The 505,239-nt window shown below is 44.3% G+C and overlaps 8 protein-coding genes, 2 long non-coding RNA genes and 3 other non-coding genes across 41 annotated transcripts; 6 read left to right on the top strand and 7 right to left on the bottom strand.

Annotated features, from left to right (window-relative positions):
• The first annotated feature begins 50,913 nt into the window (after positions 1 to 50,913).
• UBASH3B (ubiquitin associated and SH3 domain containing B) lies at positions 50,914 to 116,007 on the top strand. 3 transcript variants are annotated; one of them, XM_053269574.1, is made up of 14 exons: positions 50,914 to 51,522; positions 94,556 to 94,609; positions 95,417 to 95,603; positions 96,048 to 96,246; positions 98,759 to 98,928; positions 99,498 to 99,706; positions 100,571 to 100,706; positions 100,994 to 101,114; positions 102,933 to 103,055; positions 107,304 to 107,396; positions 108,071 to 108,215; positions 109,020 to 109,126; positions 109,980 to 110,089; positions 111,395 to 116,007. In XM_053269574.1, exons 1-14 carry the CDS (start codon positions 51,359 to 51,361, stop codon positions 111,530 to 111,532), a joined length of 1,956 nt encoding a protein of 651 aa, XP_053125549.1. In that variant the 5' UTR covers positions 50,914 to 51,358; the 3' UTR covers positions 111,533 to 116,007. The 3 variants fall into 3 exon arrangements, with proteins under 3 accessions (XP_053125549.1, XP_053125550.1, XP_053125551.1); XM_053269575.1 differs by lacking the exon at positions 109,980 to 110,089; XM_053269576.1 differs by lacking the exons at positions 109,020 to 109,126; positions 109,980 to 110,089; positions 111,395 to 116,007 and adding an exon at positions 108,820 to 109,011.
• Positions 116,008 to 117,485: 1,478 nt separating this feature from the next.
• Positions 117,486 to 132,524, top strand: CRTAM (cytotoxic and regulatory T cell molecule). The gene is made up of 13 exons (XM_053269851.1): positions 117,486 to 117,534; positions 121,776 to 121,922; positions 123,139 to 123,285; positions 124,244 to 124,381; positions 124,927 to 125,088; positions 125,832 to 125,906; positions 126,544 to 126,642; positions 127,228 to 127,335; positions 127,509 to 127,607; positions 127,771 to 127,863; positions 129,118 to 129,264; positions 130,786 to 130,866; positions 131,925 to 132,524. The coding sequence occupies exons 1-13, from the start codon at positions 117,486 to 117,488 to the stop codon at positions 132,056 to 132,058; spliced, it is 1,479 nt and encodes a 492-aa protein (XP_053125826.1). The 3' UTR covers positions 132,059 to 132,524.
• JHY (junctional cadherin complex regulator) lies at positions 132,080 to 159,578 on the top strand. 6 transcript variants are annotated; one of them, XM_053269572.1, is made up of 10 exons: positions 132,080 to 132,283; positions 135,491 to 135,541; positions 135,642 to 135,714; positions 137,743 to 138,182; positions 140,891 to 141,403; positions 150,108 to 150,776; positions 151,258 to 151,540; positions 154,510 to 154,590; positions 157,744 to 157,869; positions 159,134 to 159,578. In XM_053269572.1, the coding sequence occupies exons 4-10, from the start codon at positions 137,821 to 137,823 to the stop codon at positions 159,335 to 159,337; spliced, it is 2,238 nt and encodes a 745-aa protein (XP_053125547.1). In that variant the 5' UTR covers positions 132,080 to 132,283; positions 135,491 to 135,541; positions 135,642 to 135,714; positions 137,743 to 137,820; the 3' UTR covers positions 159,338 to 159,578. The 6 variants fall into 6 exon arrangements, with proteins under 6 accessions (XP_053125547.1, XP_053125548.1, XP_053125545.1 ...); XM_053269571.1 differs by lacking the exon at positions 132,080 to 132,283 and adding an exon at positions 133,255 to 133,359; XM_053269573.1 differs by lacking the exon at positions 135,491 to 135,541.
• An 8,041-nt stretch (positions 159,579 to 167,619) lies between these two features.
• Positions 167,620 to 175,633, bottom strand: BSX (brain specific homeobox). The gene is made up of 3 exons (XM_053268987.1): positions 175,337 to 175,633; positions 171,389 to 171,585; positions 167,620 to 170,615 (listed from the first exon to the last, which is right to left on the bottom strand). The coding sequence occupies exons 1-3, from the start codon at positions 175,605 to 175,607 to the stop codon at positions 170,358 to 170,360; spliced, it is 726 nt and encodes a 241-aa protein (XP_053124962.1). The 5' UTR covers positions 175,608 to 175,633; the 3' UTR covers positions 167,620 to 170,357.
• An 18,698-nt stretch (positions 175,634 to 194,331) lies between these two features.
• LOC128333509 (uncharacterized) lies at positions 194,332 to 199,840 on the top strand. Of its 2 annotated transcripts, XR_008310956.1 has the most exons (5): positions 194,332 to 194,705; positions 195,325 to 195,430; positions 196,180 to 196,442; positions 196,765 to 196,886; positions 199,267 to 199,840. It is a non-coding gene; the product is annotated as an uncharacterized LOC128333509 (long non-coding RNA). The 2 variants fall into 2 exon arrangements; XR_008310955.1 differs by lacking the exon at positions 195,325 to 195,430.
• Positions 199,841 to 208,630: 8,790 nt separating this feature from the next.
• On the bottom strand, positions 208,631 to 215,739 carry HSPA8 (heat shock protein family A (Hsp70) member 8). Of its 2 annotated transcripts, none has more exons than XM_053269634.1 (9): positions 215,584 to 215,739; positions 213,319 to 213,528; positions 212,170 to 212,375; positions 211,912 to 212,064; positions 211,256 to 211,811; positions 210,780 to 210,982; positions 210,217 to 210,415; positions 209,667 to 209,899; positions 208,631 to 208,994 (listed from the first exon to the last, which is right to left on the bottom strand). In XM_053269634.1, the coding sequence occupies exons 2-9, from the start codon at positions 213,521 to 213,523 to the stop codon at positions 208,809 to 208,811; spliced, it is 1,941 nt and encodes a 646-aa protein (XP_053125609.1). In that variant the 5' UTR covers positions 213,524 to 213,528; positions 215,584 to 215,739; the 3' UTR covers positions 208,631 to 208,808. The 2 variants fall into 2 exon arrangements, with proteins under 2 accessions (XP_053125609.1, XP_053125610.1); XM_053269635.1 differs by lacking the exon at positions 215,584 to 215,739 and adding an exon at positions 213,946 to 214,084.
• On the bottom strand, positions 209,339 to 209,436 carry LOC128334070 (small nucleolar RNA SNORD14). The gene has a single exon (XR_008311175.1). It is a non-coding gene; the product is annotated as a small nucleolar RNA SNORD14 (small nucleolar RNA).
• On the bottom strand, positions 210,516 to 210,613 carry LOC128334069 (small nucleolar RNA SNORD14). The gene has a single exon (XR_008311174.1). It is a non-coding gene; the product is annotated as a small nucleolar RNA SNORD14 (small nucleolar RNA).
• LOC128334066 (small nucleolar RNA SNORD14) lies at positions 211,056 to 211,144 on the bottom strand. The gene has a single exon (XR_008311171.1). It is a non-coding gene; the product is annotated as a small nucleolar RNA SNORD14 (small nucleolar RNA).
• LOC128333734 (uncharacterized) lies at positions 214,306 to 226,580 on the top strand. Of its 6 annotated transcripts, none has more exons than XR_008311059.1 (4): positions 216,226 to 216,387; positions 217,925 to 218,025; positions 223,173 to 223,285; positions 224,743 to 226,580. It is a non-coding gene; the product is annotated as an uncharacterized LOC128333734 (long non-coding RNA). The 6 variants fall into 6 exon arrangements; XR_008311060.1 differs by having other exon boundaries at positions 216,229 to 216,455; positions 217,955 to 218,025; XR_008311057.1 differs by having other exon boundaries at positions 216,230 to 216,387; positions 217,955 to 218,025.
• Positions 219,646 to 268,995, bottom strand: CLMP (CXADR like membrane protein). 2 transcript variants are annotated; one of them, XM_053269636.1, is made up of 7 exons: positions 268,641 to 268,990; positions 233,486 to 233,643; positions 227,410 to 227,611; positions 227,131 to 227,295; positions 226,311 to 226,433; positions 224,685 to 224,826; positions 219,646 to 221,251 (listed from the first exon to the last, which is right to left on the bottom strand). In XM_053269636.1, exons 1-7 carry the CDS (start codon positions 268,666 to 268,668, stop codon positions 220,948 to 220,950), a joined length of 1,122 nt encoding a protein of 373 aa, XP_053125611.1. In that variant the 5' UTR covers positions 268,669 to 268,990; the 3' UTR covers positions 219,646 to 220,947. The 2 variants fall into 2 exon arrangements, with proteins under 2 accessions (XP_053125611.1, XP_053125612.1); XM_053269637.1 differs by lacking the exon at positions 219,646 to 221,251 and adding an exon at positions 223,056 to 223,285 and having other exon boundaries at positions 224,743 to 224,826; positions 268,641 to 268,995.
• Positions 234,273 to 479,483, top strand: GRAMD1B (GRAM domain containing 1B). 11 transcript variants are annotated; one of them, XM_053269623.1, is made up of 23 exons: positions 234,273 to 234,401; positions 308,215 to 308,417; positions 354,268 to 355,119; positions 374,062 to 374,139; positions 433,725 to 433,935; positions 442,574 to 442,594; positions 445,311 to 445,334; positions 454,313 to 454,397; positions 455,532 to 455,635; positions 455,770 to 455,865; positions 457,794 to 457,874; positions 460,419 to 460,534; positions 461,594 to 461,753; positions 462,126 to 462,312; positions 463,299 to 463,442; positions 464,159 to 464,277; positions 464,411 to 464,553; positions 464,830 to 464,933; positions 465,362 to 465,565; positions 466,377 to 466,467; positions 471,430 to 471,537; positions 472,291 to 472,408; positions 473,743 to 479,483. In XM_053269623.1, exons 3-23 carry the CDS (start codon positions 354,740 to 354,742, stop codon positions 473,830 to 473,832), a joined length of 2,664 nt encoding a protein of 887 aa, XP_053125598.1. In that variant the 5' UTR covers positions 234,273 to 234,401; positions 308,215 to 308,417; positions 354,268 to 354,739; the 3' UTR covers positions 473,833 to 479,483. The 11 variants fall into 11 exon arrangements, with proteins under 11 accessions (XP_053125598.1, XP_053125596.1, XP_053125600.1 ...); XM_053269621.1 differs by having other exon boundaries at positions 308,215 to 308,707; XM_053269625.1 differs by lacking the exon at positions 445,311 to 445,334 and having other exon boundaries at positions 308,215 to 308,707.
• A 12-nt stretch (positions 479,484 to 479,495) lies between these two features.
• SCN3B (sodium voltage-gated channel beta subunit 3) lies at positions 479,496 to 494,833 on the bottom strand. 4 transcript variants are annotated; one of them, XM_053269638.1, is made up of 6 exons: positions 494,698 to 494,833; positions 492,567 to 492,727; positions 490,571 to 490,796; positions 487,972 to 488,110; positions 486,630 to 486,730; positions 479,496 to 483,623 (listed from the first exon to the last, which is right to left on the bottom strand). In XM_053269638.1, exons 1-5 carry the CDS (start codon positions 494,831 to 494,833, stop codon positions 486,667 to 486,669), a joined length of 726 nt encoding a protein of 241 aa, XP_053125613.1. In that variant the 3' UTR covers positions 479,496 to 483,623; positions 486,630 to 486,666. The 4 variants fall into 4 exon arrangements, 2 of the variants coding, with proteins under 2 accessions (XP_053125613.1, XP_053125614.1); XM_053269639.1 differs by lacking the exon at positions 479,496 to 483,623 and adding an exon at positions 483,649 to 484,838; XR_008311055.1 differs by lacking the exons at positions 479,496 to 483,623; positions 486,630 to 486,730 and having other exon boundaries at positions 487,980 to 488,110; positions 488,882 to 490,796.
• Positions 494,834 to 505,239: the final 10,406 nt, after the last annotated feature.

Here is a 505,239-nt window from a genome sequence, read left to right as displayed (position 1 = left end):
ATGACTCAGTTCCAATGTGAAACTTTCCATCTTCTATGACAGGCAGTCGGCAATGTATCCATTTATATAGACCACCCTGTATGAAGGAATGAGGCCTGAACCTCCTCTTTCTGTGTTACATATTTTTATACTGCCTATGTTTTTGCTTATGCCCTGAGGCTGTTCTCATGAGCAGCCAAGCCTGGGCTTGGCTGCCCATGAGAACCACCGGGAGCCACACAACTCCCAGTAGCACCTTCGTGGCAAACCTGGCTATGAAGCCCAACTTGTTAAACAAGGTTAAGGGAGCAAGCACTCCCATAACCCTGTTTAATTGACCATGTGTCAGTGCCAGCTGCTTTCAGCTGCTCTGAGTCACTGAGGGGCGCCCACCCATCACTGGGAGGATACCCACAATGCACCACACACTTGCGCAATGCATTGTGGGATTTCTGGGGGCCAGGATGATGCATCCCAGCCCTCACAACTCCATGCTGCCTGGGGTAACAGCGGACCATCTGGGCACGCAATCCGTGCACCCAGCAACTGGGACCCAGTTGTCTCCAAGGGAGGTAAGCTTCTGTAGCCTGCTTCCCCGTGCACCCTCCCACCCAGGACCCTGACCGTGAGAATGGGCCCAGTGTTCCCTCTAACAGGGATTGCCCAGATGTCGCTATCATGGCTTTTGCTTGGGGATTCTGGGAGTTGTAGTCAACAACATCTGGGAATCCCTGTTAGAGGGCCCCCCTCTGTTTTGTGTTAAAAAGCTATGGAGTCAAAAGTTTACAGCTGTTTGGTTTGGGAGGGGAAATAATTTTACAGTTTAAATTTTGGAGGGAAGAGAGGGTTTGATTGGATTGGATATGTTTTTTAAAATAGAAGAAACTTGAGTTTGTTTTGATTGGTTCAGAAAAATTGGAGCAGGGAAAGAGAATAAAAGGAGGTTTTGAGCATTAGAATTGAGTAGCAATAAGACCCAGGGAGACACAGCTGGAGCAGTGCAGAGACAAGCAGACTAGGGGAGAAAGCTGGCTGGAGCAGTCAGTGGCAGAGAGCATGAAATCACTGAGCTAGGATCACGGTGGCATAGCAGGGGCAGTAACTACTAGGTGGTGGTAGTGAAAGAGCCCAGTCTACGGCAAGGAAAAGAGGGAAGTTTTGTGAGAATCAGAGGCGCTCTAACCCCTGGGCCTTGGGGACCTGGCCCATGGCCTCCAAGGTCCAGCGGGCCTCCAATGGAGGGGACAGGGCCTCCTGCCACCACCCCACGCCCACCCCGCTGCTGCCCCTGTGCCCTGCCCCGTGAAAAGTTACCTTCCTTTATCATTTATTTATTCAATTTCTATGCTGCCCTTCTGAAATGCCTCAGGGTGGTTTACAATTAAAACAGAACCATTAAAATCAATATCAAATCAATAAAAAAGAAATATTAATTAACAATTAAAACAGAGATTATAAAACACCATAAAACAATAATTAAACAATCAGAACAAATTAAAAACCCTGAAAAACCAGGTTATAGCATTAAAATCCCTTTACAACAATTAAAAAACCCTGGAAGGCCAAGCCAAACAGATAGGTTTTAAGGGCTCTCTGGAAAGCCAATAAAGAGTTCAAATTACGGATACCAGAGATACCAGGGTGAGGCCTGGGTCCAGGAGTATACCCAAGCTCCATACCTGCTCCTTTCGGGGGAGTGTAACCCTATCCAGCACAGGGAGAGCTAACTCATCTGTCAGATTCTGAACCCCTACAATGAGCACCTCCATCTTGCTTGGATTCAGTTTCAATTTGTTATCCCTCATCCAGCACATTAATGCCTGTAGACAGGCATTTAGGGAATGAACACCATTTCCTGATGATGCAGATGAAAAGGAGAAGTAGATTTGGGCATCATCTGCATACTGATAACACCTAGCACCAAATCTCCTGAAGACCTCACCCAGTGGTTTTATGTAGATATTAAAAAGCATTGGTGACAGAATGGAGCCCTGAGGGACTCCATTTAACAGCTCCCGTTTTGACGAGCAACTGTCACCAAGCTCCACCATCTGGAATCTACCCGAGAGATAGGAGTGGAACCACTGCAAAGCAGTGCCCCCTATCCCCAACTCCCCCAGGCAATCCAGAAGGATACCATGGTCAATGGTATCGAATGCCACCGAGAGATCCAAAAGAACCAACAGAGTCACACTCCCTCTGTGGATTCTGCGGTAGAGGTCATACGTCAGGCTGACCAAGGCTGTCTCAATCCCATAGCCAGCTCTAAAGCCAGTTTAAAATGGGTCTAGATAATCAGTTTCCTCCAAAACTGCCTGGAGCTGATCGGCCACCACCCTCTCGATCACCTTGCCCAACCAAGGGAGATTGGTGATTGGCCTATAATTATCCATTGCTAAGGGGTCCAGGGAAGGCTTCTTAAGAAGCGGTCTAACCATTGCCTCCCTCAAACATGGAGGCACCCTACCCTCCCTGAGTGATGCATTTATTCTATTAACTAGGCCACCCCCAACAATCTTCCTGCTAGACAGAAGCAGCCAAGCTGGGCAAAGATCCAGAGAACAAGTGGTAGGCTGAACCACCCCAAGCAGCTTGTCCACATATTCAGGAGTCACAGATTGAAACTGATCCAACCTAACACTGCAAGAGGGATTACTGGACACCTCCTTCATAGACCCTGCAGAAATAGTGGAGTCCAAGTTGGCCCGAATACAGGAGATTTTGTCCACAAATCACCCATTAAAAGTGTCACAGCAGAACACCTCCGGGAACTGATTTGAAGCAGAAGGAGCAGAAATTATACTCCTCACGACTTATACTTTAGCCGCCAATGTACACAGCCAGGGAACATGGGATTGAGGGCTGAGCAGGCCTCCCCTGCCCTGTGGTGGCAGCAGCGGCCAGAGCGGCTGATGGGCGGGCCTGTCTGGCCCAGCAGTCCTTGCAAACTGCGAGGCGTTCCAGCATGCCTGCATCTCACAGTCTGCAAGGATCGCTGAGCCAGACAGGCAGGCTCAACAGCCGCTCCGGCCACCGCCATGGGCCACCACCCTCTACACCTCCCCCCTGCACATTGGCGGCTAAAGGGAGGTAACTTTTCACGGGGCAACGCAGCAGGGCAGCGGCGGGCTAGGAGGTCCCCCCCCCAATGCAGGGGGCCTCGTGCAAGGGCAGTCCGGCCACCACTTTTGGCTAGGTGCACACCTGAGAAGAAGCTCTCCTTCACACTCCCTCTGAGACTGTTGCTGAGGCTATTGGTCTTGGTTATTCTTTGCTTATGCAAAACCTGAATCCCACCCCCCATTTTTACTTAATGTTACTGAACTGTCTTGAAACTAAGTAGATTTTCGACCAAGTAAACCTTTTCTTGCTTTTTTAAAACTTTCAATAGTGTCTCTGTCAATTATTCTTCCCACCCAACGCCTACTTGCCTAAATTATCACTCTAACTTTTTTGTAAATCTGAGAATCAGAGGCTCTAATGACTGGATGGTGGAACCAGTCAAAAGAACCCTACCCGGTGGCAGTGAGTTGTTCTGTGTGCAGGGCCCGCTGATGTAGTACCCTCTACAGCCTGCCTTGACAGTTTGGGCCAGGTACCACCACATTTCAAAGCATAAACATTCACATAAACTTCAGCCTGGAAGTCAAGGACTAAGAGTGCCTCCCAGGGTTGTGAATATACCATGATTCACTACAAGTACCAAAAGCTGGTACAAAGTTCAGCTTTCTGAGAACTCAGCTTTTGGGTTTGAGGTTGTTGTTGTTGTTGTTTAAAGCAAGCAAATTTCCAGACCTCCTGGTTGCAAATATATGCTTGCAAATATGAAGGCAACTCCTAGTGAGAGCTCAGAAGCCAATGAAATTGACAAGTAAGGCTCCCAGGGCCAAGGTCAGAGAAGGAGCTGCAACATCCTGGAGAGTTTCTGGCACCCCTCTCTGCAACATTATGCAGAACAAATTATGTAAATAAGAAATAGCTTGGTTTGAATAACCCATACAGGTCACAGAATTTGTATTTTTGTCATGCTATTTTATTTATGTATTCATACAGTGCCATCTATGTACATAGCGCTTTATAGAGCATAAGAGGACCGATCCCTGCCCTGAGGAGCTTACAATAAAACATTCAGCATGGGTGACAACAGAGGCAAGAGGCAAACAGATTACTCATGACCCTCTTCGCATGTTCACTTCCTTGTATCTTGCTGTGCCAAAGGAGTGAAGTAACTCAGGCTTGAAAATAGCTTGTAAACTCTTCTACTTGCCCAGGCAACCAGATGGGGATGGAAAGGGGAATTGTTTATTCTCACCACCAGTTCCACTGTTCCTTTTAGGCTGGTGGAAGCTGCAGCCAGAAGTGCTTTGAGTCCAAGCTCAATTTAAGGTCCTGGTTCTGACCATCAAAACCTTGCGGGGCCTGGAGCCTGTACACCTACAGACCCGCCTCTCCCATCCAATTACATCTCGTCCGGTTAGATAATCTCAGATGGCCCTTCTGATGGTCCCTGATTTCCGATATGTTCGCGGCTCTAGGACCCATGAAAGGGCCTTTTCGGTTCCTGCCCCGATCCTCTGGAACTCTTCCGCCTACAGATCCGGCTAGCCCCTTCTTTACCGATCTTCAAATTGTAACTGAAGACTTTTCTTTTTCGCCAGGCTTTTGCCCTGTAGTTTATTTTTCTGTTCTTTGGTAGTTACTTTAGTTTTTAATTTAGAATGTAATTTTTAATGTTGCCGGTTTGCATGTTGTTGTGCACCTAGGTGGCCAGATTTGGCTTTTAAAAAGCCAAATTCTGGCTTACGGCCCATCTGACCCACAAGTATACCCCCTTAGGTTCTGGCAACTCTGTTGTGCACCACCCAGAGTCTTCGGAGTGGGCGGTATATTAAATGTCTCTAATAAATAAATAAATAAATAAATAAGCAAGCCACTAATGGGGGCCAGTGGGCTAACAGGTTTTGTGGACTTAATAGCAAGGCTACAGTAACTGATTCCAAAAAGCAAACTCTTCTTGGAAGACATAAGTAGAGAAAAAGCCCTGCAGTGCATGTTCCTAAGACAAAGGGAGGGAAATCCCAATCTGCTCTTGAGCAGCAACTTAGTACAATTAAAAAACCTTCTCCTTGAGAACTTTTGCAGTTTAAAAGTTCCACATCTCTGCTTCCAAGGAAGTTTTGCAATAAGCTAACCAACTAACTAAAATCCTGATTATTTTGTAAGCTGACTTTAGTGTTCATGTTTACTAAAATGCTCACTTGGTGCTCCAATAAACAGAATTAGGTCCTTAAAATGTGATGCAACTAATTAATAATGGTTTTGACAGTGGATGGGAGCGGCATGGCTGAGAGCATTGTTATGTCAAATGTTTTTCTTTCAAATACCTTCTGGGACAAACAAAGGGGGTATTTTGAAAAAGTATTTTGAAAAAGGTTTATTTTCAAATAAACCTGTATTTGAATCAAATTCAAATCTTCAAAAATGTTGAACATTGTCAATGCTGTACTTATTCTTTAATTATGCAGATTTTTCTGGAACCTTTTGGCTTCCAAATGCAGCATCTTTCTCTACATGACCTTGGAGCGTTTACTGTCTTACATACAGGGCTGCATGAAGAAGGGTGCAAGCCAAGCCAAGCCAAGCCAAACCACAGTTCTCAAACAGAACCATCCACGTAAAAGGCCAAGCCTCATCATATGGAATCAGATCAAGTACATCGGCTGGAAACACCAGGCCTTATGCTGCACCATACAGGATGGAGGGTGTCAATATCAACTAGTCTGCTGAACAGGTCATAATGGTATCCAGTAACAAGAATAGCTGCACCTGTTGCACTGTACTAGCGTCTTGCTGAATTGGGGGGCTTTTTCACTGGGGAAAAAGGGTGACTGAGAGACACCATGACAAAAGCTGATAAATTATGCATGGTGTGCACAGAGAGATGTTTTGTTCCCTCTTTTATCTTACAGTGGTGAGCAGGATCATCAGCATCACCCAGTGAAATTCATGGGCTGGAGAGTCACGGCAGCCCAAAGAAAGGGCTTAGTCTTATAATAGGTAATAACTTATGGAATTTGCTGCCACAAGATGTCGTGATTAGTGAAGGCCAAAGGCTTAGATGGCTTGAACTAGATGATTTAATGAATCTATTCACAGCTATAGAGAACCTCCATGTTCAGGAACAGTATGCAACTGGATATAAATTGCTCAGCAACAACAGTAGGAGGGGGCTATTGCCTTCATGCCCTGCTTGTGGACTTTCCAGAGGCAGCTGGTGGACCATCATGGGAAACAGAATGCTGGATTAGATGGATCTTTGTTCTGATCCAGCCAAGTTCTTCTGATGGTCTTGTGCCAAGGACTATCTGGTCCAGCATCCTGTTTCCAAGAACAGCTAGCTTAATGGCTCTAGAGACTCACAAGCAGGACATGAAGGTGATAGCCATCTCTTGTGTGTATTCGCATGCAGCAATCAGAGATATACTGCTTCTGAACATGGAGGATTAATTTAGCTAGTGTGGCTAACTCATCATCATAATATAAAAAGAGCCCTCCTGAAACAGGCCAAAAGCCTGTCTAGCCCAGTAACCTGTTTCCCACAGTGGCCCATCAGATGTTCTGGAAAGCATATAAGCAGAAGATTAAGGCATGCCCTATCTCCTCCTCCTGCTTCCCTGTAACTGGTATTCAGAGGCATACTGCCTCTGAATCTGGAGGTAGCAAAGAATCACCATCATCATCACCAGTTTTTTTTTACTACAAATGAAAATTGAGAGTGATATTTAAAAGTTGTTTAAAGGATCTGTTTTGTTCTTGTTGCTCTAGCACAGGACTATGTACACAGTTTAACAAAACTCACGGAAATTAATGGGAGCTGTGCCAGAGGATGGTAATCCTTTTGTGGAGCTCCCATTAATTTTAAAGGGGTTTGTACAGGAGTACTTCTGGCCAGATTATGCCTGAAGCTACTGTATTGTTTGAGTATATATTTTCTTTCTCATTCTTAGTTTCTCTGTTACAGAATTAGTGATGATGGCATGAATGGGAATTAGGCAGGAACTGATCTTTGCAAATTGCACTTTGGTCTGTATTCTGTTTAAAAAACCTCTTTCACACGGCTCCATTTCACAAGAAAAAAATTTCCCCTTTCTGATCCCCTATGAACGTTGCACCCTTAACTTAAGCTATGTACTTAAAACTTTACTTCAGTGCTATCAAAGCGAAAGTAACAACCAGAGTGAACCTCTGAAGAAAAAATAAATCAAGTTCCCTTTCCATTAACATACTAAGTAATTAGTTTCACACAAAGAAACAGACAGCTGCACCCCAATATCCAGAAACATCAGCACTCACAGCAGGAACCACAAGTTAAATTCGCCAGCAACTTTTCAAAGTTTATCTGTCCTACACTTAACAGGAGGAAGAGAAAAAGAAGGGGGGAGGTCTATATAGAATAGCAACAAACCTCAAGACATCTTCAAGCCTGGCAATCTCTTGCATTTGCAGATGAAAGCTTTTTGTATTCCAATTTTTCATGTTACATTTCATAACCTGAGCAACAATCAGCTGTTTCTATTAAAGAGTGGCTTTGATTTCATTTGATTATCAAATCTGAAGGGAAAGGAGTTAAGGCTTCAAAACCTTGTAAAACATTTCTTTCCTGACCTGTGTTGTCTTCATTCCACCGGCAACAATCTCTCTCTCTCTCTCTCTCCTTCCCCCTGTTGCAAACGATTCGTGCTTGCATTCGAGCAGAATAGCGCAGAAGTGATTAGAAGATGAGTATAGTTTCCAAACTTCTCTGGATGTTATAGAGGGGGGGAGAAAAGCAGCAGCCGACTCAAGTATTCTTTCTGCATTGCAAGTAAACCCGCTGTTCTGAAGTATGTTCACACATCAAGGATTGACAGGCAGCCGAAAGGGTCTCTCTCAGCGGCCAGGCAGAATTCTGAACTGGTTGCATACAACGGACTTAATGAACATCGCTTCCTTCCCAGTGGTTACTCCTAGGGGAAGTCTACACCTCCCCTACTCCTTCAGAAGCCAGGAATGCAGCTGAAACCAAAGTCCAGAAAACATGCCCTACCAATAGCCAGGCAAGGCCCCCACGGGTCAATAAATACAGGTTGTGACCTACAAATCAGTTTGCCAAAAGGGACATTAGGGTGGGACATATATTTTATGATACAATTTTTTCCTCACCCCACACTTGGCAAAGTTTGCTTTCTGCTTTGCAACTGCTCCCAGGAGAAAACAGAACAGAAGTGTGTGTTGAGCTCCAAATAATTATTCCATATCCTAATAATTATCTGGGAAACGTTTCTCTCAAATATCCATACACCTTCCAAACTAGTAGGAAATGAAGAATACATTTCAAAATGGCTACCACAATTGCATCCTCAAATTTTAATTACAGTATTTGAGCAATTGAAGGCCTGGAATGTACATTTTTTGGATTGTGAGCCCTTTGGGGACAGGGATCCATCTTTCTTTCTTACTTACTTAAAGTCTCTCTCTGTGTGTAAACCGCTTGGGAACTTTTGTCGAAAAGCAGTATATAAATATTCATAGTAGTAGTAGTACATATTATCACTTTATTCTGCATCTTGATTTGTTGTCTGAGTTCCAAAGGACCTTCCTATCATATAAGGGCGGTACATTCCAAAGCGCAGGCTATAGAAATAGCTGTGTAAATTATTTTAATTAATCTAAATTGGCTCAAAAGGATCCTCTCCTTTAGAGCTTAACTTTGGCTAACACTGCTGGCATGTTAAGCGTTAAAAATCAATCAACAGATCAGTGCAGCTCACTGACAAATAATTTGGTTATAAGAAGTAAATTATAGCAAGCCAAAAGGCATTTTGATAAGTGTAAGATATAGTGTGATAAAAGGAGCTTCATGCTGTGATAAAAACCATGCCTTAACTCACGGAAGGTAAAATTAGCTCCTTCAAGTAGTCACCCAGGGGATGGTGGGAACTGTGGTCCCTGGCAAAGCAAACAACTGAGTGTGCACGTCAGAGGCAGAGAATGCCAGCAAGAAGTAATTAAATTGAGTAATTAAGAACATTAGCCAGCTTTAACAGCTGCATGGCAGACAGAAATTCAACAAGTGAAACTATTCCCATCACTGCATCTCCATGCAGGGGGAAAGCTATACCTGTTGGATTTTATGGGCCTCATGGCTTGGAAAGCTACAGGAGCGCTAACAGGGGGCAGGGTGGGAGTGGCAGCCCCATGCCAGTATGATTTATTGGGTTTTTTAAATTGGAGCAGAACACTGAATGTGAACATGTTACATCAGAACTGGCATTATCAATGTGGATTTTTCAGGAGCATTGAACATGTGGATGGCCAGAGTCAATGGAGTTCACCAAACCTATGCCTCGTCTGAAAACAGTTCAAAATCATGTCTCTGAAGGCAAACATGTGGGAGTGAGATTCCACCACAACTAAAGGTTGGCACAACATTACAACATCCTCATGAGTGCAACTGATAAACATTTCCACCAGGACACTCCCACACACTGAAGCTGCAATTTTGATGTACAACTTGCCACCTTTTGGGGACTGATCACAGGAAACAAACCACATCAGCAACCACCTGGGAAATGTGACTTTGGTGCAGAGATGTCCCTTGTAATCAACCCCAATCATGTGGCGCTGCTTATAAACACTATAGGTTCTGTGTGGGAAGGGAATACTACCACACAGAGTTGTTTTCCGGTAGGGATGGAGAATGGGAAAGGGATGTAACAAGAACCAGGAAGCTCAATGAAGTCCAATCAGAGAAACAGCTGCCTGGAAGCTCATTAGAGAACCCACTAAGCATGATTGAGACTGGAAATATCCTTTGCTTAATTTCTAAAAATGAGTGATGCTTCGGAGGTCAAGCATGCAAACCTAGAGGTCCCACAACCCATCTGCAAGCACATCTCCCAGATTGTGGGTGGTTTAGGCACGGTCATGCATTGTAATTGTACATGTCCAAAGGCACTTATATTCCAGGGCTAAGCTCTGGAACACAAAACAGGTTTCCGGGGCTAGGGGCTGGTTTGAAATTAAGACCAAGAGATATAATCTCAGCATCGTGTTTCCCTGCTCTAAAAAAAAAAAGGAGCAAAGTGGTTCGCATACATCTCTGCTTGCAATATTAAAGCCAACAGGTGTGCTTTCTGCCTGATTGCCATAAGGAGGAAGAGCAACCGATGGGGGAAGCTGTGTGATCCACTGTTTCCAAGCTGGGGCGAGTTCCAAGATGGGGCTAGTTCCATAAGTCAGGCAAGCCATAGCCAAGGTCCAGTACAATGCTGTGGCTGGAATAGAATTGGAGAGACCTAAATTCACATTCCCACTCAGGCATTAAGCTCATTAGTGATCTAGTGATCTAAGGGATGGTTACTGGTCCTCACAACTTCCAAGCCAGTTGTGAGGACCATGTAGACCAGCCTGAGCAGGGGTGTAGCTATAACTGAGTAGATGGGTTCAAAGAACCCAGGGCCCCCAACTCCTGAGGGCCCCCCAGCTCCACCGCTCCCTATTTTCTTCATTATATCCCTCACTCTGGGGCTGCTGGGGAGAGGGGTGAACACAGCCTTCCTGTCCCCTAGCTACGCCACTGATGCTGAGCTCCTTGGATGAAGGGTGGAACATAAATAAATAATTTCTGAATTAAATAATAATAATAATAATAATAATAATAATAATAATAATAATAATAATAATGTGTCAAGAAAGGAAAGTATTAATCAAGGTGGGATAGGAAGTGGGGCTGAGGACGACAGGTGAAACAGAGAGCAACAGATGTGACCAGGCTTGCTGGTTATGCCTGGCCATATATTGCTCTCCTGGACCAGAATACTGCATAAAAGATATATAGGACTCCTAGACAATTAAAGCACAGGATGTTCTGCCAAAGAATGAAAAAATGGGAGCCAACTTCAGCATTCGCTGCTCCTTTCAGACTGCCCAGTAATTGTTCATATTTCAGCAAAATTCTGTAGCTACACCTTCTGATTGTGCAGAGATTAAGCTGCTGTTCAGCAAAAGAGCAAGCCAGGCTATTTTTCCAGGTGGCAATCCTAATGGCCAACTGGCTAGTCTCTTTCTCCAGACCTTGCTTCTAATCTAAGCACTGACCCACTGCTGCCCTGCCTTCAGCTAGTGGAATCCCAAGGAACTATTCCATACCCTCTAGGAGCTCTAACTGTACCATCATTTCTGACTGGTAACGGCGCAGATCACATCCGGTCCTAAAGGGGTAAACTTTCCATTTAGAACTCTCAGGGCAGAACGGAATTTCAAGGGAACAGTAGGGGATCCTGGGCAGCCTGGTCCAGACCGCAGTCTCCAGAACAAAGCATGCAAAATCAGCAGGTCCTTGCTCCGAGGAAGTACCTCTTCAGATTTGGGGATGTTATGAAGAAATCATAGAATAATTTGGAGTAACACATGTCCTGTTTCCATGACTCAGTCCTGAAACCCTTGAATGCTAAAGGGTTACTGCTGGAGGCTCAGCTAGATAGACAGTTGCAAAGGAGAGGGCACAGAGCACAGGTTGTCTTCATGCCCAATTACTCATAAGCACTTGGAATGAAGGCTTACATTAGCCAAGCTTGCAGATGCAGCCTCTTTCCAGCTGAAAACATACTCTCTCTCTCTCTCTCTCTCTCCCCCCGTTACGATGTACAGCTCCAAATCTGGCCAAATATTCTCTCAAATCATGCAGGTTTGGGAAAACATCCCCCTGCAAAAGTACGGACCTTCAGAACTCTAAGCAGAACTTTTGCTACTATGTGATGCTTCTACTCCGTCAGTCAGCTACACTAGCCAGTTAGCCAATAGGGTTGCCTACTGTCCAGCATTCCACCCGCATGCACACATACACATTTCAGAATTCAGTAGAAGAACACAAGACTGGCATGTAAACAGTAGTCTGACTCAGTATAAGGCAGATTCTCATGTTCAAAAGCAATAAGTAACTGCAACAATTTCTCCCCAAATGCACTGCATTTTGCAGTACAAATCTTTAATTATATTTGAAAGTGGACCTTTAAACACCGATAAGAGTTCTTCTGCAATGGCACCCCTGGCCTCTACCCTGATGAAAACCAATGGCCCTGCCACTCTTTACATGCATGAAACCAGAGGAACCTAGAAAGTGGACCATCTACTGTAGCTCAGTATTGCCTACACTGACTAGCCGTAACTCTCCAGGATTTCAGGCAGGAGTCTTTCCCAGTCCTACCTGAAGATGCCAGGGATTGAACCTGGAACCTTCTGCATGCAAGCAGATGCTCTATCACTGAGCTTCAGCCCCATCCCCAATAACCAAGGCCATCCCTGGGTATGCTCGAACCACCAACTATTTGGTTCACAGCTAGGATAAGCCATCTCCCTTCTCAATTTCCCTGTCCTCCTCCATAACTGACACTGGAAAGCACACAGATTCTTTGCCCTAACCGGCCAAAACTAGACATGGTGGCTACAGCAGACCCTGCTTCTGTTAAAATAAAAATAAAAATCTGGCTCTGACCCAATCATCTCACCTCTCAGGTGAGCATACTTCTGGTGTTGGAGTTTGACTACGGAGAAAAGCATCTAAGAGGAGGCACAGCTTGTGGCAAGGAAAGCCGTGGGCAAAACACTTGAGTTTAACATGTGCACAGCAGCACACACAGACAGACAGATACACCTGTGTTGCCCTTTTCCCTCTCTCACTTCACAAACAATTGGGGAAGCCCCAAGTTTCAACAAACAGTTTTCCAGTCACCATATCCAGCTTAGCCCAGAGACTTGGCTGAGTCTCAATGGCATCTTCATGCCCAGACAGGCTTGAACCATTGCATTGCAGCATTGCCCATCATATGTCATCAGCAGGCAGTGACAACCATGCCAGTTATACCATATGGTGCCATCAAATGGCCCTGAAAGAGCCAAGAAGCCAGGGCCAGCTCCACAATTCAGCCTGCTATTTAGAACAAAGCCTGCCCTCATTGCCACGAACATTCAGATCAGGGAGCCATAAAGGATGCAATGCTGCAGATTTGCTTGTGGTCTGTGCTCCATCTTTTTTCTTTCAAAAAAGATCCTTGCAGGGAAAGCTCAATTTCATTTCCTTTGTTGTATGAACTCCCCCCGCCCCCCGCCACTGTTTTGCTTATGCAATTTCATCTTTAATCCCAGTTTCTCAAAGGAGCTCAGAGTGGCATGCAAGCCAAGGGGCCCTTCCCCACTTTTCCCTCACAACAAGCTTATGAGGTAGGTTAGGCTGAGAGAGGGCAACTGGCCCAGTGAGCTTTGTGGATCTGTGGGGACCTAAACATTGGTGCTCCAGGTTTTAGTCCAACACCCAGACCACCACACCGGCTCTCTTCTGTGAATGCTGCCATACTCCAGACACAGCTAAAGGAAGATATTTTTATATAGGGGAACATTACCCTATTTCCTACTGCCTCGCTAAAATAGTTCAGTTCTACCATGTAATCCCCAATTGGCATAGACTAAGCTCTTCATCTGAAACCTGCATCAACCAGTAACATGCAGGGGCTCCCTATGTGGGACCCCCAGTTCTCACTAAGTCATGGTCAACATTTAGTCCACTGAGAAATCCAATCAATCAACCAAAACTGATATTTCCAGCCTTGCCACCTCTGATGGCAAAGGAGAATCTTCTAAATAAGAAAAACGCAAACTAACAAACAAACAAAAAACCTGCTTCTTCCCAAGAGCCCAGCAAGAGCAACACCAAAATCCAAAATTAAATTAACAAATACCTATTTAAAAACAAGGGTAGAAACTATGAATTAAACCCTAAACCTACTTAAACTCAGACATTACAATCTAGCCCAAATGAAAAGATCTTGCAATGCTTCTGGAAAACTTTCAGGGTAACTCTTCAAGGGAAGCTGTTCCCCAGCTGCTATCCAAAAGGTGTCTCCTTGTGTCCTTGCAGAATGAACATGGCACGCAGATGGGAGTTCTCAAGGAGTATTATTGGGTATAGAGGAGTCACAATAGAACACGGAGATAATGGAGTCTCTAAGGCCGGCTTGCCTAACTTGAGGCTAGGCTTGAGCTGACCATGGGTCTTGAACTTTGGATCATCAGACAGGGATTCACTCAACTCTGGCCCAAAAATGGAACTACAGGGAAACCAACCATGACATCGAAAAGAAGCCCCTCTGTGCCAATAAGTGAGATCAGATTATGATCTGTGCTCTCTATAACAACTTCCAGATCAGACCTGCTCCTGGTCTGAGCCATGAGACCACCTGCTCTTGCTGCCTATAGACTGGCTTCATCTTATTTCACCTCTGCCTTGTCCACCTTCAGCTGCACACCAGATCAAGCACAGCACAGCAGGGGCATAGCTATACTTGAGCAAATGGGTTCAAAGAACCTGGGCAGCCCCTCCAAATTCCCCCCCCTATTTTCTTCATTATCTGCCTCACTCTGAGGGGCCGCCAGGGAGAGGGGTGGACATGGGCCCCCTCTCCCCTTGCTACGCCCCTGCAGCGCAGCAGGGATATACAGTGGTACACAGGGCCCAAGGAACCTCCAGTCCATGTGAAATTGCAAAACTAGGTGGCCACGGAACAAGCAGGCCATGGTACCAGGAAAGTGAACTATGGTCGGCATCACACAGGCCTATTTGGTTGAACTTTGAGATGATGCCCTATATTCAAAGAAACTTGCAGACCTTTTGTTACCATACTGTGGCAGGCATAGAGACAGCTAACAATTTAACAAGCTTGGGAATATACAATCATCACTTCAGCCTTTCAGGCAATAAATTCTGATGTGTCTTGTCCTTCACCCACTGCAGCAATTTTAATCCACTTGAGTCATTTTAGTGAGTGTCCTCTAGGAAAGGCGATCTGAAAACCCAGGTAATTAATAAGAGGAGAGCTTGAACCTCTTTTCAGAGGTGAAATGCTCTGCAAGTATTAAGACAGCCTTATTCAAAAGATGAAAAAGTGCCCAAGATGTGTGCATTACAAAGGCTGGAAGGAAGCACTTGAAGTATTCTAGTTATGATGGAGCATTTTTGATATGCAGTGAATAAATATTTATGTTCAAGTGTATGCCCAAAATTGGAAATGCTCACCAGCTCACCTGCCTCTTGAGAACATCCAAAAATACAGAAGATTGTCCACATTCTCTGGTTTATCAAGCAGTAGTCACTGTCAACATTCATGAGGCCACTGATATTTTGGACATTCATCAGAATGACCATTGGAAGCTGCTTTATACCCCTGGGTCACTTTGTCAAATACTGTCTTCTCTGACTGGTGATGGCTCTTCAGGAGCTCAGGCAAAAGTCTCTCTCAGTCCTGCTTCACAGTCCCATAACTGGAGACAGAACCTTCTGTATGCAAGGTATGTGATCAACCACGGAGCTACAGCCCTGTGTCACAGATGCATATACTTTTGTCAACTTTCCAATGCAACTTCCAATGTCATTGGGAAGCTTTTAGTGCAAATGATCTCCACATTTTAGACATTCATGATATATGTACATAATATCAGGGCAAGATGAGAAAGACTTGAGTGGGTTTGGGGGAGAACATCACCCACTATCCAACTGAGCCCTGCTACTAACTCATAGTCGCTTGTCTTCAGTGCTGAATTCCATGTTAGCAAAAGCAAGCACCAAATGTACTTTGCATTATCTGTTGCAAATGCCAGGAAAATGATGTAGAGACTCAATCTTGTCCAGCAGTTAACTTTCCCTCCCATCCATCCCCCATCAGGTAGGCAGCCAGCTTGCTTGCTGGAAAGTGTGTGTCTGCACAGCAATTATGAAAAAGACAAACTCCGTGCTAGAGTCTGTTAGGAAAGGGACTGAAAATGAAAATGCCGGCTTCATAATGCCCTTCTACACATAGCTGCTGGCCATAGCTTAGCGGTAGAACATCTGCTTTACATGCAGAAAATCCCAGCTTCAATCCTTAGCATCTCAAGGTAGAGCTAGGAGAGACTCCTGTCTGAAACCCTGGAGAGCTACTGACAGTCAATAGAAACAAGACTGTGCTAGATGGACCAATGCTCTGGCTCAGCATAAGACGGCTTCCTATGTTGATTCATGGTGCAGCCACACTTGGAATACTGTGTACGGTAACCCCTGCTAGCTGAGCAAAGAGACAGCTTTTAAAGTAGTGATTCTCTTATATTTAGCAGGGGGAGAGCAACTGGCCCTATCCAACCCCCAGCACAGCATCCCTCCAGTGACTGTTTCTGGTATCTGCCTTATGATTCTTTTTAGAGTGTGAGCTCTATGGGGACAGGGATCCGTCTTATTTATGTATTACTTTATTTTTCTGTGTAAACTGCTTTGAAAACTTTGGTTGAAGAGCAGTATATAAATATCCATAGTAGTAGTAGTCATAGTAGTAGTACAGTTCCAGTCACCTCATGTCAAAAAGAATATTGCAGAGCAAGAAAAGTTGCAGAAAAGGGCAATCAAAATGATCTGGTGGCTGGAGCTATATCCCTTTGAGGAAAGGCTGAAACATATAACAGGGGTTAGTTTAGAAAAAAGACAATAAAACCAAACTATGCATAGTGTGAAGCAAATGGACAGGGAGATATTTTTCCCTCTCTCATAATACTAGAATTCAGGGATCATCCAATAAAACTGATTTTCAGGAGATACAGGATAAACAAGAGAAAGGATTTCTTTACACAATGCATTATGAACCTCTGGAACTCACTGCCACAAAATGTGATGATGGCCACTAGCTTAAGATGGCTTTAAAACAAAATTAGACACATTCATGAAGAAGGAGAGGCCTATCAATGGCTATTAGTCGGGGATTTCAGGGCAGTATACTATCGAATACCATTTGCTGCAAAGGGCTATTGCTTCAGAGCCCTGTTCTGGGCTTCCTGGAGGTATCTGATTGGCCACTGAGGGAAACAGGATACTGCTGGACTTGATGAACTTTTGGGCTGACTCAGCAGGACTCTTCTTATGTTAATCTGACTGTCCACCCATGGACACCTTCTCAAGAGGTCCTATTTCACTTCATTGTTGTCAGAGTGAGCTCTCAATCATTATTTCTTTCTGAACATGAGTCATAATGCAGTGGCACTCCTAGGATTTTTTAGATCTCATCACATCACACTGCCATTGTGGGGCTATTCCGACACAGTTAAACACAGACATGGCAAGATGATTGAAAGGAAATTGGAATATGTGGTATGCCAGTGATCGATGATGTGTAGAGTTGGCTTCCTAAATTTGAGAGCTGTTGTAAAGGCCCAGATATCTGCATGTTTTAGCTATTGCTTGGGCACCACATATGAATCCACATGGCTGACCTCTTTCAATGAGCCGGGTGCAGCCTCTCATGGCCCCTCTCTGAGTAATGACTTTGACCTTGAGAAGGCAGGGTTAGCAACAGACCCCGTCCTAGTCCGTGACACCAGCCAGGCCTTGAAAGAACCCAGAATTGAAAGCCCCCAAAACAGGACCCTTGGAGTCCGAGCCCCTGAAGAACTGGTCCCTCCCACACCATTTCATTCCTGATATCTGCATGCCGGTGCTGGCAAGAAGCTAGGCAGGCGGAGAAATATCAGAGAGGCGGAGAAATACCAGACTCCAGTCCAGGCCAGAAGGCTGCCCCTTTAGGGCTTCCACGCTCCAAGCACGGAGGTGGAGCCCAGACAGTGTACCCTACGCTTAGAGATATTGAAAAGCAACTTGTTCCGTGGAGCTGTCTGTGGTACTGCAACCCACCTTGCCTTTCCTCCTCCCAAACTTTGTGGGCTCTTGTTTGCAGGGCTCAAGATAAGAGCCCTAGAGTTTTAGCAACAACCCCAAGTTGACAGACAATCCACTGAACCCAAAAAGAAAGCAAAACAACGCACCTGCAGTGTCCACCAGGTGAGGCGCTGAGAAATTAGGCTCAAGGTAATAAAACAAACAACTCTCACTGAAGGAGCTGTGATTGCACTCTGGACATAAACAGAATTACCCCAAAACAAATCCCATTCATTCCATTGAAACATCAGTACAAATCAATGCTGAAAATCAGAGCATCAGGTCCAGTTCAAACAGGACATTGGCTGTGTAGTTTCCACCAACAATTATGTGGTCAGGGCTTTGTTTTTATAACATTTGTAATCATTTTTCCACATGGAATGGCTGGATCATATGAAATGCCCATGGCAGTACCACCTCTCCCTGGCAATTGATGGCACGAGGCATGGAGACGTCCCACTGGAAGGTCTGGAACTTTTAACCAGTTGAATTGATAGATTAATTCAGGGGCTCCCAACCTTGGGTCCCCAGATGTTCTTAGATTACAATTCCCATCATCTACAGCCACAATGGCCAAAGGGGATGGCTAGGGATGATGGAAGTTGTAGTCCAAGGACATCTGAGAACCCAAAGTTGGAAACCCCTGGATTAATCAACTAAACTCTTCATTTGAATCACTGATAAAGGCCAGCTTTAGTCCTTAGAGTTAATAATTGAACTTAACATTTTCATAGTGCCTTCAAGAGTTCAGAGAACTTTACTGTTGTGATCCTTATAAACACCCTGCAAGGCAAGTATTATTGTAGCTTGCTAAGGCTGAGTGAGTTCATGGCAGAAGTGAGATTTGAACCAGGGAGATTCTGATCTATAGCTCAGTCTTTTAGCCACTTCACTGTAGCAGGATTGAAAAGGAAAGGCTCCCATGTTCACTTGCTGAATAATACTTCAGGCTCAGACATTGCTGGAGTAAGAAACAAAAGAGACAAAAAATAATAGCTCCTAATTTACAGTTTAATAAAATGAAACTCTCTCAAACAAAGGTACTTGTATTGAGGTTTTGGAGAAATGCAGATTTGTTTAAATTAAATTGGTTTAAAAGAAACATACAGATGAATATTCCACTAAAAATGCTTGAAGCTTGCTGGCCATGTAGAATTCTGTATTTTTCCTTTGTTCAAGACCATTTGAAATTTCTTCCTCTTTCTAAAAACAACTGAGGATTCATTCAAGAGCATTTTGACAAGCAGCATAAGGTGTTGTTCACAACTACCTTGCAGGAAACAACCAGTGGTGTATATGTGATGGTTTTTAAAAAAAAATTAGAAGCCTGTACAAAAAAACCCTCTTTTCTCCTCCTCCCTCTGCACTCCCCAACATGCTCAGACTTCCCACCACTTGGGGCCCCCAAGTATTCACTATTATCAGTTGAGTCACGTCTAAAGCCAGGCAAAAGGTCATTTCAGGTCATTCTAGAGATGAAAGGAAGGGCTAAAGCATGAGAGAGAGCGCCTAGGCTGCTGAGGAGGAGGAGGAGGAGGACGGGAAACAGTGGGGGGAAGAAAAAAAAGAAGGAAGGGATGAAGGTGAAGAAAGAAAAGACGAAGGGATGACATCGTCCTGGATTAAGCACAATATAATTCTGAAGACACAAAACAAGTCAGGGATCACAGTCACCCCCATGGACCAAGCAGCTGAACTTGAATTCGCATCAGCCCAAGGGAGGCAGGCTACCACTGTCCAAGGTCACTGTTTTAATTCATTCTCTTTGCCTGGATTTGTTTTTAAGTCCACTAATAAAAGAAGAACATTTTGTGCATAGGGGAGGGGGGGAAACTATTCATTGCTTCCCATATAAGCCTCAGATCCCTTTGTTTGGGCTGTTAAAGAATGAGAGAGAGAGAGAGAGAGAGAGAGAGAGAGAGAGAGAGAGAGAGAGAGAGAGAGAGAGATGCATGCTCCATTCGTTTTATTGCGTTATCAATAGACGATCGATTTTGCATTCAGGAGCGGAAAATAAAAAAGCATAAATGACACTGCATCAGCTAACCTCCCTCCTCCTCCTCCAGGCGAGTGAAATTTCCAGCCAAGCTCATCAGTCATTCTTGAATCTATTCCAAGGCTCACCCCTTTCCAACCCCCACCTCCCTTTCTCAGCAGCACTTCTCCAACAAATTATTTTTGTAGGACAAGCGATTGGCTCTCCTCCTCCTCCACCACAAACTGGCATAAACCAGGCACCGCTGCTATGAAACCATCAAGGAGAATGGAAGACTCAGTCGGTGACATAGCTCGCACTTCTGTTTGGGAAGACTTTCATGATGGTTTCCTTTCCTCACCTCAAGCTCATGGCAACGGGACCCTTAAGGGGACCCTCACCATTCGCTGAAGCTCACCAGGCAAAGGAGCATCTGTTATCAGCACACCAGGTACATACTCAAGATAAAACCCTGTTGGTCCAAAGTGATATTCCTCCTCTAGGTTCTCTATTCATTGTAACCCCGAATGCAGATGCTACACAGCATTTATTTATTTTAAAGATTTGTATACAACCCTTAAACATACAATATTTCCAAGGTAGTTATGGTAAAAACTGTACAAATGTTTTAAAAATGAGCATTAACACATCTGTAAAGAAAGCAATTCCAGAAAGGTAAGCCAGCAGGTAACAGCAGCATTATAACTATGTTCTCAGGAGGGTTAAAAAAATTCTGGGGAATGAGAAGGCCCTTTCTCCAGCCATCACTTGCTTAACATAGGATGATGGTGACACCGAAGAAGGACCTCAGAGAATAACCTTAAGCAGGTTCATGCAGGAGTAGCTAGGCCCTTTAGGTACCTGGATCCCAAAGTGTATAAGATTTTAAAAGGCTTAGCACTTAGCTCCCAGAAACAGACCCACAGCCAATGCAGCTGTTTAAGCGCCAGCAAGATATTAAATGTAATTTGCACAAGCGGAAAGCATCTATTTATTTAGTTTATTATTTATTTATTACATTTCTAGACCGCCCCATCCAAAGGCTCTGGGTGGTGCACAACATCTAGCATGTAACACTTCTTATCCTCCCTGACACTGAATACAAGAAAGGTAAAATACATTATTCCTAAGTGGATATTACCATAAACACAGGGGAGATAGCTGGGAATAGAAGAAACTTATCAAACCCCAGAATCACTCATTTCACACATACACAAATGGTTGTGAGAAAGCCACAAACAGGTGATGTGTTGACCGGCTTCAACAGATTGTTCCAAATAATGTTATTATATTGGTTCTATTTCTGTCTCAGTTTCCTACTAGGAGAGCAGGGCAGTGTATAAGTTTATTTCCCCCTCCGTGAGATATATTGATCAGAATCTAAAAGGCTACTTGGTGTAATCAACAAATCCCTCTTGGATATATAGGTCTAGCTGGACAGTTCTTGGCTTTTATTAATTAATGAATTCAAAAATAAAATACCCTTGCTAAGCAGGGATGTGCATGGAACCGGCTCCCTTTGAGCTGATGGTGGGGCAGGGTGGCTTTATAGATGGGGGAGGGTGCACTTACACACACACAGAGACACACCCACCCACCCACTGAGCTTCCCTCTCTGGCGCTCTGTGTATAAATAGTCTGGGGGGTGGCAACATACCTCCTTGCCGCCCCGTTGTTTCACTGTCTGGAAGAGATGTGTGTGCTTCACAGGCGCGCGTGTACACATACATCATGTGTGCATGCAACATGCACCTGCCTGCAATGTGTGTGCACACGCACACGGCACTTCCAGTCACTTCTGGTCAGTGAAACAACGGGGCAGCAAAGAGGTGCACTGCCGCCCCACCAGACTATTTATACACAGAGCGCCGGAGGAGGAAGCGTGGGGGGGGGATGCACCCTCCCCCATCCTTAAAGCCGCCCCCGCGTTTGAACGCGAGGGTTCCAAACCTGTTGGGCGTTCTAAGAATAGAATGCCAAACAGGTTTGCGTGCATCCCTATTGCTCAGTGAGCCTGAATACATGCATATACCTACCAGACTGCTTATTCATCCAGCCCAGTCAGCAAATACTATGTCTACTGAACCCTCACTAAATACCACTTCCCTCTCTCCCTGCTTCTGATACTTTGAATACTCTCCAATGTGTTTCCTTTCCTTAGCTGGATAAATATGATTTTGCAAGAGCGAGAACTCCATCCCATTTGGGAAATAAATCATCCTCGTATATTCAGTCTACAAAGAACAAAGTCAATGCCTACAAGCAAAACCTCTATTCCTTCTCTGACCCTCACCCTGCTGCATGAGCTCAGATTTAACGCTGACATTCAAATCAGTTTCTTCAAGATTTCGGGTGAGCTTCTCTGGGGAGCCAGTATGGTTTTCTTTGTTAGCAGCAGAGAAAGAGAGAATATTATTTGTCTGGAGCAGGAAAGGAAGGCTTGCTAGTTAAAAACTACCTTTCTGCCACTCCTTAAGATCTATAGCAAGTCTCTGTCTTTAGACAGGGCTCTCTTAAGCCAATCAGCTTTCAGAAATCCTTCCCTATATCCCCACCCACCCCTAACAGTCAATTTCTCAAATACCAATGAGAATCCTTGGGAGAGTAAGGAGCTCTTATTGGTTGTAGACACAGTGACAAAATATCCAGGAAAAATGCTGATTGGGCAGACGACAACAGCACTCTGTTAGGCACAGGAGGGAGGAAGAAGAGAAAGAGAGACCGAGAAAGAGAGTTTGAGAACACTAAAATCATGAGGTCATGCAACCTAGCTAGTTCAGAAATACTGGCCATTGTTGATATATGAAAGGAAGAAGGCAAGATTGTGAAAAGATCATACAAGCCAAGAATAATGAAAAATGTATTTAGGCTATTCATTCAATATCCTCTGCTTAATTTCTACAACACAATTATTAATATTACAACACACTGTTTTTAATATTATATTAATATTATTTCTTAAAGTTGCTTATTATTATTATTTATTTACACAGTCAGACAGGTGTTATTGACGGGTTTGTTTTATCTAGACATCGAGTCCTTCCCAAGGACCTGGGATGGCTGAATTTTATTGTCAATGTTGTTGCTGTTATAGATATCGTCACAGAATATAGGCTGTTCCCAATAAAGTTGCTTTTTGTAATTGGCTGTTGGTGATTTCTGTGGCCCCTATGGTGTTGAGGTGCTCCTCAAGGTCTTTTGGAACTGCACCCAGGGCGCCAATTACCACTGGGATTATTTGGGTCTTCTTCTGCCACAGCCTTTCAATTTCAATTTGTAGATCTTTGTATTTTGTTATTTTTTCTATTTCTTTTTCTTCTATTCTGCTATCCCCTGGTATTGCTATGTCGATTATTTTGACTTGTTTTTCTTTCTTCTCGACTATAGTTATATCTGGTGTATTGTGTGGCAGATGTTTGTCTGTTTGTAGTCGGAAGTCCCATAATATTTCTGCATCTTCATTTTCTACAACCTTTTCAATTTTATGGTCCCACCAATTTTTGGCTACAGGTAGCTTGTATTTTTTGCAGATGTTCCAGTGTATCATCCCTGCTACCTTGTCATGCCTTTGTTTGTAGTCAGTCTATGCGATCTTTTACAACAGCTGATTAGGTGGTCCACAGTTTCATCTGCTTCTTTACAAAGGCGGCACTTGCTGTTTGTTGTTGATTTTTTGACTTTTGCTCTTATTGCATTTGTTCTTAGTGCCTGTTCTTGTGCAGCCAGTATTAAACCCTCTGTTTCTTTCTTCAAGTTGCCATTCTTAAGCAATTGCCAGGTCTTGGTGATGTCTGATTTTCCACTTATATTGTGCAAATATTGACCACACAGTGGCTTATTTTTCCATTTTTCTGCTCGGTTCTTCACTTGTTCTTTCTTGTAGGCCTGCTTGGTTCATTGGTGTTTAATAGTTTCTCGTTACTGACCATTTTAAGTGCATCTTCTTCACTGTCCCTAATATATTCTTCAAGGCCTCTTTTCTCCTCCTTTACTGTTTGATGGACTTGCAGCATTCCTCTTCCACCTGAGCTGCAAGGGAGGTATAGCCTATCTACATCATTGTGGGGGTGTAGAGCATGATTGATGGTCATTGTTTTCCTGGTCTTACGATCTAGCGTCTCTAGCTCTGCCTGGGTCCAGTCTATTATTCCTGCAGTGTATCTGATAACAGGTATAGCCCAGGTGTTTATGGCCTCTATGGTGTTCCCACCATTGAGTTTGGACTTTAGGATTTTTCTAACTCTCCTGATGTATTCACTTCCAATTTTTCTTTTAGCTTCAGTGTGTGCGATGTTATCAGCCTGGAGAATGCCCAAGTATTTGTAATGTTCTTTCTCTTCCAGGTTCTTGATGTTGCTTCCATTGGGCAGTTCTATTCCTTCTGTTTTTCTTATTTTTCCTCTGTTCATTATTAATGCAGCACACTTGTCTAGTCCAAACTCCATTGCTATATCGCTACTGAATATACAGTCAGTGTTTAGCAGTGATTCAATTTCTGACTGGGACTTTCCATACAACTTCAGATCGTCCATGTACAGCAGATGGATTATTTTACTTAATGTTTTAGAGGTTTGGTATCCGAGGCCTGTTTTGTTTAGTATTGGTGAAAGAGGAGTCATGGCAATTACAAATAACAGAGGGTATAGTGAGTCCCCTTGGAAAATACCTCTTCTAATGCTAACCTGTCCAAGTGTCTCGCCATTGATTGTTAACTGTGTACTCCACATGCTCATTGCTTTTTAAATAAATATCTGGATGTTTTTGCTGACACCAGTTGTTTCTAAACATTTTAGTATTCATGTGTGAGGCAATGAGTCGAAGGCTTTCTTGTACTGTTGTTGTTGTTGTTATTATTATTATTATTATTATTATTTCTCAGCTTTTTAATACTTGTTTTTAAATTGTTCTGATTATTTAATTGTTGTTTTATGATGTTTTTAATGGTTAATCATTGTTTTATGCTTTATAATTTTTGTTTTAATTATTAACTGATTTTAATGGTGTTTTAATGTAAACCGCCCCGAGCCTTTTGGAAGGGCAGGATAAAAGTTTTAATAATAAATAAATAAATATTATTATCTACTGCTACTACTACATTGCATTATGAAAACCTGTCTTTAGAGGGTGATTGAAAGGGTGGCTGGAGCACAGGACCAGGCACTTGTAGTAGCAGTCATATTCATTCATTTGTTTGTTCATTCATTCACAATTGTTGTGCCTTTCCCTTTCCTAAAAATCCAGCCCAAGGTGGCTAGCGGCAAATGCCAAAAACAACCACAAAAGCAAACCCCTCTATGGTGTAGGACTTCCATGTTCAGAGGCAGGGTGAATAATACCCGTTGCTGCAGAAGACAAAACTGAAGGGATGGCATATAGCCTTCAAACCCTGTTTGCGGACTTCTTGGAGGCTCCTGGTTGGGCACTGCTGGACACAGAATTTTGGACTTGATGGCGCTTTGGCCTAATCCAGCAGGGCTGTTCATACGTATGTAATCAGCAGGCAGGCAACTGAGCTCCGTATTCTCAAGCAATGCTTTTTTTGGACACAGTGCTCATAATGCTCCCAATTAACTGACGTGCTTTTTCATCTGCAACTAAAGCTTCTGTTGATTTATGGCACCAATCCATTGGCTAAAGCCCTAGCAAAAACATGGGAGGGCTAAGGAGCCACCCTTTTCCACGACATCACCCTGGAGGTAGGGCTACATTTGATAACGTCTAGCCTTTTCACTATTCTGAGAAGAGAGTATTCCACAGGCTTGGATATCCTCCTTGTGGAGCTCCTGCAACATGACACTCTGCTTTTTATTCCCAGCAACCCAACGGCCTACTTTTACAGTTTCATAATGGCCTGATTTCCCCGCTCGCTATATATAGCTTCCTTGATCACTCAACTTAGCAAGAAGTGTAACAAATCTGGTCCAATTCGGTCTTCTTTGACTGGAGCACTGAGACAGAAGCACAGGAATTTGCAAACTGTCCCTGCACTGGTGGCAAGAGGTGTACCCTTAAAATCTTACGCCGGATAATTCCTTTTAAAATGGTCTGTGGGTTTTGTCCAGGTGTGGAAGAACTGAGAAAACCTTTTTCTTTCTTTTTAAAAAAGCATTGGCTCCTTTATTTTGCAATTGCTGCAGAGTGTGGTGAGGTCTGTGATGGTATGAAGCAATGTGCAAAGAAAAGGTTGGTTAAATGCCATATAATTGTCTTGGAGTTAAAGAAAATGCAGGTGCTGGTAATTACCAAGGTACTAATTGGGTAACTAGGCAATAATGAAGCAAAGTGCAGTGGAGGGCAGAAAGAGAGAGGGAGGGAGGGAGGGAGGGAGGGAGGGAGGGAGAGAGAGAGAAGCTTTTGAACAAAAGCAGCCATGGCAAGCCCAGGACAGGGCTGTGAATACAAAATAGACAATGACCTTTGCAAACGCCTAACAATGTCTTGAGGATAGTACACCCACCTCCTCTTGGCCATTCTTGGGAGTTTTCTGTAGCAAACTTAAAGAGTTGGAAAACATCTTCATGTAATAGAAGGGTTAATTTAATCCACCAATCCCCTAAAGAGTCACAACAGGCAATATGTGGTTCCTCTGTATTTGTAGGATGCCACAAAAATGCATTATTTTCAGTTCTAAACTAAAAACAGCATAGTTGCTCTGAACACAGAGCAGGCCTGAGATTATGAGCAGCACTGGATCAGCAAAAAGAGAAAAACATAAACCAGAGACATGCACTGATGTTCATGGTGATGCTGCGCATGCACACTAGTCAAGGAGAACGGGCAACATGTTTTGTATTAAAAACTTCATCACAGGGTTGTTGTGAGGTGAAACTTAAGTATGTAGAACACCGCTCTGGGCTCCTTGGAGGAAGAGCAGGATATAAATGTAAATAAATAAAATAAAATAAAATAATTAAATCCTGTAACTGTACAGTTGTGTTACTTTGATAAGAAAGTGTAACCTGGACATGAAATATTAGTGGTTAATCACAAGGAAGATATTGGTACTCAAGACATGAAAACATTCCCAGCTACCTGTTCCAGAAATATGGAAACACAAAATTTGGGACATAATGCTCATTCATAGGTACACAAGTCTAATGTGTACCAAAGTACACATTCAGCCCCTTTGCTCTGGAGTGGCTTCAGCCCTTAGACTACATGAGCCAATGACTTGGGGAGAGACATGCAATGTTGAAAAGCAGTCAGGAGGCTAAGCCTAACCTTGTGCCAAAGTTAGGCCTAGGGGCCCTCATGTCCCTATCCAAGAGTGCCACAACTGCTGCTGCTTGCACACAGTGTAGCACGCATTGCAGCACCTCAGGCTTGCCACTGATTATTTTAGAAACATCTCATCAACATTCCTGAGGACTGAAGTGTAGTGTACTTCATGAGTACACCATGTTTCTCTTGCCTCAATGCCCAAACTTGAAAGAGTTTTGAGAGAATGAGATACATTTTTCCTAGTGTCAATTAGGAAAAGCCACCCAGAGATTTATCACTGGTGCTGTTAATGAATCTCAGTTATTTATGGATTCCTAGTATGAAGCCAGTTCTAATGTAGAACCTTACACTGATGCAATGAGATGTGCAAGATCCCTGGTTTAATCTGTGACAGCAGTCAAAGAATCCCTGCCAGGGACCTTGGGTCTGACAGCTTCATATTATGAATATCAAACTCTTGTTGATAATTTGGGACAAAGATGTGTTTATGATGCAACCAGTCAAGAAAGTAGGGAAATTCTTTAGAACTGACCATAATATTCAGAACTGACACCAAATATGCTTTCAGATCAATTTCTCTCTCATTGGTAGCCCTAATTCCCATCATATTCTGCTCTATGGATGGATGGATGGATGGATGGATGGATGGATGGATATCTTGACATTTCTCCCAAAAGAGGTGCAAAGTGGCTCATTAAACAATAAATCTACTAAAATACTAACAACTACATTAAGTAGTCAACAGCACCAAACATCTAAAAGAGTAGTAGGCTAGGCAATACAAATTAACCCGAGTTAATTAACCTAGCTTGGTAAGATGTGTGTGTGTAGAAGCACCTTGTGGTTCAGGCCAGTTTTAGTTCCACATCTTCAGAGTGTTTCATTGGTGTGATTCAAATGTGCCTGAAACTCATGCCAATCCAATACATTCTCACAAGCAAAATCCACATAGCTATAAACTGAGTGTTTATGATTACTATGAAGACCACAAAATGCATATTACAGTGCAATCTCGAGTGGAATATAATGTACAACAGCCCTGCAGAGGGGACTGAATTAAAATAAGAGAGTATTACTGGCTTCTCCTAGGATCTTCCCTTTGGTTCCTGACAGTAGCCTATCACTCTCCATTACCAATCCAGAGTCAGGACTCTTGAGGGATCTTTTAGGCTAGGTTATAAAGCAGGCAATTTCCCAGAAAGTCACAGATAAAAATAGTTTTTATTGAACACAGAGTAGAGGCTAGGATGTGATAGAACATACAGGTATTCCCACGTGACACAGAAAATGCAACGTGGACACATGTATAGACATTAATACTTGACTTCAGCTATAGTGGCTATTTAAATGTATGTGCTATACTGAGGAGTGGGTGAAGGGAACAGGGCGGAGGATGTTAAGGAAGAGAGGCAGAGAGACAGCAAGATCAGGCAAAAAGGGAAGACAGGGTAGGTGAAAAGATCCAGAGAAGGAATGGAGGTAAGAGAAAGACAGACATGAACTAGTTTCGAGGAGGGAAAGTGGAATGAGCTGATCCAGAGATCCAGGGAGAAAGCAGAGGAAAGCGGAAGAGAGACTCTAACAAGTTCAGGGAAGAAAAATAGATTTAGTTGCTGGAGGAAGAGTGGAGGGAAACAAAAGAAAGCCTGAACGAGTTAAAATAGAGAAACTCAACTGGGTCAGTCTGGAGGAGGAGATTGTGAGATGCAGCTGGAAGACAAGTCAGACTTTTACCACCTGATTGTGGATGAATTATGGCCAATTTGAGCATGCACGGCCATTTGAGCATGCACGGCAGCCATTTTTTAAAGCCCCCTGCCACCTCGAAGACCAGTTTTAAGATAAAATTATTCTGATAACTTCAAAAATTTCGCAAACCACCCCCCTCCCAGACCAAACCAAACCCATGGGGGTTCATGGGGTGCCAGACTGAACTGGTGCCAGACTCGAGCCGAACCAGGCCAGCCAGTTCCGTGCACACCCCTAGTGACTCTAGCCACACGAACCCCCTTGCCATTATCCTCAGTTGTTTAGTTCCCTGTAGCTCTGAAACAGTTGTTCATTTCCATGTCAGTGGTCCCTTGGTGACCGAGGGACCACCACCACCATGCCTAGTCTTACTTCTGGGTTCCCATCAAACTCCTTTTATTTGCATAATCCCACCCTGGGTTTTGCTCCATAGCCAGAGAGCCAAGCCACAGCTCCCCCTTCACAAAACAAAACTGGTTCTCTCTGTTCCATCCTAGTGAGTCTACCTGAACTTGTTCGGGCTTTTTGATCTCTCCACTCCACTCCCTTTTCCAACTCTTTGGGTGGGCTCAATCTACCTTCTACTTTCTTCACTCTTCTCTCTGCTCCCTTCCTCGGTCCTCTGGACCAGCTAAGTCCACTTTCCTCCCCTAGGCAGAGAAAAATTGGCCAAAATTCACCCTCGATCAGGTGGCAAAAGCCTAACTTGCCCTCCAACAGCAGACCACAATCTCATTAGAAAGTGGCCCATTTGAAGACTCCCATCACACAGTAAAGTCCATTTATTTGTTGGACCAGAATGCACCATTTCTCCTAATGGACCATCTCTCATGAACCTGCGGTCTTGGAGCAGACCTTTGGGTCTAAAGGGGCTCTCTTTTTATTCTGGGGAGGAGTTAACTGCCCTCCCCACAAAAAAAGGAGTAAATCTCCTTTCCCACACTTCTGGTGAAAAAAAGAACTAAAACAGAACCTTCTAGCTTAACTGGTTGGAACTTCAAGCACTCCCACAAACCAACACCCAGGATGGGGAGCAGGGATCAGAGATGAAAAATAGAAAAATCCCAGGAGCGGAGGAAGGAGAGGGGGTCTCCCTATATTTATCTGTCCAGTGTGAAGAGAAGGAAAGCCAGGGTCTCAGCAGAGGAAAATGAGATGAGGTGGCAAAGCAGAGGGTCTAACAGCCTTCAGAATGGGTTCCAAAGTCTGCACAATTTGAGGCGCTTCACACAACATGTGCGAAGTGCCTGACGGGGTTCTGCCAGGAGAGCAGGCTTAGAGAGTGGGTCACGGAGCTGGTGGGGGCTCAGGGATTGGCAGCTGCGTGGCCCCCAGAAGTTCCAGGATGCCTCACATGAGTGCACGGGGCACCCTGGAGAGACCCCCAAGCCCGGGAGACAGGCTGAAGCCTCCCAGTTGGGGGTCTACTCATGTGGCGCACCGTATGTCACACCATGGTGACACACGAGGAAAGGAATGAGGTTAACAGAGTGTTCACTCCATTAACCTCATTTAAGGGAGGGTATTCTAGGCGGGCTAGCTACCTTGGGAGCACCGGGCACGCCCACTTTCCCTTAGATCGCTTTCCCTCAATCTGGGAATAGTCTCATTGTTTGTGTGGGAGAGGGGTTGGCCAGGGGTTTTATAGCGTAAAAGACACTAAAAACGTTTATCTTCAGGTTAACAATTAATGGGGTTGGTCTTTAATTGAAAACAACAGAACAGTGGGTTCAAAGGGGCTTGACTGGATGATGGGATTACCTGGGAAGCCAGAAGTTGAATTTAAAGATTTTAAAGGCTTGCTGACTCTAACGCTTAGGCAGATCCAGCAAGAAGAACTGGGTGGTTTTAACACCTAGGTCAGTATATGTAAAAAACCAAAAGGAGTCAAGGATGCTAGGTTTGAGCTCTTAAGAATACTTCAGGGGGCCATATGGAGAGTCTATTTTGGTGTGCCAGGGAGCCCTGTGCAGACTCCTATACGGATAGGACGCGGTAACCATGCCTCCTTCCTTGCTTGACTTCCTAGGCTGCCCTTAGCTTCAGTGTTAAACCCTGTCTCTTTCCCAAATGCAGATCAACTAGGCACCTTTGTATGGGTGCCAAGGCAGATATGCCGATAGTCCCATTTCTGGACATCATGTGAGCATGTACCACCCACCCCCCAATTTTGTCCTCTTCAAGCTTGCTAATTAGATCAGTTCTTGCTTTGGGGTTCTCTATATTCTGTACTTCTTCAGCTACTTTATGAGTAGAGCAGATTCTTCCCAGTGCTCCCCTATCACAGTGATAATGCCAGGTTACCACTGGAACCTGTCATCATAAAGGGTTCTATTCAAGGGCCAAATCCAATATGGTGTGAGATTTCTGTGACTAGTTACATATTTTTCAAAAAGCTGGGGGCAATCTGGATCATGGAGGAATGGAGTTTAATCCTTTTTTCCCCTTCTGCAATTTGAGGGGGGCTGGTGGCAATTTAACTTAGGGAATCAGAGTGGAAAACTTACAGGCCGCACTTTTGTGCCAATAAGATGCCTTCCAAATGCACATACACATAGCTAATAGCAGCTTTGGATGGGCCAATTTGAATTAGGGCCATAGCACTGGGGAAAGGGGGCTTCCTATCCATACCATGGCTCCAATCCAAATTGTTCTTTTCTCATCCATTACTATGTTTTGAATAAGACAAAGACATTGGGAGTTCCAGTATGGAATTCCCACGTCTTGTCTCATTTGGCATATGTAAGCGTGGGGAAATAGAATAACTGGTTGTTTTTTACTTCATGGTCCACCTCCTTCCCATCCACCTCCACAGCATTTCTGCTGCATTTTGGTTCAAGCTTAATTTCAGCTTCGCAAGCAAGAGAACAACCAGACACGATGGGAACACACAGGCAGCATGACAAAGGCAGCCTTCCTCTTTGTTTAGTTTCGGAGCTCTTCCGAATGGCCTATCCAAACGAGGCAGAAAAGTTTATCAGCTTGGGCCAGCTAATCAAGCCACTCCACACAGTCTGCTACAATTTCCGTCCTTTTCTTCTCCAGATTCTTCAGATCAAAGTTCAAGTCCTAGACTTGTTAGTCCCCAAATGCAGCCCCTCCAAGCTTAATGAGCTCCAACCGAGGGGCACCAAAAGACAATGCAAAAATAGAGGCAATGCAGTTCACCGAGTTTGATCAATGTGTGTGGGGGGGGGGAGGGAGGGAGGGAGAGAGAGAATAACCACCCACAAGTATAGTATCCATTCCACATAAAATCCCTATCTACTGATTTATGTTTTAATCTCATTATGAGTTCTACGGCAGCCTAGAATGGGCAAGTGTGTGTCCTGTCCCCACCACCAGTATGTGCTCTGAGAAGCTTTCTTCACTTTTCATCTTGTCCCTTTAAAACATTTAGCAAAGGCATTATTGGCCTTGTCACTGATCATTTCTGAAGAGCCGTTCCTTTGCAGAGAATAACACAGCCTGTGAGCACAAAAGCTTCCTTGAAGAGGAAGGTTCCGGATGTTGAAATTCAAAAGTCAGAATTTTTTTTCCCACCTCCTTGCTAGGAGGCCCAATCTGAGGCCAAATGATTCCCCCTTAAGATTAAGTTGGAGGTAAGCTTTTGCATACAGATTTCGCCCCCCTCTCTTTCTTTGTTCCAGCAAACACCCTCCACACCTCCTCCTTTTCCACCATCACAGTCCCTTAGAAAGCCTGCCAAGATTCTGGCGCATTATCAGGTCAGAATATGCAGGGCCCAATTATTTTAATAGTCGACAATGGTTCAGTGCACCGGTTGGAAGAATATTCCGGAACTTAATGAGTCGCTCACTAACATCTGGCAAGGTTTTTTAAAAAAACAGAAAGAAAGAAAAAGAAAAAAAAGAAGAAGAAGACTAAACACATGGAGATTCTTGCCACAGAAGTCAATGGAAAGGAATGATAATTGCTCATTAGAGTGCCTCCTCCACAGGTTATTTTAAAACTCCCACACTCTTACTAATCATGGTGCATGCACCAGATGATTTAGAAAGGGTCAGTGCATAGGTTTCACCTCAGTTGAAACTGCTCCCAACAACGGTCTTTTTGAAGTTTGGAGCGTTGCGTATCCAGATAGCAAAGTCACCTGTGCTCCAACTTGGGCTGAAACCAGAGAAAGGCCAGGCGCACTTCAAGCTGAACATGTTGGCATAAGGTCTAAGTCCAACAAACATTCCTCATTCTTATGCCACCTCTCCACTCCAACACTTCATCACACTCCTTCGGAAATGAGTGTACTGCAAAAAACAAACATACAAGCAAAACTTAACATTTGAATTGTGCTCCAGGCAGCCACACATTCAAGTCTTGCCTCTGCCATGAACTCATCACCCACAACCATTCTGACTGGGGATGATGGGCGCTATAGTCCAGTAACATATGGGAGCCCAAGTTTGAGAACTCTTGCAGTAGGTGGTCTTAAGTACGTCACTCGCTGGCAGGCTCAGCCTCTCATCTATATCAGGAGAACAACAACATGGATCTTTCTTAGAGGGCTTTTGGTAGAACCAGTGTATGCAGAGCAATTTGAAAACTCCTAAGTCAGTGCTTAATTTATTAGAAGAAAAGGGCTTTAATCTGTTTGGATAAACCTTGTTTTGTTTGGATAAACCTTGTTGGAAGCTCTCCCCTATTATTCTTAAAGCATGGTGACTTTCTAATATTTGTATTCATTGTTTATTTATTTCGTCTCACCACCACATACACACACAGACTCACTCACTCACTCAGGGGCTCACACTGGCTACACCCCCTAACATCCATGCATTCAATATTAGTGTTGTCTGTGTTTAGGGAGGAGGAATTCTCTAGATAAACTTTCTACCCTCTCGCACTAAGTTATAGGCACAGGCATTGCCTCAGAGTTGGGAGAGGAGGGAAGTGTATTCACTCCACTTCTTCTCCTATCAGCAGAAGCCAAAAGCCTGAGCTCCTCTCCAGGAGTCCACCAGACAAACAAAGCCCATCCCTGCTGATCGTCTCATCTTCTGAAGCCCCTGCCTTAATAAAGCCCTACATTTAGGACACTCCTCCCCCCTTCCAGCTTGCTCCTTCTTCCCTGGCTAGGCAAGTAGATTGGCCACCCAGTCCCTGGCCTCCAAAGGGGACTTGTTCTCTAACTGCACCCACTTCACTAGCATTTCTACACAAGGCTGCAGCTCTCTGAGCCCCTCCTGACTTCTGAAGGGTAATTACTGGGGTTGTCCTGGCATCTGGAGCCCCCCGCTTCTCTCGGCACACTGCCGTTTGACTGGGTAAACAACCCTGTCTCGTGGAGGAAGGTGGGCAACCCCAACAAGTGTGAAGAGCCTGTGTGCCTATAAGGTTCCTTCACACATTTGGGAACCCAGAGGCAACCAAGGACCCCAAATGCACAGAGGAGTTGACTACAGATAGAGCTCCTTCATATGAATGTCCAATATATGGACATCAGACCATGGTCTGTTTCTCCCAATATTTGGGGTAACAGCCTTTCTGGAGTGACTCAGAGGTGAGATAAAAGAACTCTGCCTAGAAGCATTTAGCTATTCTTACTAGATGTGTTCCAAGGCTCACCTTGGCACTAGAAACAGGTGCTGGTGTTGAGCCCTAGTCCAAACTAACCCTGTCCAAGGTATAATCAGACTATGCCAAAACCTAGAGGAAGAGTTCATTCCTTCCCCAAGCCATTCAGAACTCCAATGAAAACCAGCTTATCTACAAGAGCAAGATCCAGCTTGCATTCACTTTCCAGGCTTGACAACTCACTGCTAGAATCTCTGTTGTGGCAAGAAGTATTTTGGTTCACCAGCAGCAGCTATTCTGGAGACTACCGAGACTATGGCACCAGATCTGATGTCTAGATCTAGTGGTTGGATTGGCAGCCACCTGAGAACCCCATGTGTAGGACTCATGGATGCAAGGCCTACTTTATAAATACTTATTTTCTATATGGTGTCATAGCTCAGTGGTAGAGCACCTTCTTCACATGCCAAAGGTCCCTGGCATTCAATTGAATCCCTGGCATCTCCAGGTAGGGCTGGGAAAAATTATTGCCTGGAGCCCTGGAGAGCCAGTGCCACTGCCAGTCAGTGTAAACAATACCCAGCTACATTGACCAGCTGTCTCAGTATAAGGCAGCGTCATAGATCTCCACCATCAGCAAAAATAATTATTAAAGTTAGGATGTTGAGGAGTTTTTTTGTATCCCACAGACACCCACTTTTCACCTCAAAAATGTTCTAGCATGCAAAATCCAATACAGATCCATTCATAAGTATGATACACTAGTGACCCCTAGTGGCTACAATTCCATAAAGATGACCCAAAGGTTCTTGCCATCCAGGAAGTTTTACCATCTTATCTGATGCTCAGAGTTCATAAATTAACATATACGGGTACAAAGTCAAGAAATGGCAATTGAAAAATGGTGTTGAAAAATCTTAGTATCCAAAGAACAAAGAGACCAAAGAAGATTATGGAGAGAAAGCAAAGATGATAGATGGAAAGGATATGCAAAATTCCACTCAATGCTGCAGTCATTAAGTTATGAGCATGACGTCTTTAAACTTCTCTTGCTCCTATATTCAGTCTATTGTGCACTGCCTCTTTCAGAGCCAAACCCCAAAGACCTCAAGATGAGAAAGGTCATACGAAAGAATTGGGGGATCAGTTTCAGTTTTGCAGTAGAAGCCTGTGTGAGTGGTTGGGCCTGTATTATCTCCTCAGGAGCCTGAGGAATCCTAAGTCCAAATGGACTCTAGATAAAGTCACTCAGATAAGTTGTGCTTGGTTGTTTCCCCATTGCACTACCAAATTAATCTAAGTTTTATGAACTGAGCTTTTCCAATGAGTTGTCAGTAATAAATACCTGAGTTATTGCAGTAGTATTATTGCTGGTCAATGACCGAAATAAAGATATCTATCTATCTATCTATCTATCTATCTATCTGAGTTATTAGAAGAGATCTGGTACATGCTGCATTTTCACATACTAGCACGTGGTGTACATCCGTGGGTGAATCAGGCTTAAGTGGAGATTTACTGAAAACATGGTGGATTTTGAAAAGGCCACCCAACTTGAATTCTCAGTTTTTCTTTATTTTGCAAGCAACCCTTGAACACAAACCACTGCAAAGAATTCATATCTACGCAGCTTCTCAAAATATATGATACATTTGTCAACAGATACACACTCTCAGATCTGAATTGCCATTCTAAAGAGGGCTTTGAATTTCATCACTGGTTAAATCCTTAATGCAGACTGCACTTATGCCACCAATGTACGCATAATTGCACACACAGCAAAACACAGGCATTAGTGAGGGGAAATTTGAGTGTTGAACGACAGATAGAAAATGAAGAGCTGAGGCACACCATGACACACTATCATTAAGGAATCATAACTTCTTTCCTGTATTCCTACCACAGCTGTCAGTGACGCCTTGAAGGCAGGCCTTGTTCTAAAACACCATGTCAAACAGTCTCTCTCTACAGTCAAAAGGAGAAAGAGAGAGAGGCAAAAGTGTGAAAAGGACACATTTTCAATAGCACACCCATGTTCATTGCAAAAGCATGCTTTTAAAATAATCAAAGACATCCCCAAGACAATTTCCCATGCTGTCAGACATCATCATCATCATCATCATCATCATTAGACATGATGGAGAAAATTACTCTAAGTGGTCCCACTGAAATTAAAAGGCCATGTTAGGCAATGAGAAAATTTCCTCACCATATTTATATAGCACTTTTCAACCAAAACATACCTCAGAAAGGTAAGAGAAAATGCTTCCCTGTCCCCAATTAGCTCAAAATCTTAAAAACAAAACAAAAACCTCACACACAAAAGGAATCACCAGCAACAATCACTAGAAAGTTGCTATGCTGGGCACAAAAGGGACAGTTGCTCTCTCCCCTTGCTAAATATACCCAATCCATCACTTTCAAATGTGTTTCTTTGCTCATTTAGGAAGGGCAATTGATCCCCTATCACAAAGAGGATCCCAGTCTAAAAACATAAGAGGGAGATACTAGGAACAGTCCATGGGAGGGATGCTGTGCTGGGCTAAACAGGGACAGTTGCTTTTGCCCTGCTCAATATAAGAAAGCCACCACTTCAAGAAGTGCCTCTTTGCAGTAGGGGCTACTGCTATATAGTCAAGCAATTCCATTACCAATACAGTTTGATTGGCACTTCCCCATTTCCAGCTGAGGTGTGTATTTGGATGTTAACCAGTGCCAGGCACAAAGGGTTGTCCTCCAAAGGGATATGGGGGCAAACCATCTCCCCTGTCTGCACCACCCATCTCCTAGATGGTAGCTGTCAAATGGAATGGCTGTGTGTCGCTCTAGTCTTTTCTTAGTTCTACAGCTCCAGTCACCTATGCCTTAGTAACTGCCAGGTTAGATTATTCGTGTAGGGCAGGCCAGCTCAACTTCGGCCCTCCTGCAGATGTTGGCCTACAACTCCCATAATCCCTGGCTATGGACCACTGTGGCTGGGGATTGTGAGAGCTGTAATCCAAAAACGATCCATGTGGTCGCTAAGAGTCGACACCGACTTGATGGCACTTAAACAATCAATCAGTTAGTCAGTCCAAAAACAGTTGGGGGCCAAAGCTGAGCAGGCCTGGTGTAGGGTCAACATTGCCTCTAGCTGTACTCTCAAAAATTGCTGGTGGCAAAATTAAGGGGCCATTTTGGCAGCTGCAATATAGAGACCTTACTGGCATTGTAATGCTCCTATGAACCTGATCTATTTTCTTGACAGTGCCCACCAATACTTTGCATTTGTATAGTGCTTTGAGTGTTTTAAGTACTTCACATGTATTATCTCCTAACAAGCCTGGCAATAATCCTATAAGGTAAGTAGGTATTAGTATGCTCACATTGCAGCTAGGAAACTGAGGCTGAGAGGGGATGGCTTGCCAAAGGCCACCTAGCAAGTTCATGGCAGAAGTGAGATTTCAACCGTGGACTTCTGGATATGTAACTTAGTTTCACAGCCACCACACAGATGCATTGCCTTGATTGCTGTGGCCCCTGGAGTACTTTGCTTAGGGTGATTATGTAATGCTCTTCTTTCTGTAACAGCTGTGAGACCATTTGTTCCCAATTCATGTTTGGTTGTTTTTGGCAAACTGAGAGCAGTTTTACAGCCAATGAAAAATCAGCAACACATTCTGCTTTTGTATTTAATGGTATATTTAGCTTAAAATCCAAAGTAGATATGCCCAACTTGGATTTGCAAGAGGAAGAAAGAAAAATTCCTGCACAAGAAAGCTTTTTAAAAAGAAAGTTCAGAGCAAACCAATAGGAGTTCCTCTATTGGGCAAACACAAGCCCTTTTCATGGTACCCCCTGGGGAGGTGACTGTATGGCCCTCATTCCATTAGATGGTTACCCTCCCCAGGCAGCGGCTGAAACATCTTGTTTCTTTTTCATCGGAGCACAAGAATTCAGCGTTCACAATGGGCCCTTTATCATGCTGGCCTTATGTTTTCCGTGTCAAGTGTCTGAGGCACAGGCTCCAAAGATTCATCCAGCACCATGGATACAGAGTAATTAATGCAGGCAATGGGTTTGCTGCCGCTGCTGCTGGATGCTCCTTCCTTTGTCACTTCTGTGAATTTGAAACGGAAACCTTTTGCCTTCAAATTGCTCCAGCAGGTTCACCGGGGGCAGGGTGGGGCTTGTAGGCCATCTAGTCTCACCCCCTGCTCAATACAGGAAACCCAGAACTAGAGCATCTCCTACTCCAACATAAGGCTGTCTAGCCTCTGCTTACAGACTTCCCATGAAAAAGAGTCCATCATCTCCTAAGGGCATTAGTGACATTGATGAACTGCTCTTACCATCAAGAAGCTTATTGTAATCTTCCCCTGAAATCTGCCCTCCCGTAACTTAAGTCCATTAGATCTAGTCCTGTCCTCTGGGGCAGCAGAGAACAAGTCTTTGCCCTCTTCTGCACAACAGCCCTTCAGGTATTTGAAGAGTGTTTCTACTAGGGTTGCCAACATTGCATTGGCTGAAATTGGGACAGGGATTCCAAGGCGGCCAGGGGGGTGGGCTTGGCTACCTAGGGACGGGGCTTGACTAAAAAAATAACCACTGTTAGGTCAAAAAGCCGGAGAAATTGCATCCTGAATGGGCCAAGCATTTCCCCGCTGAAAATCAGAACATCCTGAACAGTGTGGGACAGTTGGCAGCCCTAGTTTCTACTCAAGATGAAGAGGATCTGTTTACAGAGCTAAGACATGCACTTAAAATGGCCACCATCCCAAAAAAAGAACCTGTTTGCTATGCAGTCTTCTCCCATGCCAGTGGAAGCATCCAGACTGACACATGTCTCTGAAGCAGAGAGCATCTGCCCAGGTCAAGCTGTAAGATCACCTATAATGGAGTGTACCGAATTTCTGCTTGTCATTTGGCTTTGCGGGGTTAAAGAGCCAAGACACAAACATTAGCAACACTAGAAGTGAAACAACTGAAAGCCTCAGAAGCGGAAATGTAGCCCACTGGCCCAAAACTGCACTCTTGCAGACTCAATATGTAATAACTAAGTGATGGTATAAAATCTTTCTGTATTTGCTCAAATATACACCTCTCTTAGGGCCAACGAGACAAGACAGTTGGAATCTGAGCAGGATAAACCATCCCTAAATTTCTTTCTTTTTTTAAACCACGAGGGTACTCAAACTACATCAGGTCCATGGCACTGAGGGGAGATGTTTTGCCTGTTCCCCTGCCCACCCGCTATATCCCAATGTATATTGGCTGCCCCGAGCTGCCATTTGCCCATTAAGGACAATATACAGGTGCAAACAATCACAGCAGGTGAAGTTGTTTGGAGGCATTTTCTGAAGAGAAGGAAACTTGCTGGTGTGAGTAATACTGATTATTTTATTCATAATATTTGCATATGTCTGGCATTTTCACATTGTTTGTATATGTGTTTGTAATTATTTGACTGATTGATTAATTGATAATTATAATTACAGCTCTTAATATACACATGTTTACATTGTGTTTTATTTGTGAGAGTAGGTTTTTGCAGGATTAGGAGGGTGGATTCTTAATTCAGGGGTGGTACCAGATGTTTCTTATACCTTAATAGAGAAGGACTATTCTCTATTGAGAGAATACAGGCTTTTCAAGAAACTCAGAGGGCCGAAGAAGTGATGGTTGCATAATTTCTGCAACCTGTCTGGAATCACTTTATATTTCTCCAGTTTAGGAGAAATGAGGTTTAGAAGTGAATCAAGATTTTTCTTCTTCTTTCAGCTTGTTCACTCTAGTTTTATGCAAAACGATTTGCCCATATCAAATATCAGCACCTCCATCTCACGATTCTCCTTTTATCTTCTGGTGTTAAGTGCATGAACACTTGTCTCCACCAGATGGCAGAGGATGCTTAAGACTGCCATTCTTTGAACAGCAGTGCCTCAAACAAGAATAGCTCAGTGGAGGCTCTCCCATTGTTAATGGACAACAACTCCCATCACCCCCCCCAACCACAATACATTGGTACTGGGGATGATAGGAGCTGTAGTCAAATAGCAGCTGGGGAATCTGTTGGCCACCCTTGAGTTTCAAATGGGCACGTTTCAGTGTAGGGATGTGCGAATCAATTCGGGTACAAATCAATTTGTACCCAAATCTAGCTGATTCAAGCAATTCAGAGACAGAACAAATCACCCCTGTGGTCCACTGGCTAGATTCGGGTCCAAATCGAATCATGCCAGATTCTATTCGAATTGATTTGAGATTAGGATTCCTCCTATTAATTCCCCCAGATTCCTAGCTTTCATTTTTTAAAAAAAAATGCTCAGAAAGGAAGGTGTGCAATGACTCCTCACAGGGATGCATTACGAGGAAAGGTTATTATACACCAAAGAATCCAAACACTAGAAAAACAGTGACCGCACATTTCGCTCCATAACTCCACTTCTACAAGGGCTAGAGTTTATCTTTTTTTAAAAAAATGAAAGCTGGGGATCCATGTTAGGGTTAGGATAGGGTGACTACAAATCCCCATTATTTCCTGTAGCCGAAATATGAAAAATAGTAACAACTTTTTAAAAGCCTCATTAAAAATCAACCAAGTGCCCCACTGCCTTGAAATCTGGGTGCTAAGTGGCACCCAATGGGGACCTACCTACCACTCAAATTTGGTGCCCCAAGACCTGTATAAGTGGTCTGAATAAATCCAAATCCGAATTAAATCAAATCCAAATTGAATCTGGGGTGATTCAAGGGGACAGATTCAGATACAAATCAAATTAGGGGTGATTTGATTCAGGCACAAATCAAATCAAAAAAATTGATTCATGCACATCCCTATTTCAGTGGGCCCTTTCCACAACACCACCTTGTTTTCTGAGAAACTCCATCATGTGTTTCTGCCTACAGAAACCATGCTTATTGTAGAGCAGGGTTGCTCAAATTCGGCCCTCCTGCAGATATTGGCCTACAACTCCCATAATCCCTGGCTATTGGCAACTGTGGCTGGGGATTATGGATGCTGTAGTCCAAAAACAGCTGGGGGCCCAAAGTTGAGCAGGCTTGCTGTAGATAATTCTGACAAGGGTTCTAGGGTGCAGAGCGGATTTCCTCAGGTTACCAACCAGTCCTGGAGGGCTTTCCCCATTGCTCTCCACCAGCTGAGTATGCCCTGGATAAGAGAATGGGCAAACTGAATTCAAGGGAAGTTTGTGCGCTGTTACTTACTGATGAACCCCTGAAAAGTGTACAAGGAACATTAGGTTTACAGGGTTGTATTTAGGGACAGGCAACCCAGGTGACAGTGTGGGGTACCAAGCTGGGGGAGCAGGGAGGTTGAGCATTTCAGTTATTCTTTTTTTTTAAAGTCCATACAATTAGAGCGGGACTGTGCTTCTATATGGTATTAATCAGATTTACAATTATAGTGTTAATCACAAATTTACAAATCCACGTGGACAAATTTACCACCTTTATACAGCAAGGATAAATGATGCATGAGTACATTCGTACATCAAAGTTGTGCAAGGGACTACAAAAACTGAGGTACTCAAAAACTGAGCAAATGGAAGTGGGTGCCAAAGATAATAGCCCCATTCACATGTTATGTTCAAAACTTGTACGATGAGTATACAATGAGTATACACAGATCTGTACACAGGTACAATGATTCACATGGTATGCTGAACGCAGATGCAGAAATACACTTCCTATCTGTACCATGTATTTGAAGAGCCTGTTTTCAGATTCACTTTAAAAATGAACCCAGGTACAGTCATTTGCACACAAACATAATGTCTGAATGGGGCTAATGAATGCCACTTTCCCGACAGACTACAATCTGGCAACCCTCATTGCAAGACCTTTCCAGAGAGACTGGTTTTCAATGGCTGAAAAGCCCTGAGACACCCAGCTTCTGATCTCTGTTCATTCATAAATTCAGTAAGCAGCATTGGGAAAGTGCTTTCTTTCTTAGCTCAGTTGCCCATCAGAATTACAAACCGGAAAGTGGTTGAAGGAACCCTTCACCTTATATAATAACACAAGTGCAAAAATCGAAAAGATGGCAGACAATGTCTCTGCTCAACACCAGAGGGAGCTCCAGGACCTGAATAGGAAAGATGCCTTCAATGTATTCCTCATAAATACCTTCAAAGTATTCCTCATAAAGACTCTTGTACAACTAAAAATCACACTGGTGTTAAAGGCAATTCCACATTCCGAACAAGAATGTGGGCCCAGAGAAAGGGCCAAGCATCTGATATAGTTCCACCTCTTAAGCTAACCAGGGCCACAATTACCTCTATGAAATGAAATCTGGGATTGTCAGTGTTCTGTAGGCTGCTCTAAGGACCCAGAAGGAAGGACAGGATAGAAATGTGATCAGTAATTATAATACGCACAAATCTGCTAAATGGGAGGTCACAACCGACCAAGACAGAGTAGCGGGGAAAGAGAGAGAGAAGGGAGGGGGAGGGGGGAAATTATTATTGTGTCTTTCTATTGATGTAATGCTCGGAGCAGTTAACAAAACTACAGTTAAAGGCAAACTAAAAAAACAAATAAGCAGGTTAAAACTCCAGCATGAAAAAATTTTTAAATGCCTGGATACATAAAAACATCTTAGTCTGGCACAAAAATTAACCATACAAAAGTTTCGCTCCACATGATCAGGAACCCTGAGAATGTGGGGCTCCCAATCACTGAGAGAGCCCTACAGGTATAGAACTGGGAATCAACTCAAGGCAGAAATTCAAGCTAAAAACATGATTAGGAGCAGGGCTTGCTGCTGTGATCCTGCTCCCTGCACTCATGCATACTCACTCACCCTGTCTAGAGTAGCAAACACATGTGCACAGAAAACTTCTTGGAGAAGCACTCTCTTTTTTTAGAATTTCAGTGCAAATTGTATTGGTTTTGGCAGCTACCCCATCTGGATGGGGTCACATTTCTCTATAAGGTTTAAGCAAAGCTACTACTTTTTGATGGAATAAGGGAGTTTCTGCATCTATCCCCATTAAAACTATTTCATCATGTATCAGACTAAGAAGTTCAGAACGAAGAAGTAAAGTCACCCTTTCTCCCAGGTCCACTGATCATTTAGCTCTAGATGGAAGAACGTCCAACATGCCTCCCCTAAAATTAGGGGGTTCCAACCACGGGAACCATCTACCCAGGGTCAGATATAATTCACTAGGTAAATGGTCGCTATCTGGGCGAGGGGCAATTCTAAATTTCCCCAAATAACCCAAAAGGTCAGAGGAAATAGCCATATAATCAATGGTGGAAAATCTGACACCAGACCAGTACGTAAACTCAGCCGGATGGTCATGTACCGTAGCTCCATTAAGGACATAGAAGGAACAGGTACTCAGTCTGGGAGCGCTTCTGGACTCACACCTCTCCCTGGTGTCCCAGGTTGAGGCAGTGGCCAGAGGCGCTTTCTATCAGCTTTGGCTGATACGCCAGCTGCATCCATTTCTTGAGATAAACCACCTCAGAACAGTGGTACATAATCTGGTAACCTCCAGACTTGACTACTGCAATGCGTTCTGTGGGGGGCTGCTTTTGGAAGTAGTCTAGAAACTGCAGTTGGTACAGAACGCAGCAGCCAGGTTGGTTGCTCGGTCATATTACACCTATATTAAAAGAACTACACTGGCTACCTATAATTTTCCAGGCAAAATACAAGGTGTTGGTTATAATTTATAAAGTCCTAAACAGCTAAGGCCCAGGGTATTTAAGAGAACATCGTCTTCACTATGAGCCCCATTGCAATCATTCAGAGAGGTTGGTCTGCAGTTGCCACCATCTTGTCTGGTGGCTACAAAGGGATGGCCCTTCTCCATTGCTTCCTCAAGACACTGGAATGCACTCCCTGATGAACTAAGAGCCTCCCCATCTCTGAGGACATTAAAAAAAGTCTCTATATACACATTTATTTACCCAAGCTTTTTAACTAGACTTGTTGTTTTAATTGTATTAAGGTTTTAATTTCTGTTTTAATTTGTTTTATGTTGTGGTAAACCACCCAGAGATGGAGTGTTAAAGAGGTGTGCAAATACAATAAATAAATCTAAATAAAATGAGGGAACATTGATTGATTAAAATAGTTGTACCGTCTTTCCTTCCCCAAAAAGAGATAGTCAACTAACCACCATAAACTCATAATCAACAAAACAAAACAAAAACTGCAGTGGTAAAAATAAATTAAGAACAGTGCTCTAATTACAGGGAAGGCCAGGCTTCATGTCTAGATTGTGACTCTTCACTCAGAATTAAGTGAATTTTCACATGAAGGTGCTCCTCAAAACTTGGTAGATTGTATGAAAATATTTATAACCCCTAACATGTTTGTCAAATAATGTTTGATATACATTTGCTACTAGGGCCAATCTGGAAATATATATATTCCAAATGTGTAGGTACCAGCAGCACCAAATTGTTGTGCATTATTCGTATAGCCTAGTGCAGAGTATTTAAAAGGAATCAGAAGGCTTAAATTGAAGAAGGCTCAGGGCCCTTCTGCGGCCAAACTGGGTTTGCCATCAAGCAGGCACTCAACAGGGAATTGCAGCTAATCCATATACACTAGTGAGTGTACCTGTATGATACTCATTTGCAAATATGTACTGGACACATTCACATGCTAGTGTACATTTGTAGCTTTAAATCATCTATGATGTACCTATAAATATGTTATGTATAAAGCAGCCTTCAGATTCCTTCAGAACACAAAACCGTTTTTTCTTTGTGTTGTTTCCACACTCAGGTTACCCCAACCAGCTGAAACGCATTCATGTTATAGACACCTAGATGGCCTTGTTGACAGATGGACTGGTTGCAAATAAGCAAGTTATCCCTCCAAGCGATATCATCATCTTTAGAATATTATTTCTCCAGTATCTTTGTAACATGCCAGGTGTTCGCAAAAAGGGAACAAAGGCATGTTTATCTTCAGAATTGTTCCAGGAATGTTGCCCATCAGCTTTTGAGCTTTCTCCTTGTATTGCAGGATTTGCTTTCAGTTCAATATGCTGAGATAAGTGCTTATGCAATTGAGATATAATGAACCAAAAAGCAGTGATAAACAGACAAGTTCTATACATATTTACTTGGGGGGGAAAGTCCCACAGAATTTGACGGGACTTATTCCCAAGTGATTGTAAACAGAATTGCAACCATAAAAGTCACATGCACAAAAAGCAACTGGTTAAGCTTGGATTTCGTGAGGGTTGCCAACTGACCAGAAAAGCAACCACCTTGGCCTGCTCTTGTGCCTTCGATAGCAGCACAATCTGCAGAAACTGTTCACAGTATGGAGAGAAGCATTATGTCTGCAGAATACATTCTGCCTAAGGAAAAAAAATGAACCGTATGGCAAGTTATGTGCACCCAAAGAGGTTTTGGATATAGGGTCGGGCCTACCATGAAGCGGGGTGATGCAAGCCATTTCGTGTGGACCAGTTCTCAGGGGTGGCATGGCAGCCCAAACAACACCTTCCTCCCATGGATGGCCTGCAGAGGAAAGAAGGCAAAATGACACCACACAGTGCTCTTCCTTTCCCCTTTCAAACAGAAAAGCAAAAAAGGAGAGAGAGATTTGAAAGAAGGAAGAGTCCGAGGGTGTGACTTTAATAGAGGAAGGAAAGGAATGGGGAGGGGAAGGACACAATTTGGTGCTCTGCTTCAGGCAGTAAAATACCATGGCCCAGCACTGTTGGGACATGTGTTCTTCAAGCAACATCCTCCCCTGGGCTATGAAGAAAGCCACTTTTGAAATGGAAGTCTCACAAGCAGTTTGCTACTAAGTGAAAGGAGCTCCTGTTCCAAAAAGAAAAGTTTACAACAATCCCCGCAGCACACACAATCCCTTGGGCATAACTAAAGTAGCTCTTTGGATCCTGGCCTTATTGTTTAATTTTGTGTCATTATTCAAAGCAAGTAAACTATCGCAAGAGCATTTCCTGGAAATACTGCAGCCCTTTTCTGAAGAGGCGAGGCGTCTTACAGCCACGGAAAGCTTTTGTGTTTCCTCCTCTTGTTTTCTTATTTCACAATATTACTATTGTTAGCCCACAGAGAAGGCTTAACATGGAGCAGGGGGGAAGGAGAGCCAAGTTCCGGGGGCGGAGAGAAATTTTTTTTTTTACCATAAGCCCTATCATTGCTCTTGCAAGCATACAGGCTCATACCAAGGTTTAGGGGGTGCTTCTGTGCCCTTTTCCCCTGCAATGCACAACTATGCCTCTGCACCTCTCTTTCCCTCCAGCTTCGTAAGGAGAAATTCAACAGGTGCAGCTTTCTACCCATGACCACACTTCTGTGCTGAAAAAAACTGAATCTGGGTTGGAATCTTGCATTTTTGTTTACTACTTAGTTACATATAACATTCAATATCCTTCTTTTAAGTTCAAATTAAGTGGCATACTGTTATAAAATAAAACAATAAATATATCCAGTTTTAATTTCAAATTAAAATAAAAATAATGATAGAGGAGAAAAAAACAAGTTCAGCAGTAACTAAGAACAGATCAAAGATTTAAAAGATCTGGATAAATAAAAACCTCTTGCCTAGTTCTGAAAAGACAGAAGGCTTCATGCCAGGCATTCATGTCACCACAGAAGGCAGAGATGCCCAGGGAAGGGCTTCTGAAGATGATCTCAACATTTGGGCTGGTTTGTGTGGGAGTTGGTGGTCCTTTATGGATCTCACATCCACAGCCAACATGCCACCCATTGCACTAAACTGGCCCCCAATATCAGTATCTTAATGTTCTAAGAGGATAAAATCATTTTCTTTCTTTCCCCTTCCAAATCCCATAATTATAAGCACAAAGGTCCTCCCAGGTTTAAACCCTGGCATCTCTCTTCAAAACAGATCTCAGAAAGCAAGTCTGGGAAAGACGACTGCCTCAGGACCAAGCTAAATGTGATTTGGGAGCTCTATATTTACAACTACCTATGCCAATCAATCTTTATTACGGTCATAGACGAGCATAAAGTATAAGGGGTGATTACATATTAAAAAGTAAGCGTAGATAAAAAGTACACAGGGTGATTACATATGGTATGGTACTTAAGGTACATAATAATACTAAAAATAATAAAAATAGTAGAACGTACACGAAGCATGAGGGCATAATAACCTGAAAAGGCATAAAAGTAATTAAAGTCATAAAAGTGCATAAAAAGCATTAAAAGGGATGGGGGGCATAAAAATGGATGCAAAAAGATTAAAAGACGTGAGAAGACAAAAATACATAAAAGCCTAAGTAATAAAACTGGATAATGGCCGGACTATAAGGCTAGAGGGGGCAGAAAGAAAAAGGGAGGAGCGTAAATCTTCTATTGAATCAGTATTGAGAGAGCAAATGTAGAGCCCACTTGATACTTGGAGCGCTGCCCGCAGGGGAAGGGGCCCAGTTGGGCACCATAGAGGAGCTGAGCTAACAGCTTGGCAATGAGCATGTCGAGAGCCGCGTGTACATAATGGCCTCCTCTAGTCCGCAGGAATTTGAGAATGGCAGAGGAGCTCCCCTGAGCATTCAGAGCCACATGTTCCCCTTGAGCTTTCCTAGAGCCGCCAGAATGAAAAACTACCCCTCCAGTATTTGAAGCGTGAAACCTGCTCGATCTTATGCCCTTCAACTCGCCATGAGTGGACTTTGGGCCTCCTGGTGAAAGCCATGATTTTAGTTTTGTAATAGTTGATTTCTAGGCAGTCCTTCCTACAGTGCAACATCAGGGCCCTCAGGGCCCTTCTAAGGCCGATGGGGTCCAAGGGGGGTCATCCATTGCTGCCCTGAGGCTCTGGAACACATTTCCTGCTGAAATAAGAGCCTCCCCATCTCTTACAACTTTTAAAAGGGTAGTCAAGACGCATTTGTTCACCCAGGCTTTTAATTAGATACTGTTTTAATTGTGTTTTAATAGTTTTAACTTTTAAATTTTAATTGTTGAAATGTTTTAATCTTTTATTGGCTGTTTTTATTGTCCTGTAAACCGCCCAGATAACTTGCATTTTGGGCAGTATATAAATGCATTAAATAAATAATAAATAAAATAAATCCGCATATAACAGGATGGCAATGTGTCTCCAGTGAGCTTTGGAGGGTGGAAATCTGGGTTGCTGAGCTGGCCCACCATAGAGTTAATATAAAAGTTGAAGAGGAGTGGGGCCAGAACACATCCATGCTCGATGCCCTTCTGAGTTGTAACAGCTCTTGTGAGGCAGCCTTGGGGGCTACATCTCACCTTAAGTGATGTGTCTACATGCAGGGTGTGAAGAAGATATAGCAGGCACCAGTCAATGGAGGAAGCTTCCAACTTATCCCATAGTTTGACACATGGGATGGAATCAAATGCTGCCTTAAGATCAATGAAGGTGGCATAAAAAGAGGTCACACTGCAGGAGGAGTATTTCCCGATGAGGTGCTGTAGAACTAAGCACTAAGAATTTCCCTGAAGCCTGCTTGTTCCTCAGCAAGAAGATTTTCCTGTTCCAAGCAATCCCTAAGTTTCCCATATAGGTGTCTCGCATAAAGTTTACTAATAATATTGAACAAACTAATGGGTCTGTAATTGGTGGGGTCATTCTTCCTGCCCTTTTAAAATATAGGGATGATTATCACTACCACCCCGCCCCCCCCAGTCCTTGGAGATTCGACCATTAGCGTCAATATAGGTGAAGAGTGATGTCAGAATAGGGGCCCACAAGTCCAGATTATTTTTAACAGCCTCCGGCAGAATAAGGTCCTCCCCTGAAGGATTTCCTGGTCTTAATTGGGTGACCAGACTGTGGATCTCTGAAGCTGATATGGCAATATGTGAGGCAATATGCTCCTCCCACCAAGGATATGGGGAATTATAACAATTCTCTGTGTGGAACTGGTGAATGAATGGCTTTAAAAGGAGCAAAATCGGGATATGATCACTGTCAAATTTGCGGGTAACCTCAAATCTCTCCACCAGAGGGAGCAGGTTCCCTGAGGCGATAAGGTAGTCGATCAGGCTCATTCTGGAGCCAGCCAGATAGGTTAACTAGGTGGGATGGTCATTTTCAAGTGAGCCATTCAAAATGAAGAGGTTAAGTCTGGTGGTCATTAGACTCAGGCAGAGAGAGACCCACATAATTTGACCTCTGGTCCTTTGAAAGGTGGATAGAAGGGTTGGGTGGATAGGCCCTCTGCTGAGTGTATAGGCAGGGATGGGGAACCTTGGCACTCCTGCAGATGTTGGCCTACAATTCCCATAATCCCTAGCTATTGGCCTCTGTGGCTGGGGATTATGGGAGTTGTAGTCCAAAAACAGCTGGAGTGCCAAGGTTCCCCATCCCTGGTATAGGGTATAATCATCAGGACCCAGTCTAGTGTTGAAATCACCACCCATCACCACATATGCTTAGGAAAAGAAAGGAGGAGGCGGTCTGCTGCATAGTTTTCCAGTTCAGCCCACATTGATCTGACCTGTAGCTTCCTCCATTGTGGAGGGAGATAAACGTTAATTATCAACAGTTCGCAGCAGCTGAATTGAATCAAAAGTGCCATAGCATATTGCTTGAACGGTGGAGGCAGTTTCGAGGATGCGTGTAGGGAAGTAGCAGCAAACACGCCGCTAAGGTGGCAAAAGAGTCCCTTCCTCACCCTGCCTCCCTCCCAAATAAATAAGACGGGTTGGCCCATCTTATGTTGCTATGAGAGGCCTAGGATACTAGGAAATTCAACACTGAGGCTGTACATGTACTTTCAAAAATGCTCTATTAGTGCTCAGAAATCCACAAGCAATGTTTTTCCTGCTTTAGGTATCACCCCACACATACACCATAACTGATCAGAAAGAAGATACCACCACCACCAATTTGCCCTTCTCAGATGCTGAATCATGCAGCCCTATAACTAGGCTCAGATGCAATCCCACCCCACATCCTTCTCATGGTCAAACTGACACGGTCTGGGGAGAGCCTTGTTAGTTCCACTGAAAATGAGCCAGACAGTGAAGGAAAGCTACATTATTGAAACTGACAAGGCTTTCCAATGTTATTTTAAAAAACACTGGTAGAAATGTATTCATTATTGTAATAGTAGGCATTCAACTATAAACTTTAAAAGTGAAATACAAACAATTGTATAATAATAATATTTAGGTAATACTTCTCTTTTGTTATCCTGTTAATTTGTTTTTCCTGTTTGTGATTTGCATCATCACTTCCTAATGGTTATGGCAGTATATAAGTTACTTCCCTGTTCCTTTTTCTTCCTCTCTTAAAATATTAGCACTTGGGATCATCCAATGAACCTGAATAGCAGAAGATTCAGATATGCAAAATAAAGTCGTTCTTCACACCATGTATAATTAAATTATGGAACTCACTGCTACTGTGAATCCTCGATAGTCAGAGATGGTATGAATCTGTTGCTGGGGGGAGTAACGGTGGGAGAGGGCCACTGTTGCTATCATGCCCTGCTTTTGGGTTTCCTAGAGGCGTCTGGCTAGCTACTGTGGGAAGCAGGCCACTGGACTAGATGGATCTTTGACTTGAACCAGCGTTTTCCCACCCACCAAATTAATAAATAAGGTCCTAAGTGTCTCTTTGACGAAGGCCTTATCGACCTTCGTGGTTGCAGAGACTCCTCGACGGCTGTTTGGGGTTGCAACTGTCTCTTTAAGAGGGGGCGGGGCTCCTTTTGGCAAGAAGGGGGGGAAAGGGGCGAAGGGAACAGGGAGGGAGCCTGCCAACCTCAGGATTCCTTTTTGCTTCTCTTTGATCCATTCAGAAATTCCTGGTTGCAAAAACAAACCATTAGATGCATTAAATTCCCCGAGACTCTTCCAAGGGCGGCGAAGCGAGCGCGGCGATTGGATGGATCTCCTTTGGTGGTGCACACGTGTGGCAAAAAGGAAGGGAAGAGCTTCCTGGGCAGCAACAACGACCAGTACCTTTGTAAAGGCGAAACCAGCGGCAGCAGGAGTGACTTTGGAAGGCAAGCTTGTAGCCAACCCAGGAAGCTGCCACTGCATCCGTGGCTGAGCCTACACACCCCGAGACACAGACCCACACCAGCCACGCCAACCTTCGCTTGGATCCTGTTCCCCAAGGGGCTGTGTGCTGTGGTCTACTCCGCCTGCCCCGGGTCGCGGTGCTCTGGGATGGCCGGATGATAGCGCAGCGCCGCCACCCCACGCCGCGCACCATGGCTGCCAAGGAAGAGCTGTACAGCAAAGTCACCCCCACGAGAAACAGGCAGCCCCGCACGGGGACGGTCAAGCACGGCTCCTCGCTGGACATCCTCCTCTCCATGGGGTTCCCCAAAGCGAGAGCGTGAGTCGGGCCAGGAGCGCGCGGGGGGCGAGGGAGACTCCCCTCATCCCGATCTGTTGTTTTGTGCGTGCGTGGGCTGGGGGGGGGGGCGGCCGCGGGGGAGGGACTGAGTCATCCCTTTTGCTTCCCGGAGGATTGGGGAAAGGAGGAAGAGGAGCATCCATTCAGGACCGGGGTTAGTCGCGGGGGTTGTGCTTTTCGGCCACGGCTGCAAGTGCCACTGGGGGTGTGATATTGCGATGGCGGGCGAGCTTGTGCAGCGGCGGGATAAGATGTCACAGGCTTGCACCCTCGCAAGAGGGCAGCTGACATGCTGATGATGCGGCTTCTCTGAACGTGTGCTTCAAAGCGGAGCTTCTCTCGCTCGCTCGCTCTCTCTTATTTTTTTCCGCCTCGGCTTCGTAATCCGGACGGAGCTGCCTGCGGCAGAGAGGCACAGGCCACGCGCACTGCAGCGTCTTCCTCCTCTGTTGGTGGTTTGGGGGTCTCTGGCACGACCGGAGGAGCCGTGATGGTGTCGCTGGAGGAGCGATGAGAAAACGAGGCGGGGTGGGGGAGAGGGGAGAGGCTGAGGAAGGGCCGGGGGTCGCTGGATCATGCCGCCAGCCCTGCTGCCTGCCTTCCTCTCTTTCTCCCCCCCCCCCGCCCCGGCATGCTTTCCTCTTCTAGGTAGCAGTTAGCAAAGGAAAGAGACGCTGCTTGTTGCAACGCTCATGGAGATTTTGCCAGGCCTGGCTGTCCTCCAGGACAGAAGGTCGTTTAGCTCATGGCTGGAGGACAGCCCTCAGATCTTCAAGGGCTGCAGGTTCATAAGCATCTCCAGTTAAAGGGCTCTGGGCCAGCAGGCCTCTGACATTTGGGAGCTCCTTAGCTAAGGGCTGGCCCCTCCAAGCTGCAGGGGGTGGTGGGGGACATGGGGAAATATACATCCAAACTCAGTCTGTGTGCCACTCTTGTGTCCATCCCCTGGGAGGCAGGGAGGCCCCTTCGTTGATACAGGTAGTCGGCTAGCTTTCTTACTGCTCTCACCTGCACTTAGTATTGCTGTTCTTTTTATTGGCCTGTTTGGCAGCCTGATCTAAGCAGCTAAGCTTTCTACATCATTTACCTCCCTATCCAGAAAAACAGTATGGATATCAGACTGCTGTTAATGCCAAAGAATCGGGGCCCATACAAACAAAAAAGAGGTGGTGACCCTACTGACCCCAGCCCAGTTTCCAGCAGGAAACCCAGGCCGGCTGGCCAAAAATGATGCCAGTGCTAACAATACACAGAGGATTGGCTCAAACCCGGTAAAAAGCAGCTCATTCTAGCATTATTTTTATCCCACTCTTCCTCCAAGGAGTTCAGAATGGCACACTTAATCTCTTCCCCTCTATTTTCACAACAGTCATATGATGTGGGCTGCAACATAGTGACTGACTGGCCCAAGGTCACCGAGAGAGCTTCATGGCCTACTGGGGATTTGAACTCGGGTCCCCACACTCCTAGTCCAACACTTGCCCCCATTATACCACAGTGACACTCTGGGAGGCATACATGGTCCCCCGTTATTTTAGCCTCACAACAATCCTGTGATGACTGTTAGTAGGTTAGATTGAGAGCCATAAAAACAGCAATGGTGAGACCTGCAATTCTGGCCTACTTGCTTGTTTTGTGCTCTTTGTGTTCATGTGGGCAGTTCCAGATAATTCAGTAAGAACGAGTGTTGTCTGCACTATTAAGTGGTTCAAACACGATCATTCAGAAACATGAATTTTGGTGATCCTGGAGGTTGTGCTTCCTTAACCAATATAGCAATGTTGGTGTGAAGGCGGAGAGGTGTTTGGGATACTGTGGTCTGCAGTGTTTCTAATTCTTTCCAGCTCCAACCATATTAAGAACCATATCAGTCCCAACCATATTTTGCCTTCTCTTCTTCCTACTAACATTAATACAATGAATATTTATATACCACTTTTCAAGAAAAGTCCCCAAAGCGGTTTAGATAGATAGAAAGAAATATAAATATGGCTCGTTGTCTACCAAAGGGCTCACAATCTAAAAAAGAAATATAGGATAGATACCAGCAACAGCCACTGGAGGGATAAGGTGCTGTGGATGGAAAGGGCTAGTTGCTCTCCCCCTACTAAATATTATTATTATTATTATTATTATTATTATTATTATTATTACTACTATTTTATTTTACATTTATATCCCACTCTTCCTCCAAGGAGCCCAGAGCAGTGTACTACATACTTGAGTTTCTCTTTCACAACAACCCTGTGAAGTAGGTTAGGCTGAGAGAGAAGTGACTGGCCCAGAGTCAACCAGCTAGTATTATGGCTGAATGGGGATTTGAACTCGGGTCTCCCCAGTCCTAGTCCAGTACTCTAACCACTACAGCACACTGGCTCTCCACTTTAAAAAAGTGCCTCTTTGCTCTTTTGGCAGGGGTAAGATTAAGATAAGAAAGGGAAAGAGAACATCAAAAGCACTGGGTCTAGTAGGTGGGATTACATGATTTAGGATGAAAATTAAACCAGGAAGGTGGTGCTTAGATCTGCTTAGCCTTTCCTTTTGTAGTTGATCTTATGGGATCCAACACACTCTCACACATAAAATTGCCTCATCTCTCTGAATAGCAAATATGGAGTTGTATTTAAAGCACCAGTATTTATAAGGCTCAGGATAGGGTTCAAACAACATTTCAGATTCCTAGGCATGTTCATAGATTTATAAGGCTCAGTATTTATAAGGCTCAGGATAGGGTTCAAACAACATTTCAGATTCCTAGGCATGTTCATAGATTTTTAGGAACAAGCCATACACAAGAATATTACCTACATTTCTGTGTACTTAGTTGGTTTCACCTAAAACTTGCCAAAAATATCCCCTTGTGCATCACTGTTGCTTGCAGACCCACTCAGTATTTCATTGTTCATTTTTCCATTGTCCTACTTCAGTTTCTTTATCTCTGTTAATGATTTAGAGCCATATATAGATGCTGAGAACTATCGCTGAAATGCAGCACTTCTTAACTCAATGGCAGAGAAGAAAAGAGTGACCATGCTCAGAGCCTGGATGGAAAATGCAGAGTCTGTCAGCACTAACTGCAGACATTCAGGGCTTTAACTTCATGGCTGTGCCATCCAGTTCTGACATCCAAGAGCTATTTTATTTCAGAATCCAACTGAGTGTACAACCGTTTGTATTTTCATATATCTGTGCTTGTACACTGATGATTGGACATTGGAAACTAAAGCTGAAATTATCTAGGCTGCAATGGTCAGACATTAAAACTCAAGTCTGGAACAAATACCGTCTTCTCTGCAATCGCACACTCTAAAATGTGGACCACTCTTCAAAACAAGAGGCAATCTAATGAGGTCATGTTGGGCAGCAAGATAGTTTGTGTGTTGATGAGGCTCTGCAGAGCTAATGAGGGAAGGTATTTATCAACAGAAGCCGAATGTGAGTTGCCCTTTTCAAGGAGAAACTGTCCAGGCGACATCCACAGATTAGGATAGAGTTGTTTCCACCAAGAAGCTGCCCAGATGTTAAGTAGATCAAGATGCACTTTTCCTAGAGCTTGTCGATATAGTTAAGAATCAGAGGTAAAGGTTAATTTGGGTTTTTATGCTGAGATAGGAACTTCTGTCTCTTCCATCTAGCCATATTCAAACATTATGATTTCGTACATTCAGGTGTCTGTACGCATATAGATGTTTTAATGCCAGATAGGAAATGTACTGCTGGATGAGCACTCAGTATAACACGTGAATAACTATACATGTGTACAGATCTGTATGTGTATACATTATACATAGACTGTACATGCATTGACCATAATGTACAAATAGGCCTTATGTGGCCAGAGATTTTTATCTAGTTCCAGAAAGCATCTTCAAACATTAAAGCACCTGTAGCTACCCAAGTCGTGCACAAACATCTCATGCTTTTGCTTGTGCTGCTGCTATGTAAAAGAAAGCATGGTGTTATGTAAAAGTTTGTAAAAGAAGCAGATGACTTTGCTCATCAGAAGTCATTAACTTTTATCCTATCCCTTAATAGAAGTTGACTTCCATCATTGCTTTTTAGATGGAACCAGTGGTGTGTTTGTGCTAAAAATAGGCAAGTTGTACTAAAGCAATTCAGAATTGTGCAGAAAAGCTTATGGAAGAAGGTGATCCTTAAGTATCCAAAATAAGAGAAATCCAGAATAAGAGAAATTGTGCAACTGTGCATAAGGTGTCCAGATAATAGAAATGTGCCTTCCTGTACACTTGATTCAGCATTTGAGATCTTTCACCGGGCTTCTCCATCAACTGAAATGTGGCAGGTAGAACAGTGGCACCTGAAAAAAGATTAAAGGGATGCAGAAGGGGCAAAGTGCGTTTTGTGGAGAAGAACTATGTCCCACATGTTAGGTATCTGAGAGGAAAATAATGGAGCATTTCACATGAATGCGCCTGTCCTAAACATAAGCAGAAATGCACCTACAAAGAACTACTATTTGCATAAATATATTGAGATTTTTAATATGCACTGGCTGAGGATAACAAAGTATGTTAGAAGTGCCTTTCCTTCAAGTTACCTTAGGGATTCAGCAAAGGGGGGGTGGTGGCGGCGGCAGGGAAGCAAGCTGTTTTTCTGTAGGTTGTCCTCTGTGCACACACCTTTTGACACCATGTATGAAACAAGGCCTTTTTAGTTGTGGTGCTGACATTTTGAAATGCCCTCCCTGGAGAGTCCAATAAGGCCCTGACACTGTATGCTTTCTGGCAACTGGTGAAAAGTTGACACTTAAAGGAGGTCTTTGGGGGGAAGCTGAGCCAATTGTCTGGTTTGAGAGCTGATTCTATGATTGTAGAATTTTATCATGGTATTTGATATTGTGCTTTTTGGCACTTTGAACTGAGAAGAAAAGTGGAATAGGCATAAAACAAAAGCAAACAAATAGTTCTGGTTTGCTCATCTCAAGGAAGGACAAAGACATGCTCCCATTGTACAGGAACTTTCCTCCTGGGGCAAATAGCAGACATGGGGGAACGGCCCAATCCAAACTGAGACTATGGCAGGGATACAGGATTAAGCCCCATCTTGCTGTGGTCCTCATCCAGATCAGAGCCCATGTGGGGTCTCTATGCTTTAGAAAACCCCACATGCAGCCGCAGCTACACAAAAGACATATTGTCTAGTTTGGTTCTTGGTATGAACATTCAGCACATGTTGCATATTCTGCATTCTCTCTCCTACCACAAGGACTACAAACTCACAGCTCTTATATTTTAACAAGTAACATGTGTTGTTTTAAACAACTTTATGAACCACCCAGAATTGTCATAAGCAGGCAAATGTAGTAATCCAGACCTATTGCCTGCTGCTGGCCAAGGAAAAGATTTATTTATTTTTTAACAGAACTGGGCCACTTTTCAGCTCCAGAACTGGACCCTGATCATGCATTTGAACTGGAGACAAAATACTATACAGTATTAAACTATTTCAGCCAATGGGTATATTTTGAATAGTTGGTATTGTTTGAAAGTACCATGAACACTCTTATAGCATGTTCTGTTTTCCAGAGGTCGTTTCCCACCCTTAAAATGCCCATTAAAAGGCAGTACAAAGTTAGAAATAATGCTTTCCTTGGTGTTCATAAAATAAAATAAAAATCTAACAAAACAGGCAAAAACACACAAACTCAAATTGCAGCTGGCGCTTTCTGGTCCAAATCTGGTTTGACAGAAGCCTTGAAGGCGAGAGGGCACCTTCCCTCCTTTGATAAGAAAATGCTGAGAACATTCAGAGTGAAAGGACAAAGCTGGCAGTTGGGAGAGACCAAACATGCCTTTGTCAGGTGTTCTCCTAGGAGATTTGGGCGATCCTGCAAGGAACAGAGAGGCCTCCTGAAAAATACAAGGTCTTGTTGTTTCGCAAGATGCTCCAGAGGCTTCTGCAAACAAACAGCAGAATTTAAACTTCAGGATTCAGAAAAATCAGGCTTGAGATTTAGAAGGGCTCTTGGTGCTTTTTATTATCCAAGACGAGTCATATTTGCTTTCCTAAGTAGCTTGCAATAAATATTTGAGAGACTGCACTCCTTTCTCCCCCCTCCCACCCCACCCCTTATGCTTAGCTTTCTGGTTCACTTTGCCAATAATTCAACTTGCAGAGCTGCTGTGAGATTGATCCCTTCGTTGCTTTTTGTTCTTATTTTTAATTTCTACTTTTTTTTTTAAAGTTTCTTTTACAAAGGGATAAAATCTCAGTACCCCTCTACTCTATACTCAGAAATGGAAAATGCAGCAAGACTGATTCAGTTCTAACATAAGTCCTAATATACAGTTCAATATGCTGCTGTCCTAAGCATACAAAGTTAGTGTAGTGTGATGACTGAGGCTGCAATCCCATGCACACTTACCTGAAAGTCCAAGACAGTGGGACTTCTTCTGACCAAACATGCACAAGACTGAGCTGTGAGCTAGAAAATCCCTGGTCTAATTTTGGCCTCTACCATAAGTTCCTTCCAATGGCCTTGGGAAAACGAATCTCTCTTAGGCTCAACAACACATCTGCAAAATGGGGATAATAATACTGACCTACTTTACAGAGTTAATGTATAAAGTGAGTTTGACACCCTAAATTATTGCATACATGCAGATTATTACTATCATTATTATTTTGCACCAGGAACTAGTAGTTTCCCACTTAACTCAGCCAGAATAACTTTCAAGCAATCTTGCTTATGAAGAGTTCTTTATGTCATACTTTCCCTTTTCCTGCCCTTTCTTTAAGCAGTACTTTAGGTTTTCCTTCGGTTTGCCTGCCTCCAGCCCTCTTGCCTTGCAACAGTGCATGCTTTAGCATAGAGCAGCTCCTTCCTGTAGTTGCTGGTGCAGAATTCCTAGACAAAGTCTCGTGGAACAGCAGAGAGAGCAATTGCCCAGCTGCTGCTTGTCTTCCAGCAAAAGTGGATTGCTTCAAGACTCCCAGCACTTGCAGACCACCCCTGCAATTCTTTCATGACCCCCTTGGCAGGCGTGGCCAACCTGAGGCTCTCCAGCTGCTGCTGAACTACAACTCTTATCATCCCCAGCCTCACTACATTGAGGCTGGGGAAGCTGGGAGTTGTAGTCCAACAGCTGGAGAACCTCAGGTTGGCCACCCCTGCTGTAGTATAGTAGTGAGTTTCAAATGTGCATGTTTCAGTGGAGCTTTTCCACATCCACTTGTCTGAAGAAACCCCTTGAAGATATGCTTACAGAAGCCCTGCATATGTGTAGAGAATTCTGGTGAGGGTTCTCATCAAGCACATGACATTTTATTTCCTCGGGGTTCCCACCATTTCTGGAGGGCTTCACCTTTACTCCTCATCAACTGAGTTTGCTACCAAGGCCAACCAAAATGCGTGGAACCCGGATTGCGTTAATAGATAACAATATTATGACATGGGATTTTCCCATTTATGGACCCATCTAGGTGCCACTCAAAGGAAGTGGCCCTATTACCCTAACATACTACTAATGTGTTTTGTGTTTTGTTTCTTCCTTCCACTCAGTAACTAATACTTAAAACAGGCAGAGACAGACAGTCACACACTATTTTAGTATAGACTTTGGATAGCTAAAACCTGGCACAATGGCTCAACAAATAACTTGAATCATTAACTGCTCTAGCTCATGGATATATAATTCCTAAATCCAAGCATTGTGGCTGCTGCTAAGCAATGGTGTACATCTGGACTGGAATGAATCCAAATGGGGGGAGTTAAGGGGTGGGAGAACCAAATAGTGGGATTGAACAAGGCTCCTACAATTGAGATAGCAGCTGTACAGGAAAGAAAACCCTGGAGAGAGGAGGTGAAATTTCGAGGCATATTCCTGGAGGGGGATATCATTCCACATACGGAACTGTGATTGACTCATCCTTCAAAATTATTTTCTAAAATGGAACATTTACAACACAACCCTAAGCAAAGTTATTGCGGAGTAACACACAAGTCCCTAGAAAATGTGCATGAGAATGCATCCTCCATCTTTTAAATGTGCTTAATGGTAAGGCACAGAGACCCCACTGTGGGATGTCTATCATGCAAATTAGACAATCTTTTACAACTATTTTAAAATTTGTTCAGAACCTACAGTTTGCAGTTTTACAGTGATTTGCAAGCTTTCTACAGTAGCTTCAAATAACCCTTTCCATATTGACTGGCTTGTTGCATGACCCCGTTAGATTTGGGCATGGTCTGGGGTGCATAGTCAGAGCACTGGCTGACTAAAGGGGAACATGACTGAGTGGCTGGTTCACACAGCTGTTCAAATCTAGGTTCAATGTGGGTTATTGACATTAGCATGATTCTTTGAAGCCACGCCAAGATGGGGATCTCAGATTCATCTTGGGACATAAGTCCCCTTGGTATGGGTTCACACAATCATATTGATGTTGGTAACTCTCTTTAATCCTAGAGTTGAATGATTGTGTGACCTAGACCAGTGTGAAGAGAATGGAGAGACATAAATTCATTGAGCGGATGATTGGCAGGAGGTTCAGGACAGACAAAGAAAGGACTTCTTCACACAGTGCATAATTAATGTATGGCAGGGTTCTCAAACTTGGGTCCCCAGCTGTTGTTGGACTACAACTGCCATCATTCCTAGGAGTGATGGGAGTTGTAGTCCAACATCATCTGGGGACCCAAGTTTGAGAACCCCTGTTGTATGGAATTCTCTGCCACAGGACGTGGTGAGGTGGCTTTAAAAAGGGATTAGCCAATTTATTGGAGAAGGAAAGGTATCTAATTAGCTGTTAATCATGATAACCAAATTGAGCCTTCAGATTCAGAGGCAGTTTGCCACTGAATAACAGTTGCTGGGGAGCAGCAGCCAGAGAGGGCTAGTGTCTTCATGTCCTGCTTGTGGGCTTTCTAGAGGCATCTGGTTGGCCACAATGGGAAGCAGGAGGTTGGAATAGATGAGCCTTTGCTCTGATGCATCAGAGCTCTGCTTAGGTTCTTATGCGCTGAGAGGCCACAGCCATGAGGATGGAGTATACTGCCATGTTGCATAAGTGCAGGCAATCACACATTAAGGCTGTTCACACAAATGAAAACTGGTTAGGACACGTGCAGTGTTTCCTCTAAGGTGTCACATGCATGCACTCACACATTTTCTGATGTCTGCTCAATTAATTTTAAATCCTGCTCAGGTTGAATCGAGAAGGCGCCACTCTGAGTGCATGTGCATGCACACTGCCTTGATACTACCTTCCAGAACAAAATTCATTCTGCACACAGATGAACAAAATTAGAGAGCACACTGGACACACCGACTCCCAATTTTTGCTTGTGTGTGACCAAACAACTACGTAAGAGGAGGGGGAGTGTTTGTGGGTGAGGCAGGAGCTGGGTAGAACAGCTTTTCCACCTTCCTTGGTAAAACAGGGTACTGTGTGGTGTAGTGGTTAGAGTGCTGGACTAGGACTGGGGAGACCCGAGTTCAGCCATGAAACTAGCTGGGTGACTCTCCACTCTGGGCTCCTTGGAGGAAGAGTGGGATATAAAATGTAAATAAATAAATAAATAAATAAAATGCAGGGTATGAAAGTTGGGTAGGGCGGCACAGTTGTACCCAGCTCCTGCCTCACACACAATCACTCCCCTCCCCCACCTAGTTGTTTGCTCTCACACAAGTGAAAATTGAGAGTGCTCACAGCTGCCAAACCTGGGTAGGACACCAATCCTACCCAGTTTTCAATTGTGTAAACGGCCTTTCAGTGTGGATCGTCATGGTCTCACACCAGTCTCGCCTGTTGCTTTAGATTCCTGCACAGGAGTGGCCATGTTGCCTCCTTTTAATAAAAGCTGGTTTCACTTGGCAAAGAAGAACATACTGTGGTCGTGATAAAGGGGCAGAGGGGAAATCCCACCCCCTGCCTTTGAAATTGTGAGTTTCCCTCTTGGGCGTCATATGGCTGTGGTTCATGAATGCCTGGTGGTCGGAGAGCAGAGTTTGTGGCTGTGCTGGTTGCTTTTCACACAGTGTATGGGGATGCTGACATGACAGGCTGACTTCCTGTCTGAGTTGATGATTTTTTTCCACTGACCTTTTAGTGAGTGTCATATAGAATGAATCTCCATGAACCTGGCCAGATGTCTGAATCTGAGAGTATAAGAAAAGGATTCCTAGCCACTTGTAGAAGAGGCATAGATTTCTTTGCTATTTTTTTTTAACAAAAATTGAGAAAGGGGCCATTGCATAAGATACATGGGGTGAGTGCAGAGGGAAGGCCTAATAGTATAAACACTGTGCAACACATGAAGGTGCCATGCACTTCTCTGTGCTTTGCACTTCACCCAATGGGCTCTTGTTTGTAAGTCAGCAGAAGTCTGCTTCAGGAATTTCACGTTCCCTGAGTCTGCCTGAGGCTCAGTCTAAACTAGATCCATTGAAAAGCCACCCTATAGGGAAAAAATGTCCAATTGCCCCAGAAATCAGGGACTTGGAACATAAGGAACCTGAAGGCAGAAGTCTGTCATTTCACAAATCACCCAAGGGCCTTCGCGCAGCTGCCAGCTAAGACGACGGGCACACTTAAAGGTTATACCACTGATCACAATGCACAGCTTTAACATAGACTCGGCCTCTTTAAATCCAGGACAGTGTCTTTCTTCATGTCCCATTAACTGTTTGCCTGGCCAAAGCATGACAAGCTCGAACAAATTTAGATAAGCTTTGCAAGAGACCAGATGCAATTAAGATCACAACTGCATGAACATAGTACTGCCAGAGTGACCGATTTCTAGCCTTAAAACATGGCAACGAGGAGGTAATAGCAGAGGTTCATGGTATAATCTAGTTCGAAAAGAAGCTGAGGCACCCACCAGACCCACACAAAGAGAGACAAGGCAAAGCAGGGGGAAAGTACTGAAATAACATGATCTTAAAGTGGTGGTGTTAAGCAATTGACACCATGGGGATAATGCGTGGGAGGATTTTGGCTTGACAAACACAATTTGCCTTGCAACATTGTAGGCTTGGGCTTGTCTCTAACGTGTTCTTTTGACCACAGATTACAAGGTAAAGAAGCACATCCAAGAATATCTTGCATATTAGAGGATGCTTCAGACCAAAATAATTTGCAAATTACAAGCTGTCTGTTTGGTACGGCCACCTCTGGGACAGGGAATCTGAGGGAGGGAGAAGGGTTAGCAAAGGATTCCAGTGCACTTCACAAGGCTTGACCAGAGTCTTAGCCAGAGTCTGGGCAGTTCTGAATGGATCCAAAAGAACCACACACTTAACTTTTCACCTCCAGGTCCCTTCCCCTGCCAGTGGGTCTATGACTCCTTAACCATAGCATGGGATGAAAGCAGCTTGTCTGCCTGCCTTCCAGATGTCCCAATAATCTGGCAGGTAATGAGACCCTTATGTAAATATCACTACACACACCCCAATCGGCATGCTACCTTCCAACCTCTGGACTTTAAAAGGAGTCAATCAGTAGCAAACTATCTTGAATTTTTAAATAGGTAATGAATGAACTGATGCTTTATGTTGTGCTGAAAACCTTTGTGCACGTGAGCGAGGTCATCTTTAGAATAACTTAAAATTTATAGGAATAAAACCAATCCTCCGCAGTGTTCTGTTTTCAATCTGAATTACAGACATCTACCCCATGAAGTAATAAACACTGCCAGACTTTTTATTTTAGTCGCTGTGATTATATGGGGGGAAAGCAACATTTTGCATGAACTGTTGCCATTAGAACTGATAACGAAAATGAACAGCTTCTGCTGAATCCGATGCTCCTAATGCAATCTACTTCCTTTAAATTGATTTTTTTTAAAAAAAATTTGACTAGCTTTTCTTTTCGAAAACTGAAACCTCTAAAATTAGTTGATTAGATTGCAGGCAGTTGTATCAGAAAGAGAAGATGCAGAGAACCATTAAGAAATATGAAGTGTGGTCCTTTTAAAAAAGAAGACGACGACGATGCAGAGTTCCTGTTATCTGCAGCCTAACAGTCCTCATTTATGCCTATCCCAGTCCTTATTTGGTGCCTTTCTGGGATCCTTGTTCTTGATGATCCCCATATTATGTGACTGAGGCTAAGGGGTGAACGGTGGCTGTTGTGCCTTCATTAGTCTATTATCAATCACTCTTGGCTTTTCAGTAACTGGTCAAACCCTAGCTCTTCAGGAAAGCTTTTAGTGCTGGTTGAAGGTTTTTTTTTTCATTTTATTTCATACTCATGTTTTGAACCAGAGAAACATAAGAAAAGCCCTGGTGGATCACATCAAAGGTTCATCTTTATGCAGCCTCTTGCTTCTCATCATGGCCAACCAGACGCTCCAGGGAAGCCCCACATGCAGAGATTGAAGGCAACAGCCCTTCTATGCATTTGTTCCCAGCATTTGGTATCCACAAGGATACTGCCTCTGAACATGGCAGTTCCATATTGCCTTCACGACTAATAGCTGTTGACAGATCTCTGGAACATGGAGGCTCCATTCCTGGTTATCATGGCAAATAAGAAGAGCCCTGCTGGATCAGATCAAAGGTCCATCTAGTCCAGCATTCTGTTTCCCATACTGATCAACCAGATGCTTCTGGGAAGCCTACAAGCAGGGCATGACAGCACTAGCTCTCTCCCGCTGTTCCTTCCCAGCAACTGGCACTTGGTAGCATGTTGCCTCTGAACCTGCTGGAGGTTCCACAGAGGTTCCATAGAGCCATCATGACTAATAGTTATTGTTTGTTAATCTGGTCTGTGACCGCAATAAACATACAATCAATCCCCCTCCAAAAAAGGACTGCAGACTTGTCATTGTTCCCATTGCCAAATAACTGGGAGTCAAAAACTTAAATCTATCTACTTCCTGTCCTCATTCTTTAGGAGCTGGAAAAAAAATTAGGATGCCTAATATTTCAAGGTGTAACTCCTTTTGTGAGCCTCAGGACATAGAATGGCTGCCACCCTATCCCCAACCACAAGCTTACTTGTCATATAGCCAGTGTAGTGTAGTGGCTAGAGTGCTGGACTAGGACCGGGGAGACCTGAGTTCAAATCCCAATTCAGCCATGATACTAGCTGGGTGACTCTGGGCCAGTCACTTCTCTCTCAGCCTAACCTACTTCACAGGGTTGCTGTGACGAGAAACCATAGTACACCACTCTGGGCTCCTTGGAGGAAGAGCAGGATATAAAATGTAAAAAATAAATAAAAATAAAATAAAATAAATATGATTAGTCTGATTTTCCTCATTGGCTTCCCCAACCTTGCTCTAGGAAAAACAAGACCAATGAGTTTGAGATCGTTACTACTACAACTGTCAGAATTGGACAACATTTCATAAGAAACAGGATGCAGAGGACATGTCATAGCACTCCCTAGTTGTGCAAAAGAAGAGAGGAAACAGAATTATGGAGTCTCAAATCCACCAGAGATCCAAATTTAGCCTCTCTTACAATGGATGCAGGTTGGCTAACGGAAACCATTATGGTCCCTTGGCTATTCTCTCAGTATAGATTTGAAAAAGCAAATTTTTACTGAAGGTCATTTGCTAAGATCCATTGTTACTGACTTGTGGATCTTATTGTTAACGCAGCTCTCATTTTTCATGATCATCACAAATAGATCATTGATCACAGACTTGTCCTAGATTAATGCTTTTTAAAATTTTAGCTATTTCTGCTATCGAACAGTGTGCACTGTGGGGAATATACACACTTTTAAAAACAAAATCAGTAAGCTTTCCTTTGCCATGGAAAAGCAACAGCCTTGATTAACTGTTTAGTTTTTAGTCAGGATGTCAATGGAAACGATAATGCTTAGCTGATTTATCATCTGCCTTTTAACCTGGGATGTAGAGAAACCATCTGAGAAAATTCTCAATTTCTCCTCTGACAAACCCTGAAATTCTCTTTCAGATTTTACTTTAACAAATTTGAAGTTCCAACCCTACTTTTAACTGATTGAATCAATTAGGTAATTGATCATATTTGCATAATGCCAAAACATCAATGCAGGCACATTTTGAAGATATGTAAAGAACTGCAAGAGACAAGGAAGCCAGCTCTTTTACTTGTGCATACAGAAACCTAGAGTCCCGTTGTTCCTTTTTTAATCAAGTGATGGTGACTGTCTAAATATCATCTTCTGTGCCTGTCCTGGGATATGAATCCAGATCTTGTAGATCTGAATCCAGTTTTCTGTCTATAGCACCACACTATCCCATTCACAGTTGCTTTACTGTATGTGCTTATACTCAAAGTTGCATAACGCATTGTCCAGATTCTCAGATTGATGTATTCTGGGCTGCTTTCAATAGTATGATTCAACAGTATGTATATACTCTAGCTATATCTCTCAGTCTAGAATTGTGATTGAACCTGAGTACCTGCCATTTGCGAAGGCCCTTGGAAAGATAGCCCTGCAGGAAACAAAATCAAAATCTGTGCATGCTTGGTTATGGCTTGTAATCTCATCACAACTAATATAATTTAGAGAAGACCAGACTTACTGATCGGGGTGGGGGGAGGAAATGGAGTGAATCTGAGGATGCAATCTGCTTTAGAAGTTTGCAAGATATGGTATTACAAGATATTGCTATTGCTTTAGTCTCCATCTCTCTTAAAAGAAGGAAATGACCATGCAGCTCTTGGAAACCCATTGATTCCATATACCCCTCTGTCTGAGAATGTATCATGAATGCACAAGATACAGATCAAGTGGTCAGAATGCGGTTAAGATGCTCTCCTAAAGGCAAATTACAAGTTTTCCACAAATGCATGCAGCAGCCCTGATGTAGTTATATTGTGTTCAACCCTTTCCTTGCTAGCTGTTTTTCCCCACCTCATATTGCACTACCAACTGTGCACCATCACCAAACTCTGGCCAAACATGGGAATGACAGGGCAACCAACCAGACCTACAGAAAAGTGAACTGAACAGCATTCAGCCACAGGAAATACACCATTTCTGACTAGGTAGAATTTGGCTCTTTAAGATTGCAAACCTAAGTGCACTTCCTAAGATGTGAGTCTTATAGAATTTAGTGCGACTTCCGAGCAATCATGCTTATGAATGCGCTGTTAGGGAAGCTGGAATTTTAGAATAGTTAGAATGGAGTTGAATTAACTTGTTCATCCCAAGTATTATGCCTCCTTCCATCTTTGACTCACTTAGTTGACACAAGGTGAACTCACTGATCAGCCTTTCCCTATGACATCTAGAAGTGTCATAGAATCCGTCAGAAGTGGTCCGTCAGATGGAGAAGTGTCATCTAGAATCCACCTTGGGATTGTTTTTAATGAAAGGCGGTATATAAATTTAACAATAAATAAAAAATAAAGTCATCAGAACATGGCAAAGGCTACAGGACACTTGAGAAAACCAGCAACTGCTGCTCTGGTTTTACAAGCACAGATATCCTTACTCTTCTGACTTTCTGTCCTGTGGCAATATGGGTAGGAGTGGTATTAAAGAATTGCCCCTAAATATGGAGGGTTTGACTCACCCATTCTTGGGAATGATGCTCCCTTTCCTGACCAAGAGCGCTGTAGTCAGCTCTATGCAGCTGCTTGCCCTTTTGAGTAAAGTTCTCCAGAAAGCAAGTTACCAGTAGGCTGAAGCACCATTTGTAAAAAAGATTCTTAGTTTCAGCCAGAAGAAAGAAGGTATTGCCACCCACAGCCCTGGCTCTGAAAGACTGCAGACTTCTTAATCAATAGATTAATCCTCTAAATTGTTCAGTTGATTAATCAGAGTAACCAGTCAAAATTGGTTCGGTAGCGAATTAGGGCACACTGGTTTAGTGGTGCTGAGTTGTTTTTAGTGTGTTTCTATAATGTGGAATGGAAATGAAAAATATTATTCTAGCAATAGGAGGTGGCTTTTGTTTATTATGCTTCCTTCAATGTCTCAAAAGGGCCATTTATGTTGATGTTTCTGTAATATTAGCATTTCAGTTTGGTTAATTGGTGAAAAGGCAGACAACTTAAAATTCTTATTCAGTTTGCATACCTAGTGTAAAGGATTGGTTGAACTGAACAGACTTTGTTGCAGCCAAAGGCCACTGCACTCCAATGGCCCCATTGTTTCAGGGACATTTTCTAGTTACCCAGGTTCCCTGAAGGATCTTCTTCTACCACATGAGCCTGCCTGCATCTTAGTCCTCATCTGAGCCTTTTCTCTTTCTACTGCCACTGAAGTTAGTAGGGTGGTGACCAAGGAGAGGGCTTTCTCGATTGTAGTGCCTCACATTTGGAACAGCCTTTTCAGAGAAGCTGAATTCTCCTGGTGTGCCCACTCTCTTGTGAGTGCCTGGTGAATCTTTATGTATCATTATACTATTAATAATAATAATAATTATTATTAGCCCAGGCATTCCAGCATGCAGAACAGCTGGTTTTAATCACTGTTTTATTATTTGGCTGGCTTATTGAATGGTGATGCTGCTGTGTCTGGGGTTTTTTAATTTGATTTATTGGTTGTGTTTTACTCTTTTAACTGTATACCACTCAGGGAGCTTATGCTGAAGGACAGTTTATATATCTTCTCTAAAAATAAGTCTCTCAAAATGTCCTTGTATCTCTGTTTAAATATTGCTCCCCCCCCTTTTTTTTAACTTCAGGGGATACTATATTAAAATATAATTAGTGTAAATTGCACTAGACTTGTAATTCTTCAAAGTTCAATGCCTTTCACAGTATTTCTAGAACAGGGGTGGCCAACCTGAAGCTCTCCAGCTGTTGTTGAACGACAGCTTCCATTGTCGCTTCACTTCTTGCCTGTGAGCTTCTCAGAGGCATCTGGTGTGCCACTGTGGGAAAAAGGATGCTTGACTAGATAGACCTTGGGCCTGAGCCAGCAGGGCTGTTCTTAAGTCTTAATTGCAGCTACAGTGCTAGGAGTTGTAGTCCAACAACAACTGGAGAGCTTCGGATTGGCCACACCTGCCCTAGAAGTTACATGGCTTGTAGGACAGGTAAGGGAGGGAATGCATCCTATATCTCTAATGTGTGTGCCTGAAATAAAAGTGACCTGTAGTATAAACCTGGCCACTTCACGTACTGGTGATGATCACTTTGAATAGGTGATAAGAGATTGTAGAATGAAGGTTGTTTTGTAACTTTAACCTAAAAAACAGAGACCTCCTCGGTTTTAAAAGACTCAAGGACAAATTATTAAATAAAGAACAGGAACCAAATGAATACTTGACATGACTGTGATGGCAACTGAGTTAGGACTGCCAGTTCTGGGATATTCTGTGAGGTTTCCCCCCTCCCCCAGTATTGTTCATAATACCAAGTTATTAACATCTCCAGGATTGCTTTCAGTAGTGACCTGGGGACTGATGCTGATTCTTGGAGCTTCCAGGCAGTCCTGGAGGGCTGGCAACCTAGACTGAATAAAGCCTTCAGTAATGTATGAACAAAGATCTTGGACCATAATCCTTGGTATGAGAATGGAGGTGTTACAAGTTTGTCTCTGTTTTCATCTGTGTTGGCTGGTATGTGGTTGTTGTACTATTCCAGTTAATAGAGGGTGGAGAGGAATCTCTATCTCCTGCATCCCACTCATTTGCAGGGCTTAATTTTAAAGTAAAGTGTGCCATCAAGTCGATTTCGACTCCTGGTGCCCACAGAGCCCTGTGGTTTTCTTTTGGTAGAATACAGGAGGAGTTTACCATTGCCTATTCCCGCACAGTATGAGATGATGCCTTTCAGCATCTTCCTATATCGCTGCTGCCCAATATAGGTGTTTCTCATAGTCCGGGAAACATACCAGCGGGGATTCGAACTGGCAACCTTCTGCCTGTTAGTCAAGCATTATACAAATAAGTATTTGTAATGCACTCTGTGAATCCTTGTCTGACAGGAAGTATGCACAATCTTATCTTCCAGCCAGAGAGGTTTACCTTAACATCTGGGCCTTTTAATCAGAGCTTTGGGCTCCCTTTTTCTGCTCATTAGATTGTTTCATGGCAGGCCATGCCTGGATTGCTGCCTTTCTTATTCAGAATCAGCACTAATATCCTGACTTGCTTGCTTGCCATACAGCTGAGCACTCCTGTGTGTATGCTAAGGGCCATATATGCAGTGTGGGTGGGAGGGAGAAGGAATTGAAATGTTAATGTTGCTTCTGAGATGAGGTTGACTCATGTAAACAAATTTCTTCCCCAGTCTTGGGCAGGGGTGGGGGATAGAGAAACATAGCCGAATTTTAATGCCAGGTTTATGTAGGCTACCACACAACCACATTGTTAACATTTTGCCCTCTACAAGAGATCAAATCCTCTTGTGAAAGGGCTTTCAAGCTGTAAGAGAGTTGTAGGATGAGATATACTAAAGTTAACTTTAAAAGAGATTAGACAAATTGACGATAGTTGCATCAGTCACTGTTGGCCAGAAAGACTATATGGAAATTCCATGTATAGAAGCTCTGACTTCCAGATGCTAGGGTCAGTCACATGGAAGGGTATTGCCTTCAAGCCCTGCATGTGTGGCTTCCTGGAAACATCTGGTGGGCTGACTATGAGAAAGAGGAGGCTGGCTAAAGAGAGATCTTTGGACTGATCCACCAAGGTTTTTCTTATATATGCATGACATGAATGAATTTTGCCCTGTGTTCTAGATGTTGTAGAAAAGACCATGGAGACCAGGAATATTTTCAAATAGTCCCTGCTAGTTCCAGCATGTTTGATTCACATGTTTCAGCAACCATAGTGATGATAAGAATAATGACAACTGGGCAGAAGCACCTAGTAGTCTGGATCATTAACATGCAGTGGTTACCATTTAACATATCCTTTTCTTTCCTTTTTTTTTTGCAACACTCAATCAAAAAGGGTGAATAATGATTGAAATAAAAATTGGGTCTTTCCTGGTCTTTGGGTAGATAGATGCTCATGAGTAGGATGAGGATTCCAGTTCATATTATAGTGAGTACAAGAGCAAGAGAAGCGGTAGATATCCAAGAGGTTTGGGGGCAAGACAAGGAGTTCCATGACACCTTCAGGATGCACCAATTTACTGCAGTAGTGGACGTATGTTTTGGGGAAACTGAGCCATGAAAGGAAAAATCAAGTCTGGAATCCCTTGATAATGAGAAGCAGCAGTTGCCTGTCATTGAGGGTTATTTTGTGTCATTGGTAATTGTCAGCCTGAAGGAAAAGAGTCTATAATTAGCCTTTCTGCACTGTGTATTTATCAAAGAGGGGAAAATGGTCTTTAAAAGATTGTGTTGCTTTTGTTGTTAACTAAATGGCTGTAGCAGGGTAGGAGACTTTGGTGCTTTTTGTGCTTTGGGGTAGCTGCCTGCTGCTAGTGACTTTCTTTCGGGGGGCCTGGTTAGAGGGACCCGGGGAGGGCTTGGATTCTATATCTATGGTCGCCCATTGCTTTATTGGTCTAAGCAGTGAAACCACACTCTGGCAGATAACCAGAACTGGGGTATAAAAATCTAGTCAAATTCAAAGCCAGCTTAAGTTGTCAGATTCCACATTTGACCTAACAAATCAATCTTAGAACCCTGTTGGATGAAGGGGAAGGGGAAGCCCACAAGCACGGTTTGAAGACAACAACCCCATCGTTGTTGCTCCCCCAACAACCGCTCTTCGTTAAGACTGTATACTGCCTCTGAACATGGAGGTTCCATAGCTACTGTGACTCAGCCATGTTCCACCCTGACAATGTGTGATCCATCAAAATCTAGCCAGCTTCCACTCACACTCAGCCACGTTCCTCTGGGTTCCACCCAACTTATTTTTTTATTTAACACATTCTTATCCTGCTATAACCAGTTCTTGAGGTGGTTTACAACTAATTATAGTTGCATCAATCACTGTTGGTCAGAAAGACTATATGGAAATTCCATGTATAGAAGCTCTGACTTCCAGATGCTAGGGTCAGTCACATGGAAGGGTATTGCCTTCAAGCCCTGCATGTGTGGCTTCCTGGAAACATCTGGTGGGCTGACTATGAGAAAGAGGAGGCTGGCTAAAGAGAGATCTTTGGACTGATCCACCAAGGTTTTTCTTATATATGCATGACATGAATGAATTTTGCCCTGTGTTCTAGATGTTGTAGAAAAGACCATGGAGACCAGGAATATTTTCAAATAGTCTCTGCTTGTTCCAGCATGTTTGATTCACATGTTTCAGCAACCATAGTGATGATAAGAATAATGACAACTGGGCAGAAGCACCTAGTAGTCTGGATCATTAGTGGTTACCATTTAACATATCCTTTTTTTTCTAGCCAGCTTCCACTCACCCTCAGCCAGGTTCCTCTGGGTTCCACCCAACTTATTATTTATTTAAGATATTTTTATCCTGCTATAACCAGTTCTCAAGGTGGTTTACAACTAATTATAGTAATTGATAATTTATGCTCAGACTCTGCCCCCTAGGCTCTATACAGGGAGGCAATATTTTTCAGCTCAGGATTTGGTGGCCCTGTTTATTTATTTAGCGCCATTTATATGCATGGTAATGAAGACGACATGTCTCTGTTCCAAGGGGCTCGCCATCTCAAAAACAGATTATCAAATATGCTAGTAGTTCAATATATGCAACCAAACATAATTGGTATTGAGAAAATAGCATTGGTGTTGGGTCTTTACCTCAATCACACCTATGCTTCAAGAAGATGAAATGAAGGGCATTATAAGAGAAAGTAGTGTGAAGAATGCAGGCAAGATAATAAGATATGCTGGTTGTGAGTTCACATTAGCATTTAATGTTCTGATGTGCTACTTTGGCCAACTGAATGCATTGGCAGAAGGGGATTATATATACACAGCAAGCAAGTAAATAAACAAACAAACAAGTATACTGCAAAAGGAGTCGGTAATAACACCACTGCAGAAAATGAAGCTTTGACATTTCTCCCTTGAGGGGACACACACCCTCCAGATTTCCAAAATGGCAATAGTGGGCATTTGTAGCAAAATAATGCTACAACTTGACATCAGAGCCACCTCAGTACAGAAAAAGATCAACTAAAATTATCAGAGGGCTGGAACACCTTCCATACTAGGAAAGACTTTTTAGTTTAGGGGGGGAAATACAACAAAGGGAACATAATTGAGGTTGATGATATGAATAAAATGGTGGGGGAAGTGGATAGAGACATCTTTTCTTCTTCTTTCCGTTTCACAATACTAGAACATAGAGTCATCCACTGAAGTTGATTGTCAAGAGATTTGGGATAGGCAAAAGGAATTACTTCTTCATACTATACATAATTGATGTATAGAATTCACTGCCACAAGATGTGGTGATGACGACTGGCTTAGAAAGGGGATGAGGAACATTCATGGAGGATAGGCTAGGTCTATCAATGGCAATTGGCCATGGCTGTATGGAACCTTCACATCCAAAGGCTGTATCTCTCTGAATACCAAGGAGCAACGGCAGCTGAGGGCTGTTGCCCTCATGAGCTTGTGAGCCTTGGAGAGGCACCTGGTTAGCCACTGTGGGAAGCAGGATGCTAGACCAGCTCTACACTTCAGAGGACCCTTGGCTAACTGCCTCCCACGTGTCCCTTTGGTGACCCCCAAGAGATTCACTCTGCCACCACCATACCAAGGCTATGGGTACAGTGGTAGAGATCAACAGTATGCCCTTCTGAGGGCCCTGGGCCCCAGGAGATGCCCAATGATGTCTGTAGCTGACATTTACCCTAGACCAAATGGACCTTTGGTCTGATCCATAAGGTCTTATTTTGTCTCTTAATTTCTGGGTTACTTAAGAAGGACAGTGATGTTCTGTGGGTGCTTTACCTTTGAAAATATCATAAACCCCTGGACAAGACCTACTGTTGATTGGAGCTGTATTCTAACATGAGCGATGACTGAAAGGTCTGGCAATATTGGCTATGTGCCTTGGCTCCTCCATGGAAGCCAAGATCAGACAATGGGCTCTCTAACTCATTTCTCCCTCGTGTGAACAGCAATATTCTTTGGCAGACCCTTTCTCCCCATGTGCACTCCAGCTGCTCACTCATCAGTGCATAGGGAATCAGAACTATAGAACCTCTGCTGCTGCATGCTAAAAAGGTACCTGAGCAGCCCTTTGACTGCCACTTGGCTTGGAAGACAACAGCTGAGATGTGTAAAGGGACACTCGTCCATGGGGACAGACAGACAGGAAGTCTCTGAGGGCCAGATTGGGCTGTCTGTTTGCCTGCTCTTCTTCTCAGTTATCCCAGTCCTGAAACTCACTGTGGAGGAGAGGCTCAGCAAAAGACAAGACAAGACCACTATGCTTACTGTCAGCCTGAAGGTAATTCAAAAGCATCAACAAGCTCACCCAAATTTTGAAACTCTGCCCCTTCCTAGTTTGTTCAAGCTCTAACTGCAATATCATGCATGTTCAAGTAAATTATTTAAACTGAGTTATTTCCAGCTGTGTGTGGGAGGTGGACAGGAGCCAAAGTTGTTGCTTTCAGAGGCCTTTGCATCAATGTCCGACCCACCCCCCTCACTTTTTCACTGCAAGTGATTTTGGCTCGTCCCCCTGTTCTCTCTCTCATACACCCCCCCCTTAAAAGTCTTTACTCTCAGACAGGCTCATGATTCCCCTCTGACTTAGCCCTTTTCAGCATGTGAGAAAATGGATTTAAAAGCTTCCTTGCTGGTTTGCACACCTTGAAATTCTCCATTTTCTCTAGCACAAAAGCGGTACCATTCTTTTTCCATCTGTAAACTGAGGGGGAGAAAGCTCTGTTTTCTCTTGAGATTTTGCTTCTGAGCTGTTTCTGTGGTCTCTAATGGTGACTTGACTGCTCTGTAATGTAGTAGCTTTCAAACTTACATCAGTCTGTGTGCTAAAGAATGTTTGCCATGGCACCCCTATGTATTGCAAAGGATTATGGGGCATGTTCTAGGGTTAACATATTAAGCTGCCTTGTACCAACTCTAATTATCAGTCCGTCTAGTCCTAAGATATTTTCCATATAGGTAACTGCACGCATCCTGTGTAGCTGTCATGTATTGTGCATACCACAATCATACAAGTCTGATGCTTGTCAAGTGTGATAAGGACACATCTAGCAGTAGTTACAGTATTAAACCTCCAGGGCAAACACAGCCTTACCATGCACTTCAAAGAATATATCTACTGTATATAGATAGATAGGATCAGTGGCTGAACAGGCCTTGAAATAATCCGTCAAGGATGTGGACCACCTGACCCATGTTGTGTGCTGCTCCTTTAAGAGACATGCCCAGAAGGCCTCAAAATGAGAAAGGGCATGTGAGAACTGGGGCAAGAGTTTCAGTTTTGCAGCAGAAGGCTGTGTAAGTGGTTGGACCCATATGAGCTCCTCAGGGGCTTGAGTAATCCTAGGCCTAGACTGAATAGAAACTAAAGGCAGCCTACAGATATGATAGGCTTGATTCCCCCCCCCCGTTAACATTTCAGGCACTGCACTTTTTTTAGTGAGTTGTGTTATTAAAAGAGGTCTGGTATGTGTGCTGCTGTTCTCACATAGCCAATAACCCAGGTGACTAGCTATGCTAATCCAGTCATTGACAGCAATCTGGCCTTGTCTGGGTAAACTCAACAGGAAAAATGAGAAAACTGCATCTCAAGGGTCTTCCAACCACGAGTTTCATTGCCACAAGCACACCTATTTTTAAGGAATGCCAAACTGGTAGGCAAACCTTGACCTTGATAATTTAAAGTGGAGTCCTTCCATTCCTCAGCCAGATAATTCAGTAAGTAGCACGAGCAGGCAGACAAGACTGCAAGGATGAGGCCACAATCCTTAAATTTCCAGGAGTAATTTACCAAAAAATGCTTATTAGGAAACTGCAGATACCTAAGAAAGGCACAATGAGGAAAATAACCACTGCATACAAGAGCTCACTTGATACACAGTAACCCTAAGCTAACGGTGTTGCAAGTTTTTGAAAAAGGCAGGGCTCTCAGTTTTGTTGCAAAAGTAGCAAATCATTTGCAACTCAGCCAAAATGTACTCGGCCAATCCCGTCATGCCTGTCATGCCCAAGTCTCAGTTGAATAGACACAGGTGAGTTTCACAGTGAAACAAACAGGCAATTCCCAAATATTTCCCTTTAGAAAGAAGACAATACAAAGGGGCATTGGATTGTGACTTTCCAAATATATGCAACTTCTGGGCAATCTTGTTGCAGCTTCCGTGTGATGTTTGAGGTATCAGACCTAATTAGCTGTGAAGGCAGAACTTTATAAACCTGATAGATCTCAGCAGGCATGAAAACTTCTTAGTTCAAAAATGCATTTAAGCATGCAAATGAAGCTGGCAGTATGCAACAAATGCTGCTGGGGATTGTCCCTAGTGATGTACGAAAGGAACAGAGGAGTGTGTGGTCAGGAGCAAACATTAGTAAGGTGTGCAGACTCTCTTATTGCAAAGTGCCTTTCAAGTCACAGTAATATTGTATTTCAAAGAAAATCAATACACTTGGGCATTCTGTATGAGATAGAGATGAATGAAAAAGAACAATTTTACAAGGCAGAATCTCCTTGATGGAGCTAGTTAATTAGGGTGAAAAACAGACATATCACAGGAGATCTGTGTTTGGATCTCCCAGTGTTGTCACTGTAAAACACTGAAAAGCGGATGCAGGGGAGGTGGGTGCTCTGATTTGTACTGGAGCAGTAACATGTTCATTGAGGGTATATTTCCCTTGTTCCATTTTTCTCACACACACTCTCTCTCTCTCTCACTCTCCCCCTCCCCCCCCGTGTGTGTGTGTGTCTGTGTGTGTGTGCACGCATGCGCACACACACTTAAAGCTACAATTAGCCCCTCTGGAAAACTAGACAAGTTCAACCAGTAGAATACAGGAATACCTTTTCAGTCCATTCAGCATAGATGTAGATCAAACAAGGTTCAAGAATGTAACTAATACCACGTAAGTAACTAATTTCAATTGACCTTTGGAAATGCACAACTTGATAGAAAACAAAATGGCTCTTGGTTAGCTATGTTCTTTTTGAGCATATGAGTGGAATAACTGATGTAGAATACAATTCAAGCCTATTGTTGCATGATGGAATCAAGAAGTTTAGCAGAGCTGCAATGCTTAGTGGTTAAGCCTAATTGACTTTAAAACATTTTGATTGACTAAAAAGCTGTACTTGAGTCAATAAGCAGGAGGATTTTTTTTTTGAAACATTTAATACACATATTTATAAAAAGTGCAGATAAAAAGCATCATCTTAAAAGAGGTATTCTCGCTTCTCTCACACATAGGGGAGAATCTCTTCTAAAATTATATCTGCTACAAGTATGCATCATTTGAAAACATAGGAAGTATAACCCCTTCCCCCCAAAACTAATGTTCTTTTTCTTTGCATATGCCTCCTTCAAATGAATCAACTAAGATTTGTTTAAATACTGTAGGTGACAGCACTCAGGCATATTGATGCTTTCCATTCTTGTCGAACCCATACTGCTAACGAAGGGTGAATACAGACAACCATTTATCTTATTGCACAACGTATTATATGTCAACAGGCAAGCTGGGTGTGACAACTACATGTTGGGTACAGATGCCACATATCTTCACACACTCAGAGGTATCGTATCTCTAGGGAGTGAGCAACACTCAGAAATTAATAAGCTACAATAATTGTCATTAGACAATGGTACTATAGAGAGTAGTGAACCCCCAAATTCATCCTGAGCATAAGAACAATGTAACTATTGTGTAACAAAAGCAATACTTGGCACATAAGAGAACTCTGAAAGGGAATGTTTTTTAAAAAACAAAATATGGAAGTGATGAAATTGAGCAGAAGCTTGTTGTTCTCTAAGCCCCCACCCCCAGGGCATGCTTTATTTCCTCTGTTGAGTGTGGCAATGCAAACCTGGATCAGAGGAAATGGGGGAGGGGGATGTTCAGCGACATAAATTCTGTATTCTTTAGGGGTGTGTTCAGTAGGTTAGAAGACTGGCCATACCAAGGGGAAAGAGAAAGTTATCCTACTCTGCAAAGTAGAAACTTCTCATCGGTCTCCAAGTTCGCCTTGTGTCTCCAGTGCAGGATCCCAAGCCTGTTGTAGCTGTTGGGTTGCTCCGGGCCAATCTAGGCTTAGCTCATATTGTCCCCAAAGCCTTGGTTTTTTAAAATTTTGCTGTTCACATATCCACATGTGAAAATGAATGTGTGGCGGGAGAGAACAAGATTGCAGCTATCAGCCCTGCTGCCCTTCAGTCTCCAAGTGTTCATCCATACCTGTGAACTGCCAGCAGCCCATTTATTTTTTTAAGGAATCTCTGCTAAACCAGCCCTTGAGACATATTTAAGATCTGAGAAGTCTGACTGTCCCCTTAGTGGGACCCTTTCACTCCTTACTACTTCCGCTACCATCCATGTGTGGGTTCTTTCCATGCAATTCAGGACCCTGCATTTTGCAGAGTTCCTGATTATGTGTGTACCTATATACATACAACTTGTGTGTACAAGTACCTACATACATACAACTTGCACACGTCAGTGCTGTCTACAGATTAGGATAAACATGTGGGGGTTGAGGAGTGGGGATCACGGGTGATCCTAGCTCCTCTCTCCATTTCTATCTATGCCTCCTATGAGTGAGCTTCAGCCATGATGAGACCTTTGCTAGTTTTGAACATTTTAAGATAAACTTTGGCTGTGGTTGCATAGTGACAGATGAGTGAGCTTATTGATTGCATTGATATCCATATATATCATGGATTAAAAGACAGCATATGTGACATCCTCTCCCATCCAGATACTGACCAGAGGCCCTCCCCGATCCATTGGTGGCCATGGGCCAGGTCTGCAAGGTCCAGGGGTTAGAGTGCCTCTGTAGTCACCCCTTTTGCAAACTAAAAAGCCCCAGATGCTGTAGCCTTGCCTCATCAGGAAAGTGCTCCAGGCTCCTGATCATCTTGGTTGCCCTCTTCTGCACCTTTTCCAGTTCTACAATGTCCTTCATAAGATATGGTGACCAGAACTGTACTCAGTACTCCAAATGTGGCTGCATCATAGATTTGTATAAGGACATTATAATATTAGCATTTTTATTTTCAATCCCCTTTCTAATGATCCCTGGCATGGAATTTTCCTTTTTCACAGCTGCTGGGCACTGCCATTGAGTTGACATTTTCAATGAGCTGTCCACTATGCCCCCAAGACCTGGTCAGTCACTGACAGCTCAGACCCCATCTGTGAATATGTGAAGTTGAGGTTTTTTGCCCCAGTAAGCATCACTTTACACTGGCTTACACTGAACCGCATTTGCCATTTTGTTGCGCACCCACCCAGTTTAGAGAGATCTGTTTGGAGCTCCTCCCAGTCTGTTTTGGATTTCACTACCCTAAATAATTTGGTGTTATCTGCAAATTTGGCCACTTTGCTGCTTATCCCAACTTCTAGATCATTTATGAACAGTATGCTTTCCATCAATTTTCCCGGCACAGACATTAAGCTAACTGGCCTGTAGTTTCCCAGATCCCCCAGGAACCCTTTTTGAAAATCGGAGTTACATTAGCTACTTTTCAGTCCTTTGGTACAGTGCCTGATTGTAGGGATAAGTTATATATTTTTGCTAGGAGATCAGCAATTTCACATTTGAGTTCCTTCAGAACTTCTGGGTGGGTGCAGTTTGGCCCTGGCAATTTGTTAATTTTTAGTTTTTCAAGATAATTTAGAACATCCTTGCTCACCTCAAATTGGCCCAGTTCTTCAACCTCCAAAGCTCAGTTCCAGAGTGGGTGTACAGTGAGTATACGCCGCCATGAAAACAGATGCAAAGAACTAATTCGGCTTCTTTGCAATCTCCTTATCCTCCTTCATAATCTCTTTCACGCCCTCATCATCTAAGGGCCCAACCGCCTCCCTGTCAGGTTTTCTGCTTCTGTTATATTTAAAAACGTTTTTGTTATTCCCCTTGACACTTCTAGCTATATGCTCCTCAAACTCTCTTTTTGCATCCCTTATTGTCTCCTTGCATTTCTTTTGCCAGTGTTTATGTTCCTTTCTGTGCTTCCAGCTCATGTGATTTCCCCCTGCTTCTCATTTGAATGGGCCTGTGAAAATTTGACACTATCTTACTTCTGAGTGGTATTTCCCCCCACTTCCCACTTTGATAGTACTGCCACCAAGTCCACAAGAGTGATATTTTCTTGAGCTGTGAAAGTGCTTGTGGCCATTATTTTACAGTTCATCCTCACCAATACACATTGTAAAAGTAAAACTTCACAGATTCAGCAACTCCACTAAATAGAACACACACATGCACAACCCAGACTAAAAGTGCCAGTAAAATAATGTTGGTAGTAATTAGCTGCATTAATATCACAAGTGCTTCCCTTCTACCACCTGTGTGCTATGAACAGATTTACTGCCACTAAAGAATGGATGTGATTGTTTCTGGAAGGTTTAGGAAGGTTATAAATCTTGTTAAGGAGAAGGAGTTGAGCAGAGTCCTCAATGGGGCTCTTGTTTTCTTCCTTCCCTCCATATTGCCTTGCTGATGTTTCATGCCAAATTTGGGACAGCACTCATAATTTATAGCATCCAGTGCACATTCTTATCTCCACTACATAAGCTACTTCAGGATTTCTATCCAAGTCAACAAGTTTCTACACAAAGAATGCCATTTCCCCCTTCCACACCATTCTAATAGAAAGGGTTTATGGAGGTGTTTTTGAGTTTTCTTTCTTGCATAAAATGAAAATAATTAAAAGTCTTTTCAGTACTGGTTAGAAACTTGCATTGGTCATATGTGCAAGTTTGTTGCTGCTTGTTGACAAATACATTAAGCACTTTTGTTGTATGCAAAGGATATTGATCTGGAAGCTCAAGGGGGTTCAGATGATAAACATTTGGTGGGGAGGTAAATGCACAACCTTTCTGACTCACTCTCAAGGAAGCAGTAACCACACGAGGTGGGAGGACTTATCCGGAATGAGACCAGAGCAGTGGCAAAGAGTTAGTGTCCCCCTGCACCCTACCATACTCCCAATCCTGATCCGTATACAAAGGGCAGTATTATTATTACATTTTTATCCAACCTCCTCCTCCTTCTTCTTGAAATTCAAGGTAGTGTACATGGTCCCTGCCCATTTTTATTCTCAGAACAACCCTCTAAAGTAGATTAGGCTGAGAGAAGGTGATTGGCCCAAGGTGAGTTTCATGGCTGAATGGGGATTTTTCAAGCAATGTTCCCTGTAAGAGGGACTCCCAGATGTTGCTGAGTGCAACTCCCATAACCCCCAGCCAAAGGACATTGCAGCTGGGGATGCTGGGAGTTGTAGTCAACAACATCTGGGGATCCCTCTTGCAGGGAACACTGCTCCTAGTCCTTATCTGACACACTAGCCACTGCAAAACAAGAAACTGCACTTCCCCACTACAGGAGAAGAAAATATTAGTTTAGAATGTCTGTGTTCTTTGATCTGACCCTGCTTTTCCACACAAACAGCAAATCACACTTCTTAGAGAGCTGTCAGCATCTCCAAGCTTTCATGCAAAACAGATTCTGATCTGCACTTCTGCATCATGGATGGTTTTAGAAATACCTCTCTGTCATCATCCTCTGCTTCAGAGCAAAAAGGAAGTCTACTATGGCAACCAGAATACATTTGCCTCTGCTTCCTTAAATGTATTATATATGTCTCATTCAGAATGTGCCGTCACATATCAGGGCTGCGTTCAAGCTTACCTCTTTTTTTCCTGCTATTTCTAGGGAAATGTCAGCATTAATTGCTTCAGGCTCCTGTAGTATGTACATGCACAGCCATGTTGATTTCCATACTTTATTTTGAGGAAAGAAATGTGGTGGCAAGCACATAATCCCCAGAAACACTCGGGGATTATTTGTCAAGTTCTGGCAGCCTCTCTCCTGTGTCCTTAACAGCAACATAATCAGCAGATATTAGCACATGATAATACTTATCTCTTGGCCATGAAAAGCTTCAGCTGCTGATTTCTGCATAAGAGCAGGACAGTAGGGATGTGCTTGAATAGTTTTGGTACCTCATTAGCAAGGCACGGAAACAATTCAAGCAACCGCATCCAAACCATTTTGGTGGGGGGCGAGCGGTAGGTTTAAGAATGAGGCATGCAGGTCCTTACCTGTTCCTCTGCTGCCTGGTCACAGCGCTATCCTTCCCAAAAGCCCACGTGCAGCTGCATCACGGTGGTGCCATGCACAGTGGCCATTTGCATGGTCAGCAACACCTTGTTGATCATGCAAATGGCCACCGCACACAGGTGTGTTGCTGCTGCAACGCAGCCATGCATGGCCTTTGGGGAAGGGCAGCACCTCGACTGTAATGGTGGTGGAGCAGGTAAGGACCCTTGTGCCTCATTTTTAAAGCTACCGCTCTCTACCCGCTAAGGCTGCCCAAAGCAATTCGTGCATGTCCCTACATGCCAGGCTTCTCCCCACCACCCAGCGCTGGCAACCTTGTACCCACCTGCCATAATGCATTTCACAAATTAATAGTAAGGAATAAAGTATTAACACTTATATGTAGAATATTCTGTTCTTCATACATGGTCTCAGCAATGCTGTGTTGCTAAGTAGGGATGGGTTTCTGAATTGGAGCTTGACTTGTTCTTTTTGTCAACTCTTCTAAAACTCATTAACTTGGTGAGTCATCTTTTTCATATCAATTGAGACATGAGTAAAGCAATATCACATCCTTACCAAATTAGCTTCCTGTCCTGATTTTAATGAAGCCAGAAAACCACTTGGCAAAAATATTCCACACATCTCTGATGACCTTTCCCCTAGCAAGCTTGCTTTATCTCGGCCTTTCTCAAGGTTCAGCTCCTTATCTCATTTCTTTACTTTCCTGCTTCCTTTTAGATTTCTCAACAACTTGTTTTTCTAAATTCAGTCTCAGCAGTTGATCAGTGGAAGTTAGTAACAGGAGATAATACTGGTGAGGTATTTGTATCTCCCTCATTCATACTGAGGGAGGTAATTACCCTCTTATAAATTATCTTTTATTTGGACCATATACAGTTAACTTAATAAAGATTTAGAAATAAACATGGATGGGGGTTGTGGGAGGGAGACATATGCATATTAGGATGAACTACAAGTTGTCAAATAAGCAGCATACACTGTGTTCCACAGAATAGTGTTTCGTCTGGAGGAAGAGGCAACATTTCATGGCTCTCTGGCTTTGAACAGCAAACACTCATCATTCTCCAATTTACACAACATGATTTGTACAAATTAAGAACAGTTTTGTAAGAAGGCCCTGGTTTTGTGACTCTTCCACAGGATGGAACTTCCTTCTAGCAGGATAGTTCCTGATCCTCCAACCTCATAGCTGGGGCAGCAGTTCAGAAATGAGTCAAGATGAGAATTACGCTTGACACTGAATCACTCTGTACCGCTTCCTGAAGCACTCCTGCAATAAAGTGCTCTCTTCCATATGCTAGCCTGGTCTGAACTTCATTAGCTTGCACAGCTACAGAGGGTCCCTTCACAGACAGGGCCTGTAGCTCAGTGATGCAACACGTACTATTTTATGAAGAAGTCTGGGGTTCAGTCCCTAGCATCTCCAGTTAAAAGAATCTCAGGTAATGGGGCTGAAAAAGACCCTAACTGGAGAGCTACTACCACTGCCTGTCATGTAGACACAATGGACTAACTGACTCCACATAAGATAGATTAATATGTTTATAGGAAGGGGCCATAGTTCAGAGACAGAGCACATGCTTTGCATGCAGTTTATCCCAGGTCCACGGCCTTAAAAAAAAAAAAGAACTTCAGGCAGCAGGACATCTGCCTGAGACCCTGAAAGGCCCCTGCTAATCAGAGTAGAAAGTACTGCTCTAGCTGTAGGTCCACCCTTTAGGTGGACAAGCGGGACGATCGCCCCTAGCCCTGTGCTCTCCCAAGCCCTATGGCTGGGCCCAACCACCCGCACACTCCTTGTCAGCCACTGCTCCTCACCCCACTCCCTGCTCTGTGACATGAAATAAAAGGAGTGCTTCTGTGTAGCTTTAGGGTTAATTTAGCATGTAGCACTAAAGAGTTCCATCACCGCTGCCCTCCTTCAAGCAAAGAGAGAGGTGATCAAATTTCCCAGCACCATGGGAACTGGAAACTAAATAAGAGGCACTAAATGATGCTTAATCTGGGTGCACTCAGGCCTCTCATTTAGTCCCAGTTCACACAGGACTGGGAAGCAGAGGCGCTCTAACCCTCAGACCTCGGGGCCCTGGTCTGTGGTCTCCAAGGTCCAGGGGGCCCCTCCAAATGGCTGGGAGGGCCTCCAGCAGCCACCCCACACCCACCCTGCCGAACCTCCTTTTTTTTTTTTTTAATTTAGCTGCCGCACGGCCGAGGGGTGGCTGCTGGAGGATGAGCCCAGCAGTACTCCTCCCACCGCCGCCGGCCGCCAGAGCAACCCTGAGCCTCTCCATTCGGCCCAACGTCTCCTTCTAACTATGAGGCACGCTTGGGCAGTTGAGAGAGATCGCTGCAAGCCTGTGACAATCTCTCTCAACTGTGCAAGCACGCCTTGCCGTTAGAAAGAGACAACGGGCCGAACAGACAGGTCCAGCATCGCTCTGGACGCCGCCACCACTGGCGGGGGTGGGGGAAGGAGGACTGCTGGGCTGGCTCACCCCCCAGCAGCCACCCCTTGGACGTGCAGCGGCTAAAATAAAAACAAAACAAAATGGATGTTCGGTGCGGCAGGAGGCCCCCAAAAGGTAGGTTTCGGGGGGCTTACTCGGGGGGGGGCTTGCAGCGGGGGGTAGTCCGGGTGCCAAAATTGCCTAGGTGCACCCCTGCTGGGAAGTTCAATTGCCTCTCTCTTTGCTCAAAGGAGGAGGAGGAGGGAGATGATGGGACGATGGTGCAGAAGCCTGAAATTGGCTCAGATCACCTCATTTGAGGGGGGAAGGCAGATCGGGTAGGGACTCTTCGCTGCCCTCTCCCAAGCCCCACCTGCATTGCCTTGCCTTCAGAGTGCTGAAGCAGCAGCCTGCTGCTGTGCAGCATGTGTGTCTGCCTAGTGCCTACCCAGTGCTAAACTTCACCTAGTTGGGAGGTGGAAGGAGCTCTCACTGCTGTCCCTGCTCTGCCACCGCAGAACGGCAGCTTTAAAAGTTGTTGTTTTCTTAAAGGTTTTTGTTTTTGTTTTTTTTAAAGTGGGAGAAAGCTTGTCCCAGGCGGGATGAGCATTTCCCCACTGGAATTCAGGACATCCTGCACAGTGTGGGACGGTTGGTGACCCTAGTGGGGGGTGCAGCTGATGGGGAGTGCCCTGCTGAGTATCCAGTAGAGGGGGGGAGGAGCAGCAGCGGAGGAGGAGTGTGGCTTAGGGGGAATTCCGCTCGTCCCCAGCCTTGCATCCTCCTAAGAACGGCCTTGTCTAGATGGACCAGTGGTTTGACTCAGCATAAGGTAACGTCAACTATGAGATCACAAACAAAGCTAAAAAGGATTCTAACAAACTTCAGCAGCACAAAACATGTATTAACCTTGGACTCTGCACCATTTGTACAACTATCTTCCTTCCCCATTCCTTGGATTTTTTCATACTTCCTTCTCACTGCATATACTTCCCATTTTTTCTAGCATCTCAGCTTTGCCTTTTCAGCAATGTGTTGCTTCTTCTTTTTAGCTGCATCTAACCTCTATGCCCAACTTCCTTTTTGATTATTTTTACCAAATGAATTCACCGTAGCTCAATCAGCAGTCAACCTGGCTCAGTCATCAGCACTGAGGATTCCAGGTTGACAGAACTTTCAAAATAGTATACAGGTTGATATTCCAAATTTTGCTCTTGTTTCAAGATGGAGTAAACCAATCCTTTATTTTGAGCCTCCTATTATCATTTACTAGGCCTGAGCCAAATTTAGAAAGTTCCAGGAGAGATGAGGCGGGTAGGCCACCGAGGTGGCTAAACTGAGGATCTCCAGGTATTGTTGGTATACAACTCCCATAATCTCTAGCCATAATACAGCTGTGCATGATGGGAGTTTTAGTCCAACAGCAGCTGGAAAGCCTCAGGTTGGCCAACCCAGAGGTAGACTTTCAGGTTCCTAAAGGTGGCAGTTTGGGAAGAGGAGAGGCAAGGAAGTTTGTGTGGCTATGGATAGGCTTGAGATGCTCAGACTGAGCAAACAGGAATGAAGCAACAGTTATTTTGGGCCAGCCAGGCCCCTGTTGGATCCCCAGGTCACCTGATTTGTTGGGCTGATGAGCTGCAGTACCTTTTCTGGCCATCACCTGGGTGGTGCTGCAGTGCAGCAAATATGCACTGCAAAATAAAACAAAAGCTCCCTAGGAGTAACAGCTGCCCCAGTGCTGCAAGAAGTAAGGCACTCCAGCCCAGCTTCTGGATGTAGCATCACTTAGAGGGAGCTGTAGGGGGGAAATGGCAATGCTGCTTCTGGTGGCTGCCAACACTATAAAGAAGTGGCAGAAAATAATGTAAGGTGGAGAACTGGTTCCCCCCCACTCCTGCAAAAAAAAATAAAAAAAAATTAAAATCAAGCTAAGAGTTCACATGTGAATTTTTTTTTTTGTTCAGTTTAATTAAACAGAGTTTAATTTAAACTCTGCTATTTAAGTTCTGGTACATAAAATAAAATGTGAATTTTCCCTCAGTCTCAGTTGTCTCCAACATAATCTTTTCCTTTCAGCAGAAAGAGTCACTTCCTCCTCCTCTTAAGTATAGGTATGTTCTCTGAATGATGTCTGAACAGGTGGCTCAGAGTTTGTCAAAGTGACAGGGATGCTGGCTGCATCCATACAGCATGTCAAAAGATCTCATTACTCGGAAAATTCACTTCAGGAAATCGGACAGCTGTTTATAGTTAAGTGCTTTTCTGCAACCAGTTCCTTAGCGCAGCAGGTCTCTGGCCAATTGAGCAACCTGTGCCCCCCCCCCAACTTCCGGTTTTGAAACTCTAATCATTTTTTGTTTTAATCATAACTTCCCCATGTACAAAACCAAAGACGCTCTTTGCTGCATCTTGCGCTTTCTAAAATGCTTCTCTGATGCAATCTTGATTTAAGAGATGTGAGACAATGCAAGGAAATTGTCTCAGTGCAAAGAACAATGCAAAGGAGAAACAAACCATGCATGTATTTCTAATGGAACTGCCTGGACAAAGTTCTGATGGCAGTGATAATACTAACTTTATTATTAGTTATGTAGCATTGGCAGTGTGCTTGGTGATTTACAAAGTATGACAGGACTCTGCCCTGAGAAGGGTCATACATGAGTTAGCACTGGATTCAGGAGCAGATAAGAATAAGGCTTTTCACACTCTAAGCCTCTTCGTCCATGCAAGCATCTAAATCTGGGTTATCTGTCTTTAACCCAGGATTACATGATCATGTGAACTAGGGCAAAACCCCAAAGTCCTGGTAGTCTGAATCTTCTAACCCTCAGTCTTAACCCAGGTTAGTACACAGCAGGGGCCCATGTATCCAGGGTTGTTGACTGTATGTCTTTCTGCTGTGTTTCCAGGTTGCAGTAGCCAGTGGCCATGTTTGTTAGAGTGTGCTGCAGCTGGAGAGGCTGTAATCTGTGAATGTGCCTCTCTACACAGCCAATCTATGATCAATTGCTCAAAATGGCTTGAATGGGGCTTGCCCCACCTCCTTACCCCTCGTGACTGGAAGGCAGCTGTGATGTAATAAGGTTTCTCCTGGCAGTGCATTGTGGGAAATCCTCCCCCAACCACACCGCCTTGGATTCTCAGTTGACTTCCCCTTCCCTGATCTGAGCTTACTCGCCTGGGAGCGAGAGTTGAAGAGCCCAATGGAGGCTCTGGTCAACTGTTTTGCATAGGGTAAGGACTTTTCCCAACCCCAAACCACCCCCTTTTGATTGTGTGCAAGAGCACATTTTATTGTATACATCTACCATCTGTGTCATGTTTCCCATTGTTGAACTCTACATGTGTGCAGCTTATTCACACATTTGTGTTCAACACATGCATTTTGGGAATGCATCTCTCTGGCTATTCAGCTGCATGCATGAGCAAAGAGAAACCAGACATATAAAAGAAGTGGTAAACATATGCATTTAACTGAATGCCAGGGTTTGTCCTCCATGGAATATTACCTTAAAATGAGAAATTCATATAGGCTTTGCCAAAGAGGCTCTGTGAGATAGAGACTAGGTTCCTCACTGCTGTCACTTACAGGACTCTTCTGAGAAATACATGTGAATTTTTATCTTCTTTTATGTATATTTAGGGAGGGGGGGTGTTCTGCAATAGCTGTTATGCTGGAGAAAAAACCAGTATGAATGGATCTGCTTGTTGTAGATGAATATGACTTGGAGTAATGGCCAAGTCTACTACCAAAGTCTGAAAGATGAAATAATTGTTGGGGGCTTCCAGTTCACACTCTGCCAAAGAGAAGAGAAAGAGTTTTATTCCAGTTCCTTCTAGAAACTGGAAGGGAAGGAGGGTGTGTCCACACATCCTATTTGTCTTCTAACATGGTGAGAGAAACCTATTTCAAATCAACATGACTAGCATTTCCTTTCCACGCTATCACTGAACTTCCAGATGGTGTATTTTAAAGAGCATCTGAAACCTCCAACTGCTGCCTCTTGACAAAAGGGTCATCTTTCTAGTTGCTTTCTCTCTGTCATATTTCTGCTTTAAAGTGCAGGCCCCTCCATACACTACATTTCCTTGTGCATCTAAAAACATATCACACGTACATGTCAAACATGTCCATCATACAGGGACACTAATCAAAGTGTCCTGATTGACTTGTTTCCTATGAAGCACCCCTGTGGCATAAACTGGATCCCATGTGACTTTTAGTAAATCAGAACTTTTGAGAGAGGGGGAAAGTTGACTTAGCTGTGCTGACTACAAATCTCCTCCCCTCCTCTGTAATTCTATGTCCTGCAGTTCTGCAGACAGCATGCCTGTTTTTAGCCAAATTTCTGATTATCTGCATTCTTCAGAGGTTCCTCCTTCTCCCTCAAGGTCATAGGGGTTAATGATCTGATGCAGTATACCACTTTTTTTAAAAAGGGGGGGGGGAATGGGCCATCACATTTTTCTGTTTATCCTTCCCAAGGCCTTTTCCTTTCTTTTTAATGAGGCCACTATACTTCCCGCTCTTGCTTTGATTTAAGGAACCGTCAAAGTGGCAGACAGAAGGCTGCCACCACACATGTGTGAAGGAGACACAGAGCCTTTGCAGCAGACACACTGATTCTTCAGCTTACATAACCTCTTGCAACTGAAATACTGAGCAAACAGCAGAGCCCACAGATATATCCCTCCCCCATCTCTCTCTCTCTCATCACATGTCCAGTTTGTATGTTGCTACTGGAGCATCCACAGAAAGGAAATCTTCATTAATTACCGCAACTATAAATTCACAACTCTAACCATGCTAGCTTGTATTTCCTGGTCTCTTCCTTACATTTGATTGTTGCTCTCCCCACCCCGCTTCCTGTTTAAATATGGCAACAACCTATGAAAGCCAAGGGAGGAAACACACACACACTTATTTTCATATATATCCTGCTGCTGCTTGGCTGTAAAGCTCAACATGGTTTATGGGGTTCCTAAGAGGTTTCCCATCCAGGAACTGACCAGCTCTGGCCTGCTTAGCTTCAGGAAGGTGGCTGTATCATGTGTCTTCAGACTATGCCCTGGGATAACAAAAAAGATGATGAAGTAGTAGTAGTAGTAGTGTTGCCTTGCTGGCAGAGATTGCTGCCTTCCCCACCAATAAGGGTTGGAGGTAGTCTGAACACAATTCAGATAAACTGAAATTGCCTCAAGGCTGAGCCTCTAATGACTGCCTCTAATGTGGCATCTGCTATTTGCAGATATCTATAGGATCCAGTGTCATTTGCTCTGTGTTTATACAAGAGAGTTGTATGAAGGTTGTCAAGCACACAGAACCTTGTGGATACAGCCTCTTTACATGCTGCTGGGAGTATTCAAAAATTCCCACTCAGCATCCCTCTCAGCATTCATCCACAGAGTTCTGTATCCTATGTGTGCCCCCATCGGGAGGCGGGGGCATAAGCACAAACGAAAGTGTATCAAAAATAAAATATCAGCCTTTCTGTACATGATACAAGCAAAAACTCGAAAGCAGCAGCAGAAAAAGTGCATTGACGGCAGCAGGCAATACAGTAATGCCAAAGTACAAATTATAATTAATTAGGACCAAGCACTTGAGCAAAGTCATTTGCAAGAAGGGTGGGCAAATAAGCTGACGAACAGCACAGACAAGGGAAGATGGTGGTCAGACCCAAATTCAGCCCCTGACCCCACCCTGGCCATTGATAAGGTGTAGATATCATTAGATAAGAAAACAAAACTTCCTCCTTGCCCATACAAAGCTGCCTTCTACTATTGGTCCATCTCACTCAGTATCAGCTACTCTCATTGACAGCAGCTCTCCAGGGTTTCAGATGGGTATTTCCCAGTCCTACCTATAGACGCCAGGGATTGAACCTGGAATCTTCTTCATGCAAAGCAGATACTCCTTCACCGAGCTATGGATCATCCATCCCCACTGAACTATGCTCCTATCCCCACAACTGGCAATAGCTTTCCAGGGTTTCAGACAAGGTTGTTGTTTGTTGACATCTGTGGCTGTTTTTAAAAAGCAACTAAGTAAGTAAAGTGTGCCGTCAAGTCAATTTCGACTCCTGGCTCCCACAGAGCCCTGAGGTTTTCTTTGGTAGAATACAGGAGGGGTTTACCATTGCCACCTCCTGTGCAGTATGAGATGATGCCTTTCAGCATCTTCCTATATCGCTGCTGCCCGATATAGTAACAGTGGGGATTCGAACCAGCAACCTTCTGCTTGTTAGTCAAGCATTTCCCTGCTACGCCACTTAAGGTGGTTTAAAACAACTAAAGACCTGCATGGTGAGAGCCAGCGTGGTGTAGTGGTTAGAGTGCTGGACTAGGACCGGGGAGACCTGAGTTCAAATCCCCATTCAGCCATAAAACTAGCTGGGTGACTCTGGGCCAGTCACTCTCTCTCAGACTAACCTACTTCACAGGGTTGTTGTGAAAGAAACTCAAGTATGTAGTACACCGCTCTGGGCTCCTTGGAGGAAGAGCGGGATATAAATGTAATAATAATAATAATAATAATTAATAATAAAGACCTGAAGCTGCCATATACTGAGTCATACCATAGGTCCATCTCACTCAATATTGTCTACACAGACTGGCAGCGGCTTCTCCAAGGTTGCAGGCAGGAATCTCTCTCTGTCTTGGAGATGCTGCCAGGGAACTTGGAGCCTAGATGCTCTTCCCAGAGTGGCTCCATCCCCTAAGGGGAATATCTTACAGCGCTCAAACTTCTACACTCCCTTTCGTATGCAACCAGGGCGGATCCTGCTTAGCTTAAGGGGACAAGTCATGCTACCACAAGACCAGCTCTCTTCCCATTTATTCAGGCTTTTACCCCAAGGGGCTGCCAGGTCTCTCAGCTCTCCTGCTTCTGTCTTTTTTATGGTTGTTTTTTGGTTTATGGTTAATGTTTTATGGTTTTTACTGTTTCACTGATTTTAAGGTTGTTTATTATTTATCTATTCGATATTTATCTATTTGATTTCTATACTGCCCTTCCAAAAATGGCTCAGGGCGGTTAACAAAGTTAAATGTAACTTTTATGGAATTTTATTGTATTTTAGATTTTGTAAACTGCCTTGAGATGCATTATGAAAGGCAGTATAAAATTTGAATAAATAAATAAATAAATAACCAGCCAACCAACAAAACAACATAGTAGGATGGGATTCCAAACACTCATCCAGCTGCTTTTTAACAGGCACATGAATTAACTGCATGGCTAAATCAGTATGATTCAGAATGTAGAAGCAGAGGTCATACTGCTTATTTTTACACAAATGTACCAAAGTACCATTCCAGATCATTTATTAAAATAAGCTGTTGAGTCCAGGGCTTTTCTTGAGAGCAAATGCTTCCTTTCTTATTGCAAAGCTTCCTCTCAAGTAAATGGAATGTCTGCTTTACATTTATTGACCTGCATTTCCAGGCTGGATGCACATCCTCCTCAGTTACTGCTTTCTCCATTTAATTGAATTTCTGGAAAGCTAAAGCATTTTAGTAACAGTGTATGCAGTGCAGTGCAGCACAGGGGAGGTGTGCATTTTCCATTCTGGATTTGCATATAGAATAGGAAATAACTTGCACCTGCCTTAAGGGCAAGCCACACTGAAATAAGTGTGGAAGGCACAGTGGCTCTGTGTATGAGAAAATTTGCATCTTGCCCTTGGGTGGATTCCTGTCCAGAGAATGGTTAGGCCGAAGTCTGCTTGACTTCAGAAATGGGCTTTGCGGTCACCAAGGAAAACAACAACGTTTTCTGTATGTTTGGGGTTTTTTAAGCTGAAGCTGCTTGCTTGATGGGCACAGATGGCTGAAAGATGGTTGCTTAACTGAGTACTGATGGCTTTTGATGGCTAATGGCGACCAGCTATTGAATACTAGCTATTCAGCCCCCACCTGCATGAATGAGAGCTGGGGGGAAACAATTTGGCAGTTTTGAATATTGACAGTGAAGGAGACAGACATGTTTAAAATCAATTAGAGAAGAGGAGCTTAGAATAGAGATCGGCTGTTTGCTTGGGAGGGAGCACGGATGTGCTCTAAAGACTAGCATTGGCTGGGTACTTATCTGCTCCCTCAGAAATGAAACAGACATTGTGAAAGCAACAGAAGTCTCCAGTATGCTTGACTCACAAGGAAACAGGTCCTGTAACAGGTCCTGCTGGAAATTCCTACCACCCTGGGAAGTAGGGGGCAGAAACACTGGAGCTATTTCTCACGACCAGAGATACCTGAGTAGGAGAGGGTTATCCCAGGGAGCCCTAATGGCCCCGAAGTTCCATCACTGGGTAGCCCAAATTGGCTACCCAGCTTAAAAGTAAGGCAGGAGGAGAACAAACCCCTTCCTACTTCCTCCTCTGGTCATCTGAGGCTAGCTGTTCTGTTGATCGTGCAGTGCACTGTGGGATCCTGGAAGACCCAGCACAAGTTTTTCCCCTCCCATCTGAGCTTTGGAGCTCACCACCTTGCTGCTTGTGTGGGCACGTGAGTGGCAGAGCCCCCAGAGGAAACTCGTGTCATCTGGGAGCAAGGAAGTAGGAACCTGCCTTCCTTTCTGCTCTCCCTGCCGCCCACATTTGGTTATGAGAATGATCTTACTATATCCCGAGAAACCATGTATTTTTCAATGGAATGAGTCAGCAAGACTGTGGGTGGCAGAACTTTCCTGCTTCAGTGTGTAGGACTGCTCTCAGAGTCTGGAAAGAGGAGACAGTAAAAAAGTAATAAGCCAATTCCTGCCTGACCCCACTACTCAAGGTTGGCTTTCAATGATGACATCACTTCATATAAAAACCATCAAGGTCTAGGGTGGAAATAAATTTTTAATGCAAATAGATGCTTGGTGCCATAGATAACCGAGAAAGCAAGACATTTGCTGGAAAGCTTTAGCGTTTCAGGTTGCATATTTATCAATGCCTGAAAAGGGAGAGAGATGTGAAAGCGGGGGGGGGGGGCATTCTTTGGTAAATAGGAGACATAAATAAGGATTATGAAAACTTGTCACAAAGTTGTTGGACCCAGATCTTTGTAATGCACTCACACAAACACACCCAAAGGAAATTAACTGATGTGCACTGCTGTAGGATTTGGCCCACCTTTGGAGAAAGACAGAAAGCATGGTGAAGTGCTTAGACTGCTGTTATTATTATTTACATTTTATATCCCGCTCTTCCTCCAAGGAGCCCAGAGCAGTGTGCTACATACTTAGGTTTCTCCTCACAACAACCCTGTGAAGTAGGTTAGGCTGAGAGAGAAGTGACTGGCCCAGAGTCACCCAGCAAGTATTATGGCTGAATGGGGATTTGAACTTGGGTTTTCCTGATCTTAGTCCAGCACTCTAACCACTACACCACGCTGGTTGTACTGGGAGTGGGGAGACCTAGGTTTAAAATACTCATTTTAAAGCCATCTAAGCTAGTGGCCCTAGCAACATTAGTAGTTGGTCTGAAATATGTTTCTGGGTGAGATTTGACAAATTTTGGAGTCCTGTGGAGCAGAATGAAGCTTGGCGAGTTCTCTTAGCCCCCTAAATCATTAGGGAACATTTTTCAGGGTTGGGGCAGCATGTACCTTAAAATCATCCCTCAAAGCTGTTATTTGCTCTGCACAGGAAAACCTATAAGTATCACACATATATCTATATGTTTTCACCATGGGGCAACAAATCTTAGCTTGAAGAAGGGAATTTTAAATTTGTTAAAATCTCCCCTAGTGCCACAATCCAGATCCAGATCCAAATCCTGCCCCCACAGCTTCTATAACACAAGATAACTACATATATAAAAGACCAAAGGACTGAAGGTCTGTTTTAAAAGATTTGTCTTGCAATTTCTCAGCTTCTAAATTGTATTTAGCAATGTTGTTAAATCCTAAGTGGAAAGCTCTCTTGCATTTTTATGCTGAAATACTTTCCACTTAACATGGTTAGAGTCCTGCATTTTGCTGGCATTGCAATCAGTGGAAGAATCTGTCCATGAGTTTGGTTCTGCAGCCACAGACAGTGCATGGGAACGGTGTTACATGTCAGCATTGGGGCATGGCTTCAGAATGCACTGTCAGGGATACTGTGTGCAAATACAACATCCCTACATCTTTGGAGGCTCTAAGTTCTCATCTCTGAGAAGCCAGTTCCCCCAGTTAGTTGGCAGGTTTCTCAGCACAGAGAAATGCTCCAAATAAAATTTGTAGTTTCACTGAAAGCAAACTTTGCAGAGAGGGAGGACAGGGAAATATTAGATTCAAGTGGGAAATTTTTTTTTTTTTTTTAAAAAAGACGCCAAGAATGAATTCCAGGACAAGACAGGAGTTGTACTGTAGTGGCAAACCTCAGCCTAGTTAAGTCTTTTCCTTTTTTTTTTTAAGCCATTAAAAGAAATAGCCACAATGCAACTCTCAATTGCCACCTAGTGCTCACAGTTTTACTAACAGTATATCTTCTCTTCCCCTCTTTCTGCAGACAGAAAGCTCTGGCATCTACAGGAGGGCGGAGTGTCCAAGCAGCATGTGACTGGTTGGTATGATCTTGAACTGTGCAGAGTCTAATTTAACATATATTTTGTGGACAGTATTGCTGCACATTTGAGGGATCCTACAGATGATATTGCAATGCATTGGGGTGTCTATAAGAAGAGATTGTTGATTGATTGTGGACCTGTTGAATTACTGCCTGGATACTTACTATAGTAGGCGATTTGTGGGGGAAGCCCTAAGTCTTTTAGAGAGACAGCAGACAGAAATTCATCACAAGGATCTCTAGGAAGTGACTGAAAGAGTTGTATCTGTTGATCCATCCGATTCTATGCCAAGGCAAAGTGTGGGTGTATGGAGACTAATTTGTTTAGCCAGCATAATATATAGACTGTACAAAATACCTCAGCTTACGTGACAAGAACATAAAGTGGGCACCTTAAGCTGCAGTTTCCACACTGTTTATAGCACAAGTGAAAATTGTAAATATTTTAAATCTCATCTTAAACCAAAGGTTTTTGAGTACTGAATTGTTATTGTATTTGTGATATTTGTCAGCTGCTTTGAGTGTGCAAACAGAAAAGCAGGATGTGTGATGACATTTTTTGTCTCTGAATTGGTTACTGGGGAAGGAGAAAGGCATCACCTGCCTAATCCGGCCCTGTGGTAACCAGTTGTTATGGGGAGTTGCTTTCTCAACACAGTTTGAAGGTTTGTGTAAAACTTTTTTCACAGAGGAATCACAGCATGTATTCGTAATCTCTTCTCTTGCATCTGTTTGCCAATCATGCTTGTTTTCTTTTGCTCTTCTCCTGAAATGGCTCTCCATTTCCCCTCATTTTGACTGCAGGCTTTTCTCTCATGTATGTGACCCTTTTCTTGACGACCCCTTGCCTCGAGAGTATGTCCTCTACCTGCGTCCAACTGGCCCCTTAGCGCAGAAACTCTCAGAGTTCTGGCAACAGTCGAAGCAGCTGTGTGGGAAGAACAAAGCACACAACATCTTCCCACATATCACGTTATGCCAGTTCTTTATGGTAAGTTTGTTTGTTTGTTTATTTATTTATTTGATTTATATAGTTGTGTTTTTTCTTCCCTTTCTGCCTCGTTCCTTCCTGAATGCAATGCAATTCTATGTCAAGGCAGGCTGATCGGTACACTCCTACAGTTGCTGCATGTGCAATAGAGCTAGTTACTGGTTACTAGCAGGGTTACTGATAAAGTAAACTGGTTTCTACCAGTCACTGGTTACTGGAAAGGGTTACTAGTTAAGATTGAAATCTGAGCCATAAAGCAGTGGGACTAGGAACAGAGTATAGACTTGCAGCTCATAGATTGCAGCTCATGTAATCCAGCTGTCTGGGATGGGCTCTTGTTGCATCAGTAGAATCTTGAGACTTCCACTGTTTTGAGAAAAACAGAACTTTCCAGCTCTCGTGGTACATCGAGCCGTGGTTTAATCTATATTTGCTCTCTTGCAGTGTGAAGACAGCAAGGTGGATGCGCTCTGTGAAGCTCTGCATGCCACAGTGACACGATGGAGGTGCAAGTTTCCTGCCCCTCTGCCTCTCGAGCTCTACACTTCATCAAACTTTATTGGGCTCTTCGTCAAAGAGGACAGTGCTGAGGTCCTCAAGAAATTTGCAGCAGACTTTGCTGCAGAGGCCACTTCTAAAGCAGGTGAATACTTGGGACACACTGTGTGTGCTTCTTTGGCTGCCTTTGACCAAGTCTTTGAGGCTCTCCACACAAGCTGTGTGGAGAGCCTGCAGGGGGTTTGCAGGGAGAGCGGGCTTGAGCATAAAGCTCGCCCTGGGCAGCTGGATCGACCATCCACACGATTACTGGCTCCGTGACAGAGCTGGTAGGGGTGGCAGGGATCAAAGTCCCAGAATGCCCTGTGCAAGTGCGTGGGGCATTTTGGGGAGCCCCCCCCGACACTGGGAGGCTTGTTGTAGCTTCTCGGTTGGGGGTCTCCTCATGAGTCGCCGAGGCACACGACCAGGTATGGGGGGGGGATTACGAGGGCTTGCCTGGGCTCCCTTAGCCCAGTTTCCACCGCACATGAAAATAGCTTCTTTGTGTAGCTCTGCTAGCTGGTTCACTGTTTTATGTTAGAATCCCATTAGTACTAAGGAACTTAATAATCACACAAATGTGGATTTGTTCTTGCATATGCAGGCTCATTCCAATCTATGGCTCTTGGGATGCAGGAGGTCATTGGTTTCTACTACTACAAGTATTATATACCACTTTTCAACCAAAATTCTCAAAGTGGTGAACTTAGAAAAATAAATGATAAATAAGATCGTCCCCATGGTCTAAAAGAAACATAAGGTAGACACCAGTTTCGCATCTACTGCTGATACCTGAAAGGCCTCTTACTCCCATATGAACCTGCCCAATTAATACAGTCTTCCTCAGAGGCCCTGCTCAGAGTGAAGTGAGTGGCAATGAGAAAAAAGTCAGTGAGTGGCCTTTTTTTGTGGGCTCTTGATCATGGAAGGCCCTCCCCTTATGGATTTTAGACTCCGGGTGAAAATACTGTTATTTATGCAGGCTTTTAATAGGATTTAGGACTCCTAGGGCCTGGTTGCAAACCTATTTTAATGCTATTGATGACTTGCACTTCTTTTCTGCTGCTGCCTTTTCTGTTCGTTTATATGTATTGTTATGGAAATGATATTGAGATGCCTCAAAAATTGAGACCAAGAGGCAGGATATAAATGCACATATAAATGCTGAATGTGGGGCGCTCTGTTCAGCTTCCACCATCTTCACATGCTAGATATGGGTTCTATATCCTCCAGTGCCCTAGATATGATCAGATGCAAAATATCTGAGGCAGCCTAGAAAGGAGAAGCCTTTTTGAGTTCCTGGATATCTGATCTTCCATTTTTGATCTGAGAAAAAGGTGGCCTACAGCATCCCTGCAGGAGGAACTCAGTGGTAGAGCATATACTGTGCATGCAGAAGGTTCCTCCAGTTCCAGCTTCAGTCCTTGGCATCTCTAGGTAAGGCTGGGGAAAGACCCTTCTGAAACCCTGGAGAACTGCTGCCAGTCAGTGTTGATGATCCTGAGCTAGACAGATCAAGGATCTGCTGTATGAAAAGCAGCGTCACATGTCTTGCATCAGCTCTTCTGTTCTCATCAGTTTGAAAGACAAACAGAATCATACTTCCTGTGAATAATTCTCTCCTGAAAATGAAGCTGACATTTTAGCAGTTCTTTAACCTTTATGACTTTGTGTGTGTGCGTGAGTGTGTTTCACTTGCATTTCCTGCATCCGCTAGCAATCTCAAAATGCCTGTAAACAAACCTTTCACCTGCACTGTCTAGCATGCTTAGTTTTTCTATTCATTCCACACACCTTAACATTGCACTTCCAATATTTTTTGCTCCATTCATCCTTTCCGTTTAGCTATAAAGTAAGGCTTGACTGAACGTTCTCTGCAGAGAACTTCTGGCTCAAATTTGGGACAGTTAAATTAAACCCTGTTCCCATCTGTTTTGTGGCAGTGGTGCTTCTCCCAACACTATACCCACACTTCCCTACAGAACCATGCTATGCAATGATGCAGCAGGGTTCAAAGAAGAATTCTGAAAGGAAAGGAAAGATGGTGACCACCAGCCACCAAAAGGTATGCTTCTGGTGGTATTGATGGTGGTAAGACACCCATCTAACCCCCTTTCTCCCCCTCCTGCAAAATACTGATATGCCCCTGACAGTTTCACCACCTGAAAATGAGGCAGCAACATTGGAAGGAAGGCATTTGGGATCAGTGATAAAAAGATTAAATAGCACAACATTTCCACAAACTGAGAAGCAGTATACCTTCTGAATACCAAATGATGGGTCAAATGGTAGAAAGCACATAGGTAGCTGCCTTCCACTGAGTCAAACCACTGGTCAATCTAGCTCATTGGCTGGCAGTGGCTCTCCTTTTCCCAGCCCTATCTGGAAATGTCAGGGACTGAACCTGGAACCTTCCGCATGCAAAGCAAATGCTCTGAGTGCCACTGAGCTATTGTCCCATTCTCTTCGGCTAGTGAGTTTCCAGTAGGACCTGGCTGGCTGCAGCGGGAAACAGGATGCTTGATTAGATGAACCTTTGATCCAGTCCTGTAAGGCAACTCTTATAATCTTATGCTGTTACTGATTACCACTGACCATAGTTTTCCTCTTCACAGATGTTCACGTGGAACCCCATAAGAAGCAGCTCCATGTGACGCTGGCCTATCACTTCCAAACGAGTCACTTGCCCATGCTTGAGAAGTTAGCCCAGAGCATAGACATCAAGCTGGGTTGCGACTGGGTAGCTGCGATATTCTCCCGTGATATTAGATTTGCTAATCATGAGGTAAGCTTGAACTGAAATCTCTTGATTCGCAGAAAGCATTGATCAAGACTGGTTTAGATACATTTCGGTTTGTGGGGCTGAAGCTCTAAGAACAGTGTGCCTCATGGCTCAAAACAGACCAGCACATGTGGGAATGGGAGGTGGAATTGCACGAGGAATATGTTCAGCTCTGCTTTAATATCCATCTTAATTATATAAGATACTCATAATTTGCAGGGGTTCAGTGCAGCTCCTAGAGACTCACAAACTGCTCCCTAGTGTAGCCACCGACTTCAGTGATGCACCTCAGCCAATTTCAAGACACAAGCATCCTTCATTACCCTTTGTGAACAACAGTAGAGGCTTTTGCCGAATGCTCCCCTTAAACAGTTCTTATACGTCCTTGTGTTAAAAATAATATTCTAAAAAAACACAAAACTGCTGCCCAATTCAATTGGGGAGAAGGCTGCTAACCTGGTTAATCAACTGAACGTTTTAGCCCTAAAGAGTAGCAAAAAACAAAAAGCAGAAGAGCTTTGGCCAGTCAGTGTTGGCTAAAGACTTTCCCCTTCTCCTCCCCTCTTTTACAGACTCTACAGGTGATCTACCCATACACCCCACAAAACGATGATGAGCTTGAGCTTGTTCCTGGGGATTTTATCTTCATGTCTCCTGTGGAGCAAATCACAACCAGTGAAGGCTGGATTTATGGTACTTCCCTTGCAACTGGCTGCTCTGGGCTGCTACCTGAAAATTACATCACCAAAGCAGACGAATGTGGCACTTGGGTGTTCCATGGGTAAGCAGCCTGGTCCTGTGTGCTGGGATGGCAAGGGCTTGTTGTTGATGGGTCAGTTTCACTCCCACTAAAAGGGTAGAACATGATGGTAGAGACAGTTGAGCCTTTCCATTGACTAGAAAAACTGAAGGTTTGGCTTGAGCATCAAGTAACCAGATGCCATTTCTAGCCATAATCGTACTTACATAAGATTATCATCAGAGCCTTGCTGGATCAGGCCCAGGGCCTATATAGTCCAGCATCCTGTTTCTCACAGTGTCCAACAAGATGCCTCTGAGAAATTCACAAGCAGATGAAAGCATGCCCTTTCTCCTGCTCTTGCTCCCCTGCAACTGGTATTCAGAGGCATCCTGCCTCTGAACCTGGAGGTAGCCTATAGCCATCAAGACTAGTAGCCATTGAAAGACCTGTCCTCCATGAATTACCATTTGGGTACATCATGTTTTACATTCAGAAGCAATGAAGATTTTTATTTATCACACTGATATTCTGCCATTCCAGTTTATTCTCTCAACAGTCCTGCATGGCAAGCTAAGGTGAAAGAGAAGGACATGCTCAAGGTCACACAGAGAGTTTCATGTGAAACTGCTCTTTCAGAGCAGAGATTTGTACTCGGGTATCTCCAGACCAATCCAACAACAGAACTCACCAGCTCTCAGTGGTTCATACAGACATGTTCATCACTCTGTGGTCATAGACCCAGCAATGACATGATCAGCTAAATTGGTCACTACAGATAGAAATTCTATATCTCTGCATCACCTCAAAATGTCATGCATTCATGGAGTTAGCTGCTTGCCCTAGAGTTCTGTGAAATCAGGTCATGTACATGTGTATTTGAATGAGGTGCATCTGTTCTGGCAGATCATATTCCATTCTGGATACTACTTCTTCCCCATCCCTTCTGATGTTCACTGATGGAGTAATGGATCGGAGACTGCAAGAAGATCAGGGACCAGGGGATCCTGGGCCTCTCACTATCTTCTGTCCAAGTATGCAGGTAAGACAAGCTGAGTCCCAGGTAGGCTGGACTATGGGAGTGGGAGGAGGCTGGGATTTTATTTCTTATGTGGTCACCAAGTTCTGCCTAATTGCTAGCAGAATTTGTAAGACCATGTTATATATAGTTGAATAGTCTAGTATTCCTATCTATTGAATACAGTTGTTATAAACTGAGTTGAGATTTTTGTAAAAATGCTTTTATGAATCTTATGTATCTGTTTCTGTGTATTTTGCTGGTCAGTGACCAAAAATAAACTTCATACCCAAACTTTCTTTCATGTTTAGCCCTTAAGAATCACTAACCCGCCTGGGCCTCAGAAGCGATGCCTTTTCGTTTGCCGCCATGGAGAGAGGATGGATGTTGTATTTGGAAAATACTGGCTCTCACAGTGCTTTGATGCCAAAGGTGAGTTTCTTTTAAATTAAATTATAGAAAACACATTTTAAGCAAAAGGGGGAAAAGTCAACTGAACATAGAAGTGATGCTCCTAAGCTACCTCAGACAGAAGTTGATATTTTGCTGATCCAAACTGTGTGGCAGCTTTGAAAAAGGCCATTTTCATGCTTGGAATAATTAAAAAGGGAACTGAAAATTTAAAAAGCTAATATTATAATGCCCTTATACAAGACTATGGTGCGGCCAGATTTGGAGTACTGTGTGCAGTTCTGGTCAGCATACCTTAAGGAAGATATTGTAGAACTGGAAAAGGTGCAGAAGAGGGCAACCAAGATGAGGTTGCCCTCATCATCAGGGGCCTAGAGCACCTTCCTTATGAGGCAAGGCTACAACACCTGGGGCTTTTTACTTTAGAAAAATGACAACTGAGGGAGACATAATAGAGGTCTATAAAATCATGCATACTGTGGAGAAAGTTGATAGAGATACATTTTTCTCCCTCTCGCATAACTTTAGAACCAGGGGTCACCCCCATGAAACTGATTGCCAAGAAATTTAGGACCGACAAAAGGAAGTACTTTTTCACACAACACATAATTAATTTATGGCATTCTCTGCCTTAAGATGTGGTGACAGCCACCAATCTGAATGGCATCATGAGAGATTTAGAGAAATTCACGGAGGACAGGTCTATCAATGTCTACCAGTCCAAAGGCGATAGGCCTCAGAGGCAGGATGCCTCTAAATACGGGTTGCAGGGGAGCAACAGCAGGAGAGAGGGCATGCCTGCAGCTCTTGTCTATGGGTTTCCCAGGGGCACCTGATGGGCCATTGTGTGAAACAGGATGCTGGACTAGATTGGCCGTCCTTGGGCCTGATCCAGCAGAGCTGTACTTATGTTCTAAAGGAAAAGAGCTCTATTTAAAAATCAAAAATTAGCCTGTTTTCCAAATTAGACACTTCAACTTCAGGCAAGCTTATTTTAATTTTATTTATCCTCTCCTGCATTTCAGCCAAGATGGCTCCTAAAGCGGCTTAGAATTATAATGCCCACAAAAGGACCAGAACAGGATATCTGAAGACCAAATCAGGCATGGCATGGGCATTCTGCAATTGAATCTCCTGATGTCTTTGCCTTTTTTCAAAAAGCAGCCTTTTCTGGATCAGGGCCAGCAGAGGAGGGCATTAACCCTGTGTCCTTTTAGCAATTTCCCTACTAAAATCCCCCACTCCAAGCCATTATTAACCATGGAGAGGAAAAATTGTGGGCACAGAAATGGTGTCCATAATTTCCCTCTCCACAGCAAATGGCGGGGGTGGGGTGGATGGAAGACATGGCATGGGGAGGAAAGGGTTATTAAACTCCTTGCCCTGTTGTGCCTCCCCCGAATGTCTTGTACCTTCCGGGGGAGGGGCCTAGCCCACAGTTTGTAAGCCATTACCTTAGGGATATGCTATTAAGTGGCTTCAGGAAGAGAGCTGGTCTTGTGGTAACAAGCATGACTTGTCCCCTTAGCTAAGCAGGGTCTGCCCTGGTTGCATATGAAAGGGAGACTAGAAGTGTGACCACTGTAAGATATTTCCTCTTACGGGATGGAGCTGCTCTGGGAAGAGCATCTAGGTTCCAAGTTCCTTCTCTGGCATCTCCAAGATAGGGTTGAGAGAGATTCCAGCCTGCAACCTTGGAGAAGCTGCTGCCAGTCTGTGTAGACAATCCTGAGCGAGATGGACCTATGGTCTAGCTCAGTATATGGCAGCTTCCTATGTTCCTATGACTGTTGGGGGATCTCTTAACTCAAGTGCCTCACTCTTGACTTCTCCTGACAGGACGGTACATGCGCACAAACCTGAATATGCCTCACAGCCTACCTCAAAGAAGTGGTGGTTTCAAGGATTATGAAAAAGATGCCCCCATCACAGTGTTTGGATGCACACAAGCAAGGCTCGTTGGTAAGCCTCCCTTTGTAGGAATAGATATTTGTATTTCTCCACAAGAAATACTTCCATGAGATGTCAAGAATACGGAACTCATGACAGGCATCCTGGGAAGTTGGGGATTCAAGTGCTATCCAGCTGCAAAATGAGTAGTTATTTACTGAGTAGTTATTGGGTAGCTGTTTACATACCTTATCCTCAAAGATAAGGTATGATAACACTTAGAAACAAGTAAAAACATTGGGTAATTTTTAAAATTAACCACTAAAACAATCCATTATTGATTTCTGGCCACCAAAAATGTTTGCTCGTTTTTGTGAATTTTCCAGAAGATACTCAGCCTTGAGCTTTGGAGGAAGGGAGTTCTCAAAAGGAGCTGACATGATAACTAATGAAGCCCCAGTGCTCCGTGAGAAGCACTGGTGCTGCAGACGAGTTCCAGACTTACACAGCACTCCCCATTCCCCCAGAAGTTCTCAGCTGCATGACCCTCAGGGACATATTTTTGGGTGACACAGAGGGCTTCCAGGCAAAGGGGAAGCCTGCACCTTTCTCCCACCTCCCCACATGAGCACTGGTGCTGGTTCATCAATCCCTACAAGATTTGGGGGCTCATAATGTTTGCCTCAGACATGAGGCAAGCATTGTGAACCCCAAGTCAGAGAAGAATTTTACTCCTTTCCCACCAAGCCAGCCCCAAATCCCCCTTCCTGACATCCAAGACCCTCCAGGGTGTCCTGCCCCTCCCAAGGAAAAGGGCCTATGCTATAGCCTGAGAATCACTGCTGTAAGCCACAGAAGCTCATGAGACAGTTTTATATTGGCTCTGAACCAAATATTCAAGAATGTGGAGGGAGGGAAATCAGGAGAGATGAAAAGAATACAATCCATCCTCAAAAATGAAATGTGCTTTCACTGCCAATGGCTAACTTATTCAGCCACAGCAGCCATGTGGGAGATGCTAGTCTCTGCTATCTGAGAGTGCTACGATTTGCATAAAATTTGCATCATCATTGTGGTTTCCAGGACTCAGCTGGTAGCACTACGTGCCCTTCTGTGATACCATTTGTACAAGTTCCTGTGTGAGACTAGAAGTGGCAATTATCAGGATGGTTTTGGGGGCGATGGCTTAGCTGTGATCTCCCATTTGCACATTCCCAGGTTCAGCCGTGAAAAACATTTGGCCATAAATTCATGTACTGCAGCAGTGACACATGCATTCAAGTGCATGTTTTAGAAAGCAAACTTGTTGGAAAAACTAACTGACACAATAGCTTTCAAGATGCTGTGGGGACGGCTGCATTCTGCATTACATGTACAGTGGTCAAGCCTGCAAATCTACATTTGGGGGGAAGATCAATATTAGCAAAAATGAAAGTGATTATAGGAGTGGTAATTTCATTGGAACCTATGATAGATGTATCAGATATTTTGAAGGATCCAGTTCAGTATGTGAGACTGAACTGATATTTCATAACAGTAGCTTTGTTATCTACTGTTAACATAGTATATAGGAAGTACAGGAAGAGGACAGTGGGGGTGGGAATGGTGGTCTTTTAGGAGACATCTAAAATTAATGTATAGTTTGTGTTATAAAGAAGAAAAAATAAATATATCAATAAATGGGATAATGAAAAGACTAGATTTTTTTAGCATTGGGGTGCATAATTGCAGCAGCCAGATTGGTCTCTGGGGCAATCCGGAGAAACCATATGATGCCTGCTTTGAAACAGTTACACTGGCTGCCGATATGTTTCCGGGCAAAATACAAAGTGCTGGTTATTACCTTTAAAGCCCTGAACGGCTTGGGTCCGAGATATCTTAAGAGAGTGCCTTCTTTTACATGATCCCCACCGCACGTTAAGGTCATCTGAGGAGGTCCGTCTCCAGTTACCACCAGTTCGTTTGGTGGTGACTCAGAGGCGGGCCTTCTCTGTAGCTGCTCCCGGGCTGTGGAATGCATTCTCAGCAGAAATTCATAATCTTAAATCCTTAGTGACTTTCAAGAGAGCCCTTAAAACCCATCTGTTTGGCCTGGCCTTTTAGGGTTTTTTAATTAGTTTTAATTGTTTTAAAGCTAACCTGGTTTTCAGGGTTTTAATTGTTCTCATAGTTTAATTGATTTTTAAGATATTTTTAAATTGGTGTTTCATATTTGTATTTCTGTTTTAATTGTTATTGGTTTTAATGATTTCTGTTTTTAACTGTAAACCGCCCTGAGCCATTTTGGAAGGGCAGTATAAAAATTGAATAAATAAATAGATAAATAATAATTGGCTTGATCTAATGATGTGATAAATATTTATATGAAAGACATTTCAATAGGGATAAACTATTGCCAGGACAACAAAAGACATAGGTGGAGAAAACTAAGCTGTGGAGGAGGTTTGGAAAACCTCTCACACATACCCAGAGCCCCCTCCCCTAAATTATCTAAAAAATGACTGTCAAAAAAGTCAGTCTTAACTGAAATTAAAAGAATGTAAGACAATTGTAGCCAGAACTATTCCCAGCTTGATCAATTGGAGCTGCTATAAACAAACAAATGTTTTAAAACCCTGTATTTAAAAACGAAACTCTTAATATTTGCAGACTGTTCATATTTTAAGTGAGAAGAGATAAATACAGCATGTCTGCCACCTACAGGTGGATACAGAGTACTGCTTTACAACCAATAGGTTCTTGACAAATTACACCATCTAGGTTTCAAAACTGAAAGGATTATCTGATAGATATCAAAATAGCTGCTTTGGCCCAGGGGTGAAACTAGGCACCGTTTTAAATAGGAAACTGCCACTGAGTAGGAGTAAATGGACACAGAGCAATAACTTCTTAATATTTAATCAGATGAGTGCTTTTTGTATTATGAAATAGCACCTACCAGGTGAGTGGTGAATATTTATTATCCATCATCTCACATATACAAATGGGGCACTGCTTGTAAGCCCTGACTCTTATGTCAAAGATCAATGCCTATCAGAGCCACCCACACCCATGCTCCATTACACATTGCTAAAAGTTTCTCCAGCTGTCATATACTAGATTCAGTTCCTCCACAATAGCCTATCCTGTGTTGACTTCTGAAGCATACTATCTTAGCAAAGAATTTTTTATTCCCGTGGGTTTCTGGAGTATTTCTGTCAGTTGTGGGGTTGGTGTGTGTCTATATATTGTTAGCCATTTAAGTGTGCAGTGATTTCTATTTTTAATACTTTTAATTATATAATGTTTAAAAATGATAAATCCAAAACTTATGAATGCGATGAATATTTATATACTGCTTTTCAATCGAAGTTCCCAAAGCAGTTACACACACACACACACACACACACACACACACACACGGCTTCCTGTCCCCAAAGGGCTCACAATCTAAAAATAAACATAAGGTAGACACCATCAACAGCCACTGGAGGGATGCTGTGCTAGAGATGGATACAGCCAGTTGCTCTCCCCTTGCTCAAGAAAGAGAATCACCACTAAAAAGGTGCCTCTTTGCTCAGTTAGCAGGGGTTCTAACTTCATTCCTTTGTTGCAAACATAGTGCCTGAGTGAACATCATCAGGATACTGACCATTCTAAGACATAGTAAATATTAAATATTATCCACTTTTCAAGAAACATACTTGATTGCCATCTCCCTTCACTGACTCTAACAAAATATGTGAACTGAGATATAACCTCTGCTGACCATTCTTTGAAACCATTCCTAGATAGTTTGGGAACATTCTGGGTTTGTTTTTTGTTTTTTAGGTTTGCAGCCATGCACAATTTTGCAAGGTCAAAACCCATTCTACTTCTCCCTAAACATGCAATTGCAATGTTCTGAATGGCTTGCTGACTACTGCTGCTGCCGCCACTGCCATAAAGCTGCATTAAGGGATCTTTAGGTGGGAAGGCCCAAAGAAAATGTGGAAAAAAATTAAATCTCAACCCCACTAATTAAATGTTTCTCTCTGTGCCCTATTTATTTATTTATTTATTTATTTATTTGTAGCTGGCTTTCTCAGTAGTAGAGCACTTGCTTTGCATGCAGAAGAACTGTATGCAGGTTCACTCTCTAGCAGTTCCAGGTAGGGCTGTGAAAGCACCCTGTGGAGCTGCTGCTCAGATGTTCAAAAGGCATCTGATAGTAGCTTCTGGGGGAAGACTTATGGGAGTACATGGATTTCAACACAGACTATGCATTGCTAACATAATCGTCTTTCTTGCAGAAACGTTCTGCCAATGATTTCAAATGTGTAGACTTTGTTTTTTAAACAGGTGAGGCCTTGCTTGAAAGCAACACTATCATTCATCACATCTATTGTTCCCCGTCACTGCGCTGCGTACAAACTGCACATTATATTTTGAAAGGTAAGAATATGGCAGCATTGCAGGCTTTGTTAATTTTGTCTGTTTTTCTGTGGCAAGGGCCAGTGATGGTGTGCACAAACAGATCCACTTATGGCATTTCAGCTGCTGTAAGAAGCAAGAGGAGGAAGGAGGGGAAGAGATGTTGCAGGGGGCAGGGTCCTGCGAGTAACCTGTGCCCAAGGATCCACCAATCCGGGTATCAAGAAAATACAAATGAAACAACAACAAAAAATTAGGATATCTGATGCCTGCCAGCTAGGAATATAGTGTGTGTTTTCAGTGCCCAATTGAAAGTGAAACTCCAAAAAGATACTAAATTAGACCTGAAATTCCTAAAGGAGCATCTTGTCCAGCATCCTGTTTCTAACATGCAGATGCCTCCAGGATGCTTATAATCAGAGCATGAAGGCTACTGCTCTGAATGGTTGCCTGTCTCCCAGCTTTGTGTACACAGAGGTACCCTGTACATAGAAGCTACAGCTGTACACAGAAGCTGCATTGAGTTATTGCAGTTACTGATAGACCTGTCTTCCATGAATCTACCTAATCCCTTTGTAAAGCTATGTACACGAGTAGCCATCACCACATCCAGTGGCAGTGAATTCCATATGTTAGTTGATTAGGATAAAAGTAGTGCATTTCTATGATTGTGATGGTGGTGTTCCATCTTACAGGCTTGCAACAAGAAAATAACATGAAGATTCGAGTAGAGCCGGGCTTATTCGAGTGGACAAAATGGGTCTCTGGGAGTTCCTTGCCTGCCTGGATACTTCCTGTGGATTTAGCTGCAGCCAGTTTGAGTGTTGATACAACATACAGGTAGAGGGCCTGAGGCTATACACTGGGGTATTTTGGTTTCGCAGTCTTGATGGAATTTGAGACCCCCCCATGCCAGCCAGGTGACCAGCGAGCTCATCCATTATGTATTTAATCAGGAACATGTTTGGACTACTGGGACAGTTCTTTGAGCAAGAAGGTTGGGACTGCCAGGGAGATAAAGTGTGATGGAGGGCACAGCATTCTACATCTGCAAGAACTGCCACAGAAGGAGGTTTGAGGAGGCAGACAGATGTTATACAAAAAGAGAGAGGGGTGCTGAAAGGAATCAAGCAGCAGAGAACAAGCATCAAAGAAGCTCCCCTCTTGGGAGTCAGATGAGTTATCAGTCGTAGCCTTTCTTCAGAGGGGGTGGGGCATGAATATGGGCGGTATATAGGCAAAGCCCAAGTAACTGTAGAAAGAGCTGTCTATATCCATAATTGCACTGTGGAAGCCTGGTAATTGGTGTTCTGGTGTACCATGAGAACTCCACTTTTATTTGCTCATCCAACAATCTTGTATTTGGACTAGTGGTTAGGGAAAGGATCCTTGTGGCTTTATTTATGTCATTACATCTCATTTTTATAATCCTTCCTCCAAGCAGCTCAGGTGCACCGCTTCTGACAAAGCCTGATATGACCCATCACTCAAATGCTTCTCCCCAATTTCACCTCCTGCAATCTGAGCAGCCAAATTCAGGGACCATTTCAACTCAGTCCTGATTTCAGGAACTTTATTGGTGGACCTCCTCCTCTTCGCCCTGCCTTTCTTCTACAGTTTTGTTTTTGTTTTTAATCTCTACAGACCTCATATACCAATGAACAAGTTGGTTGTTTCAGAGTCGTATGATACGTACATCAGCAGAAGCTACCAAGTAACAAAAGAAATCCTAAGTGAATGTAAAGCCAAAGGCAAGTAAAAGCACACTTTTTATGAAGAGATTTAGGACCTCCATGATCAGAGGCAGTAAACTTCTGAATACTAGTTATTATCGGGCAAGCATGTAGAGGAGGGCTGTTGCCTTCATGTTTTGCTTGGGGGCTTCCCAGACGTATCTAGTTGGCTATGGTGGACAGCAGGATGCTGGATTAGAAGGACTTTTGGTCTGATCCAGCATTGCTCTTCTCACCTTAGGTTGCATGTATCTGTCTATTAAATTTAAGGGTGATAAAGATGGTCATGCCATCAAGCCACAGAAACCAAAAGGGACTATTGCAAATCTGTAGTGAGGGGACCTTCAATAAAGAGCACTCAACGTGTTTTGTTTTTGCAATTACCTTATAATGAACATACATAGGTAAATAAGGTATCTACATAAAGGGAAAATCCAGCTACAAGTAGCATAGTTCCGTATAGCCTAAAATTATTGCACTGAGTGCAATACTGGAGTTCTCATTTTCCTCCCAACAGAGGAACAAACTACATCTTACACATACATACATGTAATTAAGCCTGTTCTTGTTTTAATGAAATGCCAGCTCCAGATGGTAGCAATTTGGGGCAGAAGAACAGGCTGCGGAGAGGAGGGGGGCACTGAACATGCATCCAGAACTCTGTGGGGAGGTAAGCAGTATGGGGAAGTGATTTCAAGTGGGAAAACAGCCAGTGGGGGAAGGAGTAAGCATCCCCATCCCTGCCTCTCCTCACTCATTTAAAAACAAATACATCAAGACTTCATTACAAACATTTGCACACAATGTGCAGTTTGTCTCAGAAAGTTCAACTTCCATGCCAAATGGTCTGTTTTTCTGCCTTTTCCTGCAGGGAATAACATTTTGATAGTGGCTCATGCATCCTCCCTGGAGGCTTGTACTTGCCAACTGCAGGGGCTGTCACCTCAGAATTCCAAGGACTTTGTACAGATGGTCAGAAAGGTAATTAATATCCACCAGTGAGATAAAACCCTTTAGATGTTTTCAGGAGAGGAGGGGTTCCATCCCTTAGGTGAAAATCTCCTTACAAGCCTGCAATGCTTTGTTCAATAGTCCATGATAATTGTAGCCTATTGTTAGAGCTTCAGAAGGCTGCAGAATTGTGTGAGCAGAGAAGATTGCTTTAAGAGGATTATCTTGCATGTCATTTTGGTAACGATAACATGACACTGCGAAGTTACACAGAAAGAGCAAATCCTAGCTCCTTTTTGTGCAGAGAAAAAAAAAGAACAAGGGGGGTAGAGGGGACGGGGGAAAGAGAAAGATGCATCTTAGTAAACTTTTGTAACATAAACGTATAATTGTACATATTTATTTACCTGGTTATTTAGTATTCCTAAAAATACTTTGTTCTATGTAAGTGAATAGATTATCCTCTTCCATCTTCCCCCCTCCCCACCCACACATCTCCTTCTAAATGTTAGAACTTAGGATCAACTAGTGAAATTGATCAACATAATTTCAGACACATGAAAAGAAGTGTTTTTTCCATGTCACAAGTAATTAATGTGAACTTATTTGTCACAAGATACAATGATCATCACTAAGATGAATTTTTCAAAGGATTAGACAAATTCATGGAAGATGGTACTCTCTCAGATACTATTAGCCACAACAACTAAGAATGGGCACTGCTTATGCCTGGAGGTGGTTATCCATTGTGGGAAGGAGCCATAGCTCATTGGTAAAGCACATGCTTCACATGCAGAAGGTTTCAGGTTCATTCAGGGGAAAATACTCTGCTGCCAGTCAGAGTATTGAGCTAGATGGACTAGTGGTCTAACTCAAGATAAGACAGCTTCATATATACATCATTCTGTTTACAAATCAAAAGGGACATCCTGCTTGTAGACTTCCAAAAGCGCATCATTTTGGGTGTCTTGAGGGTGGTGCAGTTGGAGGAACACCCATTTACAACCAAGGTTAAGAATTAAGGGTAGAACAAGAAGCTAAGATAAGACAAGAGCTTTAAAGGGAAGGACAGAGAGCTTGTGATGAATTCAGAAGGAACTGAGAAACTAGTGCAGGGATATGAAGATAGGCTTCATGTAGTCTGAGTGACACAAGAGGTGCATGATTTTGCTACTGATCGTTTCTGAGAAAATGAGAGGATTGAGGAGTAACAAGGGACAGCCAAAAAGAAGACGGATGAAGTAACAAGAGATAACCACAATTCAGCCGAGAATCTATTACTCCTCTTATGCCCATCTCTCTTTCTGTTTTATCCTGTCCTTTCATAAACTGAAGATTCCGTACTTAGGATTTTGCTGCTGTGAAGAACTTGGCGACACGGGTCTGTGGCAACTTACCGATCCCCCCATCCTCCCTCTCACCCATGGACCAACTGGCGGCTTTAACTGGAGAGAAACTTTGCTTCAAGAATAAGGCAAAAATTTAAAAAAAGATGAACTGTTGAAAAGATGGCCTTTCTAAAGACTGGAGAATGTCTCATCTATTATTCCCCCCACCCCACCCACTAATTACTAACAGTGGAGAAAATTATTCATAAGCTTCTAGATGGATTTAAAAATAACACTCTAGCATATCTTCCACAGAGTGGCATTCATGCATCTAGAAAAATAGGTCAATATAGACATGTACTCACACTCTCTCTCTGTCTCTCTCTCTTCAGGCTTCTGTCCAGCAGAACTATCTTGTGACATGAGCTACTGAGCTTTAATACATAATTTTTTAAATATTGAATTAAGCTCCAGGGAGGAGAACCAGTTTTCACTGCCTTCTGTATAATGTTAGTGACCATTAGGACTGTGTTCTAAATTGTGGGTTTTTCTGTTTTGTTTGTTTTTAATTTTGTCCTATGTGATTCTGTTCTGAGCCATTTCATACACATACATGTGTGCACACTGCATTTTGCTAAATTATTAAGCACAACACACGCACATTCCACAGAATAAATAGGAATACAGTGGGGTGGGGGAACTCTCCTCAGAACTAGAACCTACATACTTAGTTTATTGCCACTGCTGGAATCTTGGATATATATTTAAAATATATTTGAACAATGTATTTAAAATATATTTGAACAAGCAAAGGGCCTGGTGGGAACTGGTTCACACATTGATTCATCTCTCACTGCTTGGTAATGCTCATCCAGGTTGTACAAACAGCCTCCATTGAAAAACATTGTGGTTTAAGGCAATATAGAGTTCTGTCTACAGTGTTTGATCCGTGATGGTTCAGTTCATATATGCAAGTCATCACTTGATGAACACACATGCTCATTTGGTGCTGGACCTTACAGGTCGCTGCCTCTAACCTGGCTGGCCCCGGAGCTGTCAAGGTGGTGGTGCTGGGTGTGTCCCTTAATGGGTGTGGGCCCTAGCCTACTAGGTTCTGGTACCAGCCATGTTTAACAGGTCTATCCATACTTTTCCTTTCCTTTGCAAGATGAGTAACTCCTTGAAACAGGGCTGTTAAGAGCATGCATTCAATCCACTGGTATTTTGTTTACAAGATAATGGTTCCCTTCTACAATGGGCCAAATCCTTTTTAATTGTAGTCTTAGCAACTGCCATACCACTTCTGAGAAGCAGTCTTTCAAACTCAGAACATCCAGTTTATGACAACCAGTATTAACTAATAATTTATTCTCTTGCTCAGGGTTCTCTCATATTACCTTAGCCTATATTCGCACAATTAGCATTCCCAATTTGTCATGCAAGAACACTTGCAGTCTTTTTCTACACAAGGACCATGGATGCTTTGATCAGATCACCAAATCACAGTTGCTTCTGATGGTCTTCTCAGTCAATATTTATCTGAATTGGCCATTAAGTTCATCAGCAGTACCCAGGCAGGTGAGAAAGACAGTCACTGATGTGTACAGTAGCTGATGTGATTTAGTAATATAACTAAACCACCCAATGATCTGTAAATTGTGTCCCAAGTATTATGGAAAAAAAGAAATTCAGATAAATAGGCTGTTTGTTTATCTATACCATAGGTGTATAAGAAACTATTTTATGTTTTAATGCTAGCTTGAGCAGGACTGCTACCTGAATTTAAGAATTTAATATGGAGACTTGTTGACCAAATAATTTGTTTGAGAAACCAACAAATTCTGTGAATATCAGTAGCAAAACCTTCATTGATTTAAGTGACTTAAAAATATGGGCTTTAGCATTGACTATGCCAGAGACGAAATGCTGCAAAGCCTTTCATTTGGAAGCAACTGAAGTCCTGTGCTCGAACTTCAGGATCACATTTCAACAGTCTTATGGTAATTTCTCATAAAATTGACCCTAATTGGGCAGGGTAAGGCCTTCCCACAAGGCTTTTTAAATTAAGTGAGTAAGTTGAACAGAAAAGCAAGATAGCAATCAGGTCTACAACTGTTTCTTCTATGGGAAAAGTCAAGAATGAGCTTGGCCATTGGAACAACCACTCAATTTAATCTTGTCCCCCATTTACAAGTGAGATACACAAGAAAATCAGTTAAGGAAACACCAAAGGCAGGGTCCAGATTAGTGTTGTTTCCATCATGCGATAAATACATGTCACTAAATGGGTCATTGCTACTCTGCAATGTTACAGAACTGCCAGAGATAGTGCAACATGTAAAAACAGTCTGGAACAGGTTTCCTTCAGCAATGTCCTTTCACTAGAAAAATAGAGTTATGCTAGTGCAACAGCAATCTGGATCCGCTAAATAACTCTTTTCTGGTGATTGATCTTTGATTCTGATTCATTGATACTGCATCAAACTTCTGATTCTTATTGAAGTAATTTCTTTCATCAATCACTCAACTTACTCATCCATACATAACCATACCCCCCTACCCCCCTCTCTCTCTCACACACACACACTCCTACCTCTCACTGTACCCTGATGGTGATCTGAGTGAGTGGTGGAGTAAATTGGACACCTTTGCCACATATCCAGCTTCAATAATACAAGTATTAAATCAGCTCACACTTGGTCTCATGCAGAGGATAAAATCAGCCCTAATTAGGAGTTTTTCCAAGGTGTGTACAGGAGGCACTAAACTGAAGCAGAGTCAACAGAATGTTCTTTGTGTGCAATATATTTACTTAAATCCATAATGTGTGCATTCTACATGAAAAACCCAGCAGGACATTCTCAAATGCATTATTTTTACCAGGGATGTATAGTGAAAAGTCAGGGAGAAAAAGTTACGTGACGGCAGGAAAAAAACCCTGCACCATTTGTATTTTGCAGTTGATATTGCTGCTGGTATTTTTGGGAAAGCTTATATATATGTAATTTAAACTATTTTTGGGGCTATGTACAGATGTTCTGAAGATGAATTAGTTTATGGCTTCTCCAGATCTATTCTCTGCAGAAGAGTTTTAATGAACTTTGAACAATGATGACAATCAAACCAAAATGTTCGTTACTGGTGTAATATTTAATTTGTGTGGATAGCTTGCGGGGGGAGTTGTTTTTGCACTGACCGTTTGCAAGTTGTTAATAATGATGTGTTGTCCACAGTAGCATACAAGATACCTAACAGTTGAAAACTACCAAAACATTTTCATAAATTGAACATTGTTCCAGTACAGCTTTTGTCCAAAATTTATTTGTAAAGCTGTTGCTGGATTAATTATATTTTAGTTGATTAACTGTATGAGTTTTTCAGTTAATTTGCATATGAGGAAAAATCATAGTTCTAAAGAGAAAAGCATAAACCCTTGCTTCTAGCTGATATCACAGGTGTTGCAGAAGATGAAGCTTCTAAGATACTTTCCCCTTTTTCTCTCACATGCGAGGAAATGTCCCTTCTAAGATGATGTTTGCCACCTCCACTTTTTATAAGTCCTTGTATTAAAAATAATTAGAACAATATTTTCAAATCTGTTGCCTGATTAATCAGAGGCACCTTTTTAGGAGATTAAAATGTTTTATGCAGTGCAGTTCCATGCATGTCTACCCAGAAGTAAGTCCCACTGAGTGAAGTTTATAAAGGATTGCCACTTTAATCTATCAAACGAATTAACTGACTAAATTTGCCCTATGTGGAATGACTGAATACTGTACATGTTTGTCTTTTTAATATTCAGGCCGCATACTTATTTTGGTAGGGATGTGCACGAACTAGTTCGTGCACTCCCGAGAGGCGGGGGGGGGCGGTTCCTTCAAGGAGCAGGGAGGCTGCCCTTACCTGTCCCACCGCTTTTCCCCACTGGTGCTCTCCCCAAAACCACTGGCATGAGGCTGCAGCATACCTCCTTGCAGCCCTGGTCAGCATTGTACCAGAAGTGACCAATGTGCATACGCATGGCATGCACGCGCACACATGTCAGCCACTGGGATTGCAAGGAGGTATGCTGCAGCCCCAGAAATGCAGACTGGAAACGACACCAGAAGTCATTTCTGGTGGCCCGGAAACTATGGATAGGTGAAAATAACCTATTTTTGCACCCGCAGATATGGAAACCAAGTCTCTAGGACCCCACCGTGGATACACAAAATGACAGCTGCTGAAACCGGGCTACCTGTATTTTAAAGAGCCATCACTGTTCAAGAAACCATGTGGTGGGGGGGGGATATAAATTTGGAAAAAGTTTTCCTGCCCAGACATTGGGTTTCTCCAACACAGAATAATGCTTACTTCCAAAATTTTTGGAATGAGGAAAAGTTTTGCATTAAACGAAAATATGCTAATAAGGGGACGCACCTTCAAGGGCTGATGTGATTTACAATACGAAGGGAAACTGATATGACTCCTTTACAAAGTTACTCATTGGAATGTTTAAAAAGGGGATAATTGCTGATTGTTTTCTGTGTTCTTGCTCATCTTCTGCATTTTGTCACTAGCAAACCATGGATTTCTGATTCAATAAAAAGTATGCAGTCTGAATTTCTCACAATCACAGTGGTGAAAGTCTCCAGTGGTACTTTTCTTCCACAATAATTTTGTTTGTTTCCAAAATATTATTTTTACAAAAGGTGCAGAAAACAGCAACCAAAATAATCAGGGAGATGGAACATCTTCCCATGAGGAGCAGCTACTCCCAGCCATTTGGGCCTATATCATTAAGCAAAAAGGCAGCTATGCTGGACGTAAATGTCTATAAAATTAGGCATGGTGTAGAAGTTGACTCCCCCCACCCTTCCCCTTATAATACTATAATATGAAGTAATCCAGTGAAACTGATTGGCAGTAGATTTCGGGTAGATAAAAGAAAATACGTCTTCATACAAATTTATGGAATTTGCTGGCACAAGAGGAGGTGATAGCCACTAAGTTAGATGGCTTTCAAAGAGTATTAGACAAATTCATGAGGGAAAGAAGTCTATCATTGGCTGTTAGTCATGATAGCTATGTGGAACCTCCATGATCAGAATAAGAATACTACAAATATTTATATATGCTCAGAGTTGCCCGCCTCTATACCAGGTGGGCAACTTTAGGAGAGGGCTACTGCCTGCCCTATCTGTGGGCACAATGGTGGCAGCCGCTCCACACTTTGGGGGCTTGGGAAGGGCCACTCAGAGCTGCTTTCAAATGTGAGACATTTCTAAAGCTCATGGTATTGGATCAAAAGATGCCACTGCACATTCAGAATGCATTTCCCACTCACAGAAGGGCTGTTTTACATCTCATGGTAGAGCATTGCGTGAGGAAAAAAATGAAACTGTATCTGAGAATTTCGGTTTCACATTATGTCTGAATCCATTTAGTTTATAGCTCCCTGCCTCATCTATACAAGGTCCAGAGTCCCAGTTAACCCCTTCTTTGTTTCTGTGGATGGTTTCCTGCTACCAAGCATGTACTGGTTAGGTCCTATAGTCTGCAATGTTGTGAATGAATAAGTAGTTTTCTGAATACTAAATACGGGAGCACTTGCAGCTTTACAAATCCATGAACTGCTATATAACTTCTAGTTTGGGGTGAACCAGCAACACATTGCTTGGTGAGTTATTTACACACACACACACACACACACACACACACACAGAGAGAGAGAGAGAGCAGTTTACTCGGACAACAGAACTGCCCATGAGGCATCTCACATTTGGAAACCCCAAAAAGTAAATGTGAAAACTGTCCTTTAAAGTACATATCGCTGAGCTGTTTGATGTCAGCACTGACCACAAAAAAGGGTTAATTTTGGAACATGTGAAGAGGGTCACAACTGTCTTGATTGCAGCAGCAACAGGGGGAAATCTTCCAACTCAAAGGTGTGAAGGTAGGTGGGAGCAACAGCAGCTAAAGGAAAGGGGGCAGATCTGGTAACTGATGAAGTCATGGCACATGCATTTTGCTGCCCCGTTGAAAAGGAAGAGTGAGCTGCAAGCCCCTGACTTCAGAAGTGGAGAGGAAGCTTGCTCCGTAGAAAGCGACACCACAACATGGCCCTTACTACAGTGCTCTGTGTACTAGCTATGCTGCCGCTGCAAGGTAAGCAACAAGGAATGAGCTCATTTTGGTGGTTTTCAGACTTTCTAAATGCAGGAAGCCCTGTTTGCTTCATATTGTCCTACATGTAGAAAGTCCTGGGAAGTGGTCTTTGGTGCATACTTGGCTGGTGCCCTGCTTGAGCCAATCCTGTTGGCTTCACATTCACTGCATATGACTTGAGAGTGTCTCCCTAGAGTGCACCCAATGCTCCCCAGTGCCTACCTATTGCAGGGTGAAGACCAATAGTGTATGGAACGGGATGCAAACTGTCTGCCTTTCCTGGTCTTCTTACTGAGGATCCCATGGTAAGCTTCAGAGGGACCCCCAATCCCCCCTTCAGAGGGAACCCCCACAGATAATTTGCATGCCACTTTTGTCAGGAAATGGAGTTGAGATTTTATCTTTATTGGGAGCTTCCCACATCTTGACTCACAGTCCTGACTCTGGAATGTGGATGTTTCCAAGACACAGATGCAATGCAAGCAGGGTGAGGAAGCAAACAGGAGAGAGGGCTGTCGTTCAATGGTAGAGGGTGTACATGTATGCAGAAGATCCCAGGTTCAAATCCTGGCATTTCCACTTTGGGGACTTTTTGTTGAAAAGCAGTATTCGCCGTATTCATCATATTCGTTTCAGCTTTAGCTTTTTTCAGTCTAAGGGACCAGCCTTTCCCTGACCAAGTGGCAGAGGCTTTCTCCAAAAGGGCTACTTACAATAACAGCTAATTTCTTCTGCTTCTATCCGACAAAGCTGCTTGTGGGCCACAATCCCACTATTATTGTTCTCTTCCCTGAACAGCTTGGCAAGGGAGAGACACCCCCCTAGACACCCCCTGGTAAGCATCCCTCCTATCAGAAGACTGGAGGAGTCACCTGAGGGGTCTCTGCTTAAATCTAATTTATATCGGAAGTGGTGCCAGCTTTTTAAACTGTAGTACATCAAATTCCCATCTGGCATGGAGCAGGTGGGTAGAAAAATCAGGTTGGGGACTGGATGAGACCCAAAGGCTGCCAGGTGGTCAACATCACTTACAATACAAAGCAATTAAGTTCCAGTTGCTAGTGAACAGGCTAATACAAGTCAAAGAAGAGAACATTGGTAAGATTTTGAAAAGGGTCCTCCAGTCCTGACTCTGGACTGCGGATGTGTCAGTCACAGATGCATTTTGGGGGCGGGGGGGGATCAAACAGGAGATGGGGCTGTTGTTCAGTGGTAGAGGGTGTACATGTTTTGTATGCAGAAGGTCCCAGGTTCGAACCCCAGCATTTCCAGGAAGGGCAGGAAAATTCCTGTCTGAAATCTTAGTTGTTGACACTCAATGTAGGCAATATAGAAACAGTACTTGACCAAAAGACTGATTCAGTTTTATTAGTTCCATATGACTGGATGAAATATCTCCACCAGCAAGTTTAGTGATAAATAGCTTCATCAAACTAAACTGAGTATTTGCATGACCACATAAAGGAAAGGAAAGGAAAGGTTGTGCCGTCAAGTCGGTGTTGACTTCTGGCGACCACAGAGCCATGCGGTTTTCTTGGTAGAATACAGGAGTGATTTACCATTGCCTTCTCCCATGCAGTATGAACCGATGCCTTTCAGCACCTTCCTATATTGCTGCTGCCCGATATAGGAGTTTCCCATATTCTGGGAAACACACCAGCAGGGATTCGAACCAGCAACCTCCTGCTCTCTAGGCAGGTTGCTTCCCTGCTGTGCCAGAACCACATATACCAGATCTATCCAAACATCTAAGTATGCCATGTGGGGTTGCAGTGAGGAGAGCATTAAATGCACACTGTTGCTGTGTTATATTTATCCCATGTTTGATGTTGCACAAAGGTGAAGACAGACATACTGACTGAAATATGAAATAAATAAATCTTCTTTATTCATCACTTTATGGGGTTCCCAAGTAGTCTAGTCTTGCTCAGCTTCAGCAAGCTGGCTATTTCACGTGCTCTTAGACCATGCCCTGGAGCCCCTTAGACACTGCATTACAAGGCCTTTGTTTTCAGGGCGGAGAATAGTGTGTCTAAACCACTTTCACCAAACTTTAAGACACCAGTCAGTCTTCAACCTGAGTTTTCTATTGCTTCAAATGGAAACGTTCCACATAAATGATTCTGAGAGTGGTGTGTGTTCCTCCTTTTTTGACATAATGTAGCCCCCACCAATGTTAATGGCAGGAAGCAATTAAGCTGCTCAACAGTCCCATGGGAAACCACAAACGCAGCCTTCAACCACTGACCCATAAGCTTGGTGACGCTTCTCTTCAAGGGTTAGAACTTCAAAACACTCTCCTATATGTATCAGCATGATCTATGCCCTTGTTGCCTCTCGTTCAGACTACCGCAGCACAGTCTACACATGGGGAGCACAGGCTCCCCGTGAAGGCTCTCCTTAAATTACGGCTAATGGAAAATGCAAGAATCATGATAAGAGCCAGGTGCTCAGATCACAACATACCACTACTGTACTAGACACGATTCAAATAGCTGATTATTGCCTTTAGGACTTTAAATGGTTAGAACCCAGCTACCTGAAAGACTGCATACTCTGTGTCTTGGCTCAGGACATAAGATCTTTTAGAAAGCCTCTCTTGCACACCCCACTGCCTTTTGAAGTCTGGCTGGTGATGATACACAAGCAAAACCTCCCTGAGTTGGTCCTGGCTCTCTGGAACTTCCTGTCCCCTGATCTCTGGCTACTCCCCTCCCTGTCAAGATTTGGGTGGAAAATAAAATCAGTTTCAGCAGGTATTTCCTGATGTCTTATAACTGGTTCATGATACTTTGGTGTATTTTAACAAGTATTGATTTTATAACTGCACTTACTGTGATGTTTTTAATGCTGCATTGTTGTTTTGTTATATTTCTATTGTTGGTTGTAAGCTGTTTTGAGTTCATGCATGAAATTATTATTTATAAGGATATACATTTTTAAAACCAATGAGCAACACCCAAACTAACTCTGTTTCTTTTCAGTGGCCCTTTCCTCTGCAGCTAAATGTGCCTCCCAACACTATGCCCCATGAGGATCCCCCCCAAGTCTTAGAGACATAATTTTGGGAGACACAGGCAGTTGCAGAGGGAAAAGGGGAGATTGCCAAAGGTCATGCCTCTCTTTTCACACAGCAGAAAATCTTAACACTTTGGTGCAGGGTTAGTTTGGATGTCAGCTAATACATATAAATATTATATCCCACAAGGCAACCTACAAAGACTTTTTATCCTCATAAAACCATACGAAGTAAGTTACGTTGACATACAGGTTCACTTCCGACAACACACCAGATTCAATCAATCATCTTTATTACAGTCAAAAACCAACACAAACACACCAAATTATGGTTAGGGAAGGTTAGCTATGCATAAGCCTGAGACCTCCAAGTACCAAGGTTTGCCCAAATGGCAGGCTACCTCCATCACAGAGGGAATCCCAGTTTGTTTCAGAAATCAATTGACAACATGTTTGATAACATTTTCTACATAAATAGGAACATATAAGCCAAAGGCAAATCATAAAAAAATCAGAGAATAGAACTGTTTTTAAAGTAATTTCTCCAACATTCATCAACGATTTGGAATGAAAAGAGGTCTACCAACAAGGAGCTGGCGATTATAACATAGAATGAACATATGTTACAGGACCATTTAAATGCTACAGCCTATATCTTCCTTACTCATCGTGTTTCTCATACTGTAATGCAACCAACACACACAAATTGCACATCTGCAATGCAAGGACAAGTCTGACTTCTGTGAACATTTGAACAAGGGTTCACAGAGAGCACCAAGTCATTTTCTCCATCTATTCACTGTTCTTTGGATCTAAGCCTATATATTTTATATTAGTTTGTGGCGTTGAGAAGAAGGTAGTTTGGCTAATATAATGCAAATAAAGCATATTTCTGTATCTTAACCCAATTCTCATACATTTGCAATATGAAATATGGTTTGAAATAAAAGATTCCTGCACCTGGTTTTCCTGCTGTTCTTAATTGCCGTTATACACCTTGAACTTGGAGAACGGGATGGGCAGGATAGAAGCTTAATTAAATATATACATGTGCTGACAACCAGGCAAGAGATTTTAAAAATTCAGCACTTGGGGCTAAGGTGCATTTCCATTTTGAACTGTATTAAATTTACACCTATGGACAGAGCACATGACTGAACTACTCAGAAGGAACTCTGACAGTTGATCCAGTTACACTTTCACCAACCCATTTTCTTTGGCAGGGGCTTTTCAAGAGCCTGGCATTGAAAACATCACAGTGGTGGAGGGCCAGAATTTGGATTTGCATTGTGCTGATGCAGGAAACAACCATTCTGCTCTGGAATGGAAAAACCCTCATTGGTTTGTAATTTTTTTCAAAAACAAGCGAGGTAAGTGGGAGAAAGAACTGGTGCTGAAATGACCTTTCCACTGAAATGAGTCGAGAGGTGGGCTTTCCTACTGTACAATGATGTGAGTCACATACACACCAACACAATTTGGTTCCAGCGCAGACCGTCAGCCACTTTCCTCCAGGAAGTGATGCAACAGAAGCCCCAGTACTGTGGTTGTGATGTGTGTGAGAACAGCAGTTCAATCCAGCAGCTTTATCATTGCCTCCACAGTAGAAAACCCATCATTTTCTCCACCACAAGAGCACACTGCACCTGCCCACGTGGGCTCATTCTGGTCCATAGCAACTTATGTCACTATATATTAATTAGTCTTCATGGTACTTACTAGGAACCCACCAAAATTACTCAGTTGTGAGCCACAAGCCTAGATTTGGCTGAAATATAACTAACTTGCTTCACAGCTAAGTAGGGATCTGAATCTAGATTGTCCATGTCCAAACCCAACAAGCTAGCCACTGCAAACTTCTGTACACACACACACACACACACACACACACACACACACACACAATTTGAACACAGGTGTTTCTTCCCTTACACCAGCCAAGGATTTGGGTACCCCACAGGGAATCCAAAATGCTTTCCCTTCCCTTTGCCACCTTCTTCGTCTGAACTGGAGCCTGGATTTCTGGAAGCCCTTCCTTGTCCATTACATGGGACTTTATGGGCCTCTTTCCCCATTTGTCATTCCCAGAGCCATCCCAACCAGCATCCCCCTTCCCTCTTCCCAGGGTTGGATACAGATTTGGGAAGGGGCCCTTGGACAACTTGGCCCAGAAAAGCCCCCTTAATGGTAAAGAGATTGGGGTGAAGGCATAACTGGCAAGGGCAGAAGGATACACAAATTGAGAAGTCCCTAGTGTGCCCCACACTGACAGGGAAGTTCTTGAATTGCATGCTTTTGTTGGCAGAGTCTACCCACTGAGAGCCACAATGGAGGCATTGTCTCCTGGCTGGTGGGCCCCTTAACAAGCATTGGTTCCAGGAACTGCCCAACCCTGCCAACCTCTGATGTCAGCCATACTTCCTCCACTGCTTGAGTCCCCAGCAAATGATTCCTAACTACTAAGTCCTGACTCAACTGCTCACCCATCTTGGCAACACAATCCATTCCTGGGCTCAGTCTCTAGTGCAGTACTTTGAATAATGGGTTTAAATGTATTGCCTATTATTTTTATTTTTATTTTTCCAGGACTAAGAGATCAGCGGTATCAACTTATTCATTATTCAAAGGACAGTTTATTTATTCGTCTCACCAATGTAACCACACATGATGAAGGGCTATACACATGTTCCCTCGACAGTGTGCCAGTCCAAAGAAAACAGGTGAATGTCTTAGGTAAGTCTGTAAATTTCAGGCTTTCAGTCTATGAGAACACACAGATCGTAAGGGTGATGTTAGAGCTGAGGCATACGCATTCATCAAAGGAAGCTAGGATCCAGCAATCAAACCAAGATACAGGGCATGGGAATTAAGCCAAATCAGAACCAAAGAACAAGCCAACAGTCAGGAAGGACTATTGCACCCAAGCAAAATTCCAGCCCAGACAGGAAATCTTTACAGCTCTTCCTGTTGAAGTGAACCAATAGTCAGCCCGGGTGAGTTATACTTGAAAGGTACTATAGTGTTCGCCTATGCTTCTGGTAAGTCAAACTTTGACTTCCCTTTGACCTCTGAGTTCTAGTCACTGATAGAATGGTACTAAGTGTGTGCCACTCTAAACTGAACATGGGGTTTGAAGTATAACTGTTTAAGAATGTAATGCTAGTATTGAAAAAGGAAACAGGAATTGGTCTGTCCCCATGTGGCCAATGCTACACTTTGACCAGGCTGGGCAGCTGCTTTAAGCCCATATCTGAAGGGTCTACCCAGCTAAGATGGGTAGACAATTCTCTTTCACCCCACAACTCTCTTTCATGCCATTCTTCCTAGTATTTAAAGAATGGAATAAGGATCATGGAAGTGAATGAGCTGCATGTAGGGGAGTAGTTCTCTTGTCTAGGAATATATACCTACCTGAAGCCAGAGCAGTAACTTATTATATATGTACTAAAAGGATTGTATATTTAGTGCTACTGAGCATGCTCAAGCTACCTTGAGGGACTGTGTCCCTTGAGGGTAGGGATTGTGACAGGTGGGGGAAATGTGATGACTTGACCAAACAGAAAATGCTACCAGTATACAAAGTAGACAGATATATGTTTTGGGGTGGCACGCCAGCCCTGAGCCATTCTCCATGGTAAAATTACAGTGGGAAGATTGTGGCCTCCTAATTAGATGATATGTCTTGTTACAGCTACTCCCTCCAATCCTCAGTTGGAAGAACTGAGAGCTCGCCACACAGGAGAAAGGACCATCCTAAAATGCTCAGTCTGGGGTGGGAAGCCCCGTCCTCAGATTACTTGGCTACTGGAGAATGGGGTGGAACTCTTTGGTAAGTTTCAAATAATTTTATTCGATGGTGTACTATCCTCTAATAACCTCTCTTAGATCAGCCACAGGCAAATTCTGCAAAAAGTCAACTAACAGTTCCAAATCAGGCTGCTATTCCATTCTGTTGTCAAATAATTCCATTCCACTCAAGAATACTTCTTCGGAGTTCACCAGAATTGTGCAATAAGAAAATTGAATCAGCTTTTACCAACAAGATTCACTAGTGCAGATCTATTTATCTGCTTCTCTTCCAAATAAACTTTAAGGGATATTTCCCCAAAGTATTCATTATTCTGTTAGAAGCCAATATTGGTATAGCTCATGGTACAATTGACAGTCAGGATACTATATCTACAGAGGGTTAAAAGTATCTTGCATCATATTTAGAAGCATTAAAAAGGTGGTGGCAATAATAATGCTTCTGGCAGTGACTGGCTTACTTGTCTGTCTTTTACAGAGACACTGACCACCAACCAAGTCCCTAGTTGTCAAATAATTGATTTGACATGTGATTTTTCCCCTTTTGCATTCCCAAATGCAATTTAGGTCGCACCAAACATCAACTGGAAGACAGCGGAAAGAAATACAACTCAACCAGCATTCTCAAAGTCCACACTTGCAACCAGAAGTTTGCCGTTACTTGTGTAATTCGTCACAAAACTCTTGGAGGAGGAAACTTAACAATAACTCTCAACCTTGAACGTATCAGTAAGTGCAACTGTCTCCATGCAACAAATACATTGGAGTAAAGTTGCTTCCATTAGCAGCTGGTGCCAAATAGCCAGAGAGACAGGGTACCAAGCCCATTGTCTACTCTCTGGGGCTAACTGGTAGTGCAGATGGCAGTAGTCTAGAACAGATATCAAGCACAAGTGGGGCAAAAGTCAAGGTGACTTTTCATGGCTTCCACACTGTTTTTGTTGACTCCCATACTAACCCCCCTCACCTATTAAGACTGGCAAATACAAACATAAGAAGAGCTCAGAACAAAAGGTCTAGATGGTCCAATATCTGCTTTCTAGACCAATCAGATGCCTCCAGGAAGCCCCCAGGCCAGAAATGAAGGCATCAACCCCCTTCTAATCCCCCAGCAATAGGTCTTCAGAGATATACTGCCTCTGAACATGGGCTATCATATAGCTAACATGATTAATAGCCAGTAATTCAAGATCTAATCCACCTTTAAATGCATCTAAGATAGTGCATATCACCATGTCAGTTCTATAAGTTAATTACGTACTGTTTGAAGAAGGACTTCCTTGTCCTCAGTAGACTGCTAATCTATTTCATTGGGTAATCCCAAATTCTAGTATTAAGAAAGAGGGAAAGAGCCAACTCTGTGTTTTTTGCCATTGGAGATGAACTTGATGGCCACATGGGGGATAGAGCCCAAACTGTTTAGAGCTTATAAGGTGAAAGCCTATTATGTATAATCTATTTATATTTCTCAGAGTCTACAACAGACTTCATTCCAACCATGCCCAACTTTGTTATGTCAACCTCGGAGAACCCTCAGCATTACACAGGTAAAGTATAGCCACCAACAATTTTTACCAAACGAAGTTATTTCTCTTTATCATCATTATCACAACCTCCACCATTACTATATCATGTTCTCATTCTTTTGTCTCACTTTCTTGTTGCCTTTTGCTAGAAATTATTGCATGTTCAGAAATAACATGTAGTACACACCTTCCTGGACTGTACCACTTCAGGCAGGATATGTTTGAGTGCTCTGTCTCATTACAGACTTCCTGTAAAGAAAAAGCTAGCATTTCAGGAAGAAGGGTCTAGTTCAGGGAGAAACTTGCTAGTTTTGTAAGAAAGGTGTGTGTGTGTGTGTTCAAACTTGCAGTTGCCGCCTGAAACAGTATAGTCTAGAAATCAGTGTACCACATGATTTTTCTGACCATGCAGTAATTTTTAGTTCTTCATTCTTCCCACACTAGACGAATGACAAATTCCACATAAGGGAACACTCCTTGGTGCACTCAGATAGTATTTCTAGCATGCTCAACCAATGTCAACCTATATAGCTCCACTGAAATTGATTTCTGTTTATAATCTGACATATCAAGCTTCAAGGCATTCATGTACTATCAACACAATATGCATTCCTGCTGAAATGTGAAAAGAATAATATTTATCTTTTAATTTCCACAGAATCAAAAAAAATATTAAATGTAACAGAAGGAAGCTCTTATACACAAACACCATCCCCAAGCAATGGAGCAACAACTCAAAATTCAAATGCAAACAGGGGTATGTTAAAGTCATTTACCAATACTATAATCTTCAAATGTAGAATGACATGAATTTTGGTTACTTAATGTACATTGTTAATAACTTTATTTATTGGTCACCCCATAACTGTTCTCTGAGCGGCTCACAAAGCCATTAACAAGACATTCACTGTAATAATACCGCAATCTACATATTAGATTCAGGAAGGACAAAAGAAACTATTCCCTCACAAAGAACACAGTTAATTTATGGAACTCACTGCCACAAGATGTGGTGATGGCTATTAGGTTTGATGGCTTTAAAACAAGATGAGACACACTGTTGTTGAAAAGTGGTATATAGATATTCATCACCATGGAGGATGTATCTATCAACAACAATTAGCCAGTATTGCAAAATGAAAGCTCCATGGTCAATCGCAAGGGGCCACTGAGTACTAGTTGCTAGAGTGGGCATAGTAGGAGGGTTACCACCTTCAAGTCCTGCGTGTGGAATTCCCAGACGCATCCGGTTGACCACTGCAGTAACAGGACACCAGATTAGATAGGTGCTTCTTCTGAGCAGCAAAAGATGAGTGACATGCATAAAAAAAATTCATTTCAGATTCAACAGGATCAGACAAAATATTGAATGTAACAGAAGAAAGACTGAGTACACTAACACCATCCCCAAGCAATGAAGCAGGAACTCAGAATTTCAATATCACCAATGGTATGTAAGACCAACTTAATAATTTTCAAATGTAAAATGAAATTAATTTCCATTAATAATCTAACATATCTAACATATCTAGCCCACCAAGTTATGCATTGTACTATCAATATTGCACAATAAATTCCTGATTGGATATGAAAGAAATAATGCTTCTCTCTTGACTTCCACAGAAACAGTCAAAATATGGAACATAACAGAAGGAATCCCTCAAACGCAAACACCATCTGTAAGCAGTGGAGCAGCAACTTTGAATTCTAATGAAACCCACAGTATGTTAACATCATTTAACAATAATTCCTGGGCTTACAATAAAATTAATATCTGGTGATCATCTGAAATATGCAACTTCAAGACATTCACTGTAAAATTAGTACTGCAACATACTTTCCAGCTAGAGCATGGCAAAAATAATTCTTTTTTTAATGCCAACAGGTTCAAACAAAACATTAAATGTAACAGAAGGAAAGTCTGCTATGCAAACACCATCTCTAAGCAATGAAACAGCAACATGGAATATCTCTAATGGTATGTTAGAGCAATGCAACAATATTTTCCAAATATACAATGAGAATTTACCTAACACACATCTGTTGTGACTTCCTTAAACTGATGTCTTGCCAATTTGGCAAAGACGTGTATGATCTCCCAAGTAGCAAGATGGACAATGGGAACAAATGCTTTTATTATATTTATTATTAAATAAATAATCCATTCTCTACAGCATTCTCCATTTAGCCCCCCCCCCCCCCCGCAGGTGTTTTTGAACTAGAACTCCCATAATCCCCAGCCACAGTGGCCAATAGCCAGGGATTATGGGAGTTGTAGGCCAACATCTGCAGAAGGGCCAAAGTTGAGCAGGCCTGGCCTACAGGCTCCCATAGGAACCTAGATAACTAATGCAATAATACCATAATTGAAAATCAACAATCAATTATCTGGAAAGGTTACCTGTACTTGTGTTCTGTTATTTGATTAACGACAGAACACAAGTAGAGATAACAATTCCAGACACACTCGTAAAAACAGAAGTATCCTAAGTTCCTAGTCTCTTATCCATAAATGTTTAGGTGAAAAGAAAAGGATTTCTCTTGTTGAAATCCTGCAATGAAGTGACCAAAGATACCTCCTTCAGAAGGGAGCCTCAGGTGATACGTGGCCCTCACAAAGAGAGGATAACTGAAGAGTCCCATATTCAGAGCAAGTCTACATTTGATTGAACCCAAATTCAAGGCCAAACTAGATATGGCACAGAATTCCATGCTCTTTCCCCCAGTGGTTTGCTTTCTCTTTTATTATTTATTACACTGATTTTTGTCATACAAATGATAATTTAGATTCCAATTTTCTGTCAAAAAATACAGTCATCCACCATATCAAAAATGTTGTGTTATTTCTTTTACCCACTTGTTTATTTCTGAATTTTTATCACATATTTTCAGTCATGTCACCCTCAAATCTCTACTATAAGCTTACATAAGACTGGCACAGCTTCTCCCAAGGACTAAAAGAAATTATAATTTGTTTAGAGTGCTGAACATTATCTTAAATAGCCCTTCCCTCCTTACCCACAGTTCCCAGGGCTCCTTAACTTTCCAGACAAACTGTACAATAAATGTGCAATAAATAATGAAATAAATGTGCAGTCATTATCTTGTTCATTGTGGGGGTAATCCGGTCATCTTCCCACAAGGAACCCCCATGGCTGGGGGAATATCACATTGCCCCAACAAACCAACAGTCAAAGACATTGCAGCTTGTATCTTGTTGTTTTTAAATTAGGAACAAACTTTACCTACAAAGAAATTGTGAAGAGAAAGCCAAACGTTTTGCTCCCAGTCCTCGTCGCTGTGTTACTTTCTGCTCTTTTCATCATAGTCCTCCTCTTCATAGCAAAACTCTGGAAGGCACACAGAGTATGGAAGAATGGTAAGAATTTTCACAGAGTTAAAACAAACAGTAAAAAGTATTTTGTATGGTGTGACAAAACAATCAACATTTCCACAGCAAGTGGTTTTCTGTTGGTCCCTTGGCCCTTATTCAGACTTTCTGATAAGCATCTCAAAACTGACTCTCCCAGTCATTTTCTATGCAAAGGTAAAATATGTCGCAATGACATTATGAGCTTGCTTTGCCATCTTCTTTTACCTCATGACTGCAACCCCTCATGAAATAAAAGCTAGTATTTGACTCCTCGGTGTGGACTATTGGGAAATTTTAATTTGTCCTTAAATGTTAAATATCAACTGTCACCATTCACACAAGACATTCACAATATAAAACTGATGAGGTAAAGTTACCTTATGGTTACTTTAACACCTCACAAAGAAACATGATAATTAGACCTCAGAGGTCCTTTTGGTGTTTGAAGTGGCATCCCAGTGGCATTTAATACCCTGGAAAATCCATTAAATTTTTAAGACAAATGATAATAAAAGTTTAAATCACTGCCATGCCATTAAAGGAGATTTTCTGCACAGGTGGTGGTTTCCCAGTAGCATCAAAGTATGAGCAAATGGCAGTGAATGCGCTAAATGAGCTCAAACTACAGCTGAAGCCTAACCCAATGCAGTCTTTTTGGTTTTTGGTTTAAAATATCCAACTCACAGTTCATAGCCCCCTAAGCTGACAACGGCCAAAATAATTCACGTGAAACACTGGAAAGCAGCAACAAAACTCAAGAAAATAGAATGGCTGGGATATTTAAATTGGTCACACTGACAGCTTACTTAAATCAGCTATCCGTTATCAGACAGCCTGTGAAGGAGGCTGACCTGCAAAACAATATATGAGAAGAATGCTCTGTTTAGCAGAATACCTAATATTATTGCAGACAGATTCCTGATGTCTAGCTTAACTTATCTTTCAGTGAGTTTGTACAGCATTTTATTTACTACACTTATATACTGCTGTTTTGGCCTTGAAGGTGGTTTACTATTTTAAAAGGTGGTTTACAATTTTAAAATATTAAAACAACAACAAACATTACATAAAATAAAACAAAACAATTTTTTTCCAAGGCAAGTGTTGGTCCCTTCAGGATATGAGCTTCCCTGACTTGGGCTCTCTTCTTCTGCCTTCTCCTCAGAGCAGGCAAATCTAAAGTAACTGCCATTTTACTTGAAGGTTGCAATCCTAAACACGCTTAAAATACAGTAAGCACCATTGAACTCAACAAGATTTACTTTGCAGGAAACAGGTTTAGGATTATACTGTATGTTGTAGAAAGCATATCTTTCATTGTTTTGTAAACTTTGTGCTTCAAATAAATTGTTTGCTCTATTGAAAACAAAACGTTTCCCCTCAAAACCCTATGGCAGAAACAGTTCTGGGCAAGACTGTCAGACATTGGACAAAAGTGGTGAATTTTCTGAGGGTTGTCCCTTCATGAAGAAACTTGGCATATTCACCATGGCTCATTATTTTATTTTCTGAATGTCCTCTACTTAGAAAATGATGCTTCTGAACAGACATTGGAGAGCAATCGTTCCAGACCAAATGAAGACAATAACAGACAGAACAGAGAATATAGTAAGTATATAGAGTTGGGGTGTGTGTGTGTGTGTGTGGGTGTGTGTGTGTGTGTGTGTGTGAAAGAATTCAAAGTGCAGGTATGACTATGTGAAATTATATTATTATTATTGTTATTATTATTATTATATTTATATCCCTCTTTTTCTCCAAGGAGCCCAGAGTGTTGTACTACATACTTGTTTCTCCTCACAACAACTCTGTGAAGTAGGTTAGGTTGAGAGAGAAGTGACTGGCCCAGAGTCACTCAGCTAGTATCATGGCTGAATGGGGATTTGAACTCGGGTCTCCCCGGTCCTAGTCCAGCACTCTACACCACGCTGGCTCTCAATATTGCCAAATTACATTTGAGATGGGTGACCTCAAAGCAGGAAGTCACCAGCTAGTAGCCAGATCTGGTCCTCTCAGGATCTGACCTTCACATTGCCAAAAGAGAGAGAGAAACAAGGGATGTGAAGCAAATGGTTGTCGTAGCAACATAACTAGCCAGCAAGCCATACCACACAAGTTCCAAAGCATTTGCTGACTAAAAATGTACCTCCTCAGCCTGATGGCCTACTTTGAAACCAAACTGGTAGTCTGGCCATACCTAGTTCTGAATATTTGCGTCTCCACATATTTATTCTTTGCTCTGAGTTTCTGGATCTGCAAGGATCTTGGCTTCAAACCCCAGCCATCAAATCTGCATTTCAGCAGAGTTTCACCACCAAAAAACAATATATCCTGCAAGGCACCTGCCTGTATCTAAATATGATGATTTCAAATCACTAAAATTTGCTGCTTGTTTCATTTGCATGTGTATTTAGCTTTGAGCTAAAGTAATTTGAGTAATTTGAGCTTTCCCAGCTCACTTAGTACCTTCTCCTCTCAATGAAGAGAACAAAGAAAACAAAGAGAATAAAGAAAATATGCACGGGTTTTTTTTCAAGGTGTGGCTAAGAGAGTGTGACATTAAAATAAATAAATTAAAATGAATACATTCCTGTTTGGTGAAGGGAAGAAAATACTGTTTGGTGAGGGGAAGAAAATATTGATAAATATGTATTTATTTTATCCAGCAGCCTGTTGGAAAACCAGTAAGAACTATGTAATTCGTGGATCATGTACAAGGACATCCAAACGTTCAGAAGAGAGTCAAGATTCATCCGTCTTTGAGAAAAAGATGCCATATATTAAAGAAACAGACCTTTAACCATCAGCCCCTGTTGCCAACATTGGATTATGTACAATGGCTCTATGTTTCATTTTCTCTCTTTATTCTGCAAGTACATCATCCTGCAAAAATCTATTCCAAAAAATCAGTATTTTCAACTGAATTTCAGAGCAGCAGGACCAGCTCATCCATGTGGGATTCTGTTTTGGACAGAATCCCACATTGCAACCAAAACAACAACATTCTTGGGAATCTGCTACTTTTGTACGTTATTTAAGTTAGTCAATGTCTTTCATGTCATAAGATGTCTTTAGAATTTATGTGACTGTTTGGATTGCTCAAAGCACAACCTGTCATCCCAGCCAGTTCTCACAACCACCATGTAATGTTGCTCCGTTATTTATTTAATTTATACCCTGCTTTTCTGTGTTACATATACTCAAAGAGGCTCACAAGTTTAGTTTAAGAAATTAAAGACAATAAAAACAACCACTAAAAAAAAAAAGTATCCAAGTGGACATTTTCAAACCTGTAAGAAAAGCAGCTATACAGTAAGAGACACAAAATTAGTGTGTCTATTCACTATTTTTCTATTGGTGTGTCTATTCACTATTCACTATTTTTCAAGCAAGGGCCAGTTTGCTTCTGAGACATGCAGCTGAAGGGGGAGGGGGCTGACTAGGATACTGCAGCCCCCTCCATTTTCAGCTTTCTTTTTAAGAAGTCTTTTGCTTGCAGAGCTATAAGGAAGTGCAAGTATTACCAAATGAGTCCATTTCTTCCTATCTGTGCAAGAGCTGGTGCAACTGGCAGACATTAAACCCTTATTTTTAAATACTGCAAAGTTAAATTTCATTTCATTTGTATTGACCCTAATTATTATTTGTGCATATTATCATTTATACCATTCCTCATTATTATTCATGTGTATATTGGCCCTAATTATTATTTTATTATCCCTCTTTAATCTCTAGAGATAGACAATACCGTACACTCACACAGTATTCTTCCTATATAAGAGAAGAATCGCATTTCCCCAAGTCATTGCCTCCAAAGCCCGCTTTGCAAACGGTGCTGGAAAGTACCATTCCACTGAGCAACAAGCAGCAGGGGATATAAGCACGTTGCTCTCTTTCCCCGCCCCCCCCCCGCTTCCGGAGAATTGGTTGGTGCCGCGACAAGAGAAGAGACAGAGGGTGGGTGGGCGTGGCTGAGGCCAGAGTGTCTGTGTACTGTTTCTATGGAGACGCAGCGCCAGTAGCGTAGTGGATGCTGCGGAGATCAGCTCGGTGAATAGGCACTGTCGTTGTTGCTGCTGCTGCTGCTTCTGCTACTGAAAGGTGAATAGGGGTGCAGGGGGGTTGGCAGGTGGAGGAACCACCAGGCAGATTGGGGGAAGGAAGAAAAATTGCACGTACTTCTGGGAGACAATCTGGTTAATGTTGCCCCCTTTTTGGCCCTGGCCAGAATCTCTGTGCCTTTTACCAGCTGCTGGAGAGGCAGAAACCCAACCGGCACAGCTTTCCTCCACGTTCAGGTGCAGTGCTTCCCCTATTGAATTCCTAACAGCCATGCAGCTTGTGGTGAATTTTCCAGTGACTTTTTTCATACGATGGTGTTGGTGCATGGATCTGTTGTTTTTTTAATCTGCAGTGTGTATGTGCCGGGTGAACTGGATCATATACATTGTCTTTAGTGACAGGACTGTTTACTTGGCTAGCTGGTTCTAGCTCTGTCTATATATTGACAGAAGCTCTGTTAAAAACTTAGGGGGTTTGGTGACATCCTGAGCATCACAAGAGAATGGTAACTAGCCAGCCAGTCAGAGCTTCTCCATCTCTGGCTGCCTTTAAAAAATTGCTTAAAAATGCAAATTTGATGAATACTTATATACCACTTTTCAATGAAAGTTCCCAAAGCAATTTACATATAAATAAATAAATAAATAAATAGAATGTATGGCTCCCTGTCCTCAAAGGGCTCACAAACAATCTACAAAAAGAAACATAAGAGAGACACCAGCAACAGCCACTGCAGGGATGCTGTGCTGGGAATGGACTGGGCCAGTTGCTATTTCCTTGCTAAATCAAAACAGTGGTACATATGTTGGTAACCTCCAGACTTGACTTCTGCAATGCGCTCTATGTGGGGCTGCCTTTGTACATCGCCTGGAAACTTCAGTTGGTACAGAATGCGGCGGCCAGGTTGGTTTCTGGGTAATCTCGGAGAGACCACATCACTCCTTTGCTGATAGAGCTATACTGGCTGGCAATAGGTTTCCGGGCAAAATACAAAGTGCTGGTTATAACCTATGAAGCCCTAAATGGCTTAGGCCCTGGGTATTTAAGAGAACGTCTTCTTCATTATGAGCCCCACCGCCCATTGAGGTTGTCTGGAGAGGTCTGTCTCCAGCTGCCACCAGCTCGGCTGGTGGCCACACAGGGACGGGCCTTCTCACTTGCTGCCCCCGAGACTGTGGAATTCGCTCCCTACTGAAATATGATCTTCCCCATCTCTGACAATTTGTTTAAAAGCATTTGAAAACCCACTTCTTCACCCAAGCTTTTTCAGCTTTTTAAATTTTTAGGTTTTCATCTGTGGTTGATTTTTAAATTGTTAAATTGTTTTAAGTTTTTGTATTTGTTTTAACTTGTTTTATGCTATTGTTAACAGCCCAGAGACGAAAGTTTGGGGCGGTGTACAAATTTGATAGATAGATAGATTTGTTAAATCTATTTTTAATGTTATTTGTTTGTTATTTCTCCGTGTAAACCGCCCTGAGCCATTTTTGGAAGGGCGGTATAGAAATCGAATGAATGAATGAATGTTTTAACTGTTTATTTTATTGTATTGTTTTAAATTGCTGTACACTGCCTTGGGATGTATGTGTTAGGCAGTTTATAAATACGATGGCTGAATGGATAGATGGCGGGGGGGGGGCATCTGATGGACTAGCTCAGGCTGGGGATTCCAAAGGGAAGGGGGTTGTTTGGAACAGTGGCTCAGGGCGAGTCTGAGGGGGCTCACAGGTGGGACCGGGAAGAACTGAGGGAGAGGAAGCAGCTCCGGGAGGGAGGAGAGCAAAAGGCCGGACACACTGGAGTTGATCTCCAAGGAAGACTGCTAGGGAACACGTCATGTGCCTCCGTTCAAGATGCCTCTGCGAAGCTGGGCATCCGACCCAGACCCCTCACCACCTAAGCAGTTAGTCTTCAGCAACTGACAAAACCTGCCCTGGAATCTTGAGTGCTCAGCAGTTCACCACCAGCTGCAGCAAACAGCAGAGTGGAAGGAAGAAAAACTTGGTCACTTTATTCTTAGGCTCGAGTTGTGGTGGCTCCAGGGAAGAGAGCAAGGGAATCTGGTTTTTAGGTTTGGTAGAGGATAGAATTAAGGCCTGCCATTTAAGTAATCCCTTCAACCTCTTTAGTATATTATTTGTTTTTCCCTTTTCCATCCATTCTTTAATAGCTGGCTGAAAACATTGGATTTACGGAATAAACGTTTCCATCCATCTAAAAGGTGCTATGTCTCACCAGTGATTAAATTTAAATCTTGGATATTTAAGAAGTAAGCAGTTGTATGCAAGCATACTGCTTACTAAATGTTGTCATTTCTGCAGAGGAAGCTCCATGCTAACTTTTCAAGGCCTGGTCACCCAGCTAGCGAAACAATTGTATTCATCTTGACCGTTGGTAAGCATAATAAAGTATTTCTATATTGTTAAATGAATATTTGTGTCTAGACGGTTTTCTGTAGGCCAGCAAGACAAGTAGCTCGGGGAACCTAGCTCTTAGTTCACCGCTCTTCTGCTGACCATACTGGCCACACCCCAGTAGAGGATAGTGAACGTTTCAATAACATAATAAAAATGTCTTACAACATCCATGCCTTGCTACTACCTACTACAGGACGGGTGAGACTCAAATGTGATTTTTTATTTAGTATCGTAAGATGATACAGCAGAGTTATACAAATCATAGAGGGGTGTCAGGAGACGTGTCAGGAGGGTTTTTAGGACAACGAAACACTTTGCACAACTATTAAAGAAGCCCTATGGGGGAGGAGAAAAATGGCTGGCAACCTGCCTCAGAGGACACTATCTGCCCCGCAGGATCAGCTCCAGGTTTCAGGGGGCCTTTGACAAGGTAGTCTCTAGTGGGCCCCCTCTCCATACAGTGGTGACTGATGTGGGTTCCTTTCATTCTTGGCATGCCAACATCAACAATACCTTCTAGGCTACAGCTGCTGCCTGCTATGTGCCCCCCACCACTATGCCCTATGCAGTTCTGCTACACTACATGGAGCAATGTATGTGGAGGGTAATATGGTGGGTGACAGCAACCAGCTTGAACACGTTGTTGTTGATGATGATGATGATGCTGGCCCACCAAGAATGAAAGAAACCCACATCTGCCTCCATAGTAAGGGGAGGGAGGCCAAAGTTCACCTAGCTGGCAGCTGTGGATTGCTGGCTGGGACCAACTCTCCCCAAGGGACTAGAACAGGTGTGGTCAGGTGTCAGCAGTGACCCACCCCCTGCCTTGTGCTGATGCTAGCCCTTCTCCCTTAAGCTCAGTGGGCCAGTGTGTCTCACCTCTGTGCTTATCTCTCACATGTTATAGGAAGAGTGTGTGTGTGTGAGTAAGTAAGTAAGTAAAAGAAAGACACCCCTGATTTTGTGGCCCGGGGAGTGGGTGGGTGGGGCTCCTAGTCTATAGCTCAACTCTTCTTCCTCGTTCTTTCGCCATGATATATGTCTGCTGTGTTCAGTTTGTATTCAGTTTCCTTGGAAGTGAGCAGACTTTGTTTGTTTTCTTCCTTGTCTTAAAATGTATATTCAGTTTTTTTTTGGCGAGACAGGTCCCTAAAGCATCCTATTATTAATGTTTTCAAAACAGCCAGTGGGCAACATCCAGACTAGTTAAGCATCATTGAAATCAATGAGACAAGTTGCTTGTGACTAATTCCAGTCCCGTTAATTTAAATGGGGACAGTCATGCCTAAGACGAAGTTGTCCATTAACATCATATTGCATTTATCATAGTAATAACATAGGAGCAATTTATCCTGTGTGAAAGGTCCACCTGAATACTGATTTCCTAAAGGCCCCCAATAGGACCCTAGAAGCAAGATGTCAGTCACGTTTTTGCTAGGAAAATCTCAGACAGAGCATAGTTAATCTGGTTACTCAAAAATTTCTTTTGATCTGAGCCCCTGACCCCTCCCTAATACCAACTGTTTAACCATAGCAAGTAAATTGTTATTTTATTTTAATACTTATTCTTCCTCCAGGCAGCCCAGAGCAGTGTATGTTTATCCCCACAACAACCCTGTGGAGTAGGTTAGGCTGAGACATGTGACTGGCCCAGAGTCATGCAGTGAATTTCGTGGCTGAATGGGGATTAGTCTCCCCATTCCTAGTTCAACACTCTTAACCACTACAACACTGGCTTGTGTTTAAAATGATTGTTTTCTTTTTAAAAACAAATCTACTCAATTAAGCAGAGGCACATTTTTAGTCAAAGATTTTTAATTAACTAATCTAGCTCAGGGACTCCCAACAACTGGTTGCCAGATGTTGTTGGACTACAACTCCCATCATCCCATGATGGAAGTTATAGTCCAATAACTTCCAGGGACCCAACATTGGAAACACCTGATCTAGCCGATAAATCAATAAAAGGGTGCTTTCCTAATGCTATCTTTCTTCCTTTCTGCAGAAGAATGGTTGCGTATATCACAGAGGCCTTTCCTCAGACGTGAAGTGTATTTTCCTGATCATTCTGATCTTTTGCAACATGAGTGCAAGCAGCCCTTTGAAAAAAGGACTGTTTCAGCCACACGTCCATTACTCCTTTCTGAAAACAGCATCTGAAGGTTTGTCTCTGAGTGAAGAAGATTTCCATTCAAGTATGCATGACTCCCCAGAGTCTGATTCTGAAAGCCTTGCTCAAGAAATACAGTATCAGTTTGAGCTTCAGAAACGGATCCATAAAAGTGAAGAGGTGGTGGGCCAGTCTTATGATGAGCTGGAAGAAGACAGCTTAGAGACAGACAGCCTGGAGGAGAAATCCCTGACCGAAGAAGAACAGTCAGAGGCAGAGGAAATTCAGACTCCAAGTGGAAGCAATTGTGGGGAGGAAAACTATAGTAAAGCAAGGTAAAAAAAATTCATTTTTAACAGACAGACATGATGGCCCAGATTCTCTATTTAAGCAAGCTAGGTTAAAAAGCCTAAAATAAGCCCTGTGGGGTCAGACCAAAGCTCCCTCTGGTCCACCAGTAGCCAGCCAGATGCTCCTGGGAGCTCAGTTTTCAAGCAGAGCATGAAGGCAACATCTCTCCCCTGTTTGTTCCCAGAGGTGAATGAACCACAGGTAGAATAAACCATAGTTTCCAGCATTTAGTTGCCATGGTTTAGATAACAGCCTGAATCAGGCCACTGTGTTCAGGAGTGCTCACACCTTAGTAAGCGTGTTTAAAATTGCAGCGAAAATTCCAGTGATTTCAAGTAACTACTTTGACTGTAGCCTTCAGGAGATGTCAAGATGTACCTGTTTATGCTAGAAATTTACAATTAAAAAGATTTTGAAGAAAGTGCCAATAGAATAGGTGGAGGGGTTTTTTGGGGGGGGGGTAGTACCTGCCTAAAATGGAAAATTTAAAAAATCCAGAGGGGCTGTTTGTCACTCTCACTTACTTTTAGAGATACATTAACTGTTCTATTCTTTGCAAATAGAAATTGGATTTGTCACACATATTGAAGCTTTAATGCTGCATAAATTTGAAATAATTGTTGTTTAAAATGATTAAATTAAGCTGAACGGGGAAAAAGGGATAAACACTTTCCATTTAACTGTCTACTTAGAAAGACAACATAGCAAAAGAGAAGCAGGCCAAATTATTCAGAACACACTTTCATATACCTTCTCAACGGGCAAAGTGGCTAGTTACTGAACATTTTATTGCAAGTGGGAAAGGATGTTAATTGTGTAGGAAACATGCTCCCATTTTAGTTGGGGGCGGGGGGTCCTGATTGAATGTGGAGCTCTTCATTAAATGGAAATTTGATTTTATGTTCTTTCAAATTATCACAGTATGTGCTCAAATGGAGTCCATTAACAGATGACAAATATCACACCATATGCCTAGGATGCAGTCTGTCTGCATCCATTACCAAGCTAGGAATTTGGAGAGGAACTCCTGCAATTGTTGTCTCCCCATGTTGCTCATAGAAGAAGGTCCATGCAACCCTTGTTCACAGGGAAAAAGAAGGTGTTGAGAGGACTCTCTTCTTGTCTGCAATTGCTTTGGTGATGGAGCTCTTCAGCCCCATTTGGATTCACTGTGGTGACCCCAGAAAGCGTGATGCAGTTGAGCCTCTGCTCTTGGATTTCAACACAATGAGCCTCTTCAGTATCATATCCTGTTATCCAAAACATTGTCATTGTTGTTTGCTAAGTATTGCATGTTTCTGGGCATGTGCCACTTTGAAACACACATCACTTGTGTATGCATATCATTTACATTCATGAATAATCCTGGCTAGGTCTAGGACCACTATAGCAACATCCTTCCACCTGCAGGAATGTTCATAGTAATTCCACGCCCCTAGTGTAACTAGTTACAGGCATTAACTGAAGTTTGATGGATTATTATAATCAGTGAGTCACACTTTGTATTACGCATACAAGAGCTGTTGCCAGGGGTTAGGCTGATAGCCTCTATAGCTCTAGTCATCCTCTCTTCTGAAGAACATCCAACTCTCATTTCATTTTCTCTAAGTTGCTCTAAAACCCGCAATTGGTTTTTTGTAGTTTTGCCTCCTGACGTCATTCAGTGCTTGAAAAGTCAATGCTGGTTCGTCACAAGAAGGGGCTCTCGAGAAGGAGTATGGGCCGGAACTGTAGTAGCACTAGTGTAGCAGCAAATTAACCAAGCAATGAACCCAGATGTCCTCCGTTCAAATCTCACATTTGTCATAGACACACTATTTTAATTATTTATTAGAGTGTTATCCCTCCTTTCCTCCAAGGTGCTTAGGGTGGGATATATACTGTACATACATAAGCTGCACCCATTTATCTTCAGAACTACCCACTGCTCCTCCTGCTGTCCTTGTGGAAGCAGGATCAATCTTCTTTTACCATGTTATTGTCATATGGATGGCTGTTTTACATTGTGGTTTTAATTCTGTCCTAATTGCTTTCACTGCATTTGTAAACCAAAGGAGGATGATTATGACAGATGCACGGCAGTATACTAAGCTAAAACAATAAACAAACAAACCCTGTTACCAAAATCCAATCTGCCCATAATTTGCTTCTAAGGGCTGAGTCACACCATCTTTTTAGTATTGCAAAATCAGTGTGTTTTTGTAGAGTGTTCAATCTGGCTCCTAAATGCATTGACACAGTGGATATGTCCAAACCCACTGCATCTTGGTTAAGCCTCGATCTCCAGTCGTGATGTGGACATGCACAGTTAAGGCAGGCTGAAATTGTTCTGTTTTATTATGTGCTGTGGTAAAATAAGACTATGAAGGAAGTTCTGGGTGGATATAGTTTGATGTTACAATAGGACTTCCAGGAACTCAGTGCATATGTAAGATCTGCTAAGACTGTCCACTGTTCGCTGTTTAACTACCATTTAAACAGTGGAGAAAGTGATTTCTATTTGGCACAGATAAAATTTTTATTTGTGTCAAATAGAAATGTAGCCCTTTTACCTACGCTTGGAAGCACTAGTACAGGTTTGTATATTTTTTGCATTGTTTGAATTACTCTTGAGAAGAGGGCTGGACTTTTGAAGAGGGCAGAAGATATTTATCTTGGTCAAAAGTTTATTTCTTTTTCTTGCTTTTATTAGTGACAAAGAAGAAATGGTGGACAGATACTCTGATCTACGATATGATCCCAATTGGAAAAATAAAGGGGTAGCAGGTTTTACTGACTTAAAGGAATCCCACCAAGAAAATGGCAAAAGCTCACCAGTCCTCTCCCTTGGTTTGACCTGCAGCCCTTCCCAGTTCAGGTTCATAGACAGGAATAATCAGCTACAGAAACAGCTGCAACGTATACCATCCATATTTGCTAAAGAGCCCTCGAACTCTTGTGAACAACCCACAAGTGTCAGCAACAGATCTGATCAACAATATAAAGACCAAGATAATTATCAGGAACGAGTCACTGTTTACCACCATAACAGCAATTGTAGTATATATAGCAATGGGTCTTCTACCTCGACTAAAGCATCGAAACGACAGCAATCAGAAAAGGACTTTGTAGTAAAGAACAAACTCACTCTGGGGCTAGCAATCCCACCACACAATTCCTATCTTCACCTCCATGGTAAGATGCAAAGGGAAGGCACCAAAGACAGGTACGTGAATGTCTCACCTATACTTAGCACATATAGAGAGCTTTAATATATATTGTTCTTACACAGGGCTCACAGTGGCCTCCCATCCAAAGAAGTGATCAGATCCATACTGCTTAGCTTTAGGAATTATGCTATCTCCTCCAATTTTCCAGGGGCCCTATGTGTTCATAGCATTTAAGTATAATAACCATTTCTATATTATTATATAGAAAAGTATTATCTTGTAATCCTTACAACAACCCTGTAAGGTAAGCACATCTATCTTAATATTTCAGCTGAGAATGTGAGGGAGCAGCTTGCCTAAGAACACTCAGTGAATTCATGGCAGAGGTGAGATTTGAACGGGTCGTTCCTAATTTATAGTTCAATCTCTTAGTCACTGTGCTACACAGACTCTGGCTTAGTGTAGTCTCCATTACAAAAGAAAGAGAGAGAGAGAATATGCCTCCATAATGTTATAATTAAGATTCTGTTATGAAAGTATTTTGGCACCCTAAAAGCTAAACAAATTTATTGTAGCATAAACTTTGTGGACTGCAGTAAATGTGTTTGTCTTTAAAGTGCAGCAACTTTGTTATTTTTTCTACAATAAACCAACACGGCTACCTGTTTGGGAATATTAATTATGTGGGGGATTATATTATATGTAAACCTGCATTAACTTCTTGACTGGAAGGTGGAAAGGATTATGTTTCCTCTAGATGGTAGTTAATTTGATTATCATTTATTAATCATTTGTCTTAAATGATACTGTCTAATCCAGGCTGATATAAACATCTGTGTACACTAGAGGGCACCAGATGAATGCCTTACCAACGGTTGGAGTCTGAACACTTCCTTCTGCCCCTTAGAAACTCAGGCTTTGCATCTGGCACAAGTGTCTGGTGACAAATATTGCTCACCTAGACTGAAACCCAATAAAGCATATGTTGCCATTTCCCCCTCTATTTACAGCTGCTGAAGAATTCTGAAGATATGACGCACATTTTTTCAGAACATGCACAGTAGGGTCATGTGATGCCTCTTATTTCACCTTCAGCACATCCTTTCTTCTAATGTGTTGCACCTTATTCAGTTTTTCAAAATCCTTTATTTTTAAACAGTCAGCAAGATAACAGATTTCAGTTTATGATGAGGGTTGCATTCACACTTCTGTTTTCCAGTAGCAGTAGCTGACTTGGGCAGGAAGCTACCTGACTTCTGTGCCGTCTTCACTGCCAACACAAAAGGATATAAGAGCTGCACAGCTAGATCGCACTAAAGGCCCATCTAGTCCCCAATTCTGTTTCCAAAAGCAGCCAGCCAATTGCTTCTGGGGAGCTCACAAATAGGGCCTGGAGGCAACAGTGCTCCCTAGTTAAGAACAGCCTTGAACATAAGAACAGCCTTCTTTAAGGTTAAGAACATAAGAACAGCCTTGCTGGATCAGGCCCAAGACCCATCTAGTCCAGTATCCTGTTTCCCACAATGGCCCACCAGATGCCTCTAGTAAGCCCACAGGCAAGAGATTAAGGCATGCCCTCTCTCCACTTCATGGAAATCTGCAAAGCCCACTACACTTCTAATTTATCAAAGCTTCACTTAGTTAGGAACCTAGGAAGCTGCCATATACAGAGTCAGACATCTAGCTCAGTATTGTCTACACAGACTGGCAGTGGCTTCTCCAAGGTGGCAGGCAGGAATCTCTCTCAGCCCTATCTTGGAGATGCTGCCAGAGAAGGAACTTGGAGCCTAGATACTCTTCCCAGAGCGGCTCCATCCCCTAAGGGGAATATCTTACAGTGCTCACATGTGGTCTCCCATTCAAATGCAACCAGGGCAGACCCTGCTTAGCTAGAGGGACAAGTCATGCTTGCTACCACAAGACCAGCTCTCCTCTCTGAGGAGTTGTCAGGGTTAAGATGATGCTGAGAGGATGCGCCAACTGGGATTTAATAAAAGACAAGTGACAGCTGCAACAAAACAAAGACACCCCAAGTCAAGGTGCAGTGCTACTGGTAGACAGTGAAATAAGTACTAATAAGTGTTCTTAACATACTCAGCTTAAGGTATCTTCTCTGAAGCGTACATTAGCTGGATGAAACAAAAAGTAGCTTAATGTTCTCTAACAGAGAGGCCATTCACACAATCAAAACTCAAGTTCTACTAGGGTTTGGGGGCTGTGTGTGCTCCCAATTTTCAGTTGTGTGGAAGCAAGGTTAGAGGAAAACCTGAGTAGAAGTGATTATGTGGAAGCAAGGTAGAAGGAAAAGCTACCCAGGTGAATTCCACAAGTGAAAATTGTGGAAATTCAAGGGTAGGAAGGAGGGAGTGCACAAGTACTGGGCTTGTTCCAGGTGTGTCAAACCATAGTTTGGCATTATATTTGAACTGATTCAATATCCAACTGATCCAACTGGCCCTGCCACTAACAAAGATCCGGTTGGTGGGGACTAGAGCCAGGGCCTTTTTGGTTGTGGCCCCTTGGCTTTAGAACGCCCTCCCTGAAGAGCTTCACCATGCTCCCTCAATGTTTTTTTTTAAAAATCTCAAAATGCACCTTTTTAAGGAGGCTTTTTAATGCTCCATTATTGTTTTGTTGAATCTGGTAGGTTCTTTAGCTTTTCATAATTTTCACTTTTAATTTGAACCTAATAATTGTGGTTTTTAATCTGACTTTAAAAAAATTGGTTGATTTTATTACTTTTATTGTATCTGTGTCTATCTTATTGTTGTGAGCCACCCTGAGCAATAGTACACTGGAGGGGCGGGGTGTAAATATTTTAAATAAATAATAAATAACCCAACAAACAGTCGTCTGTAGAGTCAGGAATGTCGCCTGAATCCTCCATGTAGCCCATGCGCTCCTTTCACCACTACCTGCAACAAAGTCCTGGTTAGGTAAAACAGCTCCATGTGCTGTTTTAATCAGGAGCTATTGCCCAACTGTGGTTTTTAAACCAGAGCTGCTGTTGTGATTTAGAAAATTTAATTTCTGTACCACTTTTCAACAATAACCATTCTCAAAGCAGTTTACAGAGCAAAAAGAATGAGAAGATGGTCCCTTGTCCCAAAGAGACTCCGTCTAAAAACAAACACAAGGGAGACACCAGTAACAGCCACTGGGGGGGTGCTATGCTGGAATGAATATTGCTAAATATAAGGGAGCCACCCTTTAACTCTGGTTTCACATCCTGGTTTAACCATGGTTTGGTCATCTGAACTGGCCCTCTGAGCTTGGAAGTCCATAATGCAAATCTCAGTCAGCATCTGAACTCACTCGGTAGCCTTGAGCAAACTAGTCTTTTTTCCCCTCAGCCCCCTCTCCATCTAAAATTTGGGTCTTGTAATACTGGCTGACTAAGGCCACCTAATGGCACAGCACGAAATGACTTGCCTAGCAAGCTTGAGCTGGCCGGTTCAAATCCCCGCTGGTACCTATACTGGGCAGCAGCAATACAGGAAGATGCTGAAAGGCATCATCCTATACTGCATGGGAGGAAGCAATGGTAAACCCCTCCTGTATTCTACCAAAGACAACCACAGGGCTCTGTGGGTGCCAGGAGTCAACACTGACTCAGCGGCACTCCTTACCTTTAATACTGGCTGACCATACCGTTGTACAGATCTGAGGGCCTTTCTACACTGTATAGAACCACAAACTACGGTTTGCAACCAGGTACACACTTGGGCAGGGAGTTGCAGCTGTCTGTGACTCTCAGATGAGTATATGCTTTGAAAACAAAAACCATAGGAGTACACCTAAAACAACATAATGTGTAAAGCAGCCCTGAGATAAGGAATCTTTGAATATTTGGAGGGAAAATGCTATATAAATGCCAATTATTGTTATGGCTATAAAATAGGTATACACCTGCGCTGCACTGTAGAAGCCTGGGTTGAAGCAAATGTTTCCCTAATTCGTATAGTATTTTCTAAAGCATCAACTTCTTTTGCAGCGCTGCCTGATTCTCTAAGAACCTGATGATGAGTTTCTTTGAGAGAAAGAGAGAAGTAGCTGGACCTATCTTGCTCAGCTGTACTCAATACGAGTTGCTTTCGTCCCTACAAACCCCTTACTTCAAAGCGAGGAACATAATGTACAATTTTTTAATGGCTCTAGACCAAGGCACTCAGACTCTCTGTGCACTGTGCCTTACCTCCGTGTAAACACCTAATCAAGATTGCCTGCGCTTCAACAATAGCAGCCAAATGCAATTCGAGAACCACAAGCCTTTGAAGTCCTTCCTGCAAAGGCCGGGTTTTCTAGTCTGGGATAATGACATGCCATGATTGCTGCCTTTGTTGTATCTTTTCAGCAGGGAAGCAATTACGGGCCTCAATTTAGCAGAATAGACATTACACAGCTTATGATGCTCAAAATGCAATTTCATTTGATCATTTTCTCAATTTGTTTGGCATTAATAGAACAGTTCGCCAAAAATAAATAAATAAAAAGCAGGTTGAAGTTGTGTCCTTTTCCTCTTTCAAAGAGATCATGCAAAAGTATGCTCTACCTGTACAGTTTGCTTGTGGTGTGCAGCAATTGGCACTACCAAAGACTCCCCCACGACACAAAATCTGTCCGTCTCCATTTACTCCAGAGGAACCAAGCTCTGGGGTGAATTCTTAATGCTTGTGAACTGTCCCACAGCGCTGGCAAGGCTGATAGTCATTAATTAGTGCTTGGATCAATGACCCAGCAGGAGTATTAAGTACATGAGCCATATATCCCTGGAGGTTTTGAGTTTGAGTTTTGCTTGGTTTCAGATTGGATAGGCTGCTCTGTGCATACTGGCACCAGGTGCACTGGAGTGGGGAAGGCAAATGGTGTCAGCCTACCAATGGCTGCCACATTGCTCCTTCATGGACCATTAAAAGCCACAGGCATTGTAATCTGGAGCACATTTTTCACCCCATAGCAAGATCTCATTTAATGAGCTTTATAGGTACAAGGAGAAAAGGGAAGTACCCACCAGTGCTAGAGGGGATGGGGGGAAAGACAAGGAGCAAAATATCAGGTTAGGCCAACGTTGTGTATAATAGATTAAAATGTTATTTAATAGAGGGTAAGATCCACGTGTCAGAAATCTTTGCTTTCTTTTCCGCCTGGCTACATCTAGTATGCTTTTAAAAATTGAAGTTTTGCTTCATAAGTGGCAATTCACTAGCCTGGATGGCTTTAAAGTGGGATTGGACAATTCATGGAGGATAGGTTTATCAATGGCTGGCTTTTTGGAGCCTCCAGATTTAGAGGCAAGAGAACTCAAAGCAGTGCCTGGGAAGCAACAGCAGGGAAAGGCTGTTGCCTTCAAGCTCTGTTTGTGGGCTTACCAAAGACATCTGGTTGACCACTGGGAGAACAAGCAGAATACTGGACTAGATGGGCCTTTGGTCTGAAACAGCAGGGCTCTTCCCTTGTTCCTCTCTTCTTATAGTCATGTACACTCTTTCAGCTACAGTCTTGATTCCTACATTCCTCTTTTATTACAGCTACCGCCAATATTATCTTACTATCAATATTACTATTACTATTACAATATTACAATATTACTATCTTGCAAAGATAGCACAGCAGTATCAGGTTGTTTTTCTAATCACGCCAGCGTGAAAGCCACATGTGTATATGAACAAGGGCACTGGGCAATTGGAAAACTTAATGTAAATTTGTCAGGTCTCCTTGTGTGCATTTTGTGATCTTTACACTGGTTCTTCAGAGATGCAGATCATATGATGTGGATTGACTTTTTTCCCCAACCAGGATGATGGTCAGGAAAGAAGGCAGCTCCTTCCCAGCGTCTTCAACAGGACAGCCTCTTGGAAGACCTCGGTACCAAGCTGCCTTGCTTATCTGGACATAAGCAGTTTAATTAGTGCACAATTACAGCTCAGGCAGAACATAAATAAGAGACAGGGACAGTTGTAATTAATTTAGCCTCCTTCTCAGAGTGCAGTGCAGTGCAAAAAGGGGTTAGGACAATATAAGGCTTAAAGGACTCATTTGGTCTCATGCTCTTAGAATAAAAGACAAATGCAGCTGTAATGTGGGCAATTGAAAATGGAGCAAGGATTTGCAAGATAAATAATCAGGGACATACTTAAAGGAACATTCAACTCTTGCTAAAGATAAAACAGATTGTGGGACAAATCATCTCACAATAAGAGAGATAAGAGCACCCAATCCCTTGCATCATTGGAAAGTTATTTTTCAGCCAAGGAAAAAATTAGTAATGAAGAGATTCTTTATTAGGACTTAAAGAATAAGCAGCTTTCTTTTTTTTTTGCCAGAGATAGGGCAGATTCACACATACATGTTTGTCATTTGATGACTGAATCATCAGTGGTTTGCATGTGTGAATGGGGATATAACTTCCATACAGAAAGCAAGTAGGGTTGTTTGACTAGGAGCGGGAAGACCTAGATTCAAATCCCCACTCAGTCATGAAGCTTACTGAGTGACTTTGAGCTAGTCACTAATCTCACAGGGTTGTTTTAAGAATAAAGTTGGGGTGGGGAGATATTTTAGACCTCCCCGAGATCCTTGTAAGCTACAAGCTTTGGTTCTGTTTATGTGCTGCTGGGTGTCTGAAATGTGACTGCTTTCAAAGCAAGTTTCATTCCTCCTATTCATGTTGGATTTTGTGCTTCTGATTTTGCTGGAGTCTCTCAAGAAGATTGTTTTGAGTTTCCAGCTGTTCACTCATTAGGAGACAGACAGAGGAAGAACATTATGCTGCAGTGGCAAAATGATACCGTTTCCTTCCTGCGACAGGAATTATTTCATTTCTTCATTTTATTGCAACCCCTAGATTAATCCAAGTGGGGAAATGATGGCTGGATCACTGCTTGGCTCCATCTCATGGTGAGACTATAGGACTCTTACATAGGAGTTGCCCTACATACAAACATTAATCATTACAGAAAAGGTCTGGCTAACAACTTATCATCTTGGCACCAGGAGCCGAGATTCCCCAGTGCTAAAGCTTTGACTGAAATATTCTGCTTTATATGTGACTTAATACCCACCATTAAGCAGTTACTCTGAGTGCATACACTCTGCCGCGAATGCAAGTGTTGCTAACAAAGGAGCCCTGGTGAGACCGGAGGATGAAATGGAGGAGTTCAGTGCAGACAAAGATTAAATGGATTGAGAATGGCTTTGTGCATCACCTCTGGGGAGCTCACATCTCACCTCATGAGGAGTGGCACCTGAGGCCTTAACTGGAAGTTGATAAAGCTTTAACCAAAAAAAAAAAAGCTAGAAGGATCAGACTTCTGTTCAGAATCCCTTGCCCAGTTGCACACTCCTCCTCATGCTAGAGGGGTGGGTGTACACACACCCCTCCACAGGCACCTCAGACAACATAGGTATTCCACGCGGAAACCCATGTGCACCAGGGCCAAGTCATGTAATTCTTCCCCTTGTAAAAGAGGCAGCTGCAAACTGGACTCGTGCACATTCAGGATTTTTCACAGAGAGTACACAGCAGAGGTAACTTGACACAAATGATAGTGGGAAGAGGGTGAAGTGCCCCAGTAGCTCAGGTCAGCCTTTAATTTGCTTTGAGACATGATACATTTGCAAAAAATGAATGCTAATCTTATAGGGATGTTACCAAATTAAAGCAATCTTAGTTATCATCAAAATAAGCTTTATGTGAGAGAAAAGGGGGAAATAAGATGATACTTCCAGTCTTCTCTTTTTACAGTCCTGTTTTGACAGCTGCATTTCCCTCCACTGTAATGCTTTCCAAACTATATTCTCTTTCTGAGAAGGTATTATCCCTAGTTGGGTTTTGTTTTTTGTGGTGTGTGTTTTTAAGACATAGCTGCATAGTTGCCTGGTTTATTTTAAGGTGAAATGTTACACTGGATTGTCCCAATGTGTTACAAGAAATGATACATCTGAAAAATGAAACAATTTCCCCCCATCTCAAACGTTTTTGAGAATGCAAGTTTTGTGCTGAAGAAAAGGAACTGAACAGTCCTTCAGCTTCAAAGGATGACCCACAACATACACATTTAATTTGTTCAGTTCAGATGAAGTCCAATTTTCTTCTTTTCATTACATAAATTTTTCCTTATCACATACTGTATATAGACAAATTGATAATCTCACAAATATTCCTGTTCTGAATCTGTAGTATAACATTAAATGCGAAAAATGTATGCATCGTTTACTTGCTACTTGTACACCCCACTGAGACCTAATAATGGAAAATAGATGCCTTTATCTCCAAGTCAAATGCAGCCAGGTTCGTGATCAAAAAAGTATTCTTTATCATCTACGATGCTAACTCTTTTCAAAGTATAGGCACCTCAACATCTCGTGGCTTCCCCCCACACACACACACACCGCTCCATTTCATGTTTTATACAATTGTGTTGACCAGAATAGTCACAATCAAGTTTCAACAGATGATAGTTGGCCACTCAGAGTCAAGGTAATAATATTGTGCACAAGCCAAATAGGTTTAGGGCTACTCTTGTGTGAAATGTATGCCCTGAAAAAGGAAAGTATTTTAATGTGTTTAAATCCTCAACTACAAGAAAATTTGCCAGTGTTGTACAGCCAGAGTCAAGTTTGAGTGTATACCTCAGCATTTTGAGCCTAATGATAGGGTCTCTGTATCGACCTCCATTGCATGCGAGTGTTTTCAGCACGTGAAGTGAATATGAAACTACTATCTTAAGTTTCACAATGAATCTGATTGCTCATTTTAAGCTCCTCCATACAAAGACCCTCAGATGGGCTGAATAAGCCAAGGTACATCCTGGAAAGAAAACTCAAGTTCTCTCGAGCACCCACTGGAAGCCAGCATGGAGGACATCACAATGTGTTGGAATTTGAGAACACTCAGACAAGTTCCGACTCTTATGGAGAAGTCCCTGATTTGGAGGAGGAAGGCAGATGTCCGTTGAATCACAGATTATATCCTAAGCTGCCTATCACTCCTCTCCAGCCTTTCATTGTGAATAATTCCGCAGTAGGGCAGACTAACCTGTTCCACAGGGACTCCAGCTACATTGTTCACCAGAATGGCAAGGAAACTAACACGAGCTTGGCTTTTGCTAGGAATCCTCTCCAGTCAAGTTCATATCAAAACTTTCCTGGACTTCCTTCACCATGTTCTAGTGAAAAGAACAAGCAATACCAACACAATCCTAAACACACTTCCGGATATCGCCAGCAATATCCATATAGATGTACCATTTCAGAGCCCCAGTCTGTCTCCAGATATGGCACGTCTCAGAAGCCCTTAGGACAAAAATGCTTTTCCTATTTGTACAATGCTGCTCTTCAACAGCCAGGAAATACAGAAGCTTCAGCGTGGAACCCCAAAAAGATTAATACAGAGAAGACCCCTAGCAACTATGTTTCTGGTAATTCAGGGTAAGAATGCAGTTTAATGAACATTGTAAAAGGAATACAGAATGCTGAGAATCGGTGATAATGAATTATATCTCATCACCTGCTCATTTTCTGTCTATTTGAACCTGAAAATACCATGAGCCTCTAAGGCAGCCCACCTCTCATCTGTTATGACCCCAATGAGCATTTGATACTTAAATAGAACCTTCATGTATAGAGGCAGTATCCCTCCAAGTACAAAATGGAGAGGCAGACAACAGGAGAGTTCTTGCTTTGTTTGCCCTGCAGTATAGCTCAGAATTCCTTATCAGCTGCTCATTTGACCTACTAGGTCAGGGTTCCCGAACTTGGGTCCCCATATGGTGCTGATGTACAACTCCCATTATCCTTTTGGCCATTGTGGCAGAGGATGGTGGGAGTTGTTGTCCAACATCTGGGGACCCAAGGTTGGGAATCCCTGTGCTAGATGGCTCTAAAAATTATTCTTGTTTTGTTTCTTGAGGTCATCTCAGCCATCTGCTCCTGATCTGAGAAGCACCCCTTCTCCTGCCACCTGGCTCATCCAAGCAGCAGAGCATCATCATCAAGAAATCTCTCGACTGGTAGATGACCATCTTGCTGGAAGCCAGTTCACTGGTATGCTTCCGCCCATAATACAGAGGGGAGAAAGTGACTGGCAGCTCAATATGGAGAGCAGTGAAGAAAGCCAACCTGTTCTGAGCCGCAGCAATTCTGAAGGCTACCTGCTTCAGGTGGAAAAGAAGAAGGAGAAAAAGAATAGGAAGGTAAGCTGGCAGGACAACAAAAAGAGCACCTCACCTGCCATTTCTCCCCGACTGTTTGGAAGTGTGCCAATCTTTGCAGATACCAGTTAGTAACACAGCGGAGGGGAAAACATGAGAAAACCCAATGAGATATTTTCAGGTGGCTATCACAGGTTCAGAATGGTGGCAAAAGGGACAGGAATTTTATACTCCCCCACCATGATGCGAGTCAATTAGGAATGTCACCTGATTAAATAAATCATAAATAATTCCTTGGTTTAATATGCATACGAGTAAAAGCTATAGTTCTGAAGTAAAACGTATACTCTGTTCTTAAAGGATGTACTGCTGTGGGAGCAGACTTAATCTTAGAAGAGGTCTTCCCTCCTGTGTGACATAAAAGAATGCCTCTTTTAGAATGGCACTTGCCATCTGCAATTTTGAATACAGTACCATAGTCCTGGTTCCAACCCTGCAAGAAAAAATGTAGTCTTGGAAGATACCTTAAGTGACAAGGCTAACAGTGAGTGTATGATAAACACAAATTGGGCGGGGAGTATATTTGATTATTGCTAGTATCCACATTCACTGCAAATATCTGCTGCTGACATTACAGAAAGCATAATCTAGATGAATGCAGAGCACACTGTTTCTCCTTGAAACAGCTGCATTTGTGCTTCAAGGTTCCAAAATCTTTGATGGTTGCAAAATAAATTGCCACCATGGGTATCAGGACCAAACTACATATTGTATTAAATGCATTGTTTAGAGACACACTTAAAACTGATAACTTTCCTTCTGTAATAAAAAGCCACAAGGGAAAGGGTGATCCAGATCGGGACTACAGCATACATAGAGGGGGTTAAGTCCTTTCTTCCTCTGCCATATTGAAAATCCACACACACAGCCTTGAATCTGCTATTTTCAACCACTTCAGGGGCAAATAGTTTCAGGAGAGGCAAGCTTCAGCAGGAAAATGGTACAGGGAGGGATGGTTACATCCCTCACCCTTTGCTTTGAAGCCTTGATACAAAGCAGGGGCTCCTATGGTTGCTTTTTGGTTTGGTTTTATTTTGTTAAAGGTTTTTTGTTTTTGTTTTTAAGTTGCCAGTCTTATACACTTACACTGCTAGCAATGTATTTGACATCATGTGCAGTTTGGCCCAAGTCAGCCAGAAACCCAGCCACAAGTCCAAGTAAACCATTATCCTTGTCATGCCCACTTTGCTCATCAACTCAAGATCTGCCTTCTCCCACATTTTCCAAGGAAATCACCTAAAGGCCATGAACACTATAGGCTTTGTGATGCTTAAGACACAAATATTCTTGTCATTCTACTGACAAATCTGACGGGGGTTCTATTTCTTCTTATTTCCCACCTTGGTTCTTTGGAGCATGTCCAGACTGCCTACAGTAACTGTTTAATGCTGATGGAATAGTTTGTAAATATCCTTGTGTGCCCATGACAAATTGAAATCTTTAAGAAGTGAGCTTCTAGTCTCAAAGCAGACAGGCTAAGCTGAAATAATTGCAGCTCTGCACTGACTCTGGTGGCTGTTTGTGGATTGCTGCTTGACTGCTCCTGAGAAGGAGTTATCTGGATTAGAATTGTAACTGCAGGGCAGATTTCTTTTCTCCCCACCCCCCAACTCCATATTCAGACTATTGCCTTTGTCCTTCATGGGGGCAGGGACATTAGACTTCTGAAGACTTTATCAGAGAGAATTAGTGCTGGATTCTTCCCTGAAGCCAACTACTCCGATATTTGTTCTTTGTAACCCTCCCTACTCTAACTGTTCAGACGTTTTGCACAGAAATCATTGCTAGGAAGGAGTTGCCAAAGAGAGTGAGTGGGGTTGAAGATCTTACTTCTTGTTTTGCTTATCAAAACCTTGGCACAAGCCTTTCCCTAATCTCAGTTACATGAGGGTTTACTAGGCAGTCGGCAGGACTCTCACAGCTCGATTCTCTGCCATGGGGCAAACAAAAGCCTGATATTCTGCAGTTAAAGCTGCAACTTACACTACACAATCGAGGGCCAGCCATGCTTCATGGAAAGTTTAGAATCATTACATATAAACACAATTTTTCAACCTAAGAAGTTCTCCAGGTAAAAGGAATAAGAAGATGGTTCCAGAGGGTTTATGCATAGCCAAAGAGATAAGAAGATGGTTCCAGAGGGTTTACAGTCTAACACACACATAAGGGAGACACCAGCAACAACCACTGGAGGGATGCTGTATGGGGCTGAATAAGGACATTTGTTCTCCTGCTAAACAGAAGGAGAACAAATGGCCTTATTCAGCCCCATACAGCATCCCTCCAGTGGTTGTGAGCAGTGAGACACTGCTAAACAGAAGTCTTGCCACTTAAGAAGTTGCCTCTTTAGCAAGGCTTACTTTTAAAAGTAAGATCTCCCCCTTGCAACCCCTGAGTGCACCATTGGGCCTATGCAGTGACTCCAGGGCCTTCATGACATCCCTTTGGTTGCCTTTGTATTCTGTGACTCCCCTAACTCTTGAGCTGCATGGGTGAACTGCACTGCATGGGAGGAAGGGGAAAGAAACTGAGATACAACTCCATTCAGAACTCCTCTCTGCCACAAATTCAGTGGGTGGCAAGCCACCATCTCTTAGCCTCAGCCTCTCATCTGAAGTATGGGGGACAGCAGTTTGGGAGCAAGGTATTTCCAAGACCACTTCCTGCAGGAACCTATCTGTTCTTTAAGAGCTGCCTTGGCTGCTGTTCTCCGGGTTCTCCCTTCATTGGGGATGATGCATGTTAAGCATCTTGCGCCCTCTAAAATGCTGTATAAATACTACACGTGACAATTAGTTTAGCACCTGTAGCTTATCTTGGCTAGGAGTTTAAGGATGAGTACCTTCTGAGTACCTTCTCCCTTCTGTTACTAGGCTCTTTGCCAAAAACATTTGTCCAAAAGGTTGTGCTGACAATGCAAGGAACAAAAATCATTTTAACTCTCTGCTCAGGGTTCTAGGACAAAAGGCTACATGAAGATGGACGTGAATCTTGGGGGCCTTGGACCCGACTACGAAACCATCAGAGAGAAAGTAAGCAGAATGTGTGGTATTCTAAAAGCTGCTGTGTGTGTTGTAAAGCTGCTCTGCCAGGGAAGTGATGGGCATAAACAGATCAGAACTTCTAAAGGACCACCACAACAAATAGTTATATACCGCTTTTCAACAAATATTTATATAACGCTTTTCAGCAAAAGTGTATAAAATCAGGAACAGTGTGGAGGGGATGGACAGGAAGAAACCGCCCCCCCTCTCTCTCCTTTCTCCCAGACATGCCTCCAGCAGTGGCCAATTCCACCTAGCCTGGCTGCAGCAGAGGGACAGCCAGGCTAGTAAAGCCTTCTCCATTGGCTCAACTGGGACCAGCTACCATTTGGCTCTTCCCTTCCCACCGAAGTTTCCATCAGTGGCCATTCCACCTGGTCACCTTGAACTTAAAAACTTTGGTAGCTGAAGTGGCTCTCTTTCCTCTTCCTTTCTCTTCCCTTTTGGATCTTATCTATCAGAGTGAACATCGTTTTCTGTGCAGCAGAGGACTCACACTGCAATCATCTCAAGTCCCTGGCAAAGGACTACCTTCCAAAATGCACTGGACAGCTTTACAAGATTAAGTTAATAGAAGTCTGTCTTAGGCACTTTAAGGAAAAAATTTTCCAACTAACTTGGTTTAGTGCCTCCTCTTGTTTTGTAAAATTGATCCAGACCACATGGGTGCCTTTTCACATTTATTTAAAAAATGAAACACATGGTTGCACAGAGTGCTTTCATGATTTGGGTTCCCAGTAGCAAGCAACACTTTGTGGGTAACTCATGAACTGGACCTGTTTGCTCTATGAAATAATATTCTTCCAAACCATCAAATTGGTTGGGATGGGTGGGGTCAGACTTTTTTGGCAGACTGTGGCTTGGCTCATTTGCTTGAGCCCTTTAGCTTCTTTTAATAAACAGGCTGTGTACACCTGTTCACAGGTGAACATTCTCTTTTGACATGCCTTAATTCAGATAATGGAAGTTAACGAGGGGCAGGACAGAAGAATAGATGTGGCTGCTGTATCCTTCCATAGACTGGGGGGTTAGACTAGATGATCTTCTGCTCTGCTCTCATCCCGCCCTTCAATTCTGTTCTTCATGGGGGAAAGTGTGTCCAGAAAACTAGGGTGCATTCAAAACAGATCATATTTTCAAGCTGTAGTTTTCTTTGGCCCTCAGCAAAGGTATCCATTAGTCAATGCTCACCTGTGGAGAATTCCAATTGCAGATAAGTACACCCAAGTTTATTCTTTTCCGGCTGGTTCAAGTGTGCATTACTTTAATGCAATTGAGCTGCCCTGTGAATTCAGATGGCCCTGGCTTTATCGCAGAAGGGAAAAAATGAAAGTAAACACAGCAGAGCAAATGTATCTGTAGAGTAGCTGAATGCACATTATGCCCTGTTAGGAAACATCAGGTGTTACTGGACCAAAGAAGAGATGAGGCCAATCATCCAAGAAAGAGCCTGAAAGAAACCTCTCCCCCCAACCCCCAGTCCTTTCCTGCAGATGATTTTACAAGATTCTCTGAGCAGATACAGGACTGAACATAACCCAAGCTGCTTTTCCATCCTGATAAGACAGCAATAGAACATTTATTGCCTAGTAATATCACAGGGAGTTGCAGTGCTAAAATAATGCTACAATCAGTGCTCCAGAGCCATTTAAAAGCTGCTCCAATTTCTTCAGCCTTGTCTTAAACAAGGCAAACTGGGCAGTTCAAATTGGAATAAATAGAGAAAAGCATTACTACAAGATGCCTTTCACAATGGCAGAGATTTTGTCCAACATACATTTCAAGCATAATATGGCATTATTGACATGAAATGAGTGTATGTCAAAAGTGCAACACCAGAGTAGATAGAGTTCAAATCAGGGTGCAGATAGTTCTGTTGAGCAAGTATAAGTCTTGTTTGGAAGCACCCCAAATACATTCTATTTCAGTGTATCTTCTCTCTCTGTAGGATAAACCTCTGGGAAATAAATGCTTATGCAAAATATGCTGTAACAGCCTTTAGTGGGTGGCATCAATTGGCTAGCACCTGTCACCAGAGCACTGCCTACCCTCAGTTTGTGGATCAATTTTGCAACTAAGATGAAGGATAAATACATACATACATAAATGCTTGTCTGTTGCTTTAGAAGGATATTTTAAATTGTGGACAGCTCACCTAAAGCTTTGGAGAGGGCCTGGTGGTTGATCCAACGTACAGCTTGCTTGCTTGCATTAATGAATTAATTCAATGTCATGCAAAATGCAAAGCCGAGATAATGCTTGGCTCAGAGTATGGATGACAAAACTCACTGGTCTTCCCTTTAAACAGTTTAGCTTCACCAAACACTACCTGGGTGATCTGACCTTCCCATACACAGTAGAAAAACCCAAGAGCAGCCCTAGGTAAGACCAAAGGCCCATCAACCTCTGTAGATGTGGGCAATTGTCTTCCCCTTCTGTTGCTCACCAGCAACTGGTATTGTGATATACTGCCTCTGATCATAGCCATCATGACCAATGGCCATTGACACACCTCTATTCCTCCATTGATATGAACAATCCTCTTTTAAAAGCGTCTGAGTTGGCAGCCATCATCACTGTATTCTTTGGCAGCAAATCTGTTTATAAGACAGAGTCCTTCTTTTTGTCTGTCCTAGATCTACTACTAATCAATCAGTTCCATTGGATGATTCCAAGTTCCAGCATTGAGATAGCAAGGGGGAGTGTCTATATCCACTTTCTCCGCCTCATGTATAGTTTTTTGAACTTCTGTCATGTCCCACCTTCATCAACTTTCTTCTTAAAGAGCCTAAACCTTTCTTAGGAAAGCTTCTCCAGCTCCTCAACTATTTTGGCTGTCCTTTTCTGAACAAGAGTCGTTGTTTGCATTTCTCTCCTGCCCTTTCTCTCAGGAGTTCCAGGTAGCATTGTGCAATTGTACCCTCAAAACAGCCTTGAGAGGTAAGCTAGGCTGAGAGACCATAACTCATTCAACTCTATGGTGCTGGCAGTTACAAATTTAAAACAAAGTCTGTCTAATCAAAATCCAGTTACCAAGCCACTTTCTCTCAATATAACATACCACCACATCTTCAAGATAGTCAAGTTCTGCAATAAACTTGTTAAACAGCCCTCTTGTCACTCCTTTTTGTCTCCTGACAGTCTGAAAAGATAAAGCAGAAAAAGGAATATGCCAAGCAAATTAAGGAGCACAACATGAAGAGCATAACAAGTGCACAGAAACCACAACCAAGACCTGAGAACAAGTCATCCCTGTCAAGGCAGAAGGTAGAACAGGCAACAGCTCTTAGCAAAGCATAGAACAACTGCACAAGCAGAGAAAGAAGAGGGGTTAGATGCATTAACCTTAGATGCACCAACCTTTTGCTCAAGTTGTCAAAACATTGCAGTTCTCTTGGGCATTATCAAGTGCCTCCTCCCAAGGGGTAGCTCCCCATCATACAAGGCAGGATCTCAGAAAGCATTAGTTGCAGATTCTTTATCTTTAACAGTAATGTTGTGGAATACAGTCATGGCTGTCCCACTCATGATAGGTAGGTCTAGGCTTATGATAGCATGGCTGCTAGGGATGTGCACAGAACTGCAGCTGGGCAGTTTGAAGGCATAATAAAAGGGGCCCATAAAAGGGCCTCCGAACAGGTTTGTGCACATTGCTAATGTCAGCTTGCCATATGGAAGGCGGAAGCATGGGATGGACGCGCTCCCGTCACTACCACCCACTAGGCCCCTCAACAGGCAGGCTCATCTTCCCAGACCAACCAGTCTCCTACACCAGGCTTTTCCCTGACATGCTGTCTTCTGGCTCTAAATAGTCTCTCTGCCTACCCACAGCCCTGTAAATCCCTCCCCTGGGCGGGACTCACCCTTCTCAGCTGTGATGAGTCAGCAAGGTATGCCTTCTACGAGTAGGCCAGTCCTAGTGCCCCTTGGATTAGTTCTGCCTGCGGTCTCCCTAGTCAACATTGCTTCCACAGCCCTCCTGGGATGCTTACGGTGGTCTTGAGGCTCACAGAAACATTGTGTGCCATCCGGATTTTGACATCTGGCTTATTAGATTCCACACCATAATGGTGAATTGTGAACTGGTAAATGGTTGACTGCATTTACCTGCTGTTCTCCTATCAAAGTAGAATGGGGGGGGGGACCAATTTGCAGGAGAGACATGGCAAACAAGCAAAGGAGTGCTTAACCCTTTCCCTATCCGCAGCCACTTTTCTCCCATGTTTCCACTGCAAACTCATATCAGCAATTACAGCTGAGGGAAAAGTAACAGGGGTGAGCAGGATGTTGTAAGCAACAACTATTCCATTTCTGAAGCACTGCTCCTCCTGCCCATGCGCCTCCCCAGAAAAATCACCCCTCAGAACCCTGCTTTGCGAAGCAGTAGCTGGGTTCTAAGACATGACATGGAAGCAGATTGTGCAATCTCTCCTTCACTAGGGCTAACCTAGACAATTCCTTTCTCTGTGCCATTTGTCAGTCTGGCTTTATGGAAAAACTGTGATCTCATGTTTGGTTTGCTTGTTCTTAGGCTCTAGAATATGCTAAGAAGATCCCTAAACCAAAGGTTTACCTGTCAAGGCCACCTGAACAGGAACCTAAAGATGACCAAAGTCTGGTGCGTCCTTTAGATGGAGAGAATCTTCCTCCCATTTCATCCCTGGAATCTTTGCAGAACAGGCATGAAAAGGAGAAACAAGTCGTAGCTGCATTCAAAACCCTTCATATCGTATGAGGAGCCGAAAGTGGCAGAATCTGTAGCAGGCCTACCAGGCAACAGAGAGCTGAACTGTGTTGTTCTGCAGATGGTCTTAGCATGATAGTTGCCCGGTATCCCAAAGGACTTAAATTATGAGCTTCTGCTGTCACAAAATGGTTTTTCAAGGTGTGAAATATTTTTACTTTATCCACTCAACCTCACTTATTTTTGTCAGATTTTATTGTTGATGATTAAAGAGCTATAAATATGTAATGTTCTAGAATTGCAAACACACACCTCATTTCCTTCAAAAATATTTGACTTGACTTTTGTCACATTAGTTCACACATACAGCAGATGAGGCGGCAAAACCTTTCATGGCCTGTATGGGGAAGCAGATGGCTGGGTACATCTTCATATCAAAAACTCCCTGCAGATAGAAACCTAACAGGTTGGAGAAGACTTCTTGCTCAGATTTATTTAAATTGTATTTATTTATGTATTTATTTCCCTGACTAGGAATCGAACCTGGGCCGCAGCAGTGAGAGCACCGATTCCTAACCACTAGACCACCAGGGATTAAATTGTATATATGCATTTGGATGTTTAGAACTACATAGGACTGGAAAGATCCAGATCCAAAACCTTGGACAGCTGCTGTCCATCAGTGGATGGGCAGTATTGACCCAGACAGACTGTCTTACTCCGCATTAGGTAGTTTCATGGGACTCATTTATTCATACCTCTCAGCCCAAGCTTTGGCGAGCAGGTCAGACTTTGCCACTTGCTGGATGAGCCTTGTTATGTGGAACTGTTGAGAGGTGCAGGTATGGGGGACTCTTGAGGTGCCCCTTGAAAAGATACTGGGCAGCATTTAATCCCCCCAGCTTTGGAAGCCGCCCTGTTTTCAACCCCCTTCAAATACATGCCCTGCAGGTGTGGGACTGGTCTTCCTGCACAGAATCAGCTTCCATAGGAAGGGCTTGAATGACTGGCCCAATTTGCTTGGTTGCACAATTCACATGGGCACCCCTTGCATCATGGGATTCTTCCATGCTAAAGCATCACCTCTGCCCTGGAGTTCCTCTTTTTCTGGCTCTGTTCCAGTTTTATAACCCTGTCTTCCTATTACCCTCCTTATGCTCACTTAGTTCTCCCAGACACAGCTTCTCAAATGACATACAGACTTTTCCATACTGCATCTATAGGAGCTGCTTCTCTGCCACGGAGCATAATAGCATACCAAAATAGTAGTGCTTTGAAGCATTTCTGATTAGGGTCCTAAACTTCTTGTTTCTCTGATTAAAAGTGGTAATCCCCCTCATACAAAGCTTGAGCACCTATTTTTAATGAAACCTTTCGATGGGATATCAAAGAACTATTTACTCGCATCTAATATTGTAATTAGATTATATCCTCAATTTAACCCATTACACATATACACAAACACCCTTTGATGAGCGCCAGCCTTCGTATTTAGCCTCAAATGCTAGAGGTAATGAATGCTGGACCTTTCTGATTTAATGAGCATTTCTGCCTTTCCAACCTGACTCTTTGTATCTACTACCTTTTTTAAAAATTATTTATTTATTTTCATGAGCCATAGAATTTAGTTAATTGAAGGAGTCTCTTACCACCACACATTAAGGGCTCTAAATTAGCATCCCCTTTCTGATTAGAAAATGCACACGGACATTTTCGCTTTGATCTGAGGATTTAGTTGAAGTAGTCCATGCTCCCCTGAAAATGAGCTGATGGCCTTATCATTAGGACAAAATGCAAAGGCAGCCATGTGTTAGAAAATGCTTAATGTCTTAACTGACCACCTGCCATACTGTATATGCCTTCCTTGAGTCTTCCACATCACCTGGATATCAGGGCAACTTTGAAAAAGAGAAAGCACAAACCTAGCTTTTCAGAGGCATTGAATTTCCCCCAGTAATCCATTGTATTACATTTACCCACATGCATATCTCACTCTTCTACCAGGGTGGTATACATGGATGGGGCTACTGCTTACAACAACCCTGTGAGGTAGGCTAGGCAAAAAGAAGGTGACTAGCCCAAGGTCATCCAGGGAGCTTTGCAACCCAGGGAGGGATTTGGAAGCAGGTCTCCCAAGTCTAAGTTCATCACTCTGACCACTGCACTGCACTGCACTGGCTCCACCCCCATGGTAACATTATCAGTATTAAAAACTTGCATATATCTCTTTTCAACACACACACAAAAATCCTCAAAGCAGTTTACAAAGCAAAAAGTATGGGACTATAAATCCTGATCCCCCAAATGCTCGCAATCTAAAACAAAACTCACACATGCACACATACTTGATGTCAGCACCTGCCGTTGGAGGGATGCTCTGCTAAGCTGAAATAAGGACCATTACTCCTCCCCTGCTACACATAATGAGCCCACCACTTGAAAAGGTGTCTCTTTACTCAGAGGCACCTTTGAAATTACTGGTTAAACTACTGATTTTAACCCATGCTAACGGCTGTTTAACTAACATGCAGACTGCTGCTAAATTTACTTTTAGCATTACTTTATTTCAACAATAAAGATGTATATATTTTATTTTAAAATATCCTCATGAAGAACCTCGTCTCTTAAGCAGAGCTGGAGCGTCACTTTTTTGAGTACAGTTGTAACATTGGTCCCTTTCTCCCCACCCTAGCACCAGAAGGCCTTGACTCGTTTGAAAAATTGGAGAATTGATCTATAGCTTCTTTAATTTCCTTTCTTTCAGCTCCTTCCATTTCAGGCTGCCTGTTTTGTGTTTATAGCCAGACCTGCCAGTAGGGTGTGTATATATATTAATTATACACAATTGGCAAATGCCCTTTAGACCCTATCACCTGTCCCTGGGGTAGAGCATTAGTTCTTCTGTGCACTTTGGAGACCAGACATCTATCTCATTTACTCTCATATTTTCTGGGGCTTGTATATCCAATGCAGCATGCAGTACTGGCTCTCACAGATCCTGAGATCTCAGTATGGTGCTTGTTCCTCCCTCCTGTGCCTTGGTTCTTATGGTGCTTGTCTACCTCTCCAGACCCTGTTGGTTTCTCCTGCCTATGCATCAGAACTAAGAAACTCTGGGACGTATAGTTATTGAGAGAGCACATCATACAGAGAAGCACACTTCATCTCTCTCTTTTCCCACATGGTAACAGATTTGCAATGCAGCCCAGGATCTCCTCTTCACATTAGGACATTTGGATTATTCTTCCCGCCCGCGCGCCCCCACCCCACCTACTGGCAGCATTGGAAAAACCATTGACCAGGTTAATTTTTTTAATGCCCTTTTATGTGGACATTCTAAAAATTACCAAAAGGCCAGTGAAGCATGTTGGATACACTTTTTAAAATCCCTTAGTGCCTGAAGCCTTCTTTTTTGTTACCCTAGTTCCCAGGAACTATGAAAACACAAAAAGAGCTTATAATACAGAAAACATTCCATTAATTAGTTTATTATATTACACGCTACCTTGTACAGGGTTTCATTGAAACTCCATAATAAGTAACCATGATCCTGGCTTGAGGGTGATTTAAAGTAACACTATTATTCAGGCTTGCTTGACAACCAGGACATTCTTTGTACTTTAGAACATTACACAAACAGGTCAGGATAGGAGGATAAACAGGCAAGAGTGAATCTGAGGGCCAGCAGGTATGGGGAGGGGGGAAGAGTTTTTATGTGGTGGATTGTTATGAAGATTTTGATCAAATTACAAGTAATAAATTGATAAACAGTGAAAATAAAATAAAATACACCAGTTGGGTGCAGGATAGGAAGACATCTTGAAATAATAATTGGAATGGGGGTCCCTGCCCTTTAACTTGTCTCTGTTTTCAATGTTGCCATCTTATAAGTCTGTTTGTATCCTCCATACAACTTTTACTGTGTTCTGAATGATCCAGTTTAGCAACTCTTTCTTTAGAGTGAGATATGGAGGACATTCAGTTTAGCTTGTTATGCAAAAGAACAGGTTGGATTGCCCTTTTAACTTCCACATCAATGTCACTTCCTCTCTGTGCAGGCAGGCAAAAGGAGTTATTCTTGTGAACCCAAATACACAATATCATTTAACCCTGAACTTGTCTAAACTTTAAATCCTTGCTTTTCAAACTGTGCTCAAAGGAACCCTGCAGTTCCTTGGAAGCTTTGGCTTGAGTTCTTCAGTCAGATGATCAATATGAGAGACAATCTTTTCTGAACATCTGATCTTCTCCTGCAGTGTGGAACTGTAAGGAAATGCGGACACCCTAGGGTGCCTACATATATACATAATCTAACCGATTGAACCATTGTGGAAATAGACTCACTGTCTTGGTTTTCAGTGTACAATCTTTTATCCAGGATCTTGGCAAAATTATTCTGTGTGTTCTGCAAAAACTGTACTGTACAAAGTGCTAACTGGCGCTGGTGCTGTCACAAACCCAGCATTCTTTTTAAACTTTCAGATCAATATGACTTTCTTTCTGTGCACTTTTATTTCAAAATATTATTGTGCTTTTAAAAAATTAGAGGATGGACACACATCTAATTGTGTAAAAGTACATGCAGTGCTTAAGAGGCAAGAGACTCTACATGGGAGGAGGTGCCAGAAATTCAAACCAAGAGCACAGGAAATTGTCTTATACGAAGTCAGGCCATTGATCCAACTAGCTCAGCACTAACTAGCAGCAAATCTCAGAGGGCTTCACATGAACAGTGTGAAGCATCAGAACAGGTTTAGCGGGGAGAGCAGGCTTGACCAAATCAAATCTTTATTGTTACGGTCATTTGACCAGCAAAGAAGCAGGCTTGACCCGCTCTCCCCGCGCATGAGCAGGCAGCCTGCCCAGGCGCTTCCGTCATGGAGCCAGTTGAAGGGGAGGGGTTCAGGGGCCTCCCAGAAGTCCCAGAATGCCCCACGTGAGTGCCCGGTGCCAGGAGGCTTGTTGCAGCCTCCCAGTTAGGGGGCTCCTTGTGAGTCACCACAGTGCGGAGCCATGCTGCAATAACACAGGACCAGGAAAAGGGTTAGTGGAGCACTCGCTCCGCTAACCTCATTTAAGGGGTGGGGGGTGGGAATTAAGCAGGCTTGCTGCCGGGAGCCATGCAACTCCTGCTGGTGGAAACCGGACTGGGCTCCCTTCGCCCGGTTCCCACTGTGTGAGAATAGCTTCTCAGAGAGGGATATTTCCCAGCTTGAACTTGGGACCTTCTGCATGCAAAACATGCATTCTACCACCAACCTATGGCCCTGCCCACACCGGTATTCAAATCAGTGGCCAGTATATCTGTCAACTAGACTCATCCCACCAGAGAAACAGATGCAACCAGTCCTATTTTGTAGCATGTTTCCACACAGCCTGAGGTGAGCATGTGCAGCAGCTTTATAAGTGAGTCAGACCGCTGGTCCGTGTAGGTCAGGACTGCCTACTCTTACTGCCACTGGCCCTCCAGGGTTTGGGATGGGTTCTTTCCTCCAACCCACCAGGACATGCCCGGGATTGAAACTGGGACTTCCTGTATAAAAAGCACTGGCTCTACCACTGAACTTCAGTTCCTCCTTTAAATGGAGTAACCGTGAAATCCGCAAGTCTGGCCAGTGGTGCACATGACCTGAGTGTGTGTGTTCTAGATAATATGTCCCAAAAATTTCTACAGTGCTCTGCAGTTCTGTGGCAGATGCTCAGAGGTTTCTGAACCAGTGATGGGATTCTTTTTTTTTTTAATGACTTTAAACCATTGTTTAAAATTATAACTGGATTGCAATTCTAGGTGATGAGATGTAGATTGAATGAATGTTTTTGGGTGTGTTTTTTTTAGGGGACTTTTTCCTCCTTTGACTGAATTGCTTCACAGTGCCCTCCAATGCCAATCTTTCACTCTGGGATACATTTGTGCCAGAGGAAACAGGCACAATAAATCAAGATCTGGACACAAGGTGAAACGATAACACCAGCATTATAGTGTGGACATGGAAGAGAAAATACACAACCCTTGTTCACTTAATCCACTTGCTACTACCTAGAGCTGGCATAGCATTGTAGCTGAGTGCAGTAGTTTCTGATTCCAATCTCAGGTTAGCCAAGAACTGAAACTGAAATCTCAGGTTAGCCATGAGGAAGCAGCTATGGTGTAAGTACGCACACACACAAACACCAGTAATATGGAGACAAGAATATTCACCCACCTTACAGGTTCACTCAGGAATTCTCATGGTGACATCTCTGTAGTACTTCAGGAACACAAACATAGTTAATTTGAAATATACTACTTTCATATTATAGACATACAAATAGGGCTATCACCTGATTAAATAAATTTTAGCTGATTAATCAGATGAGTTTGAGTAAATTAGTCAATTAATTAGTTAAATCTGCATATGGGTAAAAGCAATAGTTAAATATAGAGTAACCCACTCCCCTTTTTATGATGCTCAGGTGAGTTATGGCAGCCATCATGTCAGAAATATTCCCTCCTGTGTATGTGAGAGAGAAGGAGAATGCCTCTTTTTGAGATGATGCCTGCTATCAAACACACACACACACACACACACACACATACAGAGAATAATAAGAACAGCCTTGCTGGATCAGGCCCAAGGCCTATCTAGTCCAGCATCTTGTTTTACACAGTGACCCACCAGATGCCTCTGGGGAGCCCACAGGCTCAGAGGTGAGGGCATGCCCTCTCTCCTGCTGTTGCTCCCCTGCAACTGGCATTTAGTGGCATCTTGCCTCTGAGGCTGGAGGTAGCCCACAGCCACCAGACTAGAAGCCATTGATAGCCCTGTCCTCCATGAATTTCTCTAAGCCCCATTTAAAGCCATCCAAGCTGGTGGCCATCACCACATGGCAAAGAATTCCATAGATGATTTATGCGCTGTGTGAAAAAGTACTTCCTCTTGCAGGTCCTAAATTTCCTGACCTTCAGTTTCTTGGGATGACCCCTGGTTCTAGTGTTGTGAGAGAGGGAGAAAATTTTAACTCTGTCCCCTTCTCCACTCCATGCATAATTTTATGTGCCTCTATCAAGTCTCCCCTTAGTCACCTCTTTTCCATAGTAAAGGGACCCAGATGCTGTAGCCTAGCTTCATAAGGAAGGTGCTCCAGGTCCCTGATCATCTTGGTTGCCCTCTTCTGCACCTTTTCCAGTTCTGCAATATCCTTCTAAAGATACAGTGACCAAAACTGTCCAGTTAACCAGGGTACTGTTTTAGCTGATTAAATGTGTTTTAATTTATTAATAGAACTTATTAATTTATTAAACAGTGCATCTTTATACTGAAGTTATTATTAATGAGACAGAATTCCAGTGAATTTGTTTGGATTGGCTTTTTTATAAGATCTTATTAGTTTTCAAGTAATAACAGAGATGTTTTTCATCAACAATATTGGGATTTTTTTGATGTGGAGCTGACTCGATGCAATTAAAGAAAAACAGGTTTGAATTCTTTATTAACAAGTCACCTTTTCAGAAAAGAAAACTGTGAGTAATATTAGGCAGTATTGTGAATGACTGTACTTCATTTCTTGATGTGGCACATACGAATAAGATTATTACTTGAGAAACACTGCCCCATTCAAAACCAAAGCCTTCTGTCCCTATTCTGAATATATGTGCGTGAGCTGATCCTGCGCATGCTTACTCAAAAGTAAATATGAGAAGGCTGGTTCCAGTGGAACTTAAATCAGTGTGCATTGATTGGACTGTAACCTCCAAGTAGGGGTAAAGCATGAGCATTTCTATCTTGCTCTAATGGCGTTGGCTGACATCCTGACTCAATTTAGTAGAGGGGTTTCTATCGAAATTTAGTGGTCCTTTAGAGTAACTCCTGACTATGATTATTGGGTAACTTAGTCTGGATGTCAGCCACTGAGTGCAAACTTTGGGGTGCAGAGGGGAGAATGCCCCCCTTTTAATGCTATTATGAGGAAGTCGACGTTGCGTCATTTCATATCAAAACATGAAGGCTGCGATCCTGACTAGAAAGTAAACCTTATTGGATGCAGTGGTACTTCTTCCGAGAAAGCATGCAAAGCACAACACTGCATGACCCACGTTAAGAAAAGAAAGGCTGCAACCTACCCATACTTACCGGAGAGGAAGATTTTTGGGTAAGCACGTGATGGATTGGGCTGCATTTCTAGTTTGGCTGCTTCTGGCGGAGGGGGGCGGGAGGCCCGCAAAAAGACAAATCACACAAACCCTGGGTGTTGTTTTGTTTTAGTGTGCTTGTTTCCTACGTGCGATCTCTTTATTGTGATTATATTCTCATTAATATATTCTAAGCCCACAAAAACGGGGGGGGGGGAGGAAACATACATATTTCAATAAGTTATCTTTCTATCTTATACATGAATTCCGCAAGACTTGCGTGGATTGAGTTAAAAGGATGCGCAACTTTCCATCCTGGAGAGGAGAGACCAGGGAAGCAACAAGCCCAGAAGCGAAAGAGAAAAAAGTAATAGTAAGAGAAACACAGTCTCCATGCCCTAGTTGTGCCAAAGACTGAGGGGAGGGGGCTGAGGGGGTAGACCCCACCCCACCCAACACACACACACACACTTTTGAATCCCGTTCCGAGCAAAGTAGCTGGACCCGCAATAAAACATAGTCCTCTCCTGCATCCCCCCAGAATATTGGACCCGTTCTGTAAGGGGGAGGGAAAGATGCGCTAAATCAGAGGATAAAATAAATCTTCGTTTGATTCAGAAACAAAACCTCCCTCCCCTCCTCCAGGCACCTCAGAGCTGTTCATGATGATGTTTTCTGGGTTCATTCTAGTCAAGTTTTCTTAAAGCTTTTCAAAGTTGTTGCTGCTGTTGTAATAATCGCCCCAATGCGTTTTTGTTTACCAGGCAGTCGAGGAAAGTTCACGGGCACAAGTCAACCGCACGAGAATAAAAGTCGGGAGAGATGGGTGGGAGAGAAATAGTCACAGAAAGAGGCCTCTCTGGTCACTGACAAGGCCCGCGGGGGGAAGCGCTTCCTCGGATCTCGTGCAATTGCAAAGAGTCTCTTGAATTCTCTGCAAGTCAGTTTTGTCGCGGGGGGAGTTGGGGAAGGGACAGTAAAATAGCAATGCGGTGTTCACAATGAATGCGTGAGAGTGCGTTTGTGCTGGCTGAATACACCAAGAAGAAAGAAAGCGGGTGCTTCAGGGACAACATTAAACCACTTCCTGAGGCTAAAGCCGCAGGAGAGTCTTGGAGCTGCTTCTTCAGCCTGTAATCCTGTGCAAGCTTAGCTACGGGGCTGCCTTCCTAGTAAACATGCACACGCTGTAAAGCCACACAGCCGGACCCACGGGTGTTCCACAGATCTGGCTCCCTGGTGAGCGTACACAGGATCCTTGCCCTTCAGCGCAATCCTCTACGTGTTTACTCAGAAGTGAGGCCCGTCGGGCTGACTGGGGCTGTCCCCCAAGAACTTGGCTTTGGGACTGCAGGCTTCCCAAAGTGCCTCAAGAGTTTTCGTCGTTTTCGCTACAGCGGACTCAGAACCTAACCCCCAGTCCCCGATTTTGGAAGAAAATGTTTTTCCACACCGGTAGACGATTGAACATTTTTTCAAAACATTAACACAAACGAAAACCATAATGAGACAAAAACTTGACAAACTTTGTCAGTTAATTCCATATCACCCCAATCTCTGAACCGGATGTATTTGTTTTGGATTCTTCATTACGGATACTTTTTTGCAAGTCTTGCTTTCCTTTGCAAATTTCAAACACATCTCCCTTTCTTCTTACCTGTTTTCAGTTTACTTTTGTGAGTAGCGCTTTCCGCGCTGTTCAGCACAACTTTCGGATGCGAAACCACGCCTTAGGACCTTTCTGCCTCCAGTGTTATATACGTATATTTAAACAATTAGAAAAATAAATACATTCCTTGCTCTCTTTGCAGAGCAACGATCTTTTATAAGAGCGGGCCTTCAGCTTGCTAGGGTAAGATGTTTCAAAAGCAAGTCTTGCTAGAGGCTGCAACCACCCTATGCATATTTTTCTGGGAGGAGCCCTTTGAACACAGCGGGACTTGTTTCTGAGTAAGCATGCATAAGATTGCTCTGACTGTGCGATAAATTTCGGGCACGATCAGCTTATAATCAAGCACCTTTCGAGAACGTTTACGCACGTCTAATCATGCATTCGTTGCAATCAACGGAGCTTTAAGGTGCTGGTGACCCTCCGATTGCACGCTCCTTTGTGAAGATTGCAATAGTATGCACGTTTACACGGAAAGTGGACGCAGTGGCGCTTGCTTCCGAGTAAAGCTGGATAGGATTCAGGTGGATGCGTGGGAGGGGAGAGACAAGGAAGTGTTCTCTATCGCAGCCTCGAAGACTGAGAATTACTGTACAAGGTGCAGAAGCAATATCGTGCGTTCACGTGCATTTTAAAATTGCCTTAGTCGTGTCATTTAAGAATGTCGAGCATTGTCCACCTGGCCTACAGAGAATCCACGGCCATTTCGCACACATTACCCGTAAATGAAACCTAGTTTTCATTTAACAAGTCGGGGCTTTTAAAGCAGAGACCCGGTGTGCACAGGGCCCCGTCCCGTTTGGAGATCACCCCTGGAAAGAACCCGAAAGCTGGTGGTTTCCCAGTCTTTATCGTTTTCTTCAAGAGAAAATGGAGTGCCTGGGTCCGAACTTGTTGCCTCGTTTCCTACCGTTACGGACCACCTGTCCCTCCAAGTCCTGAACCTCAATCCGCCTTCCCGCCCGTTCACACGATCTCTCACACACTCAGGGCTTTAACCGTCTTAAACTAAACTCGACAGGGCCGGGAAATGTGGATGACGATACCCAGTCCTGGGAGGGTGGGTGGGTGGGTGGATTTCTACCCCCCTCCCCCAGATTTGTCGGGGGTTTGTGCTTAGCCCAGGATCTGGGGCCACGCGGGTTAGACCCATCTTGCACCAGTTTGGATGCGAATCCAGGAGTCTTTTGACCAGCCACCTTCTTGTCCGGCCAGCGGCAACGCAGAGGCAGGAAGGGTGAATTCCGACGCCCCCAAGTCTTCTGCGGGGCAGGAAAAGCGTCGGAGGGAGGCTATATTAGGTGCTGGGCCTCACACAACTCCACCCCCTCGATGATGTCCACCTCGTCCTCGGTTTCCTCCAGCAGGAAGGCCGGCGGGTGGCCTCCGCCTTTGCGTGGCTCGCCGGGGGTTTTGTCCGACGGCAGCAGTTCTGGCTCGCTGGCTCCCTGCTCGGCGCCCTCGTCTGCGCTGGGGGCTTTGGGGTCGTCCTGACTCTTCCTCAGCTGCTTCTTGTGCTTCATTCGCCGGTTCTGAAACCACGTCTTCACCTGCAAAAGGAGAAGCGGCGTGGCTTGGCCTGGCGCTCGTCGGAACGGGGCGCGGGGCACTCCGAATTCAAAGCCCACACAAAAGAAGTCTGGGCTACCCCAACCCCAGCCGGGCTAGGCAGTGAAGCGGGCGGGCATCGGATCGGAAAGGAGCATTTGCAAGTGGCAGGTCTTTCCAAACAGGACTCGGGCCGCGGGGGGTGGGGGGACTGGCTTGGAACACCAGGGAAGAAGCCCACAGTCCGGAGCGGGAGTTTCAGGGTAGCCGAACTCCGCTTTCACACGTGTCCTTATCAACACGTCGCAGTGACGCGTCTGCCGGACCAGGATCAGATTCAGGGCTCGGGAGGCTTGGCAAACGTTTGGCCATGGGGGCGAGTCTCTTCTCTAGAGCAACGTGCACAATCTTATCCGTAAACGCAACGTTAAGCTTGCTCTGCTCTTTGTCTTCTATTTGAATCCCGGGCCCCCCCGCGATTATCCTCCCAGCCAGCCAGCCGCATTCCTGCGGAGTTCTTTGGTTATCGATTATTTCCCTCCCACTCCCTGCAGAAAAGTGACCAACGAGGAACCAGCCCCACATCTCGCCCGCGGGTCCCAGGTAGTCTCTGCGGGGCGGGAGGGAGAAAGGGCCCGCCGGGGCTCAGCCGCTGGGGTTGGTTCAGTTCCCCGCGGGGTTGGGGTGTGGGAAGGACTAAGGCGGCGGGCGCCTCTGGCGGCTCCTGGCCTGGGTGGTCTCCCCCGCCCCGCTGCCGCTGCCCTGCTCGGCCTACCTGCGTCTCGGAGAGGCTGAGCGCCGTGGCCAGCTCCACGCGCTCTGGCGTGGAAAGGTAGCGCTGGATCTCGAAGCGCTTCTCCAAGCCCGACAGCTGCGAGTCCGAGAAGACGGTGCGGGCCTTCCGACGGCGGCAGTGCTTGCCCGGAAGCTCGGCGTGCGGGTGAGGCTGGAAGAGGGCGGGCACAGGCACCCCTGCGGGGGACACAACCCACCAGATCCATCACGGGCCTGGAGAGAGGCCAAGAGCCCCTCCCCACCCTCCGGGAAGGAAGCGACACCCTCACACACCTTCAGGACTTGGGGGGGGGGGGAGAGGAGCTCGTCAGAACAGAAGCGCCCTACTGGGTCGGCTGAAGGCGCCCAGGCAGGATCCGCTAATCCCAGGTGGCGAACGCCTCCGAGGAGGAGCCGGTCAAGCAGGGCACGACGGCGTGGCTGCTCGTTCTTGTTGTGATATGCCCTCTCTGAGTGCCAGTTGCATTCTCTGTGATATGCCCTCTCTGAGTGCCAGTTGCAAGGGAGGAGCAGCAGCAGGAGAGAGGGCATGCCCTCAGCTCTTGCCTGTGAGCTCCCCAGAGGCATCTGCTGGGCCACTGTGTGAAGCAGGATGCTGGACTAGATGGGCCTCTTTGGGCCTGATCCAGCTGGGCCGTTCTTATGTTCTTCTCATGATAGACTGCCTCTTTCCGGGGAGGCTCCATTTCGCTACCCTGTCTCATCACAGTCTTCGGCTGCCCCATGACTCCACCCTCTACGGCTTGTTTGAATGTGTAGCCCGCCCCTTCCTCGAGGCAGATAGCAAGGACATTAAAATTCTCAATTTCTGGACCTGTCACCAATGTTGACCCCTCCGCCCCCTGAGCTATATAAACACAGCTTTTTCTCTCTCTCCCCCATCTCATTCCTCTAAATATCTCTCATACAGAAATCATACAATATACTTCCATGCCTTCACCCTCCAAAATTAGGATTGTAACCCACGTGCTTGGAGCAGGACACTTTCCTGAACTCCTACCTCCTCAGCTCCCACAGATTGAGGATCCTTTCTCCTTTAACTCCACTGGGAGCAGAATTAGTTATTTAATTCCCCAGCTAACCTCTGGGCAGGGGCGACTTACGTCTAATTTCCCCTGCCCCCACTTCGGACCCCTTTCCAACACCCATTCTTAGGTCCTTCTTTTCCCCTCCCCAATAAGCCCAGTTCCTGACAAAGCTCCTGAGAGGGCAAAAAGTCCTCTCCTGTTGTCACAAGGAAAAGAGCTGGTCTTGTGGTAGCAAGCATGGCTTGTCCCCTTAGCTAAGCAGGGTCCTCCCTGGATGCATATGAAAGGGAGACCAGAAGTGTGAGCACTGTAAAATATTCCCCCTTAGGGGGTGGAGTCGCTCTGGGAAGAACATCTAGGTTCCAAGTTCCCTCCCTGGCAGCATCTCCAAGATAGGGCTGAGAGAGACTCCTGCCTGCAACCTTGGAGAAGCCACTGCCAGTCTTGTGTAGACAATCCTGAGTGAGATGGACCTATAGTCTGACTCAGTACGTGGCAGCTCCCTATGTTCCACATACACAACGTCAGGCTATTTGGCTCCAGATCCGTTAATCTGGATTAGAAACTACTCTTGTTTTTCTACTCACAAGTTGTTTTTCTACTCACAAACCTTTACGCACGTAAGGTTTGGTGAGGTGGAACCAAAGAGCACAAAGGCGGCTCAATGACTCAGGTGGAGCAGTCTGTACGCAGCGGGTGGAACTCCTCTCCAAGGGACAAGGTGTGGACCCCTAATTCTAATCTCACCTAACCCATATACCCTCCACGTGGTTCTCACTTCCCCGGGACTAGTGAAACAGGGGAACGCGCTGAGCATCTGACAGCCGCAGGGATCCGCTGGGATCGTCCTCACCCAGGCTCTTTCACACCCGGCAATCGGGCTCTTTCTCGCGTGTCCTGCGTGGGCCACAGATTGTACGAACCCCCTGTCTATTGGCAACAGTGGGACGGATATCAAAGTGGTCGAGAAAGATTGGTCTTTCTTGGATTTGCCGGCAGCCCTTCAGTCAATCTCCCTCGCGAATCCTAAAAATAAACGCGGCTCTGAACTGGATCCCAATGGAAGCGGGGTTGCTGAATTGATCTGACTGTGGCCGTTAAGCAATTTCCCACCCCTTCTTCGGCCCCCACCCTATAGTCTTCTTTTGGCTTCCTATCTTGCAAAAGTTGGTGATGCCCTAACTTTGCGCGTAATGGCTGATCCAGGAGAAGACCCTTTGCCAGGTGGCCCCTTACCATGGCGTGCAAGTAACTCTTGAGAAGCTCGGTTGTCTCCCGAGTTCTGATGAGCCCTAAGAAAAACTTTAACACACACACCAGGTGCAATGGCGTGGGAACACATGTGCTAAAATGGGTCGTCGGTATCCACCTGGCTGGAGACTGTCTCCTTACAAGTAAACCTGAAAAAGCTCGCCTTTTCTCCGGTTCTTTGATCATTCTATACGACATATACGCATATCTTAAAGACTGTGCGTCTTAGTAGTTTTTAATACCATAACCGAAGCTGTAATCTTCAGTCACAAAGAGGCAGGTAAGATATCACTTCCATGCGCGTATAAGTCTCGGTACTTTTCATTATGATTGATTTTCTTATTTCTACTGTTATCCTTTCTATGCAACTTTTATTTTATTTCTTTTTCGGGGAGATATCTAATGGACGTGGATTTCTGGAAAATAAATCAAATAAAAATATCTTCAGGAAATCTGCTTTAGAATGAAGCTATCTGGAGCGCTTTTTCAAACCTGAATAGAAGGATTTCGTCTCTTTTACAGAGCAGTTCCATGAGATTTGTCTGTATTTCGTTTCTAATGGCTCTGTTGGAACTACGGATAGGCAATAAATATTAAACTTGTATTTGAAAATTTCCCTTTTCTTCCCTTTCATTCCACAGAAGACTTCCTAAAGAGCTTGCAGGTATAGTAGCAGGTAGTTACTTTAAAAACAAAAAAGGATGAATGACTTTGTCAAGAAAATAGGAGATAATGAATTCTGCCTCCTTTCCAAATTAATCGGCTTCTCCTCGTTTTTAACCTATTCTAAGCCATAGGGGTGTCCTGTTGTAGGACTGGCTTAATTCGGGGAAAATCCATATTTGATCGCGCATAAAATGAGAATGGCAAAATACTTACACCAAGTTACTCGTCAAAATCCTTTTCTTACTTCTCAAAAGAAACTCTTAAAAACGATGTAGGGGGAAAATCCTTAACGTTTTTGAACTAAATTCGAAATAGTTTTAACTATTACGAATTTTAAATGCTTAGACTTAAAGATAATGTGAAAAGACCCAGAGGCTAACAAGGCTGTTGATTGTTTATGAGCACGGAAACGGAGGCACCAGATCCTTTTTTTCGCGGAAATAACCGTCTTGGAAATCAAGAGGACTGAACCTCCAAGGGAAACTAACTTAATGGGTCCAGGATGCTGTAAAAATAAATGAAAAGGGTGGGGGTGGATCGTCCCACTCACTAACACAGGGGTCATTTGATTTTGTGATGCTTTATTTCAAAACGTCTCTTCCTCGTTTTGTGGCCTAAATAAACGGACTATCTTTTAAAGAGAGTAGAAACGGAGGTTGCCTTCTTGTTTTGGAATTTAAAAATATCTGAGATCGGTCGTTTTGCTATCTATGGGTACAGGAGAAAGTTCTGCAGGGACCTTGATGGGACCAGACGGGAAAGCCACAAAACCTACAGATCCGGTGGGGACTGAGCTCTGCCTGGCTCGACTGGATAGCTGCCATTGCCTAGAGAGAACACCTGGCGGGTCCCATCCCAGGTCCTGAAATAGCCCACCCCCAAACCTGTGGCGCGGGGCGCCTGGCGGCTCAGGGCCCGAGCTTGGCGCCCGCCTCGCGGGGCTCGAAAGCCGGCCGGGAGCGAGGAAGACGGCACACGCTTACCCGCAGTGGTCAGGAAATAAGGGTGGTGATGGTGCTCCGGCTTATGGAGTGGGTGATGCGGGTGAGGCGCCAGGATGGCGGGGGGCGGCATCAAAGGGTACCCATAGTCCAGCAGGGGGACCCGGGAGGCCAGAGGGCTGTGGTGGAAGTGCTCGGGCCCCACTTCCCGCAGCGGCTTGGGCTTGTGCAGCAGGATGTCTTCGATGAAGAAAGAAGTCGGCCTCTGGGAAGACACGGAGTGCACCGCATGCGAGGTGAAGTTGAGGTTCATCTCCCCCGCTTCTGGAGGCTGCGGGCCGGGGCGGCTCTCCTCCTCTCGTCCCGCCGCTCCCTCCTGGCCGGGAGCCCTCTCCTCTTGCCCGCTCTCGCGCCCTCCTTCACACCGAGCCCCAACAACTCGGCAGAGCCAGGAGAGAGGAGAGCCAGGTGGGTCTGGAGCTTTCGGGGGAGCGGGGGGGCGGATTTGTGCCTTTGAGGGCCGCTCCAGAGGGGGATCTCCCGCGAGCCAATCGCGGACTAGCAGGGCGGAGGGAGCGCCAGCTTTGCCCGCTGTCGCCCACAGGAAGGGCGAGGGAGGGAGCCGCTGGCCAAGGTGCTGAAGCTGCGGGCGGGGCGAGGGTTGTCCGCTCTGGGACAGGAGATGCGGAGGAGGACAGGTGGAGCCCGAGGGCCGCTTCGCCCTTTCGACATCCCTGCAGCAGCAGGAGAGCAGCAGGCCGCCCCGTGTGCCCACTTCCCCATCCTATATTTTGCGGCGGGGAAGCGCAGATGGGAAATACATCGCTGGCCACGGATCTCCTCACTGCCCATCTATTGACTGACGACTTTTATTTGGACAAATGGCTATCATGCTTTTCTAAACAGAGTGGCTGATAGGATACGGAGCACACAATTAAAAAACAGCAACAACCCCTATCTAGTAAAACATTTTCTAAAACCCCGCAGCATCATAAACAAAAGCAGCATAAGAGGTCGCAACCGGCAAAATCCTATTGAGAGCAGGCCATGGGCAACCAAACAATTATAGAAAAAAGTGGGTTTTCACTGCCCTGTGGGAAGCAAGCAGTGATGGAGCCAGGTGGATTTCCCCAGTCTAGGTGCCACTACAGAAAAGGCCCTGCCTTTTGTGCCTATGTGGCAATGAGGGACAGATCTGGGTTTGGCCTCCCTCTGATGTTGATCTCAACAGCCAGACAAGTTTGTATGAGACAAGGCACTTCATCAGAGCTGCTGTGATTACCCTGCATGATAATCAAAATGTGATTTCTGGATCATCCCTGGAAAATAGTGTGGTCCAGTGATTAAAGTTGGGTCTTAGATATTGGAGATACAGGCTGGAATGAAAGCATAACAGTATTCTCTGGGAAGGCAACCATCTCTCCGCCTCAGTGTCAGAACCAAGAAGATGAAGATGAGACTGCACTCTGTGCTTTTCAGAAATGCAACAAAAATTATCAGTAACAGAGAGGGTCCCTCTTTTGGAAATCATTACTTGTTTGCATTGGTGCATTCAGTGTAACTTGCTTCTGAGTAACTATAGGCTTAAGTATACCACCCAGAGTAACCATGGTAGTAACAGCGCTAGTAACAGGCACTGTCAGCTGAAGGTATATATTTGGAAAGTAAAGTTTAATGCTGCAGTTCTGTGCATACCTATTTGGGAGTGAGACCCATTGAGCTCAGTAGTACTTATTTCTGACTCAACACACATGGGATGAGGCTATATATCCCATTGATTTAAATGGGAGGAAATTAAGCATATGCTTACATGTCCCTTCAATCTGCTTAAATTAAGCAAGTGCTTAACTTTGGCTGGACTGTACCCAGGAACAACAATATCTAAATGTGCATGGCAAGTCCAAATTGCATCTAGTGGAAAGCAGAATGGGTTTCAAGGAACTGTTATCATTGGTAGTAACTGGTAATCCTGTGTCTGATGCCCAAATGCCTCTGACTAGCTGGTTCAACACAATAAGTCACCAACACATTGCCTTTTATTATATTTATCTGTGTATTTTTCAGAGTACCAAGCACTTTGACATGTCTGTTTGCAACCACCAGGTTAAACTACGTGCTTGAGTGATGCATAGATAATATTACAATTGAACATATAGGAAGTTGCCTTATACTGAGTCAGACCAATGGCCTTTCTAGCCCAGTTCCTACCCAGTTAGCAGTTCTCCAGGCAGGGACCCTCCTCCCACTACCTAATCTGTTTTCAGTTATGATACCAGGGATTGAACCTGGGATGTTCTGCATGCAAAGCACATGTTCTGCCATTGAGCCCCAGGCCCTCCCTGGCATATGAACCTGGGCTTTTTATGTACCCTGTACTCCATCAGTTACACCATCCTAACCAACCTTTCTGCTGCGCTTCAACCAGTTCCTGTTTTTCATCTGATTAAGTGGGCTGTCATCCATGAAAGCTCATGCTCAGATATATCATTAAAACATATTGAAATATAGTGGCCTCATTCACACAATCATTCAAATCTAGGTTTAATGTTAAACCAACATTAGCACACTTGTGTGAACGCACACCTTGGTGGGAATCTCAGCTTAATCTTGGGTCATAAACCACCTTGGCGTGGGTTCACACAATCATGCTGATGTTGGGAACCCACGTTAAACCTAGATTTGCATGATTGTGTGAACCAGGCCATAGTCTACTGCCAGTTTCCCTTATTGTGCCTACTGCCTTAACAGTTATTTGTATTTCTGTGTTATATTCTGATTTATTGCAGCTGAGGTCGTCAAGTGGGCCTTCTCAGAGTTCTGGGCCCAGGGGAGGTACGTGGGAGGGCTTCCTCTGTTGCAGCCCCCTCTTTATGGAACACTTTGCCTCCTGAGTTTCGTAATGCCCCCTCCCTTCTATCCTTAGCTCCTGAAAACCTATCTATCTTGCCAGGCTTTTAGTTTTTAACGTGTGTGTGTGTGTGTGTGTGTGTGTGTGTGTGTGTTGGGGGCAGTTCTTTTTCTTTTTTCCTTTTCTTTTTTTCTCCCCCCACTTCTTCTCTTGTCTTTGTTGTTGTTTTAATTTATGTAAACCACCTCGAGTCTAAGGAAGCCAGGTAAATAAATTTGCAAAATAAAATAAAATAAAATAAAATAAAATAAAATAAAATAAAATAAATCCTGTCCCAACTATGGTTGTATGAGCAATCATTTTTAAATTAGCCAAATATTTCCAGGGGGTTTAAAAATTTTTTTTGTTTTGTTTTGTTAAAGTGACTCTCTCTCCACTGCCCTTGTAACTGAATTATTAAAGTGTCATGGTCCCCTATCTTTCTAATTCTCTCCTTGCTCTTTCCAACCATTATCCTGTTGGGATTTTATTCCAGCTCATTTGCCTGTTAATCTTATGTTTCACCCTTATTATCTATTTCCCGCCCCCTTCCTTCCTTGCCTCTCTCTGTGCTTGTTTGTGTTTTTTCGACCCCTCCTAATCTGTAACATTCATTTCCCCAGAGTCAATTTGCTAAAATTAGGGTGATACACCACATCATAGCCGAGATAATTTCAACTCGCATCTCAGAAAATTGCTCTAATTATTGATGTTAAATTCAGGGAAATTAAAAGAAGGCACTTCTCCTTCATCTCCAGATTTTAAGCTCTAATTTGTCAAAATCGAGTTGTCATCACAATTCCAGTCAGGGGCTGTTAATAGTCAAAATGTTTTAATAGAGCCAGAATTCTCGCAACCCATGCTATTAGATAATTAGGAGGGATGTTAGAAAGACAAGTGGTAATCCTTGGGCGCACGGACTGCAGTTCCATCTGATCCAGCAGGTAGAACAAATTAATTACCAGAATCAATTAGGCTGAAAAGTACAGTTCTCCAGGAAGTGTAAACCATGCCATCCATATGTATGAGCTGGTAAATGGTAAATAAATGGCAAAACCCTGAAAATAATAGAAACAGCAACCATGATAGTTTAATGAACCTGAAACTCGGAGAACATGAGTTAATGTTACTCTAATTCCCTGATGTTTGTCTGGAAGATAATGAAAAGGGCCTCTGGAAAATACGCCCACAGCATGCTCAGTGTTCCAGCGATCACTTCATCACTCTGCCTTATTTGATCGCTAATGTACCTAGTCAGAATGGAAACATTGTTTAAAAAACAAAACAAAAACAGAAGTCAGTGTTAAAGCCCCAGTCCAATGAGGAGACCCATTTGTGGATGGCGACATTTATTATTATTTATTTATTATTATTTATTTGATTTCTATACCACCCTTCCAAAAATGGCTCAGGGCGGTTTAACCCAGATAGCTGATATACAAACAATGTGAATCAATCTTGTCAAGATGCGTTGGACTTCAGAAGAGGAAACTTCTCGAAAATGTAGGGACTAGTTAAAAGGAAGCTGTAAAGGAAAGGCAGGAGAGTCAAATAAGGCATGGCACTTATTTAAAACCACAATACTAGAAGTTCAGTTGGAATGTATCCCAAGAAGGATACACCAACTTCAGGAGGACGCCAGCGTGGCTAACAAGTAGAGTCAGCGAAGCTATAAAAGGGAAGAAGACTTCTTCCAGAAAATGGAAGTCCTGCCAAATGAAGAGAACAGGAAGGAACATAAACTCTGGTAAAAGAAATGTAAGGAAACAATAAGGGATGCAAAAAGAGAGTTTTGAGGATCATATAGCTAGAAGTGTCAAGGGGAATAACAAAAAGTTATTTAAATTTATCAGAAGTAGAAAATCTTCCAGGGAGGTGATTGGCTCCTTAGATTATGAGGGTGTGAAAGGGGTTGTTGACAAGAAGACTGCAGAAAAGCTGGATGAGTTATTTGCATCTATCTTCATGACAGAGGATATGGAACATATACCATTTCCAGAATTCAGCTTCTCAGGTTTAGAGGCTGAAGAACTGGGCCAATTTGAGGTGACAAGGGAAGATGTTCTAAACTGTCTTGGAAAACTTAACAAATCGCTAGGGCCAGATGGCATCCACCCAAGAGTTCTGAAGGAACTCAAACAGTCTCCTAGCAAAAATATGTAACTTGTCCCTACAATCAGGGTCTGAACCAGAGGACTGGAAAGTAGCCAATGTAACTCTGATTTTCAAAAAGGGATCCAGTGGGTCAGGCTGGTCAGCTTAACTTCTGTGCCGGGTAAATTGCTGGAAAGCATACTTAAGGACAAAATTGTTAAACATATAGAAGAAAAGGTCTTGCTGAAGGAGAACCAGCATGGCTTCTGCAAGGGCAAGTCATGCCTCACCAACCTTTGGGAATTCTTTGAGAGTGTCAGCAGGCATGAGGATAAAGGTGATCCAGTTGACATAGTATACTTGGACTTGCAAAAAGCTTTTGACAAAGTTCCTCACCAAAGGCTCTTGAGTAAGCAGTCATGGGATAAGGGGACAGGTTCACATGTGGATCAGTAACTGGTTGAAGGACAGGAAACAGAGGGAAGGAATAAATGGACAGTTTTCACAATGAAGGGAAGTAAGAGGTGGGGTCCCCCAGGGATCTGTACTGGGACCAGTGCTCTTTAACTTGTTCATAAATGACCTAGAAGTTGGGGTAAGCAGCGAAGTGGCCAAATTTGCAGATGACATTAAACTATTTAGGGTAGTGAAATCCACAAACAGATTGTGAGGAGCTCAAAAAGGATCTCTCTAGACTGGGGGAATGGGTAACAAAATGGCAAAATGCAGTTACATGTAAGCAAGTGTAAAGCGATGCATATAGGGGCAACCCCCCCCCCCCAACTTCATATATATGCTGATAGGATCTGAACTGCTGGTAACTGACCAGGAGAGAGATCTTGGGGTCATGGTAGACAGCTCATTGAAAGTGTCGACTCAGTGCGGGGCAGCTGTGAAAAAAGGCCAATTCCATACTAGGGATCATTAGGAATGAAAATAAAAATGCTAGTTTTATAATGCCCTTATACAAATATATTGTGTGGCCACATCCTGAGTACTGCATACAGCTTTGGTCACCGTATCTTAAGGACATTGTAGAACTGGGAAAGGTGCAGAAGAGGGCAACCAAGATGATCAAGGGCCTAGAGCACCTTCCTTATGAGGCTAGGCTACAGCATCTGGGGCTCTTTACTTTGGAAAGGAGAGACATGATAGAATATATGAGAGAATACTAAGGGGAGACATGATAGAATATAAAATTATGCATGGAGTGGACAGAGTGACATTTTCCTCCCTCTCACAATACTAGAACCAGGGGACATCGCATGAACCTGAAGGTCAGGAAATTTAGGACCAACTAGGGGAAGTATTTTTTCACACAGTGCATAATTCATCTATGGAATTTTTTTTTCATGGGATGTGGTGATGGCCACTAGCTTGGATGGTTTTAAAAAGGGCTTAGGCAAATTCATGGAGGACAGGTCTATCCTGGCTACTTGTCTGGTGGCTGTGGGCCACCTTCAATCTCAGAGGCATAATACCTCTCAACACCAGTTGCAGTGGAGCAACAGCAAGAGAGAGGGCATGCCCTCGCCCCTCAGCCTGTGGGCTCCCCAGAGGCATCTGGTGGACCATTGTGCAAAACAGGATGCTGAACTAGATAGGCCTTGGGCCTGATCCAGCAGGGCTGTTCTTATGCTCTCACTGGTTGTCTAGCATTTTCCAGGCCTCTGAGTTTGCCTACCAGATTCTCCTTTCGAACCTATTGTACACCATCCCAATATTTAGACAAATAATTTATTTAAAATTCCAGGTTCTCATGATACACTGCTCTGTGGAAGCATGTGGGGTTTGCCGACCAGAGTTAATTCTTTAATCATAGTTGTTCTGGTCATGAGAACATGGCCCCAGAAGCAAAACCAGCTGAGTTCAATAGGAATTATTCCATAGTGTTATTTTATTTTATTTTATTTTAGTTTTCTTTATTAAACTTCAGCTGAAAGAAAAAGAAAAAGCATAATATAACCAAGAATGTTTGTTTTTTAAAAAACAACCACAGGGAAATCTTAACTATCAACATAATATATTAATATTGTATCAAAACCCTCCTCCAAACTCCCATCTTCTCAGAATAATTTAGTCAAAGCACAGAGTTCATTAAAATTAGACCAAATATCTGAAGACTCCTCTTCTTTACCATTTGCCAGAATGAAACCAGTTCAGATGCAGACAGGAAAAACATGCCATTTATTCAGAGCTGTAAATCAGAAGCAGATTTGTCCTTCCAATGCTGCATAACAATCCTTTTAGAAACACCCCTTGCTGATGAATCTCCATCATTCTTGGTGCAAAGATGAATCCCACACACTACAACCCCAAAGAGCATGAACATCTTTAACCAGCAATGGTCACTGTAAAGTTAGCAATCTTAGGAACTTCAAACCAAAACTGAACCATAACCAGACAAGACCTAACTGTATGTGCAGGTGTTTCCACATCTCAATTGCACATTCAGCAACTAGAAGTCTGCAACCAGTAATTCCATAGTAAGTGTGCTTACAGTTACAGCAGGGGCGTAGCAAGGTTGGAGTGGGCCCAGAGACAAGATTTTAAAATGGGGCCCCCCCACTCAAAGTCCAGGGCCTCCGCACACCCCAGGCCCCCAAGGATTTAAGTCTGATATTCCAAAATAAGTATGCTGCCTGGAAATACATTTCACTGAATACACACATGCACACTTCACAGTATATAGTGATATACATTGAGTACTATATATTTGTGCTACTTTTAATGCCTAGAACACACTAGCAACGCTAATTATTAAAATGGCCCCCTCGCTGCAGATTAGCCAAGGAGACTTTCAACCATGCAGGGTGAGCCTATGTTTGTTTTCTCAGAATTCTGAACAAATTCAGTCAAGTTTGATTCCAGGAGGTTTTTCACAGGAGGCTTTTAAAGCCCTTTAACACACATCTCCTCTGGAAGGGAGGTGCTGCATTCACATGTTGGCCAGATTGACCCTGAAGTCCCTGCGAGTTATTGGGGAGCAGTTCACACACAAGAAAAATAAAATAAAATAAAAGCAGAAGGCATGCTTCACAGTTCTCACTCAGACCTTCTGGGTTGCAAAACAACTTGAACATAAGTGCATTTATAAATGAATGAATAAAATAAATATAATACTGTTTCTTCCAGAAGTTTTTGTAATTTTCTGCCATGAAACAAGCCACTTATAGGACTTTTTAGATAGTTTTTTTTAAGCCAGCAAATTTTCCAAGCTGTTTAAAAATAAATATTCAGAGACTTCTCAGTCCCTCCCCCCCATATCAAAGCCCTATGGCAAGCAGATCCCTATATATCCGGGAGGGGGGGGGGAAGGTAACCACAAAAAGGAGTTCACACTACCTGGCAGCAGGGGGTCTTCTGCTGCAGAGAACAGTGGAGGCCTCTCTGGCTGCCTCCTCCTTCCTGGCTGGCTTGGGCCCTACTCGAGTTCAGGCTTCACAGAGGCCTACACCAGACCTCCGTGGAAGCCCCGCCCACCCGCCGATCAGCTGAGAGGCGGGAGAAAAGCAGCTCTTGGCAGCTTGTCTGCTCCCTCGATTGCCGGCCAGGAGAACAAGCTGGAGAGACGGCGAACAGGGCAAGTGGCTGAGGAGCCTTGGGGCTGGGCAGGGGGCAATGGGGAGTCACGTGAGGTGCCTCTGGGGGGCCCCTCCAGGCAGTGGGGCCCCCAGACAACTGTCTCCCCTTGCCCTATCGTTGTTACGCGCCTGAGTTACAGCTTTAATTCCACAACTGCTTAAGAAGCATTGCACATTCGACCAACTATGTACAGAGGCAGTTGGTCCAGTTTCAGGTGATCTTGCTCCAGCCACCACACTATATATACATAGTATTTGGACAAGCGTCCTTCAATGCCATTCTGAGATCTTCTACCAGCACCAGCACCAGCACCAGCACGCGCTCTCTCTCTCTCTCTCTCTCTCTCTCTCCTGTGTCACTTTAGGATTAGAGCTCACTTTAGAAAGCCAACGGGCTAACAAGTTTTCCCTTAAGGACAAATGGGGAAACCAAATGAATTAATAGTGATGAAAGAGGCATAAAGCCCAACTTATTAATGGAGCAGCCCAGGTAGAGGGAGAGAGAGCTAAGCGGCTTGCCTCACCATTTCATCTAATGCAATTACTTCTCAGGGAGGACTCTTTAGCCATCAGCGATATTTCTTTTTCAAAGAAGATTCAAAGATTAAAGAAATGGGACTTCAGCAAAGCCTATGGTTTGGGGAGGGGAGAAGGTGAGAGGGAGAGTGCATGATATCACGACTAAGGACTAAGTTTAAAAAGGACAGGGCAGAATGTTCCAAGATCAATCTCTTGTCCAAAACCAGAAAATGGGGAAAGGCAGAGGAGAAGAGAAGGCTCTTTTTACATTCTGGGAGACAGGAAAATGAAAACCCTGGGAGGCAGGTGTGGGTTAGCATCACAGGGCCTGGTTTTTATACAGTCCTTGAGGCACTGCTGTGTGAATAATTGAGTATCTTTGTTTTCCATTTTAAAAGCAAATGTGATCTGGTCTCATAGCCATAATCTTGTGGTTATGAAAAGTAGCTCAAAAGTATAATACTCTAATATATATGGAAAGGAAGGGTATGTAAACAGCTCCACCATCTTATCTTTGCAAACAGCCGTAATTCAAGAACCCTCAAAACTGGGTCCCCAGATGTTGTTGGTCTACAACTCCCATTATCTCCACTCATGGTCATTGTGGCTGGGGATGATGGCAGTTGTAGTACTGTGGCTGGGGATGATGAGAGTTATAATCCAATGACATCTGGGGACCCAAGTTTGAGAAGCCCTGCCATAATGATTGAGGGGCTCCAGTGAAATGTTAGGGGAAGAAGCACAGGGCACACCAGGAAATCTCAGCATATGTCTGCATCAGCTCATTTGCACATAATCTCTCCCTGGAAATCATGCAAAGAGCTGGCGCGAGTCATCATCAGAATAGGGCTAGCCTGTCCCCTAGGCATATGTAGGTGGTCACCTAGAGCACTAGTCCTTGGGACAGGGGCACTATATGCCTCCCTTTCCCTCTGCAAGCAACCACTGACATGTCTAACTTGCTGGGCGTGCCCATTTGCTCTCCCCTCTGAAGGGGGAATGAGGGATACAGGTGGGAGAAAGAGCAAGCGAGCAAAGCCAACCTTACCTTGCCTTGATTTGCTCACTTCCTCCCATCCTGGCTTCTCTCCCATTCCAGCAAATCAGCAGCCTGAAAAGTTCAAGTCAAAGCCAGGGCTTCACATGGCTACGGGGGGTCACACAAACACACACATTTGGCTAGCCCTGCATCAGAAATGAGGGTTTGGATCCAAAGAGTTGTGAGCAGAAGGAGCAAATGGCATCATGCTCTTCCATGAACTCTGGTGAGAACGCTAGCAGAAAACGTTTTGAGATTCAGAGCCACACTCTAACATTAGGTTGCATAACTGCACAAGAAACAGGGTAAACCAGGAAGAGAAGGGTTGTGGCGTATAAGCTCAAGTGGGCCACACAGAAGTCTTGACAAGAGACTTGTGCAGAGTCTCGGGCAACCGTTTGCCCAAACAGAGGAGACCCTTTGGATCTGGAGTCACTTTTGTCAGGTAATACTCTTTCAGTAAGTCAGAAACAGCCTTTCCATGAGTAGAAGAAGGTTTCTGTTACAGGAGTCTTTAGATGCTAGCCATGGTGTATCAGTGCTTCATAGATTCCAGCTGTAAGCAAGGTGGAACTTTCTTTTAAAAGACAACTGCCAACCCCAAATATTTGCTGTTGCTGCAGGATCACCTGATCACATTCATGATGACACACCCATTGTTCCATCCAACAGGATGCTGGGAGAGGTTGAATTTGAAGCTCAGATGTTTCCGTGGAATCTGTTTTTCAATTAGGTTCCTACTTCACTTGGTCACATACTAATTATCCATGTGCAACCATGGTATACACATGGGCATTACTCATACCCCGGAGACCAATGTAATTATTAAACCTAACCCCATCTGTGCACTGAGATCCTTGTTAATCCCTTCTTCTCTTATAGATCTGTTCTATTGTTGCCGTAACCCATTAACTTGGTTAATTTTCCTCCATTCAGGTCATCTTGTAATCATTCCATGTTTTGATTCACATCTTTGAGCTTTTTTGTTCAGACATTTCGCTCTCACCCAGTACCCCAGCTTTCATTTGATGATGTTCACATCCGGTCATTGTTTGCAGCCTTCGTAGCTGATTGAATCTCCTCTTCCCTCGCTTTACTAATCCACCTTTGTTTGGCTTTGTGCAGTTCATCCTGTGCGGGGATGTGCTGTGTACAGTGAAGTTTAAAAATAAATGGATCTGCTAGTCTAAACCTTGTGGCCTGAACCAGCAAATGTCCACTTCCACTTTAGAACTTCCTTCAAGAAACAAGATCCCGTAACTGGGATCTAAACAGAACATGTTCTGAAGGATATGAGGCAGCAGTCTGAGCATTTGAATCAAAAGCTGAGCATTTGAATCAATGCCTGAATGGGAGGCTATCTGTAACTTGTATATACTTGAGCTTGACTTCCATGATGGAAGAAAGGCAGGAAAAGATCTTGACCAAAACATATTTACACGAAACATATTTACATGAAATCACTGTACTAACACTTAGACAAGACAATGAATTGAACCAAGCATGAAATATTGATTGGAAATTGATCTCTTATTAGTTTTATGAAGAGAAGGTATAATGTGAATGTTCAGGCCAATCAAAACTTCTCAGTATTATGGTGGTTATAAATCAGAGGCTGGCATTTTATAATTGATCATTTATAGCCATCCATCTTATTTATTTATTATTTCTCTATGTAAACTGCTTTGGAAACTTTTTTTGAAAAGCGGTATATAAATTGTTGTTGTTGTTGTTTGTGTGTGTGATTTGAGTATTAAGCAGTTGTTCTAGATTATGGTCTATATTTTTATATAGGCTATTACTGGCTAATATGGCTCCTTGTTGAGCATTTGTTGTGGGCAAATTGAGGCTTGCTGTCACATAATGTGTGAAGCAGACCTTAGGCTCACCCTTAATGTCAACACAATAATTCATTTCTTGCTTCATTTCTATACACCTATACACCCACCCACCCACCCACCCACTGTGCATTGCTTCTCAGTTTGTACTTTGAGTATAAGATACATCAAATGTTGTCTACAAACAGGGAGATGTAATAAATCAATGCACTCAAGATTTTGAAAATGCTTTTTAAACGAGAAGAAGAAATTGAATTATCCTCCTCCCTCATATGATGGGAGAAATGAAAGCACAGTGAGAGTTCAAGTGGCTTGACCAAATTCACTGAGAGCCAACAGTTTGACATTTCCTGTGTGTTGTTGGAACCAAGAATGCATGTATTCTCCCCCCACTCACCCCCCCCAAGCTGATTTTTAAAAAATAATCCACCTTCCCCTACCCAAATAAAACAGGATAAGGTGGTGTGAGATTGTGGAATGGCGAAGTGGCTTATCTTCAATTCTAAGCAAGTGTTAAATGTTCATGTGAAGTTTCTATATGTAAACTTTGACATTTAGTATTTTTTTGTTATGCCACTATATGGTATTCTGGCTCACTGGGCCCGGGTTATAATTTTGCGCTAAAATATTACATTATTGATTTACAGTATCTGCAGAATTGTGCCTATAAGGACGTTCATTAGCAATTTTTCTTCAAGGTGCATTGTGTTTTGCACCCACTAGCATACCCAGAATGTCCTTCTTCAAAGGGGCCTAGGGCAGTGTACACCGTTGTTCTTCACCGCCTCTCCAAGTTACAACCCTGTGATACAAGTTAGGCTAACAAGCAGTGAGGTGATCCCATGATCTATGAGAAGATTCATTATGGCACACCCAGGTCTTGAACCAGCAACAGTGACTGTTGCTAGTGTCTATCTTATGTTTCTTTTAGATTGTGAGCCCTTTGGAGACAGGGGTCCATCTTATTTATTATTTCTCTGTGTAAACCGCCCTGAGCCATTTTTGGAAGGTTGGTAATCAATCCATCCATCCATCCATCCATCCATCCATCCATCCATCCATCCAGGTATCTTATAGCCTCTGACTAGCCCTGCAAGCTTCCAGGAGCTACTGTTCTGTTCTGTGGTGCTCTTAAAGGTCGCCACTGCAAGCAGCCAGAAGACACTAATTCAGTGGCAGTCAGGTGACTTAACGGCCCAATGGAATTCCACATGGACTGAGAAAGTCTCAGACCCTGGTGGCGCAGTGGTAAAACTGCCGCCCTGTAACCAGAAGGTTACAAGTTCAATGCTGACCAGGGGCTCAAGGTTGACTCAGCCTTCCATCCTTCCGAGGTCAGTAAAATGAGTACCCAGAATGTTGGGGGGCAATATGCTAAATCATTGTAAACCGCTTAGAGAGCTTCCAGCTATAGAGCGGTATATAAATGTACGTGCTATTGCTATCTGGCCGTGTGACTCCTTAGGTTGAACAACTTGTGATTTGAGGGAAGGCTCAGTTGTGTCTCAGGATTCTAGCCTAAAACTTACCCGTTAGTTGATTGGTTGGTTGATCGATTGATTAAATGCAGTCAAGTTAGTGGTGACTCTTAGAGACCACATAGATAGATTCTCACCAGGATGATCTGTCTTCAGCTTGGCCTTTAAGGTTTCTCAGTGGTGCATTCATTGCTGTGGTAATCGAGTCCATCCACCTTGCTGCTGGTCGTCCTCTTCTTCTCTTTCTTTCAGCTTTTCCCAGCATCATGGTCTTCTCAAGGGAACTGAGTTTTCACATAATGTGTCCGAAGTATGATAGTTTGAGCCTGGTCATTTGTGCCTAGAGTGGAAATTCTGGATTGATTTGTTCTATGATCGATTGGTTTGTTTTCCTGGCTGTCCATGGTATCCTCAAAAGTCTTCTCCAGCACCAAAGTTCAAAAGCGTCAATGCTTTTTCTGTCTTGCTGCTTCGAAGTCCAGCTTTCGCATCCATAGAGTGTCATGGGCAAAACCACCTTCCGAATGATTCTAATCTTTGTAGGTATAGAAATGTCACAACATCTAAATATCCTTTCCAAGGCCTTCATTGCAACCCTACCAAGTGCTAGTCTGCGGCCTATTTCTTGACTGCTGGATCATTTACTGTTGATGGCCCATTAGTTACAGGGAGTATTTTCAAACATGTACTGTACCTTTGCATCTCTGCTGAGTAATCTGGATTTAGGAGGCTGGACTGCCATGTCAGAGTGCAGAGGCGTAGCTGGGGAAAGGGGGCCCGTGTTCACCCGTCTCCCCAGAGGCCCTTGGAGTGAGGGACATAATGAAGAAAATAGGGAGGGGTGGAGCTGGAGGGGCCTCAGGAGCTGGGCCCCCCGGGTTGTTTGCACCCATCCGCTCAGTTATAGCTATACCCCAGTCAGAGTGCAGAGCTTCCAGTGAGGCTCAAAATCTGACATTTTTCTTCTGAAATAATTAATCGCTGCCATTGAGCATCCATTCCACTCACCTGTGGCTTGTCTATGACCTGTTTCTGACAAGGTGTTCTGTGCCCTGTTCCTGATCTCTGGTGTGTGAGCTTGCCAAACTGGACCTGAACTATGACTCATAGCATTGGCTACAATCTACAATCTTCTTTAGGGAGGCTCAAGGCTTGATGTGTCTTGTAAGACTTTTCTTCTTCTTTGAACAGCACCTTTTCATGCCACGTCTCAAACATCTTTTGGAATTCCCTGCAAGGTTCAAAAGCAAACAGAAAGGCTGATTGCCGTATTAAAGCAAAAGTCAAAAGCTCCACTGGGAGTGAGGGCATATAGAGTTAGTCTTGCAACTGGGGGAGAGGGCAACTAAAGTGGGTATAGGACAGAGATTTATACAGTTGTGGGTGTGTGTGGAAAGTTTAATCGTGCTTGCATAATACTAGAACTTGGGGTCGCTCAGTTATGACAGGCAGCAGCAGCAGCAGCAGCAGCAGCAGCAGCAGCAGCAGCAGCAGCAGCAGCAGCACATAATTCATGTGTGGAACTCACCACCACAAGATGTGGTGATGGACTGTGGCTTAGAAGGCTTTGAAAGTGGTTTATACAAATTTATTATTAATTGTTAATTGTTAGTTGTTAGTTTATCACTTTTCAACTGAAAAGTTCTCCAGGCAATTTACATAGAACAACAACGGCAACAAGCTCTCAGCTCTCCTGTTTCTGTTGTCTTTTTAATATGTGTGTGTGTGTGTGTGTGTGTGTGTGTGTGTGATGTTATGCGATTGTTTTTCTTAACCCTGCCCCCCCACCTTATACATACACACACACACACACACACACACACACAGAGTGGCAAATGAGGTGGATCAGACCAAAGTTTCAAGTCCAACACCCTCCTTTTCATAGGAGTCAACTAGATGGCTCTGAGAAGCCTACAAGTGGGGCATGAAAGCAATAGACATCCCTTGCTGTCCCCCCCCAAAAGCTGGTATTCAGATATACTGCCTTTAAATATTGAGGTTCCACGTCACACTCATGGTAATAACCAGTGATAGACCTTATCTCCTCCATGAATTTGCCTAATCTCTTTTGAAAGACATCTGAGCTATTGACCATTAGTACATTCTGTGGCAAAACATTCCATTACACATTGCCTGAAGAAGTTACTCTTTTTGTCCGTCGAATCTACTTCCTATCAGTTTCATTGGGTGACCCCAAGTTTAAAGAGATTTTAAAATATCTCTGTCTATTTTTTGTACCTCATGTTTCTCTTGTCTTCCACACATGGTTTTAAGTGCATTAAACTATTTTGAAATCTATCTGTTCAGTCTATAGTATACACTACAATGCACAGACCTAAAGCATTAATCAAAGCTTTATGCAATCTTAACCAACTTATTGTTGATTTATGGGCAAACAATCAATTAAAGCTTCCATTGCTTTCTGGTTTTCTCTATCTAGGCAAGACCAAGATAGAGAGTGGGGGGGAACAAACAAAAAAAGCTTTATTTGGAGGATCAAAGGAAAAGATGGGTTCCATTAGCTGGACTGTCTGTACCATGACCTTCAGAATCAAGGCGGGGAGGGGAAGAGGGTGTATTTTAGAAAGCTCTGAGTAACACACATTACATGCATAACATTTTTTTTTTTTGGTCTTAGATTGCTTCTTGACTGTTCGAACTTGCTCCATAGTCAGGCACTCAGTTTTAAGCTCTCCAGAAGTGGATGACAGGTCTTAGGGGTGGAAAGGCAGGTTTGTGTTCTGCATCAGGCAAATGGATCTTCAAATACTGCTTTTAAACTGGAGATTACATTTGGCAAATGCCATTTTGTACATTTCCAAAGAGGAGGTACTCAAACAAGGAGGTGCTGGAGTGTTATCTTGCAGACATTTGAAAACGGCCTCTGATCTTAGCCAATATCACTTTAAAAATACTCCCGATATTAAATAGATACACCCTCCGGTAGTCTCAGCAAACAATGCAATCACTGCATTATCTGGTGCCCTCCTTATGCTTTTCTTTTCTTTTCCTGATGTAGTGAAATGGCTAAGGGCCCCAAGAACAGATACAATGCAAGAGGTCAATGAAATGCTCTCCTGACATTATTTTTGTCTTTGCAGCTGGCGGGGGGGGGGCACCTCTAATTTTGATTAGAACACCAACTTTTATCAACATTAAAGAAGGGTGTTAATTCTTCTTCCCTATACCATTCCCTGCATCAATTTCACAGCTTCCCAATTTGCTATTAGCCTGCTATCATGGGCTAATTAAAGTTAGTAAGTCAATTTAGCTAAGTCAGATTTTAGGTATGATAGGGCTACCTATCTTCGTATTTATCTATCTCTGTCTCTATCTCTATCTCTTGAATGAACAATCAAGCTTGATGGATTGAAACAAACTAGTTTGAAAACTGAACTCGTAGGCCAAGCCCGTGGAACGAGGAATTCTCCACACAGTACTGACCTATCTTGCAAAAGGCTGTTGCTACCATGTTCAAAATGCAGACTATAACTGCCTGGCACTCTCTGGTTTATATTCATATGTGCACTTACTTACACACACACACACACACACACACACACACCTCCAACTAAGACACTAGATTAGCAAAAGCTTAGTATGCAAGCAGCGTCTCCAAATAAGCTTTGTCCATGCGTTTTCCAAATAACTTTTCTTTTCGCAGATGCAATTTCCTTCCCAGCCCGTACGTTACATTCATTTAGCCTAGTGCTTTTTAATAGACTTATTCATCTATTACCTTAATGAGCATGTGGTGAAAGCATATTGCTGGTCCGTTTTAATAAAAGAATACTAAACGTTACTGGGGCTCCTCTTGCTGCCGCCCCCGCCCATTTCCAAACCAATGGGTGGGGGGAGAAGAGAAAGCAGCCAACCCTAGAGGCGGAGAAGGGCTTTATTTCGCGTGACAACACTACATTAAGAATCAAACCTTCCACTTAAACACTTAAATGAAAGCATCGAGAAACTAATTTATCGTTTGTAACCACATGATTTAAGTAGGAGCTGCTTTAATTTCCTCCCCATTTCCCTCATCTTCAGTGTCAGCCCACATTAGGTTTCTCTGGCTCCAATCGCGACACTTAAAGGCGCTTCCATTTTCCTTCTGATTAAATAATTGAAATTCCTCTCACTGCCTGCACTTTACTGGCGCACAAATTTTGTGCAAAGATAAATACGCTCTTTCTCTCTTTCTCTCTCTCTCCCTCTTTCCCATTGCTGCACTCCACCATTGCCTCTTTTGGGCTTAATCGTAAAAGCACCCAAGGTTTAGTTTATTGATGGCCTGCAAAATGGATCCGTACGCCATTCACCTATTTGGTGGGATAATACGGCTCCCATTAAGTGATTGCATAGAGGAATTAAGGGTGCCCGCCTTCTCTAATTTGGCTGTTGTGGTGGGGAAGGGGGGGGCCTTCAATTGCCTAAATGCTGCAGAAAGCAGGGCAGGCCTGCTCTCTTGTGCCCCATTCTGCCTTCCTTCCAAGCGCGCTTGCCCATTAAGGCCTTGATTTTTATTTATTTTTTATTTTTAAGTATTTGTTCAATTACGATAACAACTTTTAAATAATGCTTCCAAATAACTTACCTCTGGCAAAATGCAAGGGCACTTTAGAGTCCATCGGAACAAAACATCAATATGCATTTGCCATTAACAGGCTGGGGTTGTGCTGAAGCTCTCACAACCCGGTAAGGTAGGCGAGGCAGAGAGATACATGACTGGCCCAGAGTCACCCAGTGAGTTTCATGGTTGAGTGGGGATTCAAACTCAGTTCTTCCTGGTCCTAGTCTAACATTCTAACCACTAAGCTATGCTGGCCTCATTTCATCTTCACAGTGACCCTGCAAGGTAGGGTGTTTGTGAAGAAACGTGACTTGTAAGGCCATCCAGAGCTGCATTCAAACTTGGATCTCTCACAGTCAAGACAACAATGGGCTACCATGTGACTCTTATGTGAGCCAGGGCCTGCAATGGTTTCAGGGCACATGATATGGAGTTGGCATGAAGTTCAGTAGGTCTGTTCTGACTGGTGCCTGGGTGAGAAACTGCCTGGGAATCCTATGTACTCTGCTTTGAGTTCTTTAGTGGAGAAAAGGCTATGTGTAATGTGTGTATATGTGTATATATATACACACACACATGCGCGCTATGGAGTAAGCCTCATTGAGCATGGTAGGACCCTCCTCCACAATCAGACTTCATATCTAAATGCTCCTATGTTGGGGATCAAACACTAGGGACAGCTTCAGATGCAGGGCTAATATCACCTTTAACAAATGCGAGCCTGTGCATGTTTACCTGAAACTAAGTCCCTGTGTTCAGTGGGTCTTACTCACAGGTAAGTGTGCATAAGATTGCAGCCTCAATCTGGAATGCATAAGACTGCTGTTAGAGTGGGAGGGGATCATATTAAAACTGAATATTCATTCCAGGTGTACCTTTTAAAATTAATTTACAGATGTTGGGAATGCCAAACGTGCTGAAGTGAGACTTTGTCAACTAATTAAGAATGTTTACTTAACTGCTCAACTGCCTTTTAACAGATGAATTAATTGATTTTGTTTCAATAAATGTTTAATAAAGATTACCAACCCATACAGGAGGCTTCTTGAGACATTGAAGGAAGTTTGAGATGACTTACAATTCAACAACAAAAAGCTACCACCATAGTTGGAGGGGAAGACCATTTCTGCTCTTTTCTTTTTTTAATTCCTTATTACAGCAACACACTGGAATCAAATTAATCTCAAGAAACACAGAGGCTAATGACCAATCACTTAGTTGAGACATTTCTGGATGAAAAAATGCAGCCCTAGTCTCCGGTTCCAGGCCAAGCCAGTTTCTCCATGAGTATTCTGGAGTGACCATGGACAGCTCCAAGAGCCAAAGCCTCAGCCAGAGTAAAGCAGAGTGAAATACGTCCACAAAAGAATCAGAAATGTTGTTGCAAAATTCTGATTTTGTTCCCAAGGTATTTTGCATGTTTCAGACACTATCTATAATATGTATGGCTTTTGTAAAAATATGACCTTATAATAGATGTTCTCTTGCCCATGGGTAGATATAATATCAATTTGAAATTTTGCTTATGGCTAAAGGTAAAGTGTGCCGTCGAGTCAGTGTCGACTCCTGGCACCCACAGAGCCCTGTGGTTGTCTTTGGTAGAATACAGGAGGGGTTGACCATTGCCTCCTCCCGCGCAGTATGAGATGACACCTTTTAGCATCTTCTTGTATTGCTGCTGGCTGCCCGATATTGCTGTCTGGGAAACATACCAGTGGGAATTTGAACCGGCAACCTCTGGCTTGATAATCAAGTCATTTCCCTGCTGTGCCATTAGGTGGTTTACTTATGGCTACAGTCACTGAAAAAGTGGTAACATGCCCAATTTCATTACCCTTGCAATTGCCTCATGGGAAGTTCCATTATTTATTGCTTCCACTGCCAGAACTTTACTTAAACAAAAATATGTAACCTTGAGCCAATTAGATGGTCAATCTCCATCCGGTTTCCTCTGTAGAAGACTAGCTGACCACTTCTTTCTTTCTATGTAACAAATACAGAACCCAATGATAGGTCCTGTTTTGCAGAAATGGACAATTTTTTGAAAGTACTGGAAAGGAAACAGTGGACAGGATTTAGCCAAAGGATCTATATAGGCAGAAAAGGAATGAGAAGTATTAACAAGCAGTTCTGGTAAGAACTAATCCACCTACATTCTATGCAGCCACCATCTTGGATCAGGTGCATGACATCCGTACAAATCACACTGTTCAGGTGCCCCTATGTGGCACAACATCTGTACCAAAGTTGGTGCAAATTGGTGCAGTCATTGCAAAGTTGTTGGGGACAAACGCATACATGGACAGACACAGACAGCAAGGCTGTCTCATAAGGACACTTTCCATGCGGAAAACAGGCTAAAACCTTGCAGCTGTCTTGTTCCTAAAGATTTTCATGGGAGTGTGGGGAAAGACACACAAAATAAAGGGGGAATGAGGTCCACTTCCCTTGCTTTTCCTTGACATGATTCACCCCAGATCACATGGTTAACATATAAGAAGTGCCAATCTTGGAATTAATTAGGCACTCATAATAAAACAGATGCTGCTATTGTGAAAATGATGTAGCAAAAGTATTGGCTTTGGAAGCTCTTGATTCAAGCCAGGCTAAGCAGAGTATGAGGCTAATTGGGTTCTTGCTGTTAATTTTTCACCCCTAAATGAACAAGAAAGAACGCAAATAATAGAGGCACGTCTGTTTCAGCTTACAAACAGGCCAGATGTTTTCCGATTTGTTAAATGAGCAATTGGATCCATGGGGATCTTCACTGGAGATTTTGCTTTTTTAAAAAAAAAAGTTGTTAAAAATGACATTGTCCCGTCATGTGATTACTTCACTTCGGCAGCCATCCGTTGTCACAAACTCTTCTTGTTTTCTTGCAGGGAACAAATCCTCATGCAAAGGAATGGTCACTCGCTTTCTCTAAGATTGGCATCTTAGGCGATGGCCTAGGTCTACCTAATGGAGAGGGCAGCCCTAGTCTTTGTTGACATGGAAGAGAGTGGTTGGGCGGAACTATTTTGCTGGTCTCCCTTCCATTCAAAATTCTTTTCAAATTGTGGCCAGGTACCATGAATGGGCAAGATCTACGGCCTTTGCAGATGCATTCAAGTGTTCTTCAACCTACACAGGATCTATATGCAAGGTACACATATCTGCAGATGACTGAAATGCCTTGAAATCATTGTTTTTCCTGACAAGGATGTAATATGGCCATCCAGCTATATCATACCCAATATTTGAGCCTTCATTAAAACATTTAGACTGATACATGATAAGAAGAGAAGCTTGGGGTGCTGATGTAAAGGGTGGGGGGTGGGAATCAAACAACTTCAGTCCTGCCATTTAAGGTGTGCCCATGGGTCTATACATCCAAGGTAATTCACAGCTTATTTAACACTCACAACCACAATCAAAATAAAGCCATTCCAATCTTTTAAAAGCTTCTTTCCTTCCTTCCTTTGCAGCTCACTAAAAATATCCATTGCTGACAGATGCAAGCTATCAATAAGGAATTTAAAAACTCAGTATGAAAAGTGGTACGGATAGAGGTCTTGATCAACATCTCAAATAGGATTTTACTCAGCAGGTACTGACTAGTTTATAGTGGTAATTGTAAAGGGCATTTTACATGGAATCAATTAAATGAAAATCTTTTAAACCCTTTTTAAAAGGGACTTTTTAAAGTTAACAGGTGATTTTAATTGGAACCATGGGAGTTGCATCTTTTTTTCTTTTTTTGAAGCATTCAATATGGGGACAAAAATCAATACATTTCCATCAGTGGCAGAACTCCCAGCGTTCTTGCAAACCAAACGCTGGAAACTTAACAAATACTATGAAGTGTGTGCTCTGTTTTGTTGTTGTTGTTGTTATTTTATTCATGATCCCCTAATAAGTAATTAAATATAATTGTTGTGAGAACCCTAGATAGTAGATACCGTGGAAGAGAAAAGAGAATGTTTCACTAACTTGCCACTATGGATACTGAGCATATTTCAGGGGGAGACGGAAGGCACAGTCTAGTCATGAAACTAACTTATCAAAGGCACAACTCCCCCATCCCGCCCGCCCCCCCCCACACACACCAAAAAACAGGGCTGCACAAATTTGGCCTTCCAGCTGTTTTGGGACTACAACTCCCACCATCCCCAGCCACAGTAGCCAATAGAGAGGGATAATGGCAGTTGTAGTCCGACATCTGCAGGAGGGCTGAAGATGTGTAGCCCTGCTGCAAAAGCAAACTGTATGCCGCTTGAACCTAAGAACATCCTTCTCCCGAGCTAGATGCAAAACTCTGCTTCTTGACAACATTCAGACTGCCAAACTGATCCTTTCATCAACCAAACAAGCGTGGTGCATGCCCTCTCTCTCCAGTATCCACCAACCACTAAGAGCTACTGTGTCTGGCAAGCCCCTTTACTAGCAAACTGTACAAAAGTCTGGAGAAGTCCATTTTGCATGTCTAAAGAAAAGGCTTGCAACACTGGAGAAGCAATATCTCGGGACCCATTACAAATACAAATATTTATATACCGCTTTTCAGCAGAAGTTTCCAAAGCGGTTTACATAGATATAAATAAATACATAAAAGATAGCTCCCTGTCCCCAAAGGGCTCACAATCTAAAAAAGCAACATCAGAGAGACACCAGCAACAGCCACTGGAGGGATGCTGTCCTGGGGATGGATAGGGTCAGTTGCTCTCCCCCTGCTCAATAAAGAGCATTGCCACTTTGAAAAGGTGCTTCTTGAACTCCTGTCCCTGGAAACTGTCAGTCATTCTGAGACTGCCAGACTGAACTGACCTCGATGTTGGCCTCCAGGGTAGCCATCCACTTGATCAATAGTGATAACACGGGGCGGGGGGGGGGGGTTGCCTTGTTATCGGTTTTATGTGCACAATGACTCAGACAGTTCTTTATGAGAATTGATCTGCCTTGAGGACTTCTTCTTTATCATTTCATTTAAGTGGCATAAACAACTAGCCTAGATATTTGCACTGCGGTGATCATGGAATCCCAGGACTTCTGCTGAATTCTGAGGACATGGGCTGTTTTTTTTTGTTTTTGTTTTTAAAGTGAGCAAGTGTCCCATCCTCATGACTGTGATGGAGGGGAACCCCAGTTAGAGCCTGCAAAGGGCTTAGAAACTAGAGGTTATGCCCTGGGCGTCATCTTGTTAATGCATGAGTTCCCAACCTTGGGTCCTCGGCTGTGGAGTACAACTCCCATCACCCCCAGTCACAATGACCAAAGCCAATTAATCCCATACCCCAGTTCCCTGCTCTTAGGATCTTTCATCCATATTCGGTGACTTCCCATTGAATGCTAAACCTCTTTCTCCAGTTGAAACACAACCTTTCAACTTCTGAAAACAGGAAAGGCTCACTTCTGCTCACTTATTTTATGTTTGCTTGCTTGCTTGCTTATTTATTTATTTATTTATTTGAGGTAGACTCTCTATGCTTCTGGATTAGTGCTAACACATCAAAGCAATAATCATATGGAGACTTGCTCTTCCTCCTCATTGTTCAGATAGAGAAACTGAGGCACAGACTGCCACTCGCCACCCCCCCCTCCTCTCCCACTAAATCCAGGACTTCCAGACTCCATGTTTGGTAGGGGACTCTATTTCCATCCCCGGAATTGTGACATGCCTCTGCTACACACTAAGTGATTAGGACGTTGTGCGTACGAGTCCAGCCCGATATTGGAGAGTAAGTGCTTTGCGTTGGGTTTGTTTGTTTATTTATTTATTTCCCTTCTCTTTCTGTCTGCGCCTTTGACAAGCTAGACAAATAGGCTTTTAAATTAGGAAGTGATTTGGAATATAAGTGAGTGCATTTAAGCTGATAAGAGACGGAAAGATCCTAATGGCTGAAATATTTGTCATCTCACAAATAAACTGAGCGTATCAGGAGCCACTAATATAACTAATTTTGACCAACTCCTTGGCTGCTGTGTGATAGAAAATGAGGTCAGCGCGGGTTGAAGCAACAGAAAATGAGCATCTGTCAGAAGGCGGCGGAGAATACTGATAAAGGAGTCTACAGAACCGCATTACCGCCCCGGGAAAAAACCAGGAACCAGGTTGTTAAAATTAGGACCGAGCCTTTCCAAAGTGTCCAGGGTTTTAAAAACATCAAGGTGGAAATGAATACCTTGGCTTTCAAACAAAGCTTGAATACCAATGCAGTCCAAGTAAGGTCTCACCTTGCTTGCCACCCGGAGACAATGAACTGCACAACGTTCGGCTTGACACACCTGGATATTGAGGACAATGGAAATTTCCTGGGTTTACCCAGCTAGGAATGCAGACCTCGTTCGCTCCAGGATGTAAATATTTATTAGAAACATCATTCATTATCTTGCACTTTCATATCCTGTTTGGGCTGCTGCTTTGCTTTGAGTCGGCTGCCTTTGAAGAAATCAAGTTGGTTTCTTAAATTAGCCGCCCTGATTTGGACTTAATTGATTAATGGAATAATGTAAACTATTTTTGGTATTTCAGTACATGAGTTATTGTGATCACATTTAACGATGACGCCCACTAAGCCATTTCATTAAAACCACACGAGATGTGTCATTGCAATCTCATCTCTCTCTTTTCAAAACAAACAAACAAATACAGGGTTCCCCATCTGGATCAGGACCATGGCATGGGGAGGCGGTTTAACCCTTTCCTCTTGCACTGTGATTCCAATGAAAAGCTCCCCACAAAGCTACTAATTGTCCAAAGAGAGAAGCCATTCTCAAAAATCACAGACAGCAAAGTCCCTGCGAATATCAGCTTCCCTCCTAGGGCAAAGGGCAGCTTTAGGGGAGCAGGATGGCAGTGTAAGGGTTAACAGACCCCTCCCTGCCCCCATGGTCCCAATCTGGATCAGCCGCCACCTCGCGCGCACCAGGGCTACTGGTATTTTTAAAAAAAGAAGACGACGACAGCAATCTCATTGTGTGCAGTTTGGTCCTAAAGTCTTGTTCTCACGAATGAATGGAAATCTCTCTCTGGGCTGTCCCGCTTAAGACTGCAATTAAGGATTCGCCTAATTGCTCTCCCAGATGAAAATATTCCCTCCACCTTGAGAACCAGCATGTCAGGGGGAAGGGAGTGAGACCAGTCTTCTTCCTGGTTCTGAAACCATCCCCAAAATATCTGCAACAGACAAAATGGGAACAAAAGAGGGGCGGTGGTGTATCAGGGACAGGAACAAGAACATATGGCTGTCCCTGGTATATGGGACCAATGGAGCATATGGGATAGGCAAGTGAGATGTGAAGCAAGAGGCCAGGGAATGCAGGGAATGGTGAGTCCAAACATCTAGCGCAGTGGTTCCCAAGCTGGGTTCCTCCAGATTTCCTACAGCTGCTCCATCCCCAGCCATAATACGTTGTAGCTAGGGATTCTGGGAGTAGTAGTTTAGCAACATCTGAGGAACCCAGGTTGGGAACCACTGATCTAGAGGGTAGCCATGTCAGTTTTTTGCAGCCATTTTTTTTTAAAAAAGAAAGTCTTCTGGTACCTTAGATTTATTGTGGCATGATATTTTATTGACTGTTATTACTTTATTGACTATTTATCCACGTCAGGAGATGCTGTATCCTCAGCCGGCAGATATATCTATATGTACCCATAACTACAGAGAATGTAAACAGTGGGGCCCAAAGGCCATGAAATGCAAAAGTGACATTTCTAGGCAAAGCTCAAATGCACACCAAATGTTAAGCAAAGTGATCATTTCCAACAGCAGTAACTGGCAATAGCACAACCTCCCTGTCTCTGTGGTGCCATGACACATGAATTGGGAAAGCACCACAGTCTTGTTTGAGTCCTAAATGAATATGAGTGAACATGGATAATCTAGACCAAAGAGAAACATTCTGGGCCCAAAATTCCAATATAAATAGCGTCAAAGAGGAAGATGAAAAGAGAATGGGAATTCTAGGATGTTTAGGGGTATAGGGGTGGGAAGTGAATACATAGAGTATTTGGTTTTGCTTTGGGGCTGGTCGCTACCTTGGAGAGAAGAACCTACCTGTACTTTGGACAGTCGCTGTACTTCTGCTGATTGCCTCTCCCCTCCAAGCCAACCCTGTGCAGAACTTTCTCCCTTTTTTCAGGGATGAGGAGAGCTGGTCTTGTGGTAGCAAGCACGAATTGTCCCCTTTGCTAAGCAGGGTCCACCCTGGTTTGCATTTGAATGGGAGACTACATGTGAGCGCAAGGGTTGGGGCTGCTCTGGGAAGAGCATCTGCCTGCTTGCATGCAGAAGGTTCAAAGTTCCCTCTCCAGACAGAGCTGCGAGAGACTCCTGCCTGCAACGTTGGAGAAGCCACTGCCAGTCTGTGTAGACAATACTGAGCTAGATGGACCAAGGGTCTGACTCGGGAGAAGGCAGCTTCCTATGTTCCTAAGCAACAATGACTTTCCAAGCATCTGACAGTTTCTGAGAATAAGATCCACCCAGATTAACGATAAAATGTATTACATTTCCTAAACAGAGCAATAGAAGGGTTCATATTTGATAACCATTAAGCCGCTTAATGAAATAATTATAAGTCAGACTCCTGAGCCCCGAGCGATCGATAGCCATGAGCTCTGAAGCAACCACGCACTCCGAGTTCCGCTGTTTGCACAGTGCTCCGCAGCAGGTAGGCCATCGGCCTGCAAATGCAATTGATGCTAAAGTTGCATTAAAACATTTCCATCGAGGGCAATCGTAGATTAAAGGCTACCAAGGCACTGCAGTTTGCCAGTCAATATTCTTTATTTGCTGCATCCACCCACCCCCGCTCAACTCCCCCTCCAAGCTTCACCTCCCCTCCTGCACGCTATTAGCACAAGTCAATTTGCTGTCAACGGGCAGCCGAGTCAAAGACACATTAATGCACGCTCACAAAAGCCGTGCGCATGGCATTATCACTTCACTCGCTTTCAAATTACGCTCTAACGCCAACTCTGGGTAGCTTGTGACTTCTTAGCACAATATGCGATTTGTTGCTACTGGGCTTAATATTTCATGTCTAAAGATTTCATCAGATATTTGATGGCAGAAATAAACTACTGCCCGCGGGGAAATCACTTTGAATAACAGAATTAGGTATTGTTGGGAAATCAATCAAGAATGAGTGGGGACACGGAAAGTAAGGAACATATTTTTCCCCCTCCGCGTTCCTGAGTACCCATTTGTCTGCTAATTAAAGGCCTTATTATTAATAAATCATACTTAAGCAGCAGAAATTAGAAATCAACCTCTTGCCTCTCTCGAGGATTGGGAAGAGTCAACACATCTTTAAAAAAAATCACAACACTCACTAAACTACTATAGGTACAAACAGTTTCAAGCCAGCAATTCACTTCCAACATTTTACATAGCGTAGCAGGCTATGGTGCAATTATGTATGAAATCTTGAGGATTTGGACAGCATTCCTTTTAACTTTAGCATCATTATACTCTACACTTGCTTTGTAATTTCTCCTGTTGACTGTAATAAGGGAAGCAATCTTCCTTCCTTTTCTTTGAATGAATGAATGAATGAATAAAAAATCCATAGGGGTTGAAGCTGGCAATCTGAACTTCATGAAAAGTTTACATGTTATTCTTGGTCTGGGTTTCAAGGGGAGCCAGCGGTTCTGAGCACAGCCATATCCTCGTCCGATAAGGCCAAAGGCCATTGTGGTTGGGGATGCTGGGAGTTGTAGTCCAACAACATCTGTGGACTTGACTTTGAGAACTCAGGATTTGCATGAACCTGTCCAGTTATTAAAATAATCCGAGGCCCTTCTCTGGATGTTCCTACCATTAGATGTGGCTGAGAAAGGTCTTTTTGGTTGTAGCACCGTTTATGGAATGCCATCTCCAAGAAAGTGTACCTGGAGAGCTTTCTTTTTTAATCCAGGCATTTAAAAATATGTATTGCTGGGTTTAGTAGCAGATTTTATTGTTTCCTGCCCTGTTATTTTAGTTTTGTCCTTTTGTATTATTTTTTGAAGTGCTGTTTTGTCTTGAAAAGCTGCTTGGGAAGTTTTAAAAAATGAAAAGTGGGGTAAATACACTTTAATAAAATAAATAAAGATGTCAAATCCCATTTTACAGATGGAGGGGCTGAGGCTGAGGGTTGATGAGAATTCCAAGCTCACCCAAATCTGTTCATGCTGCTCTGGGATTTTCTGAACCTCTGTCTCCCTGGAGCCATTGGAAATGTCCTCAGCCCATCAAAATATTCCAAACCGGTGAAAAACACATTGACCATCCCTGAGCTGAGTTGTTCTTCCATTCACTAGCATAGCGGGAGGCTAGACTAGTTTGTGTTCTGCAAAATGGAAAGCAGGAAACTACCATTATGCATTTAAGGTTTCTGTTCTCCCCCCGCCCTCTTCAATTAAGATTTAATTGTACACGAGAATTATCCAGTCAACAGTCAGGGCCAATTTACGATGCTATTTTGCTGCAGCCTTTTGTCCTCTCTTGAGCTGTCCAGTTGGATGCTGTTACGCCTTTAATCTAAAATTAATGGCCATAATCCTAATATGGAGGAAGGAAGCGGGGTTGGGGGGTGGGTGGCGTGGACAAGCAGTGCCACCACTATGGGGAAAATCTGGCGGTTGCTCCAAAGTGCCTGTAAAGCACAAAAGGGGGGAAGTCTGTCTTGATTTGTGCATTGTTCAGAGTTTCATGAAGATTATTATGCAACGAACGGGGTCGAAATGGCTCCAGATCAAACAGGCGGTCCTATCCTTAAGGCGCCCGGCTGGTGTTATCCTCCTGAAAGGGAGCGGACACCATGGTGGAAGAGCGGATTGAAGACTGGGGTCCAAGTCTAAGAGACTTTCCAGTCAGACATGATCAAATAACTTCTCGACCCTAGAATAAAAAGGAATTAGCTTCTTGCCCTCTTCAATCAGGCAGTAATTGAAGCCCGTGAGACAAAGGGCGCACTCTCTTGGCCTGCCAAGCTAAGATGGGGAGGGGATTAATTGGCTAGTTCTTGCAGAGAAGGTGGGGTGATGGGGAGAATGATGATATTCTACAGGCTCCATCAGATTTGTTTCTCTTAGGTTCATTTCACATACTTGCGAGTTAATTCACACACGATGGTGAACGTGAGCCAGCGTTGACATGCATGCATTTTTTGTGTGAATGCCATGTTCCGTTTAGAAGACAACATACCTGGCTATTGGGCTCCTCGAAAACATGAGGTACAGATGGCATGTACTGCCCTATGCCCATTGAACGTAATGTGTGAAGGGTTGTATTGCATACAGATCGATAAGTCGTGTGTGCACAGATTGTACATAAGTCAAATGTAATGTCTGAATAGCCATTACGGTCAGCAGCAAACCCAGCTCGAACAAAGGCTTGGTTCTGATAGCCAACCTGCATTTGGGCAATACCAGGCTGCAAGGGCAGGTGTGTGGACGTATATGCAACCCTGTGAGTGTAGCTCCCTGTGGGAGCACGAGGACAGACGGGGTTTTGGACCGTTGGGACGACCATAGTGTGAATGTGAGGGGAAGAGCTTTTCCTGTGGAAAGTGCTGGACTGAGGAAATGACAGGGAATGGGAAGAAAGCAGCTAAATCCTGGAGTGAGAGGCAGAGGCACTCTTACCCCTGGACTTTGGGACTGAAGTTCAGGGCCTCCACACACCCCTGGGGCCCCCCACAATCTTCTTTAGCCTGTCCTGGGTGGTGTGGTCACTGCACCACTGGCCCACACTGGGCTGGGCACCCAAGTGTGATTGTGACCTGCGTCCAGTGCTTTAGAGAAAGAAGAGGGAGTGGGGAAAGGGAGATGTGAAGTTGCATGTTGAAATGTTTCTGCTGATGCATATTTGCATAATATACCTGTTATACATTTTTACATTCTTGTGAGTTCAGTTGCTGTTTGTGCCCTCAAGAACCCATGTGTTAACAATACTGCCTGTGTCACGGTGTGTGTGAGATTTGAACGAGGCGAGTTCCTGATTTGCAACTTAGTCTCTTACACATTGACTTGACGGTACTCTACCTTTACACCATGCATGACTTCTGCGTGTTTGCAAATGCCGGCTTGTTACATCCACACAATAGCCTGGTTCAACTTCACACAACCAGTCGAGTCTAGGTTTAATATGGGTTATCAACATTCAGCACAGTCATTCAAACCTAGTTTTAAGGTGGGCTGCTATCAATGTGATTGTGTGATCCTGTGCCAAGGTGGTTTGTGGCCCAAGATAAATCTGGGGCCCCCATCTTGGTGCAGGGTTCACACTATCATGCTAATGTTGGTAACCCATATTAAACCTAGACTGGAATGGTTGTGTGAATCAGGCCAGTGTGTCATAAGTGTATATGTAACAAAAAGACTCATGAGCAGGTGTACCCATCTTCCTGCCCATCATAGCTCCATCAATAGAATCATCCCCACTTTATGGCTGGAAAACAGAGGTCATGAGCTACTAAACTTGCTTCCAATAATGGTGCCACTAGAGTTTTAGTGTGTGCAGCGTTTTCCATTTGCAGTGTGCCTTGAACTCTCCACTTGCATCTGCTCACACAAGTCTGTGAGGTTGGCCATGATTTTCATTTTAGCAGAGAGCCAAGGAGAGAGGGGTCAGCCCAAGGCCATATCAGATGTCCACACCACAAAGATAACTTGAGCATAGGAATCCCAGGTGGAACACTCCCATCAGCTCAACCATCAAGCATAATTATAGCATTTGTATCTTGTAAAGCTTTTCTTGTTCCCTACAAAAAGATCAGAACCAGCAACAGGAGATTTCCATGATTAGGATGGCAGAAGGGCTCATTTTAATCCCCCTTCAAAAGCATCTCTTTTTAAGATTAACAACTGCTGACATCTGGTGGACAAACACATCTTGGCTGGTAAGAACTCGTTAAGTCTTTTGAGCTACATGGAGCCTTGACGCCACTTTTCCTGGGACACGAAATATCTATGGGGCAAGCTGTAGCTCAATGGTAGAGCACTGCTTTGCCTCCAAAAAGGTTCAACCTTGTTACAGGGTCAATTAGCAGGTGATGGAACAGACCACTACCTGAAAGCCTGGAGATGCCAGTCAGAGTAGATAGCACTAGGCTAGATGGACCAAGAGTCCGACTCTGTACAAGGCATCTTTATGTGGGTTCAGATACTCAGCAGTGGGGTTAATGATCAGGCACAACTTCTTAGCGTAGGTCACACATTTCTCTAAAATACTTTATCCTTCCATGAGCTGATGGTTAGGGACCACAACTGCAAACACCCCATTTTGAAGACTAGGCTCTTTATACCAATTACACTGCATAGGCAGTATAAAGATATAATTAACAGATTTCCTGGGGCCTAGATTTTTGCAGACAGAGCTTATGCTACAATTAGCCCTGTCAAGTCTTTGTGGTGCCACAAGGCCAATGTTGCTGCAGAATTAACAGCTGCTCTGGAATTTGCATGGATGAGGAAGCTTATACATCTACTTGCCTACTTAGCAGGCAGGGCTTGACCTGAAATTCACAGGCCAAGGACAGTGCTGTTCTGTACCTCTTGCACCTTTTACAGGATTATTTTTATGCCAAATCAAGCTGTAGAAACAGCCTCATCTGCTGGTGGAATGTTTATAGCTTACACTGGTGCAGGATTTCAGAGCTTGTGCTGTCTTAGGAAAGAGTAGTTAGCAATCAACTGATCTGGGTCACTGTTGATTTCCAGAACCATGTTTAAGCACACTAAACCTAGGGCCCAAAAGCTTAATTAGCTGTATGTGCTGCAAGGAAGATAGGGATTTTACTCACATATACCATGTCCCTCTCATGGAGGCATGGATCAACTAGGCCTCCCTTCTCAATGAGCAAAAGGAAATTTGTGCCAAGGAAGGGCTTTCATGTTAAGAGCCCTTATGAGCACAGGCTAAGCCACCCAAGATGGATTTTACTTTCTTCTTTGACCAGAAGGAAGGTTTAAGTGGATCTTCCAGCATCTTTCTTGTGGGATACGAATGGCAGACCATTTATGAGGGCTGGAAGGCAGAAATTACAAGTCTTTAGGTGAATGGCAAAACCTGGGTTAACAGAATGCAGAGGTGCAAAATCATTTCCAGTGGAAAGCTACTTGGACCCACATTTTTGGATGCCTGCCTAGCATATGAAGGATTGCTAGATTCCAGAGACCATTTTAAGTGCATTTCTCCCTATAAATAATGCTGCTCCAGTAAAATCCACCAGGTAACGCTTCTGGAGTGTAGCAACTTGTAGCACATCCCAGATCTCTAGCAAGGAAGAGGGGCTAGAAAGGCAGCAGTACTTAATACAGAACTATTCTTTAACAGTATTAATAGTTTAGTACTTAATACTCAACTATTGAACAATTATGTACTAAGAGTATTCATACTTTTGGGTGGGAAGCAAATAGTTAAAGCAAAGATCTGGATATTTAAAGTCACTTTCAGAAAGTCATTTGTGCCCCTTATGGCTCTTTAAAAATAATCTACACACAATAAGGAGTTGCTTTGACCTTTAGCGTATGTATAATGTGCTAATACAGCTTTGTGATACCTATGGGCAACCCAACATGCCTATTCCCATAGTAACCCCATTCTCTCCTCAGTTGTGTAAACTTCAGTTATTCAGAGCAACTTTGTTACTGGGGTCAGAAGCAATGCCAATATGGCCACAGGTTGCTCCAGCAGAAACATTCAACACTTACTTAAATTTGGATGTCTTCATTAGCCTTCCTGTACTTAAACAGCTTAGCATTACCACCAGCTCCATCCCTAAAAACAAGTCAACCATTTTGTATCATATCCCCAATTAGGGTTCTATTCCAGGCTGCACCATTGAAAAGCAGCTCAAAGAGGGATGCTTTTCCTGCCAAGTGTGCTTCATCCCTCAAGTTTTACTTTAAATACTTCAATCCAGGAGGCAGCGCCATCCTTCTCTTGTGGCATGTGTTCTGTACAGCAGCTAAGCATGCATCTGCCTTTGTAGGACAGATTACATGCTCCTAGTGCTTTACCAAGTACCACCAGTTCTCACTCAATTAAGCCAAATTGCAGGCTTGCTCAGATCAACAACTTGTGGCCAGCTCAAGGCTGAATGTACTTGCACCAAGCCTCTGAAAGTACCATCCAATTTTCAAGGAAACAACCCCCTGTATGTTCAGCAGCATTTGCCCCCTCCCAATTCCTCAAGGCTTGAAAAAGTGCTTCAAAGCAAATGAATATATATATGAAAATGAATAAAATATATATATAGGCGTGCGTTTAACTAGCCAGCTTGCCCACAAGTTGTGTCAGTGGGCACATTTCAGTGGCGGATGATCAGTTCTGCCCAAGTCTGAATCACAAAACAAGGCCTGTGTTGCCAATTAAATAAGTTTATTGGGATTCAAGCTGCATTTCCACTTTTTACAGTACTGGTAAAGTGCAATGTTTGCCTTCCCCCTCCCTGTGCACATGTTCCAAGTATCAAGAATGCCCTTTGTAATTAGAGTCCTCCAGTCCCGAAGGTGTGGTCTACAGAATGCCATTTCTAGAACTTAATCAACCTCCTCAATGGTTGGTCCAGAAGATGCTCCTCCAGAGGGGGGAGCTCCGCCACCAGGGAAGCCACCAGGCATGCCCCCGGGCATCCCACCAGCACTCTGGTACAGCTTGGTGATGATGGGATTGCAGACCTTCTCCAGCTCTTTCTGTTGGTGCTCAAATTCTTCTTTTTCAGCAGTCTAGAAAAATTGAGAAGGAAGGAAGGTGTGGTTATACATTGTACATGGGGCACTAATACTGCAAAGAGAATGCTCCCTGAATCAGACCCACTTCACTAGTATTCCATTTCATGCTGCTAGGGCCCTTCTAGTACTTTTATAACTAAGAGATAACTTATGTACTTTGAATTATCAGACAAAGCAAAGCTAAACTTTAAGAGGACAAGCTATTTAGGATGCTCCATGTTCTTGCATTTACAAGATTTACAGGCTCCTTGGCTTGCAACTCATGGATTGTTGTAATACTAGGAGCTTTCATTTATCACTTGGAGAGGTGGGTGAGCATAATTTTTTAATGCAAGTGGTCGCTCAGACATCCAAGGAAGGAACTTTAAGCCAACACAGGTCTTTCAACCTCTGGTGGAAACTATGAATGGTTTTGGAATCATCTTCATCATTGCAACCACAGGTTACCACACCATTTAGTTCAGGGACATCCTTGCCAGTCTTCTGGCTTGGCAGAAGATGGCCTAAGACTGAGAGAACAAGAGGTTGGCAGGTTTTCTGTGCATTTTTAAACACTAAAACTAGACCAGGCTAAAAAGCATGAAGTGTGATTGACCACTTGAATCGTTTTGAGCATCTTTCAGGATTCACCCTGAAAGCTTTTTGATTATGCAGGAACCCACATACCTGGTTCTTATCCAGCCAATTGATAATCTCATTGCATTTGTCCAAAATCTTCTGCTTATCTTCATCACTGATCTTCCCTTGAAGTTTCTCATCTTCCACAGTAGCCTTCATATTGAAAGCATAAGATTCTAGCGAGTTCTTTGACGACACCTTGTCACGCTGCTTTTCATCTTCAGCTTTGTATTTCTCAGCTTCCTGCACCATGCGCTCAATGTCTTCCTTGCTGAGACGACCTTTAAACAAATCAACCTTCAGTTGAGTTACGGTTGAATTTTAGCCCCTCAAGCCAAGGTTTGTCCTCGGTCTGCACTGGGGTAGATGCAGCGACAGGAAAATCTAGGCAAGATAGCTTATTTGGCAAGAATAGTAAATCAAGACACAATATGTTGTGCTGGAAATTTGGGCAAGTGTGTGATGCAGCCCAAGTCTTTACAAGCTAGAAGTAGACAAGAGCATTGCCCACGGAGTATTTGCCATCATTTTTGGCCTAGAGTCTGGTATGCCTCCCAACCACACATGTACCTTATTGTAGAATATCTGCAACGCTTACCTTTATCATTGGTGATGGTGATCTTGTTCTCCTTGCCAGTGCTCTTATCCACAGCAGACACATTAAGGATGCCATTGGCATCAATATCAAAGGTTACTTCAATTTGAGGTACACCCCTTGGAGCTGGAGGAATGCCAGTCAATTCAAACTTGCCCAGCAAGTTATTGTCTTTAGTCATTGCTCTCTCCCCTTCATAAACCTGGAAAGGGAGAGAATGGCATTCGGGTCAGCTTCCAGCAAGTTGAGACACTCAATTTAACCAGCTGAGCTTAAGACTGGACACAGCATGAGCTAGTTGGCCGCTCAGACATCCAAGGAAGGTACTTTAAGCCAACACTGGTCTCTCAACCTCTGGTGGAAACTACGAATGGTTTTGGAATCGTCTTCATCATTGCAGCCTGGATGCTAGCTTGTCTGCTCTCTCTATACTAATTTCGGAGGCATGAACTGCATTGCAGGTTGCCAAAGTGAACCTCAAAAATGTTCAGTTCATACCACTTCACATCATGCAATTCTTCCAAATTGGAACTGTGTAACACTAAAGTTGAAATTTTTCTCCATACCTGAATCAGCACACCAGGCTGATTATCAGAGTAAGTGGTGAATGTCTGGGTTTGCTTGGTGGGGATTGTGGTGTTACGCTTGATCAGGACAGTCATGACTCCACCTGCTGTTTCAATACCCAGGGACAATGGAGTGACATCCAGCAACAGCAGGTCTTGCACATTTTCAGACTTGTCCCCAGACAAGATTGCAGCTTGAACAGCTAAAAGGGGGGAAAGACAGGATGCATAAACAATTCATACAAGACCAACTCTGGCAACCCAATATACTTCTACTTGCTCAGACATCCAAGGAAGGTTTGGGCCATCATTAGTCAACTTCTGGTGGAAACTACGAATGGTTTTGGAATCAGTCATCACTGCAAGTACGTACCATTTAGACTGGAATAGGCCCTAGACTCCTGACTTTTATACAAAATAAAGTCTCACTGCCTAACACACAAATTTGGATTGTAGACTTTGCTTATTCTGCTTACCTGCACCATAAGCTACAGCTTCATCGGGGTTGATGCTCTTGTTCAGTTCCTTGCCATTGAAGAAGTCCTGAAGAAGCTTTTGGATTTTGGGGATTCGGGTGGACCCGCCAACCAGTACAATATCATGCACCTGAGATTTGTCTAGCTTGGCATCCCGCAGGGCCTTCTCCACAGGATCCAGAGTGCCACGGAACAAATCAGCATTCAGCTCTTCAAAGCGAGCTCTGGTAATTGAGGTATAAAAGTCAATGCCCTCGTACAGGGAGTCAATTTCAATACTGGCCTGAGTGCTGGAGGAAAGGGTACGCTTTGCACGCTCACAGGCAGTGCGGAGTCGGCGAACAGCTCGCTTGTTCTCACTTATGTCTTTCTTGTGTTTGCGTTTGAACTCAGCAATGAAATGGTTGACCATTCGGTTGTCAAAATCTTCCCCGCCCAAATGGGTGTCACCGGCAGTTGATTTGACTTCAAAGATGCCATCCTCAATGGTGAGGATGGAGACATCAAAAGTGCCACCCCCAAGGTCAAAGATCAACACGTTTCTCTCAGCACCAACCTAGAACACACATGAAGAAAACGTGGTAGGAATGTAGAAAATCAAAGCAACCCCCTACACCAAGGTCTTCCCTGGGACTATGTCACTTTTCAATACTCACTTTTTTGTCCAAGCCGTAAGCAATAGCAGCTGCTGTTGGCTCATTAATGATTCTGAGCACATTGAGACCAGCAATGGTCCCGGCATCTTTTGTAGCCTGGCGCTGCGAGTCATTGAAGTAGGCTGGAACTGTAACCACTGCATTTGTAACAGTCTAGAAGAAAACAACGACAGAAGTTGAGAACCATGCATGAACTCACATGGTACTCGTTTTATTTCTGCAGTTAAATCGGTTGCATCTAGTTGTCCAGAGTCTCACCTTTCCCAAGTATGCCTCAGCTATCTCCTTCATTTTGGTCAGCACCATGGAAGAGATTTCCTCTGGGTAAAAGCTCTTGGTTTCTCCTTTGTATTCCACCTGGACCTTTGGTCTGCCAGCGTCATTCACCACAGTAAAAGGCCAGTGCTTCATATCAGATTGGACAACAGCGTCATCAAATCTGCGGCCTATCAGACGCTTTGCATCTGCAGAGAAATTTAGTGTAAGGAATTAGAAACCCCATATTGGCAACTTCTACACTACCAATGTATGTCACCCCATTAGCACTGAGAGCTAAAATACAAACTACATAACAAGTGGAGCTCCTTAATTCATTATACAAGAGTATTACAGAAATTAGTATAAATTGATTTATGGTAATCCAGTTTTCTGGGACTATAACTCAGTGTTGGTGCGTGAGCTCTGCATGGTAAAGATCCCAGTTTCAATTCTTTGCATCTCAGATTAAAGGGTCAGGTGATGGGAAAGACCTGACCATGGGCATCTGGGGGAGGGCACAGTCTCCCCCACCCCCCAGACTGAGTCAGTCCCAATGAATTATTTTTTTTAATGTTTTATATCCCACTCTTCCCCCAAGGAGCCCAGACATACTTGAGTTTCTCTTTCACAACAACCCTGTGAAGTAGGTTAGGATGAGAAGTGACTGGCCCAGAGTCACCCAGCTAGTATCATGGCTGAAAGGGGATATGAACTTGGGTCTCCCCAGTCCTAGTCCAGCACTCTAACCACCACACCACACTGGCTCTCTTCAGTGGGGCTTGCTCTAAAGCAATTGGATATATAGGACAGGATTGCAGGCTTTGTCTCTCTCCTGGAAGACTGAATTCTGGCAAGATTATGCCAGAAATGACTGGTACTGAGCCAATTCATCAGACTTTATATAGAATGCTATGAGAATAGATAGAACCATGTATACTACTGCTCTAGGTTCTTTGAATGAAGGGCAGGATACAAAATAATAAACATGTCCAAATATTGCTACATCTAAAGGTAAGTTCTCAGAAATACATATAACACCTTAACATCAAAAACTCCTTTTTTAAAATCTTGAGATTGCATACACCAATTCAAATATGCTTCAACTGTACAAACAACAAAGTAGCTGCCATCTTTATTAAGGTTTCTTACCAAAGACAGTGTTGGTGGGGTTCATTGCCACTTGGTTCTTTGCAGCATCCCCAATAAGCCTCTCTGTGTCAGTGAATGCAACGTAGCTTGGCGTGGTCCTGTTACCCTGGTCATTGGCAATGATTTCCACCTTGCCATGTTGGAAGACACCCACACAGGAGTAGGTGGTGCCAAGATCAATGCCAACAGATGGTCCCTTAGACATTGTAGCTGTAAAAAGATTAAAAGACGTTTAGACGTTCCAAAAATGTATACAAATCCCCCCACCAGAACGCAGCTATCATAGCATCAAATATTAATTAGGAAGGCATAGTTATCTTTTCCTTATGCTGATGATCATATAAGTTTAAGAGCTAAAAATAATCCCTTTGTGTAATGAAACTAAACTGATATTTCCAAGGAGTTGGCAGGTTAAGAGGGCATATCTCTGCCCTATTCATATTCCAACAAGAATATTCATTTTTTGCTGTAAATTGCCTTGGAATTGTTTTGATGAAAGGCAGTATATAAATTTAACAATAAATAAACTAGCATACAATGTTATGAACTTGCATTTTGGGCCATATAAAAATATGTTAAATAAATAAATGAGTGCTGGACAAAAAGCAGTTTTGCATTAAGAGGCACCTTTTGCACTTGCTCGGCTTTCTAATCACCCTCCTCTCTTTTTATAAAATAGCCAAACACCCTTTTACTGCGTTCATGTCCTGTGTGTCCCAACAGGCCCCAGGCCGGATGACTCAAAGCCTGAAACTTCCTTCCTCGAAGCCATCCCGGCGTCTCAGCCTCGCCCAAGATCAGCGCGACCTTGAGCCCGACCACGTGGCTTGGCCGGAAGCATCGAGAGCCGGGCCTCGCGAGGGGGAGGAGAGCGCACAAGAGGCCGTCTCGCGCATGCGCCCTCCACTCGAGGGGCGGGCGGAAGGAGCCGCCCGGGGGATTATGGGAAGTCCGCGGCTTGTATCTAGACCCAGCAGGCCGCGTAGGGGGAGGAGCCGCCTTGGACCACGTGCCTCGCTGCCTCCCGGAACCGGCAGAGCGCGCTGCTGAGCACGTGGGGAGGGGGGAAGAAGCAGGGAAAGGCGATTGTTAGGTAAGCCTCTGCAGCATTGGCGCTTGCGGGGCGGCGGGGGAGGAAGAGTTGGGGGCCGGGTCTCCTCTGCCCCTCCTGGAAGCCCCCTTGGAACAAGCCAGCTAACCGCTTGGGCGCCCAGCGCTGCTGCTCTTTCCCTAGCCCGGGCAGGCCAGAGAAAAGGAACACGTCCCCCCACTTACACCCGCCCAGATATTGCGCCACAACTCTCACCACCCGCAGCCACATTTGTTCTAGCTGGGGACGATGTAACTGGTAGCCCAGGCACAGCTGCCGCCCATTGGCCCCCCCGCTGATGTATTCTCTCCCCCCGCGCGTATTTGCAGTGGGGGCCGGCCCTGCCGGCGCACCCAGTTTCTGGATTAGGAGCACACCCAGGAGGCGCACGCTTCCTCCAGGAGACAAGGTGGCCCTTCTTCCTGGGGGGGGGGGGGGTCGAAATCCCGCCTGCCCACCCTCGATCTTCCTCCCAGCCGAAGGTCTTTCTGGCCGCCTGTAACAAAGGCTTGCTTAAGAGCCGTTTCCCCTTCCTCACCCACTGGAGACAAAAAAAACATGGCCGAAGAGCTCCTTCTCTCCACGAGGACCGCCCACCGACTCATAGGAGGGAAAGACCCCACTTAATCGCCTGGGCCTCATTTGCCCCCTCGAAGCGGCTTCAGGCCACCACTACGGTTGCTTCTTGCCCCGAAAGGAAGGGAGCGCCTTAGACTGTCGCCCACCGATCCCGGCTCCAACAGCTGCCATATGCAAAAGGACCAAATCCAGCCACTAGGATTGCCAACCTACTGAATTTATGCGTTGAGATTAAAACAACCGCCCCAGACACAATAGCAAGCTTTTTAAAGAGCTCCAGAACTGCTTTCAATACTCTCCGGGAAATCAGTATTGAAACCTTGAGGACTAGCTACACTACTAGCTAAACTTTTTGGGCAGACCACTAGACGAGCAGGCAGAGAATGCAGCATTTATGCAACAGATATTAATACATTTGTTCTAGAGGAGCAGTTTTATATTGCTCTTAAAAGGAGTTTGTAACCTAGAAATTCGCTGCTCTACAAAGCACCTCTCCACGCCCAAAAAGATTTAGAAAAACATTTTTAGAGCAGGGCCCCTAACAAAAACTAGCAAGCAATAAGAAAGAGGGAGAAAAGCCTTTTCTTAATAATTACCTGCTTGGTCCGCAAAAATTCGAGGAGAGAAACAACAGCAGCCTCAGTCAGAGCTGGAGCAAAGCGACTTCCCCCGGCTTTCTCCAGACCTTATAAACGGCCGGAGAAGCTTCCAGAACAGACACGCCTCTTTCCGGCCTACGGGCCAATCCTGCCGCGCAGCCTGTCCTTTGCGCCGCCTACTGTCCGCCTCCCAGCCAATAGCTGCCTAGGGAATACGAGCGGTCTGTGTGACGCAACAAAGGAAACCGAAAAGGGCGGGGCGAGGAGGAGTGAGTGAGCGAGTGAATGAATCAACGAGTCTGCCGGCTCCCCCCCCCTTTCTCCCCTTTCCTTTCTTTCTAGAACTTTCGTCCCTCCCAATGTGAGAGCGAACGTGGGCGGGCAGAGCAGCGCGCATCTGTAGCCAATTAGATTTATTTCCTAGAGACCTCTATTTGCATAATTCGGGTAGCTAGTCGCTGAGAATGCGCCGAGCGGCGAATAGGGGTGGGAGGAAAGCTTGTAGTTCAGCCAATCGTCTCCGAATCGGGTCTTAAATTTACATAATACCGGGTGGCGGGCGGGTTGGGGAGGAAGAAGGGAAAGGAAGCGCTGAGAAAGACGGGAGGGACGGGGGGGTGAAAGGGCCAATGAGAGGAGCGCGCGGGAGGACGGAGTGGAAGGGGGCCAATCAGGAGGCTGATAACCTCAGAGCGCGGGAAGGGAGGGGGTGGAGCGATGGCGCCCCAGAGAGGAGGGAGCCGCGCACAAAATGGCGGCCTGACGCGTTGGGTTGCCGCAGGGCGCTGGCTGGGGGCCAAGGTGGGGGTCAGTTGAGGGCGCGCGGTTCATGCCAGGGTTCTAGGGCCGGAAAGACAACAACAATAATAGTAATAATAATAATAATAATAATAAACCCGCTGCTTTTCCCCTATTAAGGCGAGGTAATAGATTAAGTTCTCTATTCCCCGTGGCAGGTTCTTTTCCTGTCAGTGACCAACCACAGCTTGTAACCCACTAAGCGAGGGGGGGGGGCAGCGGCAGCTAAATCCTCTCCCTTCGCCCCCCCTTTAAAGTTTAAAGTCCTTATTGCGGTATGGTGGGTAGAGTGTTGTTAGGACTAGGGCGGGGGTCCAGATCGCTCGCTGCTCAGCCACGAGGCTGCCTGCGTGACTCCCGGCCGGGCATTCCCAGTGTGGTCTGCCTCACAGGGTTGCTGTGAGGATAAAGTTCCGGCGGGGGCCATTGCATGCCTGCGACCCTGATCTCCTTGGGAGGAGGGCAGTGGGTAGCAATCCAATCTTCTCCAAGGAACTCAGAGTGGTGTATGTGGTTTTTCTGCTCCTCCTCTGTTTTAGCCTAATAAATTGGTAAGGTGGGCTAGGCTAGGAGTGCGACAGGACCAGAATCTAACCACGACCCTATGGTGGTCCTTATGAGTTGACACACACATACACATGCGTGCTCTCTCTCTCTCTCTCTCTGATTAGCAATGCACATAAGAACAGCCCTGCTGGATCAGGCCCAAGGCCGATCTAGTTAACCCTGCTAAATGGGCAAAGAGGTACCTTTTCAACATGGTGATTCTCTTTATTTAGCAGGGGGAGAGTAACTGGCCCTATCCACCCCCAGCACAGTACCTCCAGTGACTGTTTCTGATGTGTATCTTATGTTTCTTTTTAGACTGTGAGCCCTTTGGGGACAAGGATCCATCTTATTCATATATTATTTCTCTGTGTAAACCGCCCTGAGCCATTTTTGGAAGGGCAGTATAGAAATCAAATTAATAATAGTCCAGCATCCTGTTTCACACACTGGCCCACCAGATGCCTCTGGAGAGCCCACAGGCAAGAGGTATGTGTATGCCCTCTTTCCTGCTGCTGCTGCTGCTCCTCTGCAACTGTTATTGAGAGGCATGGTGCCTCTGAGGCTGGAGGTGGCCCACAGCCACCAGACTAGTAGCCATTGATAGACCTGTCCAGTGTCCGCCATGAATTTGTGTAACCCCTTTTTAAAGCCATCCAAGCTGGTGGCCATCAACACATCCTAATGCACATTGGTCAGTGATGAGGTTACAGGCACCAGGGGTTCATTCTTTCCTGGAAGTCATTAGTTTTGACCTATCCCACCTTCCCACCCCCACTCCTGCAAGTTAGGAACATAGGAAGCTGCCATATACTTTGTTATAGCATTGGTCCATCTAGCTCAGTATTTTCTCTACACAGAGTGGCAGCAGCTTTCAGCATTTCAAGGAATTTTACATTTCTATTCCACCTCTCAATATTTGCACATTTGATCCCATTCTGTCCTTACTTTTTTGAAAATCCCATGAGGTCGCTTCTAATTCCTAATTCCACAGTGTGTTTTTAAATAAATGAAACTATTCCAGCAACAAAGCCGGACAGAAGTCTTTCAAGGGAAGGAAACTGGAGTATATTGGAATCAAGCTGTGTACTGCTGGTAAATGGGATATTGTCCAGTTTTTGTGTCTGTTCTTGTATAGATAATACTAGAAAGGTTATGTTTTCCACTACTGAGAGCATATAAAAGAGACTGTAGAAGAGCTCCTTGGGGACCCTTGCTTTCTATGCCTTTACTGGAGATCAGTGGTTTTTTGTTTTTGTTTTATTGGAAGGCACCCAGGCTTGGCAACTGTAATGAAATAAACTGCTTTACCTTCTTTCTCCGCAGTGCAGTTCTCACATACAGATTCAGATTCCCCCCCTCCTCCCAAGCTTATTAGGCATCTAATTACGCATTTCATTGGTCTTGGAAAAGAAACTGTGTCTTAGTTTGCTGAAGTTTTCTTCTTGAAGTGGGATCTTACAAGATGAAGAAATTCCTGTTGTTTCTCCTCCTGGTACTGAATGATCTGTTAAATGGTTGTCAGAGAGAGGCTTTGTCCCTGCAGTTACTTTTTGCAGAAATGTGTTTGCTAGGCTTGTTGGTCCTTAAGCATAGCTGAACTGTTTCAGATACATCTAACTGCTAATAAGGCCTTGTGGGGATGTGTTTCTTGCAATTATTTTTCCCTAGTGGAATTGTGTGTATGTTGTTTGTAGAGTCCATAGAACTCTCTAGTGATGCATGAATTCAGAAACTTGAAGTTTCCATTTTGTTGTAGCTATTTGTGCTCATCTTGCTTGTCTAGCTACTAAATGAATCTCATTGGTATTGTAAAACACTTAAGCCTAAACTTGTACAGTACAAGTGATTGCTGTTTTGAATGGGTCCCTCCATCTTTTATCTTGTATGTACTTGAACTCTGCTTAGAAATGTGCCAGACCTTCTGCTCATCCTTGCATTTCATGGCCTTTGGGTCCTACTGTTTACTCTCCTTTTTTGTCTCTATATGTATGTATATATCTAGCATCTACCAGCTGCACTTGACCAAGTGGACTCTGGTCTAGAAAAGCACATGCCATAATAAAACTGTTTTAAGATGCCGCTGGACTCTTCATTATAAATAAATAAATAAATAAAATAAGAGAGACACTCCCACTCCCACGTCCTCCCCCTTCTGCTAGTCAAGAGATCAAAACACACTACTATCCTCTTAATGTGCTCTGCTCAGCCATACAGAATCAATTAAGTTTCCTTGTGCCTCATCTATAATGTGTAAATACTTCCAGCCAGCCAGAGGCAGTTTCTCCCATTTCTTCCTCATGTTCTCTCCTTGGTGACATTTTGCTCCCCAGTTTGAAAAGCTGCATTAGTATAAATGTGGGATTATTGATTTATTTAATGAGGCTTCTACATGAAGTTTATTGAAGAACTGGAATTCCTTAGTGGAATTGTAAGGAAAGATGTTTAACTTGAAGATAACTTTGCAAGTTAGGGCACTCGCCTGGGAACCTTAGTTACATAGTAAACACAATAGAAATTATGACACTGTTTCAGATTTGTTTGAACTGCAGTCTTTATACTGCACCCTCTTTATTTAAAAACAACAAAAATGTCTTACTAAATTGTTGATTCAAAGGAATCTATAATAAATATTTGCTTCCCTTTCTGTTGCTCATTTTGAGCACAAGGACACCATCAGTAATAGGTAGAAGAGAAGAAACCTTGGATTACCAATTGAAAAAATAAAACTAAAGTTTTATGCAACCACGCTAAATAGTAATTGGTATACAGGATAACAGTAAATATTTTAAATATAGTATTTTACAAAGTTTGGTTTCTCATAAAATGAATGTAGTTTTCCCTCTAAAATAGCTTTTAGTACCATGTTGACTTCAAAAGTCATTGCATTTACGTTCCCGTTGAAGGTGAAACAAACTTGGTGTCTTTAAATAATCTCCACCTTTTAAAATAAAGGTCATTTTATCCCTTTTTAATATGTGTGAAATTCACCTTAACATATTTCTGTATTTGGATTAATAAACATAGACTAACACAATTTAAAGAGTTTTCTAGTTAAGAAATTGGTGGAAACAACTTGGATTTTGTGAATGGATGTCACAATTTTCAGCATAAATAAAGGAAGTAAGTACATTCTGTATCTTCCTCCAGAGACTTGTAGTCAATCAGTGGCTTTGACTTCTTTTAACTCTTTGAAATACCTTTAAAAAAATTTTGCAAAGGGAATTTGGGATTTTGGTTTTGATATCATATTCTAGTTATCCATTAGGATGGAACTCCCTTGACATCAGTGGAATTGCTTCTATTTGTGCAGGTGTGAAATAAGAACAGAATTTGGACTTCGTCACAATGGACTAATGTGTATACTCTTTTAGGCATATGTCCCTTCTTCAATTAATACATTTCCATGTTCAAAGAAAGTCACTCCAATGAACAGAGCAATTCAGAGTTCAGTGCTGCTTTTCAGTGTTTTTTCAAGTTACTACCTTCTGTTTTGCTGGTGTAGCTTCCTACTATGTGTAATTCAGCAGAAGGCTACATGCAAAGCAGCTATTAATTTCTTTTGAAGTTAATCAGAATAACTTCCTCAGAGAAGCTGGTACCACAGTGGAGAAATAATAGTTCATGTATATATTTTACAAAGAAATGTACAATATAATTTTATCCTTTGAAATTCTATTGGAATATAATGCTTCTTGTGTCCCTTTAAAAAAAAAATTAAAAGTTGGTTACAGACCCCAGCATGTTACATCTGCAACTTTTTAAAAACAACCAGCATTCCTTTTTCTTCCCTTAAGAACAAAAAAGCAAAAATTAAAAATTCCCTTTTCAATTCTATAGCAGTACCTCAGAACAGAAATATGCAGAAATATTGAGTGAGGGTTTTTGTTGTACAGTGAGTGAGTGCAGGGGGGAAGTTGCCTTGGAACGGAAGATGAGCAATCTAATCTAATAATACATGGCTGGTGGTGTGTGTGAGTTCTGGACATAGCTGGAGCCTAAACAGTTGAGAAGCAGTCAAACTGTCTGGAAAGCCCGACTCTGAGCAGGCACCATGGTTGGTGTGGCTTCTGTTTTCACCAAATTGGTATGGTTAATTTTCTGTGGCTCAGTTTCTCTGCCATTTCTGCCATCCATCACCACCTGACTGTGTTGTGTTGGAGTGATGTGAGGAGTAGCTTCTGTTGACAATGTCTGTTGGCTCCGAGAGGCACTGTTTGCTGTAGATCTAGTGGAGGATGAACCAGAGTGTGAACTTCTGGAGCCAGAGGAGGAAGAGCCAGGCTTGACTAGTCGGGCTTTTGGTGCCTCTGCGTCTTCTCTGTAATAAAAACAGCATGATAAAAGTATTAAGTAATGAGGACAAGAAACAGTCCTACATCATAGATTTTTAGATGGTTTCAAAGGTTTTGTAGCATATATCAAGAACGTAAATAAGAACAGCCCTGCTGGATCAGGCCCAGGCCCATTTAGTCCAGCATCCTGTTTCACATAGTAGCCCACCAGATGCTGCTGGGAAGCCCACAAGCAGGAACTGAGAGAAGACGCTCTCTCCTGCTGTTACTCCCCTGCAACTGGTATTCAGAGGCATCCTGCCTCTGAGGCTGGAGGTGGCCTATAGCTCACAGACTAGTAGATCTCTCCTCCATGAATCCATCAAATATTTTGCTGATTATTGAAAATGACTGAGGTTAGGGACCCCTTATGAATATGGCTGCCTGACTATCAAAATGGTAATTGGTTGTCAGATACTTCCTTAATTTCCCTTGATTTTATACATATTTGTAATTCCATCTGCTGTACTAGAGGGCAGGTACAAAAAAGTCCCTTATTCAGCGCATCTTTGTGTGGTTTTGAGTCAATTACTGATATTGTATTATATTTTAAATTTTATAATGACATTTGGGTTGCTTTTATTGATCCACATCTAAGAAATTGTTATGGCCGTTCAGATCAATCTTGCATTTAGCTATTTACTTTCGGATTGAGATACTGAGGTTACATATGTGGTCACATTTCTTCTGATTGCTAACAGGATTCGTCAAGTTATGACATCTTTTACAGCCCTTTAACCTCTATGTATTATAGCTGAAGGATGTTGTTATGTTCTGATGTGTTGATGCATTCTCCCCCCCCCCCTGTTTTCCTTTTTTGGGATAGAGATCAAATAAAGAATTATTGTATCGTAGTTATTTGTATTTCTAATCTTTTAAAATAACTTACTTGCAATGGTCCAGTAAAAATAGGTAGAAGCTTCTTGGTGTCTACTAAAAGCATCCTTTGCTGTGTTAAAAATGCCAAGTTTTTAGGCTTTTGGATTTATTCATTTTTACTTCTAACCCTAAGGTTGCAGTATCATGACAAAGTGCTGAGGGAGGGAGGTTGTGTAAATAAGGCATTCCCTGATGTGTGAGCTAACTGGTGTTAACTTAGTGAAGTTAGCTGTGGAACCTGAACTACTTGCTGATGGAACTGGGTCACAAAGTGCTTTCAGTCCTTCCAACATCTTTTATAACTTAGTTGAGCAAATCTGGTTTGCATTATATTGCTGAAATAATGTGATTGTCCTCTAGCTCTTATTTGTTTGCATTGTATTCTGCCCTTCTAAGGAGTGCTAGGAAGGCTGTGAGGAGAGTGAATTGTCTGTCACCCAAGTAAGTTTCACACCTGAGGGTGCAAGTAGACAAGATTACAAGAGACCAGGTCACAGGTATCTTGCATCGCATCTAGGAAGTTTGGGTTTTCCACATCCAACCAAGTGCCACAGCCACTGTAATAGATTGGCTTTTGTAGCTTGAGAGAGCAAGTGAGCATGTATTACTTCTGTTATGTGGTGACAGCCAACAACCTGGATGGTGTTAAAAGGAGTTTGGGTAACTTCATGGAGGAGAGGTCTATCAATGGTTACTAGGCTGAGGGTTATAGGCCACCTCCAGCCTCAGAGGCAGGATGCCTCTGAATATCAGTTGCAGGGGAGTAACAGCAGGAGAGAGGGCATGCCCTCCACTCCTGTCTGTAGGCTTCCAGAGGCATCTGGTGGGCCACTGTGTGAAACAGGATGCTGGACTAGATGGGCCTTGGGCCTGATCCAGCAGGGCTGTTATTTTATTTATTACAAGCGTATTTATTCCATTATCTCCCCCCGCCTTCTGCGCAAGGTGACTTGTATGCTTTCATCCCCACACCAACTCCAGATCCCTTTCTGTATTAGTAATCTTGTCCATCTCTGCTATGGCTTTCAGATACAGGAAGTACCAGTAAATTAAAAGGGAAAATTCCCAAATCGAAGCTGAACAAAAAAAAAAAAAAAAAAGAGAAAGGGGGAGTAGGAAGCAAAGGACAGGAAAGAGTACAGGTATGTGATGTATTTAGGAAAACAATGTATATTGGGAATGGAATGTCACATAGTAATTTAGTTCAAAGATAATCACTTGAAGATTTTTTTAAAAATGATTTGTTAAAGGTCACAAAGATCAACTTTTGATTGCACCTATAAAGTGAGTAAGCTGATGTCAAGTTAGGGCATGCAGCCTCTATTTAAGATTTTAAAAAACAGGTGTAATTATTTTCTTCTCAAGGGCATAGTCTGCTGAATCATGATTTCAGAGATTTTCTGTAAACGCCCTGCTAGAGAACATTATGGAAACATTCAGTAAGGGCTGATGTGCCAGAACAGAGGGAGATGTAGTGTCTATTTACATGCCCAAAGAAATGTATCATCTTGCACTAAACCAGTTCTTGAAAATATGTGCCCTGCCTCAAAGGAGTCCAGCTGGTTAAGTACTTTAGCATACTGAAGGGAATTCATAGTCAGCTTCAGAATGATGGTGAAGGTGTAAGGTCTTTGAATGTAAAAAGAGAGAGCTGTTTCTGGGAAAGAGCAAAGAGTATTTCCTGCATTATGCTGGCAGTTCTGTGTTTCTGAAACTATGTTATTAAAGACATATTTAGGGGGTTTTAGTCTACAGTTTTTTAACTGGTATTGAGTACAAAATTTGTTATCCTCGGCAGTTCAGAGGCATATATACAGATTCACAAAATTTGATGTAAGACATTATAGCATTGATAGAGCATACTTTCTTGAGTTAGCATGCCCTAATCTGTTTACAATTAACTAAAACTAAACAGGAGAGTTGTAAAAATATTTTCTTTATTGAATAATGAGAGTTTAATGCTAAAACTTCAATCTTGTACAATATTTTCAGTTCACTTGCCCCAGACTTCTAAAGATTCTAATGCAACTAGTCTAATATTTCCCTTTCCTTTAGGCTGACAGGATTAAATCTGATGGACAGTAGTATAGCTGATCTGTGCAGTGACACAGATGAAGAGACTGATGTTTGTGTTTTCACTGCAGTGTAGCAAATGTCTTTGCATGTTCCACATATCTTATTTTTGCTAACACACACTCAGACAGCTGTAAATGTAGGCTCAGTCTGTGAGACAGGTGGTTACATATGAAGCTACTATATACTGAGCCTGACCATTGGTCTATCTAGTCCTGTCTAGCTGTTTCCTTATGTTAGAAGCTTCTCACCAAGATCCTTAGGCAGATTTATTTCCCAGCTCAGTTGCCTGAGATTCTTTTAAAACAGTATGTTTATGCACATGCGTCAAAGATTGAATCTGGAACTCTAGGCAAAGCATGTGCTTCACCACTGGGCTATATACCCTGTCCTCCTACGGTTTTGAGGCTGTTCTTTGACAAAATAAATTTGATATGTGTGAAGCTTAAGTTCTGTCAAGGTAATTACCGGATTTCATTGGGTGACTCCTCTTCTTCGTATTTCTTTTTCTCTTTCCTTCTGATAGCCAGCCACACAGTCAGAAAAACTAGGGAGAGCCCTCCCATCACTCCACAGGCAACTCCAGCAACTATGCCAAGATTTTGTGCATCTATTAATGAATAAATTCATAATGTGTCACTGTTACATTTGCCACAGAACAAAATCTCCTTCCCTATTGCTCAATCCTGTGATTTTTATTTACTTGTTTCCCTATTAGCCACTGAGGCTGTTCACATGCACATGCAAAATCAGGCTAAGGGAGCCCAGCCTAGTTCTGCACATGCATGTGAACCGCCGGAATCAGGCTGATCCCGGCGGCACTACGGCAAACCCGCCTAAGAAGCCTCCCTTCAAAACGAGGTTAGGAAAGCAAGCACTCTCCTAACTTCGTTTTCCTGCTCGTCGGACAGCCACAGCTGCCAGACTGTAGGGAGCCTGGGGAGGGGAGATCATCCCAGTGATACACCGTGCGAGGTATTTCCAGGGGCTGGGACCACACATCCCAGCCCCTGACCCTCCCTGCTGCCTAGGTGCGTGGGGAATCGTCTGGGCGTGCGAGGAGCATGCCCAGCACAGGAGAAGCGGTTGTCTACGGGGAAGGTAAGTCTAACCCGCCTTCCCCGCAGCCTGCTCTGGAGCCCTTCTCACCGAAAAAAGACTCATTATTGGTATGTGATCTTATTTTCTTGGGAAACTGTATCCACTGCTGTTTGCTTTTGTAAATAGAATGTTAAACGTTATCTAACAAAAAGAATCTTTATTTGCTCCTGTTGTAGACACATCAGCTGCCACAGATTAACCTTGATGTGCCATTCTTCTGAAATTGGGGAGCTTGTCAGAGTGTCTGTCCTAAACACTTCAGGTGTTCAATTTTTAGTAGTTGTTACTCACACATAGTGAGTACTTTCCAGGCTATTATTAAGTACTTGTTCTGATTTAGAACAAGTTCTTGATTGGCTAACAGATTGATCAGAGAGTTGTTCTCATTCACAGGGGATTACTGCAGACTTCCAAGTGCAGCAACAGTTGGTGTCAGCATATAATTATGATCAGATATAAAGCTGCTCCTTTTGATCCAAGAAGAGGTGTCTTGTGCCTGGCTTGCCATGTGCTGTCTTTTTAATTGTTATTCTGACTTTTTAAAAAAACACCTGTTCCTTATGGTTGCACAGATTTGTGTGTATGGTGACAAAAACTTGCTGTTTGCTCTGTAGTGGTAAAGCATGTATTTACCTTTACTCTCACATTATAGAGAAGTTGATGGGGGAGAAAAAAGTCCAATATTATAATCACTAGTTAACCAGCTAGGGGAAACTTCATGATGCAAAATATAGCGATTATTAGGAGTCCAAATTTGTTATCGTGAAAAGACACCCATACATCTTGCTCGGCTTCCAGTTGTGAGTATAATTTATGCTCCCTAGAATAACAGAAATGTCATTCTGCCTTTATTAAGCCAAAATGTAGTCTCAAAGTCTACATGTAGGTGTGGTCTCTGTAGCAGAGAAACAGCCGATGAATGAAAACTGGAGGAATTGCTTACAGATGCTGCTACTTTGGAAAGTACCCTAGTATTAACTACATCATACTTACACTGCACAGTCATTTCTACTATGCAACTGTCATGTCCTGCTTCATTGGAGACTGTACACTGGTATAACCCTGTAGCCATCCGTGTGAGATTCTTCATCAGAACTTGTGCAGGATTGGAAAAGTCTGGAAAATCCAGGAACAAGATCTAATGAGTTAGGTAGCATAATGACCTTAAATGATATAAGTAGTAAATTACAGAGTAATTGTTGACTATCCTGTTGTAACTGAATAAAGCACTTTCAATCTTCCTGGGTACTTTTATGCATGTTAGGTTGTATTTCTGTTGGTTATTAGCTATTTACTTGCTATTCATTGCATTGCAAACTTATGTTCCAAGTGTTTCTGAATATGCTACTACTTTAGACCTGATTTCTACAACCAAACTGACATGCCAAGATGTGAGTGAGTAGGTCCACAGTGCTGCTGAATTCAAGGGAATCCCATAATGTACCACTACATCAGGTGAGCAGCTGTTGGGATGCATGTTGAAGAAAATCTGGTGACTCCTTCCTGTAATGTGGTTCCATTCATATCCTCTGTACACCTTGGTACATCAGTTTAGTAGTAATAATTTCCCCCATGTCGAATAGACAAGTAAGTGGGAAGGAGGAGTGGCTTTTTTGGTCATTTTCTGTGTAGTTCCATATTCCGTCATGCAGAGCCAGACCTCTGACAGGGAACAGAGTTGCTCTGCAAGCAGAGATCTTGCTCAATAGAGAGGAACCAACATTTCCCCCAATGGGGTTGCTTCTAATTGCCACCATACTAAAAAGCCACAAGAGAATTTTTCCTGAGGGTGTCTGAAGTAGCTGTGACTTACTGATATGTGCCATGGGTGGCAGGGACCCAGCTTTTCCTTCCTCATCTATACGCTGCCATTTGTACATGATGGGAGCTGTGCCAGAGGCAGAATAGCATTGTAAATTGATTTCTCTTCCTTCAGACATCTCTCCTTCTTTCCAGCATTTGGGTTTAGAAGGTTTCTCTGGGAGAAAGGGGGAAAATAGATGTGATCTTTGAAATAACTTCAGTCCAGAATATTTTACTGTTTAGCAGACAAGTGCTATATTTATTTTGAACAACTTTATAGTAGCCTTACCCAGGACCTTCAGGGTGATACGGGTCCACTCATATTGTCCAGCATTTTTAACTTTACATGTGTAAAGCCCAGCATCACTTAGTTGCAGGAGAGAAATCTTCAATGAGGCATCTCCAGTCAGGACATCACTGGCAAATGAAACACGACCCTTTTGTTCTGTATTCAAATCATTGTAGGTGTTGCCTCCTGTGTAAGTGATCACCTGAGGCAGAGAGAGGTACTCATCTGTTACTCTGTCCCTCATTTTGCCATTAATAGTTGAAGGTGGGGTGCAGTCTCCTGATGATAAGATTAAGCTGTTTGAACCTTTGTCCTTTAACAGAAATGTAATCCTACAAATTATTCTTCCAAATAACCTACAATGATTAATTAGGGCCCTGCAGTGGTAAGGTTTCTTGGTGGAAATACATTTTACTGTAGTATGATTATACCACCAGAACTTTTAACTCCATGGTTCTTATGGAATTTCTGTTGAGAAAAGAGTTGGTCTTACTGATCTCAGACCAGGGGAAATTTGTCTTAGATTGTTCCAGATTCTGGTTGCCCCAGTTAATGTGTGTATATTTGGGACTAATTTTAAGGAAGTGGAGTGCTCATGATCTAAGAACATAAGGACAGCCCTGCTGGATCAGGCCCAAGGCCTATCTAGTCCAGCATCCTGTTTCACACAGTGGCCCACCAGATGCCCCTGGGAAGCCACAGGCAGGAGTTGAGGGCATGCCCCCTCTCCCGCTGTTACTCCTGCTGTTACTCTTTATTCATTCATCTCTGAATGAATAAATCTCTTTAGTGATTTCTGAGCATTCATGACAGGCACCTGCAGAGTATCTGCCAGTGTATTTCACCCTTTTAAGTGGGTTATAGGATAGGGAGCTGCATATATATATATTTTTTTAAAGCAGGTTTGCTTTTCTAGAGTTATTGCATGTCTCCAGGCACTTCTGGTGTTATGCAGTTTGGTTCTTCTCTATTTGTATCATGCAATAGCTTGTATAATATGGTTGATGAGAAGTATTGTGGTATAGTGGATAGTATTTGACTTAGGTTGGGGAGACCCAAGTTCAAATCCCACTCAGACATGCTCCCTCAGTGATCTTCGGCTAGCCACTATATCATCCCAACTTACCTCACAGGATGCTATTGTAAGGAAGAAAATGTGAGGAGGGATGCCATATACACTTCCTTGGAGGAAGCACAGAATGAAATCAAATAAATCTCTTTCTTGGTTAGAGGGGAAGAACAGTTTACTTTGGGATGAAGCTTCTTCTAATGCTATAGTGAGGGCTGGACCCCTCTCCCCTGACATAAAGGAGTGATTTCCCTCCTGCTTCCAGGATAGGTCCCTCCTAGTTGTAGACAACAGGGCTTTTGGAAGGCTCCAGTCTTTTATTAGAGTCTTGTCAGCAGACCCAGTCATGTTTTTAAAAAAAACCAGTTCTCTGTTTAATGAGACTAGGGGCACTGAGCAGAAAAGGCATTCACACCTCATTCCCCACCACTGGTACTGAGAAGGAAACCTCATGTGAGAGAAGAAAATCACAGAGTATAACATGGGCCTGCTACTACTCCCCCATGGAAAGCCTCAGATCATTTATTTATTTATTTATTTATTTATTAGAATTTTTAATATACCACCCAATCCACAGACTTAGGGCGGGGTACAAACAAGAACCGCATCCAAGATTTAATTTTATTTTTTAAAAAAATTAAAGAACAAACACCTGGCAGAAAAGAAATGTCTCTAATAAGGTTTAAGGGCTGAAAGGGAAGAGGCAGACCGAATCTGGGGTTGGAGTGGGGGTGGGTGGGAGAGAATTCCAAAGTGAAGGGGCAGCAACAGAGAAATCAGCCCTTTCCACGGGCCCTAGTACTATGGACCTCTCTGAGACCAGGGACCAAAAGAAGGGCAACCTGAGAAGATCTCACAGGATGGGACGGGACTGGCCGGGAGAGGCAGTCCTGAAGGTAAGCAGGTGCTAAGCCCTGAAGGGTTTTAAAGGTAAGAACTAGCACTTTGAATTTGACCCAGAAGCAAATAGGTAACCAGTGCAGCGACTGCAAGAGAGCTGTCACACTGTCATATCTCCTAGCGCCAATAAGCAGGCGGGCCGCCACATTCTGGACCAACTGAAGCTTCCGAGTCGTCTTCAAAGACGACCACAGCTAAAGTGCATTACAGTAATCCAGATGAGAGATGACAAAGGCATGAGTTACTGTTGCCAGGGCCTGCCGGTCAAGATACGGCCTCAACTGGCGGACCAGCCAAAGCTGGGCAAAGGCACCTCTGGCCAAGGCCTCCACCTGCTGCTCGAGCAGGAGCCATGAGTCCAAGAGGACTCCCAAGTCGCAGACCACCTCTTTCAGAGGCAGCTTAACCCCATCCAGGGAGAGAGACAGACTCTGCAATTGGCCAGATCAAGGAGTAAGCAAAAGCAACTCTGTCTTGGACGCATTAAGTCTGAGCTTGTTTTGGCCCATCCAGTCCCTGATAGCCTCCAGACACTGGGCAAGCACAGAAATGGCATCTCCGGAGTGGCCTGGGGTGGCAATATACAACTGAGTATCATCGGCACATTGATGGAATCTTACCCCAAACCGACGGATGACCTGCCCCAGCGGTTTCATGTAGATGTTAAAAATGGGTGCGAGAACCAAGCCCTGAGGCACCCCACAAAGGAGTGGCCACAGGGCAGAGGACGCGTCACCAATGCACACCAACTGAAAGCGCCCACTAAGGAAGGAATGGAACCACTGCAAAACAGTGCCCCCAGTACCAAACCTGCACAGGCGCTCCAGTAGGATACCATGGCTGATGGCATCGAAAGCTGCTGAGAGATTTAAAAGGACCAAGTGAGGGGCACTACCCTAATCAAGGTCACAAGTCATCAACCAGAGCGACCAATGCCGTTTCCGTGCTATGCCATGGCCTGAAACCCGACTGACAAGGATCATGCGTAAGAAACTCAGTGCTGAGATGCAGAAGACCAAGAATGAGTATGCAATTCTCCTTATTCAGCCCAACATAGTGTCCCACCCAGTGACTGTTACTGGTGTCTCCTTTGTGTTTCTTTTTTAGACTGTGAATCCCTTTGAGACAGGGGACAATCTTAGTCCTTTTTCTGTGTAAATCGCTTTGAGATTATTTGTTGTTGAAAAGGAGTTTATAAATGAATGAAAGAAAGGCCCCTGCCTTTGTAATCCCAGCTTATACCACAGCTTCTGTGTTCTCTCAGGCAGCAGTCTTGTGGGTAAAAGAGCTAGCAGCTCCCCCGTCCTCGCCACCCGGAGTAACAAGGCCTTCAAAGAGAGCCTCCAGACATTATCCCTTACAGCTATTCTCACTGCTCTTGCATGGAAAGACTCCTTAGATGGACAGAATAACCTCTCTTGGGTGGTTGATGATGCTGATAATACATTTAATGTTGCTATAAATGGTTTATAAAGAGTTTAGTTCTGGGAAGGATGAGGTATTGTTTCTCCACATCCTGTTCTGAAACAAAATCTTGCAGTCTTGCCTACATCATTTACACTACGTTACAAAACTGTATACTGCTTTCTCACCACCATCAGGAACTTGGTTTGTCCAGCATTCCTTTGAGTTGCCTAGGTTGGATTAGATGAGTTTTGTGTAAATTCATGATTGATTTGCCTTTCCTGGTGCTTTCTGTAGCTTCAACAAATCTCAAATCAGTCTTTATTACGGTCATATACCAGCATAAAGTATAAAGGGTGATTACATATTAAAATCCTAAGCGTGCACAGTACAAGCTATGATAATAGACTATAAGATTAAAAGGCTTTGATAAAAATATAAGAATCAGAAAGTAGAAGCACAGTTTAAAATAAAACTATGGCTGTCTAAGACTGCAAACAAGATAAACCCTTAATGACCTAGAACTAAGAATTGCAGTTAACAGTAAAAAATGGGTAAAGGCATCATAAAAATATCATTAAAAAGGCATAAGAGAGAAGCAAAAATGTGTTAAAAATTATATGTAAAAAAGACACAATAGAGAGAATGCATTAAGTTATATGCAAATCGTGGAGACATATAAAATCATACTAGTGCAACTATAGACATAGTAAGAGTTTTCTCAGTTTAGGGCAAGATAAAAAAACCAAGGAGTTGTGGGACTATAGAACTGTAGGAATGCTGGGCTGCCATGAAGCGCTCTGAGGCAGCAGGCTTGAGTTCATAAAGTTGGGCACTGGGCACAAACAGGAGGTCACCATCCACTGGAGTTTGATCGCTGCCTTGCAGAACCTGGCAACACTGTGCAGGGTTGCTATCAGAAAGCAGTAAAGAGGTGTAAAATTGGTCCCTACGATCAGAATAATTATGTAATAATGGTAGAATAAATGTGGCATGGATGCCCCTGTAATACAAACACTGAAGGAGGATGTGCCCTGTTGTTTCTACTTGCCCTGAGTCGCAGGGCCATTGACGTTTTGAGAGTGGGGTCTTCCTATATCATCCCTCAAGCACAGCTGAGGGAAGAATAGGTTCAACAAAGGCTTGGTGTTTGGCGTGAGTCATGGTTATGATGACACAGTCACTGTGAGTCAGATTAGAATGATACATTTATTGTTATTTCCTTTTATTTTATTGCCAAATACAGTTTGCAACAAGAATTTTTGAAATATTTGGGAGAGGTTCAAGCCTTTATGAGATTAGAGTCCAAAAGGAATTCACCATCAACTTTACTCCAATACTATCATCTTAAGGATAAGTTCTTTTTGGTTGACTGGCCATTGAGTTCTTGGTATTGGGAACAATATGAGCACGGCTGAAGCAAAGTGACATGTCGGTTGGCCTGAGCAGTAGAACCAAAGCAGATAAGAGCTGCTGCTGAATTTGCCTTAGTAACACTTTTGAAAGATTGTTATGAAAAGAAAACCTCCTGATCACATTGGTCCATCACTTGCTTAAGTCAGGCAGACAATTAGGAAGAGGAGGGAGCAATCCACCTCAACCTTGCTTGCTCACTCTTCCTCCTGGTCACTTCCATCTGGCTCAGACAGGTGATGGACAGATGTGGAGTTCATTTCCCGCCTCTCCCATGGAGAGGCGGGCAGTTTCCTAAATTTTTGGACTGATTCCTAGAACCAAAGAAACGTGTCAAGGCTTGCATTACATTCTTTGACTGAAGGTGGAAATCATCAGCTATTTTATTTCTACCTTTCACTGTTGGTTCTTCTAGCTATGGGTTAAATACCAACCTTTTCTGAAATAAAATAATTTGACAAGCAGTATGTGTTATATTCTTGTCAGAAACTTAGATCTGTAACATTTATAATGTTTCTATTGTGACTCTCCAGCTGCAAACTCAGGAGCTGTTTTGTGTTCTGAAATGTAACCATTGTGATATCCTGCTTGAGTTTCCAAAAACCATTCTGGAGAAAAGGAAAAAAATAGTTTCCTTCAATTAATCTATAGCAAACCTGTTTTGGAAATGATGCAGATTTTTATGTACAGCTACACTGCTGTTAGGAACAATCTCATATTTCAGTTCTGCCCACAACTCTTCGGAATGGCACTGTTTATAAATTCTGTATGACGACAGACTTTATTTATGCCTACATCTTTTCAGGAGATATAGAATGAAAGTTATATCTTTTCAAGGAGCAATTAGTCTCTGTTTAGTACAGATATATAAGCTACCCTTTAATAATTAACAAAGAATATTTTCAGCATCAATCTTTCATGCCTAAATTCGAAACTTCCGTTCTTCCCTAGGATTTCTTTTAAAATACTGTGTGGCTGTTGCACATGCCTCATGCAATGTGCCAATAAATGCCTTATGTCTTTAAAATGTATAGTGTTGAGTCACTTATGGACTGAATAATTACTGTTAATTACTTCTGCAACCTCAGCATGACCAAAGGTGTGGCTGGCATTTATCATTCTGCATTTGACAAGAGGTTCATAATGCTATAGGCCACACATTGTTCCACACACACTCCATATATTAGCATAGTTCAAGGCAAACTGGTTCTATTTATTTAGTCCTATAATCTATTTCAGATAATAGTAGGTGGCCTCTGCGGAATGTTGAACTGCTTGGGGCAGACATACCGGTTGTGGGCTGGCTTCGGAGTACTGTAGTAGCCATTCTACATCCAGGCTTTGGGGATCCAGAAGGTGCAGTCGGTGGTGACAGGGCAGAGTAACGTTTGCTTCAGCCACCCTCTTAAATTCTGTCTGAGCTTGTGACATCCAAGTGGAACAGGATGCTGAAAGAGAGAGATCAAGCCAAATGTTCCAATAAATAACTGCCCTTGCATTTTCATATTCTGTTGAATATGAAAGGTGAGGGCAAATTTTTAATATTTGGGACCATCAATTTATGCTTTCCCCCCTTGTGTGTGTATTGATGTTTGGACTTTGTGTGTTATGAAATGAGCTGCTTGGTTTTGCTCAGAGAAGTATTTAAATATTTAAAGCAAATATTATTATTTCTGTTTACAAATCAAGATTTTGTATTGCTCAAAGTTGTGAAGTCACTGCTAAGGCGGGATTGAATACACAGGTCTCTGTTCCCAGGATCACACTGGCTTGCTCATGATATCTGTATGTCTTCCTGGAATATTGGAGGTTTTGTACCATTGTGCTGGTCAGTGACTGTAATAAAGGAACTGATTGATTGAATTGGCTTTGGACCATAGATCAGCTGTTGTTTGGTAGGCATGGCCCAACTACAGCCTCACCCAAGAATAGGGAGAGCTGGGCAATCATTTGCTTTACCAAAACAGCTAGTTTGTAGCTGCTGCAGCTGAGTTAAGTTAGTAGATAATTGGTTTTGATTTGCTGCTAACCTACAGATTGCTAAATAGCTCCTTTGAGAGATTACATTGAAACCGGAAAACATCAGTGTCACCATATGCAGAAAACAGATGGCAGCAGTAAAAAGTCCTTCAATTTTACCTTTTGAAACTTGAGAAAACTGCATAAAATGATGATGAATTTGGTTGGTTGAACGGCAGACATGGAGGTATTTATAATAATTGTTTTGATAAGTTGTGGTTGATTAAATGCAACAAACATGTATGTCTCTACTCAAGAAATAGAAGTTAGTCTTTGGGGCTCTTTGAGTATCTTGAATGCCCACAATGATGCTCCTAGTTGTAGGTTTCCTAACACTACTGAGAACTCTTGGGTTAGTTTCACACACGTTTGACCGAAACTCATGTCCAAGGGAAGAGGTTCAATTGTATCACATGGGCTGTGTGGAAGGAACTTGCTCAGATTTTGCTGGGTTGTGCTGACAGAGGTAGCTCTGCTTATTTTGTCAGCCACCCTGTTCTGTGTTAGGTGCAAAACAATTTGGAACTTTGCCAGTTAAAGTTTTATTTACAGTTTTTAATCTATTAAAGGTGGAGGGTTTTTGTGCTTAACAAAGGAAAACAAAACAAGACTGCATACAAGTAACAATGTTATTAATTGAAAATATGTGCTAGAATAATCAGGCCTGAATATGTATTCTTGATACTTCCAGTGTGGACCACTAGAGGGACTCATGTGTATGTTAGATTTAGGCTGAAGGAAGGGAATGTTAATAGAACCAGTATATGGAGGGAAGCCTTGCTTTCTTTGTGTTTTTGTAAAGAGATGACTTCCTCAATGACTGTTTGCTTTAACTGGCTATTTTCTAAAGTACCAGAGAGGTGGAGAGGCCAGAGTGAAAGCAAAATAGTAGTAATTGTTTTTTTTTTAAGCCCAAGTTCATGAAAACCATTTTACTGTGAAAGTTTGGTGTATTCATGAGCTAATCCATTTCATTTGTATCTCAAAAGGCTTTATCTATCATTTGACATTCCTTCTGTTTGGGGACAACAAGAATAATAATGAGAGTGACACACATAGGGGCCTTTCATGTGCTCCCTGTTGAAATAAGAGCCTCCTCATTTCTGGCAACTTTTAAAAAGGCACTGAAGACACATTTATTCACCCAGGCTTTTAATTAGATTTATAGTTTTAATTTTTAATACTGGGTTTTAAATGCTTTAAATGATTTTAATTGTTAATTGATTTAATGTTTTAAATGATTTTAATTGTAAACCACCCAGAGATGCAAGTTTGGGGTGGCACAGAAATATTCTTAATCAATCAATAAAATTTCCCTCCTTGCATTCACCTGCTCTTGAGGATGCATTCTAATCACCGGGGCACTTACAAGTCTTCTGCTGACTGAGAAGTTGACTGTTGGGAAATTAGCAATGCAGACTCGCTGGTCTTGTGTTTAGCTCTACTATAGATAGTTGCTGACATTCAATGCCGGCTAATGCAAGTGGTTCTGCATTGCCTGTGCTGCTTTGGGCTTCTAAACAATGCCTGTGGTGTTGTCCAAGCATGCTAATGCTTAAAGTTGTGAAATAACAGTTGTGCCACATGACGGCCATGGGAAATAATGGACGTAGCATCATGCAACTTGTGATTGCACAATTTTAAGTATTTGTGCGGGCACATTCTTATGCAACACATCGGGGGCTGCTTTTGACGCCTGCAGTCATGTGGGCAGGGCAGATTAGCCCATGTTGGCCTGCTCTGAATCTCTTCTGTGTTTTCCTAACAAAACAGGTAGGTATCTATTTTGGGACACACGGATCCCATGATGTTAACATCCAAATGCCTTGTATGGTTTAGTTCTTGCTCTCAGGAGCAGTCCAGGACATTCTGGAGGCAAAGGACAATATGACCACCCCCTGAACCGTCTGTGGGCAGGCGCTCAGCATTCTCTGGCTGTGGTGGTGGTGACATGAGCACCTTCTTCAGACTATGCTACCAAGCCAGGCTGCAGCAGCAGGGGTGTTCCCAGCTCCCATTGCTGGCTGGGTGGGATGAAGTTGTGTCCCCCAACAGGGCAAGGTGGGGGAATTGAACGGTGTGCCGCAGCAGCAGAGGCTGGCAGGGTGGCAGTTGTGGTGGCAAGGGCCGGCCTTGTCTGCCCCTACGGCCTTCCCTGCAGCTGTAGCTGAGGTGGCTGCCTCACCTCTCTTCCCTCAGGATTGTACCACCTCAGAATGGATGTGGGGCTTGCTTGTTTGGACATAAGTGCACATGACTTGCTACGGCAGCTCGTCCACCACGCTAAGAGCCCCACTATTCTGGAGACATGAGAAAGAAGACTGTTGCTTCGAATTATTGGTGGGTTTTTAAATACCAGACGAAGCAGTGTTTACATTTTTTATCTAAAAGTACTTAAGTTATGCAGAGTGTGAAATACAACCTTCTCAGGATAAACATGGCTGCCCTGAACTCTCAAAAGAAAGCTCTCAAAAGTTCACTCAAATCAGCAGTAACGACCTCCCAAAAGAGTGAAATTTGTATCAAAGTGTACCATTTTCATACACACTCATGGACACGGATGCGCGGCTTGTTTTTCAAACAAAGCTATTATCTCTGTCATGTATGAGGTAGTAATCTGCCTGTGAGTTTGCATTGCCCTATTACATTTCTGGTAGCTAAGCAACACAGCCACTAGCCTCCATATTCCCCGCTGTTGAGCCCTGGCTTGCCTTTTGGGAATTGCGGCCCTTGAAATCAAAGCATTGTTTGCACTGGGCAGTGAAAATGCCAGAAATGTCTGCATGGATGGCACAGAGATGGAGAAGATAGAAATTGATGGTATGGATATTTGTGTTTTGAAAAAATAGTGTTTTGTGTTTTGAAGAGAGATACCACAAGAGGGCGTAATTCACCCAAAGGACAGTTGTCACAGGGTTTTGAGCTAGGTGATGTTCTTACCCTGAAGTACTGGAATGGTTTTGTTGTTTAGAAATTCAGAAACCAAAAGGCAGAAACTTCAGTTTTTAACTAATGAAATGCCTCCTGTCATGACGAGCTGGGACAGAGGAAAATTATCCAACAGGACATCTCTGTAAGCAGTAACTGTAGTGGTGCAGGACGGTTTTCTCCAATTGTGCCCCAGATTTCAGCCCCTTTACTCTGTCTCATAGAGCTAATGATAGCTATCTAGATGTAAGTGAATCCTTATCTGCATTGCTGTAACCATTCATTGGCACTGGCTCACACAAGATTTCGTTTCTTTGTCACATTAGAGTGTGACAGACAGAACCCAGGGACTGATTTTCTGTGTTTTAATCCTTAGACTCTCCAGTAATAATTGGCACCCTTGTGAAAGGTAGGTGAAGAAAAAGAATTTAGAAACCAGTTTTTATTTTACTTCTCCTGGACACGAATAGTTTAATTTCTTGTAAAATATGGATAAAGTCTGTTCCCTCTAAGGTGTGCGCATGTGCGTGCGCTCACAAATTTTTGGATGTCCACTCAGTTCATTTTAGATCCCACTCAGGTTGAATCCTGAATGCCCCATTCTGAATGCAGGTGCATTCACATTGCCTTGATACTGCCACCCAGAACAAAACTCATTCCGCACAGATGAAAAAAATTAGAGGGACCACTGGATAAAGTGGGCCATTGTATCAGAACGTTCTGCCTTCTTCCTTGAAATGCTTCCTCTTTTTAGTTTAGTTGCTAGTTGCTATGGATTGTATTCTATACAGTAATCTTCTGCAGTTTGTTTGGATATATGTCCCGAGTGGGGATGGGGTGGGGGTGTCAGAAAGGAAAAGGAGAAAATAGAATTGTTGCTGAATCAATCTTTAGTTAAATCTACATAAGATTTCCTAGTGTGTATGAGGGTAGCAGTTATAAAACACTGTGCTGGTCTAGATGTTCATTCTCTCCCTCTTTTGTTGACCAAGTGGTGTCGTTGCTTCCTTCCACCCTATGTTGTAATGTCTTGAAAACGTTGTGTGCTGCCGCTCTGTCATGTTGCAAGACTCTGGCTCTGTGCCAGTGAGGGCCATTAGTAGGAGTGCAGAAACATACCATGGTGAGTGTGTGTAGATATTACAGCATGGGGTGGAAATGCATCATGATGATGAAGGATCAAGAAGTAACCTCTCGATTTGTCTGGAGCATGAAAACTTTTTTTAAAAAATTTCATTCAGGATGAAAGATTGTATAAAATGTACATTAGGACAAAGAAGCAACAAGTAAATTAAACCTTCAGCATAACAAAACATCCCCCTCTCTACTTTATGTAGCATAGAAATACCTACTACTCTGTTATCGAAACAACCCTCCCCTATAAATCAGCAAACAAAACAACAAAAGACTCCAGTTACAGAATCATCCAACACCACTTTCTTTCTACGTCTGTCACAATGCAAACGATTCAAAGAACAGTTTCCGAATTGCATGGATTTTGTCATATTGTAAAATGAAATCAGAAATAAAGTTACACAGAAGATTCTGTGAATCTCATAGGCCTGCATTCTTCACCAAGAAAAAATGATCTATTAAAAACTGTTGTTTTACATGGTTCCTTTTGACTTCTTTATTTATGAATTTCAATTTGGCTATCCTCAATAAGTTTGTAATTCAAACCATTGTGGCAATGGTATCTTTTTACACATTTTTCTCTGAGGATGGAAAAGCTAGGGATTGCTTGGAACATGCTGTGGGATAATCAGTCTATTATGCCCAGACTATGTACACATTGGGACATCTGCTCTTTGTATTCTTTGGCTAGCAATGGGAGAGAGGCTATAGGTCACCTTCTCCCGAGATTGCGAGTGTTCAGAATGAGCGAGACCCGGCCTTGCATGCATGATGCCTGCAGCCTGCTCTCCTAGGCTCCTCTGTGACTTCAGGAATTTGGTTTAGAGGCAGAAGTGTCTGGAATAAAAAATGTTTTACTGCTGTCAGCTCCCACAGGGACCGGCTAGCTGTACTCAAAACAAAAGAGGTCAGCGAAGCCCATCAGTGGAAACACAGTGCTTCAGAGGCCCTGCCTAATTTGAATCACATGTGCTAGGGCTTGAGGTTTTAAAAGACTCCCCGTACTCAGAGATAAAATGAATGTGAATGTCTTTGCTTTTGCACGCAGTGATGTGAGGCACTTGGAATCTGATCTGTAAAAGAATAAGAATCAAGTCAAACTGGAGAGGATCTGCTGGACGTTGTGCATAAATTCACACCAGCTGAAACATGGATGACACTAGAACCAAGGGTCATCCCTTGAAACTGATTGCCAGGAAATTTAGGACCAACAAACGGAAGTAGTTTTTCACACAACGCATAATCAACTTGTGGAATTCTCTGCCATGAGATGTGGTGACAGCTGACAACCTGGATGGCTTGAAGAGGGGTTTAGTTTAGATAACTTCATGGAGGAGAGGTCTATCATCGGCTACTAGCTAGAGGGCTATAGGCCACCTCCAGCCTCAAAGGCAGGATGCCTCTGAGTACCATTTGCAGGGGAGTAATGGCAGGAGAGAGGGCACACCCTCAACTCCTGCCTGTGGCTTCCAGTGGCATCTGGTGGGCCACTGTGTGAAGCAGGATGCTGGACTAGATGGGCCTTGGGCCTGATGCAGCAGGGCTGTTCTTATCACTATCAGCAGTTGCGTAGGTGGAGAACTGCCTGTTATTTCCTGGGCTCCTTCACAGAAGTTGCCATACAAGCACAGAGAGTATAAATATGTTTTTACGTTAGTGTTGGCAGTGGCAGTGTTTGGTGGGTATGTGATTTTTCTATGTTAGGAAAAAAAGCCAGAAATATGATCTCATCTACAAACGTTGCAGAACAACCATCATAATTCAAGTTCTTTCGGGTAGACGAAGAAAAAAAGTGCATGAGACTAACTTATTGAGGCATAAACAGAGAAATCATGCTAAAATTTGGGGAGAGTCTTAGTTCAGATAATTACGGCATTGTAGGACTCTTAATTTTCCCCTTTATATTTTATGTCAAGCAGTATGTATTGTTGGTGAAAGATGACAGACTTTAACAGCCTGAAAACCAAAAGCAAGCTGAAAACTAGTCCGCCTAAGCTGTGTCTTCCAATTTTAATGGTTCACAGAATGTTTACCCTACAAACACTGAAAAGTTCAATTTTCCTGTTGCCTGACAGGCAAGGTGCTCTCTCAACAGACAAATCCAAGTCTCTCCTGTTTATTGTAATCGCACACGGCTGAGTAATTCAGCTGGTAATTACAGCCTCTGTTCAGATCTGCACGAGGAATCTGCCAGTACAGGAACATTGCTTGTACTTATAGCAGATACATCTGGAGGTAGGGATATCCAAGACTTGCCCTGTTGCTGGCACGTATCCCAGAAGAAAAAACTAGGATTCACCTGAATGTACGGCTGCTACATCCAGATGTGAAAAAAGTCGATATCCATCACCAAAAAAGTGGAAATAGAGGGTGCTTTTTACAAAAAAAACCCCCTCTCTGCTTTGCATAAAATTTGCATATGTTTGTTGGTGTATATATAATATGTTGATAAAATATCTTTTTTCATGTTTTGATAAAAATGGGATAATCTGAGAATAAATACAGCTCCCAACTGTGAAGCTGATAAACCAAATGAGCTGTATGTCTGCTGTCTAAGTGCTGAGTTCTAGGCCCCGGCTTCTTAACTATAAACTCCTCACCTGCTTAGGTTTACCACACACACTATCCTCTGTCCTCTTCCCTGATGCATCACCCAGCCGGCTCTTCTCCACTGATCCTTCTAAGCTGTCTGCACGTGCGTGCGCTCACAAGTTTTTTCGATGTCTGCTCAGTTAAGTTTAGATTCTGCTCAGGTTGAATCAGGAAGGCCCCACTCTGAATGCATGTGCGCACACACACACACACTGCTTTGATGCTGCCGCCCAGAACAAAACTCATTCCTCACAGAGATGAAAAAAAATAGAGGGACCACTGCTGTCCTCCCTAGCCAGGACAGCAACTTCACCTCTTGACTGACAACATAAGGTTTCACAGTGGTTTTCAAATAAAGCTGAATAATAAGATGCTCCCCTGTTCCCAAAGGGCGCACAGTCTAAAAATCAATGCAAGATAACACCAGCATCAGCCACTGAGGGAATGCTGTCCTGGCGTTGGATAGGGCCAGTTGCTCTCCCCATGATAAACAGAAAGGGTTCACCCGTTTAAAAGGTGTGTTTCCCCCCAGTTAGCAGGGGTAGCAGCTAATTGAGTAAAATTAATTAGCTAACTTCTAAGTTTTCGCCGCCGCCGCCACCACCACATGAAGGATGCCCACCTATCCATACTTCCGTATTGTGTGGCTCTGCAACCTGCCACTGAAGCAGAACCTCCCCTCTGGCTTCCCCACTGGATGGATGGTCAGTAAAAAGATGGAGGAAGAGAAACTGCTCATGACAGCAGAGTGTTCTGAGAGAACAAAATGTTCCAGCTGCTCCCCAGATCTTTGTGCACCACAACAAATGCAAAATAATAATAATAATAATAATGTTATTTGGTCTCCAAAATAGTCTCTCTTCCTCCTAATGCAAAAAAGTCATTTGATCCCCCGAATAATCACATGTCCCTAGCTGGCAACTGTACTTGAGTGCCTTGCAAAGCTCCACAACAAGATGAGGATTTAGCTGATATTGGTGTTACTAAATATTGCATTTAGAGCTTGTTAATATTGTATCAAGTCAACTCTAAAAATACAGATGGGAAGAGGATGATGGGAAATGAAGAGTTCTATGTAATACCAATCCTGTATATGAGGACTTCCATTGGTGTATTCTGTGTCAGCAGCGCCCCATTGATCCAGGACGGTGGCCATACTTGACTTGATCTTGTCTGCACAAATATGGTAAGAATGGGTCCCAAACTTTTAAAAGTATAGATGTTTTCCCTTCATTCACACTCAAAGTGATCTGTTGACTCTAGCCTCTGTGCCTGGAAGTAAAAGCTACTTTGTCCCTGCTTGTGGCGAATTGGCAACTGGCAACTCCCTAAAGGTAGCTCTGAGGCACCGTCTTTGTAATTGGTGTGCTATTGAAATATTGCTAGGTTTGATCACAGATTGTTTGGTAAGCCATCGTCGGTACCTTGCCCCTCCACAACACAGATGGTAGATGGTAGAGGTTTCTCGAGAATGACAAAAGGACTCTGTTTGCAGAAGGCTTGTTGCTTTGTGCTATTTAATGCTTTCAGATGTATTTTCTGCATGGCAAGCTATTGGTACAACAACCTGTCTGATTCCACTGACATTATATGCTTGTGTTAGCTGCTTGGACACACTTTGGCTGTAATAGTAGTAGTAGTGTGATAACTGAACGCCAAATAACTATACGATCAGATATATGAAATGTAAATAGAGATTCAGAAGCATGAGTCACCAGAGGTTTACCACACAGAGAGACAGTGTGGTGTAATGGTTAGAGTAGACTAGGATTAGGGAGAACTGAGTTCAAATTTCCGTTTAGCCATGAAACTCGCTGAGTGACTCTGGGCCAGTCATTTGTGTCTCAGCCAGACCTACCTCACAGGGTTGTTGTGATGATAACTATAACCATGCAAACTGCTCTGGGTTCCTTGGAGGAAGAGTGGGATATAAATTTAAAAATAAATAGAATAAAAGGAACACTATCAAACAATATGGATATCTTCTAGGCTAACGTCTGTGAAGGAAAGCCAGCAGCAGAGTATAATACACAATTACTCCACTTCTGGAAGCAGTATATGTTGTTACCCCATAGAGACACAGACGAAAACATACTGCCAGAATTCTAATATAATGCTGCTTATTCTTCTGCATTTACTTATTGGGAAATGTCTTGATTTGAAATATGCATATGCAGATTAACTTTTAAGACGTAACCTTTGTGTGCTGCATCTGTCTACCTCACATTGGAATGAATGAAATCTAACGCAGTTCTCAGATACAGTACAAGCTTTATTCCATTAGCTTTTTTTCATGCTCCCCCAGCAAAGTGTTCAGTTATGTTCCAATAATTATGCATAACAAGATATGACATTTCACTTATCCACTACAAGCACAGCTAATATGAGGCAAAAATGAATGCCTGATGCATTAGTTCTGTGTCACTTTTCATATTCTCACCTATTCTGAAACATGCACAACTGCAGCTTTCCTCCAAGCAAATGCAGTACTGACAGTAGCAGCCCCTTTTCTTACAGTCTGTAATGCGAGTCTCTGCCATTCACGTGTTTCTATGTGGTAGAATTTCCAGAACCATCACCTTGTATAACCCGTCATTCCATCCTTTTTATCCTTGTGGAACATAAGCCATGTTCACTGAGCAAAGAGGCACCTTTTTAAAAATGGTGATTCTCTTTAGGAGGAGAATCAGAAGCAGGAGGAGAGCAACTGGCACTCCAGTGGCTGTTGCTGGTGTCTATCTTATGTTTCTTTTTAGATTGTGAGCTCTTTGGGGGACAGGGAGCCATTTTTTTTCTTTATCTTCTTCTATCTATCTATATATAATTCTCGAAGGCATACGTGTGGCTAATCCCGTGCATGGCAGCTCTCGCGAGATTTCATGAGCAGAAGCACCTGATTGGGCAGTGGGGATTCCATATGCAGATAGGGAGGAGGAGCCTGTAAGAGCAGAAGCATCATCGTGACTGGGCAGTGGGAATTCCACATGCAGATAGGGAGGAGAAGCCTGTGGCACCGTGGTGATTGGGCATTTTTGTTGAAAAGCGGTATATAAATATTATAGTATTTGTCTTGTGAATAGTTTCATATGAAGAAAGTTGTCTTATAACAGAAAGAGTCGTGGGGCTCTCAGTGTCTCCATTAAAATCATATGAAAGTCCTCCCTAATCTACTGAATCCAAAAAGAGAATTATGTCTCTTAGAACCTTACATTGTTAGGATAATCTTTCTTGGAGATATTCTGTTTTATGAGTTTAGCAAAGTTCAAGGCATATTGAGCCTTACAGGCTCTCAGCGTTTAACTTTCCCATCACTGAGAGGGAAATCCTCAAGGGATTAAATTGCCTACAGCCCTTTTTACTGCAGATATTCTGTATCAACAGTTGCCTTTGGAGGTAATACTGTTGAACTGGTCTCTTAAACCTTACGGCAATCAGTATTCTGAAACCGTAGTCATTGTATGTGTGTGCTTGCAGCTGAAGAGGAGTGGCAGCAGCACAGTTGGGCCTTCCTGGCCCTGGGGTTGCATGCCCCCCACCCACTTTCCATTCCCCATGGAGTGCCCTTTGAACTCTGTGTGGGGGCATTTTGGCCCCTTGTTCTCTCCCTGTTCGAAGATGCTTTAGCTGCGGCCTTTACGCCAATGGCGGCGTTTCTGATGTGATTTTTTAAAAACCCAGCCATTTTTCAATGGTGCGGCTTTTACACCAAAATAGGGGTATGTTTTTCAGAGTTTACTCCTCTCTCTCACCCACAGGGCGAAGCCATACCCCAAATGTTGAATTCTGAGAGTCTTTTCATGAAGATAAAAGAAATGGCTAAGAGCCTCATCTGCCTTGAAGCCTTACTATTGTATTGAATTGAATCTTTATCAGATGCAAATTATTCCTCAAAGCCGACTTTGTCCATTGATGTGTACCACCTTCATGCCTTCCTTGCTACTCCCCCCCCATCCCCGCTTCCTGTAGTCTTTTTCCTAAGCCTATTTTGTCCCCTAGCAAAGACTAAAGCGCTTAAGGATGCCATTGAGGAAACCCTGATCAGATATACCAGCATGCACCAACAACCATTCCTGTGACCTTTTGTACGAAGAAGTAGGTCTGTATTCACTGGGCAGTTGTCCCAGTTTTAGAATGCAGGATGCCCTAGGTCTGGCTGAAGCTGCAGAGACCTTTGCACAAACAAACTATCTTGATATCAGTGACCTGAACAGAAGGATGTTCCAGCTGAGAGCAATAAGATGTCATTGAGCTCTGGTGAGTGAGCACAATGCTTCTAACATGCGGAACCAGAATAAATGCTGCTGTATGTGGGCCACTGCAAGGCATATCTACTAATGAGATGTGAAAAGGTCAGCTATGTTATCACAGAGTACATTCTAAAGGTCAGAGGGGAATGTATGTGGCTTAGCATGGAACGAAGAGGTAGTTTTTGTTTGGGCCTAGGAAAACCTGTGGTGCCAGAGGTACTTTGGAAATATCTCACCACCCATTAGTTGTTGATGGTCTCAGATTTTCAACTAATATGTTGAGGATTTTCTTTCGTTCAGACCTGGCATGAATACGGGTAACTTGGCTTAGAATCGGCAGCAATCCCTTGGTACTGTATGGTGTTACAAAGTTGCCTTAAAACAGCAATGTCTTATTCAACTTAAATTCGAATTTGATAAATCAATATTCTTGGAATGGAATGGAACATCTATGGAATTCTTTCCCTAGAAAGCCTGGATTCTGGGTGTTGGCTTTCATTACAAATAAAACATTTTGTTTCTTGCTAGGGTTTTATGTGGTATGGGATAACCTATTGGAAAGTGAAGTAAAGCTATGCCTGCAGTTCTGTAATGCCTGTATTGCTCATTTACAACCCCCCAAAACACTGGATTATGAATCTGGAATTCCATCAGCCTCTGTTCCTTTCATCTAAAGCTTCTGCTGGGCACCAGAGTTCACAGATCTAAGACATTTACCTCTTGTTGTTTTAAATTCCGTTTGTGAAACTTAAAGATAAAATTGTTTTTCTTTTCTTTGTTCTTTTAATTAGCCTACTGAGTTAAAAATGCAACATCTGCCTAGTGGCAGAGCCAACCCGCAGTTTCATGTTGCAGATGCAAAGGCCAATCTGATCTCCCTCACTGAAGGCTTTGCGAAATAACATTGCCCTCATCAACTGTTTGTCTCCTGGAAAACATGTACATTTTGTACTGTTGAAAAGGAAGGGATGACACTCACCTAAGCTCTATTGTGCTGAGACTTAGTATTGATTGGTAGTTATATACATTCCTTTTTTAAAAAAATTTACTTTAAAGTATAGATGCTGTTGGTCAGCTTCCAGTTAAATTGGTTTCCACTTATCTTGACCTGGGCAAACTCGCATTGTAAACATTTTAAAAAAAGAAAGTCTGACTTGAGCAATGTGCCCCTGTGGGCCAGCGGTCTTGGCAATTGTGGCTTGTACTGGCTGTGGATATTGCAGAGTAGTCTGAAGGAGTAGTTTGTCTCTATCTTAATAGAGTGTATTTTTGTTGACTTTACGGAAACAAATTATAGCATTGGGCCAGGCTGCCTTCCAAAGATGCCAACGGAACTGGAAAAACTGATGATTGCAAAATGCAATTTTTGTAGGCTTTGCTGGTTTAAAATACACTCCTTTGTCCCATCATGGTTCAGGAGAAACATTTGGGTGAGCTACTATTTTTTATTCTTGTGGTGTCAAAACTGCCTAAATTGGGCTAGGCAGTAGGTGGCTGTGAAGTGTAAGATGCATCGTTTTGTGTAGCCAAATTAACCATGTTTCAATGCATAATGAAAATGAGTTGAATTATAGCAATAGCAGTAGCACTTACATTTATATACCGCTCTATAGCTGGAAGCTCTCTAAGCGGTTTACAATGATTTAGCATATTGCCCCCCAACATTCTGGGTACTCATTTTACCGACCTCAGAAGGATGGAAGGCTGAGTCAACCTTGAGCCCCTGGTCAGGATCAAACTTGTAACCTTCTGGTTACAGGGCAGCAGTTTTACCACTGCGCCACCAGGGGCTCTTATACTGAAAAGGAGGCAAATATTGGTGGAGCCAGCAACATCATCTGAATCACGGGTAGACAACCTTAGCTCTTGCTGGGGATGATGGGAGTTGTAGTTTAGCAGTCGCTGTAGAGCCAAGGCATAAACCTGATCTCAATGCTGCATTGCACCTTGGTTGCTAAAAACATATGGAATGGCTATGTTTTGGACTGAAACAGTGGTGATTTCTGTCATTTGAGCAATTTCTTAAAATAGTTTTTATATTCTCTTAAGCATATTCGTTAAGAAGATGATACTGCGCTTTTCAGTTTTCCACCTTAAAAACGGAAAGGTTTTTTAATGACTGTTTGAAGGGTGATCCTCTAAGTAGGTGTGTTCCAGAGACACCTGGAACAGGTTATACCTGTTAAGCTTCCTTCCAATACAGAGGGTGAAGACACAGATACTTTGGGGGTCAGTAATTGGCATTTGTGCACAAAGACTTTCCCAAGGTTTGCCTGTAAAATGGTGGAGAAATTAGGCATTAAAAACTGTCTCTTGTTATGTGTCCAGTACAAAGAGAGGTAATATGATCATTGATGATATTTCTTGGCACCTGTGTCACTTTCTGTTCATCTGAGTGTTCAAAATGTTATGATGAGCATTTGTTAAAGGTCTGTCTGTATAATTAGCCACCTTAAGTGGCACAGCAGGGAAATGCTTGACTAACAAGCAGAAGGCTGCTCGTTCGAATTCCGACTGCTACTGTATCGGGCAGCCATGATATAGGAAGATGCTGAAAGGCATCATCTCATACTGTGCGGGAGGAGGCAATGGTAAACCCCTCCTGTATTCTACCAAAGACAACCACAGGGCTCTGTGAGCGCCAGGAGTCGAAACTGACTTGATGGCACACTTTATCTTTACCTGTATAATTAACATGAGTAATACATAAAGCTGCCTTTCCAGTGGGAGTAAGAATATCTTTGCCTGGATAGGAAAAATGAGAGAGATGCTCACACTAGAGTCTTGCACTGTGGGGAAACTGGGATTTGAATGTGTACTGAGTTTCAGATTATTAATAGTAGCTGTTTCTTATGTAAGACTCAGGCTTGAGTAGTTAATATTATCTGTACACTAATGAACTAATGTTGCTGAGGGACGAGGCAGGCAGGTAAAATTGGTTGTCATTATCTGAGCTGCTTGAACCATAGAGGGGGCAGAGGGATTGTACAAAACTACACATCACTGCCTGTCATTAAAAGACAGGTTTAAAAGCAGAAGTGCATCTCCTTCACAAAAAGGAGTCGTGGAGAGTAGGCGGCTGATGTTAACTGGGACCATGGGGAGTGACACTTGCACCCTGTGGTACTTTCCTACCCCCAAAATACTCCATTCACATGACTATTAGCAACAAATAGTTGCATGAGGGATGATTTTTGGTGGGGGGAATGGTGCGGGGTGGGGGGGGGAGTGTTAACCCCTCCCCTCTGTGCACCACAGTCCTGATCCACATTGACAGCCCCCATGGCTACGTTTTGTGAAGAAATAGTGACTTCTTGTTTAAGTCTGTCTCTTAATGAGGGGCTTAATGTAAGATGTAACTTGGCCCTAGTGCCAATTAAATATTTAGCCACCTAATGGCACAGCACGGAAATGACTTGGCGATCAAGCCGGAGATTGCTGGTTCAAATCCCTGCTGGTATGTTTCCCAGACTATGGGGAACCTCTATATCGGGCAGGAGCGATATAGGAAGATGCTGAAAGGCATCATCTCATACTGCACGGGAGGAGGCAATGGTCAACCCCTCCTGTATTCTGCCAAAGACAACCACAAGGCTCTGTGGTTGTCAGGAGTTGAAACCGACTCGACGGTGCACTTTACCTTTATCCTCTTATAAGGAGGACAGGAGAAACAGGCTGCTAGACAGGAGGAAGCTGACAAGGAAGCTGCTCAGGGGAAGCAGGGAATGACATGTATAGCCCATAGAAATTAAAAGAATGGAAATGCCAGAGGGAGGGAAATGGAGAGCTCAAGATGCTTATGTCAGAAGCTGTAGAAATTGGGAAGGCAAAAGTTTGCATATTGATTTGAAATAATCAGATCTTCAGCTGCATAACTATATAACATGCACAATTCACTTTATGGAAGCCATAATGTTTCCATATAAGAGCCAAATGAAAAGGAAGGTGGAAGACATTTCATTTTGTAAATTATAGGTGCATACATGTGCATGCTACAGCATTGTTCCAAGAAAGGTATAATTTCAGTACCTCTGCCTTAAATGTACAAATGCATACATTAATGGGAAAAGCCGTTCAGGTATGATAGTCACATGGACAGGACAAGAGAAGTCCTTTTTATTTCTATGCTTTTTGTGTGTTCTTTGCTCCAGAAGGCTGTGTTGTAGCCACCAAGGGATTTATGGCATTAATCAATGAAACAGGAAGGCATTCCCCCAATATTTCTCATTGAAATTCATTCTTAGAAGCTGATCTAGCAATCTGGCTGCAATCCTTCTGTGTTTCTGATTTTATAAAGGCGGCTTTAATCTCGAAATAGGCTTCTTGCCTTATATAGAGGGTGCACACATTCACCCAGTTCACAGCCTGACACTGCACATGATCAGGGAGAGTATTGAGAGAAGAAAATATTGCATAACAGAAGCAGGAAGTAAGGAGAGAGGACTGAATGTCAGGATGTGCTCAAGTCTGAACCCTGGAGCCTTTTAGTTTCCATCTCAAGCATCTATCAGACATGATTAATTTTAATGCCATAGCCATTTTAATGTCAATTACTTTTAATGTCACCGCCTCCTGTTTGCTGATAACAGCAATCTTGTATTGCTGGTAAGACATTCCACTCAAGAACTTAAAAAGTTGTGAGAGGGACGTTCTGGAGAAGCATGTGCTTGCCTGACAGTTTGCTGCTGTTGTGGGCTTCCTGATCTATGGATTTGGTTGCTTTTTGAAGGGCATTTGCAAATAAAGCCAATTCAATTTATGTGTTGTCTTTGTTTCTTTTTCACAAAGATCACGTGAGAATCATCATGAACTCTAGCGTTCTTGTACAAAAAAATAAATAAAAATCAGCCCAAATAAAAGTGCACGTAAGATGCTTTTCCTGATTTTCAGTCTGAATTGCCTGCAGCTTATTTTGATTTTTATCTTCTGCATACAGAAGTTCTCTGTCTCCCAAACAGAATCATGCTCCAATTTAGAATGAATTATCAGAAAATTCTGTGTATCCAACTGCAATACATAGCCTCAATACAATCCTCAAACATTGCACCACTATGGCCCTGATCTGTCCCAAGTTAATGACTTGTGTGTCACACTGATTTCAGCTGGAGAGCTACTCACATGCTTAACTTGAACAGTTAAAATCAGTTGGAACACAAGTAATAAACTCTGTGTTCAGATCCTAACATTCCTTTTTAAGGAAAAATGTGTTTATCCCATTCTCTGTGACTCGCTCAAGCTGCTCGTCATGCAAGGATATACATTTGTTTCTTTACGTACTTTACTGGGTTGACCTTCTGTGGCTTCCTCTGCCCATGGCAGGGACTGTCCTGATCTCCGGCTCCTCTCAGAAAGGGGTAAGTTACGTCACGAACTAAACCATAGCTGTCAGTGGCTTTTAGGATCTGTGGCTCATTCAGAACTGTATCCAGTAAAAAGAGAAGTCCCCCCTCACTCTCTGTGCTGTGTCTAATTCTGTAAGAAATCAGAATCTTGTCCAGCATCTTGAAGTTGTGGGCAGATCTCATCTTGTCCTTGCGTCAGCACAGACCCAGGCACATCAATGCTCATTAAAAAAAACATTTACTATAAATGGTAATCAGGTGAAATACACACAGCTGCCAAGAGAAATAAGGCCTCTCACTCCAATATAACTTGTGTATATACATCTGACAGCTACCACAGCCCAGAGAAATCTCCAGACCCAAACAGTTCACATTCTTTCCCCCCCCAAGTTAAACTCTACACAGCCTCTATTGTTTAAACAAGCTAAAAAGACATCCTTGCCAAAGTTTTAATACAGCGAGCTCCTTCCCTAACCCCGACACTCTCTAGGCACAAAGCTCCCCAGCAAAACGCCGCACGCCAGCCTCCACTTGTTTATACATTTTTGCATTATGAGACAGCCAGGAAGAGATCATTAAATCTACTGGACTCCAGAGAGACTGGTGAATCCAGCCAATCGGAGTGGTACCCCAAGATCACAAATCAGAGGAAATCAAAGCTTAGGCTGTGTTCTCCACAATCTGTCTGCCACATGTAGTGACGCGTAAAGTTGTTTGACATGAAAAACAACTTTGGAAACTTACTGTGAGCCCAGGGTCAGCCTTCAGCAAGTCGGCATGTTTTAATGAGGGCTTAGTTGAAATGGGACCATTTCATGAACATTTTCACCCATCTACCCTGTGAAGTCAGCCCCCTTTTCAACCATTTTAAAACTCCCCTTCCTTTTTCAAAAGGGTGGGAAACTTGGCAAGGGATGGATGCCGAGCTCTCAGCTGCTATTTTGTTTTGGAAAAAGGTTTGGCAGGCTAACAGACTTTATTAATATAGAAAGAGAAAAGCCCAAGTGCTCTGGAGTGCACAAAGCAAACTGATCCCCAAATTTGAGGAGCACAGATCAAAGGCTACATACTGTGGCTGCATCTGTGGCCTTCTCATTATGTTCAAAAGCAGTATATAAATATTTGTAGTAGTACACACAAACACGCACGCACACGGTTGTAACTGTACGATTTAAAGGGGCTGGCATAGTTAAGGCATTTTATTTCTGAAAGCCTATGACTCATGAGGTAACAGACTTGCTCCCACATATTTCCCACATTTAACCTACTGGGTACCATTTGAATAATTTGTGAAGGTTAGTGTGTATTTTGTGTGAACAAACTAACTGCGTGAATTCTAAGGAAGTCTGAACCCAGAACAATGGTTTTGCAAACTTTGAATTATATAGGGGATAACACAGGAAGAGAGCTGGTCTTGTGGTAGCAAGCATGACTTGTCCCTTTAGCTAAGCAGGGTCCTCCCTGGTTGCATTTGAATGGGAGACTAGAAGTGTGAGCACTGTAAGATATTCCCCTCTTAGGGGCTGGAGCCGCTCTGGGAAGAGCAGAAGGTCCCAAGTACCCTCCCTGGCAGCATCTCCAAGAAAGGGCTGGGAGAGACTCCTGCCTGCAACCTTGGAGAAGCCGCTGCCAGTCTGGGTAGACAATACTGAGTGAGTTGGACCTATAGTCTGACTCAGTATATGGCAGCTTCCTATGTTCCTACAACCATGGCAGGAGAGTTGTTGGATCTGTTTTTAGAGCAACAGTGAATGAGGTGTAACCTCCTCTGTCCATGAGAAAGGTGCCATTCCAAGTGATAGGCGGAGATAAGCAGAGCAGTGCAATTTAGGTACTCGTGCAGATGTTGGCCTACAATTCCCATAATCCCTGGCTATTGGCCGCTGTGGATTATGGGAGCTGTAGTTCAAAAACAGCTGGGGGCCCTAAGTTGAGCAGGCCTGGAATGTGTATGTCTACCGTTGTTATTTGATAATTCTGTTACAAAGTCTGTCAAAATAGCTGGGGAAAAGCTCTTGTGTTACCACTCCTGATTTTTTCCTTCTAAATGTTGCTTTGCTTGAAATGTTATGTTTAGGTTGTTATGGAGCATTTTGCATTACTTCATTTGCCACAATGCCAGGATACTTTCAGTTTCTTTAAATCTGCAAACTGCCAGATTTGGGAGGTCTTTTTGAATTGCCACAGTTCAGGCTGTTTCGCTCAAAACAACATTTTCATCCCAGATTTCAACATCTGCATTCTGTTTCTTGGGGATTTGGAAACATCCTTTCAGGAAGAAAGGATGAACAAAGGTCTCCTACCCAAGGTTCCAGAAAAGCGAATGAAGAATTCATTTGGCTGAGGGTGGCAGAAGGTTTTTATCTTGACAAAACTATTTGGTCGCCCTGAGCTATTCTGTAAGGGTCTAGAAATCGAATGAATGAATGATTGATTGAATAAATAAATAAATAAATAAATTTTGCTACTTTAAAATGAGTCTTTAAAAAAAGAAAGTCTCTAGAAGTGTGATGCAGCCACTACAATCTGCAATGGATTTTTTCATTTTATCCCAGGATTCCCTGTTCTCCACTCATCTCCTCCTCCCTCATTTTAAGATATGAATCTGATTGCCACATCCTTGCTGAAGGGGATTCCTCACTTTCAACCCCCTCCACCAAGTTGGTAGGGCAGGATGGCCTCTTTGGGTTGAGGCTTATCGACACTGGCAGTGATGACATAGAAAAATAAAACCCGGAGTGATTCAAAGCAACAAGAAGGGCTCTCCCTTCAACATCAGGAATGTGCAGTTAATATAAATCCTTGCCTGTTACAATGCAACCTAAAAATCTGAACCTGGCTGCTCTTAAGAGCTTTTTTTCATCAAGAGGGAGCTTTTCAAATTATTTTATTGAAACACTTCTAATAATTCACCCCTAAACGGGTCTAGATTGTCTGTGTAGTTCAGTTAAAATTGAATGGAAGATTCTCTGCTACAGAAGACTTACAAATGATGAAGATAAGAAATAAAGACCCATCAATTCAGGTTTTGAATGAGCAAAGATATTTTGGTGTGCATTGGGCAACATTCACAGTAGGTTCTTTTGGACATATTCAAGATTAAATTGCAAAATAACTGAAGCAGCCACCCAGGGTATCGAGCATTTGTTGTGGTTGTTGTGTATACCTCAAAATAACTGGAGATCTAGGCACTCCTGGGAAATAATTTCATGTGGTCTGAACCCTTCCCTAAATGGCGCCCTTGATAAGGAGGCTGAGCTGTGCTAAATGTTCAGTTAATTTTCACTTCAAAGCCCACATGCATAAAATGTGTTAATTTGAAGAGATATTTAGCTGGAGATGTAAATTAGTAGCCCTGGTTTAGTGCTAGAAAATATAATCTTGTTACATTGCACAATTTTATATTGCCCTATTTGATCCACAGAGAATATGGAACACCAAAGCAAAGTCATCCAGATCCTGCATCTGGTATGTTGTACCAAAGAACCTAGACATAGCATTCTTCTCTAATTGGATTTCCTAGATGGGTCATCTTAAATTTCCACTGTGGGTCATAAATCCTATTGCTAGGTAGGGTAGTTGGACAGAAGGAGAAGCTTTGCCAGATTCTTCCCCTGCTGTAGCATGTTGATGGGAGAAGGAGCACTTCTCCCTATACGTGGCTATCAAAGGCATTGGGGCACAGCTGTGGACAATCAGGCAACCTTATCATTAGTCTGAAGAAAAGGCAAACGTTAATTTTAATTGTAACTTTAAACTTAATTGGTTGTATCACTGTAGCTGTAGAGGTTGTACCTGTGAAACATCTTCTGCTGCATATCCATTAATGGCATAGGAGTTGGCTAACCTAGATAGAAAAAAGCGGTTGCTTTATCTTTTGGGCACCTTCCCCCAACTTTCCCTTATGTTTTCCCTTATGTTTTCCCTTATGTTTTCCCTGAGGCAGTATGTAATGGAGCTATGATGGAGCTATCCCTTGGAGCTATGAAGATCAGCACATACCTGCACTGCATAGTGAGACTTTTCACATGTAAGAGCAAAAAAGCATCTTTGAATCTCCTGCCATTTGTGCCATGTGTGAATGCAGAACAGAAAGCAGATGAAAGCAGTTTTTAAATACATTGTAGATTATGGACAAAGTTGGTTTCATGTTCCCTCTTCAGAATGTAAAATGCACTTGAAGAACATCAGGCAAGCCATTTAATGTCACGTGTGGAAACACCCTTGTCTTTCCATTCAAGGCATCTCCTTAGTTTCCTATCTAGTCTCAGATGACTGTATTTCAACTTGTATAAATACACCATTAGTTGTTTCCTGCTGCATATTCCAGATCCCCAATAAAACAAGAACAAAAGCCCTATATGCCAATAACTAGGAAGCAGAAGGCATAGTTATTTTATACAGAACTTGTACTGTAGCAGTGCTGCAGATTCAGAGCAGGTTATTAACACTCCTGAGACTGCATGCCAGGTTTTCCCCAATGGTGTTAGAGAGAGAGAGAGTGTGTGTGTGTCTTAATTCTCTGGTATGATACAACTAGTATGGGTGTGCAGTCATTAAAAGGAATACCTTGCACTCAAGCATGAAGATATACTGAAGCTGAATGCCACAAGAAAAGATTCTGAGAAAGTGGTTGGGGAGTGCATCCCCAAAATTTCAGGGAAGGAACATCCCTCCCAAAGGGGCTTGCTCCCACCTGGCCATCATATCACCAATCTCTTGCTCCCTCCGCACTCCCAGGAAATTGCTTTCGGAACCAAGCTTTGGACCTGGAGAGACCATAGCTACCTCATTGGTCACAGAATTATGGCTCTATCAGTGCAACCATGCTGTGTCCCTTTGTGTTTTTGAAATGGAGGCTTCCTTAGGTTTGTGGCTAGCATGGTTGAGTTTTGGCTTGCCAGATCTGTCTCCCGGAGCTTTCCCAGACAGCAGTTTTGACCGTGGGTTTTCTGCGAGTTCCAAGTTGCCGCCCAAAGACACACAATTTTTATTTTTTTTACCCCATATATAAACCGGGCTGCACTCGTAAGGCGGGTGATGAAAACCCCAAATTTTGTGTGAAGTGCTGCCTGATAGCTCACAGGGACATTGGAGTAAATTTGGCTGATTTGTGAACACACATCTCCATTCCAGAGGAGATGCGAACTAAAAGCCAGGTGTGAAAAACTTCCTGGAGGTGCTTGTGTTGTATTTATAGCTCTGCTTAGAGGTGTAGTGGTTGGAGGGGCTGTTACCAGAAAGAACCAGTTCCAGATTCCCACTCAGCCATGAAGTGCCAGTCATCATCTCTCAACTCGATCTATCTTACAGGGTTGTTATATGGATAAAAGGAGTGGAGATAAACATTGTACACCTAAGCTCCTTGGAGGAATGGTGGATAGAAATATAATAATAAATTCAAAGATATAATTACTGCCATGGAGATTCACTGACAGCAGGGGCGTAACTATAATAGAGCAAGGGGAGACAGTTGTTTCGGGGGACCCTGCCTTGTCCCCCCCCCAGAGTCAAGTCACATGACTGACTCCCCCAGCCGCGCACCCGCCCGGGCTTCCTTCAGTTGTATTCATCCTCCAAAACTGATGTGAGTGTTAAGACCTGGAGCTACCAGAACAGCCTGTCTTTCTCTAGTACCATTTAATGACTTGCATCGTCCACAATTTAACAGCCCTTTGGGGACAGGGAGCCATTTTTGTTATTTATTTATATCTATGTAGACCGCTTTGGGAATTTTTGTTGAAAACCGGTATATAGTCATATTCGCCGAGATAGGCAATAGTTTTTAAAACGATTATCTTAAAAATTAGAGAAGGTGATATGAGAGACCTGTGGTTTCCTGTGGTGCACACACATGTTAATTTTGTTCTGCTATAGTTGCCAGTCAAGCAGGTTTTGCAGGTTTTAGAAGCACTGGGACCTGCCTCCCTTTCAAAATGTGAACACACATAAGAATAGAACGTGTGCAGACATCATTGGCAACAGTGCTACTGCCATAGCACCTTCAGATCTTTGGAAAAAGTGATTGCTTGTGTCCAGTCTTGGTTTGGGTCTGCAGTGCGGGAAAAGGCTGCAACAGCAACATTTTGTCTTCCAGAAGTTTCCTGTGCTTTTAATAGAGAAGAGGAATAGCTTTGGGAAGGGTTGCCTGTCTTAGTGCCTCACCCTTAGAGAAGGCAGACAATATTGGCATCTCAAGTAATTTATTTAACATGCCAGCTAAATAAATCCTTCCACATGCATGAATGTTATCAACTCTCTTTTCTCTTGTGTTTGGCTCCTATCAGAGCTTTTCCATGGAAGGCTTATCCATGAAGGGAAAGGATACTATTAATGAAGCTTCAGTTAGCTTAATTCAGTTGAAAAAGAGATTTAATGTTCTTGGAAATGTGAATATTGCAGGGGGAAGGGGGCTGTTGTGTGAGAATGGAGGAGTGAATGGATCAGAAGAACTGGGTTAGCAGTAGGAAGTGATGTTTACAAAATGATCCTGGACACTTGTGCAGCACAAGTCAGAGTCCCCAGTTCTTCCAAATGCACAGTGAGTAGAATTAGATTGTGCTAATTTCACAGTTAGGGCACCACTCCCTGATGATCACTGGGTCAGCAGGGAGTGGGCAGGACGCTTCCAGCTTCTGAGAGGGACGTGTAAGGTTACATACGAATGTGGTCTCTCATTTTCTGTTGCATCATGGCATCCAAGTTAGGGCAAAGGCTTAGTAGGAATGAGTAGACCATGGAGACGGAGCTTCTCGTTTTGGTTTTGTGCATTGTTGCATGATGACATTTAGATGGGTCGTGTTACTAATGCATTTGACCTATTAATGGCCTGCAATTCTATATGATCACTTGGTTTATTAGAGATATGATTCTGTGCAAGGAGATGCTTGCTTGTTTTTTTTTTTTTAAAGCAATCTGTTTTTGTCTCTGTGTTTTCAACTCAGTAGTGTGCATAGCCTGTGACCGTGTCATCATCCTGATACCACCATTTTGCCTGCGTGCTATTCAGAAAATGTCGTATATGTCCACTCTCCACAAATGGTTAAAAGGTTTGGGGACATGATGGGGGAAACCTGCAGCATGAAATTGATGCACCCTGCTTCTTTCAGCAGCTTGACTTACTAATGGATATGCATTCACTAGCCTAGGCTAACAGCAGCATGCCCAGGGCATTACTAAATTGGAGAATGAGTCCAAGTAATTAGTGGGAGTATTACCGTGCATTATGGGATCATTAGCTTCAAAGCAAGTGACCTTGGAGTTCTCAAACTTTCTCATGTTTTTTCTGTGTTTCTGCACTGACTAGTATTTTCTGTGCCATCTCTTTTGTAGTGGCTTTCTCTTCATGCTCTCAGAACCTCTGCTGCTTTTTGTCTTTCCTGAAAGCATTGCAAATCCAGTTAAAAAGCATATTTAACCTGCACTTCTGTTAACTGAGTGAGGCAACTGATTCTTTTGGGGGGCTGAAGCTTTTTCTCCTTCCCCCAAAACCATACATTTGGCCTTGCAGATCTTGAGGGATTGATCTATAAGACACTGAGGTTAGGACACCTTGGGAGGAGTTCTTAGAGCATTGATTCTGAAATTGATATCTAAATTAACTTTTAAATCTAATTAAAGAGTGATATGGACCAAAATGTATCGATAATTTAAAAAATGGCTCCCATCCACTTTTCATACTGCTTTAGCAACATGCATAGGTGGTGTGTCCTAGATTACAATATGTTCTTTCTCTCACTTTTGACAGGACCCTTAGGGCCTGCTGTAAACACGATCCCTCAGGCACTCAAGAGTCATGACCCGGCTTCCACAAGATAAATGCCACAGCTCTTCCATCTCTCTTCTCTTGGAAAGTTTAATCTATACATCTTAATATCTCTAAAACGTTTTCCCACTTGGTCCATTTAGCTATCCAAAGTCTTTATGCGCACCACAGGAGATATTATTTATCATCATAAAGGTATTATCTTGTGTTTGAAGCCCCTGATTTGGCTTAAAATATAATATTATAGAATCTTAATAGATTCGATAATCTTATATTTGAAGATGGTAGGTGGACTGAATTGTATCCGAAGAGCCCTTTTAACATTTAGTTCACAATGACTCAATTCAGGGGCTCCCATTTGTTGGAATTATGACATGTGACTTTGTAAAACCTAGGAAAAATGGCAGTCAAGGAGTGAGCACACAAAAACTTTCTTTCTCAGATATCAAGAGTAGAGTTTACCTGTCCATCAGTGTCCAGTCAGCATTCTTTCTTGTTTGTTTGGCAGGCCACAAAGACCATTTTCACATGTTGGACTAAAAAGAAGCCATTTGAGCCTCTCCCATACTGGTTATGCCATGTGTGAATGTTGTTGAAGAAGGTGTGCAGGAGACAAATGCCCAAATGAGGGTTAGATTTTGAAATATGGGTATATAATTAGTGTGATGGGAAGCTGCACCTTTCTACCTATCTTGGATACTTTGATGTTTGTTGAAGCAAATAATGGCACCTTACCCTAACCCTAATGGCGCAGCGGGGAAGTAACTTGCCTAGGGAGCAAGAGGTTGCTGGTTCAAATGCCCGTTCGTCTGTTTACCAGACAATGGGAAACCACTCTTATCAGGCAGCAGTGATATAGGAAGATGCTGAAAGGCCTCATCTCATACTGCATGGGAGATGGCAATGGTGAATCCCTCCTCTATTCTACCAAAGAAAACCACATGGCTTTGGTCTCCAGGAGTCGATACCAACTCAACAGCACAATGTTACTTTTACTTCAGCACCTTAAAAGAGATCTGACGCATAGGTGGAGGAATCCTGGTTTTGTTCTTTCTGCTTCAGTCTCACAGTTCACCATTAAAGGTAAAAGGTGCCGTCAAGCCGATTTCAACTCCTGGCACCCACAGAGCCCTGAGGTAGAATACAGGAGGGGTTTACCATTGCTTCATCCTGTGCAGTATGAGATGATACCTTTCAGTGCCTTCCTATATCGCTGCTTAGCTAATGCTTATCTCCAGCAATCCTGGCAGGTTTCAGCTTGCTTCAGGCACAGCCTGGTGCAGCAACTGAGAGTGTCAGGAGCCAAACTTGTGGTGTTCCTTCTGTGTCTGGAGAAATTAAAATCAATTAAACTGTGCAAGCAGAAGCTGTGAACCTATTAATTGAGTTGGCCACTCTTGAAGTAGTTGGAGTAGTTCAGCAGTTTGGAACTACTGAAGATCAGGGCCAGTGTTGGGAGCTGGCATTATTGGGTTCCAATGGTCCACCAGGGTGCTTTAGTTTCCAGCAGAAGAGCACTCACTCAGGATCTCTCAAGTTAAAGCATAACTAACCTGTGTTAAATGATCCTGAGTATGCATTCTTGCTGAAGAACATAAGTGCCTTGCTGGATGGATCAGGCCAAAGCCCACCTAGTCTGACATTCTTTGCAAAGTGCGCCACAATAAATTAGCCAGTGGTGGATATGTGGATATGGACCTCTGTTCTCAGGGCACTGGCCACTTATTCTCACATTATAGTAAGAGAATATATACACTCATTATGGTAAGAAATTCAAATTATATTCTCTTGGGATTTGGGCCCATAGTTCCTGTGTCATTAAAGCATGTTGTCAAACATGAAAGCAAGGCCCATGTCGCAGAAAGCAATGAGAGTATGTGGAAAATTTCTGCTGTGGTGTTGCATGAGCTCACTGCTCATGCTCTGAGGGCTGCTAAAATGCACAATTAAGCAGCCAGTTTTAATGTACGCGTTGGCCCCAATTTATTAACTGTACATTGTGACTTTATAATGAACTTTGCTGAACTTCAACTAATTAGTAATACCATATATTACATAAGCTTTGGTTATTTTAAAATGTTGAAATTTTGAGCCAATGAAGTAGGATTTAAAGGGTAGGAGGGGGGAGGTTGGTAATCCCTTTGTGAGTGAAGCTCTCTGGAGTAATAGGAATGCAAATTTGCCACTGTACAACATTGATCAGACTTCACTTTGAATTTCTGTTTCATTCTCTAGATTCCAACTGCCCCCACATTGATCACTACCTCCATTTGGTTTAGCATTCTTGGTTGAGCTCTCCCTCCAAGTGGTCACCACGCTCTCCTAATCCCTCCCTCTCGGCAGTTCTTCGATAAATGGTCTTTTTGTTCAGGAGGGAAAGAAAGCCTGATGCTGGAGAATCTGGCTCCATTTTCCTCTTGTCTCTGGAATGGTGATTGGAAATAATTGGAAGTGGCACTGGAAGTAATCCGAAGTGACAGTCCTTGGGCTCTGAGGCTTTTGCTTGAAGTATAACGATCCACCCCCCCCACCACCACCACAAAATAAAACCTAAATTTAAACAATGAAGTCACAAAGTGATTTGCCTTCAAGGTTGAAAACCCTGTGATTTTTATTATTATTATTTTGAATTGGGGGTAGAGAGGGGTGGGGAGGGAAAGAATGCCGGGCTATATGTTTCTGCTTGATATTCGAGGCTCTTGTGGGGATAGCCGAGCCATTCTTTTGTGTCCTGTCCTGGTATTACTTTGCAGTCTTGCTCTGACGGGGCATTCAGTTCTATATTAAACATTTCCATAGCCTTTAAAATTTTATTTAAAGCTCTTTTAAGTAAAAACCCTAGGCAGGCTCAACTGTATGAAGCTGCTCGCACATGTCTCATAAATATGCACAGAATGGAAGAGTGCCACCCTCTCCTGAGGGAAGGGAGTCAAGGGCTTCTTTTATTAAATCGTGTTTTATCTGGAGGCCCAGCTGGAACATGGGATGCTATGCATGCACGTATATGCCATTCATACGACACAATATCAAGCCTGTGCCTCACAGAATGTGAGAACAGGCAACTGTTTTACACTGCCTCTGTGTAAGGAGAGGTTTTAGGGACATTTTAGGGACACTAAGGAAATGATTTAAAGTCTAGAATATGAATGGTGTTCATATTGAATGAATATGAAAGGTGTTCATAAACACCATCTATGAATGGTGTTTATGCACTATAAAAAGTGCAAGAGAACCATTTAAAAGTTGAATATATTTTCTAGTCAGTGTTGCATTTTTACTTGAAGTGGGAAGCTATTCACTTGTTGAAATAGCTTCTGATCTAGGTCTTTTGAGATTCTATTGTGTCTTCAACTCAACAGTGGTGCTTGCAACAGTGAAGCAAAATGTCCTTCATTCTGGAGTCTGCTTCTGAAATATGGTTGTTAACATGGTTTCTTAAGTTGCAGATCAAAAGGTTCATTTAAATGAGGTGTCCATGTGACCCTCATCGAAACATGGAGCAAAGAGATGATGAATGGAACATCTCTGCAGCTCCATGTTTTGAATACAGGCTGTGGTGGTTATGGGGTGTTTTTTCTCCTCCAGCAGGAATTTATAATGCTCTAACTGTCATTGATGTTAATAGAGACTAGCAAGTGCCAGAAAATCTGAAATTACACATAATCCAATCAACACCTTTGTTTGAAATATCATGTGTAAAATAGACCCTACAGAGCATTGCTTAACAGCTTCAGCACCGAGGGCAAAGAAATCGTGCACTGACTACCGCCTATAGCACTTGGGATTCCTTTTCTGCAAGCCTCCCTTTTGAAAATCTGATCTTATCTGCCTTTGCTTTGTTTTACAAGATCTAATTATGGTCTTGCATATACTTGAAATGACTGCAAGCATATACTTCTGGCTATAGAGCAAATTCTAATTCATCAGTAGTGTAGGGAATTGAATACAGAATACAAGGTCAGCAAATGTAATAATTCCTCATATTTTGTTTGTCAAGAATTGCTGACTTTGGCTTTTATACATATTATCAGATTAATAGAACATTAGAAATTGAAAAGAGGCAGGTGTGTGTTTGTGTACACACACATATATGTATGCACGTGGAATTCTGCACTGAAGTTTCTACTTCTGCAACCAGAACACTCCTCTTCTGTGATCGGAATAAGTAATGCAGATTTGTAAAATGGGCCAGAGCAACAGACTCATCTAATATAATTATGACCCTCACTTAGTACTTCAGACATTATAGTTCTAGGGTATCCCTTTGTTGCTGATTGGAACATGTATTGGAACATCCATAAGACTCATTCTACATATCAGAATATATAGAATAAAGCTTCATAAGTTGCTTTTGAGTGCTTCAGTTAGAAAGCAGGATGATGATGATGATGATATTATGTAATAATCAGCCCTTAGCTTGACCATTTTGTCTGATATTGCTAGGTCCTGTGAGCCTGTCCAATATCAGGATCACACAGATCTAAAAGAAAGAGTTGGTCTTTTACTCAAGGCTATTCAGGAGCAGGACATTTGAATCTGGGTTTAGTAAACAATTCTATTTTTCTGTCTAACAGGCCACATACATTTCATTTGTAAACTGGCTTTATTTTTCTTTGCAAACTGCCTCCCCTGCCCAGTTATTAGTTTCCACCCTTCTAAAATGTGGGATGCAGCTTGACCCTAAACATAAAAGCAAGTTCCACTGAGTTCAGCTCAACTTATTTCCTGAAAAGAATGCCTTGACTCATGCCCTTAACATCCAGATCTGTGGAGCACAAGCTGCGGTGACCAAAGATATACTTTAAATTTACTCGCATTACATTTTTTTTTAACCTTGGCAATCATGACAGCAAACCATGTGGTTTCCTTAACTGCCTTCCTTCTGTAAGGCCATACTAGAGCAGGGCAGACATTTGAAGATTTGTATTCCTCTGACACAATGATTCCTTCAAATTTCCCTCCATTGTGTTAGCTGCCCTCTGTGCTTGTGCGATGACACTGGCTTTGTGACTTTGGTCCAAAGAAACATGAGTGACCTCAGAGATGAAGTTATTTAAATTGGTTAATATACCTCAAAATGACTAGATAGCTCAGCCCCACTACATGAAATTCCCCACTGATCCTTTAAGGTGCACTGAGTACTCTAGTAATCACGACATAAGAGTACTTTCTGAAATTCCCTTTAGGAAGTAGGTGCAAGCCAGATCCCAAAGAATCTTTGCATTTACGGTGCGAATAAAGGTAAAAGTAAAGTCTGCCGACAAGTTGATTTCGACTCCTGGCACTCACAGAGCCCTGTGGTTTTCTTTGGTAGAATACAGGAGAAGTTTACCATTGCCTCCTCCTTTCAGCATTTATCTATCTATCTATCTATCTATCTATCTATCTATCTATCTATCTATCTATCTATTTATTATTAAAACTTTTATACCGCCCTTCCAAAAGGCTCAGGGAGGTTTACATTAAAACACCATTAAAATCAATTAATAATTAAACAAAAATTATAAAGCATAAAACAATGACTAACAAAAACACCATAAAACAACAATTAAATAATCAGAACAATTTAAAAACAAGTATTAAAAAGCTGAGAAAGCCTGGTTGAAGAGATGTGTTTTCAGGTGTTTTCTGAAAATTGCCAGAGATGAGGAGGATCATATCTTAGCAGGGAGTGCATTCCACAATCTCGGGGCAGCAGCCGAGAAGGCCCATCTCTGTGTAGCCACCAAACGAGTTGGTGGCAACTGGAGACGGACCTCCTCAAGTGACCTCAGCGGCCGGTGGGGCTCATAGCGAAGAAGACGCTCTCTTAAATACCCAGAGCCTAAGCCGTTTAGGGCTTTATAAGCTATAACTAGCACTTTGTATTTTGCCTGGAAACCTATTGGCAGCCAGTGTAACTCCATCAACAAAGGAGTAATGTGGTCTCTCCGAGATGACCCAGAGACCAACCTGGCTGCTGCATTCTGGACCAACTGAAGTTTCCAGACTACGTACAAAGGCAGCCCCACGTAGAGCGCATTACAGAAGTCCAGTCTGGAGGTTACCAACAAATGTACCACTGTGTTGAGGTCATTGATCTCAAGAAACATCTTCCTATATTGCTGCTGCCTGATATAGTATCAGCAGGGATTTAAACCGGCAACCTTCTGCTTGTTAGTCAAGCATTTCCCTGCTGCGCCACAAGGTGAGGGTGTGAATAGGCCCACTGAAATGACTGCTACTGTCTGCCTGAAAATGTGAGGAATATATTCGTAGGTTGTAACCCACCCGCTATCTACTGTAGAAGTGGGAGTATGGTGTTACTTCTCATGTTCCAGCTTTTCGGACTCCTTTAAGGCTGGGCCTGGCATTGGGGATCAGATCGGCGTTGTTGGGCAGCTGATGAGGCTCCGGGGTTCTCTGAAGGGCCCAGTGCTAATCCCTGAGAGGAGAGATTAATCCCCAGGACTAATCCCCTCTGGTCCCTCCTGGGCCATCCAGGGCCGTAATCATCGCCTTCCTTGTAGGAGCAAAGCAACTCTCTAGGGCTCGCTTGGAGAGGAGGGCATAGGGGAGAGCCCATGGAGGACAGTTTGCTGAGGGTTCCCTGAACCCTGGAGCTGGCCCTGTGGCCGCCATTCCAGCTGCAAGAATATGGAGCCCTGGGCAAATGGCTAGCTAGTGAGCAGCACTTTTCTTGCAGCGTTCCAAGAGCAGTAGCATGACCTGGGCCTGGAGCCACTGCCTCGTTTGCTATTCCTTTGCCCGGCCAAGTGAAAACTTGAGTCTTAAAAGTAAACTTTCCCACCGACGAAATTTAAGTAGCAGGTGTGTCATTTTACTTGGTATGAAAAATAACTGAGAAGGAATGCAAGTATGAATTTCTGTGGGAGAGGGTAGATGGTTAGAAAAAGGTGTGCACAGAAGAGCAGAGTGGAATGTTTGCTGGGTTTACAGTTAATATATATACCATTTGTGTTGCACTTTTAAATACTTTCAAGGTGTTTGCATATCTGCACTTTGGTCTAATTGGTCTTGTTCTCATATTAGCGTTTAGTATGCAAAATCCCATTGTAATTCCAACTCCACCATCTTTTCTTTCTAGGCGAATGTTTGGGTGGTGCAGTTGGAATGGTAAAAGTGTGCGGTAGTTGTGATCCTAGAAAGGAATAGCTGTGGGTTTGTGAAGTATTGCACCCTGAATTGTAATGTGTCAACAAGGTTTGTATAAACCCGTATCTTCCTACTGAACTCTGTAATTTCAGATTCTTGTCGTGAATTGCATGCCTCCAACCCCTCCCCGCCCCCCATACAGGTTTAGGCAATTGTGATATTTCTCATCTAATGTTTGGCTCTTGCACTGTAGGAACAATGTGGCTACACACCACCTGATCTTAACAGAAAGCAGCAAGACAACCTTGTGCTTTGATTCAGGCTGTTAGAAGAGGAAAAAGCCACAAGTTTGAACAGGGAATACAGACTTACATTTCCCATATACAATATCTGCAGAAGCCTTTTGGAAAGTACATTATGGGTGTTGTATCTCCCCCCCGCCCTTGCTCCCCTGCCAGAGTCCCCATAATACTCCATCAGTACTCCAAACACATTCTTCCCCCTGCTAATAAACTGTACTTGAGCTGCGCCAGGTACTGGCAAGGGTTTGTGCCATGCTGGGGATTGTTTTACAGTGCAGATGTTGGATCCCAGTCTTCTGACTAACTCTGGTATGCTCGGAAGGCAGGGAGACATTAGCGACTCCCAGTTACTTCAGTCTCGTTTGTACAATCTACTGGCACTTGGTGGTGAGGCTTAGTGCTGGGGGGACATGTTTCCGCCTGCCCTTCCACCACACAGACCTTTTGCACTAACTGCCTCTAGTTTACTCTTTGTGTAAAGGAGACCAGAAGCTTGGAGCTATCTAAGTGGTTATGGAAACCTTTACTGCAGACTGATGTATGGGACAGCTGGTAGGGACAATGTTGTGAGGATGTCATAGGAACATAGGAAGCTGCCAAATACTGAGTCAGACCATTGGTCTATCTAGCTCAGTATTGTCTTCACAGACTGGCAGCAGCTTCTCCAAGCTTGCAGGCATGGATCTCTCTCAGCCTCATCTTGGAGATGCTGCCAGGGAGGGAACTTGAAACCTTCTGCTCTTCCCAGAGCTCTTCTTCCATCCCTTAAGAGGAATATCTTACAGTGCTCACACATGTAGTCTCCCATTCATATGCAACCAGGGCAGACCCTGCTTAGCTAAGGGAACAAGTCATGCTTGCTACTACAAGACCAGCTCTCCTCCATTCAAGTTTACTCCTCCTCAGCCAGCTCTCTTGATGTTCCAGTGTCCATCTATTTCACATTCTGACTTAGAAGAATCAGCTTCCAGGACCTTTCGTGCCATTATTCTTCATGCTTTCATTTCTTCATGAAATAAAAGTCTCCATAGGACATTCTGATCTTCTCCCTCCTTGCCCCTTAGCTTTCCAAAGAGGGTCAGGAGCCTTTGCCTTGGAATCTACCATGGAATCCATTGCTCACTATTCTTCCAAAGTGGTGCGGAAGGATCAAGATGCAATGGCTTTCATGAGGCCCTGATAGAGGATTTCGTTTTGCAGAGCCGCCTGCTTGTCAGTCCAATGTGGTAAGTGGAATCGAGGGGGAAGCCTACCCTTCATGCTGTGGTGTCTCTTGAGAGGTGGACAAGAAGGATGCAGCTGGCTTTGTCATCAGGGGGAACAGCCTCCGTCTCATCTTACGCTAGTCTGCCTTTCTGAATCCTTTTCTCCATCTTTTTACCTCCTCCATTTTAGAAAATAACTTTTCTTATTTGGGACATATATTAGTATTAACTCACTTTGCTCTACGAGGGTGAAAGCAGCAGTAGCAGCTGCTTTGATTATTGCCATCTATAGTAAATGATTATTGGTCTTTGCATGGTTTAAGCAGCTGTCTATGATAAACATTTATTGTAATAAGAATGTTAATTATATTTTTATTACATTCCCCCTGCTTTGCTATTTCCCTGGATGTTTCCTGTCTACTCTGTGGCCTCTCAGGACACTTTTACACCCTCTGAGCATGATTCAGTCAAAGTTAAGCAGCACTGTAAAGCCCCATTGATTTCAATGGGATAGAGTTAAGCACATGCTTAACTTTCTAGCACTGAACCCAATGGTTCTCCCAAGTCCTTCATGTTGGCTTGATTGTGCCCTCTGTTTAGTTGTACACCAACAATGCTGTAACTGTGCACCTAAAGAGGGAAAGTGTGAATGGGATAGCAACACGGTTGCAATTTGTAACTTCTAGAGATGTAGCCATGCTATTCTGTTGCAGCAAAACCAACGGAGTATCTTGTGGCATTTTTTAAACACTCATGAATGCATTATAGCAGAAGCTAGAGCCTACTTGTCAGATGGTGTGGGCTCTAATGCATGAAAGCATTTGCTGGAATACATTTGTTCTTCTTTAAGGTGCCACAAAATGCTTTGTTGTGTGTATCTTACAGGTACAGGGAGCCATTATTAGCTGCTGCTCCCATTTGACTCCAGGAGAAACCTGCTTTGCCTCTGTACTGCAGGAAATAATGTGAAACAGCCACGACTCCTCTTTTATTCCACTATGTTTCTTAGTTCCTCTCACCTTTGATCACACAAATCTTTTTCTGCCTGCCTCTCTCTCTCTCTCTCTCTCTCTCTCTCTCTCTCTCTCTCTCTCTCTCTCTGTTCCCCTTTTCCATTTTCTGTCTTTTGTTCTTTCTGTTTTGTTTTTCAGTGTATCCTTTCTTATGCCTTCCATCCCCCTTTTTCTATCACTTGGTCCTCCGCCTCCCTCCCACTTGTACTTTAACACATCTGTTTCTAATTTGGACCGTCTGCAGTGTCAGTTGGAAACAATGGGCTCATTTTAAAAAATCAGAAATAAATTCCTGCACAAAACTACCTCCTCACAAAAAAGTTAAGCAAATTTACTACCAGTCCAGGAACAATTATTCTTTGTTAACATTATTTGTGGAAGACAAACTAGTTGAATGTTTTGTACCATAAAAACCTCTGTCTTTAGGGGGTTGTAAGCAATGTTTAGTATTTCTTCAACAGAAGCATTAAACTTAACAGCTTATTGTGTAAAATAAAACAAAATTCTGTACCTTTAGTAAAAGAGAGCCGCATGCTGTAAGTAGTGTTAGTTCCAGTTGGGGTGGGGGTAGAGAAGTCAAGTTTTTAAAACTATATTTTGGCTTACGTTAACCATTAAAATAAATGACAATAACAGAAACATGGTGACAAATAAAAAACGGATTATCTCCATACCCAATAGACTCTGATACTAATCTTTCTTTTAAAAGTAACTTCTTTTCCCGAGAGCCCCTCGTTGCTTACTGTTGCATTTGCAACCAGTTTTGTTAGGAAATTAATTTTAAGAAAATCGTTCCAACTTACCTAGAAACAGGATGGAAAGTGCAGACATTCCGTCTCTTTGCGAGAGACTTTTCTTCCCTTTCCCCCCTCTTTCCACTCAGGAATGGCAAGCAGACCTGCTCAGAATTCAAAGTAACGCCTCTGGAATGTGCTCCGCGTAACTACATCCATGTGCCAGAAAAATAACCAACTTCGCTCTTTCTTTCCTTCTGCTATTTATCCCCTGTCCAATTTCCATGCAGATATGAGAGGAGCTGTTTCTCTCTGTCCACTGGTTCAGAGCCTGTCAGCATCTGGAAGAGGAAAGGCAGAAGCAATGCAGCTGAGACACACATCTATGGCTGCACGGAGTAATTTTGCATGTCTGGAAAGAAAAGGAGGAAAGAAAAAGAGGAGGGGAAATATACAGCATACAATTTTAACCACATGGCTGACTCCCAGAACTGCCCCTCCCTACTATCAACCAGGATTAGCAGTGAAAACTGGTCATGTGGGTGAGCCGTTAGTTACGCCTGGTAATACAGCATCCTCTGTGGCAAAGCAAGCAGATTTTGCTCATGTCAAAATGGTTAAGTGAATTAAACATGGAAAATAGGGTTCATTCTGTAGTCAAAGAGCAGAAGTAGCTCCCCCTTTAAAAGACAAGGAATACTTGACAAATCATTATGAGAATATGTACATAAGAAGAAGTCAAGGTGTTGCCTGGCAGTTTGTGTGTGATGATGGGGTTGGGCTCCATTACTTGACCTGACCAAAAGGATTGCAGTGGCTAGATGCTAAAGCAGTAATCTTTGCCCTGGGTTAAATGCCTGATCCTGGAGTTCCCACCATATCTTGGATCTCCCAGATGCCATGGCTAGTCTCTGACACCCTCTTTTCTTGTCTCCATCTTGTATCAGAGTGTGTTGGGCTGTAGCTCTGCGTACAGAGCTCTTTCTTCAATGAAGATAGCAAGAATCTTCCTATCTTCAAAAATGTCATGTCTCTTCCAAGAAAAGAAGAGAAGTTGGGTAGCTTCATATAGATGTCAAAAAGCATGGGAGACAAGATGGACTCTTGTGGCCCCTCATAGGCCAGTGGTCATGGGGTGCTAACCCCTGCTAACTTGGCAAAGAGTGGGGACCCAACAAATAATGGGGACCCAACGTTGAGAATCCCTGTACTATACAACATGTTAACTCTCAAAAATGACTGTGGTCATCTACTGAGGTGGTCTTAGACAAGTCTCTCAGCACTGGTTCCCACCTTGCAGTCTGCATTATACCTGATTTACAGGGTTATTAAAAGTAATAAAGTCTGTGAAGTGCTCTGAGATCTCTTAAGTGCTATGTAATTGCTACATACTTATTTATTAGTTCTGTTCAGTGACACAGTTGACAGGATGTCCCAGTCTTCCTTCAAAAACTGCCTCAAGCAAATTGCGTGGAGCAGGATATGAATTTATAAGTCAATGAATTAAAACTTCTCAGCATTGAGAGAGGCATATACTGCACTTAATAATGGGCACTTAATAACAATGTCAGTTAAAGCATCCTTCTGCAAACTTCACACCTCTGCAGTCTCTCCTAGCTGCATTGGGCATGCCTGGATATGAACTGAGATTAACAGCTATAGAATATTTGTTCTCCCTAGAGCAGTTGCAGAAAAGAAAGACAAAGATCTTTAAACACTATGGTGGAGAAACTGCTGATTAAAAGCAAGCTTTTAAAAATTGCTTATTAAAAGCAAGATTCATCCATAACAAAGAGGGTCTGCCATTAGTGGACAAATCTAACTGTTGCTAAAAGGGAGCAGTATTTTTTATCTTCTCTCCAGCAAATAAGAGCTTGGATCCCTTCAGAACTTCCATCCTTGCTTGGCTGAACAGGATGCTGGTTCCTAAGCAATGCAGCGGGAACATTGCTGATTTAGTCAGGGTAGGACACAAATCAATGGAGAAAAGTGCTTTTCCTCCCTTCCCCCGCTCTTCCAGATTCAAGAAGCACTGAGCTTGTCATTCCACATTACAGCTCGGACAGACGATGTCCCAAGCTATGCCACGAATGCTACCCAAAATGCTTCATTGTTTTAATAGAATCAATGCACCAGGAACCAAGAGAGAGAAGCATTGTTATCCTGTACTTATTCCCCAGTGTCCACTGAAATCTACAGAGCTCAGGAGAACATGAGAGGCTGAGACAAGAATGAAGCAAATGCACTGCAGATCCCATGCTATTGGGTGGAGAGGATGAACCTCTCATGTAGATTAGTGGTGGACCTTCTTCACTTCCAGCTTGGAACCTGGGGGGAAGAGCTTGATCAACATTAACAATGTGGAAATAAATAAGAAAATGCTGGGGGGAAATAGAAGGGACTGGTGGAGGCAGATGCTGAGGGTGTGAAAATGCTCCTTTCCCCTCAAATGGAGGGCTAACATGGATGACCAAACTCAAAAGAGAACTTGTTTCTCTCAAGGGTTGGTATTTCAGTGGTATTTTTCCAGTGTAATTTTATTATAAGGACTATTCTGCATTTTGGGGGGAGAATTACCCCACCCCCACCCCTGTGTTTTCTAGGCAAAACATACCCAGTTCCTTCCATAGGACTGGGTTTCTAGACCCCTCACCATCTTTGTTATCCTCCTTTGAACCCATACCAGTATATCGGTGTTGTCCTTAAAATGTGAGGCCCAGAATTGGACGTGATATTCAGATGATTTCTGACCAGGGCAAAATAAAGTGGAATGGATTCGCCCACCGTATGGTGGGGGAGATCAGCCTAATGGAACTTTTGTCTTCAAAACAGAAATCTGTCCACAATGAAATCTGTTATGGGGCTTTTGAAGAATGTCCGGGTAGCACGTCTGCACCAGTGGATCCCCATCATTCAATATTAGAAAGGTTGGATCAAGTTTATTTGTGTGCATATAGATCATAAAGTGCTTTGAAAAGATGTGGATGTGAAATACAAAAGCACCTTGCCTTGATCTCCTTGTGGTATTGGCAGCAAGCACTCCAAGACAACTTGAGTGCAAGCCTGTCCTAACGGATGAGACGAAAACTCTATTGATAATTAACTTTTTAAAAACCCAGATATTGAAAGCATACTAACCTACAAATAAGTATCAGTGTTAAAGACCCTTAGCAGATTTTTGCTTCCTTGAGGTATGAGATGCACAGAAATAGATTCAGAGGTCACAGTCTGTTCTAAATGCCTTTTCACTCAAAAAACAAAACAAAACAAAAAACAAACAAACCAAAACCCATAGACCTCAGCAGCTTTCAGAAGCTGCTAACAAAGGCACATTCAGAATTCAACACCTACAAACAGCTCCAGTTCCAGCTCCTTGCCGATGGCTTAGCAGTTATGATCGAGTGTGAAAGGTTTGGTTAGCAAGCAAGATTTTTGTTTTAAGCTTACATGGATGGGTCCTTCCCAACACTCAGCTGCAATGGAGTGGTTGAGGTTTTTACACGAAAAGCATTTCCTTTTCTTATATTCATGGATGCCCAGCAGTGAATTGGAAATAGCTCTGGCTGTGGCATTGAAATGGTTCAGAAATACCCAATTGGGATAGATGGCTTTGGCTTCCAAGCTGGTGTGGACTCCTGTACTTTTCATTTATTCAAGCTCAGCTGGGGGAAAAAGCCATTTCTATGTGGAAACAGTCAGACTGCATTACTTCCACATCCCTGAAGCTCATATTCTACTCTCTAAAGGCACCACCAGTTTGTTGGCAGTCTTGGGTTTTTCATACATTCACTTGCCCTGAGTATGGTGTGTGCAATGACCCTTAAAAGAAAGAAAATGAACTTCCCAATGAGTTGATAACTAAAGGAACAATGGTAATGAACTTGATGACTTTTGTCCAGATTTTAACACAAAATATTGCCACACGACTACTAAATCTGTTTTTTAATTCAAACAGCCAGAGTGCTCAAGAATTGTCTGGAGAAATCTGTCTGGCTTTTTAGCAAGCCTTGTTGATAGAAAAAAGAAACGGTTGTTGCCATTTAACCACTCCCTGATGGCCTTTGTGAAATGAGTTTGGTGGCTGTAGGCCAGGATTTTCCTAGGCAGCTCTTCCATATCTCAGAGTCATTGCAAAATTCATGGAGATTCAGCCAAGTCAAGAGGCAGTGGCCTCTTGGAATGAACTCCTTAGTGTAAAGGTTTGATGGTTTAAAAAACGCCCTGCTGGTTTAAGACCAGAGTTAAGGCTATCTCATTTTGGATCAAGCTCCACAAAGCCAGGAAATCAGAACCTAAGGCCGATGCCTTAACAGATGTTCCATGTGATCAGTAATTATGTAGTGCAATGTCACAAGTTGTGCTCGCTTACACTTTTCCTTGGACTTTGAGGCCCAAATCAAGATGGGGAGGATGGAGTGCCTGGCACCAGCAAAGATGCTTTACACGCGACTCACCTTAACTAAAGGGTTACACCCATGCTGCTTTAATATTTATTGGGCAATAAGCCAGTTGTCTGAAATGTGAATATAAAATGTTGGTTAATGCAGGAAGTCCCTAACTTAAAATGGGTTGTATTCCAAAAGTTTGCTTGTAACTTGGCTGCTTGTAACTTGGCATATAGTTCCCAAGAGTGATGACTTGTTTGTATATGTGGGTTGGCGGGTGGTTCTAAATTGGGGAACTCCTTAATGTAAAAGATATTTATGGAGCACTGTTAGTATGTACAGATGTTTGTAACTCAGGGAGTGCCTGTATTGCTGTTTTGTAATTGAAAATTCTTTCAATTAAATAAAGTAGTTCAAAATTAAAACAAAACAAGCCAAATGTCTAAAAAGGCCGTCCGTCTCATCTTCTTCATTTGAATTAGTTTTGTTGGGCATCTGTTGTGCCCCGGGTCACACACAGTTCCTTGCATAGGACTAGAAGTAAGCCGAGTCCTTCAGGCTCAGTTTTTGGAGCTTGGACTGGAATAGGAACAAGTTCCAGGAACAAAGCGAGTCCAAAACGTGAGCCAAAGGTATCCTTGGGAAGTTAAAACCAGATAGTCATGCAGTTACAGGCAAGGTAGTGCCTGTTGCAGACTGGATAGGCTAGGCTTGAATGAGTGAGGGACCACAGTTAATACACGTTTTGCATATACATGGTGCCAGATTCAGCCTCAGTTGTCTTCTTTACAGAGTCTTAGGAATTCTGAGGACAAGCTAAAAAGTTGTCACCCATCAGAGTTTATAGTACTGGGCTAGGTAGACTAGTGACCTGAAAATACAAGGCAAATTCTGTGAAAGGAAGGCAGGGATGGTCAAGGAAGGGACTAAGTTCTTGTCAAAGGTCAAATTGGTTAGATCTTCTCAATGAATGGTTCATACAACAAATATGAAGGGATGGGAACTAGCCTAGACGATGCAGGAGGTTTGTCACTGGCGACCAGTGCTCTGCATCAGTGTGTCACAGTGTGAGGCAATACTTGGGTGCGTGCAATCTTGGTAAAACCTGACAAAACTCCATCTAATACTGTTCACTCTCCATGTGATCTTCATTCCCCTACAACTGTTGCACTGCTTCTCCCAACAGTTGAATTTGCACACTCTAGTGGTTGCAGTGGCTAGATCACTTCATTAGTTATCTAGTCTTGCAGAAAGAAAACATGTACAAAGTCATTTGGACAAATTCCTTGTTTTCCAGTGTCATACTGAGCAGAAAATCCTTCATGGCATGGGGTGTGTGTGTGTTTAAGGAATCTTTACAGCAACATAAGAATGGATTCTGGGTAGAAAAGGTTTGTTCAAGTAGGAATTCTGATTTGAGTGCGTCCCACTGCTGTGAGCAATGATCTCCCCTACTGCACAGCTCTAAACACCTGTTGGAGGAAAATAATATCTGGATTCTTTCCCCTATTCCCCACAAACAGGTGATCAGAGCTTGACAACACTAGTAACCAGTTTAGCTGTACATTTGGGACGCAGTGTTCATATGCAAGTGTACAGAAGAAATGTAGGCCTGTTAGTTGATGGGCCACAGTTCAGAACAGAATTAGGTGCACTTAAGCCCTTTGACTGTGGTGTATTATTAAGTAAATCTGTGTTGGATTGTCTCCCTTATATGTTTGATCATTTACATAATTTCACAATATTCCTCCCCACCCCCACCCCCGAGAGGGCTGCCCAAACCTGGGCATCTTTTGGAAACAATACAAAACCTTGTTGATAGGCTAGCAGTTTAGCAGCAGGAATTAAGATTCAGGACTCTATTTTCAACTATATTTTACGTTTAAAAATCCATTTTGAAGGTGGTGTTTCTCTCTCTTAGCTTGCGTTAGGATGGTCTACATGTATTCGCTCCTGTTATTTAGTACAGGCAGCTTGAGGGTGATGTCCTGACAGACCTTCAAGCTGTTCTGTCCAAAGGAGTGCCTTAAATGTGTGTCGCTAATTTAACCTGAGCTGCAAGAAGTGAAAGTTACAAGATAGGCTCTTTCAGTTCCTATTAAAATGCTAGCCTGGCTGTTGATGTCATGGAGATGTCCTCTTAACAGCTTAAAGAAACTCTGCACAGCTTAAACCTTTCCTGATAGTTCTGGTTGCTCAGATCACAAAAACCCAAGGGCCTTGGGAAGGCTGTGAGGGGTAGGTAGGATTTCAGCCATTCAGACATGATTAATAGATGACTTTATGAAAGTTCCATTTGCACCCTAACTATGTGTGAAATCCCCCCTTTTGCTCAGCTCTGTACCACTTGCATAAGAATATAGTAAAGGCTGTAGGTTTGGGTTTGGGTAGGCTAAATCCTGATAACAGGACCAGTCCAGCAGCACTTCAGTCTATTTAGTAACTTCTGAGCCAGTTTTTGTGCCCAGATTTCTTCAACCACCATGCTTCCCTCTTGAGGACAAATATGCCCCTGGTTGACCTGGTACAGATGGATGGAACTAGAAATCTAGTAGAAGTCAAACGGAACCAAATTAGCACCAAGCTAGTCTTATATTGAGAGATACAGTATGTTTCTTCATATAGAGCATTGTCATTTCCTGACAATATGTGAAGCTGCTCTGAGAAACTAACCTGCTTCAGCAAGAAGGGTGACATTGATGGTGTTAGTGGTGTGGTAGTACCTGAAGATGTGCAAGAAATAGTACACCTTAAGAAATCTTTCTGTTTATTCAGTACACACTTTAGGATGAGAGGGAGAGTGGCAATAAAGAAACTTTAAAATTAATCCCCTAGGGCCCAGCAGCATTATGAATCTTCTGCCTCAAATCCGACCATATCTTGACTCTTTCCATAAGAAGAGAACTAAATTTTTCAGACCTAGTGCATTAGTGTGGTATGGCAGAGAAGCATCAGGCTCAGCTATCTAGCTGTTCTCCAGCCTTCTTCGTCTGCCTAGACTCTTTGCACAGGACCCAGATCTAGGCAGTTTAGGGTTCGTTTGTGCCAACACAGTAAGTCATGCAGTAACCCCAGAGGAAATTGGCTCCCTGTCTGATGAAATTAACATTAGCAGCCTAATTCCATCTCTCCACAGAATGATTGATGAAATGAGGAGCTCTGGTGTTTTAAAAGGTTGTGCTTGGCCTTCAGCTAATTGTAGCTATGAAAAGCATTAAAGGCCCCCAAGAAGAGAGGTGGGGGTAGGGAATTCCTTTAAATATCTACAGATACCAAGTCCTTTGGGGGGTGAAGATGAAACATATATAGCTGCTTGGCAGCAACTGAAGCATAGCAGCTCGTGAAAGGTCTTTGGTGTTTGGGGGATTGAGAGAGAGAGAGAGAGAGAGAGATGTGAACACAATTGGGTCTAGGGAGAAGAAACAGACCTTTATTTGAAACGAAAAGCCACCCAAACTGGAGGGCACCTGTTGAATGAATAGGCAACAGATTTTGAATCATAAAATAATTTGTTTCGATGTCATGGCCTGTTAGCTTCTAGAATAGTTTTCCGTAATGGCCTGTAATGACGGTCTTTAAAAGATGCAAAATTAAGTAGGCTTCAAAAGGGATTCAGTCTGATCCTTAGAGTGTCCCCTCAATACCTTAAGCACCAAGAGATAGAGAACCTAGTCAAGATAATATAGTGCACTTAAAACATCTTGAAGTACATATATATATAGCCTCTGACAGCACCAAGATATTGGGATTAGAATTGTTGTTGTATGTTGGATCATGCACACCACCAGGTTCTAGGATAGGGGTTCCCAACCTTAAGTCCAGTGGTCCCTCTAATTTTTTTCATCTCTGTGCAGAATGAGTTTTGTATCAAGGCAGTGTGTGTGCATCTGCATTAAGAATTGGGCCTTTCTGATTCAACCTGAGCGGGATCTAAATTGAACTGAGCGGACATCCCAAAAACATGTGAGCGCACGCACATGCACATGCCTTAGAGGGAACAGTGCTTAGGTCCTCAGATGTTGTTGTTCTACAGCTCCCATCATCCCTGGCTGAAGTGGACAAAGGCCATTGTGTTTGGAGATTATGGGAGTTGTAGTCCAACAACTGGGGACCAAGGTTGGGAACCACTGTCCTAGGAACTGCTTCATACTGTAAATGTGTGCACATTTCTTAGTGTCTCGTTGTTCCATGATTTGCTGCTGATTGAATTGCCTTTGTTGTACAGCCTTGTGTTTGAGGTGAAGTCCAGCAATGTGAAAACTCAACCGCTCTAGAGTTTGATATGTGATGACTGTTTACATACACAGAGGCCATATTTTGATGCTGTAGTCACCAAGCAGCGACATACACCCGTTACGCTTTCAGGTGACATGTTTGTCTTGCGAGACTGGCAGTTCCCCACTGATTGCAAGCGGAAGAAGCCTGTAGGGCCAGTGATTGCACAAAGGACTTCAGAAGGGCAAAGGAAGCAAAGAAAAAGTAGTAAGGATGATATGCCTTGCTTTTGGAAGGTGTTGGTGTAGAAATAGCTTCTAGAAGCCTCTGGGTGGCTTTACAGGTTCTTCTCTATTCTATTAATATACTGGATGTAAGTAAAGTAAAGTGTGCCATCGAGTCGGTGTTGACTCCTGGCGCCCACAGAGCCCTGTGGTTTCCTTTGGTAGAATTCAGGAGGGGTTTACAATTGCCTCCTCCTGCACAGTATGAGATGATGCCTTCCTTTCAGCATCTTCCTATATCGCTGCTGCCAGACATAAGTGTTTCCCATAGTCTGGGAAACATACCAGCAGGGATTCGAACTGGCAACTTCAGGCTTGCTAGCCAAGTCATTTCCCTACTGTACCATTAGGTGGCTATATCCTAGCAATATATAGGAAAACTTGCAAAACTTTCTCATTTCATCCCCCTCCCCCCCTTTTAGCTTACTGCTCTCCATAAAGGGGGAAACAAAAACCTTGGAGGAATTTCTGAGCAAAGAATAACCTGGGGCACTTCAGAAATGTGCAAGATCATTCTTCTTCCTAGCATTCCCCACCCCAGTATTCTTTGTGGAACTTTCCCTAGCAATTGTGGTCTCTGTGTTATAGCTTGCTCCTTGTGAGAGCCAATGAGAATTCAACATTCAGCATTGGATGGTGTTAGGAGTTAACAATCAAAAGATATTAGCTTCAGGTTTGTGGCAAATTATAAAAGGCAATGAAAAGGATGCTTAAAGGATCTGGAATTAGCCATTAAAGATTGTCACCTCGGGATGCCTTTCCTGATGCCTGGAAAAAGCTCCAAATTTATTAATGGGAGGCTGAAAAGTGAACAAGGAGCCTAGTTTAATGTAGTCAATTTAAACCAGATGACTGCTGGAGATGAGGAAAGAACCTACAAGGAAATCTTTGTGTGATGGCATTTTTTGGTGTTTCAGTCTTACTCTGTGTGTGAAATACCTGGAATGCAGAGCTGTTACTGCATTGACCCCATGGGGACAGAGATACAGACTAGATCGTGTGGTATCTTTTATTGGCCCAATGCTTTGTTAGCATGTGATACTGCAAGTTTTCAGGTCCCTCTTAATCTGAACAGTAAGCTTGCTTGTTATGATTACAGATCAGCAAACTGATTACATACGTCAATATTTATGTCTCTTTTGATAATGAGAGTCTAATTGGATCATTTTTAAACAAGACACAATTGATATATTGCTTACTAGCGGATTGCAAACTGTTTTAGTGATCTAAGAATCCAGCATTCAACAAGTGTCTTTATTATGTATTTAACAGGGCTCTCCACAAAGTTGTGCATACTTTCGGGGTGTGTGGTGTGGTGGTGGAGGAGAAAAAGGTCGATGTAACCTATATTCTGTCTTTTGATAGTTAGCAACTTTGCATAAATATTGCCAGAACAGAACAGATTCTAAATCCTGATATCTGAAGAGTCCATTTTGATTTTGTAACAGTTCACTTTGTAGACAAATTCTATAGAAATTTCACTGAAGAAAGGTCTCATGTGTGCCTCAGTAAAGCAGGTCTTGATAGATCATGTGCTAAATATTTGTATGCCAAAATTAAACTGTTGATTTTGGAGATTGCCCCTAAAAGTGGCATTTGGGGGGAAACCCCACCCTAATATTCATGATTTGAATATGTGGTAGATAAAAAAGGAGGATAGTGCCTTCTGTGAATCACTTAAAGAAAGCTCTACATTTCTTTCTTGTTGGTGCTAATTATCTTATTATTTAAATTGGGATTATTCAGGTTCTTATTTTATTTCACTATGGAAGAATCATGTACTCATGTCAAGGGGCAGTGCAGTAGAGCCCAATATGTGCCACTCCTAGACAATTAAGCTAATCTCCCTGAATAGATGTGAGTGGATATCTACGAGTAGAATGAAAAGGAAAACCAGAATGTGAGGTTTGGCCAGGGAAGGGGATGACTGAAAATATCTAGTAATGCCAAGGAGAGATTCTGACTAAGCCATGAAAGCAGGCAAAAATATATAATGCAGAAAACAAGAAAGGGAAACCCACACAAGACATCACAACATGAGTGCATTTGCACTTTTTTTGACCAGCGATCCACCGTATTCATGTGAATTATGTATCTTTGGGTTGTCCATGCTATGCGTCTCTAGCTTATTATGTGCTTCCAAGGTGGTCCTTGGTGTTCAGCCTCCTGTGATTAGCCATGGATGTTAATCTCTCAAAAGCAGAACAATTTAGGGATAAACTGAAGCATGGCTGTCAGAACGATCAGCTGACTTGACTTGGACTTGTTTTGTACGAGGTGGCTTTTATGATCCCCCATCTTTCCAGTTGCTAACGAATCTAGCCAGAATGGAGAATGTGTCTGGCATTGTTTTCCCAAATTGTTCAAGAAGAAGAGAAATCCACACCATTCCTTCTCGGAAGAGTTATCCATTGCAGTATCCAAATGACAGCCTGACATTTTTTTTTAGTCTAAAAATGTTGAGGTTTCACAGCTTGTATCCATATTAAGGAAATGTAGACAGTTCTGGGTCATTCTAAGGGGCTTAGGAGATAAAGCACCATCATTCCTTCATGTGAAAAGAATTTATTTAAATGGTGACAGTCATTGTGGGGCCACGCAAGATGGTTCTTATGTTCACATTACTTTGCATTTCACTAGATAATAAGTAGGTAATATTTTCACACATACACACATCACATGGCTGATGCAGTAATAAGCAGCTACATTTGCAGCCTCATTCAAGTTTATAATCCCAGTCCCAGGAAGACAGACTTAGCACCAAATATTTCCAGGCCTCCTTGTCAAAACTCTCTGACTTTCATTGCAAGAATTATCTTCTGGCCTCTTGTAATGTGGTTATTAATCAAGAGGGATCTTTATTGCAGCGCCTGATAAATTAAACAGCGGATAGGTGGCTGCAGTCAAATTAGATATGTGGACAGCAGGCTGGACTTCTAGCTTCAGCTCTGCACTTCATTGGCAAGGGAAAGAGTTACTGAGCAACTTGGAACAGCTCAAGGCAAGGTTGAGCCAGAGTGACACCCCAGATTATACAGATGATATCCTTTTGGGGGACTACTTGTGACGACAGAGTGACAGGATTTGGACAAAACTGTTTTCTGGTTGGAAGACCATTTCTGCACAATTCCTAAAACAGATTTCATCCAGTAAACATATAATGTGAATATGTTTTGAGTTGATCTCCCTGGCTTTTGAGTCAGTAGCAACTAATCTTGTAACTGAAACCATTGTGCTTAGAAGGGTGTCTGAATCCTGCCTTCCAGGGCTTAATCTAGGCATCCTCCTGAGATAATTAAAAGTGGAATAGCACCATGCATGCTTTTGTTGCATTAGCAATTGCCAAAATGCCTCCCATGTTTGCAGGACACAAACATTTGAGAGTTTTGGGATAATGGAGGCATGTTTGGAAGATTTTCCCCATATATATATAAAGCAAATTACTCTGTTGGGTGGAGAGTGTGCTGATTCCTCAAATCATTAGAATTTTTTGTCGTGCTTTGGGTAATATTCTTGATATGTGATGAGGTCAACATTCATGTATGCAACAACACACTCATGTATTAACTGGGGAAAAGGTTTTACTCCCACCCTCTTTAAACTATAGCAAAAAATACAATCAATCCAACTGTGCTTATACAACAAATACACAGGTGAGGTGAGCTATGCCCAAGCAAAATAATTCTGTCAAGCCATATGCACAAGTACAAATATTGAGCTAAACTTCCCCGCTCCCTCCTCCTCCGCACACACAGCCATCCCTCAGTTGCTCCAGGCACTTTTCTGTGCTCATGACTCACTTCTGATATTGGAGTCAGGAAGGGAGAAAAGTGCCTGGAGGAGCAATCAACCCCAGGGAGGTCAGATATAGGAGCAGGAAGGTTCCATGCCCATTTTCCACACGCTCCTTTTATCGTTAAAGTAAGATACACGTACACCCCAGGACATGGCATATATGATCAAATTAACAAATATAATCAAAGTAAGACAGGGAAGGCAGGTGGATAACCTATTTATTGAGAAATGGAAGTATGTATAACATAGAATTCCAAGGTACAGGATGCTGCTCAACCCTATACTTTATCAGGAGTCATTTTAATGTATACTTAAAAGAAATCACTGTTCCTGTGTGTTCCATTTTACTGTTAAGAAAAGCCCACCCACCCTATGTGAGTGGGGCCGACATAGGAAAAGAAGCCATGATATCTCGTTTGGCTATTAACGTCTAGATTTTTTTTACATTTTACATTCTCAGAGCAATGTACATGCTTATTTTTATCCTCACAACAACCCTTTGAGGTAGGTTAGGCTGAGAGATACATGCCTGGCCCAGAGTCACCCAGTGAGTTTCATGATTTCCCTTAGCCCGATTTTGGCCGATTGTGAGAATAGCCTCTATGATAGGTAACCACTACAATCCCCCCCCCAAAAAAATTCAGTCTTAGACCTCACTTAAAATATAAATATAAAAGCCAAATAAAAATGTGTTGCATTGGGAATATTATCAAGAGGTTATGTATTGGCTTTTGGAACACCTAGTGTGGCAGAAATGAGAGAAGAGCTGGGCTTGTGGTAGCAAGCATGACTTGTCCCCTTAGCTAAGCAGGATCTGCCCTGGTTGCATATGAAAGGGAGACTAGAAGTGTGAGCACTGTAAGATGTTCCCGTTAGGAGATGGAGCCACTCTGGGAAGAGCATCTAGGTTCCAAGTTCCTTCCCTGGCAGCATCTACAAGATAAGGCTGAGAGAGATTCCTGCCTGCAACCTTGGAGAAGCCGCTGCTAGTCTGTGTAGGCAATACTGAGCTAGAAGGACCAATGGTCTGACTCAGTATATGGCAGCTTCCTATGTTCCTAAGACTTAGGCTGAAATGCCATTCTTTATGAAGTTTAGTGCTAGCTGTTTTTAATGACATTAAAGTGATACATGAAATTGGACTTTTCTGTTTTTATCAGAGATGCTGAGTGATCAATATGATAGCCACAGTTTGTCACTTTCACCATTAGATACAGTATACAGTGAGTGAAGCATCGAGCATTTATTCAATATTATTTGTTATAGTCCAGCTTTTTGTTTTCTGGGGAAATGTGAGATCTATGTAGCACAAGCATTTCCTTGAACAAAGACATCTGGATTCCTTGTAATAAGAAAAAACAGTACATTTATGGCTTTAAAACATGATAATTCAGGAAGACTCCTTGAGTTCCAAGAATCTGACAGTTACTTATTTCTTTCATTTATTTATTTGCAAATGCTAACCCTGAGGCTTCCAGGGGAAATCCTGAAAACTTATGAACAGTTTCTGCTGTAGCAAGGATTCCAAAAGCCTGTCATATTGTGCCAGGGCTCAATTAGAAATGAAATTGGAGATTCGTGATCTCCTAATTTTGTTTTAAACCTCAACACTGCCAGGTAGGGCTACTAATTTGATCAGGAAAGCAACACTGATCACATGGATGGGGTGGTTTGGGAGGAAAGAGTTAAACATAGCTTCCCCAGTCAAATTAGCCACCCTGCATGGATGCTTCGAAGTCAATATCTCATGCCTCATGTATATTTGAGCCCTGAACCTCCTTAATTGGAGCTTAACACTATTTTAATTCCACTCACCACACCCTCCCACCTCATCACCTTGTAGATAACTAAAGATAGCTGGTCCTCCTAAGAATGCGTTTCCCCCCATGTGCAGCTTATGTGTGAACAGAACAATCCCCCCAAAGAAAAAATTGGGCTACATGTGCCCATAGGTTCCCAAAGGAGGGTCTAGATTGATCCTTAACAGAGGAGTTTGGGCAGGAAACATATTATTGACCTCCAAGAATAAATAGGACAATCCAGAGGAGGAGCAGAGATGTAATTGTAACAAGAGCGGGACATAGTAGAATTGAATAATTGTGGAGACTTGAAGGAAAGAGTTGAGAGATGAAGAGCCCTGTAGCTGAGTTCTGGCTCCAGGCAAGGACATAAATATCCCTTATTCTACATAAAGAGATAAGTGCTGGTGTGTGGAAGGCAGATTAGTTTAAAGCAGTGCCTTCCCAAGGCAGCTGAAGGCAAAAAAGATCTCTCTTAATGAGATGCTTGAATGCTATTGTGCTGTAAGTTGGAGAGCATTGATAGAAGGAAGAAGGGAATTTAGGGGATGCTCCCTTGAAATCTGCGTCCACACCAGGTGCAGTTTAAACTCTTTCCCCTAGAGTTTTGAGTAAGTGTAACATTGACCAAGATTTTGACAAACCATGACATGGCTGAACATAAGAGAACTGAATTCAGATAAAATGTCTTCATTTTCTGTTGCCTTCAGACTAAGTTCAGTAAACTCTGCTGAAATGTGATGCTGGAGAGGAGGTGGAAAGCAGATATAAGTCCACAAGCACCGCCAGAGCAAACTGGCAGGCAGATGAGCTGAGCTTGCCAGCAATTCATAAAAATAATATAGTATTATTATATAATACTATAATCAGTATTATAGGGCCTGTTGTCACCTTAAATGGTGCAGCGGGAAAATGCTTGACTAACAAGCAGAAGGTTGCCGGTTCAAATCCCCGCTGGTACTATATCGGGCAGCAGCGATATAAGATGCTGAAAGGCATAATCTCATACTGTGCAGGAGAAGGCAATGGTAAACCCCTCCTGTATTCTACCAAAGAAAACCACAGGGCTCTGTGGGCGCCAGGAGTTGAAATGGACTCGACAGCACACTTTTACCTTTACCTTTAGTCATCAAAGATAGAAGAACCTTTTCTACCACAGTTCACTGCTGATTTGATTCCCATTTCCCGGCTGAGGATGGAGGCTTTGGAATGTTCACTAGCCACCAGATGCAGTGTGAATTGCATGGAAAAGGCAGATATGTTGCCCTTTGCTGATTGTAATTAATGGAGCTGATGAACTAAGGGGTCCCAGATAAGAATTCAGGTAAGGTAGGGTTGTCCAGGTGGGATGGTCAGCTCTCCAGGATTGGCCTGGTGTCTCCAGAAATCAGCATATGTCGCAGGTATGGTTGCCAACAGTCCCAGATTACTTGGGACGTCCTGTATATCTGGGGAGAAATGGACCTGGGACCCCATTTCTCCTATGTTTTGGCTCTGCCACCTGGAGATTGTGCCCTGGGAGGAGGCGTGGGTGGGCAAGGAAGTGAGCCAAGGGGAGGCAGGGATGGTAGGTGGGGTCCCCCCCCCTCCACACACTTGTGTTCCATCCTTTATTTGGGCAACAGAATCTTGGCTACCCTAGTCGCAGGTCATTATTGAAAGCAATCCTAGAGACTTTAATGGCTTGATATTGTGAAACATATTGAGCAAATATTAACACAGAACTTTCTCTGGGAGAGAGGCAAAGCCTGCAATCCTATACCCCAGTTACTGGGAATAAGCCCCATTGAATTCAATGGGACTGGCTCCCCCTCCGGACACCCATGTCAAAAAATCTCCAGGAATAGCTTCAGTCAGAGTTGGCAACCCTCATTCCAAGATAAGAGCTCAGACAACCCAGGGGGCAGTAGTGGTTGTAGTACCAAGGTGGAACATATTTGCATGTGCACACACACCTCCAGACTGGCCAAATTCTCTGTCCCTGCAGAAGGTTTGTTTTAGAAACACTTGCTATTCTCTCCTCTTGATAGACTGAGAAACATCCACACCCTCCCTTTTTACAAAAAATAGAACCTGCGTATTGGAGAGTCCACATGTGCTATTTTCAGAACGCCAGGCCAGCTTGAGTGTGCAAGTTTAATGGCTTTGCGTCTTGAAAGAAATGACTTTCCTGGGTCCCAGTGGAAAGAAGACAATAGTGGAAGAATCCTTCTATCCCCCCCTCCCTGCCACCTTGCGTATGGAAATATTCATGAAGCAGTGCAGACTACCAGGTGAGAATGAGAGCACCCCATCAATAAATAAAGAGCATCAGTATCTTACAACATTAGTGAGAAGAGGCTGACATTGCTTTGCTTTTATTTCCTTCTATTTTAAAGCTTCCTGGTTATAATATTCAGCTCTGACATTTCCAGCAAATTTTGGAAGATTGTCTTTAAAAGGGGGGAAACCAGAACAAAAAAGCCAACCCTAAATGCTCTGCATAGCACTAAAGGAATCCATTAAGCTCAGGAGTGGAGGTGGGGAAGATGGGAGCAGATGCATGCTAAGCCATGTGAATGTTCCTGCCATGTTAGGTAGGGTATCCTGGAGCCTTTCTACATGATCTGAATTTATTGCATACAAGCTGAAGTGTAGCATGTGGTCCATGTGCCTTTCCCCAAAAGTGCATTTCTGTTGCAGGTAATACCATATCAAACCATTGGATGGGCTATATTTTTATACCTGGAACAATGCAATAAAAACTGTGTCAGGTTACAGATGCTTAGCTCTTGTGAATGCCAGGGGCAATGTGGAGGGAGGAGTATCTCATCGGTGTCTGTTGAATACTGAGAAGCAGCGTCTTCTTGCTCCTCTTTGCATCAGTCATAGGGGCTAGAAGACCGATCAGCTTGCCACCTTCTGCTCTGACGCTTCATAGCTATGGGTCTCAGTGGCAGGTAGATGTGCTGCAGAGGTAGAAGGGATTGAGATGGGAACAGCAGGCAGATGTGGAAATCCGTTTTCTAGCGCAGACAAGTTTGTTGTATCACATTTGCTTTTCTGTCCTTTCTCCAAGGACCTCCGGGCAACATACCTGTCACATTGAGAGAGAATGACTAGTTCAAGGACACTTCCTTAAAGAGCTTCATGTATGAACACACATCTCCCAAAGTCTGAAACTCTCTCAACAGTACCACGCTGGCTTTCAAACTATTATTTTTCAATTGCATGACTATAGTTACTATAGTGTTAAAAAATTCAGAACTTGATAAAGTTTGGGCGGTATAGAAGTTTAATCAATCAATCAATCAATTAATTAAAGACAAACATGGTTCTTAGACAAGGGTGCAAATCCCCTCCCCCAAGCATTTGAGGAGTTCTATTTTATTTTATTTTATTTATATACCTCCTGATTCCAAAGGCTCTAGGCGGTTCACAAAAACAAACACAATAAAAACAAAACCAACTCAACTATTAAAGCAGCAATAAAAACAATCTAAAACATTCAAAGATTACCGCAATTAAAGAATTTAAATGACAATTAAAAATTTAAAACATTTGGAGGTTACTAAAAGCTCGGCTAAACAAGGTATGTCTTAAGGGCTCTTTTTAAGGCATGTAAAGATGTTGAATCATTAACCTCTAGGCCTGTTCCCCCATCACTGCCAGAGGAGCTGGCGGTACATGGAGATGGACCTCTCTCGATGATCTTAATGTGTGGTGGGGATCATGCAGAAGGTAGTGCTCCCCCAGGTAATCCTGCCTTAAGCCATTTAGGGCTTTAAAGGTAATTACCAGCACTTTGCATTTTGCCTGGAAACCTACTGGCAACCAATGCAATTGCTTTAAAACCGACATAATATGGCTCTCGGAGACACCCCAGAGACCAATCTAGCTGCTGTGTTTTGAACCAACTGAAGTTTCCAACTACATACAAAGGCAGCCCCACGTAGAGCGCATTCTATTGAACTCTCCTGCTAAACCTAATAAGCCATATCTTCAGTCCCCAAATTATATCCCCCCCACCCAAACCAAAAAATTGAGGAGTCGGTCCTCAAGCTGTCTCTCTGTCTACACCCCTGTTGTTAGATCTGGTCCTAGAGCAGGAGCAGTTATGCTGCATTAGGAACAAATTAGTTACAGACCAGCAACTGGTACACCCGGACTGCAGAGGTAGCTGCCACCCTAATTAAACAGGTACAGTTAGAGAGGGCGGAACTGGGAGGTATTTGGTACACAGGAGGCAATCCAAGCAGGTGTTGTGGCCTCTTGTCTGTTGTGGGGATGCAGCATTCAGCAGATGACTTGGGAACCGGGCCTCAGTTGAGCATCTGTACTGGGTGACAGTAAAGCCACAGCCCTTTGTTTGGGCTCCGTAGCTTAGCAGAGGAGAAGGAGGGACTTCGCTCCTGTTCTGAATGACTTTACCTGGAGGTGATCTCTTCCGCCAGGCTGACTTTGACATTAAAAATGGAAGAGGCCAGGGACGTTTTCCACCCAAAGCTCAATGGAAAGTGGCAGGTGTCAGATTTTTGCAAATTTCTAAATGTAATCTTCAGGCTTCTGTTGACAGGGACATGAAGGCTCCAACCTGGAAACGAGCCAGCCTAAACTGCCACAACGAACTGAGAAATAAAAATAATCCTATAACCAGGAAAGCAAGAGAAGGTGAAAGCTTTAATAAAATACTAAAAGATGAGGACAGAGCAGGTCGAATATATGCCCCCTATGTTAAGTGCTGAAAAGATCCACAGCCTTGCCAGAGTTAGGGCTTGAGGGATAAGGAGAGGTCTACCCCAAGGCTTGCCAAATAGAGGTACAGATGCATGGGTAAGCTGAAGGCCTTCCTGGTGGAACGCTGTAAGTGGCTTTCTCTTGCACAGCCACACACAGTGTGTAGCCTTCCCTATCTCCATCTATGATGCAGGAGACACTTGGCAGGGTGACCTCACATGAGCTGATTGGTCCATGGATCTTGTAGTGTGATTAGAAGGTAGAGTTCTGTTACCAAGGGGAGAATTTTTCATGAAAATGCCTAATACCTTTTGATTTTCTGGATTCTAACCTAGCATCCCTAGGATATAGTTAAATGACCATTTATCACCGTTCTGTGTACTAAATGGATGGTCAGGAACTTTCATAACTCCGAATTAGGAGCCATAGAGCTGAAGCATAATCTCAAGCATCATCTAAGGCAAAATCCAGTGTGCCATCTCCTGTGTAGATCCCATTGACATTAACAGGAATGGTGGAAGACCACCACTTGGTATCTAGCCTACTTGGTTGTGGCTGAAGCATGACACACTGCAATGTGCTGCAGGCTCCAAACGTGTCAGAAGGGCAAAATAGGCACACGACTTTTCACGCATTCCTGAGCATTGTTTTTTGCTACACTAAGATTACTCCTTTGTTGGTACAATGTTTCATGTAAGCAACCCTCTAAAGAACATGTCACTTAAGATGTTCTGAGTCACCAGTGTAGTATAATTCTCACAATATATTCAAATTGTGGAATGAGACTTCTCTGGCTGCAGAATGAGCCTTTCCTGTTTGATGTAGCTACTTCGTTGTTTTTGGCCCCATGTTGCCAAAGAAGAGACCTCCGCTACATAGCCAGGTGGTTTATGTTGAGTTCTCTGTGGAATGTAATTAAGTGCAATAAACAAGAGCTCAAACTTACTTTGCAGACAGTGGTGTTGAGCTCTGTGCAGTATCATTGTTCTTTTTTTCCTCACTTCTTGACTGCACCTGGCCAGAAACTGAATTAAGTCTTCCAGCCCCATCATCAGTAAAAATACTGGAAGGAAATCTTATGAATCGGTTCATAGGAACATAGGAAGCTGCCATATACTGAGCAGTCAGACCATTGGTCCATCTTGCTCAGTATTGTCTACACAGACTGGCAGTGGCTTCTCTAAGGTGGCAGGCAGGAATCTCTCTCAGCCCTATCTTGGAGATGCTGCCAGAGAAGGAACTTGGAGCCTAGATACTCTTCCCAGAGTGGCTCCATCTCCTAAGGGGAATATCTTGCAGTGCTCACACTTCTAGTCTCCTTTTCATATGCAACCAGGGCAAACCCTGCTTAGCTTAAGGGGACAAGTCATGCTTGCTACCACAAGACCAGCTCTCTTCCCCCATTTTTTAAACACTTGGATGTACTTTAATAAACATAGACAGTGATAAGCACCATTCTCAGTGAACACACACTGATGATCCTATGAAGTGAAAATCAGGCAGCTAGGAAGGATTTTGTGACTGGAGATGGTTTCAGACCTTACAATGAAATAGGCAAAACTGATGCGCGAGTATTTGCATGTCTTCTTCTTTTACTTCCAAGATCACGCAAGTCTTGCATCTTCCCCCGAATGAGATATACTGGCACAGAACATCGGGACAGAATCTGGCAGAGAAAATGTATAACTTCCTACTTTGGACATTATTCCACTAGAATAATGAGAATGTGGTGCTCTTCCTGTTTTGGCATAACATCCAAAACCATTCTTAGGACATGTTTTCTGTATCTGCTGTTATTCAGGAGGAGTTTGAAAGAGGTTCTTGTTTTGAACCATGGATGAATTGCAGCATTTTGACCTCTCTAATCAAGATCTCATCCTTACCTGGACTTGAAAACAAAGGTTTATGTTGGGATAACTGAAAGAAACGGTGGCATGATGTCAACACCGGGCTATACCCAGCTGGTGGGTCTATGGCAGGCCTGCTTAACTTAGGCCCCGCAACTGTTTTTGGACTACAACTCCCATAATCCCCAGCCACAATGGCCAATAGCCAGGGATGGTGAGAATGGTAGGCCAACATCTGCAGGAAGGCCGAAGTTGAGCAGCGCTGGTCTATGGGGTCATTATACACCATTGGGCTATATCCAGTTGTGGAGACTATGTACTACTGGACAGGCACCAGTCTTGGGCTCTGACAATGAAAAAGGCCATAGTACCTGATTTTAAAATTTTAGTTCTCCCAAACTCAACTGTTTGGGTCTCCTGGTTATATGGATTCCTTATGATGTACATGCTTGTGCTTCACCTTAGGAAAAGTTCCCTGCCACTGGGATTATTTGACCACTTTGAAATTTGTATAAATGATTTATCCTTCTGTTTCTGCTTTGCTTCCTTAGTGCCCAGGATTCCCTTGTATCCCAGCCTTTTGGCCCCATTCCACACACCCCTCCCGTCCTGTGTCTTCTCTCCTCCACCTTCCTTATGGGGATTGCCCTAAGGAAGGAAGCTGGTATTTTGTGAGCGCTCTGGTCCTTTTTTGTTGATAGCAGCTGGGTTCCCCTCCTCCCTTTTGGTTATAAATGTTTTAGTGATCTTTAAACAGGTTGTCACAACGTGTTACTGTGAGAATTAACAAGAATCTCCATAAACAGATTGTAAAGTGATAGCCATGTGAGTGCTGCCTGTTACTCTCACAACACCACATAAAAAGGCTTTTAATTACACACTCCTTTAGCCATGGCTGAAGGGGACAGCTGCTGGCAGCAGGTTTACAAGGCAGGCTGGAGTTTCCAGGTGAACAGCCTGTGGCCCCGTGTGCAGTTGGTTTGTGGCAGTCCCCGGAGGCTACGGCCCTTTCCTGTTGATGCACCAGACAAACATGCTCCAAAAAGGCAGCTCCCCCCCACCCGTGAACTTGCAAACAAATCCTAAATGCATTTACACGGAAGTAGTCTTCACTGAAATTAGGAGGATTTGCTTCCAAATAAACGAGCTTGGAACAGGGCTGTGATAACTAAAGCTGTGGAAGCCCTAATGCCTTTTTGGAGAACAGATTGCAGGTTTGCCATGGAGTTCGGAACACAGGATGTGTGATGCTTTCTCCGGCTCCCTCTTCACCAAGTACCAGGGAGTCGAGAGTGGCCTTTGTATGGTTGGTTTCCTTCTGAAGGGGCATTATTTGAGTCAGAATGACCTATATATTTATGAACGTGCAAGTTGAGAAGGTTTTATGGGGGATGCAGCCCCAAGTGTCTCTGTTAATAAGAAAACACCAACCCAGCCCCTACCTGCAATTATGCCAGCACAGTTAGGTAATTTGATTCTTCAAGTCTGTCTCAGAATACATCTTCTACACTATCCATTTAAACCAGTTTCCAGCTGGTGTAACTGTTTGGACATCCAGCTAGAGAATCCTGGGGATTATGCTGCTAAGGAAAGGGACAGGGTTAGGGATCTATAACAAATAAGAAGCAGATTCTGACAATTTGCCCGAGGGCTCCAGACTGGGAAATTTCCACAGTGCACACACTCCTGATTTGTGATTGTAAGAACCTGGACATTTTTGGCGATGTCAAGTTGGCACCACACCAACCTGACATTTAACCAGGATCGGTAATCATAGATCAAATTCCAGATTACTGTTAAATGTAGATGTTAAATCCCAGTTAAATGTCGGATTGGTGAGGTGCCAACTGGGCACCGCCAAAAATTTCTGGGTTCTTATAGGAAATCAGGAATATGCATGCCATGTGAATCTCCCTGCTAACTTAGCAAAGAGTCACCTGATCCCCTGCTAACTGAGCAAAGAGGCACCTTTTAAAATGTGGTGATGCTCTTTACTTAGCATGGGGAGAGCAACTGGCCCTATCCATCCCCAGCACAGCATCCCTCCAGTGGCTGTTGCTAGTGTTTCTTATGTTTCTTTTTTAGATTGTGAGCCCTTTGGGACACTTATATATTCGTTCATTCATTCCTGGTCCAGAGCTTTCCAGCAGGTTGTGAGAACCTGCCCAGTCTTTAATACCTCACAAAACCACCATTGCCAGGGTTCTTTGGAGGAAATCATGATCTTTGGAGGAACCTATTAGAAAACAGTTTAAAAATGTGGAATGTAAATATTCTTAAACAACTACCTTATCAAAGCATTTCCAGTCCCACCTTCTGCATGGAATATGATTGCGGGTTCCAAGAGACTGGGAGTGAAAGATTGCTAAAGGCATTGTGTTGCAGCTACCTGCTCACGATTGCTCCCCATTAAACCATGGTGTCCTGCCATTTGAGGCAGAATCCCAGATCTCCTTGAAAAGGTTCAAGTCTGAGTATAGCTGCCTGACATCGGCTATGTGTTAGTATGTGTAGATGTTTTGTGACCATACATGTTTGTGCCTGTTTGTGTGTCTGTTTCTCCTTCGGTGAGTAATTCTGCTGCTACCTTTGAATTATTCACTACTGACCTTTAAGGGGGTGGAAAAACTGCAAGTTAACCAGGATTCTTTGAAAAGATGCAAATGTGCTTCATCGGCACACACAGCGTCTTTGCATTTGGGATTAGAAATGAAGTAACATGGCTGGGAGATAAGGAAGCAAAAGCCATCCAGATCATAACAAACCCAGGAAGAATGCATCTCAGTCTCTGCACTGAAGGGGGAGAGCTGGGTGGTCTGCCTGTCAGTATCAAGGAAATCTGTTCTCGCCAGTTGCAAGCGGACAGTCATATTTCATTTTTTATTGCCATGTGCCTCCTAACAAAGGCCATTAAGGAAAGGGAGCAAAACAGGAGAGGGGGCTGCTGCAAGCTTGTGATGGGGGGGAATTTAGATCCTTGCCACAGCAAACGACCTGGATTTCTGGAAAGTATTAATTATATTTTTGTCAGTCACTAGCTTGAGCTGCTGGCTGCGTTATAGTCTGAGTGGCTTAGATCTAAATTTTGTAAATTTGATGATGCAGTGCAGTTGCCTTCCATATTGTCAGACTCTCTAGACTCACCTTTAACCACAACCTTTAACCACAAGCACTGTGAGACCCAGTTATGTTACCATACGTGCCTGTTCTTCTCCTTTTTCTGTGTCTACTTATTTCTAGTCTGCCTTTAGGCCACAAAATAGGCTCCCATGTTGCCTTTTCATTCTCTCTCTCTCTCTCTCTCTCTGCTTATCTTAAATAAGTACTTAAAGGAAAGAATTGCATGACCTACTTTAGGTTGTGGTGTGATCCAGTGGCAGGTTACCAAGCTGAAGATTACTGGTGTAGCCTATTGGGGAAGACACGAGTTGAGAGCAGAAGAGTCCCTGGTCATATCTCATCTTAGCTATTAACACTAGCTGGTCCTAGGTAATGCATTATCTCTCAGCCTTAGTTCCCTACCCCACACCCCACCACTGTAATATGGGAACATAGGAACATAGGAAGCTGCCGTATACTGAGTCAGACCATCTAGATCAATATTGTCCATCTAGATCAATATTGTCTACTATACAGACTGGCAGCGGATTCTCCAAGGTTGCAGGCAGGAGTCTCTCTCAGCCCTATCTTGGAGATGCTGCCAGGGAGGGAACTTGGAACCTTCTGCTCTTCCCAGAGCGGCTCCATCCCCTGATGAGGGGAATATCTTCCAGTGCTCACACTTCTAGTCTCCCATTCAAATGCAACCAGGGCAGTCCCCGCTTAGCTAGGGGGACAAGTCATGCTTGCTACCACAACTTCGGTGTCCCTCTATTACTATCCAAAAATGGGGATAGTAATACAGGCCTAACTTACAGAGTTGTTTTAAGGATCAATTGCTTTTTAATGGTACTATTTATTTATTTCATTTTAGCCCACCTGTCCTTAAGAAACTCAGGAGAGTGTTTGTGCTGCGTATCTCAACAACCCTTTGAGCTTTGCTTCACGCAGTGCTGTCCTCCTGCACCATACTTCAGACTCGAATATGACAAATATTTATATACCGCTTTTCAACAAACGTCCCCAAAGTGGTTTACACAGATATAAACAAATAAACAAATAAATAAGATGGCTCCCTGTCCCCAAAGGGCTCACAATCTAAAATAAGATTATTGTATTTGTTGTTACACGCTTCATGGCTTAGTAGGTATTTGAAAACAGGTATCCTTGGTGAAAACCTGTCACTCTAACCATTGTGCCACACTGCCTCTCTTGCATTTAAAAATGTGCCATTTAAATGATAAGCATTATTATTATTTGCTACAAGGAATTTTTGTCAGATGTTTTTCTCATACTTCATTTTGTGTTAGCTGTGTGCGTGTGCATTGTAACATTAAATCTGAGGCATGGATAGAAAGAACTGAGGTAAAGAGACCATCACATTAATAGGGAAATCATATCTGCCAACATTTCCCCATTTCCCCATTCACCTGAATGGGAAAATAGGGACATTTTGGCAGGTCTGGGAAATTTGACAGTCTGATTGAGCTCACTATAGCCTTAGAGGGAGATTTGAGCTAGTAGATAGGCATAAAAGTTGATGACCCGTGCACAGTTAATGACACCCCAACACAGTATATGGTATAATTTACTGTTCTAACTTACATGGCAAGGAAGTCCACAAGAGAAGCAGCTGCCTGCTTAATATGTTCAAGCATATTCTCACAGCCATAAGGACTAGAAAACCTGTTTGTCCGTTTTTATGTGAAAGCTGAGATCCTTGTGGAGTCGAATTCAGCACCCAATCCCAAATTCCACACTTTGTGTGCATTCCCACAGAAACGCAGCATACACGCAACCCTAGCTGTTTTCCTGCACTGGTACAGTCAACTCGGGGAAAGGACTGACTGTTTGATTCTACCAAGAAGAGGCCTCCAGGCCGCTTTTGAGTTCATCTTGGTAAATGGTCATAACTGCTCTAAGATGCAAACACTGGTCTGATAGAGACAGGGCTTAGCCTTTGTTTCTCTTCAAGGGACAGTCTTTGTTTTCTAGTCCTGTTGAAACTCATAGTTCTTGACCAAGCTATTATTATGTGGGCTCTACAGGACTCTCTGAGTGCTTACGGAGGCAAAAGCTGTTGCTCAGCAGAGCTTTTGGGAACTGTCAATTAACATCACAGCCGCCTCAACCTCATAGCCAAGCACATCCTGTTGGGATATCTTTAGAAGACAAGTAGAAAGGGCTGCGGAGAGACTTTCAAGTTTCTTCCAGATAATGAGGCAGATGCTTGCAGCATATTGTGGTTTTCAGAGGCAACCACAAAAGAAAAGAAAAATGCTACTGCATGAATAATTTACACCTCCCTGCTCTGCCTCTAACGCCTCTAAGTTGGGTCTGTGTATGTGTCAGAACTTGTTCGTTCCTCTACATTTGTGAGTGTGTTCTGGTATTGGTGTGAATCTGTGACTCTCACACTGGGAATAGGAGGACTTGGTTTCTCATCAAGTGGCAGCATTTATGTCTCTCGCCTCATAATGTAAATTCAGATGCAAATTCAAGGAGTGAGAATGAGGGAAGGATTCAGAGGGAAACTGCTGACATTTGGGGAGCATTTAGTTGACCGAGTTTCCTATTTCAGCTGCTTTACTGTAGGCAAGTGTGGCAGAAGGGATGCCAGCATGGCATAGTGGTTAGAGTCTTGGCCTAGGACTAGGGAGAACCACATTCAAATCCCCATTCGGCCATGAAACTCACTGGATGGCTTGGGACAACCATTTTCACCACTTTAGGCTCCTTGGAGGAAGAACAGGATAGAAATGTAGTAAGTACATTAACAAAGAATAAGGACTAATTTTGGTGACTCATTTAGTGAAGGGGATAAAAAGAGACTTTGTTCACAATAGGGGTGGGTGGTCCTGATGTTTTGTGCTGTGCTTTAAAAGTGAAAAGTCTCATTCTCCTTCGTCCTGCTTTTGGAACCAGTGGGCTAGGCATACTACAACAGTTTTTCCTAGACCAATAGGCCACAGAACTGTTTGGACATAGGGGATATCAAATTCAATTCTGCAACACATGTTAAGAAAGCCATTAGTTGATCGTGGGCTAGAGTGCCCTCTCGAGGCTCTTTAGGGTAAAATTTAATTGAGATCTTGTCCTTATGAATTTAGAACTTTTTAAGATTATTCTTGCAAATATTCATACTAGTTGTAAAATCATTGCAAACTTACAAGTAGGGAATTGAGGGTCTGCAATTGCTGAGTGCAATGAATACATTTCCTCCCTGTAACTTGCTCTGTGAAGTTACGTCCTTTTAATACTCCACACTAGTATTATTGCTTTTACTACAAGTAGCAATCTTGTGATAACAGTGTTTGAATCCTTAGTGTATATAATAGAAGAATACTGAGAGGCCTATTGTTCCACATTTTATTATTTGTATATTTTGAAAACAAACATCTATTAGCAACTTTGTGGGACTCAAGGTAGCTTACAATAATAAAAAAGGCAAATTCAAAAGCAAATTGCACATGCGCACACCCCCCCACCCCACCCCAAAGCTACACCAGTTAGCCAACCAAACCAAAGCCAAACAGAACAGATGTATTTTCACTGCAAGGCAGGGAAGAGGAGGAATTATGCACCTCTGTGGGTAATCATTCCAAAGATTTCTATACCGCCCTTCCAAAAATGGCTCAGGGCAGTTTACAAAGAGAAATAAAACAAATAAGGTGGCTCTCTGTCCCCAAAGGGCTCACATTCTAAAAAGAAACATAGGACACACACCAGCAACAGTCACTGGAAGTACTGTGCTGGGGGTGGATAGGGCCAGTTACTCTCCCCCTGCTAAATAAAGAGAATAAAGAGAATGTGGGATCTTCTACCTGAAGAGTATGTGCTTTACCACTGAGCTATAGCTCTTTGATGTAATCTCTGTGTTAATTCCAAATGGAGATGTGAAAGGAGGATCCACATCTAAATGTCAAAGGGGGAAGGCCAAGAACACACACATTCTGGATCAAGTAAGTTGTTCAGAATCTTTCCTCCTAATATGAGTGGATAATTACTTTTCATTGATCACATTTGCTAAACGTATGCTGTCCACCGCATATATTTGTGTGAAAACTGAGCTATGCTTTTTTTAAAAAAAAGTTGGGGTTCTTGCATCTTTTGATAAACCATGGGGAGTTAAATACAAAGAAAAGCACCGTAATGTGTTTAAAAACAACAAGAAGAAGTAAGAAATTGTAAAACAAATTCCTGAAAAAAACCCCAACCAGATCAGAATAGGTATTTCTCTCCTGCTCTCTTCTTTCTTTCTTTCTCTCTCTCTCCCTTTGTGGAGTAATGTCAGATATACATTCAAAATTTGTATTTTTGTTTTTTGTTTAGTAATGTTGCCACCTAGTGGCTTTGCATTTCAATTCTGGTACATGTTAGTGTCCGGACTTCCTGACTTATGGATCTCTGCTCTGGATCTGCTCTACCTTTCCTGTTCTTTAGGCCTGATCATCTGCTTTCTAGTACAGAATAGTTCAGAGCTTGGTAGCTTGTGCAGTAAGTCTCATGCTTCAATACGGATATTGTTACATGTTCTTGTTAATCTATTGCACACATCCTAAGAGGGGGACTTGACATAACTGACAGAAAAGCAAATAGTATTGAGAGAGAGAGCTACTGGACTCTAGGGAATTTGAAAGATTTGTTAGGAGCAGCCAGAAAGCCAGCCCAATGGGGGCTTGGGGTAAGGCTGCCATATGGAAAAGAGGACAGGTCTCCTATATCTTTAAGAGATGCACAGAAGAGGGAATTTCAGCAGGTGCAGCTTGTTATGCAGGTGAAAGAAAAGCTGCACCTGCTGATATTCCCTCTTCTGTGCATCTCTTAAAAGTATAGGAGACCTGTCCTTAGTTTGGGGTTCATGTTGGCAGCACCCAGTTCAGTCTCCCTTGGCTGTAAGAATCTGCAATAGTGATCAGAAGACCAGAAAGGATTTACTTCTAGACAAATCATGCTTGTTGGATCCAGTTCTATATCTGCTGATGACTAGAGCCAGATCTCCTGCATTGTGTTTTATTCCTACAAAGGGAGAAAGAGAGCATTATTATATCAAGGGGATATGGCTGCATTCAGATATGTTTCATACCAATATGTTTCTCTTTGCCTGTACCCTGTTGCCATTCATTGTCTTCATCAGTATGTAATATGGAATATGCCATTTTTTGGGATCTCCAAAGTGTACTGGACATATACTGGGTCAGACTATTGGTCCACCTAGCCCAGTATTGCCTGTCACCTGTTACCTGATCCTTTTCACTTGAAGATGCCAGGGAATGAACCTGAGGACCTCTCCATGCAAAATACATGCTCTGTTATTCAGCTATGGGCCCTCCCCAAATTCGTGATGGTATCTTGCCTCGTTTGCTTCCCACCCCAAGGCATGAGGTGATCACATAAAAGTGCCTTAGTCAGACCAACAGTTCTTTTAGTCTGTCCCTGTTACCAGATTCTGGGGCTTGAACCCGGAACCCAGGGCACAACATGCGCTCTACTATCACTGAGCCATGGGCCCTCCCCTATGGGAGATGTGCTGTCCAAGGTGCTGGACCCAGTAATTGCAACCACTTGGGGGACACTGTACACTAACCACCACCACTACCTGGGTTTCAGGCCTTGCAGTCCATTCATTTTTGCACCTTATCTTTGTCTTATAATATTATCACAACTGACTTTTCTGTCCTTGCTACCACTCTGCTTAATGGGTTGCATGCCCATCTTCAGTGAAATTAGTTGAGACCTTGTGGGTTTGAGTGGGCACCAACAGGAATCCCTGGCTCATGATTTTTGCAAATGCTGAACTCCATCACGAGTCCTTTACATGACAAACCTGCAATAGCACTGTGGCAACATGGAGGCCAAGCCTGCACAACTCAAATGACCTGGCAGGCCGAAACCAACAGTGACTTGTTTCATGGGGGCCGAGGTCAAATCTTAGGGTGCTGATTATTAGAGTAACACTTAATATCAATCAGTCAACCAACCAAATTAAAGTGAAATGAATTAAAAATAAATTTAATCAATATTTAACTTTTGATGTTCTGGCAGGCCAAGATTGATTAAATTAATATGAAATAAGTTGAATTAATATTCATTCTAATAATATAAATATTATACAATCTGTACAAAATACATAATAAAATGCATTGTTCTTCCTTTCCACCTCTGCCAAATCATCACATATAACATGGAACACTTTTAAGGAGAAAAAAAATGAGAAGCTCTTCTCATAATTTTGGAAAAGAAGGGAGAAGGGGAAAGAAAGATGGAAAGGATGCAGCAGGAGGCTTGGCTTAGAGATAGAGATAGATAGAGAGAGAGAGAGAGAGAGAGAGAGAGAGAGATTCCTTCAGCAGGCAGATGAGAAAGTGTGTGAAGAGCCAGCAGATGGTGCAGTTGCCAAGATTCATTATGGCATATTTTCAAAACATCCTTTTATTTTATTTTATTTTATTTTATTTATTTATCAAATTTGTACACTGTCCCAAACTTTCGTCACTGGGTGGTTAACAATAACATACAAGTTAAAACATACATAAAACTTAGAAGCAATTTAAACAACTGAAAAAGTCAGAACAGATTAAAACCTAAACATTTAAAAAGCTGCTGATAGACATGGTTTACTGCTACAGAAAGGTTGCCAGAGCAGAGGAGGTGGCCCAGGAAAATGCGTAAGTTTGAAACCTGCAGTTGCTTCAGAATGGGAGTAGTAGGTGAGGGCATGCCATAAATTGAAGCCAGCGTGGTGTAGTGGTTAGAGTGCTGGACTAGGACTGGGGAGACCCGAGTTCAAATCCCCATTCAGCCATGAGACTAGCTGGGTGACTCTGGGCCAGGCACTTCTCTCTCAGCCTAACTTACTTCACAGGGTTGTTGTGAAAGAGAAACTTAAGTATGTAGTACACCGCTCTGGGCTCCTTGGAGGAAGAGCGGGATATAAATGTAAAAATAATAAATAATAATCTGTTTTTATTATTTTGAATCATCCTCTACTGTTCTATCTTATGCTGGTCTTGATTGAGCAGAGGATTTTAATTTCTAAATGCTGATTAATTTCTATCAAATTTATTGAGTCAGTACTCATCCCCAGAGATCAAAAAATCCATGGCCATTTCAAACTCATACACTGATGCTAGATGTTTATTCAAGACAAGAAGATACCAGGTCTGACCTCATTTCTCCTCACCCTAGTCTGTATATTAAGAGAGGGTCATAGGACCAGTTTATGGGATAGGACATTTTTGTGTGTAATAAACTGCAACTATCAAGTAACTGCTCATGTAATGAAGCTGTTATCAAGCTTTGTTCCTTATCGTGTCAACTCCCTGCCTAGGAAGGGAGTAAGAGAGAGCGGATTCCTGAAAACAACAGCTGCACACAAACAAGCATTGCTTGAGAATGGCAGCTTGTCACGTGGAAAAGGGTAGTTCTTATCAATGACAACTGATTGTGTAAATCACGCCTAATTTCTTTAGGATTTGCATATTGCAAATTTGGCAGGGTCTAGGAACAGGCAATTAGCTTTGAATATTTGTTTCCATGCTAATTTAGAGAAGGTGCAACTGACAGATAAACAGGCTGGGGAACAGCTAACTGCTGACTTATATTTGAGGAAACATAGTAACTATTTCTAAGGAATAACTGCTCCCCCCCCCTCGCCGCCTTATTTATTGTTCACAAAAGCTTGCCAGATTTTCCCTGTAACATCTCTTGAAGCATGCCTTTAAGTGGTTTGTGTTTTAAAAAATTGCGGTTCTCCATCAAGGTACTCCAAATTACATGCAAAGGAAAGACAACTTCAGCTAATATAATAAATTAAAGAGATTGGCATATTCTTTTGTTTAATTTTACTCTGCTTTTACTGACTAAGGGGAGGGAGAAGAAATTCTGTAGAGCACTGAAACTCTATTAGTTGATAAGCCCTCTTGACCTCTGAGATTTAAGTTGGCATTGTCCCTGTGTTTAGATATAAGGGTTTTGCTTGCATCCATAAGGGCTAGAAACTTGCTTTAAAAAAGAAAACAAATATCTGATAACAGTATCCTGTGCATGAATAAAAATCATTTTCTATGTAAAATAAGCACAGCCCTCTAGGTTTCAAATATTTTGGTTGGATTTGTTTCTAAATACAATCTGTCCTTCTTGAAGAATATTCAAGCACCCTTTGTATGCTGCTACTATGGGAAGCACCTATATCGGGCAGCAGCGATATAGGAAGATGCTGAAAGGCATCATATCATACTGCACGGGAGATGGCCATGGTCAACCCCTCCTGTATTCTACCAAGGAAAAACCACAGGGCTCTTTGGGCTCAGGAGTCGAAATAGACTTGGCAGGACACTTTACCTTTACTGTATGTAAATATATGCTGTTGATGTATAAAGCTTTGCTCTACAGGACTAGTTCATGAGCACACTCTGTGGACGTTACAATTTTGTACAGAACAGACATTTGGGAGAAATCTGGGATAAAATATTATGGGGATGGAATGCCAGAGGATAGTTCATGGAAATATCCATAAGTAAAGTGTGCCGATTTCAACTCCTGGCGCCCACAGAGCCCTGTGGTTTTCTTTCGGTAGAATACAGGAGGGGTTTGCCATTGCCTCCTCCTGTGCAGTATGAGATGATGCCTTTCAGCATCTTCCTATATTGCTGCTGCCTAATATAGTACCAGGCAGTGGGGATTCGGAAGTTTGAACTGGCAGCCTTCGGCTTGTTAGTCAAGCATTTCTCCGCTGTGCCACATAAGTTGTCATATCTGTAGCTATAGGTGCCAGATATTACAGATTTCCCAGGGAATGAAAGGAAACCCGTTGGAAACAGCTGGGCCAAAGGGCCTCAGCTGCATGGGTTTTGCCTCCTAATTGTGAGTGACATCTAGCTGTGAGGAAAGGGATGAGTAAATCATTGCCTGGAGAAAAGCGGGCAGATGTGTTGAAAGAAACCTGCGATTTCTATGGGGGAGTGTGAAGATGAGAAATTGAAATGAGCAATCTCTAAATTGGCACAAGCTCTCCACGCGGTGGGCTTGGAGCATAACCTGTCCTTGCCAAGTCGATTTCCACCGTGATGATATGGTCTTTTCTGTGATGTCCCACGTGAGACATTTCAGACCCCTCAGTGGCTTGCTGCAGACTGTCAGTCAGCTCAAGGCAAAGCTCAAGGCAAAGCATCCCCTCAGCCCATCCTTCCTGCTGTTCTTGCTTTTATTTTTAGCACTTCAGCTGCCTCCATGGAGGGAAGTTGCAAAGAAAATAGGAGACTATTTCCCGAAGAGTTACCTCTCCTCTCTACCAAGGAACATGTAAGAGCTGTATTATTAGCTCCCAGGTATCATTTCTCTGTCCAGGTGCTGCTTTCCTTTCCATTGCATGGCAGGAGAAAAGCTAAACTGTTTAAAAGCAGGCAGTTGGGAGCCAGGATAACAAACCTTCTGGCCAGAGCAGGGATTTCGTACCAGGCAACAAGTTTTCTGTTTTGTTTTTTCATCTTGTGAAGAGATGACACTTTAATAAATTGATGCCGGAACAAAGAATATCTCCAGCCCCTTGTGCTGGCAAATCCTGCCATTCTCGCCTCTCCAGTGGCAAAAGGATTGAATGCTCAGCCCTCCTCTGTCTGCTCTTCCCTTACATGGCGAGTAGGGAGTAAGCTGATGTGACCCCTCAAGCAATTGTCTTCCTCTGCAGAGTACAACTTGGCTCCTTGGAAGCAATTATCTGCCTGGTATCTTATTTTATTGCATGGCACCAACCTTGGGGGCCAGTTGATGCCACTGTTGGGATGCTGAGTGATGGTGCTCCATTTTCTTCCAGAAGGACACCATGCCAGTGCAGGATGAAAGTAACAGCAAGTCGCTGAACTACATCAAGCTCTGTCAGCCTGCCAACAAGCTGTCTTGTTCTAGCTGTATCAAGGGGTGGGTGGGGAGATTATGTATTAATTATTGATGTTTTTATTGAACTTGCTTCTATTCCCCAGGTATTTTTAAATGCCAAATATATAATAGTGACATATTTCAGTCCTAGCTTATTTTAAATGTCTGCATAGGACAGGCCCTTCAGCAAACTGTTGGGCCCTGACGAAGACTGCTCCTGGGCTCCTCTTACTTCCCCAGGCCCAAACTCCACCTCTCCGCATTTCATGTAACCATTTAGACACATTTCATATAGCCTTCTGTGTAGGAAATGATGCGTGCACAAAGCATTTTCTTTGGACAGTCTTACTGGGAAGAAGAAGAATCTTGAACTGGAAGTCCAGGAGAGGTTGAGTCGTGGGAAATCCTTATCTGCGCATTGGATTTCTGCATGGAGGGGAATTGAGGCCCTATGTCTGATGGGACCTTTCCACTACCCAAACTTTGTGGGTTCCAGTAACTGATGTGCAAGAGCTCAAGATTCCCATCCACAGATTGGCAGGCTGTACTGCCAGAGAGGAGGAGTTGTTGTTTTAAACCCACCCTTCTTCTAAGATGCTTTGGCCAAGGACAATCTCTCTCCCATTTTGTCCTCACAACAATCCTCTGGGCTGGTTAGGCTGAGAGAGGACTCCTAGCCCAAAGTTAGCTCAATAGTAACCCATCGTCCAGTAAGGGTTTCAACCCAAGTCTCACCAGGTTTGATCTAGCATTCCATCCAGTATGCCACACTGATATCAGTGAGTGATATTTATTTAACATATTTAACTGATATAACTGTGACTAAATTTTTTGGAGGAATGTGTGTTTGAATTTGAAGAAATAATGTACGAGGGGAGCAAATTCAGATGTTTTCTGCAATTTGGTGTGCAGATCCTCTGTGTTGCTGGGTTTCGTCTCCCCAGATTGACAAGATTGTGCAACTGACAGAAATGTTCAATACAAGGATCTCTAAGAGGGTAGAGTGAACCTTTCTGAGGTTCCAAGTGAACCTTTCTAGAGTTGAAAACATGGGTTTTTTAAGCTTTGCTTTTGCCCCTTTTCAAGTCCTTGGTTTATGCTCTGAAGAATCTGGGGAGAGCCAGTGGGCAAAACATTCAATTTTAAAGCAATGGTCCATTTTAAGACATTCCTTCAACTGGGATATACTGCATTGCTTCAGGTTCCTCCAATGCAAGTCAGACTTTGCTCATGAACTTCGGTTTCTCACATGGAAATCCCGCTCTATCCCTTTATTGCAGTGGTCTTCAACCTTGCTTAAGCTGTTTGGTTTCAATCCTTGCTCAGGTTTCTGAGGCAATGCAAACAGCTGAGTGGGATTTGTGAGCTGCAATTGCATGGCTGCTGGTTCTGTTTGATTTCAGATTAGTTGAGCTGCTGGCAGCCTATTTGGGAAGGGGAGGCAGAGTGCTGGGTTTCACTTGTGCTCAGAAAATTACAGATGAAAAGGCAACTGCTTTATATTTAGCCCTTCATTGACTCCACAAGTGACACCAAAATTGACTGCCAACATTAATCAACTGGTGGGAAATCTGTTTAGAATTTCTACCATAAATAAGATACATTATGATGTCTAAAAGGAAAGTGCTATTTGGGGCTCATAGGATCACTGCACTGCCAATGGTGGTTTTCAAAGAATACTATGTGAATGCCTGTAACCTTCAACCAGGCTTGGAGTATCTTTATTTATTACCAGTGCAGGAAGGCCAGGCACTTTCTTCTTCCCTTGATCCAGGACTGTCATGTCCTTCCTGGCTTACTTCATATGCGATATGGACCTGAACCTGGTCCAGCAGGCCAGCTGAAGGTTAGTGAGAGTTCTGAGGCAGCCATAGTTTTGTCAGCCTCTAAAGTATGATGACCTTCATCTTTCAGTACAGAAATACATTGTGGAGTGCTCAGTTCAAAGGATATATGTTGGCTTTGTTTCTTGCTTCCATTGTGCACTACGATGCCGATTCAGTCGTACAGTTTCCCATTAGCCTTTAATAACCCATTTGGAAAGAGCGATCATTTCTGCTGAAGTTTAACCTCAAAACAGAATAAGAAAAGAGATATAAATGTAGTAAAAGCCTGTGTGAATGACCACAGTACATTACCTTTATACAAAGTCTAAAGTCAACCTAGAAAATGACATGCATTGGTAGGAGTGCTATTTACCTCTTTAGATCCTGGAATCCTTTTGGTCCTCCATTTTTGAAGGATGACTAATTCCGAGGATGTTCTCACAATTGCCAACAAGAATGCCATGTAGAGCCATTTCTTTATGAATCTGTCATGTTTTCATCTCCTGTGCATGTAAAAATGTATACGGAAGAAGACACATAGTTTGTTGCACAGTCAATCATACTCCTTAGCATCTCCACGGTGTTCCTGAGTGCATGAAGGTGTCTGTCTCCCCTTCATACTTGGCATGTAGAGGCAGCAAGCATGATTGCTATTTAAAGTGTGAATTGGCCCTTTGTACAGGATTAATGTTGATGCAATCTTGTTAAAGTGGTACTATAAGTGGAGAAAAGCCATTTTTAAATCTACACTCTGGCCGTCCACACTCTGGTCATCATTGTAGTTTTTCATTTAAGCTGGCCCAATAAAAGAGATTGCCTATCTTCCATTTAACCTCTTCATTAGTGTGAGGTTAGTCTGCTGTGTTTTTATTGATGTTTCGCTGTTATTGATTTGATGTGTTTTACAGGAACTGTGTTAGTGGGTTTGCTGTGTTTAGACTTGTTTGTGGTGAGGCAGGATATAAATCCAAATAAATAGATAAATAAATAAGGTCAGAACAAAGATAGTATATGAAGTACACATGGGAGAAAAGTAATAAGCTTAAATATCAACAAACCCTCAGCATTATTCAGTGATAGGAGTCCCAACTGAATAAATAAATATAAAGAATTCATCAAATATGTGAAATCAGCAACTTTGTACAGGTTTGCTGATGCTGTGTTAATTTGCATTATTTATGTAAAGCCAGAGGTTCTCAAACTTGGGCCCCCAGATGCTGTTGGCCTACAACTCCCACCATGGGAGTTGATGATAGTAGTTGTAGTAGGCCAACAACATCTGGAGACCCAAGTTTGTAACCTCTGTGTCAAGCAATTCTATTTCAGTACAGAATACGCGTTTCTGGAATTCGAAACCCTATGTCCCTGTTCCTCCCTCCACCCTAAATTCTGAATGAAATCCTTGCCCCTCTTGGTGACATATCATTCCACTGAAGCCATCAGCCTGCATTTGGTAACATTACTCCAATGGAGCAGATGGGCCATTTGTGTCGGGCTGCAATCCTGCCTCATCAGAAGCTGTGCACACTTGGTATCCTGTAATGTCAGAACAACACCGCACTTTCAGAGAACAGCCAGTGAGCTGTCCTCCTGTTATTCCAGCTGAAGTAGCCCCCTCCTTCTTCCAGTTGCCACGCTGGGGCTACTGAGGAAGAACCATCTTGCTCCGAGACTCTATTGAGAACTTACTTGGAGAGAAGAGCATGAAAAGTGCAGATCAATCATCCTGCAAGGAAAGAGCAGGGGATTGAAAGAGGGCAACTGACAGCTAAGAGCATACCTTCCTTCATTCATATCAGATGCCAGTCTGAAGAAAAATGATCCTGCATGCCATTCCTTGCCCTTCAACAGCCCTTATCCCTTACCTGATGCCACTGGACATTGCATGATTAATGATCAGGGGATTTCCCCTGACCATTCCTTGACCACCATTTTTGTCCCATTTTATCTGGCATTTAGTTTTCATGCTTTTGGGCTACCTTATGTTTATTGTAATGTATTTTTAAATACATTGATTGATGATTCTAAAACTTTATGTAAGCCACTTTGAAAGGCATGGCCTGAACAGTAGCATACAATTCTTGTAAAATAAATAAATATTCATAAAACAGTACAAAGCTCTAAAAGCTACTTTTTTCTTTGTAATCTGCCACCAGCTGCACAACTAGAGGCAATGGTTCTCTTTGGCGTAGTCATATATGGTGCTATCACTCCTGGCTTCTGAAAGCCAGCATGGCTGAAAGAATGCAAGGAGCTTTTTAGTTTGAGGGTGGCACTGAAGCACTCAGGTCTGAAGCTGTGGAAGAACAGGATTGGTTTTTTATAAAAAGGTATACTTGTAAGAGGGAAGAGAGGACAGTCTGTTATTTAAAGCATGATTCTTCTTTCCATGCCAATAACTTTGTGGGCAGAGAGGCGAGATGTAATTTCTCAGATATACATCTTCTGGAAGGGAGGGAATACTGAGTTCATTTTAGGCTGTATTTACTTTGACCATAAGTAGGAACCTGGTGCCATTTTAGCTGAAAATGAATAAACATGTCATTATCTTTGAGCCTCTGAAGCACAGAATCAAATTATCTTTGAGCTTGAAGCACAGAATCTATAGGTGGAATGAACCCTTGAGTGCAAATCTATTATGTTCTCCTTGCAATGAGCTTAGACTGTGGAATACGACAATAGAAAAATCACATTGTTGGGTGTCCTATAGATAAATTGTTGAATTAGTGACCACCATTTCCACCTCCTTAAATAATCCACTTTGTTATTCAAGTAACCTATTTGTTTTGGGGTTAGGAAACTCAAGATATTAAGGCGTTTAACTACCTACTTAACGGTTAGGGCAGGGTTGCACACCTTCAGACCTTGACATATTTTTGGACTACCCTCATCCCCAGCCAAAGTGGCCACTAGCCAGACATTATGGGAGTTGTAGTCAAACATCTGCAGGAGAGCCAAGGTTGTGCAGCCCTGGGTTAGCGCTTGAACCTTACTTGGGGCTCTTTGGGAATGATGCAATACATATGGAAAACATTACATCAGATTGAAAAATCCACAGGGAATATGCAGAAAAGGGCAATGATCAGGAGACTAGATTCTTTCTGCTTCCTATACATATGTGAATATTCCATTCTGGTTGAAAGCATTGGTGATTTTTGGAATACCTTGTTTCCAGGGCAATTGGGCAATGAATTGCACCAGTTGTGTTTATTTGTTTTTTGACAATGACATCAAGCCCATCTTTCAGAGATGAGTGTATAGAGTTGTCAGGCAACCTCCCATCCCTGACAAGATCCATTCCAGCTATGCTCCAGAAATGGAACTACATTAGACCATTTCCAGCCAATTGCTTTTCCACCTAACCGTAAAATCGGGTAGCCAACCTACAACTCATAACCTGGAGAGCTCGAAAGAGACAACAGAAACATAGCTACTAACAGCATGCCCTGTTCTGCATATGTCCAAGGGATTCAAACCACCCTCATGCTGAGCCCAATAAACACCTGAGTTATTATGTAATTGGAACAAAATTGACTCTTTCCCGAGGAACCTGATCCAAATGCATTGGCCACACTGCATATCATATTCCATAACGGGATATAACTAGTAGCAACCCCCCTTCCCTCTCCCCCCTCAGCCTGTAAGTTATAAAAGATGAGAATTTGGTTTTGTTAGCCTGCACCTTTCTAATAATAGCCTTCCAGTCAGACCTTATCAGCTGTGACTTGGTACGTTTGTGCAGCAGGGCTGCCTGTGTTCCCTGTCAGATCTCTAAATCTCTGATGGTTTTGTTTTTGCTAGATCACATTGCCAAAAGCTGCAGCATCCTGGGAAGAAGGTATCACGGGAGACAAACTGAAAGTGTGCTCTGGAAAATGGAGAGAGAGAGAGAGAGACCCACAGACAGGAGAAATGCACTCTGCTGCTTTGTGTCTTCCAGTCCACCGAGGGTTAACAAAATGAAGAGCTCTTGTGCAGGCAGAGGGTGTTCTTGGCACTGAAAGGTGGATCTCTTACTGGATGTTAGGAAACGGTTGCTTGTTCTGTCCACCAACAGCTTGTGGTCTGGGCTTTTTCATGTGTGGATCTAGTGTCTGGCTCCATACAGAAAACTCTCTATCCTCCACAAACCTCCTTTTTTCTTCTGGATGGGGATCCTCTCCTCTTCTCACATGGCTGGGATTTGACTGGGGCAGGTGGGGAAGCTGCCGTGAGGAGTTTCCCTCTAGACGCTTTTTTGACAGGACTTCCCCAGGTTGTCTGGATGAATGAGTGCCTTTCAGAGCCACACCAGGTAAGCCTGCCAGTGTTACTACAAACATTCTGGTTAGCATCCCTAGGGGTCACATCCAAGCCTGGTGTAACACAGTGGAAGATGGTCGAGTTTTCACACTTGAGAGATTGGAACTGGCTTTTTTCAGCTTGCTGTGGAACCAGGTATATAACTAATTAGCTTTGGTCTTTTTTATATTATTTCCTTCTGAGAAGTATGGGACATTCTGGTAAGCATTTATTGCATGGTTTCCTCTAAGAGGTGTCCATGTGGACATTTAAGTGCCTCACCCAGTGTTTCTTTCTGCTTGGAGCATCAAAGTTACTGCCAGAGGGGTAGTAAAACTATTAACATGGACTTAATGCAAATATTGTCTGTAGGGTGGCTGGTGTTTATACCGTTTATAATACAGTTGCTTGATGACTTTGTAGAAAACAGGAATAGCAAAGAGATAGTGCTCAACAAGCCTACCAAGGTGCAAACATATTAGCATTTAATGCTGAATTAGTGGTGCAAAACACTTCCTCCCACTAATGTCCTGACTTGAGAAACCAAGCTCCCCATATCCCGGTTAAAATCTCTTTTGTGTTTTCAAAGACAATGTATTGCTCCTGGAGTTGGTTTTATACTTGTATACTCAAGTGATTGCCTTACAAGTGCTAGATCCAGAATAGGACAGGATGCTCTTGGATACCCAAATCGTCCGGTCACAGTGCAAAGGCAATCAAAATATAAATCTGTGTGTTCATGCAAATATCTCACGTCAAGAATCTGGACTCAAATGTGGATTTCTGAGAATATTGGTCCCTCCCCCACCTCCCAGTGCTTTGAAAATGTTAAATATTAAGGCAAACAGAGCTCCTCATGTACAGGCAGCAGAGAGTGTTTTGGGAAGTAGAAGACAGGTCTGTTGACGTTAGAAAATGGTTCACTCTTCTGTCCAATCTGTAGCCTGTGATCTGAGCTTTTGTATTTGAGGACTCTGTGCCTGTGTCTGGTTACCCTTTGCAAATGTTTCTGGTTAACCTGTACCCAGTGCCACCTTTAAGACGTATTTTGCTGACAACAACAAAATCAAGGGACCAGTTTAGTGAGTGGAGAGTTGAGGGTAACCTGAAAACATGCAAGCAGTGTTTACTAAAGTCCCTGAAAACATGTAAGCACGGTTTGACTAAAGTCTCAGATCAGAGCAAATCAAGGTAGGGTATCCCATAGCCAAGAGTGTTGAGCTCGCTGGGCTGGATCCTACACAACGATGTTTCCCTCCTTAGTGTCTATGCTCTGCTTCCTTTGGTGTGTCAACTAATCTTATCCAGCTATTTAAAAGCAGGTAAACTGCACAACAAAGAAGCACTCACAAAATGCTACTTAGGAAACCTTTGGTGAAATCTGCATTTCTCCCCTTTCCATGAAAAAGAGGGAGAAGTAAAATTTACCAGATAAATATTTGACTGTGAATGACGACGTGCTCTTCTTGAGTACAGTGAGTCATTTTTCTAAGGAACATTTTTTCTAAGGTACAGTAGGAATTTGCAGACCTGCACGGATGGATCATCTTGGCTGAAACAAACATTTGGAGGAGTTTGTTGCAAGCCTATGCACACTTACCTTGGAGTAAGTCCTAGTGAAGACAGTGGGACTTACTTCTGAGTAAGCATGCATCAGATTGCATTGTTAGGCATGGATTTTAGCATGTTTCCCTCCTGGTTACTCTTATAGTTAGAGTACAAATGTTTTGCAAATTCAGTAGCACATGCATTGGGATTCCTATAAAGCAGGGGATCTCAAATGTGGGTCCCCAGATGTTATTGGACTACAATTCCCATAATCCCTAGCCACGATGGCCTTTGGCTGGGGATGATGGACATTGTCGTCTAACAACATCTGGGGGCCCAAGTTTGAGAACTGTTGCTATAAAGTGTATGACCTCTGTGAATGTATTAAAAATGCCCCTTTGTTTCCTCTTACTAATATTGTCTGCATGAAAGACATGCCTCTTTCTTCTATAAGCTGGAGATATTTCTCTCCTTATTGGCATTAGTTGATCAGATTAGTCTGGTCCCAGCTGCTAAGGGTTCAGCTAGGGGCAAGCAATCATAATTTGCATGCAAACAATAAAAAGCATTTCAGGGAAAGCAATGCAGAGTGGATGCCCCAGAAGGGAATGTGTGTTACCTATGAACACATGAGTGCAGCTTTGTCTTTGGGATCTATTTGAGAGGCTGACACACACAGGACATTATCCAGTCCTGAAGTGAGTGGGCCTGTATTGTACAAGCAGAGGTAAGACGGGGACACATGAAAAGATGTGGTCCCACTGTTGCATACTAACACATATACAGTATACAGTATTTCTTGTCTTGCTTAAATTAATGGGTGTTTCTAGTCTCTGACCCTTTGGACCACAAATGGAAGTACTTTTCCATACAACGCATAATCAACTTGTAGCCACAAGATGTGGTGACAGTCAACAAGCTGGATGGCTTTAAGAAGGGTCTGGATAACTTCATGGACTAGGAGAGGTCTATCAATGCCTACTAGTCAGAGGGCTATAGGCCACCTCCAGCCTCAAAGGCAGGATGCCTCTGAGTACCAGTTGCAGGGGAGTAACCGCAGGAGGGAGGGCAGGCCCCTTTCAACTCCTGCCTGTAGGCTTCCAGCAGCATCTGGTGGGCCACTGTGTGAAACAGGATGCTGGACTAGATGGGCCTCCTTGGGCCTGATCCAGCAGGGCTGTTCTTATGTGATGGAGCAAATAATGACAGAAGCAGGAGCAAAATATGCATGGGAGGAGAAGAAGATGCCAAGGGGGATCAATAGCAGTGAGAGGAGCCAAACAAACTTTAAATGGGAATAAACATGTGCTTTGGGTGGCTGGCTGTTGTTTTAAATAGTTGTACCTATTGCCTGTCTCTTCCCACCCTCCCCACACACAGAGAAATCTAAATGGAGCCAAATGCTAGATCACTAGGCTATGTCTCTGAAGGTTTTGGGTTTGGATCTTGTGCTGAATGGCTGCTTTCTAGACCATCCATTTAAAAAAAGAGATATTGGTCTCTGCTTGGGGAAGCCAACGGAGGTTGAACCTCTTGAGGTTGTCTTTTTTTGCATAGAAAGCCATAAAACTGGTGTGTGAGATGGCTCAGCATAGATTTCCTGTGCTTTATGCAGGTATTTTTGTGAATACATTTAAGGAGAACTCAAGAGGGAGGATCTTACAGTGAATGCTTTGGCTCAACTCTCTCAGCCTTTCTTTCTTTCTTTCTTTCTTTCTTTCTTTCTTTCTTTCTTTCTTTCTTTCTTTCTTTCTTTCTTTCTTTCCTTTCTATGTTCATGCTTTGTACTTCTTTAAGTTTCCATGCTTTTATCCCCCAGAATCCCAGTTTTCCTACCTATTCAGTTCCCTGTGTTCTAAGTCGTTGGCTGACAGTCTGACAAATTTCCTAGAGGAAGCCCTGTTGCGGTTCAGTAGCCCTTTAGAATAACACCCGAGTAGTACCATTGAGTAACTTAGACCTTCCCAGAGCAGCCCCCATCCCCTTAAGGGAATATCTTACAGTGCTCACACATGTCATCTCCCATTCAAATGCAAACCGGGGTGGATCCTGCTTAGCAAAGGGGACCATGCATGCTTGCTCCCCCAAGACCAGCTCACCTAAAATGTCAGCCTGCTTGTACACACAATCTGCGTTTAATACTAGCATTTCTAGACTTCGAATGCCTCTTTATATGACACCCATCAGGTCAATAGATGGTTGTCTGTGATAAATGTCCTGTGTTTCTGTCCTTGGCTGACAGTGTTTTGACTTTAAGGTACTGCTAGAAATGAAGGGCAGGATGTAACCACCTCGCCCACACAAGAACAGTGTGAGTATTGTGCATTGTTATCCTTCTCCTCCTGTGCAGGCTGTGTCACCAACACAGACTTCCTTTTGCATTGTGATTGTCCCTGCTTCACATCTGTTCTGCACCCATGAACACTTCCCTCCACTATAAATGCATCACAGTTATGCTCTTTCCCACACTATACCAATGTCCTTGTGGTTTCCACTCTGCTGCCGAGCATCATGGAAACGCAAGCAAGTTTTCAGTGTGACTGTCTTACCATACTGGAGAGACGAAGAGTCGTCTATTGGAGTTAGAAGGAGCGGGACCCTCGCTCAGGAGTGAAGCACCTGCTTTGCTTGCAGCACTTCCCAGGCTCAACCCCTCGCATCTTCGGGAAGGGCAGAGGCCCAAGAAGGGGTGTGTGCCAAAGCCTCATGAAAGGTGGGTTTCGGGGAGGGGGTGAAGGAAGCAAGAGGGGGGCATATTGCAGGTGTTGTGGGAAGCAACTGCAGGCATCAAAACCCGCAAAGGTGGAACTGTTTTGGGGAAGGGCTGTAGCTCAGGGGAAGAACATCTGCTGTGAATGCAGAAGGGTCCCAGGTTCAGCCCCCGGCAGCATCTCCAGGTAGGGCAGGGGAATTCTTATCTGAAACCTGGCAGAGCTGCTGCCAGTCAGTGTAGACAATACTGCATGCTAGATGGGCCAATAGTCTGACTTGGTTTAAGGCAGCTGCATATGTAATCTACGTAATAATAATAATAATAATAATAATTATTATTATTATTATTAATAGGTAGACCAAAATAATCCCAGTGGTAATTGGCGCCCTGGGTGCAGTTCCAAAAGACCTTGAAGAGCACCTCAACACCATAGGGGCCACAGAAATCACCATCAGCCAATTACAAAAAGCAACTTAACTGGGAACAGCCTATATTCTGCAACGATATCTATAACCATTGACAATAAAATTCTGGCATCCCAGGTCCTTGGGAAGGACTCAATGTCTGGATAAAACAAACCAGTCAATAACACCTATCTGACTGTGTAAACAAGAAATAATAAAAAATTAACTTTGTTGGCTGCCCCATTACAAATTGTTCTCTGGGCAGCTCACAACACAACATTAAAACATGGTCTTGTGGTATCACGTGTGACTTGTCCCCTTTGCTAAGCAGGGTCTGCCCTGGTTGCATATGAACGGGAGACTAGAAGTGTGAGCACTGTAAGATATTCCCCTCAGGGGATGGACCCACTCTGGGATGAGCATCTAGATTCCAAGTTCCCTCCCTGGCAGCATCTCCAAGATAGGGCTGAGAGAGAGACTCCTGCCTGCAACCTTGGAGAAGCCGCTGCCAGTCTGTGTAGACAATACTGAGCTAGATGAACCAAGGGCTGACTCGGTATATGGCAGCTTCCTATGTTCCTATCCAATAAAAACATATACAACTCATCAAATTCTATGCAGAAGGGATCTCCAGAAGATCAAGTGCACCTCTTTTGCTTTGGCAGGATGCATGAGGCTTAAGTCATACCTAAGAGGTTTTTCTCTAGTCTCTCCTTTAAAATCTCCACAGAAGGCAGTGCTACGCCTTCCCCAGGTAACCCATCCCATTGCCTACCTTGTACTGATAGTTTGGCCTAGCTGTGCTTGCAAAGGGGCTCTGCTGTGTCCAAGCGCTTGACCTGCAGCAAATTGGTTGGCATCCTCAGGTCAGTTTATTTAATTAGTTTTTTAAAATCTAGACTGCCTTTCTGCAAAATTATCATTCCCACTGGATTTTGTTCCATATGAATTAGTGAGAGGTGGGGGGGGGGGCACACGCCACCTGGAATTTCCACCGCAGGCATCCAAATGGATTGGACTAGCCCAGCTTAGAGCCGTTTGTTTCCTTTGTACCCTGTGCTGGCAAGAAAGGTGTTTGGAAACACCGCTGTGTGAGACACGTTCAGATGCACATCTGGGATGACTGTGACCATCTTGCTTTCTATATGAATGAAAAGCAGAGGCTAATGCAAAAGAACAGGCTGTCGTCTCTCCTTTTGGTGTGACACTCATGGTTGTGACGCGTAGCACACTGGAAAGGCCAGAGGCCCACGAGCTGCGACAACCTCACTGCCCTCTTTCCTCTTTCAGCAAGTGCAGACCCAAAGGAACAATCCACTCAATCTGACAGGCTTGGTTTACAAGCAGAACTCGTTTTTAAAATGTGGGGCAGAATGTATGTGGTGAAGAAGGTGGTACCCTGCTCGTAAACACGTTAGTTGGAAATGAGTCTGATTTCAGAGACACTTCCTGTCACAAACTCTTGCAAGCCCTTCATCTTCCATCACCACCCACTGCTACGGTTCTACTAAACCTGGAAGAGCCTTAGGCCCTCAGAGGGATCTCAAGAAGACTCCTCTCTCAAGAGATGAGAATCAACAAGGCTCGTCTCTCAAAGTCTCCCGTGCTCTTACCTTCTAGGTGGGGGATTCACCATAGAGCTGCCATATGCTCTGTTGCAGGATTCATATTCCTCTGGCCTGCCTGTGCAGAAGCCCCAACTTAGAGTCACTCAGAGGCATCCCTTAGGCCTCATGATGTCCTTCCCACAGTTATACAGCCACCCATTTGAAAGGACTGCCACAAAACAGCACTTACAGATGCATCATGCCATTATGGTAGTTGCCACATCATTTCTAGGCTTCATTTGCCATTGTCTGTCCCAAGGTTCCTGAGCCCTCATATGGATGGCCTCTTTTGGCCCTTTGCAACCAAATGGCATGCTCACATAACCACTCACAGGGACCAGGCTTTCCAGTTCAGCTCTTTAGAGAGTAGGTGCCTTCGCAGTAGTAGCTGGAGGTGGCTCGCCACTCACAACCCCATTCAGTCACTTCCAGACTTTTGAGTCCCACCTAACAGAAATCTAAGTAATACCTTTTGTACATGCTTGTTCATATTGTGGTACTGATGGGGCTACATTTCAGGGCTAAGCTGTAGGCAGCAATAAGAGTGGAAGCAGGAGCTGGGAACCAGGGATTTTGCCAGGGTGAGAGGTCAAAGCTGGAGTCAGTGCCAAGGACCAAAGTGAAGCATCTCAGGGTCAGCAGATCAGTGCTACCCAAGCAAGGTCCCAGTCCAAACAGGAACTTTCGTATAACAATTCCTGCCATGGAGGGACCTATGGCCAGCCTGGGTGGATAGGACCAATAAAGAACGCATTGTTGCCCAGGAGGTTGGTCCATCCAGAGTTCTGGTTGCTCACCATACAGGACAACCACATACAGAGCTAAGAGGTCCCAGTCCCTGAGGATCCTGACACTGCATGGCTTCCTCCTACCCTTCCCACCAGTCCCACATTTTCCTTTTAATTTAGATCATTGACAGTAACCAAACCAGGTTCCCAGGTTTGACTGAAGCTATTCCTGGAGGTTCCCTCCCTCCAATATTTGTTATAATACCAAGCCATTAAAGTCCCTAGGATTGCTTTCAATAATGACTTGGAGATTGATCCTGATTCCTGGAGATTCCAGGACAATCTTGGAGGCCTGGCAACTCTATCGCCAAATTCAGCATGTCGAACGAGAGAAGCATAGGTTAGCCAAATATCAGTTTCTTCCTTACCTCCCTTCTGTGCTCCCCACCAATGATATTTTTGTTCTGGTGGGCAAAAACAAAAAAGCAGAGGCTGTGGGCTTTCATTACGTGGCTTTGGAGAAGCTTGTTGTCCCTGAAATGGTTTTATTAGCTTTTCTTTATTTAGTGTCATGGTGGGCAGCCAGGAAATGAAGAGGGGGAGAAGAAGAAAAACCACCTCAGCCTTTTTTAGACCATCTGTTTCAAAATTAAAAATGCATCAGCCTTTTGTTGTGATTCACAGAATAAACCCTTTGAAGGCCTGCTGATAACATGTTGAGGTCAGCTGAGATGGGCTATCTGCTCTGCTGTTGCCTTTGACAGTCACAATTCCCTTTCACCTAGTTGGGATTGTTGTTTGTTGAACCTTTCTTCACTGATCTGATTTTTTTAAATCCCTAGTCAATATAGCAAGAGAGAAAGAAAGTGTATAGATCTGAAACAAAGAAGCAGAGCAGTGTAGCAGTTGCTTTTATTTTATTTTATTGCTTTGGGAACTTTTGTTGAAAAGTGGTATATAAACATTTGCTGTATTCGTATTTATTTCTTTTCTTTTATTTATTTAACATATTTTTATACTGCCCAAAACTCACGTCTCTGGGCGGTATTGGGCCAACTAATGTTCTGAAAGCATGAGCTTTTGACTTGCACAAAACTCTTGTTCAGGCAAAATGAAGAAGAAAATGTCCTACAAAGTGATGTTAAGTGGCCGTAACCTGATAAAACTGAGTATTCCTTCAGTGAATGTCAGGAAGGTTCAAGAAGGATGATAAAAAATTTTGGTTTTGATATTCACCAGTGCTCATCCTAAGGGCTTTGGGGAGGACGACTGCAAGTTCTCCACACATAGTCTGTTGTTGCATTCTCTCTTCTTTCAGTTTGCTGGCGGGACTTATCTCATCACATCCCTTCCCATCCACTCCAGTTCAGTTCAGGAGAAGTAGGTAGGCAGGCTGAACTAACTTTGGGTATATAGGACATGATTACAGAAGATTTACAATGCAATCCTGTGCATGTTTACTCAGAAGTAAACTGTTCAGAGAGGCATACTCCTATATACAGGTAAGTGTGCATAGATTTGCAGGTTACGTTTGCAAGGCTTCTTCCAGTTATGCCGATCGTTGGTTTTTATCTTATTTTTTGAAAAGTCTCATGTGCTCTGTGTTTATCATTCTGTTGGACCAAGACCAACAGAGCCTCTAAGACTGATGTTCTATGGATAGATTTAGGGAGAAAGTTGCATTCAAAGGAGAGATGGGCAGCAGAGAGCCTCTTTGGTTGTATGCCTCTCTGAGAGGCATATTCAACCAAAGAGGAAAGAAGAGCAAGAGGGGTAAGAAAAATAGCAGAGGAGAGAGATGAGACGACCTTGTATTCCCCACCTTTGTTTTGAGATTCCTATGTTATAAGTGGTCGCAGCACAGATTAAGTTGGTGCCATGGCAGACGAGATGTTGCCTTATCTGCCGGCTGTCTCTCATTTAAATGACTGAGCGTGTTCTTCCAGTGTAACTGGATATTGTTTGCAGGCTTTAATTTAAACAAATGATCAAGGCCTCTCCATCAAGACTGCACACAAATCCTGTTGTGCAAGATAAACGGATTTCCATAAAGCACAGAGCAGCCCATGCATTCCATTGCAGAGGTGTTTTCAGGGCTGGCCGCAGCCAGGAGACGGGCTAATGGGCAGTTCAGGAGATATAGGCAGGACTTCTAGATAGTCTGTAGCAGCTCAAGCCGCACTGAGCAACAGGGTGCACCAACTGAGGAGTCAGGCTGAGGCCAGCAGTTATATAGGTTCAGACAGAACCTTATTGGTTCCTCAGGTTGCCTGAACCATACTGGCCTGAAAGCTGCTGTGCAACCTCTCCCCACCCACAGCATGCATCAAACATGTATACCCTGCCCCTCCAGGATACTACAGTATAAGGATTTGGCCAGGCGACCTGTTCCTTCTGTGTCAGTAAGCTGTCTCAGTGGTCAAGGAATAAGGGGGCCTGGACTCCTTGGCCAACATCTCCTGTTGGAGACCCCCTTGGAGAGACCCCCTTGGCAGTGATTACTTTAGATTGGGAAGAGGGGTGTAACTCTCCTCTTGAATGGTGTCCCGTTTGTATAAAAGCTGGGTTTTGGTGACATCTTACTTTAAGCGTGTTAACAGAAAAAATAGTGCCTGATGCTTATGGTTCTATGCATGATGGGATGTACCATGTACACCAGAGATGGTGGACTTCCGGACATTTTTCACACTCGGTTTTTAGTTCGCATCTCCTCCGGAATGGAGATGTGCATTCACATACTGGCCAAATTTACCCCAAAGTCCCTGAGAGTTATCGGGGAGCACTCCACACAAAATTCGAGGTTTTTTAATTGTGCATTTGAGTGAAGCCTGATTTATATTGGGGTTTTAAAAAATCCACTTTTTGATTCGGCTTTTTAGGGCAACTTTGAACCTGCAGTAAAGCCTCTCGGTAAACCTGCAGTAAAGCCAGCTCTCTGGGAAAGCTCTTGGTGTGGTAAACAGATGTGCCGTAAAAAGGGTGAGACATTCAGGGAGAAAAAGCTGATTTCAACAGGGAGGGAGGCAAGCTAAATAGTGTATGAGGCTGCACTTCTATCCATTTCCAAATATTCCTAGTCAGGTATGGACCTGAAGCCAATACACAGCTCAGACCTTTCTTAGTTAATTTATGTGCATGTACTCACATTTTCACATAAGCCTAATTAAGAGGGAAAATGCGCTCTGCATTCTGATTTAGCCAGTCTAAAAGTGTGTTTTAACTTCTGCAGTTTACTGATAGCTAGGCAGGGAGCATCTATTTTTAGCTGTTCCTCTTTCTCAGATCAAGAGGAGAGTGAAGATAATGATATACCTAAGCCACTGTTGATACCTGACATGCAAAACAAATAAGAAGTCCTCATTTTCTCCTACCCTCCGTTTGATACAATCACTGCCAATTTTCTCATTCTTATTTAAATATTGTCAGTGTTTGCCAATATTTCTTGCTCTGACCATTGCAGTCTCTGTGTTACTAATACTGCAGTGCAGGTGGGAGATCAGGCAAAGCTCAGCTGCAGCAGGACTTGTACCAGATCTCTTCATGTCCCCTCTGTAAATCAGTAGGGCTGTTCTCACGACAATAAAAGCTGGGTAGGAGAGAGGAAACTCAGCTTTTTTTTGGTCGTCTGGGCTCAAGGAACTGCTGCCTACCCACTCCATTCAAACCAGAATAATGCAGTTGTTCTACCTGGGTCCAAACCAATGTAGGATGAAAACAGCTGCCATCCGAGTTTGGTATGTCTGTGTGTGCCATTTTCAGCACTTCTCAGGAGCCGGTGGCCATCTTTATCAAAGAGATCTGTGGCTAGAAGGGCCAGGCACAGCAGAGCTCCTGCAGTACTGATGGCTGCCACTCTGTTGCTCATGCAATGCATTGTCAGATATCTGGAGGCCCTAGTTCTACTTTTTACAATCCTGGAGTGCATGCCAGCCTGATCACCTGGGGGTTGGATACATAGACCCAAATGGGATTTCTGGTTTTCAGGGAGGCATGGGGTAGGAGTGTGTCATCCTGCCAGCCCACCCCATATGGTCACGTGAACACGTCGAATGTGTTTGTTTTGCAGTTAAGGGCCTTCAGTGAACTAGACTGCAATGGATGCTATCCTTAAACACTAGACTGTGCATGGAAAACTCTCCATAATTTCTAATGAGAATTATTTTCTTTTGAAATTCTAAAATGACAAGAGTCCTTCTATATTATACTATAAATGTTTTCTTTATTATGGAAGCTGCATATCCAAACTGGTTGCTCAAACCTCCTCAGGATCAAATGGCGTGAAAACACAGACATATGAAAAGGTGCCTCTTCTCCACATTGGCTAGTGCCTCTCTGAGCTGCCGAGTCAGAATTATCTTCTTGAATACATAGATACTCTGCTCATTTAGTACAATTTACTAATAATCCACACCCTCCTTCTCAAGGTTTTGACCAAGTGATGATTGGCAGGGTCCACAGCTAAGTTGTAGCACACACGCAGGAGGACCTGGATGGCATTCCTGAGCCGAGGGAGACCAATGGAGTGTGACTGCCAGTCTGAACAGATGAAATACTTGTCTCAGTGGACCAGTGTTCTAACTCTGTATACAGCAGTTTCATATATTCATAGTCGGTGGGATTGCAAAGAAGCGTAAAATTGGCAAAGTCAAAGCTACAAGTTCTGTTATTAACAAACAAGTTGTTGACAACACTCTCAGAACTAATGCAATAGGAAGGTAGTAAAGCACCTTGGGAGGAGAGCTGGTCTAGTGGTAGGAAGCATGAATTATTGTCCCCTTTGCTAAGCAGGGTCTTCCCTGGTTGCATCTGAATGGGAGACATATGTGAGCATTGTAAGATATTCCCCCGGGAGGGGGGCTGCTCTGGGAAGAACATCTTCATGCTTGCATGCAGAAGGTTCCACGTTCCCTCCCTGGCAACTCCAAGAAAGGGCTGAGAGAGACTCCTGCCTGCAACCTTGGAGACAACACAGTCTGTGTAGACAATACTGAGCTAGATGAACCAAGGGTCTGACTCAGTATATGGCAGCTTCCTATGTCCCACTCATAAATGACCAAGTCGGTTTGCACAGCCTACTGTGTCAGGCAGCAGTGGATGCCGGGGGCGGGGGCGGGGGGGGGAGAGTCTGGAGCGTTTATTTTAAAAATAGTACCTGAAATGTCCACAAGATGTCATTGTCACATCTAGGCTAGAGGTTAGCCACTGACTGATGGCGTGGGGGGCTCTGATTCCAGATCCAGTGAGAGGAATATTTAGGGTTTGGTTCAGGCACCAAAAAGTGGTGGGGGTGAGTTTGTACCATCTTAGTTACTCTCCATTACTACAATATAGCAACTCAAAAATCATTTGTTTTGTAAGAACTTTAGGTGTGGGGGGGGTGGTCTCCTCAAATTTTGCTCCTCAAATTTTGTTTCCATAGGCAAATGCCTACTCTGCCTCTCCATTAATCCACCACTGCATGGAAACAAAGTAATTTGTTACTGGGGACACCCTATCGCCTTCCTGATCAAAATACTGAGGGTGATCTTGAACTGGAGAAAGAAACCAGAGAGGCAGCCTGGTAATTGTGGGAGCAAGACCAAATACTCCCACAAAGACCAGTTAAATTCAGGTCATGACAAAGATAACAGATTTATAGATATCCTAAATGACTGTGTCATAGAACTAGTTGGATATGAAACTGTCCAGAAGGGAACTGATCCTGAACATAACCCTAAGGGACACCCATGACTTTGTGCAAAATCTGTTGTTGAACTGATAGGAAATGGTGACCATAGTCTTACCAAACTCAACATATATATCACTGGGAAATTGCCAGAAAGTTCCAACACAGATACATTTGACTTCAAAAGAGGAAGCTTCTAAACAACAACAGCAACGAGGGGAATATATATATATAGTGGTTAGAGTGCTGGACTAGGGCCATGGAGACCCGAGTTCAAGTCCGCATTCAGACAGGGTTGTTGTGAGGAGAAACTCAAGAAACTCAAGTACACTGCTCTGGGCTCCTTGGAGGAAGAGTGGGATGTAAATGTAATACTACTACTACTACTACTACTACTACTTAATAATAGCTGCCTGGGAATCCACATAAAGTTTAGATTTTTATGAGCAGGGCTTTTTCTCTCTCCCCACCCCCCTTGGATTTTTGCTTTTGGATCATAATCCTGACCACAGGCATAGTACAACAAAACACTGGGGAATAATCAAGAGCATTCAGGGTTCTTCTAACCCTTAGTCAAGGAGCCGACCGTGACATTTCATTGTCCTTCCTCCTTGCCAGCATTGCCATGAATGTGCGATAGAAAACCACCCACTTCAGCTTGTTGAGTCTAGTTTGATTCCATAACCTTCACTGCTTGATAATATGCCATTGATAATAGTACGATATGCTCTTGAATGCATTCTGGTTGTTTCGTCATGGCGTGCCAAGTGAGCAGGCATCCTCAGTCACAGTCGGAAGGAAATGTGGGGGCAGCTGCTGATGCAAAGTTGGACAGTTCAAATGAATGGTTGTGATTTTCTTGTAGAAAAACACCCAAGAGAACTGGCCTGGGACTTGGTGATCTTTACAGGCTCGTTGTGTAGCACCTTTACAGATCACGGAATCCTAGGGCTAATCCCTCTTACTCTCTTAGAAGATAAACAATATGTAGAGCAGGACTGCTCGACTTTGGCCCTCCTGCAGATGTTGGCCTACAACTCCCATAATCCCTGACTATTGGCCACTTTTGGTGGGGATTATGGGAGTTGTCCAAAAAAACAGCTGGGAGGCCAAAGTTGAGCAGGCCTGATGTAGAGTCCATCGTAGACAAATATACGGTACTGCACTGGCATAGTCCCAGAAGGTTAAATCTAGATTTATGTTAACGATATTAACATAAAATTGAGAAAACTTGTTACTTTTGCTTGCAGAAAATAAGGCAAAGTAGGAGTATTTCTGATAGTGCTTGCATTTATAACCTACCTATAGTCCCTATTTTTTCAGGATTTCAGTTTTTCAGAGCAGTAAAGGTAAAGGTGTGCCTTCAAGTCAGTTTTGACTCCTGGTGACCACAGAGCCCTGTGGTTGTCTTTGGTAGAATACAGGAGGGTTTACCATTGCCATCTCCTGCACAGTGTGAGATGAAGCCTTTCAGCATCTTCCTCGATCGCTGCTGCCTGATATAGGGTTTTCCATAGTCTGGGAAACTTACCAGCGGGGGTTCAAACCGGCAACCTCTGGCTTGCTAGTTAAGTCATTTCCCTGCTGCACCATTAGGTGGCTGCAGTAACAGTAGTAGGGTTTAAAAAATAAGGCCCATGCCCTGCAATACCCTCTTCCCTCATGCAGCTTCGTCTACGGTGCAAATCAGTTGGGGGAAAGCATTGGATTAAGATTGCCTCTGGTGACAGCTTATCATTCTTCTCAGCACGTTTCCTTGCTCTTTTCTGATTGCTATTATAGTAGAAGTCTAAACGAAATTATTCTGGGCTATAATTTAAGTGTCAAATGTAATTATCACAGCAATGATCCACTTGGCTGTGCCTTTCCAATACATGGAGACCTTGCTTCGTTCTCTGAGAAACTGGGGGAATGGAGAAATCTGAGGACAAGACCTGTGAACACTGCCAGTGGCAGGAGCAGGGCATTGTGGGAATTGATCTTGTTTAAGCTAGAAGAATAGCTTAGCCAAAGATCAGAAAGCAAGCCAAAGAAACAGGAATAACTGGGCCAAATTCATTTTTGATGCAACTCCACTGAAAAATGAATCAATTGTGAGCTTGTTAGACAGTTTACTATGCATTAAACAATAACAACAAAACACTTAGTCTCTCGGGTGCCTCATTTTAGAGAGGAAGAGGCAAATCTTATGACCCAAACTGTAGAGTGGAACTCAAGCTTAGAAATGAGTTTTTGGTGTCTTTTGTACAGCCTTTGTCAAGTCAATACATCAGGGTCAATACACAGGCTGTGCTTACAGGATTTAACTGAAGAATATCCTCCTCCTCCTCCTCTGTGCTGATACAGAATCTGGGCATTCCCATATCTGTTAAATGGAAGCAAAATAGGGCTACCCAGAAATAAGGTAGTATTTATTATTATTATTATTTAACACACTTATATACTGCCCAAAATTCACGTCTCTGGGTGGTTTACAACAACAACAACAACAAAAAGCTAAAACATTAGTTAAAATAAATGACCCAACCCCCCACATAACCTTAAAACAGTAGTTAAAACAAAATAAATGACATAGTAAACGTTAAAAATTACAATTAAAAATTTTAATACAACATTTAAAATGATGATAAAACTGTTAAAACAATATTTAATTAAAAGCCTGGGTGAATAGATGTGTCTTTAAAGACTTTTAAAAAGTTGGCAGAGATGGGGAGGCTCTTATTTCAGCAGGGAGCACATTCCAAAGCTCTGGGGCAGCAACAGAGAAGGCCCGTCCCTGAGTAGCCACCAAACGAGCCAGTGGCAACTGCAGACAAACCTCTCCGGAAGATCTTAATGGGCGTTGGGGTTCATAACGAAGAAGACGTTCTCTTAAAAACCCAGGGCCCATGCCGTTTGGGGCTTTATAGGTTATAAACAGCACCTTGTATTTTGCCCGGAAACGTATCGGCAGCCAGTGTAGTTCTTTCAATACAAGAGTAATATGGTCTATCCGAGATGACCCAGAGACCAACCTGGCTGCTGCATTCAGTTGCTACATACTTTGGGGGCTCCTAGGTATGCAGAAGTTTATAAATAGCACACCTTTGTAAATTATTATTATTTTTTAATCCAGATGGCTCAGTAAGGACCAATGAGCTTCCAGGACCTGTGGAATGTTGAAGGTTGTGCTGAGGATGTCAGTTGAGAAGGGAAAAGAAAAACGAAAAACAGGGAGTAGGGAATTGGCCTGTTTAAGCTCCCAACAGTTTGACTGGAGCCGAATGGTTAGAGCACATGATCTGTGTGTGCACAAGGTCTCTGGTTTAGATTCCAACATCTCTTGGTAAAGGATTGTGAGTGGCAAGGCTGGGAAAAGGACCCCGTTGGCACCTTGTAGAACGGTTGCCAGTTGGAGTTGATGGTAGTGGTGTGACTCAGTATGAGTTAGCTTCATTTGTTTATGTGCAGAGATTCTTTGGTCAAGGTGTGAGATACCGTTCTCTGGAACTGAATAGGCGAGACCCTGAAGAGGTGGGTGGAAATTCTCGGGTATGCCTTTCAAATGTGACCTTGAGGCCTGAAAGGAGCATCACTTTGATAAAGCTGCTAATTATCACTTACTGGAAATAGTAAGCCAGCACTGGGATCATGTGACCAAAGCGCTGCCATTATTCTTGACAAGCGTATTTTCCAGGCTGAGAAATAAGACCTCATCTCTTTACTATTTTAAGAGCTGCTTCTTCTTCTTCTTCTTGTTAGCAGTAGGGTAGATTTTGGCGCTAGCAAGCTGCCTGTCATTTAAAGATTCTATGGGGAAAGTATTATTCTGTAGCAAAATAGATTCAGTGGTTTTATTAATCTATAGTGAGACAAATCCTCAGTAATATAAACTCTGTTTTATATAACTTAGGAAAAGAAAGTATATCCTACTGCAGCCTCTTGAGATGCAGCTCATTTGTTCATTGCATATCTGTACAGCAGAGAAACGATCTGAGACACTTGCTTTGTGAAGGGGGAGGCCTTATCCTATCTGCATAAATTGGTTCATCACAGATGAGATATCCCAGTGCCCATGGTTTAGTTTAGTGAGGATCCACTAATGCGGGAGTTCTCAAATTTGGGTCCCCAGATGTTGATGGACCACAACTTGCATCATCTCTAGTCTACAATGGCTTAATGTTTTCAACCGGGCCAAAATAACTTGTATCATGGGACTGGACCGAATGAAAGCTTCTCTGAGAATACATTACTTGGAAAAATGAAATGAGTATGAAGAAGCCTTCCTTGGCTTGTTGAAATGCAACACGGTCTGACCTGACCTGCAGCTCTTTGGGTAGGAGCATCCTATGGTGGAGAACTCTGAGAAAGCTTGATTTGCTTGGCTCCTTGGCAAAAGTGGGAGGAGGACTGCTATGATGGAAGAGATTCTCTCTCACCATCTTCACAAGTTTGGTGCCCAGAAACTAGAGAGGTTTCCAAGATATTTTATTTGATCCAATGTTATTTCTTCCCTGGATGTCAAAAACAGGAAAACAGGAAGACATCTATTTAGAGCAACTTAGCAAATCCATGTTAATAGTTTTACTATGAGATTCTGCAGGTCATTTAAAAAACAACAACAACATGGTTCAGGGTTCTGTCTGTCTAACCTGCTTTGAATCAACAGCCCAGTCTACTAAAAACCCAGTTCTGCTGCTTCCAAAATGTCATGGAACATGCATACTGTACGTGGTCGTGATTGTCTCTCTTGTGTCTCTGTGCTTTCTGATCTCCAGTAATTTCCTGATTGTGTTTGTCTTGCCTGCCTCTATATTAGGAAAGAACAGACCAGATTTACATTTAAGCAGATGAGCAAAACTTGATTCCAGTGGCGCTCTTACCCCTGCACTTTGTGGCTGAAGTCCAGGGCCTCCATACACCCCCAGGGCCCCCAAAGCTTCTTTATTTAGATTGTCCCGGGTGGTGTGGTTGCTGCTGGCCTGCACTGTGCTGGGCAGCTGAGTGTGATTATGACCTGTGCTGGGTGCTTTAGAGACCGGGTGCTTTAGAGGGAGTCGAGAAAGAAAAATGTGGGATGGGAATATGTTCAGTTGCGTGTTGAAATGTTTCTGCTACTGCATATTTGCATAAATATACCCTACATGTTAAAAATACTGTTTGTCACGGTGTGTGTGTGTGTGTGTGTGTGTGTGTGTGTAGGGGATGATGCTTAACTTGCAGTGGGAGGGGGGGCTCCAGTGGCGGCGGGTGGGGGGATCCGTCCAAAAGCCTTTCGGTCCAGGCTCCTAGGTTACCTAAGTGCGCGTCTGCTTGGTTCATTCTGAAAGTTACAAAACTGATTCAGTCTTTCAGTGCTTAAGGAGAGAGCTTGTGATAAAAAGAAAGCACTTCAGCTTAAATTGGGGATGTCTCAAAGAACCTGTAAGACTGTAATCATACATTAACGGCCTGTCTGTGAAGGGAACCCAATACAAATGCAAAAACGTATCGTATAGAAAATGTAAAAGCAGTTGATTTAAGAGGAGGAGAAAGGCTCCCATGTGAAGTCGATGCTATTTTAGGTGGACTTTTTATAGTTGTTACACCTTTTCTTTTAAAATTTGTATTGTATTCTCTACAGTAATCTTTTGCAGTTTGTTTGGACATTTGTCCCAGGGGGGATCCTGTAGAGAGTGGGGAAGGAGTCAGAAAGGAGAAGAAGAAAATGGAGTTGTTGCTGAATACATCTTTAGTTAAATCTACATAAGATCTCCTTGTGTGTATGAGGGAAGCAGCTATTAAAACAATCTGTCTTTCACTTGGCTAAACAATTGCAAACCGGGGTCGAAAGCCTTACTGTTTGAGTAACTAAATGGCTTCTCCACAGAGTCTAATAGCCTGTGCACCTGCAATCAATGCTAACGATATGATAGAAAGCTTGGAAATGGCACATGATGTCCTCTATAAATTATGATCCCATCGACTAATAAAAATATGCGGAGGGGAGGAGGCAGCAGCAAAAGCTCCATCATGAAGCCTCTGGCATGGCATTGCTTCTTTCAGGCTGGAATGTTGATAGCAGATCTTCTTCTGTCAGGATCCTAGGCATCAAAGTGAATTCTAGTTTGCAATCCCTGGAAATTCTTGGCTAAATTAAACCATTCGTGACCCAGTGGGAGGTTAGAATTTCTTTCCTCCAGCATTACAAAGCTCCTATATTTATCCCTCTCAAGCTACTGAATTTTAATGAGTGACGGTACTTTAGACTGGTAGAGCTGTGGCTGTGTGAGACCCCAGCACTGACCCCTGGCATCTCTAGTTAAAAGGTTAGCTGATTGATTGATTGATGGATTGATTTAATTTATATACTGCCTAATATAGAAATCTCTAGGCGGTGTACAGAATGGAAACATAATAGAAAATATATAACATTTAAAATTCATAAAAAGATAAAAATCATTATGGATAAAAACACATTAAAATTTAAAAATTTGGTCTCAGTTGAAGGCCTGGGAAAATAGGTACATCTGCAGGGTCCTCCTAAAAACAAGCAGAGAAGGAGATGCTCTTATTTCAGCAGGGAGCATGTTCCAGAGCCCTGGGGCAGCCACAGAGAAGGCCCGGTCCCGAGTTGCCACCAATGATTTGGCGGCAACCATAACCGGACCTCTCCAGATGATCTTAATAGGCGACAGGGTTCACAGCAGAGAGAAGGCTCTCTCTTAAGTACCCTCTTTATTTAGGGATTTACCATTTCCAGCAATGATGCGCCCTCCTGCTGATGTTGCAGCAAGGATTTCATGGCATGTTTGGTGTAAACAGCTAACAGTTAATTATAGTAGAACTGGAGGTAGTGGGTGAAAACTGGTAGGTTTGCCAGCCAACTGCCTGAATAGCTATCCATGCTTTTGCCAACTCCGATATGCTGCTGTTATGCACACTGCAGCTGCCCGCTTGGCTTGGAACATAACCACACACGTGCGTGTGTAAACCAAAGGCTTTAGGAACAGTGAAGCTCAGCCTGCCACTTGCAACATGAAATATCGCTGTCTGCTGGAAATCAGAAACCCACAAGATATGGCGAACACACACGGCCTTAAAAAGCCACTTACACCTGTGCTGGGAAATCAGCCGGCGAGAGTTGGCGAGAGTTGATCGGATGTCTGGCCACAACAGGAAGTCGCCGCTGAGAGCAATTCATCACAAAGGCCAGCTCAAAACAAGCCTGCGAGGCTTCCACTGACCCCACACAGTAGATTTGCTGGCGGGAAAGACTCTGCCCTGCATAGCAGACTGGATACCTTCCTCTCAAATAGATGTGATGGAAGATGGAGACTGTGGTGGGTGAGGAGAAGGAGCCCCTTTAACTACATACATCAAGGTCTGAACGTGGGATCTTCTTCACCCTGTCACCGAACCCTTGCTTTGGCCCATTATCATCAAACTACCATCTAGGGACATAGGAAGCTGCCGTATACTGAGTCAGACCCTTGGTCCATCTATCTCAGTATTGTCTACCCAGGCTGGCAGCAGCTGCTCCAAGGTTTCAAGCAGGAGTCTCTCTCAGCCCTGTCTTGGAGATGCCAGGGAGGGAACTTGGAATCTTTTGCATGCAAGCATGCAGGTGCTCTTCCCAGAGTGGTCCCATCCCCTAAGGGGAATATCTTACAGTGCTCACACATGTGGTCTCCCATTCAAATGCAAAGCAGGGTGGAGCCTGCTTAGCAATGGGGACAATTCATGCTTGCTACCACAAGAGCAGCTTTCCATGGAACGAGCTCTCTAGATCCTGCTGAACAGAAATTTAATCCGTGCCTTACAAATACACATAGAGCCAGATTGTTAAACATCCTTCCTTCCTCTGCAGGAGTTTTGAATCATCAGCAATCATTTAACTGCTCCCCCTAGGAGCACAGTTACTGCCACTGGGTCTTTTGAGTCCTTTTGTGAAACAGTGGCTGTTTTTTCTTGAGTGACAAGCAAGCCCAGTGTGTGGGGGGCACTAATTTCACAGATCAAGATAATTATCTTAATTTCTTCCTACACAAACCCCTTCTCTCCACGGATAGTCAGGGCTGGTTTCCATGGAGCTGTTCCATCCATACCTTGGGAAGTTTCTGCCCCCTGCCTTCTCCCTATAGGCAGAATTTTTGACGTTTCCATGGAAACATCTGAGAAGGGACAGATTGAGATATCTTGAGCACGTGAGGGTTGTTTCGTAGTAAGCCCTGTGGTTGCCTTTGTAGTATGTCCTCTATTGATTTGTTTTGGAGCATGTCCAAGGTGTTGGGTGTGTTGACCAAGAGGGTTCATTAGGTTTTACAGATACAGAAGCAATAATTAACAATGAGCTCTGAAATCATGAACCTCAAGTAGGGTTACCACCCATTCAAGCAAGGGCTGCTTCTAGCCCAGCCACACACAGAGATGGGAGCCTGAGCGTCCATCTCTCAGGGGAATCCCCCAAGCATTGTGCTACATTGTGGGATTTCTAGAGGCTGGGATGCATCATCTCAGCCTCCAGAGCTTCACACTGCATCGTGTAGTGCTGTTTGTCTGGGAGCGTGGACCGCGCTCTCAGGAACACGAAATTGCTCGTCTGGGGAAGGTGAGTTTAAGCAGCCTTCTCCACCCCACCTGTTCATGTGAACGACCTCAATGTGTTTTTTATTTTGGAGCTCTTCAAGTGGCAAGCCTAAACTCAAGTTTAATTTCACTTCTGAAATTCTTGGGTTGCTGTTAGGGATGGCTACTTAACCTAAAGAAAAAATGTGAATCCACCCTTCTGGGTCATGTGTTTTATGAAGCCTTTAGCCATGTTTGTGAATGTTTTAGCAACCTCGGTGAACCTTCTCCAGTAGTTTGCAAACTAGAGTGAGCCATGTCCCGCTGGGCTCAAGCCTACCATCTTCTCTTCACTAGAACCTATTGTCGGGTTTTTGGCCCAGCTTTGCTACAGGCTCCAGCTGGAAGGTTTGACTTGGTGTGGCATGGAGGGCCAGAAGATGCAGTGTTGGATGGGTTGGGATGATATACCAGCTCAGACAGACAACACATTGAGGGCCAGAGGCAGGAGATGCAGTTGTAAAGAGGCTGGGGACAGATGTGAGGTAGGGCAGGGCTACCTTAACCACTGAGTTAAGGTACAGAACAGAGAGCAGGACTGCAGGCAGGAGTTTTATAGGGCCTGCTAAGTCCTTATTGGTCTGTGGAGTCAGCTGACCTGACTAAAGCTAGGAGTCAGCTGACTATATTCAGGCTGGGGTCATCTGGCAGAATTCTGAGCAGAACCTCAGACTAGAGGGCAGCCCTAGACTCACAGAACTTGGTCTGGTTGGTTTGCTGAGAGACCAGAATGCTGACGATGCAGGAGATAAGATGCTGGCTGGTGGAAGTCTTAGGTTGAGAGTGCCCCCCCTGCACCTGGTGGCTGTAGCTGTCCAGAGGCCACGCCATGACCTTGCACCTCTCATGCTGATACTGTCTAATGCCTATCCCTCATCTCATATACAGAAGGGCCACATCTTGGGGAAAAGAAATGGATAAGGATGTATTGCAAGGAGGACTCTGTAGGAAATTGGCTGTGAAACTAGGAACCCTTGGAGGAGAAAAGAATTGATCCACTGCTGGAGGGAATCCTGTAAACAAGTAATTTATAAGCAATGTAAAATCTGAGTTATCTTTAGGCTAACCCTAGCAGCTGTAATACGAGTTAGGAATTGTTATTAATCCAACTCTAATGTATATCCTTCTATGTGCTTTAGCATCTCATAAATTCAAGAGCCAAAATACAATAAAATGGTTCATAAGAGCAACATATTAAAGTTTGCTTTCTTATCACATGATTGCAATGGTTTGTTGTTCAGTTAGAGCAGTTGCAAAGGGTTACCCACCATGCAGGCCTTAAGTTTTTCGTCTTTATGTATCCTCACTCCTACCCTACATACCAAAAGGCACATAGGTAAACCTGTACATTCCTTTGATTTCCTACCATACAATTGGATAGCATCCAGTATTGATCAATATATTATTATTACCAGAAATGAATATTTCATACATGCCTCTGTACCATGTTTTGTGGAAAGGGGGTTTAACCCCATCCTCCCCTGCCCTGACACTTATTTGACAAACATCACTTCCCAAAGCTTCTGTTTGCTCAGGGAGGAAAGTTGTATTTCCACCCATATTCTTTTCCTCCTGGGGAAAATAGCAGCTTCAGGGGAGGTTTTCTTGGGGAAATTGTATGTGGGGCATCGGGGGGAAGGGAGGAAGGGATATACCTCTCTCCCCCATGTGCTGTAGTCCTGATATGGATCAGGGCCCACCAAAGCTATTTTTAAAAAGAAATCGCAAAGACAGAAATGTTATAACACATTTAATCATGTCTACCGTGATGCTAAGCGGGGAAAAAAAATCTGCTGAAACTTCTTCCTGTCAGCCACTATAAGCCAATCTCTATGAGCAATCAAAAGTGAAGAACGACATAACATTTCAAGGGTGGCAGCAGGGATGGTCTGATAGCTCCATCACTGTTCTCCAAGCACACTTCTCTCTCTCTCTCTCTCTCTCTCTCTCTCTCTCTCTCTCTCTCTCTCTCTCTCTCCAATAATGAGTTCCTCCAGCAATGAATTTACTCCCTTTTTTCCTCTCCAAAGAATTCCTCCAACAAAATATAACTCTCCCCACTTCTCTCTCTCTCTCTCTCCTTGCCCCCCACTGTATTTGTCATATGTGAGGCAAGCTTAACAAAAGTAGCTTGCTAGATGCAGAAATAAAAACAACAACACAGGAAGCAATTTCTCAGCCTGGGTTCAGTTCCTAGGATTTTATTTTATTTTTTAAGACAAAGAGTTTATGTGGTTGTTAAGCCTCATAGAAAGAGAAGCTATAGGGAGCATCCTCAACATGCTTAAAGAGCCCCGAGTACTCCTCCCAATGACATTTCAACAATAAACAGGATTTGCTCCTTAAGAATTCTAAAGCGAAGTGGGAAGATAAGTGATTCATAATTGGAGGGTAGGAAAGGAAAAGTGGGGGGACAGGCTGTATCACAGTAAGAAGTTGTGAGGCAGAAATACGTTGCTGAAGCTATCTCCATTATAAAGCACATTTCTCATCAAATGTTTATTTTTCATCTTCTCTTGAACAAAATAATGGCAGCAAAGTATGTATCCATTTGATCTTGCTCTTCTGAATAACACAAATATATAGGTGGGACAGTAGAACAAGATAATTCTGAAGTTCTTGGACATATCTCTTCTTGGAGAGATGGTTAAGGGGTTGTTAACAGGCCTGAGGTGTGTCTGTGTGTGTGTGAAATATGTTTAGGTTAGTTTCCCTCTTCTGTGTAATCTCTTACCCTCTCACTCAAATAATAGAACTCTCTGATGTTTGATAGAATTCATGAAAGTGGAACATTGAACAATGGAACGATCAAAGCCGCAGAGAGATGATACTGTGAATCTGAAATATAAGGATTGTAGAACTCAGATCTGTGTAGCCAACATTTGAAATATTGTGGAATGTGGTTCCAAGCTCTGGAACTTGAATTTCACTGGCAAAAATCTCCAGTGAATCCCATTTGATGGCATTTCCATTTGCCCAGGAATGGGGACTAGCTGTCTGACAACTCGGCCACGTCGCTTCTCTGCAAATATAAGACATATCTAACTAGATGGGGGCTAGTTTTCGACGGGATTTGTTTCTTCTAGTTCCCTCTGACATCAGTGGGAGCTGTGACTGATCAGCTTGCCTGGAAATTGAGCTCTGGAGAGGAGGCTGCCGCTTATATATTTCTATCAGCTTTGGCTGATTCGACAGCTGAGTCCATTCCTTGAAGAGGATGACCTCAAAACAGTGGTGCACCAACTGGTAACCTCCAGGCTTGACTACTGCAATGCACTCTATGTGGGGCTGCCTTTGTACGTCGTTCGGAAATGTCAGTTAGTTCAAAAGGCAGCTGCCAGATTGATCTGCGGGGCAACTTGGAGAGACCATATTATGCCTATTTCGAAACAGTTGCACTGGCTGCTGATATGTTTCTGGGCAAAATACCAAGTGCTGTTTATTTCTTTTAAAGCCCTGAATGGCTTAGGTCCAAATTACCTAAAGAGAATGCCGTCTTCTGCATGATCCCCACTGCACGTTAAGGTCATCTGAGGAGGTCCGTCTCCATCTGCCACCGATGTGTCTGGTGGCGACTCAGAGACGGGCCTTCTCTGCAGCTGCTCCTGGACTATGGAATGCACTCCCTGCAGAAATCCGTAATTTGAATTCTTTATTGGCCTTCAAGAGAGTCCTTAAAATCTATCTGTTTGGCCTGGCCTTCCAGGGTTTTCAAATTGTTGTAAATGGTTTTAATGTTGTCACCTGGTTTTTCAGGGTTTTTAAACTGTTTTGAATGTTTTAACTGTATTGTTTTATGGTGTTTTACAGCCTCTGTAAACTGCCCTGAGCCATTTTGGAAGGGCGGTATAGAAATTGAAATAGATAGATAGATAGATAGATAGATAGATAGATAGATAGATGACAATGGTGGCACACTGAATTCTGCCTTTAAGTGCTACCCTCGGACCAGATTTTCCCCTCCCAAAGATATGGATTATATTTGTACAAGGATTTCTGTATGAAAAGCAGTGGCAGACGTTGGTGGGCAGGCATTTGTGTTTATCCACACTCAAACGCATATATCATGAGGAGCAAATGCTAGCACAGATGGACAGTTTGGCTGTTGAGAAAGATTAGCAGATTCCCAAGAGCTATACTGAGCAACAATTCCTTGTTGTGTGACATATGGATATAAATATGTATTGTTTATAGATTGCTTCCCTATTCTTCAGACAGAGCCAACTTACAACTAGATGGCTCTAAATGGCCACCAACATTTCAGCTGTAAGAGCAAATATAATGGGCTAACCTAATCCAACAGTAGTGGAAAAGGATGGGCAAGGAGCTCATTGGACCTGGTGTAATGGGCTCCTTGGACTAACCAAGGGTTGGACTAACCACGATTCCAAGTAAGTTATAGCATAAAACCTAATCGGGGGCCATGTTGTGGAACTGATTTCTAATGGATTCCAGTTAATAGATCTGGAATCTAATCAATTGCAAAATAAATAAATAAATGTGTTTGTCTAGATTTTTGCACTGGGAACATATGATATTTAACCCAGACAGAATACAGTGGCTACAGCAGAAGGCAAAGGAGCAAGGGTCTTGACTCTAACCAGAGCAAAATGTAAATTGCTGATGAAAATTTTGTGCACTGATGACCCTTGCAAATTGTAAGGGAGGCTGTGTCTGTATCAATATATGTGTCTGTGGTGTGAATTAATTGAAAAGCAAAACAGCCTGCACTTGTTTAAACCTGGTTCTCTGTGTGGAAATGCTGGGAGGAAATAGAGCAGAGATGTCATGTTAAGCTTTTGCCAAGATTGCAGGCCACAGATGGCTGCCAGTTCTAGTGGAGGCAGATCTATCTATCTATCTATCTATCTATCTATCTATCTATCTATCTATCTATCTATCTATCTATCAATGAGAGGAGAACTGATCTTACAGCAGCAAGCATGATTTGTCCCCTTAGCTAAGCAGAGTCTGCCCTGGTTGCATATGAAAGGAAGACTAGAAATGTGAGCACTGTAAGATATTCCCCCCCAGGGGATGGAGCTGCTGTGGGAAGAGCAGAAGGTTCCAAGTTCCCTCCCTGGCCGCATCTCCAAGATAGGGCTGAGAGAGATTCCTGCCTGCAAACTTGGAGCAGCCGCTGCCAGTCTGTGTAGACAATACTGAGCTAGATGGACTGATGGTCTGACTCAGTAGATGGCACCTTCCTATGTCCCTATGTATACCGCCCAAAATGCAAGTCTCTGGGCGGTTTACAACAAAACAATAAAAACAAGTAGAAAGGTTAACACATGTCAACTTAAAACAACATTAAAACTATTAAAAATCATCAAACTATTAAAGCAGTATCTAATTAAAAGCCTTGGTGAATAAATGTGTCTTGACTGCTTGAGTTGTAAGTTGTAAGAGATTGGGAGGGTCTTATTTCAGCAAGGAGCACATCCCAAAGCTTCGGGGCAGCAGCGGAGACAGACCATCCCTGAGTAGCCAGCAGATGAGCCAGTGGCAACTGCAGACGAACCTCTCCTGATGATCTCAATGGGTGGGGTGGTTCATAGCGAATAAGATGTTCTCTTAAATACCCAGGGCCCAGGCTGTTTAGGGCTTTATAGGTTATAACCAAAAGCTTGTATTTTGCCCAGAAACCTATCAGCAACCAGTGTAGATCTTTTAAGATAGGAGCGATATAGTCTATCTGTGATGACCCAGAGACCAACCCGGCTGCCGCATTCTGGACCAACTGCAGTTTTCAGCCTACATACAAAGGCAGCCCCACATAGAGTGCATTGCAGTAGTCAAGTCTGGAGGTGACCAGCAAATGTACTATTGTTCTGAGGTCATTTATCTCAAGAAATGGGTGCAGCTGGCGTATCAGCTGAAGCTGATAGAAGGCACCACTGGCCTTGGGACACCAGGGAGAGGTTTATGTCCAGAAGGACTCCCAGACTGCGTACCAGATGCGGCGTGAGTGAGGACCAGAGGCAGAAGATACAGTTGAAGACAGGCTGGTGGACAATCATGAGGCAAGATGAATTGTGTAGCTCTTCAGTGTAGTAGGCTGCCGAGTCTGAGGAGCTGGCTTGGATGCATAGATTTTGTAAGGGTTAGTGCAACCACCGAAAAGGCCTTCTCCCTAGGAGCCCTTACCCTAGACCCAATCATATTTCCATGCCATTGCCATGAATCAGCAGTGGGAAACTGAGGTATAGGTGTGACAAAAGTGTGTATGGAGAGCTAGTTGTGATCTGCATAACCAGGGGATGATCTCTTGAATAACGGATTTGTCCAACTGCTAGAAACATGCCAAGATCCATAGTTGGCCAGTAGCTTCTGACCTGGACACATTCATGATGGAGAAAATTGGAGCCATTGGCTTGTGTTCAAACCAGTACATTCGCTGAGAGCATGCTCTTGACCCACAGAGCCTCATCTGCCTAGCTTGCTAAGGGAGCAGAGCACCGGTGCTGCAGGAGGCAAGGTGTTGGAGTCTAGTTGTTGGAAGTCCTGATTCAGAACATGAACGAACACACACACGCGATGCGTTGTACAAGAAGAAACTCTCACCAAGTAGATCCCATCAGCATCCCCATGAAACCTTCCTGAGGCTTCATCTTCCTTCTAAAGGCAAGAGTCTGGGCCCAGCATTTTGGAGAGACACCCTCAGTATTGCTGCCCCCCACACCCCATGCTGGTGTTCCAGCCACACCTTTTATCCCCTCCCTTACTTTCCTCCTGCCTTTGTTTCCAGTGAACAAGCCTTCTGCACATGCCCAGTCTCACTGGCCTCCCAGACGCCACATCTGATTTGGAGCAAGCCTTACAGCTTTGGAGAGGGTCCCTGGTGACATCGAAACCCTCCTTCCCCGATGTGTGCGCACATTAGAAAATGTCTAAGACATGGAATTGAGGAGTCTGAAATAGGGTACATTCATCATGCTCAGTGGTCATCCAAGACGGGCAGCAGTCCTTTAAAATAAAGGACGCTTGCTAGCATAAGGGATGTTTGGTGGTCCTAGCGTGAGTGTGCGCACGCATTTCCTTGGAGGCCTGAGGTCTCCCTAACTTTCTTCTGGTTCTCCTGGCAGCTGCTGCTTATGCTACTGCTGCAGCACTTGCTGCTGCTTGGAGTCTCTCTTCTGCCTGCTTGAAACGCCGCAGTGAGCTGTGAATTACTGCAGTTTCCAGACAGATTAGGGACAGTTTTATTAATGGGGACTGCCTTTAACTGCAGAGTTTGTGTAGCCTGGCTGGTCTCGCTTCCTGTTGCGTTGACATCATGTTAAGGGGTAGGAAGGGGTGAGTGTGAAAAAGCCACAAGAAGACTTACCTGTTCCTACCACGTTTGGGGTTTCCCCCCCTCCCCCGAAGAGGATCTTCTACGACCTGGTGATTTCCCTAGTCTCTCCGCACAGCTCCATTCACCTACAGATCCTGTATTATCTGTGTGTCTCCCGTTTGATTATTCATTGTAGCTTCTCAAGGGGATGGGATGAATCCAATGCTGTGCTTTAGAGGTCTCCCAGATGAAGACAGCCACAGAAGACTGCCTGTGCTTTCGGCTGTTCATTTAACCCCGTAAGTGCTGAGCTATTTGCTTCTTTGGTGGGGGAGCCTTTAGTTGTATGCAGAAGTTGAGCACAAGAGATGCTTGAGATTGGGGTAGGAGCTTCTAATTGTGTGTTCAGTTGTCACAAAAAGTTCAGGTGCAGAATTACACAGAAAGTAGACTTTGATGCTCCTTGGGTTCTGTCTTTGAGCATGTCATAGGGTATCTTTGTCCTAACCTTGTTGAATGTTGACAAGAGGAGGCCTATTGTCACTGCAGACAATATTGTCACTGCAGACAAAAGATTGATACTTTTGGTTGACTGAAGAGTTTGAAACAGGAAGCATGGCTTGTATGTACATTGTTGTTCTAGAGTTGTTCTTTCCAAAGGTGATATTCTGGTACATTTGCCATATTAATTGTCTGTGCTCAATAAATGTCTGTGCTGTGAAACTGTATTGACATTGGGTAATGAACTGGCTAGATGTTTAAATGTAAGCCCAGCTGGGGGTATAGAATGATAAGACAGCATGACTAATTGGGTTGTAGACCTGCAGGATGTCAGGATTTGACTTTACTAGTCTGGATTTGGCTCCCATGTTCTCCATCATGTATGAGTCCAGGTCAGAAGCTATTGGCCAGCTCTGGATCTAGTAGGGTACTTTGCATGTTTCTAGTTGTTGGACAAATGTGTGATTCAAGAGACCATCCCCTGGTTATGCAGTTCACATCTAACTCTCCATATACACTTTTGTCACACCTATACCTCAGTTTCCCACTGCTGGTCCATGACAATAGCATGGAAATATGATTGGGTCTAGGGAGAGGGCTGCAAGGGAGAGGGCCTTTTCAGTGGTTGCACCCCGTTTATGGAATAACCCCCCCCCCCGTGCAGATCTCCTAGCTTCATCACTTTGTTCTTTTAGACACAGGTAAATACCTTTTTGTCCACTCGGGCCTTTGATTTTTTAAAATTTGATTTTTAAATTTAACTTTTAAACTGATATTGAGTTTTAAAATTGCTTTGTATTGGGATGCTTTGCTATACCAGCTAACCATATACTCAGCCTTGAGGGAAGACATCTGGATTCTGTGCATAGCATCCCTCCAGCGGTTGTTGCTGTTGTCTATGTTATGTTGTCTATTTATCCTGTTTTGGGAACTTTTGTTGCAAAGTGGTATATAAATATTCATCGTATTCATATTGTGTTTTCTTTCCCCTTTTGGTCTGTTGTTATTAAATGTGTCGTGTTTTTATTTGATGTTTTCATGCTGTGTTGTGAGCCGTCCAGAGAAAAATTTGTTATGGGGCAGCTAATATAAAGTTTATTATTATTAGTTTATTGTATGTAAAAGAACAATGGAACAATTCACCAGGGTAGCTTAAACTATTGTCCAAGAAAAATAGAACTCTGTGCATGTTAAACCAGTTTTTTTACTCCCATGTAACTCCCTCATGATCAGTGGTGAATTTCACTCATGCTGTTAAGAGCCTTTCCTGACTATTAGTTCACAGTGCTACAAATGCAGAGTTATTACTTCTTATGTTGCAAAGGACCCAGATGTCTTCTCTCAAGGCTCTGCATCTGGTTAGCTGGTATAGCATTTTCCTAGCACGCCTCTCAAACTTCAGTTGGTTTTTCTTGGGAAAATGTGATTCTTGCCCCAGTCTGTAAGGCTAACATAGTTTAAAGTGCCATCTGATATTGTGATTATTCAAGCTAGATAGATATCTCTTCCATGGTGCTGATGATATCACTTCCTCCTTTAACATATGACATCAGAACATGGGACCTACTAAGCAAAATGCAGCCTACTAATTGTGGTCTGCAAGGCGCTTGGTGGCCTTTTTTGCACTCCCAGGAAGGCAGCAACACACATGGTAAAACAGAATTTATGGAGTTTCGTATAGGCTACGATATGTGGCTGCTGGACTGCATTTAGTGCGGGAGTCTGGCAGGAGGGGGTTACAAGTTGTGCAAGGCGACTCTAACACACAACCTGCAGCAATGGTAGAGTTCTGCACACAGGAGCTGAAACTGACAAAGCACACTGTGAAGAGGTCCCTTGTCAGTTTTGCCTGTGGCAATCTTCAGGCTTTTAACTGGACTAGCCTGCCAGGATGAAATTGACAAGCATATTCTCCAGACTTCTTAGTTTCAGACCCCGGGCACATCTCTGCTTAGCAGGCTGAGCTTTCCTCCTCTCTTATGCACAGACCCACAAGGCATATTTTAGTTTCTTTAGAAGTATGTATGTGTATATACAGAAAACAACAATGTGGCTATCCCATCCATGGCATTTACCACCCATTTCCATGTAGTCTGGATATTATACCATTGCATTTGAATCTGAAAATTATCTCCCAGAGGCAAAATGGGATGCAAATGGTCCCTCCATTGTTGGTGTGGCTAAATGTTTGCCAGAGTAGCAGGTCAAGATCTGAAGCAGCCACGATATTCTGGCATGCCTGCATTGTTGTGTTACGGTTTGCCGTTTCTAGAAATTTGGTAGCCAGCTAGAGTGTAGAAATCCAGGATTGGTATTACTACTACTACTACTGCTACAAATATTTATATCTCTTCAACCAAAGTTCTCAAAGCAATTTACATAGAAAAATAAATAATACATAAATAAGATGGTCCCCTGTCCCCAAAGGGCTCACAGTCTAAAAATAAACATAAGGGAGATACCAGCAACAGCCACTGGTGGGATGCTGTGCTGGGGTTGGATAGGGCCAGGTGCTCTTCCCTTGCTGAACTGAAGATACTTTAAAAGGTGTCTCTTTGCTCAGTTTGTAGGGGCTGGTGTGCCCTATCGGTGCATACTGTGTGGGAGGGAAAGTGTTGACACAGCTATTTGTATTATTTTGGCATTGGAAATGGGTGATGTCCAACTGTGGTTGTTATGCTTCTTCCGTGATATTTAGTATCAGTTTTAAGTGGATGATTTAGCTCACCTTTCGGATCAGTCTCTGCGGGGTAACAGGGGCTACTAAAGGGTACATTCTCTAGCCATCAGTATATCTTTGCTGTTCTCAAGCTGCAGAGTTATGGACATCAAGGAGGTGATGCTGAGAAGGGATAGCCTTTTCTGTCTGCTGCTGCAGCAAAAGTGCTGTCCCTCACAGACGGCTGCCCTTGGCTGCCACCTAGGCTTGGCTGTTGGTAAGGCTGTTTGTACAGCAGCACTGAGCTAGAGATCCAAACTGGATGGATGCAACTGCTGCATGTTCAGAAGCTCTAGCTTTCTTCACTTCCTTCTCTTTTATCAAAGTCCTAATCATGTCTGGTTTGTTTTCAGACCTGATGACACCATACCAGGGGAGCAAAATTGTAGGAATCTGACATTTGGCTCAAGAATCTATCATGATAATTGTGAGACTGGACAAAAATATCCCAGATACAGTAGGTGCTTTATAAAAATGAGACTGGGACTCAAGCACATGCATAGAGAAAACTTTACTGCGTAGGATTCATTTGGACATTCAAGATACTGTGTTTAGTATAATACTTTGCTGCAGTCTTATACAGATGCTGAAGTTCTCTTATAATATTAGAGATGCAGACATTGCAAGCTTAAATAATTTAGCTGTTCTGCGCTGTATATATAAATAACATCAGATGCATAATTCATTCCAAAGCTTTTACAATTTTTTTTAGACTGTATATGAAAGACTGAGCTCTGTATCATCATTCTAGGACTATGAATGAAATGCTCATTTTGTGATTTCTGTGAGGCTGCAGTGTAGTAGATTGCTCATTTCAGAGTAAGTGGAAAGAGCTCCTTTGTTGAGGTTCTGCTAGTTCTTGGGTTTGGGCCATTTTGATTTTTCAGATTGCTATGCAGCAGCAGGGCCTGGTAAAAAAAAAAAAAGCGCAACAGGTCTTCTGTCTATAGCATGAGTGAATCTGGATTGCTTGGCAAGCCATTTGCTAACTGGCGTGTCTGGAGGAGGCAAACTCCGCAGTGCCTTGAAACTCAAAAAACCCTCTTGCTTATGATGGAAAGTTATTGTTTATAGATGGGGGGCAATACCTTTTAGAGGAGTGCCTGAGACTTAGAATTCACAACCATGGAAAAATGCTGATAAGAACAGGGATCTGTGACCTGCATGTGGCTACTTCTCTCTCTCTAAGCCTTTGTTGTTAATGCATGGTATACAACTCTATGATGCGCTGAGAATATTTCAAAAGGTATTTGCATTAATAACTGACCTTGCTGTGTATATAGCTGAGGATTATCGACTTGATTCTGTGTTGTTTGAACCCTGACCCATGATTTCACCAACATGAACTGGTTTAATAATTTAAAGGCAGTATCATCATTTTGTGAGAAAAATTATATTTAAAAAGACAGAGTAAGCACTTTTGTAACTAGAAGGCTTTATGACTGGAGCTGTTTTCCATCTTTAGCATTTGTGAAACCTATTGCAGGAGATGGAAACTGCAGTTGTGGTCTTGGTTATGCTTTCAGCTCCAAGCCCTGACTCGTAGAGAATGTTTACACCTGGTTGTACATACACTACATAATTACATCAGTTTGGTGCCAGTTTAATGGCCATGGCTTCTCCCAACAAATTCTAGGAATAGAAGTTTGGTGGGGGCGCTGACAGTTTTGTTAGCCTTACTCCTCTGCTCAGATTGCTGTAGTTCACAGGGTTATCCAGGGATAGGGAATGCTATGCATGTTAAACTAGTTTAAAGCAGCTATCCTATGCACACTTACTTGGGAATAATTTCCATTCTCACAGACTTGTTGCTGAGAGCTGCAGGTCTGTAGCCTCCACCAAACTACAATTTCCAGGATTATTTGGATAGTTAACACGTGTATAAAACTAATATATATTTGTAGTGTGTCGGTGTGCATACTTTGAGCCCCAGCTGTTTGCCAGTTTTGCCTTCTGAAGACTACAAAATCTGCAAGACAGGATTGGAAGAGGATCAAAATACTGAAAGGAAAATGTGAATGATCCGCTGTTATGAGGGAAGGAGCCGTATTGCAGCCCATGCAAAGGCAGAGGTGCAAGCAACTTATTTATTTTTATTTTTGTTGTGCACTTGTTAGAGCACCATACAAGATGAGAATTGAACACACATTTTAACGAGGCAAATGGCAACCGTTGAAAAGTCATGCGAGAGAGACCAAATTGTAGGACATATAATAGCAAAGATGCAAGCAACCAATGCAGTTTAAAATCCCACTGATTAACAGTTCACCCAGAGATCAGTGAGTGAATCTAGCCCCAAGATGTAAACCTTTCCGAAAGCACTTTATGGTTGCAAAGCAGGTGTTGGGGGCAATGGGACCAGGAAAATGTGGAGTAACTGGGCACACAATGTACAATACAGGGAGATAGATGGGGCTATCCTCAAGAATGCTTCACTGCACTGAAAGCAAAAATATTGCTAAAAGGCAAGTCTTTAAAAAATGGAGAGAGGACAACAGGAAAAAGTTTGGCACTGACACTAAGTGAATGAATTATGTGAATTCTGGAGAAAGGGGCTCCTGTGGAAACACCCCGAGGCCTTAAATAGCTACTTCAAAGCATTCCATTCTGGCTGCATCCAACAAGTTCGTGGTCCCAACTTGTACACAGTTCTTACCCCTTCTCTTCTTTTGCCAGCGCAATTCTTACATTGCTTCTGCAGAAAGTAAAGTGTTGCAATATGAGTTATGCAAATTTGGTATAACTACATGCACTTATGCACAATCTACATAAATTTGTCTTGGTATAGAATTAGATTCCTTGGTGCCGAAGTCTTTTTGTAGGGCATAGAGCGGCAGAGTACGCAGTGACCCTGGCATGACTCATGTTTGTTTTCGTCATCTCCGTGCCCCTTTTCTATCCCTCACCCCAAACTTCCCCATCTTCCTGTGCTTGGAATTATAAGATAATCAAGTCCTTTCAAATGAGCCACACATTTCGGTTTCTGTCTATCAGTGAATGATGCATGGGTTCCCATTCAGAAAAGTCCAGCTGTTCCAAGGAGCAGAGTGTGTCTGCGAAATGGTTATTTCCTCGCGCTTTGCTGCTCTCTTGATTACTACAATTATCCATAAGCACGCTCTGTGAAGTAAAGGCCCGGCAGAACTGACGTCAGGGTTGGATTTCCCTGTTCCCTGGGAAGTGCCAGTGGCCATAGATGTGATGTGCACATTTTTTCAGACATGCCTCACATTCCAGATCTGCATTTTAATTTCAGTACTTCCGTCTGATTTTATTTCTGGGCATTGACTAGGCCCTTCAGTGCTTCAAGAGTTGATTAATGATTATTTGTATTTATGTGACTGAAGCCTTGTAGATATCTGAAGCGGATGATCCTGAATCTTCTTTTCCTTCTAGCAGGGAGACTTAGATTATGACCCCATCTGCTAGTTTCCTGCGTGCATAGAGTTTTTCTTTTGTGAGTGAGCATTCAAACATACTTCATTTTTGTTCTTTTGAGTGGCTTGTACCTGAGCACAACGGAGAAGCAAGAACTATCAGCCAACACCCCCCCCCCCCGCTTATACTGATGAGACTCAAAACAGGTTGCTGCTCTCAGGGAGGCTTCTAAGGACCAAATTTACAAACTATGAACTGGGAGGAAATTCTTGCCAACTCTAAAAATGCTGATCAGTATGTTATTGCCAATACAGACAAGATCTTCATGCCAACCAAGCTCCTCCAAATATTCCCTAGCCAATTAACACATACGAACTCTCCCAGGCACATCTATGGCAGAAGGGATAACTTTAATGAAGCATAGACAAATGTCAGGTTGTGTCATCACACATACCTGCCAACATGTCACCTGAATGGGAAAACAGGGGAAAGTTGGCATGCGTGCCAGCATGGTGTAGTGGTTAGAGTGCTGGACTAGGACCGGGGAGACCTGAGTTCAAATCCCCATTCAGCCATGAACTAGCTGGGTGACTCTGGGCCAGTCACTTCGCTCTCAGCGGCCTAACCTACTTCACAGGGTTGTTTTGAAAGAGAAGCTCAAGTATGTAGTACACCACTCTGGGCTCCTTGGAGGAAGAGTGGGATATAAATGTAAAAATAATAAAAATAATAATGCATGATCATGTTGTGATAAGACACGGTCATCATCTGTTGGGGTGGGGCCAAGGTTGCAGACAGGATCTTCAGGACCCAGCATACTGTTTATATTCAGGACTGAGTGTAGGGTTTCAGTCCCAGGTCACCTGACAGTCCCCCTAGGCTTTGCCCCCCAGTAGGTTCACCTGTCTCCCTGGGTAGGACGTGCTCAGAATTATGGAGGCACAGTTGATCAGCATTTATACATTTAACCTGAGCACCTTGCTAGCCTAGGATTACCCATTAGAGACATAGGCCCATGTACTTCCTTGCATATCTGCAAGTCAAAAGCCACATCATAAGGTTTTTCCACATGATGACTTCCAGTAAAATTTACTCTGCTGGGGAAAAAGGAAGAGAAACCCTCTCTACTAAACTGAAGTGGAAACCTCCATTGCTCTTCAGTCCTTTGTGTGCTTGGCTGATTGTATCTCTTTCTCCTTTGCCAACGCAATCCACTAACACCTACTCATAACCCTTGTCCCCTTTGCAAATGCAGCCTCAGAACATCCTGTGCTAGCAGCAAGAAAAGAGCATGAGTGGTCCCTTTTGCCGCGATCAAACCACACAGTGGAAGAATCATCGTCGCAATACAGATGCCTGCGATAAGCTGGCTGCCGAACAGCCCATGAGAAGGAGCTGAGATTGTATGAAAGAGAAGTGTGTTTTACCTCCTAACTTGAAGTTATGGTAAAAGGGTTATAATAATGGAAAGCTCACAATTCAAAACTTATCTCCTGTGCTCTATAAAGAGAGGAGCTTCTTAAAGTGTTTCCTGACCATGTTCTCTCTGAACCATGTTGAACCATGTTCTCTCTCTGATGGCATGCCGCCAAGAAGAGCAATGATCTCCCTCTCAACTGCTCTGCATCACAACTCCAGAAGTTTAAACAATTAAATCTGCCTGTCTTTCAAGGGCAACTTGTGCCAGATGTTCCAGCTGTCCCTGTTTACCAGGGATGCTGGTCTGTGCCCCTGGTTAACTACTGCCCCTCTTTTGTGCCTGTCTGTTACATTTATTTTTGCCTTTTAAATTTGCTTCTTAGCCTAGAGTTCATGCTGTCACATTCTGACATTATTCTGCAGACATAAAGATCACTAGCTCCTTTTCTTGAGGCAGGCAACCCTCCAAATGTCTTTGGGAAAAGTCACACTTGAAATGCAACTCTTTTCAGATACAATATAGGCAGATAGATGTCTGTAATAACTGAGCCACTAGAGAGCAGCAGGACCCCACTGCTCACATACATCTGTACACACACACACACACACACACACACACACACACACACACACACACACACACCCCTACACTTGAAGTAACTTTGCAAATATTTCTTATTGTTCGTGATTTATTCTCTTCGTCACGGGTGGGGGCATAGAGTTAGGTAGGCACTGAAGCCTCATAACTTGGCTTCTGAAAATAGTGGTGGCACCAGAAAAAATATTGGCGGCAGGGGGCTCAAAGTGCATTTCTGCAGGGGGGGGGAGAGGGAGAGGCAGGCTTCATAGAAGGGAGACTATTGGCTACTTTCCAGCTCCAAAGTTCTCTCCCCCACCCCGTCCAATCTCAGTTCTGTTACTGAAATGTCAGTGCGGACATGGGAAACGCTTCGTTCTATTGATTGATGACAATAAAGAAAAACTCTCTGGTTTTTCCTTTAAGCAATCACAGAAATCCAGCAATGGGGAGACCAGAGAGGAGAGCAAGCTACTTGACTGGTGGGGCTGCCTCCTCAGTCCCATCAGGCATCGCGTGTACTGGAAGCCCTTGCTTAGTCTTCAGGCTTCGGAGGTTTCACCAGTTTATCTTTAAAACCCTGAGGGCTAGAAATTTGGTGGTTGTCTTTTTTGAGAACTGTGATACTCGGGACACTGAATTTGCACCTGGTAATGTTTGGGAGTTTGCTTCTGTGTTAGAAGCATGTGAGATGGCCCAGAATGGGGAAGCTGAACGGATCAGAGCTACGGTCTTGGATTTTGCACATAGAGGCATTTCTGAAGGATAAGACTCACACAAGCACAAACAACAACATAAATATTAACCACTGTTTCTCAAAGCCAAATATGGAAATCAGTGACGGGTTTTGGGGCCACCTGCATAAGTTTAGTTTAGTTTAGTGTTTTTAGTTTGGAGATGAAATGTGAAGTTTCAAGGTTTCAAAAAAGCACCACAAATCACATGATTCATCTCCAGCACATCCAATATTGTTGCTGCTGCTGTTCTTGATGATCCAACTCTGGTCTTTTGGCTTCATCCTCAATTGCACAGCCATTTATAAAAGCGCATTGCTAGACACTCGCTCTTTCATAGCATAGCCCTGTGGGGAATGTTTGAAGAATGCCTTCCTAGTTCTTCTGAAATAACATTTGTGACTAATATTTGCATTTTTAAATCCCATTAATACTCATAGCATCCAAGGCAGCTCCATATGCTGCTTGAATAAAATCTCACTAAACCAAAGAGTGAAAAATTATTGTCAGGCAGCGATTAATATCTTCTAAATGGTTTGATTTTTTTTTTTTAACAGTCCTGTTGGGTCCTGCTGTTTCAAAACCGATGGGCACAGAAGAGGGAAAAGAGCGAGCAAGTATTATTTGTAGGGGCTAGGATTGACCCTGGGACATTAATCCTGATGACAGATAAATCAGATACAGCACAGCACAGAGCCTGGTTGTGTAAGTTATCTCAGATATGATCCCCTGCCTGTCCTTGATACCAAACCTTTAAAAATCCATGACCTTGCTTTGCGAAGGCTGACAGCCAGCATGTTAGTCAGAGGTAATTAATTGTGTTGGTACTTGGTAGTAGCCCATGGATGTGCAGTGGGAATGAGACAGAAAACATCATAATGTCCCTGTACAAATCATGGTGTGTCTGATCAGTTAGTACTTTCACAGTTCTGGCCAGTCTCTCCAAAAGCATGAAGAGGACACTAGAAAACAGAATGCTTCGCTCGGTGATGCCTAGAGCATGGTCTGAGGGTGTATGATGCAGCCGTCTTGCTGAAGCTAAGTGGGGTTAGGTTGGGTTGCTATTTGGATGGGTGACTGCCTGGACCACCATGTACATTGCCTTGAGTTCTAGGATGGAAGAAGGTGGAATATGCACTTAATAAATAATACAGGTTATAGCTCTGGTCAAGTGGGTTGACTCAGTGGACATCTGTCTGCTTAAATAACATCTCTTACATAGAATCCCTGATTTTATAGCTTCTGTTGCTCAAGTTGCCATGCTCTTTGGTGCCATTAAAGCCAATATTACTCAAACTCCTTCTTAGATACTATTTGAACTTCTGGTACAAAGGGTCCTTGGGTGGGAAAGCAGGTGTACAGTAAGAAATGGCCATAGCATGGGTGAATCCCTGTTACTAAGGTGCCCTGGCGAGCACATGTAACACCTTTGCTTGTTCAGTTGCACTGGTTGCCATTTGAGTCCTGGGTTAAGTTTAAGGTATTAACCTTAACATTTAAAGCCCTACACGGTATGGGGGGGGCTGATCTGACCCCCTTCAGGCTTTGCAAGGAGCACAGTCTGACTCAGTATAAGTCAGATTCCTGTGTTCCTGTGATAAAACTGAGTGCTATTATATTGGGTCATTTATATAGACATTGGATTCCGTGTGTCAGGTAAGCAAGGGAGAGTGGGTTTGAATGTGAGCAGGGTGGACCTTCCATGAGGCAAGGTGAGGCGGTTGCCTCAGGGTGGCACGTTGTTGGGCATCAGCAGGGCAGCAAGATGCCCCTTGCTGCTCCCCACAGCCTCAAAGGAGTTGCACAGGGGTTGGAGGCAGCCTTCGGCACCTGTCTCAGGTGTGCTGAGGTCTGCGGCCACCACTGGATGTGGGGCTGGAATCTCTGAGCACCAGCCAATCAGAATTCCCCATTGTGTATGTATCGGACCTGTGCTCTCGCTGCATTCCATGCCTTGCCCTTTTGGAATGTGGTGTGTACGCGGCTCCTTTCCTTGTCGTGCGCTCTTGTAGTTCAATTTGATAAGTGAGAGTGAATGAGAGGGCCCCTGAGAGGCCCAACAAGCCAGAAGAGATTTCTCTCCCCCCCCCGCCACTTCACTTGCCTGCAAAAGATTTCCCATGTAGCTCCTTTTCGAAGGAAGAGAGTGAAGAGAAAATGACATTTATCCCCCCGGCACTTATCACATTTTGGAAATTTGCTGTAATGGCTTCTCTGCTGAGGTTGTGAGTAATAGAGAGGTGATGGATTGGAGTGGAATTTAGGAGGCAATTTCTACACACTGACTACCAAACGAGTTTACCCTTCGGAGGCAGGAGCTGTCTGGCTCCTTCCCTGGCTCTGCGACCCATGGGAGTTCAGAACAAGTTTCCAACATTTCTACTTATTAGCTTTGTGCAGAGGGGAGCTGAGAGCAATGGCTCCCGTTTGGATATGTGGCTCAGTACCTCACACATTACTTGGCACATTTCCCTTCTCTGCAAGGAAAAAGCGCAGGCTGTTGGAACTTCAACCCAAGGAAGGCATTTAGGACTGATTTGTAGCTCCTCCTTTTGCCAGCATTTGCTTCTCAAGATGATGTTTGTGCTCCCAAAGTCACCTGCTACCTGAAGCCATGCTTGGTGTGCAAAAGGGGAACGGACTCTTTGTAGTGGTGGCAGGCTTGCCATCTCAAATTTTGGGGAAGTTGCAAGGGGAGCAAGATGCTTAGCAAAGGCCAGTTTGCCAAATGAGCAAGTGAATGCTGAGCACCATTGTTGTGACTACTTAATTTCTTATAATACCGACGCACGTCCAGCAGTTCTGTCCCCCTGCCCCCGATTTCACAATGCAGTGTCTGTCCCCAGCAAGCATCGGCAGCACACGGTTTCATTTCATTCTTTACAAGAAGTTACGTGGCGAGTAGAGCCAATCACTCTCGTCGGTGCTCCTGAAGAGTACCCAAGCAGTTTGGCAGGCAGCCCTTGGTAGCGTTTTCTTTCGGCAATGGATTTAATGAATGTTCATTAAATAAAATGAAAATGTATTCATTTTATTTAATGAATAAAACCAATGGATTTTGTGAATGGATTCTTAATGAAAGAATCCATTTCGTTTGGCAATGGATTTAATTTCAGTGTTCTTTTGGACTGAACAGGAGTTATCGGGGTGCCCAAAGCTGGAAAAAGAGCCGGTGTGGCAGCAGTGCCCGGTCCCCCAATCTATGTGGCTTACCCTGTAGCAAAGTTGCCTGCCATACATGCTGCTTGCGAGAAGCATGGCATGTGTTCCTTTTTTGTGCAGGCGCCGCTGACCTGAGCGACTGGAGCAGAGATTTTCACAAAATAGGAAAGAATGTGCTGTTCAAAGACCTTTTGTACTTGCGAGCCGTTTCTCCTGTGATTAATTGTGTGTGCTGTGACCCATGAAGAAAGCACTGTGCAGATATGGGAGATCGACAGAGCACTTGAGAAACGGGCCGCAGCCTGTCTCTTCTGTTCTGCACAGTCAGGAAGTAGTAGATGGATACAAAATAAATGTCGCCTTTTAATAAGGGGTGGATTGAAATCCCAGTCATTATAAATACAATAAAAGATGTTGCCTTTGTTCTACATCATACGTGATTTATTGTAGACTTGGAAGCAATGCATGTAAGCAGGATGTGTGGCGTGTAACAACAGGTTCCTCAGAACAAAGAGTGTTTCCACAAGCGAGGCTTTCAGCCCTCACTCTTGCAAAACAGCAGATCCTCTTTAATGAAGAAGGGAAAGTGGAAGAGGAATTTTTAATGTGGCTGTGCATTCTGGCCATTGCCTACTACAAAGCAAATGCCCCTCTGAGGGCAATTTTCACACATGAGGCTGAAAGTACTTCTTGCCCCAGCTGACCAGGATGCTCGTTCACATTCCTAATGCTGCTCTGCCACAGTAAGAATGACCAGGTAGGTGTTCACATAAATAGAAAGAAGGCAGGAAAAAAAAGGAGAGTTGCGCTTGATATTGGACAATGCAGTCCCTCAGACAAATAGCAGCTCCAAAAGTGAATTGGAATCAGGATTTCAGCAGAGCTCAATGTTTTGTAACTGTTTTGAAGATTGATTCCTGTGTTTATGTGTTCTGAACATAAGCAGAAGATGCTCACAGCACACTCTTGGGGTGCTTCCAGGTGGGACTACTTATATGCTCAATGCAGTAGTGCTATATAGCAAGTGTTTGTGTATGTGGAGGGGATGCGGTACTCACAGAGGAAGTTCTAACTAAAGGTTGTGCTCCTGTCAGTGTTTTTGTGCCACAGTTGCTGTGCTCTCTGTGCTGACCCTGATCCAAGAATAGAGAGTGTCAGGTGCACTGCTGTAGTCCGCATGACACATGCAAACATGTTTTCTCTGGACCACCCTATGCTTTTGCCACTGCTGTCTCCATCCTCCCCCTGCCCCTTTAATTAAGTACTGGGACGTTCAGAGCTGTCACTCAAGTTCCTGCAATAGAAGAGAGTGCTGGAGACTAAGGGTGTGTTTCTGCAAGACTATTCAGCATTCACAGTAGGAAACACAGAAGCGGTGCAGACCCCTAGAGCCCCAAACCTAAAAGCTAAGTACTAAGCTTGTTCTGCAAAACCTCTGTTTCAAGCACCCTGAGATCGCCTCTGTGTCCAAAGCTATCTCGTGGTGGTAGCAGAGTGACTTGCTCAGGCCCACCCATGGAGGAGGGGTCCCATGGAGGTCAGTTTGCCACGGCCTCCCTGGAACCAGCCCTAATCCAGTATGTGGTTCCTCAGAAACCACTTGCATTCCAAATGGCTACTCAGCCCAACAGGTGAGGAAGGTTCCTTGTCCACAATCAATACCCAGTGAATTACCTGCAACATCTTTCACTAGCTAGTGGATCTTGCCCGGATGACCTTGGTCTCCAAAGGTGAGTGACCATCCCATCTCCTCACTGGCGGGATGCTCGTGACCATTTACAGAGCAAGAGGAACAGTATCCTTGATGTGGTCTCTTTAGTTCTTAAAATGAGTGAATACAAGCTTTTCAGACAGAGAGGATTCTGACAGGTGGCAGGTGGGATGTTTAAAAACGTTTATGATGCCAGGTCATCGCATTGACCGGCCATGTCGGCAGACTTTTCTGTATCAGTAGGGAGCAAACCTGCTGCGTCTTGGAACTGGACAACTGGCAGCCCTAGCTAACTAAAGATAATCTAGCACTGCAACCTAGCCTCATAAAGATTCCTGTCGGGGCACAAACATTGCATTCAGCATGGTTTAGACTGGTTGCTCCCAAATACTCTCTCTTGTGCTCTGTGTTTCTTGTTCTGCAGGACGAATGACTGTTAATAAGACTTTAATCTGGTCTTTAGAAGCAGAGCTAACATCAGGGATCAGCATTGCTGGGCAGCTGTGAAGGGCACAGGGCCCTCAGAAGGGGCCACAGCTGATCCTTGATCACCACCGTGGCCATAGCCTCTGTGTGATGGCAATGAACTAATTTTCTTGGAGACTCCTGAGATGGGGGTGCCCGGAGGGCAGTTTCCCCTGGGTCCCCTGAAACCTGAAGCTGGCCTTCTCTAGAAGAAAGTGTCGCAGAGGGAGACCTCCTCTCTGTCGCTGTTGTTTTTCACACCTTATGGTCAGGAAGGTTGTGCTGTCTTTCTTGTTACATAGCTCCTGGATTTCAAAGAACATCAAGACAGGTGTCCGGTGTCCTCTGTCCAAAATTAAAAAGTGACATAGGATGTTATGGCATAAGTCAGCGTTGCCTAGTAATGAGAAAACCTACTTGGAATGAGTGAGAGAGAGAAAAGATTTGCCAATTCCCGGGAACTACTTGGTCTGCTTTGGGAATCAGCCTCAAAAGCAGGAAAGGGAGGAATCCTGGTTTGATTTGGTTGTTTAAATGTGGGTACCCTCAAGTACTAGTCTATAACTAGTATTATAAAATAATGTGACTGTAGAATTACCATGAAACAATAACATGGAATTTTTTCGCACCCGGCTTTTAGTTCGCATCTCCTCTCGAATGGAGGGTCTGCGTTCACATACCGGACAGATTTACCCTGAAGTCCCTGCGAGCTATCGGGGAGCACTCCCCACACAATTTGGGTTTTTCATTGTGCATTAGAGTGTAGCCCGATTTATAAATTAAAATAAAATAAATAAAATATCCAAGGTAAAAAAAAATCCACTTTTTTTTTGGTGCATCGGTTTTTTGGGGGGAACCTGCAGTAAGGCCTTGCAGTAAACCCTGTTGTGTGAAAAACACCCAGGCAGAACAGACCCTGGCTTGATTTCCTCACAAACCCAGGGTACTTGGTTTTTTCCTACATGTGTGTAGGAAAGGTGCTTTGAGAGGCAACACCAAGGAAGTCTTTGGATTCATGTTTTTCATCGAGTGTTAAGTGTGTAGCCCGATTTATATCCAGGGTAAAAAAAGCCACTGCTAATATCATAATGCCCTTATACAAATCCTAGGTGCAGCAACATTTGGGGGTACTACATACAGTTCTGGATTTCCATACAGTAACACACATAATTAGTTTATGGAGTTATCTGCCACAAGATGTGGTGACGGCCAACAACCTGGATGGCTTTAAGAAGGGTTTGGATAACTTCATGGTGGAGAGGTCTATCAACGGCTACTAGTTGAAAGGCTATAGGCCACCTCTAAACCTCAGAGGCAGGATGCCTCTGAGTACCAGTTGCAGGGGAGTAATGGCAGGAGAGAGGGCACGCCCTTAACTCCTGCCTGTGGCTTCCAGCGGCATCTGGTGGGCCACTGTGTGAAACAGGATGCTGGACTAGATGGGCTTCCTTGGGCCTGATCCAGCAGGGCTGTTCTTATGTTCTTATATACTTGCTTTGATGTCTTGTATGGCTTTTGTGAGTTTGTTTTTTTGAACCAGAGTTGCTTTCACCAGAACATGTCATTTTGGAAGCAGTCCCTCACCCCTATACTCTTTCTCTCTCTCTAACATGCGTTGCTGTGGTAATTTATGTAGGGCTATGTGAAACCCCCCTGAAAAGGTTCTTTAAGTTTGCTGAATCTCTGTCAATCTCCTCTCCTCAAATTCTTTAGAAGCTTTGCCAGGCAGGAGCTTCCAAATAGGTTGCTCAATGTTGTTTTGGGCAAAACTAGGGTGCCACTCTGTGACACGTGGGACGCCCCTGAGGAATTGCTGGCTCTCCTTTTGGTTGGCCTCAGAACTCCCCGGGCGTTCTTGTCCCAGCAGGAAACCTACCAGTTTGCTTGTGATGTCACTTCAGGTGAAATGTATTTGCTTGTTGATTCTGAAAGCCAGCAGCAGGTTGGTGTCTCTTTGCAAACTTCTGGCTTCCTCCTTTGCCCACCACCTTCTGTGACTTGGAGTAAGACGAAATTAGCAACACACATACACACGGCCTGTGCCGCTCAGAGGTCACCTGCTTCCCCCTCCCTCGGCAAGGTGGGACATCTCTGCTGAAAGGGGGAGATGGAGGGCAAGGGCAGCCAATCCCTGTGTGTGGAGGGTTTGTTTCCTCTCCCCACCACCTCTCGCCTTTGCCTGGCTGATTGGAGCAGTTCTGTCATCAAGACCTTGTCCCTGGGTTACAGCAGCAGCTGCCTGAGCTTATCAGCTACGGGGTGGGGGAACCCCCTCCCTTCTTTTCCTTTGCCAGATTTATCATATGTCATTGCTTCCTTCCTCTCCTCCCTCGCTCTCTGTCTCTCTCTTTCTCTTTCTCTCTCTGTGACTTCCTTGCAGCGCCTCACCAGTCTCCACGCCACTCCAGAGTGCACACAGCTGAGAGCTTTTCAGCAGAGCCCCGGGGGAGCCCTGCATCCACTAAGCCAAGAGGCAAGAAAGGACTGCTGGAAGCAAAGCAAAGCAAGGCAGAGGCAGAAGCCGGCTGCTGCCAGCTCAGCTTTGGTCCCTGATGCTAGCTGAACCGGCTGCTGTTCTGTTGGAGCCGAGCACGAGGGAGAGAGTTACTCCTTGGAGTTGAGGACTTGGGAGGAAACTCAAGAGCAACTTGCAGCTGGTTCCCTTTGTGGCCTGGAGGCGCTTCCTTGTTAAATGAAACCACCTGAGGAACATGAGATTTCTCACTGGAGGGGGAGGGAGGGTGCCAAGCAGGGGAAGGAGGGAGAAAGGCGGATTTTAATTCTTCAGTGTGGTTTGCACTGAGGTCAAGGGCTGGGTGGGGGTGTCGGGCAAGGAGAGAGTGTTGCAGTAAATGAGGGCGGGAGGAGCAGTGATACGGGACCTGATGACCGCTGCCAATATGACAGAGACCCTCCAGCTTCCAGCACTGCAAGTCCCAGAACAGCAGGTGGCAGAGTCCAGCCACGCTTGGTCCAGTTCGTCCACTCCAACCCTGCGCCGAAGGCGGTTCAGGATGAGGCGCATGAGGAACGTCCAGGAGCAGAGCTTAGAGACTGCGCCACCCCCCAACAAGGAGTTCCTGCAGCTTCCCTCCATTGAGATCACTCCCTCCAGTGATGAGGACACCCCCTGGTCAAACTGCTCCACACCCAGCGCCTCTCCGCGGCGGAAGCGCTTCCTGCTTCGCAAGTGGCTGAATGTGAAGGAGAAGAAGGAATGCAGTGAGAGCAGGTATGTCATCTCCCTCTTCCCTTCCCTTCCCTTCCCAGTTCTCCCTCTGTCTCCTATGAAGTATACTCTGAGAACTGGGATCAGGACCTTTCTGTGGTTTGCCACTGCGCATGTCCCACTACATCCATGTCTCCCTCTACTGGTGGAACTAGGTAAAGAGCAATACCTATTTGTGGCACATCTGGTGTTGCTTCCCTAATCCTTTATCCCAGATTGCAGGCATTTGTGCATTGCAACTCTAGACAGCTGTGAAGGAAGCCAAGGGGCCAGTTTGCAGGCCAGGATTCTTAGCAGTCTTTACAGGATGATAACACCAGTGATGCTGTCTCTGAACCATTGTCTAGACTAGAAACATGGTGATATATGTGTGTGTGTATGCACCTATAATACAGATATTAAAGATATGGCCAGTTGGCCATACTGCTATACTGATAAGCATGTGTGAGCCCAGGTGTTCTGTTTATAGGCTACACTTTCAGGTAACAGGTGTCAGCCATTGTTAGTAGTGACTCTTATAGGTCTCTGTTCCTTAGACTATGCTGGGAATCCTAAGGGCAAGCTACTAATCCCCGCTGAGAGCTGGGTGATTCATTGGTTGGCTTGGTTTGGATGTTAGTTGAACTCCTGATGGTAATGGAAGTACTTTCCCAGTCTAATTGTGAGAATGGTTCAGCAGGGGAACAGTCTGCCTCATGCTAGAGGCGTTCATTCAGAAGCCGGATGGCCATTTGCCATCAGGGGTGCTGGAACAGTTTCCTGCACTGAGCATCAGAGGGTTGGACTAGATGATCTTGAAGGTCCTTTCCAACTGCATAATCCTGTTGTTCTACACCTGTGACTTGCATGTGTATTAAGTGAAATTTGATGATCCAACAGCCCATCTTATCATGTTTACTCAAAAGTAAACCCTATTCATTAAAATGGGATGTACTTCCAAAGAACTTTGCTTTAGAGAAGACTTATTTTTTAAAGCAAGAGGATAATGACTTTAATGGAGCATTAAAGAAACATTAAATAAATTTTAGTTATCTTCCCTTTTAATCTCATAATCAATTAATTAACTTATTAAAATATGACAGTATCCAAAACCAGACAATACTTTGAGTGTTTTTAATGGGGTAGGGGGGATGCAAAATGCCCTGACAGCAGTTATTAGCACCCATATCAAATCCCACAATTTGTGATTAAGTAATTGATCAATTAATCATACATTTTCTAGTGTGATTCCTTTTTCTCTCCTCGATGATATACTTGCTTTGCATCAACCTCCATAATGGTGGAGATTCTAATATATTTTCAGGATTTCAGCAGCTGTAACAGTTTGCAGATATGATCAGATAATAAAATACTGCATTTGAAGTCAGGTACAAAGTGCACTCAGTGGCTGAATAAATGTAAGGCATGGCGAGAAGGGTGGCAGTGCATAAAGTGGCAGTGCATAAAGCGTAAGGCAAGGATTCTCCAACTTGGGTCCCCAGATTTTGGTGGGCTACAACTCCCTGGGGATGATGGGAGTTCTAGTCCAACAGCATCTGGAGACCCAAGACTAAGAACCAGTGTTCTAAGGTGATATATAGCATTGCATGAAGGTGAAAACATATTCATGGAAGGAGACTGTGTGTTGAAGGAAACATAGAAAGCATATCTAGATTGTGAGCCCTTTGAGGACAGGGAACCATCATCTTCTCTTTTTCTATGCCAACTGCATCGATAGCCATTTTTTGTTGAAAAGCAGTATATAAATATTCATATTTATTACTGCTACTACTACAAGAACAGACGATTGCCTTGCTGGATTTCCAGTTTCCAGTTAGGGCTGGGAAAGATTCCTGCCTGCAACCTTGGAGCACCACTGCCAGTCTGTGTAGGCACTACTGAGCTAGATGGACCAAGGGTCTGACTCCGTAAAAGGCAGCTTCCTGTGTTCCTATGGTCAAACCAACAGTCCATCGATCCCAGCACTGTCTTTCCTACTGCAGCCGGCCAGCTCCTTCTGAGAAACCCACAAGCAGTGTTTGAAGATGGAGACCTGCCCTTGTTTCCCTGTAGCATGTACAACCGGATGTATGTATGAGAGTTGTGGAGATGTGTGCTAATAGGTTCTTGTTGGTTAACAAGAGCACAAGACAGATCTCGCTGTGGTGCCCAACTACATTTTTGAAATGGTGTTTGGAAAAAGGCTGAGGCAGTGTGTGGATTAGGGCGTATTAGCATACCAAGGCCAGCATGGCACCTTGGCTCTTCAGATTCCAACTCTCTCCTGCTGCAGTAATGGAAAATAGATGGGACTTTTCAAACGAAATCCCTCCTTGCCCAACAATGATCTGCTTTACTGAAGTTGCACCCTTCTGCAATGTAAAGAGGGCAACTGATCCACCCCCACCCCCATTTTGTGGTAGGGAAAGGATAAAACCTCCAGGGACTGCCAGGCTGGCCACAGTGGCTATCAACTCATGGCTTCCAGTCCACAGGGCTTGAACAATTGCCACTTGTGCTCCCAGGTGTCATCTCCTTGGCGTCATTTGCTTAGTTGGCATGGGGCACTGGACGCGCCCATTTGGAGAGTGTCTTTCAGAGGGAGACATTGATGTACCCATGTTGATTCCATCCTGGCATCCTGGCAGATGTGCTGGGTTATGAGAAGCTAATGAAGTAGTGCAGCTTATGGAAAATGACCTTTTTTTAGTAATTAGTATGACTGACGGAGGGGAAGAGAGAGTTGTACTCGCTTTGCCCAAGCTACCTTCGCTCTGGTTTGAGGACAGGAGGAGGGAAGGCGCTGTGGATTTCTGACAGATTCAGTTCTGTAGAAACTGACGTGACTCCAAGCTGCGTGTAGCTTTCCCTCAAGGTTTTTACAAAACCCCATGCTGATGGCTGAAACATGAAGTGGAACACTTGAGGTGGGGGTGGTAACCCTTCCCCCTCCAACACTACCCCCCCCCAATACACTCTCAGACGCTTTCCTTCCCAGAGGAGAAGATAAAGGTACTCATTAGTGGAAGCTGCGGCAGAAAGTTGTGAGATGTAAGAAATCTGTGAGGCCCCCGATTGATAAGCAGATCTTTTGATCATGATTAATGTTTTTTAATGCCAAGATTTCTTACATTTTCCTCAGGCAAACTGGCTAAGCTAAGAAAGCAAGCAACATCATGAGCAAGACTTGGTTTTTGGTAAAAGGAAATATTTAATAGACTTATTAAGCACTCAGTTTGTTCTGTTTGGTCACATTGTCTGGAACAGAATTCTCAGCATTGGGACCCCCGATGTTATTGGATTTCAGCTCCCATAATCTCCAGCCCCAGTGGCCTTTGGTTGGGGATTATGAGAGTTGAAGTCCAACAACATCTGGGGACCCAAGGTTGAGAACCCCTGGTCTAGAGCAGGGGTGGGGAAACCTGGCCCTCCAGCTGTTGTTGAACTGCAACTCCCGTCATCGCTAGGGAAGATGGGAGTTGTAGTGCAACAACTTCTGGAAGGCCAAGTTTGCCCACCCCTGGCCTAGAGTCTCTAACTCCTGCTAACTTGGAAAAGAGGCACCTTTTAACGTGGTGTTTCTCTTTATTTAGCAGGGGGAGAGTAACTGGCCCTATACACCCCCAGCACAGTACTTCCAGTGACTGTTGCTGTTGTCTATCTGATGTTTTTTTTAGATTGCGAGCCCTTTGGGGACAGGGATCCATCCATCTTATTTATTATTTCTCTGTGTAAATCACCCTGAGCCATTTTTGGAAGGGCGGTATAGAAATTGAAATAATAATAATAGAGCAGGGACTCCCCAGCAGTTGTTGGACTACAACTCCCATCACCCCACAGCTGGGGATGATGGGAGTTATCGTTCAGCAACATGTGGAGGAACCCAGGTTGGGAACCACTGGTCTAGATTGTCTGTGCCTAACACCCAAGTAAGAACTGAAGAAAGATGGCAACGAGAGGAGAGTTTGGCTTATCTGCTGAGCAACCCCTTGTAGGGATGTGCATGAAACTGGTTCTGTTCACTCCCAGGACGGTGGGGGTTGCTTTAAGGTGTGGGGAGGGTGTCCTTACCTACCCCACCGCGTTCCCCCCACCGGCGCTGCTGTCAAAATCCCTGGCTCAAGGTGCCTGTATACCCTCTTGCCACTCCAGTCAGCATAATACCGGAAGTGTCCGGCGCACGTGTGCATGTGTGATGCATACACACTGGCCACTTCCAGCGTTACGCTGACTGGGGGGGCAAGAGGGTATACAGCCACCCAGCAGCTGATTTTGACAGCAGCACTGGTGGGGAAACCACAGAGGAGGAGGTAAGGACACCCTCCCCTGCGCCTTCAAGCAACCTCCTCCCTGCCTCCGAACCGGCTCAAATGCCGGTCTTTCAAACCGGTTCGGCAGACTGTGAAGAGACTGCCAAACTGGTTCGTGCACACTTCTACCTCCTTCCCCACACTAACTTCTTTGTAACGTGGGCTGAAGGGAGTGATTTGAAATGAGCTGTGATTTCTGCTAGACCAGGGCAGTCCTAGCCATGGAGAGGTCACAAGGTAAACTAAGTAGGCTGATTCCTTCAAGGTGAGTTAATAAGTCTCATTTTTCACCTGATGGAAGTCATTGCATAATACCTGGACTGAAGCCTGCTGCCTTTGGGTATCATGTGAGTGGCTGGCACAGATGATCGCTTCTTTCATGTCAGGCAGCCACTCACAAAAGGGTGTGAGGTCTGAGTTCACACTTGAATGGCTGTTGTTGCAGATCCCTGTTGCTTATGTCAGACAACCGACCTGCAATGAGAGACAGGACACGGAAAGGCACTTTTGCATGGGCAGTCTACCTATTGTGTAATGTTGCTTAAGTGGAGTATGTCAACAAATATTTGACAGTGGGTTTGTGCTCATTTCCTCAGCGCTGTCCTAGAACAGGCCTGCACAGTTTGTGACCTACCAAGTTGACCACAGCCAACTAGGTATGGCAGCTTGCCAGCAGCGCAATGCATTTTCTGCTTAAAACAATGTGTGGAGAGGGAGTTGCCAAGCCTAAGCACCTGGCAAGCCACCCATCGGGGAGGGTGGACGGGCTTCATCTAGCTTGTTGTGCAGTTACAACTTGAGGGAAAGCTGCAGGTATCGCCTCCTGCACTGCTATGCAGCTTACCCCTCAGATTTTAACCTGGGCACTTTCCAGGCTAGCTGCTCAACAGCAGCAAAATTTATTATTATTATTATTATTATTATTATTATTATTAAAATGCCTCCATTCAGGCAAGTCGCATTCAAAATGTAAACAGCAGGGGGAGCAGTCTCGTGGAAACTAACAACCTGAAAACCGGATATACGACATCCTCGCTCTACATCGCAGCGATTAAATTCGAAACAAGCCATTGGAAATGTGAAGGGCACCCTGCGGTCTCCGTAGGTGTCACAAAGCAGGAAGTGTGGAAGCCCACTTCTGAGATCCGACGTGACCCCATTGCAGGGTCTAATCTGGAAAGCATTTTCATTTTTCTGGCAGAGCTCCAGTGCCTTACATTTCCGAAGGTGAATCTTTTTTCTGCCTGCGTATACAGCGGTAGGGAAACTTCACCTGCTGGATTCTAGATTGTCGTGCAGCTGCTAACATCACAGGAGCCCTTTCAGAAACAAAACTGATAACCCTCATGACAGGTACCTGAATTTAATCTTAGAAGTATGAATTACTACTTTGCATATGAGGTAGGTTCCCCCACCCAAATTCTGCCGCGTACAATTGACAATTATGAAAAATGACACCACAAGTTAGTTAATGTGCTTGCATTTCCATGTTGTTTTGCACATGTGTCTCATTCTCTTGCATTCTCTATGATGTACTGTGTACTTAGTGTTCTGCACAGTGGTGAAACCCTTGAAGAGTCTCCAGAACACTTAGATTTACAGCCATGTGAACTTATGTTAGTAGGCAGTATGGCCAAATTAATTGAAGCAAACAGAGATCAGAGGAAGAGATGGGACACCAGGTTGCATTTCTGGTAACCAAACTGAGCATTTGCAGCTGTTGTTATGTGCCACTAGAGTATTTCAAACCTGTGTACATTCTTAGCAAGGGCAAATGTCCTCAGCTAAAACTAATTTAAAGTTGTAAATTAGTTCCAGTCTCTCTGACCTTTTGAATCAGTTCCTTGACTTCTCTACTTGAGTCTCAGATTAATGACTTTAATTGGCCAGTCCAAAAGGAGGCAACACTGTTCAAGTGACAACCTTAATTCAAAGTTTGCTACGTTCATATCAGGTAACCCAATGCCATCTTCTGGCTACCCTCTAGACAGCAGTACGAGAGAACTGAACAAACATGAGCGGCTGAATTCTAATTTACCTTCCAACTCTTTTGAATCAGGTCAGATATATAGATTTATTGCCTTTGACTCCATAGAGGTATGTTTCCTCAGCTGCTTTAGATGCAGAGGTGTGTGTGTGTGTGTGTGTCTATCTCTCCAGAGACTGCTGGAGCCAAGAAAACTGTTGTGGAGGAGGCTTCCCACTGTACACCTGTTGGGACTTCTTTGAAAGATACCTTGAAGAAGCTACAGCCAACCTGCTGGGAGGTTATTTTTAATGCAGTCCCGGTCTGAATCTCATTGGAGTTGAGAAAATTGGAACACCCTCCCCCCCACCACACACACACACTTCGCATGGATCTCTGATCACTCTTGCAGCCTGAGCCGGAACATATTTTCTGAGAAGTCCCATTGAATTCAGTTGGATTTATTCCCCAGTAAATAGCACGACAGCTGTTATTGGCACGCTATATCGAAGACCCATGGCTACCATAGCAACACGATACTTTTGATAGCAAGAAGTTCATTTACTAAGGTTGATGATTTTGGTCTCAAGGCATCCGGCTGAGGCATGAGGTGTTTGTGCGTCGGCAGCTTCCTAAAGCTGTTGGGAGTGGGGGGGCAAAGAGCTAGACATAATCCGCACCCCAGTGGGGCAGGATACAAGGGAAACAGACACACGGGATCGTTTCCATCTCTGGAGCTGCTTCTCCTTTGTCTGAAAGGGGATTAGGTATTTAGGATTACCTTTGGTGTCTTTTATGTTTCCCATTCTTTAGAAGAAACCCTAGCTTTGTGAATATGCCTGAGATTTATTTTCATATTCATAAACATGCTTTTATTTGCTAAATTCATTCTGTCTGGCTGCTTCAAAGGGAAGGGGAGACATCAAAGCCCCCTAGGTCAGCCTGACTGGGACCACCATGATCTTCCCTCCCCACAACTGCCTCTGCAGCGGCCCTTCCGTTCTATCTAGTCTAACAATCATGTAACTTTATTTATCTTTAAGAATTGATATCTATGTTGCTTTTTTCCTCCCCATCCCTTTTCCTTTTGAATCATCTCTTAGATTGTGAGCCTTGGATAGGGTCTGTATCATTTCCCCCTCCCCCTATGAACAGCACTTAGAGAATTCCAGGTACTTTAGAAATGAATAAATAACAATGGACAAAGATGGACAAAGCATAATCCTAAGAAGGCTGGGTTGGGGTTAGGGCAGGGCGGCACAACTTTGGCCCTCCAGACATTGTTGGACTACAACCCTTATCATCCCCAGCCACAGTGGCTAATAGGGGTGATGGGATTTGTAGTCCGACCACAGCTGGAAGGCTAAAGATGTACAACCTGGGTTAGGGGATAAACATCTCTGTTAAAGGGGGACAGGAAGCACAGGCCAAAGATGGTCTTCTGAATGAGAAGCAGATTGGGAAGGATGCAATCAAGGAAGCAGTGGCTTTAAAATTAAGCCAGGATCCCTGAGCAAAGTTCCACCTGGCTCTCATTCAAGGGTCCATGCACTCTTCCAATATGGTCATGTCCTTGCTCTAAGAACATCACCTTTTCAGCTTTGCCTTCATCACTACCTCAATTTGTCATGTGGACCTGCTGCGTGTGAACTCTCTGGGGATCTAAATGTGGAGAGGGTGAGCTAGTTGATCTTGGGGGGGGTCCCTTACCCCAGCCCTCCTCCAGAGCTGAGGATGAGGGTTGTGCATTTGCACTGCCCTCAAGCTGCCAGGGAATATCCCCGTGAGCAGTGAGAGTGAAATATAAGTTCAAGCCCTCAGCTGGCTGGGGTTGGGGGCTGATCGCAGGGAAGGAAATTGGACTTGGAGGATCTGCATCTTCAAGACCAGAAGGACTGTAGCTCGCTCGGTGGCAGAGCTTCTGCTTTGCATGCAGAAGGTCCCAGGTATCCCTGGCAACTCCAAGTAGGGCTGAGAAAGAAAGACCCCAGCCTGAAACCTTGGAGAGTTGCTGCCAGTCAGTGTAGAGGCAATCCTGGGTGAGCTGGACCAAGGGTCTAAGCCAGCTTCCTATGTGGTGGTGGTGGTGGTGGGGTTTCTAAGGCCAATTCCTTCCCCCATCTCTTTGGTGGCAAGGAGGAGGGCTTTCCACCCCCACCTGCATGAGTGATTCATTGGTAACTACTATTACAGATTATTCCGATTATGAGGTCTTGCGAGGACAACCATTCAGATCCTTTCCCTCCTCCTCACTGCTAGAGCTCTTTGCTTGTGGAACAGTCCGCCTTGCACAGTGGTGGGCACCCCTTTGCAGGAGGGGTCAGACAGAGGCTGGGAGAGTGCATCAGGCAAGGAATTGCCTGCAGCAGATTCCTGAGCTAAGCAGGAGGTCAGGCTAGCTGACTTCCAAGGTCCCTTTCAACGCCGAAATTCTGTTGTTGCTCTTATGTCTGTTGGAAGCAGACAGACAATTCTCCCACATGCCTCACATCCAAGTCAATCGGCCCCAAGGCTCTAGAAGAAGTAATTTTATAGCACATTTCACACAATAGCATTATCTACAGCTTTGCAGGCTCAAAGGCTCCCCTGCAATATAAGTGCAATTTCTCATCTCCTGTGAATAATGTTTCGTGCATCTGTAATTGAATTGCACCACAAAAATGGCACTTTCTGTAGCTTGGTGGTAATCATCATCCATTCTTTTTGTTGTTCATTCACCCCTCGGAAGCTGGAATTTGTATGCAAAGAGAGCAAGTAACATATGCGTGTCTGGGTTTATATATTCCAATTTAGAGAAATGATTTTACTCCAGAATAATTTATTCTTGGAATAGGAATGTAATTTTAAAAAAGAATAGCTCCCAAACCTAGTTTGAAAGTTTGAGGAATCTAGATCCATGCAAGGCCTTTGATTGTTGGTAAAAATCAACACTCTGGTAAAGAGCTACGCTCAAACTCTTTATGTTAGACAGAAGATAAAGTTAATCACAGTTTTATACCGTGTTTACTTGAATCCAAGACTAGGTTTTTTCCAAGTTCTTTGATGATAGAAATTGGAGGGTGGTTATAACTTCAGAGTCCTCTTTCTTCTGGGTAAATACAAGTATAACCTTTATTAAACCTGCATTTTAAAGGAGGCCATCTTAAATTCAGAGTTGTCTTCTATTTGGGTAAATGTGGTATGTATTTTCATTAGGCTTCATAGACTCGATTTTCAAAAACTTGTCTTTAGGGTTCTGGGTCGAAAAGGGCTAATGGTAAGCATGTGGGAAGCATTTATTGAGCTTCCAGCTTCTACTGAACTGGCACTAGCAGTGGTTTGCTTAAGTTTGCCTAGAGATGTACATATCAGGTGGTATTAAAATATGATTAATACATAAATAAGATCAAGACTACACAGTGTATATCCGTTGTGCGTATGACTGTGCCAACAGCATCCAATGACCAGAAAGGGGAAGAACGTAGTTTCCCCACCACTGACTTCCAATGGACCAAATTCCTGGTCAGCAACTAATCTTTCTGGAGGACTGTTTTGGAAGGGGGTGAGTCAGTGATTCAACCTCTGACCTTCTGTCACCACCCATGTCACTTGCTTTGCTCCCCTTTCACCTCTAATTTAGTAACTGGGCCTCCATGCAGTGCATCTACGTGTGTGACCATTTTTGACCCAGGTGTCTGTAGCTGCTTGTTCCTAAACCAAAACCTTTTAACTGTAGATTTCACTAGATGGAGATTTCCTTGAAATGGATCTTGGCTTTCAGAAAGTTAAACAGGGTAAGTAAGAGTGACTGATATCCAGACTATGTTACTCAGTAGTACTACTTAGGGGTCACGCTAAAAGATTACATAATTTCAATAGGACTACTTAGAAGTAACTTAGTCTAGCTGCCTTTGATTGCTGGTAAAATCAGCACTCTGGTAACAGGAGGCTTTACACACTGGGCTTTTACTTCGAATCTCCTCCAGAATGGAGTGAGCTAGTCCACATATTAGCTTCATTTACCCTGAAGTAGCTGCAGGCTATCGGGGACCAGTACAGACAGGACTCTGTTCCCCCCCGAATTGAGGCTGCACATTCTGGCTTAGCGCAAAGTATGTCTGGCTTTAAAAAATCCTCTGGTTTCGTCGGCTTTTGAAAAACAATCCAAGGCTTCTGATATGCCCCATCCCTTCTCCTTGATGTGTGGAGTGACCATGCCAGTAATTCGGAGTTTTTCAAAACCCAGTGAAGGGGAGTTTACATAGGCTTTAGATATGCAGAATGGATGGAACCTGGGCCTTTTTGTCTGTGCTGATTCAATTAGCCTGCAATTTTCTTCATGACAGAGAGAAAGCTCTGATTTCTGCTTTAAACTTCCCTGCCTCTTAAATCGTCTGGGTGTGTTTGTGTGTGGTGGGTGGGGAAACATGAGATGATGAAGGCAGTCACTCACAAAGGCAAGGGTTAAGTGTTCTGCTGTTTGATTGAGCTTTTGGCAACTTATCAAGCTGGTCTTCTGCTCCTCCGTAGCTCAAACTAACAACAACAAAGATCTCTCGCTCCCCTCCTCTCTGATATGATTTGTCATTAGTTGGAGGAAAAACCTGGAGTAAGCCAGTGGGAACGTACAGGATAAAGATCTGCCAGGGATTGCAGAGAGGAGCTGACCCTATGTGAACTGTCCATTTAATCCCCCAAATTAAACATCTTGCGAATCTGCTGCAAAGCAGATTCGCTCTTCAGATCTCTGTGGCTTGAAGGCATGTGTGAATAACTCCCAGGCACTGTCTCTTTCTCCAGCCATGCTTTATATGGTGAATGCAGCATCCATTCCGTAGCCTTTCACCCAATCTGCCAAGTGAGCTTTGTAGTGCACATGATCCTTGACTTCATCAACTCAGGAGTAAGCCAAAGTAGAACAAGAAATGCTATTCAGAGAGTTTAATGGTTAAATGGGATTGGTTAATTTTTACTTGTCCTTTCTGTGAGGCCTCTTAAAAATGATGTGCAAAGCATGAGTTACAATTGACTTGTGACCAGACGTACTGGAACCATTTCTCACCCAACTGATCTTGAATGAGGGCATTGCAGGCCCATTGGGCAGAGTCTAGCCTCCTCTGCTACCCTGCTCGGTACAAAAATATTGGTGTTTGTAGGACAATCAGCCCACTGAGCTTTGGAGGAATGAGGTAAGAATCCTGTCGATCAGGACTTCTTTCTGGTCTGTGCATTGGAAAAGTGTCAGTTCTGCTTCAGGTCATACGTGATCTATAAAAGAACACCATAAAGCATCAATGGGCATTCTGCAGCCTAAAAGTAATAATTTGAATTTCTTAGTATTCTTAGAATTTAGAAAATTCAAATTTTCCTTTCAAGAAACAAGTAACAATAGTGGATGAAGCTGAGGAATAGACACCCTTTCTTATTCTATTGAACGTCTGCTCCATGTAATGCATAAGTTATGTGGAGTATCCTCCTAATTGCCCCTGCAAGATTTAGCTGAGGTGTGCCTCCTTCCTAACTCTCTCTGTGGCTTACTGTAAACATTAAATGAATACTTTTATTCTGGACAGGGGGTGGAGGATAGTCTGGAAACATGAGATCCCCATCTTCAGGAAATAGATAGTAGGAAACACAATTTTGAACTTATTGGAGCCTGTTCTGTGTAGGGCTAGGAAGCCGCAGTTCTAGCTATGCTTCTGGCTTAAGCCATGCAGTTTGCCAGTTTTTGATCCCATTTCTGTGTGCTCAAAATGAGGTACCGTTTTGACTTTGTCAGTTTTGGTTTTTTGGAGCAGGTGAGAGGCCTGAGTGTTTGGCTTTCAGCTGCCTGAAATGATTTTTTTTTTTAAAAAGTGATGTCCCACATTTAAAATGTGGTTCGCAAAATGTAACTTAAAAGCACAGTTTCTGGTTCTCCAGCCAGCACCTGGCAGAGTTTCAGTTTACTTGGAGAGTGTCCTGGAAGCCTTTTGAAATGAGCTCTATTCACACATTACGTTCAGCACTGGTACAGTCCCTGTACAATCTACACAGCTACAGTTATTCACCAGTTATGCTGAATGGAGCTACAGCAGTACACTTCGTATCTGTACCCTGCATTTCAGGAGGCCTGTACCTAGGTTCACTTTTAGAATGAATGCAGGTATAGTCGTCCACACAAAAATATGTCCGTGCATGCAGACATCTCAGTGCAGGTACAACATAAGGTCTGAACAGGGCTATGGAAGGACATTGGAGGGCCTGGGCTCTTTGAACCGATCCGCTCAATTATAGCTACACCCCTGAGGAAGCCTATCTATTTACACCATTTCTGAGAGACTCTCTTGGCTTAGGTACTATGTGGAAGGGTAAAGTAAAATGTGCCGTCGAGTCGGTGTCGACTCCTAGCGACCACAGAGCCCTGTGGTTGTCTTTGGGTAGAATACAGGAGGGGTTTGCCATTGCCTCCTCCCGCGCAGTGTGAGATGATGCCTTTCAGCACCTTGCTGTATCGCTGCTGCCCGATATAGGAGTTCCCCATAGTCTGGGAAACAGACCAGTGGGGATTCGAACCAGCAACCTCTGACTCGGTAGTCCAGCCATTTCCCCGCTGCATTAGTTTTAAAAGGTAGAATGTTTTGCCTTGAATGCAACTTGCACTTTGTGCTTCCCTGATAGAAGATGTGGATGCCATGCTCTCCTATCTGCAACTTTACTTGAAGTAACACCAGCACAATTTTTCGAAAGTGCAGAGAGAGTGGATCTAACTCCCTCCCTGTGAGTGGCGAGTTCAGAAATGTGGAGCAGTGCAGAGCAAAACCCTTGTCAGCTTTCATTTTGGACAGCAACTCTGCGGAGGAAGTGACATTTAGCTGAAGCTTTATGCCTCAGAATAAGGGTTTCTGTGTTTTGCTCTTGTTAGTGATGGTGGCTGGCTGTCACAAAAGTCTTTATAACCCCTAATAATGCCCATGTATGCTCTGCCTGCCTCCCAGGGGTGTAGCGAGGTTCCTGGTGCCCGGGGGACAAATAGGAGCGATGGGGCCTTCATTGTGGGTGCAGAGCATGCATGCCCCAGTGCCCTAGCCACAGAGCGGGAAGGTGGCCAGCAGCAGCAGTGCGGGCTTGATGGCGTGGAGCTGGGCCAGGTGCGGGGCCACTGTCCTCCACTGGGGGTGGCGGCAGCCGATCGGGGCTGGGGTGTTGAGGGCGGCGAGCGGCAGCCTGTTGCCCGGGAGGAGGAAGCGCAGGGGGAGGGAGGAGAAAGGAAGCCCAGCCCCAACGCACTGCTTCTCTTCCCATCACACTTGGAAAGAGCACGTGCACCCCAGCTGCTGGACCCTACGCCCTTGCTTGGGGGCCGCAGCTGCCTTCAGTCTCGAAACCAAAACCAAATCAAACCAAAAACCCCCAACCCTGATGTTCTTTAAACGTCTGGGACTTTTCAAGACTCCACTTCAGTTTTGATCTTGCAAATCTCAACTACGTGAAGCTCAGATATGCAACACCCGCTCACTTCCTTCACCCACTCTGTGTGCAATAGTGTGTGTGCTGCCCTCCTTCTGTTGAACCCATACGTCTCCACCTCTCTGCCCTCCCACGCCCGTCTAACCCTCTCTCTGAGGTTGCATGCCACCCGCTCTGCTTTCTCCCTTTCTTAAGAAAAAACACTGAAATGTTGGAGGCTGACATATAGTGACCTAAAGATGGGGAGAGTGGCACTCTTTAACCCATTATTTAATTTAGTTTATTGGATTAAATCATTCCTGATGGCAGTTTTCACTCCTGACTTGTGCAAACTGAGTCATGCTTTTGCAAGGAATTTGGATGCTGTTGTTATTACACACTACAAATGTTTGGATGGAAAGAGCGGTTTCCTATAACTGTGGGGGGTGGGGGCTTGCTTTGCACTAGGATCCCTTAACACAGCAGACGCACTGAGCCTCCACAATCAGCTGGGTGCAGGTTGATCAACATGGCTCCACACTACAATTAACATTGTCCTCTGGCACATTGTTGAGTACTAATGGAGCTCAAGGAATACTTTGCGAAGGGTGGTGGGAGGCAGCGGAGAGGGAGTGATCTACTTTTTAGCACTGGGGAAAACCTGTGCCCAGATTTAAAAAAAGCTTTTTGAACTTGTAAAAAGGCAAAACAAGAACAAATTGAAAGGGCGCTGTTGCTATGAAAAGTAAGTGCCTTCTCTTCCTCAAAACATAGAGATGAAATACAATGAAAGACCTCCGCTTGCAGCGTCTGCAGCATCTGCCATGGGCTCCAGGGAAGAAAGAGCAATAGGTTTTTTCTCAAGCAAAGGGGAGGTGAATGTGGAGGCCTTGGAGGTGGGTAGATCAGAGAGAGTTGCCGTAGATCAGAGAGAGTTGCCGTTGTTAACCTGTTTTGTTTAACATGTTGTTGCCTAAATGTGTGAATGAAATAGAACCAATTTCAGGAGCGTGTTTTTTCTCCAACTCTGACCCAGCCCTGCCCCCAGCCATGTAACACAAATTATTGAGATGGTTTGCTTTTCAAGGCATGGTGAAGGAGGAGGTGTCGGAGTTTGTGCAAACACCAACTCCTGAGATTTCCTTCCCATGTGCATAAGGAGGGCCCTAATAGCGCAGACCACAGGCCCACTTTCTCCAGCATCCTGCTTGCCATTGGAAGCTGCCTTGTACCGAGTCGGACCGTTCCTCCATCTAGCTCAATAGTGTCTACAAAGTAATGATTCTCTTTATTGAGCAGGGGGAGAGCAACTGGCCCTATCCATCCCCAGCACAGCATGCCTCCACTGGCTGTTGCTGGTATTTATCTAATGTTTCTTTTTTAGATTATGACCCCTTTGGGGACAGGGAACCACTTTATTTGTTTGTTTGTTGTTTTATATCTTTGTAAACCACTTTGGGAACTTTTGTTGAAAAGTGGTATATAATTATTCGTTGTATTCGTCGTTGGAGCAGCTCTCCAAGGTTTCAGGCAGGCGTCTCTCACAGCCTTACCTGGAGATGCCCGGGCTTGAATCTGGAACCTTCTGCATGCAAAGCAGATGCTCTTCCACTGAGCTACTGGTGCTAACTTACAGCAGACCGTGCTCATGCGTTCTGGTAGTCACAGGAACATAGGAAGCTGCCATCTACTGAGTCAGACCATTGGTCCATCCAGCTCAGTATTATCTACACAGACTGGCAGTGGCTTCTCCAAGGTTGCCGGCAGGAATCTCTCTCAGCCCTATCTTGGAGAAGCCAGAGAGGGATCTTGGAACCTTCTGCTCTTCCCAGAGTGGCTCCATCCCCTAAGGGGAATATCTTCCAGTGCTCGCAGTTTACCGTTCATATGCAACCAGGGCAGACCCTGCTTAGTTAAGGGGACAAGTCATGCTTGCTACCACAAGACCAGCTCTTCTCTCCTAGTTACCCATTCAAATGTGCACCAGGGCAGAGCCTGCTTAGCAAAGGGACAATGCATGCTCACTACTGCAAGACCAGCTCTCCCCATCCACATTTCCTCCTCCTTTGCCTCTCAGCAGCTGGGATTTCATGGCGTAATTGTTTCTGAATATAGATGCCCCATATTGAGTTCTTGATTCATATTGCCCCATCCTTCAGATTTGTCCAGTCCCCTCTTCAGGTCACTTAAGTCTACTTTGCCATGCATAGAATTGTAAGTCTTTATGAATCACTTGCAAATACTTCTCCAGTATTCAAACCGCTGAAAAGCAGCTTCATTGTTAGTGAATATGTTGTGAATCTCCCCTGAAAAAACAGACAGCAGCATGTAAGGAACCACCGTGGATAGCTCGGAGCTGGAGCCTTTGGGGGCACCTCCGATATCTTGATAGGGGCATTTGCAATGGGTAGGAAATAACAATGATGACTGGTTGGACCTGAGGGCAATGGGATCCCCACCAGCTGATAGTAGCACATCAGGGAATCTCAAACCACAGGCCTTTGCCTGGTAGGAAACTTGCGTTCAGTTACCCGGATGAGGTCTTGGCAGTTGCAAAGCAAACAGTGACATCTTGTGGACAAAGTCTTTAACTTCCCAAGAAAATGTCTATCCAGCTTAAACTTTCTCTTACCTGCTCAACTAGGTGGTAAGTTTTTCAACTCCATCGATTATCTGTTGGGCATTAGATGTGGAGAGCAGAACTAGAATAAGGTTCCCTCGTGGACGATGTGGAGGGGGCGGGTGATAGTTTGCAGGGACTGGGGCAAAGTCAGATGCAGAGAATTAGGTTGGTTCATGGTTCACCTGTTTGTTCTTGCGTTTCTGGAATGCTAGTTGTCGAATTAGTTCCAGGGAGGAAAGGCTGAATTAGGTGCAGTAACAGAGATTCATTGTCAATGCCAGCCCCACTCGCTATCTGGAATGTCCTCCCCAGAGAAGCTCGCTGGTTGCCAATCTTGATGTCTCTTCAGTGCTGGACAAAGACTTCTAATTTGTCCAGGACTTTCACCACTGAGTTAGTAACTCAGTTCGGTTTTAACTTACACTGTATGTGTTTACTGGATGTTGTCCGGTAAGGGGTGCTGCTTTTGGCAATTGTTATGATGTGTTACAGATTATGTTGTATTGTTTTAATATTTGATTGTGCTCCACCCTGGGAGTTGATGTTGAAGGGCATAATGTTGAAGAGTTTATGTTGAAGGGACTTTATGTTGAAGGAGAGGAGAGCTGGTCTTGAGGTATCAAGTATGACTTGTCCCCTTAGCTAAGTAGGGTCCACCCTGGTTGCATATGAATGGGAGACTAGAAGTGTGAGCACTGTGAGAGATTCCCCTCAGGGGATGGAGCTGCTCTGAGAAGAGCAGAAGGTTCCAAGTTCCCTCCCTGGCTGCATCTCCAAGACAGGGCTGAGAGTGATTCCTGCCTGAAACCTTGGAGAAGCTGCTGCTAGTCTGTGTAGACAACACTAAACTAGATAGACCAATGGTCTGACTCAGTATATTGCAGCTTCAGTAAGGGCAGCTGGCAAATATACTAAACAAGAAACAGCTATCATTATTTAGGTCAGAAATGACTTCAAAAATTGTATTGATATACTTGCCTGTTTGTGGGGGATTTCTCCTTGCAGTTGCCAGCATGTGAGGACAATCACACAGAGAAAAATTGGCAGGAGATATGAATGTGTTAAACAGGCTCCTGTGTGGTTTTTTTTTTGGCAAACATGACTTGAGTTTCAGCCTCTGTCACAGAGTGGGTGAAGCATTTCCTGCCATCCCACCACATGGCAACACTGTTTGATGAGAGCAGTGTGTGGGGTGGAAAAAATGGCGGAGGAAGTCCCCGTAGAGGAAGTCCTCGTCTGGCTTATTTTGCAGGATGATTTTTTCATGACCTGCCAATATTTGAGTGCTGCTGTTGGAGTCAAATGCAAATTTCAGGGGTATGTGGTGAATCGGATACTGCCTCTAGAACTGATATTTAAATTTCAGAGCAGAAAGTCCAGTCTAGAATATCCACTGTGCAATATCTGAAACTTGGGGCTTACTGCAGGGAGGTTTTGAAGGGCATTTTAAAAGCAGAATTTTTCAGTTCTCCCTCCCACCACTTTCACTGTTTCTTATTTGCCCCATGACTGCTGACAAACATGCTCCTTTCACATTTTCATGCAAGTCTCTGCAAGTATGGGGGTGAGAAATTTTTTTTTTTTTTAGTTTAGTGTATGTGGATTGTAATAAAAACTTGGGAAGAGCGCAGTGATGCATGTTGTGGGATCCTATGTTGCCCACTCTGGTTGCAGTTGACAGGACCTGAACATGGAGAGGAGTTTGCCCAGGCCTGGAAGTCCAAGGGGGCCTGACCTGGCCTGCAAGCCCCTTACCATGAGAAAAATATTGAGGCTAAATTGTAGGTCGTGCCTGAGGACATTTATGCAGACTTGTTTCCTGATATCTGTATGTGACAACCAGATCTTGTAGGGGCTTGTGAGGTTTGCTGGAATCACTTGTAAGCAGAGAAGAAGTAACAGTCTCTGGGCAGTGACTTCAAGCACAGCAAGTGAGCACATGTGTGATCTCTTGTACAGGAAACTCTAGGACTTGTAGTCTGAGACATGGCAGAGGCAAATGCACTACCCTATATGACATGCTCTCTCAAGAGCTACGAACCCTGGGATGTGTTAGTTTCCATTGGCATTTCCTATGCATAGGTTGGGGAAGCCAACAGGCAGGGGGGAGGTACAAGCATCATCCTCAAAATTGGGAGCCAGTGGTACTCACCGGTTTTCCAGGCTGCCTTGACTTCAGTTAGGCTGCAGATCTCCAATGTGCATAGAATAACTGACACAGGATCCCAGGGACAGAGAATGATGTCTAAAGGCATTTGTTACGCATGTGTAATTAAAATGCATCTATGCCAAACAGCCACGTTAGGCAGCCAGAAACAGAAGGGAGCTTAGATAAAAGGACCTTAAGGAAGCTAAAGGAAAGGACACCAGTTGAGCCTCCAGTTTTTCCAACTGGATGTGTTTTTGTTGGAGAAATAATGCTGGGCATTGGTAGCCGATGGTGCCACCCAGTCCTTCCTCCTTCAAATGCTTGGTTTGAAGGAGAAGATTCTAATTATCGCCTTTCCCAGCAGTCAAGACTGAGTGCAAAGAACCCTTTGTAAGTATTATGTGTGAGGCCTTCTCTAGAGCATTTTCATTCTAGCCCACTGTGGTTTGAGGTAGCCAGTACCACTGGGAGGCCTAATCACTTGTGCTTCCTCTTTTGTTTGTTTCTGCAGCAGCCAACAGAGCAGCCAACAGAGCAGCCATGATGATGATGTCTCCCGATTCCTGAGCCCCCGGATGCGTGATGACAGGTAGGTTACTGGGGGGAAAGACAAGAGAGGAGCCATGGCCCAGCTGTAGAAATGCGTGCTTTGCATTCAGAAGGCTCTAGGTTGAATCCATGGCATCTCTGGTGGGTAGGCTATAAGTGGCAGGACCAGGAGAGATCTGTCTCTTGCAACCCTGGAAAGGTTCTGCCAATCGGAGTAGACAGTCTGGAACTCAGTGGACCCGTGGTCTGACCAGTGTAGATGTTTTTCCATTCTTGTAGCCAAAGGGGATGTCCTTGGGACTTTACCTTGCAGGTCAGTTACTGGGGTAAAGGCAATTACTGTTGGGGTGGCTTTTGGTGTCTAATTTGAAATCTGAAAGTACAACTTCAGCAACAGAAAAATAAGAAGCTGCAAACTGAAGCAGTTGTTTAGGTCAGAAGCTTGTGGAATAATTGTGGCAAATGTGACCAATGTAGGTTCAGCATCAAGTCTGGTGATACTCTGAGACACACGTAGTATCTTCAGTTTTAATAAGCATTGGAAACATTGGTGCACCCTCATTCCACCCCGTCCAAGGGGTGGACACTTTCAGGATAAGATCTGTGGCAAATGGCTACTTCTTGTTAGTTCAATAATAGGAGAAACCTGTTCCAGGAGTGTGCCACAGAAACTGTATGAGAGTATGGGTGCATTTGTGCGTGTGGATGTGGGTGAAGGATATGGGTGAAGGATATGTACTGCAGTCGGTGTGTGGTGAAGGGCCATGCAGAGGACATGTGGCTTAGGTCAGACTACAGTTCAGCTGACCTCACAGCACCCTGAAAGACAGTCTGGGCCAGGGGTGGACCAATCAGATCATTGCTGCCTCGCTCATCTTGATATAGCTTGTAGCCGTTTGACTTGTACAAGCGCATGGCCCACACTTCTACCAAGCCGCTTTCTGTACGTACAGTCTGGAGTAAATGGTTCCGTCTATATTAGGCTCCTGTCTGATTGACTGACTGATTGATTTGATTTTTATACCGCCCTTCCAAAAATGGCTCAGGGCGGTTTATACAGAGTAATAACAAACAAATAAGATGGAACTGCCCTCATATTACTTCCACTGATGTATTTTATTAGGTTCCAGTCTGCAACTGGGGTGGAGTTGGGGAGGGCTGACGGAACAGAGCAGCGGCAAGCTGGACTCTCTTGTATTGTAGGCAGCTTCCATTTCTTGCACTGCAGTGTGGCATATAAGAAGTTGAAAGAGCAAATGGATTAAAAAAAAATCAAAATGTCACGTTTTGGTTTAAATAGAGAAGTTCATCGTAACACTGGTTCACCGTAAAACAAAGTTCAAGGGGTGGTCTTCTAACCCCTGTTCAGTTTGCCTAAGCTTCACTTGGCCCCATTCTCTTTCCCTATTTCACTGGAAGAAAGGGGCAACTGGTCACCTGAGGGGCAATTCTGATGCATCATAGGAGGCCAGGCAAGTGGCTATTTGCAAGTCTGAGAGCCAGGTCGAGACCTATACAGTTCCAACATACCTTCACCTCTCTGTTGATCAGGATTAATACTATGTTCACACAGGTGATTTCGGGGAGTGGAAGCTTGGTTTTCAATGTATCAACTGCCTTAAGAAAGCAAGTGCCATTCCTAAGACCTGCTGTGCTTGCAAATAGATGCGTAGGATAACATGCTCCTAGCCTATAATTAGATTATGTTGGGTTAGGATTCTGTGATTCTGCTCTTTTATACGAGAGCCTAGCTCATCAGGGCTACACTTTTGAGTATCTCACTAATGTGTCCACTGCAGGGAGGAGAGCTGGTCTTGTGGCAGCAAGCATGACTGTGCTAAGCAGGGTCTGCCCTGGTTGCATATGAATGGGAGACTACATGTGTGAGCACTGTGAGATATTCCCCTCCGGGGATGGAGCAGCTCTGGGAAGAGCAGAAGGTCTTGCTCTATATTGCAGCGATTAAATTTGAAACAAGGCATTGGGAATATGAATGAGACCCTGCTGTCTGCGTAGGGACGGCGGTGTCACAACGCAGGAAGCACACTTCTGAGATCTGACGTGACCCCGTTGCAGGGTCTAATCTGGAAAGCGCCCAGGTGCTGCTTCTCCTATCAACTGTGGGAATTGCTTCATTTGTGGATTTTGGCTTGTTATGTGCAGTTAAAGGTTCCCTCTTCCTTTTATACAGCATCTCCCATTTACCTTTTGCTGGGCTTACTGCATTTCCATTTGTTCCACTTCTCTTGGCATTCCCAAGGTTTTCTATCTTCCTGGTAGCATTGGAGCCAGGGGTGTAGCTATAATCGAGCAAATGGGTTCAAAGAACCCAGGCCCTCCAGCTCCTGAGGGCCCCCAGCTCCAGTCTTCCTTATTTCCTTCATTATCTCCCACACTCCAAGAGGCCACCGGAGAACACAGAGTACATGGGCCCCCCTCTCCCCTAGATACACCCCTGATTGGAGCACCTGGGTGCTTGATCACTGGGACAGGTTGTGTTTTTGGAAAACTACCTGCTTTTCATTTACTTTGCAAAGGAACGTTATGGGTTAAGTTTCCCGCTACTTTTAGCCATGGGGCCTTTAGTGCATCTAGAAATTGCATTCACTGCCACCTGATCTTTGCTGCCTGGTGCCTGCCATCTTCCCCTGCCTCCAAGTAAAACCTTTAGCTGGTCTTTCCTTCCTAGCTTTCTAAAGAAAGTTTGCTGTGTAATTTGAGGACAAACATGGATTCATACATTTCTGGCTTTGGGGGTTGATTTATTACAGTTCCAAATTGCAGCATTGGCACAAAAAGTGGTTGAACAAATACGGAATGGTGAAAACGGTGCATATGACTACTTCTTCTTGTTGTTTGGGCCAGAGCAGCAAAATGTGCTGTATGGCACCCCCTCTCCTTTTTTCTGTCAGAAGAGGTCGTCTTACTTGATTGCACAGAAAGAAACTGCAGATGATCTATTATTGCACAGTCTTCAGGACCAGAATTTCCAACTTGGACTGGCTGGTAGACTCCATTTCAAAACCAGCCCATTCTTGGCATTCATGCTACTTCCACAGAGTTTCAAAGCAAACTAAAGGCCTTAAAGGGGCAGAAGAAAGGAAAGCAGAGACTCTCTTCAAGACAAAAAAGAAAGGAGTGATGATAGGGAAGAGCTTGATGCCACCTTTTGTCAAGTTAGTTCAGGTTTTCTGGCAAGTCACTAGATAGTGGAGATGGGGAACCTTGTTCCTGATGTTGAACTGTGGCAGGGAGCCTTCCCCTGGGAATGTTCTTTGTTCAAAATCTTCTTACAGATGGCCCTCTGGGATCTACATCAGCTCCTTGCCCAGGGGTTCTCCCCTTCAACCAGATTCCACCTTTCCTCACCTCTCCTGCTTTGGAACTCCCAGGCAGGGCTCTTATCATTCACATTCCAGCAGCAACAACCAGCAAACATCTGGGAAACTGTCAGGTGATGGTGTTACCCTTTAAAGACCTGGATGGTTTGGAACAGAGGTAGTATACTCCTACAGGAGTATATGGAATTGTACAGCACTCCCTGGACATGTTGTTCTATCAGTTACTGGATTATTTCAGGTGAGGAGAGCTGGTCTTGTGGTAGCCAGCATGACTTGTCCCCTTAGCTAAGCAGGGTTTGCCCTGGTTGCATATGAATGGGAGACTTGATGTGTGAGCACTGCAAGAGATTCCCCTCAGGGTATGGAGCCACTCTGGAAAGAGCAGAAGGTTCCAAGTTCCCTCCCTGGTTTCTCCAAGATAGGGCTGAGAGAGACTCCTGTCTGCAACCTTGGAGAAGCCACTGCCAGTCTCTGAAGACAATACAGAGCTAGATGGACCAATGGTCTGACTCAGTATATGGCAGCTTCCTATGTTCCTATGAACCAAAAAGCTGTCACTGGATCTGAGAATCTGACTAGTAGCTTCATAGAGGTGGAGTGGATAATACTCATTCCATAGTCTTCTTTTTTTGGGAAAATCGGATGAGAGAAAGGAGGAGATATGCTTGTTTTCTTCCTTAATCAATTGAGGCTATGCTCTCACCTTGTTTTCTTCCCAAGTTCCCTTTCTTCTTCCTTTGGTACAGCAAAATCCTATTAATGTCACCTTTGTAATTATAGCTAAGTTGATGGAAGCAAAATCTGGAGAGGCTTTGTCTCACTCTAAAGAGAATAATGTATCCTGTGAGGACCAATTAATAACCCAGGAGGGGACCTGGCTGAGAACTGCCATTTGGTACTTGTAGTAGCTTAACCTTTCCTTCAATACGCTTCTCTCCAATTATCCATTCCTCTGTGGCCATGTTGATCTTGGAGATAATCAGAGCTATACCCTGCCTTCGAAAGCCCCAGACAGGCCTGCTGCTTACTCCTTGCAAGAGCTCCTCCCCTGCCCCAGCCTGCTGTCTTACAAGCCCTGTAAGAAGCAGCAGCATCAATTCAGCTGATGGAAAAAAGGATAACAGGCATCTTCAGAATGCTGCCTCCCTAAGTAAGCAGGAATATGCCCAACAATGAAGGGCTACAGAGCAAGGTCAGGAGGAAGCCCTGAGAGAGGAGAAGGATGGAAGGAAAGGGCAAGACTGTTGGATTCAAAAGCAAGCCCCTTGGCTCAAAACTCTCTTGGAGTTGCCATTCTTTGGGAGGGAAAATCTTCTTCCCTCCAGCCCAGTTTGGACTTGGAGAGGAAAGATGGAGCGAGAGAAGACTGGGGGAATGGTCCTCTAACCCAACCCATCCAGAACCTCTTGGCCAGTGTCCTAACTCACCTACAGACCATCAAAGGCTAAGGAGGATAGGCATGAGTGGGAAATCTTTGGATCCATAGCCTCTGCCCAAAGGGTCTGCTGTATTTTATTTCTTCTTGTTAAAGCAAGTTACCATCTTGATCTGAAGGGCACTGAACGGGCCTCCCCTCCGCTGGCGTGGCTATGGCCGCAAGAGAGCTCCATTAGAACTGTTGATCTCAAAGCAACATGTCTCCTATTTTCCCTTTCTCCCATCCATGGAGAGAGATCTGCCCATAGAGCAATAACCCCCAACAGATCCCAAGAATATGAAAATAAAATAAAAGCAGAACTCTTTTGCAAGTGGAGTAATATTTGCCAAAATACTTCCTTGAATAGATTTAGGTTTGGATCCAGATATGTAATGAGTCCCGTAAGTATAATTATGGGCATCAGCCACTTTCTAAACTCTCCCTTCCTCAGTTTAGATCCAAGCTCAGAGTGCCCCAGTGTAGCTATTAATACATTTTAGAAACATGTATAGGTTGACCTTCCTCAAGGAGCTCAGAGCAGTGCCTGTGGGATTCCCTTGTTGTCTCCATTCAGATATTGATCAAGTCCAGTCCTCTTTGCTTTCAGAAATGGAACAATGTTCTTCAAACCGCTCTCTGGTTTTAGAACTAAAATACTTAATCAAAATAGGAAGCTAACTTCAGCAATGACCCAAGGTAGTGTGGCATCTGAGGCTAGGTATCATATGCTGCCTTGCCCCCACCCGTTTGGGGGCCAGCCCCCTTCAGAACTGCCCCTTGCAAGCTCTTAAAGTGAGGAGGGGAGGTTGCCAGCAACCTCCTTCTCTCCTCTCCACATCTTCCCTCCTCCTTCTCTCCACATCTTCTTGTGCACTTTGCAAGGGGTGTAAGGACAGGACGGCAGCCATCTCTCTTCTCCCTGTGCTCCTTGCAAGGTTTGCCAGGGTCAGATTGATATCAAAGAGCTGCTCCAGTGGTGGTGATGGCCCAAAATTCTGCCGCCTGAAGTGACTGCCACCTCGCCTCGTGAAAGGACTGCCCTGGTTACCTTAAACCAAATCAGACGATTGGTTCATCTAGTTTAGTTATTTTTGCTGTGACTGGAAGCAAGTTTGTGGAATGTCTTCACCCTTGATACCTGAAATCCTTTCCTGGAGATGCCAAGGATTGAATCTGAGATGTTCTATTTGCAAAAAATATGTGCTCTACCGATGAGCCACACCCTCTCCTCACAAACAAATGTTTTGTGTGCACCCTGAGTGTGACGGAATTGGTCTGCAGGAAATCTTTGTTTCCACTGTGTGACTCCAGTCCTTCTCCTTATAAGCCTTGGGTTCTCCATGCAGGTACTTCATAAATATTTTACAGCTCCATCCTGTCTATATTTACTTAGAGGTAAACTCCACTATTAGCAATGAGATTTACCAGCTAAGCAATCCTAAGACTGTAACCTCAGTTGAAGAAGGGGAGCTTGAGAATGGAGAAGTAAAACCTTTAGTGGTTGTCTAGAGCCTTTTAGGCACTTGATGTGGTTTTCATTCTTTTTCATATCCTCTTCCTGAGGGAGCCATCTATATGTTTTGGGAAGGAAAAGAACAAACCTGGGAAGGGCTTGGATCTGCAAATAGCAAAGGCAACTTTTAGAAATCTGTGTCAAATCTGAAGGGGCTACTGCCCTGGATCGAGAATTTGTGATTTGATATGATTCTTGGCCCTAGTGAGATGCAGTCTCAGATCCATTCCTGAGAAGGTTTGTGCCTCCTGCATATTTGAGCTTCTGTGATTTTCTCCTAATTGTTTTAGAAGGTGAGAGTGCTTGTCTCCAGGCGCACCCAAAGTGCAATCTGCCCAGCTCTGAGAATCAAACATGTGTGTGTGTGTGTGTGTAGAAATCCAGTTAAGGCAATCTCTGGGCCTTTGCCCCGCTGAGCACTAGCCATGCACATTTGCACACATGTGCATCCTCTCAGTGTGACTTCAGGGCTCTGAGGTGCACCAGGCTGTGTTGCTCAGGTGCTTGTATAGCCAGTTTGATTGCTGATGGTAGCAAGAGGGAGAGAAGTTTGTGCTCCTTGGGGAAATCAGTTTCCCCAGGTGCTGCTCTGAGGTTTGAGGAGTGAAAGCTATGCCCCTCCCTGCAGCACACCACATCTGACATCACTCACAGGTGGAGTTGTGCAGGCAAGGCTGCTCGGGCTTCTTGAGAACTGGGACAGAAGAGGACCTTCCTGCAACTAGAGACGCACAAAGCCAGGAGGCTGGGGAGGACAGAACACAGCAGCAGGGCTCAGAGGAAGCTCCTGGAGGCTAGAAGTGCTACATTGCTGAGCAAGGTTTTCTGCTCCTGGCACTGGGATAACGGTTCAGGTCTAATAATAATACAGAGAACGTTCTTTTGGATATTGGTGGATGCTGTGGAATGTAGCAATGTCTTCCTTAACCTGCGTGTTCCTGGCACAGATATGGAGGCAAAGATGTTGCAAACTGCTTTAACTTGAAAGTAACCTGGCTGAAGAGAGAAGAAAAGAGCAAAGACACACGCGGGCACCCACACCCCAAGCTTCAGATTCTCGCAATGCCCTTTGGAGCAACTTCTTTGGGCTGGACTCTGAACCTACCCTCCCACTGGGACTAGGCACTTGGTTGGGCTGTTGACTGCAGTTTTCCTATGGGCTGTGTAAGTTGTTACTGCAAGCTAATCACACACTGCAGGCGCCTGAGCTGGCTGGTGCATCGCAAAGCACGGCCATGGTCCAGGACCTGTGCCCCAAGAAGGTCTCCAGCCTAGCTGCAAAACAGGTCTGCGTTCTCCGTGTTGCTGCCCTGAGGAAAAAGCTCTCCTTCCTCAGAGTCATGTAAGTATGCGAGGGGGAGAAAGGGCTGTCCTTAGATGCATGCATCCCTTGGTTCCTCTCCATGCCTGCATGTGCAAGATATTGTTTTGAGTGCTGGATCAGGCCAAAGGTTTTCCTAGTTCATCCTGTTTCCAGCGCTGTCCAGCCAGTTGCCTCTGGGATGCCCACAAACAGGACCTGAAGACAACAGCCTTCCTCTATTGGGTGTCCCCAGCACCTGGTATTCAGAGGCATACTACCCCTGAGCATGGACGTTGCATTAGCTGCTGTGGCTAATAGCTCTAATAGATCTATTTTGATTAGATCTATCCCATACCACATCCTCTTGCAGCCAGTTCTATAAGCTGACTTGGCAGGTGGATTCCAAGAGGCTGAAGCAAAGGAACAGCAGTTGTTGTATGAGGTGTTGGGTTGGGATATCGGAAACTAGAACTGATTTCCAATTCACCAGATGTGTACAGTCTTGCCCAGTCTACCTGGTGTGTGGAATACGGGAGGAAGCACCCGCTCTTGCCTGGTGTGGAGTGTTTGTGAGCAGCGATGTAGTTGCAAATCCAGAAGTGCAGGTGCTCCCCATGACAGCCCCATGGCCATGCTCATCCCAATAGCTAGAGAAGCCAAGAAGTACCGGCGCTCCGTCCCTGCGCATTCCCCCTGCCATGACACCCCTGTTTGTGAGGATAGGCTGTGGATTGTTGGCAGGTTGTTTGGGGAGAGAAGAGAAGGCAAAAAGAGGCTGTGTGGAGGTTTATCAGCTTTGTTCCTCAAAACAGGTGATGATTCAAGATGAAAGTGGACTGAGCTAGGAATCTCAGGGAGGTGATGGAGGAAGGGTGGGTAGCATAGGAGAGAGGCTTCCATTACACCTGAGGTTTCACCTGAAGCATTTCCCTCTTTCTGATTTTCAGTATCAGGCTTACATGTGCGGCAGCCTGATCCCAAGTCACTTCTCAGATTTGTTGTGGAGAGGAGGTCTGAACTGTGATGTGCAATGCCCCTGGTCTTAAAAAATGAGAATCCTGTTCTTGGTTTTCACAGCCTTGCTTGCCACCATCACCTAACATCTCTCCTCCACCCAAGCTGGGAATTGGAGGTTAGTTGGTAGACATTAGAGAGAAGTATGAGGAGTAAGTGGAGAGCAGTAAAGAAAATGGAGGAGGAGGGGAAACATGGGTTTACATGATGGGCAGGGTGAGCTGGTCTTATGGTCACAAGGAGAGGAGAGCTGGTCTTGTGGTAGCAAACATGGCTTGTCCCTTCAGCTAAGCAGGGTCTGCCCTGGTTGCATATGAAAGGGAGACTAGAAGTGTGAGCATTGCAAGATCTTCCCCTCGGGGGGTGAAACTGCTCTGAGAAGAGCATCTCAAGTTCCCAGTTCCCTCCCTGGCTTCTCCAAGACAGGGCTGAGAGAGATCCCTGCCTGCAACCTTGGAGAAGCTGCTGCCAGTCTATGTAGACAATACTGAGCTAGATAGACCGATGGTCTGACTCAGTATATGGCAGCTTCCTATGTTCCTATGAGAGAAGCAGCTGGAGATTGGTTTGGTTTAAGTATACTATATATGATGGCAAGAGAGAAAATGCAGATTTTGTAGGTGGGTGTCTTAAAAGAAGAAATGCATCATATTAAAAAAAAATCCCATTGTGAGAACAGCATAATCGCCCCCCTGAGAGCTAATGATTTTCGTGTACCACTAACCCGTGTACAGAACACATCTCACTTACTTTGAATTCAGCCTATTTTTAGTCAGCGGTCAGTTTACAAAGGCACATGAGTGCCTAAGCATGGCTGCCCAATCTATTTACTGCATGGGAACAAACACTCCTGCTGCATTTTGTGCAAAATGGTGCTCCCAGATTATCTGGGTCTATGAAACTGATGACTGGGCTTGCAAAGTGTACTACGAGGTATCCTATTCAGCATGCCCAGATACATCAAACATCTCAACTCCTTGGATCCCTAATGCCATTCTTTCTATAAAAGGGGATGCAGCCCAAGATGACCCAACCCTGCCAAAGCCAGAGGGTGTATATAACAGACAGTGTTGGCATGGGTTCCAGATCAGTTATTTTCTCAGCTGTGGAAAATATCAAGTTCAAAGGCTATTAAATCATATGTCTTGTGCTTTTGTGATGCTGATGTTTCCCTGTGCTTTAGTGTGATGTAGAAGTATTGTTTCTACTAGTTAGGGTACACCACTTTATTAGGTATTATATTACTGTTGGCATATTGTGTTTTTAATCTTGTTTTAATCTTTGTATGTTCTCTGTATGGCCTGTGGCTGTAATAAATTGATTGAGTGATTGATTGGTACACCACTTTCTTGACCGGCGTGAGAAAGTCATGGTGCAGGGAGAACCAGTTCCTCAGCACTAGCATCAGAATTGTGAATGAGGACCTAGGTTTGGTTTGGGCAGGGGCAAAGTTGGAGGGAGACTTACTGTTTCTAACCACAGCCCCCATATCTTGCTGCCCACTGCTGTGGCCAGATTTTACCACATTGGTTTCGTCATTTTCCCACTGCCATTTTGAAATCAATGTAAGAACATTGACATGGGATTAGAAATGGCAGTAGTGGGTACATGAGCAGAGAACAGTAGGAAGTCCTGGAGTCACAGGACTGAGGAAAGCTTGGGTTAGCAGCTGAAGGGGTCTGAATTTCTGGATCGCATTCACAAGGCCTAAAGCCTATGGCTTGTCTGCCTCCTGAGGAATAGGTTTTCCTAAGTCTCTCAGATTTGCTGTCCTCAGCATGCCTGGTGCCGTTGTAAGATCACCCGCTCCTTGTTCCTCTGACGCCAGCATTGTTCTTCTTCCAAGGCAGCAGAGGTGGGCTGTTAATTATAGCATGGAGTGTCACAGACCCATTGCTGACATTGTTGAGGAATGTAGGGTTTTTGACAAGAGGTCAGAATTAGATGAATGCCTCCTTTTCTCTTCCTAGTTTGGAGCCTTCTGCACCTGGTGTCCCAGCCTCAGTAGCCACTTCATAGCCCTCAGAAAAACACTCTGTTCACAGGACAAAAGATCTATTGTCCTAGCATCACAGATGCCTGGGATGTTCTCTTCTCAGGAGAACAGGGATTGGCGTGTCACAATCAATGCACCTATCTCTTGAGTTATGACCTCCTGCAAGTGTATGTCGTCATGCCTCCTCCATTTTATCTCATCTCAGATTGTCCCATATTTTTCATTGCCATCTCCTCCTTTTCATTTTAAAGCCCAGCTTAGGAGAGTACAGGCCAGGTGGGATTCCTCCAGTAGGAAGTTACAGACCACCGCTCCTCCCGCTTCTCCTTGGGCTGAGGCCAGTGGCTCAGTGATGCTCCAGTTCAGTCCCTGGCATGTCCAGTTAGAAAGATCTGGAGGAGCAGGGCAGGAGAAGTTCTGATCCTGAGACTCAGAAAGCTATTGCTGCTCAGAGTAGGCTGTGTTTAGGTAGATGATCAGTAGTTTAAGTCACTATATAAGGCAGCTGCATACATACACACAAACACACACCATCCTTCATTTGTTCCATCTCGCAATAACCCATTAGGTTGATGGTGTGCCACCGAGTTGGTGTTGACTCCTGGCGACCACAGAGCCCTGTGGTTGTCTTTGGCAGAATACAGGAGAGGTTTACCATTTCCATCTCCCATGCAGTATGAGATGATGCCTTTCAGCATCTTCCTATATTGCTGCTGCCCAATATAGGTGTTTCCCATAGCCTGGGAAACATACCAGCAGAGATCTGAACCAGCAGCCTCATGCTCGCTAATCAGGTCATTTCCCCGCTGCGCCATTAGGTGGGGCAGGGCAATTGAGACTGCAGGACCCTGGAGAGCTCCAAGTGAGCAACAAGGGCCAGAAGAGGAATGAGGTCTTAAATGCCTTCATTACCCTGCCCAGGCCCAACACCTCTGCCTGGAGAGGAGAGAGATTTAAATGGCCTTCCCTTTGTCCTGGAATCTCTGGCCCTTTGTTGATTATGGTGTGCAGAGTACTTGGGGTAGAAGGACGAGTTGGTCAGGGGGCTCGTGGGTTCAGTGAACACTGGCTCCAGGGCCTCTAGTTTTGGGGTTTCTAGCTCTGGGATCCCCTGCCTGATATCACAGGCAGGGACTGGATCTGCCGGACTGTTCCCCTCTCCTTAGGGTTGGGCTCTGTGTGTCCCATCGGTTTAGGGATGTTCCCTTCTTTATTCCCCTCAGTGTGGGGAGTCACTCTCAATAGCTTTCCTCCCCTTTCTTCATTGTGCCTAAAATGGCTTGTAAATGAGGATTGACTTCCTTTTGGGTATTTTCCCTCTCCCTCTGCCATTTCTCTTTTAAAAACATAGTTCTTCATTATTTTAACGCACATGTTTTGTATTATTTCTATAGGAAATGAATTGCTCATTCTTCTTGGAAGGGTCTCTGCAGGAAGCCCCTGCAGACCCTGAGAGGTCTCCCCACTCCTGGAAATGAGGGTCAGTTAGGAGGTGTCAAATAGGCTGGATCCTGAAGAGCCAAGGGACCTATAAAACGGCAGTGCATGTAGAATGTGTGAAAATGTTGAGTGATGCCTGTAGTTGGTCACCGTTTTCAGTGAACATCGCCGGCTTTCTTCTCTTTGATCTGCCATCCAAGGTTATTTCTTCATGATTATAAATGTGGGGACCGTTTTAACTCTCACCACTTGGCCTCCAAGGTGGTGTTTTCACAATCATCTTATTAGAGGACTGACATCCCCTGCCCCCCAAACAATGGATCTCAGGCTTGCTGTGGCCCAGATGTGGATGTCAGAAAAGGATCTTCCAAATGAATTGGTGCATGTTGGGAGTGGTACAGAGGACTAAAAATATGGTAGAATTACAGGGCTGGCTCAGAGGACTAGTTAACCACACTGCAATTTTGCTTTGCTGCGGACCAGTTGTAAACGAGGGGTTGTTTTACTGTTGAACAACACCCCAGAGAGATTGTTTGCAGAAGGAGGGGAACTGAAGAAGATGGGGGGGGAATTATGGATGACAGAGAGCAAGTACTGATAGCTTCTTAAACCAGTGTATATAAAGGAGGCACAGAATGGCTCACTGCAGATCTCTGTGACTATCTTTGTGCCCATAGCCTTCACACGGTGGCAGCAAAGCCTCTCTCTCAGGGCCCATCCAGGTATGAGGTGCCCCATGGAGGGCTGCAAAAGGCTCCTCCTGCCTCTCTATAACTCTTTCTTTTGGAAATGTGACTTCTTAGAATATGAATAGGGTGGCATTCATCCCACCTCACCACACTTTCACTGATGAGCAGGACATTTGGCATATATTGGAATTTGTGGGAGGGGAGGAATTTTGATCAGCTTTTTAAATCATCTGATTTTGATTTCAGGAGGATTGAAGGAGATGCCTGCCCTCTCCCTCTGTGCACATTCAGTGATAGGACAACAGTGAGAGATGTTCCAGAAATTCCAGGGACTTAAACAAGGGGCTGCCAATCTTCCTGTCAAAGTTACCCACTCTCCCTTTAATCTAAGGACATTTAGACTGAGGATGCAATCAAAGCAAAGACACTCATAGATGAATCATGCCAAGAAAGAGGGTGGAAGGAACAAGGAAAGGGATCTGAAAGCATGGTCATCCTCTTGCTTCTTTCAGTAATAGCTTGGGCTATTGTGCACCCTGCATGCACACTGCAATTGGTGATAAAACACAAGTTATTTTATTTATGTTATTTCTTAGTTTATATCTTTATCCTGCTTTTCAGACAAATATTGTCTCAAAGCAGCTCCTCCAATCCAAAAATTCAGCATGGTGCCAGTGGCAGTTGCTGTGCATAAGTGGAAACATGGATACAGGTCCTGCCCTCAGGCGTACAATCTGGGGGGAAAAAGGATAAGAAGCACGAAAGAAGAGGCCTAAAGGGGAAAAGTAGAGGAGAGAGATCCCGGCAGCATGAAGAGGTGACTTCAGGCATTTATATCCAGGTGGGGCTGAGTTGTTCTTCCCTTGCTTGTGCCCTTGCTTGGAAAAGTGCAATTATCTAGTGGTGTGTCATCCTCTGGCTGGTGACAGAGACCTATGTATTCCTCTCTTTGCCCCTGTTCTGTCCCAGGGCAACTGGCATTTGGAGCGGGTGTATTGAGTGAGGGACCAGACCCCTGTAGCTGCATGTTCTCTGGCCAATGACTGGGGCTGTGCTGGTTTTCCCTGTGCCATGGTGCTCTTCTGGGGAGGGAGTGGGGTGTAACCTCCCAGTGGACTCTTGTTCAATATTTTGCTATATGCTTGACTAACAAGGAGAAGGTTGCCGGTTCGAATCACTGCTGGTACTATATCGGGCAGCAGCGCTATAGGAAGATGCTGAAAGGCATCATCTCATATGATGAGGAGGCAATGGTCAACCCCTTCTGTATTCCACCAAAGAAAACCACAGGGCTCTGTGGGTGCTGGGAGTTGTAATTGACTTGACAGCACACTTTACCTTTATATGTGTTGAGAAGGTATGATTGGTAGCAGGTGAGGTCATGAACTTGGTGGAGAAGTGAATGTGGCAAAGCTACTGTCTGTGGATGCCTCCTAAATCCCCACATGACTATACCATGCAGACTGTCAATATGACTGTTGCACGTGGCCCAGTGCAAAGAACCAACATTTCAGTAGCAGTGTGTGGCCGAAAGAGAGATCCCTCTGGATCGTAGTCTTTTTGTGGGGGAACCCAGTGCTGCTAAATCTTTCCGGGATTCCCTGATTCTGGCTTAGGCATTTATATGTGCGCCTCTCCCACTGAGATCTGTTCAGTGTCAGCCACTTTTATATAAATAAGAGGAAAATCCCAACAATATCTATGCTTGCTTGTTGCAGTTGTATTTCCAGATCGTTATTTTCATGCGCAAACATTTTGGAGTGAATGGCTCCTAGGAAGTTCACAAAGCGTTCTGAACCACCACCCCCCAACAAGCTTTTCCTCTGCTCTCGGTGGCTTTAACCTTTTGTTGACATTTGTGTGGAAGTAGGAGTGGGGAAGGGACACATATCCTGAACAGCAACACTAACCCCTGGTCCTATGCAGGAAAACAGCCAGCCTTGTTTGTGCTGATTGGTTGATTGGGATGAAGGAGAATGAGTCAGCAAGTAGGAGGCGAAAGAGCGTGTGTGCAAAAGCGGCACCTGCCTGGTCTGCGAGGCTGCACTGAACAAGTCTCGTCTCCCCTGCTTGCCAGGGGAAGAAACAGCCCAAGAATGGAGCAGGAATTGGCAGACGAAGCAGGGAAGCGGAAAGAATCCCCCACTGTGGACCAGTAGCATCTGAACTGCTCGCCTCCCTCTTTCCAAAGAGCTAACCAGAGCTTTCTTCTTCCTTTCCCAGCATCCTCTTTGTTGCCTTGAAGGAAACGCACCTGGATTAGCCTTACAGATGGTCAAGACTATTCTTTGTTTTGGTCCTTGGATGTAGGGAGGCAGTGGGAGAGGAAGGGCTTTAGAGGAGAGTGGCTGCACACTGGAATCGGGGAGGAGCTAGCTGGGAAGAAACTCTTAATATCTGCTAATCCTGGTCATGGGAATTTTATTCTGAGTAACAACTCCCAAATCCTTTTGGTTCTGGTCCAGAATTCCTCCTTAATCTTGCTGGGTTTTTGTTTCCTCTGTTGCAACTTATCCTGTGGCAGCAACAACAGCAGCAACTTCGCTGGAGAAACCCGAAGGCAGCTGTGTCTTTAAAATTGCTTCTCCCATGAGAAAGGCAATTACTGAGGAGAGAGAGAGAAAGCCAGCAGAAGCCCTTTTCTGAAGCTCTTTCACTTGTCTTGCCCTTCAGGGCTGAAACTTCAGTGCCTTATTTCAAAAGCAAACTTTTTGGTTGTATTTTTTCTTTTTTTAAGGAAAGAACATCTACCAGCAATCTAGATTCATCACAGCAGTGATTTTGCATTTGTTCGTCACAGGATCTGAAGTCACCCCCCCCCCTCGCTCCACATTTTGGACCTCTGGAATGGTGCGCAAGGGGTGTTAACTAATCCTCACTTTCTCTCCGTGGTGGATCCGACAACCTCCTTTTCCTTATCCTCTCCCCACCCGACTTTTCGGGGGCGGGGGATTCCAGTTGCTGTGTGCATCTGTGTGCAACGGGTCAGGTTTCTGCAGGGTAATAGATATATATATATATAATGAAGCCTGGACAGTATCTTTCTTGCAGAGCTTGCAGCTGACATTGGCTGACGGTCCGAGTTCTCAGCATAAGCGGTGCATTTGTTCTGCTTCATTCCTTTCCACTACATTTGCTTCCTTGCCTGTTGGAAGTCTCTCTCTGTGTGAGTTCTGGTGATAAGATGGCAGCATGTGCAACCCCAGTACACCATGTACCATAACAAGGTTAGCCTTTTAAACCCCTACTAATCAATCCCTCACCTCTTTGCCCCCAGCCCTGGCTGTCCCATCCCTGCCTGCTGCACACTTTGAGCTGTAAACTTCCTTCGACTTTGTGCTCTTCTTGCATCCCTCCCTCTGGCCGAAACCTTTCACTGTAACCCTTGCTGCTGCATCATCCTTCCCACCACCCCATCTGTCTTTGGTTTTTTAAAAAATTGCCTACTCCATGGAAGAAGAATTAAGGCTGGCCAGCCTTCTCTGTATCTTAAACATGTACAGAGTCTTCTCTGGAGGGTGCTTGTAAGTTTGAAATGTCCTAGGAAAGGGATTGCCCAGAGTCATGGAAACCAGGTCTGGATTCATCATTGGGCAAAAGGGATGGATGTTCTGGATGTGAGTATTGGTTCCCCAGATTGCCTTTTAGTCCTTATGTGACTGACCATTTTGACATGTTATGGGAGGTGGGCAAAACTGTATCTTGTGCTGACCGTCTCCCTTTTTCCAGACCCACAGAATGGTCAGCGAGGCTGGAGACAAGTCAGCAATGCCATGTGGGAGGCAGGGGAGAGAGAATAGTGTTGCACACTAGGTGCCTCCTTCAGGCCAGTAGATGTGACCGATGCAAGGGTCATGGATGGAAACATAGGATGGGAGGAGATCTGGTCTTGTGGCAGCAAGCATGACTTGTTGCCTTAGCTAAGCAGGGTCCACCCTGGATGTGTATAGAAGGGAGACTAGAAGTGTGAGCACAGCAAGATATTCCCCTCAGGGGATGGAGCTGCTCTGGGAAGAACATCTAGGTTCCAAGCTCCCTCCATGGCAGCAGCTCCAAGACAGGGCTGAGATTCCTGCCTGAAGCCTTGGAGAAGCCACTGCCAGTCTGTGTAGACAATACTGAGCTAGATGGACCAATGGTCTGATATGGCAGCTTCCTATCTTCCTATGAGGCTGTCAGATCTTTGCCAAGGTTAGGATGGAGGGAGCACAGACCATATCCAGAGCACTGAAGGGCTAAGCCAGCAACAAGTAATGAATATGAAAAGTGTGTTTACAAATGTAATAGGGATGTTGCAGAAGATGGTGATGGAGTTCAATCAGTCTGGATGTGAGACTGTGATCCTCCTGGAGTACTGGTAGTCGTTGATTTCCCATCCCCTTGTACCTGGCAATGGAACTACAGCTCCCATCATACACAGCTGATGAAAGTCTCACATGATTTCTTAGCTGCTGCTGCTGCTGCAACACACAGACTCCGCTTTTCTTACCAGCTGGTCTCTGAAGGGGAGAGAGGCGGTTCCCAGCTCAGAGATGCTGTGGTTGCAGATACACTCTTATGACAGCAGAAGCTCTAGGCTGCAGCGGCCTGCTGCAGTCAGACCACCCAGCCACTGACCAGCCAGGCATTTCTCTCAGGGGTGTGGGCCAGTACTTCTCTTCAGTTCCTGCCCTTTAGGGTACACGCTTGCCTAATAACCCTAATCCAACTCATTATTGCACTCTCCGTAGGCACCATTTTCTTCCTTCCTTCTTTTTTAGAGTCTCTTGAGTTTGTTCTAATTTTCCTTCTCTCCAGCTGTTAAAGGATTTTATCTTGCACTGTTGTGAAAGCCAAAGACCTATCTGCCACTGTGTTGTGACGGAGCACAGGGGTGGGCTGCACAGCTTCAGCCCTCCAGCTGGTTCTGGACTACAACTCCCATCACCCCCAAGCCACAGTGGCCAATAACCGGGGATTATGGGAATTGTTGTCCAGCATCTGCAGGAGGGCCAAAGTTGTGCCTCCTTGGTCTAGGGAAGGGATACTCAACATTGGGTCCTTAGATGTTATTGGACTTCAACCCCCATAATCCCCAACCAAAGGCCACTGGGGCAGGGGATTATGGGAGTTGAAGTCCAATAACATCTGGAGACCCAACGTTGAGAACCCCTGGTCTAGGGTGTAGTGTTATAGCTGGAAGATACTGAGAGTTCTTAGGGAATCGACAACTAACTTGTATTGATAAGGATGCTCTGATAATGGGTCCTTAAGACCCCAGATTCTTCACAGAGATGAGGGCAGCTTCTCTTGGCTAAAGCAGAACCTATGACCATTTTATTGTCAAACTGGATTCTAGTTATATACTGTAACAAGCATGCCCCTCCCTCCCCTATGTTCCTATCAGTGCTGCTTGTACATGGTGACAGTGTATAGTGTGCAGGATTTCAGGTGGTGACAACAGAGTGGGGTGTGTAACACCTGCATGTGACTCTCTTAAGGGATCTGAAGATTCGTTGAGTGCTTTGAAGGCTCATATTACAATGCAGATAGGCAACACACACAGATTTTGGAGGTCCTGTGTGGAGGACTAGGGGCCATTTCACACATTACAGAGAGGAAAATCTGGGTTTGCCACTGAGCGTACACTCGGCAGGAAGATGCAGACAGTGCGGGCTACATGATGAATTTACATGTGCAATGCATGTGTTTACAAACATGGCTTTTTGAAATGCATGGTTAAGAACACCTTGGTTGTACTCCCTAATGTCGTGTGAAGTTACCTTACGCACCTGAAGATGGGGTCTAGACTAGTTCTGAAAAGCTGAAATCAGTGTGATCAGCCAGTCCTCCTCAACTGTCTCCCATCAGTTGGGCTCATGGAATTAGGGTACCTCGGTTTCTGTAGATGGGCCTGTATCCCCAGATGGCAGATGGCAGTGAGATGTGCTGAGAATAAGAAGCCTTTGTTTCTTGTTCTAAGGCCACCTAATGCATCAGTGGCCTTAGCAAGCTTTTAATTTGCGATTTCTTGGCTCACAGCTCATGCTCTTAGCCACACCAGTTCTCAAGGGGTAGACTTGCAATTGCCTACTCTTGGTGTCATTACCAGGGGGCTGAATGCCCAAGTCTACTGGAACAAAGTACCGCTTGGTGTGGTTTATAAACCTCGAGCAGTGTTGTTGGATTTCTTAGCAAAATGTGCACATTTGGGTCCTACTGCCAGGTCTGTTTATTTTGATTGCATTTATTTTTACATTTGGATCCCATTCTTCTTCCAAGGAGTCCAGAGTGGTGTGTGTGCATGGTTATGTCTGTGCTCACAACAACCCTGTGAGGTAGGTTAGGCTGAGAGATAAGTGACTGGCCCAGAGTCCCCCAGTGCGTTTTGTGGCTGAACGGGGATTTGAAGTCGAATCTCTCTGGCCCTAGTCCAACACTCTAGCCACACAGTGGTAATGCATGCTCAGGATGAGGCTTGCACAAACACACTAGTCTCTGTAAACTTGTTTATTTCTCAGGCTTTGGTTGAGAGGGCAGCATTTTCTGCATGTTTCTCTTAGTCTGTAATATGCACGCATGGATATGAGAGAGAGAGAGGTGGCAGTGATGGCCCTTTGGAGAGTGTGTGGGCACAAGTGGTGGTCCTTTGTTTAGTTCCAGGCACCCTTTGCGAGAGTAGGATTGTTGTGATTTTCTGCCTGCACTATCACACTATTCCATCCGTGCAAGCTGTGGAGGAGGAGATGGCACCAATGTCCACGGGGCTTTATAGAGTATCATAGGTAAAATGCAGGTCCTTGCCTGAAAGAGCTTGCAGTCTCAATTTAGGCACTGGCGGGAAATGGAACAGAAGGAGAGGGAGGGAGAGGCAAACCCAGTGTCATATTTGAGGCTTTGTTTGAGTTGGCAAATAGTGGGGCTAAGGGGTTAAGAGCCAAAGGCTTAACGGAAGAGGTGGGTTCTGAGGAGAGGCTTGGAGGGAGAGAGAGCGAGCGAGCAAGAGAGAGGCTGGAAGCTGTACCTGTGAACTGTGAGTGTGCAAGAAAGAGAGAATCAGAAGGGCAGCATTCTCCATGGGCTGACATCCTCTGGAGGTCTCTCTCGCTCTGCGCCGTTCATTCTCTGGGGCGGCGGCGGCTGCTGCTCCCCTTCCAGACACGTCTTGAACTTATCCATTTCTGGAGCTGGCAGCCCGTAGAATCCAGGTTGATTTACTGTAGTAAAGTAGGCCAGGGAGGAGAACTGCTTTCCTTGTGAACGGCGGAGAGAAGCCGTCCCTGCTGGGCAGGAAACCTCGAATGATGAATGGGGCTGTGTGAAGTCATCTTTGCTCCTCCAATCACAAGGCCTGATTGACTGAGGGAGGCAGGGGCCTCCTCTGCAGATGCAGATGCCTCTCAGTTCTGGACTGGGTTCACATTTACCTTAGATGATGACTTGATGGTTTCAGTGCCAGGGCAGACTGAGTGAAAAAGAAGTCTCAGGGAAGGCCCCACCTTTCCCCCAAGGGGTTTTGGGGGGCTGTTTGTGGGCAAGGTGAGTGTCCTTTCTTTCTTCCCGAGAGTGTAGATGTTAAAAACCTTGCCTCCCTCCTCCCTGTGCCTGGATCTCTTGTTGAGAGCACCTCTGAATGATCCCTGCACCTATACCCCTGTCCCCAGCACCTCTCTGGCTTTTACCTTGTACTCCTTACCTCCCCCCTTCAGAAGCTACCCCCACCCCACACACTCTTTGCCTCTGTCCAGAATGCCCCTTTCACCTGTATCCTGTCCAGCTGAGTCACCCTATTCCCATTCCCCCCTGTTTCCTGAAGCCCGTAGCCGGGGAATGCCTGGCGTTTGATCTCTCTTCCCTTCACAATGACAGGGAGGCAGGTCATCTGCCTGCCCGCCTGCCCTCCAAAGGGGCTGGGGAATGAGGACAACGTGGAGAGGAATGGGGGCATGTCATGTCAACAGCATGTCAAACCTTTGCTCCTCACCAGGGAAGTGCTGAGAAATTGCATTTCCTGCTGAAACAGCTTCTCTGACTCCTGCTGAGCATCTAAATCTGGATCTTATCGCAGGAGCTTATGTGTCCCTCAGTTTATGGCCTAAAAGCTTGCTTGGTGTCCTCAGTGCCACTCTCTGGGAGTTGCTTGAAAGATAGCGGGAGTGCGGGGGGGGGGGAGAGGGAGCCAACTCTCTCCCCCACCCCTTCTCCAGTTCTTCACCCACCTGCAGAATTGTTTTGTCTTCTCCTCTATCACCACCTCATGTTTTATTTTCCCTTCTTTCCCCGCCACCCGCCTCCTCCTCCATGATCTTGTTGACTGATAGGCCAAGCAGAAAATATGGAGGCGTCTGATATGGCGACAGCAAAGGTAGGATGGAAATGCTGCCGGCCTCACTGTGCGTAAGTGGCTTCGCTTGGCAAATTCTTCCTTTTCCTGTGTTAGTGTTACCTTTGCTTTCTGTAGACCCTTCCCTGAGAGCTCTGTTGGGACCAGAAGGTGTGGCATGTAGGATCCAGGTCGGAGAGGGTTGCTCTGGCCTCCTCCACCCAGAGGGAAGAGTTTTCTGCTCTATGGCCTCCTCTTCCCCCAGCCCCACTTCGTGCTCAAAAACTAGGCATATCATTGCTGTTTTTTAATATTTGTTTAATGTTGCCTGTTCCAGGACCCCAGAGTGGTTAACTTAGTACTCTTGGATACGTGCTGTGGAGTGTATCACTGTAGGTCCAGAGGGGGAGGAACAGGGAGAAGAAGGGTCTATCTGCCACCCTGCCCCCTTACTTGACCTTACTGGTGCTGTTGCATTTGCAACTGCTTTCCTGCATCTGCATGCTGTAGAAGAGACACAGGGCTGCTTTCACTGGGATTCCTTGGAGGATTGGTGAGCTTGGCTGTAATGCAACAGTAGAACGCTAGAGGGTATGTTGGAGGCAGAATTTCCAGGGCAGTGAAATGGATTTGCAGATTGCTTTGGGGTGAACTTCTAAGGATGTCACTGCCTCCCTGAAGCAGGAGGGTATGTGAGGGGAGTGGGAAGGAGTTACATCCTGCCAGCAAGCTTCCTGCAGATTGTGAAAGAGCATCTGAAGGGACTAGTGTGGGCGTGATGCAAAGAGGAAGGCAGTTTTGGTGGGGGCAGATAGGATCTTGCAGGCATTTGACCAAACCTTGTCCAATTTAGTATGGCTTGCATCCCCCATGGTAGCAACAACTTGGCAGAAGCAGCTTATTCCTGGCTGAAAATTCCCAGCCCAAGTCTGGCAGCAAGTTGTACATGCCTCTCCAGTGCTGCCATGCTTCTGGGCATGCCACCGAGAGTTCAGGTGTGTTGGAGTTTGCCAGCTTTTAAAAACTGACCCTGCTCCTGTACATTTAATAGCTCTGACACATAGAAATGTAGCAGGTAATCTTTTCCCATCAACCGTCTCAAAAAGCCCCTGTCTGCTTAATTACTGTACGTGACACAGAAGTAAGACCAGTTCAATAACTGGCAGTCTTATTTATGTGAGGTTTTGCAAGAATCTCTGCCACAAGATGTGGCAACAGCCAACAACCTGGATGGCTTTAAGAGGGGTTTGGATAACTTCATGGAGGAGAGGTCTATCAACAGCTACTAGTCTGAGGGCTATAGGCCACTTTTTATAGGATGCCTCTGAGTACCAGTTGCAGGGGAGTAACAGCAGGAGGGAGGGCATGCCATCAACTCCTGCCTGTAGGCTTCCAGCGGCATCTGGTGGGCCACTGTGTGAAACAGGATGCTGGACTAGATGGGCCTTGGGCCTGATCCCGCAGGGCTGTTCTTAATTAGGGTTAGCAGCTGCTGTTTAGTCCTAAGGAGCAAGGGAGAGAGGAATGAAGGGTGCAAGTAATATCTCTTAGTTGCCACACATTTGTTGGTGTGTTTGAGAGCCTAGTCCAGCTCTTCTTCTCTTGCGATGCTTCACAGCTTTCAGATTCTCAGCAACGGAAGTTTATCTAATATACTATGTATCTCCATTTGCACGTAGAGCTCATTCAGTCTGAAGCACTGTTAAACTATAGGAAGCTGCCTTCTACTGAGTCAGACCATTGGTCCATCTAGCTCAGTATTGTCTACACCAGGGATTCTCAATGTTGGGTCCCCAGATGTTATTGGCCTTCAACTCCCATAATCCCCAACCAAAGGCCACTGGGGCTGGGGATTATGGGAATTGAAATCTAATAACATCTGGGGACCCAACGTTGAGAATCCCTGGTCTACACTGACTGGCAGTGGGCTGTCCGAGATTTCAGGAGACTCTCCCAGCCCTACCTGGAGATACTGACAGAAAATGAACCTGGGACCTTCTGCATGCAAAGCAGATGCTCTACCACTGAGCTATGTATGGCACCATCTTCAGATGTTTCTGGAGGTGTCCTTGTGGACCTTTGTATAACACTGGGTGCATTGATCCTCTGGCTATTTCTTTCCCCTTGGCAACATTGGTAGCTTCTGCCCTCTCCTTGGAATTGAGCATTCTGGCCTCTCCTGTCATTGTCTTACACTAGCTCTTTCCTGCTTGTTATAATTCAGCGTGTGAAGACTGCTATATTATCATGATTGTAGACTAATATCTTGTACCATCTCAGGGTTGCTGTGGGCACAGAAAAGTCTTCTTTAGCCTTGATCCCTGAGGTCCTCTCCCATTGTGAAGTTCCGTGTACCATCCTTCCCCAATGGGCAAATCAACTTATCTGCTTTATAGCTTAGCTCTTTTGTGTTCTTTCACAGCAGGAAGGTTATGGGCTGCCACTGTCCAATCCAGACAGGGAGGCTATGCCAGCCAGATCCAAACCAAAACCTAGCATGATGATGAGGATGGTGATAAGGATAAGCCTTTATTTAGGTTTTTTTTAAAGTGTTCAGGGTATTTCACAGCCAACCCTGTAAAATAGGCCAGTATAATCACCATACTGGACGTGGAGGGGGCAGGGCTGAAATAACAGTAGCATATCTAAGGTCACCAAGTGAGTTAATATCTCAGGTAGGATTTGAACTTCCCAGCTCAGTCTCTTCAATACTGTTCCATACTAGATCCCTGGTGTAAACCATAAAACCAGAGAAAATCTTCAGAAAGTACCTAACTAGGACAGCAAGACAGTCCTGTGCGGATGCACATAAATCACCATGAGAACCAGGATCCCATGACGGGTCCCTTGCAGTCCTTCCCTCCCGTTTCCATTACAAATATTTTGTAGCATCCTTCCTAACATGTACCATCTCAGGAGCAAAATGTGTTGCTTGCACTGATTGCTTCCCCCCTTACTGCCTCTCCTGGCAATCTCTTTGACCTCCAAAGTGTTCTTTAAAATGGCACTTGGCTGCATGCTCAGCACCTGACGTCTCCCTTGTCTCACCTCCCCCTTTTAACTTTCTGAATGTGTGGTTCTGCAGTACTGCTTTGTCCCAGATTTCACCAGGTTTGCAGGTCTCCTGACCCATTTACAGCTCCCTTCTCCGTGACAATTGGCTCACCAGAGGAAGGCTTGGCACCCTAGCGAGGGTTGCAAGTTAGAAAAGCAAGTGGGATTGAGATGCATGCATCTAAAACCAGAAGAATACTCAGACTGAGACTATGTCATGGCCAGTTTCCAGTTAGATGTGCTGTACTCCAAGACTAATGGTGCAGCAGGGAAATGACTTGACTAGCAAGCCAGAGGTTGTCGGTTCGAATCCCCGCAGGTATGTTTCCCAGACTATGGGAAACACCTATATCTGGCAGTAGTGATATAGGAAGGTGCTGAAAGGCATCATCATCTCACACTGCACGGGAGATGGCCATGGTAAACCCCTCCTACCAAAGACAACCACAGGGCTCTGTGGGCGCCAGGAGTCGAAATTGACTTGATGGCACAACTTTACTCTAAGGCAGAGGTTCTCAAACTTGGGTCCCCAGGTGTTGGACTACAACTATCCCCAGTGAGTGGCCTTTGGCTGGGGATGATGGGAGCTGTAGTCCAACAATATCTGGAGTCCCAAAGTTGGGAACCCCTACTCCTAGGAAATACTGTCCATCCTTTAACTACCAAAGCTTGTCTCTACATTAAAAATTAATGTTCTAATTAATAATAATGCTTATAAGAAGTAATTAATGTTGGCTTATACCCCATTTTTCAACCAGCTCCCAAAGCAACTTACAGTTTAAATCAGGCCTGCTCAATTTAGCCCTCCCCCCCAGCTGTTCTTGGATTACAACTCCCATAATCCCCAGCCACAGTGGCCAGTGGTCAGGGATTATGGGAGTTGAAGGCCAACATCTGCAGGAGGGCCAAAGCTGAGCAGCTCTGGTTTAAATCAACAAAAAGTGCAATATATTAGGTACCCTTTATTAAGGCGAGTTGCTTATGAGGATCTCTTCTGTTCCCCTAGGCTAGGCTTCTCAAACTTGGATCCCCAGATGTTGTTGGATGGCAGCTCCTACCATCTGCTCTGACAATGGCCAAAGGCTGGGAATGCTGGGAGTTGTAGTCCAACAACTGGGGACCCAAGGTTGGGAGCCCCTGCAGGATGTAGTCCAGGCTGCTCCTTCCAAAGGAAAGAGGCTGAGGTTGGTGACAGAGATGCCCCCACCCAATAGCATAGCATCTGAGTAGCACCATGGACAGTTTTAGCTCCTAGGACAACCCTGGCAATGGATGGGGTGGGTCTAAGCCTTCCCCAGCCCAGTTCTGCAGGTATTGTGAGAGAATAAGGAGTAAGGAGAGGAGTGGAGAGTGGGCACCTTTTCTGGCCAGTGTAGTGCAGATGATGACTACTTGACATTTGTGTGGATCATCAATACTGGGTGGGGACAAGTGAGAGCAACCTTGGCCTTTCTTATGGATCTTCCCTAGTTTTCCATGGGTCTGGAGTTCTCTCTCCCCCCCCCCTTTTGACTGCCTTGTTTGGGGGGCGATGAGCTAGAGTTTCAAACAGCCCTTTAAGATGCTCTGTGTTTAGTACAGGACCTATCAGAGCAAAGTTACAAAATCTCTGCTCTCTGGAGTTGCTTGGTAATACTGGGGTATTGCTCCAGTCCCCAAAGTAACTGGGAGGGAGTTGCAGGTGCTGTTGTGTTTTAAACTTTTGTTTAAACCTTGCCCCCCTTAAAAAAAAATTGAGCCCCCGAACTCAGCCCAGGTGCCTGTCAGAGTGAGTGCTTCTGATCTTGTGCAGAGTGCCTTTCCTTGAGCGTTTGGCACCCCCAACTTTGTTGCTCACCCAGCTGGGAGGAGGGGTCAAGGCTTCCTTGGGGACAGCTTTCTCAGCAGCACCCAGTTGCCCGGCCCTTCCCCAGGGGGCTTCCTCCCAAATCAGCGTCGTGGCGAGAATTGCAGGCTTGCAGCCTGGTAGACCCCAAAGCTTACGGAAGCTCGCCCGCCCTGTGTGGATTTGCAGCGGGGCACGTCCAGCATCTTCAGCCTGCGGCTAGGCAGCCTCACGCGGCAGCCAGCCCGGCTTCCAACCAAGGGGCCGCCTGGTTCCCGAGTAAGCGGGCGAGCCAGGCAGGGGTGCAGCACAGCAGCCCGGCCGCCCCTTTGCACGCTGCCTCGGCCATGGCTCCCGAGCGCGCGCCTTGGACTGCAGCAGCCGCCGCCGCCGCCGCCGCCTCCGGAGTCCTGGGGCGCCGCCGTCCCTCCCCTCTGCCGCTCTCCGCGGCGCGGGCATCCCTGCTGCCTCCTGCCTGCCCCGCTCCGCCGCCTCTGCTCTTCCTCCCGGCTGGCTCTCCCGTGGCCCGGCGGCGGCGGGCGCCTTTAAAGGGCGTGCGCACGGCTGGCCCGGCGAGTGGGCAGGCGAGGCGCGTCGCTCCGGGGTCGCCGCCGCCGCGTCGATGCGAAGGCTGGAGGGTGGGGAGGCTTAGCTGGAGGAGCCGCCCGGAGCCCGCCGGCGGGGCTTGGCCACCCGCCGCCGCCGCCGCCCCAGCATCTGGGGCGCTGCAGCAAAAGTAGCAGCTGCTAGGGCCGGGGAGGCAGGCGGGCGGGCGCACGGAGGCCATGGCATGATCTCCGCCTCGCTGGCGTGCCCGGGCTGCCCGCGCTCCTCCGCAGCAGAGCCTGCTCCCCGCCGCCAGAGCAGCAAGAGCCGCGGCGGCCGGATCGGCAACGGCGGCGGCGAGGGGGCACCCTGGGCCCGAGCAGCGCTGCCCGCCCGCCGCTTTTCGTCGACCGCCTTCCATGGTGGGACCGTGCGCCTGCCCGCCACCCTCCGCCGCCTGCCCGGCCTCTTCCAATATGTCCTGGGAGCCGCCGCCGCCGCCGCTCCGGAGTCGCCAGTGGGCAGCCAAGGACACCGGCACCGGCTTCTTGTGACTGTACTGATGAAAGGCTTCAAGCTCGCCTGGTAAGGGGCGGCCGCGGTCCTTCCCCCCCGGGGCCCTGGGTTGGGCTGCATCGCCCAGGCGGCTTCAGCAGCACCCGCGGCCGGCCGAGGGGAGGAAGGGAGGCGGGAGAGAGACCCCGGCGGCGGCGGCGGCGGCGGCAGCGGGAGGAAGTGGGCGCCACTGCAGCCCCAGCTGCTGCGGTTGCTGCTGCTGCGGGGAGGCTTGCGCGGAGCTTCACTGCAGTGTGTCAATGGAGCCGGGGCGGGGAGAGGAGCCGGGAGGCCGCGCAAAGCTGCCCCCCCCCGCCACACCCCTCTCTTCCCCAGCCAGCCGCCCAGGGGTGCCGCCGTGCATGAGGCCTGTGTGCCTCTGCTGTGCCCCTCCCTCCCTGTTCCAAACGGGGCGCCTTCTCATCCGCCTCTCTCTTTCTTTGGGTGTATTCGAAGTTGGGGGCATGCATGGGCAGCGCTTTCGGGGCTGATGATCCCCAGATGTGCCTTCCATAAGGCCAACTGCTGTGGGCGTAGGAGCGGGCATGCAGGCTTTTGAGTTACATAAAACTCTTTGCCAGGGAGGATGGAGAGAGGGGGGGAGAGCACCATCCCCTGTGTGCATGAGGAGAGAGACGGGCGGTTAGAAATGCAGTATTTCTAACAATGATCTCTCTGCTGCATCATGCCTGAGAGGTAGGGCGCTCTCTTTCTGTGTCTCTTAAATGTTCCTGGAGAGAGCAGTTCTGTGTCACTTGAAAGCTTAGACATTCCCCATCATGCTCACAGTCAGAAGACTGGCCAATAAGATCCTTCGCTCTTACCTATTGCCTTCTGGTCTGAGGGTACCATGATGTAGCAGCAGCCTCAGGTCTGGATCTGGTTGGTGCCCGGATGGGGGACTACCTGAGGACCCCAACAAACACCACCCTGAGCTCCATCATGGAAGCAATGCAGTGAAAACAACCCGTAAAATAAACTAGTCGTTCCATCGGAAGGAAATTCCTGACTGGGGTGATAATTCAAGAATGTCCACTTTGGGGGCATGAACTGCTTAATATATCATCGGAGCTGGTGGTGAAGAGACCAAGGGACAAACGACATATGCCATTAAATGTGCCTTCTAAAGATGTGTTTTGTTTTGTTTTTACATTTCTATCCCGCTTTTCCTCCGTGGATCATGAATTATATACCATCTTCCATGATGGAGCTCAGGGTGGCGTTTGTTGGGGTCCTCAGGTAGTCCCCCATCCGAGCACCAACCAAATCCAGACCTGCGGCTGCTGCATCATGGTACCCTCAGACCAGAATCCATCTAGGCACTGATCATCTATATCAGCTTATCTTCAGCGAGATGTATAGGAATGGATTAAAATAATGCTGAAAGGCTTGTCATTTAGATTTCAGTATCGTTAACACAGTTGGACAATACGTGTGTGTTTGTATATACACCCCCAAATCACTTTGGATAATGTATCATTACATTAATGGAGTTACTATGGCCCTTCCTGCCAAAAGTAATTAGAACTTACCCAATAGAGGGGTTTCCTCATTTCACTGGAACATGACTTGAGGTTTTTCAAAGATACAGGCACTGGACTTGCTTTACTAAGGTCATGAGCTGATAGATTCACTTAATTCCGTTTTCCCATTCCTAAAGATCCTAATACCACCCATTTGCATCAATGACTTAAGAGAATACTGTGAAGTGCAAGTGTGTGAAGTGATCCTTCGGTCAGTGGGGTGGGGCAGGGTAGGAGAACACAAATATGTTCTTACAATAACTCAATAACTCGGGGTGGTCATGTTTTATATAAACATTCAGTGGACTCTTGTAGTGGTGAACATAGAAGTCTGCTGAGAATCGGGTGGGTGGGTGGGTGAGGCTTCCCACAATGCACTGTGCTGCCAGAAGAAGGGAAAATCTCATTATATCACAGCTGCCCTCTGATTGGGCACAAGGGGGAAGGTGGTGGGGGAAGCCCCATTCAAGCAAGTTATCATAGAGTGGGCTGTGCGGAGAGGCACATTCACAGATTACAACCCTTCAAGCTGTAGTGCTTTCTAACAAACATGGCAGCCGGCTCCCATGATCTGAAAACACAGTGGAAAGCGGGCACATGTTCGACAACCCTAAGTATGCGGGTGGGGAGGGGGCTGCAGTGCACTAATCTGGGTAAAGACTGAGGGTTAGAAGCAGGATTACCTAGATTTGGGCTACCAAGGTTTAGGGATTTTTCCCTGGTTCACATGAACATGCAAGCTTGGGTTAGGGGCAGACAACCCAGGTTTAGATGCTTGTGAGAAGAGGCTTAGTTTGTATTGAAGGATAGATGAAAATTGCATCACAGGCAACCATCTTGAATTGGACATGGGAGAGGAAGGGACTGATTTATAAGCCTTTTAAATGTTTGACACCTTAATTTCTGTGGATGTTTGCGAATACATATGCAAAAAGGACAAGAGTATATGCTCTTGAACAAACAGTTGGTAGATGTATTGATGTTTAAATAAACTTGCAGGCTTCCTCTGTTTTGGAGGGTTTTGAAATTTTCAATTGTGCTTAAGTACCACGCTGGTATGCTCTTGAATGAATGAAGCGTTGGATTGGGGTTGGAGAGTTGCATAATAGCTTAGCAATACTTCTTGGCAAGCAAGACTTGCATTACACATTCCACGAGTAGTAAAACCGTAGCAGGCTTGAGTGCCCACTCATAAAAAATATTTTCCCTTAATTATGTAACTGTGCTGTTTGTTTGCATTGAAACATATATTTAAAATGATTGGTGCTGCAGACTGTCTAGGATTGTGATACACACACACACACACACACCCCCTTCTGGATCAGAGACTAAGGAGGATTGGGCACAGACAGGGTACAGCATTCAGAAAAAGAGATGCTGACGGTACAGCAGGGGTCAGTCTTTCCACTGAGAATAAATGTGCTCAAAGGATGCTAGGGGGCACTGTCTCCCCATAAGTGGCCGCTCTCCAGTGAGTCATACAACTTTGGTCCTCACCACATATGTTAGAAGCCAGCTTCTCTTCCTTCTTGTTGTAGAAATGTGGTTCAGTGTGGCCTGGTTAATTTTCCACGATTGCCTTCTTTGCTTTCCACACTGAGTAGGAGAAGCAATTCTTATTATAAAAGGCTGCTGCTGTCATGTTGGTTGCAGAGAGACTTGGGGAATAGTGTGAAGGGGGCTGTGGATACAATTCACCAGGGACTTTCCTGCACAAGCCTAACTGAAATGGAGGTACATTCTGCTGTTGTGTATCTCCTATTATTTCTGTGGGGGTTGTGCCAGAGGAGTTTCCAGTGATTTGGGGGCCTTTTTTAATTTTTGCTGGAATGCTTCAAGTTGTGCAGAAGTGTTGTGTAGTTCCTATTGAACATACATCTTTGGACTTGGAGCAAAAATAAAATAAACCCTCTCAACTTTCTGGAGTTGGTAAGATAGACAAGAGCGTAAGTGATTTTTCTGCTCAGTTCTAAATCTGAATGCCCCTGGACAAAGAAATATTTCACGGCTTAACCTGCCTAAAAGGGTTGTTGTGAAGATAAAATTGAATAACCCTGTGTATGCTGCTTGGAGTTCCAGGAGGGATTATGGGACCAGTGTTAGCTCTAATTTGTTTCATTGGTGTGCGGAATAAATTTTGTTCTAGTGGCATTATCAAGGTGGTATATGCGACGTGCATTCAGAATGGGGCCTTCCTAATTCAATCTGAAATTAACTGAGTGGACATCAAAAAAACGTGTGCGTGTGCGTGCACATGCACACGCAGAGAGAACACAGTATGACACACAAATGTGATAAATAACTAGTCTCTCCAGTTACAAGAAGTTGTCTATTGATTCTGTGGTTCCTCTCTTTTTATTAAAAGTATGAACTAGAACTGTTGAAATTTGTATGGTTAAATGGCACTTTTATCACATGCCAAATTCAGAGCATGTGAATGTGTTGTCAAGTTTATTAGCCATAGTGCATTTCCACAGCAAGCAAAAATGGTTTTGTAAAAGCTTTTTGAGACTCCTGAGGAAGATACATCCTTTGATTTTCCTCTTTAAAGTGCAATAAAATAACCCACCTTTAAAAGGAGGCAAAACCAGTTCTCCAGTTTGATCTGCCTGTTATCCTTGTTGGTAACTTATGCATTATTCCTGGTTCTTTTGACAGGGATTTTCTTTATGGGACTATTGACACAAATTTTCTGATCTTGAGAGTAAACATTGTTTCTAGCATTGAGGAGCCTGAATGTTTCGGCTTGGCCTCAACTTCCGCAGATGATCTCTGAGGAAGTTAGTTGATTCTTACCTGGGGAGTTCTGAGCTGGTAATTTTCCTGTTTGACATATGCAGTTGATCTTGTCAAGGATCCTTGAGGAAAGACCAGGCCCCAGCGGTTGCTGCTGTTTGTGGAGAGTGAACATTTCCGTTGGAATGTGGCAGTTGGAGCTCAGGTCAGGATCTCTTTCTCGTTGCTAGGTTTCGATTTCCACCAGCTGGTCAAAAAGGATGACCAGTGTTGTGGATTGTTCCAAAAACTCACTCTCATCTGAGACCCGACGCTAATTGTATCCACTGCAGTGAAGCTGATTTGGGCAGAACATTTTTATTTTCTTTCAGAGCTCAATTGTTGGACCTGCACATCAGGTACAGGGTTGGCAGAAAGGTACCTTGCTTGAATACCTTTTGAGGTCCTTCCTCTGGGTATTCCTACTTTCAGAGGTTAGGCTGGGGAGACCAAGGAAAAGGCCTATTTTTGTGGTGGCTCCCATATATGGAATGCACTTCCCAATTTTTTTTTAACCTGGCACCATCATTATTAGCTTTCAAGTGCCAGATAAGCTCTTCCCTACATCCCCTTCTAACTGGGCAAAGAGGCACCTTTTTAACATGGTGATTCTCTTTACCGAGCAGGGGGAGAGTAACTGGCCCTCTCCACCCCCCAGCACAGTACCTCCAGTGACTGTTGCTGCTGTCTATCTTGCGTTTCTCTTTAGATTGTGAGCCCTTCGGGGATAGGGAGCCATCTTATTTATTTATTATTTCTATATGTAAACTGCTTTGGAAACTTTGTTTCAAAAGCAGTATATAAATATTTGTTGTTGTTGTTCCCCTGTTCACTGAGGCATTTTGAAGGTCAGGCGTGTGTTCTGCTTCGTTATCTTGCTGCTGCCACTGTTACAAAAGAAGTTGTGTTAATTTTTCCATTCGGTGATGATGTGGCTTTATTGTGACCCACCGCGGAATTATCAAGCTGAAAGCTGGGATATAAATGCTTGAAAACAACAACCGTGTCACTGTGACAACCCAGGAGAAATCTTGGGAGGGTGGGAAGGGTTCGCTAAGCCACTTTCTAGGAAACTATGGGTTTGTCCTGTGAGGTTAGGTAGTATGATGATAAAAGTTTTTATTATTGATTTGAAGTTTTGAAACTAGATGCAAATCTGGTGATGCCAGCCTGCTGCACGCTTATGAAATGAAGATGTAAGAGTAGTGGAAGAACATGGTACTGCTCATACTGCTGTGATCGTGTGTGTGTGTCCACACATTTGTATGTGTTTGGGGGGAAATCAGAGTTTCTTTAGTGATGAATGGAGGGAAACACTAATCAAAATGTGCTACTAACTGGTTCAGCCGAAGGCTATATTTTATCTTTTGTGTTTATGAATTGCCTCTTTTAAAGTGCCTAAGGCAATGCACTATAAAAACACTAAGAATATATCATGGACCACTAGGGTTCAACAACTTTGCGGCAGCCAACTTCCATGCTTTTTGCAAGTGAATTGATGGGTTCAATGGACACCCCCCACTTTGGCCTGTGCTCTCCATGGGGTGGGTGAGATGGTGGTATGGGCCCAGCTCTTAAAATATCTGTTAAAGGTGCAGCAATAAGTTATGCCCACTTGAACAGCTCCTGGGGAAATGCTACTTTTTGGCTTGTGTTTGAATGAACATAGCCAAGCCCTGTCTGCTGCAAGAAATAAGTATGTCGTGGGGTGGTGTTTACTAGTATAACATCCTGCATATAATGTTAGTCAGGTGTTTCAGGGACAGTATTCTGCTGTTGTGGCCGATAGGGCAGCCCAAATGCTTATATCCAGAGCGGTGGTCATAAATATTTGTCTCTACCTCTCTGCCTGCAGTGTTGGGGCAACTTCGTAGCAATGCCTGAGCACCAGCATAATTTCAGATGTTTCTGAGTTGCCGAAGGGACAGCGGTCTTGGCAGTAAGTTTCTTGACAGCTCATGGATCTAGGTTTTGCCAGACTCGGGGAAGGTGTTCTGCTGGCAGAAGTCCCAGGTTCAATTCCTGGCATCCTCAGATTAAGGGCTGAGGAAGACCCCTGTCTGAAATGCTGGATCGCTGCTGCTGGTCAGTGTAGATCATACTCACCTAGCTGGACCAATGACCTGACTTGGCATTAGGCAGCTTCTTGTGTTCACCCTGGACACCTCTCCTCCTCTCCCCACCTTCAGCCAAGTGAATTCTGATCTCCTGCAGCTGTTTAAAATTGCACAGTGGGCTTTGATTAAATGACACTACCAACGTTGCCCAGTCAAATGGAGGGCAGCTCCTAGGAATTCTAGAAGCTTCCGTTCCAGTGGGCCTTAAGTAAAGATGTCACTGGATCTCTGGCTGGCTCTTTCTCCTCCACTAGTAATAAGACACAGAGAGAAATGAACACACACAAGGACTGTGCTGTGCTGCGGAACTGCTCTACCTGGCTTTGGTTGGCTGTTGACCATAGTGCAGTTGCTATTTTCTATTCAGGTGCAATTTGTTTGGAATCTAGCTCCCCAGTCGGGAAAAGTTCAGAATAATACAGCAAAGATGATGGAGGATTTAGCACAGGCAGGATTCCAAGTGTCAGTCAGTTTTGAAGTCAGAGAACTGGTGTAGCGTAGTGGCTGTGAGCAGAGAAGGCTCCCATCCCCCCATAATTTCAAATCTTGCCTCGGTAATAGACTCACAAGTAAACTTAAGTATGCCGCTAGTACTGCACCCTGCTAACTGAGCAAAGAGGCACCTTTTTAAAGTGGTGATTCTCTTTATTTAGCAGGGGGAGAGCAACTGGCCCTATCCATCCCTAACACAGCATCCCTCCAGTGGCTGTTGCTGGTGTCTATCATGTTTCTTTTTTAGATTGTGAGAGCCCTTTGGGGACAGGGGACCATCTTACTTATGTATTATTTATTTTTCTATGTAAACTATTTGGAGAACTTTTGTCAAAAAGTGGTATATAAATATCTGTCATATTCGTAGTGGCACTTCTTGTAGTTTAGGCCTCAATAGAAACAAGCCTCACTTGTGATCTCTGCTTCCTTGTCCTGTTGAAATAACTTCAAAACAAATCCCAGCGAGGCAGTAGTTTAGGTCTCAATAGAAACAATGGTTTCATTTCCCACTACAAGCTTTCTTCAGAAAAACTGGGTTGATTTCATCATTGCCGAGTACTGTTGTTGCTAATTGCCATTATGCTTCTAAGTTGTGTGATCTACTTCTGAGCTTTGCGTAGAAATGTCACAGACTGTAGCTCTTGAATTACATTTCTTTAATTTGAAATATTCATGCCGCACCCCTCAAATGCACTACTGTTCAAGGTGGACCTCTTGGCCCCACTAGTCGACACTCCCTACCCACGTGTACATAATATAATCAGCCGTGGATAACGTTTCTTGCATCTGATGGTGACTTTAGTCCATGAATGCTGATGCCACAATAAATCTGTCCTCAAGGTCCTACAAGACTTTGTTATTAAGAACCCAGTCATTCTGTTTTAAGGTACAGAACTGCAGTAATGCTCTAAATCCAAAGGATGTTTATTTCTGGATTGCCTGTGAGAAGGTGAGAGAGCCTCCCTGTATAAATAAATTTAAAACCCTCTGCTTCTTCCTTTTAGCTTTGTACTTGCTAGGCTACGCAAATGGTGCCGGAAGCCTGAATATTCTCTCTTGCTTGTTTTGTGCTTCTGATTTCCATTTGGACTGTTCTAGGGGTGTGCTGGAGTTATCGACTCAGCAGTTTCTGGTTCAGCAACCTTTACTCTAGAAGACTCTCTTCCCTCCACTGGGCACAAAGTTGCATGTGGCTGCACAAATTCAGTGGGCCTAGTAAAAACAAAATTGCCTCTCTTTTTATGATTACCCCAAACCTGGGTTCTAGTACAGTCACAGAAGATTATCTCGCTGTTGACAATCTGTGCTTAAGCATCCTTTTCCCAGTTCTGTGAAAATTGTATTTGTTTTGCAACTGTGATATTGGGGGGGGGGGGAAATCCTGCTAGTTTGCATAATTTATACAGAGAATAATGGTATTCCTTGGAATTTTGAAAAATTGGGTTTTCCATTTGTCCAGAGTCACAGCCCTGCCTGCTCTACATTAGCACTTAATTGACTACATCTGTGTGCAGATTGTTTACCATGGAGAAATGTTCACACTTTGTCAATCTCACATGGCAATACAACCTTCTGATTATGCCCCCGGGTGGTAGGATTTAATATTCACCACGTTCTGGCACTTGAAACATTTTTGTTGCCAAAACATTTGGTGAATGTGCCTAACCACGGACCAAATGCGGGGTTGAAAGACGGGAGATGTGGCACGCAAGGTATCACTTGCAAGCTTTTACCCGGCTCCGATTTGGGTGGCTCCAATGGTGATGCAGCCATCAAATCCCACGTAGAAAATGGCTTATAACAAAATCAAGGAGCTGCAAATGCTGCTCAGATATTCCAGCCTTCAGTGATGATTCACTTTTTCTTCTCCAGGAGTACAAATTTGTAGTCATGGGGAGCCTTCACTCTTTTGAGTGTAGGTCACTGAAGCACCACATCTCCCTTAGCTCATGAACATTTGTTGGATGTTAGGACAGAGCTTAGTTTGTGTTATCTGGAGCGACTCTGCATTTTCTGTTTTGGCAGGGTTCGTGTATGGTAGTCAAGAACTGGGCCAGGCATTTGTAGTTGACATTGGAAGAAAAGGCTTTGGGGTACTTCTACTCATGTGAAGACCAGCTAAAGTCAGTAGCCTAAGGATGCCCAAATGCTTTATCCATGTTCACTAGTTTTAGATGCTCCCGTGGCCTGTTTGCTTGTAGGACCATTCTGGTTGCTCAGCACAGGTCTAGCTTAGACTGTCTCTGTCCTGGGCATCTTCCCTAGACATCTTGTGATGGCTGCACAAGTTTGAGATGGAGGCAAGTATCTACTGTACTTCCAGTGCTCCAAAACATGGGAGCTCCTTCTTAATATTCACTTTCCTTGAGCTACTCATGTGGACCGTATCTCCAGGTGTAGGTGAAAAAGGTTCTTCCTTTGAAGGAAATCTGTTCAATTTGCTATTTTGAGCTGATAGCTTGTACCCAAGGCTTGAAGTCATGACCTGCTGTGGTATTGTGCTGGAAGAACTCTTATTTTGGTGCTAGAGCCTTTATTCATTGCACGCATACCTTCTTTCTGGAAGATTGTTCAAAGGGATTAATCGAACTCTAGGGGGACAGTCAACAAATTGAAATGTTCCATTCACTATGGGAAAAGTGTATATGTACTTTATTTATGTAGTTATTACATTTTTATCCTGCCCTCATTCCATGCATCTCAGGATGGTGTAACATAGAACCTCACCCTCCATGTTATCCTCAGAACTCTTCTGTAAGTTAGATTTGATTGGAAGAGTGTCTGGCCAAGGTCACCCAATGCGTTTCATGGCTGCTGAGAATCTGAACCTGGGTTTCCTAGGTCCTTGTATAACATTCCAACCACTGCCCCGTGTGTGGGTGTGGATTTGAAAGGCTGTATGTGAAGTCCTGAAGATGGTGAAGTTAAATGGTGGAACTTTCCTCTTCTACCAGCTTAAGAACTAGACTTTTCTACATTGGATTTGTGGCACCTGAACTGCCCTCACGCTGAGAAGGGAAGGGGAGTGCCTAGGAAAGAGTTGCTGCATTGTTCTGAGGAGGTTTTGCTTTGGGTGGCTTTAGAAAAGGCTCCCGGGTACCTTCTCTTGTTTCCTTTTCCAGTGCCAGCATTGGCTTAGTGCCTCAGTCCACATGGTCACCCACAGAACAGACTATTGGTGTTGTGTTAATGGGAGGGAGGAGGGAGGTGCAGTGAGAAATGGTGTTGAGAGGTTTTCTGAGGGCGCCACAACACTTTTGTTTCAATAGATCCTCTGTGGGGTTATTAAGAAAAATGTATGGGGCATCCCAAATGTGTGGGAGGTGGGTCCTCCTGCATCCACGGCCTCTGCCCTTCAGAAGCCAAGCTAGACTTGGCTAGAAGAACTTGTACCATTTTGTCATCACTGTTGGGCAAGGAGGGAAAGTCGGAGTTATAATAAAAAGCCAGGCTGTGTGGAATGAATTGCATTTTTTAAAGGGGCAGTTGATGCATGTGTTTTCCTCTGCTGGACAGCAGCCAGTGGGGATACCAGAAGAGGCAGTGTGGTTTATAATATAATTGCCTTAGCCACACAAGGCCATTATCAGACTGAGAAGTCTCCTCTTCTTCCCTTCCCCTTCAATGGCAAGTAATTTTGGGAATACAAAATGCAACATAACACTATGCTTCTTGGATGGATGGATGATCTCTTCCCTAGACATCCTGTTTTTTGTTGTTTCTCTGGGCTGATAAGATTGGAAGCATTAGGCCTAAGGAAATACCACTACTCTGGTTCTCCAGGAAATGCCCACGTAGCGAAAATACCGCATGAATTGGTGGCAGGCACATACAATTGCTGCAAATGCATATTTCAGCAGTGTGGGGAAGTAGAGTTTAACCCTGGAAATGATGGCATATTTGGACTGAACCCTGTGATAAGTGCTTCCAATCCAAACCCACCGCTCTACGAAGCTCAGGTCTGCCTTCACCCTTAACAACAGGTACGCAAGAGGACACCTATTTTTCCCTTGTGAAATGTTGGATGATATGCACTGGATAAGCAATCTTTTCTAGCCAGGGAGTTGGAGAGTAATCATTTGTTTAATTTAAAAAATTGCCTGGTACCCAGGCAAGATGGCTTTGTGGAGTTCCAGGACAGCCACATATACTATAAACAGTAAAATTAGATGAGGGGTTTAAAGCACTTAAAACATACAAAATAAGCACTGTCCATGAGTCAGTGAGGGAAGTGAAGAATATTGGAGGAGGGTTAATCAGTGAGGTAATGCCATTTTGAGGCTAAGGGGAGTAAAGGGAAGGAGTTAGGGTGGTACTGAACTTCCAAAAAGGGTTTCCACAGGAACCTATAATTTGAAAGTGCTTTTTCTTCCTCTCTTCTCTCCATATATTTACTTACTGGTGTTCTTGCTGTTTGCCGTGGTTCATCCCTGCCTTCGTTTTCTTCTTCCCTTGGCATATCAGTGTTGGACTGATAATTAGACATTGTTTTAATTGTGTTTTAATAGTTTTTAACATTTTAATTGTTGAAATGTGTTAATCTTTTTATTGGTTGTTTTTATTTTCTTGTAAACTGCCCAGAGAACTTGCGTTTTGGGCGGTATAAAAATGTGATGATAAATAAATAAATAATAGTCAGCTGCACCCTGACCTTCCACTTTCATGGGATCCCCTACAAACCGCTTCATGAATCATGTTTGCGAAACATAAAATGTGGTAATATCCCTACTAAATACCCTGGTATAGGAAAGTGTTTGAATCTGTGCACTGAAACAAGTTTGCTTTAAGTAAAAGAGCCAGCGTAGTGTAGTGGTTAGAGTCCAGGAGACCCGAGTTCAAATCTTCATTCAGCCATGAAACTTACTTGGTGACTTTGAATCAATCACTTTCTCTCAGCCTAAGTTACCTAACAGGGCTGTTGTGAGAATAAAACTAGGGGGACCATATACACCACCCTGAGCTCCTTAGAAGAAGGGCAAGCTAGAAGAGTAATAAATAAATAAATTGAAGGGGCAATGGCTACATAACTAAAAGAACCTGCCCATACATACACTAGCTTTCTCCTCTCTTCCCTCCCATCGCCCGAACAAAATCATTCACTGCTGTTGTTGTGCAATTAAATTCTGGGTTGGACTCATGCACCGTGTCAAGTTCAGCCCTCCTGCAGATGTTAGCCTACAATTCCCATATTCCTTGGCTATTGGCCACTGTGGCTGGGGATTATGGGAGTTGTAGATCAAAAACAGCTGAGGGGGGGGGGCCTAAGTTGAGCAGGCCTGTTCTATGCCCTTGTGCATGCCATATCCAGTACTTAAAGGAAACATGGCAAGTCAGGACTAGTTGATCGGCAGAGAGGATTATGAGAGAATACTCAGTCCTGTATTCAAGGATGGGGGGAGGGGGTGCGCCTCGTGCTTATAAGCTTGAAATATTTTTCTTAGTATTTACCTATCTAGCTTGCACATTCTTACAAGCCTATTTATTATGGAGTTTGTTTTGTGCCTCCTTGCTAACTCTGTGTGCCTTGTAGTGTGGCCCATACACTTTTCTGTCCTTATCGTCCTTGTCACTTGAGCAAAACGTTTGCGGAGGTAGAGTGTACTGACTTATGCATGGAGCCTGCTAGCCCAGAACTGTTAGGTTGTTACCTCTCTGGGGAGGTGGCTCTTGCTTTCTGACTATTGATTCACCCGTTGAAAGTTTCTGTTCCCAAATGGTGATGTCTCCAGATCTGCCCAAAGGAGGCATTTCATTCTAATGCACCCACAAGGCTTTCTGTAGTGGGCTCTCTTGTGTTGCTTGCAGGTCCTCGGTAGAACGTTGAGAGAAATGTTAGCAACCAGTGAAAGCTGCTTCTAGTCCTTGTCTTTCCAGAGCTAAGCTTGAACATGGGATGACAAAAGTACCAGAGGAGGAGAATGGCAGCCAGTTGAAGAGTTATTGTTCCCAGTTTATAGCTTTGAAATCAGCAGTGTTAAGGCTTACCAGAACAAAGCACGGAGAACAGCATAATTGCTGTCCACAGAAACTTGGAAACAAAATGTTTAGAATGCTATGTTGATGAATAAGCTTACATGCCTCGCACATCTGTGGGAAGGGGAAAGTCAGACAATGGAGACTTTTTAAAGGAACTGGATCTCATTCATACAATACCGGGATCAAACCTTACTCAGAGAAATGGTAATATAGGAGGTATTAGCGATGATTTAGCCACCTTATGTGGCGCAGCGGGAAAATGCTTGACTAACAAGCAGAAGGTTGCTGGTTCAAATCCCCACTATGGGACTATGACTATGGGAAACTCCTATATCGGGCAGCAGTGATATCGGAAGAGCCTGAAAGGCATCATCTCATACTGCATGGGAGGAGGCAATGGTAACCCCCTCCTGTAATCTACCAAAGACAACCACAGGGCTCTGTGGGCGCCAGAAGTCGAAATCGACTCGACGGCACACTTTACCTTTAGCTATGATTTAAATGGACACTAGATATTAATAGTAATGACCTTTATGTTGGTGTACATATCACATGATCTCTACTTCTAGAAAAAAACATGTTAATACAAAATAAAGAGCTGTCGGGACTAAAGCTAAGTTTTCCACATTTGAGGTGAACTATTGTAGAATAAGAACATTGCGGTCTGGAATGTGTAAGATGAAAGTCATGAATGGCGCTAATGATGTGTGACTTAGACATGGCAATCAGCCGAGGTCCTCTTCTGTGCATCTCCCAGAGCCTGAGGGAGCACGTATCTGATCCAGGGTCCTACAGCGTCCTGTTCTGGACCACAGGGAGGGACATTGTGTGTTGCCGAACTGGAGTGTCTGCCTTGCGCTGTGGAGGAGAGCTAATTAGTCCCTTCTAGTGCAGTCTCCTTGCAGGGGTAGCTGACCTCTTGTTAATCCTAGATTAAGTTCTTAACTGAGAACTGGCTCTTTGTGTGTCCCACTTACGATGTTGACACTCTGCTCTTGGAGGATCTCTGCCCGCTCTCCTTGCTTTCCGGCCCTGGCAAGTGCAGCTGCTGCCCGGCCGTCCTGCCTTGCATGCTGTACAACTGTCGTGTGCCTTTATCGAATTTGTGTTGTTGCATACCTGTCCAGGAGCTTACTGATGGAAGTGGTTATGGGATACGTGTATAGCATGAAGCAGCTTAAGACTGGATCCGTTTAACCTGATACTGTCCACTCTGGCAGCAGGGTTTCGAGCAGAGGTCCCAGCGAGCCTTTTAACAGAAGATCTCTGGGAAGCAACCTGGGGCCTGTTCATACAAGGCATGTGCTCTGCCACATGTGAGCTATGGCCTTTCAGTGCAATGTAGGTGCACAGCCCCATGTGTACTCTGAGCTAGACAATGGCTGGTCTCATCCTGTGCTCCCATTTGCTTGGCCTGTCTTTCCTAGGAACACTACGGCCTGCAATCTTCACAGTTGAGGACTGTCTATATATATTTATATTTATATTTATTTATATTCAATCACAAAATTGAATAGCAATCACATCAGAATTCAGTTACTTTGCAGCATGTAACCCATTAGCTTTGTTCAAGTTCTTGAGCACTTTTGTTTAAAAAGAGAAGGTGACAACCTCAAGGCTGCTCAGTAGCTCTGCTGAAGGCTCAGAAACCCTAATGACTTGCCTTCCAGCCTGTTTGGTGCTTGCCCTTCTCTCTTCTAGAGCTTAATATGTCCTTCTAGACCAGGTCTCCACAACTTAAGGCTCATTGGCTGACTGCAGCTTCCTGCTCCTCTCTCTGTAGCCGGTTAGGGTTGGAATTCTCCAAATTCTAGGGAGAATTCTAAATACACCATCCTTCTGTGGACCTTTCCCACACCTTAAGGCTTTCCCAAGCCCCTTGGAAGTGGCGGTGTTGATGGGAGCTGGCTTGAGCATCTGTGCTTTTCCCTTTCTCGGATTCAGAAGTGCTCGGCAGTGCCCTTTCTCCTAGCCTGTTGCAGCCAGCCTGCCTAGCCTCCGCTGAGGACCCACCTGTCCCTGAGACTTGTTCACTGATGTGAAGGCCTCCTGTGCTGCTCTGATAGAAATAGGGTGGAAGTCGAGGGGTGTATGCAAAATCAGGTCAGGCTGGAAGGATGAAAAAGGGAAGAACTGAGAGATGGGGGTCCACATTTCTGCTGGTGTAGAGAGAAAGGGCTGTGAGGTGGATCATGAAAGGTAGGGAGAGTTAACAGCCAGGAGTTCAGAGGCACCTGAGGAGATGTAGAGTGTGTGTGCACTATGGAATGGAATGGGGGAAAGCGCCCCCCCATGCCACTTCCCAGCTGCTGAGGAGCTCAGTGCCATGTCTACCAAAGACCAAAGAGCCTCGCTCCAGCAGTGCTCCCCTGCTGCCTCCAGCCATTGTTCCTGCACGGAGATGGTCATCAGAGCCCCCTGTGGTGCCCTTATCATTGGGCCCACCCAAAACCGCCATGCTGCTGCTGATGGACGGTGAGCGGCCTGTGCTTCCAGCAGAGCTCCTCCCGTCCGAACTTTCTTTGCTGCCTACAGCCTCTCCGGATTTACCAGATAAGCCGCCTGAGCGCCCTTCCATGCTGCGCTCACCTCCTACAATATACTACCAGTACAGGGTCCTTCCCTTTGGCCTCTCATCAGCCTTGAGGGTCTTCACCAAGGTGATAGTGGCATTAGTAGCACACCTGAGGATGGGCAGAGTCCATGTATACCCATGTTTAGATGATCTCCTGATCAGTGCCATCGATCCCCCAGGCTTACCCATCATTCGCCACGCCAATATTCTGGTTCATACAGACAACATAACTATGAAATCCCACATCAACCACCAGGGTGGCACCAAGTCCCAAGCCCTCATGATGAAAGCCTACAAGCTGTTTCAGTGGGCAGAACGACACCTGTCATCAGTCTTGGCAGAGCATTTCTGGGGCACAGCAAATTCCTAAGCAGATTGGCTTAGCCATCAAATGATTGACCCAGTGGAGTGGTCCCTTCACCTGGCAGTATTCCACCAGATTGTTTGCTGCTTTGGGGACCTGCAGATGGATCTGTTTGCCTCCCCTCACAATAATCTCCCTAGGCAGAAGCAACAGATGCCCTGTCTACTCCTTGGCCGATCAGCCTTTTTTATGCCTTTCCTCCAACAGCAGTCATAGGAAGACTTCTCCAAAAACTACGTGCCAAAAGAGCAGAGCTTGTACTTGTAGCCTCTTTCTGGCCTCAGATACCTTGGTTCTCCAACCTGCAGAATCTGTCAGTCAGATCATCTTGGTGTCTCCCGACACAAGCGGATTTTTTAGCATAGGGTTTCATCCTACACCCAGAGCCCCAGTGGCTCCAACTCTGCACCCGGAGGTTGAGTGTGCATTCCTAGAGCGCAAGAGTTACTCCAAGTCCATTCAAGACACCATCCTCACTTCCAGGTATCCATCTACCCAACTGTATCTACCAGACCTCCTGGGCAGCCTTTTCCAGATGGGTACACAGAAAACATCTCAACCTGTTCTCTGGAGGCGTACCAGCGGTCCTTTCCTCCTTTCAATCAGGCCTTGACATGGGGCTGCATCCTAGCACCCTCAGACACCAAACATTGGCCCTCTCCACCGTGCTCTGTTTTTCTGCAGTTAATTTATCTCAATTACACCCACCCCTTCGGAGATTTCTCAAAGGAGCCACTCATTTGGCTCCCTCCACCATTCATAGATTCCCAGCTTTGGAGCCTCAATAAGGTGCTGAATTCTCTCACCAAAGTCCCCTTTGAATCTTTGGCACACATCTCTCTCTCAGACTCTTGTTTTCAAGCTGGTGTTCCTTGTGGCCATAACCTCAGCTTGCAGGGTCTCCAAGCTAGGAGCCCTTTCAGTCTGCAAAGAACTCTGCATTTTCTGACTGGATGCTGTCATCCTAAAACCAGACCCGACCTTCTTACCTAAGGCGAACTCTACCTTTCATCGCTCTCAAAATGTAGTGCTTCCATCCTTCTGTCCATCTCCACTATGCCCTAAAGAACTGGTGTGGCACACGCAATATTTGGCGAGCACTACACGTCTACTTGAGAACTAAAGCTATCCAACATTCTGATTCCCTCTTAATATGTTTTTACCAGACATTTCTGGGTGCCATGGTCTCAAAAAATACTCTAGCCAGTTGGATTAAGTCTTGCATCTCCTTGGCATAGCCCTCTACCTGGCCGTGCCTCGTGGCATTACAGCACATTCCACCCGAAGTGCTGCGAACTCTGCAGCATTCTCGGCTAATGCCCTTTTCTGGAAATGTGCAAGGCAGCTACGTGGTCATCTGTAACGCTGTTTATCAAAAATTACAAAATAGCTTCTTCCCATGCTGCCCCGGCTGCCCTCAGGTGTACAGTCCTCCAACAGGTAGTCTAATTCACATCCTCACCCAAGCTGAGGTAAGTTGGGAGGGTATGTCCCATACAATTGGAGGATGACCTCAAGCTGTGGAAAAAGAAATATTGGACTCACCGTGAAAGGTTCTTTTTCACAGCCAAAGAGGTCATCCAGCCCACCCTAGGATGCTCATTTTTCATTTGTCTTTTCCTCGTTTTTATATCCTTAATGGGGGCTCATTCATTCATTCGATTTCTATTCCACCCTTCCAAAAATGGCTCAGGGCGGTTTACACGGAGAGATAACAAATAAATAAATAAGATGGAACCCTGTCCCCAAAGGGCTCACAATCTAAGGGCTCATGTCTGTGGTGGTGGAAGATTTCCTGGGTCTCAGCTTTGCAGGTCCTTTTCTCACTGTTACTTCCTGCCTGTTGTTCTTCTGATTGTTGTTTACCTGTTCAGTTTGTTATACTTTATACTTCTGATTGCTGTCTTTGTTTTTCCTGGCGCAACAGTCTCGGAACTGGGGTTTGCCACCTTCCAGGCAAGAAGCAAGCCACACTGTTCAGTTCAAAATTAGGTCCTGTCTTTGGAGCATGCTCCGTGCACAACCCATACAATTGGAGGATGACCTCCTTGGCTGTGAAAAATAACCTTTCACGGTAAGTTCAACGTTTCTGAGAACTGGCTCTTTGTGTGTCTCAGGATGTTGATACTCTGTAGGAGTGTAAGAAAAATGCCTTTCTCCATCAATGTACCAATACTTTCCTCTGCAATGAATATAAATATAAAAGTTACGGTTTGATCCGGGTCATGCAACCCTGTTTTTTAATCAAGAAAGAAGCCATGTTTTGTAGCAAAACAGGGGTAACCAGCTGAATGGAAACATGCAGATACATAAATGCAAAGATTCTTAAACTTAATTCAATTTTGGTTTGGGTGTTCTGGCTGTGGTACTTACTTTTGGGCAGAATTCTAGGCAACCCTTACTCTACATTTTCTCTCCCTCTCCTCTCTTGTGGAGCATCAGAAAGTACTGCAACTAGAGGCAGGCTGTTGGGTGAAGTCACTAAGGTTTTTATTAGTAGATAAGAACATAAGAACATAAGAACAGCCCTGCTGGATCAGGCCCAAGGCCCATCTAGTCCAGCATCCTGTTTCGCACAGTGGTCCACCAGATGCCGCTGGATATTTTATTTTATGCGGATTATCTGGTCACTTGTCATATATAGGATCAGTAAGGAGGTTTCCTTCAGGACTGATTGGCTAGCAACTATTGAAGTGCGGGGGGCAGGAGAGGAGTGTCTTTCAACAATTCAAAAGAGTTAAGGTTACTCGCATAGAAGTTACTTGCCATTTTCAGTACAGTATTTGTCTAAGCATAATTATCAGACTATGTCTGGTGGACACCTAATGGATTAAATGCAGTTGGTTTTCTTTTTGTGTGTGACCCATCTTATCCCCAAGGGGTGCAGGGTGGGTGTCATATTTTGCACAAGTGGCTTCCTGGCCTGAAAGCAGAAGCCAGTACTTTGGGCCGATCTGGATGATGCCTGCACTGAAGCAAGACATCAAGAAATGTATGACACTTCAGCTGTGGAAAATAAAGGCATTTTTAAGCTTCAGGGGGAACTGGACTTAGAAATGTTACCAGCTTGGGTGGCGGTGAGGGAGGCAGTAAAACTAAATTGCAAAGATTTTGAGAGTTGATAATTTAAAACTAGGGAGACTCTGGAGGTGACTAGTCCACTACACCATAACTCCTCTCCAGTGTTTCCTCTAAGGCGTGTGTGCTCATGCACACATGTTTTTTTAAATGTCTGCTCAGTTAATTTTAGATCCTGCTCAGGTTGAATCAGGAACATCCCTCTCTGAATGCACATGCATGCACACTGCTGCCCAGAACAAAATTGATTCTGCACACAGAAGAAAAAAATTAGAGAGAACACTGCTCCTCTCTAATGGAGATTTTATGGGGTTGACTTTTATACTATGAAGACCATCTCATGGTTTGGTTTGTGAGGCAGGCAGAAAATGCTCTTCAGTTGATCCATTAAATTTGCCTCAGTGGCAGCAAGATCTTTGCAGGTCTGACTGCTGAGTTTCTGGACTGCCTCTCACACTTCCCTCGTCTGCCTCGGGCTTTAATTACCTGGACAGGTGAGTCATTTCCCATCACCTGAGAGATGTAATATTAATGGAGGAGCTTGGATTACAGCTGCCTGTGAGGCAGCCAAGCAGAAGCCTTGGCAAACAGTGAGAAAACTGACTGCAGCGAGGTATCCATGGCCTCAGGTTCTGTGCCAGGTGAAAAGTGCCAGTCAGATGCCTTCCCCGGTGTCTGCATTCTGGAATTTTTCTGAGTAGCAAAAATTATGTGCATGTGTTGCCCAGAGGGATTAGTTGCTTGTGAATTGTAGAGAACAGCAAAGTCCAGAAAATGTATGAAGGCTTCCTGTTAAAAACATTCCCAGCACACTATGGGTCGTTAATCTTCCTTTTAGTGGGGGAGAGTTTCTAAATTGCATAAATGCATAAATGATGAATAATAATACTTGGCATTTATTTTGTTTAAATACAAATGGGAACAACTAGAAAATAAGTGATCAAGAAAATACTGTCCTTGTTCCTCATTCCACTAGTACGTATATAAAATCCAGTTTTCCCTGTATTTGTCTGTCTCTGCTCATCTTCCCTAATTCTTCTATAACTCAGTAGATCATCTCAGCTGCCTTCCATTTCTGTTCCAAAGAATCATCGACAGTAGGGGTTTATTATTTTTCCATTTAGTTGCCACACCAATCCTAGTTGTGGACAATAAATTAATCTAAACTCCATGTCATAATTTCCTGTTTTGCTTTTCAGGTTGTTTAGGTCTTTCATGAAGGGTGTTTTATACCATGAAATATCCTTAGTTAGTAGTAGTATACTTTCCCAACAATGCTTTTTCTTAGGGCAAGACCACCCTGTATGAATGAAGTCTGCTGGTTGCTCATTGCATTGTCAGCATCTTGAATGATTTAATATGTATAACTTCTGAAGTTTTCTGGGCAGTCAAGTGCCATATAATACTTGGGGGGGAAATGTCTGACACAAATGGTATATTCAGTCTCCAAGTGTTATCACATCTTTCTCCCACTTGTTTGACAGGGATAGACTTCTAGACATTCTAGTTCAAAGTGTTTTCAGTTACAAACTTTTAACAGTTTCCTTGGTGCCCATAGTGCTTTTGGATCAAAAAATCCTCAGAAAATGATCTGTTTCTGATTTCTCTCTCTCTCTCTGCATGCTAATATTGTGGTGTATTGATCTAGGCTTAATGTGAGGGTCAGTTGGAATAGGACATTACTGTGTAGAGCTTAGAAATGACTCTTTCTGACAACCAGAATCTCTCAAGGCCTTCCGTGATTTCCAATTTTTAAGCACACTTAAGTGTACACACTTAAAACTTGTTCACTCACGTGAGGGTTTTTCTAGATGGCATAGATGCCCCCCAAATCCCAAGAATCCTACTTAACACACCTGTGCCACCAGCACCCCTAAAGCTTCAATAGTCTTCATTTGAGTCTGCCATTATGTACAGGAGGCTGTTGGAAAGTGTCTGCCTATTATGGTTATGTCCCACCATCAGTTGCTTCTCTCGAGCTTTGCCTGAGATGTGTGTTGTCATGAATTTTAGTCATCAGGGCCATCTTGTTGCTTATCCGTCTGGAGGCTTTGCTTGCTCTTTCCCCCTTTTGTCTGGGCTAGCATCATGCCTAACTTATCACTGTGTGTTGGGCAGAGGTTGTGGCTTCATTTCAGTCTCGTATGTGTTCCTGTGCCCCCTCCCTGCCATCCCTAAGGTTGCCTGTTTCCACCTGGCAATGGTTGCTTTGGTGTAGCGAGATAACCCCTATCTTGCTACAGGCCATTGGTGCACCAGGATGACTTTTGCATGCATGGTGGGACCACTGAGGACAGTCTCTGCTTGTGACAAGAATACACTAAAGGTAAAGTGTGCTGTCAAGTTGGTGTCGACTCCTGGCGACCACAGAGCCCTGTGGTTGTCTATCTTTAGTAGGCAAGAGGGGTTTACCATTGCCATCTCCCGCGCAGTATGAGATGATGATGCCTTTCAGCATCTTCCTATATCGCTGCTGCCTGATATAGGCATTTCCCATCGTCTGGGAAACCTACCAGCGGGGATTCAAACCAGCAACCTCTCTCTTGCTAGTCAAGTCATTTCCCTGCTGCACCATTAGGTGGCCTAGAATACATTGGCCAGCACCAAAAGTTGAAAAAAGAAATTGTGTAATCGGGAGATTTGCATGGACATCCAGGAATTTCACATAATGCACTTTGGGTTCCTTTTTAATGTATATTCTTTCTTAACCTACTTTGCTGCAAACCCTCTTATTTGAAGTGTTCTGCTTTTTTCTTTGCAAGCATAGGAACTAGAACATCACATGCAGCCATTGCATTTGTCAGAGGCTCACAGATGTTAATATAGACATTCCTTGCAGCCAACCCCTAAAGTGTGAATGAGGGACCGGCATCCTTAGACCTCCTGGGCTCCCAGGTGCTCATGGGAGTTGGAGGGTGTCTGTCCGTCGTACACCCAAGTGTACCGGCATGTGCACACCAAGCAAGTTGGCCGTGTGAAGCCCACCTCTTAAATGCCCTTCATAAAGAGCCACGAGCACAGGAAGATAGGCGACGATGCAGTGTCTCTGGAGACCAGGATGAGAGCAACCGGCCTCCAGTCCCACCTGGGAAACTTGCAAATGAAAAGTGACAGCGTGAGAGAGGCTGGAAAAGGAACCTCATGGAGCCCTTTCGTGAGCCCAACAGTGCTGCGAATGAATGGCAAGAGAGAGAGTGTGGAAGGAGGGGGCGGCTTCTCCAGGATGCCGAAGCTGCCTGGACTCCTGCCGGTCTCTCCCTGCCTTAACTCCTTGAGTCCCGCGGTGGTGGTGGTGCGGGGGTGGACTTCGACCACTGGAGCCCCGCTTGCCAGGCTCGGTCCAGGGCAGGCATGAATAATTGAGGCCGCTGCCTGCACCCAAGAGGCGTTGCATAATGCAAACAGGCAGCGGCAGCAGCAGGCTCTGGCTGTGTGTGCGCGTCTGTGCGTGCCCGGGCTGCCGCCGCCTGTGTGCGCGCGTGTCAGTGTGAGAGAGGCAGCATCTGTGGCTGTGTGAGAGAGCCGAGCGAGGGGGCAGGCGGGCGGGCGGGCGGGCAGACCTCGGCACGGGCAGACCAACCGCCCTCCCCCCCCCCCGAGAGAGGAGGGGGCGGCGGTAGAAGAGCGTCGGTTATGGCTGGGAACCGGCACTTGTGCGGTGCTGCAGGAGGAGGAGGCGGCGGAGGCGGCGGAGGAGGGGGCTCCCGCCTGGTGTAAGCCCCCCGCCCCGCCCGCGGCCTTCCTTTCTGGGGAAGAAGGGCTTCATGATGGTCCGGGAGGGGCCCAGCCCTGCCCCTTCCTTCTCCTCCTCCTCCTCCCGGGCCCACCCCCCCGCGCCCCCAGCCCCCACCCCCGCCATGAATGAATGAACTCCCCGCTGCTCCACTCTCTGCTACTGGTCCCTAATGGCTACCAGGTTAGTGGTGCTCTGCGCTTCCTTCAGCTGCTGCTGCTGCCTGCCTGCCTCTCGCTCTGCGTCCGTCTCTCTCTCTCTCTGTGTGTCTCGCTCGCTCGCTCGGCGTGTGCTCCTGCCCGTGGCCTGCTGGCTGTGGGTGCAAGCCAGAGCTGCGGTCCGGAGACATGCGGTCCCTGCTTGGATTCGTCGGGAATCCATGTTGGCGGCGGCGGCGGCTTCTCCATTGCGGGGTGGGAGAGGAGAGAGCTGGGGGGGGGGGCAGGAGGCGAGCAGCCGGTGTGACATCATGTTGCAGAGATGCCTCCTGGTCTTCTCCTGCGCTGGTTGGGGGGGGGGGGGATCCGGGTGTGCCATTTGCTCCCCCCCCCCACCGCCGCCTTGCAACAGGATGATGGTGGAGCTGTGATTGGGAGCGCTTTGTGCGCAGGGGAGAGGTGCTGCAAGGGCCCGCTCCGCCCCTTACCTTCCTACCTGGGGGCAGAAGAGAGACCCAGCGCCCCTGATGCCTTCGGCCCTGGCATGGGGGGGGGGGGGGGGCTGGCGGTGGCGAGTGGGCTGAATTGTCAGTGCGTCATGCCCTGGCCATTGGAGCCGCCCGGCGCGTTGCTGTGCCCATGTGCTGCTCCCGGCGGCAAGCCTCCCTCCCCCGCCCCCCTTCCTGGTTTTTCTTTGCATGGCCTTGTTGTGGGGCTGAGGCGGGGGGGGGGGGCCGAGAAGGGGTGGGGGGGGGTGGTTTTCATTGTGATGGGAAGTGGAGAAGGGGTTGGCTGTCAGACCTTGGTGTGCATCACCCCCTTCAGTCTCTCTGTGCTGCCGAGAGTTGGCAGTGAGGAAGAGACTGTCAGAAATGGCTAGGGGCAGGGAGAAACGGGCATCCTCGGAGGTGTCTCTGTGCGGTTTCTCCCTCCCCTGCCCCCTCTTCCTTTTTAGCCCTTGGCCTTTTGTTTCCTTCTCCATAGCGGTGAGCACATGCTAGGAAGCCGCTACCCCCCCCCCCCCCCTTTCTCCTGTTGTAACAGGCAGCCTTGGGCGAAATAATAAACCCTCTACTCGGGGGAGCCTTGTTCCTCTGGGGAATGCAGCTTCAGTCCTCTGGGACAAAATGAGACTTCCACTATTTCATGCTAAATCTCAGGATGAATCGTTCTGCTTTTCTCTTAATGAGAGACCATCGGGCTAGAAAGGAAGGCTAAAGAAGCCTCCTTTCTTCTCTTCCCATCATGCCCACCCATCAAGTCTTTGCAAATAGAAATGTGTGACCAGGCCGGCATCCTAGGGTGGATGTGAGCTGTGCCTTTCAGGGCCCTTCACTGACCTTCAGTAGCCTAAGTGTCGGTTGTAGTGTCAGCCTTTTATTGGTTTTAAATTTGTTTCCACGTGGATAAGATCTGGTGAGTATGAAGCAAGAGATGAGGCCTCAGGGACTGGAGGGGAAGAAGAAATGGAAGGAGTGTCGGATGTCACCACCCCACCCCACCCCGCCCCATCCATCCGCCGAGCAACGGGAATGGAGTTGATCCCACTTGCTCAGCGCTGAAGATCACAATGTCTTCTGTTAGCCTGTGAAAGTTGATCCCGCTGAGTGGCAGGTAGTGAGTGGGAGGTTGTCAGACGCTTGCGGCATCTTCCTGCCTTGGGAAAGACAACCTCTCTCTCCACCTCCACCCTGTCACTAGCAGGCTGTGGCATGATGCTCCCCCAGGCCATTCAGTCGAGGAGGGGGGTTTCCTCCCGCCTACCTCCACCGCCACCTCAAAGATGGAAATATCCTCAGGAAAACCCATCAACACCGCGTGGTGCAGAAGCCTCAAATTGGGCGGCTGTTCTGTGGCTGTCTATATACAAGCTGTTTCCAGTGTGCACTGCAGTCAAGAGCAGCAGTGGCAAGTTGAATTATGAACGGGCCTCTTCCCCAAGAAGTATAGAGCAGTTGGAGACAATAAAAGTAAGCTGGGGTTTCATGCTTTTCTAGGTAAGGCAAACCTATTAAAAATCCATTTCAAGTTCCTGAGAGCTAGGGGTCAAATTCTCAAGATACAGTGGAACTCCCCCTCCAGCAGACATGCTTTGTTGTTGTTGTTGTTGTGTGGTGTGTTTGGTGACTTGGGAAGTGTTTTCAAATCTCACAGCAGAGGCTTTTACCTGTCTACCACTGTTATGGATTTGAGATTCTATGTTAATCTATATAAGAGGGGACCATATCAAAAGTGCTGACTAGTTTTATTCGCCAAGATATCCTGTTTGCAAACCTATTTTTGAAGAATGCAAGTTTGGTTTAAGCCAGGGGTTATCAAACTTGGACACCGAGATGATGTTAGACTACAACTCCAAATGATGATGTGAGCTGTAGTCCAAACAACGTCTTGAGAAACATGTTTGAGAATCCAAGTTTTAAAGTGAGTTGCAGAATAAAGAATGCAGTTTTCATTGTGGCTGACCTTTGGCTGATACGCAGAATTATGCTTGCTTTTAGTAGCTCAGAATTTTCAGTGTAACACTTGTGAACTGACTAGAGCCATTTGGATGAGGCAGTATAAAAATCTAATAAACAATAATAAGAAACATTTCCTAACAGAAATTAGTCTAATAAAATGCATGCTATGCCCATTTTCTGGAACTAATATGGCAACAGCTGTGAGCTGTCTGTCTGGACCTGGGTTGCCTGTCCTCTGTAACAGAATTCTCCTATCTGACGTAGCACAGCAATAGCTACCTATAATGAAGCAGGAAGGGAGGAGGAAACTCTTAGGTCTTGGGTTTGGGTGGTGGAGGGATTCGTTATGCATGTGTGTGTTTTTCAAGCAGGAACAATATATTTTCTGCTTTTGGAATGGGGAGCAGTATTGGCAGGCTTAGAAAGGGGCCACCCTGCCTGCACCAAATTGTCGTCCCCCCCATCGACCGCCAGCTCCTGTTCACTGGTATAGAAGACACTGCGGGGTGTGTGTGTGTGTGTGTGTGTGTGGGATGGGGGAGTGTTCTTGACTCGATGCCATGTCAGTTAGACTTCATCTTCTCTCTGTCCCCATTTTAAGTCTTCAAGTTGTCTACTCATGCTATCCATAGTTTCTTTAATGCTTCCCATTCCTTTGATTTCCACTGATGATTGAAAGCCTAGGCAGATGCACCAATGTTGCTTGAAATGGCCTATCATTTTGAAATATGTGCGGCAGAAACGGGAGCCAGGAAAGTTATCTCCCATATTTTAACACTCGTAGGTAAAATCTACTCTCACGTTTTCAGAGATCCTCTGCAAAATCTTTTTACCCTGTCCCTTTTGGGAAGCATCCGCCTCTGAATCTTTAGTGTTTCAGAGGAAATTCGCTCGTCCTGGAAGCAAGTCAGTCTGCTTTGTCAGTGTGAACCTATCTTGTGCGCTGCACTGTGTTATGGTCACTCCTGTGCATGGATGCCATTGCTTACTCCATCCTCCAGTTGGAGTGAGATAATGTCCATCCATAGATGATCAAGCATATGGATTCGTGCAGGGCTTATCAAACTAGTCTCCCAGCCTACAACTCCCATTATTCTTTGACCCCACAACTCTTGGGGGGAAAAAACCTCAATTTTTATTTTAAAAAAGAGTTATGAGAACCCCAATTATATTGTTTAAAAGTAAAGTTCGCAGTTCTCATAGTGGTAGAGATTTCTGAACATGGTAGCAAGCAAAATCCTAAATTAACTTTCTCTGGTCTCTGAGGCTGGTATATCACAACTTGTCATCACTGGACTTGAAACTTCTTTACACCCTGGGGAAAGCTTTGTAAATAAGAAGGGGAACAGATCAGTCCGCATCTGCCACAGCTATCGTAGGGGGGAAACAACAACAGAGGACGTGGCACTTGGATTGGGAACAGCCACTGGTGGTTGGAAGTGCCCAGTTTTGCAAGTTGCCGGTTTTAAATTTCCAGCCAATGTTAATGTTTTAAATTTCCAGCCAATTTCCAGCCAGTGTTAAAAATCGCAGACTAAGAGGTGTGTTCTTGTTGGCCTTAATTGGCAAACAGGAAATAGGATAATTATATCTTGACTTTACAGAGCTAGTTTGTGATCAGGCTTTAAATATGGGAGACTGCATACATATGTGTGGCAAAGTGGTTATACATATACATGTGTGTGACAAAGTGGTGATTCTTTAAGTGATGCCTTTAGCATCTCTTGGGATGCAAAGTGTTAAGCGATGCTTTCTCATTCTTCCCCTTGTTACGTGGGGATTCCAAGAAGCTATGCAGAACTCTTTTTTTTTTTTTGGCCAAACTTCATCCTGGTTTTCTTTCAGATTGAATTCTGCAGCTGGCTGTTCATTTCCTGTTCTGAATGGGAAGAATCTTGTAGTATATATCCCTTTTAGATACTGCAATCTCATAGGAGCTTTCTGCAGCTTTGTAGGGCTTTGGATTTCTGCCTGAATATATTGCTATCCTTTTTTTGGTGAGAGGACTATGGATCTTTCAGTCTTCACAGCTAAGACTAAAATGTTTCAGATGCTTGACTTTAAAAAAAATGACTACAAGTGTTGGGAAAGATAGCAGCAGTATTCTTCAGGGAGGCATCTGGAGGAGCATAGGAAGCTGCCAGATACTGAGTCAGATCATCGGTCTATCTAGCTCACTATTGTCTGCACAGACTGGCAGCAGCTTCTCCAAAGTTGCAGGCAGGAATCTCTCTCAGCCCTGTCTTGGAGATGCTGCCAGGGAGGGAACTTGGAATGTTCTGCTCTTCCCAGAGGGGCTGCATCCCCTGAGGGGGAATATCTTACAGTACTCACATGTGGTCTCCCATTCATATGCAACCAGGGCAGACCCTGCTTAGCTAAGAGGACAAGTCATGCTTGCTAACATAAGACCAGCTCTCCTCTGCTTAGAGAGGAGAGCTGGTCTTGGAGGTGTGGTTCTGGTAAATGTAGCTGTTTCCCCTATGTGTGTCTATGTATCCATGGCAAGCATCCCATCCCATATTTACTTCATTTAGCCTCTGTTTCAGAGGACTTGCAATAGGGCTGTGTGCTGATTTGTGCTTAAAATGCACATGCACCCCACAAACAAATTTTGTGCGAAGCAGTGGAGTGCTTCCATCCATGTTAAGTATGCACATTTACACGGTCTCATTGGTCTTACTTTATCCCATTACTCTTGGTTACCGGAAAGGGCAAGGAGGCATGAAACCCTGCCCCACAAGGAATGTATCTTGCCTAGCTTCCGAGATTTCACTGGTGTCCCCCACCCCCATACTTTCAAGCCTGTTTTTGCGGTTATAAGGAGTGGAAGTGTCCATCCTCTCTTAAAATTATGAAAACTGAAATTCTCAGGAAGCGGAATTCTTTGCTCCCCCCCCCATGTGGAAGAGTACACAGATCCCATCTCATATCCTTGTCCCAACTTTATCGAATTAATTAGATGCCATTATTGTATGGATGGACTTCAGTGGAGTTTTCCGTTCCATCCCTATGGTATATTACATAGTGTAGGATATCCTCAAAAACTCTGCAGAATGTCTTTGATCATAGAGTTCCCAAACCACTTTTGTGCCTGTAATCATAAGCAGAACCCTGTTGGATTAGACCACGGGTCCATCAGGTCCAGTATCCTGCTTTTCACAGTGTCCAGCCAGAAGGCCATGAGCAGGGCTTGAAGGCAACAATGAATGGTTTTCAGGAGGGGCATAGCCCCTCAACCTGGAGATTCCATATAGTCATCAGGACTGGTAGCCCTGATCGTCTTTCTTGTGCTCCCTCCCTGCCAAGTTCAGAATGGTTTGGTTTTCCCCTGTCCACTTGCTCACCAGTTCATCTCATTGTCAGTCCCAGAAAGTTAAGTGCAAGTTGTACAATATTTAGTTCCCACAGAAAGGCTGCAGAGAGCAATGGTCAAACTGATGAGCTCCCTCAAGATGTCTCTGTAAAGGTCTGGAGAAATCCCTACACTGTGGGGAAGCAAGTTGATAAGGACCTTTAAAAAAACAAACATACACTCATTGTCAGTTTCACTCCCCCTGGTCTGCAGTCTTGGGGAGTGGCTGGGAAGTGACTTAATTCCTTACAAGAAGTGAGGGGGAGAATTTGTTAGTTTTGCTGCTGCTGTCTGCAGCCTTTCAACCTTGGACGTTTTTGTGCAAGAAGGCATTGCGCATCCAGCCACCAATAACGCCTTGCCACACATCAGAATCTGGAAAGATGCTGATGTGAGAGTCTGGGATAGTTGTCTGCACCTGCAGAGCTACGGTATCTGTGTAGGAACTGGAACCTGGCAGATTACTGTGGTATGGCTTATACTTTCTTATTCTGTGTACCAATAGTTGCTGACTATCAAATACTTATGGATAACATCTGGTAGAATACCGTCTTCTGATACCATATCTAATAATTTGCTAAAATGTACCATCTCCTGACATGTTGATGTGTCATCGTTGGGAGCTGTATGCCCCAGAAACAGAGTTATGGTATTTAAATATGTTCATTCAACAGTAGGGGATATGCACAGTTGGGGTTTGGGCCTTAGCTCAGTGGAAGAACATCGGCTGTGTGTGAAGGAGGCCCCAGGTTCAAGTAGGGTAGGCCAAGATCCCGCTCTGAAATTCTGGAGAGCTGCTGCCAGTCAGTGCATTATTATTTGTATACCACTTTTCAGCCAAAAAAGTTCTCAAAGTAGTTTACAAAGGAGCAAGAAGACACTTTTGAGCTTGTCAACAGTACTATGCTGGATGTTATGAGGCAGCTTCTTATCTTGAAAAAGGTCCCCACTAAATGAATGTGGGAAACAGGCCAACAGGCTCTACCTGCGCTCATCATGCCTAGAAACTTGCTTTCGTTCACAAAAGCCTCCATTGCCATAATTTCCCTACTAATCCTTGGGCTTTGAATTTGTTCTCATCAGTTGTCTTTTGTGCACCCTTCGTGTTGTGTCTGCAGCAACTTCTCCAGACTGCTCAGAGGGGGTCATCGGGGGTTCTGAATGGTCTCTGGCCAGGACATCTCATAAAGCATTATTATAATTTTTTTTTTCCAAAGTGGGTCAAGCTGTTTTGTCATTTCAAGCGTGGATTCCTGGTTCTTTTGCAAGCCCTGGTTACTATGGGAACAACAGAAGGCATTTGTTATGGCTGTTCTTGGGCCAGATTCAAAACTCTGGGATTGAACAGGAACAGCAAAGGTTTTGAAAGATGGTGGGGTGGGGTGCGGTGGGGGGGGGAGAGAGCTGTTGAGAAGAAGGCGAGAAGGAAGCATGAATTAGCACATGTGCCCTGATCTGTGTGTTGCTCTTGTCCTCTTCTGTTGTTGAGCAGAAAAATGAGATCATCTTGAGATTCACATGTCGCAAGCTGCCGTGAAATTCTCCTTGTGAGGGTTGGGGTACTGGATCACTTGACAGTGGGCCATGAATTTCTGGGCTGCTTCCACAGTTTCGAGGCTTGCCCCCTCTCCCAGAAATGAGAGAAGCCTCATTGCTCAGGTTCCTGCTCTTAGTAATGTAAATAAGTGCAGTATTTCCTCCCAAAGGGGAGGAAATACAGGGCAGTTGTGCTGGGCCTGGAGTCTCCCCACTTGCACCCCACCTCGAAATCTCCCCCCAGAGGTCTTCGTGTGATTGTTTTTTGTTTTTGTTTTAAAAGCCATGTAGAAACTCAGCCTTCAGCCATGCACAGTTACTGCTGACTCTCTTAGCAGCCCAGAGGCAGATAACACAGACTGCTGTTACAATACTTGTAATCTCTTAGGGAATGGGCAGCCGCACCTGAGAGAGCCCACTAGAGGTGCCGTTTAGGGACTGAGAGGAACAGGGATGGTTCTCTCCCCCTGGGTTTCAAACCAGATGTCATTAATTATTGGGGGAGATCCCGGCAGTTCTGCGGTAGATTTAAAAAGAGTAACCACAATAATTGCTTTAAAAATACAAATAAAATCTAATCTAAGGATATGTATTTAAAAATACACATTGCTTTATTTTACAATTAAATCTTGATCTGTCCAGGAGGTCGTCTTTGGAACTTGCTGTGAACCTCATGGCCTCCCTGCTGAACTGTCTCCCCTCCCCACTCCTCACTAAAACTTGAGCCATTTTTGGAAGGGCGGTATATAAATCGAATTAATAAATAAATGCTTGATAAGGTGTCTTGACGCCCATGCTGGTTCCTCAGAGCCATGGTAATTTTCCCCAGTAGCCAACCTTCCCACTTCACAAGACGAGGTATCATGTGACCTCAGCTGTGGTTAGCAGGGTATTATGCATAAAGTGGGCAGGGTTGTGCCAATGCAGTGGCAATGATCGACCCTACAGCAGATCATGTGTTGACCTGGAAGCCAGCACAGAGTTCTGGTTAAAGCACTGGAACATGCTCCACCCTGAAAGCCTATGTCTGGTGCTGTGCAGCTTGCTCTTTCTCAGTTGCTACTTCACAGGAAAAAATCACACAAGGGGATGTTTGTAATCTGTGTCAAAGTAGGGTCGGAAAGAAATCTAATTCTGTAGAACCTGAAGAAGCAGCAACACTCGCATTCTGTGTAACATGTGATGGACTGGTTCGCTCACGTATGCGTCACTTGATTAATTTACATTTGCTTATTGGCAACTGAGCCTGTGGACCAAATGCACTGTGTGGAAGAGTTCTGTCTGTGGTGCGATACCTGCCATGGTCCATTCACGCATGCAGGCCACCATTTGGTTGGTGCAGTCCTTGTGCAAGGAGCGGATGTGTGGAGAACCACCACAGACATGGGATAAAGTAGAAGATGCATCTCAAAAAGAAATACAGTCGTCCCTGGCCTGCTGTGGGTTTCCCAATCGGGGTTTTGAGTATCTGAGACCAAGGAATTGTGGCAGGTCTTGCCAACTCCCCCCCCCCCACAATTTTTGGTCCCCCCCATGATTTTCAGGAGTTGGGAGTCATTTCTGGGGGTCTCCTCCACTCTTCTTACTGACTCCTGGTGATTCGGGGTTCCTCCCCAACTTTTACTGCATTTTTTGTTCTTTTTGTGACTGCAATTCCCGTTTGCTTCACTTTGATTTCAATGGCTTGTCTACCACAAATTCACCAACTGTGAGGTTTTCAAAGAACGGAACCCTCGCAGTTGGAGAGGGATGACGATATGCAAAGGATGTCTCAGTTGCTTCTTAGGCCTTAATTTGACTGGATAGTTTTCAAATACGTATCTCAGGAATCCGGTGATGGATAGAGTGGGAGCTGTGATGATGTTAGTTGTGTGTGGGTTTTTTAAAAAAGTCTTTGAAAATAAACAAACATCTAATCAGCCTAAACTGAAGTAAATAACTGCAAAATGTCACAAAAAGGGGTCCATAAAATGTTATACTGAATATAGTGTTGCAAGTTCTTATCCATAACTGCCACTTGGCCAAATTTAGATGTGCAAACCACAGACCTTCTTACACAAGCCTGAATAAATGTAGCCTTGCCAACTGTAAACGGAAGTCATCATTATATAGACTATTGCTGAGTTGTGTTTTAGGTTTACACACTGCAAAAATAATTAAATGCTGGAAGCATTTTAACCTACCAGTCTTTTCCAGCAGCATTAAATTAAGATGGATTTTTAATATGAATCAATCTGCAGTGATCCAACAGCTCCAATCTCCCCACCCCACCACCATTTAGGTCATGCACCCTGCTTTAGGAAACTCCCATCTTGGGGAATGATACAAAAGATTATGGCCACTCTTGTTCAGGAAGCTGAACGAAGGAAATCCATTTGCTCCTATTTTAGTCCCCAGGTGGTCCATCGTGGGCTCCAAGTTATAGCTATACTTTGCTATGTTCCTGTGATGGTTACTAACTCTGTGCTCTCTTTGTTCCTCCCCCTCAGCACTGCCAGTAACTCGAACCGCAGCACTCCTGCTTGCTCCCCTATCCTGCGCAAACGCTCTCGGTCTCCAACGCCACAGGACCCTCAAGGAGACGCCATGGTGGAGAAAGGCTCAGACCATTCTTCAGACAAATCCCCGTCCACTCCAGAGCAAGGTGTGCAGCGTAGCTGTTCCTCCCAGTCAGGTCGTAGTGGGGCCAAGAACTCCAAGGTGAGTCCATTCACTTGTAGCTTGAGATCAGTTTATGGGCAACTGTATTCTTTATTATCTGCTTGAAGATATTGGTTGATAATCTGTTTGCTTGCCTGCCTGTAGTGGCTTCCCTACTATGGAATTACATCCCTTCCTCTTCCCATGCACACAGACACAACAGAAATCAGTGGCCCTGCCCAACCATTAATGGTTCCCATGGACTAATATTTTTAGTTGTCCAGGTTCTCTTTCCCTGGCGTCTATGCTGGTTCCAGGAAACTGGATATTGGAACCGCATTGGTTTCTTAACTAGGCAGCACAGATGTCCTTTACAGAGTTCCCTCTAACAGGGATTCCCAGATGGTGTTGATTACAACACCCTAAGCAAAGGCTATTGCAGCTGGCGATGCTGGGAGTTGTAGTCAACAACATCTGGGAATCTCTGTTAGAGGGAACACTGGAACTGAACCACTTATTTGAAGGAGGCAAAGGAAGGCATGGTGGGTTAGACTCAACGGGTCTCTCCGGTGCCTTATGTGTTCCCTGTGCAATGTAATTAAGTTCCTTGAGAGAGAGGTCATTTTGAAATTAATGCATTGAAGGCAGAACATCTGAAAACCACTGTCTTTGTGTCTATGGAGGTCATCAGGTTTCCACCCAGAGATCGCGGTGTGGCCAGGAAGTAAAGGTTGCACTGCTGTTCTCTAGCCCAGGCCTGCTCAACTTAGGGCCCCCGTTGCTGTGTTTGGACTACAGCTCCCATAATCCCCAGACACAGTAGCCAATAGACAGGGATTATGGGAGTTGTAGGCCAACATCTGCAGGAGGGCCAAAGTTGAGCAGCCCTGCTCTAGTCCTTTGGGCAGTGTGGTAGTGTAGCCCACAGCCTGGTCCTCTGAGCCCGTCTGGCATGCCAGGCTTGCTTTTCATGGCTCAGTAGACATATGACAAGCGGGTTTGGAATTGTTTGGCCCCCCCACTTTGCATAAGAAGCTCACTTTCTTTTACCAAAGACAAATAGTCAGAAGTGGTGGGGTTTATTAGACTTGGTCGGAGATGGCTATTGCTCCTTTGAGCGCATGTATAATATAAGCAGTGTGTGAGAGGAGAATTGTAATGTATTTTACTGTTCCAGCTGTTAAGGCATGTGGGTTTTTTGTCGCTGCTTAAGTTTTAATCATTTCTGTTTCTTTATTGCTTCAGTCATTGGGGCTTTATAGAATCGAGGTCTGTGTGCCATGATTGAGCAGAGCAGGATATTGCAGCAGGTAGATGAAGCTTCCGTCTGGAAAAATGCCTGACGGGATTTAACTGGCCAAAATGAAGTGTTTCGCAAGGGGCTAGACAGTGACTTGTTCCAGTGCTGGGCTGCTTGAAACAAGCTGGTAGGTTGTGGGTAGCAGAGTCATTGTCAGTCTGGCAAAAACACACCTTGTTCTGTTGTCTAGGATGCTGCTGTTGGCAGGCTCGGTAGAGAATCATGGATTCAGGAAGCCACAAATTTCTCTTTCCTCTAAACAGAGAGCCCTCCAGGTGAAGCAGAACACTTATTTGACTCTAGAAGCTGATGTGTCTGGTTGGTAAGGAGGGGATGCAGGATCTAATCTGGCAGAGAAGGAAACGTTCCATTTGCTGAAGCCAGGAGTTCTCAAACTTGGGCCCCCAGATGTTGGACTACAGCTCCCACCATTGGCCAAAGGCAATTGGGGGATGGCCACAAAGGCCACCATGGCTGGGGATGATGGGAGCTGTAGTCCAACAACAACAACAACAACAACATCTGGGCCTAGGATATAGTATTTCCTCTTCTGTTTTGAGTTTTCTTCTCCTGAATTGTAAGTTTAATTTCATTTTTTCTCTTTCCTGCATGCTTTTTCTATGTCTTGGTTTTGGGCTTTTTTAGTCACACAAGCGCCTCTCCAAAGTAAGCCTTCTTTCTACTTGGCTTCTGGTTCTCGGAAACCTTCCGTGTGCTATTGTGAATTTACCCCTCCTGTAATGAAACATTCTTTCAGTATATCTGTGGGAATGTTGGTGACTGCTTCCTTCTCCTTCCTATGTCCAAATGCTTTTGAGCTGTGCAGCTGGGTTTTCCTTGATGTCTCTGGCCGTGTGTGAACACTCTTGCATAGGTCTAAGTAAGAACCCTTTCACCTGCTGTCTTTGCTCTATTGTGACACCCACTGGCAGCAAAGGATGGGTTACAGCCTCTGTTCTGCAACCAGCTGAACATCTGTCAACAGGTCCTTGGGAAACTTGAAGGGATCATGGGATCCCCTTGGCAGGACATTTGAACTGACCTGGCAGCTGTGTTTTGTCTGTGTGTGTGTTTTTGCACATGCTGGGTCATTGTTCCCCATCCTACCACATTTGGCATAAATATTCACGATGCAGTGACCTCAAAGGAACCCAACTCTTGTCCTCTCTAAGCTCCATCCAGACTGGTGACTTCCCCTAAAGAATCTTGGTAATTCATGGGCTCTGCAGGAAAGGCAATGGAGTCCCAGTGTCTGCTTTCTGTAGGAACTCATGCCTGTTTTCTTTGGGGACGATAGGCCTGACTTGTTGGTATATGCATGTGGAAGGAAGGTTGTATTGTTGAATCCATTCTAATATCCCAGCCTTTTCCAGTTGTAAGCCTTTGCTCACACACTCACTCAGCCATTGACCCTCATTATGTGCAGGAGCAGATATGTATACTTTCCTCCTCTATGCACACATTAAGTAATGTGCAGTGTGAGGGTTTTGCATGTACTGTAATACTTAGGTTTGACATGTGCTTTTTCTGAAAAGGAAGGGAGAATCTCACGAAACTGGCCAGTGTGCATTCAAGTGAATGCACCATGATAACACTTCACAGTTAAGCTTATGTACGTGATGGAGGTGTGTGATCTTCCACCATGCAATTCTGTGTAGCCTGGGATGATCTTTTGGAAGGAATGACTGATACTATTGCAGTGTTTAAAAGAAATGACTGGTGCTTGGGTACTTCTCATCTGGTTGGCCACTTCGGGAAGCAGGATGCTGGACTTGAAGGGCCTTTGGTCTTGTATAGCAGAGTTTCTATGTTGTTCTAAGGAACTGAGGCAGGAGGGAGAGAAGTCCTTATGCCCAGTTTTGCCTTTCTCCTAATAACCTGGAAGCACAGAACAGTGAGCTCTGATCCTGGAAGAACGCCTGGTTGATATCGGTTAGGTGCAGCTAGAGCAAGCTGAGGTCACAGTCGGCCTGCTGGGATGACAGCCTCCCTTCTTCTCCTTTTAGAACCAGGCTGCCCTGTCCAGAATCGATTTATGTGTAGGCAGATTTGCTATCTCTCAGCCAGACAGAGGCTCCTGTACCTCTGTCAGCCACATGGCAGAGAAATTGAACATGTGTGGGTCCACCAGTATAATACAGCTGCTGTATTGCTGTCTGCACCTTTTACCTATAATATGCTTCAGTGCAGAGCTCTGCCTGACTCAGTGGGTCTGTAGTCCATAAATTTGTGGCCAGGAATCTGCAGTGGATTCAAGCAGTGGAGAAGAGCCTGAGTCTGTCAAGACGTAAGTGCTGAAAAACAACAAAAGGATGGTGCTGTTTGACGCTTCTGCCCCTTTCCTTTGCACCCCATAATTGTTCTGTTCTTCCAAATACAAGAGCTTATGATCAGTGAGATGAGGCAACTTTGAGCCCATGGGTTTTGGCTTGTTGGCTGCTGCCTTACCTGCTTTGTGTCCTTTTCTTCCCTTTTTCGTGTGCTGTCATAACACAGTTTTGCCGTTGGAGGGAGCTCCCTCACTAGCTGGTTTTCAAATGTGCATCATTCAGGGCCTTTCCCACATAGGGCTTTTAGCTCACATCTCTTCCTGAATCGAGGGCCTGCGTTCACATATCAGCCAGATTTACCCCAAAGTCCCTGCGAGCTATCGGGGAGCACTTCACACACGATTCGGGGTTTTTATGGTGCGTTAGCGTAGCTGAATTTATATCCAGGGTAAAAAATAATATTTTTTTGGCATCATTTTTTGGCTCAACTCGCAGTAGCGCCTTGCAGTAAACCCTGTTGTGTGAAAAACACCCAGGCAGAATAGACCCTGGCTTGATTTCCTCACAAGCCCAGGGTACTTGGTTTTTCCTACATGCGTGTAGGAAAGGTGCTTTGAGAGGCAACTCCAAGGAAGCCCTTTGGTGGGGGAGCTGAATTCATTTGATACTTCTTGGTTATCAAAGCATGCACCTCAGGAAGCAGATGACGTCCTCCCACTGGCTTGCAAGTCAGATAGGCACAGATGCAGCCGTTACTGCTTTCCTCTCAAAGCAGAGGGTAGCCTTGTTTGTCCTTGACTAAGGAAAGCTTTAACACTCTGCTTGAACCATAGAGAGACCCTTCTGCTTCCTAAGTAGAATCTGAAGGATGATGCCGAATAGTGGAGAGTGAGTGGAGGTCGTTTATATTTGGGAGTTGGGCAGAGGGAAGACTATTGAGAAACTACCCCTGCCTCAAAATATTCTGCACAATTAAGTTGCCAAGATAGGATTTGCATCCCCGTGGTGCTGTCCAAGGCCTCGTTGCTTCATCTATCTATCTATCTATCTATCTATCTATCTATCTATCTATCTATCTATCTATCTATTTTATACCGCCTTTCATTAAAACAATCTCAAGGCAGTTTACAAAACATTTAAAACAAAATAAGACTCTAAAAGTTACACAATAAAAATATTACATTGGAATATAAAAATACAAATCTAACTAAAAGTTTAAAAAAGCATACCCACACCAATTGTGGGCCAAGTGAGCCCACAGAGTTTTCAGCCTATGGATTGTTGTCTGTCATCTTCTGCCCTTGCAAGAACTCTCAGCGCCATCGGTCCAGCTTCCTTGGGCTGCCACTCCTTTGTGAATCTAGATTGTGGGCTGAGGTGCCAACAAGTGCCCAAAGCAGCCGGAAAAGGTATGACAGCAGGGCAAGGGGGAAGGTTAGTGTAGCAGGTCTGAGTTAACCCCCGAGCTGTCTGGTGACCAACAAGGTCCCACCAGAAAGCAGAGCCCCCATTGGCTGAGAAAACAATCCACAATCTACTTTCCCCGGCCTGTGTGCTCATAGGAACATAGGCAGCTGCCATATACCAAGTCAGACCTTTGGTCTATCTAGTTCAGTATTGTCTACCCAGACTGGCTGCGGCTTCTCCAAGGCTGCAGGCATGAATCTCTCTCAGCCCTATCTTGGAGATGCTGCCAGAGAGGGAACTTGGAACCTAGATGCTCTTCCCAGAGCGGCTCCATCCCCCAAGGGGAATATTTTGTAGTGCTCACACATGTAGTCTCCCATTCAAATGCACCCAGGGTGGACCCTGCTTAGCTAAGGGGACAAGTCATGCTTGCTACCACCAGACCAGCTCTCCTCAGAAGCATTGCCATGATTTTTGTGCAGCTGTGCAAGGTTTGTAATTGAGTCAATTAGTCTTAGTTAATTTAATAAGGGCTGCTTTACCTTACTTAACCCACAGCAAGATCCTCTGTAGGTGCACTTTGCCTGTGGTGTGCTGTCAAAAGACTCTGCAACAGACTATTAATCTCTACAATTGCCCCAGAGAGGGCTGCTGTTTTCGTGTTTTGAAGCCAGGACCGAGAAACGGCAACATAGCTAAGTTGCTAGAATTTGAACACAGGCTTCCCAACTCGAAGATACCTGTTGGGCCCAAAGCTGGCCCTCATCGCAGTGACTTCCAGGACAACTGGGCTTGGAACCCTGATGGGAGTGCCCAAGGTTGCCTACCCCAGTCTAAAGGGAAGCATTCTAGCTTAACCATGGTGGAGTTCTCTTCCAGTTTGAGTGAGCTACGAGGGCAAGACCAAAGAGAGCTCAAGTGTCCACACTAAGCAGGTGAACCAGGACTAAGAACAAGGCATGTTGTGGCTAAACATTTGCAATACTTGAGAATATTTCAGAGGTTAAGTCAGGGGCATTACCCTGGATTTGGCAGTGCCTGTCCACATAGTCTACCAGCATGTTTAGCACACCCTGGGGCTATTCTCATGATCAACAAAAATCAGGCAGGCGGGCCCAGTGGCTTACAAGCAGGTAACCCACTCAAGTAGCCCTCCCTAAAGCCCAGGTTTGCAGAGTGAGCAAACCCAGGCTTTCTGATTGTGAGTAGCCGCAGCGCAGCTCCATGCCGTGGCTACTCATAAGGAGACCCCCAGAGTGGAAGCGAAAATCCGCCTCCTGGCTCCAGGGGTCTCGCCAGCATGCCCTGCGCACTCGCTCAGGGCATGCTGGAGCTTGCGGGGACCAATCAGCCCCCGCTCCCCCCAGCCCCCACCGGCTCCGTCACGGAGCCTGCAATCGTGTGGGCGGCCAATCTGGCTGCCCAGGGCTCCTGCCGCGATCATCTGCAGGGAGAGCGGGCTTAGCCCTCTCTCCCTGCGGTATCGACAAAAGCGGGTCTCACTGATCGCGAGAATCTCTCTTCCATAGTAAAGTACTTCCATCAGACAATGCAGATGTGAAGTACTTTGCTGAGTTTGAGAATAAAGATGTGTAAACAACCCTTGTTTGTCACACTGAGTGGGGAACTCAGCATCCTGCCTCCACCCCACCCTACGCGTACTGGGGAGGGCAGTCTTCGCTTTGTTGCACTCTCTCATATGCCCCCTTAAGAGCTGAAGCAAGTTAGTGGATAGGATATCCCTGTGTCACTGAGCACGTGACATACCTTCAGATCATACACTACAGTCCTAGCCAATTGGAGCGGATCTTTCATCAACATTAGCAAAGGCCGAGAGGATGCCATTGAGAGATGCAGAACTGTGTGCAGTGGCATAGTTAGCATTTCCCCCAGTGCCAGACCAGCTTCGTGCCCTTCCTGTCTGCAGTCTCTCCTCCAACTTTGTCCCTCTTGTGCAACAATCCCCCACCTTATTCCCTGTATATATGTTGCATTCTTCTTTTTTTTTTTTGTTCTAACGTTTCGTTATTTTGTTTTCCCAGTATGACAGATTAAACCTGATCAAAGTAAGAACTTCTCTCACCTCTCAATCTCTCTCTCTCTCGTTTGGTTTTCTTTTACTCCTACCTGCTGGCTCCAAACTTCTTCCTTTAGCCTGTCACCATTTCACCCTCCTTTGAAAGCGGGGTTGGGGGGACGCCCTGCTTCTTATGTAAGGCAAGAGACTGGAATCACATTAGAAAACCACATACCTGATGGGCAGGTAGAGCAGCAAGATAGGTTCTCTAGGCCTCTCTGTGTTGAAGAACATTCCCAGGAACTCTGTCCACACCTGCTTAAGTTCTTTTGGCTTTACTGTTTAGTCATTTACTATTACTTTATTATTTACTTGGCTTTACTCACGCATTCCGCTGATGCTGCCACTCTATGGACCTAAAAACAGTTGTGGACTTTTCTCCTCAGAAGGTTCCCAAAGTTGCCCTTTTCGCTGCCACTCTCCGCTCTTCAATATTCTTCTTGAGATGGACCAATAAGACACCCGCTTCAATCACTGTGTATCCTTGTGCAAACTGAAGATAGTGTAGCCTTGACCTCGGCTATTTTATTCTAGTGTGCAGATCAGTGCTCCCTCTAACAGGGGTTCCCAGATGTAGTTGACTATAACTCCCAGAATCCCCAAGCAAAAGCCACTGCATCTGGGGATTCGAGGAGTTGTAGTCAACAACATCTGGGAATCCCTGTTAGAGGGAACTCTGGTGCGGACCTCGCTCTGGTGCACCTGAAGATCACCTAAACCACGTAGGAGCAGTTTCACACAAGCAGCTTACTATGCAAGTTGGGACCCATGTGGGTTTATTTCTTGCCAGTGCCCCAGGAACCCACAGATCCGGCCAGTGGCCATATTTGTTTGCAGAGCTGAACAGTTAGGAAACTACATTATCCAGATCAAAATAGAGGGGGAACATTAGGTGCTCAGAGTTTGTCTGTAATGCTAGCAGAAGTCCAGCCTTTCTCTGAAGGTAGGTAGGGGTGTGTGTGTGTGCGTGCTCTTTCTTTGTTGAGGGGCAGCCTGGTGCAGTAGGTAGAGTCACCTGTTGCATTTTAAGATGAACATGTTCTGTGCAACTCCTTGAAAACTTTGTGCCTCCTCCCACCCTGCCCTGCCTTCCACAGCTTGAATCTGCTTACACAGATATGAGCTCTGAATATGTGTGGGAGATGGTAGGATCAGGTTTGGTGCAGAAGTTTACATTGTAAGGAACCTCTTAAGAGAAATATCCAAGAGAAATATACTTTGTGTGCATGAGAAGTTAACAAGGAAAAATGCCCTGGTTTGCACAGCAAGTCTGTTTGGACATCCAGGTTCCAACAGGCTTTCTAGCTCTGAAATGCCTGGCTTATTCCACTAGGCTTGATTTTCTCGTATGTCACACCCAAGTGTGTATGAGGTTGCTCTATTCCTCTTTATCGGTGGTTGGGATGTACTGCAACCAGATAGCTGGCTGTCATCCATGCGTCTTCCCGTTTGGCCATTTTGAGATAAATGCCTAAAATCCTCTTCTAGAACTCTTCTAATTCATTTTTGTCTCTCTCGTCACCCTCTGATCTTAGTGGTAATTACCAAACTTTGGCCTAACGCTTGTGAATTATTTTTCCTTGTACCCCCTTTGTTTCACTAATGCCCTGTACTAACTGATGATTTTTTTTCCTGTCCTTACAGAAAAGCCAGAGTTGGTACAATGTAAGTATTTCAGTTTCCTTTTTCTCTTGATGCATGAAGGGAGAGGTGAACTGGATGAACTGAGACCTTGTAGTTTTGTTGGGTGTCTACATTCTGACTTGCAGAAATGGGGCAGGGTATGTCTCGGAGCCAGCTAGAGTATTGACTTGTTAGAGTAGGTTTTTCTTAGCAGACAGGCGGACTCCAAGATCTGTCCTTTTAAGCCATAGATTTCCTTCTGAACATAAACGGCAGAGCCCTGAAACTCCTGCATTGTGACTTCAACTGCATCCTAGAAAAGAGTGGATTTTATATAGCCAGCATATCCAGAAGGGCAGAATGTGGAGTGGTATCTTTTAGGCTGGGAGAAACCCCTCTCTTTTCTGCAGATGCCCCCTTTCATTTCTACCTGGTCTGTCTTCCTTTCTTGTGCAAGGGGCCGCATTTGCTTTGTGCAATGGAACTGACTTCATATCCCACTCTGTATTTGGTAGCCTTTGTAGGTATAAGAAGGACTTCTCCATTTCATCCTCCCTCTTGTAAACTATGCATGAATGTGCCCCAAAGTATTCCATTTAGATAGGCAGGACTAAAGATACTGGCCTCTTGGTAACCTTTTGTCTTGTCTTCAAAAAGAACCATTGCTGGCCTGACAAGTGTGGGGCTTTCAGGCACTCAACTGGCCAACACTCCTTTTCCTTTTTGTAGTTCCTTTTTGCCGGGTGTGTTTCCCCAGTTGCTTTCCTAGGAGGCAGACCAATCCCACGTTAAAGAAATTCTCCCGATTAAGGCTTCTTGTCTTTGCATGTTCTCTAGCCCCGTCCCAGGGTGCCTGTCTGTCTTCTTAGGTGCAGAGAGGTGGGATGCTGGAGAGCTTTGTGTGTAGGTCTGTTCAGCTAATTACGCTTGCCACATCCTCCTCCTTTCTTCCTGAGAAATAAGAGCTAAAATGTAGCTCTCCTAATATCCTGTACTAAAGAAGAATGCCAGCTCCCCTCCACTTTTAAAGTCCGTCCTTCTTTTCCAGTATCACCAAATGGTACTTTACACACAAAATCGACAGGATTTCTGATACTCATATTCAATATTGTTTCTTTCTGAAAAACAATGTTTATCTCCCTCCTTCCCCCCTCCGTCAGAAACTAGCAGTGTTGGCAAAAGAGGGAGAATGATGCAAAAATGCTTGAGGTCCTCTGCAAGAGCAATAGTGCCAATGTAGTCTCTAGGCCAGAACAGCGGTTTCGACTCTCTGGCGTGGGGACTGCCTGAAGCTGTACCAAAGGAAGCTACTGGACTCTGAGCATTTGTTGATGCTCCATGGATACACATGTCATCATATTGGCAAGAATACTGTGCCCCAAGGCCACGAGTGCAGATGCATCTGTTGGGATAATATTGTTTGTTGAATCCTGAAAAATGTCCTCAAAGATATAAATGGGTAGCCTTTCTTGGTTATAGGGGGGGAAAAGTGTGAGGGGGTAATCCCTTAGGATGCAGTTTCTACAAAAGACTGAAACCAGAGAGGATCAGACTAGTGATTTTTGAGAGGAGTACAGTCACATTCAACAAGGCTCACACTTCCTACTCACTTGTCTTTGCCTGACAGGGAAGATGCACAGGATGTTCCTTCTCTCAGTCCAAGAGATCTTCACCCTTGGAATTACTGCCTCAGTGTAGATTTTAACTTTGATAATGCTCAGCATCTGAGGAACCCGGTTCTTATCTAATCACGGAACCCCACCTTGCTGACAGAAGACCAGTGGCACTGGAGTTCCAAGGTTGCTTTTGCATGGGAAGAGGGAAGGGGGCATTCCCCACCCACCGCAAAGAGTGTGGTTGCCTCTAGGTTGCTTGCCTTCTGCTGCAGGCTGGCAGCTTGTCTCCCTCAATGAGAACTTGTGGCACATAGCAAGTACCAGCTGACATGGGCTTCTTCAAGGCTTCTGCTTTCCCCGGCAGTCATTCTCATGACTGGTTCTGAGTAATGCTCCTTCCCTGAATGACCAACAGGAAATTACCTGCTCCACGTAGCCTCTTTGGTGGGCAAATGAATGTGGAGAGGAGAACTTCAAGCCATTTTGGAAACAAATAAAAACATAGCCAATAAGCAGCAGACAGCAATTGCACGGGAAGCATCAGGAACAGACAAGGCCAAAGAGATTGTAAATAGACTGCGGCCCCCTTCCAATATGATATGATATTTGTCTGCATAGGCATGCATTCAGGTGACCTTTTCCCCCCTTTCTTTTTTTTGGAGGCATGCAACTGAAAAGCAGTGTGGCAGACTTGGTCATCCACTTGAGATTGTTCAGGGGCAAGTCCATGACAAGGAACAATAATGAGGAATCTAATACTCTTCTGTGACTGCATGTTCACAGATCTTTCCCAATTAGGTCATGATGTTTTCCACATGTATGTATCCATAGCTATTCCAATAGCACCAAACTGGAAAGAAATATTAGGTTGGAACTGTCCCTATGAACAGATGCCAGAAACACAGAGGGAGAATGGAGTTTTTGAGTTGAAACACAATGTGTGGAGTATTTCCCAACGGCTAAAGCTGGAGATGGTCTTTCTTGTCCTAGGACTGTTTACATGACTGCCTTGCTGCATGGCCATCCGTGCTGGTCTGGGAGTTTTTTGTGTGTGACTCATTTGTGCATGTGTGTGTGTAACTTTTTGCTGTGTCCTCTTTATTTTATTCCTGTTTTCTTGTTTCTCCTCTATGTCTTTTCAGCATGAAAGACAACACATCCGGAGAGTAAGCACGGGCTGTGTACTTGTGGTTTTCTGGGGTTTTTGTTTGTTAGTTTTTCTAGCCCTCTTCACCAGGCCAAAACAGCAATGCTGCAATAAGGCTGGATCTCCGCGAACAGTGTGGGTTTCCAAATCCTGCTGTTGATGACTATATTGCCTCTTGCAGGTTTGCCCTGCTGTGTGTTGGCTGGTACTGAATGTACCAAAATACTTGACAAAACCGTAAAAGTGGAGATGAGTATGCCACACTACCAAAGGCTTCATGCTTTCTGAAGGCTGTGCATCTTTGCCACCACAAGGGCGGTTGTGTTCAGTTGTGCATCGCTCTCTTAACACACTTCAAAAGGGGAGCAAGCACTCTTGAAGCAGGCTTAGCCCCCAGGAGCAACATCTAGGCAATGGAGACAAACCAGCCCTGTTCCTGCATGTTGTCATCTTACCCAGCCTCCTGTCACCCTTCTTTAATGCTCTCTACCCTTTTCTCTTCCCGCGTCACCTATTGCCTTTCGAATGCGCAAAGATAGTTCTTTCCCACCCTTTTGTTTCCTTTCTATTCCATGATGATAGGAAGTATCTCCTGTGTTCACTCACCAGCAGGATGCCAAGGATCTGTGCATTTTGGAGATGTGTTTGATTTGCATGCAGAACTGATCACACTCCATGTTCAAACTGTGATTGTTAAGGGGGATACTTGCCTCACATAGTAGGGAACTTCCCACCTCCCTGGCTCTCCTCACTTGTCCACATGGTACTTCCCATGTGGGTCAGTGCTGATGTTCACGAGATGCCATGATGGATGATGCCATTGCCTGCTTTGATGGAATACGCAGAACTCGGAGCAGGCGTATAGCTCCAAGATGTCCAGGTGGGGGCATCAAATGGGGTAGTAGCTGGACAAGGGAGGGCCAGGGGAAAGCTACGCTTCATGCCAGTTGGCGCTGAAATGTGGCTTCATGAGCCATAAGCAGGATTTGGGCCATGGGTACTTCTAAACCCTGCATATATTGGCCTCCCAATACGTGCAGCAGGTTTCCTTGGCCAGTATAAAAGACTGGCCAAGAGGATAAAAGAGGATGCTCGTGTGTGTGTGTGTGTGTGTGTGTGTGTTGGTTTGCTCTCTTGAAGAAATAAAAAGGTCAGGGTGCATGGAGATTGAGAGAGGCTCACACTCCATATAAACTTCGGCAGAATGTATTTCTGTCCTCCCCCTCATAGGAACATAGGAAGCTGCCATATAATAAGTCAGACCATAGGTCCATCTCGCTTCAGTATTGTCTACCCAGACTGGCAGCGGCTTCTCCAAGATTGCAAGCAGGAATCTCTCTCAGCCCTATCTTGGAGATGCCAGGGAAGGAACTTGGAGCCTAGATGCTCTTCCCAGAGCGGCTTCATCCCCTAAGGGAAATCTCTTACCGCGTTCATACTTCTAGTCTCCCTTTCGTATGCAACCAGGACTGGTCCTGCTTAGCTTAAGGGGACAAGTCATGCTTGCTACCACAAGATCAGCTCTCTTCCCTCCTCCTTTATGAGGCCAGAGTGTGGCCCCTGCTCCTGGCTACAAAGTTCCTTTCACCAGGATTAACCACCAACAGAATACCAGCCTCTGCACTTCTCCCAGAAAAATGCTCCAGGCCGTGCCCGGGGACATCCCCAGCCATGGCTGTAAAGCACAAGCGAGGCTGCTTTGCTGAGCAATAAAGAGATTTGAGCACTCAGCTTCTGGTATCATCTCTCTGTCCAAGGGACTGAAAGGCCAGCAGCCGTGGAGAGAGCCATAAATGCCTGTCCTGGGAGGCAGTCACCAGCCTAAGAATATTTAGCATTTGCCGAGTGCTCGCGTGTTCCAAGCTCAGCAATCCTGAGAACAGCCTTGTAGAGTAGGTCTGGGTGTCAGGATGCTTACCCCCGTGTTCCGGACAGGGGCTTGAGAGCACGGTGGCTTGCCTAAGGCCATCTTGTGGGTGTTGCTGCTGAGGCAAGGTTTGGACTTGTTGGCTCTTGCCATGGTGCTCTGTCCTCTCCACCCATGTTTCTGTCATAGTGAGATGGCGTTTGAAGCAGCAGCCCAAAACAGGCCAGAGAAAAGCCCTTTGCCCATCTGCACTGCCTGAGCCTTGTGGTGGTCCATATGTCTTGGGGGGGTCCATGTTGACGACTTATCATGTAGAGATGGAGCAGCGAGGGGAGCGACCTGTCGCTCAGTGGTAGAGCACCGGCTCTACATTCAGAAGGTTCCAGATCCTCAGTCCCCAGCATTTCCAGGCAGAGCTGTGAAGGACTCCTGCCTGAAACATGGAGAGCTGCCAGTTCGTGCAGACTGTGCTGAGCTAGACAGACGGAGAGTGATTCAGTAGGAGGCAGCTTCCGATGTCTTAGAATGCAGACGGGTCAAATAATCTCTGTTTTAACATTGTAAGAGTTTTACATTGAAACATAGAGGCTTTTCGCACGATGGAGGGAAACCAGGCTAAGGGAGGCGAGCCCAGTGGTTCAACGGTGGCTAGCACACCAAAGTAGCCCTCCCCTTCAACCAGGCTAGTGGAGCGAGCGCTCCGCTAACCCCGTTCCTTTGATCGTGAGGCACCACAGTGCGAGGAGACCCCCGACTGGGTGGCGGAAACAAGCCTCCCGGTGGTGTTGGGGGTCTCCCCAGACCCGCCCGAAGCTCTCCTTGCTGATCGTGAGAAGAGCTTCCTAGTCTGGGCCAGACAACTGGCCTCTAACCTTCTCTTTGTTTTCTTCAGTTAAAAAGCTGACGAAAACTGGTTCATCAGTGCCTCGCCTCAGTGCAAAACAATTCCTTGGGTCAAATGTCTCCTCAGACACAAGCTCACTAGTTGGCCTTAGGCAAACGACCGTTCTCCCACCCTCAGTCCTGCCTTAATTCCACGCACAATGAGAATAATAATAGCAATCTAACTTTTGAGGATTTTTGTAAGATTATTGAAATAATGCACGTGAAACTTATGCTCAGCTCAGTTGATTTTGTTCACTAAAACCAATGTTTTTCCTTGCTCTGTCCTTTTGGAGCTGGTATGGCCGTCCTCTACTGGCACGTCATATGAACTTAAAATAAAAGCAAGATTTTCTGCAAATAAAATCTTGGAAGTAGAATGGAGCATTTCTCTCTCTCTCTCTCTCTCTCTCTCTCTCTCTCTCTCATTCTTCCTCATCTCGCCTAAAATGTTGTTTAGGCTGTACAGACCCCCCCTCCTCCCCCTGCTCATATTTCAGGGCCTCCCTGTTTTTCCGGTTAGCTTGGATTTCCTGTCCTGTCAGAGTTTAAAAAATAAAATAAGAAGCCACCAGAGCCAAGGAGGCGTTTTTGCTGGGAGAGCCACCTGGCCGCCTCCCACCCTCTTCCCCGTGCCTCTCTGCCCTGGCTCCTAGTGTTTGCTGTAGAGTTAATGTTTAGCCTCCCGCCTCCGCATCTCTGTGTGTGCGCCCCATTCTTTTTCCTCCTCCAGAGAATGTGGGTGGGTGTGCAGAGATAGAAGGACACCTCTTCCTGATGTCTAAGAGGCTTTTTGCTATCCTCCGGCAGAGAGGTGTGGCGCTCCCTAAAGATCACACAGCAGAGGCCCAGGAAAAGTCAGTCTGCCCCAGGAAAAGCACTTGCCCGTGTAGATGCTCCGGGGGGCTAACATTGGGGCTGAGCACCTTTTAAATTTGTAAAGGTGCTCAGCCCCATGGGCCAGCTCGTGTGCAAGCAGGATTTTGAACACTGGTGACCTCTTTGGTGCATTTGTGTGGACTGGAACATGGGGGCTAAGTGTCTTTTAAACATGCTGCAGAGCTGCTTGGGTGTAGAGGAATCCCTGGTGAGGAACTCTCACTAAGCCGGGGTTTCTCAAACTTGTGTCCCCTGATGTTGTAGTTCAGGATCATCATCAAGGGACCCCAGTTTAAGATCCGCAGCACTAAATTTCTGTTTTTAGAAAATAGTGGTGAGGTTCTCCAGGTCTAATGCTGGCTGCATGGGAAGGGCATTGATGCAGTACTAACTGAGCAAAGAGGCACCTTTTTAAAGTGGTGATTCTCTTTATTGAGCAGGAGGAGAGCAACCGGCCCTATCCAGCCCCAGTACAACATCCCTCCAGTGGCTGTTGCTGGTGCGTCTTATGCTTCTTTCGTAGCTTGTGAGCCCTTTGGGGACAGGGAGCCATTTAATTTTTTAAAAAATATCAGACAGCATAGTGTTCTTTGCGACAGATAAATGTTGCCCTTCCCTTCCAACCTGCTCAGAATTGTGTTCATATGTGGTTTTTCTAGTTCTACAGATCAGTGGGAGGAGAAGCTATCCCTGCATCTGCTGTATACTCACCCTACGTTCATGTACAGAAAAGCCTCCCTGATCCAGAAACCTCTTTGATCCGTGTTCTGTTGCATCCCAGAGTAAAGTGGGGGTCGTAAGCTGCAGGATAGGACTGCTGCATTTGAACCCTCCAGGCTTCTGTAGCTGCTGTTCAGTTCTCACCAGCCACTGGCCCATCACCAACAATGCTTTTGGGGATCTCTCTCTACCTGTCGCTTTCCCACCCCTCCATCTACCTGCCTCCTTCCAGGTATTCATCTCGCACCCCTCCCAATATTTGAGTCCCAGCTTTGTGTTTGTGTGCCTCTGTGTTCAGCTCAGCACCCATGTCAGTGCACTTGTTGGTACCCTGTCCAAATAAATTGTCGTCCTCTTTGGGGAGATTGTAGAGAGAGGAAAGGGATATTTTATTCCACATTATTCCAGGGAACCGGTGTTTTCTGGACTTATTCTCATCTGCTTTGCCTACCTAAAATATGCTAGGATCTCTTCCTCTGCAGTTCTGGAACACTTTTTGTTTTTGTTTTTTAATGATAATTCCCAGATCATGGGATAACGTTCCTGTTTTCAGAACATTACCCATGGTCTCTTGTGGATTCGTGGATAAATTTTGTCCAATTTGCCAACTGCTCATAAAGATGGGGATAATGTGGTAATTAAACAAAGGAGGGTCAGAAACGATATGTATAAAGATCCAGCAAATCTTCAAAGTTTTGTGATTTAAGAGAGGAAGGCACCTCTACTTTTCTTATACACATGAACTATGCTGTTTTGAATATATCCTTGAAGAAATTCCAGTTTCCAGGTCGCTGGCAAATATAGGATATTGGGTCTCTCATGGGTGATTTCATCATCTCTGCACTTCCACAGATTGGCCTCTCTGTCCTCTTTTCCCCACCCTTCAACACAAACTCTGTCCAGCAACTTTTCACTACAGGAAACATCTGCTGGGAGGGAGGGCTCAGGCTGGGTTACTTCAGGGCATTGGCCAACAGAATAACCCAGAGGCTGAAACTTCAAGCATGTGCAAGTCATTTTGGTATCTCTTCCCCACCCACTCCTTCCACAAGAAAAATTAACAAAGAGCAACGCTGCCTTTCAGAGAAGAGACGGTACGAGGAGGGTCTGGACAGCTGTTGGAGAGTGTTCAAATGCTGCTGTGCCGTGTGGGGCTGGAACCAGATTGTTGAGTTCTTGCTACTCTGGAGATGTCGACTGAGTCTGAGAAATCCGTTCAGGACTGATTATCGGCACTACGCATCTGAAGTTCTGTTAGCTGTTTGCACGGTTGGAGACTTGATAACTGCTGCCTTGGAATTTTTGGGAAATGTCTAGGAGTTGAAATGCAAACCTGCCAAGAGACTTGGAGGCCCTGCCTGTGTGTAACACTGCTGTATTTAGATCTGCAGCGATCAACATTGTTGGGATTTCTCCAGCTGAAGGCCGTCTCTGCAGAGCCACAGTGAAATAGGAAGGCCAGACCCTACAACAGCAAGCAACTGCTTCTGAATCTGAATGGACTTTATTTCTTCTAGAGTATCTTGGGAGGGTGATTATTTTTATCCCCACTTCCTCCATCATGGATCTGCAAAGTCACATGTAAAGGGAGAAACAGTGTTGTGCCATTTTTAAGTGAGCATCTGCAACTGTAAATGATTTTGGTGATGACCCTAAAGACACAGATTTTTGTTTTTTAAGTGCACGTGTCATTGGGGACTGAAAAAGTAGAGTGGCAAGCGAGGGGAGGGGGTGTGACGCTACGGAGACATCATGGATTCTTTGTCAGAATGTGGAGTGGTTTGGAGTCTTCTCCTGGCTCTAGAGGACAAGACGCTACTGTGGTACCTGGAGCGGCTGCATAACTTGCCTGAAGATTGCGGCAGTCCAAGATGGGAAGAGATTCCAGCTGTGAGTTTCTTCCAACCAAAGCCATGCCTCTCTCATACAGATGTTTTTGTGCCACCTTCACACCTCTTGCTTATGTTTCATTGGCATACAGATGTCTTTTCTTTTTTAATTTGAATTTTGCAAAAACTCCCTGACCCAAGGAATTCCAAATGCACAGAATGTTAGTGTTTCATAACACCATCCCTTACCCTTTTATGCGCTCCTTACCCCACCAAATGAAAGATGGTGATCCAATTTTCTTGGTCCTCATGAGCATTTTAGAATTTGGGTCTGAATGTCTCCATCCAGCTTATCTAACCTTCAGTTAGGTAAGTAGCAACTAAATTCAGTGGAATGTTAGCAAGAGTTAAAAGTCCCACTCTCCCATCCTCCCTTCCAGCAATCGACTCCCAAGTGCCAACTCCTGGCCATGGCTAGCATGTATTTCTATCAAAGATAAGAAGAGTTATAAAGGGCAGGGCTGTCATTAACATTGACATTTTAAAATGAGGGATGGTTCGAGTAGTCCCTTAAAGAAACAGTGCTCAGAGAAGAAGCAGAGAACAGCTGCTTTGTCTATGTGGCTGTCTTTATCTGAGCTGAGACCTCAATGCTTGTGTGGTGCCAAGTACATTGCTTCGTCTGTCTCTCATCCACACATCCCATTGTTGCTGGTGTCCTTTAGCTTCACTGACATCTTTGAGCCAAGGAAATGGCATTTGCCTCTCCTTCAGCACAATGGAAAGATGCTTTAGACATCCACAAGCTACTTTCTGGGACAAGCCACTTAATGGTGCCGTGGGAAAATGACGACTAGCAAGCCAGAGGTTGCTGGTTTGAATCCCTGCTGGTATGTTTCCCAGGCTATGGGAAACACCTATACTGGGCAGCAGCGATACAGGAAGGTGCTGAAAGGCATCATCTTACACTGCGCGGGAGATGGCCATGGTGAACCCCTCCTCTATTCTACCAAAGACAACCACAGGGCTCTGTGGTCTCCAAGAGTCGACCCTGACTTGACGGCACACTTCACTTTACTTTCTGGGACATTCTCTCTTTATATCAGTCTTGAAGAGGGTAGTTCAGCATCCAGTCAGCCACAGGAACCATGGGCATTTGCTCCTTAGTTTTGTGCAGCTTTGCCTGGAGGACGACGATCTGGCTACTTTGGCAACCCATTTCTACAAAGTGCACGAGAAGCTAGAGCTCCTCTCCATGCCTTAGAGATTCTGACCCTGCTTTAGCAAATCTAGAGGTGCACCAGTAACAGTTCCAGTTATAACTAGGACCAGGACTCATTGCTTCTTGGGACTGTAGTTGTGGTGTGTCTGCCACCTTGAAACCTTCCCTACCTTTTGGAAATCTCTAGGGTGTAGTGATGTTGCAGAGGAGCATCATCTTTGTCCTTCATCCATAATTATAAAACATGCTGTAGGCAGCCAGGATGCAAAGCCAACTGCTGGTTGCTTTTGAACCCACAATAGCCGCCCAGTTTTAAAGAATCCCAAGCTATTGCTGAGGAAATCATTCAGACCTGTGCCAGCCTGTAGCTTTTAAGGGCTTCTTCTGTTTTGCCTCGGATAAAAATTAATCGATGCGCAATCTCATGTTTCTTTCTGGCTGAACCAGAGCTGGCCTGAGCAACCCAATTAAAATGGTGTGATGTGCTAGAGAATCACTGTTTGGCCTCACCTGTACTTATCCTATTGGACTGCAGCTCCAGTTTTGCCTGTCTAAACTGGCACCAGGCTTGAGAGATCCCTTTCAGAGTGTGTTACTATACTTGGCTTGCCAGTTGCTCATTCTTCTAGAACAGGACCAGACTGAGAGCTCAGTTACCAGGGGCTCCAGAGTGTGTGTGCTGTTTTATTTGGAAATTCTGTTCCATACCATCTCCTTGCTCTACAGCTTGAGTTTCTATCCAAGCCAGCTCCTGGGCCTACAGTAAATGAAAATGTCCTTTTACTAATGTGTAGTTAGTATGTTATATAGAAGGGAGCAGCCCTTGTATCACATCCATAGAATTTCATAGACTGCAGAGTCCTGAGCCATGGCTTTTCCCCTCCCCACCTTAGATTTGTGTCCATACCTGTATCCATTCTCCATATGAACTCTGTCCAATGTTGAACCTAGAGTCTTATAAGAAATAGACTTCTTGAAAATGGTATATTTTGTTTCTTTACAAACACAAGTCTCTAACCCTCATGGTGATAATTTGAGAATGGGTGGGTCATATTAGACACAGCGAGCCTAGGACAGAACTACCTCATCCACTTTGTCTTCCCTCTCATGTTTCTCTCTTTGTCTGGCCTTCCTTCCTTCCCCTCTACCATCTTGGACCTTGCCAAACATATTCTGAACTCTCCAGACGTTTTGGTCCACATAAATATGGTGAAATTAATACATTTTAACAGAATGCCTGCAAAAATTTGAGTCCTTTTTGCTAAAATGTTTGGAATATTTTTGAAACAGATGGTACCCTGTCCCCAGTTGCAACACAGAGTGCAGTGATCTAGATGGAAAGGAATGGTCCTTCTGCTTATGCTTTTTTGACAAATCAGAATCCTTTTCTCCTGCTGCTCCCCGCCACCACCAATGCATACTAAGCTAGCTGCATCCCCCTCTTCCTTCTGCAGCAACTGTAGTGGGATAATATCTTTTGCTTTCCCCCCCGCCCGCCCATGCACATGTTAAAATTGCCTGCCTATAGTGTGTTCCTAGCCCTTGCTGTGGCCCTTACTTCCTCACCATCTCTGTAATGAACTCTCTACTCTTCCCAGGTGCTGAGTCCAACCTACAAGCAGCGGAATGAAGACTTCCGGAAACTCTTCAAACAGCTTCCCGACACAGAGCGCCTCATAGTCGGTAAGACCAGTATTCTCCCCAGATCTGAGACAGCAAGAGGTTCACCAGCATCATAAATGCTGACCTGCCCAAGTCAGGATGCAGAAAGTTTGATCCTGTGATGTGAATGAGTCTCGGTGTAAGAAAGAGAGAAAGATCTTCTCCCTAATCATTCCATCTGGTTAGATCATCTCAGATGGCCCTTTTGTCGGTCCCTGATTTCCGAGAAGTTCGGGGCTCTAGGACCTGCGAAAGGGCTTTTTTGGTTGCTGCCCCACTTCTTTGGAACTCTCTTCCCGTTCTGATTCATCTAGCCCCTTGCTTACTGATCTTCAAATCTCTATTGAAGACTTTTCTTTTTCGCCAGGCTTTTGCCCTTTATTTGTTTTTTTGTTAGTTACTTTAGTTTTTAATTTAGAATGTAATTTTTATTGTTGCCTTGTTCGCATGTTTTTGTGCACTGCCTGGAGTCTTTGGAGTGGGTGGTATATTAAATGTTTCTGATAAATAAATAATCCCCTTCTACAAGTAAAGCCTTTTTGGGACACCATTGACCTTGATCCTAACTATGTTACCTGCCTGAACACCTGGCCTGTCCAGGTAGATATCAGTGTCTGTAGAGTGAGATTCTGGGTTGAATCAACTCAAATAAAGAGGAATAGGGAAGAACACTCCATTGGTAGTGGAGCAATATTCAGCTTTTAAAAATTCTTCCTTCGTGCTCTTTTCATGATGCTTTCTGGGTAGCTCCTGCTGAACAATAATGGAGGAGTGTATTGGTAGGTTTTCTATACACCAACATTATTGGGCTCTAGAAAAAAAAAATTGTATCGCAAATGTTAATTATGAGTAGAAAGATTAAAAGGAGGAAGGGTGTGTGAGAGAGAGTCTTATTCATTTTGTTTTTATTTGTTCTGCTCTTTTTTGTGGGGGTTGGGAGTGTGGTGTGTCCCACCCACCCTGACACACACACTTTGCTTTGCCGTTTGGACTTTTGCTGCAGACCAAGGGCGTGTACAATTTTTATAAGGAGCAAGTTGAATAAATCACTGGAAAAACTCCATTTTCTCCACCAAGTGATAAAGATGAGTGGAATGAATTTGTTAGTTACTTTTATAATGATGAAGAAGATGATTTCCTTTTACTTTTCAACAGATTACTCTTGTGCACTTCAAAGAGACATTCTCCTGCAGGGTCGACTCTACCTCTCTGAAAACTGGATATGCTTCTACAGCAACATTTTCCGCTGGGAAACTTTGGTGAGTGCTTTCTTCTTGCTCCACCAGCCTTCCCTGGTGTAGGGCCCATAGCAGGACCCCCCTGGAGTGCTCCGCTCAGTTTACTAACCCTTTTCTTTATCTCCTTGAATTTTTTGGCATGCCTTTGACCATAGTTGACAGTCCGTTTGAAGGACATCTGCTCCATGACCAAGGAAAAAACCGCACGGCTCATTCCTAATGCTATCCAAGTTTGCACTGACACTGAAAAGGTATGTGTGCCAGAATCCTCAATTTCTGAGCCCACTGCAAGAGCATAGACAGTTCCATGCCATAGAGGTAACCACTAGGAACGTAGAATGCTGCCTTGTGCTGATTCAGACCCTTGGTCCATCTAGCTCAGTATTGTCTACACCAGGGCTGCACAACCCAAATGCCCTGGTAGGCCGGAACCAACCACAACTTGGTTTGTAGGGTCCGAGGTAAATTGTTAGCACATTATTACATTAAAAATATTATTATTTACTTCTGGATCTATTCCCCCTGTCAAGGGACCCATAGTTTTAACCAAGTATAGTGAGCAGAAAATGGGTCTTGTCCCTGCTCAATCAGTGGGGCCCCTGGAGTGCATGCCAGCCCCAAACAAATGCCAAGCCCTTTTTCCCTTTCCCTAAATCGCTCTTGCTTTCAGGCTGCAATCCTAGGCATGCTTACTGGGAAATACGTCTTGGTGGGCACACTGTGGGATGTATTTTTGAGTAAACTTGCATACGATGGCACTATAAGGCAGTTTCCAGTTCCTGTGTTGCTGTAGGATATTCCCACCTGGGGGCCAGTAAAATAGTCTCCATGGGCCAGATCCGGCCCCCGGGCCTTATGTTGTGCAGGCCTGGTCTACACTGACTGGCAGCAGCTTTTGCTATTGAGCTACAGCCCTTCCTCACTCTCAGGTTGAATTCAGATGGATAGAACTGGGTCCAAAATTGATCAGGATGGCATAGGATGCTCTTGGTGCTTGTGAGCAATATGGAGAGAGTGTACAAACCGGAGGCCGGTTTAGTGTGGGTGAGAGATGGATCAACGCCCTTTTTTTTCTTTCAAAGCAAATTGAGACTTGTGAGAGACTTTGCTTCTCAGGCCTGTTTCTTTTGTACCACTTTGCTTCTAGTCAAATGGGTTTTGTTGCTTTTCAGAGCAACTGGAAATTCTGCAAAATCTGTTTCCTGGAGGCAGAAATGGGACGTGATGTACATATGCTGAGTAGTGAACTTGCTCTCAAACAACCTTTGACTGTGGAAAAACACACTATATGCCTTCAAGCACAACCTTCCTGTGAAACCTTTAACCTGTGCCCCCTTAATCTCGACTTCCAGTTGAAAGGATGGTTGCTTGTACTGTAGACCTTTATTTGCTCAACCACTCATTGTCTGTTCCCACTTTCTCTACTGAAATTCAGATGGACCCTTTTTGAGAGTAGGGACCTTTCTCATTTGCTGACGAAGCTCTATAAAGCACTGTGACGTTAATAACCCTGTGTAAATGAATAATAATCGCCAAGGGGTGGTTCACAGAACATGGAGTTGGTGACAGTTGGTGTCAAAAGTAGCATATTGTACACCAGCAGTTGAATACTGTACATGCAACGCCTGGCAAAAATAACATTTGAACTAGCTCTGGAATGAACATTCTGTTCCTTGGACCACCCTATCCTTGGAAAAATATACCCAAGAGTATCAGATGGATAATGTTAGAATGGTGCCTTATGCAAGCAGCTTCCTTAGTCTAAGATGCATGAGCAACACATACTCTTCTCGCTTGGTAATCTAGCCTCGCTACCAGCCCATCAGTACCACTTCTCTGCCTCTTATGCCAACATGTCTCTTATGCACCCACCTTATTCTTCCCAAGTTACCACTTGGAACTGGGTCTTCTCTGTAGCTGCTCCTGGCCTGTGGAATGCACTCCTGGAAGATAATCTGTAGTTTGGGCTCGATGTTCAAGAGAGCCCTAAAAACCTACTTGTTTGGCCTGGCCTTCCAAGGTTTTAAATAGTTGTTAAGTATTTTTAATTGGTTTTAAATGGCTTTGGACTGTTCTTAAATTTGTTTTTCAGTGGTGTATGTTTTTGTTTTTTACTTCTTGTGCACTGCCCAGAGCGGTATAGAAATGTAATAATAAATATAATCTCTGCTCTTCACAGCACTTTTTCACTTCCTTTGGCGCCCGAGACAGGACGTATATGATGATGTTCAGGCTCTGGCAGAATGCCCTCCTTGAAAAGGTATGGAGATGCAAAGGCACTCTTTGTGGAGATATAAATCTGTTTGTTTATTTAGACTTACAGCCTGCCCTATACTGAAGACTCAGGGCAGGTAAATGAGGAAAAAATGCTTTTTACATATATACTCTGCCCTTCCCTGGGTTGGCATATCTGCAGATTAGGGTGGCATATCTGCAGGGTGGCTCTGGGTGGCATATCTGCAGATTATCCCATTTTTATTATAGTAACTGCATTGTGAAATAAGTTTAAACTATGGCTAGCCCAATATTATCCTATCTAATGTCAGCGTGTCGGTTGACTCCTATCCAGGTTTCTCTTTGGCCCATGGTGAAGCTTGCAGTAGCTGTGAATCCAGGGGATTTCTTGTGCCTCTCCAGCTGATTTAAAAAAAAAATTAAAATATTTGTGCCCCACCCTTCCAGTACATTACTGCTCAGGGCGGCTTACAGCATGTAATGAAATAGATACAATACAGAATAATAAAAATTAATAAAAGTTATAAAGTTAAAAGACCAGGCTAAAACCACATTTAAAAGTTACGAATTGTAAAAGTTTCAAATTAAAAGTTATAAATAAATAGCTAAAAACTAAGTAACCTACCAGATATAAGCCATGGATAAAATATTTAAAAGCCTCTCTAGGAAACATAGGAAACTGCCATATCCTGAGTCAGACCATTTGGTCTATCTAGCTCAGTATTGTCTTCACAGACTGGCAGCAGCTTCTTCAAGGTTGCAGGCAGGAATCTCTCTCAGCCTTATCTTGGAGAAGCCACCAGGGAGGGAATTTGGAACCTTCTGCTCTTTCCAGAGTGGCTCCGTCCCCTCAAGGGAATATCTCACAGTGCTCACACATCAGGTCTCCCATTCATATGCAAACAGAGTGGATCCTGCTTAGCTATGGGGACAAGTCATGCTTGCTACCACAAGACCAGCTCTCCTCTCAATGCTGCTCTCTAAAAAGAGAGCAGCATAGCTCAGACTCTGGAATGCACTTCCTAATGAAATTAGAATTTTCCTTTCTCTGAATGTTTTTAAGAAGCATGTAAAGACAAACCTGTTTAGTCAGGCTTTTAGTTTATAGTTTTAAAGCTTCGGGTTTAGAGTTTTTATTGTTATTGTTATTGTTTATTTACGATCTTAGATCAAACATCAATATACACAGAATATACACAGTAAAAAGAGAAAACAATAATGGAAACAAAGTCTAAAATGTCATCAAATATATAAAATCAGGAATCTTTGACAGTAACCGATTGCTGTGCTCTAGCTTCTTTTAGTTTGGTCAATCTATAACAAAATTTAGCAACCGCCAGGGATAGAGTTTTTATTGTATTTTAAATTGTCTTAATTATGTTAATGTTTTAATGGTTTTATACTGCGAACCACCCAGGGAGTTTTTTTCTATAGGGCGGTATACAAAAAATAAGAATAAAATAAATGTCCTTTAGACATTCAGCCATGTCATACTAGCATGACTATTGAAGATGTGCGGCATGGCTTCTTTTCAGTTTGGCCCTGTGAATTTAGGGAAGGGGAGGATAGTGCAACCATAATCTATTGCTCGAAAAAGCCCCAACTGCATTTCAAGGTAGGAAGCTCTTCCTCAGGGAAAACTGGACGCAAAGGCAGAAAACTACTTTCAAACAAGTACGCTTATTGGTTTGAAAGTAGTTTTCTGTCTTTATTTGTGCCCAGTTTTTCCTGAGGAAGAAGTTTTTGTCTTGGAATGCATCAGGACTTTTTCGAGCAATAAATCATGATTGTGCCATCTGTTCCTTCCTCCCATCCGTTTTGGTGTGGTGCCATCCCTGTTGTCTTTTCCCTGAGGAGAAGTTAGCCATCCTGCCCTATAAGCAGCTCTTGCTTGAGCTGAAGATGAAGATTTAATGTGTCTGGGGTTGTTGGCCCCAGTGGTTGCAAACATGATCGCCATATTTGATGATGCGGTGGTCACATGTCTGCCTGAATGCATCCCAGCGGCTCTTCAGCTTGACTTTCAAGAACGCCTTTCTCTTTTCTGTCTTCCTCCTTTCTGGCTCGCAGCAGATTTGACCTTTTCACATTAATTTTTCAGAGTCCAGGCAATAATGAAAGCCTTGTGCTCAGTTTAAAGGCTCAGAGGAAATAAATATAGCTACGAAAAGCTGCAGCCTGCTCCAGATTACAATTTTCTCTGAATATCACCAGTGACTTTCAGGGTGTTGTCCCCGCCCCCAGTTCAAATCGTGATATTATAGAGAATGGCTTTCTTCTAGCCTTTATCAACATGGGAATTCTTTTGCAAATGCCACACTATAACTTCCACACATATGCAGCCATGGCAGAATAAGACACTTGCATGATTTCACATGTGACCGTTGTGTACCATTTGACAGTGCATTTAGCTACAAATCACATGGCAAATGTGTGATGCAGACATACCTTTTAGTTATTAAATTGTCAGTAGTAAAGCACTGCAAAGATTTGGAACCTTAATTATATTGGTTAAGCTTCTCTCTTGCCGTCTGACTCATATGGGAGATGCCCATTTCTCTTCTCCCAGCCCCTGTGTCCGAAGGAGCTCTGGCACTTTGTGCATCAATGTTATGGTAACGAACTAGGGCTGACGAGTGATGATGAAGACTACGTGCCCCCTGACGATGATTTCAACACAATGGGGTAAGCTGCCAAAATGAAATTTGAAGACGTGATGAATGAGCTTTAGTAAACAAGGGTCAAATGCCTATTCTGCCTCAGGTGCTCCTCCAGTGGGCCAGGAATGCAGGATCCGGCCAGCGATTTGGGCCAAACCGGCTTTTCTGGCTTTTACAGTCCAGCACAGGATCACATTTCTTGGGCATGTAAATTTGCACACTTGCTGCATACAGTATTGTACAGTGGCTGTCAGTAGACTAGATGCAGCCCATGGGGATGATCAGGTGGTCCAGTGCATAAAAGAAGCCTCTGAGACCTAATCGCCCTCCTCACGGATGATTTTTGTGACAGTGGGGAGCTGAGATGCCAGAATGACATGGGCTGCACCATGGGTTGCTGAAACTGAGAATGGTAACTTCCACCAGAAGCGATCCAATTAGAGGCATACTCATGTGTTATGAACATAAGAATAGCCCTGCTGGATCAGGCCCAAGGCCTGTCTAGTCCAGCACCTTCTTTCACACAGTGGCCCATCCCATGTTACACAATTGGCCGGTCAAGCAGTAATAACTGAGTACTGGACAAAACACTCTTCCCACAACCACAGCTGTTACCTTGTCACAGTATCTTGTCCCATGACTTTGGCAGAATTACTATAACCCTCCGCAGTTGTCTCTGTGGCAAAACTGGAAGAGGTTCTAACAGATTGATCATATGCACACTCAGCATATGATACTCTTGACCTGTGGAATGTTAAGGGCAGATTGCCCCACACGAGTTTGGGGCACATACTCTCGGCTAAAGTCATCTCCGGGTTGGCCAAACATGGGGTTTATTTGCAGCTAATATTGTAAAGCTTTCCAGAACATTTCTGGAAAATACTCTAGTAGAGAAGTGGATGGATATGAGTGGCAAGAATACAAAGCAATTTCTATCACCGAAGCTGCCTCAAAATACTTTTGCTACAATTTCTGCTCCCTCATAGGGTGGAATATTCTTACTTCAACAGCTTCATCACCCAGTGCTTAGTTCTTGAGTGGATATGGTTGGTCAAACTCACGTAGGTTATGTTTGTGCTTTTAGATACTGCGAAGAGATCCCAGTGGAAGAAAATGAGGTGAATGACAGCTCCTCAAAAAGCAGCATGGAGGTCAAACCGGAGGCAAGCCCTCAGCTCCCCAAGAAATCTGTCACCAATAGTAGCACATTGACACCCACAGGAAGTAATGAAGCTCCAGTCCTGGTGAGTATTTCCTCACGACCACTGCTGCCCTTGAAGTTTTCATCTCTGATCTAATCCAAGGTGATAATTTATTTAATAATATGGTTGAAATGTGTCCAGAATTTGATCGAGTCTTCCAGTTTTGTTTTTAGCCCTTATATTTTTATGTTTGAAAAAACCTTTAAACTCACAGGTTTCACATTTCACTTAGCCACACATAGAAAGGGAATAATCCCAGCTTTTATGGAGCACATAAAGCTCTTTCCCATTTCATAGGCAACTGTGGGGAGTTCACTCACTGAAAACCTTAGCAAGGGTTGCATTTTTGGTTGACAAGCAGAGACATTGCCTTGACTTAGTGGTAAAGTGATGAACTTTTTGGCACTCTTCCAGTATGAAGGGGTAGTTCCTGAGGAAGAGGAGATTGTAGACACCCTCGCAGAGAAGGAATTGACGATCGCTAATCTCATCGGAGACAAGATAGAGATAATTGCTCCTGTGAATTCCCCGTCCCTGGATTTCAATGACAATGAGGATATTCCAACTGAACTCAGTGATTCCTCGGAAACCCATGATGAAGGTGTGCAGCTGCCATCCACAGGCACCATGTTGCAGTTGATTGCTTCTATAGTGTCCCTCCCATCTCACATGTTACAATAGTTAATGGGTAAATGCAGACCTCCCAGACTCAAAGGTTATGGATCTTTACCCCTTGATATTCAGTGATATCTTGCACTGATGGTTTCCAGCTCAATTACCTTGGCATCGAAGTCATCAGTTAGGTTAATGGTTTCAAATTTTAGGCACATTCTGCCAGGAATGATTTCTCTATTTCAATTAGGCTTGTATGGGTGATGTTTTCCCAGTGAATTATGACCAACTAGCTGAACCTGCACAGAGCATCTGTGTGCTAGTGCCCTCGGCCTTCCCACCCCCTCACTTAGCCCTCCTCACCCCAGATACTTGGTAGGGTGACAGAAGGCCCTCCTCACTCGGCCTTCCCCTCCTCCTCAGCCTCCCCACTCCCGAGGCTTGGAAGGGTGACGGAAGGCCCCACTTGGCTCTCCCTTTCCTCTCTGCTGAGCCCTCCTCCCTGCCTTCTCTCTCTCACCGGAACTCTCGCGTGATGTGTCACATACCACCCGAGATTAGCCATGGGTCACCTAAGCTTTTTAATATATAGATGTCAAGAATGACTTACATGTGGCCTTTTACTAGCTAAGAGGCATATGAGATGGTGATTGAAGCTAGTGTTTCATATGTGCCAGGTTATCACTAAGACTTCTTTTAAGGGTTCTTGTATTCTCAGTTCACTTTCTGAAGTTACGTGCAATGTGGATTGGTTGACTAAATAACTGCTCCAGGGATTAATCTCTGTAAGCAGAATCCAAATGTGCTGTTGGTCTTCCACTCCTGGATTCACTTTCCAAAGAGTTGTAGATAGTCAAAACTGCTGTAATTTTCCATGTGTAGGCTTTGGCCACTGATCACCTGAGCCCAAACTTTATGACGTCAAAATTCATCTGGTGAAAGACTGCTGTGTTTGTTTTCTACTTCTTTCTGCAGGGGAAGTCCAGGCCTTTTACGAGGACCTAAATGGACGGCAGTATATGAATGAGGTCTTCAACTTTAGTGTGGACAAGCTGTACGATTTGCTCTTTACAGACTCCCAGTTCCTGAAGGACTTTATGGAGCAACGGCGGTTCTCTGGTGAGTCTGTTACTTGCTGATGCACAGGTAGTCTCATGCCACACCTGGCTTCATCTCACTTACAGGCTTATGAGCCTGTCCCCATGATGAGCCAGGTTCAGATGTGGAGCTGTCATGGCATGCATTTTCTTACTTGGATTATATATCATACCTTCCTCTGAGGAGCTCCAGTAACTGGGCATGGAGGTTATGAAGTCCTAATAGAAAAGTTCAAGAGAGAGAGTCTCGGTATTTGGGAAGGACAAATTATTACAGGCTGTAAATTCTCCTTAATGTGCTTTTGTGCTGAGGACAGCATTTAGAACTGGAAGAATTTCCCAACTCTGTGGCCCATTAGAGAAACACAGTTGGTCCAGGTGGTTAGAACTTGGACTTTGATCTTCAGTCTTCCGTCTCTTTGTGTGGCCTTGGACAAATTATAATTCCTCAGTTTCCTGTTTTTAAAGTGAGAATGATAGTAGCCGACTTTGATAAGATTGGAAGGGAGCATGAATCAAATAAAGCTATCGGGCAGTTTTTCATGGTGGGCTGAACAATCAACCTTCTGTGTCTTCTGGCTGGGTCTGCCAGTTAGGGTGGAGGTGAGGGCAATGGGTGCCCGAGGCCTCCACTGTGGTCATGGGAGGAATTTTTTTCCCATAGGAACTGGATTGCGTTATTGCCTTCCTCATGGGCACACAATTCTCACCCAGTGGCATTGTCCCCCTTCTTCCCAGATGTTGTATTTCATCCCTGGAAGAAGGAAGAAACTGGCAATCAGAGCAGAGTTATCCTCTACACCATCACCCTCACCAACCCTCTGGCCCCCAAAACTGCCACTGTCACTGAGACTCAGGTAAGTAGAAGGTTGGAGGTCTGGCTTCAACTTCTGGGGCTGTGTGGGGCTCTTCGCCTTTAACCACAGAGACATCACAGTGTCCTCCTCTGCCGAAAAACCTCTGCCCACTGACGTGCCTCTTTTTCTCCAGACAATGTACAAAGCAAGCCAAGAGAGCGAGTGCTATGTGATAGACGCAGAGGTGCTAACTCACGATGTCCCCTATCATGATTATTTCTACACAATTAATCGTTACACGTTGACGCGTGTTGCCAGAAACAAATGCCGACTCAGGTGGGTATGCCTGCTTGTAGGGCTGTGATATTGAGGAGTGTCATCAATTGACTGTAACTGCATGTGTGTGGCTGTACAAATGCTTAAAGAAAGAGAGAAAGGAAATGCTTGCAGTTGCAGGGACAGGAGATAAATTTTTCATTACTTTGTCTATTGTTTGTTGTGACCTGCAGATTTCCAGGATGACCATATTTTGAATCCTGGCAGTTTCAGATGACAAATACGAACGTTGGGCTGTGACAATTGCTTGACTGGAGTCCTTTGTCTTCATTTCAGGGTTTCTACGGAACTACGATACAGGAAACAGCCATGGGGGCTGGTGAAATCCTTCATTGAGAAGAACTTCTGGGGTGGCCTAGATGATTATTTTCGTCATTTAGGTGAGAGGTGCAGGAACTGGCTAAAGGAGCCATAGGGCTCAGGTGTCTGTCCATTTGTTTGCGTGAGATGGAACGGCCAGCAATGGGACTTCCTGGGCTCACGCTTCAGACTAGATGAACGAAGCTTTTTAAAAGGGTCTGCTTTGATGAAGGGAGGCTTCATCTTAATATTTTGGTTTGGTCTGCCAAAACAAAAGCAGTTTCTTTAGTGTATGGGTGCAGACAGAGTAACAGGCCGTTTTTCAGGTACATCCCAACTCCTGAAGCGATAGCAATACCCAGGGCCTAACAGCCCAGAACAAGAGGAGAGAACATGAGGACAGACATTGCTGGGCTGATCCCATTGCCTCTGATGATTGCCTTTTGGCTGGGTTGAAATCCAGGATTGTCTTTGCGTGTTAAGCGTTCCCCTTGGCTTTCCTTGGCAGAGAGTGAACTGACCAAAACGGAGAGCATATACCTAGCTGAGCTACACAGACAATCCCCCAAAGAGAAGGCAAGCAAACAATCCACGGTGCGCCGGAGAAAACGACCCCACACTCACTTGAGGGGGCCACACCTGGAGGAAGTGCTGAGTCCTGTGACCACCCCCACAGATGAGGAGGCTGTCAGTCGAATCAAGCGTGTGGCAGGTAAGGAGTGTGTGCAAGGGGCTGTGCGGGGCCTGTTAAGGCCAGGGATTTCTGGCCTTAATGGGGTGGGCAGAGGCCCAGGTCACATTTTATGGAGGCTGTAGTTTAGACCTCCCTAGGGAGCGAAAGTTGTATTGGGGGGAGGGGTGGCAAAGTTTCCTGCAGGGTTTAAATAAAGCCACAGCCTGCTGATGTGATCAGCAGTTAGTGCACCCAAAGGATTCTACTATCTAGTCCAGCATTTGTAAGAACAAAGCACAATAATAAAGCAATTAACCTGAGCTTAATTTTAGTTCACCTTAAGTGGCACAGTGGGGTAATGCTTGACTAACAAGCAGAAGGTTGCCGGTTCGAATCCCCGCTGGTACTATATCGGGCAGCAGCGATATAGGAAGATGCTGAAAGGCATCACCTCATACTGCACGGGAGGAGGCAATGGCCAACCCCTCCTGTATTCTACCAAAGACAACCACAGGGCTCTGTGGGCGCCAGGAGTCAAAATCGACTTGACGGCACACTTTACTTTTATTTTAGTACCTGTTGTTCTGGCTGTTGTTTGCGGCTAATTGTCTTCCCTCTGTTGGCATGGCACAGTCTGGTTCAACAGCCCTTGTGCCAGGAGGTGCAAATCACTAGCTCCCATGTTTCACATGCAATCTTTCTGCAAAGACAGTAGGGCCTAAATGATCAGCCAGGGGTCATAGCACTGTAGACAGGCTATGACAAGGCTGCAGACCTTGTTTGAGGGTGTGCTGGGAAAGAGACCATACTCCCCACCAGCCTTCTGTGCTCAATAAATGCTACGTTTCAGGTTCCACTCAAACACGACACATCCCTGAAGAGAGTTCCAGTGGCTTCCACCTTCAGAGTGTCTCCAAGTTGCTGCTCATTATCAGTTGTGTGTAAGTGATTTCATTGCCCCTTCCAGCTCCGTTTGTCTTTTCTCTTCAAGTCTTCTGTATTTGCTCTCCTCCTCTTTCTCTCTGCCCTTTTCCACTTTATTCTGTAGCCTGTTTTCTCTCCCCAAAGTTTTGCAAATAAGTGTTTTGCAAGAATTGTCATTGCAATTTTTTTAAAAAGAAGACTTTCACCCAATAATAATTCTTCCCTCAAACATTGTGTTTGGAAGCTTTTGTGGTATCCAAGTCTACTCCCTTCATCCTGATTCTTGCCTATATTTCCTGGCCTGGCAACACACCTTCCTAGGGATCCTTGGAGGTAGTTTGAGGACTGTTGATGTTACATGGGAAACAGTTGTTGATCTAAATTGGGAAAGAGTTGAATGTGGGGGCTGGCAGGGAGAGCTGGGGAAGACTAAAGCATACGGGCAGCTGAGGAGAGGGTTATGAAATGTGCTCTGCATCAAGAGTGTGTTAGGGAAAGGACCAGCATGTGTGGAAAAGGGAAATAAAGGTTGAGAGAGTTTTGATCTCTGTGGGGCATGCCTCCTACTCCTCTGCAGGTGGCATTTCCCCTCCAGTTGCATAAGAACAGCCCTGCTGGATCAGGACTAAGGCCTATCAAGTCTAGCATCCTGTTTCACACAGTGGCCCACCAGATGCTGCTGGGAAGCCCACAGGCAAGAGGTGAGGGCATGCGCTTTCTCTCCTGCCGTTGCTCCCCTGCAACTGGCCCTCAGCGGCATCTGCCTCTGAGACTGGAATTGGCCTATAGCCACTAGACTAGTAGCCATTGATAGGCTTGTCTGCTGTGAATTTGTCTAAGCCCCTTTTAAAGCTACCCAAGCTAGTGACCATTCCATAGATTAATTATGCACTGTGTGGAAAAAGTAGTTCCTTCTGTCGGTCCTAAATTTCCTGGCCTTCAGTTTCATAGGATGGCCTCTGGTTCAAGCACTGTGAGAGAGGGAGAAGATTTTCCCTCTGTCCATTCTCTCTACTCCATGCATAATTTTATACAGCTCTATTATGTCTCCCCATAGTTGCCTCCTCTCCAAACTAAAAAGCCCCAGATTCTGTAGCCTTGCCTCATAAGGAAGGTGCTCCAGGCCCCTGATCATCTTGGTGGCCCTCTTCTGCACTTTCCCAGTTCTACAATGTCCTTCTTAAGATCCAGTGACCCAGAACTGTACACAGTACTCCAGATGTGGCCGCACCATAAATTTGTATAAGGGCACTATAATATTAGCATTTTTATTTTCAATCCCATTCCTAATGATCCCTAGCATGGAATTTGCCTTTTTCACGGCTGCCACACACTGAGTCAACATTTTCAATGAACTATCCACCTAAGAACCCTCTCCTGGTCAGTTACTAACAGCTCAGATTCCATCAGTGGATATGTGAAGTTGGGTGTTTTGTTTTTTGTTCCAATATGCATCACTTTACACTTGCTTACATGGAACCGCATTTGCCATTTTGTCGCCCAATCTCCCATTTTGGAGAGATTCTTTTGGAGCGCCTCACAAACTGTTGTGGATTTCACTACCATAAATAGTCCAGTGTCATCTGCAGATTTGGCCACTTCGCTGGTTACCCCAACTTCTACATCATTTATAAACAAGTTGAAGAGCACTGGTCCCAGTACAAATCTCTGGGGGACCCCACCTCTTACTTCCCTTCATTGTGAAAACTGTCCATTTATTCCTACCCTCTGTTTCCTGTCCTTCAACCAGTTACCAATCCACATATGAACCTGTCCCCTTATCCCATGACTGCTAAGTTTACTCAAGAGCCTTTGGGGAACTTTGTCAAAAGGTTTTTTGGAAGTCCAAGTATGTCAACCGGATCACCTTTATCCACATTCCTGTTGACACTCTCAATGAACACCAAAAGGTTAGTGAGACAAGACTTGCCCTTGCAGAAGCCATGCTGGTTCTCTTTCAGCAAGGTCTGTTCTATATGTTTAACCATTTTGTGCTGAAGTATGCTTTCCATCAATTTACCCTGCACCGAAGTTAAGCTAACTGGCCTGTAATTTCCTGGATCCCCCCTGGATCCCTCTTTGAAAATTTGAGTTACACTGGCTACTTTCCAGTCCTCTAGTACAGAGCCTGATTGTAGGGACAAGTTGCATGTTTTTGCTAGGAGATTAGCCAATTTCACATTTGAGTTCCTTCCGAACGTGGGTGGATGCCATCTAGCCCGGGCAATTTGTTAAATTTTAGTTTTTTCAAGATAATTTAGAACATCCTCTCTCACCTCAAATTTATGGTTCTTCAAGCCTGAGAAGCTCAGTTCCAGAGCAGGTACATGGTCAGTATCCTCTGCCGTGAAGACAGATGCAAATAACTAATTCAGCTTCTCTGCAATCTTCTTATCCTCCTTAAAAATCCCTTTCATGCCCTCAACATCTAAGGGGTCAACCACCCCCCTGGCAGGTTTTTTGTTTCTGATATATTTAAAGAAGTTTTTGTTGTTCCCCATTTCTAAAGAAGTGCCTTTAGACACTTCTAGCGTAAAAGCTCAGTGCAGCATGCAAACGTTTTGAAGTTGTTGCGTTTACTGCTTGTGATGATCATGTTGACCTCTGCTGGGGCCATTTTGTATAAGGTTAAGGTTGGGAATCTTTGTCACATTCTGATCCAACTTGGAGCCAGCAATCAATAATCTATTCTGCCAGCTTTGATGAAAGAAAAACAATCTTCCTACCCATCCTAAATGTACCCATTCCTCCTAGGAGCTTTAATGATGTCTGTTTCCCTTTCAATTAATTTTTTTCCAGCGACAAAGTGTGTTTTGTTCCTCTTAGCAAGTAAGTGTGTGTGTGTGTGTGTGTGTGTGAGAGAGAGAGAGAGAGAATTGTGCCAGATAGTTTTGAGTTTTAGCAGAGCTGTGGAGTGACTTCACGATTTTTTGGACATATTTTGCATTTAAGCCAATTTTAGTCCTAGACATTTAACAAGGTGACTGATCGGGTAGTGAGTAAAGTTTCCCTCTCCTTGCAAAGTTTCTTAATTTTTTGAACAACTCTCAGATGTCACCAGCATTCTGGATAGGAAAAGGGCTTGGCTTGGTTCTGTTTTTTTTAATTATTAGAGTAAAGGTGCTTTTGAAGCTGCTGACTCAAATAGTGCCATCTGCTGGTTCAAATGTCCCTGGAAAACTTCCACCCAGATAATCTGTCTTCTGTGGTCCCCCCCACCCACATCAATTGATGGGGTGGGGGCTAAATTCTGCAAAAGGTATCAATTACATCAATTGAGATATCTTATTTTGCATATCTTGTTTTGATTGCCTAATATGTGTGTGTTCTATATGCATGTGTTCTTCTGGAACTATTGACTTTCTGTAGGAGTGGTTGGGAAATGGACAAGACAATGTGAAATAAGGATTGTGGGTAATTATTGGAGGGTAGAATGGTGGATCAGTAGTGGTGGGATCCTTCTCTGTGGTTAGAGTCTGGGAGCTGTGCTGAGTGAGAAGGTATCTCTGTTGCCCTTTATTATAGCGCCGCCGCCACCACTTGTATCTAGGGTGTTTTTCCCCAGCCACAAATTTCCAGGGTTTCTCCTGTGGTCATGAGGACTAGAAGCATACTCCATTGCAGATTGGAGTGTCTCAGGATTCTGGTTTAACTAGACTCCATGGTGCATGGCATAATAAGGGCTGTGCTCAACCCCAGCTCCCTCCAGCCACAGCGCTGTATCACAAGCGTTGAGTGTTTCTTTCCTCTTTGCATGCTCTGCCACCTCTCCCACCCCCAAAATGTGTCTTGTGTGTCCTTAAGGATAATGTCCCCTGCAGTTTCTCCTCTTTCAACTCTGGTGTGCTTCTAACCTTCGCCTCCCCCATCTTTTCTCTTCCCTGCTCCCATTTAGGATTTGTTTCAGGTACCGTCTCCTTTTTTTACCTTGCTTCTCTCTCCTACATCTTTCACTTGCATCCCAGCTGGTGGGTTTGTTCATCAACACTCTGTCTGATCTCTGCTCAGGTTCTTCGGGGCCTTGTCTGCTTCTTCCTAAAGATGTAAAATACTGTCCATCCCATTCTCTCTCCTCAAACTCAGACTTTTAGCCCCATTTCCTTCTGAGCTTCTGTTGTTATGCCATCTGCACGCATGGCACTTTACAAAGCATAAGAGCAGATCTAGCTGTCCTCTCTATTGACCCCCCCCTTCTTTATACTTTGTCAAACATGAGGAACTTAAAAACCTTTTCCTCACAGCTGAAAAAATGGCATCTGAGGACTAGAGGGGAAGGCAGCCAGTGGGAGGTGTCTCTGTTCTGGCTTCTGTACTTTTCTCTACGTTCCTCCCCCAGTTTTACAAATCAACCACACAATCAGGTTTTATCCCTGTGTGTATGTGTGGGGATGGATGGGGGACAGACAGTGTGCCATGGGTGGGGAGAAGTTGCATGCAGTTTCTCCTCCCTATGCAGTGGCCTGGTGCATTATCCATTTAGGCCAGGGTTCAAGAAGGATTGGGGCAAGCAGGGCGCACATTACTACTTCAGTCCCCCGCCCACCCACCCATCCAGTCCAGAGCATGCATGGCTCACCCCCACTAAAAAGGCAGGTTTATTTTTGTGGAACAGTCCCCTCTGTCCGGGTTCTCCCAGAAATTGAGAACAGCAGAGTAAAGCGTAGAAAACATTCCCGGTGTAAACGGATGCTCTGAAAGCCTTTGGAGGTGTGTCTCCTTTAGGTATCCTCTTAAATGATTTAACCACTGAATGCTGGATCACAGACTGGATCTGTTCACAGTGCAAGTTTGGTATGCACCGATGCACCAACCTGAATTCATTTCAGTACATAAAAATGACAGTGAAAAATCCACTTTGAGATTTTGTAGAAGGTTCCCTTCCGTTGAGGGACTGTGCAACTGCTTCTCAAGGATCAGAATCCCAGCGGCCTGCCTTTAGTTAGTATTTCTTTTTGTTTCCCTCTGTTTTTCCTCCCCAGTCTGGTGCTTTTGGTAATCCTCAACATGATGCTGTTCTACAAACTCTGGATGTTGGAATACACCACCCAAACCCTCACGGCATGGCAGGGCCTGCGGTTACAGGAAAGGTAAAGCACCCTGGGAACCAGACTATACCTCGTCCCCCTTGATCTACTGGCAAGGTCCAGGCAGTGGGGGGCCGTGCAGTGGGGGGGGCACTGCATTGCTTGCAGATGGGGGGTCTGCAGTCCTGAGAATTGTCACGTTGGGTCAAGGCAAGGTCTTTCACGTCCAGTCTCCAGCAGCGACCAGCCACGTGTCTCTGGGACATTCACACACAGCGTTCACGATGGAGAAGGCCTCCCCTGGCATTTGGTATTCATTCAAAGAACCATCCAGACTGGTCCCAAGCTTCTGACTGGCTCAAGTTCTCCTCCTGGTGGCATCCGGTGGGAATGTTCACAGTGAACATGTGAAATAGCTTTGGTAGCACAGACTCACCATCCAGTTGCTGTTCTACATGCGGAGATGGGTGGAACCCCCACCCTGCAAACATGCCCAATCTCAATTTGGAATGGTTCTTTCCAAGATTCTCAAGAATTCTTAGGGAAAGTGCTTGCTGCCTCTTGTGAGGGTTTTCTCTGAAATCTCAGAAGGATCTGGCCCATGTTTTGCAGGGCTCCAGTGATTTCCATTTAGGACACTAACATGCTTGGTAGCCCTGGTATTCTACTAGATTGCTTTGCAATTTTTTTTAAACAGTACAGAGCACTGCATTTCATTTCCCCTTGTCACTAGCAGTTAAGGGAAATGAAAATTTTAAAAAATCCAAATGGCTTGTTGTGTTTCCAGCGCTCAGCTTTGCTTCCCTGTCCCGACAGGCTACCCCAGTCCCAGACAGAGTGGGCCCAGTTATTGGAGTCCCAGCAGAAATATCATGACACAGAGCTCCAGAAGTGGCGGGAGATCATCAAATCATCTGTGATGCTCCTCGACCAGGTGAGAACTGCACTCAGGATCATGGAAGGGATATGGCCGATTCTGCATGTAGTCAGCTGGCGTAACAAGCTGCCTCTCATGCCACAGGGAATTGATATCGCTGGTATGCTCTGTGGTGAAATGCAAAGGAGCTTCCTTCAGCCATGTGAGAATCCTGAAGCATACTTCAGAATCACAAGGTTGGGAAATGGTGGGGTTTTTTAGGGATGTGCACGGAACCGGCAGGGGCCGGTTTGATGCCGGTGGAGGATGGCTTTAAGGGCGGGGTAGGTGCACCTACCCCGCCCTCCCGTGTTTCCCCCACTGGCTTACAAGTTCTTTCAGAGCCCGTCGGCTTGGCAGTGTACCTCCCTGCTTCCTTGTGCCGCTGTTTACCAGATGTACCTGGAAGTAGGAACAGCGATGGGCTCTTAAGGACTCGCACGCTGGCAGCGGAAACATGGTGGGGGGGCACCCCACCCTTAAAGCCACCCACCCCCCGCCATCGAACCTTCGAGCCGGCGTGTGTTCGAACTGGTTCGGAGGCCCGTAAAAGGGCTTCCAAACAGGTTCATGCACATCCCTAGTTCTTGTGCCCTGGTTTAACTTGGCTGCTGATTCTGGAGCATGGGCTTCCTGTAAATTTCAACAGAGCTCGGCAGAGTTAAGCTTAAAGGAACACTGGCGTAATGAAATCTCCAGCTTCTGTCTTGGGGGCTGCAATTTGCATCTCTCTTCTTTAGTCCTTTTCTGGGTCCCCTGTTTTCTAGCCACCCATGTGTAATCCTGGTTGCTGAGCCGAAGTATGAAGGCGCCAGTCAGATCCTCAAATCAATGCACACTGCCTAGTGTTGCAATACACTGGGGAGAGAAGGCCCTTCAGCCGCAGGGCTGCTCCTTTGAACTTGAGTGGGGGAGGCAAATTCACTTGCACCTCTCTTGGCCTGTGTAGAACTGTTCTCCACCACAGAAGTGGTGCCAGCGTGGTTTAGTGGCTAGAGTGCTGGACTAGGATTGGGGAGACCCGAGTTCAAATCCCCACCCAGCCATGAAACTAGCTGGGTGACTCTGGGCAGTCACTTTTCTCTCAGCCTAACCTACTTCACAGGGTTGTTGCGAGGAGAAACCTAAGTACGTAGTACACCGCTCTGGGCTCCTTGGAGGAAGAGCGGGATATAAAATGTAATTATTTAAAATAAAATAATAATAAAGTGAATGGGGAGGTCTATAGACAATTGTCCTATATACCCCACGGAGCACGCACCATGTACACATACACTCACTCTGTGTGGGAGAGTCTTGCTATCTGCCCGCCAGCCATTGACTGGGCTTTTTCCCTTTCCTCTTCCTTACAGATGAAGGACTCATTAATCAACCTTCAGAACGGTATCGGGTCTCGTGACTATCGGTCAGAGCCGGATGAGAAACGAAAGCGGTTCCACTAGCAGGCAGGAACACAAGTGGCCAGAGGATTGTGTGCAATATGTGTACATAGAATATATAAATATATATATATACAGAATATAAATATATATATATATTATATACAGATTTTAAACGAGAGAGAAAAAGCCTATGTACTGCAAAGAAAGAGCGGTGCCGACTGACCTCCAGCACTGGATGAAATGGAGTGTCACTGGGGGTGGGTCCGGATGCGGCAGGGTTGTGATCTCCCAGCACTGAGGCATTGTGGGAAAGCACAGCCTTGGCCCTCCTGGGCCCACACACCTCTCTTGGTAGTTTTCCTGGCTATCTGTGTGTCTGTCCGTCTTGTCTCTTTTCTCCCCCTCCCCCATGCTGAGGTGAAGGTGAGCAGACATTTAAAGAGGAGGCTGTGAACTTGGATATTGGGGGTGGTTGCTGAGGGTGATGGGATAATCTCTCGCTATTGACATCCCTTCCTCTGTGGGAATGTGGTTGGCAGGTTCTCCAGGAGTGGCTCAAACAAAGACTCCCCGATTTAGCCTGGGATTGTGGTGTATGGCAAAGGGGCAGCTAACCCCTTCTCTCTCCCCATTTTTGTGCTGAAAATCCTGCTGTCTGAAGCAATTGGCCTTCAAAGTGGCCAATTTTGCAGCCATTTGCTGCAAATGTCTGCTTTTGTGGGGTGACTTTTGACACAAAAATGGAATAGGGGAGTGTTGTGCCCACACACTCCACAGTCCTGAGCTGAATTGCAGGGCCCACACCGTGTTTCCTGGTTAAACTCCTCCTCTTCATAGATGGGTTGAGCATCACAGGTAGTTTGGGCCCAAGTTAACTGTCAACCAGTGTTGGTTTCACAGCATCCTTTTTCAGGGCGGTTCTTGGATCCCTTATCTGGCTTGGTGCATGCTTCTCCCAGCCGCTTTGTGACTTCAGCTGAGTGTCCCGATGAGGGATGGATTTGTATGAAGAGACAGAGAAAGGATTGCTTGTGGAACACCCCCATGTTGAGTACAGTCCTTGGTGTTAACTCTTTGAGTGGGAGGAGTTATGCAAACGTCTTTCTCTCCTTGTTTTTGCATGATGGCAGCATCTTCTGTTGGTGTCAGATTTGTTGTGTGTTTGCATCTTCATCCCCCACATATCTTAGGGAATTGCTGCTTCACTGAAAGGGCTAAACGCACACATGCGTATCCTTACTAGAGGAGGAGAGTAAGTCCAAACCTGGCTCACATTCACAAATTCCAAATCTTCCTCTGCCAAAAACAAGTAAGTTGTAGCTGGGACCAAGACTCGGAGCTTATGAAGGGGTTTTAAGGACCTGCTCCAGCTACTGTACTTCCACACACAGTTCGCAAGGTCCTTGTGCATGGATTTATCCGCATCTTGCACACCCTGACGACCAAGAGAAATGTGTAAAGGAAAACAGTAGCTTATTAAACAGGGCATTTTCTACTGCCTAAGCAGATAAATCCTTCTGCATTCAGAACCCAATTGCCTTCCAACTTGCTCCTGGAAAGGCTAGAGGGAGCAAGAACAGCGTTGGGGTAGCATCCAGAGGGGCAGAGTTATATTGGGGAGACAGGTAGTTCTCTAATGAGGCCTATTTTAACATGCAGTGGCCACTTAAAGCCCTTTTATGCATTTGGATAACTAAACTGAGCACTGCTGACCTGGGGCAAAAGCCTGATGGTTCAGGGAACAGGGAATGGCATTTGGTGGCCAGTGAGATGTGATAACTCATGCAAAAGGTCTGAGATACGCTTTGAAAGAACTGGAATTGACAAAAGTCAAATGACTGCTATATTTATTTTAAAGGTTTTTTTAAAAATGGTGATTATATATGTTTGGATTGAATAAGTTTTAAATCCTGCACCCAAGGCAGGCAGGCTGCTTTCGTTCTGCAGAATGCACCAGGCCTGGGAAGGCCACACTTGAGCCAGTGGCGATTCTCCAGCTGCTGGAGGTGGAGAAGGAAGGTAGGCATGCAGATTTCCAGGAGAGCAGCCCTCTTTCAGACTTCCTGGCGAAGGCTCTGACTTGCTCATGTTGGAAACAAATTCACTAACAGTTTTCCATCATGGCCGGATCGTATTGTATTTTAAGTGGAGAAACTGAGTCGGAGGGAATTAATGTGGTGCATGCCAATGCTGCTAAACATGTTTCTGAATCAAGGCTATTTGTGGTGGGGCTCTGCAGCTGCCTCCGCATCCAACAGTATCAGTTCAAGTGGTGAGGAGGGCAGGGATCTTTTTGTCCCAGGCATTGAGAAATGCCACCCTGTCCTTGGACTAGCACTGCAGCTGTGGGCTGTAGAGCTGAGGTGAACAGCTGTGCAGTGCACGAAGCCCGGAAACGAGGAGCATCCTTTTCCCAAGACCAAGGGCAGTATCCGAGTCGATGTCTGTCTTTTTGAGAGTGTGTTGAAGAGTTGGCATGTTCGGGCAGTTCTCTGGGTTTGGCCCCGTACACAACAGATGCTTCAAGAGTAGGCAAAGAGGAAACTCCTCCATATTCAGTAACAAGGCTGCTACTTCACATCCCAGCAGAGGACATGGGAAGGCATTTAGGAAAGCTTGCCTCTAGAAGCTTGGGTTAGCTGGCAGAATAGGGCCATGCTTGGGTAGAGTTGGAGACGCTAATGGATGCATTTATCATACTGTGAACACCCAGGTGGGCGAGGATGGTTGGAAGCGGAATAAGATAGTTTAGGCAGAAGGCAAGATGGCTGACAATGCATCTGGGAGCCTTTGGAGGGGGAGAGAGTTACTTATGTAATTTATTGTATTTATAGAGAAGTATATATACTTATGTAATGCTGCTGATTCATTGGCAATCTTTAGGGAGCCTCTCTTTGCTGCTTGCGTCAGCTCCGTAGAAGACCGAATAGCCTTGTGGGGAGAAAAGGCAGCTCCCTGACTCAGCAGGCCCCGAAGGTTTCATGCACGCACAGGCCTTTCTTCCTCACAAGGGCTCTTCATTCAAAGTGCACATTAAGATCCTGGCAGGAGACTGGGAAAGGGGTGTGGAGGAAGAAGGGAAGAAAGGCGGTTCCCTTCCAGGGCACCAGCAGATTTTTTTTTAAATTAATATGTCCTTACTAGTGAGAATCTTTTGCATTGGTTTGCAGGACAAACTGAATGTAGAAAAAAGCCACACCATAAACCCTCCCAACACACACACACACACGCATGCACAATGTGCCTGGTTGCTGGAGGGCTTCTGCTCAAAGAGCTGTTCTTCCCCAAACTGAGCACTAACCAAAATGGCTACCCCTATTGGTGGTCTCCTCCAGTGTTCCCTCTAACAGGGATTCCCAGATGTTGTTGACTACAACTCCCACAATCCCCAAGCAAAGGCTGCTGCAGCTGGGGGTGCTGGGAGTTGTAGTCAGCAACATCTGGGACTCCCTGTTAGAGGGAAAACTGGTCTTCCCTCCCACAAATGCTGAACTAGACCTCTTTGCCCCTTAAAATGGGGTTGGGTATACACTGCGGGAGAGAATTGCTTTCTCCTTGCTTTCAGGTGCTTCCATATTTATCCCATAGAATTCTCCCATAGCATTTGATGATTGCAGCGGACAGTTGTCCTCCTTCAGAGCCCTCTGTGTGCAGGCCACCCCTTCATTGTAGAGTGGGCAGATTCACATGCACAGAAGAAGAAGACTTTTTTTCTGTCTTTTCTTCGTGCTTGCAGTGAGTGGGGCTTCCATAAGCATCAGAGAAACTTCTGGCTTGGAAGACCTGTGAGTGTGATCCCGGGAGAGACCCCTTGATTTCAGTGAGCCTTCGGCACACCTAACTCCCAACCCTGCCCCATTGGATTGTGGCTAAAGGATACAATCTAGTGAGAAGCAAGCATACCTTCAATGAATTTTAACTGCGTTCTTGTGTGTATTCCTTTTTCTCTGGATCACATCCAATCTGACTACGGATGCCATTAGGTAAGATATGCTGCTGCTTTCTCTTCAGTCTTAGGGATGCAGCGTTTCGGTAAACATCTTGCAGGTTTTAGCTTGTGCTTGTCAGGAGAAGGGTGTAATGAGCATGCAAGTTTCTTTGAGTTGGCATGCTTGTTCCTCTCCTATCACAAAGCTATTTAAATGGACTCATCTTTAATTGCACTGTAATATTTGCAACTAGAAGCTGTATTTCCATAGCCCAGTATTTAAAAATCAAATCAGAGAGAGTTCAGAAAATCAGTGAATGTAGCCAGCAGTTACATTTGGGCCCCAGATCAATTCCTCCTTTCATTTCTAATGTCCATTGCCAGCTTCTGAGTTTTATGAAGTAGACTCTGGCATAAAGGTACTAGAGAATTGTTACGAATTGCTAGCAACCTTGTTCTGTTTTTACCAGAACATCCTATCTGTAAAATGATCAGGGCGTTGACTTTTCGGTTCCATAAGAGGGAACTGGTTCTCAAACTTTGCTCCCTGGTCTCCACACCCTCGCTCTTTAATTTCTTCCCTCGTTCCTGCCTAATGCTTGCTGGAAGCACAGGTGAATCTTTTTGTGCCATAACACCCATCCTTCTCCCTTTTTAGATGTGCAAATCAGCCAAATTGGAGTGGTGACTCTCCTCCTGTCTTGCTGAGCTGCAGCCACACCCCTTCCTTATCCCGGCAGAGGGAGTTGTTTCATCATTAGCAGCTTGTGCTAGAACATGCTCTCCCTTTCCCCAGAAAAAGTATAACCTGGTAGCATCTCACCTCTCTATGCATCCTCCTCCTCCTCTGCCTAGGTGTGGTACAATCATTTGCTCCTTGGACTCCCAAGGTTTTGGCACCCAACTTGGGCTGAGCCGGTGCTACTTCCTGCTTCAACTTTCCTTCTGGTGGTGATGAAGAGAAACTCCCTTCCTATGAAGGAATTGTGTTTGCACATGGCTCAGAGTACCTTCTCTCTGGCCATTTTTTTAAAAACTTACCTCACTTATTTTGGTCCATTTGTTGCTAAGGTTTGAAGGACTGGCTTCCCAACCTGAGCTTGCATTAGATTTTTATTTTATTTTTTGGCGAGTGGTGGTGGTGGGGATGGTGCTGGTGGTGGCAGAACATAGCTCAGGACTGCAGGCTGCTTGGGTGATTTCTCTCTTGTCCACACTCCCCCAGCAGCGCCAGGGTCCTGGAGGAGGACTTCTGTGGCTGCTTCCTCCTCTAGCAATGTAGGTGGAGACAAGTGGCCACTTGTGTGCTGCTGATGACTTTGAAGGCCTCCCTCTCTCCCAAGCATGGACATCTGGCCTAGACTCTGACAACAGTCAGATGAGCAAGCTTCTCCAGCTACATTTCAATATCCTGAATGAAGGGTGAGTGCAGGAGAGATAAAGGGAACAGACTGGAGGCCAAGCAGGCACCCCTTTCTATACCTCCCAATTATTTCTTAGAGCTGGAAGGATCTGGGTTGGTTAAAACAAAAAAAAAATGGAGCTGGGCCACATGCAGAAGAAACCCTGGTTGTGTCTGTACGAGTTGTCTGGCTGTCTGTGTGTCTGATTCTGTAACTATAATAAACTTTGCGCTGTGCGCAAAGTCCAATACAAATTGATTAAAAGGAAAAACTTGACGGCTAGAACCTAGGAGTTATAAAGGCTACGTAGCCAAAATCTTAATGTAAAGTAGCTAGAAAAAATGGAATAAAAGTATGAATAAAATATAATGAACAAATAACAGAGCATCGTGTGGGTTCTTTTCCTTTTATTTTGTTGCCTCATTGAAAGTCTGCTGTGTCTTTTCCGTACACACAGAGGAAAAATTTCTTGAGCCAAGACAGGAGTCATGATCTGTCTTTAGTGAAGCAGATGTCATTCAAGCTTTCTCCTGCGCACTGACATAAGGCACTCAGCCTGAGAAGATCATGCTGGACATCCGAAGTCCCTCGTGAACTGACACAAGAATCTTTTTTTTTTTTTAAATAAAACAGCTGTGATAAGCCCCTTGCTATTTTCCTTTTCTTTCCACTGCTGCTTCAGGAAAGACTTTCCAAGTTTTAGAACTATTACTTATTTGCTCCACCTTTTGGAGGAAGGGATATTGTCCAGTGTTGTTATTGCAGGTGAAGAATACAGCAATTGGATGCAGACTAGATTAGGTGAAGTAACATCCAAGGCTAAAATGGAAACTTACTGCCAAAATCAAGAAACAAGCCTTAAATTCTGCTGTGTTATTTCATGCAAGAGATGACGAAGAGTCTATATATGGCAATGACTGCTGCTTGGTCAGAATCTGAATACCTGAAACTTAGTGTAATATATTAAGGAACACAACTTGTGATCTGGAAGTCATGGGTTCAAACATCACCACAGCTTATAAGCACACTCTGGGTGGTTTCGGCTACCACACTTTCAATAGCAGAGAGATAATAAAACAGGCCTACCTTATAGGGGTGTTCTAAGGATTATGGAGAGAACACGTGTGAAATGCTCATTGCGCTTGGGAAGAAGTGCAAAAAAAAAAAAAAGAGGCAAGCATTGGAGCTTATCTAGAATGGGTGGACTGGAAGATTGCTAACAAAGCGTGTGCCAAGCTGCCAGAGTGCAGGAGCAGTGGGTCTTGGCATGCAGCTTGTCTGCCCCCAGCCCTTTTTGCATCTGGAAGCAGTTTCCGTGGCTGTGGCTTCTGAGTGGTACAGGATTTGTGACAAGGGAGAGTGGTACAGGACACACACACACACACACACACACACACTTTGAGCAAAGCTTTCCTAGCACCTGCCAGAGGCGTGGAATTCAATCTTCAGCAGAATCACCCAGGTCAGTAGGCTTTGCTTAAGTGAGCCACAAGTTAAAAATAAAGCCGAAGGAATTTCCATCCTGGTCTCTTCACTACTGTTCCCTGCAGCGACATACTATCCTGGGGCCTCCATGTCCTTTATTTTGTATTGGTCTGCTGTAGAATGGATTTAGCATTTTGGAGATGTTTGGGTAACACACCCCTACAGGTCACACTCAACCTCTTCCAGTTTTCTACCTGTTATGCTTTTGTTACCTAGAGCAGGGATTCTCAACATGTGGGTCCTCAGATGTAATTGGACTTCAATTCCCATAATTCCCAACCAAAGGCCACCCGGGCTGGGGATTATGGGAGTTGAAGTCCAATAACATCTGGGGACCAACACATTGAGAAACCTTGACTAGAGCAGTGTAGAGAGGAGCTGCCACAAAGTGGGTTTTAAATATTTTTTTAATGAGATATTTGTTAGTGATGACTCCCGTTTTTATATGTGGTGCATATGAAACAAAACCTAAATATTTTACTACTTATAAAAGGGCCGGTGGTGGTTTTGATGGTAATACAGGTGCTATTATGTACACTGCCTAGAGAGAGAGAGAGATATGGGGCAGTATACAAATATAACTCACTAACTATTACCTGTGAAGGGAAACAATTGTGAGCACACATAAATTTTCCCCTCCATAGCCGATAGCAGGTTCTATGATGGTGAGAGGGGAAGTCAAGTATCTACGTACAGGCAAAGGGTTACTGTATCTACCTGAATCCAATACTATGCCCCCCCCCCCGGTTCTTTGATGTTAGAAACTGGGGGAATGTCTTAAATTCTAAGTCGTCTTCCTTTTGGGTAAATGCAGGTATAACCAGTATTTATCCTCTATTTTTGATGGGGAGTGTCTTAAACACAGAGCCCTCTTCTATCTGGGTAAATACCCTCCCCCTCCACAAGCCCCCATCAAAATCTACCCCATGGCAGCTTTCTGAAAAAATAGATGTTGGGCGTTCCACTTGCAAAACTCCCCTCCACAACATGCCTCCTTTGGCCCTTCGATTCAGTCAGGCAAGCTGGGAAGTAAGAGGAGGCAGTGAAGACCCCCCTAGAAGTGCCTCACCACTTCTGAATGTCTGAATGTGTGAATTCACTTTATCCAAGGGGAGGGACCTAGGCTGGGTATCCAAATAATTAACACCACTCATTCTGCAAGACGGAGAGCTTTGGGTTTGTGCTGCACTTTCAGCACACCCTCTGCCTTATGGCAAAGCACTCTTGAAAGGGAGGGGGCTTTTAAAAGTAATTTGTGAAATGACACAGGGGCCTGTTATTTAAAAGAAAGACAAAGAAGCCTAGTAAATAAGCAAGCCAGACCCCTGGAAATGCCTGAAGGAGCCCTTTAGTGCCCGACTGCTGGCTTCCATACTTGTATGGAACTCATTCGAGTTGTGGAAACTCTATTATAAACCTTGCTTCCTTTTGATACGAGAGACAGAGAGCCAAACTCCTATGAAGTTTTGGCTACAATGCAAGCGAGAGTTAAATGCACTTAAGCGTATTTCACTCAGTGTGTTTGAGGGTGCTTAACTTTGTTGGATTGTGTCCTTGGACTTTTGTTATTACTAAACATCATTATTCAGAGTAAAAGCATTGGCACTCTGCATGCCTAAGTGATACCAAGTATTTGGATTTTTGTTCCAAAGTACCTGACAGAGCTTCTAAATGTCCTCCTCGTGGCTCCCACTGTTTCTAGCAGGGGTTCATATTCACTTAATTAAGGCTAATTTCTAACCACTTCGCTCAGGACCGACCAGAAGTAGTGCTCACTTTTGCTACATATTTCATTCCACCATCATGTAAGCCAATTAACAGAGAGAGGTTTGAATTTAATTGTGGGGGGGGGGGCCTGTAGGTTTGTAGGAAATGGCTTGTAGGTTTTGTTTCTGTCATCACTACACCTCTGTGCCAGCCACTCCCAAATCTTGCTCTGCCATGTGCTCTTTAAAGACAGTCTTCTTTCATGCTGAGCTGCACTGTGAAATTGCTGCCTACCCAGAATAATAATTCCATAATGCTTCTACCTCTACATACCCCAAAGGGTATTTCGCCTGATATAGCACTCACACTATCTTGGGGTGAGTTCTCTCACCTTGGGCTAGCTCAACCATTGGTACAATCATGCCAAATAGTAAAGAGAATTTTAACATGCACTGAGGGCAGATGTGTGGTGAAATCATAGTCTATAACAGCTCTCACGGCCTCATTGGTAACTATTTTTAAAATTCGCCATTCGTGTTGGACTATACCACAGAACCTTGTTTGTGTGAATGAGCTTGCCCTTGTTCACACTGGACATCATCATGTGGCATAGCATGGAGTGCAGCAATGTGTAATTGGCATATTATGCAAACCAAGGGTGCTTTCTGATGTCACTCTTACCCCAGAGCAAAATCTGATATCTGTACAGTATTGCCACCCTTTTGACTGCAATGTGCACCCCAGAAAAATATCCTTGGCTCCTAGACTGTATTTTCTTTAATGCTACAGTTTCAGGAACAGCTGTTTTGCTACACTTCCTGTGCCTGGTCCCCCATTTACTCATGCAGGGACCCACCAAATCACAGAGCTACTTGCTTTGTCGCCCTACACAAAGTGCTTTCTGGGCATCAGTACATCAAACAGATGAACATGAAATTAACACCAATGCACTGACAGACAAATGATAGTCACTTAAAGCACAGTGGGGCACATTACTCCCACTTTGCCCCAGGGTAGCTGTGATGTCTGAAAGCACCCGAGGGGATGTGAGTATTAGTGAAAGATGAGACCAGTTAGTATTTACAAAGCTGTTGAAGTGATGGCAGGAAGAGCGGTATCACCCTTACCCCTTTGACTCAGCATGCTTCAAAGGAGAGTCCTTTAGCAAATGGGTTGCTCGAGAGCTCAAGGTGGGGGTCATGAAGTCAAAGCTGTGCAATGTCCCAGACAAATGGAAATGGATTTACACTCTCTTTCAGTTCCTCCTCTTGTAGTTCGGCTCCTGCAAACGTGGCTGTGGGGACTTGGTCCTTGTTTCTGCAGAGTCCCTGAAAACAAGATGATAAGGGATGTGTGATGATATGTTTCATTTTTTGGAAGGCTGGATGAGAAATTTTCAGTGTAAAATCCATCCCTTGAGTACAGCATGCTACAATCCACATCTTCAAAAATCCAGTGTTTGGGTCTTCTATGAGTCCTTTTAAGCAGCTGATAATTAGAATTTGCTAACACTGGTAGAAATAAACAGGAAGAGTATGTAGATTTCATCTCCACAAAAGACACAGATATGTCTCCCAGCAATTACATAATCTGCCTTCACTTCATTTTCATACATCACTCAATATATACAGGCAGACGCTGTTATTCATAGGGGTTAGGTTCCACACCTACAATGGCGAATAATGAAACCGTGAGTAATGAAGCATTATGTCAATGGGAATTTGGGGCTTGGGTCTCAGAAAATGGCCTGAAAATTCCCCATAACACTGGGCCATTTGGCCACCTCAGATATACTCTCCCAGTCTTTAGGTGCCCCCTGCCCTTCCAGGAATGCATAAAGCACAATATAGTGCAGTAATGTAAGATCAAATAATCCTCACCCTGCTGTTGCCATCCAGCAGATAGCAGCACGAACCCCAGGCCTCACTGGTTGTCAGGTTGGCCAGGGAGGCATCACAGCATCAGACACAGTTCACGTAAGCACCCAAGGGGTGGTTTCCTCACCTCGTGACGATAAAGTCCAGCACTTTAGAGGCATCACAGCATCGGAGACAGTTCAAGAAAGCAAACACAGGGGAGTTCGCTTGCTCCAAAGCAGAGTTGGCAGCACTCCATTCTGTGTCCTTTCGCAGTAAAACAAATCAAAGAAGCAATGGAGGTCCCTCACTCCACTGCTGGGGTTTACAGCATTCCATTCAGTTTCCTTAGGTGGCAAAACAACAATGGAGACAGCAGTGGAGTTAGCAAAAGCTAAGAGGAATGGCTCCAAAAGGCTCCCAGAGGAGACCAAGCCTCCACTATGCTGCCAAAAGCTAAAAATGTCCCCCCCTCCAAGGGAAAAAAGCACAAAAAACACCACCAAAAAATTCTCTTGACTCCTCTTTCAGCCCACAGAACACGGCCATATATGAGGATTGGAGGCTTGCAATGAAAACAGCGGATAGGCAAGACACATGACCGCAGATGGAGAGGTTGGGGCATTATTTTTGAAACCATGGATGCACAAATCTGTGAATACTGGAACCGTGGATAACGAGGTCCGCCTGTATAAGCAATGTGTATGCTGTAATGAAGGAATGGCTGGGCCAACACGTGAATAGCAATAGCAATAGCACTTACATTTATATACCGCTCTATAGCTGGAAGCTCTCTAAGCAGTTTACAATGATTTAGCATATTGCCCCCCAACATTCTGGGTACTTTATGAATGGTCATAAAGTGTTTGTTAGATAACCAGTGTACATTGCTATAAAATTTACACCAACCTACATCTCTTCTATAACTTGGGAACAGTCCCTTACCTTCCTTGCCCTAGAATTTACTGCATGCTCTTTTTCAAAAGATAGAGATGTATGTTCTCTCATGTATTAGAAGTATGACTGGCATGGTTTGCACTTATTAAATAAATATATATCCTGCGCTTTAACACACAAGTACTTGCTCGCAGGACAGCTCACAAATATAAAAACTGAGTAAAACAACTTCTTAAACAGAAATGCATAATCAATGATATCCAGGTTGAGGTCAATACAAGCAATTTATCCTTAAACCACTTGAAAAGCTTTGCTAGAGAGCACCCCAAAGATGGAATAGTACTGCTTCTTTACCATCACCACCACAAGGCTGGCTAGACAATGAACTCTCTCAGATTCACATCCACTTTCTGCCAGGTGTATCCTAGTTATCTTCCCCAGTCCTCTAGGAAATCAGGGCCAGAGAAATTCTTCAGGCTGGGACAGGGTGATTCTGTGCATTGGTGTCTACTGCCTGAGTCAACTCTGCATCTCTACATCTCAACTGTGACCTCAACCAGTCAAGCCAAATGGAAAATCCCAACAGCATTCAAAAATCCATCCGATTCTATCAGCCTCCAATGGTGGGCCATTCTAAGTCCACTACTTAGGGGAACACATGGTACCCTTGACACCAGTGTTCTCTCTAATTTTTTTCATCTGTGTGCAGAATGAGTTTTGTTCTGAGCAGCAGTATCAAGACAGTGTGCGCGCACATGGATTCAGAGTGGGACCTTCCTGATTCAACTTAAATGGGATCTAAAATTAATTGAGCGGACATTAAAAAAACCCATGTGCATGCCTTAGAGGGAACACTGCTTGACACTTGTGCTGTTCAAACATAAAACTAAACAAGATTGTTTATGAACATCCTTTCTGTAAAATAATCAGTAGTCACTTTCCACTAGCTCTAAATGACATGAGAAATATTCATCTGCAGTCCTGTGTCCTAATGGAGGGAGTCAAAGAGATGGTTGGTAATGCTCTCTTATTACTGAAACTATCTCTGAATTCCATAGCAAATGCTACATTCACATGTGTGTGCCCAAAACCTGAACACCCTTATTAGCCCAATTCCCTCTGTGATCCCACAGCTGTACGGCCTATATAACTGATGCACTATTTGTCCAAGCATCTGATTAGCTGCTGTTTCCAACCCAGACAGAGAAACTTGAGGGGAGAGAGAAACAAAAACTTTTTGTCATTCTCCTATGTTGAAATTCCAAAGACACAGAATTCAGATTCCCTGCATGTTGGAACACAGGGGAAGCCATGTCCAGGACTCTGAGCCATTCAAGTCTTATCACACAACCCCCAGATTGCTTGCTTACTACTAGAGTTTATTTGCTGCTGGAGTCATTTCGAAGTGATACGCCAATCCATGGATGTCTTTGTTCTGATTACAAATCTAACACATTCACATTAAACTAGATGATTCCCTTGGCACTTGTGGTGAGGCCACTAATGCTCACACAATCTTGCTGCTTCCACAGAGGTTTCACATCTCTAGCCTGTCACTCATTTTCCACGGAGCGTTCTCACCTTTGTTGCAAAGCATACCCCTGTGGTTTTCATCCCTCTACTCCTCCACAGGCACAGCACAGTTCTCCTTGTTTTCTGAAGGGATGGCGAGGTAGTCAGTCCTGTAGGTCAAGTTGAAGAAGACATTACCACAAGAAGAAACCTAAATGGGTGCACACTTAAAAAAACAACACCACATGAAGTGGGACTGTAGTTCAGTGGTGGAACACATGCTTTATTTGCAGAAGGTCCTCGGCTTGATTCTGGGCATCTCCAGTTTTTAAAAGGAATCCAGAGCAAGTGATGGCAGAGACATCTGCCTGAGATCATAGAGAACTGCTGCTGGTCAGTATTGGGTTCAATGGACCAACTGCTTAAGAACATAAGAACATAAAAACATAAGAACAGCCCTGCTAGATCAGGCCCAAGGCCCATCTAGTCCAGCATCCTGTGTCACACAGTGGTCCACCAGATGCCGCTGGGAAGCCCACAGGCAGGAGGTGAGGACATGCCCTCTCTCCTGCTGTTACTCCTCTGCAACTGGACATCATTTAGTGCTGAACACAAGTGCTGAACATGACATGTGAATAGAGCTATAGATCTGCACCCAAGGCAGCAATCCTAACACACTAAGTAGTTAGTAAACCCTACTACCTGCACTGAATGCAGAAGGGCTTACTCCCAAGTAAACATGCATGGGATCATGCTGTTAAACTCTCCTATGCCCAACAGACCCCAAGCACCATGCTTGAGTCAGTATAAAGCAGCTTCATAAGTTCATTGCCCCATCTAGAGTGCCTTATAGGCACAACTGTGAACTGCCCAGATTGTGATTGTGAACTGCCCAGGGACTTGTATATGTATGGGGCAGTATAAAAATGTGTTAAATAAATACACGCATACAACTCCTGTATGCAGTCACTCCAACAGGTGTGCAACATGGTATATACATGATGATGAGCCTCCCCTGAAGTGAGTGAAGATACCTGTAGACAGAGAGCTGCAGATGTGTATTACAGCCTCTGCACTTGCAGCACAGAGCTAAATCAGAGTGCATCCCCCCGTTGATATAACTTTATTTATTTATTTATTTATTTATATCCCGCTCTTCCTCCAAGGAGCCCAGAGCAGTGTACTACATACTTAGGTTTCTCCTCACAACAACCCTGTGAAGTAGGTTGGGCTGAGAGAGAAGTGACTGGCCCAGAGTCACCCAGCTAGTCTCATGGCTGAATGGGGATTTGAACTCGGGTCTCCCCAGTCCTAGTCCAGCACTCTAACCACTACACCATGCTGGCTTCAATTTATGGCATGCCCTCACCTACTACTCCCATTCTGAAGCAACTGCAGGTTTCAAACTTACGCATTTTCCTGGGCCACCTCCTCTGCTCTGGCAACCTTTCTGTAGCAGTAAACCATCTCTATCAGCAACCACAAGGTGAGGAAGACCAAGAGAAGATACATCATTATTTCAGAGACGACAGATGTGAGGTCTTCTCCAGCTGTGTGGGGGACAAAGAATGAAGAAATCACCGAGGCACTCCAAGATCCACATGAGCAAAACCACTTCTAAAGGATCAAGCACACTGGGTCGAGCTGCAGTTACCTGTGAGCTTTTGTGGCTTTCTGTCTCTTTCTCCACTAAAGTATAGTCATGCAGAAACTGGATTGTTGGCTTTTGTTGCCTGGACTGTAAGCTCAGAGTTCACTCAGAGGGCACTTACATGCCTCATGGTTCTTATAGAACAGGTCATGCCAATGGGAAATCACTGGCATTTTCCAACCCAGAACCTCAATGTATACACAGTTCCCATTAACTAGTCGGGTGTGGCAAACTGCACACAGATCCTTCCTGACATGATAGAACAGAACAGCATTTGAGCTTTAACATGTCTAAAACTGCCTTTCCACATACAATGCCCATGATGGTTTTTACAGTCTCATTGAAATAATCATACAAAGCAAAATTAAAGATGCATTATAATAACTACATAAGCACTTACTTAAACACTTCCCAAGTGTTTGAAATAATCAGAGCTTTTGATAAGCAAGAATGCTGTGAGGCTAGGTGGGAAAGACTGCGGTTTCAGAGAGAACTGGGTGAGACGGCTGAGGTTCTACTGTATCTTGAAAGGCCTTGTGATGCCACCCCTGCTGCTGGCTAAACCGCTGTCAATACGGCCGACATCCAAACATGCACTGTAGGTGCCTCCTCTGTATGTTCTATTTAGCGCATGCATGCTCACACATGCAGAGTCGCTCAGATGACATACTTCACTTGGGACTCTTAGAGCCATGTTTATTCCAGCCCATCCCGGAACCTGAGAGGCTCTCCTTTTGTGTCCTGCTCCTTTATCTCCCCCATCTGCAGATGTTCTATATTGTGCTGAGGACAAGGAAACACAGAGAACCACCAAGAAGCAGAGAGCTCAGGGAGGGATCCTCAGCAAGGAAAAAGACAGATGAAGAGAACAGAGAGACAAGGAGAGACAGCTGTAGGTAGAAGCAGGAAGAGAACAATACAGATACAGTGTAAGGGAGGAGATGGAACAGGAGGGTGCCATCTTGAGCTCAACAGTCATGCAGTCCTGCTTCTGTCGGGGGAAGCCACAACACTCTCAGCAAACCATTTGAGAAGAGACTGCTGATCATCTTTCTCCCTGATGAAACCGGTTTTCTTGGCACATAAGCATTGTGCTGAACTAATCCAGGGTGGTGGTGGGAGGAAGAGCATATAAACCGATATCGTCAGTAACAAGTCCTGAACTCACAACTGTGTCATAGAAACATGGGAAGCTGACTTATACTGAGACAGACCATTGGTCTGTCTAGCTCAGTATTGTCTACACAGACTGACAGCAGCTTCTCCAAGGCTGTAGGCAGGAGTCTCTCCCAGCCCTATCTGGGAGATGCTGCCAGGGAGTGAACGTGGAACCTTCCGCATGCAAGCAAGCAGATGCTCTTCCCAGAGTGGCCCCCTCCCCTATGGGGAATATCTTACAGTGCTCACACTCAAATGCAACCGATGGCAGATCCCACTTAGCAAAGGGAACAATAAATGCTTGCTACCAAAAGACCAGCTCTCCTCCCAGGTGAACCCTTAAAATATGGCAAAATAGAGATATGACTTTCTTAATACTTCTTTAAAAACAAGAAGCACCTCTTATTGAAGACTGAAGAAGTAGAAGCGAAAGTCTTCAGTGCTGTATGTAAAGGGATCTTTTTGATCAGGCCTCCACAACATATGGTGGGTGTGGAGGAGGGTGTCACATATTATGACTCATCGGGTACATTATCATCCCCAAGTGTGTGTGTGCGCATGTGCGTGCATGCATGCGTGCGTGCGTGTACCCAGCCTGGTCTCACAGGTGGGCTGCTGCACAAAGTGGTGACAGAAAATTTAAAAGGAAGTTCCAAAATAGCACATGGGTGTCTGGATATTTCTGAAGGCAATGCCACACAGGCGTTTAAGCTGGGCAGCTCACTTACTTATCTTTCTGGCCCATTAATGATAAGTGAGAATTGTGCAAGATTGCCATTATCCTGAACAAATAAATGTGCAGAGCCAATTCTTCTTTTAAAAATCAGTGCAGCGTTTAAGAGGAAGTTTAAAAACAACAGGTAAACTGGCCCTTGCCGGCTTTAGCTGTGTGCTCCTACTCAAGATCACAGAAAGGGCTGGTTTTTCCTAACCACACAGCAGTCATAGTACTGTAAAATGCTACCCATGGTTAAACAACCACACAGCAAGTGTCTTTGGCCACCTAGGAAGTCATCCAGCTTTTGGTATTTGACAGATTTCTGAGCCAGTATAGAAGAGCAGATATGAGAGAAATGGTTTGATCCTTGAACATTTTCCCTCCCTCCCTCCCTCCTTTACACATAACCATCTTGCTTGCTAGAAAATACTTGAACATCAGGAAAAGACTCTCTCATAAGGAACTGTCCATCATCCGTCATACCCTCCTTCACCACCGTGAGATGGATCACTGTGGATTTGGTAAAAACTGGCTGATGGATCTTAAACTCGAATTCCCGGGTGATGTTGCACGTATAAATCCCTGAATCGTTCAGAGTGAGGTTGACCACAGAGATGGACACATCCTGCATGTCTTTGCTCCCGTTCCAGTGGAGCCGGCCCCTGAAGCGGCTCTCCAGTTCATGTTCCTTGTTCCGGTACTCGTAGATCTGTAGGGAGCAGAAGAAGGAAGCGTACAGTCATTGCCAGCTAACTGTGCTGCCTTCCAGAGCCTTATGAGTCAATCTAGGGTGCAAAACCGGAAACTTCTTTGGAAGCTTCTTCATACTTGAGAGATGGTATGCTCCTTTCCCCCCTAATGTGCCCTTTAAACAAGAAAACAAGATAGAACGTGGGAAAATAAGCCATGAACTTCAGAAGCAGACAGGCAACTTCTTTGGACTGCGAGTGCTTATTATGCTACAGTGGCATTTAGGCAACCGTGCGGCTAAGACAGGGGGCTTTGCCAAGTGGCATAAAAACAGTCACAGAATTAGTTCTAGTGCTCCAGAACAGAAATAGGAGGAACATTACAAAGATGTTCATCCCACCAACAGAGCTGCTTTCGATGCTCTATGGATAAACCACTGTGCAGTCTGTTTTTCCTAGAACAATGTCTTAATTGAGCAGTATTTATTAGAGAGAGAAAATGGAAATATATGAGAATGGCATGTATGTAGAGAACTTGCGTTTTGGGCAGTATAAAAATGTGTTTAAATAAATAAATTTATAAATAAATAAAAACATGCAAACACACCCTTCATTATCTTTCTGTCTACCTTCCTACTCCACCCCCCCCTCACACACACACCATCTTCCTTTCTTCCACACTGCATCAGATTCCAGATGCAATGAGCAAGTCTAAGCCATAAGCTCCAATGTTCTTTCCAACTCAAAAATTCTAGGAGTCTGTGATCCAGGTTGTCTGAAGCTCTTCATCTATCAGATTGCCACCCAATCCTCGTAACCATTTCAGGAATGCAACACTGACATCCTTGCTGCAAACCCCCATGCGCAGATACCCTAACAGGCTTATACACAGATAAGGCTCTCAGCAGGAACAGCACTGTCATTAAAATGGCTAATAAATCCATGCAACAGAAAGGCCAAATTCCACTTTGATTGACCAAGTTGTATAAGTGAAAAAGATCCTCATTTTAGGGTCTTCCCTGTCAGAACCTGAGTCACTGAGGATGGAAAAAGGAACCTCTAGTTGGTCAAAGTTTACTTGCTTGTGTGTCTGTCACAGACCTACCTTCACATCTTTTTCAAATCCCTCCCTCTATTTCCTGTCCCATCTCATCAGTTTAAGGAATAAATGTTCTGACTCTCCTTACTAACTAGGTAAGCACAAGAAGAGACCAGTCTTGAATGTTCTGCAGTGTTAATCCCAGACCATGAAACCTTTCCTATGGGACTTTGCTTGGGGGCATAGTCTGGTTCACCCTGTGTCTACTCAGCAATCATTTGAGGCCACCAAGGGGCAAATCTTAGATATAAATGATCCTTGGTTAGGAACAGGGAAAGGATTAAATCTGTGCTACTTGTCTGTCATATGTTGATGTGAGCTTTGCAGGCGTGCAGCTATAATTGAGTGGATGGGTTCAAAGAGCTTGGACCCCCAAGCTCCCGAGGGCCCCCCAGCTCCATCCCTCCCTATTTTCTTCATTATCTCCCTCACTCCAAGGGGCCGCTGGTCTTCTCCGGGCCCCTCTCCCCTAACTACGCCCCTGGCTGTGAATCAGGCTCACATCTTCACAGTGCAAATATGCCAGCTTAGATGGAGAAGCTCAGAGCAATAAACTACCTTTATGAACAAGTCTCCCCTGCCCTTTTCACCTAATTACAACCTTATGTCATGGAGGAAGAGAATAAAATGAGCTCCATCTCCCAACCCTACTACTTGTCTCACAGCCTGAATCAGCCAGTGGGTTCCATACCAGCACATCTCTGCCGTCTTCCTTATAGTACCATTCTACCAATGTGTTGGCAATAACCTCTTCTCGTTTCATGCAGGAAATGCACCGCAGCTTCATTTCTGATCCCCGGACCGCCTTTGTCTCTGATGGGACTTCGACGCAGACTGTAAAGCAGACACCCACTGGAGGGCAACGAAGCAGCCACCATGAGACAGGAAGACAAGCAGCCAATTTGCATGTGTGAATATATACAAGTAGGGGAGATGTGGGGGGAAACAACCAGACAGGGGTAGAAAAACATAGAAACAATCTGTTATTCAAGTCTCTTCTGTTTCTCAATGAAAGCAAATCTTTTAATTCATCACTGACATTCATTGAGAATGGATTAAATATCAGGATTTGCAAAAAGCTTCCCTTTCCACGCTGATCTCAACCAATAATCCGTATTTAATAACAACTTGGTGCTGAATTGAATAATGCCCTGCAGATTTGTGAGGCTCTTTCCCTTTCTGCCAACACTGGGATCTCAATCTGCCCTCTCTGACGCTTCATTTACTAAAATTGAAACTGAGATGGAAATGCACATGTGACACATAGTTAACCAACCAGAAGTTATATAACCCATAATTGCTAATTTACACATACAAATATGACTAGTTTGTTCATAACTCTTCAAGACAAAGATTATCTTTCTGCAGAGAACTTTGAATGCAAACACATTAAACATGAATAGCCAAGCATGTGGAGAATGCTCACTACACCTTTTCTAACTAACCTTTCACAGTGACAGTTTCTTAGTAAGCTGTGCCAACTAGATCCACAGGGACATGATGTCCAAGAACATCATCCCAGACTTGCCTGAGCCAAGATGCTGGCACTTTGCTATGATGGGGCTTCATTTATACTGAATGCCCTTTTGCATAGGACTCTAAAAGTACTGCTGAGCCTCTCATGATTTGTGCACACATGAGAATCTTGTTAAGGCAACAGTGAAATTGGAAGAAAGGTGTTTTCAATACACATTCTACCCAATACAGGAATTCACAGATAGGAGACTGCCCCCCCGCCACCAAAAGCCCTATGATGCCCCAATGTCTCTGCGTGCTCATAGTCTGCGAGAATTGGCTGAAGGGTAAGAATGCAATTGTGCACTCTTCCCTGCTCCAAATTCTCCCAATTAGTTCAACACCAGAACCAGAATCTCTCAAACATGCTATCCTGCACAATCCTATGCATGTTATAAAGCACAACCCTTTCCCCGTGGCATTTAAGGCATTTGTTAGTTCATTTAGATATTCTCCCTTGGCAAGCCCTACTCCGATGCTTGCAAGCAATTCGGCTTGCAAGCACTTCGAATGCATGGGCAATTCCTAGGATCTCTAAACTACTAAGCTATGAAATAGAGCTTTGTTTCCTAAATCAGTCAAAGAAATGCACTCACTGTTTCACTGAAATGCAGAATAATGCTCTGAAGTCCCTTGAAAACAACTTCCAAACTTTCTGCTTCTTAAACCAAGGTTATCTTTCTACAGAGGACTTTGAATGCAAACACATTAAGAACGAATAGCCAAGCATGTGGAGAATGCTCACTACACCGCTTCCAACTAACATGTCACAGTAACAGTTCCTTAGTGCTAAGTATTATATAGGGATTTACAAAAACCACCTCGATCTAGTCTAATCAGAAAAACCAAACCCCAAACGGGAAGAACTGCAATACATTTCCCACGGCCTTCACTCAGTATCACTCATGTGTAGATTCACATCACCTGCACATACATGCAATATGCATGTCTGCACCTCCGCTCTGTCCAGCCTGCAAGCCAGCTGCTCTTTTAGAAACAGCCACAACCCAAACCTGGTGCTCGTGAGGGTGCACATCACCTTGCCATGACAGCCTCTCTCTTAAGGGGCTGCCGAGGCCACAGTGCAGTGAGGATCCCCATTAAGGACTTCAAAGCTGAGCGAAACGATCTCCCGAAGCAAAATCTAGTGTCCCTGCCCTGCCTGTTTAAACAAAAAACAAAAACAACAAAAACACAACCCACCAAATGTTCTGCATTTTTATTATCAACCCCAGACCGTTGCTGGAAGGCTTTGCTCCTCCCAGGCTCAAAAGACCCTCCCAGCCTTGGGAGGCAGAAGCACCTACCCCAGAGCACCAGCAGCAGGGAGGACGCAGAGGCCACCTTTGTCAGCACAGCCATGACGACTCCCGGCGAGGAGGAGGAGGAGGAGGGCCAGGAGGTTGGATCCCTGGAGCCCACGTTGCTGCTGCTGCTCGCCATGCAGCGGGATCCCGGAGGGGCTGTGGCTCAGCGACGCGTCTGCTGGGATCGGCCAGGAGGGGGCGGGGGCCGCGGGAGCGCGACGCGCCCTTAGAAGTCCCCACTCGCGGCCGCCCCTTCCCGCGCGCCTCCCCGGGGAGCCGCGTCCAGCACCATGGAGAGCGCCTGCCGCGGGCCAGCCCTTTTGGACAGCTCCGCGCGGGAGGAGGCGCTGGGCGGCTACCTGCCCGGGGGAGGCGGAGGCTGCTCCCTCCCGCCCGCCCGCCCCGTGCAGCCAGCCAGCCAGCTGTGCACGCAGCAGCAGCAGCAGGCGCGATTCCGGCTTCTGCGCTGCCCTTCCAGCTGCTGGCACCTGCTCGAGCCCAAGAACCAACAGCCTCCGCCGGAGCGGATCCAGAGAGAGAGAGGTCGGGCGGGTCGGCTCTACCTCTCCTCTCTCCGAGGCTCGTTATTACCGCGACGCGACTCGACAGCGGCCCCCAGCCAGAGCTGCCTGCGCCTCCCCGCGAGGGCAAAGCCTCTCCAGCCAAGGAGGGGCAGCCCAGCCTCTTACGCGGGCTCTGCGCAGCCGAAGCGCGGGTTCCTCCCCGCGTATCGTGGGCACAGCCTCCTTCAAGCCCTGCCTGGATTGGGGACCGTCCTCCCAGCTAAGCATGCGCAGACCCCTCCTCGGCGGAGGAAGACCTCCCCTACCTTCCCCAGAGAAATGGGGAGGGGGCGGGCTGCCTGTCTCGTAGCCCTGCCTCGCCCCTGCACCTTTGCGCCCGATGCGCGGTTGCTCGAGCCTCTTTCCAAGCTTAGCCTGGCCAGCCTGTAAATCTCCAGCCCTCCGTTCAGCAGCGCCGCAGCTTTCTAGGCACCCAGGCAAAATCTGCCCCCCCCCACCCCCGCCAGGCGCGCCCCTTTTTAAATCGACCACAACCAAGCTATGTAACTTCTGCCTTGGAACAAGTCTGGCAAGCACAGTCAGAGAGCTCTTACAAGAAGCCTGCTGCTGCTGCTGGCGCGAACACAGAGCAGGAGGATGCCTGCTGTCTCCGGCACACAAAAGGACTTGCGCCCTGCCTCTCGCGCGCCATGTGCCCTTCACTCAGTCGGCGAGGATATTTTCGCCCCCTGGGCTTTGGCACCCAGCCGTGGCGCGAATGGTTCCAGAGGTCACCGGCTGGGCAGCCATGCTCTCCTTCGGGAGTTTCATAAGGAAGATCCGTGATGGTGTGAGAGGCTGGTGCTGAGCCCATAATGCTGGCATTTGGAAAGCTCCAAAGGTCACCCTTTGCAGCTGGAAATGCGGAGAAATCCTCTCTTCTCATGTATCGGGCTTGTGCCCAGAGGTTTAGTGGCAGGAGCAAGCTGTGCCTCTCCCATTTGGAGGGCAGCCACAATGCCCATGTGGCTCGCATCTCCAACTCCGTGGGGCACTCCAGGTCACCAGTGAACAGATTTAGGATGAGGGGGTGCTCATTAGATGTTCTTCGTTCCAACAACGGTTTGAATCTCTCTCTTTCTCTCCCTCCTGTGGAAGAAATGGCATTCACTTCACTGCGTTAAATTGGACTCACAAGAGCCTGCCAGCTACTGAAACCCAAACACACACGCAGCTGTTGTGTCTCTTCAAGTCAAGTCTACTTACAAGTTATGTTCCCACATCAAAGGGGTTCTCAGAAAAGACTTGATAAAGCTGGAAAGGCTCCTCCCTTCTCTTTAAGGCACCTGCCTCTGAGGCGAACAGACTAGAAGCCCAATACAACAATCAAAAGTTTTAAAGAATCTGGCCTGGTTTTCACTTTCAGAGAACACCCACCATCTTGAGATTCCTGTCTTTCATGAAGCTGTATAGTATTTCTCTCCAGCTGTACTACTAGACATGATCACTCAGTGGTTTCTGCATGTTTTGCATGCAGAAGATCCCAGGTTAAATCCCCTGCATCTCGACCAGAGGATGAAAAATACCTCTCTCTGCCTAAGACTCTGGAGAGCTGCTGAATAGACTAGATAGACAGTCTAATGCAGTATAAGGCATGTTCATATATATTCACACAGGAATACTACATGGGGGGAAACCATAAAAAATGCATCATGCTGATTTTTCTTGCTATAGATATTGATTGATTAAGTGCCGTCAAGTCGGTGTTAGCGACCACATAGGTAGATTCTCTCCAGGATTATCTGTCTTCAACTTGGCCTTTAAGGTGTCTCAGTGGTGCCTTCATTGCTGTCATAATTGAGTCTATCCACCTTGCTGCTGGTCTCCCTCTTCTTCTCTTTCCTTCCACTTTTCCCTGCATTATGGACTTCTCAAGGGAGCTGGGTCTTCGCATAATGTGTCCAAGTATGATAATTAAAGTCTGGTCATTTGTGCCTCGAGTGAAAATTCTGGATTGATTTGTTCTATGATCCATTTGTTTGTTTTCCTGGCTGTCCATGGTATCCTAAAAAGTCTTCTCCAGCACCAAAGTTCAAAAAGTATACTCCATACTATACTTCATACTGTAGATATACTTCGTACTAATTTTCTTGGCATTCAATTTTTCCGATTTGTGAGAGACTAAGCACCTGTTCCCTATTCAGTTTACCCCCAAATTGTTCATTATTTTATTATCACAAATATTTTATATATTAGTACAAACACCACACACACACACACACACACACACACACACACATACAGTTATTTTATCTTTTTTTAACCACTTCTTTCTTTTTCCCAGGATAGCCTTCAAAACTAAATAAAACCTCGGGAAGATGCGACATCCCTTTTAGTCTGCAATTCACATGATATAATCCATCCAGTACATAGTGGGAGGATATAGTTATGTGAAGCTTATCATAGACCTTCAGAATCTGGTACACCATGTGGTTCACAGTCTCGCCTAAAAGAGCCCTGATCTCACAGAAGCACCAAGAAAGCAACATCTGTTTGCAAGAAGCCAGATGCATGTCAGGAAAATGCAAACTCCTAGATGTGGCAGGATCCCTGGGTCAGCAGAGTTCAAAAGGAAGACAGGGGCGTTTCAAAAGAGCACATGATTAAGAGGAAAACTGGACTTATCACGCTGACTCAGCCGCTACAAATGGCCTACTTTCACTTCCTTGCTCTTACTGGACAGCCTGGCCTAGAGGCATATGACCCAGCCTCATCTCCCTGGAGAAAACCTTCCTGTGTTCTCCCAACTCCAAGGTATAGAGGAATGAGGCAGGCAAGGGTATTTTTCTTATCCTCAAGTTGCTTATTGATAAAGTTTATTATTATTTCTTGTTTACACAGTCAGACAGGTGTTATTGACTGGTTTGTTTTAGCCAGACATCGGGTCCTTCCCAAGGACCTGGGATGGCTGAATTTTATTGTCAATTGTTATAGATATCATCGCAGAATTATTTAATAATAATAATAATAATAATTTATGATTAATTTGATTTCTATACCGCCCTTCCAAAAATGGCTCAGGGCAGTTTACACAGAGAAACAACAAATAAATAAGATGGATCTCTGTCCCCAAAGGGCTCACAATCTTAAAAAAAAACAAAAAACATAAGAAAGACACCAGCAACAGTCAACTGGAAGTACTGTGCTGGGGGTGGAGAGGGCCATTTAATCTCCAGTGCTCTTTAACATATGTTTCCTGGGAGAGATCATGAGAATTGGTGCAGGGTGTTATCAATATGCTGATGACATCCAAATCTATTTTTCCATGTGAGAATCATTAGGACAAGACATAACCTCCCTAAATGCCTGCCTGGAGGCAGTGAGGAGCTGGAAGAGCGATAACAACAAACAATCCAAATAAGATGGAGGCACTTATGGTGCAAGGTCAGAACACAGGAGACAATTTTGATATATCAGTTCTGGATGGGGTCACACTCCCCCAGAAAGAATAGGTACGCAAAGTGCTTCTGGATCCAAACATCTCTCTGGTGTCACAGGTTGAGGCAGTCTGGAAACTGCAATTGGTACAGAATGCGGCAGGGGCACCGTTCCCTTTAAGGAGTGCACCCGTACGCACGCTCACAAGTTTTTGGATGACCACTCAGTTCAATTTAGATCCCACTCAGGTTGAATCAGGAAGGCCCCATTCACACTGACTTGGTACTGCTGCCCAGAACAAAACTCATTCTGCACAGAGATGAGAAAAATCAGAGGGACCGCAGGGCAGGGGTCTCTCCCCAGCTCTACCTGGCCTGGGAGCTTTTCACACCCAGCTTTTAGTTTGCAACTCCTCCAGAGTGGAGGGGGTGCATTTATGCATTTATGTATCAGCCAAATTTACCCCCAAAGTCCCTGCAAGCTCTCGGGGAGCAGTTCACACACAATTCGGATTTTCATTGTGCGTTAGAGTTTAGCTCGATTTATATCGATATTAAAGCCTCTCAGTAAGCCTGTGGTAAAGCCTGCTGTCTGGGAAAGCTCCTGGAGATGGTGCCAGGAATTGAACCTGGGACCTTCTGTATGCAAAGCAGATGCGCTTCCATTGAGCTGTGGCCCCATTTTTGCATGGTAGAGCTGTGTTTGCGCTATGGCAGACAGCAGATTCGCATTGGATGGCCACTGTTCTAACATGGAGTGAGCTCTTGCTCCCTTTCTGCCCAGCAGCCATCTGTGGAGTCGGGAATGGAGCTGCTACAGCCATTATTTGCCATTCCTTTTTTCTCCAGCTTTCCGCACACTCATTAAGCAAGTGCTTGTTACAAGAGAAAGTGGAGAGAAGCTTTCTTCCCAAAGGGCAAGGGGGCTTCCGTAGCTGGCAAGGACTCAGACCTCTTTAGCCCTCCAGCCAGAGCAGAGAAGAAGCTGGGGGAAGAAAAGAAAAAAACACAGATGAGTATGAATTGTGACTGCTACAGAGAGCAGAACTGCTCTCTGTGCAGAGGTTGCTATGGCAACCTGTCCAGCCAGAACATCACAAGTGAGGCGCGTGCACTCACAAAAGGCTGGCGCTTGTGTATCAGAACAAGGCAATGGGGAGATTTTAAATTTTTTTAAAAAATAAAATAAAATTCCTGATGAGCTCACTGCTAAATATCTCAGTTTCTTAGTGATGCCCTTTTGGCCGGGGCTGAGAAGGAAAATACAAGAAGTATTTGGGACTCGGGTAATCACTGCCAACATGCTTTCTCCCAACCATTACAGCAATCACAGAAATACCTTTTATTGTGCAAAGAAGAGAAATGTCAGCCACGCCTTTCCATGAGCTTCTTCCTGGCTGCCAGCAGTTGAGGAAGACCCAGAGGTATCAGCAGCTGCTCATCATCCATCATGCATGGGCTCTTACTTTCTAATGTGGCTAAATCTGCCCACAGGAGGGATCCAGCAGGCAATAATTATTTACCTCCAGTGAGGAGGTTGCTGCCTTATCAGGTCAAGAGAAAAGTCCCTCTCAGCCAACGGTGAGCTCATGGAGAAAGGCATAAGAGAAAGGGGGCAATTAAAACATGACATCTTCCTTGCCATTTCCTACTTTCTTCTAACACCATGCCATGGATATTTTCCATGAGTCCCTGAGTCCCTGACTGTCTTGGAGGTGATGGAGCACAGTCTCTATTTACTATCTTAGAAGGTCACTATGAAATATAGAGGGGAGACACAAACGTAACTCTGGGGAGGACTTAAACATCACCAATCATCATCATCATCATCATTATTATTAATATTATTATTATTTTACATTTTATATCCCGCTCTTCCTCCAAAGAGCCCAGAACAGTGTACTACATACTTAAGTTTCTCCTCACAGCAACCTTGTGAAGTAGGTTAGGCTGAGAGAGAAGTAATTGGCCCAGAGTCACGCAGCAAGTATCATGGCTGAATGGGTATTTGAACTCGGTTCTCCTCGGTCCTAGTCCAGCACTCTAACCACTACCCCACGCTAGCTACACAGGGCCTCTCATGTTCAGTCCTGAAAAAACCTTCCCGCAAGTAGTATATGGAAGGTTTATTTATTTGCATTCATTTATTTTTTATTTTTCTGTGTAAACCACTTTGAGAAATTTTGTTGAAAAGCGGGTATATAAATATGCGTAGCACTAGTAGTTTAATTTTTCAAATAATCCTTGAGAGGCCAAAAAGAGCATGGGGTTAGCCGGTCTCATAGTTGATTCAAAAAGACACATAGTTAACCAGGAAGGTTTCATAAGAGAGGCTTGTGCATCTCCTACCAAGATGGTGGGGGGGACCTCACATTTGGGGACTCATGGTCCCAGAAAATTAAGGGCAGAAACCTGAAGGTATCAACAGCCAAAAGAAAGGATGAGGACTAGAACGTAAGAACAGCCCTGCTGGATCATGCCCAGGGCCCATCTAGTCCAGCATCCTGTTTCACACTGTGGCCCACCAGATGCCTCTGGGGAGCCCATAGGCAAGTGGTGGACTCCCCTACAGTGGCAAATAATTCCACAGATTAATTATGTACTGTGTGGAAAAGTACTTCCTCTTGTCGGCTCTAAATTTCCTGACCTTCAGTTTTATGGGATGACCCCTGGTTCTAGTGTTGAGAGAGGGAGAAAAATTTCTCTCTGTCCACTCTCTCCACTCCATGCATAATTTTATACACCTCGATCATGTCTCCCCATAGTCACCTCTTTTCCAAAATAAAAAGCCCAGATGCTGTAGCCTAGCCTCATAAGGAAGGTGCTCCAGGTCCCTGATCATCTTGGTTGCCCTCTTCTGCACTTTTTCCAGTTCTACAATGTCCTTCTTAAGACATGGTGACCAGAACTGTACACAATACTCCAAGTGTGGCCGCATCATAGATTTGTATAAGGGTATTATAATATTAGCATTTTTATTTTCAATCTCCTCCCTAATGATCCCTAGCATGGAATTGGCCTTTTTTCACAGCTGCTGCACACTGAGTTAAAAGAACACAAAAGGTTAGTGAGGCAAGACTTGCCCTTGAAGAAACCATGCTGATTCTCCTTCAGCAAGGCCTTTTCTTCTATATGTTTAACAATTTTGTGCTTAAGTATGCTTTCCATCAAAGCTGTGTGTCTTCGAAGCACTCTCTCGATCCCATAACCTGGGGTATGGTTTGAAGGCACATGTTGAACTTAAGCAGGTCTAGGGTCTGGGTCTGTGTTTGGATGAGAGACCACTTAGAAACCTCCTGTAAGAGCTCCATCAGGGAAGGGAAATGGAATACAACTAAATAGATGTCTTCCTTATACACCCAGACAGATGGGTCACTGGAAGTTTCCAGAAAAATACAGAACAGAGTGTTCCAGGCTTTTTGTCACTTGGATTTTCATTTTAAGTTCACAGGATGAGGAAGCCATCTGTGGCTGAGCTTCACCCACTCTTTCACATCTGTACGGCACTGGGACCCAATACTGATTGCCACTACCATTTCAGCAGTCTCAATTGTATTCTAACAGGGTATAATCTGAGTTCCCATTAATAAATATGGGGCTATATTTTAACGAAAGGCGGTATAAAAATGCAAAAATAAAATAAAATAAATAAATAAAAAATATCCAGATACATGCATATCCAAAGGGGTCAATATATTGGTCTGTTGCAGCAAAAACGATACGTCTTCTGGCACCATGAAATGTAACAAATGTACTTGAAGCAGAATTTTTTGTGGGTATATGAAGTTTCAGCAGGTGGCGCTCTGCCTACTGGGACCATACTTTTCTCCAGGATGCTGTACAGAGGTGTTGGCAAAATGACTTAGGCCTGATGTTTTCCAGCAACATTGCAATAATTGCATACTACTCTCCAAAAACTTGAAACAAGCCACAACATGCAAAACGAAGAGGAGGAGGAAGCAGCAGCAGCAGCCGCCCCCCTCCAGGTTAAATGAAGCAAAAAAGCCCCAGTCAACATGAAAACTCATTACCTCCCCCACACAGCTTCCAAAAGGCAGTCTGGATAGAAAGGTATTGTCATTCTTCCGAAAGATGCTCAAATTCAGGATCTAGTAAGTCTTTTAAGTCTAGAAAGCTACATCCAAGGAAGGCGTACATATGGACAAAAGGGTCATAACAACGGAAGAATAGCCCTGCTGGATCAGGCCCAAGGTAGCCCATCTAGTCCAGCATCCTGTTTCCCACAGTGGCACACCAGATGCCTCTGAGAAGCCCACAGGCAAGAGCTGAGGGCATGTCCTCTCTCCTGCTGTTACTCCCCTGCAACTGGTATGTAGAGGCATCTTGCCTCCAAGGCTGGAGGTGGCCTATAGCCATCAGACTAGTAGAAACAGATTGCTAATTTTGCAATATTGTTTGCAAGCTATGAAATGCTCCCCTTTTGTAGTGTGGACCTTATGAATACGTGCGAAGTGTTTCTCACTGTGCAGGATCAAAGGGGACAAAGTCTATGCAATGTGGGGGCACTCCTTTTTCTTTCCATGTTCATCTGCAGCCTTGCAACGTGGCTCTGGCAGATAGGGGCAGCTACAGCAACTTAGCATGGCAATATAGGACTGCCTAGGGAATGCAGGGTAAGAGCAATGCTTGCCTGTTGTTTCATCGTAGTTTGTAACCAGTTTTGACTGGTTATGTAGTAGCCTGACATCCTCTCATTATGTGATCCTTGACTGGCTAGGTTTAGGATAACACAGTGAAGGAGAAGACAGCATGGTGCAGATGTGCAGCAGAGAAGTGGATTTTCACAACTGAGCTGCCACAGAAAAACCAAAGGTGCACTTGAGTTTTCTCGGGGAGCCATATTGTGCTCCAGAAATCTGCCACTGCACCCTAATATTTTTCCAGGTGAGAAAGGCATTTCTTAGACTCATTAGACACATTAAATTTAACAAAGGCTGGAAACAGATCACTGGCAAGGAAGATAATATTGAAATATAATATGCGATAATAGGCACAAAAGAGAAACTGGAAGTCTTACACATGGGGCTTTTAAAACCCTTTAACTCATATCTCCTCCAGAATAGAGGGGATGAGTTAACTTATCTGCCAGATTTACCCTGAAGACCCTGCAAGTTATTGGGGAGCAGTTCACACACAATTCAGGGATTTCACTGCGTGTTAGGGTGTAGACTGATTTATATCCAGGGTTACCAAAAAAATCAACTTTTTGCGTCGGTTTTTTGGGACAACTTTGAGTTCGCAGAAAAGCCTTCCAGTAAACTCACTGTAAAGCCTGCTGTGTAAAAGTCCCTGGTGAAAGAAAAGTGGAAATGCGATAAATACAGTTGAAGCTAGAAGAGAATGAAAAATATGGCTGCAAATCATACCTCGCTCCCTAGGTTCTTCTGAAACTCAGATTCCAACTTCAGATGAAAATCCCTTGTAAGAGTAAACAAAAGAGATGGGAGAAAAGAACGAGAACAAATGCTAGTATTGTGTCAAAGAGAAGGTCCTTGTTCTGCTCCTGATGATTTCCAACCCAGCCTAATACAACCTGAAAACACTTCAAGTCAAATTGAAATCCAGCATTTAACCACACGGGGGAAGCACAGAGCAGCACAGAAGATGTAAGTGTGTAAGTTCTGAAGGTCCCCCCCACCAGACTTCTCACTACCAGGAAGATATTCAGGATCAAAGGCATAGAACTCCTCTTTAGGTCAGCTCTCAGCCCCATACTCCACTGCCCTCATTCATGGGCAAACTACCCATTAGCAGCTGAGAACCTGAATATGCAAATCTGATGATATCTGCCTCCTTCTGTTGAACTGCCCTAAATATCCCCATATTGCAAGCCAGAGGCTGTAAGAGGAGCAAATGCTCCATAACAACCCTGTATGGTGAGGGAGACCTACTCGCAGTGTGAACTCAGACTCACACCCCCAAGGACACCCATTGGCCTCCCTCCCTCCCTTGACACCTTCATCCTTCAAAGTCTCTTCTTTCAATACTGGTCACTGATGTTTCACCTTCCCTCTCAGGCCACTTTTACCCCTGACTTCCACTGCTCAATATATCTATCTATATATTTCTCTTAGGCGTACCCGTCGCTAATCCCATGCACGGCAGCTCTTGCGAGAGTCCTCTTGCGAGAGTTCATGAGCAGCTGCTGGAGAGCAATGGGGATGGGTGGGAGGGAAGAAAATGGTGGCGGTGGCAGCCAGACCAGCAGGGGAGAAAAGGCAGCAGAGAATGGCAGCAGCGGGTGGGCGGGCAGAGAAAAACGGTGGGGCGGGTGGGCGGAAGAAGGCAGCGGAGGCCAGGTGGGAAGAAAATAGTGGTGGGTGGGTGGGAAACGGCGGTGGCTGGCAGGCATGGGAAACGGCAGTGGCCGGTGGGTGTGGGGAAGCAGTGGTGAACTAGAGGCCAAGATGCTCTGCGCCTGGCCCAGCTAATTCTCATTTATTGACTCTGGCTGTTTCTACACATAATTCTGTTTTTCTTCTTCATGGTCTCTCTGTCAGCACAAACACGGGTTCTGAGCCCATGCTAAAGCTGCCAATTTTGGGTGCTGAAGGCCTGGCCTGTAGCCCAATCGCTTACAC

Source organism: Hemicordylus capensis, chromosome 8 (assembly GCF_027244095.1).
Source record: "Hemicordylus capensis ecotype Gifberg chromosome 8, rHemCap1.1.pri, whole genome shotgun sequence".
Lineage (NCBI taxonomy): Eukaryota > Metazoa > Chordata > Lepidosauria > Squamata > Cordylidae > Hemicordylus > Hemicordylus capensis.
This window is presented reverse-complemented; position numbering and strand designations above follow the sequence as displayed.

Excerpts from the sequence above, each read along its gene's own strand:
- BSX (XM_053268987.1), bottom strand. The coding sequence starts at position 175,607 with ATGAACCTCAACTTCACCTCGCATGCGGTGCACTCCGTGTCTTCCCAG. Across the intron at positions 171,586-175,336 it reads TTATTTCCTGACCACTGCGG|GGGTGCCTGTGCCCGCCCTC; the intron begins GTAAGCGTGTGC and ends TGTCCCCCGCAG. Across the intron at positions 170,616-171,388 it reads TCAGCCTCTCCGAGACGCAG|GTGAAGACGTGGTTTCAGAA; the intron begins GTAGGCCGAGCA and ends CTCCTTTTGCAG.
- CLMP (XM_053269636.1), bottom strand. The coding sequence starts at position 268,668 with ATGTCTGCACTTTCCATCCTGTTTCTAG. Across the intron at positions 233,644-268,640 it reads ACTTTCCATCCTGTTTCTAG|CATCCTGTTCCACTTGGATG; the intron begins GTAAGTTGGAAC and ends TCTCTCTTTCAG. Across the intron at positions 227,612-233,485 it reads CCGAAGCCAGCCCACAACCG|GTGATCACTTACACAGGAGG; the intron begins GTATGTCTGCCC and ends TCTCTGCCTCAG.
- JHY (XM_053269573.1), top strand. The coding sequence starts at position 137,821 with ATGAGTGCAAGCAGCCCTTTGAAAAAAGGACTGTTTCAGCCACACGTC. Across the intron at positions 138,183-140,890 it reads GAAAACTATAGTAAAGCAAG|TGACAAAGAAGAAATGGTGG; the intron begins GTAAAAAAAATT and ends TGCTTTTATTAG. Across the intron at positions 150,777-151,257 it reads TATGTTTCTGGTAATTCAGG|GTCATCTCAGCCATCTGCTC; the intron begins GTAAGAATGCAG and ends TTGTTTCTTGAG.
- UBASH3B (XM_053269574.1), top strand. The coding sequence starts at position 51,359 with ATGATAGCGCAGCGCCGCCACCCCACGCCGCGCACCATGGCTGCCAAG. Across the intron at positions 101,115-102,932 it reads ACAGTGCTTTGATGCCAAAG|GACGGTACATGCGCACAAAC; the intron begins GTGAGTTTCTTT and ends TTCTCCTGACAG. Across the intron at positions 109,127-109,979 it reads AAGTGAATGTAAAGCCAAAG|GGAATAACATTTTGATAGTG; the intron begins GCAAGTAAAAGC and ends CTTTTCCTGCAG.
- CRTAM (XM_053269851.1), top strand. The coding sequence starts at position 117,486 with ATGGCCCTTACTACAGTGCTCTGTGTACTAGCTATGCTGCCGCTGCAA. Across the intron at positions 123,286-124,243 it reads AAAACAGGTGAATGTCTTAG|CTACTCCCTCCAATCCTCAG; the intron begins GTAAGTCTGTAA and ends GTCTTGTTACAG. Across the intron at positions 126,643-127,227 it reads AAATTCAAATGCAAACAGGG|ATTCAACAGGATCAGACAAA; the intron begins GTATGTTAAAGT and ends AATTCATTTCAG.
- HSPA8 (XM_053269634.1), bottom strand. The coding sequence starts at position 213,523 with ATGTCTAAGGGACCATCTGTTGGCATTGATCTTGGCACCACCTACTCC. Across the intron at positions 210,983-211,255 it reads AGCTGTAGCTTATGGTGCAG|CTGTTCAAGCTGCAATCTTG; the intron begins GTAAGCAGAATA and ends CCCCCCTTTTAG. Across the intron at positions 210,416-210,779 it reads AGCCTGGTGTGCTGATTCAG|GTTTATGAAGGGGAGAGAGC; the intron begins GTATGGAGAAAA and ends CTCCCTTTCCAG.
- SCN3B (XM_053269638.1), bottom strand. The coding sequence starts at position 494,833 with ATGGCGAGCAGCAGCAGCAACGTGGGCTCCAGGGATCCAACCTCCTGG. Across the intron at positions 492,728-494,697 it reads CCTGCTGCTGGTGCTCTGGG|TGGGTGTCTGCTTTACAGTC; the intron begins GTAGGTGCTTCT and ends GTTGCCCTCCAG. Across the intron at positions 488,111-490,570 it reads TCTCACGGTGGTGAAGGAGG|CTGGAGAAGACCTCACATCT; the intron begins GTATGACGGATG and ends TCCCCCACACAG.
- GRAMD1B (XM_053269623.1), top strand. The coding sequence starts at position 354,740 with ATGAGGGCGGGAGGAGCAGTGATACGGGACCTGATGACCGCTGCCAAT. Across the intron at positions 455,636-455,769 it reads TTTTCCGCTGGGAAACTTTG|TTGACAGTCCGTTTGAAGGA; the intron begins GTGAGTGCTTTC and ends CTTTGACCATAG. Across the intron at positions 461,754-462,125 it reads GTAATGAAGCTCCAGTCCTG|TATGAAGGGGTAGTTCCTGA; the intron begins GTGAGTATTTCC and ends GCACTCTTCCAG.